The following is a 575,801-nucleotide window of genomic DNA, read 5'->3' on the forward strand; positions in this document are numbered from 1 at the left end:
AATTTGAGGTGGTGCCGCAGCCCAGCCGTACAGCTGGGAGCAGGACCCTCGGCGGTGGGGACACAGCCCCGCACCCCAAAATACCCTCATGGGGGGAGTTTACCCTGGAGGGATGCTGCAAATTCAGCATCCGGGGGTGGCGGCAGGGGGGTGGGGGGTGGTCACCAGCTATCTTTTATTTGAGGTGCATTCCCAAGATTTTAGTTAAGTGTAACATAAAACTGTGAAAGTTTAGCAGGGGAAAAGCTTTCCTCCCACTGACCTGGCCGGCCAATCAGAAGGGAGCCCCGCACCTCCCTCACTTCTGACAACTATTTAGCAACCGAGCTCAGCTAAAGTTTCCAAAAAGTTAGAATAACTTCCTCTCTCCGAGACCTCAATTTTTTGCACAACCCCGGGTCCTTGAAATAAGAGCCCTTCAAGCAACCTGGAAAACGTTTGGTCAGCAAAAAAAAAAAAAAAAGAAAAAAAGAGAAAAAAAAAAAAAGCCCTCCTGTTTTTCCAAAGGATCTGTCTCAGGAATTTAAAGCATATTTAAGACACACACACACTCACATAACATAAGGAGGGGGGGAAAGTCTCTTCCCCTCCCCTTCTTGCCGAAAGCATGGAAGAAAGCTCCAGTTCTCCTGTTTCCCCTGTGGATAGCTTGGGGACCAGTGAAGAGGAGCTGGAAAGGCAGCCAAAGAGATTTGGCAGGAAGAGAAGATACAGTAAGAAGTCCAGCGAAGATGGCAGCCCCAACCCAGGGAAGAGGGGGAAAAAGTCCAGTCCCAGCTCCCAATCTTATGAAGAACTGCAGAGCCAGAGGATCCTGGCCAATGTCAGAGAGAGGCAGAGGACTCAGTCGCTCAATGAAGCTTTTGCCGCCTTGAGGAAAATCATCCCCACTTTGCCCTCTGACAAACTCAGTAAAATCCAGACCCTCAAGCTGGCAGCACGGTATATAGACTTCCTCTACCAGGTGCTACAGAGCGACGAGATGGACAGTAAGATGACAAGCTGCAGTTATGTTGCTCACGAGAGGCTGAGTTACGCCTTCTCCGTATGGAGGATGGAGGGAGCGTGGTCCATGTCGGCCTCCCACTAGCCACCGCCTGGGCCGGGCAAGCCCAGCTGCCGAAGAGGTAGGTACCGATTTCTCTTCTCCCGGATGGTGCTCCGCTTTTCTCCTGTTCCGGCTGCAGGATGGGGCACCCACAGCTCCCTTCAGGAGCCCAGCTTTGCCGCGGGGCTTGGTCCTGCCCTGGGAGAAGTGGCACGGCTTGGTGGGGCGCGGGGATGCTGCTGGGCAAGGGGTTTGGGGAGACCGAACCGGAGGTGAGATGGGCAGCGTCTGGCCCCCTCTCGCTCCCCCACGCCTGGGAAAATTAAAATAAGAAAAAAAAAACAACTTCCAGACAGGCGAAAAAGAGATACGCCCCATTTTTGGAAAAAAAATAATAAATATCGGCATGTTTCCACTCTGTGGGGATGGGGGAGCCAAGAGAGGACCGGCATCGAGGGCTGGCTGATGAGGGACAGGGGGGAAACCATCGCTGCATGAGATTTGCCAGAAAGCGCTGCTTTGGGGAAGGGTTTTGAGAGAGGAAAAGGCGATCAGTACAACAGGCTGACAAGGGGATCTGAAACAGCTGCTGCCCCGCTCCACGGGTGCCTGCGCCCAAAAAACCCGGTGTCCAGCCAGCGGTCCCGGGGTGGCTGCGTCCTCTCCCGGCAGGGGGGACGACCAGAGGTTTCGCAGGACGCAAGCGGGGTTCGGCAATGAGTTTGCCCCAGGTTGCGTTTCTCTTAGAAGAAACCAGCAGCAGATGTCGGCTGCAACCCCGGGCTGTGCCCCTTCCCCCTCACACAATAAAAAGCAAACAAAGATAGAAGAAACTTTGCCAAATTTTCCTATTTGTTTGGTTTCCCTTCCCCAAAGTGCTGGTAGAGCAAAGGCTGGTGTTAGATGTAGTTGTTTCTTATTTACTCTCATCGCTAAACCCTTCCTCACCGTTTTCCATTAGCGGAAAACTACTTCCTCTTAAGTAGCCTTTGTAATATTCAGGGAGGGAGGAATAAACAGTAAGAAAGGAGAAAAGAAATAACACCCTCATCTCAAGCTAATTAAGCAAGAGCAGCTCTGCGTTGTGTCAGCCAGAGTTTGCGTACGGCCAGTCGCTCTCTGGGGCTCGGTACATAAAGCAGAGCCCGCGAACCCATTTCGTCCGGCAAACATTCGAAAGGGAAATTGCCCCCCCCTCCTTAGAACGTTGCGCGTGATGTAAAATGAAATAATTTCATCACAAGGGGAATCGGCTCCTGAAAGATGAAAAGAGGGTTTATCCCAACCCATTGGCCAGGCTTTTTTAAAGAAGCAAATCCATCTTTTTTTTAGCAGCAATAAATGGCTCATTTAAAAAAAAAAAAACACACACCTTGATGCAACTACAGCACTTTCTTTGAAAAGTCAAAAAGTGTTCAACCAGGGCTTACTAGTGGTGTAAAATGCAGCCTTAAAACCATTTTAGAGACCACTTCAAGTAAACGTTTTACTCGTGTCCTGAAACAATTTGCATTTTGGGGCTGCAATTAGGGTTTCCACATGCTCTTCTAGGGAGACCCCCGAAATGTTAGGCTGCTCAAAAATTGGTTTCTCTACCCATTGCACAAGCTGCCTGTTGTTCAGTTTTGTTTAAATAGGTAACGCTGCTGTCGTGGGTTTTATGGCTGTTGCTGGTGTTACTATTTTTTGCATGCTGTGCCCCAATTTCAACTGCAAAAAGCCAAAGTTGAGCTGCTTTTCAAAAAGGATAAACCCTCTGTTTATAAAACTGTGTGCCTTTTTCCATGCTAATCTGGCGAAAAATGCTGCAGCGAATAGATTGAAAAATAAAAAAAAAACACAACCCAAAACCCACACACAAAACCCCAGGCTTCTTGTCAAAACAGATGTAAAATGTCCCAAACACATATTTCTTCAGCAGTTTAGATTGGCTGAATAGTAAAGTGCCGGGACGGAACAATGCATTTATTCTGTTGTTTCCCAAATGATGTCCTGCCATTAGCCAACGATGGTTTTAAAACTGTTATCTAACATACAACCATTCCTCTCTATCACACAGTAATTTAGCAACAAAACCTCCTTTTTTTAACCATATTTTAAAATCACTAGTATTTGAGTTATTATTAGCATTGCTCCAATGGGGTGGATTTTAAATGTAGATGCTCCGATTGTCCCTACCTAAAAGAAATTGCGAGCGACATTTCGGGCTGTGCAAAAAAACCCGTGATGCAGAGCTAAACCTTGATGCGTTTTCGGTTTGCTTTGGAATGAATCGGTATTTGGTGTCTTTGCCATAACCTGATTTTCAGCTCGGCGGTTAGAGGTGGCTTTTTGCTCTGCGTTTGCGTCCCCTGTGGAGGAAGGTCGCCTTTCCCCAGGCCCCTGGGCTTTCCCCACTCTTCTCTCCTTTTTGTGCCTGTGTGTATACGCACACGCGTGCGGTTGAACTGTTGAAAACGTTGTTGACAAATGGCCTGGTGTGGTGCAGCGCGGTGTCAAATTCTATCGTTTATGGCGACAAAAATTACGTCTGCCAGAAAAAAAAAAAAATAATAAAAGTTACGACAAGATCCTCGAGAAACCCTCTAAAATGGGCAAACTTAGCTGGGTGGTGTGTCACGGACTTCTGAATGGGTCTGGCCCAGACAGAGAAGTTTTTACGCAGAACAGGGGAGCAGCCTGTGAAGTCTTGATGGCAAAAGAAACCCTTGAGAAATAGCTACCTGAATTTGGGATGGGCTCCTGTCTTTCCTAGGGAGTAGGGAGCAAACGTTGGGTGAGCACAAAGAGATGATCTCCGTTTGGGCTGGATTGCCGTGGCCATCCTCCCTTTCCCCTGGGTTTTGGGGAGAGATAGGCAAGGAAAGGTTTTCTCCTGGTAGGAGCGGTCGTTCCCCTTTGTCTGCAAAAAAAATCAGAGGAGCTTTTTGATTAGAAAATCAGAGCCTTGGGAACTGGTAAAATGCCACCTGGCCTTTGTGAACGCCAGCAGGTCACTGCTGCTCGCTCCTCTGGCCACGAGAGGTTTTCCTGTTCTGCTCCGTGTAATTACAGACAACTGACTCCTGTAGTTTCAAGGGAAGCAGCCGCAGCTTTGCGCTTCGATTAGCATGATCGGATGTTTCAGCAGGCATGTATGTGAAGCGAAGCCTTCCTTCCTCAAATCTCCCCACCCTCATCACCAGCACCTGTGCCCCATCCCCTTGCAGCCACCTATCTCTTTTTCCTTTGACGCGTTCAAGATGCTCTAAACTGCAAAAAATCCAGGAGAAAGGATAATATGTTTCCTGTTATTCCCTTTAGTAAGAAAAATACTGTCCAACTGAGATGTCAGGAGCATCAGCAAAGGACGATGTAGCCCTAAACATTGTCCTAGTAAGACTAGTCTACCCCCTTCTTCCCATTCACCGCGGCAGGGCTTGGGATGAGCCGTTCGCCTTCCCTGGGCTGGCGCTAACACCTTTCCGATCTCTTTTGTGCTGGGTACATATGCACGTGGTACGCAGCACTCTTATGATTGCCCCTTCAGACTTCCAGGGCTGTTTCCAGTATAAAAAGCCAGCATCCTATTTCATTTTGTCCTTAAAGAAGCAAACAGATGTTATCTCTGCTGGCCCTGGGAACAACCTAATTCTATAGTTTATGAGAGCAGTACGGTTAACTGGGGGTGTTGTGACACTGGAACTAAGCCCTTTTTGTCCCAAAAGCCCTATTTTTTTATACGCATCCTTAGAAAAATGTAAATAAGTTTCCTTGACAGGAAGGATTGTAAAGTTTGGTATTTACATTAATAGGCTTGTAGCAGGGGATTTTCATCTCAGTGCGTTTAAAAGCCCAGCAAAATGCAGTTTGGATCTTCTGTTTACGTTCGTGTCTTGTCTTGGGAAAGAATAAATCTGTTACACAGTGGACACCAAATACGTTGCAGTCAGCCAGAAAACACTCAGGCTCAGAGACCTTTGAGAGAGAGGGTACGAGGAGAACGCTTTGGAGAACGAGACACGCAAAAGACAAATCCGCCATGGGCTAGGTGTATATAAACTAATTACCGATCATAAAGAGTTAGAAGGCACACGCGTGGTGGAGGGAAAACATTGGATCAAAAATGAAGGACCGCTTAGAAGAGCGGCAAAAGCATGTTATTACTTAATCCGTCGGGCCCAGGGCTGTGGTAAAAGCTCTATCGGGAGAGACGTGCTATGAAGGGTCATTAAGGGACTAGTCAAGGCATACATTTCAGCTAAATAGACCTAATTTGTCTCCAAATTAGTCATCCTCACACTGATCGTCTGTACAGAGTAGCTCTAATTTTAAAAGCATACAAAACATCCTCATTAAAACAAAGGGGAAGATTGTAATGCTTCTCCTTTGCAACCTCCCTTCACATTCCTTCCTTCAGTGCTTTTTGGGGCATATTTCATAGAGTTATAGGTAGTGGTGATAAATTAGCCTTGGAGATCACAGCAGCCTCTTACAGAGCCAGGACAGATCCTGTAACCACCGCTGAAATCTCTTTTGGGGACATTTCTTGTCACTCTTTCCCCCTAGCAGTATAATTATTTTTATAGCTATAGCTCTGAGAATCATTTCCATGTGGTTCAGCACGACTTTGAAATCTCCAGGCCTGAAATCTCCAGAATTTATGTCTTGCTGTAGAGCCGTAGGAACAGTTTGATGAGGCCATGAACATGTAAGGGAACGCCACCACAACCCCAAGCACAAAGCGAGCGCGACGTGGAATCAGGGAATTACAGCTGCTGGTCGGGGAAAGCACACGTTTTGGGCAGCTTCCCCCTTCCTTCCTGCTATCCCCCCCCCCCTCCATGGCTTCACAGAAGATTAGGAAGGGGGGGAAAAAAAATCTGATTAAAAGAAAGTGCTGTGCCATGAAAAACAAGCTGGGCCAGATCCTCGGCTGGCTCCGAGCAACCTTGTTGCTCCTTGCTAGCTGATGATCCCATCAGACATCTCAGTGGGTTGCTCTAAGTGACTTGGAGAGTGCTGTACACCATCGCTTATGATTTACTTTTAGGCAAATTTGGAAGTGAGGAAAAACAAGAAGTCCTCCAGCTGGATACTAGCAGCCTCGTGCTAATTAATGATTAGTTCCCAAGAATTAAAACAGTAGAAATATTTTCCAGGGGGAAAAAAAAATAAATAAAATCAAACTCTAGGCACCCCAGCATTTAATTAGATTTGTAGTTGTAGAAGATGACCACTCAGCAACAACAACTAATCATACATAAATAACGAATTAACTCAGCCAACCAATAAATCAAAGCAAGGCAGCCCTTACCCTCATACCCGTTTCTTTAACCGCTTCCGTGCCGGAGCCAGCCGACGGCAGCCGGTCCACCCTGCCCGTACCAGGGCACAGCAACTGTGCCAGAGGGGCCGGCTTTTGCAATGCCCTTGTCCTTCTCCCAGCAAGGGGAGCCAGTTAAGCAGCAAAAAGGCTCTTCTCCAGCAAACACCCCCTCAACTGGGCTCTTTGTTAGGCTCTGCTCAACCTCCCTGGCACTGCTGGAGCTTGTGTTTTCTGTGCACACATACGGATGGGCAAGCAAGGTGGGGATTTGGGCTCTGGTAGCTCTTCGGGATGTGCTTCTCTGTCTGCGTTAAAGCAGGTCTTTCTTTGGGGGGTTGACTAGTGAAAACAGAGGATCTGTCTTTGAAGTTTTTCCATGATCTGTCACCCTTAGAGTCCAAGGCTTTCAGCGTTTAGCAGTAAGGAGGATTTTCCCTTGGGAAGGGAAAAAAATAAGTCAGCCTTTCTCCTCCAAAAATGAGCCATCACATCATGGGAAGGAGCGTCAGGAACCTGGAGACAGGAAGACCTTGCTGGAGGAGGGTGCAAACAGGACAGGGAGGCTTTTGGTACTGCTCCCATGAAAATGTGAAATAAGCAACAACCCCAGTTGCCGGGGTCTCCCCAGGAAGGGGGCAGCCAGGCACCCCCGACCTCTCCCAGGGGCTTCGTTTGTGAGCCTTCATGTAATATGGGATTTATTATTATTTTTTTCGGCTTCGGCATTGCAAAAAGGGATGGGAGTTAGGCAGTGGCGCACAGCTTGCTAAAGTGCTCAGACATCAAAAAGAAAATAACCCTTGTGCCTTGCACTGTACGGCGAGCTAGAAGCGAGATACAGTCCCTCCTCTTCCTCCCGTCTTCTCCTCTCCATCTTTTGGCCACAGCTTGGAAAACAGAAAAGGGGGGGCGGGGGGGAGAAGATACAGATGTCTACTGGTTCAGCTTGATATATATTTACTGGAAGAGTTCCAGTAAGCCTGCACTAGCTTTAATTGAATTCCTAATAAGATAGTTTTGCCTTGTTAACTGCCACCCCCGAGAAGAAGTTTTACCATTTCCTTAAGAGATATTAGACCTGCCAAATGCATGCTTTAAAATGTATGAATCAGGTTTCGGATTGATTTAGCCACCAAAAATCCTCGTGCAGTAGTTTATGTGATTATGCCTTCAATATAAGCTGCTTGGTCCACCTTTAAAATTCATATGTTTGTGCTTAAATGTAAATAAACCTAATTGCTCAGCAGAGAGAGATGTGGGGGGATCGCGGCTGTACTGAGGCTCCTGTTAAAAAAAAAAATATCAGCTGATCCACCCTGAAAAAATCAGTAGGGTGGGATGGAGTAAGGGAGAGGCTTTCATGCAGAAAGCAGCATTTTGCATGACCGGGGCATTCCCCGACACATCCACATCCAGTGTCCCCAACACCAAACTCCTTAATAAAAATAATCTGCCAGAAGGATCTCACACAGCCACAAACATGCACGTTTACAACTGACCCTTATGGCATGTTTCATGTGCACCGCGATGAAATCTTGCTGTGTAATATGGCTCGTTAGAAGAAATTCCTGGCCGGGAGGGGAAGCTCAGAAAATCACGGGGATGTTAAATAAAAAAAACCCAACAAAAATAAGGACAGATTCGGTAGAAAGGCAAACAGGCATACCCTTTCCAGTACAAAATTTTCCATTGGTAACAGGGGGGTTTATCTTTAGTTAAGAAAAAGAAAAGACTTCAATCCCTCTGCAGAAAGCATGCCTGGGGAGCACCACGGCACCCGCAGTACCCCAGGGATGCTGTTGGGAAGATGCTGCAGCGCAAAAAAACACACCCTGAATGCGATCAGGACAGAAAAGCAACAAAACGGTGCTTCATTGTCAAAAGGAAAGTGGTGGAATACAGAGGACCAGCAACAATCAGTGTTTGGTTGCTGGTCCCCTGCATTTCGCCACTTCCCTTTCAACTTCTAAACAGCCCTGTCCCACTGCTCCCCCTGTGTGCCTCTGCCAAGGACCACATACATATATATATATATAAAAGCACTTAAATAAGTGCTGCCCATTTAAGAAAAAGCTGTAAGCTCTTCAGAGGAAAGCCGCCGGGGGAAAGCAGTGCTGCTGGCTGAGTTGCACATGAGGCAGGGCCCAGGAGGAGCCCCAGCATCGGTGGGTGCTCGACGATGCCGCCCACCCCGAGCGCGGGGGCAGAGCGGGGTGTCGTCTTCCCCAGGAGCACGTCGATAGATGCGAGTGATACCCCCTCACACCGGCATTGCTACGGGCACAGCAGGGCTCCCAGAGGAAAAGCATCCAAGTCAGATGGGGGAAAAAACGGCTTTTCGGCGTGTCAAAACTGAGCGCCTGTCTCCTTGTCCGTCTTGCATGCTTCCCACCAGGGTGCCCAGCGCCACCTCCGTGCCACGTACACAGCAAATTGCATCCCACAGGCGTCCCTTACCAATTCTTGTGAGCTTAAGTCTTTCATCCCCCCCAAAAGGCACAGGCAAGCTCGCCCGGCAGGCTGCGGCACGCCAGACATTGGTGGGTGCCACAGCGTGGGGTGGGCGGCTGGGATTGAGCCCGTGCAAGAGCAGCCGCGTGGAACCAGAGGGTTTTTGGCTACGGCAGTGCCTCTGGGGCTACCAGGGAATTGCCACCATGGAAACTTCCCAGTAAGGTACCGGCGCATAAAGCTACATGATAAAAGCAGGCCAGATAAGATACTATTGTCTTTAAAAAAAAATAAAAAAAAAAAATCTATGCATACAACATATTAACGTGTATTTTTACACATTAGATAAGATGGCTATTCCACAACCGTTAAAGAAATTTATTATTTTGCCTGAGGAGCTCAGGAAATTTCTAATATCACCAAGACCTTTTTGCTGCCTCCAATTGCAAGCGCGACACTTCAGGCACGACCCTGCCATCTCCGCGTTCAAAGCTCTCTTCCAGCTCGGTGGGGTCTGATGCGCTGAACCACCAGACATTTTGCAAGAGGTTTTTCATCCGTTGCCACGAGAAGGGCTGTTTAATAGGTTCCCGTTATTATTAGCACTAAATAATCTCCCTTTTGTACCACGCGGGTCTGAAGCGTTGGCTGTTGGAGGGGAGCTGGAACATGACCGAGTGTCTGCTTTCTCACCACCTTCCCCGTAGAGAAGGGGCGAGCTCGCACTTGGGTTTTGCTGCAGGGGGGTGGTTCAGAGCACCAGGTTTCGAACTGTTCAAGCCACAGTTTGTGCCCCAAGAGCAAGGGAGATCAGGACATCCTTTTCCAGCGATCCCTTCAGAAACGTTGAACACACACAACTTAGCGCTCAATATTCCTTGCGGTAACTTAGTGCAGGCAAAGGAGTAGCTCGCCACACTTTTACGTGTTCATGCCAGGGAAATTAGTGGAGGAGAGTGCCATAAAAAGGCCCGATCAGCCCAAAATATAATTACAGGTACGCCTGGGCAATAAATGCCATGAGCCCAGAAGGACGGGGGTACCGGGTAGCATTTTCAGCCGCAAATTGGGAGCTCAAAATACACCAATTTTTTAATAGAGACTGAGTTAATCTAAAAATTTTACTTGTAAGCACTGTTATTTTGTAAATCAGGCCATACTTTCACTCTTGGTGGGTGGCAAAAAGTTAAGATATTTTTTTTTTAAGTGGTTGAGGAGCCAAAGGGAAACGGACGTGGCTTTGAAAATTCCAGTTATTTCTTAGTTGTGAATTATGTCAGAATGAAAGAGAAATACCTGGCTTGAAAAGCGACAGTCTTCAAATACATTTCCCTTTTCTTGATACTGGTTTATTGTTCTCAAATATATCATTATTGGCCCATTTTCTGCTGCAATTAAAAAGGTTTTTTTTATAAGTACCACATAACAGCTGAGCAGGTATGCATACAAGTCCCAAGTACGTTTGGGATCTGCCCACTCATCCCTGCTCCTACAGAAAATAAACCTCCTGTTTTTAGCACATTTGGTGCTATTTTCAAGACACCATAATTTCACCAGCCGTGCAAATCAGTTGTGATGTACTTTTGTTCCCCAGCGTGATTCCTTCTTAGTTTTTTTTTATTTAAATGCTAGTACACGAGTTCTCGCACAGCTCTAGCTACATTTGCATTATTTTAAAATACAAAACCGTCTTTCTAGGTAGGAAATCCATGGGCTCCCCCCCCGAACTACTCATCTACTGCACTGAGCAGTCCGCCCTTCAGCTCTTCCTTATTTCACGTACGTGCTTGAGCCACACACACAGCCAAAATATTTCAAAACGAGGGGCTTTTCGGTTGTTTCTGCCATGCCACACCAGCAGACCCAGCCTGACTAAGAAGTTTGGAGAAGCCCAGGGGAGTGATTCCATGCAAGCTTTCCCGTTGCGTGCAAACCCAGAGCTCACTCGTGCAAGCTGCAGTACCCTATGCCAGTCAACCTTGCTACAAGCCTGTCTTAACATTGCCTCTTCAAGAGGTCCAAACTGCACCCTTCCCATGTAAAGGCTGTTTGCCCATGCTGTTGGCACAGGTGACTTGTCCCTTGGGGCTGGCAGGAGCCAGCACAGACGAGCTATAGGGACCATACAGTCCTTTTCATGGGACATGGCCAGAATAGCCCAAATGTGCTTTGGGAGGCAAGGGCCAATGCTGCCATGGTGGGTGCAAAGGGGGGAGAGGAGGAGAGGAAAGCTTCCCGGACCTCCTGCAGGGAGCCCAGGCCAGGATTCTATGCCTAAAGCTTTGCAGGGGATTTGATTTCTGGGACCATTTGGGGCACTGGTGAGTTTTGAGTTGCTCCTTTGTGCTTTGTGGGTGCAAACATGGCCGGCGAGGCACCTGCAGCTCCTTTGCCGTGGCATGATCAAGGAGGCAACTCAGGAAAGATGTTGGCCCAGTGGTGCAAAACACAGCAGGACTTTCACCCCCACCACGTAAGCTTGCCATTTCCAGCTGGTTCACTTCTTGCAGGCGTGCATGTGAGCTGGCCGTGCCATGGGGATGCCCACACCAGGAAACACAAACTAGCCCCGAGTACAGCTCCAGCCCGAGTCTTCAGCGTTTTGCAGACACTGCTGGGACCCCAGCCTTTAACCCTGGTACTGCCCCCCCACCCCCAGCATCTCACAGCAGGGCAGGAGCCCACGAATTTGGGCTCTCCACCCCCTGGCTGCCAACATCCCACCACCACGCAGGGATGTAGCACCACCAGGTTTTACCCCGGCAGGTCCAGGAGGCATCAGATGAGGCTGAGAGGCAGATGAGGCTGTTCCTCCCATTTTCATTTTCTGAGGAAACCAAGAAATTTTTTTAAAAAAGAAAAACAGCATTTGGCAGTAAGTAGAGGGCGGGGATCCCTGCCAAGGCCTGGACAGCTGTACCTTCTTCACTAGCAAGTTGTGTGATCAGCAAGGGCTGTGCTGAAAGCCAAGAGGAGTTACCATAGCTGCCACATTGCATTTTGCTGATCCTCCCTCTGGGAGACACCTTAAAGAAACAAACCCACCCTAACAGCTACGCCAGCACTCGCACTCTGCCGCGCATCAGAGGAAAACTATGGGTGACCTCTCAGGGTTCGCGTTGATTCCCCGCCTCCCCCCTGCCCCGGCTTTCCCCAAACTCCAGTGTTTCTGATCCAAGATGAGGGGACAGGGAGGAAGACAGTAGTTTATACCAAAAAAAAAAAACCCTGTTTTTCCACTTTCTGTAGCTTCACTTGCGTACAAAAAGGCCGCCTGTCCCTCCCATTCACGGCCCCAGCAGCACTCCTGTGGCTGGACCTTCCCGACAGCTTGAAATAACCCAGGAAATTGTGCAAAAGCCCCGGTGGGCACGCTCCCGCCCGGCTGAAGGCACGCACAGCTCTGCCGCCAGCACCGACCCACCCCAGCCCGTGTCTTTGCATTGCAAATCTTGAAGCTTTTTGCCTGGCAAGGGTCTTAAAAATAGCAGAAGGGAAGGGAGGGAGGGAGGTGTAACGAGCATGGACAAGCTTCGAGGAGGACCGATGGGCTGTGCGTGGCTCACAGCAGATACCCACTGGGACCATTCCTGCCAGTCCAGAGCAATGGCTGAGCGAAACATACGCTCCCCTTCCAGCAGAGCGGGTAACAAAATGAAAGGCTTTCAGATTTCTTTTTAAATAGAAAATCATGCTTGCTTTTCTTGAGGAGGAAAAAAGCAAGAGACCTGTTTCCAGGTGTTATCCCTGCTCTATGTGTCCCCCTACATGACAGCCAGGCTTCAAGATTTATTTTTAAGCTCAGTGAAACAACCTTCTGATCTCCAAAGCCTGCTTTCACGTAGCCTGCTGTGTATATTCTTGTTTTCATTATAAAGCTCATTTTCCTTGAAAACATCTCCAAAGGATACTTTGAAGGAGCTGTGCTTGCTCCAAAGCCATGCTGAGGTACCCAGTCCTGAAACCGTTGGTCAAGCATCTCAATGATGCGCAAACATATTCAGCTGCCCTCCCTATCCTAGCAGCCCCATAATTAGCAGTTCCCCAGGCTCAGAGAGATCCTTTTGATGAAAAAGGTGGAAAGTCACAGGAGCACAGAACAACTTGCTCCTGGGCTCTTGCTGACTCAGCATCTGCTGGCACTAGAGGGCAGGATACACTCTATTAAAGAGTAATGTGGCTTTGAGGTTGTATCCAAGGGGCACATCTCACGTATGTTTAACAGGGAGCATGTGGCATGTCTGGGAGCAGCCAGGAGCCGCCTCACTGCACAAAGCAAGGAGGACTCGAATTTTGCACCAAGCGCATCCCACAGCAGTGATCACCAGGACAACGGTCTCCCCAGTTATTTAATTTAGGGTCAGAACACCAAATGGCATCAGAGGCGCTTCCGCCACATCGCAGTCACAGCCGCCTGCTGCTTTGCCAGCCACGAAATTCAAGGTGAAGCATTTTGCCTGGCAAGGGGGATGCTCCGAGTGGTATTTGCTGATACTGTGCAGCAGTTTCTGACCAAAAGCATTTGTCGGATCTGTGCAGCAGGCACAGCCAAGCTACCCTGCAAGTGCTGGAGCTCAGATTCTTGGAAGTAACATTTTTCATGCGCATCAACCAGCTGACACTCAAGGCAGTTGTCAACATGCCCTTTCTATATAGAAAAACTGCTTGTTTTTTTTTTTTTTTTAAGTCTCATTGCTTTCTCTGGTGTGTTTTTCAACATATGTGATTAAAGCTGTTCTGTCCTCATCTTAATAGGAGATTTTAGATTAGCTCCAAAGAAAACAAGTACAGGTTTACTCCATTACTTGATCGACAGCCACTTCAACAAACAACCAAAATTTTAAAAGATTACTCCACGCGGGTCATGCAGCGCAACCCTTTCATTATTGAAAACCTCATAGAATTGGCAGGCTGCAAGAGCAAGGTAATTTGTGGTCTGAACACAAGAGAAATCTCTCCCAAGCCTCCCAGTCCTCCTTGCAGGGAGGCCCTAATCCTGCAACCACGGCACACCACCCTGCAGCACGGTGGATGCAGACACCCTGTACACGACTGCAGAAAATCCTGTGGGCTTACAGTCCAGCAGCAGCAGGTTGCACCCCGAATAAGCAATATTTTTTTTTTTTTGACCTCACGACTTGTAATATGCCACAGCAACCCAATGGATGAGGTTGTACCAGTGTGACAAAGCCCTACCGGGATGCAGACGGTTCCTACCAGCAGCTCAGCAAATAGGATGCGACAAGCATCACTCCCAGCTGCTGGTACCCACAGGTCTGCCAGAAAGCACCTACCCTTCACCGAGGGATGTAAATATTGAGGAATACGCTAACAAGCTGTGCCATGCTGAGTTGCTGTACCCCCAGGGCTCTGTGCACTGCAGCACTTCGGCATGGAGCTAGACCCAGCTGCGTTGCAGCAGAGACACTCTGCCCAGCAGCCCCTGCTCAAAAGCTGTATTTCAAGCTGACGCCTGAAAATAACACAGGAGAGCTTTCAGGACTATCACAGAATCTGTTGGGTTGGAAGGGGCCTTTAAAGGTCATCTAGTCCAACCCCCCTGCAGTAAGCAGGGACATCTTCAACTAGACCAGGTTGCTCAGAGCCTCATCCAGCCTGGTCTTGAATGTCTCCAGGGATGGGGCCTCCACCACCTCTCTGGGCAACCTGTGCCAGTGTCTCACCACCCTCATTGTAAAGAACTTCTTCGTAATGTCTGATCTAAACCTACCCTGCTCTAGTTTAAAACCATTGCCCCTCGGCCTGTCACTACATGCCCTTGTAAACTATAAATCAAGATACCAGGTTAGGGAGATGAGAGGGACACAAAACCCAAAATATGTCTGTTCCATAAATTTCTTAGAAGACAATCACCAAGAGCTGCTGAATGGAAGAAACGCGGGGTTTTGGTTGCAGCTGGGGAGTGAAGACGTCTCATCTCTGCTTTGCTGCTAGGGAGAAAGGAGAGGTCTGTAACCATACACACTTGGCTGTTAGGAAACAGGGTGTTTTGCAAGACAGCAAGGTAGGAGACTTTGCAGAGATGATGGTTGATGAAGGAGCCCCCATACTTGCTCCTGTCTGCTCTGTCCATCCCCAGCCCGTTTTGCACTGCTGCTTTTGGCACAGCTGTGCCCCAGGTGCCATGGGATGCTGGGGCTGGCTCTGCTCTGGACTCCTAGCTGAAGTCCCTTTTTGGGGCAGTTTATACCAAAGCTTCCAGGCTAACTGTAAGGAGAGCAGCTCTTTCCTTACCACGTGCCGTTTGACGTGATGGGGCCGGAAGGCTTTGCTCTTCTTGCACCAGTAGCCTACCCTGGGGACGCCCATCTACACTGTGCCCCAAATGAAGGGGCCATGCTGAACCTACTCCTGGTTCAGACCCAACTTGCCCATGCAATTTTGGTTGATGGATGGTGCCTCAGTCGCCCCTGTGAAAAGCAAACGCTAATAATACTTTTTTTTTTTTTTTTGAGCGCCTGTTTCCTGCCCACCTTGTAACCTCCCCACAAGGCAGGACCTTCCTACCAACACGTAGGGATGGGATCCCCATGCAGCCAGACTGACTTTTCTCTTCCAGCCAGCTCATCCTCCTTGCTGGTTGTCTGCCCCCCCCGACCCCAGCGCAGAACATTCTCTCGATACCCTGTATTTTTAGGTGCTTTTTGCATCCCAGAGGGATCTGACCACTGCCAAATGGAAACTGGCTCTGCACTGGGGCCAGGCTGAGCAGCCTATCTATGGCAATTTATATGCATTTCACAGCTTCTCATTTCAGTGATCTAAATTGCAGATGTGCGCTTCAGATTTGGAGGGAGACAAAACGGAAGGAAAAAGGTTAAGCAGCTCTGTGAGTCATTCCAATACACGACCTACTGTTGATTTAGAAACCTACCTCAGCAGTAAATACAGAAGAAAGTCCTCCAAACTGTTTAACCTTTTGTATTCTGGCCAGCAAAACAAATAAATGAGAGCAAAACACCCCTCCAGAGTCAGAAAAGCAACAAATCTGGAAAACCCCGCAGTGGGGTTAGTACCAAGAAAAAAAGTGACCCAAAACAAGTGACCTAAAGTCGAGGGAAAAAAAAAGAAACAAACCAAAAAAAGCAGCAGACATGAAAGGCGAAGAGGCACACACACACATTAGCGGAGCAGATAACAAAGAGAGCAGAGAGAGCAGGCTGTGCTGCTCTCCGGGAACTGCTCCAGGCAGCACAACATGGCAAAGGCGAGCAACAACTTTCCGAACAAGCAGAGGGAAGCTGCACAGCCGCAGCTCAATGAAGAGGACAATACAGCCCAAACCCTGCTCCCGCTGAAGCCAACAATAAGAATCTGATTCAACAGGCACCAGCACCCACTATGTGCGGGAGAGTGGTTTGCACCCAGACAGTTGCACAGACACAACATGTTAATTATTTATCCGAATTATTTATCTGCTGCTTTTTTTGGTGGGCTAGAAGCACCATGCTGAAGGCAAAGGACACCTCAGCTGCATAACTCAGGAAGAGAGAGACCTTACAGCAGCCTTCCGGTACCTAAAGGGGGCTCACAGGAACGATGGGGAGGGACTCTTGATCAGGGAGTGTAATGATAGGACGAGGGGTAACGGTTTAAACTGAAAGAGGAGAGATTTAGATTGGAGATTAGGAAGAAATACTTTACTGTGAGGGTGGTGAGGCACCAGAACAGGTTGCCCAGGGAAGCTGTGGCTGCTCCATCCCTGGAGGTGTTCAAGGCCAGGTTGGACGGGGCTTTGAGCAACCTGGTCTGATGGGAGGTGTCCCTGCCCAGGGCAGGGGGGTCTAGGTGATCTTTAAGGTCCTTTCCAACCTAAACCATTCTATGATTCTATAAGAGCTCAGTGCATAATTGCAAACGGGCATCACATACAGGTAGACAGGAGCATTCACGGGAGAATTAGCTTTTCTGTGGGCAGCTAAGCTTTGCTATGCAGGCAGAGCATGCATGCACCAGTGTGGAGGAAGATCTGCAGGGGGCTGGCACTGAAGACACAGAGCAGGCCGTGCATGGAGGTGTCTTTCTCTCAGCTTTGGAAAGCCCTGCAAATTTTTTGAAGGCAGCTGAACCATACAAACCCCCAAGATCTTGTTGAAACATTTTTTTTTTTTGTCTTCAAAGCACAGGGTGTAGCAGCGGAAGGAGAGCTTTCCCTGGGATTTGAGGCACTGAGTGGGAGTTGAGAGAAAGGCCAGCATCTGCTGATCTCAGGGTACCACCAGGAGAATACTGCACAAGGATCTCAAGGAGTTCACTTGGGCCAGAGCCATCCTGAGGTCTCCAGTTAAAGCAGAATTGTTAAAAAGCTGTGCAGAGTGACCGGGGAAGCCAAGGGGGCTTTAGAGTCCCAACAGTTGCAATGATTAAAAGGAAAACTGATGAACAAGCATTTACAGCATAAATCAGGCTTTCCTTAAATATTTAGGCATGCTTCAAATCAGCAATGCTGTGGTTCACAAACCACCAGGGACTTTGCAGAGATGGGGATGCATTTTAAAAAAAAATAAAAAGTGACCATTACGGTCGGCACACAGATGCAAAACTCAGGGCAGAGACAGGACTGCCTGCATAGTGCTGGCGGATAATAATTCAGACCCAAATACCTCTTGGACTAATTTTCTCCCCTGACTTCCTAGATCAGGGATGCAACCCTCCTCACTTCCAGTTGCACAACAGTGAGAACCCGCTGTTGAATGCAAGACTGAACTTCTTTGTTAAAAAAAAATAAAAATAAAATAATCACACTGATACCTGGAGCATTTCTCTCCACCTTGCTGCGAAAGCCCTTTTTGTGCTTCTGCAGCTTGGAACAGCCTGTGCTCCTGGCTCCTTCCCATTCCCAGGCAGTTGTCAGATCCCCCCACATCAGACATGAACTGGGACAGGATTTCAGAAATCATACTTCAAGCTCTTTTTGCTAGTTTTGAGCTCTTCATAGACAATGTGTTCAAGATTTCTCCATCTAAAGTCCAAAGACTAGAAACACACCTGATTAAAAACACTACACTAATTAAACAAGGATGAAGGGTAATGGTTTTAAACTGAAAGAGGGGAGATTTAGATTAGATATTAGGAAGAAATTCCTAACTGTGAGGGTGGTGAGACACTGGAACAGGTTGCCCAGGGAAGCTGTGGCTTCCCCATCCCTGGAGGTGTTCAAGGCCAGGCTGGACGGGGCTTTGAGCAGCCTGGTCTGGTGGGAGGTGTCCCTGCCCAGGGCAGGGGTGTGGAACTAGATGATCTTTTAAGGTCCCTTCCAACCCGAACCATTCTGTGATTCTATGAAATAAGACATTACATGCTCTGTTAAAAAATCATAATTAAAAAAAAAAGTTATATGAAAAATCAATAAAATACCAATAGAGCAGAGCTAAAGCTAGACATCACAACAGCAAGAGGGGCTTCTGGTGCAAAAAGGAAAGCAGAAAACATCGAGATTTTTGCATTGCAGCTGTTGAGCCAGCAGCGATCCCAAATCGTGGACTTTTTCAGATGTGTTTCTGTACCTTTAGCTATTCCTTTCCCCCCTCTTTGCTGTAGATCCAATCACACTAGCATTCGCTTGCTGCAGGTGGGCACAAAACTGCAGGATTCTCCTCCCTGCTGCAGTCCCTCCTGAGAAGTAGGATGGGGTCTTGGGAAGATACACCTTTTTCCAGTGTAATTATAACAGATGACGCCTGGTGGTGGGAAGGAAGCAGAGGGGATTTAAGCATCAGCTTCTTCTGAGGCAGGACAAACCCACACCAGTTACATGGGAGGAGAATTTCGTGCTGCTTTTGAAGCCTTGTGCAAGGAGGAGCCTTAAGAAGTGCAATCAGTGGTATTCTAGAGAGCTGCCAGAAACGCACATGCTCACACACATTTCCCTATCCTTTGCTGGCATTGAGTTGAGCCTGTCAGACAGCGAGGAGCCCAAAACTGGGAGAAGGCCCAGCACAAAGCTGAGGGAATCTGAACCAAGAGCTGGGATCCTCTCCTGTGCTCTTGTCTCAGCAGAGACAAGTGATGGAGCAAAGCACAGAGGGAGCAAAGGGAACTAAGGGAGAGGAAGGAGGAGCAGACCAGGAGAAGGAGCCCAGGAGCTGAAGAAAGGGGCCATGGAGACCAGGGAAGAGGCAATGGGCCGAATGAGCAGCTTGGGCTGGGATTTATCACAAAGGGAGGCTGAGACTGACCGTAGTAACTTGAGGAGCCTGTTCACAGTGGGGAGCTCCACTTTGCTGTGCAGACCACGGAGCACCACATCACATGGCTGTTGCAAGCACAATGACTGGGATGAAGGTCAAGCATTGGAGGTCAAGAAAGAGACAGGCGGGGGGCAGGAGGATTCCCAGGACCCAGCGACATTCTCCCCCCCCCCCCCTTTTTTTTTTTTTTTTTTATAAACACTTACACAAGCGGCTGGTATGAAAAAACAGGGAAAGAGGAAAGATGTAAGGAGGGTTCCCAGAGAGTGGTTGCAGGGTACTGGGAAGGTTTCTCCACTTTCTCTCCCACCTTGGTCCCAACCTTAACCCAGAGTTGAGATGAAGCTCAACCCCACCAGCTCTCACACAGGAGCAGTAGGTCCCCAGCTCTCATCTGTTACCAAGCCTGGACTAGGTCAAAATTCACCCCGATGGTTTTCCAGCTCCCCACCCAGCAGGGGACCAGGCTGTTTTGTTTGATCATGGCTAACATGGTCAAACACCATTAAGCTGAAGCATGATAATACTATTTCACCCTCACTGTGTTCAAGTGCCCACTCCCCACCAGAGCATCACACTGAAGTTGGCCTTCAAACAGCCAAGACTGCCTTCCTCTGATCTGTTATTAGGGAAGTGACAGGGACCAATGAACAGACTGGAGCTGAGAGGTGAAGCCAAAGAGATTTAGGGTCCCCTCCAGAGCTGAGATTTTTTTGAAAGACAATAACTTTCCTTGATCCTTTTGAGAATGCAAGCCTATGCTCGTGTCTGAGAGTCTTTATCATCTAGTTGCTCTTTGAATCTCTTGGGAAAACTTAAATCCATAATATACAAGAGCAACACAAGTAGGGATAAAGCAACATTTTCAGGTTTGAATTCTCCTGGAAGGCCAGGAGAAGACACAAGCTAGTTCAGAGCAGCCCCTACATGTCCCGCCACTACAGTGTCCCAGGCCATCTCCACAGACATTTCTGGTCCCTGGACTAGGCCACAGCTCCCTTTCCTGGAAAGGCAGCCGACAGGCATTCCCTTGGCTCTCTTGTGCCTAGGAGCAATCCTCAGCCAACAAGACAACTTGGCTGGGTCCCATCAGTGGTGATCCCCTGGCCAGGCAGCAAGTCTGCAAAAGCTAAGCATCTCATCCACAGCCCATGCCCATGGGAGGATCTTTGTGGACATAGAAAAGGGAAGCAGATTCCCACAGAACAGATACAAACCACCACTTTCTGCAGTCAGAGCCTAGCTTGTGCAACCAGGAACAGCTCCACTGAAAAGAATCATCTCGTCTCCTTTCATTAGTGGAACATAGATGGAAATAGTTTGGATAGTTTAATACTGGAGAAGTCCAAGAGCCCCACACCCTAGATTTAAGACAATCCCATAACCAGAGATGAAACAGCCAAGTGAGGTGGTGGGAGAAGAATAAGAACATCTCTGAAAGGAAAAGCAATGTTAACAGTTCTCCTTAGTCTCTGGAGCTGCTGTGATATGGCGCACCTCAGCTATCTTTCTTATTCCAGCACTACCTAGTTTGGGGGCAGCATGGAAGCCCTTGGAGATGAATGTAGGTCCTTTCTTCATACACATCAGGATGCTTTCGGAGCATGTCCTGCCCTGGAAGGGAGAGTGCTCTGGTGGAATAACCCATGAGCGTTTGCCAAAGAGGGGCTGAAGGGAGGGAAGGAAAGGAAGAAGAAAGCATTTAATAACTCCCAAATCATTTAAAAAAATTCATTAGCTATTATTTCAGCTGTGTGACCTCCTGAAGGGACTTCCTAGAGGGCCAGATTATGCAGTCAACTGAAAATATAAATAAGTATGGAAAGGGCAGAGATCACTTTGTTTGGCCAAATCATGTGGGATGTCAGGTTAAGTTTCCTGTAGGATGCATCTGTGAACTTCCAGGAGACAAGTGTGGCCCAACAGCTCCCCCAGTCTGAGGACACCTCCCCAGCTGGTGGCCATGGCACAAGCAAATGAGATATTCGTTTGGGGAGTGCTGATTTCCAAAGACTTCCCGCCAGTCCCACAGGGACAGAAGCACATTGCTTTGCTGCGAGGTTTCCAGCTGCGGTTCAAGTGGGCTGCAGCTTCAGACGTGTCGCAGATACGAGCTCCCAGCCAGGCATGCTACTCTGGGTAAGGCCTTCAGCCTTCCTCGCTACAGCACTCCTGTTCAGGTAGGGGAGTTCCTTTCCATTTGCATTTCTTGCTTCTTCCACCTTCAAGGAAAAAGCATGTGCCACAAGAACCAGCCAGTCTTCCTTAGCCCATCTCCTAAAACTTCATTTCATTCACCTATTTATTAACGTTGATTTAACTAACTAGCGTTTTTAGAGAGCCTTAAAGTTGAGGAAACCTATTTACCTTTCAAGTGAGGGTGTAGTAAGAAATACAGCGAGTCACAATTGCCAAGAACTGAGGAAGGTGGAACTGCAGGTGGAAGAGGCAGCTGTCTCCACTAGGGGTGATGTCCAAAACCAGAATCTCTTTGGTTATGCACTCCCTAATAGATGAACACCAACTTTACAACATTGCATACATATCCACGCACACCAATATTTACTGATACGGTCAAGTACTATACTATGCCCCATCCCTGGAGGTGTTCACAGCCAGGCTGGACGGGGCTTTGAGCAACCTGGTCTAGTGGGAGGTGTCCCTGCTCAGGGCAGGGGGGTGGAACTAGATGATCTTTCAGGTCCCTTCCAACCTGAACCATTCTATGACTCCATGACCGTAGGTGCACACGTGCATAGGGCAATGTGCAGCATACATATAGATATGATGAGACACATCTGTGCCTGAGTAAGAGTGGCAACCAGAAATTTCAAAAGGAAACAGAAGCATCTTTAACTGGTAAACACCACAGAGGAGTGAAAAGTGCTTAAGTTAAGTCACTAGAGCCATCCTATGCTCCTCCACACCTACTATTTAAAGCCTGAATACGGTATCGCAGATGATCTGTGTGTTGTGCGTGGAAGCATGCACACACACTTCTCTAGAGATAGACCAATACTTCTCTACACCTTACCTGCATTCAGTTTTATTTCTCAATGAGCCTTTAAAGCTCCCATCTCAATCACTAAACGTAACATTCAACCTACCTCACTTCACAAACATACGTCTGCAGATTTAACCTGGGGAATGAGAAACTTAAGGAAACATTTTGCTGTACTGCAGACGTAAGCTGCGTGTAAAACTCAGTTGTATAGAGCAGAAAAGCTGTTCAGCATCAGATGCCGGCCCAAGCAGCCATATGAGAAGCCCACCAGCAGCAACTTTAGAGCAAGTCCCTGATTCACAGGAGCACAAGTTTAGCTCAGGTCTGCACATCCTGGGACAGCTTGTGAAATTGGGAGAGGAACCGCGCTGCCGAAGTCAAAGTACAAAGTCTTTGTTCTGAACAGATGCAGAGAGCTCCTCTTCCTCCCCCCAACCCCCCCCACCGCCCCCAGAAAGGAGATTGCATCAGTACCGCAGTAATACAGGTTATTAGCTCAGTGGGAACGTAGCAGAGTTCAGACTCAAAGGTTCAAATAAGTCCAGCTTGCAGCTGGCAAATCTAAACAAGACCAGCCAGCTGGCATTGAGCCGAGTCATCCACACTAATTTGGCTGAAAATGTTGACTTAACCCATTCATTTAATCACCGAAATCCAAAAAAACCCCTGACAACTGGAGACAAGAAAACATACATCTGCCTTTTGCAGAATGACAGACTGGAAAAGACCATGTAAACCAATTTTCCAGAGCTTTTTCTAGGCTTCTGTGTGCACGCTGCATACAAGTCAAGTTCTTGGTAGTCATTTGCTAGACTGTTCTGATTCGGCAGAGTGCATTGCACATCCTTAGTGCGTGTGCTAAATCCCACTGAAGTCAGCAGGGCTAACAGGACACATTTAAGCATTAGGCATGCAATTAAATACTTCACTAAATGGAGACAAGATAAGGACACACTGATTTTTTTGCTCCTTTAACAGAGACGTTTCATCTTTGCATGTTTCTTCCTCCAGGAGTTTGAAATTGCTGGAGTGAAATTGTTTGTTCCCCTTTGAAAAATAGCAGCAAGGGAGAAATCAACTTTGTTTTAGGTCTCATGAAGCCATAAACTCCAGAAGCGTGATGAAAAACTGATGTAAGAGCTCTGAAGTGGATAGCTTATTTATGGGAAAGAAACACGTAGCAGCAACATAGAAAGCTAGTAGACAGCAAACAGAGCAACACCACCTTCCGTGTCCACTCCCAGGCCACTGATGCACATAAAATTTTAAAAATTATTAGTTAGTCATTGCAGAGGAAATTAAAACCCTCCAGACATTAATTTATGGGAGTACAGGCTCTTGGAGCAGAGCAGTGGGATGGGCAGCTCTCATCCTGGGGAGCTCACGGCACCGTCCAGGCTGGAAACATGTTGCTAAAGAAGCTGTGAGTAAGATCATTCCCTCTCCTGCTTCCCGTTACTTGCTCGCCCAGCATCACCCACGTAACAGTTTCAGGAAAGCCTGTAAAGCAGCCGGCCAACCTCAAGCTGAGCAATGATGCTAGCCTTGTGAGTCTTGGAAAAATGAGTGATTCACAGTTGCTCAGAGCCCGGACGGGGACTGGCCGTTTACTGCTGTCTCCTCAGGAGACCACGCGCCTGAAGTAGGATGGCAACATCAGAAACCGCAAAAATAAAGATAAAATATTTCACCCATGACCAGGCCCAAAGAAGATTCACAGACGCTGTGCTATTGCCCTCCTCTCCAGAAAGCCCTGCCGTTACCTCAACGAGCAGCCCCTCCAGTAGCCACTGCAGCCCAAGGTGGCTCACACAGAGGTGAAAACCAACACAGACATTCATGCATTTGTTCAACCAGAGCCAGCCAAGAGGCTAGCAGCAAAGCAAACGAGACCGTGCTGAAGCATAGCATATTCAAACAAACAAAAAACAAAACCCTCTGGAGACTCCAAAACCCCTTCTAGCCATGCAAGTAACCTTACCTCCTGCAAAGGTCCCCAGATGGAAAGTCGGGAAAGCAGGAAGTCAGCCTTGAGAAGAAACTGATGAGGAGACAGGAGAGCAGAATAAGGGTGGCAGGGCTGCTTAGAAACACCAAGGTGAGGGAGGAAGGGGCTCATTAAACTAAAGAGCTGCAGCTGGATGAAAGGACTCAGTCTGAAATCTAGGAGGCTGGGTTTAAGCACGGGCAATGCCATCTGCATGGAAGGTGAAAGGTGTAAAGTTTATGAGGAGGATTGCACAGTGCAGTACTTGCAGTAAAGGCTGGGAGAAATGGCATAGGAGAGATGCAGGACCCAGGGTGGCTCTTGCCAGGCTCGTGTCCATGCTACTGTAGCTGTCAGACCATGGAAGACAGAGAGAAAGAGCCTCTGGGCACCAGCAGATAATGAACGCAAAGCAAGCTGTGGTCTACAAGCACGCAGCCCTTATTCAAAGTCACTGTCATCGTTTCCCGTGGCACGGCATTGCCATCAGTACAGGGTTCCCAAAAGAAGAATGTAGCTGTCCTGGTGTGCAGCAGGGGCTCTTGTCCTGAGCTGTGCTTGCCCCAGCCCCGCACGTCGGCCAGTGGCTTTCTCTGGAGCACGGCATGGTTAGCATCACCCGCAGGCACTGCAGTGCCTTACTCGACACCAAGTAATCCTTATCCCGGTGGGATTTTTTGGTGTATAAAAATGTAACTCCCTCTGCACGAGGGCAACACCCCGTAACCCCTTGTATTTTAAAGAGTTGGACTATTCTTTCCATAAAAAAAAGATCAGAGTAGCTTTATTGACTGCAGTGGAGTTAAGCCGGTTTATTCCAAGTGAGAATTTGGCCCCTTGACTTCAATGAAGCTGTGTTGATTAATCCCAGATGGAGACCTGGCCTGGTACAATCCCTTCCAAAAGTCCTGGGAGATTAGTAACACGCAGGCTGAATTACCGCCGTTACTCAGAGCCTGGGCGGTTATCAAAAACCTGCACCTGCCACCACGTGAAACGCTGCCGGGTTGGGGTCAAGCAATTGCAATCACGGACTTCAGGGACCAGGGTGTGGTGAGCGAGGGCACATTCTTCAAATGCTGCCTCATGTGAGGGGGAAAGACGCCAAAGTAGCACCCTTCCCTCTGCAAACATCCGGGGACATCACTCAGGATGCGAGTCCCGGCTCTGCCAAAGCCTGGGCATGGTGACATTGAGCACGCCGGGCAAGGGGGCAGGGGAATCTGCTTCTTCACATCTGGGTCTTTTCGTGATGCTCTGTAAAGATCATCAAGTGTAAAAAATCAAGGATTAAATCCCCCAGGCCTCAAGGAATCTGCCCCAGCATCTGTTTGCCAATTTTGAAACGCAAACAAAACTTCATGCAGTAAAGGAAAAACTTTCTTCCCTACTCCAAATGCAAAAAAAACCCCATCTTTTTTCAGCAATCAACTCCAAGTCTTCCTCAGGGCAGGCAAAGTTTTGCTTCCCAGTGTTACAGGCACAAGTGCCATACCGCTTGCAGGGAACAAATCCACTGAAAATTAAAATCTGCTGCCTTTCACAGCAGTTCCTTTACTCACACACACATTTGCCCATAGAGAGACAGTGAAGCTGCGCCATGTGTTGCAGTGTGGAGAAGCACCAGAATAAACCACTTCAAAGGCGGGTGTTGGTGCTTTGTTGGGTAGTAGAAATGCAGAGTGGACCGTATATAGCTCATCTCCCCAGCGCATTAATTATGCAGAGGCATTATTCCTGACTATAGGATGCCATAGAGTTTCTATAGCATCTATAGATTTTCTGTAGCATCTATAGAGTTCCCCCTCTATTTGCTTGGAGGTTGCATCACGCAGGTCAAGGTGGCAACGGAAGGGCTGGGCGTTGCGTGCAGAGGAGGCACGGCACCACCGTTGGGAAGAAAGAAATGCCTAAGCTTGCAGTTCACTGGCTCCAGCTCTGCCTTCTAAGCGTTTCTGAAGTCCGGCATCTGGAGCATGATGTAATCTGAAGATTGATCAGCAGCAGCACATGTACAGCTGCGCACATCTGGCCTACAGGTGTTTCAGCTGCCATTTGTCAGTGACTGTATCAAACATTACAAAGCACCCCGAGTTCGTAAGGCAATGGTACCTGTCCCACGGATTGTTCACAGAAGCCCACAAAAATGCCATTGATTTTATGCAAACTGTCTCTGCTCTTTAGTGGGTGGCCCCAGGTTTTTTCATTGTTGTTTTGTTTTCTTTTTTTTTTTTTGTTTTAAAGTAAGGAGTTTAAACCGTAGATGCTTTTAAAACAGGGTTATTGTTGTTTTTAATTCCACTGCCATTAATCCGCACAGTCGAGTCAATCATAACGGATGGTTGCTATCATCCGCTTGCGGATTTGCTCTTGGTAGTCAACGTTATTACGGAGTCTTTGTGCTGCGCTGATGAAAACAAAAGCTGAGGCTGTTCCTCCTCGTGCTCAGCAATGTACAGATAGAGCAAGACTTGTTCCCAAAGTACCTGATCTAAACAAGGCAGGGGCAGGTGAAGTGGGGAAATGGGCAGGAAAGGTCTCATCCATGGGGCAGGACCCGCTGGTGCCCAGCCCCGGGGCCAGTGAATGATGCTTGTCGATTCCTGCAGGGATGTTGCCACTCGTGAGGTTTGCAAACTGCAGCTGAATACTTGCTGCACACGGGAAAAATAAGGAGAGCGGGGAAACTGCTGGCTGAGCCGGCCAGACCCAAAGAGTTCCCTTGGAAAAAGAATAAAGCTCCAGAAGTATATATATATTTATTTTTAGAGAAGGTGTTTTTCTTAGAATTTGTATTATTTTGGCAGGAACGCAGCAGGGAGGAGAAAAAGCTTCCCTTTGTCCAATATTCTCTAGTATTCCAAAATGGGGTGGAGGCAGAAGGGTATTTTTACAGCTCATTTTGTATCTCAGTTGTGTTTATCCCTGCAGAGACGGACAGGGACCAGAGACACGTTTCCCACTGAGTGCCAGCATTGTCAGAGCGTGCCGCACACCATGCTGCATACGGCGCCAGCTGCCCTAAGCCACTGTCTTCACATACTCCCAAGAGGAAGAAGAATCATGTTCCTATTGATATTTTCCTCCCAGATAGTCTCAATCAGCCTGCAAAAACTCGTTTGTCTCAAACACCAATGTATTTTAATTTCCAAACAGCTTAGTGCAGATACACCATCAGTCATTATGGTGTAAGTCATTAATCTGGAACAGGTCACGTAACTGTCTCCTGAAATAAATTAAGACTTAGCTTGCAAGCTGGATTTGTGCAGGGTAAGATTTGCACATGTCTTTTGCTGTGAGCATCTCAGTAGAAGCGTACGGCCATCTATAACAACTTTGCCCTCCTTACCTGATTTCTACGTAATGTATTTCCATTGCTTTGGCGCTGCTTTGGGTGTGCGTTTCAGGCAGGGAGAACCAAATGCCTGCCCAGAATTGCTTGTGGTCTGGCAGCTGGAGCCCATATCGGTCCGAGAAGCCCAGAGGCCAGAGGATGGGGGGCTCACGAGGCAGAGGAAGATGTGAAATGACTGCTCTCATCCTTAGAACGGGTATCATCAGTTTCAGGGCCACTCTTCAAGGACAGGTCTGCATTTGTGCTACCTCTCCTCCCTAACCCCATATATTTCACTTGAGCTGCCCAAGAAGACCACCTCATTCTCTGCCTTTTTTCCCACCCTCTCCCTGCTCCTTTATTCCGCACCTCTCTTGTGCAAAGCCAGGCTCGTGTGTGAGTGCCTCTGGGGAGGGAAGATGAGCCCAAGGAAACAGTGATGGGCTTTCTCTGCTGCTCCATTAGCCAGGAGAGCTGGTGATGGCTGGCTCCCTCCTGATCTTCTTTGCCCCCACCCTCTGGCTTTCCCTGACTTGCCCTTTCATGGGTCAGGAGATGCTGGTGGTGTCCCCCAGTGTTTGTTCTTCTGAGTCACCCATGAGGCTGCTGGGCAGAGCCAAGGACAGAGCTTAGATGGTCCTTCCAAACATCGAAGCAGCTCTGGTGTTTTCTGCTCCAGCTGCCCATTAGCAGCTTCCACCCTTCAGCAATTTCTAGCTGCGCTTTCAGTGATGTGCTGCCAAGATTTTAACAAGGGGCTCCCACAAACCTACCTCCTCCTCCTCCTCCTGCTGTGACAGACCCCACTGCCTCAGAGAGGCCCATGCGTGGACCGTGGAGGAGTGCAGGGCTGGGGGAAATGTTCCCTTGTGGGGGCTCCTTCCTATTTAAAGCCTTTTTTTTTTTTTTTTGGTTTAATTTTCTGGCAAGGGAAGGATACAGCACCTTGGAGCAAACATTACTAACTGCCCGGCGGTTGGTGCAGAGAGACAGGACATAACACAGAAACTCTGAGTGTCCCAGCAGCAAAATGCTTCCTTGCAGAGCTCTCACTTCTCCTCCCTACCGTGAGGCCAGCCCCAGGCGACTGCTCTTATCCGGGCTAGGGCAATCAGCCACGAGCTGAAATGCTGAAGAAGTGGCTTTCTCTAGGTGTTTTGGGCCAAGTTTTCCCATGGGAAGTTGAGCCCACGAGTTTCTGGGCGTGATGGGAGGTCACCTTGGCTTTCTGACATTGATGGGCACAGGTGAGCTGTGCGGATGGGTGTTGGGGCAGAGCTGGTTTCCGAGGAGCTCTGAGCTTGTGGGTATCTCACAGGTCCAGGATGGGGCTGCAGTAGCCCTTCAGCTTCTCTCTGTGGTGAGCACCTCCCTCTTCTTCTGAAGTGGAAAGGAACTAAAGCCCTAAGGAAAGCCCAAGAGCTCAGTTTTCAGGAGCTCAGGAAAAATCAATATCAGAGCACGCAGAGGTGTTAAACTTGTTTCGAGGGTCCCAGCCCCCTGTGGTACTGGAGACATCTCTTTGGCTCCAGATGGTTTAACCTTGCAGAGGTACAGCTGGAGCTGGAAGAACAGGAAAGCTCATTTTCCACCTTTAACTACCAACTGGGAGCAAGAAGATCAGCTGTATGATAGATACCAAAATAGTAAAGTTTGTGGCAGTCAAAAGCAGTCAACTAACTGCTGATTGATATGTTAACAGATAAACCCATAGATTATAGATTAATAAAACAGTTTTAAATACAGGCCATTCTGGTAAACACAGCAGTTTCGACTGCACTGGATCCATGCAAGCAAATGACATCATGAACTTCTAAAATGTCGGGTTTCTGTATTTTGTTAGGGTTTTTTTTTAATTAAAAAATAATCTGTCAAAAAGGAAAGAAAAAGTAAAGTGACAAATGCATTGCAGCGTTGTTAAACTGGCTTTGAGCACCTTATAGGTCTCGCAGCTCTTCCAGGACAGCACGCCCTGACATCTACTCCAGAGATATAATGTCTATTTATATGGGTGGCCATGGGCACAAATGAGACTTTCTGCAGTAGAGGTTGGGGCTGGGGGGGGAAGGATTTAAAGCAAGGTTTTTCACTTATTTTTTCAATCAATATTGGCTGCTTGCTGACATTAGATTTATTTTGAAAAAAACTGAAGCAGTCCACTTCTCTCTGCTGTGGGTAGCTATTTATGAAAAGAGTGCTCACGAGTGCCCCAGATTTATTTCAGCTGTGGGTGAGGAACTGGTTTTGGCAGCTGGTGTGAGCAAGCCATTTACCTTTCTCGACAGTGGGCAGGATGGGCTGGAGAGAATGAAACAGGCTTGGAGGGAGGAGAAAAGGCTTAAATCTCCTTTTTCTTATGCCACAACCCCACCAAATGGCTAGTTACACTGCCGATAACAAACTGGGGAGCTGCCGGACGCAGGGAGGATGTTTTCCCTTGGACCAGACATGGGCAGATAAATCCTCCAAGGTCTGAAAATCCTGGGGTAAATTAGATTAGAGACTTTCCTCTAGACGGCGAGGGGTACGTTTGGTGATAGCGGGGGGGGAAAGGCCTGCGGCTCAGGAATGAACAACTGCCAGGGATATGTTTTTAAATGGTTTTCCAGCTGTAAGATGCACATAATTGTGGCTTTCCTTCATCTGGGAGACTTCAAGAGCGGATGGTTGATAAGGGTTCATACCAGCAAAGGCAGAAAAACACAAGGCAGGGTATCTGGTTTCAGTCTGTCCGTACCCGCAGCATTAGATCTGATTTTGGCCCTCTCTCCCCGCCCTGCGTGTACACAATTATCTGAATTCCTTTCTCCGCTGCTTCCTCCCCTCTGAAGCCTTGCAGACCGGCCCTGCCGCCTTTTCTATTGCTTGAGGGATTGGCTGCGCATTCGGGCTTTCTCCTTTCCTGGCCCGTGGAGGGGTCTGTGCCACGGCCACAAGGACCAGCACTCGCCGCAGGGCAGAAACCAGCCACAGGGATGGGAATTTATTCCCCATCCCCATCTTTTTGGCCTTTCATGGTGGGGAACGTCCTAAAAATCAAGGGATTTTGCTTTTTTATGATGCTGGTCCTTTGTGCCTCAGTTTCCCCTTCATGCCTCACCTCTACTGCTTGCTTCTGGTCGTGTTCAGAAAGAGGTGCCCCAGCTCCCTTCATTGCAGCTGGGTATCCCCAGGGACTATTTTACAAGGAAGTACGAGCTGGTTTCCCAGGCAGGTGTGTGGGCAGCAAGGTAGATGCGGTCAAGGACACGACTGAAGTGTTGGTACCCCACTTCACGCTGCCGATGCCGTGTGTTTTTCCCCTGCACAGGCAGCCTGTTGCAGTGTGGTTAAGTGGAAAGGGGGACCCTTTCCGAAATGCCAAACGCTTTCCAAAATACAGCTCTCCATCCCTCTTAGGGGTTGCCACACACTGGCTTTTCCTGCAAGGGAGGGCACGTGCCTACCTGCTTGCAAAGGGCCCGCTGATGATAAGCAGTATGATACATTTCCCAAAAAGTTGCATTTTTGCGCCATCTAAATCACACAAATGTTTTAAATTTCAAATATAAGCTACAGTCCATTTTGGGTTTGGTGGGACAGCTGACAACTCCACAAGATGACTTGAGAATACCCCTTTGGTAGACATCCAGTCAACGTGTAGCTTTATGTGCATTATACGCAGAACAGCATATCCCTTCTTCCTTTGACTTTGCCCCAATAATATTTGAGCACATACTAAACCATGCATAAACATGAACAAAAAATGTGCAGGTAGAGTTTTCCCACCCTTAAACTGCACAGAAACCCATGTTTCCGTAATCACACTGAAAGATTTGGCTAATTCAACTGAAATTCTCCATCTGTTTTAATTCAGGGTTTAGCCTTTTCGATATAAGTTATATGTAGAAATTTCAGCATGGGAATTGCAGAATTGAAAAGCCTTTGAAAATTCTTCTGGTGTCACTCTGACGTCACTTTCTGACATCCAGTTTTGACTGACAGCACAAAAGCTTCTCTGGAAAGTCTGGAGAGAGGTGGGGTTTCCTTCAGCTGTGGAGCAATGGCTCTCATTTTGGGTGAAGCAGGTGGAGGGAGGACAGCATCAGGTGAAGAGGATCCTTTGTAGGAGGGCTCGGGGGGGTTTGTGAGCATGGCAAGAGAGAGGCAAGGCTGCATGTGTAGCCTGTGCTTGGGCATACCTTAACTTCAGCTTGACACCAGGTGCTTCTTCGGGCAGGAGGGAGGCAAGAGGCATCCCACCTCTCAGGGTGAAGGAGAGATGCTGGTTGGCTAAAGTTTGGCCAGCACTCTGCTGGGAATACATTTCACCTAATCTAGGTAGCAGGTTGGCCCCTGTACATCCCAACCTACTGGTTGGGAGACCAGAATCACAGAATCACAAGGGGTTGGAAGGGACCTCTGGAGATCATCTAGTCCAAGCCCCTGCCAAGAGCAGGGTCAACCAGAGCAGGTGGCACAGGAATGCTTCCAGGAGGGTTTGGAATGTGTACAGAGACAGAGACTCCACCGCCTCTCTGGGCAGCCTGTGCCAGGGCTCTGCCACCCTCAGAGTAAAGAAGTTCCTCCTCATGTTTAGATGGAACTTTCTATGCGCAAGTTTGTGCCCGTTACCTCTTGTCCTGTCACTGGGCACCACTGAAAAGAGCCTGGCTCCATCCTCCTGACACCCACCCTTTAAGTTATTTATAAGCGTTGATAAGATCCCCCCTGAGTCTTCTTTTTTCCAGACTGAAAAGACCCAAATCCCTCAGCCTTTCTTCATAAGAGAGGGGTTCCAGTCCCCTAATCATGTTGGAGACCAGCTACAAGCCAGCTCCTGGCAGCCACCAGCTCACCACCAGCCCAGCACATCTCTGCTGCTTCACGGTGGCTGCAAGCCTAATGGTGCCGTGATAAACACCAAGCCAATATATCTCCTCATGCTTCCTGCCTTAAGTCTCCTTCATGTGACTCACAGGATCACTCAGCCCGTGCATAGTTGGAAGGCAATTTGGGGAGGCTCAGAACTAGGTTGAAACAAACTTAATTTCCTCCAGGTCCAGGTGGGATGAGGCTTTGCAAGCCGGGTGTTTTGCATACAGCTTTTCAGCTTTCCACCCACTGTTGTCCCAGCCTCCAACACAAAGTCACGGGGAAGCCTTCGGCATTTTTGTAGCCTGGCTGTTTTCCACTCTCCCCATGGACCGTTTTCCCCCAGTCTCCGGAAAACAAAAACAATGACAAGAAAAAGGAATCACCGTTGGGCATGGAAAATGTTCAGCTCAAGCAGCATAAGTTTCAGAAGTTTTGGAGCAGATAAAAAACCACGGGATGCTGGAAGGCAAAGAGTACAAACCTGACCATGACTATTACGATTGACAGTTGCCATATGCTTTTCTAAAGTAGTTGTTCCCAGGACAGCTGGGAGCAATGGTCCCTGGTTCACCAAACTCAGGAATGAGCAAGGTTAAGGGGTGAATTGGGGGTGTTTGGCAGCGAGCACCTCATGTAGGGATCCTGCCCATGACGATGACAACTGCTGCCAGTTTAGGTGATTTCTGTGTTCCCAGTAAGATCCTCCTAGGTGTCTGAGGTGCAGAGGTGCACTTCAACCTGCCACACAGGTCTTAACAGGTCCCCTTGGCTGGCAAATCTGTGGTGGAGTTGGGTCATGGAGGTGGGGACAGAGGAGCACAGCATGCTGGCAGGAGCCCAGGTTGCCTGCCATGAATTGCATCCAGCCCACCATCCTGGTAGCCAGGCGAGACAGAGCTCTCATGGCCAGAAGTAATCCAAATTCAGATTTTCTGGCCTGGGAGTCAAGATGCTGAGATTCGTCCTCCCCTCCAGCTTGGCATTTCCTAATCTAAAAAAGAACAACCCGATTTCTGGAGCTGCTGCTTGCTTTGGCATTTCAAAAATTCACACCAGCCCATGCTGACCTTTTCTTTCCGAAGGCACGGGGGCCGACACGTGCGCCCCCAAGTCACGTTTTGCATTGTTCGCTGTCATTTTTCCCCATCCCGGTGCCTACAGGGCAGGACGCACGCAGCGCTGGTGCGGCGGGCGTGCGTACTGGGGCTATGACATAATGCAATAACCAAACTAGCTGCATTTATTTATTTTGAAAAAAAAAATATTAAGGGCAGCTGCTACTTAGTGTCGACTGAAACGTTTTATTGATTTTCTAAAGCAGGAACGTCCCCTTTTGTCTTGTAACCCAGCATCGCTTGAACCCGGTGGCTGGAGTATTCCAGAATAACTCACCTACATCACATTTTCCTCCTCTTAATAAATATATAGAGGGTCTCCAGCCCTGAAGGTACACACCTGGGTAACAACCAGAGAGGTCACTGCCTGATATGCTCGCTCTGCCCTGTCTTGCTCAGGCGTTATCTCTAAGTAGATCCAATTCAATAGTTGGATCTCCTTCCCCATTCACCCTGTAACATGCCTGTAACACCTTACCAGCTATTGCGCAGCACCGAGCACAATAAAAACTTAATTAACAGGATGGATGAGGACCAGTGATAGCCCGAGTAGGCTTTTGTTGTATCTTTCCCTATATTAATCCTTTCTGGTTATTCTCATTTCGGAAGGATGACTTTCGAGACAGTGGCGATGGGGATCTCCAGTGGAGTTTGTTTGGTGCTTTCTCCTGGGCTGGTGTAACATTTTCTTCCTTGGTGTGTTGTTTGTTTCCCAGGGGGGGAGATCGCAGAGCTCTTTTGCCGCCCGTGCCCAGCAATGCTGTCTGCTCTGCTCACCTCCCACCTCCTCACCCCAGGCAGCCCCCCCGCTCGCCAGCCTGCCTTGCGGCTCCCCGCTCCAAACCTCCACAGCCTGCAAAAGAAAAAGCAGCCCTTGAAGTTAACATCCCCTTAAAATGAATGTGCTGGGGGATGCTTAAAGAGCAGGCGCAGGCTGGGGAGGGAGACTTCAAAGGAGGCAGCAGGGATGGTGCCAAAGGCAGCAGAGCCGCCAGGACAACGTGGTGGGGAAGCTGGCCGGGACCGCCAGGGCAGCCACACGTGGGGTCGGTGAGGAGCATGCCCACTGGTGTAACTTATAACAAATTTGTTATTGCAATTCGAACTGCTTTCAACAAGGATGCTTGGTCAGAAACTGCACCCGGTCCAGAGGAGCCTGAAGGCAGCATCCTCAGCCCGCGAGCAGCGTGCCCTGCACTGACCCACTCAGCAGGGCTGGGGGCTCGGCTCTGACCCATGCTGGCTTGCACTTCCCCAAGTCAACGGGGAAGGGGGGAGAAAAGAGTCTATAAACTTCTCGGTGATGGCCGCAATCAGTACCAGCTGGCGTGGGGCAAGCACCTCCGTGTGCTCACCACACCGCCGCTCGCACCCGTCACCCCCCCAGTCTCTGCCTGACCCCAGCCCCAAACACAAGGCAAGAAGGTGGGCCAGCACCTTCCTGGTAGGGAATCTGGATGGCCAAAGCCCACACGGAGGGAGAAAGGCTGGCCCTAGGGATAGAACCATTTTTTGGCCTTCCCAGCTTTGAAAGAAAAAGCATCCTTAAAAAAAAAAACCAACAAAACAAAAACAAAACCAACCAACAAACAGTTTTTCTGCATTTCCTATTTCACTTGCACTCTTGGCGATGTTATGGAAATTATTTCAATCCCTTTGTAACCAAAACCAACCTAATCCTATATAAGCGAAGACCCTGGGGACCTGTTACAAAATTTCCTGCAACCAAGGCTACGCTCCTCCTGACACCTGACATCAAGCCAGCAGCTCTCGGATCTCGTGGTTTCCAAGATGGGGAATGCTCCTTACGGGGTGGGGAAATGCTCCTAAAGCAGGGAAAAAAATAGACCAGCAAGCCCTAAATTCAGTGTACAGAGGAAACTGCATTGGACCTGCAATATAGCAGTGCATAACAACTATATTCTGTTTTACAAGCTGCAGAGTAAGAGAAATGCTTGGAAACTACGTTCAGCAGAGAGCTTCACCATATATCATCTCTCAGTCCAGATACTGTAATCATGCATTGCTAAAATATAGTATTACTCCCTTCAGCTATACCTTGGAGAATCACAAGGTGCCTTATGGGCACCAGTTGGTAAAATCCCACATGTGCTGTAGGAGAGGAAGGGATGTACTGCAATTCCCCAACCAGGGAAACTGAGGCACGTGCCTCAGAGCAATTACATAGCAAACCCGCGGGTGAGCCGGGATTAAAACTAAGTTCTGAAGGTCCCACTGTGCTGCCAGTCCCAGGAAGAAACTCTGCTCCCTCCCTGTGAAATCCACTGTGGGCTTTGCTGCTTCTTTTAAGAATAAGTCCAATAGATTCATACCTCATCATTCAGCTGCCATAGGAAGCCCGCAGCCATTCCTGCAGGAGCGCATCAGGGAATCCATGGGTCCAGCAAGTGGGAGCAGAGCAGAGAAGTGTCACGGGAGTAGCCGTCAGCTGAGTGCCTTGGCAGGCTTTGGCGAACACCTTGCTGAGCCCCCCTGGGATTAAAGGATTGTAAACATGAAGCACAAACTTGGGTGGGTGCGTTAAAGAACAAAATCGTTATGGAAAAGCTCTCTGTAATTTAAGAGGAGACGGAGCCAAAGGGCCCCCTTGACTCACTTTATAGCTCCTGAAAGCAAGTGGGACCATGCTTCCCCTTCTGGTGTACAACGAGTTGGGGGATCACAGCCCGCCCTTCTGGGGGCCCAGGCACAAGGCACTGGGTTTACTGGGACACTTCAAGGTGGGCCCTCCAGAAACAAGAGGCAGAAGGAGGCAGCCACCGCGAAGGGTTTGGCTACAGTGGTATGGCAGCACTGGTTAGGGGAGGAGGAAAGACCAGCCCACAGGTTTTTTGGGGTATTATACCTCTTCCTCAGCCAGGAGCTGATCCTCCTTCCCCCTGCAAGACTCAAACTGCAGTCAGCAAGGACCAGGTTTCTGACATGAGGACCACAAGCCAGATTCAGAGTAAAATTTCTCCAATATACATAGTACCCTTTTAAGCAAACGGCAAAGCCACTGAAGTCCCCTCAACTTATTAAGGTCTGCATAGGATGCTACGAGGTTTTTAGAACAGTAGTCCTCTATTTGAGTGACCTGGAGAGGGGGGGGACTGAGGAGAACAGACTGGGTGCAGACATCACGCATCTCATCGCTTCTCTGCCCACAGTGGACGTGTTCCCACACATCCCACTATGCAAAGTGTGTTCCTCACGCAACACGCAGATGCCCACCTCCTTCTGTTACCATTTATGTGTTTTCAAAATTGCTACTTAGATACAGATTTTTTTCAAAAGCAGTCAGCATCCAACATCCCAAAAGTCCAGAGAAGAAACGGAGGGAGTAGGTCACATGGGGGGTGGTTCTCATCTCGTGCGCTTCTTTCCTTTCCTCGTGCTAACAGATTGCGTCTGTGAATGAGCATGTTTTACTCTTTGGTGTGGATCTTATACAGAATATGGGGTAAGAAAAAACAGCAAAATGTTACATGACATGTACTGAAAAACACGTATATGTCCAGATGGGGAGAATAACCCCTTCATGGCCAGGTATAGCAGCTTCCTTTGGGTGACCTCTGGCTCTGGTCATAATATTGCTCCATCAGCTGAGATGATAGGCTGCTTTGAAGTGCTGCGGATAGTCACAGAAAATAGTAGTGGAAATAGTTTACCAGGTCATCGTGTCCTGCCAGGGCTGATAAACCAGACATTAGCCAATGCCATGGCTGAGCAGCAGCCACATCTACCCACCATGACCCTGGTCCTGGTGCCCTGTGTGGGATGGGAAAGGATGGGTTAAGCCCTGGGAGCACGGGAGGGGACCTGGCAGAGCTATGCCAGAGCCCTGGGGCACAGCAGCGCTCATTCACCTTGCCATACCCGGGAAGCCAAAACACCCTGTTAGCACTGAGCTGCTGTGAAACTGAAATCCCCATGTTTCCAGTTGGCCAGAGCCAAAAGATCTGCTGGAAACCAGAAAGGACCAGTGGAAATGAGATCCTGCCCTGCAGCAGCAGCCAGAGCAGGGCATCTCACCCAGGGTTAAAGACCTCGGCTTGCAAGTTGCCAGCTTTGCTCTAAGAGCGGCTCTGTGCTGACCTCTCCAGTCTTGGGTGGGATTTAAAAAAATCAGTGGAAATAGATCAGCTTGATATTGCTTTCTGCCTGGTTTCACCTTGTTTTACACGGCAACGAGCTTCAGAGGAGAGCAGGGCACAACGATACCTCGTGTAGCTGGCAGCGAGCATCCTCTACCCCTTCTTCTGCTTGCTGGAAAAAAGAATTTAAAAAAAAAAGACCCACACATAATCGCTTCACAGTATCTTTCTCCTCCCTGTATTTTATTTTCCTTTTCTGAGTCCTTCCCTGGCTAGCGCTGTCGCAATGACAGCATTAGGAAAGGGCCAGCCTGTCATCTGTCAGACGTGCGCGTACACAAACCACCGCCGCTCGCACACACCAAGCAGTTAAGTTTTCCTAAGTGGTCCTGGGCAGCCTGTCAAGTCCCAAGCTCGTCTGCAGAATGTGGTTGTAATTAGATAATTAATAACTTTGAGAAGGAAAGGAAAGGAAATAAGCTAAATGGAAGCTTTCCTTAGTGGGAGGAAATAATTATATCTGGGTTTTGATATATGAGCTGAGGTGGCTTTCTGAAGGCAGAAACAGCATCTTGCCTGCAAAGCTATCCCTCCCCCAGGTTAGCTGGGGTCTCCCATGGGCACTGCTGGGTCACAGAATTTGTCCCCCCAGCCCACAAATGAGCAGCAGCAGGTTGCAGCACGTCAGAGGCAACCGCTCAGGTTATGGGGCTCGCTGCGTCTTGTCACCTCCCGATAAACGGGGCAGAGGAGAGACGGTAGGCAGGGCTGGGTCCCCAGGAACCACGTGGAAAACAAGGGTTTAGCACAACGTCCCTCGGGGATGGGGATGCTGCTGTCAGCGTATGGACTTTTTGGTGGTTGCATTGCTCCTGCCTATGGTTTTACCATTTCACAGTACAGTGCAGAAAAAGGCTGGCATTACCAGACTCTGAACTCAGGCTGTACATCCAAAAGTCAAAGGAATTGTTAAGTTTAGGTTGACTATTTTGTTCTTAGTTTTGGATATGCTTAGATATTGCACAAATGTGTTACCCCAGGATGGGGATGCCAAAATGTATTCATTTCCAGCAGGGTTTGCCTGATTTTGCAGGAGGAGCCAAGAGTCACTGGGGGTGGGGTTTCTAAAGCCCATCTCAGGCACCCGAGCACCCGATGGATCGCCCGTTTCACTTGCTTAAGGGGCGTCGAGGGCTGCTCCCGGTGCGCTGGATCTCGCCCAGCTGCTGGATTAACTGCATGCCTCCACGCTGCTGGGACCAGGGGCGGGTTTCAAGACGTGATGATGGGCGTTCATGAACCACAGCCTTGATTTGTAGGGAAAAAGAACTTACCAGGCAACATATCTCGGAAAGATGTCCTGTATTGGGTGTATTTATTTTTCTTATTTTTTTTTTTTTCTTCTCTCCAGACTGTCCAGTGTCTGAGACTAAAGTGGAATTGGGATGTATCCAAGTTTGTAGCTTCTGAAACCTTAACAACCTCAAGTAAACTGGTCCAAAAGACCCCTCTTGACCTCCCTGGCTCTGAACTCTTGCGGAGCACTTAGACTGAGCAGAAAACAGCACCGAAGCTAACGGGCTGAAACTTCGTAACATCTCTCCCCAAGCAACTGACCAAAGAGAAAGGAGAAGCAACATTCCTGGTTGTTCGTTCTTGTTGGGTTTTTTGTGCGTCTGTCTGTGTGTTTGGTTTTATTTCTAATTCTTTTTTTTTTTTTTTCTGAAAAATCTTAATTCAGGAGTACATTTAAGAGAAATCTTTGGGTTCGGATTTTACTTCCCCTTAGCTTTATTCTTTTTCGGTTTGTTTTGGTTTTTTGGGGGGGGCTTTTTTTTGTCTAATTTTTTTAAATTCAAAACCTGATTTCTTGTACAGTAATGTCAAAACTGGACCAAGGCTCTCAGAAAAAAAAAAAAAAAAAAAACCCCGCAAAGAAGAAAAAAGCCCACTGTGTCCCCAGCTCCCTGCATGATTCGTTTCAATACAGCCTGGATTACAGACTGCCCTCCACACTCTACCACCTCTTCCTTATTGCTCCATGATTTGTTACCGCTCACTCCCCCACCTCCTCTTTTTTTTATTTTCATTTTCTGTTCCAGTGTATATGTTGCTTATTTGTTTTATTTATTGAGATATTTTTAACGAGCTAAGAGACTGCAATGTCGCTGTGTATACTGCTTCTCTTGCCAATAAAAATAAAGATGTCATGCAGCTACCAGGGGTATGAGATTTACGTTCTTGACTGCACAGCTCCGGGCAGAAGCTGAGCAGCTTCCTTGCACCCCGCAAAGTTTCGACACCCACCGATTTGGCTAAAAGCTGTTTTCCAGGTAGTGATGGCGTGCAGGAGGTATGAGCATTGCTTATGTGGGCTGATGTCTGCCTGGAGTAATTGGTTATTTACGTGCACCCTGGCCAAAGGAGGAGGCACGCACCTCCTCAGCACTGTGGTCTCCAATGCACTGCTCGAGTGACTTCTGCTTTCAGCAGAGCCCGTTATTAAGCAAAATGCAACCTATCTCAGTACGTCTCAGACCCACAGGTCTCCATGCTTGCCTTCAGCTAGAGTAACAAGTTGGTTTCCATCACACTCGCTGGTGGAAATGCTAAGGGCAAGCGTTTCTCAAAGAGAAGAGGGGCGCATGAAAGCACGGCGATGGAAAAGCCGTGCCCGTGACCCAGAGAGGCATACTGTGCCCAGAAGAAATGCATAACCCACAAAAGCCAGTTGCACTACAGAAATGGTCACCCAGAGTGGCCGGTCTGCTGCTCCCTCCTTACCTTCCATCCTGAGAGCAAACGCTCGTGCACTCCGCCAGTGTTCTCTAACCTCCCTCCGCTGCCTCGCAGAGCCCTGTCAGACCCTCAGTCATACACATGCTGAAGCCAGGTTTCAATTTCCAGGTCATAAATAACATGTTTTAAAAGAATTCATTCTGAAAAAAGAAAATTAAAAAAAAAATTCCTTTAAAGGACAATCACTGTGGATCTGGAAACATGGGGCTAAATTATCGCAAATGACCTTTTGTTCTCCTACTCTTTCCCTGCTGGATTAACAACAATTCTGGTCAGCAACATCGAGGTGACAGAGAGAGATTGATTAAAGGGCAGGTCTCTGGCAAAGGCTGTTTGGGAGCCTCAGCATCCATTGTTGGGATTAGCAACTCGACTTTGCAAAGCAAGAGGCAAACCAGATCTTTGTAAGAAAGATCTGCTCAGAAATTGGCAGGGAGTGATGTATTGTGGCGGGAAAGAAAAGATGGTGAAGGATAATCGGCTCTGAGAAAGAAAAAAAAAAAAAAAGCAACGCTGTGGTGTCTAGAGCCATTAAAAAATAAATCATGTCATTCCATCTAAACCAGCTTCAGAGGAAAACATTTTAACATGCCAAATCAAGAACATACATGTGTGTATCAGGCGCATTAATTGCCTGATAGGTTTCAGAACTTGAACATCAAGTGTTTATTTTAAAACAAGCACAGTTGCGTGGAGTAAAATACATCACATCCATTAGAAGCTCTTACTTCCTTAAAAGTAAACGACATCTCAGTCTGGGCTTTGGGTACCAGCAGAGCCAAAAATACCATTTAAGAAGGTGAATTTAACAGATGTCATGCGATGCAGCATGTCATGCAGCAAATGGAATTTATTTATTTTTTTTTTCCCCAGGGTATGCGAGTTTGTGTGTTAGTTTCTGCAATTTTGTGAATCTAATGATGCTCCAGATTGCGCCAAACTGATTTCACCACAAGGAGTGACACTTTTCCAAGCATCAGCACCCAAATTCAACTTCAGCCTCATTAACGGCTTGTAACAGAAGAGCCTGTTGTGCTGCTCCACTCTCCCAGGACATGACTAGGACCAGGAGGAGATGGTCAGACCTACCCAAGCCACAGGTCAGGTGTTCTACCACAGCTGCTGTGTCCCTTCCTTAATGCTACAAAGGGTCAGAGCTGCTGAACACCATGCTCCAATACCATGCATTTAAGGACCTGTCATGGTAGATCAAAGCATCTCTCTCTGCAAAGCGCACTAGCAACTACTAGTAAAAAGAAATGCTCGCAAGCACCAGTTGGTACCTCTTCTGTGAATTCTGGGGGTTAGTCAAGGCTCTTGTGGGTGAATGGCCTTGGAGAGGCAAATTTGGAGCCCAGAGATATGATGCAACATTTTGTTTCAGGCAGAAAAAGTAGTAACTGTAAAAGCTGATCAGGCCAGTGAGAAAACAGCCATGCCACAGGGCTTGGAGGAGTGTTTTCAGTTCCCAAGGGGAGATCTGAGACTATCAAACACTCCAAAAAGTCCTGACAATTTGAGAGCTGTAAACTCTGCAGATAACAGATTCTTAACAGAAAACACATTCGAATTGATGAATAGGGAGACACACGTTTCAATCAGCTGCTGAAAAGGCTTTCCATCTTGCATGAGTTCGTCTTGCATGAGCCAGCAGTGTGGGTCAGTTAGGCGAAGTAAAGGGAAAACCCAGACCTTAAAACTGCAGTTGCTTTGTCACGTGCAGGACATTACATAGATATATTTACTTCTTCATTCATAGGAGGTTTTTTCCAATAGCATTTATCACACCGTTCACCCTAATTCCCAAGGTGATTGGTTGAATTTGTCCTTCCCAATTCCACCCCTGCATGAAACCCAAATGAAACCCAAGGCACTGTGAGAGAGGAAGAGATGTGCCTGAGGGCAGGGACAGACTCTCTTGTGCAAAAGAGAATGAAACCAAAAAAATCCCTTAATGCAGCAGGCTCAGCCGCAGGCGATAGCTTCCAACAACAGGGTTGCTCCTCCGTGGCAGCGCGCACGCGTATGCCGAGCCTGGATAAACGTTGGTCCTGAACCGATTGCTCTCTGCATACATGAAAGGCTACAGAAATCACCCAGCATATGCTGTTTTGTGCAGGGGATCTGGCTAAAAACAAAGCGAAATATTCACTGGGAAAAAGCCAAGCACTGAGGTGGTGATGTAAAACGTACTGATTTTTTTTTTTTACTCAATCCCAGCTCAATTTAGCACCGCCAAACCCTCCCATTTTCAAAAAAGGGAAAAAAAGTTTTCAGCTGCCACTCGCATTTTCAGTTGGAGTCCTTGATACAGACCAAACGAAAAAATTTAAAAAAAAGAAACAACCCAACAAACAAAACCAAACCCAAAGTCCCACCCCTTGGGATCTCTTTTCTCCTTGGCCTCCCCTAAGGCCACCCTGTTTTCACACAATCAGGGAACACTGACAGCAAGGAGGGATCAGGGAAGTGGGGAGTGATGAAAATTTTTCCCAGGGATGCTTGTAAACTTGGAGCCCTCCTTGGCTGGGACCACCCAGACACTGTTTCTGGGATGGTGAATTCAGCCTCACTTGAAGGGTGACAGCAAAGAGAGGTCTATGTCGGTTAGCGTCATCTCAACACTGAGACCTTGTCAAGGGGAGCTTGCATCTCGCCCAAACCCGGGAGAGGAGGAAGCCCATGAGCCTTTGGGGACACCCATACGCAGTCAGCGTTATGATCGGGATAATGATAAATCTTCTGCTTATTGCTGTTATGAAGCATAGTGACAAAGTGGCCTTTATCAGGGTTAAACAGAAAGATAAAAATTGTACCCAGAAATCACAAGTGATGTGGAAGCACTGCTGCCCGTGATTTTTGCTGAAAATAATCTCATATGTCACCTGGCCAGGCTTGAGTTACAAAGCATTGGAGGTGGTCATCCCTCTACGGCACAACTCTCGTTCCAGTACGGAGGAGGCCTCCATCTGTTCTGCCTAACTTTGCTCACAAGTTGGCCAGAAATGCCCTCGAGTATTTTGAATGAGGGTTCTGTTCATTGCTGGATTCAACAAAACACGGATCTCATAAACCACAGATGATTTCTGGATGCTTGGACTTTGGAGACCCCTTTATAAGAGAGATTACAATTACAGATATCAAGAAGCAATGCCCACCACCCCAAGAAAGCTTCACCAGTGTTCTCCTGGGACTCTGTGTTGAGCCTCGCCTGGCTGACCAACACGCACAGTGGTTTGGGAGGAGCAGAGCCTTCCCTTGGGACCATCCTCCATCTTCTTCAGGCAGACAAAACCTCTTCCAGCAGCTGCTTCAGCAGCAGATGGACTGCTGGAAGCTACAAAAGACAAAAGGAGAGGTCAAGCCCAACAGAAGACCTTCTTCCACAACCCATCCCTTCATCACTCAGGCATCCTCTCTTCACAATGCATTAAAAATCATGAGTTTGTGTCTTATCTTTAACCCTTTCTCCCACTTCTAGCACCAAATCAGTAGCCATAAGCCAGTCACCTAAATCCCGAAAAGAAGAAAATGCCATACGTTACCAGCATTTCACCCATGTTTTAATGGAATAATTTAAGCTAATATAGGTTTTTCAGCTGTATCTTGATGCTTTTTGTGGTTTTGATGCCATTCCACTTGCCTTTGTAGTCTCAGAATTTGTTTTGAGCATGGTAAAGTGCACTCAGCCTTTTTATGATTTCCTGTCTTGTTTCAGAGCCCGGCACTGAAAGACTTTAGTTGCCTCCTAAATCTTTTTCCAGAAGTCTCCTGTCACTTTAAATATTGGCCAGCATTTTGTTAGCTTCAAGACTTTGAAATAATATCAAAGTAAACCTCAAAGGGAAATAACGCAGTAAAGACTAAGGTTGGAGCTTAATTCATATTTAAATAAAGATCTCTCACTTCAGCTTGAGTTACTGTGTAAAATGACTGGGAGCAAATGGAGCTTTTAAAGGCCTTATTCCCCCGGGGGTCTATTTTGAAATGATCGGTGAGCCTAACAGGCAGAGGAATGAAATTGCCTTCCCATGAAAAATTCCCTACCATTGGGAAGAAAAAAAATTTGAAGTTCTCCAGAATCGAGACGGACTTTTTCCTCCCACCCCTCCTGAACTGTGACCCCGGATGACGTTGGCAAATGGTGCTCTCTCCCCGCAGCCAGACGGGAATGTTGTCAAAGCCTTTGCAGAAGGAGACAAGGAGCGAAGGATTGAATCGCAAGTCAAAACATAGCTTTAGCTTTTTCTTCTTCTTTCTCTTTTTCTTCTTCTTCTTTTTCTCTTTTTCTTTTTCTTCTTCTTTTTCTTCTTCTTCTTCTTCTTTTCCTTTTCCTTTTTCTTTTTTCTTCTGGGGTGAACCGCACATTTTCTCAAACGCAAATAGGAGATATTCCCCTTTCCTCCCCTCCCAAAATGCTAGTTTTCAGGAAAGAAAGAAGGAACTAGGCACAGGTTTCCAACAAACCTCAGCACCTGACAGGGATTTGTATGAGGCGGTAAAGGCAGATTTGCAAAAGCTGACTGCCCAGCGCAGGTATGTTTGCAAGAGCAGCCAAGCACACAGCTCTCCTGGACTTTATCTGGGGATCTCCTTTGAAATTCGCCTTTAAGCTTCATATCCTGCTGCAGCGTAGAGCAGAAGTGGTGATGGATTTAGCCTTCCACATACCCTCTGCCTTTATTTCTTATTTCCTACTCAAGCCCCAGGAACAGTGGGCGGGAGGGACGTCTTTTGCTAACGCCAGCAACTCCAGATCTGCCAAAACCCCAAACAAAGGCTGTGAGAAAAATATTTCTGCAGGAAGCATTTGCTGAAACATGATTCATTTCTTTAAGATAAGTCATATTTCCTCTGGCCAACACTTACAAAAGGGTTAGCCTCCCTTATCCGTAACTCCAGCCCGGATGATGAATATGGACAGAGCATGTGCTTCCAGCTGAGCCTTTGCAACGCTGGCGTGCTCGTGCTGTGCTCGACGGCATGGCACACCAGCTTAAATCTGCTCTCATGCGAAGGTAGCTTGAGGCTGGGGACTTGCCCAGTTTGCTCTGGGTTTTTCCTTATTGTCAGTGTCGTGCCCCCACCCCGGCACCAAGTCACGCTGCTGAAGGGGACTTTCCCCACCCCCAGCTTCAAGCCACCACTTCAAGCAGCATTGTTTTCAACCCAGGTCTGACATCCCTGCTTTGGTCACTGTGGCTTTTTCACCAGCTACTAGAAACAATGGGCTCCGTGGGTCATTTGCAGTTCATCACGTCTTTGAGTTGTCCGGGTAGTTAGTTGGAAAAAAACATTCCTGCTTCGCACATGGCCACAAGATACATAATGAAATTTCCTAACATCCCTTATTTCAGAAACCTCTTTCAAGAGCGGCCTGCCAGACTGCAGCTTGCTTTCCCAAATTAGTGATCTGGTGGAAACTCAGCAGGAACTGGGCGAGGGACCAGCTGGCACGGTCCCGGGGATGCGCGAGACAGCGGCTTGCAGAGCGCTGTGGGAGGTGGGGACTCACGCCACCATCCCCTGGCCTGCCTGGGACTGGCACCAGGGCTCAGGTCCAGCACCTGCACCGCTGGTTTTTGACCCTGACTCCCCTCCTTCCGACAGCCTTTTGGTTCCTTATGCATGGCATGAGGAGCTGGCTGATCATCTTTCTCCTCCTCGCCCCTCTGGGTGCTCAGCAGAGCCTGAACGGGGCTCTCTATCCAAGCAGCAGGCAGGGGAAGTTCTGGCAGGGTAATGGATCCAAAATACTGGGCAAGGAGCTCCATGGGGACACCCCCTCTCACCACGCTGGTGTGGGTCATGCCAAAACTGGCAGGTGCCATCAGGGGGCCAGCCACACATCTGCCACAACCAGGCATGAGCCTCACACATGGCCAACCTGCATTGGTCTTTAGCATCCATCCAAGATGAGGCCTCTGACCTCCATATTTGTTCTGCTTTTTCTCCATTGCTTTCCCCTGGACACCTCTATCCCACTCCACTGGTCTCCAGTAGACCACATTTCATCAGAGCTTCCTCTACGCAACAGTGACAATCACAACCAGCACCTGTTCAGCCCCATGACAACCACCCTGCCCCGCCAATGCCACCTTCCCTCCGACAGACACGTAGAACCAGGCTGTAGCACCTGGTGGGTACAGATGCTCCTGGGGATCATAAGGTCCTCTGACCTCAGACTGCTCTTTGCAGTTTGGTGTGAGTGATGCGAGCCAAGGAGTTGTGGTGTCCTGGTGGCCTCATGGCATCCCAAGCATGTTGGGATGAGTTGGCTGTAGAGATGTTTGCATGAGTTATTACCTGGCTCACTCTCCCCACAGGCAAGTCTTCCTGCTCAGAAGCAACGGGCCTGCATCATCGCCATGAGCTACATCCAGGCATCATGCTCTGCATCACCACTGTGCATCTCTGGGCATGCTGAAACAGCTGGGGTTGCCCGGTGGTCCATGGCCCACTCGTGCCAGAGGTTGGGCTTGTGCTTCAGTCGCCTGTTGCCACCAGAGCACCCTTGTCTCATCAGGATGCAAGGACAAACTGAGCTTCTAGAGGAACTTGCACCACCTGAAAGCCAGCAGAAAAATAAATATTGATCAAATCTTGAGTCCCAGCCTTCTCACATTATGGCAGTGGGCTGAGGTGGAGTGAGATTTTTCCCTTCTGGAGAAACAACACTACCTTCCACAGCCACAAAAAAGGAACCGGGAGAGTGAAGGAAGAGAGAGGTGCAGAGGAAGAGGAGGAATAGTGTGCAGTAAAGAAAGGAAGGTAAGCAAAGACCTGCCTTCTCTTATGGACCACATGTGAATACCTTAACGTGGAGATAGATGGCTCATTCAGGCTTCAGCTCAGACTTGTTTTCCATATATCGAGTGTTGCTCTCAGGTTATAGTTTCATTCATGCTAAACTCTGCTTCTTTGCACTGGGACTTCAGCATTGCCTTTGAAAGCCCATACTTGTTAATGCTGCATTAAAATAGAATTAAATCAACAATGCCAACGTTTTTGTTGCAAATGCTGCAGTAGCAATGTGTTCCCACTAAAGGAGTGAGAAGATATTTTACGTTATTAAAAATTGCTCTTTTCTGATAGTCTTTTGCAAGAAATTCCACAAAATGGCCATTGGATTTGCAGAGCTCTCACTCCGCGCATCTCCGGCAGCTGCCTGGGATGCGCGGGACAGAAGCCCTCGGTAGATGCGTTCTTGCCCTTACTTCTGGCTCCCGTCCTGTGCAACACGGTGCACGGAGACTCCTCTCTCTACATCCCCCCGCCCATTCCCCACAATGGTTGAAGGGGCATTAGGTGAGAAAGAGCAGGACATACGAAGGCAAAGGCTCTCTGAGAGGAGACTGCAGCACATACATCCCCAGCCCTGTTAGGGGCAGCCATTCGAGACAGGATGGGGGGAATCTGGCCCCAATGCAACCGCGCAGCATGGACCGTGAATGGCTACCTCTGGTACAGCTCTGCTGGGCTGTAATCAGATCTTACCCCACTGAACCTCATGCTGTGACATGTTTATATGACCAGACCCTTTCCCCTTCATTAGTATTGGGGTCAGGAGAAGCCAAAGGTCAGGCTTGAAGCTGATGATTTCATTTCTAAACAAAACCATCCCCTCCCTCTACCTTCCTCCTCAAAGAGCTTTGCTCATAAATTTTCGTTTAGTACCACCAAGCTGACTTTTCCCTCCCCTCACATTCTCTTTAACAAGAGGGATATCTCATTCCCCCCAAACCAGAGGGCAGTTCCTTATTACCCCTAGTCTCAACCTATTTGGAAAGCTTTCGCCAGCATCCTGCCCCATGCTTCAATTTACAAAGTGCCGGTCAGGATTGCTAGAAGAATTAAGGTGGCAGAGATGTGAAACCCCCCGGCTGTCTCTCGCCAGGTCAGCAGCCCTGCTGCCCAGTTTCAATGGCTCTGTCACCGGTGTTGCCACAAGCATCAGCGCCTCGTTTGACATGCTGGGGGATGGGAAGTGCAAACCCAAACCCCACTGTCAGAAACACACGTGCTTGCTTCGCTTTGAAGAGGAAATCAGGAAAAAAAAAAACAGAAAATGCAGCTGGCTTTCAGGTTTGCTTCTTGCACTCATTCATATCCTAAAGTCCAGCTAAAGCTCAGTGTCAAAGAGCAAAACCAAACCACGTGAGCCAAAGTACAAAGCATCTGTGTTTCTCCTTGAGAAACCGCATGTCCCAGGGAGGGACGGTGCTTGCTGCAAAGCCCCTCTCCCCTCTGCGGCCACCGACAGCTCTGAGTCTCCCAAAACGTTCAGCCTTTCTATTGCTTTACAAATCCTGGACTCTCTCATTGCGCTTTTTTGGACACCCCAGCAGTGACGGTTCTTGGCGCTTGCTTGTCTAACAGCACCCTCCTCCTGTGAGAGAAATTTCAGAGCTCAGCTGGCATGGGAAAATAAACTGGCTCCTGCCACGCAAGGGGTAGGTGGTTTAGACAGCCGGTTTCAAAAGAGGTTAAGGGATTTGGGTGCTCAAATCCTGCTGAAATCAAGGAGCTGCTTTTCACAGCTGCTTGTGAAAAGCCAACTGGGAAAACCTGACCCTTCCTGGAGCTGAATACACTTTCTGCCCCAGAGCTGCAGGTTCACAACCCCAAGGGGATCACAGTTAAAAACATGTTTGGTGGTTTCAGCTGGGTCTCAAATCCCATCAACCACACTCTGAAACAGGACAGTTCAAAACCAGCTGGAGATTTCTGAACTGTGGCGTTGGACACCTCTGGAGTCTCACAACAGCTTCAGGCTAGGAGACCACATCTTCCTGGGTCAACCTGGCCAGGGACCAAACTGTCAGGGATGACTGCTCAGCAGTTGCTGCAATCCTCACACAGCCCAGTGGTTTTATTTATGATCTCGTGAGACATAATCAGCATGAACAAGGTGAGACGTAATCAACATGAACCTCCCATCACAACCAACGATGAATTCTCTAACAACAGTCCCTATAAATAAAGCCCCCACCAACCAGGAGGAAATGTGTCCATCTCCCACGCAATGCAAGTGGTGAAGGTCATACCCAGCTCAGCCAGCTCTGCTTTTGCAGCCCACTCGGCCAGGGCTGTTGAGGAAAGTTTCCCCTGCCTGGGTTGTCTTCATCTCCGCAGCCTAGCTCAGAGCGAAGGATAGCGCCTGTGGGCTGGTGCCATCGTGTGGATACAACTGCAATGAGGAGGAGGAGGAGGAGGAGGAGTGGCAGGAGGAAGAACGCTGGGAAAAGGACAACTTTGGCATTGCCCAAGTCAGCGTCTAAGCCTTGTTCCCTCCTAGTGATACCAATGGTCTTAAGCGGGACCATGCTGCTTCCTCCAGCAGGTTGAATAAATATAATAACAGCAAAAGCACAGGTCACCTGCACCTTATCTACCCTACGACATCTCCAGGTGCTGACAGCAGATCTTCAGAGGGAGTTTTCCCAGATGATGCCCTAATGAAAGCAGCAGCAGTTGAGATTAAGATCTCTGCTGTGCTTGAAAGGCTGAGAAGCTGAAACAGAGCTGCGAGTGATACTCACTCTACCTTGTTCAGCCTTTCATGTTTAGAAATGGGGCTGGAACACACTCGTGCATGTATCATCCCTCCAGAATCTCCAGGACTGTCTGGTTTACCAACACAAACATACTCTTGAACCTGAAGGAAAATCAGGCTGTGGATTTTGGCTAGTGGCAGAGGGTGGGTTTTTTGCTCTGGGCTTACATCCTGTCCTGGAAGTCACACAGTCCCCAACCTCCAACTTTCTTGCAAAACTGAAAAGCAATCCCAGCCCAGGATAAAAATAAAGGGTCCACGGGGCCCTGTCACTCTGGGGTCAACTGACGCAGTGGACGTGCAATCAAGCTACTTCATGTAAATTTTCCACCGCCTTTTATAGGCTGGATCTGAAACGGAGCCAAATGACGAGCAGGGGGGATAACGAATCATGAGCCTGGGGTTTCCTTTGTACAGTCAAAATCGCAAGCCAAGTCCTGCTGGCTGGGATGTTCCCATTATCTTGCAGAATAGAGCACCGAACTCCGATGGGCTCCTTCCAAAACCCCATCCGCTGCAATGGAGAGCAACCTGCTCCTGCTCAATGCTTCAGTCCTTCTGGGGTGAGGAGGGAGGACGAGCTTGGTTCCCACAAGAAGGGGAGGAAGCCTGTGAAGATCTGTCCAGGCATCGCTCAGCCTCCCTCTCTTCAGAGGAAGCAGTCGTGTCTCCATACCGACCTCTGCACCTCCCACACACATGCTATGCCTGTCCACCCTTGTCATGCTTTTGGCTTCCCCTGAGTTCACACTGCCAAGGTCTTTGCAGAGCACTTGTAGCATTGGAGCAGAGTGACTTCCCACTCACAGGCGTGCTGTTTCTGCCAGGATGGCTCTGGAGGAGCTCTGGATCTTGGCTCTGGAAGAGCTGGCCACTAGGGACCTCCTTGGACGAGGTGCGAGGGACACGCAGGTGGTTGGCACTCAACCCTGAGTGCCTGGACAACCCACACTTGCACTGTGCTGGTTGTCATGGGTTGGACCACCAACCTATGGGTGCAGGTGGGATCTCATTCGGCGATCCACCAGGGCACATCCATCCTTAGTTAGCTGGCGCCCTGTTCCAGCCGGGTTTTGCAGCATGTGGATGACTGCATCCAGGATTCATTAATGACCCAACCCCACGTTGCTGTTTCAGATTAAATTGTTCCCAACGCTATGCATTGTTATTTGGGAAACGTATGAATTTTTCCCATATGTCTTTGACCTATAAAATGAACATCCCTCAAAACTGAAAGGTTATTGCCAACTACGACGTGTTTTCATTTCTCGTCTTTAAGCACATTTCATGGTCTGCCAAAACTTTTTAGGAGGTTGAAACTGAAGGCCTTGACTCAGGAAAACACTTCAAACACATGCCAAATAGGACTTACGCGCACACTTGCATCTAAGCACATGCTACAGGCCTGTGCTGGACTGAGATGTTTTCCCAAGTTGGTGCCAAAAAACATCTTCCTCTTCATTAACTCCTAGGCTCTCAGATTCTGTCCTCAGCTTTATTGACAATCACCTACAGGTGAAATTTGGCTTGCAGATGTGGAGCTCCTAGATTGCAGAGAGCAGCTAATTATTTGGGAATTGCTTGCTGGGGCTTTTGGAAGCGGTAAAAAGCCAAAGTAGAGGTGGGTGATATGTTTTAAATTGATATTCTTAAAGATACAAAAATTTGCAGAAATTTCAGGGTGGTTGATTTTAACAACAACAAAATCTGGCAAAAAATCAGGAAGGCATATTTCAAATGTTTCTAAATGAAAACTCTGAAAGGACTTTGATTCAAAAGTTCTTTTTTTTTTCTATTTTACAATATAAAAATGGTCAGTGCCCAAGTAAAATACTTCATTTTGGACTGACTCAAATATTTCACTTGACAAGGAATATATCTTCTTTCTTTTTTCTTTTTTTTTATTTTGGTTTGCCAGAAATTTCCAACATCTAATTTTTCAGTTCATCCCAAATTAGTATTTCAACTTTTTGAAATCTTGCTGCTGGGAATTCAGTGCTTGTATACTTATGAATATCCTGAGACCTGAAAGCATAGCTGGGTAAATGAAGAGGGAATGCAAAAGTCCAACTCTAAAATTTGTCTTAGAGAACTTGCCAGTGATCCGTGAGGAATTCAAGCTACAGCAGGCACCGTGGGTATCAAAAGACAAGGGAATCTGTACTCTGTTTCCAGGAAACAAATATTTCATCATTACAAGGAAAAATCCTGGATGGAGACCAGCCGCCCTGAGCTCTCAGCATTCCTACCTGCACTGCTAAACCCCCAAATCAAGCCTTTTCTGCAGCATGCCTTTTATCTCAGCAGCACAACTCTGCGTGAAAGAAAACCTATATTCTGTTTCAACACATTTCTAACATAGTTACGCCGTTAACCCCCAGAGCGCAGTTCTCACAGGAGATGTCTGAGGTGGGGAAAGGATGACTGTACCTTCCTTCTTGCAAGCAGTCCTTGCCTTTTTGAGGTGAGGTCTTCAGTCCAAGACACTGGACGATCATAGCAAGGCTTTGCCTGTCCTTCCCCCCTACAAAGACTGGGAAGAGAAGCATGTTTAGTTAATGACCGTGTGTGACTTGCCCCACTGTGGGATCTTAGAAAAGGCTGCCATGATGTAAGATGAAGGACCACGTGGTCCAAAGCACACCTTAGAAAAGGCTGCCATGATGTAAGGTGAAGGATCACATAGTCTGAAGTACACCTTAGAAAGGACTGCCATGATGTAAGATGAAGGACCATGTAGTCCGAAGCACAGGATGGCAGCTCAGGAGAAGCTGCCTATGGTGGCTACTCTCCCCCCCAGGATAGCCCAGCTGTGGAGATCAGGGAGCATGCACCCATGGGTGCACTCACATTTTCCTCTGCTGGGACCTAGTGCCCTTCTCCAGTCCTAGCCCCCTGGGCTCTGGGTTTGTTTTTATCCACTAACCCACCCCACTGAGCCAAAATTACCATTGCAGAGTCCCCTGGATTTGCAAAATTACCCTTCTGGTGTTTGCTGACTGAGAGGACTGATGATGGCAGGTAGCACAAGAACCATTCTGTGGTGTCTGCAGCTCTGACCCCACAGCCCCAGACAAGCATTGCCCTCAAATGCAAATCATGGAGTAAAGATGATGCTGGACATTGTGTGAATTAAACCTAAAGTTTTTGTCTCCGCAAGGCAGGGGTCAAGCAAATTCATTTGGTGAGCACCACCATGGGATTCCGGCCCCCCACCCAAGACCAGTCCGAGCATACAGCTTCAAAACTGCTCTAAAAGACACCAGCACCGTGACCACTGAGCATCTCACCTCTGAGCTCAGTCTGAGCAGGCTGGAGAGGGGGCTTCTTCACCAATGTGTGTCCCCAGGCAATGCTTTGGGGATGGTCTTCATCATGCACAGAGCTTACATCAGCAACGCAACTGGAGCTCTTCCACCCATATGGCTATTATACAACAAGATGGCCAACAGAGAGGGGAAAAATGCCCAGATCACATTTTTTGATCCTTAAAAAGTTTGGTCACTCCTGAAATCAATTAAAAATGAAGAGGCTTTAACTGGGAGTTGAAAGAAGTAGTAGGGCGCGTCACTTGTTTTTATTCCTATTGTCAAATGGTAAAATTGTTCTCTTATTTAAGATGTCAAAAGCCTGTGAAGCAAACAAACAAAGCCCAAAGCGCCAACTTCCCAACACCCGACCACAGTGAGACATTCATGGACACAAGGAAATGGGCTGCAAAACTTGCACAAAAAAATAAACCTCCCTGAGAAGGGCTCTGCCAAAGTTAAGGGGAAAAGAGGTTACGAGTATTTGTGGGAAACAGTGCTAAAAGGGAAGGATAAAAGAGAACAAAAAAAAAAAAAAAGAAGAGGAAAGAGCAGAGGGAAAGAGGACTGGGGCTAGGGCTGTGCCAGTCAGGAGGGATTTGGCCGGATGATGGTTTTACTGCATTATTTAAATGTGTAAGATATACTTTGATTAATTCTAGTAGACTACACCAAAGTCATACTTGTAACTCCCAGCACGCTAATTACGGAGAAGAGGCGGACAGTGACTCATGTTGGAAACTGCCCAACTTCCAAAGGGGAAAAAAAAAAGGAAAAAAAAAAAAGGAATCTCAGCGCTCAGGCAGCCACAACGGTCCCCGGACCCGCGCTGGGAGAAAGGTCAGGGCAGGCACAGCTGCAGGAAGGAGCACTGGCCGGGCTGTTCCCAAGGAGGGCTGGCAGGGGAGACCCCCACCAGGAGGATGTGGGGCATGGGGACAGGTGGAGGTACCCAGCTGTGGGGTAGCTCTCTGGGGCTGAGTTCGCCCCAGCATCTCCCCGGCTGTGCAGGCAGGGCAGCTGTTTCCCTCAGTGCTAACCCCATCACCTGGAGGCAGGGATGCTGCCAATCCCAGCCGAGATGCCTTCGGGAAGATGTCACTGAGTTCTGCCCTAGGTGGGACATTTCTCCTCCCTGACACCCAAAAATCCTTCTGCCACGTGGTGAAATGTAAGAAGGCAGGAGCTGGGGGATTGCTACGTGCTCCTGCCACTACCACCATCGTGTCACCAAGGCTTTCAAATCCAACCCCAGCCGAAGTGCTGGAGCCATGGTGTTGCAGAGACACAGACGGAGCCCACCAGCTCTGGGTGGCACGAAGGCCAGGTCTGATGGGTCACAGATGGAAAAACAAAGTCACAGATCTCATGTTAAACCTCAGGTGTCCCACTCGGCTTCTGCATGGTGAGGAGCTCCCTTTCCTCCATTTGTGAAATATTTATCAAGAAGGAGATGCGCGCACACACACACACACACACAGATGTTTGCTCAGCAATGATTACCGCCAGGTCCGAAACATCTCTCAGGGCAACCGCGGAGAAACTAAAGGGGGTCCTTGCCTGATATTTATTATCCCATCTCAGCTCCATTCTCATCTACTCATTTTTAACTCTCCGAGAAGCTGACAGCATCAGAAACCGAAGCCAGAGCATCAGATTAACAACATCTTTCTTCTCCAGGCTTTTGGCCACATGTTTGAATTGGTTCAGCCCATGAATAAAACCGAAACCCCATAATCGTACAGGCTTGAGACAGAGGTGGGGGGATGGGGATGACAGATTTAATGCCTTGTAGCCAATTGTAGTTTGATTTCTTTAGCTTCTTTCTTTAGGGAAAACAGATAACTACCTGTTTTTTAAATTATTAATGTATTTTTTAAAGAAAGCAAGAAAGGAAACTGCAGGGTGTGACCCCCATCTCCACCACCCTTGCTCGCGGCTCGAACTGCAGCTTGGCAATGCCAGGGACGTGTCGCATGGATGCGCGCCTCTCTAGACCTGAGCAGGTACCCATCTTGTTGCCTTCAGATGGCATTAATGATGAAACAAGGCACTAACAAACCATCAGTCTGCCACACTGTGCTCCTCTGTGCCCCCCTGACTCCACCACAGACCCAGCCGGCTCCATAACCACTAGAGGGGGATGGAAGGTAACTAGTTGAGGACATGATTTCCTTCTATTGTGTCCTAGTAGGAAACATAGACATCATTAAGTTGGGGAGCTCTGCAGTTCTGGGCAGGGTAGGGACGTCCACCATACTGCAAGTTCACAGCATCTACATGAGCAGGTTTTCCCCATCGTTCATAGCACCAGCATGCTGCTGAAGCAACCTTGGAAATGGAGGAGCCATGTGGGATGTCAAGCTTGTTCTCCAGAGAGGGCTGTTTCGATGCTGGTTGGGTAATGAAGCCCTCAGGTTTCTCCATTAGGGGAGGGAAAATTAACCAAACCACAGGCTGAAGAGCTGCAGAAATAGCTACAAAATGCAAAGACGGGACAGCACAGATGGTGTGAAAGGGAGTTAAAGGTGTCCTAATTCAAAATATATGTGATTGCCCACGCCTCAGCCCTCTTCCAGAAAGTCGCAACATCCTGCAAGCAGGCAATCCTGCAGTGTGAGCCCAGAGAAGCCATCTTGTGGAGATAAGAATCAAGCTGCTCTGCAAGACTCATATTTCCTGGGAGGCCATGGAAGCGGAGCAACCACTGTACAGGACGAAATGCTCCTTTGGGCGATAGGAACGCACCACAGCCCCAGGAAAGGATGAAAGCTTGGGTCTCCTCCACCTGTCCTCCTCCTAAGTGAAGAAGATACAATTTTGCCTGGCAACCTGTGAGATCTTCCAAGGGTGAAATAAATAATTTTCCTGTTGGAAAAATAGAGTTTTAAGAAAAGAAGAGTTTGGTAACATCAATTTGTCAGAGGTTTCCTTTGGGAAACAGTGACACCTGTGTTGATGCTCTCCTGTTGGTGGGGAGCTGCTGCCTGAAGGCAGTCAGCCACAGGGCAAAAACGTCCAGGCTTTAGGAGATGCCGCTTGCTCTGCCTTCCCTTTTCCCACCCTCTCCAGCTTCCCCTCCTTGCTATTGCAGCTGCAGGACAGAGTGCTGATGAGACAGGATTAGGTCCAACCCCAGTTCAACATTTCCCAGTAATTAGTTTGGCTTACCAGAGAAAGGACACCAATGTTTTCTCAGGTCGCTGTTGAGACTCTCGACCACAAGTACGCCAGGGAAAATGGGCGATGCTGGTATGTGGGGTACTGAGCCACATGAAAGCAGCACAGTCCTCTGCTCTGGGCAGGGAGACAGTGTCCTGCTGCTTGTAGTGCTTCTCTAGCACCCGGAACACCTTGTTGCATGAGGGAGCATAGGATCCCATGCCTTTGGCTCTTGACCCAATCCCTACTAACATTCCCACTGCATATTGGGATGGTTTGTCTATGCGTTGCCCATGATAATACTGCCTGCAGTGACACATGTAGGCACACACATGCTGCATCATATGAATCATCACAAAAGATCAAAACAATCTGAAGCTGTTGCGTTTTGCTATTTATCATGTAAAGACCCTTGAGCCACTGCTGCCTGGGCCCTATAACCAATATCATCCTATAAACAGCATCGTCCTGTAAGCAACAACATTCTCTAACCACTGCAATATAGTGTAGCTCAGTTCAACTTCACACCGTGATGTTCCACGAAGATGTTGAGAGGGCTGGAGCACCTCTCCTATGAGGACAGGCTGAGAGAGTTGGGGTTGTTCAGCCTGGAGAAGAGAAGGCTCGGGGGAGACCTTATAGCAGCCTTCCAGTACCTAAAAGGGGCCTACAAGAAAGCTGGGGAGGGGCTGTTTGCAAGGGCATGTAGCGATAGGCCAAGGGGCAATGGTTTATAAACTAGAGCAGGGTAGGTTTAGATTAGACATTAGGAAGAAGTTCTTTACAATGAGGGTGGTGAGACACTGGCACAGGTTGCCCAGAGAGGTGGTGGAGGCCCCATCCCTGGGGACATTCAAGGCCAGGCTTGATGAGGCTCTGCGCAACCTGATCTAGTTAAAGATGTCCCTGCTTACTGCAGGGGGGTTGGACTAGATGACCTTTAAAGGTCCCTTCCAACCCCAACCCAACTCATTCTATGATTCTATGTTCCCTGGGTCGGGCGGGTCTGAATGCCCATTTGTCCAGGGAAAACACTAGGCTTTGGGTAGGAGGGAGAGTAAGACAAGCAGATGCTCTGCAAGCACAACAAAGCACAACATTTTTGGCATGGGAAGAACAGAAAGTGTGATGTGCAAGAAGTACCTCATGGCACATTTCAGGTGGCCTCCTTCAGCTCCTCTGCAGGGATTTGTGCCGCTCCTTTGAACATGGGGTTGTGTCCAAGCCATTTGTCATATAGCTAATGGAAAGAGGTTTCTTCATCACAATCTAAGCCTGACATAACAAATTGTCCTCTGAGGTGCTGGTTTGTTCCCATTGATTCAAGAGGGAACCTGGAGGACAAGTAGAGATAGATAGTGGAGATAGAATACGCAGTCGTAGTGGGGTGAAGCCCATCCTGCCGTTCATGCACATCCATGCTAGCTCCCCACCTGCAAACTGGGGAGGACAGGGCTTATATTCCTATGGGTTTCTCCTCTCTTTTGAACCCTTTGGAGCACAGGTTGCCTCTTCCCACCTCCCAGGCCTGAGCCCCACGCAACGGGCCTGTACTCTCAGCTGGAATGCTCCAGTGAGAATTCTTCAGTGGCAGCAAATAATTAATTCAAACCCAATGTGAAAGCCCATCACGTAAGAGACTATTGCACCTTGTAGGCCACCTTTGGGTCAGCAGCAATGCCCTGGAGCAGCCTTTGGAGGATGGTAGTAAACAAACTGGATGATGGAGCCCATACTGGACTTACCTTGTTCAGCAATTACAGGCTCCGAAAAATCAGTGCTGCAAATGTATCATGGGTAGCTGGTTGAAACACTTTCCAGACAGATGCATAGGTTATAACATACGTTTGTTGAGTTCACCGCGGTCAGTCTTGGCTTCACCAGGGTCCTAGGTCTCTGTGGTCCCTCATCAGAGATGACATAAAGTCCCGTGGTCATCCAAACACTCCTCTCGCTGTAGGATTCAGCAGGCAAGGTCTTGCCCTATGTGTTCACCTAGGCAGAGCTTGGGCACTGGAGTTTCTCCTTTTCCTGTAGGCATCATAAAAATAAATGAATAGAAAAAAGTTCAAACAAACCCTAAATAAAATACCTGTGTTGATGAAAACAAATTTCCATGTGGAGAAAACTGGAATAAAGTGTTGAACTTTTCTTTTTACTCACCAAATAACCTAGTGTGTGCCTGAGCCAGCCCAAGCATTCCTCTTGGAGTGCAAAACACAAGCCCTTGGGAAATGCTGGGGACGGTGGAAACGTACACTATATACAGGCAAGTTAGTGCTAGTCCGGTGACACAAAGAATATTTCTGGTTTTGGTATTGGGAAGCTACATTTTGCTGATCTGAGTCCCCAGCCCACAATGAAGCGATTACTAATGCACTACGACAGTAAGATACAAAACAAGTTTAATAGTTCAATGGCAGAAATGTGGTGGGCAGCAAGAGCTACCCAAGTAATACGGTGTTTCTGTGGCACTGGGAAATGTGGGGGGGTGTTCTCCTAGGAGCATCCCGTTTGCACCACCAACACAGCAGAAGCAAAGACAGGCTACCTGGAGGAAGGGGCAAAGCAGTGAAACTCCTTTTCAGGGTATTTCTTCAAAAAAATAAGATCTTTTGGTTCGGGATGCTGCTTTCCAGAGAGCGCTGTGCTGGCACCTCCCTGTCCCCGCTTCTCTCCTGCAGCACATTCTCCTTGCTAACGCAGGCTCTGAGGAACCCCCTGGGAAAAGCAGCTACAAGGAAAGAGAGATTTCACGCTTGGCTTTTGCACACAAGCCCTGCCGTGCCCGACAAGCCACCCTCCACGGAAGAAAGCTTTTCCCAACAGCCGTGTCAGGACACAGGGAGCTCTGCAGCTGAGCAGTGGGTTACTTGCCTTTACCGCTAGCAAACGGGGCCATATTTTGCTCGTGTGTGTGCATCCCCTTTGGGTGATTGAAACATATGCCTCAAAGTGCAATTCGTCAGGCTCTGAAGAGGTCCGGCTTGGTTATGGTAGCTCAAAGCATTGCCTTTCCAGACTGCAGCATTTATTATCCTCGCCTCCCCCACCCCCCCAAAAAAAAAGAATATAAAATTACTCCGTATATCTTCTCAAGGCGATCGGCTGGGGCTCCAGCCTAATCAGACAGTTTTCCCCCTTTTATCTCTCCCCGATCTGTCCAAGAAGCTCTGGAGTCCGTCAGCCCCGTGATATCATACCTTGGCACAACCCCTGCCTGTTTGCTTTTTGCCAGGATGAATCCTGTAAACACTCGCAAGAAATCGCAGCGGGCCCTGAGGGAGGCACTTTTTTTTTTTCTCCGCCTCCCCTCCAGCGAAAGGGCCCACACTCCACGGCTCGCACGGGATGCCGGCGAGGGAGAGGAGGAAACACAGAGGCTGAAGGGAAAGCAGGAGGAAGGCCGGGGATGGAGGACCGTGCTGTGGTTTCTCCTGGAACGATCGGAGTGGCGAGGATGACCTCGATAACTACAGAAAATAAACAAACCCGGGGAACAGAGGAGCCAGCTGGGTTTTCTGCCAGTCACTTGATGTTTTTTGATCTTTTATTTTGCTCTTTGTGCTGATGCATCTGTTGAAAAGGCTTTTCCGTGATGTGTCAGAAGTATTGCAAAGCACGGGGCAGCCAACACCCAGCTGGGACTGACCCTAACCTGGCAGCCTTGGCCTGGTTACTTAAGCAAATGAGGCTTTGGGGATTAACGAGGCATGTATCTGTCCAGTTGTTTCCTTTCCCCTGCCCTCCAGATAACTTCTGAGCCCATTCCGCCTTTGCAGACTAACCTAAATGAAGGCGGTGGTCTTGGAAAGATTAAATTTCTGAAAGTTTCTTGAAAACGCTGCAGCAGAGGGATGGGCAGCCTCAGGGTGTGGGGAGGGGGCGCTGGCTGCCGCCTGACCACCAGCCCCACTTACCCCAGCTGGAAAAAGCCACCAGATGAGCAACCTGGAGCCCACCAAGGGCTTGCCGGGTGCTCAGAGTAACTGTGTCCAGTTCTGGGCTCCCTGATTCAAGAAGGACAGGGAACTGCTGGAGAGGGGACAGCAAAGGGCCACCAAGATGGTTAGGGGACTGGAACATCTCTCTTATGATGAAAGGCTGAGGGATTTGGGTCTCTTCAGTCTGGAAAAAAGATGACTGAGGGGGGATCTCATCAATGCTTATAAATACTTAAAGGGTGGGTGTCAGGAGGATGGGGCCAGGCTCTTTTCAGTGGTGCCCAGAGACAGGACAAGGGGCAACAGGCACAAACTTGAACATAGGAAGTCCCATCCCAACATGAGGAGGAACTTCTTTCCTTTGAGGGTGGCAGAGCACTGGCACAGGCTGCCCAGAGAGATGGTGGAGTCTCTGTCTCTGGAGACATTCCAAACCCCCCTGGACACGTTCCTGTGCCACCTGCTCTGGGTGACCCTGCTCTAGCAGGGGCTTGGACTAGATGATCTCCAGAGGTCCCTTCCAACCCTTGCCATTCTGTGATTCTGTGGGAGGAGGTAGCCCACAGTCATCTCCTCCCAGTCACACCATGCATCCCACACCATGCATTCCTGTTAATGAATGGCCTGATGCCAGTGCAAATTTTAGTCCGTATGATCGATCCCACCAGGTGCCCATAGCGCTGCCGGGAGTTTCCTCACCTCAAGTCTCCTGCAGCTGGAGAGACCCCAGGGGTACCTACAGGACAGTTGCTTTGAGCTGCCATCCCTCTGAAGCCTTGCACGCAACCATCTTGCAAAGTAGAGCGGGAAAGGGAAAAAAACCCAAACCTCTAAGCACCATAAAGATTTTATTATAAACAAACCTCAAGAGCACTTTGGAAGCCGGGATGATTAACATTCCTTAATGAAGAGGGTGGAGGTGGAGCAGGACCTGGGGGAGGGGAGATGCAACACCCTCCTGTGGGTCCCACCTTCCCACCTAATCCCCCCGTTGCCATCTGGCAGATTTACTGGCCCCGGTAATGTTGCTCCCACTGATATAATGAGGAATTGCAGGCTGTGCTATATTTCCTCATGAATTTCGCTTCCCTGCCAGAAAAGTTCAGGGCTGGGTCAGATTTTTATATATATTTATGTATATTAAAATATATATATAAAAATATACATTTATTTATGTATATTAAAAGATTTTTATATATATATATATATATATATAAAACCAACCATATATATTTTTCTTCTTTCCAGGTGATTTCCACCTTTCCCATCTAAGGACTCATTCATCCCCATCTTTCCTACTCACCAGGGTTTTTTACTGTTTGCCTGGGTTGGGTTAAAGAAAATAATCAAAGGATAAAACCCCACGCCCATCCCCTCCAGGGTGTGGATGGGATGCTCCACGGTGCTGCTTTCCGTGGGTGCCGGGGGGACGGTGGTGGATGCACAGCCCCCCACCTGCAGCACGGGACCACCGAGCCTGGTGGCCACCTGCCCTCACCCCACTTCCAGCTGGGGGACACTAATTTAATCAAGCTCAGCCCCAGCTTAATGGGCTTGAAAAGGAGAGGCGGGTGGTTCGGACTTCAAACGTTCCTGTCCCTCCTCCCCCACCACAGGCATGGACCACCTTCACAGGGTCACGATCAGAAAGGGACGTGCACCGACATCCTAAATCACTGCTCCAAGCTTCCACTGCGCTGATTTACCTCCTGCCTGTGTCCACCGTCCCAGCTCAAGGCAGGATGCTGGGAAACGTAGATGGGAGATTTAGAGGGGTACCCATCATCACGTACCTATTTCTCCTCCAGGGATGGGTCCATGTCAGTGCTGCAGAAGGGACAGCCAACAGCCTCTGTGCCCACAACCGGCAGCAGCAGCAACCTCAGAGAAATGAAACTGGAGGAGTGGTGGAGTCGCCGTCTCTGGAGACATTCCAAACCCGCCTGCTCTGGGTGACCCTGCTCTGGCAGGGGGTTGGACTAGACGATCTCCAGAGGTCACTTTCAGCCCCTGCCATTCTGTGATTCTGTGAACTGCCGCATAAAACGAAAAGTCATTTACTCTGCACCAGGTCAGGACTTGCTCCCCACCACTGCCAGCCCTGCTCAGAATCATGCATGCTCCTGGGAAGAGAGGGGGAGAAATTTGGTTTTCTCTCTCCATTGGGATTGTGGGATGGGAACACAAGGAGAGGGACGTCTCAGAGGACATGCCTTCCCTGGGGAAGACAATAAGCACTAAAACCTGTGGGCACAAACACCTTCGAGCAGCTGCATGTTGCACAACCTGAACTGTGGCATTGGTGCTCCTTCATCTCCAGCTGAGATGCATGGCTTTGAAGTCCCATCTCACCCATCTCGTGGGAGAAAGGCAAACAAAAACAGGTGGAAATCACCTTTTCCCTCAACCCATGTCCAAACCATGTATTACCCCTCCAGCTTTCCCGCACCAACCTCAAGCCTTCCTTCCTTTGCAAATACATTTCCCTGGAAGCTGCAATTGTTTTTGGAGAAGTAACTGCCCAGGTCAGGAGTTCAGAAAATAACCACCTCCCATGGATTAAAATTCACCTGAACAGCGAAGCTGCTTTCTCTGGATGACAACAGGCTGCTAAGCCCAGCAGCAGGTGTCCAGGGATGGTCTCAACTTCAATGTTCACATCCCTCCTGTGCAGAGTATGGCCATAGCCTAGCCATCCTGCTGCAGTAAGAGGTGACCAAGCCCCTTCTTTTAGGACAAAAAGCCCTAAAATGTGTTTCTAGGTGAACTTTGTAATGAATAAAGGCTCCTAGCACTCCCACTTATGAAGGGCTGTCTTCTCATCTTATCAATGCTTATAAATAACTTAAAGGGTGGGTGTCAGGAGGGTGGGGCCAGGCCCTTTTCAGTGGTGCCCAGCAACAGGACAAGAGGTAACGGGCACAAACTTGAACATAGGAAGCTCCACCTAAACATGAGAAGGAACTTCTTTACTCTGAGGGTGGCAGAGCCCTGGCACAGGCTGCCCAGAGAGGTGGTGGAGTCTCCGTCTCTGGAGACATTCCAAACCCGCCTGGACGCGTTCCTGTGCAACCTGCTCGGGGTGACCCTGCTCTGGCAGGGCGTTGGACTAGATGATCTCCAGAGGTCCCTTCCAGCCCCTGCCATTCTGTGATTCATGTTTGAGGTCTGGCAGGAGCCTGGTGGTGCAGGCACTTCCCCGCCTGCCTCAAGGCTTTATGATGCTAATTCTGGGCACAGACTGTAGAGGAACATGCCAGCCTCACTGACTAAGGGTTTCATGGGTCTTTTCCCTAGGTCACCCTATTTTTTAAAAGGGAGTTGCTGTTCTGCAGGGAAGGCAGTCAACATCTGTGAGAAGGTGAAGCCCATGTATGGACAGGCAGGCACCTGAGCCCAGGTGTCTGGGATAGCACCCACCCTGCCCCAGGGTGCAGGGGGGTCCAGGTGGCCCCACACAGCCCCTCCAGCTCTATTTCATGTGACCCAGGGGCTCATGGAAAATTTCAGATACAATACTGATGGGTTTCCTCTCCCCCTGCTCAGAGTTAGCTGTACCTGTCTGCCCAAGGGATGCACACTTGACCCACAGAACTTTCCCATCTGAGAGCCTGTTGTCTGGACACAACTAGGCTTTTGATCCTGGATTTCAGCAGCATTCCACTTTCGACTGTCAAGGAAAAGCGAGGCTGGCATCATTGCCACATGGCAGTGGCTTCAAATGACATTGGTTTCCCATCACCCTTACTGGCTGGTGTCTTCCAGCCCTGCCTGCTAACTCTTTACTATCAGCATTAAATGAGAGGTGATTTTGAGATGCATCGTTATATTGTTTCCTGTGCCAGGGAGATGACTCACTTTCCTTGCTTGTGGCTGGAAGACCTGATGGAGCCAGTCCAGACAGACCCCCTTGCCCAGGATGAACGGCTGCCACCAGCATCCCTGTTCCCCAGCTGAAACAATGTGGTCAAGCCATATCTGTGTCCAGCTCGTTGAGACCCGCCCCCCTCCCCCCCTAGACAGCCTTGTGAGGCTCCTCCTTGTGAGGAGAACCTCCATCCCATCACCAGTTCAACCCTGAAAACCTCCATCCCATCACCAGTTCCACCTTAAATGCATTACCAACGCACTCTGGACTGGAGATTTACAGCATCCCAATGAGAAGCGTCATGACCCCAGTCCTGGGCTTTGGCACCACTGGAGGTGGTGAAGGATGGCTGTCACAGCTCTCACAGCATGGGGGAAAGGCAGGAAAGCTGAGGAACAGGACAGGGACGTGCCCTCTTGGTGGCAGGAGGGGAAATCAGAGACCTGCATTTCTGGCTGATGCCCTGCCATAGCCCGTGCCGTCCTGTATTTTCATGAACACGTTCTCAACCGCGGAAACCTGGATCACACCCTTTAGGAGAGGAAGGGAAGGACTTGCTGTACTCGAGGCTCTCCAGCTCCTTCATGAGAGGGGAGTCAGACTTTTTTAAAGACAGTCCTGTTAAATATGAGGCTCTTGCCCCAAAAGAGCTGCCTCTTTGCCTCTCCAAACACCATCCCCGAACAAGCTGCACACCTCCTCACCGGATGCTGGCTCTAAGCTGCCTTTTTCCCCCCACAATTTCAGAGTTTTACAGTCAGCATTCCTCATTTTTCCATGTCATTAATCTCCGGGAGTCCTGACTCCAAGCAGGCTGGGAGCCAAATCCTGCCAGACAGGTTCCAAATGAAATCCAAGTTGTCTGGAAAAGAAGAAAATTCAACTAAAATTTTGAAAAGCACATGAACTGTATGCTGGCTCTCACCAACCACCCAGCAGGGCAAGCGAGAGGCTGCTCAAGCCAACAGATGGTTTTGGTGGCAGTCAACTTGCCATTTCACTCGACTTTGCCAGCAACCAGCCAAAATACGAAGCGTTCATTTGAGCTAACATTTTTAATTTTGCCCGAGGAAAAAAACCAAACCTCAAACTGGGAGATTATTTTTAAGTTTCTCAAGAAATATTTTTGTGCTTTGAGAGCTGCCATTGAGCATGGACAGACAATTTGTTTTTCACAGCATTTTTGCAGTGATTTTTAATTTCCTCTGGCATTTGTTTGAGCTGCTCTGCCATGAAACTCCAATTCTCTGATGTCCTGAAGCTGAGGATGAGACAGGCTAAACCTCTTTCAGACAGGGCGAGGGGAAAGTACAAACCTGTCCCATGATGGGACAAGGGGGAAGAGCAAAAATTCTCTCATCTGAACATCCCCAGAGATGTCCTACTGCCTTCAACACCAGCCCTCTCCCCACTTTCTGCAGGTTGCCCATGCAATTTGTCTCTACTCCAGAGGATGAGGCTCAACGCTGAAGGACTAATACCGATGTTCACTTCACCTGCAAGGTGCAGGTGACTCACAGTTGGCCAATTTTTTTTTGCAATTACTCTAAATACGAGATTTTAGGCAGGAGATTAGCCTGTCGTTGGGAGGTCATTGGCTCTCAGGGACGTCTTTCCAGCATCTCCACACCGATGGGATGACCCTCAGGGTTTTGACATGGGCTTTGCTCAATTTGTCCCCAGACTGGTTGGCACACCTTTGGCACGGGCTGTGCAAGCTACGTGCTGGCTGCCCTGCCAATGAACTCGGAACACCAGCTACGCCGGACTGCAAGACAAAAATCAAGGCACCGTGAAGCTGCTCTGGCAGGGGGTTGGACTAGATGATCTCCAGAGGTCCCTTCCATCCACGACCATTCTGTGATTCTGTGTGTTTTTCAATCAAGGGGAGGTTGGGAGCTGAGAATTTGCATGTTTGTGTGTTATTTGCCTCCCTCCAGGAACAAACGCCAGCATGGTTCAACTGGAAGAGCTGTGTGGCGCCACACCGGGAATAAATTGCTAAGTGAACCAGCAGCACCACCACGTCAAGCCGGGATCCTCAGGAACAAGGGCTCTGACAGCCCATGGCGCAATCCGTTGCGCCTCAGTGCCAGCTCTCTTGTACAGCGAATCCGAGATGCGCTTTGGAGGAGCCCTAATGAAATCTGCAGATACTTTACTGCTCTGGTTGGATTGCTCTTCCTTCCCCCTCCTCCAACCCTCTTCAAAACTTGGAAGAGCTTGGAAGCAGCCTGTGATACTTAAGTCCTTAAGTCCTGCCTTTCTCGACTCGCAAAGGGAACCAAAAGGAATTGTTTTGAAATAACAGTGCAAATCAAATTACCCGTCTCAGATAAGGGGGAGAGAGGTCAAATATGAAAAGGCTTTAGATGAAAGAAGAATTAGCCTGCAACCCACCAGGAATAACTCAATTCAAGTCTCATTTTCAGCACCCCCAGAATCTGGCGCAACAGAGGTCCCTAATGAAGCCCAACAGATAAACCTGGCCAAGACAATTTGTTATACCGCCAAACACAGAGCCATTTCACCAACCACATGCTAAGCATCAACCGTCCCCTCAAATGGGAAAAGTATATCAACATATTAGAAGCCATCATCAATCAGCCCAGAGGAAACCAAGCAGCCCTGATCAGGTTCCAGCCAGAGCTATGGGAAGCCACTCTGTGGTTTGAGTTTGCAGAAATTCAGCAGCCTTGTGTGCACCGCCTCCTCCTCCTCCTCCTCCTCCCAGGCGGCATCCCTTGGAGGTGGGGCTGGGGACCCAGCTGCCTGCAGACACCCCTACAGAACCGAAAAGGCTGAAAGGCACCCACACGGGCTGAAAAGAGCTGGGGAGAAGGTTTGCAGACCCTCTCCTCTTGGCTGCATCAGCGTTCGCCCGGCGCTCCTCAGACTTGGCAGGGTTATTGATGGCCTTGGGACATGCCTGGGGCTTCCCGCGGAGCTTTTCCACCGTCTGCACTTCAACTTTCCTCCCTTTCAGAGAAAAGTTCTCTCCACCTTTCCCAAAGACATATTTTATCCCCTTTGGTCGCAATCTTCCTTCTCCCGGAGTGCAGCAGAAAAACAATTTGAGACCAGACCCAAGGCAGCCCTATCGAGGCTGGGCTTGGCCTGGGGGCCAGGCGGGGACCCACATCAGCGCTGAGACCCACCTCTTGGATAAATAGGCTCCAGAAATTCCTGTCGCTCACCACCGAATGAACCCAGCTGGCTAAAAGGCGGTTGCCAAGCTTGCACTGGCTCTATTATTCACGGGGATTGGGGAGGATTTCAGGAATTGCTCTGTGCAGTGGGGAAAGAGGGATTTTTTATATTTTTTTTCCCCTCCTTGAAACTAAAACACATAATTGAAGAGTGAAATTCTGAAATCTTTCTCAAGGACTCTGGGTATTTAATTGCCTTTAAAGCACAGGAGTTGCTCCCCATTGCCTTCCTGATTTAAAGGGAAACAGGTCTCTTGTTCCTGCAGGCCCTCTGAAATTGTTGACCATTTGATAATTTTGCCTTAGTAGATCACAAGCACGATGCTGTCCATACCCTCATCCTCCCAAATACAGCAAAAATGTTTGGTGTTTTGTTCATTTTTTAAATGGCATTGAATTTGCAGATTCCAAACCTTTCCCCCTTGGGGTGGCGGAATGAATAGATGAAAAAATTAGATGCAGATGACTCAAAGGGCCCTTAATAAAGCAGGTGAAGGACATCTGTCTGAGGCTGGTGCACACCGATGCCCCATCTGTGCAATAAGACCTGTGTGGGAAGAAATGTTTTCCCCACCGCTGCTGTGCCTGCAACGCAGGAGTGAGGGCTTGGAGTGCCTTTGTTTGACCTCCCACACGCCCCCTCCAGAGAAGCAGCAGCTTGGCCAGGTGGAGAGGGCCTGCAGGAGGGGAGCAACACGTGCCACCACCTTTTCTCAGGATCTGGCCTGTTACGTCTTGTTACTGCTCCTGAAGCAGTAACGTGCTTTAAATGTGGGGAGGGAGGTTCTTTTTTACCTTGTGGACATCCAGAAGACACCTGGCCCGTTGCTGCAGTCCCTCTAGGGATGAATAGGCGGGTGTTCCTTGCACAGAGACTTGTCCCCAGGCTGGAAGATGTGAAGCGCAAGCAGTGCCTTGGCCAGGAGGGCACCTCTGAGCTGCTGCCATCAGCCACGACCAGGCCTCGCCGCCGGCATTGCGGGAAGCCCCGTGTCTCCCTCTGCTCAGCCTCCGTCCCGCTTCATCTCCAGCCCCATCTGTTTCCCTTCCAGAGATAAAATCTGTTTCAAGCTGGAATGACTCCTCCAGGAGCCGGAGCGGTGGGTGGCTGCTGCTGCTCTCCCGTCAGATCAGGCTGGGGATGCACGGGATGCTCAGGGACCGGATTCTGTCGCAGGTGGCCAGGATGGACAGCAGGCTTCTGCCGTTCCTGCTGCCCCGAATAAAACCCCACGGCTCTCCCAGAGAGGTTCATGGCCCCTTTCTGAGCTCAGAAAGCAAAGCGCGAGACAGCAGCGTGCAGCTGTGGAGGCTTCGAGGGTCTCCTGGACAAGCACCCATCGCTTCTGCACAAGCCTCGGTTTTTTTGGGTGCTCTCGGGTTGGGATAGTGCAAAAGGACGGACACAGAGTTCAAGAAACAAATCCAAGCTCTGTGCAATCACCTCCCAGGTGGCTTCCCAGATTTACACATCCTTATAATCACACCGAAATCCCGTAGTCCAGCCTGATAAGCCCCTCAGTAAACACAGAGACGATCCCTTTTTCTCAGAGACTGTAATTAGTTCTAAGATTTGCTTCTTCCCTACCGAAGCCTTTCATTAGCGCAGCCTGAGAGACACTATTTGCACAGTCATGAAATGTTTTCAGTCCTCTGCAGGAGCTGCTTTTGCTAAATTATGCTGTCGTAAAAAAAAAGGCAGACAGTGACTTCCCCACAGCCCGACAGAGTTGGCTTTTTATCTCTTTCACAACTATTAAGGTATATTCTCTGTTACCCTGCGAACAGCGTTGCACAGCCCTGCCGAGGAGCCCTGGTTTTCCTGCACCTCTAGAGATTTGTTCCCCATTGCTGTTCCCCAGGCAGCTCCCGCGGGAGCACCTTTCCATGCAGGGATGGCTCGCCAGCACTTTCCTTGGCTTTTCCTTCCTCCACCTCCTCCTCCTCCTGCTTTGCAACGCTCTTTAGCCAAGCCTTTGCAGCCCTTTCACTCATTAAACTGTCTTTATCTTAACCCATGAGTTTTCTCACTTTTACCCTTCCACTTCTCTCCCAGCCTGCTGCGGGGGGGGAAGTGAGCGGCTGGGTGGGGGCTTAGCTGCCAGCCAAGGTCAACCCACCACAACCGAATTTAACATCTGTAGGTCCCTGAATCTGTACTGCCTGTGGGTTGGAGAGCCCAACCTGCCCTCACTGGGCACATCTAGGATTCGTATCAGGTTGTTCACATCTTCATTCAGACCTGCAGCCATCAGTACATCCCATTGTACCATCTTAGCAGCAGATGCCACCACCCATTGGGGCTCCCTTGGAAAGCGCCCAGTGTTATTGACTATCTCTGTCACTGGACAACTTGACTGAGTCTTGTTTGCGGGCACAGTTGAGTTGGCAAGGCATTTCTTTCCACTTTGAACCTCCCTCTCCTCCTGGCAACAGGCACCTTCATTCCAACACACTCATCGTTACAGCCATAGCCCACGGCAGGCTGTGAGGGCAATTGCTATCTAATTCATACACCAAATGGCTCCATCCCGTTCCTCTGCGTCCACACCACACACCCATTTGCCCAGCACCAGGCTTTCCAGAGTCTCTGAACTGACTTTCAGCCCACTCTCTGCATTCTCCGCCTGGGAGCAAACTCTTACTGGCATTTAAAAGTCTCTGTCTTGGTAGAGTTACCATGGGGTATTCTCCTTCAATGTTTTGTCCTGTGTTCCTCCAGCCCATCTACAGCCCCTTGATTCAGCTTTTAGGATCTCTTGAGTTAAATTCCTTCCATACGTGATTTTTTTCTGAGTTGGATTTGCTGTTGGCAGATCTTGCGTGGGTCACTGCTGTCTGCAGGCAGGACAGAAGAGCATCAGCTTCAAGCACCAGCCACCCCTGCTGGCTGGTTCTGCTGGGGTTTGCTTGTTTGTTTTTTTTGAAAAATCTATCCCTGTTTTCCTCCCACTGTTCACCTTGGGTGGCCTGAAGAACGTCCCCTTGCTAAAATACCACTGTCTGGGGACAAGACTCTTGAAGGTGGCAATTCATGCCCTCCCACTTAGGCGTTACTGTGATTATACCCATGTAGGATGTGAGATTGTTGCTTTCCTTAATGTTGAGAAAATCATGGCAGTCGCAGCCAGAGGAGCAGATTTCTGCCACCTTGGCCAGGCTTTAGCCTTTCCTCCCATGCTCAGGCAGAAAGCTCTTAAATTCCCAGACGTGACGGTGCCGTTGCACCTTTTCATCAGGTATCACAACATTTTGCTCTGGCGGAAACAGCGTGAAACACCCCCCGGCCTCTCCCCGACGGGAACGTGAGCTCTGCTCCCAGCCCCCTCACAACGTCCCTAAGCACCTGGTTGGGTCCCTTTGCTGCGAGGACGCTAACGTCCCCAAGCACCTGGCTTTCAGCACACATGCTGTTTTTTCCCAGCAACGTCATCGCCAAACCTGTGTTTTTCCCTAAAGCTGTTACTACTTAATGGCAAGTGCGTTTCAACTCCCACTTACCGAGTTGCGCTAGTAATTCTTCCTTGCTTAGCAACAGTTGGTTTTGCAGCGGAAAGCCCTAAGCTGAACTTTACCTGGAGAAGAGCAGCCAGGCTTCTTGGAAAAGGATCAGGAGAGAAAATGGCTTTTGGAGCCAGCTCTGAAGTACAGCCCCCGGGGCGGGGGGAGACAACAGCTCACCCACCGGCACCTCTGCCCGCAGCCGGGAGCCCAGGGAGGGAGGCGGCAGCCTTGTGCCCACGGCCATCTGCCCTCCTGCCAGCAGCAAAACCCCTCCTGCCTCCCCTGGAGAAAAGGAAACGAGTCTCTGGGGCAGCTTTGCAGATTACACTGACATTTTCACCTGTGAAATCCAAACAGGGGGAACAAATGAGTTCCCAGCTCCCCCGGGGATTGTCAGAGCAGCCCGTAAGAGATCAACCACGCACCAGCCTTCGGAGAAAGTTTCCACTCAGCACAGACCCAAATCCCGTCGTAAAAGCAGGACGTTTTGCCGGCACAGGCTGAACTCCTGCCCCCTGCGCGCTCAGGCTGTATATTTAATACCAGACCCTGTTCTTTCCCCTGCAGCGCTCCCGTTGCTACAGACGTTCATTTGAGGCACAAAGCCTTGTCTTGTTGCCCAGAGTGAGAAACAGCCTCTTTCTCCTTTAAAAAAATAAAAAATAAATAAACGAAAAATAAATGTGTAACCTTGGAATAGCGCAGGGAAGGGTACAGAGCAGCACCCATCCCGGTGCCTGCCCGGGCATCCATCCCTCCCCCCCCGCCAAGGGCACCCACCGGCAGAGCTGGGAGGGAGCCACCTCAGAGGGGCTGGGGCACGTTCGTTGCAGCACAACGTTATTTTCTTTAGGCTTAACAGATTTCTGGCTATAAAAAATTTCCATGGCTAAAGCGGCAGTTATTGAAATAGAGGATTTCATGCCATGGCCCCGGCACAGGTGCCACGCCGTCGAGTTTCACCCTCCCTGCTGCATTGCGTCAGGTTTCTGTCCCTGCGCTCACGGCGAGCAGCGAGCCCAGGGCGTTCCAGGTGAGATGACGGCAGCTCTGCGTCGCAGATGCCTGACATGTCAACACTCACCCACCAGGTCCCGCTCCCCGGCAACCTACATGCCTGGGGCTGGCCCGGCAGTTTTTAACCAGCGGATTTGGAGAAGGAAAAAGCATTGCTGCAGGTGCAGGCGATCAGACACCGCGGGTCCCGGGGATGCCAAAGGAAGCCCTGTCACAGGCTGCCCTCCAAAACATCCAGCCCAGCGCTTTTAAACAGCCTCCCTCCGTCATCCTAATTTGTAGGGTCTCAAAACCACCACTCAGCAATGAGTATTTATCAGAGCCCAAAGTGCACATTTGGCTTCGCAGAGCGAGACCTGGGGCTTCTTAAAGGATTAGCAGCCCCTGACAAATGCTCTGCACAGAGACTGAAAGTACTTGAAATAACCCCCGCTCCTGTCGAAACGAACCCTCTGCCTCAAGGCTGTAAACGCGGGGCTGGATCGCCCAGCAGTGGGATTTCACACCAGCAGATGAACTCCCCCAGCTTCTGAAAGACCCTTCCCAATCTTCTGCCCAGAGAAGCCCCCGTGCCTTCTCTCGAAGGAGCTGCACCTGCCCTCCCAGCCATGCCAGCACCCATCACAGCCAGCTGCCACTCCCACATGGCCTGTGGTCCCAAAGCAAGCCCCATCCCAGGGCCGTCACCCTGCCTACAAATACAGACTCTGCCCGCTCAGACCATCCCAGGCTACAGCCGGAGCAACAGGTAATGCTCACCGTCCCACAGGGTGGTGCCACCATGGCTGCCATGGGCAGGGATGCGGGGTCACACATGTGAGCAGGACATTGCACGGATTCACTGCTCTGGTCCTCTTGTCTTTAGGCACGATGGCTTAGGCGGGCTTTAGCCATAAGTAACTCCGCCTCTTTCCCCAAGAGAGGCGCGTGCTTCTGGAACGCCTTGTCCCTGTGTGCCCCGGACCCACTGAGGGCTCGCACCCTTGCTCTGGCCATCTCAGCCTCCGCTTCTCGGAGCACCACGGTGGACGATGCTCCCTGCAGGTGCAAAGGACCGCAGCCAGCACACGGGGCAGCAGCGATGCTTCGCTGATGAGGGAACCTCAACACTCCCAAGATCACAAGTTTTTCCTTTGTGCTCTCCTCTACACCCTGCAGAGACCGTGCACATCAACCTGCTGTTCCTACCGTCAGTCCGTACGGCCCAGCAGACTCCCCAGCTCCTCGCTCTGGACGACCTCCATGGAGATAATCCCCAAACATGGCAGGCTCATTCCCACACGAACAAGAAGCGAGCATTCAGGCTTGTAGCAGGAAAGGTGATTTTCTCCTTGACTAATTGCTTTGGTTTTTCCAAGAGCATAACAGACACTGGAGCCATGTCCCTAGTCTATGTTGGACTGCTCTTCCCTGCTTCGTAAACTATTCACGGGCTGGGACACTAAGCTGGAGGATGCTCTCCAGGGCAGATGGCTTCAGGCTCGTTCCCCTTCACACCAGGGTTGCTCTGTAGCAGTTGTCATCTGATGGGTGAGTCCACTCCACTGAGGTGCACAAGCCTGGGCTTAAATGTGAGCCCCAAGGACTCATCTTCTCCATCCAGGAGGGAGACAGTGAAAGCACATGAGAAAACTGAAGTGTAGCTGGTTGCCTTGCAGTCAGAGGACGCTTCCAGTTGACATAGACGGAGAAACTTTATTTCAGATGTTTCAAGTGGGCTTCAGGGACAAGCAGGATGATACAGAGGCTAACTAGAGGGAAACCGTGTCTGAATAAGACTATGAAAGAAAAGGGTGGATCTGCTTCACCCATCTGAACGTGAGAGCAACACTTGAGAACATCTCCTGAGGCATGAACAACGTGGGCATGTGTGGAGGATCTGCCAAGACGAGGCACAGACACGGTCTGTGGGTTGGCAGGAGAGCCTCTCACCCAGCCGGCACAACTGGGCAGGGCAGAACCAGACTACCAGGCACGGGAACGGGACTCACCCTGGAGGTGAAGGACGTCTGCTGGAGGGGGGCACATGCCACGGCCCTGCAGATACAGGTGCCATGTGAAATGGCAACCAGGATCTCTGGGAGTTCCACCTTGCTCCCTACCGAACCAGCCTGGGAGCAGGCGGGCCCATACCCACCTGGCTTCAAAGGGCTCCAGCTACAGTAAAGTAAAGCCCCAACAACTCTATGACGCACAACAGAACCAGGCACAAAATGACACTTTTTCACTCCACTGATGATCCTGGTTTTCACTCACTGGTGGCTTTTGGGGGAAATTCAGCTGCTCTTATGGACTTCTTGCTGGAAATTCCATTTCAGTGAGATTTTTAAATTATTCTGCAGTCCCTACATGCAGGCATTCGTCAGCACGTGCCTCAGAGCAGCAAGAAAACTGGGCAGAAGCTCTAGTAATTTTTCTACCAAGGACATCCCAACATACACATGGGTATCTTTTGACCAAAAAGCCACTTCAGTGCCCAGACCCCCTTCCATGACACCAAGAAAGTGTTTTGTTTAAAGTAGATGAAAGACCACATCACACCAAAGGCACTGGATAAAAAGATCAGTGACAGAAACCAAGGTGGTACTATAATTAACTTTTTCTTTTTATTTACACCACAAGAATAACAAGTTGTCATAATGTGGTACAAAATACTGGACTCCTAATAAAGTTGAAATTGAAGTCGGTACTGTCAGAGAAAGACACCATTGGCCAGTAAAAAAAAAAACAAAAAGAAAAGAAAAGAAGAGGAAAAAAAAAACCAAAACAAAAAACCCCAAACAAAAACAAGAATGAGAAAAATATTCCAACTCCACCAAGTAAAAGAAAGGACCATCAGAAAATTTAGCACAAAGAATGCTACCATCACTTAAAGTAGGGTCCATACAACAAGAGTGAAATTGTGTCTAAATTACAGCGTAAACCGGTAGCTGCTACCAATGGTGACGTCATACTGAGCATGTATAGGTATAAAGTAGAATATAATATAGTTACAACTTTTTGATACTACATATCTGTAATAAGCTCTTGGGTGAATAATGTTTCAACCCCTCCCCCCCCCACTTTTATATATATATTATATATATAAGTTTGTCATCCTCATAAATTGGAAAATAGCGCCTCCACTATGGAGCACAGAAAAGTGTTAATTTATTTTCTTTCAATAGGATACTTTTTCATCAATATCAAAGACAAAGTGAAGATGAGCTGAGAACGAGCTCAACTTCATGACAATGACAAAAACATGTTTTCCTTTCGATGTAAAGTCTCGTTTTAAACCACAGTGTTGCACAGTACACGACTGTTTAAAGTGAAACCTAGCAATAATACATCATGTAAAAGTAATTTTAAAAAAGTTAACGCAGCTGTGCTGAAGAGTTAACTCTTTAAAGTCCTCGTCATTCATCTCCTTAGAATTAATGACTACGTGTGTCGACGAAGGGTTGCATCCAACCTCCCCACCCAGCCAAGAAATCAAAACAAAACACCAACCCAAATTAAAAGGAAAAAAAAAATAATATAAAAATGACACAGGCAGTTTACTTTGTGTGTTCTGCGTAGTTTCCCTAAAAACACTGTTTCCACATAAATACAATAAACTCTATTATTGGTAAGTCACAAGTGCTAGATAAACGTCTTTTTTTTTTTTCTTCTTAAAATGAGAAATGTTTAAGTAGTTCTTTTTTCTTTACTCTTTTTTTTTTTTTTTTAACAATAAACCCCACGATTTCTTCTTCAGTTAAGACGCAAAAAATGTTCCCACTCTCCTTCCTTTGTGTGCAGCTGCGTGGGTGCGTGCATGGGTGCGTGGGGGTGTGTGTGACAACAACGTCCCAACCTTTAGTCTCCACAAATGCCACGAGATGGGGGGGAGGGAAACCAACCCAAAAAAAAATCAACCCCAAACCACAATTATTTTTTGTTTTGTTTTGTTTGTTTTTTTTTTTTTTTTTTTTTCATTTTCAAAGCTGCCAAGTTTGGCGTGCAAAATCTGTATACAATATAAAGACATGCCAACCTTACAGACCATGCAACCTCAAGGTGTAGGAAACTTAAAAAAATATATTCATATATATTTATATATATATTTATATATATCAATGCCCATAAAAGACGTGGGCCCAAAAAAGTTTACAAAAGGAAGAATGGAATGAATACATGACTGCGACTAATTAAAAAAAAAAAAAGGAATGTTTTGTATTGAAAGTAAAAAACCAAAACAAAACCAACAAAAACCCCCAATGATTACTTGCGTACTGCAAACTGGGCGTTGCTTCTCTCGAAAGAGGATTTAAAGATGCTCCTTTCTTTCCATAGCAGGTAGGAAGGATGCCCTGGGCAGCACCGTGCTGGGATGCAGGAGCATCCCGGGCTCCCGCTCCACCAGCGCAGCCGCTCCAAGGCAAAGTCATCTCAAAATGAAGAAGCCAACAGGCTCAAAAGGTGAAAAAAAACCCTGGCGAGCCTCAAAACGAGGTCTCTTTCCCCCCTCTCTCCACGCTCGCACTGGCCCCGAGGAGCATCCCCACCTTGTCCCGGGGACTGGACGCTGCTGCGAAACCCATCCACGTCGCCGGGAGTTTGGAGGAGACGAGCTCCAACGTCTCGGGGAAAAAAAAATAAAATCTTTCCGTCCCTGGCAAAAAGCTCAGCAAAATGATGTAAAACGATGGTGGCATCCCGAGAAGCTCTTCTGATTTTTAAAAAAGAAGGTGGCTGAGCACAGCCAGCCAGCAGCTCTTGGGAACACACGACAACGGAATAAAAAGCTTTGCCATGACCGAGAGGGGAAATACAAAAACCCGCCAGGGAAGAGCTGACAAGAGAAACAATCGCGTAAACGTGGTTACTGCCCACAGCGCGTACACAGCCAAAGGAAAATTTAAAGTCAGTCACCAGATTCGGCAGCCAGATTAATTTTAGATCACAGCAGCAAAGTGGTTGGTGTTCAAAAAAAAACAACCCAAAAACAAACAACAAACCAACAACAAACCACAACATCTCCAGGTATGTTGTGTTTTTACACGGGAAGATTATTTTTAGAATATGCTGAGGATGGTCCTACGCGACCAAAGCTATTCATAAATTTAACACGTACTTGGGTTTGCAGAACTCAAATACAGTAGTGTCTGGTTTTTAAATTGCATTCTAAACTGAGGAATAGAACAAAAGCCTCTTGCATTTGCTCGCCCTCATGATTACACTTCAAATTCCTCCTGCGAGCAAGTCCTGAATGGAATGAAAACGGCCGCTTCAAGAACTGGAAAAAAATAAGTTACCGGAAGCGACCCTGTCAGTCGTCATCATAACAGAATAAAATAATAATAATAATAAAAACAAAGCTACCCTTGGTTGTTCGGACGAGGGGTGTGTGCTATCCTACACTGCTGTAAGAAGGCACGCGTGTCTTCTGGTCTCCTCTGAGCTGCTCCATCACCTCGCGGCAGGGCTTCGCTGCTCCTCGCGCCCACCGGCTGCAGGAGACGACAGCGTGGGGGCAACTGCCTCCTCGGGGGGCAAAAAAATACCTTCAGGAAAAGTTCTCTGACCCTACCAGCGACGGGAAGAAGAAGAGGAGAGAAAGAGAGAGAGAAAGAGAGAGAGAAAGAGAGAGAGAAAGAGAGAGAGAAAGAGAGAGAGAAAGAGAGAGAGAAAGAGAGAGAGAAAGAGAGAGAGAAAGAGAGAGAGAAAGAGAGAGAGAAAGAGGATGTGGGAAGGTGTGTGTGCGTGTCCGTCTGTCCGGCAGAGAGAAAAATGCCAGCTGTCCCACCAGCGTCTGCCGAGCTTTCCCCGCGGCAGGCGGCCACCCGCAATCCTCGCGACGAGCCGCGCGGAGGACAAAGACATCACCCATTGGAATACTACTATGTTGAAGGTAAGAAAACTCCTTAATTTTTCTTTACATAGCTACTATAACAGAACGGAGGAAATATACAGTCGGCGGTATCATTATACAAAAGAGCCCATCGTGTTCCCTCCTCCTCGATAAAACGCACCCCTTCTGAAAAATAAACTCTTGCCACACAGTTCCTCATGCCTGCAGAAAGCTGCTCACTGTACAAAAGACTTAAGAAAAAAAGGAAAAAAAAAAGTAAAAAAAAAAAATAAAAAAAAAATAAGGAAAATAATGTACAAGCAAGAAAAGTGGGAGGAAAAAAGGTTTTAGACGCTATTGCCGTTCGGAAACGAAACCTGCCAAATAGAAAATAAATGTCAGAGTCACACAAACAAGGCTTCTTTAGGGTTTTGTGAAATATCGATATAAAAATTAACAGCAAATTCATAGTCTTTGCTATAAAAAACTCTTTTTTTTTTTTTTTGTTAGAAAAGGATCACAACTAAAAACCTTAAATTAAAATACAAACGTTTAGGGTAGTTGCCCAGTGGCTAACGTGTTGGCTTTCTGAAAAACTTTCCAACCTGTCATCTGAAAGTCCTCGAGTTTCAACCTGGATCCTTTTCCAAAAGCACCTTTTACGTTCCAATTCGCACGTCTGTCCCTAGGGAGCTTCCAATGGCTACTGTTACAGTATGCATTTATTACATATATTTTTTCTATAAATGCATCATAAATATTTTTATCAATAATTCATAGGAATCCGGTTTCTAAGCTTGGAATATATTTGGAATATACATTATACACATATATATATTTATACCTAACAATTTAAGCAATATCTCATGCTAGTTGCTTTTAATAAAAAGCATTCCAGTCTTAAACCTGCATTTGTGTCTAATACATGCTTCAACAACCAAATTGATAAGCTCAATTACTAGATAATGTAGAAGAGAGAAAACATTTGAAAATTTGTTTTTAAAAATGGTTGAATTTCAAAGACCCAACAGTATTTGCCACTTTCTTGGCAACTACCTTAATTTTTTTCTTTTTTTTTTTTTTTTTTTTTTTTTTTTTTGAAACAGCAATGAAAGAAAACAAAACAAATTCAAACTTGTAGACAGTTTTTGGAGACGCTCAGTTCAGCTGATGCCTGCTTCCCACCATCATGCCAGCACAAGCCAAAGTCTTCCTTCCTGATGGCAGTTCTTGGCTTTCCCAACCAGAGGAAAAATATTCATGAACTGCTGTGTTCTTTATGGTTTTTTTTTTTGTTTGTTTGTTTGTTTTGTTTTTGTTTTTACTTAAGGCATTGTTCCTCAAACTTCAGAAAATCCAGCTGCACCAAATCCATCAATTAAAAAAAAAAGGCACAAACTCATCTTCAGATGGCTTTGGAGACAATAAAGCCGACTCCATCTGGGCTACCCTTTCCCCCCTTCTCTTTCCCTTTCCTTTAGATGTAAGACGAGTCCCTCTTTCTCTGCCCCTTCCTGTTAAAAATACACCATCTCCCATTGTTCTGGTTCCGACAAGAATGCCGTTGACTCACAGGCAGGCAAGAGCCATTTAAAAAATCCAAGAAATGAAACTACAAGATGGGTCGAGTGGTTCAAGCGGAGATTGCTGAATTGTGGGTAATCAAATTGTAAGCACCAGTTTTACGTTAAGGTTTGTTTCTTTTATTTTTGTATGTGTTGTTGAATCTTTGATTTTTTTTTTTTTTTTTTTTTTTTTTGGCAACTTTGCCAAAGACTTCACGGGCGTCGTTCCCCTTTCTGCTCCCAGTGAGGACCAGAGGAAGACTGCCCAACGTGTCAAGTCCTTTACTGCTCTTCACCTGCACTTTTCTTTTTCAGCAAATATATACTGTAGACGCATATAGATATGTGGAGATTTTTTCGGTTGCTTTGTTTTACACCTGGTTGTCCTTCCGTATTCTGGAAAAAACCATGACAGGACACAGGAGTAACAAGAGAAAGCTTCTTGGCAGAGCTTCAAGACAAAGACGAACAAACAGTAGAACTCCAGCTCAAAGGTTGAATGCTACAGGGGAGGTTCCTCTTCCATGGGTTCATCATCAGGTCTGAGCAATTTCCCAGCCAGGCAGGTCAGGGAGGGGATGAAGAGAGAAAAGACGGTTAAGCACAACAGAGTTGGACAATTTGTGGTCTAAGTCTTACGCTTTACGTTCCCATCACCTTCCCACCCAGATAGTTGTGCTCAGCTGGCTCACCTGGAAATAAAACTTGCCACCAAGAAGAGTTTCTAGATAATGTGCTTTCATTTGTGCAATGTTAACATTTTTTGCAGCAAAATCCATTTCCTCTTGCAGTCCAAAACCACGTTCAGCTCCGGTTGGAGCCGAAGGGTCAGGCACAGCATGCACCTTACTAAGGTCACACACAGAGTTCATGGTACTGCTGTTCTCCTACAGCCCAGCAGGTGTTTAGAGAACCTCCTGGTTCTCTAAGGGAATGCGCATGGCAATGGCTAAAAGGAGAGGATTAACCTAGAAGGCTGCCCACCCACGGTTCATCCTGCCTGGGCAGACTCCAAGATGTGAAGACAAAAGGGAAGGAAAGCAACTCACCTCTTCTCAGCTGGCTTCACGCCCACTGACAGGGATGCCATGGCTGTTACTGTCTCTGCCTCCTCGTTCTCGCACTTCTGCGCCTCAACCAGGGAGTACCCCACTGTGGAGGCGTAACGCTGGAGTGAATGCCAATACTTGCCTGGGGAGAGAAGAGGCCCTTAGGGCACCTGCACCATAACAGGTCCAGCACCGCGCTCCTGCTTTCCCAGGCCCAACAGCCGGCTGAGACCTGCCTGGGCAAGACTCATTATGCCTCTGCAACGTGCAACCTTGATCCACGTTCCCTCTCACTTCAAGGACCGTCTCAAGGTCCCGGGGTTGTGGAGGAAGCTGCAGGTGGAAGCGGGTTCCTGGGAATGTGTGCCAAGGGAGCCCTGGCTTGCGAGGCAAGGCCAGAGAGATCCCTGCGAGCTATATGCCATGTATTAAAAGATGGCGCTGCTATGCTGCTGTGTCTTGAAAAGCTAGGTTTGAAATCCAAAAGGTACTGAGAGCATTGATAAGGATGCGCCTGCGCATCCCTTTAGGACACGTAGGATGTCAAACCAGGGCTGAGTGAAAGACTAGGTGAATCCGTCTGGCAAGGAAAGGCGCTCCTCTCCTTTGGCTAGGGAAGAACGGTGGGAGGTGGAAACCAGATTTTCAAAAGGACAAACGCACAAGGGGTGGTAGAGGTGAGGATCCAAGCTGCATAGAGGTGTACAACATCCCTCTGCCTTGATGAAAGGGGACACTTAGGTTCTCAAAAAATAATGGCATTTCCTTTTTCACTTCAAAACCCTCTGAAACTTTTAGACCTAAAGAAAAATACCTGAGAGGGAGGGATGCATTCCAGATTTGGACTGGACATCCGCATTCAGTTCCTAACTGCCACGTTCTTGCTACACTTTTGTGGGCAAAACCACCTAAGACAGTCTAAGTTGTATTTATTTATGTCTGCAGTTTGCCATTTTAAACATCCTTTTTCAGTGAAAAGAGCAACAGGGAATGCTTCAGAGGGAGAGAATAAAGGATGTCCTCTTGGCCCGCAAGCAGGACACACCAAATTCACTGGTACGCAAGAAGCCACAGCAAAAAGCCTAAAAGCAAGAACCTGTACAGGGAAGCCAGCAGATGGGGAGGAGGGACCTATTGCTTCCTCTGTGTCGGGGAGCAGAGCTGGAAGTCTTACTTGAAGCCCCTTTTAATTTATTCTGCTCATTACAAGACAAAAAAATAATATTCCCCGCCTGGGTCAAAGTGCCGCAGAGGTGATCCATCAGTGCTGAGCATTCACTCTGCAGAGCAGCTTCCGGAAACGGAATTCAAATTTCTAAAGCCACTAGGCATTTTGCAGGGGGGAAAAAAGCCATAATGCTTTGGAATCTTTTAAGCTCCATTTTTGCCCTATAAAATGGAGACTAGCCCCCTCTGGTTTTAGACCACAAAAGTTTGAAGCAGGAAGATGTCAGGACCTAGCAGGGGGATTTCCCGGTTACTCGGGCTCTTTCACTCCATCCCCTGGGAATGACCCCAGGAAAGCTTCAACCACGATCATTTTATGCCCGCCCCCCCCAGCTATATAAATGTACAGTATTAGCAACTTCACCTGTTTAACTTTCATCCCTATCCACTCTTAATTAACAGATGCCCCAACACCCAACAAGATTTATGTTAATTGGAGATACTTGAATTGCTTTCAAAGAGATAAGGGCAGACTCTAAAATGCAGAACAGCCTGTCCTTTACAGAGATTTGCAAGGTTTTAATACTAATTGCCTCCTCAAGCGCCAAAGCATTTCCCTGAACGGGCCATTCCCCATGCATTGCTCCATACAGTACTGCATGCACAGTACCACCAGCTTGTGGCTACACCAGTCCAGCTGACAGTGCAGCGACCATCTGTAAACCAGCACAACAGAACGGGACGATGGAGAAGCCAAACGGGTGTCCCACAGGGCAACCCAACAGGAAACCAGCCCGGTGAATGGGGCTATACTCACTGTGTATCTCGATCACTTTCTCCATTGAATGCACCGCATTAGCATTTGCTCTCTGCTGGAAAACCTTTTCTGGAAGAGGGTCAAGCTGGAAAGAGAGAGGAACAGCAAAGAAATGTTATCTCAAGTTAAAGAGCACGATTTAGCAAGTGGCTCTGGTGTATCAAGCCTCCACCCCACTCCCTCGATTACTATTATCCACCTGTAGTTAAATACCCAAAATATACAAACTTTCTAAGTGCTGTTGTGATGCCCGGTGCAGCCTCCTCCAGCCCGCTGCTCCTCCGCACACAAAAAGCTGTAGAGCACCAGCGCTGCCTGTCTGCAGCCGCTGATGGAGATTACGAAGAGACACTATTACAGAGACCACAAAAATAAGGGTGCTTTTCCAATGGATCTTTGTAAACTATGGCTCAGAACCTACCTTTTTGCAAAGTTTTCACCATTAAAACAAAACAATGTGCAAATAAAAGGGACATAAAAAGAAGGTAATAGCCACGCTTTTGGCTTTCCTCTAAAGAAATAAAAAGGGGTAGCTTTTTAATTCCCCTAAGTACCTAATCCAGTGCATTTATTAAGTCTCAACTTAAAAAATCTGTTTATAAGAATAAATAGTCTAATTTTGGTGCAGAGAAACAGCAAAACACCACTTTAAAGTCACACTCAGCGTGACTATAACTTCAGTCACCATCGATGCCTCTTACCAGCTGCTGGGCTACTCTTGCCCAGGCAGAGCGGCATTAGATCTACATGCTAAGCTTTTAAAAAATTTGCCTTGAAGTTACTGGTAAGGCTCATAATTACATATTAAAATTTAGGCTCTTTGATGCTGGCTTCTTTCCTTTGCTCTCCATGCAACCAGCTAACAGCAAGAACATGCTCCTGGTATATTTAAGCTGAAAGATGACACAGAAAGCCTGCTGAAAATGTTCAATGTGACATAACAAGCAGGTATCTTCCTGGGCTTGGTTGCTTTTATGAAAATGAAATGAAAATGAGCTGTAAACGAAAATGGCACATAGATGATGTCTGTTTTGCTCTAACATCCATCCCAGTCTCAAAAAAGCAGTGCTGCCTTTGTTACCATTAAAAAAATTTAAATCAAACCACTAATAACAATTCACGTAACAAAGAACATGGGACAAAAAGAGTATTTTCATTTTTCTAGAGAGAGATAAATTAGGAAATGCCACTCTAAAGATGCTTCTCTAAGTCCTTCTCCAATTATTGCTCCAAGACCATCTCCAGTGACACTGGAGCTTAGGGCTGCCTCCCTCTGTGGCACCAGCACGCCGCCCCGGGAAAGCAGATGGATCTGCAGCACAGAACTTCCAATTTATTAAAAAAAAATATAATAAAAAATAACGCAAAATTATAAAAAGGTCTTCCAAGGGAAGGAGATGGGGTTATTTGCTTTCAAAGATAACAGTGTGCAGAATACTGGTTCCCTCTGGCACAGCAGGGGCATCTGCATGGTAGGTAAGGATGTCCCAAGCAGAGCAGCTCTGCTCGGCTCAGGCACATGGCCAACCGCTTGGATGTGACTCGCATGAGCTCGAGGCATCTCACAATCAAGTAAATACTCAAGAAAAAACATTCTGCAGGGCTGATGATCTCCAAGCCCATCTTCTTTCTTCCTTTCTTTCCCTCCTCAGTTCTCCACAAAGAACATGAATTCATCACAGACCTCCAAGGTTGGCTATCCAAGAGATGTTAATTGTGTCTGAAAATAGTGGTCAAGGCCCATCCAGGGATACTCCCTAGCAGAGAAGGAGCCACAGTTTAATAGTTAAAAAAAAAATCTACGGCAAAGTTTAACTGCAAATTCTGTTCAAAGCCACGAGAAGCTCCGGCCAAGAGATCTGCTTTTGTGACCACATGGCAGCCATTCCATAGGTACTTCACGAGCACTAGAAATTGCTCGATTCCAGATTTAATAATTACAGATTGCACTTTTTATAAATTCTCTACTCTGAAATTAATTCTGGCCCAAACTGGCTTCTGTATGACATTAAGCGAAGACAAAAGCAATTCCTCGACAAATCTTTAAGTAAGAACTTTCTAACACCTCTCGGTTGGTATCAATATAAAGCACACAACATCAGGCAGCCCGGCCACACATGCGCTATTTCGCAGATGAATCGCTTCCATTCCACACTCCTCCTGAAATAACACTCACAGACAACAGCCTCAGCCATCGCTTTCCTGGAAAAGGAAAGAAATGTCTCTGGGCATTAGGGAACTAATTTTAAGCAACTGCTTATTATGACCTTGTTTATTTGGGATGTCCAGAGTCTGACACTGGACACACCTCTGCTACTTCGGTGTGAAAAATGACAAAGCGTTTGCAGCAGTGACAGGCAGCACTGCGAGTGCGGCTGAGCTCCAGGACCAGTTCTCCCAGCATGTGCCTCCCCGTCTCTGTCCCCACCACTAGCAGCTCCCACGACACAGGAGCTCCACACCCTGCTCCGGGTGTTGAAGTTGGTTTGAAGACTAAAGGCTGGTGATGCTCATGACGGAGTGAGTTGCTTTGCACGGTCGCTGCCTCCTCTGCCCTCCAGCGCTGCTGGCACGCTGCTGGCAGGGGCTGTTTTGAGTAACGGAAGAAGCACGGTGGCTTTCTGGTCTAAATTATCATCAGATCTTCCCTGCATCATGCCTGCCTTTGATTTTTCAACTGATGTCGTGTTAGTTTTGCACAACTAAATTTTTAACTAAAGCAATGTACGTACATTTTCAAGCCACCTCGCCTGGCACTAACTCATTTCACATTAAAATAATCTGCTGCAAAGCTAAAGCTCTGGTTTAATTTCCTGGACAGTTGGGAACAAGCCGGCTCTTGCCTTTGCATAACACTTTTTCCGAAGCGGGAATTTTAATCTCCGCCGGCGAACGCAGACGCTTTGGGGACTGGCACCGTTCCCCTCATTTCCTACCATTTCCCCGGGTAGGTCCGGCACCACTCCGCAGTGAGCAAACCTCCCCGCAGCCCAGCAACAGCCGCAGCTGCCCGGCCATGTGCACGCAGGCAAAATTGTCTAACACGCTGTATATCAAACTTCATCAAAGGGCCGTGGGACAAAGCAACAGCAGTTCCCTCCAACTTCCTCGCATTAAAAAGATTTTTACAAAAGACCTTGATAAAAGTAGTGTTTCCTGCTTTTTGATGTGCAAGTCGGAGAACATTATCGTGATATCTGCGCAGTCTTAGAGCCCACCTAGGAAAAGTGAGAACAGGTCGATCTTTAAGCATTTTAAAACGCCTTATAGCTGTCCTGATTCAGTGGTTAAAAATAAAAATCAATGTTTCTTTTACCTTTAAGGATCAATATTCACTCTGGTAAATGAAACCACTCAGGCAGTTGACAACATCCAAGCTATCGTGAGTGCTGAGTTCTCCCCAAAGCCTTACAATTCCAAACACATTCGTGGCTTGGATTAAGCGCTTATGTATTGCGTGCAGATCCTCACGCCACATTGTGGTCCCCCGCCTGCATGGTAGGAGCACGTTAAGCAAGAGGAATGACATCCTTCATGTGCCATTTCCTCTGTCTCCCCTTCAAAGTGCATCCCGCCATTTTTGCCGCCTGCACCCAAAAGCGGATGGAGCTAGAGGAATTGTATGTGGTGACAACAGTGCCATCAGCTGTCAGCTTGAGAGAGATGGGTGCTGCAATAAAAATTCCATTGCTTCCATGATGATGGACCAGCTGGCTCCTGAGTTTTTGGCTGTCCCGAGGGCTGAGCACAGGCTGGCATGCTGGGATCAGTTACCCATGCTGAGAGCCTTATCAGAACTGCCTGGCCAAGCACAAGGAGTGGATGCTCTCTGGATGCTTGGGGATGGGATGCTGGATGACTGAAGCAGACGCTTTTGATGAATCCCAGCTGTTTTATCTCTTGGACTGCTTAGTGAGGTTAACCCAGGCACTGTTGTCCATTGCGTGGAGTGTGAATACTGCAAGACAGAGCACTTCTCCAAAAGGCTGGAAGTCAAACATAGCCGACCTGCACTTCCATGCAGAACCAAACTTCCTGCTCCAACTTCCCAGACCCAAGAAAGGCTGATGGTCACTGAACCGCAGCTGTGAGTCTAAGCACTCACAGCTCACCACCATCCCCAGAAGTCAGCTGTCACTGTAGGCAAAGCCAGAGCTGAAATACTCTCTGAAAATACTCTCTGAAATACTCAAAGAGAGGCTTCTCCTCTCTGTGGTGCTGCACCTTCAGATGTTGACTACATGCCCTCTCACAGATCCTGCATCAAGGGGTTCTTTAGCAAAGGGTGGTGATGAGAGACCCTGGTTGTGTTCTCCAAGACTGGCTAAAGCTTTAGAAGGAACTTCCTTCCTTCACCATCTAACAGGCAGATTTCTCTCATTGTGATAGAGACAGCTGCCTTCAGACATCTGCTCGATCAGAGGTCATCTCAGCAGGTTCCTTGTGTCCTTTTAAGATACGCTCATTTCCACAGGGTAATGAGGGCAATCTCTTAATTAAAGAGGCAGCCTACAAAAATTCACACACACTAGCCAAGCCATTAATGCTGCCCAAGGTGTCGCAGCCACCCCCAACTTCAAATCGGTGTGGCTGCTTTCCCCCAGGGCTGAAATTTTTAGCTGTCTGTAGGCTAAGGAGTCACACTGCACTGTTGTTTTAATTCATGCTCTCAACCGTCAATGACTGTTTTGAACAGCTCCAGAGCCCCCTCTACACCAGGACACCCACAGCAGATACCGAGCAGGGATGGTGCCTGGGGCTGCAGGTTGAGCAAGGACCTGCTGCTCTGAGCAAGGTGGAAAATTGATGCAAGGCACTTTTGTTGTCTACTGTGCCCGTCCGAGACTCAACCATTGGGATTGTATGTGGAGAACAGGTGCTCAAAAAAATTGAATCATAGAATCAGTCATGTTGGAAAGGACCTTGAAGATCATCAAGTCCAACTGTTAGCCTAACACTGCGAAGTCCACCGCTAAACCATGTCACTAAGCACCACATATACACCAATGAAAAAAAAAAAAAAAGAAGCAATGAACCAGAAGGGCGGCTTGACCCAAACTAACCAGTTACTCATACTCAAAAGCCCACAAGTTATTCAGAAAAATGCTTCTTGAACAGAAGTAGATGCAACAGTACAGACAAAGCAGATGCATCAGGAGCCCCAGTCTGGGATTTCACTGCCGATAACTGATTTCTGTATTTCCTTGCTGCCATATTTCTGCAGTACATGACTCTGAATTCCCTGAGCCCAAAGACACCACTCCAAACTTTATAATGATCAACAACGTTGGAAGCAACATAGGCATGAGCTGCTTGTTTGGTGCCTGCTCCAGTAGATGCTCCTAGCCAGGCTGCATCAAGGAGGACGGTCACAGGGAATCGGAGTAATTTCTCCTTTAATTCCACTGACACCAAAAGTGTTGGGGGGGAAAAGGCAGAAAAGCAAAAGTATCTAAAGTTTACTCTATAGGAAAATACCCTGACCTCCCCAGAACCCAAAACCTAGATTTCCTTGGTGTATTTCTCCGTCTTGCTCTTATCTTGCAATCACACACGCTGGCCTTTCCGGCCAACTTCTGTGACACAGCTGAGGCTTTTCCAACACACCAATGTGCAGAAGACAGAAAATACATCAAGGGAAATATACACTTGAAAACAATGACAGGCAAGCTGCCCAACAAAACAGGTACAGGCTGTAGTACTGGAGAGGGTGTCTGCAAAGAGATGGGAAGGCTTGGACAACAACTTCAGAAAGAAACTAAACGAATAAGTTATTGTACAAAGAGCATAAAGCAAACAATTTGGATAAAGAATAAACCCAAATTCAATCTTCAGCTATTTCAATCCTTAGAATACAGATTGCCAAACGCTGGTAGTTTTTAAACAAATAAAGCATGCACTCTTTAAATCAACGTGTGCCAAAAGGACCCAATTCAGTGACAAAAATTGGGTGGATTGACTGTTTCGGAGGATGAGAAGCCCAAGTTCAAGGAGGGCGGAGGTTGCAGCCCCTGGTTTTGCCTGTCTCTGTACCTCGTTTCCCAGCAAAGCAGAAACACAGGCTTCCGAGGCATCGCAAATGGCGGTCAGGTCGTGGCCTCCTTCGAGGGCTAGGACGACGCGGCCCCCGGCCAGGCCCATCAGCTGCTTCGTCAGGTACCCGAAGCCTGTAACGAGGGAGAAGAGGAAATGCAGGAGAAGGGCAAAGGTTGCGGCTGGAATCAGGCTCCTGGCGAAGGATCAAAGAATTATAGAAAGGAATTACATCACATTAAAAAACCACAAGGGATCTGAAAGGACTCAACGCGTAATATAAGCCAGCTTGGATTTTAATGCACTCGTTGCAGAATTCCAGCCATGGTTTCCCCGCTGGACCGGCTCAGCCGTGTGCGCTGTGGGACGGGTCCGTATCTCCCCCACGAGCACTTCGCTGGAGTTTATCCCAGGTGAGAGGCACCGCCATCCTCCCTACCACCCCTCAGCGCCCTGAATTAAATATAGCAGCCACTATCTCCTTTGGAAGGAAGGAAAGAGGGTGGAAGGAGGAGGCTTTTTGCCCTGCTTTGGAAGATACAAAGTCAGAGCAGTGCTGGGGGAGGCCCGGGGGAAGGGAGGAGGAGAAGGGGAAATCAGTAAAATTGCTGCCGGTGCTTTCAGTTGCGATAGCAGCATCGCAGTGCCCCAGAGATATTTGACATCTAGTTCTTAACAGACGTTTCTTCCTGTATATAATGTGCTATAAAAATTCCTGGGGCACCCGAGACTTTGATCATATGACACACAATACATTTCTACCCTTTAAATAAAACAGAACCAAGCTGCGAGGATTTAAAAAACGTGTCCTCAAAGCAACCTTCCCCCTCCGAAAAAAAATAAAAATCCAAACAAAAGAAAATCCAGGGCATTTTTACTCTCCTCCCTGCTTTCTGTTTTGCAGTGACCCCCATAAGCGCATTTGCAAATTGACAAATTAACAGCAAGATAGAAAGATTCACGGCTGAGCCCGTAACTGTTTTGTGAGAGTAGCAGAGCATGGGAAATTCAACAAGCAGGTAAACAAGGTCTTCTCATTACAAAGTGTTTCTGGATATCTTAAATAACTTGTCTCTTGTAAATCTATTTCACTTTATTATTATATAAAGTTTATAGGTTCAGCTACCATACAAGGTTCTGAAGTTCACTGTAGAGAATAACTTTCCTGGCTGAAACATGCTCTTAAAAAATAATAATAAAGTCCTTTTGCAAGAAAAACTGTCGTCTTGATTGACTTGAGTGAAAGAGTGCCAGATAAACCCCGCATAACCAAGGGGAGGGGGAGGGATTTCAGCGGATCTCCCGGGCAATGAGAAACATCACGCATCCAAGGCAAAAAGGAGGTTCTTGTGGGCCCGTATAATTTCTTCAAAGGTGGAGACAAAAATATTGAGCTCGAATTTTTAATAAGGTATCCTGGAGGAAGCAATGGGCTTCTACTAGAATTCAGAGCAAGGTACACTGTTTACATCTGGCATTGCCTCTTTCTGCAATTTTGCCTTAAAACAAGCATAACTCTCTAATTCAGCGGCCGTCTCCTGCACAGCTGTCATTGCAAGCGAATTGATAACTTCCTTACATAATTTATTTGCACTTGAAATTGAAATATGAAATACTACTAGAAAATGAAGGCTTCAGTCAGACCAAAATATACACGGTGCAGTGAGAAAACATATGAAAATTCAAAGAAAAATGCTAAAAAGTTTGCCATAGAAATGAAAGATCTGAAGATGGACCCCAAAATGTAAAACCTGCAAGTACTGTACTTTAGTCCCCAGGACAGCAGCAATTTACACCACTTTCATATCCCGGCTCTTCTAAATGCACAACTTACATTTTGCTGAGAGATTATATCCTCCAAGAGGTGTGGGATGGCCTTCCACTGCATCGAAACCAGAAGACACCAGCACAACATCTGGGGCAAATTCATTGGCGATGGGCATTACTACCGTTCTGCAACAAAAATTTAACGATGGCAGGCACGTTACTTCGTCTCTTGAACAAACGCAGGAACACTTAAACCATCTTGAACCAACCTGTTACAAAACCTCGTACTATTATTCCACAGTAGCGAAGCCCATCTCCTGTTTTCTTACAAGGTGAGAGCCCGGCTGGCTGAACACCTTGCACCGCCACACTGTACAGCTTTAACGTCAGTCTCATGTTAGTTTTTTCAGTGAGGTCTACTATTTCCTCCATCAACAGCCTCACGTTTTCACCAGGGAAATAAGTCGGCATACGTTGTGTTTCCCATTTGTGATCGTATCTTGCTTTACATACAGGGCACAAGGGGAGAAGGAGAAAATAACAGGGCATCTGGCATAGGCTGCAAAACCACCTGGGAAACCTGCCCGACAGCAACCTCGGTTTGTGGCACTTGTCTCCGTGTTCTCCTCTGAAATACCTCCTTTAGCCTTTGCAGCATCTGCAAAACTATTTATTTTTTCCCTCCTGCACTTCTCATTTACCACAGCGAAAGGCTTAGGATGTCACAGAGGGCAAAAAGCTCTAATATGCAAATATCCCCCCCAAATACACCTGTCCAAACTCTGGTTCCCCATCCTTTGACATTTTGTTTGCTACGAAATGGACTGAATTGCTTAGCATCCATAAACTACTGCCTGTTAAGGCCAGTATTTAAATGAAACAAGAGGTCCGTGTCTGTGGTTCCTCAGCAAAAGGCCTTTTCCCTCTTTTTTTTTCCCTTCAATCTACTAAATTTCTGTTCAAAGCCTACACGAGGTTGCAAACACCCCGTTTCCCACATCAAGATGCCAGCTAAGCAAAACTGGGAAGCTGAGCAAACAGCAAGTAATTTCTTCTTTGCCTAACAGCCCCAGCACAAACATGGTGGAACTTCTTAATCAACATGACGCAGACACCCCACAACCTTTTCTGACGAAGAAAGCCTGCTGCAGGCACTCTTGGGTGAACGCCTTTTTGTGCCTTCAGCCCATGCTGGGGTACCCACCTGCATGGGCTTGAAAATTGTTGAATTTTTCAGTTGGGCACTGATAACTGCAGGAAGCGGTGGAAAAGCGAGGAGGTGCACGGAAGGTTGTAAATCTCCACCTCAAGACCCTTTATATACAGTAATATTTTCCAAATTATGTTCTTTTTCCATTATAAATGGACTCACGGAATCTTGGATGTATCCCTAGGGCAACCTGACCAATGCTGTCCCTTGCTGGTAATGAAGACGATAGTATTTCCCCATTTCCCCACCTAACAAACAGCTACAGCCAAGGTTAACCTTCTAACCTCCTAAAACATGAATTGAAATTATTCATATAGCAAAGCATGAACCTGTAAATATCTTTGCATACACGAGAACCTCACTTTTATTGAGTACAGTTGTTACGTGACGCTCTAAAAAACAGAGGTCTGTTTAGGGCTGAGATTGCTCAAGTGCTATCAAGACACCCATAAAAATTCACCTCTTGCTACAACGATGTTAAACAGCCACAAGACATCAGCTAGCGTCAGCAACTTGTATTAGCTCCAACACCCATCTGAGCTTATGCCATTTTGCCCTCCGTAGAGTTTATTTTAAATGCAATAAGGTACTTCCAGCGTTGGTCAAACCCATCAGTGGTTTCCATCACCAGTACTGAGCAGCCAGGCTGGCACACCCAGCACATCGCAGGGCTGGTCAAGGCACTCAGACATCGTGTAGTCCCAAACAAAAAAAAAGCCTTCCAGCTTCAATTTTTTGCCAGTTAATTGCCACAGTAACCTAACAGCCTCCTGCAACCTTCCCACCTGCCAGTCTCTGCAAGCAGACACAGAAAACTATGCAAAAAGGATCATATTTTCTTTTAATTCTTACAAAATCCCAAAGAATTTTATTTTTTTCCCCAAATGACGTGATTGCCGTATACATTTTGTCCTCAGGGAGATGATTACGTAAGGAAGACAAAACAGCACCATTTTTGCTGATGACTTTCCAATCAACAAAAATCTAGCGAAACCCCCAGACATTTTAAGTAGAAACCACCTCCTTCATAAAGGACTAAGGCAGCAGTTTCGAAGTAAGTGCACGTGGTAGAGGGTTGGGTTTTTTTTTCCCCCTGAGCTTTGAAGTACTGCTGAGCTCTTCAATTTCTAACCAAGGGAAAACTGCTAAAATAATCAGATTCCACCCCCCCCCACAAAGCTATGATACCATGGGAGCTGCTAGGACCTCAACTGATGTGCGGGACAACCATAAGCTGGTTGCAGGAGCAAGCCCAAACCTGCGCCCCCAAGCTGGGAGCATGGTCTGTCAACACCGAGCGATTCATGCAACCCCGAATCGGTCATGACTTCTTGGCCGTGTGACAGGTCATCTGCTGATGCCCAAGCACCAATGCACCAGCAATGTGCAAGCACCAGCAACGAACAGGGAGAGATGGTGCTGGTGATGCTCGGCTGAAGGTCCCTGCACGGTGACAGCGGTTCAAAGATACCCTCTAGTGGCACAGCCAACGCACAAGCAGCACTGAGAGTTAAACGTGAACCCTGTCCATATAAATTTTAGGAGAGAAAAAGCAGCAGTTGCTGCTTAAAAGTAAATCAATCGGTATTTGACAAGTTAGAAGTCATCATTTTGAGGATGTCCAGAGTTTTCTGTGGTGCAGGACGGGGTGACCTTACAGTCGTAACTGGTTACTACCGCAAGTACCTTCAACTCTGAGCAATTATTAGTGGTGCTCTGTATGCACAGTATATTTTTATTGGGTCCTCAGAATTTTAAGAAACATGAGTCGCAGGTCCCCTGGCTCCCCTGTCCACAAGGAGCCAGGAGGACAGAGAGGTGGGATGGATGCTGCCTGCCCAGGAGCCACGCGTGTTCAGGGGTAACCAGAGGAGAAGCACAAGGTAACAGGGTGTCAGAATAATTAAGCTAATGATGCTTTTGGTACCTTGACTGTCACAAACTCATCCAAACTGAAAAGCGCTCTCAAATCGAGACTTGAACGCTTTCCTTCACCCGTGACTCCTACCCAAACTCTCCTGGGCTGCTCCTTCTTCTGACTTTCTGCCAATTCCAGTGTTACACCAGTACTCCAAAGCTGCAGTCCCTCTCTATTTGTTGCTCACCACATATGTAAGCAGCTACATCTCTGGATATCAAACTTGACCCAGGAGGGTGAAAGCCTTCCCGTCTCTCAGCAGTCCCTCCCTCATTTTTCCCTATTTGTGTTAAAAAAAAATTTAAAAAAAAAAAATAATTTAAGGCGCAAGCAAATGAACTGCTTTCAAACAATGCATTTCTGAGATTTGATCTGTGGGCAGCATTTCAGGCACATCTAACTCAGCTTTTTGGTTTTTAATTTTTCTTGTGCACAGATGAAAACAGCCTCTTCACTCAGATCCAACACAGTGAAGCTAAGTCCCCAAGAGAAAGCAGCAATTAAAACTGCAAACAACCCTATGGCTTTGCCCTGGTGATGATACTAGAAAAAAGGTGGAAATTTAAATTACTATCAAGGTGTGCAGTTTTATCTGGAACTGGGTCTTTTAACTAACGGTTAAGGTGGCTGTAGAGTTATTCACCAAAGAATTAAAGTGTTCTTAACCCTGAATATTCATTCAAGCCATCTAGAATTTTTTAAATTACACGGGTTACCTTTAAATTTTCAAAAATTTAGAGAGTTGTTTTGCCTTCCTAAAATAGATTAAACCCTTTCATTTGACTCTAATTACAGCTAAGCTGAACAGCTATGCATTAGTCAATACTGATGGCTGCAAACAGTAAAAACTACTGATCGTGTTCTGCAATCATTTGGGGGAGAAAAAAAATAAATACAATTTTATGTCTATTTTCCAGAAGAATGAATAATTTTTAGTCTGTTACTAGCCAATTCACCAATTAAACACCTAATAAACGACAGGCAGATTAAACAATCCTACAGAGGATTTTTTTTTTTTAAATGCTCAATTGCAGCGAGCAAATCGGTGAAACTTCGAGGGCTGAGCACTTTCTTCAGAGACTCTTTTTCCCACTGTTGTCTCTCTATCTATATATATATCTATATATCTATATATCTCAAAAATGTTATCCGCTGCTCCTAAGGCTAAGCAGCCTCCTGAAGACTCCGGTCTTTGTTTCTCTAAGCAGCCATCTCCACGGTCATTTACTATGTCAAAAGGGATTAGGAGTTCGGGGACAAAATCAGCATCGGGAGAGCATGAAATCTAAAATACAGAAACAACCGTTCCAGGCAAAACACCATCAACCTCCCCCCCTCCCTCTTACTCCTGAAATGGTTTATGGATCGAAGGAAAAAACAAAATCCCCCCGCAACTGGCTCCTGAACTCATTTAACGCTTTCCGAGAAAGGCAGGAGGAGGGACCTTTCAAATACAGTCCTGGCTTTTGCTTCTGATTTAGGTGTTTTAAATAAAAATAAAACTAACATGGAATCAAGCTGTATACAGAATTAGAATTTTCCTACCTCTGTCCGGGTAGGAAAAAAAATAAAAATAATAGTATGAGACTACACAACTGCTAGAATCATCAGGAAAACTTTCTTACAGAAAATTAAGAGGAAAACTCCTGTGGATAATACACTTTAATTTCAATATGTAATTGCTGTTCTCGTGCAATAAGGAACTGGCCACAGTCTTTGTGTTTTTTGTGCAGGTCTCTTAGCCCGGTTTGCACACTCTGCTTCTCAAAACATCACGAGGATTTATAGAAGCAAACAAGACTTCTGCTTGTATAACAAGTTAGGTAACAACAGACCCCGATAAAAAAAAAACAACCCTGAATTTTACAACCGGTTTGTTTTTTTTTTTTTTTCCCCTCTAACTACAGAACAACAGCGATGAATACCAATAACATTTTGATGAGTTAAGAACTTTTAAAATTCCATGCCCCGCATTTTTCGCGTTAAAAGAGTTTAATACATTTCTGCCTAATCTGTGAAATCTGTATTGCCCACATACTTGGGCGGTGAGTTCAGCCACGGGACCTGGGCCCAGCGAACGGTCAGCTAAATTATAATGTCACGCTGTCTCGGGCAGGCAGAGCTGCCGCTCTGATGGGGTGGAGGAGCGCCAAGCTCGCAGCAAACTCCCCAGATCCCTTCTGCACATATATTAGTGATGGGGGTGACACCACCCTGGCTTCCCAGCCCCCCCCCCCCCCAAAAAAAAATAAATCCAACAATCATGATATCACCCCAACCTCAAGATGGGGCAGCCGGTGATTTCAGCCCTCGGTTATGAAGACAATAAGTGACAAAGTGCACGGCGAGGCTGCTCCCCGCTTCGCATTTTTAACTCTTGTTCGCACTTTTGAAACGGCTGGGCGGTATTAGTAAATATTAAGAGGTCAGGCCATCCCGTCCAACTCAGCGCTGGGCTGCAAGCAGGGGGAAGCCAATATTCATAGAAGAAATTCTCAGTAGAAAAAAAATAAAAAAAAAAAATCATTGATGCAAGTTCCTGTCCTTTCTTCGGCAAGAGTGTAACGACACTCAAACAGGTTTTCAGTGCGGGGATGATAGGTTTCATTGGGATTTATTTATTCACTCATCAGAAGACTAATTTATGAGGACAGCTATCTCAGCTATTATTTCATTAGAGCACACGCTTTTATCAAATCCATACACCAGCTCATCCTCAAAGACAACCAAAAAAACAAAAGAAAAGCATGTTGCGTATTTTTCTTCTGCTCATTTTACATAGAAAGGAGGCTTTCTTCCCTAAAAGCAGACAAGCATGTGAAGAGTTAAGGCTTAAAAAAAAAAAAAAAAAAAAAAAAAAGAAGAAAAAAAAGAAGAAAAAAAGTATATCAGTATCTTTGCCTAGCTCAAAGGATTTCCACTGATTCCTCTACAGACTTCAAAGCCTCACAGTTTGGCATTTGGACTGGTTTGAATTAAAGCTCAGTTCTCCACTGTGAGTTTCCAAGTTCATGGTGAAAATGCCTGCTGCTTCTGGAGTTCATTATGGCCAATTTTCTTATCTTTTCTTCATCTTCGGTTTGATCCCCAGCAAATGCAACGTGGCATTCGATGGGGTGGAATAACAAGGTGCTGCCTTGAAGGCATGCATTGTCTCAAGGGGCTAACTCAAGAAAAGAAGTAAAAAAAAAAAAGGATATATGACCTATTCCCTTCACTTTCTAACTCTCGGGGGACTATAAATTGCAAACTTCAAAGAGTTATTTTACATTAAAATCAATAGAAAGATTCAGGGGGGGAAAAATGTTTTTCAAAGAAGCTGCTTAAGATTTAAAAAGGTCACTTGATAATGTATTATCATGACCAAACTTGGCATAAGATTAAAAAAAAAGCTTCCAATTTAACTTATGGACTGAAGGTGTGCACTTGGGGCAGACTACGGGAGGTGCTACCTAGAAGAAGGACGAGTCACAACATCCCTTGGCTTCTCAAAACCCTGGCAAAACAAGGGCTCTGAGTAGCTCCAAAATACATTCCCCAAACAGCTGCAGTTTCTGGGCAAAAAGACATCGGTGCCTATTAAGGAACGGCTGGCAAAGGTCTTGCTGTGCGGACTGAGCAATTTTCCAGGAGTCTTGAAACTCAATTAATATTTAATAGCAAGTATGTCACTGTTACGAGCGCCAGGTTCTCCTTATAATGAAGAGATCAGTCTTGTTGACTGCTGGGATAAACAGACTTCCACTTTAGAGGAAAGTGCTGCTTTCCTGTAACAAGAATAAAGCATCGAGAAAAATGATAGTGATTTGACTAGATGTTATTTTAAACCGCATACACTCTTTGAAGGCCTTTTAATGGCAGGCCGAAGAGTAAAAGCTCTTTTTGCTCAGTAGAACGGAATACAAAGATGTGCACAGGGAAGAACAGAAAATAATGCTCCCAGATTTAATACTATTCCATGAAAGCGATATTCCATCTGCCTGTCACCAGAAATTTGCAACCCATGTTTTGGCAAGTGTGTGTCTCCCTGAATTTAGGCGGAGTGGTCGCCAGAAGTGCACTAAATCCGGTTTGAGGACAGAAAACCGCTTCAACTTGTAATTGTTAAAAAAAATGCCAGCTGGAGAGGACGGACCAACAGCACGGGGCAGGCAAGGGGTGGAACAGGACGGTCTCTAAGAAACATAAAGCCTATATATCCAGCAGGTCAGAGAATTATATTCATTCTCCTGGACAGAGTATCAGAAAGGAAAGTGTGGTCTCACACCAGCCTCTGTTCATGACTGCATTACTTACAAGCTCTCCTTTACCCAGAGATCCACCTTCATTTCATCTCATTATTCTGTTGCTTCCATAGTAAATTTTAATATCTTTCCTTTCCCCGTTCTCTGCAGCTCTGGGAGGCAAACGCATCGCTTCAGGTTTGCAGCAAGTTCACCAAATGCCAATGATGTACAATTGCCCTATTGGGATATTTTGCCCATTAACTGCTCAGAGCAGCAAGATGACGTTCAACCCACACTCTTGCAGTGCTCTCATAGCGACACGCTGCTCAGAGAGACCACAACCCGAGTGTGCACGACTGTAGATCAACTAACGTGGGTTTTGCTTCACACATCTCTTCTGATGGTGCTGAGATGAGGGCGAAAGTAAGGATCAGATCAAATGATTCCCTGCAGACACCTCCCCGTGATCCCCGGGTATCATATGCTTCTGTGAGCAGGACAGTAAGAACAGCAGGACACGAACAAGTGAGTCAACAAATGTCTTCATCCCCTGCTCCATTTGGAGACTCAAATGATGCCAGTATTTCAGAGCACACTTGAATATGCCTGTACAACCCAGCACATAGTGGTTTGTATCTGGCTTTACTATCGCTGATAGTCAAGGAGGATATCCCAGCAATACATTAATTCAGTTCCACAACTTTGCTTACCTTCATTCACACTCTGACAGCAAGTGATAAGTAACACTTATTTAAGAAATGGTTGTATTTTTATTCATAACACACAATATTGCTGCTTCAGAGGAGAAACCAGAACCCAGTAAGAAAAGCACAAAGCCAACAGCTCAGTTGTTTCAATTTCCTGTTGGTTGGAACAGGCATATAAGATATCTTGGGTGAATAATAACAACATCTAAAGCCTATCAAAACAAGTACATGTCCTTTTGCTAGGTACACTTGGGAGGGAGCTGTGGTGTAAGTCATGGGCAAAGCTCTTGCAGGGGAGGGACTGCCTGGCCAGCTCACCCAGAAGTCAGGTACCATCGCCTGCAACACAGTAATGATGTCTCAAGCCTTGGGACAGCTACACTCCCAAGTTTCAACTCATGTTTGACTTGGTTAAAAAGTTTTTACGGGTTCCCCTCCCCAGCCAGGTGGGTTTCCCCAAAGAAATACTCACCCCAAAGAGGTAAAAAGATTTTTAGCCAAACCCAGAAGAGCTTATTCATATCAGTTGACATTTTAAATTCATACATCAATCAGTGCTGAGCAGTGAGTACATCAATCACCCCATGTCACATGCACACTGCTTATGGCCAGAAATATCGTAGGTGCTTAATTCAGCTTTATTTTTATTATGGTGCTGAAAAAGTAGACTTTTTTACATCAGCTGGATGTAAATCTTGTATTTCTCTAAACTTAGCAAGAGAGAAACTCAAGATGAAGGAGGACTGCACGAGGAAAAAGAACTTCAGTTTAGATGAAAAATTTGTTTTTAAGAGGAAATCTTCAATATTACCTGAAAGCAGTTAAGTATTCTGTGTCTCCCATGGGTGGATCAAGGCCACCAGTAAAGGCCATGTTAACATTGAAACCAACTCCTGCTCCTGTGCCAACCTGAAAAAGGGACATGGTACTCTCAGTTACACATACGGAAACAGTGAACTCTGGCAACACATCTCTGCCGTCTTAATATTCTTCCAGTTGAATATGGATTTTGATTCAATAGCTTGGTGGTAGTCAGGTTAATTTTTCCCTCTAAAGCAACCTAGTCCTCAAAACTAGGGTGAAAATAAAGCTCCTCCTTGCTCTAATCTTTATGGGAGCCGTGGACCAGTGGTATTTGACTGCTGCTCACCCAAAAAACACCTCCTCATCAACTGGATCCTCTTCCCCTTTTGCAGGAGCGTGTTACATGCAATACCTTTCCTTAATTTGTTTCCAGCTTTATTCAGAAGCATATTTTAGTATTCTATTACAGTTGCAACTGGGGGAAAAATCCCACAGTTTTAATCAGAGCAAGCTCCCCCTCTGCTGGGGAAAAATACGACTCACAGAGAAGAGATTTTCGCTGCTTGAGGGACATGTGGGTGGTAAATGTAAGTACATCCCCAACCTCGCATGTGGCGCAAACGTTCCCATCTGCACCGACTGAAAACACCCGAGAAAGGCGAAAACTGAAAAATAAACCAGGGGTTTCTAGAAATTTGTTTGCTAAGAAGCAGAGACATATTTTCCCCATCCATATCAAAACCCGAAAGCCTGTGTTCAGTCCCTTCGTCAAGCAGGGACCTTGCAGCTGCCCGAGTGTGGCGGCTGTGACTACAGGCTGCGGGTCCCTGGGGACAGGAACGGAGCTGGGCAGGATCTGCTGCCACTGGGCGCTGGCAGCTCCACGCAGGGCTCTGAGCTCCTACACACACGGTTTATTTTTTGTGGGTTTTTTATGGAAAAAAACAAATCTGAAAATTAATGTGTTATACAATACAAAGCCAGATAATTCAGGCTAGATAAATCCGCAGGGCTTTTTTTTTTGTGTGCGTTCTTCTTTGTATCAGTGCAAATACTGCTGATAGAAAGACACAGCAATTCATCCATCCACAACGGGTTATTAATCCTTCTATGGCTTTAATTGAATTTATTTTGTTTTCTTTATTTTATTCGGTCTGGAATGACACATCTAAAAGTTACTATAAATGGTAAATATGGACTGGCAGTCCAGTGTTTCCTTACAACACTAGGTATTTTGTAAACTAGATTACTAGATTATTAAAAGGTCAGGAAAAAAAGTAGGTCTGAGACCTTTGCGTACCCCGAGGCAGAAATTAAGCCTGCTGCAAAGGGCTGCTGTTGATTCACTACAACAGTAGTGTGTGAACAGAGCAATGAAGCAGTTTCACGTTACATTTAAGTTTCTTTAGAAACCGAAATGGTAATATTGATGTTTGATGAATGGGAAAATGTAAAATTGACAGGGTAAGAACTCTAGGAGTTTTCAGCTGTAATCTGGAGTGCCTCAGAGTACACAAAACTAAGCATTTAATAGAATTTCCCTTTGATAAATCACTCTGGAAGGACAATACTTCCTGCCAACCTAGAGGGAAAGGAAGGACATGATGGATGTAGGAGCATCCATCCAGGGTTTAGGGAGAAAGGTCTCCCACCTTCATTGTCCCAGCCCTCCTGCTGCAGGCTCTGAGGACACCACCAGGAACTGGTGGATTTGGTCCAGGGGTATCAGTGACCGGTGCTTGAATGCCACCACCTGGGCTGCACGGTGTGAAGGCAGCAGTGGCAGGGAGCAATACCTTGGCAGGGCCAGGAGAAGGAGGGGATGGACGGGCTTCCAAGGCTGTGCCAGGAAACCTGAGCACCAGTGGCACAGCCATGGACAACCCGTTCCTCCTGCATCTAAGAAACAACTTAGGCCTATAAGGGGGAAATCCTGCAAAGTATATGGAGTGCTGTGGCAAGTGGTGAAGGGCATCTCTGGAACAGGTTGTCCCATAAGGGCTGGAGAGCCTAATTGCATTGACTGATTTTCCGCTCGTTAGCCAAGGCGCGTGCTTTCCTGCCAGCTTGTGGGGCAGGACGCAGCTCCCATGGCTGTTAGGACTTGGACGAGAAGGCACCAAACGCACAAACCCAAGCGATGCATTCCCAAAGGGCGCTAACAAACACGAGCGTGGGAACAGTGGCAGGAGCTTCTCTCCAACCCTTCCCTGGCAGAAGCTTCCTGAGACTTTTGGGGGCACCTGTATCACAGCCCCGAGCAGGTTCTATCAGACACGGCCAGATGCTATGCTGATCCATGCTCTTACCTCGTCAGGAGCGCCACTGCCTGGAAAGAAGTTCCCATCATCATAGCGATGTAGTGAAATATAAAGAACATTAGGATCATTGTAGAAAGCTTGCTGAGTACCATTCCCATGGTGAACATCCTTCAGGGACAGAGATTACATTATATGAGGGAGGTTAGTACCTTAGTAAAATTGCAGATTAAAGCCATCAACTTGGGATTTGGAGGGATTTTCTTTGCTATTGTGCTTCATCTTCTGCTCTTCTCTGCTCTAGCTGAGGCAGTTTATTGCAAATGAGAGTAACCTGCTTTGCACAGCTGGCTTCAGGTTACAGCCCTTGTTTAACCCAGGAGATAAATGGGGGTAAACACCATCTCAGGCGTATCTGAGGACAGGATCAATTTCCTTGGAGAGAACTGGATTCATACCCAGTCTTGGGGGATGGAGAGACTACATTAGTTACCCCAAATTTGCATCTTCAGTTGGTCTGTGGGGTGATACAAGTGCCCAGCAATGTTGTGTTGGACCCAACAAGGTTAAACAACAGAAACCCATTACCCAGATCCCCTACTGCATTGCTACTTGGTGCAGAAATGCAGTCCGTAACAGGATAGGTATTCAAAATGTCCTTTCCTGACATTAAAAACAGTTGGTGGGAAGTGAGGAAAAGGATGTCCATCCAGTAACTCAAAGAGAAAAATATATCCATTTTAACCTGTGGGTCTAGCCCATGGCTATATAATCAAAACTCTCAACTGAAACCCAGCAAATCAAATGCCTTCCCAGGCACATAAACACATTTTTAAATCTATTTAAAAAAAATTAAAATGATCTATCAGCCGCATTTTTAAATCTATACATCGCCACAGTAAAATCCCAAACAAGCTCCTTCTCAACTCGGCTGCGCTGTCTGTAGAGTATTTCACTGTCTTGTTCCCATTTAGAGACGGCTTTTGGCTGCCTGCCCACTCGCACGGAGGCTGCGCTGGCCCAGAGGCAGGACACAGACCATCCGGACCAAGGTCAAGCTGTGCCAGCCAGCCTGTCCCTCTCAGGAAGCAGTCCTCACATCTTGAAAAGAAAGCTGGGATGAATCACAACAGTTAAAGTCAAAACCTTCCAGAAAAAAAACAAACCAAAACACACAAAACCCAGCATTCTTTGCAGTTACCCATCCTTGAAACTGTGTTATGGGCTTGTTTCTGAAAGCAACTACTTATTAATTACGCTTTATTCTGAAACCTATGTACCTTTTAAGAAATTTTTCTTTTATTGAAAAAAACCCCAAATGTTAAAAGACAAATTTTGGCTTGCACACCACAGGCAACATTTTTTTCACTGACTTACAAAGGTTGCCCTTGCAAGGGGGGGGAAAAAAAAAAAGAAGCAAACCAGAAAATTTTCCACCTGCTCTCCTGAAAGGTAAGAACCAGCATTTACTCACCCAGTCCACTATAAGGATTTTGCTAACGTTGAGCCTTTGCTGGAGCAGCTTGGCTGCGATTGCCACAGAGTTAAAATAGCAGAAACCCCTGGAAGTGATGAGAGCAGGGAGACAAGAAGAAAAGGAGAGGTGTTAAACTATAGGTTTCCTTGGTCCCGATGCATCTATCATCTAGATATTACACAGTAGGAAGACATTTCTTCTGCTTTCACTCTTCTTTCTCCCCTGGAAAATGCACATGTGTTAAATTAGAGACACAAAATAGCCATGCAGCAGCAGGTGTCTGATCATCTCTCTGGAAACGGGGAACATTTCACACTTGCCCAGACCAGCTGCCATGAGATGCTGCTCAGTGCCAGCTGCCCACGGGACCTCCAGTGCTGCGTGCCAGGGAAGGGGACAGGAGCAGACATGGAGAGGACACGGCAAGGAGGAAAGAAAGGGAAACGATGCAGAGCCGGAGAACTACAGTGTCTCTGCTGCGAGGGCACGGACGGGCTCAGAGAGGCCTCAAAATGCTGGGTTGAGGGGAAGTCAACAGCAAGCACTCGTCTCCCACCAAAGAGTGCTGAAGCACCCAAGACATGGAACTTCATCATGCGTTAAGCCAGATACACAAAAGCCAACATGATTTATGCACGGGACCCTGATTTGAAAACAGTCCGATGGCAAAACCCCTGCTACATTAAACACATGCAAGATGCCTGACTTCAGCTTTCGCTTTGCGAAGCCTTCCCCACTCTGACACTCTCCTAATTTAGTGTTGTGACCCCAGGACACAGTTATGTTTGCTGTTGCTACTACCCTTGCTTTCCTCACACTGGACAAGCCATCAACATTTAATTTAAAACAATTCACAGGACTAAAGCCAATAAAAGCATCAGTGCTTTTTCAAAGCATGACTGTAATGCTGGTTCTTGCTAAAAAATACCCGCCTGAAACCACTAAGCAGGATCTTGCCTTCCTCCAGAGAATTACTGGGAGCTTTGAATACAATGCTGTCTTACATATCAATAAGCAAGAAATTGTGTAATAACAACCTAACAAACTACCTTTCTGGTTTCCAGCTGTTGAAGACACAACAGATGAGCACTGAAGCAGGCTAAAAAAGCACATACACATACTTACATGGGTGTGCTCTCTTCTGCATGGTGACCCGGAGGCCGAACAACAGCAAATCCATTCTACACACAAAAAACAAGAAAAGGAAGAAGTGAGACAGAAAAGAGCGTTTATCGCACAAAGACAGATGCAGAGGTTGCAGCCAGAAGTATTAATTCTGCTTTGGAACTACGTAGATGTTCTCTATGGTTTTCTCACGAGACCATAGCAGTGGACAACGCTCTCCCTCATTTTGAAGGGGGGAAAAAAGTCCACATGAATTTTATGGAAACTGGTTGGTACAGCATTTCCTTCCATTCAGGGGGAAAAAAAATATTCTGCATGAGGTCACTGAAACAGCAAATGGGCTGGCCCAGCTGAAGGCAACAGCAAGATCCTCAGATAACACTGGAACAGTGATTTCACTTGCTGCTCTGGTTTCTTTCTCCCTTTTAATCGGTGCGTAAGAACATTCACCAGGAGCCTGTTGCTCGCTTGCTGATATCCTCAAAGATTTTTATGACTAAAGCCAGATGGTGCCATTAAAATGAAGCTAACTGGACCTCCTGCATAACACAGCCCCGAGCCGAGTCCTGTACAGAGCCTGTATCAAAGCCAAGCGTTATTTTCATACCAACCTTCAGTTCTCCTGTGGCTACTTTGAAAACGAGCTCAATGACACAGCCCACGGCTAGGCGAGCGGCACCGGACGAGTGAACTTCATTCCAAATTGTGTCACTGTCAACCTAATGGAGACACACAGCAACCACGTTTAGGAGTTAACGAGGACAACCAGGAAACAGACCCACATTTTATAAAGAAGTTATTCATATATATTAAATGCATTAAATGCATATTTATGCATTAAATTTAAATGCATTAATTTTAAATGCGTTAAATTGCAGAACTGATCTTGGCAGTTGATCTTGGGCTGGGACCTCACCGATGACTGTAACATCACCACTACCAAGTGTCCATCCCGCCAAACGACCCTCAAGAGATGACCATTTGCAACAGCTCTGCAATGCTGAAGGGCCAGTGCCACAACAGAGAAGCAAATTCAGCATCTTGAGCACTGTAAATTTGCATGTGTCTCCTACCAATACTCCAACCAACACCACCGTATCAGAATTTCTCTTTAATTGTCAGAGGAAACTGATCCCGGAAGAAAAAAGGTTTACAAAAATCATTCAATGACTCCATAAAATAATAAAAACACAATAAAGAAGGATGTTTAAAAGATGCCTGCCCAGGACTGCCATGGTAAGGTGACGCTGACAGCATCTTCCCTGGGGAACCATAAGATCAACCCTCGCTCATCAAAGCTAACAGCAGACATCTACCTGCTTGCTACAGACTCTTATTTCAATGCTAAATCTTTGACAGGACCACCATCCTCTTTACTTTCCCCCTGAAAATGTGCAAATAGGCCAAAGGCAAGGCATTCTGTAGACATCCTCATGTCGTTATTATATGAGATCAAGTCCTAATTTAAACAAAAAGTGAGAAGTGTTGGCTTTTACCACATTCATCCCAACAACCATATGAAGACAAGATTAGCTTGCAGACACACGATGAAATGCCTCTTCATTTTTTTTACTGCCATTCAGTCAGCGACTCTGTGGAGAGCAGAGGGGGAAGGACAACTCCCGGGGGGCTTTTTCCAGGCTGAAGCTCTGGATCTCCTCTGCTGCACCCCCGTCCGTCTTGCACACAGCGATGAAAGCAAAGTTTATTTGCTTCTTGCCAGTCACAGCCTTTGAAAAAGCCAGACTGCGGGGACTGTTTGCAGCCCAGAAAGCCAACCGCATCCTGGGCTGCATCACAGGAAGCATGGCCAGCAGGTCGAGGGAGGTGATTCTGCCCCTCTGCTCTGCTCTGGTGAGACCCCACCTGGAGTACTGCCTCCAGCTCTGGAGTCCTCAGCACAGGAAGGACATGGACCTGTTGGAACGGGTCCAGAGGAGGGCCACGAAGATGATAAGAGGGCTGGAGCACCTCTCCTATGAAGACAGGCTGAGAGAGTTGGGGTTGTTCAGCCTGGAGAAGAGAAGGCTCCGGGGAGATCTTATAGCCCCCTTCCAGTACCTAAAAGGGGCCTATTGGAGAGATGGGGAGGGACTCTTTATGAGGGAATGGAGAGATAGGACGAGGGGTAATGGTTTCAAACTGTAAGAGGGGAGATTTAGATCAGATATTAGGAAGAAATTCTTTACTGTGAGGGTGGTGAGAACCTGACCCAGGTTGCCCAGAGAAGCTGTGGCTGCCCCATCCCTGGAGGTGTTCAAGGCCAGGCTGGATGGGGCTTTGAGAAACCTGGTCTGGTGGGAGGTGTCCCTGCCCAGGGCAGGGGGTTGGAACTGGATGATCTTTAAGGTCCCTTCCAACCCAAACCATTCTGTGATTCTATGACTGTCCCATGTCAGGACAGCCTGGCTGCCTGGGAACATCATAGGATAAATGTAACATTTCTCCATGTGAAGGATCACCAGCTATTTTTCACATTTTACTCTGCGTTGAGTGCATTTATACCAACAATGGCAAAGGAGAAGGAAAGAAAGAGATTACTTGTTTTGTCTGGCAATCAGCCTGCTCACTGAGCTGCGGCGAGATGCAAGTCACCCCACGTGAGATTGATCCACCTCTTTCATGGCTGTGCTAAAGCCAATGGAAATTGTCCCAGGCCTGTTATCACAGACGCCTTCTGGCAGCATCTGCCTTGAGGATACTTTTGAAGTCACAGTAAACCAAGACAGAATTCAGAGAATACCAAAAAGCCATCTCTGTGTGGTAATGCTGCCAATATGTGCACTGTCTCAGACTCTGGGGGAAGCCACCCCATCAGTGGAAAAGCTCTACAGTGACTATGTGTGGTACAAGAGCTCCCCGGGCCCCCATAAATTTGGGGGGTCCCAAATAGGAACAGAAGCGCCATGCATCTGAGCTATGCACAACACCTCCATGAGTCCTGGGTCAGTACTGCACATATGCAGGAGACGGGACTGATCTGACCACATCCCTCCAAAAGCCTTTAGCAAGATGGGAAGAAGACCAAGCTGCTTCTCCTCCCCACCGACTAGCGCGCTAGTGTTCTGCAAGGGTCTATCTTTGGGCCTCTTATCAGCATGCCTGTAAAAGTGTTATGGGATGGTCAACCTGCTTTGCAATCATGATGACACTTGCTACTTTCTCTCGGAGGATCCAGCAGTCTTCATCCTCAGATCCTCTCCCCCAGAGTATCTATTAGTGGGAGACACTCATGGTTTAAACAACAAAGAACATCTACTTGCCTTTTGCTAAGAGCTGACCTCCTCACGCCCTTGGCCTCACTTAGCTCAAGTGAGATACAGCTGCACCATGCAGTCTGGACTGAGCATATCTAACCCATCTTTCTTGGTCTTGAAAGAAAATGCTGCAGGATACCAGCAGCTAAGAGCTTCCCCCTCTGCCCTGTCACAGCCTGCCACACCAGGCCCCTTCCACGATACAGAATTGCAGAGGGCCATCTTCATTCACCATGTAGCATTAGAGGAATGAAAATACAAAACCCCCAAAATTCACATATCCTAAGCATGGCTTTACCTAAGGGACCAACAGACCCTCGGGTCTCCTCAGACGTCTGGTCATGCCAGACTCAAAAGTCCCCAATGCCTGAGCCAAAGACCGCCAAGTTCAGGCCCTTTGATGCCTGCAGAAACTGGGCTTGTGTGGGTAGCATTTCAAGAAGAACAAAGAGGGCAAGACAGGGTGGTTTTAAAGAGTTATTATTTCTGCAGCAAGAAATTAAGTGCTTAGAAAAAAGCATTCCACCTGCGATTTAGAAGCCAGTTTCAAGGACTCTGCCATGACCCCACACTCAGCTCCCCAGCAGGAGGACTGGACGCAGAGATGTCTGCTGCCACTCACAAGCTCTCCACTGCTCCATCCCACGTGCAAACATCTCCAAGATAAGGATTTAACACCCAGCCACCCTCCCCGTAACGGATGTCTGGAGACCACTGGGCCCTACTCCAAGGCAGCACTTCATCATCTGTGTGACTGGAGTGTTTGAACGGTCCCACTGAAGCCATCAGTGCTCTGCAGCAGGGGTGTGGACTCTGCCATGGTGGAAAATGTTATTAATGTGGCCCTGAGCTGGACTGCTCTCTGTCTCTGAAGCTGCTGCTGCTTCATGCACGGGCTGCTGTTGACCTCTCCATCATTCCTGAATTCTGAAGTTCATTACAGGGGAGACGCTATTTGGCTTTCCCTGCCTATGAGCTCTTTGATGTAGCTGCCATCACAGGAGTTGTTGCTGGGACAGCACATCAAGCCTTACCATCTGGAAGGACTTTACGGAGAGAGGAAGCATATTTCTTGCCTTTTGTTGATCCAACAGCGTATATTTCTCTTTTTTCTCCCGAGCTGGAGGATACAACTGCGTCAGAGATACTGAGTCTTCCACATCTGCCACTGTTGGATGAGGAGCAGTTGTCCTGGTCAGCACACTCATCTTCCTGAGAATAATATTAATGTCTTGCTCATTCTAATAAAGCAGCTGCTATTTGTCCTAGGTAAGCCTGTAGGAGAGGGCTCCTTTAGAGGTGGGGAGAGGGAAGTCAGCACCTGGGACCTGCTGCAGGCTCTTAACCTCCGCAGCATGTACCATTATTAGAAAACGATGAGGGAATGCAGAAGAGGACGGGTCAAACAGCTTGACACAGGCTTTCTTCTCTGAGGAATGTCTAAGATGTTTCAGGGTAAAACCCAAAAAAGTTTTTCCTTCCTTATAAACTTGAAGTCTTTATTAATAAACACGATGAGGTTCCTACTCACACCATATACTCTACTATAGACTAATGTGCAGCTATTTCAAAGTGAAAGAGCGTCTTATAAAAGGTGACATTATTCTAATCTTTTCTTTAGCTGAAGAGCTACGCAGATAAGAAATTAGGCACAGGGACAGGTAGAGACAAGTTGTACCGCAGCTCCAGACTCTGCAAAGCGGAGGGTAGCAAAGGAATTCTGCTCTTCCCTCGTCACTGCTCATCATCAGGCTTAGGTGACAGTGGCACACATCGTCTGTGCTGCCAGCGAGTTGTCTTTACCTAACCACGTCTCCTACTGCTCTAAATCACTGATTAAATAACTCTGCTCACATTTTGTTCTTATGAGACTTGCTAATTAGTTTCTTCTCATTTCCATTCCACAGAAGTCCTTTCGTCGTCTCTGCTGTGCGATAATGTAACTTTGCTTGCACAGGTAAAGATTTTTGTACACTCTAAAAATAGAATGACATACTCTGGAAGAGATCAAAAACATTAAAAACACTTTTTAAAGACCTAGATCTTCAGCTATTTTTAGAGTGTGCACAGAAAAAGAAAATCCTACACACAAAACAAAGTTATTAGCTATCATTAGATCAAGTCTCCAAGTGTTTTGAAGAATTTGCATGCAAGTATGCTGGAACTATTTTGCAGATTTTCAAAGCACAACCTCCTTTCTCCAAAATCTTCTTCTAATTATCCTGGATTAGGTAATGCTCTGGTGCATGTAAGTTATACGCTAAGAATAGAGCGTGTGCTGCAGAGAAGCGAAGGTAATGTCCGAAGTAAAAATACTGCACACTGCACTTGCAGATGCTGCTGAAGATGAGCAGAAATAACTTAGTGTTGTTTAAATCAGAGCTCACATCTGTTGATGTAAGTACTTCTGTGCTTTCTTCCCTTTGCTGCTACAACCAGACGTCTGCAGCTGGGAGAAGGTTTGTTAGCGTCAGCTATGGCGATGTGAAGGCTTCTTCATATAATGCAAACCAACGAGGGGAAAAAAAAATAACCAAAAAGAGTTTCCAAGCACCAGGGAATGAAATTACCTTTTTTCTCATTGATTTCAAGACACGGTGACTTCGTTTTTAATTTAAAGAGAGAGGTTGAAAGGTGTTATGTGATGAAGCGATTTGCTCTACACCTTTTCCTGCTCCTTCACTCTTTGTCTGGCTTGCTGGTAAGAACAACTCATGGTTGCCCAAGCTCCGACTTCATACTTCTTGGCACTTAACAGCTCTTTGTGGACTTCTCCCTCATAAATTGCTCTACCTCGCCTTTCAGGCCCATCTATTCTTTTAATCAACATAACATCCCCTACGGAAGAGTATTGCCCTGTTTAACTGTTTGCAGAAAAAGAATTTGGTTTCAAGCTTTCCAGACATAATTTTATCTGACATCATCAGCTCCTGAATTATAAGGAACAGCAATCATTCAGCTTTCACCTGCTCCAGGCCAGCCCCACTTCTGCCCACAGGCATTATTTTGCATCCAATGCTGAATTTAACATGCTATATTACTATTACATTACTATTTAATTTCTCATTATCGTGACACCATCCATATTTCCTTGCAGGCAGCTTTTGCTTTGATGACTCCAAATACATTTAATACCATCAGCAAAGGACACTCGATTATGACCCACATGCTGCACTGTAACATTTCAGTGAATACACAGATTTCTGGCAGATTGTAATTCTATCCACTATTTCCTAATCTTCTAACCACTAGTAAAACCAAAAGAGGATTGGTCCTACCTTATCCTACTCATTTTTGCAAACTTTTTTTCTTCCCTTTTTTCTTTATGGCATTATGTTTACCCTGTGGAAAGCATTTGGCAGACCAGTAGCAAGCTCTCCGGGGAAAATCTTCCAGCTGGAAAGCTGTCTAACCTTGTGGTGAGCTGAACGCAAAGAGCCATGAAGCATCCCCTAGACTGCACTTATCATTAAGTGACAAAGTCAGCGAAAACAAAACCTCTGCTGAAATAAATCTCCTCTTCTTCAAACCAGGGCTACAAACCATCGGTGGTCAAGACGATGTCTTAGAGGTGTTCTGATCACCATGTGTACCTGATGTTCCTTCACCATCAGGAAAATAATCACTGGAGCCCACACAAACTTCTTACAGACCAGGGCTGCCTCTCCACAACCTTCTCAATTTGTACGAAAAGGATAAAACAAAGACTGATTACTGTTCAGCAATGAGTAATGTTCTGCCAACCTGGCAGTGCCGAACAAGGGAGAGTCTAAATAAAACTCCATCACTCAAAAAAGCTCTATGGCCACCTTGCAGTCTGAACACGGGCTGCCAAGCAACAGCAGAAAAACACCTCTTAAGGTCTCTTGCTGGAACAATTTGAAATAATTTCATTACACCATAACAAGCACTCAATCTCCCAGCAGCATTCACACGGCGAAACTTCTCAGATTTACACTACAGCTCCTCTTGCACGAAAATTCCTCAGAACTGATGATTTACCTTAGGCTCTGGCTTTTTTAAAATCTTTTTTTCTGATTTCCTCAGGAAAAAAGAAATAACATTATATGCATCTCAAATATGTCTCGTCACCCTCTTTGACACAGAAAATAACTTGGTTTTTGTCTGCTACTGAAAGGGATGCTCTGTGGCCCCAGCTGAGATCCCACTATAGGGCTTCTTCCAACAATTTCCCATAGCAAATCAAATCAAGAGCAACTTGTCTCACAGAACTGGCACGCTAACAATGACGACAGTTTTACCCTTTATTTCTTCAATAAACATACCGTGCTGTTAAGCCGGCTTTCTTGACAAATCTCCCACTTTGAAAGACAGTAGAAAGTGGAGTTGAAAGGACCATGTGAGATCACCATACGTCATCTCCTACCCCAAAAGAGATGGCCTACGCTTAAACCCATTCACAGCACCTACAAGCGCAAAGCACTTAATATGCTATAACCAATCTGTACTGTGGCCTCATTTTCCCTACAAATATATGGCTGGGGTGTATATACTCATTAGAAATGCATCCCAAAAGCAGTGAAGACTGTTTTCCTATGTCAGCCAGAACTACAGCAGAACTACACAAATAGCTGGCACCGTATTCCAAGGTAACTGGGAAAGGAAAAGCAAGCAAAACGAGAAATTCATTTTTATGAAAAATCTGACTGTCTTGTAGTTGGTTACTAATAAATCACTGGCTTTAAAAAGGTTTTCCTCAAAAACATGAAAATATCTGTTGGGATTGCTAAAACACTGTACAAAAGTTAGCAAATCTTTTATTGAATATTTAAGCGTCTGTGGAGACAACCGACCAGCAAGTTAACTGCAAACGCTATCTTCATTACGAGTGTAGCGATAATACCAGCACTGTGGCATTTCCTGCCTTGATTTAGGATTTAATGCAAGACTTCTGGGACCACGCGAGGCTCAGACACTGTCTCTACTTGTTACCATTCAGTCTTCATTTGCAAATGATAATTTTCGCTTTGAATGGCATGCCTGACTGCAGGGCAGAGTAAATCCAAACCTTTTAAACTCTAGCCAAAAATTTGCCATGAATTAGGAGACTGCAGCATATTTACAATACAAAATAAAATATCTCTACGAGTGCTCAGCAGTGGCGGTATGAATAAACGCCGATTATTCTTTTTTTTTTTTTTTGACGGATAATTTTCAAAGCAGCGATTTTGCAAAGACTCAGGAAGAAAACAATTTTGTTTCATTTCCATAACAGAATCCAGACCTCTAAATTCAACCTCACGAGCTACAATTATGCATAAGAACTACCACTGTGAATTTTCAAGCACAATGCCTTTTATTGTCTCTTCTCATTCTTTTCCCCTCCTGTTCTCCAAGATTTTCTGTCCTGTCACCCTCCGCAGAAACTTTAGAGCAGAAAGTCTGACTTGAAAGGAAAACTTTCAAGTTTTCAGGCTTCAAACGAAAACAACGCAAAGCTTCAAAACAAGGTATTTGAATCGTATTTGGGTTTTTTTTCAGCCTTATGGCAACAAACAACAACCAAAAAAGCCTTTTTATTATATGGAATCTTGACAGACGAAAACTAATGTTCAGCTTTTCCATGACGGATGGAGGGTGTTTTAGTCACCTCCTTCAGAATTCACGTGTGATTGTCCTGGAGCTCAAGAAACGAAAGATGCCAAATACTTAAGACTGCAATTCTCTTGTGCTGTGTAACCTGTGAGACATTTCATTTGAGGACAGTAATGTAGCCCAGACACAAACACAGCAACTTACTATTTACAGGAACTTCTCAAATATTGTCCTTCAATATCACTATTTTATTAATATGTTTTCCACCTGCACTAGGAGACAGGCAGCTCTGAAGTACAAATACTGAAGATGAAACACCTAGGCAGCACAGGCAGCATGAAAAGCACATCTTGCTTTCTACGTAGAAAGCATTTTTGGATTCAAGGGTTGCTTTCAAATGTAGTAACCTCTAAGCCATTAAACATCACTGCCTGGGAAATAAGGTTTCTCCTCCTAAAAGCCAGAGACGAAACATGCCTATGAATGTCACACACACTTCGTCTCTCCAGAATAGTTTAAAAATCTTCACGCTGCTTTTGAAGAAAGGCACGTGAGGCTGTCGCTGCAACCCCGCACCCCAGGCAGACCCTGTTTATGGGTAACATCTGGTTGCAATTACCCACTTGATGGAATGCAAAGCAAGAATTTTTGTTACCAATGGGACTGGGAGAACAAACAGGACATTATTTACACATTAAAGAGCATACTCACCCCAACACCACCGCAAGGAAGCCTGACAAACATCGAAGTTAAAGAACCTGTAGGAAAAAAAAACCCAACATACCCTGTAAGTCAAAAAGCCAAAGTTCACCAGATTTTAGTCCAATTTTATGGCAACGCTGTAATCTTTCCAAACACAGTAACAGACCAGGGTTTTCTTGCAATTTTCAGAAAACACACAGCCAACCCTGTTACATTACAACACATATACACACTATCCACCCACTTGGGCTTGTTCAAAAGCCTTTCCAATATAAAAGCCTTCTATAAATCACTTATTTTTACGCAAGGTTTGTGTGCTGTCCTACGTTTCAAGCAGTAAAGCTGATTAAAAATGACTGAGACGCTACCAACAACTACTTAACATGTTGAGAAGTGCTGGCTATACTGCAACACCCTTGAAGTCCTACGGACATGAGATAGGGGAGCGCTCAGGTAATAGGAGCCAAGACGGACACACCAGTGAAACACCCCAAAGGAATTAAGGGATGTTTCTCTAAGAAGGTGACATGGCTGAGTCCAGCTGAAGCGCCTCTCACCAATGCAACGAGCATGGGCAAGAAACAAGTTGGAAATCACCGTGCTGCTAGAAAGCTACGACCTGGTTGCCATTACTGAAACCTGGTGGAATGAGTCCCATGACTGGAGCACGGCTATTGATGGCTACAGGCTGTTCAGAAGGGAAAGGCATGGACGGATGGGAAGCATTGCTCTCTACATCAAGACAAGGATAGAGTGTGAAGAGCTGTCTCTGAAGAATAGCCATGAGCAGGTTGAAAGCCTATGGATAAGAATTAGAGACCGAGGCAATAAAGGGAACCTTGTGGTTGGTGTCTACCACAGGGTGCCTGATCAACAGGAGCCTATTGATGAAGCCTTCTTACTCCAGCTACAGGAGGCACTGCGCTCGTAGGCTCTCATCCTGCTGGGGGACTTCAACCACCCCGACATGTGCTGGAAAAGCAGCATGGTGAGCTGTAGATAATCCGGGAGACTCCAGGAGTGCATGGAAGATAACTTCTTAAGCCAGGTAATAAGACAGCCCCAGCAGAGGGGATGTGATACTGGACCTGATGGTCACCAACACAAGTGAGCTAATCGGTGACACCAAGATTGGAGGCAGCCTGGACTGCTGTGATCATGCACTGCTGGAGTTCGCAGTCCTGAGGGATATGGTTCATGGGAAGAGTAAAGTCAGGACCCTGAATTTTAGGAAAGCAAAATTTCAGCTCTTCAAGGAGTTGAGTCAATAGGACTCCCTGGGAAACTGCCCTGAGGGACAATGGAGCAGAACAGAGCCGGCAGATCTTTAAGGATGCTCTCCATAGAGCGCAAATGCTCTTGATCCCCAGGTGTAAGAAATCCGGAAAGGAAGGCAAAAGACCGGCATGGCTGTGTTGAGACCTGCTGGTCAAACTAAAGGGCAAGAAAGAGATGCACAGGCAGTGGAAGCAGGGACAGGTATCCTGGGAAGAGTACAGGGACACTGCCCAGTTGTGTAGGGATGGGGTCACGAAGGCCAAGGCATGACTGGAGCTGAACTTGCCAAGGGACACAAAGACTAATAATAAGAGCTTCTACAGGTATGTCAGCCAGAAAAGGCAGGTCAAAGAAAGCGTACTCCCCCGGTGAGCAAGACTGACAAACTAGTTACACTGGACAAGGAGAAGGCTGAGGTACTTTTTTGCCTCAGTCTTCACTGGCAACCTCTCTCTCCCCACACTCTTGAGCAAATGGACCACAAGGGAGGGACTTGGGGAGAAAAGTCCCTCCCACTGTACAAGAAGATCAGGTTTGTCACCACCAGAGGAACCTGAGCGTACAGAAGTCTATGGGACCTAATGAGATGTATCATCGAGTCCCAAGCGAATTGGCTGAGGTAGTTCACAAGCCACTCTCCATGATATGTGAAAAGTCATGGCAATCAGGTGCAGTCCCCGGTGACTGGAAAAAGGGAAACATTGCACACATTTTTAAAAAGGGTAGAAAGGAGGACTCTGTGAACTACTGACCTGTCACCCTCACCTCTGTGCTTGGGAAGATCATGGAACAGATCCTTCTAGAAGCTATGCTAAGGCACATGGAGGACAGCGAGGTTATTCGAGACAGCCACCATGGCTTCACCAAGGGCAAGTCCTGCCTGACTAACGTAGTAGCCTTCTAAGATGGAGTGACTACATCACTGGACAAGGGAAGAGCTATAAGAGCTATGGACGTTGTCTATCTGGACTTCTGTAAGGCCTTTGACACAGTCCCCCACAACATCCTTCTCTCTAAATTGGACAGATATGGATTCAATGGGTAGACTGTTCACTGGATGAGGAATTGGTTGGTTCATTGCATCCAGAGGTTACTGGTCAACGGCTCAATGTCCAGATGGAGATCAGTGACAAGCGGTGTCTCTCAGGGGTCCGTATTGAGACCAGTACTGTTCAATATCTTCATCACTGACACAGACAGAGGGATCAAGTGCACCCTCAACAAGTTTGTGGATGACACCAAGCTGAGTGGTGTGGCTGACACTCCTGAGGGATCCAGAGGGACCTTAACAGGCTTGAGAAGTGGGCCCGTGACAACCTCATGAAGTTCAACAAGGCCAAGGTCCTGAAAGTGGATTGGGGCAACCCGTGGTATCAATACGGGCTGAGGGATGAAGGGATTGAGAGCAGCCCCAAGAAGAAGGACTTGGGCGTGTTGGTGGATGAGAAACTCAACGTGAGTTGGCATGTGCGCTTGCAGCCCAGAAAGCCAAACGCATCCTAGGTTGCGTCAAAAGAAGCGTGGCCAGCAGGTCGAGGGAGGTGATTCTAACCCTCTACTCCACTCTTGTGGGACCCCCTCTGGAGTACTGCATCCAGCTTTGGAGTCCTCAGCACAGGAAAGACACGGACCTGTTGGAGTGGGTCCAGAGGAGATCTACAAAAATGATCCAAGGGATGGAGCACCTCCCCAACAAGGACAGGCTGAGAGAGTTGGGGTTGTTCAGCCTGGAGAAAAGACAGCTCCAGGGAGACCTTATAGCTGCCTTCCAGTACTTGAAGGGGATCTACAGGAAAGATAGGGACAAACTGTTTAGCAGGGCCTCTTGCAATAGGACAAGGGGTAACAGCTTTAAACTAAAAGAGAGAAGATTCAGACTAGATATAAGGATGAAATTTTTTACAATGAAGGTGGTGAAACAGTGGTCCAGGTTGCCCAGAGAGGTGGTAGATGTGCCATCCCTGGAAACATTCAAGGTCAGGCTGGACTGGGCTCTGAGCAACCTGATCTAGTTGAAGATGTCCCTGCTCATTGCAGGGGGGTTGGACTAGATGACCTTTAAAGGTCCCTTCCCACTCAAACTATTCTATGATTCTATGTCTTCGTAAATGAAAATTTTAATCCCTTTCAACTGAAGAAGGATAGTAAATCATAAAAGCACTCTAATTATCAGTCATCTGCACAGTTACTAGAAGACTTTGGAGCGCATGAGCTTCATAAAAGAGGAAGACAAAACCCAGAATACACCAGAATATGCGTTTTGACTGAAAGAGCAAACCCAACATTAAGAATTTGAGAAAAATGGAGAAAACCATCTGCAGGGCTAATTTTGCATCTGTAGGAATTGTAACATCACTTTCTGGGCTTGCATATGAGCCCACTGTCCTCCACTCAAAATTCTGCAAATTTATAAACCTTATACTGGAACAAGAATGCACTGTCTTACATCCATCACCAACCTACATGCACAATTGTACATGTGATTGTGCACCACAGGCAAATAGGTAAAAGCAAATATGTGCATGCAGACACTGTAAGAGACCTAGAGTACACTGCCTGAGATTCATTTGCTTGAGACTTATTTAAAGTTAACAAAAGCTAACAGTGAAATAAACTGGATTGAGGGTTGGTTTTTTTTTTCTCCATCAAACCAGGTTTTTGTTTTGGTTATGTCTATACTGAAAGAATAAATTCCCTTAAATGCTAACTACCAGCTTTGCAGAGCATGAATTAGCCATGACGGCAGACAGACGTTACTGAGGGCCATGCTGGTGTCAAACACACTGCAGACACATACGTTACCTCTGTGACTGAAAGCGGAGTTAATGCATCTGCATTATTAATCTGAGATTCACTCTTTGATTAGATCCACATGAAAGTTCTTAGATCATCCTGCCTTGGACCTCCTGTCACATCTTTCACTGCTAATCCACCCATTATTTTGATATTTATCTTCTTGACAACAATTTATGGTCGCTCTCCACAAATTAAAAGCAGCCTTATTTGCCTAAGGTGAAACTTGTTCAACAGTTTCCAAAGCTTTACACTGTCAAATGATAGAGGGATTTGTATTTTTCATCCTCAGACTTTTAAGGGTTTTAGCAACACTTCCAGGGGTAGAGTTGTGCAACCTGCCTTGAAGGTCACCACCTTCAAACCCTCCTGATAAAAAAACAGCAACACAGATCTTTGTGATGCTCAGGGTCCTCTGGGGAAGGTAACTTAAAGCTCAGTGGTGGCAATTCTGAAAAACCTGAACTATTTACCCCCTTCCCGCTTTCTCCTAAAGAACTGCCAAATGAAGGGACATCCTCCTTATCGTTTGCAGAAGCTTAAAAAGAAATATCTCATGTTTTCATCCCCCCGCTTTAGGAGTTCTTCTTTTTAGGCTGAGGTTTCTCATGCTTTTTCTTCCTCATAGACATATCAAAGGCAATGGGTTTCCACACCCCATCGCAGGCATACACGTGTCAAGACACTCAGGTCTAACAAGCTCACATTTTTGTACCTGAGCCTCACATGGAGCTTTGGCCTCAGACTTCAAACCTGCCATACATTTACCCTCAGACATAGTTAAAAGAACCCCACAAAGTTATTTTGTAAATTTAAAATCCCTTTAAACTCTCAACTGGAGAGGACGGCTGAAGAAGGGGCCGCTTACAGGCTTGTTCATCTCTATACACAAATGCGCATTTTGAGGTTTTTCAGGGAGGTTTTCCCAACCCATCAGCAGGTGTTACCCTTGCTCAGGTCCCATACTGCAGAAGCCATCAAGTTAAGAAACTGGTTTTAGGGCCAGCATCACCCTTCCTGCTCTGCTCCCAAAGGAGAACTTCTCCCTGGGTGCTATGGAGAGATGCCGGTCAGGTTCACACCTCTTATCATTTTGGCTCCCCACGCTGTCCCTCCAGACACCTGGCTGTCAAGCCGTCTATCTATTTTCTCCTGCCTAGTGGGATGACTGACAGCCATGCTGAGTGGTGACGCTCTTTGCTCTTACTCTAAGCTTCGTGCTGAGCATGAGAGTCAGTGCCAGCTGCTGCCCACGCACAGCTCCATGTGCAACGGGAGGGCAACCGGGCAGCAGAAAGAGGCAGTTCGCTGCTGCCTGGGCAAAGATGGTCATGTGAACTGACAGCAAGTCCCTCTGCTGGCAGCTCAAGGCTAAAATGGTGCCAACTGGGCTTAGGAAACAACACCTAAGCTCAGCTAAGAGCTACTGGAAAGTCCTTCCTACAGGACATCCTGGGGACCTGACCTCCTGCCTATGGCTGCAGCTCTTTGACAACCCGGCCTTCTTTGCAAAATTACACCCAAAGAGGCAACATTTTGTACTGGAATACCTTCAGGTATTAGAATTATTTCTCTTCACTATAGGAACAAACTTGATCTCTACAGACATTTTAAAATGAGTGATTGGGGGACACACAGCAAAACTCCAGAAGTACTAACAGGCAGAGCAAGAGTGTCTCCTCCCTCAGGTTTTCTAAACAAACCATCAGGAATAGTTTAGCAAATCCTGGGTATCCCCAAATCTGATACTAACCAAATAAACTGTATCTCCAAATGTTTCGGTGGAACTATTTATACAGATTGTGCCAAGAGTCAAAAGGGGAGCGGAAAAGTATTTCAAGAGCATCTGACATTTGAACGAGCAGAAAACACCCGGTGTTCTCACCAGCCACCCTTGCCATGTATCTTGCATAGGGTACAGGTGACCCACTGCCCGCTCAGCCCCCCCGTGCAGGTGAGGAGGACCACTGGCAGGGGCAGGGTGCCAACCCTGCCTGCTCCAGCCTGGTAAAGCCAGCGGGTCAGATGCTGGAGGGCTGCCCAGATCCCGCTGCAGCAGAGGGTCAGGACACACATCCTCACACACCTTCAGTGCTACGGTTCAAGAATTTGCAGAGAAATCAGACAGTGTGAAGGTGGCGCAACTGCAAATGAAGAGCCTTCTCAGATCTACTGGGGAAGATTTACATGCTGTTCCTTTGGACTGGTGGATACGCCTTCCGCAAGGCGAGAGTTTTACACTACCAGTGACACGACATCATAAATTCTTTAAACTTTCCATACTAATTGTGCTATCATTCAGCCAAAGATGTCTACTTTTCATTTGCTCTGGGTTTTAAAGAGGTCGTAAGTTAGCTATAAATACAGTGCCAATTGCATGTTCAAACAACTGGCTAATAGCTTTCCTCTTTGGGGATCTAATGTACATACTGAACACGTTGCAAAATCTTTCCAGCTCTTTTGCTGCGACTACAACATCATGCAGGCCATCAAGTTAATCCTCTTTTTATATCATCCAAAGTCAAGCTAAACCCAAAATAAACTTTCTCAACTTCAAGGTTTCAGAACTGTCTTTGTGCTGATTCCCACGAGAGAAGTTCCCAAACTGTCCCTCCAGCCTTATCACTTACTGCCGCAAAGAGGTACAAGGTAACGGGAGATGACGATGTCTCCACGGAAGTAAGGTGCTAAAATTGATGTGGTTTGGTTGCCATGGGGGAGGTTGGTTATCTGCACAACCACCCCCTAGACTTCTTGCAGGGAAAACGTCTATATTTTATGGCAGATGCAGTCCTGTTTCGGGAAGATTCAGCCTCCAGTGAAAGGAATAAATAATCTTACTCCACGTTAAACAAATATAAGACTATCTAAGAGGCCTCTGCATCTTTCTTGCAGATTATCCATACAAAACTGACAGCTACTTGTTCACGTCTGTGCAGCTGCTCATTGCTTCAGATCCAAGTCCTTAGTAGGGTGTTCCAGTTCCCACCTAACAATGGATAATAAGGGTGGTCAGACACTGGCACAGGTTGCCCAGAGAGGTGGTGGAGGCCCCATCCCTGAAGACATTCAAGGTCAGGCTTGATGAGGCTCTGAGCAACCTGATCTCGTTGAAGATGTCCCTGCTTATTGCAGGGGGGTTGGACTAGATGACCTTTAAAGGTCCCTTCCAACCCAACACATTCTATGATTCTATGATAAAATAAAACCTCTGAATTACCTTTCCTCCTCAGGGAAACCTCATTTTAGGTTTTGAAGACATCAAAGAAAGGAAGTTTTAGCTACCGAGGGTTTAGGGATCTACCTGAAGAAAGGAGATGTATCTTGTACCACTCTCAAGCAGACACTGAATGGAGATGGGAAGAATCCTCTTGGGAACCGCCCAGAGCTGAGGACAGAGGGAGCCCCATGTCCTGCCTTTCATATTGCTACCACGAAGTGACTGCCAGAGTCAGGGCTGAGGACAGTAGCGGGAGTGCTGGAGGTCAGGAAGGGGACCCCCTGCCCCCCCCCCAAGGAATGATACCTAGGAGTTTCTTGCTGTCCAGTTTCTGTCTGTTCAGAGGGTTTGTGCCGTACAGCAGCGTATGGGCTTCTGAGTGAACTGTCTGTAGCTCTTCTAGAGTTGCTTTTCTTCCACGAATGCACTGAAAGAGGAAAGAAAAGGGGTGATGAAATCACAGATTAACTGCTTAACTCTCATTTAAGAACTTTTTTTCCTTTGCAAATCGTAACGACAGTGAGCAAAAAGCTAAAATGGGTTCTTATGTGGAAAAACTGTAAGACAGATTTTGGTTTAATCCTTTATTCAAAATACTAGCTTGACAAATAAATCTAAAGATGACTTTATATATGTTTGGTTTTTTTTTTTTTAAATACTTACCACAGAGCATTTGCTAAATTAAACAGGTATTGCTCAACTACTGAATATTCAGGATTTCAGTTATAAGTCATTAGAAAGTGATTCTTTGGTGAAAATATGTCCCTCCAAGCTACCCTCTGACATCCCCACCACGATTATTAAGCCAACCTAAAAATTTCCAAACTGAACCATCAAGCAATTAAGGGTCAGTTACAAACTTTCTGCTCTAAAACTCATCTTGGAAATCCCACAAGATTCTATCTGTTGGAAATTGTTTTCTCGTACGATGATGCAGGTTCAGCTGGAAGTACTGTAGCAAATGTGCTCACGCCTGCTTTTGTGGCCAGCTGAAACCCAGAAAGGCAGACGCACACCAAAGCCAAAACCCTGGCTTCGCTGAAGATCATGGCAAAGCTTTTACTGATGTCAGCAGGACCCAACCTCACGTTTGACAAATTGGGGATCTTTTCCCATTTTTTGTCATAGGGGTCCAGCATACCTTGGGGCTTATCTTGTGTTGCCATCACCCGTTTGTGATGGAAAATACGATTGTAAGAACAAAGTGCTACTTGGAGATGCTAAATCTTGGGCACACAAGAATCATGCCATGGCCTCTTCCACGGGAGCAAGCACTCCCCAGCAGGCAGACGGCACCGGGGGGACACCAGGTATACCAGAGAAGGCAACCAATTCCCAGCAGTGGAAAAAAAACCTCACCTTTTTAACTGGCAGCTTGTGACTGCCTCCGAAATGTTGGCAGGGGAAATACGTAGCGAGTCAAGAAAGCGCTGAGGTTGGGGGTAAGTCCAGAGGTGGTCATGAGAGGGGAACGACTTATTTAGAAATAAGGATTGCTTTGCTTCAGAACCATGCGAGTACTGTCCTTCCCTCCAAAGCAAACAAAAAAAACCCCAAAAAAACCAAAAAAGACGCAACAAAAAAAGAGAAGTATCTCATATGGCTTAGAATCACTTCACGATTTTTTGTCATGATTTGGACTAAAATACTTTCAAAGGAGTTGTCATTTTGGGGGGTTGTTCCCTACAGAAGGAACAACAGGAATGTTCCTCTCTGCAATACCAATACTAAAATACAAATAGTTAACAGCAAAATACTGGAAAGTTCTGAAAATCTCTTGTAGAGGTCCCAGGGTCACCCAAGACGCGAGCCTCAGCAGTGAGCATCCTGCTGCACAGCCCACACGGGATCGCATGCACCTCCTGCACAGCCTTCACCCTGGCTTTGCCAAAGCCAGTGGCTTTTTTAAGACTTCCACGTTCCTGAAGAAGCAGAGTTTCTAATGAGATCAAAAAAGAAAAAAAAAAGAAAGATAACTTAAAGGAAAAAAAAAAGTGGTGGTGGTGGGGAAACAAAAACGTATTCCTAAAAACTATAGACTTTAAATGGAAAGCTGGATCTGAAGAGAAGGTCAAACTGTGCCACTCGCTCCTGAGAGCTGCTCCCACTCGGAAAGCACTGTTGTGTGCCGCCTACTTTGCAGGAGAGCGCTAGGGAGAAGACGCTTCAAAGGCCTGGGTACTTCCAGCCAAGCAGCGCCTGCTTGCACAGCACACTGCCATCCCTGGCCGCAGCCTGGCTCAGCTGGAGCACCCTGGGGCGCAGCACGCCAGGGGCATGGGGGCTCCAGGGACCCCACCTCTGAAGCACAGCCCGCCAAACAAACTCGAGGGATTCTTTTGTCTGAAACCTTTAGCATAAGCCTCCATCACGTGTTGCGAAGCGCACAGGAAATCACTTTGTAAAACCATAAGGCAGCAGAAATCAAAGCACGGCAGGAGTGCTCGTGCACTCTGCCTCTCCTGATTTTGGCATTTCTGCTCTCCAGTTCCTCTTTCATTTTCTCTGTGCTCTGGTCCGCCACCTAGCATTTCCTGAGGTTAATGATAAGGCAAAAATACAGCATCTCATTAAAGAGGTAATAATCACAAAAATGCTAGACCCAGAAGGGATGGAAATATCTGGCAAATCCCCCTTGAACTTTTATCCTGTCTTCCCTTTTTATTCATGGTAAGCCTGCCTCAGTCCGCCCTTACAGGCTTTTACAGCTTCCCTCTAACCCATATGCCAACTCTTTTCCTTTGAACAAGACGTACTGACCCATTTTCAGCTGCTACATTTAGGGGACATACAGAAATAGCGTTTTCTACTTCTTGGATTTATGTGAAGACACCAGGAGAGCAGCAGCCCGTTGCAATAACACACCAGCTCCTCCTTGGATGCAAACAGCTTCAGCTCCCCCAGACAGGGAAGGGCTGCTCCTGTTTAAAGTACGTGGCCTTATCAAGACATCCAAGCTCCATGCTCTTCAGGAGGGTATCAGCACCAGCCTCCCCTCCACGTGACATCCATAACCGAATGGAAACTACAAGTGGATGGAGAACTTCCTTCTGTGCTGCAAATACAACACATTCAAGGAAGAAGCCACTACTTACTGAAACAAACGTATATCACAAACATCACAGCAAACATTGCCTGGTGAAAAAGGATTATGCCTGAGATGCTTTTGCACCTTTCTCATCTCCCAGCTCATGTGCCATGAGCTTTGTCCTAGCCTCCAACGCAAAGACACAGAGATCCCCCACAAATAAAGTTGGAGAACGCAATACGTCCCTCACTCCTGTCTACAGACCCATCACGACTTGTATCTCGGTCTACAACAGCTCAGTCTGCCATCCATGCTCCTAATTTGAGCAGTTCTTCACTTTCTAAGACCTCTCAAGTCATGATACTCTTATCTTTGAGGCTTCAAATTGCCTATTGAGCTTGCCCACTCCATATCACACCCTCTCCCTGACTCCCTTGTCTAACCTCCTTCCCGGCTGCTGAACTCTCTGCACAAAACCTGATCTTTATAACACCCCACCACCTCTCCTCTCCCACTGCTTTACACATGTCCTTCATCCACTACACACTTCATCACTTCATCCATTTACCCACTCTTCATCCATTTCCTTGGAGCTAGCTTCTCCTTTGCATTTTGAACAACAAAAAACCCCACCAGTCTCTTAGTTTGCATTTTATTCACCCTTTCACTTCATGATGTCTCAAAAGGACAGGGTATGAACCTTGAGAGACCGCAAGCCAGATCTTGTCCCAGCTGTGGCCCCATAAAAGCCGCAAAAAGTCATGAAAACAGCTATAAAGCTTCTCTCCAGAGATCAGCTTCCCAGGCACCACCACCACCACCACCTCCTGCAGGCCCTCAGTGTTTTGCAATGGGAAACCCTGGGCACGGAGAGGATCTCCAGAGGCTTCATCGCCCGGACCCATCCTGCGCTCCGCCCAGACACCCGCCCAATGGTGTGCCAGGAACGTCGTGGACACGGCTCTGCTCTGACACACGGCCCAGCCCAGGGTCTGGTTTTTCATGTCAGCCCTCCCCAGCTGCAATTAACCTTCAAGCTAACAGTCCTCATGCTTTAAACAACACGGGATTGCTGCCAAGATGTGCTTGGAGACGGAGGATCTCATTCTCCCCCATCCTAGTTGAGCAGCCCGGGGATTTGGTTACCTCCGAAACACACAGCAAAACCTATCGATTTCCTCACGTTCTTGAGGAAGGCTGGGAGGATTACTCTACACCGTGATTGCGGGTTTTCATCTGGGGGGGCAGAGTCTTTTACTGAGATTGCCTCAATTAGTATAATTGTTGCTTTTAAATCCTGAACGTACACCAGAGTAATTGCCATATTTTATAAAGCTAACTTAATTAAACAAGCAATACCCTAAACCACAGCTGTCGTTAAGTTTGGACAAATGCTTTCACTCCAAAGGGTCATCTTTAAACCTGTGCAACTCCGGCAGACTCTCACCTATCACACCACAAATCTGGTGCGCATTTTCCCCTCAGCTGGACATAAAACAGTCTTTGGACAACTTTAGCACATACATATCTGTTTCACTGTTGAAAAATGAGAGGCTGGGGGGAAGCGATGCGGTTTTTGCTGTTCTAAAAATATTCGTGCCCCTTCTGCATCACTTCTATTGCCTTCGAGAGAAATGGTAGGAACTCAGCACTTGGCAGGTTGTCTAGGAGCCTCTTGGCTGCTTGATGAAAACAGGTTTTCACTTAGTTCGTTTCTGAAATTTCAAAGCAAGTATTTGTTTGCATGCATGATAAAAATATCTATCTGAGAGCCTTTTTCTGGCTTAGGGCATGTGTGCAACAGAAACACCAAAAGAACATTTCCAGGAGACAGACACTGAGAATTGTTTGAGCTTGCATGAGAAAGCAGAGCTGGTATTTATTTCCAGTGTGCAGTCATGGGGGGAACAAGAGCTGTTAAACTCCTCCTGGAGGCGGACAGGGATCCAGCGGAGTTTCGTCTGATCCCACACAGTGTGTATGGGATTATTCACTATGCAGGGTGCTGTGGTTTTAATCTGTGTTGAGCAACTACTTGCAACCAACAGAATCAAACTATACCCACACCCGGATGACGGCAAAGGGAGGAAGGGGAAACATGAGGATAAGGCAGCATCAAAGTTCAAACTGCCCTTTTACAAATATGAGTTGTAAGAAATGGATTAAACTACCTAATCACAAACAATTTTCACATCAGGCCCTTGAGCTTACTCATAACGTCTGAGGCAGAGGACAACAGACCTGCAAGCAGGAAGATAAAAGTGAGCGTGCACAGATGCGTCAGTCAGCAAGACCGGCTAAAAACATAGCATAGAATAAAACAGGAGCTCAGCAAAAAATGAAGTGCATAGCCTGGCAAATTTCTGAGTGCTATAATCCAGGTGTTGCTGCTGACTCGCTGCAGACCTACTACTAAAGCTGAAAATATTCACTTCTTTCCGAGTGCCTGTAGGGCTGCTATGCAGATGGAGTAGTTATAATCCATTAAAAAAATAGCAGATACATAACAGGCTGCATCACCATCCTCATATAAACAGCTCAGTTAGAAAGTTTTGTACATCACGCGCACGCTACTGTGGGTGGGGATAGAGGGCACAGCTCATGCTGTCCCGCATGGAGCTTTGGCATAGGCAACAGGGATTTGAAAAAGTAATATAATTATTACAAGTAATCCTAATTATTAGGCCACACTTCAAAATTCCTTTCAAATCAAACATATGATGGAATACATCCCACAGAACAAAGATTTCTACATGTTAAGTCTACAGCGTGCCCTCCCTTGCAGTAAGGACACAAGTCCACCGTCCCAGGCAATGCCAGCAGCTCACGCCCATGCTCCGACCTACCAGCAAATATCACTCATATCAAAAAAGCTGTTCCTTTGCCATGCCTTCACCTTCATGTGAAGGTAGTCTTCACTGAAAGAAAACCCTATACTGGTCCTCCACTCTGCTCATTGACAGGTTCCAACTGAGGAGCTTCAGAGAGACTCCGAAGGGCAGGGAAGTGACCAGATGGCTTTGCAATGCGGAAAAGAATTACATCAGGCAAGGAGAGTGGAAAGTGGACAAGTGGCTCCCGAAAAAATCCATATCAAGAGCAGAAGAGTGAAGTGAGGAGGTAGGAAGAAGACAGAGAAACAGGGAAAGGTTGTGCCCATCAAACCAATGAGAAAAGTTAAGACAAAGAAGGAAAATTTAACGCAGGTCTGGGCACAGCGGACATAAAGGAAAGCTACTCAGAGAGAGAAGCTAGTGCAATTAGAGCAGCTGGTTATCCTGAAATGGCAGGTCAGACCTTGAAGAAAGCCATCAGCCAAGAAAAATCTGGAATTGAGGCAGTAAGCTAACATCACATATTTATTGTTTTCAGAAAAAGGAATAGTCAAGATGAGGCTGAATGTCACCAATAGAAAGGGAACACAGGCAGAAAGCAAGTGAACATCAAGAAGAACTCCAATCGTGAGAGCAACAGAAAATGCTAAATGAAGGAAAATAACCTGGGATCATACAATGAAGAACTTCACACAGCAGTGAACATCTGTAACCCAGATCTAGGAGACAAGGAAATTAGCACTGCAGGATTTAACTCCTACTTCTAAAGAGAGGAGCTAGACAGCAGTGGGGTATTCATGGGCTTTTGTTACTTTGGGGTGGGGGATTTTTGTTTGGGTTTTTTTTGGTCACAAATAATAATCCCAAAATTCAATTAAGTGGGTCTTAAGGTTTGAAGTTCTTCCTTGCTTTCTTCAGGGATAAATAAGGGTCGGACGGGGAACTTTAGGCAATGGCAATGCTGCCACCAAGTGGATGGCTTTTCTGATTGCTCAGAAAATACGTCCAGCCTGATGCTGCCATGACTCCAATACACTGGGTGATTCAGTCCCCTTGGACGCTCAAAGAACTGATGAACACACAGTACCATTTATTGATCATCATTGCTATTAGCTATGAATAAGAATTATTATTCATTACTATTCTTAATCTTTAGGCTTTTTATTTTAGAATCTAAGCTTTTATCTTAGCTTGCCTTGCCTTTAAAACATTCATGTCCAATAAAGTTAATTTAACCTCTTGTGATGGAATAGTGCCTCATTCTTTTTACAGTATCTTCACTATAGGTTGACCATTACTTATCAAAGAGTATTTAAAAAGTTATTAAACCACAGAAATACACACTCGTTGCTCCACAGCTTTTGTTGTTATGATTGGAGTGATAATAAGTAACACGCTTACTTCATGTCTTGCTCTCAGCTTTGGCAGCTTCAAAACCCAGCGCTTGGTAGGGACTTCCAGTTTACAGGGAATAGGACTAAAAATTACAGAAGCAGCTCCACTGCAACATTGGGCAAGGGCATTCTCCAATGTTTCATGAAATTTCTAACAGTCATTGCAATGCAATGAAATCAGATCACTAGAAAAGTACTCCTGACAGATGCACAAGCATCTAGGAAGGCACAGTCATCTAGGAATGGATTAAATTCAGGCCACATATGGCAAAACATTGCCAACAGCTGGAGCTATAAAAATCTCAAGTCCCAATGCAGTATAAAGTTTGCACATCCAGGTAGCAATCAACAGCCTGAACTGCAGGTTTGGTACGTACACTACAGTCCAGACCAGAAATCAGCCCCAAAAATGCTCATAATCCAGCAGTCGAATCAGCCAGACAAATACAAATTCTCCCTTTCTCCCAGGCCCACCACCTCGTCTCCCCCTCCACTGGTGTTTTTATTACCTCACACTTGCCACGGAGACCCGTCTCCTGGAGTCGGGACCAAATGCTCTGGATCCTCCCCGCATGCTCTGGGTGGCTGTTTGTGTTTCCACAGGTACACTGGTGTTTCAACATCAAGGTGTCATATACAAGGCCTGCAGCAGAGGTTACAAAATTGCTCTCGGTTAAAAAAAAATAAATAAATTGCCAGATATATGGAAAAAAGCTCTTTTTGCTTCCCCCCCCCCCCCCCACTATGGCAGTTTATATTCAACAGAACATTTTTAGACAAAGGCAGTGTGTGTTTTACCAGGAGCCACAGAGCTTTAAGAAATGAAAATCCAAGATGCTGCTTTGAGACAGCACCAAACGTGCAAAGATCCTTTCCTCTGGAAAGCCTCAACAGATCCGGAAAAGAAATTAGTCACCAACATGTCTGTAGGCTGAAGCTGTGAGAGTGAGAGAAGGAGGTGACAGTTGAGTATGGATGTGCCGGCGCAGGAATGTGATCTAGGAAGGGACCAAATTGCAGCTTTTCCACTGGGTACTTTTATAATTGCTGCTAAAATGACTCCAGGGCTTGGGATTAAAAACCAGAAGGAGTAAGCTGTTAGCAGGCACCATGTTTCATAAAATAGTTTGTACTGAAGTCTTTGCATGAACATTATTTGACAACATGCTAATTAAGGCTATTAGCACACACTTGGGCATAATTATTCAGCACGATACGTAGGTATTTAGTAGTGTTGTTTCATCTGAACGTGGGAGTCAGGCAGCTAAATCCCCTTGCATTACCACGTATTTATGGCATGACAACAGCGTAGGAGACCTTGATTCATGCTCCAGAGTTGCCCGGGTATGTTTTTGGAAGGAGAGTTATGATTTCATAGCCAATGTTCCACTGGAGGAAAACAGCAGGTCCTCCAAAGCTATGCAGACCTGGGGACAAAAGACCTTTTTTCACTCAAGCAAAAGAGACATAGACAAATGTGTAAATCTACCTTTCCCTTCTGCCAGAAGCTCCAAAAAACATAACAAAAGGGCTTGGTTTTTTATTTTTTTTCCCCCAAGGAGTAAGGTTTCTTGCAAGAAATATCTGTCTGAAAGCACAGCATAAAGTTGCAAATCCAAGGTCTTGACGAGAATCCAAAGCCTTTGAATGAGCAGTGAAGGCAGGAGCTATTCCCAGATCCTGACGTTAAAGGGCCTGCACTCCAACTGAAATCGTTCCTCTGAAATACCAGCCGAGCACACCTATGCTGCAGCGGGCGGCACGAACACAGCTCAAGGAGCTTACTGGAGCTGGCTTTCACGTAGCCAGTTCAAGTACCACTAAACAGCACAATTTGCAACTGCACGGAGTTCAAAGGGGCTCGTAAGAAACCAGACTCTGAGAACATCCGTGGACACGCAGCCTGGAGCTGAGCGCCGTGCTGCTGCCTGTCCCCGAGCTTGGCTCCAGCTGCAATCACACCTTTTGACTGAGTGTAGGCATGTTCTGCCACTGAAAAATTTGGCTTTCCCCTCTGAGACAAACCCTGGCACTGACACTTTCAGGTATTCAGCCTCTGAGAATGTATCTGGCAGTTCCTCGCTTTGCTGTAGGTGAGTGCAAAGAAAAAAAAAACCCACAAAAAAACCCCCAAACCACATTCAGTTCTAGGAAGAGAACAGAGCTCTGGTTAATTGACTGCCTTTGGGTTAGCCAAAGTTCAGTTAAATAAGATCGTGTTGCAAAGCTCTGTAGAGGTCTCCCATGTCTGATTCACAGCCTCAAATTTCATCAGGAGCTGCTGGGCAAAGCCAAGCGCTGTAAATGTCACCTGAGGAGAAGCTGTAGCCCAACGGTAAGGCTGGCTGTCCAGGAGAACTCTCCAGTCCAAGTTCATTGATAGTAGCGCAAGCTCTGCAGTAACCTCGCCTCTGAGGTTAATTTACTTTTGAAGGAAACTCATCTTCAGGGGCCGTCATGCATTTTGACAAATACTTTTGACAAAGTACCTGTTGCTCAAAAGAACCCCATGCAGGTGTCCTCCTCCATATGGGACCACACCAGGTTGGGCTAAATCATTCATATTAAAGGAAAGAAAGTGGTTCTGCCTTCTCTGACTTCCAGGCATACCTATGGGGACTCCAATTAGGCTTTATACATTTAAAGCCAAATGGTGCATGTGTATATATTCGACATATATATTCAGAGTCAACAACTAGCCTTGAATTTAAACAAAAAAAAGAGTGCAAGCAGCAAGTCATTCATTACGTAGCTCACAGGCTCACAGAATGGCAGGGGCTGGAAGGGACCTCTGGAGATCATCCAGTCCAACCCCCTGCCAGAGCAGGGTCACCCAGAGCAGGTGGCACAGGAACGCGTCCAGGTGGGTTTGGAATGTCTCCAGAGACGGAGACTCCACCACCTCTCTGGGTAGCCTGTGCCAGGGCTCTGCCACCCTCAGAGTAAAGAAGTTCCTTCTCATGTTTAGGTGGAACTTCCTATGCTCAGGTTTGTGCCCGTTACCTCTTGTCCTGTTGCCTGGCCCCATCCTCCCGACACCCACCCTTTAAGTATTTATAAGTGTTGATGAGATCCCCCCTCAGCCGTCTCTTTTCCAGACCAAAAAGACCCAAATCCATCAGTCTTTCTTCATAAGAGATGTTCCAGTCCCCTCAGCATCTTGGTGGCCCTTTGCTGTCCCCTCTCCAGCAGTTCCCTGTCCTTCTTGAACCGGGGAGCCCAGAACTGGACACGGCACTCTAGATGCAGCCTCACCAGGGTGGAGCAGAGAGGGAGGATGACCTCCCTCCACCTGCTGGCCACGCTCTTCTTGACCTGTCTGGGTGCAACTCTGGCTCCCTTCACTCCCCAGGCACTCTGCTGTTGGCATCAGGAGGGCCAGGACTGCACCCTCTGAGGGCATTGACCCTAGAGACCAAGGACTAAAAGATGGTGCAATTGAGGTATTCAGGTGATGGCCAAAGAGAAGGGCGATGGGAAAGCAGACTGCATCAAGCACAGGCAAGACAGTGCATCAGAGAATTCACTAACGGAAATGGGAAAAGTAAAATATAAGATGGGAAAGCTAAGAAGAAAAAGCTGCACCGCGTTTGTAAAGTACACTCCAACCTGGAGATAAATCTGAAGCTAGTTCATGCAATACCTTCATGAGCTTGTGGAAAAACCCCAAGCATTTTCAAGCTATCTATTTTAAGCAGCCTTTTCATGCTCACCTCCTGGATTCCCAGACGATGCTTAATGCCATTGCTCTAACAAATCTTTTCATTACTTGGGCGCTGGGCACAACCTGGCAGTGAATTATACTGAACGCACTACAAAGCTGGAAGGGGTCTAAGACCATTTAAATGGTCGATACATGCATCTGTGTTGCAAGTTTCTTTTTCAAAGGGTGTTTTCCCCAAGTCTTTAAGTTTTAAATAGCAATTCCTGAAAAACTATCACGATGCAACTCCAGGTAAAGCAATGCCTAGCCAGATTGAAAGCACCTGGGTAACCCTAGAGCCTGGTAGGGCAGAAGCCAACACAGCTCAAACCAAAGATAAATGCAAATGAAAAAGCAGCTTTTTGCACTGACCTTACATTCTTCCCTTCCTCCTTTGTCTTCCCACAGTGCAGCAGATCCACCAGGTATCTCCCAGTTTTTTTGGAGGAGCTTTGGTGCCAGCTCAGAAGTAGGCAGTGGCATTTATCAGCTCCTCTGACTCAGTGCCAGCTAAGAGAGCTGCACTGACGAGACGAAAGGTGGCTGTGGGTGAGATCCCTGGCCACACAAACCAGCACCTCCTCATCAGCAACACCAAGCACTGGAGAGCTTCATGTGTTTGAAATACACGTGTACGTCTACAATGGATTTTGGTAACTGAGCCTATTCAACGTTGATAGGTGAAGGGCTTAAAGAAAAGGTTTTCAGAAAAGGGAGTGATAGGACCCCTACTCGTCTCTATTTATTAACGAGACTACAGTGGGGTTTACAGAATTTGGTTGATTTATAAAGTCTCGCCTTTCCCATTGATTCAGTGATAACAGTAGTGTCTCAATGAAGTTATTCCGTACTGTAATCACACGTCACTCAACATTTCTCTTTTTAAAAAACTAAACCACCGGAAAGAAGGGAACTCTTCCAAGTTCATTCCTGTGGTTGGGGACACTCAGATGAAGACACACACACAAAGCAAAGCCTGGCAATTTAAGCTTAAAATACGAAACTACATTGGCCATTACAAGTTAAATTAAGTGGTGCTGGAAGCAATAGTCTTTAAGACATGAGAAGAATAATTTTTAAAGGTCAGCACTAAAGCATAACCAACTCGCTTTTCTTGGCAGAACAAACATGCGATTTGAGGTTCAGATAATTATATTGCTCTGCACAGGAGAGAATAAATGCCTTCATCAGAAATGAAAAATACTTTAATGCAGAACCATCAGAATAATTTGTGGAACCATTTTTACAGGAGATCAAAGACTGGATAATTGGAGCTATGCAAATTAATGGCCTAACCTGAGAAGTCTTATTCAAGTGTGTAGAACAGTGCACGCAGAAGCATTCATTAAAGTCAAGGGGGCTACTCGTGCTAGCGAGGACAAGTTCAAGGACTAGCTTTCTTTTATATGCTAGTAGGAAGGAAAATTAAATGTCATGCTTCAGGACATAAAACTGATTGCTTGAAGAAGTCAGGAAGGGCACTGTTTTCACTTTCATGTGGAGTAATGCACATCATGTTTGAGAGGTGTATTATGTTGTTCTTCCCCTATACCTTTGAAGTCTCAGGTACTGGTCACTGAGAGAGACAGGAAAATAAATTATACATAAAACCGAGAATTGCCAGCTCTCTGGTCCTAATTTTGCCCAGAGAAAGCATAAGCATTTTCTATACAGCATCCCAAACATGAAAGCGATGAACAATTACTTTGTCTGTTGGACAGCAACTGATCTCTTAAGAGCCACATTCGTGTTGGAATGATCATGGTTGGCTTCATTAGGGCCATTGAACGAGGTTTGTTTTTTCCAGCCCTCTCACAAAATAATCACAACAATTCAAATCTTAATTCCTCTGAAATCCAAAGTGCATGATCATGTTAGAAACTGTCTCCAGAGCAGTCACTTATCACACAGATGGATTTTTCCTGGTGAAAAAGAAGCCCGATGCACTTCAGCACTGCGTGCTTTGAAAAATACCCAAGACTTTAATTTCCTGCCTTTCAAAGAATAATTCAATCCTAGTGATTAGGCTTCAGTATCCACCTCCCAAAACACAATCTCCAACACACCGTGGACAACTTCAAGAAAACATTAGCAATCTAACTCACACACACATGTTCAACAGCTGAAATGCCTGCCTTTCCTCTCCACGTTTGCATGCCCATAGAGAAGTAGGCTCTTTTTTTCCTGCCACGGTTAAGTAGATAGTGATGGTTAATTAAATTAGTCCTTCCCCTTGCATAAGAAGTAGGCCTTTTATGTACGGTGAAGGACCACCTTTATTGGTGCCAGTAGATGCCCAACAACACTTCCTCCCTTGAAAGCATTTTATCATGTTTTCCCTCCTCCTTTCACCTAGCATAAGTGTAGAGAACTGCCCAAGATAGAAGGCAATGAAAAAATAAAGCCCTTGGAGTCTTAACATGGATAAATGGTGAGAAAAGGATATTTAACAGGTGACACGCTCTAAGCTTTCTTCATATCATTGCACTGGATTGTGCAGTGCTATATAAAAGCAATGTGATATTCCACCTCTTATTTTAAGCCACTTTTTCTTTTTTAAACCCTGCCTCCAAGGAAAATAAATCATAACATTGTGTCTTTTCAAAGCAGCACAGTTCTGAAACGTGCATTCTTACTGTTACCTGTAATTTTAAATGAAATTTAGAGGCACATTTCTGAGTCAAACTTATATCCTCTGGTAGGAAATGTTATTGTATGTTCAAAGTCTCATGTATGATTGACAAGGCAACTTAAATACCGGAGGAGGAGACGGGAAGAAAGAGAAGGAATGAATAATCTCTAAAAGTAGGGCCAGGCTTCCCTGTTTTTAAAGCACAAATGTTGGGGTCTAAGTGTCTTAGATGCTCAAGTTTCATCTGGTTTGACCATGAGCCAGGGGATTTGCATCCTTGGCAAAAGCCAAAATCTAGAATAATCTTGCTATAACCGATCGCATTAGAAATGCAGTTCTGCTGAAATTTAAGGTTTCGATATTAACAACAAATAGAGACTTCAAGGGCTGATTTGCAAAAATGAGATAGTACTTGGGTTTTTACAGAGCTGATCACACATTATTCCCAGCCCGCAGCTAGCAGCTGAAGAACAAAGTCATATTTAGCATATCACTATTACTATACCAGTGTCTGAAAATAAACCTGATTCACAGTGATGATTTTAATGATGTAAAAAGTGTGGGTTAAACAAGAATAAATGGATAAGTAAAAGAGAAACAAAATCATGTGTTGCTCTTATTTGGGCGTTCGGGATTTTTTTTTCCCCTTCCTTTTCCCAGGGCATACATCACATTGCAAAATGTTCATTCACAAAATAGAGCTTGACATTTGGGGAAGAAGGCGGACTTCAAAATTAGCCCGCCTAATCACTCAACACAGGGCTTGGAAAGTTGCTGCATATAAATTAACTTTGATCTGTTACTAAGGCTACTGAAGAGACAGAAAGGATTTTGGTGGAAAAAAGTTCGTTGTCAGGATTCAGGAAGAACAATTATTTTTCATCTTTAACCTTTGTGGGGAGATTAACACCTTTTTTGCACTTGTGGTTTTCACTAGACAGATGCAAAACTGTACTCAATTTTCCTTTGAGAAGAATACCCAAAAGGTAAGAAAATACTCTTCGGCTTGTTTCTGCACTCTGAGAACTTGCAATAATTAACTCACCTCACTTTTCCTAACCTACAGGCACGGACCCCTGGGCAAAGACTGTGTTTCCGAAGGAAGGGTAGGCTGGCACAGAGCTCGGGATGGATAACTTACAGCATGGGATTGTGCAGGGATTGGAGAAGGTGCAGAAAATACAGCCAACAGATACTGCATTTGGCATGCTGTCCTTTTTCAATAACATTGCCTCTCTCCGCCTTGCATCTAAATCAGCTCTGCCACAGCATATGACTCATCCTTTTTTTTCTGGAGATACATCATTAAAGTACTGCGCTGTGCTTCTATTGATTTTTGCAGGTTATTTTCTGTCTGGACTGTAGGGTGTCTGTCCCTCTGGGGAAGGGACAAGCAGGACAACAGGGCATAAAATGACTGAATCTTATCCTTGGAGAAGACAGGATGGTACAGAGATCGCAAACACAGCTGAGGCGCAGACCCCAAACAGATGGCTTTGCAGGGACAGGGCAGAAAAGCACAACATAAGGCAAAATGGTACCCACAGCCCTACCGCTTCAGCCTCTGGTGTCCCAAAACATTACCTGTTGTGAACCTTGGCTTAGTGGGTGGCTCCTGTACAGACATGGGGAAGGTGGCCGAGGCAGGTGAGGACTGTGCACGGGACAGAGGCCGGTGTCCTCCAAAAGACACAGGCATGCCTGCTGCCTCCAGTGACGCCTGGTAGTTTCTCAGCTGGTGAATGCGTTGCTGCTCCAACAGAAGGGCTTGCTGTGAGGAAAAAAAGCAGGTAGTTGCTGAAAGTCTGCATGGTGCCTTCACAAAAGGGGTTTTAAGGTTTGCTGGCTTGGACTCCTTTCCCTGATAAATGAGTGGACACACACATGTGCAGCAAATGAAAATGTGCACATTTCTAGAGCGAAGTCAGGCAAGCGCAGCATCTTCAAACCAGAGTCCCAATGCCAGTGCATGCTGGCAGGGTCATTAGCAGAAGCAGCCCCATCTTCCCCCTGGGACTGGTCACATCTTCCTCCCCCTGTGCTCCTCTCCACCACTGCACTGGGGCATTTAACAGCGAGAGGCCCCAGCGCAGGGAATGAGTCTGGTTCCACCAGACCTCAGGCAGGAGAGGGAGTTTTCAACCGAGCTCGTTCTCTGTGCAGCCACACCATCAGCTGGACAGGCTCTTGGTCAGAAGGGATGGTTGTTCCAGCTTGCCACACTCCAGCCACAGACTAACAACCTTCCCATTTCTTCTATGTAGTCCTTCTCCTCTTTGAGGTAAAATAATAGAAAAGGACATAGTATTTTTAAGACTCCTCAAGCGTGACCATGTGTTCAGGACTAGGACCTGGGGGGGTGGGGCTGCACTTCCAGAGGAACACGGTACCACTGTGGTCCATCATTAGCAGCACATTTCATTCATTTATTTATTTACTAAGGCAAAGAGGCTCAGATGTGACTATGCAAATCAAATAACACTTTGTAAAGCATGGCTGGCAATGGCATTGATCCTTCAATGCAGCGCTGTTATGAAGACAACGCTGCTCAATAAGGAACTGAAAATGTAGTCTCTGAGCAACAGCCAGTGACATCCCTGTGGGATGCACAGGTCAGCTCTGCAGTGCTAGGAAGAAGGCAGCAAGCAGCGAGATGCAAACTACACGGAGCAACGGATTTGCACCTGATTCACAGACGTTGCAACTGCAAACCTGGCACAAGTCAGCTTTCCCTAGACAAGGGCCATGGATTTACTCAGAGCTACACCCTGGCACGGCTACAGCAATCTGCTCCCGGCTGCAGATCCCGCACGGGGGTTACACACGGCTGTGGGTACAGCCAGATGCTGAGCACTAAGCACTGGGAAGATAAGCAGAGCACTGATGCCTTAAGAGAATCACAACCTTCTCACCTTCGTTACTACCACCACAACAGGCAGCTTTTTGGGAGACTGCCATGTAATTGGAAAGATTATTACCTCGTTATTGGATTTATCACTTGCAATCCACAAGCCTCTGGTGTCTACCCTCAAAAGCGAGCACAGATGTAATCTCTGGGACCTCCAGGTCTGAAGAAGGAACCCCTCCAATGAACCTCATCCCATGTTCCAGCCCTTCTCCAGGGCAGTCAATTTGTTTTAAAACACAAAACCAAAATAAATTTTACTATACTAAAAACTCTAAAATACTAAAATCTACTATACTACTCTGCTAGTATTTAGTGTTCAAAAATGTTAAGACACACTTTGTTTTCCCAAAGAAACAAACAGAAAGTGTCTCAGTAGCTGCAAATACATTGACTGTGTTTTGTGGAGGTGATCCAGATTCTCCTCCCTGAGACTTCAGAGTTGACTCAGTGACTCCAGGGAAGGACAGCCCTGCTTTTACCTGCAGGTTTGTTTACGCAGCTAATCCTCAAGACCTGGTTCCCCCAAGCTTCTCCCCTTTAGAGTAGTATAACGTGACTACCAAGAACCAAACCATCTTCTACAAAGAACCACGTCCCACATTTGGTATTTTGCAAGCTCACCTGACGGAAGAGCAGCTCCTGCTCAGCCTGCCTCTGCCCAGACTCCAGCTCCTGCTGCGGCTCTGCTTCTTCCTCATCGCTCTCGATGGGCTCTTGCTTCACTTGTACCATGTTGGCCAGCCCTGGGGCCTCCTTTTGGCTTGCGACTCTGTCGCTGTATGGCTCCTCCAAAAGGGCTTGGTGTTCCCGTAACTCTTCTTCTGTCTCCTCAGGGTGGCTTTCATGCTGGCGAGCTGGTTCGTTGGGTTTTGATATAATCTGTAAACATCCCAGAGGTTAACCGATAAATAAAATGTAACTCAAACACAGGTAAAGTTCACTCTTATCCTCAAAGAACCAGCTTCATGAAAAGAGCAACTGTGAATTATAGCTTTTATGTTATAAGCTAGGTCCAAAACAACCACTCAAGGGAAAGGTCAGGCTAACCTTGGCATTAAGCACTATGAAATCCTGTGTCCCAAGCAATGACGGTCCCTTAATTTTCCACTTGATTTTCCCTGTGAAGAAATAAGAGCTTCTTGCGCCTACACACCTATGGATGCTAACCCATTCACAAACCCACAGAGAAGTGTAACAGCCATCAATACGTTTGGCAATTAAATTCTGAAAAAAAGTAAGAGAGACACAAACTCTCTAAGAGCGTTTCTGCTACCTTGTTTGCACAGCTTCTTCAATCGCCCTCTAAAATTTTATCTGTAAAGCGAGAGGCTGTCATAGAGTCCTCCAAAACTTGCACTCTCATGAAGTTAATTAAGAGGAAACTGAGGACACTTGACTTACAGCATCTGTACAGAAGCAAACTGCAAGGAGAGTGTCATTCTAACCAGACCTTCCTAAGCAGAGGCAGTGAACTTCTCTCAACGTGGCTGCTAAAACAAAGGGAACAATATAATTTTCACTGTAATTCACAGGGGCTCCGACTTTTTGAAAGTTCATTGGTGAGATAAAATTCACAGTTCTCCATCTCAGACTGCTTATGATTTTTATTTGGAACAACAACAAAAAAAATACAGTAATATGTGAACTGTTTTTAAATCCAGCATAGGTAAATAAATCAATTTCCTTTCTTTAAAAGAGCTCAGGCTGTACCCATTTCATGGGCTTATAAAGAAATTGCTGAACTTTGAAAGTTGTCAGGGCAGAGCTTTAATAAGGATTAGGTCATTGGTATGAAAAGCAATATTGATTTTAAATCTAATAAAGCTAAATCAAAACACGTTTATTGAACACATGCAGAAGGAGTGACTACTTGTAAGTAACTTGCTCTTTGAAGAACGGTGGCTCAAATCTAAACTAAGCCTTTTTCCCTAAATGTAGGAAGAGAGGCTCTGCCACATAACATAAGTAAACCTACACAAAGCAGATTTAGGCTGATGAACATAATATAAAGGATTAATTGCCTGCAAGTATCACAGCAAGGACAGCAAGAGGTTGTTCATAGCTACGGCAGAGGATCTCAAATAACTGGGGCTCAAAGCTTTTAAAAATGGAGCGTTGCAAGGACCAGGACACAGGGCTACAGCTTTCCAGCCTTTGTGGATTACTGTGTTTCAGATGCCTCAACTCCTGAGAAGAGCAGGACATGCAGAAGGGCATTACCTTGCCTAGAAGTTTAAAGCTCTGGGGTTCACGCAGCCCCCCCAGTATGGATTGGGGTGCAGCCCATCCCTCTTAGTGACAGGAGCTGATATTTTTGTACCGATCAACAACTGGCTGCTGTTGGCAAGAGGGTTTTGGTTTCTACAACCATGGAACCATCTTTGAGATCCCACAGTTTCTTGGAAGAGATGGGATCCGTCTGACTAAACAGGGAAAAAGTACCTTTGCCAACAGGCTGGCCAAACTGGTAGTCAGAGTTTTAAAGTAGAAACAGGTGAGGGAGCGGTTCCTCAACAACCAGCTGAAGAAGCTGGGGACAAGGTAGGCAGGCCAAGGGCCTGGGGTGGCGTGATCAGAAAGGACATGGCAATCAACAAAAAAGAGCTGAAGCGGCATCCCTTTGAACGCAGCATGTAAAGAAGGAGGTGCCTGCTGAACAGAAGGTCTCCAGCCTGTCCTGGCGAACTGGCACACTTGGGCGCCTCTCTGAAGTGAGAGAATGCAGCATGGGTAACAAACAGGAGGAATGTTAAGTCTGCATGCAGTTACAGGGCTATGACCTCCCTGGGATCATGGATAGGTGGTGAGATAGCTCACATGACTGGGGTGCTGTGATGGAGGGATACAGGCTTTTTAGGAAGGACAGGCTGGGAGGAGGGGAAGTTGCCCTTTATGGGAAGGAGGAGCAGGAATGCATGGAGCTCTGCACCTTGATAGGGATCTGGAGTCAGTCAAGAGCTTAAATGTCAAGGTAAGTGGACAGACAAGATCAGTGCTCTTGTAGTGGTAGACTGGTGTAGACCTCCTGATCAGGTAGAATTAGATGAGGCCTCATCCAAACACCCTGAAGAAGCCTCACTTTCACATGTCCTGGTCTTCATGAGGGACTTCATCTGAGACTTTATCTCTATTCATGGGGGACTGCTATCTGCTGGAAGGACAATACAGCAGGGCTCAAGCAATCTAGGAGATTTGAGTGCATTGATGATGAACTCCTGACACATGTGATCAAAGTGTCAACAAGGAAGAAGCTCTACTGAACTTGACGCTTACAAACAAGGAAGGACTATTCAGGGATGTGGAAGTCACAGAGGCAGATTTGGCTGCAGTGAGCATGAGATGGTGGAGCTGAAGATCTGAAGAGGAGGGAACAGGGCAAAAAGCAGGACCACAGTCCTGGATTTCAGGAGAGCAAATTTTGGCCTCTTCAGGGTTTTGCTTGGAAGAGTCTCATGGGATACAGCCCTGGAGAACAGAGGGGTCCAGGAAAGCCAGATGATACTTAAGGATTCTAGAAGCTCAAGAAAGATCCATCCCAACAAGTAAGAAATGAGCACAGTCTGCAGAAGGCCTGCGTGGATAAGCAGGGAGCTCCCAACTGAAATCAAGATATAAATAGGCAGTGTACAAGAGCGGGAAGCAGGACAGGTGACCCAAGAGGAGCAGAGACTTGCTATCTGGTCTCATATGGATGGTGTTAAGTAAGCCAAAGAAAGCCAACCTGGAGTTGAATCTGGCAAGGGGTGTGAAGGGCATCAAGAAAGAAAAGAGCAAGAGCAGGGAAATCATGGGCCCACTGCTGAATGGGGGAAGGGACCTGGTGACAAATGACATAGAAAAGGCCATGGCACTTAATGCTTTCTTTACTAGTAAGACTGTCTTTCAGAAATTCCAGGCCCCTGAGACCAGATCGGAAGTTTGGAGCGAGGAAGACTTACCCTTGGTGGAGGACCACCAGGTTTAGGGAACCCTTAAAAGAAACCAGACATACATAAGTCCATGGGACCTGATGGGTTGCACTCACAGGTGACGGGACAAGAGGCGACGTGCACAAATTATAACACGTGAAATTCCTTGTGAAGACAAGAAAACACATTTTTTACTGTAAGGGCGGTTAAACACTTGAACACTCTCTGGGCAGGTTGCCCAGAGAGGCTTTGGAGTCTCCATCCTTGGAGATATTCAAAACCCAATTGCATATGGTCCTGGGCAACTTGCTCTAGCTGACCCTGCTCAAGCAGGGACATTGGACTAAATGATCTCATGAGCTTCCTGCCAACCTAAAAGATTCAGTGATCAAAACTTCTCAAGGATTTTTTTGAGGTACCTCCCACCCCCCCAGTTTCATTACTTGTAATACACATTGGATAACTAAGCCATGTTAAGCTAAAGGCAGTTCTTCCATCAATTTTCTTTAAGCTTTCTCAGCCTTGATGAATATAATCTGTTTTAAAGATAATTAAATCATCATAAACCATCTTCTACTACCTTTTTTTTCTGCTTGGATCGAAGGACTCAAGCTTTGAACTTAATACCTTTTGAACTTATGAACTACGCAAGGTAATTGCTGGGAAAATAACTTACAATGTCATTGTCAAATCTAATGGAAATGAGAAGCAGTGTAATTCCCTAGAAGTTCTAAATTATTCCAACTCCATAAAAATGTAAGAATTAAATGAAAAACACATGTGTAAAATGCTACAATGAAGGTTGAAAGATCAAGTGGTCAATGACAAAGACATTCAGTTTGCTCTCCTAATACAAGGCGAATCTCTTGGTATGTCACTTGTTCCAGCTACTGCAACCCTATTCTTAAAGGACAATTTTGCAAAGAAAGCACTTTGTTATAAACGTATTCCATATAATACATGAGTGTGTGTATCCCAGGCTCATTAAAACTCCCTAAAAATCTTCCGGTTTTGCAATTTTATGAACACGTGTTCATGTAATTTAAGAAAGTCTAAGGTAATCAACGTGCAAGGGAACGAATATAAAATTAAGATAGCATTGAAAATGCTTACAAATATATCTGAAATAGTAAACAATTACACAATCCACCATAAATAACTTCTCCTGCCCTTAATTAGCTCTCCAGCATTCTTTGCAATGAGGTTACTCCTCTATTTTCAAACATAGTCACCTCAGGCTATCACATACTGCTACCATAAAACATTATTAAAGGCACCGCCTCTCTGGGCTTGGACAGCTAACTATTTCCGTATGGAAGAAACTACACATCTCCAGTCACAAACATTTTTAAAAGGCTCAATACAGCTGGCGAGATTTCTTATCTACCTCTTTGAAATACAAACAACAGAACGAAAAAAAAAAAAACAATCATTGTGATATCAGGTCCCAGTACAAGGAAAAACAAATAATTCATCACTTTTCTGCTAAATGCTTCATAAGGAAAAAAAGGCTGTATTTCTTTGCTAGCAGAATTTCAGGTCAGCTGGCATCTGGTATGTTTACCAAATACAACCTATCTACTGCTTCATAACACCTCTGTAGTGGTATGTTCTTAGGACATCAAAACTTTTAAGATACTGCTAAATAGGCTAGAAACCTCTGTTCACTCATCACAGAGTAATGAAGACTCCCCAACAGAAACATGCTTGAGAAGTTCCCAGAAGGTTATAACTAATGCACTTTTTCTTTAGGCAACAAGAATCACAGGGACCTGGCTCATTCTAAAAGTTGGCTGAAGAGCTCCTTGGGAAACAGCATCAGAGCTGAAGAACTTTCACAGGACTGTACAGCAAAGCTTCCTACTTGGATAGATCAACTCCGATGAAGCTGTGCACCTCTGAATCTTTCTCCTAAGATGACAAACAGTTACAAAAGAAATTTCTGGTCCTGCACAATTAAAAGGACAAGGCTCCTTCAACATCGAACACGACAGACCACCTCAGTTATCAAAGACTGACAGAGATTGAAGTTGGGCATGACTTTAAGTAAAATTTGAGATAGACCTGTTCTCAAGACCGTTTCCAGGTTAGGAGTCCAACATAGGAACGTGGCATTTCTCCAGTGTTGCTCATCATGGTAATGGTTACTGAAAGCAGAGAACAAGTTTGAATGACCGAGAGGACTGCTTTAAAATATAAGATTTGTAACAGTCTTCTGGCAAAGGGCATCTCTGGTGGAGGGAATACCTTAGTCATTCCCTTCAGAGAATTCAGCGTTGCTGGACAGACCGGTGTGCGTCAAAGTGCACAGGTTGGAGGCTGAAAACATAACCACATGCACCTTCAAACTTCAGGACAGATCATCACATTTCCATACAACTCACCCAGGGTTATCTACAGGTAGTAGAAACTCAGAGATCGTACTTGACAACGTGCCAAAACCCCATTCCACTTTGCCAGATAAGTACAGCTGGTCAAAACTTTGTGCAGATAAGGATGTGCTGGAAGGTGGACAAGACATCACTACTGTGGACCACTGTCCTGGGAAGTGCAGATCACACCCAGTGGGGTGGAGTGACTTCCCTGTTTCGGGAATGGGGAGAGGCAGCAGAAGGCACCAACCGGGACGCAGCCAGCCTCAGCCTCTCCTGTGCTGGTAACGTCCACCATGCAGAGTCCTGCTCCCCCTTCAACAGCACTAGGGGCACACAGGTGTTGGTGGGGTGGCACAGCATGTCCCACTGACCAGAGGAAGAGAGAAGCCAGGAAGCAAGGGAGGACAACAGACTGGTTTGGCCCTGACCGTGCCATGCTGTGCAGAAGCGAGCAGAAACCTCCTTCTCCTCCTGGAGATCAAGGACAAACTCGGGGAAGAAAGAGAACAACTCTGGATAGCTAGAAACACAGCTTTGGTAAAAACGAGAAAAACCAGTGCAAAAAAGAGAGAATATAAAAGCTCAGCTCAAAAGTATCCTACAACAGCCAGCCAAAAAGTGTTGGTCTCAAGTCAAGGATGTGACTAGGAACAGAGAGGTGGGAGGTAGGTGGTGTGGAGCAGGTACACCGGCTGAGATGCTCAAAGGAAACGAAAGCACTAGCAGGAAGGCATAAGTCAAGAGTGTACCTGCAGGGGAGCAGAGCATGTGGACAAGTACTCGGAGAAGAAAACATATTGCTGGGGGCTTGAACTAATCACTTGGAACTGATAACACATGCCCTGCTCTTCTGGCTACTGATATGGCTCTTCCCACGAGAGGTATCCCTTGCAGAACAGGGAGAGACTAATTTTTAATTTTCATAGACTAAAGAGAAACAAGAGATGATAAGGGATGATGAGGAGAGACTGAGTCAGGCACAGGCCATGTAGGGAGCTGGCAGAGCCTTCTGCAGCAAAGAAAAATCTCTTGGTTGTTTTTTTTTCCTGAAGCGATGAGACAGCAGGAAAAAAATGTGTGAGGCAGCCTACCTGCTGGAAGGACCACAAGACTGCTGGCCTTTGCCTCTAGATGAATGGGAATGACCCAACTGTAATAATCAAAGAAGAGGGACCGCCTGAGGGGAAAAGGAGGGGGAGCGAGAAGAACACCTTGGCACCAGCAGAAGCTGTTTTTGTTCCCCCCCTCTCCCAAACCATTGGAGTTATGGGCTTGATTATATCAGGTACACATCTACATACCGCCAGATCTGCAGCAACAGACACCCTGCGGAACAACGGCTTCTGGCAAAACCACTTCACAGCATTCGGGCAGCAACAGCTGTGACAATGCACAAGCACATGAATGCCAAGCGTCTCGCATCCTGCTGAACGGCATTTCATATTCCACCGACTGAGACACTCAGCAGGAATGCTGCAGGAGGTTTTCCGGAGATCTTTTTAAACACTTATAATGTACTCGTTATATCCAAAGTTATGTTCTAGGTGCTTCCAAAACAGGCTTCCCTTAAACAAAGGGTAACAGCCCTACCTGAATGCTGTACAATACAACCCAATACACTGTATTTTTCTAATATTACAAATTAAACATTGAATATGAAATGCTACTCCAGGAGTCATTTGAGGCTAAACAGTTAAAGCGTTCCAAAAAAAGGAAAAAAAATGAGGAAATAGCAAGGTTGAAGTCTAGGTGTTAATAAAAATTTATCCACCCAATACTGCTGCACCAGACAAGTTGAGGCACTGTAGTCTGGCATATATACGTTGCCATATGTATGCTACAGCAGGAAAAAACCCTTCACTTTTCCAGAGTGTGCTAAAAATGGGGTTTACTCAGAAGCACCATAATTTGACCACAGAAGCTCAGTGTTAATCTACTTAACAGCACAATTCAGGGCTAAAAGGGAGATTATCTGTTCTTGTAAGGCTTCGTGAATTATGCATCCAGGGGAATAAAGCCAAAAGACTAATCTTCATTACAGAAAGGTAAAAAGTTGAGCTTTCCAGCAATGAATTTACAGAAATCTCACTTGCGTATTTCTGTTTAGAAAGGCTTCAAAACCTATCATGCTGAAAAGCATGATAAATACTTAACTCAAAATACTTGGAGCCTACTCAGAACAGCGTCCTACTTTACCTGGTTTGTTGTCACAACAAAAGAACACTCCCCCCCAGTGCTGACTTCCAAATGCCACAGAGAACCATGAGCATATCACAGCTCCCCTCTCTCATATGTAAAAGACTAAGACTGCATCTTAAAAGAGACTGAAGTCTGCAGGGAAATTGTAATTGCTGAAGATGTTGGGATTGCTGTATACATTTATGGTATGGTAAAACAAGCCCCCCCACCCAGCCAAAGCTCCTCCAGCCATGGCGAAAATCCATTCCCGAGGTCTGAATACTAAACACGCAAAAAGGTGGAAAACACGAGTGCATGTTGCCCGTGTAATTTCAGGTCAGTGCTCCCATGCACCTACGTTAATGTATAGCTTTTATTTTCAGGACTGTTTAGTATTTACTGTTTTAGGGCACATGCCTCATTCCGATCAAAGGTTGCACACAGCACGATTAGCAGGAAGCGATTCAGTATCTTATCCAGGATCTCATTTAATGTCTCACACCCCAGTTATGAAGAAAGAGTTGTTGATTTCTACCTACGATTTTGCAGTGTAAACACCAGAGCACACAAGTGCTCTGCAAATATTAGCACGTCTGTGTTCACCATGACTCGACGGCAGGCAGGGAGCAGAGCTGCTCCATGCCATCAAATGCACAGCCGGGTCAGAGATTATGAAACCCCATGGGATGGGGTTTTCAATACGGTATGGTTGATTTTAAGATTGTATGTTTTAGGTGTGCGAGCATAACTCTGCAGCTAGCATCTCCCTTTCCCTGTCCTGCAAACAGCATGGAGAAGAGGAGCGCGCCACTGTGAGCTGCCCGCTGGTGGATCCGCTTGGTGGGACACGGCGCTGCGGCAGAGCGCAGAAAGCCAATTCCCTGCCGCGGCTTCAAGCTGCCTCAGCCCTACGGCCCTTCTTTCCCTCTTCCACTCCTTATGCATCCTCTGATTTCGGCAACAAGTGAGGCAGCAAGTCACCGGAGAGCAGCCTTGCTCTTACCCTTCTCTGTACTACCTTCAGAGTCTTTTAAAAGAGATACCACTTGATTAGCAAAAAATTGGATCAAAAAGATGCGAAAACAGAGAAAGTGAGCAAGACTTGCATGGGAAACTTAACTACTCCCATGTCCTAGCTTGAATGCTCAGTCTGGCATCTTCAATAATGTTCTTTTCATTCATGCACATCTCTTTCATCCCCTTTTTTGGGGGGTGTTGTGTGGTTTGTGTGTGAACACCAGACGTGCAGGGCCGGAACCCGCATTTTCCACACAGAGCCTTGGAGTGGGCCAGTGGAGTCACTCTTAGTGCGTCAGCTCCCGAACGGGATGAACCATACGCTCTGCTACACTCAAGCAATCCCCGATTCGCTCCTGAGAGTGGTAGACCAAGGGCTTCAGAGCCCGCGCTGGAAGGGACCACATCCTGGGGAGCACTCCCCACTCCGGTCAGCCCAGGGAGCCCTGTCCCACCCAGCCCACCCCTCGCACCCGCTTTGTCTTCGTTTGTCCAATTCCAAGTTACTGCTCCAAAGCTTCCGGCACCAGAGCTTCACAGCTCAATCCCCTAGATGATTATTCTTTATATTTTTAATCAGGAGCAAAACAACGTCTTTTTCCTTAGTCACCTTCTTGCAAACAGCAAGACTTGTTTAGGCTGCAATCTTCTCAAAAATTTCATCTGATGTAGACAGCTAACAGGGAAAGTTTAAGGCCAAAATCTTGACGTTTGGAAAAACCACAAGCAATTGAAAACATATTATTTACAGGAAATCCAACACAACCTTAACAGTGCTGTCAGTTCTGCTAATAATTAAAAGGCAGCAATCTACTACATTATTTTTAGTTGTGCCCTTACTCTCCTACACACAAGGGTCTTAAAATATCTGTGCGTCTGGGAAAAGTCTTTTTCCATGTCAGCACTTGGATGCTATCCCACGGGATAAATTTGCCACACACATACAGCGCTAGTACTGAAACGATTTGAACTCGTTACTTCCATAAATCAAATCCAGGGAAATCGCCCCTGTGCAATCAGTTTAATTACGCTCCCCCTCCTGCCTGCCTCCGATACGGAAGATCCCAGCTCTAAGAAAGCTGAAATTCAGAGCGCCACAGGAGGAGTCACTGGGCTCCGCTCACACACGCTCTGCAGCTCCTGGGAGGTCCAAGCAAAAGTCTGAATGAGTTCAGCGGGTACGTCACAGCGAAGCCTTTGGACGCTTACAAGCATTGGCAAGAGAAAAGCCTTAAAAACCTCAAACCATCAAGCTGACATTTATTTCTGAACAAAGAAACCCTACCTAGCACTCCGCGTCCGACCATCCTGGTCACGAAGCATGTTTGGAGGGGGGTAAGGGAAATTTCCATGGCGGCAGCGGCTCCCCACCACTCCAGTGCAAGGGGCTGAACGAGGTCCAGGGCTGGCACACGCCGTGCGCGGTGGCAGCTCTCCAGAAGTACATGATTGACGTCAGTAACTTGTGTAATCATCCTGCCTTAGCTCAAGTCTATAAACAAAGTTTTGGGGGGTTGTGTGGTGGTGGTTTTTTTGTTGTTATTTTTTGTTTTTTAATCCAGCTCTCAGTAGCTGTATTTTCTCATAGGACTGGAACAATGAAAATATTTGGAGAAACCTCCACCATAAATTAAACTGCAGCAATCTGAAAGGCCCGCCTGCCATCGAACTTGTCCTCCTGAGCCTGAAAACTACTACTGGGATTTGCTTGTTTCTTAAAGAAAGCCACCACTGGAACCCCTTGAGAAAAGTCTTTAGAAAGCCTCAAAACAGTACAACTCAGAGTCAGAAAAAGATCACAGTGACTATGATCGATTTCCCCCTTCCCCAACAGCCTTTTTATATTGCAAGTCTAGAAACAGACTGTGCCTTCTGAAATCCTGGGAGAAAACCTCAGCTGGGGTAAAACGTCACAGCTCCATCCATAACACTTGTCATCAGACCTCTTGCACGCAAAAGGCGAGTTTTACCTTCCCATCGGCTAAAACATCAGGATAGATTTTGTCTTTTTTAACGCATAGTCAATGCAATCATCTCGAAGCAGCTTTCTTTCAACTTTGTTGTAATATTGGGATGCCCATAGAGATGATTTTGGCTACATAGCAACTACAAAATCTGTGCAGTTGTGAATGGTGCTATGCAATGTTCACCTGATGTTCTCCAAGTGATTTACAGAAAGCGAGATAATAAACATAGTGCTTGCTTACTTCAAAGCAATTTTCAAATCGCATCTAACTGATCTTCAAAACAATCTCCGCGGGATGCACAGCAACACTGTCCTCATTTTCAGGAGATGAAATGGATGGGACACTGAAACGCTTTACACAGGGCCCAAGTTAAGAGATGGACTGGAGATGGGAACAGCTTTTCTCTTTCCAAAGGTAATTCCAGTGAAAAATACCTCAGTAAATCTGAATATCTTCACTTGCAATTATTTTCTGGTGTTGTTATGTCTGAAATCCCTCACTTTTTTCTTTTTTTTTTTCCCCTCAAATCCATATTACTGCTCCTTCTCTCTTTCAAACTGAATATATACGCAGTAGGTATTTTCCCCATATTCCTCGACAGCATTTTATGTTTGCTGCTACAAAACTGACAAAAGCTCCTCATGTGGATGAACGGCAGCAATGGCAACTTTAAAAAGTACTACCGGAAAGCCAGCAGTTTGAATTCTACTGCCTTGCTTCTGTCTGGAACACAGGTACTGATCCTTGCCTTGGTGATGGATATCCACATCCTTGCTGATTTCTCAAAATCATGAAAAAGAGGTTCCAGGATGAAGGCCGGTTAGTTATGGAGGTGGAGACCACATCCATTATTGCCCAAGAAACTCTGAAATAGCGTCGCCTGAAGTTGGCGTCGATGCTGTACGAGGAAGAAAAGACTTTAAAAGCATCATGCCTACCTTGTTGATGTGGAGTTGCTGTTGCTGGAATTGCTGTTTGTGTTTCTCCAAGAACTGCTGGTGCTGCTGCTGGATCACTAACTGCTGGAGGGCCTGGGCATTCTGAGGAAGGGGAGCAGACTGCGTGCGCCCCAGCGGGCGATGCTGACGGAGTTTGTGTATTGAAGGGGAGACCCGTTCTCCACCAACCAGAGACTGTGCATGGAGGGGCAGTCCTGAAAGATACCAGTCTGAAGATAATATGGAGGAAAAAACAGCAGAGGAGAAAAAAAAGGAAGAAGAAAGGAAGGGAGAAAATGGCTGTTGAGTAACGCTAATGCTGACAATGATATATAACGTTAAAACCAGCCACCTCGCCATTTACAGCTGAAGCATCCTTAAAAGAGAACAGATAACAATTAATTACCATTGGATGGAGTAATACTTTGCCTTCTTTTGAATTCTTTGTTTGCTTGTTTACTCAGAGACCCTCGGGAAATGTTTCATTTCTTAAAATCAGCTATACCATACAGAACCTTCCATCGCTTAGTGGGTGACATGAATTAAGATCACAGTCGTAAGTCTGAAGAAGTTAAAGTCTTAAAGCTTGCCTTGGCATGGGCAACAATCCCCATTTCAGCTCTAGGAAAGCACCAACCCAAGCTCCCACCCCGCAGCATCCAGCAATTAGACCTTACAGGGGGCTCACGGGATACGCTGTAGGAAGATGGATGCTGATGAAGCTGCTTCCCACTCTAGACCACGTAGGGAAGCACGTCTGCCCTCAGCTGTGCTATACCCCTCCCCACAGAAATGACTAGGATGAAAAATTCCACATGATAAACCCCTGTCCAGGTTAGCATTGGAAAAAGGCACTCCCTTGAAGCATTTCAGGAATACGGGACCCATGAGGCTTCATTATTTATGTAGAAAGAAGGTAAGTTAGAGGTCAAGATAACAAATAGCCAGAATTGTTTCCATCACTGTCCTGTGTATACATGATAGTAATTTAATGAAAACATAAAGTTATTTTGGGATAACTTGCGTTACTCACATGCCCTTGGTAATTTGGGTGTCTCTGATAACTCCCATGTGAAATACCCAACTGAGCTCCGGTAAGGGCACATCTTCAGGAAGTACCTTGTCTTTTTAGCTGTTCTTGGGGTAAACCAGTTTTTGCTCTGCTCTCCGAAAACGTAATTTCACATACTTCTTAGAAAGCCGGGACATAAAGGCCCACACCCACCACAAAGCCCACCATAAGGGCAGAAAGGCTGAGGATAAGCCTCTCCTTTTGCTTGTTACAACTTGGGATAGAAAGGCATCACCGGTGTGAAATGCTGTCTCCCAAAGGTGGATAAGGCTGCACACACTTTTAGGAAAAAAGTACTCTTTTGCTTTACCTCATTGTATAAAAGAAACTAAAGACTGCACAAGTGGTCAGCAACATTCAGAAATACTGCCAAAAGAGTTGTATCTTCTCTTTCTTCAGTCTTCCGTTGAGAAGAGAGAGAAGATGCCCAGAAGTCTGCAGCCAGCTGAATACAGCGGATAAGAAACACCTTGACACTTCTGGCCCAGGATGTTACCTTCTTTTCCCACTGATTCACAGAACTGCCCGACGTGGAGGAAACAGACTCATTTAAAAGCTTCTCCTCCTGGGGAAAGATTCACCAAGTTTCTCCCACCCTTGACTTTTCTGAAAATAATAATGTAAAAGTGTATCTTATTTTATAAACACGTGTCCCTATAAATGTGTGTGTATACACACACATATGCCTGCGTGTATGAATATATGAGTAATTTGGAAAGATGTGGTCCATTTCCCTTATAGCACAGTTCTTCTTACCAAAAGTTCCAATGAGACAGCAGAGGAAGGGATCCTACACAGTTTGCATAGGACACCTTGGAAGATTGCCTTCCTCCAAGTGAACGATCAAGGTCCCCTGTGAAAACTTTCCAGGGAGACGCCTTGTTCCTACTCCAAACTCACAGGTCAATGTGAAAGATATGGGAGTGATCCGTTGTCGCAAAAGGGACCTAAGGAATTCTGCTCTGATTTCCCCAAATCCCCATGCCTACCGTCCAGCAGAGAAGCAGCACGCTATCCTGCTGGATCATTTTGGAGCTGTCAGGAGCTCTCCAGAGCTGAAGGCTAGCAGCGGAATACTAATAAACTCCACTTAGCTTCCGAGGAAGTTCGAATTACTAAGTGTAGTTTGGCAGCCAGTACAATTAGGCCTTTCGAGACCACGTGTCAGCTTGCTCTCTTTCAGTTGCTGCATCTGGAACGTGTGTTTCTTCTTGTTGCTCTGTTGTATAGCGAATATTTCTCCTAAATGTTGGTTTATAACATGTTGTACTCACTCTGAATACACCGCACGTAGCAGGTGAACTAGAAGAAATACATTTGGAAGCAAACAAAGTACATTGTAAACAGAGAAGCTCTGAGAGAGGTCAAATAGGAAACGGAACAGCACTTCTTCCTACGCGTGCTTTAAAGCAAATGCCAGCGCAAACAGAGAAGAAAGTTTTGGTGACAGGGCAAGAGGGGAAATTTTTCCCCAATGGCTCTTCATCGACAGACCTTGGGCAAAGGGCAACTGGTGAAGAGCCATGTCCTAACTCTGGGTAACCTCGTCATGCCACAGCAACCGTGGCAGAAGGAGGCAACAGAAAATTACATGAAGGTTCAAGGAATTTGCAGACACCACTCTCACGGCTCTGAGAGTGTTGGCTAAACGCCACACTTCTGTGCTTCTGTGCATCAGCTTCCCCACGTGTACATGCTTATAAGTGTATCACAACCCCACGTATATTCCTGGGACGTGAATGTATAACCAGAAACAACCCCAGCCAGAGCTGTGCTGTAATGCTTCAGTGATTGATGTCTCTCAAGAGTTTCCATTAGAAATGGAATGAAAGAAATAAAAATCAACATGTCTATAACTTACGCAGAACATCCTTTGTCCCAACTTTACACACTGTGAAACAGAGATACATCCCGCTGGGGATTATTGCTTTGAATCAACCCTATTTATAGAAATATGCCTTCCCACAGGTACTTAATTCTGAAAATATGACACAGGGAATGATTCAAAGCAATTAGCATACTGCAAATGTAACATACACAAACAAATACAATCTGTTTGAATGCAGATGATTTTGCCATGTTTTTGCCATTTATAATAATGATGAAAAGCAAGTATTTCAATCTGAGATTTTGTAAATGCGTGTCTTTCATATACAGAATAGAAACCATCTGTGATAAACAGGAAGGGTGATCATGGCGCAACATTTTTGTCTCCACTTTAATCTAAAGTGGTTAGAACTCTAACTACGTAGTTTTAAATTGTGACCTACAAATTTAGGCTTTACTTATGGAAGTAAATACCATTTATTTTTATTTCACCAAAATGACATGACAGCTTCCCTGTACCTCTTTATGAGGTAGGCAACCTCTGATTTTGCAAATGCCACCACTATCCAACGTATCAACAAACACATCCTAAAGGTCACGTATCTTATACCTGCAGAATGTACAGAAGATGCAGTATCTCTTTCATACAAGAGAACACTTGACAAAAAAGCCCCACAAATGTCACCTATTCTCTTTCCCCAGCTGGGAATGAGTTTTGCGTATTGTCTATGGAGCACTCACCTGTGACGAGGGGAGTTTGTGCAGTTGGCTGTTCCAGTAAGACCATGTGTTGCAGAAGAGGGTTATGTGCAGTTCCCCCATCTCTTTCCAACGTTGTAGTGCTCAAGTAGGGAGTGAGGTGGGTGCCAGGAAATAAAGAGATCCGCTGCTGTAAGGTTGGGATAGTAAGTCTCTCTGCATCCTGCTGCGCTGATCCTCCCTGCAAACACACGATCGATGGCACATTAAGGCATAAATCAGTGGAAGCAGCATTTCAAAGGTTGCATCCCCCCCACCACTTACACTGGAAGGGCCAGTTGCAGGCAGTCCTAGCGTGATGTTGGGCAAAGAAGGAGATGTGTAGAGTGGAAGCTGTGTTACCGAGCCTTCACGATTCACGAGTCTGTGAGCCAGGCTGGTCTGGAAACAAAATAAAGAACATTGTCCTGGTGAGAGAGCATCCACAGATCAGATCAAGGACACAGGTCACTTGCTGTGAGGACACATCAGAAACGTACAGAGCTGACATCGGAAACATCGAAAAGGGGAGCTAAGCTGTGCTTCATATCCAGCCTAAAATAGGCACAGACGAGATGCGTGCCCTGAATGTCGCTGCCGTGGCCATGCAGGGGGCGAGGAGACCAGGACAACCAACACAGGGATGATCTCGCTGTGCAACTGCCACCAACATCGCTGCCCTACAGAGAGACCTTCTACAGTTTATTTCATCTTTCTTGGAGACTAAATCTCACCTCTGCATCCTCACCAGTACTCTGCTTCTGCTCAGGCTTCATGTGGCGCCACAACAAAAAGCTTTTGCAAATATTTAACAGCTTGCTTGTCCTTCTCCAGTATTTGCCCTTTTAAAGCTAAAACAGATTACCTTAAAAAAAATGGCATTACAACGGCTGTTGTTCTCTTTAGCAAATCACAGACAATTTGTGCTATTTACTAGTGTACTTTAGTTTAAATCAGACTTTAAAAATTTCATCAAAAAGCCTTAAGGCTGCATTTATGTAGCTATTTCCTGATTTTCAGGATGAAATGCAAGATTTACTGCATTATCTTATGGCCATTTAAAGCAGGAACACTTAAGTAAAAATACCCTTAATTTCAAAACAAGTCTGATTTGAAACATGCGCTAGAAAACCGATTATAGAAAACACATTATTTTAAACTGCCCTATTTACCTGTTAGGAAACAAGCGTTCTAATCACCCTGAATTCTCTGCAGGTGATTTTCCAATGGAAATAAAATAGAGTTTAGATTTCAAAAAGACTTTCTATAGAATTTCTACTTGTTATCTCAGGTGCTATTATGAAAAAAGGGATTATGATTAACTTTAATATTATACTATGGAACAATCTATATTGAGGTAACAGAGATCTGAAGAACGGCTTTATACATTTTAGATCTAAATTCATAGTCCCATAAGTAAATGAGACTTTGCAGGTTTTTTCTTGCGTTGTAGATATAGGACAACTCTGGATAATAAAACCCCATTTTTGTCCCTTCAAGACTCTAAGGTGAGACTTAAAAAATTGCAGCAATTTTTTAGGGGGGACGGGGAGGGGGGAAGCACATAAGAACTAACATTGAAAACCCAACATTTTCTATAGAATGATCTTCAACAGCGACCCTGCCTCCTTGGATTTATGGGAATTTAACTGGGCTGGCTGACAGCTTTAACAGGACCTCAGTTCGTGCTGCCCACGCAAGAAAGACAGGAGGAGTAAAGCCTTCCCACACCCGCCTTTGTCACCGTTATCAGACACTGGGCTGCCTTTTCAAATGGACTCTTCAACGGGCCACTAACTCACCAGTCATTCTCTCCCAGTGTCATGCTTTGTCTAAATTCCTCACATTCAGCAAAGTCGCCTAGTTTTCATACGACCGTGTGCAAAATTTCATCTGCAAAGTGAATTTTTTCTTATTTTCCTTTGCCTTCTTTTGCTTTCATTAATGTCATTCAAGCTTATTGAAAATGTATTACAGATCAGTTCTCCCGTAAAAAGAGTAAAGGTGTTTTTAAGATCCCCGTTCACAATTTGCTGCCACAAAGGAGTAAATCCGCAGGGAGCATTTTGCTGTCGACCAGTACCTGTAAGGGCATGTGATGGTGCATACCCACACAACGCTGCTTCCAAGTAATTTTGAGCACTGCTGGCAATTTTGCTTTAATTTAAATTACATAATGTTAGCACGCCACATTGAGAAAAGATAGTTATTGTCAGTGGAGTAATGAAATATTTTACTGGTATCATAAATGAAACAAAACTACATCCATTTTCTTTTTGAACAATCAATACTCCATAGTTGTGCCTCAAACTATCTCCTGGGGATTTGTTTTAAAAACAACAAAGAGAAAAATGCACCAGCTTGACACTATCCGCTTATGATATTTAGCAGCGTTATCATCACTTTAAATACACAGATCCCATCTATGGGTTGTACACAAACATTTTTTGAATTGCACAGAAGAGAACAATTTCAGCATGTACAATTTTCATCTGCAGTCAAGTACTTTTTATAGTCTCGTATCAACTGCATTGGCAATGAATATCATGTACCTTTCAGAGATGGAAAAACCTTTAGATTTAAAAACAGTATTTAAAAATAGACATTGTCTATTCAAAAAGGAGGCAGAGAGCTGTAGTCTTTCCACACTGAAGGCAAGCACTGAAACTTAAATAATGAACTCGTATACCATCTTCCAACATATCTGAAATGGCTCAAGAGGTGATCTAGCAAACTAAGCAGCAAAGAGACATATATCTCATTTAAAATAAAATATGAAGGTTAGCATGAAACACTTAAAGTTGGCAACATTATTTTTTCAGAAAGATTTAAATATTTCTAAATATTTAAAAGTGAGAACATGAGGAAGCCTGGTCAAATAGTATTAAATAAATCTCCAACACTTGGGCTACCAGGTGCTACTATTACTGAAGGAGATTTTAAAGAAACCAAAACCCTACATCACCGAGTTTTGTTTTGTTTTGTCCCCCCCCCCCCCAAATGAACCTATAGAGGCAAACGGATCAGCTAGTATCACACAACATCAAATGCTGGAAGAAAGTGCAGAGTTGTTTTTCCCCAAATACAAATGGAAAGGACTATGACATTTAGCTAAGCCATTTAAGTACGCCTGAAATGCTGGGAGAACAGTTTGTGCAACAGGTTATCAATGTTCGGTTTGCCACCACACAGCGATTTAGTTCTGTGATGGCAACGATCCAATATACTTAACGCAGTCCTGGGCAGTTTTAAAGTTGGAACTGCACGATCATTTGTATGTTATGTTTTTCCTATTTTCCAAAAATTATAAAAAGGTGGAAAAAAACCCAACCAAACCAAGACATTATCATCAGGGAAATGAGAATGAGATTTTCTTCCTCCTTTTTGCATAGGTTGTTTGGAGATGGTGCACCAAATGCTGCTTTTTTAAAAATTCTAGATCAACACACTTGCCTTACATGCAGTGGCACCACTGTGAATTAGGCACTGTGGTACCGTTGCAAAAGGAGCAAAAACAACTCCCAGGGCAAGGTTTTGGTAGTACAGAGATTTTTTCCAAATCGTCTGCAACGCTCATGCCTCAGCCTAACTTACAAAATTGCTGCATTACAAGCAATTGATGAAAAGAGTTTTACTTACAGTCTGCATCCATTTTATTTGGTATTAGTTCAAATTATTTTGTTGAAAAATAAAATGGTTAAGGAGAATACTACAGCTTCATATTCACCTGTGCGAGCTAACTCTGACTTACAGGAAGCTGCCTGCTCTGTCTGTACCACAAGAAATTGTCGAATCCTCTGTTTTTTCCATCAGCAGTAATTGGAGATTTGCAGTTTGCTAACTATAGACAAGATTGACAGCTCCTGAGTCAGCAAACCCAGTAACTCAGCACTAGTCTCCCGGGGGCTAACACAAATGTACCCAAGATGTGCCCTCAGCTCAGCCAGTCTCCAGTTCTGCAAACACGATAAATAACCCCCTATAGAAGATACCTTTTCCCAGGTCTGCTCCAAACTACTAAATGGTCGGTGTCCATCTCAAAAGTCATGTCTTTAGAGCAGCTTCAGCTCCCAGTGTCAAGTGAAGATTCCACTTTACACCGTCTTAATCTTTTCAATAATTGTCTAAATCTTGTAAGGTCTACAGTAGACTAGAGGGGGTATAGATACATGTTGGATAATTTGGCAGAGGAGAGGCTGGAGTAGAAGGCATATTGCCTATATTAAATGCTGTTACACTACATTAGAAAGAAAAATAAAGTGAAGATCTCTACAAAACTAGAAAGCAGTAAGGGCTTACATTTATACCTGAAGAAGTCCTTTTCAGTTCTAAATGACAATTTGGGGAGAACAAGTCCAAGCCTGTCATAGAATTGTCTAGGTTGGAAAGGACCTTTCAGATCATCAAGTCCAACCATCAACCTAACTCTGACAAAACCCGTCACTAAACCATATCTCTAAGCACTATGTCTACCTGTCTTTTAAATACCTCCAGGGACGGTGCCTCAACCACTTCCCTGGGCAGCCTGCTCCAATGTCTGACAACCCTTTTGGTGCAGAAATTTTTCCTAATACCAGTCTAAACCTCCCCTGGAGCAACTTGAGGCCACTTCCTCTTGTCCCATCGCCTGTTCCTTGGGAAAAGAGACCGACCCCCACCTCACTACACCCTCCTTTCATGCAGTTGTAGAGAGCGAGAAGGTCTCCCCTCAGCCTCCTTTTCTCCAGGCTGAACACCCCCAGCTCCCTCAGCCGCTCCTCACAGGACTTGTGCTCCAGACCCCTCACCAGCTCTGTTGCCATTCTCCGGACCCGCTCCAGCACCTCAATGTCTTTTTTTGTGGTGAGGGGCCCAAAACTGGACACAGCACTCAAGGTGGGGCCTCACCAGTGCCCAGCGCAGGGGGATGATCACTGCCCTAGTCCTGCTGGCCACACTGTTCCTGATACAGACCAGGATGCTACTGGCCTTCTTAGCCACCTGGGCACACTGCTGGCTCACGTTCAGCCAGCTGTTGACCAACACCCCCAGGCCCTTTTCCACCAGGCAGCCCTCCAGCCACTCTGCCCCAGGCCTGTAGCGCTGGACGGGGTTGTTGTGACCCAAGTGAAGGGCCCAGCACTTGGCCTTGTTGAACCTCATACCATTGCCCTCGGCCCACCGATCCAGCCCATCCAGATCCCTCTGCAGAGACATCCTACCTTCAGGCAGGTCAACACTCCCACCCAACTTGGTGTCCTCTGCAGTCTTACTGAGGGTGCACTCAATTCCCCTTGTCTAGATATTAATATTAAAGATATTAAAGAGAACTGACCCCAATACCGAGCCCTGGGGAACACCACTTGTGACCAGCTGCCAATTGGATTTAACTCCATTCACCACCACTCTCTGGGCCTGGCCATCCATTTTTTGACCCAGCGAAGAGTACTCCTTCCCAAGCCATGGGCGGCCAGTTTCTCCAGGAGAATGCTGTGGGAAACGGTGTCAAAGTCCAGGTAAACAACATCCACAGCCTGTCCCTCATCCACCAAGCGGGTCACCTTGTCATAGAAGGAGATCAGGTTTGTCAAGCAGGACCTGCCTTTCGTGAACCCGTGCTGACTGGGCATGATCGCCTGGTTGTCCTTCATGTGGCACTGATGGCACTCAGAATGATCTGTTCCATGACATTCCCAAGCACCGAGGTAAGGCTGACAGGCCTGCAGTTCCCCGGATCCTCCTTCCAGCCCTTCTTGTGAATGGGCTTCACATTTGCTAACCTCCAGTCAACTGGGACCTCCCTGGTTAGCCAGGACTGCCGGTAAATGATGGAAAGCAGGTTGGTGAGCACTTCTACCAGTTCCCTCAGTACCCTCGGGTGGACCCCATCTGGCCCCATAGACCTGTGTGTGTCCAGGTGTTGGACCAGGTCCCTCACCATTCCCCCTTGGATTATGGAGGCTTCATTCTGCTCTCGGCCCCCATCTACTAGCTCAGGGGGCTGGGTACTCAGGGAACAACTGGTCCCACCACTAAAGACTGAGGCAAAGAAGGCATTAAGTACCTCAGCCTTTTCCTCATCCTTTGTCACCATGTCACCATTTTTACAGTCCTGATGTTCAGACAGACACTATATTCATGGGGAGAACATGGGGTAAACTGCATTAAAAAAATAATGCACCAGTGACACAACACAACACACCGGTTTTCTACATGTAAGGTTTATGGTGGGAACCAGTTAACATGGCCCACACCCCAATATCTGCCTTTAGAAAAGGGTGGGCTTCAGTCACCCTGAACACAGGAGCTGCTGCACTGAATCAAATCCTTGTTTACCCAGTCCAATACCCTGCCCTTGACATCGGCCGCAGAAGCCTCAAGTGATGGTGAAAGTTTACGGGATTATAAACTAGCACATGGCATCAGGCACCAAGCTTTCAAATCCCTAAGCACGGAGGAAAAGGTTAAAACCATTCCTTTTAATCGAGGTCATATTTAGACTAACCTACTGTACACACCAAATTCACCCTATATACAATATATAAGAACAGATTCCTCAGATTTTACAATACTCACATTTGACCAGGAAACACTCTTGATGTTCTGCCTTGCTAAATCAATTTTATTTTTACTCTCTCCTCACAACAAAACCACTACAAGTTACCACAAGCAGCTTGTGAGCTGGCTCAAACTAGATTTAATAAACAGATAATGCATCCTGTCAGCCCAGATTAAGAGGTAATTCCCAAAGTCTGCTCCAAGTCATGATCTGGGTGGGTTTTTTTGTTTGTTTGGGGTTTTTTTGTTGTTGTTTTTTGGTATGTTTTTTTCAAGCATGGTGCGCACCGGTTTGTATGCCCAAATTCCTAAAACTCTGCAAAAACCAATTAGAAACCCAAGCATTAAAAATCAAGAGGAAGGGCTCTGTACCTCTGCTTGAATACTCGTGACTGATCCTGCAATTCCATTCTCGGTGCTTATGTTATTGGAGCTGTTGTTTGGAGAGCTGGGACCAGATCCAGGAGCACTGTTGCATGCAGAGTCTGAAAACACATCCAAACGCAACTTTTAGCATTACAAACAATCTCCACAATGGTATTTAGACAGATAATAACCGCTTGAGTTTTGTTTTGGAGGAAAGCAACCCTCCTCCCCCCATTTTCCCCCCTAAATCTTCCCAGGGCTCTTAAAATACTGACAAACACTTTCAAATGGTCTGCCCAAGTACCTACTTATCGTATTTATATCTTCTCCTCATGGGGGTTTCTCTTATAGTATATTAATAACTTTAAATAAGATTGCAAGATAATAAAAGAGAAGGAAGGCTTGAAGAGGCCAAACTGGAGGATGTTGGATTGTCCTGATTCATTTGTCTAGAAGTGCTTCTCTCACCCTCTTTAGCCTATAACCCTAACGACACCCTCTCGCCACATATTGCATCAGACTTCATGCTGGAACCAGGGAACCATCTCTGCATTGACATTTTTCCCATGCAGGCTTCTGGTGCCTCTGGATTTACTGGAAATACGCTGCCAACACCAAGCCCTCACGCTGATCGTGCATGAGAGCTGAGCTCTGCTTTTATGAAGAACCACCGAGATTTTCCGGTGGAGGCAGGGGGGCAGGTGTGATGTCCCTGTCACCTGCAAAGTGCCCACACTGTGCCAGGTCCTCAGAGAAACACAACCTGCCTTGGGCTGCCCTTCACACAACACCACGGCTCCCACAGCACCCAGGTCCCAAAAACTGCCTGGGGACTGACTCACAAGGACGATATTTTGCCAGGATGGCAAATTGAATTGTTTTAAGAGATTTAAAAGCTGCCTGAGTGGCGTGGGACTGGATGGTTGAGCACATTTTCCAAAAATCAGGCAAAACTCTATAGGGTCCAAAACAGTAAATCTGTTTCAAATCACTGCCTTTTATTTATTTTACTCAGGGAGCAAAACACTTTCTCACTGGAAAGACCCAAGGCAGAGTTAATCCCCCCAAATAATTCTGTTACCACCCAAACGCTCAGAAAATCCTCTCAGAGTTGTATATTTTATCAACACAGTTCCTGTGAACTCAGTAACCAGAACCACAGAGACGACCAGCCTGAAATCAAAGCCTCCCCGTTAATGATGCAGAAATAACAACAAACAGAAACAGAGCATGAAATTGCAACAGCCAGAAAACTTCCCTCAGAAGGTCTCTCACCTGGTATATGGCACAGCTTCCAGTGTTTCTCCTTTTATTTTGGAAGGTAAATAACATTAAAACTTTTTTTTTTCTCTGAACTTTCCTCTTCCCCAAGCACAGGATTTGCCCAATGCCAGAAGAATCTCCCAGCAGCTGCAATGGTTCAGGCTGCAGCAGTCTCATAATTGCCGCAGGATGCCCCAATAGAAATAAAAGCCAATTGTTACAATTTGGGGGATTTTAAAAATTTATTTCCTTGCTGGCATTATTCGGTACATACTATTTTGCTATTTCAAGCCTTGCAAGTACCTCCAGCAAAGCAGCAAAGAGACTTTTTTAAAAAAAGAAGCCTTGTTGCTTTTTCTTAGCTCTGCATTTGGGGAGGCATCTCGCTATCAAGAAAATTCAGCATTATCATCCAACGGAGCACCTAAAGTCGAACTTCTCCATGGAAAGCAACTTCAGAGAGTCCAGGTGTTTTGAAAAAATATTCTGAATATTCTGGGACCATCTCATTGACTACAACATATTAGATCTCGTGTATACTACCTAGACACAGGAAAAGTATCTGGAACATTTAAACTGTGACTGAAGATGTATTCTTCAGGGATTAAACATAATTTCTATTCCTTGAAGTGGGACTTCTTTTAAAAGTTATTTTCCGTTCAAAAGCCCCCTCTTACTGTAACAACTCTGCTATTTTTCTAGCCAGGCTCCAGGCTGGCTTCTTGAACCAGGTCCATGCTCAGTGAGAGGCAGGAGCTTCTACTACCATTTCTGAAGGCATTACTAGGATCAAACGGTCAGCCATTAGGGCCTGATTTATCCTAAAAGCTATGTGACATAGCAATATGAGTGAAGTAAATTCAATTTTCAGATCTGACATAAATTACGCTTAGCTGTTAAAATCATCTATTCCCCCTGCAAACACAGAGGCTCTAACACAAAGTTGTACGTAAAGCAACTGGGCTCTCTAAAGAGAGCTCACTGAGTTTGTTTGAATGACAATAGTGTGCCTTAAAGTGAGACAAAAGTCCGGAAACGCTGTCACATAGCGGTACTTACACAGAGGCATCCCTAGATGGTGCTAAGAATTAACTTTATGGTAATCTATATAATCTGCTTTACACTGATCTCTCTTTACAAACTTTACTCCCAGAAGAGTATTATTTTTCAACAAGAAACCATCAAGTAAGTAGTCAGAAATATCATATATATATATATATATATATATATATATATATATAAATGCCTTACATGTTTTAAAACTTTGGCATAATTACTTAACAAGGAACTATGGCAGCCTGCCCAAAGCCTAAAACAAACAGGGGCTGTAAAGCATTTACTGCTGGAGGATGACAGCCGTGAATTATGGCCTCCCCACGGATATTAACAGGATCACCTTTGAGAAATTTTATTTCTCAACAACCTGTTGCTGAAGATCATAGAAATGCTTGGGAAAAAAATAGCACTCTGGTGGCATGTCTGCATCTGTCTATGCACTTCTTAAACTACAAAAGCAGCTCATTGAGTTGGGTAATGCCGACTCAATAGATGGGTACCCAACAGACCAACGCTGCTGACACCCACCTGCATCATGCATTGCTGAACTCTGCTAATTTTGGTGAATCCTGGATGAAGTTGAGACACACAAAAGATCCACGCTACACAATTAACTAGATGTAGGAATTCATTTTGGAAAGGCACATTCTCATTTGAGCATGCGGCTGCCGGCGCAGGTTTGTTGCTTACCCGACGTACCTGTGACATCCAGTGGGCGCTTCTTAAGAGCAGTAACCACTGGACCATCTTTTCTGCGCAAGAGGGGGCTGCTCCGCCTTTCAGCAACTTTTTGCTTTAGTCTGGATCGTAACTTCAGATTGGGTTCAGATGCTAAACAGAAAAAGGAAAAGCAAACAGTGTTTTGGTTAATGCTATTTCAGTAGTTTTTTACTTAACGCAAAGGTGTGTTGCAGTTCAGCATTTGCAGAAGCCTAAACAAAATTAGTCATTTGATAGTATATATTTGGAACAAAGACTTCTTAATACAATGAACAGGTCCCAGCCTACATGATACCTGAATTCACTGGTGATAAAAGTCAATATCATTTTAATTAAAAACTACTAATCATCCTGCAATGTCTTCTCTCAAGTGACACAGACTTACAATCTGCTGGGAATTCATTCGGACTAGTGCAGAGAGCATCATTCGCATCCCCTAGTTCCACACCTCTCCCCAACTTGCTTCCAAAACCAGTGGTAAACTTAACTTACAGGATCAAAAAATATCAACACAGGAATCAGTGAGACAAGTGAGATGTTGGTGTTTGGTCAGCATGGAGCACCACCATGGGGCTGAGACTCTATCTGCCATGTGTTGCTGAAATGGGCAGCTTCACACCCTTGGAGTCATCCGACCCCAGGGTGAGCTGGCTTAGGGAGGTACGCCAGGGGAGGGGGAAAGAAAATACAAAAATCAAACCCAACAACCAAAACAGGTGAATGCTTTCCTGCTGGTTCACCTCCCTGACGCAACTCACCTTGGAGTCAGATGAGCCCATGTCAACTGGAGCCAGCGTCAACTCAAGAAAAAGGGCATAAGAGTGTGGCCAAGGCCAAAGCCAACACCAGGGAGGAGAAGGTTTGCTTATTTGGGGAGCAACTTTCTTACATCATCACAGCCACAAAATTAAACCATATCTAAAGCCACATCAAATACTTTGAAAAATTCAGGGCTGCCAAGGGTAGGTGCACAAGTATTTTCCAAGACCACAGCCTGACTTGCTTTGTGTACATCATACCTTTGTGAGACTCTCTTGAACAAAACCCTTCTGCTGTACCCAAATCCTGAGATTTAATTTCTCCTGAAGTTGAAGTAGAGCTTCTGGGAACCCCTAATGCCTCTGGGCTAATGACAGTTGGCAACACTGAACATGTTTGCATGGCACAGCTTATCAAGTTTTTAGAAAGGTAATGAAGCCTTAAGTCAAGATTCCTCCTGCAAGATGATTTTCTCTGTAAACTTTCTGATCTCTCGAGTATACATGAAGTACCTGCTTTGGCGCTTGAGGCTCCTGACAGTTATGAGATTTGTGAACTGGCCCAATCTTTTCCCTTCCTCAACCTCTTTAACGACTCTGCGGCTTAATCCCTTTGAACCGGCAAATCCTGCGCTCTCACCATTAACTACCGATCCACTCGGCTCCCCACGCTCCAGGGCCAATAATCTACATTTCTTTAGAAGAATTAAAATAGGGTTTACAAACTAATTTGAATTAACTAAGTCTGGCTACAGATATATTTCCCTACAGTTGGCTTTGACCACTGGGTCACATAAAAGATCAAGCCTGACAATGTTAATTGCAGGGCTCAAAAGTCAGAAGGCTGATGAATTGAAGATCAAATGCTTGAAGTTAAGCCATCAAAACAGTTCTTTGATGAAACTTTTGGGAGGGGAAAAAAAAAAAAAAAAGAGAGCAGCTTTTCATGACTGTTTTGGACAGAAAAATGCCCACAAGAGATAAAAAAAGCACTAAAAAAAAGTGTCAGACTCCTCAAGATGATGCTTAAAATGCAGTACGAAGTGCATTAGCAAAGGGAGAATCATCTTATAGGGAATTTGCATATAAAATGGCAGGGGACTGAATGCAAATCTGTCATTTGCTTGGAGGGCAACATTAGAAGAGCAGACTAGCTAAAATACAAGCGTACACTCTAACTAGCTACTTCATAAAGTTCTCTTCAAAACAGAAGTTGACTTACTAGTTTAAAAGTACTCTTTGAGCATGTCAACATTCGGTACGTCATCCCACATCCTTTAATTCGTTCCAAATATCGAGTATTAGTAACTGTCTAGATGCTCTGGTCAAAACTTTAAAGGACAAATGGGAACATGTCACAGCGAGATGCTGATACATCCATTTTAGATACATTTGCACTGTCAACCAGCAAAGGAAACACCAGCCTATGCCACAGCTGCTGGAAGGATCTGTCTTCTGACAAAGAAAAATATGACAATAAAAACTGTACTTCAGTGCAAATTTTATTTATATGCAATTTATACCCTGCGTGGTGTTTATGTGATGTCTTCTGTTGGGAACAGAAAAGTAATTGTGCCGCTTTCAAATACAGAGAATGAATTGGTTAGAAAACACCTTAAAAATAGGCAAGGAAACAAAAGATTTAGGGTCACAGATTACTCAGCACTACCAGGTACATCCCATACGTAAAGCCACAATAAAAATATCCTTCTGTGTAACAGGAAGGGAATGAAGATAGAAAGTTACAGCCTTAAAAGAGAAAACACCCCAAGAATAAGTTATAGCATTCTAATTTGTCAGACAAAACTATTTTCAGGCAAAACTATTCCGTATATTTCTCCTTCGCTTCCTCAGCTGGAGGATCAAGTTTTGAAACACCAAACAGTCTATTTAAAGAACTGCATTTGTTTAGTTTGCTCTGATTTTGTTCTGTTTATCCCCCAGATATAATCCCAAATCTAACATGTCATCAAGACTTCAGAGAGCATAATCCTAAATGCATTTAATTGGGTACTATAGAGCCCAAAGTAGGTGAATTAAAATTCAGCACAGGCAGCGCAGAACAGTCTCAAATTCAAAGAATTTACATATAGAGTATTTATAATAAAAGATATAGCTTTCAACAGAGGTATTTCCAAAACGCAAAACAGTAATTCAAGCTGATTCGGATGGTTTTTAAACTACCATGTAATAAAAAATACTTGTAAGCTGAAGAGAGCTGTCCTTCAAATACAGACTAGGAATTTAAGCAACACATAACTGTCAACACCAGACAGTCAACACAGCTTCAACGTTCTCTCAGGAACACCGATTCCAATGAAAATCTCCCGATATTCACCCTGTCAGGCAACACGCCCAATCAGAGCCTTGCTCCCCACCACTAACCAGTGTAAACTTAAGAGAACTGGAGACTAAATTACAAAACTTACTGGTCTTCAACACCTTAAGGTGAAATCTTCTAAACAAACGCCATGAAGTTATCAAAACATCAGTCTGATTCCTGTTTAGCAAACAAATGAAGCCCATGCTCAAGGCTGAGTCAGCTTCCACAAAGCCAGTGGGATTTCTTAAGCAGTGACACACTTAATTTGGCCTATAATAAGGATTTATACAAAGAATATTTTGTTTTCCTCAGAGTAAATTAATAACTAGAACATAAGCCAAAAGCTTCCCTAGTTTTCACAGGCTCAAGCCCAAGTTACCCCTCTTATACGTCATTTATTGCAGCAGGACCCATGTAATCCAATTCTTTAACATTTATGTCATTCTCATTGTTTTTTTCCTAGAATTGCATACCCTAAGCCGCTGAACTAATCTGACATTAAATCTATGTAAGTCAAAAAACACAAAGTCCTGGGCAGAGTTTGCCCTGTTCCCATTACCCATCCACATTTATGAAAAAAAACCAAAACCAAACAATGCACCATGAAAACCCCGATCCCAGTCCTTGCATGTCTTAATTTCGGCAGCTGGGGACCGAGAAGGGCTGTTATTCTTCTATTATTATTTTGAAGCTTCATACTAAGCCTCACCAGCCAGGCAAAGGCCAACCTTTTCTCTCTTCTAATGTCCAGGTCATCCTGTGGGTGAGCAGAGGAGAGGGAGAGAAGACAGCTGTCTGAAACCGGCCTTTTGCACAACCCAAAATTTTAATGAAGGTGAATTAACTTTTGCTTAAAACGGGAGAGGCCACAGGTTCTGCAACCAAGCATTCAGACCCCACTCTGCATCTGCTTTGCCCCCTGCTTGACTTTATCCAAGACCTTCATCACTGCTCCTCCACACGCACAGTGTGATCTCTCGGATCATGACCTATCTAGTCAGAAGGACCTGATAAGGCTGGAAAAACGTCTGACCTATCTAGTCAGGAGGACCTGACAAAGCTGGACATGGCAAAGTTCACCTACAGTCAAACAAAAAGACCAAAAATCGTTTCACCATTATCCCTCTGAAGACCAAGTGAGCCGATATTTCTAATTGTCAATATTTGTAGGCGTTGGCATGGAGGGGCATAAGAATAATATGGTCCCTCACAAACCTATCTAGTGGAGACAGGTGGCATCACATGAAACAATAAGTCTAAGAACTTCGGTACATGATTAGAAAGGGACAGATACAGATATTTGCTGGGTTGTCTTACTTTTCTCCTAACTTTGTGCTGGCACGAGCACTGTGTAATAGCCCCATAGAAGGGCTATTTATGGAAGACTGTGTCCTCAAAATGAAAACTTGTTAAAGGCCAACATTTGGCACTTCTCATGCTAAAGTTTAGTAGTAGCAGCATCTCAGCAGTAGAAAGAAGGCTTTAACACCCATTAAACTGAGCACACAATGTTAACACCTTTTTTACAGTTTCACTATCATTTGCTTGCCTGACCACAAAACCACGTGAGATCACAGCGTAACGGAGCACCACCAAGGTTTCCACTGTGAATAGCCAAAACTGGACTAGAAAAACAAACACGTGGAAATTACACACCTCATCTCTGCCGTTCCCTTTACAAAGCCTAAAAGAGAGCAGCTTTGCACAGTCCAAAGCATTATCTCAGAGGAAAGATAAGAGACATGTGGAAGGGCATAAGGGCTAGAAACGAGAGAACGAGCTCCTCCAATAAAGTGTTTAAAACAGCACTAAGCACTGCAGAAGGTAGGAGAAAAACCTGCAATTTCCGTACAGCATCCAAAAAGCTGCAGTGCCTGTAGCAGAGGGAGCTGCCAGGCACCTGAACACGAGGGCCGGTAACAGCTACAAAAACAGGGAGACCCCTCGCAAGTGACCTACGGTGGCCACAACTTTTGGGGACAATCTCCTTACATTAAAAAGAGCTCCTCCCAAAAAACCCTACAGGCTTTTTAAACTCAAGAACTGCAGTGAATTTTACTGAAATGTAACTTGTTAATATACAGAAGTCCCAGGTGGGTCAAAACAGGCATGGTGGTGTCCCCTCCACCCTTCGTCAGTGTCTCATGAACCAGCCAAGCACTTGGTTTTGAGCTGCAAGCTGTTCTGTACCTAGAAACCTTCCTGTCATGGCAGTGATGACCAAGCCCATGCCCTGCCCTGCATGCTCTGTGCAGTTTGCCTTCTTCCCCCTCCTCCTCGCCCTGTCCCACAAGCATCTCCCCCTCCCTTTGCCTGACGTTGGGCTGCTTCTATGGAATGAAGCGACCTGCCCTACCTCCAGCCTCCTCCTGCCCTGGATACTCTTCCAAGGAACTGTAAGAGAGCAACATAAACCCAATAAATCAATCTCACACTGTCACATGTGGCTGCAAACTGCTGAAGGCCAGGAGAGAAGCCAGTAGGACATGCCCCCAAAGACACACAGCTTCCTGAGAGCTTGGCTATTGTGTTTCAGTTTGGAGAAATCACTTTAAGTCAATGCTCTGGATATTGTTCATGCGGTGGTCGTGGTGAAAGCTGTCCCACAGAGGACAGGCATGCACCCATCACGCTCTCCTAGCTCAGACTTCATTCTCCTTTCTACTAGATGCAGTGGCCCAAAGGCCAAGTGTCTCAGCTCTGGCTAGAACAAACCTGGGCGCATATATATATATGTACATGGGCACACACACATAGAGGTGACACCGTGCACACTGCTGGCAGTCCCCGTGAAGCAGAGATGGAGCTGAGAGGACCAAGAAGGAGAAGGGCAGGTTCACTGAATAACTGAGGGCTAGGTCCTGGCCCTCCTGGAGTCCCTGCTCCCCAAAGGTGACACTAAACCAGAAGACTTTGTTTGGTCTTCAACTGGAAGAGGCTTCTCCTTTGCTGCACCCTTGACAGTACTCCTCAAGAAGTGCTTTGATGGGAAGTGCTGGCTTTCCCCCCACGGAGCCCCAGTTCTCACGCCAAAAGTGCACCTGCTTTGTCAGAGCCCTGCGCAAGGAAAGGGGGTGCCCCCTCCTTCTGCCTCTAGGCAAACCTCAGCACCAGAGAGGAGCACCCACGGACTGTGGTTCACCGCCGCTGGCAGCATTCTACTGCATTTGGCACAGCTACTGCTTGTGCCTAAGAAAAACAGGGGAGTGACAGCATGCATTTAGACCTGGTTGTCAGAAGAAATGGAGGGACAAAAGGAAGCATTTGCTGGTCCTCCAACCGCACTTTGGTTTGTTGCTGCTCTCTGAAATTTCAATGGGCTGGTCTGAAGGGCTATTCTATAGCATCACAGTAATAAAGTAGTTTTTGTCTTTAGTAAGTTATTTTCGGATTAGAGAGACTAACGTCCTCCACTTGGAGCAGGAAAGTGTATTTATAACACTAGGGATTTCTCATGCAGGTCAGTGCCTCTTCTCAGCAGAGCACACCCACGAGACAGTGCCTGGGTCCCTGGGACACAGTGAGTGCCCAGACCTTGGACCATGCCAGCTGGAAGGACAATGTGGGTGGGAAAGCAAAGATGCTCTCAAACATGAGTGATACCCCATGCCGTACAAAGCTCAAAGATTTTCTCTAAATTATACTCCCACACTATACCAGGATTTCAGCCTACTCTATTTTCCTCTAAACAATCTTTGTCATAAAACAAACCACTTAAAACATTCCAATAATCAAGACCAACTCTGCGAGGTAGCATGCCTTTCTTGACAAATCCATCGTTTTAATTATTGACAAATCCTTTCATTTTTCCCTATTCTTTCTTTTAAATGCAAGAAGTTCAGAAGAATTTCACCTGCTTAGCTGCAAATAACAACCAGCCCTGTGCTGCTGCAATAATGCCAGGTAACCAACAACATCACAGCATGCTGGAGGCTTTCCTCCCACAGGTTCCTCTCTTTTGCATGGAAAAAGAATATTAGCAAAGAGGAGATGGCTAGTGACAGCCTGCAGGATCCCCATTGTGAGCCAGCAAGTGCACACGGTGCACCAGGGCTGATTTGTGGTGCCTGGCAGGGAAGGACCACGCTGCCTGTTCCACAGCTGGCCCTGGAAAGGCAGCAAGTGATGGGGACCCTGCAGCCTAGGTACACCTCACCATCATCCATCTAAGTGTAAGTCGGGGCCTAGAAGAAGTCATCATTCCCAATCTGCTCGTGCTCGATTCAGCCAGAAGAATGACATCGACCTTTTCCATTTCTTTTAGGAGGCTGGTGGGCTGGAAGCTGAAGCGGTTGCCAGGACCTTTAGCAGGGGTGATGGATTTGTCAGATTCCTTCTGCAGTAAGTCCAAAATGGTGACAAAATTCAGGGAAATCATTGGCCAGGGCAGCTCCCCAAGTAGCAGATGGGCCAGACTCTGCCTGTTTACACCACATATGGGCAAGTACAAGGAGAGGTCTCCTTTTTGTTGCATTCTTTTACTCCTTGAGGGAAGTCACTGCAGCAAAAGGGTGGACAAGCCATGGTCTAATGATGCCGAGCTAAAAACTTCTCCTTGGACCTTTCCCGCCAGTCCTTAATGGTGTGGGCTGTGAAGGTTGAGGACAGCTTTTTTTTCTTTACCACAAGCCCTGAGACACAGTACTTGACCTATAACCAGTTTTCCTTGTTCTGTCATGACTTGTACAGAAGGCAAAAGACATTGCTGGGATGGGAGGTTTTCAAGTAGGACATTTGCTCTTCCCTGGTCCCCAGAGAAAAGCAGCTGAAAGAGGGGTCTGTGATGCTTTCTACTCACCACTTCTCCCCAAGTACATACCACACACATGCTCATTTACTATCTAGGCAGGAAATTCAGAGACAGATACGTGCCAAAGACGCCTTTGTAAGCTCCCAGCCTGGCATTCAAATTCAGCCTAGTTTTGGAAATAGTGTGAACTCACAAGCTGAGATGCTATCCCCCAGCTCTGCAGTGAAAACACATCTAGGATGACAGGAATCCTTCACCTCCTTAAAGTCTTCATGCCCATCAACGTCCTTCTGATCTTCACCTCCTCAGTGCAGCCAGCTGTGACAATGGAGGTAAAGGAAAAGGCAGGACTCAGAGCCTCAGCGATGCTTCACAAAACACTGACCGCGGCTGCAGCAGCCCTGGGCGAAGTAGCCCCAGGAACTGAGCCAGACACCAAAAACCACCCACCCATTGCTCTTGATGGATGCAGGAGGTCTCTGTTTGCGCAATCAACCACAATGGTTTGGCAAATGCCAGAGGGTTGAGAAGTACAAACAAAAGAAAGACAAAATGAAACAGCAGCACATTCTTGATAACATCAGCTTTGTCAAAAATCCCACCTCTGCTGACAGACCTCTCAGGAGAAAGGTCCAGCAGCCAGCTGGTCTTTAAGACCAGCAGCCAGCCCAGGGCAGGGGAACTACGCAGCAGAGAAGGCACACATCCCTCTGGCATGGGCATGAGGGTCGAAAGAGAGCAGCTGTCTTGGGAAGGGTTTGCTTTATCCACAGTAGGAGCAAAACCACAAGGAGATATGAGTCTGCATCACAACCCACATAGGTCCTACAGACGCAGCCATTTTTACACTTGGAGTACATCTTTTACAAGTACTTCAAAACAAACGCGCTGTTTTTCTCACTTTGGGGTCAGGTTTATACATAGACACAGGGAAATGTTTCCAGTTCGTGCGTCCCAGCAAACTGAACGCATCTTGGCCAGTCGAGTCTAGCAGGTGCCGGGTTTGGCAAAACTTCTTCTGATTTTAACGACAACTAATTGAAATGCTGTGGCTTTCATTAGAAGTCCTGATTAGCTGTCAAGTCCAAACGAACATGAGGAATCCTTACCCAACCTCTATGCAGGAGTAAGTGGGAAACCTAGTGTCTGACGGGACATGGTCCAGCCCCGCACAGGATGTAAAAAAACCAAAACCAACCAAAAAAATCCTAGGTAAGCAAGAGACAAAGCGTGTTAAAAAGTGAAATAATTCTCTTCAGTCTTTTACAAATCTTAATGATGGTGGTTGTGTCAGCTTTCAAATTAAGAGCATGTTTTAGTATGTCCACTGCTCAAATTCCAAAAAGCAGGGAACACCATGAACAACCCGGCTCCTCGGGAGAAAATGAGGACACCATATTCCTTAGAAATGCAAAAGTGGAGAGCTATGTTAAAAATAACTTCAGCAGCTCCAAGAAAGCTGTTGACAAACAACTCTTGGGGTTATCAAAACAGGCTACAAAAGACTGCCCCAACCCAGACTAAAATAACTCTGAAATGATTCTCCAGACATTTTTCTTGGAGGGTCCCAGTACAGCACACAATGAAGCTTCATTAAATTTGGAAGACACCGACCTCGATTTGGGGGCAGAAAAGGTCATTTCTATTTTCCCCTCTCAACAGCTGTCGACAAAATGCATATGCCAAAGGAAAAATATATATAATAAAGGAATCTACACAAAAGGGGAAATAAAAATCCTTGTGTTAATCCAGTTATTTAAGAGCAAAACATGAGCAGCACCAACCAAACCGTTCTTAGTTCATCTAAAAAAAGGAGAGCCCCAAAGCGTTTAGATAGAGGGAACTGAGTGAAATGCATCCCTCAGCCAGGCTAAAACCAGGATTCGAGCAATTAGTAACTGTACCAGCCAGCAGCCTGACAGGGATTTCATGCAGAAACCAAATGGCCAAGAAACAGGAACATAATTCAGTAAAACAAATCGGACAGGGTAGGATTTCAGCGGACAGGATGCATCAGAAGCATGTTGCAAGCACCGACTGTTTCCCATGCTGAACATTTTCAAGCACTCAAGACGTCACTCATGCACACAGCTCCTCCTGCCACCGCCAGGTCACCACATCTCTCTCACAGCATTCCCACTCTCACAGCATTCCCACTCGAGTTTTAGACTCGCAAGTGATCGCTAAGCAAGCACAGAGGGACAACCTGTGACCACATCATGATGCTTTAAATAAGAGTAGAGGAAGGTAGTATTTTCAAAACCCACTGCAATGGGTACGTATTCTTCCTGAACAGTTTCTCAAACGTGCAGGACACGCTGGCAACTCTGAAAATGCCTCCTTGAAGAAACAATCATTCAAACTGCCTTCCCGCAGCCCCTAAGTCACCCTACCCCTAACGATGACGTTGGTTCGATTCCAGGCTGGTAATCAGAACTATATTGTGATGGACTCTGTTATTTGAACTGAAAATATTTAATCAAATTTAATAAAATTTGCCTACACGATATGGCAGCTTTAAATTACAAACACAAAGCCAGAGTTTTGCCTGGTGCCAAAAGTCTGAAAAGCTCACCCGTAATAAAGAACTTTATTTAGGATGGGCTCCAGCCTTCCCTGCCTTTTGTTTACACCAGACTGTTCAGGAGCCTTTCTTCTCCAAGCAACTTAACATTCTTGGCAATGGGATTTCTCCAGGATATTGCTGTGCCAGAGACTGAAGTGCTGTTGCGTTGAAAGGAAAATAAAAGAAAACAACAAAAAAAATTCTCCCCTGAACCTTGCAAGTGAACTTATATGTATCACTGACCAGGCGCCAAAAGATTAATGCTGGTCCCCAAAAAGAACAAGCATCAGCATTCTGGAAAAAAACAAAATCAGCTCAACACCTTCCTGTTTTAATACAACAATGATTTTAATTGCTTCCATTTTTAATAATGTGATTAGATACATTGATCATCCTTAATTCAACCTGCGTGACAGGGCTCTTATTCAGCTAGAGTCTTACTGAGAATTCAGTTTGGGAAGCAGCAAAGGGCTGAGATGTGTCGATGCTTTCCTTCTCCTGCAGAAATCCCCTTCCGTACCACTGGGACCAAGAAGAGTGACTGATCCTCCAGCTCAATCTGAGAAGCAAGGTCCCCTGCAGTGATGAGCAAGGGAGGTTCTGGAGGACGTCAAAGCCCATTTACGCTGTGAGGATGCTAACACAACAAACAGATCACCTGGTTTCACAAAGTACAGGAAAGAGCTAAAAATCTCTTGGAATGATGCAGGCCCTAGGCAATAGGTATGATGCCAAGGGATGTTTCCCTGCATGGAAAAGCTGCCATTTCCCAGAGGCGCCTGAAAGCCTTCAGCAGAGGAGAAGCAAACGGCAGCAATGGCTGTTAGAGCCCAAGCTTGTGTTTCTCCTCCCAGGAAGACATGTAGGCCAAGCACATCTTTGTGCTTCTCTGGCTCTAGAGCTGCAGGAAGTCTCCTTCGAGGGCAGTCCTCCACCAGTGCTCACCTTCCCTACAAAAGTCGCGAAACCCAGACAGCATCACCTCAGCTGTCATGGGCACTGATGATGTAGCAGCATCTACTGCACCTAATGGGGTGATTGGTCTTTCATTTTCTAGAAGCAGAGATTAGAGGATGCCCTACCATTCAGCAAATCCAGTTTTCTAAGCTCTGTTTTTGGAGTCCTCCAGAAAGGGCACAGTCAAAACTACCACCACCAAAGGTACAGGGCGTGCCCAGGAAAAAACCCATATCCTGGAGAGGGTTTGCCCGTTTTTGATTGACTTCTTGTGCAGCTGAAGTGTTTGGCACTTGTCACCCAACCCATCATGCCGGGTGAGGGGGAAGACAGTCTACTGCACAGCAGACGGGAATCCATCCACAGATCCATCCAGCAGGCCAGGTGCTGTAGTCCAGAATGAGAAGTTCCCAAAAAGGTCTTTTAATGTGCAGAACCGGGAGGCAGGAGGCACAAGGCAGCAGTGTGGAGGTGTATTTTTTTCTCATCAGAGGGCAAAAGAAGAAAAAAACCACCCAAGTTTACAAAGTTAACAAGAATTATGTTAAACCGTTCACTGCACCAAAGATCTGCTCTACTTCTAACTATTAGGAGAAGTGCCACAAGAACACCTACATGTGGCAGAAGGAAAAGAAGGGGCTGCCAGCTTTTGGGAACTGATTTAGGGCAGCCGATTTGAGCAAAGACTGTAGTAAATCCACAGGGAGATTTGGTTAACACACTGTCATCATTCCTTATCACAAGGGCAACACGCTTTTTGGCTACTGGTGCTCATCCCTCCCCATTTGAAGATCCACAAAACATACCTGAGAAACAGCTAGGCAGCACCTGCCGCAGGTGTGAAGTTTAATCACACCCCTGCTTTCTTCTTACCTCCGCTCCATCTTTTCAGAAAAGTTTTTTTTCCTATTCTGAAGTGATTCCCAACGCAGAGCACTGCCTGTACCACCCACGCGAGCAACATTGCTCCCCAAATCAGGATGAGCTCGTCGAAGCTCAGCAATTCCCTGAAGGAAGCAGCCAAGGATCACGAGCTGGCCAGGTCAGAAGCTGAGGCTGTGTTGGCTTAGGCTTGTGATACGTAGCTGAGGACCACAGCCAATCAAAACAACCCAGTTTACATAATATATAGTTGAGAAATAACTGACCTGCTTAGCCACCGTGCAGGGAAAAAAACCTAACTGAGAAATAACTGTCTAGGTGTGAACCAAAATCCTTGCAGGAAAGTCCCAATGCTTTGACTGGCAGAAACATTTTGATTTATTTTAAGTATAAACTTGTATATAAAATGCAAATCCCAGAAGAAATGAACTTTTCTTGGTACTTTTCTCACTCAGCAAAACATACTTCGACTTCAGACACCCAGATTTCTGTATTAGCTTTGACTTTGTGAAAACATCTCACAAAAACTTTGACACACAACTCCACTGTCTCCCGCCTGCAGTTTTGCAAGTTTGCATGCCCAGAAGCAACGCCAGCCTCCCTCTAACACTGTGTGTACAGTGACAGGCCAAGGGGGAGAAGGATGGAGCGGGTGCTTGTTAAATAAATCACCCCACGAAATACAGCTTTTTGGTACCGTACCTTTTTTAAAAAAATAGAGAATTAAAAAAAAAAAATAAGAGGACCAAGTGTCACAGCAAAGACAGTAGGCAACACAAGAAAATGAACGTGAACACTACCTGTTTTTCTGAGTGGGAAGTCATCTTTGGAATCATACATCCCCAGTACAGGGTGATTGTAGGTGCCGGATACGCCACTTTGGGGTGGGGAGCTCTGGTCCAGAGAGCTGTGCTGGGTCTTCCTGCACAGAAGGGAAGAGAAAGAGAAGGGAGAACCTTTACAGCAGTGACACACACAGGGAACAAGTGCAGCTTGTCTGTTATCTCAGTGGAGAAGAGCCCAAGGGAAAAGATCTGCGTAGTGGCTTACTCCTTCTAGGCACTCACGTGAAAAAACTGAAGTCTTATATACAAGGAGGTAAGTAAACATATGCCTAACTTTTAGTATAAGAATTAACCTGTTGAGCATGGCTGAATTCATGAAGGTATTTAACCATGAACATAATTTTAAGCTTGTACTTGGGCTGGGTTTTGCTAAGTCATATCCTTGAAGCTAAGTGTAGGTGGTGTTACTCCCCTCAACCATAGCACAAATGAACAATTTCCCTTCGTTGAGTAAAACCCAGACACAGTAGGCAAAGCCTAAGGATGAAACAAAACCAAAGGCTGAGCACAGGAGATGCCGCACGTTTAAGTTGGCTAACAGCAGCCATGCTGCACAGGTGGCCTTTTGCTTCACTGCCTCCCGACCCAAGGGCTGAGCAGAGATAGGGCCAAAGTACTCAACACCTTCCCAGATTAACTTCTCGCAGCTGATAATTTATAGCTTTGTTTGAGCAGGCTGCTGGAAGTAAATTACAGTCTGTTTGCTAAGGATATTAAATAATGAATGAGTTTTCTAAGCCTCCTACCAGTTTGTTGGCTCCATCTTTCCTACTTAATGACTTGTGCCCAGCTTTGCCATTTCTCAGGAGCTCTACCAACCCCGATCAGGACAGATTTTGGGAAGCCTCCAGCCTGTGCATCTTAGCAGAGTAGCTACATCAACAGAATTAATTGATTTTGCACTACAGGTGACAGCCATATGGCTATCAAACAATCTTACATTTTACGTTTAAATAAACAGAATTTAAACCCCATATTACTTCTTCAAAATACTAAAGAATATGGGACAACAGAAAGTGAGCGCTTTGCCAAAAGAAGCGACGAATTGAAATTTTACATTGCTTAATAAACAGGCATGCTTGGAGGTCTTGGTTAAAAACATTCTCCTCAAAAGGTTCTTTAAGGAACCCAAATGAGCCGTTCCCATTTGAAAATCAAACCAATTTATGCAATTCCTTGAGCAGTATGTTCTGAAAGCTCAAAGCAGATGTCGGCTGTTTGGTGAGATACAGAGCATCGATTCCACTACAACTTACACCCTTCAAAAAAATAAGGGGCTAATGAAACAACAGGAAAACACATCGATTTTCTACATGATCTTGTTACAAAAAGCTCTGAAAAGTTTATTTGAACATCTACATCAAATTTTCCTATACCCACAGTTCTTACCAAGCAGTGGGATTGACTGTGGTTTCCTAATCGTCCCCCCTTTATATTCCAAACTTCTCCCTACATACAGGCAGAATAATTTTTCAGGTTCCTACACAGTTGCTTTTTTTCATGAGCATTCGCGTGCACCGGTGCTCTTCTACATTTGCACCAATAAATGCCCACATGCACGCACAGTTTAACCATCACCTGAAATCAAAACAGAAGCAAACTGAGAAATATTTGAATCCCTCCCGAAAACAGAGGTGGCTTTCTCTGCCTGGCTCTGCTCACACCATGGGAAGGCAGCACAGAGAGATGTTTCACAAACAGGACGGCCGGACGCTGCAAGCCAAGAGCCCTGAAACCCACCATCTCACACAATGACATTTTTTGCTCTTGCCTAAACAAGCAATAGATTTTTCTTTTTTTCTTCCTTTTTTTTTTTTTTAAATCATGACTTAATCATGTACATTGAGGCTATTTTCATCACTTTGTTAGGGAACATGCAGGAACTCAAAGGGCCTGTTTAGATGTGCTTTGGGGTTGCTGAATGACAGATATTTAACTCTGCAAACAGGAATACATTATATTGCCCCAGAACTGGGCTCCGATACCCTACGCTGCTTTGAGCAAAACGCACTGGTCTGCGTGCCCGTTCAAGAATTTCAGAGGTCCTGAAAGGGATGAAATTGTATACTAAATTGAGTTTGCAGGCATTCCTCAAAGCACATACCTTCACATAACACATCCCCTGTTCTTTGAGCTCTGAGGTCCTTCGAAAACCCGTGCGCGCAGCAAAGCATGCGTGATGCTTCAAACACATTCAGGCAACATAAACTGAGTATATATTCAAACACATGTATCTGTGCTAGAATGTTTTTTTGTACAGAGACTGCAGACATCTATGTACATTGGAATAATTTAGTGTGTAATTATATCTCTCAACCTCCTTACCATGCAAATACTCACTTAAACTCCCTTCCATGATTGCTACCACCTTGAGTGGCTACTTCCCAAGAGCATTTCTTACAGCTTCCTAGGGAAATAAGGGAAATAATAGCCCTGTTTGCTAAGCCCTCGTGCTCCGTCTGTGTTCCTGCTAAGCCACTCTTACTTATGTTAAGTATCTTGGAGTGCAAAACCTCCCAGGAGCAGGGCTGTCCAGCGGGTTTAAATCCACAGGAGTGACAGTCTGACGATGAAATTTAAGGGAACCTCTTGTGTTGTTGCCTATCATCAACGTAATCTGAAAATTATAGTCCACCAAGCTATTTTAAACAATTACATATAGACTGGAGCTGTATATATATTAAACAGTTTCCAAAGTGGCTTGAACGGCACGGAGCTGAAGACTGAGCAAGACCTCTGTGAAAGCCTCCAAGAAACATTACTGAGCGTTACCAAGTTCTTTTCTTTTGTTTAGTAGATCCTTTGGACTATGACTATATTCTTCAAAACTTCTGACACTGGGCACCTTTTTCACCTCAAGGGTTGATCCGCACATGTACATGCGACAATGCCCTTTAACATCAGTGATTAATTAGAAAAGACCCACTGACTGTAAACACTCATTGTTGCACCAGCAACCGACAGTGCTGAATGAAGTTCAAACGGATATAAGATACTGAAGGCAAAAGCATCCGGGCATTTCAGTGGACAAGCAAAGCCTGGCCCAAAGGGGAGGGACAGCTATTTCACATGTCAGCGGAACACATTTCATATCACAGCCATTGATGTAGAACTGTTGCGGTGCTCAATACCCTTAGGAGATCTGTTTTTTCCAAGTAATGCTTTCAATTCTTTTTTAAAAAAAGGAATTCACAAACCTTAATAAGACCAAAGGAAGTGCTTAAAAGCAGGCGTGTCATTTAAAAGACTATTTCAGCATCTGTTACCACTTAATTGACTTGCCTGCTCACAGTAGGAGCATCAAGTCTATCTTCTGCAAGCCTCGTTTGTGCGTGTTAAAGACAAACACCATCCAGTTGAATCACATTAGAAATACGTGCGTACATAAATATCTCTATAACTGAACTGGTAACCTAGGGGACGCCATATAAATAAACACTAATATGTAATTAATTTAAAGGTTTTCTCGCTTTTAAAAAAAACCACATTTTTTTAAATAGAATGTAAACGAAAAATCCTCAACTTCTGCCGTAACAACTGAAGGGGGCATTTAAAAATCCTCCACTGAAAGGTAAGACGCTGTAGCCAGGCAGCCCTGCTGCCCAGCTGCTCTCCTCAAAGGCCGAGCAGAACCAGCTCGTGCCCGTCTGCAACTTTGACAGACGCTTAGAAAGACTTGTGAGGCCTTGGAGGCTCTTTCTTCTCTCTTCACATCTTCTGTTAGAAACCAAAATACTGATCCTCCCCAAAACAGACGGAGGGAAGAGGAGGGGATGGCAAGCCTGATAAAGCCATGAGAAGAAGGATGGCCCCTTGTGCAATAGTTTGTACGTTGTCTCTACCTGTTGGCATCCCTGGAGCATCACAGAAAAGGGATGTTTTGACTAACGTATGTCACAATAAACCTAAACGATATATTGGTGCTCAGAAAGTTCTCAACATTAGCTTAAAGCGGGAAATGCACTGAAACCTTAAAGATGACTTGTGACCCCTGGCCCTATAACATATAGGGATGTTACAGACCGTTGCTCTTTGATTCATCTCTGAATGCTGGATTCTTGGTGAAAAGGCAGTTAAATGGAAACTGTGGAAAACATAAGGAATTAAAATCACTCCCAAAGTTATTTTTCTCTTTTCTAAATTCACTGGTGATAGCAATTCTCTGCCAGGTTTCTCTAGGGGCAGAGGATCAAAGGTTTTGGAAGAAAGTACTTATTTACTATCCTGAATTCTAATTGACTTCATACCACTTTTGCATTAACAGGCATTTTAACCAACTGGAAAAAAAATGGAAAACATAGTGGCTCGGAGAGATTTCAACTGCCTTTAATAAAATCCCCACATTTCTTGGTAAGTCTCAATTAAGAACATTGGAAAACCCATTATCTAAACTGATAAAAAATGACTCTAAAAAAATCTAAAAAAAAATCTAAAAAATCAGTTATCCAAACTGATCTAAAATCAGTTGTCTTGACTGAAATTCAGTTTCTCCTATTTCTTCTGCTGTCCTTGATACCGACCTAGTGGGCCTTAAATATTATTACTTTTGCATAAACTAACAACCTTTCACTACTTTACCCAGTCCCATAACCATACAATTTTCAAGTCTCAGATTAGATTTTTCAGAGATGGATTAAAACTGCTCAATCTCACCCTACTAGAATAAAGTTTGAATTTTTGTGCCAACTATACTTCAGCATTTATGTACTGGTTCATAGCTGATATATCTTTCAAATTTAATTTCAGCTTAGTTTCTTGAATTCAGAAACATCTGGCTATAACCCCATCATCCCTGTATACATGTTAATTTCTTAAAGACTTAAAATACTGTCAGACACTCAGCTTGAACACAAATTTCAGAAGGTATTCCCAAAATTGTAACAGTGGAAGTCTTCAAATCATCTCAAATTTTTGGATTTTCTTTTATGCGACAAAGAAGTGAAGTTCTGGAACTGAAATTTGTGCCTTGTTAATAATGTCATCATTTATATTTGCTATTTGGTGCATTTGAACTAATCAAAGCTGTCACACTGTTCCCGTGTCATTATAACATCAGCTGTTGCCTTCTCACCCTGCACGACATTTGGGTTTCCGTGAGACCAACAGTTGAAAATTTTCAGTTGAAAAGGTAGATGTTGGGGCAATCGCCCTTAGAAGCGCAGACAGGATGCACTTGATGTTTCCATCAGTTTACAGAGAAGAGCCACATAAACAAAACTTCCAACTTTGAAAGATTAAGACAAGCAGTAAAGGCTTTAAAAATGTAACACTAGCTTAATTATCCTGAGTTGCAATTCACTAAACATAGAATCATAGCATTGTTGAGGTTGGAAGGGACCTTTAAGATCATCGAGTCCAACCTTTAGCCTACCCTGACAAGAGCCGCTTCTAAACCATGTCCTTAAGTGCCCCATCTACCCTTTTTTTAAACACCTCCAGGGATGGTGAATCCACCACCTCCCTGGGCAGCCTATTCCAATGTTTAATAACCCTTTCAGTGAAAAAATGTTTCCTAATATCCAATCTAAACCTCCCCTGACGTAACTTGAACCCGTTTCCCCTCATCCTATCACCTGTCACCAGGGAGAAGAGGTCAGCCCCCATCTCTCTACAACCTCCTTTCAGGTAGTTGTAGAGGGTGATAAGGTCCCCCCTCAGCCTCCTCTTCTCCAGGCTAAACAACCCCAGCTCCCTCAGTCGTTCTTCATAAGGTTTGTCCTCCAGACCCCTCACCAGCTTTGTAGCCCTTCTCTGGACATGCTCCAACACCTCAATGTCCCTCTTGTAGCGAGGGGCCCAAAACTGAACGCAGTACTCGAGGTGGGGCCTCACCAGTGCCGAGTACAGGGGGATGATCACTTCCCTAGTCCGGCTCACCACACTATTCCTGATACAGGCTAGGATGCTGTTGGCCTTCTTGGCCACCTGGGCACACTGCTGGCTCATATTCAGCCAGCTGTCAACCAACACCCCCAGGTCCTTTTCTCCCGGGCTGCTTTCGAGCCACTCTGCCCCAGGCCTGTAGCGCTGCATGGGGTTGTTGTGACCCAAGTGCAGGACCCGGCACTTGGCCTTGTTGAACCTCATACCACTGGTCTCAGCCCATCGGTCCAGCCTGTCCAGATCCCTCTGCAGAGCCAACCTACCCTCAAGCAGATCAACACGCCCGCCCAGCTTAGTGTCATCTGCGAACTTACTGAGGGTGCATTCGATCCCTTCATCCAGATCATTGATAAAGATATTAAAGAGAACCGGCCCCAGCACCGAGCCCTGGGGGACACCACTTGTGACCGGACACCAACTAGATTTAACTCCATTTACCACCACTCTCTGGGCATGGCCATCCAGCCAGTTTTTTACCCAGCGAAGAGTACACCTGTCCAGGCCATGAGCAGCCAGTTTCTCCAGGAGAATACTGTGAGAAACAGTGTCAAAAGCTTTGCAAAAATCCAAGTAGATAACATCCACAGCTTTTCCCTCATCCACTAAGTGGGTCACCTTATCATAGAAGGATATTAGGTTTGATAGGCATGACCTGCCCTTCACAAACCCATGCTGACTGGGCCTGATCACCCTGTTCTCCTGCATGTGCCGTGTAATGGCACTGAGGAGGATCTGTTCCATGACCTTCCCCGGCACTGAGGTCAGACTGACTGGCCTGTAGTTCCTCGGATCCTCCTTCCGGCCCTTCTTGTGGATGGGTGTGACATTTGCTAACCTCCAGTCAGCTGGGACCTCCCCGGTTGTCCAGGACTGCTCATAAATCATACCAAGTGGCCTGGCGAGCACTTCCGCCAGCTCTTTCAATACCCTTGGGTGGATCCCATCCGGCCCCATAGATTTGTGCACCTCCAGGTGCTGAAGCAGGTCCCTCACCGTTTCCCTTTGGATTACGGGGGCTTCATTCTGCTCCCCATCCCTGTCTTCTAGCTCAGGGGTCTGGGTGCTCAGGGAACAACTGGTCCTACTGCTGAAGACTGAGGCAAAGACTTCATTAAGTACCTCAGCCTTTTCCTCATCCTTGGTCACTATGTTGCCGGCCCCATCTACTAGAGGACAGAGATAATCCTTAGTCCTCTTCTTATTGCTAATATATTTGTAGAAACTTTTTTTGTTGTCCTTGACAACAGAAGCCAGGTTTAGTTCTAGCTGGGCTTTGGCCCTCCTGATTTTTTCCCTACATAGCTTAACTACCTCTTTGCAGTCGTCTTGAGTGGCCTGCCCTTCCTTCCAGAGGCCATAGTTCCTCTTTTTTTCCCTAAGTTGCAACACTAGCTCCCTGTTTAGCCAGGCCGGCCTTTTTCCCCGACAGCTTGTCTTCTGGCACATGGGGACAGCCTGCTCCTGCGCCTTTAAGACTTCCTTCTTGAAAATCATCCAGGCTTCCTGGGCTCCTTTGCCCTGGAAGACTGCCTCCCAGGGGACTTTGTCAACCAGGCTCCTGAAAAGCCCAAAGTCCGCCCTCCGGAAGTCCAAGGTAGCAGTTCTGCTGACCCCTCTCCTTGCTTCTCGCAGAATCAAAAACTCTATCATTTCATGGTCACTGTTCCCAAGACAGCCTCCAACCTTCACATCCCCCACAAATTACATAAAGTAATTTCCCCATTTTACTAAAGTTGAAGTTTTATAACACCCGGCAGGACAAAATCCTGGGTGAAAAGCTACAGAACTTAAAAGGGTTGGTCTGGATGGCAGAACTTGTGAGTTTGAATAATTGTGGATTAAAGATGACAGCAAAGATCTCTACTTACAAAAATACTACGACCATCACAGAAGAGATGAAAATTATTCACACTGAAACCCTCTGAAAAATGCATTTTGGTAATGCACAGCAAGGACAAACCCTCGTTCTACCACTGTTCTGGTTCATTCAGTGAATGTATCAGGTCTATTCCCCACATCTCCAGCAATGGTCAAAAAAGGTGGCACCGGCTGAATCGTAAAGATAAGCCCAGTACCACTTACCCGTACCAGAAGCGAGGATCACTGGATATACAGTGGTTGAGATTCCGGTGTGCCAATGCCTTCTTCTTATTTAAGACAAATTCTTGTAATTTCATCTTTACTTCTGTGCTTGCCACTGCACCTGAAATGTCAGAAATAAAAAAGGTTGTTTAATCAATTCACACACTTTAAAGAATTTAAATTTCTCAAAAGATTCAGAATTAAATCTTTGATTTCCAGTCCAAAAGAAGACCTTTTCTTTCAAAGAGAAAAGAACAAAGTGCCTCCAGTAAGGAGCTCTCTTTCCTCCCTCTCCCCCCGCTTTTTTTCTTTAGCTTTGCATATAATCACAACTTATGTTTGAAAACAGAGATTTAATCAGAGATTTATCATTTCACTATAAAAGATTTCTGAAAAGGATTTTTACACTTGAATAAAAAGTACACTTAGAATAAAGCACTTGTACTAGGTATTCCAGCTTTCTTTTAATCAAAGGTATTTAAGAAAAAGGGTCTCGTGTACACTCAAGTTTTTAAATGTCACATCTGCAAGCAGAAGGGGAATGAGACGAATGTCTCATATGTAGATTTTTGTCTTGAAAACTCTTGTAAATAGGGACCTCTTTGTTCAAAACTATCTGTGTTCAGTAAGACCTACATAATATTCCAATTCATTTACAAGTGTGCAATCTATTTCTTCAAATAGAAAATCTAACATTTAAAGAAGAAAGTCAGTAATTTTGCGGCGCAGAGTTAAAATGTCAACTGTGTAATTTCTAATCATTATTTCCTCCACAATAGAGACCAGTGTGTTTTACAGCAATGATGGATTAAAATCATCATTCAGTTGACAGAACAGATTCATGGGCAGAGCTCCTGATGGAGTAATGCATAGCAAGTCTGGTAAGCAGAACACGTGGAAAATGATGGTTCATCTATACCGTGGCGTAAAGCAAGAATTCCAAAGGAAAATATCTGGGCTACAAGCAAATGAAAAGGCCAGGAAAACTGTCTGCTCTGCTGGGAATAAAAACTTGAAATATGACAGGGTGATCTTGTGTTTCCTGGATCCTACTCAACAATGACATTTGACAGACCGGGGAAACAATTTTTTGTACCTCTACAAGATAAGAAAATGGCAATATTTCTAGAAAGCACCTGCCTGAAGATGTAATATTGTTTAACCACTGAAGCCACACTGAAAAGCTTGAAAATTCACTCCTTTGGAGCCCTGTGTTTCTCACTCACTCTATAAATGTAGGTTTGGTGTGGACCCCCCAAAGGAAGTTTAACTGACGACCTGGAGATAAATTCATACAAGTGTAGCAAGCATGGCTAGATCAAAATAGGTGACAAATTCACGCACAAAGGCAATCTCTTTCCAAAAACTGTCACCTTTTACCTATCAGCATCTTTAAAATAATCAAACACGTCTGCATTCTGTCAGTTTTGGATGAATGAGACGTTATTTAGAAGACCTGAAGCTAAACCTTTTTGGTGCTTGAGATTTACAGAAGCTCCCCTGGTGTGTATTTCTCCTTAATTAGAAGCTGAAAGGCCCCATATATGCTTAACAAGATAAAAATGTGCAGGCTCGCCCTTCCCTGGGCGATGCCAGAGCCATGGATCAAGGTGTCATGCAAGACCTTCTGACCATTACTCAGCTTTTGACCTTGGAGTTGAAAGATCAGAAAGAAAAAAAAACAATCCACCTCCCCTTTAAGACACTATACTGGGTTATTTCGGACACAGTCATATTGTGACAGACAGAAGCACTGTGCAATATCCAGGAAAGATGTTAAAGAGGACTCCAAAGGCAGAAAGGGACAACCTGTCCTATACGTGGCAGAGTACAACATGCAGGGGTGTAAGAGGACAAGAGCAGAGGTGAGACATCAAAAGCCCCTATGGATGGAAATGCACAAGCAGGAAGTAAGACCCAATCCCAATGGAAGTGAAAGGCACAGCAGAATAAAAGGAGGACAAGAGAGAAGGAACTGAAGAGCAAGAGCGCAGGCAGCAGCTGTGCCTGGTGGGGAAAGCCAAGCCATGAAGCTCACAAGCTGGCCCATCCCTTTCACAGGGCTTGAATGTCTAAGAGGAGCAGGGAGCAAAGAGCAGATCAACTGATAGAGACTGCAAACAGGAGAGGGTCACAATGAGCAAAGTACTGCAGACAGGATGGCTCTAAAGAGCCAAAAGACTGAGCCAGGTTACCACCGCAGCGGCAAAACCAAGTTACATATTGTCCTAGGATCAAATAGTATCTGAATATGGGATAAGGCAGGGGTTTCTCTTCCCACTGGAAGAGAATAAGGGAGGGCAGAAGCAGGACCAAGCTCCTGCAGGAAGGAGGAGGTCACACAATGCCAGTGCAGAGTAGAACAAATGGAAATTAAGAGGAGAAAACCCTGAATGACAGCGTGGGCTGATCACAGCCAGCCAACTTGTAGCAGAAAGTCCAAGACAAGCCGTCGTCCAAGGCTGCCCAAGCAGCAAGGGACTGAATGGTCCATGGCCAGAAGGAGAAAGACAGACCACGCCTGCCTGGAAACACTGATGTGAAGGACAGTTCTAGGTTCAACCCTGACAGTGGAAAGACATAACAACCAACCATCGCTCCTTATCCTGTGCAAAACCCTCCATTATGTCATATACATTTTCCTTCCTTTCGTGGAAGTCATGATTTTGAGCAAAAGCTTTATGATACCAGCTATCACAAGGTGTTCACGAGGAACAGGTTAAGGCTCCTGAGATGAGGATGTAAGAAGCTGATATTATGTTAATCTAAACCAATTTGTGATCTGCCTTTTAAAAAGTACAAAACAATATATTTTGGCTTACAGTGATGGAGCAAGAAGGGAGAATATACTCTACACCTATTACAGGATAATTTTAGATGTGTTGCACTTAGCAAAATTTTCTGATGTGAGAAAAATAACTTAAGTATTCTTAAGAGCTGAGGTGCTATAATGATTATACACCATAGTACTTAAATAAAAGTCATTTAAAAATAAAACTGTAGCCATGGGAACAGGATCTTCAACTTAACATCCCCAAATTCTGTTTTTTCTTCTACACCTATGTGTTTCATCCAAAAGGTGCTTCGATGGTTTTGCCATTTTACAGAGATTCAGGCATTTTTATTTATTTGAAAATCTCTTTAATGAGACTAGCCAGGTTATCAATATTGCAGAGAGGCCCAGCAAAACATCGATACAATATCAACAGCTGATGAGAAGAGCAGGGTGAAGTGGGAACGTTGCTACCTTTCATATAGTTTGAACTGACTGCCTTTACTTTGGAAAATAGCACAAAACAGCCAAAGGACAATGGAAAGGAATTCTTTACTGTGAGGGTGGTGAGGCACTGGAACAGGTTGCCCAGAGAAGCTGTGGATGCCCCATCCCTGGAGGGGTTCAAGGCCAGGCTGGATGGGGCTTTGAGCAGCCTGATCTGGTGGGAGGTGTCCCTGCCCAGGGCAGTGGGGTGGAACTAGATGATCTTTAAGGTCCCTTCCGACCTGAACCATTCTGTGATTCTATGAAAGCATCGCATGTGGCAGCCAGCCGGGCACCAGACTCCCAAACCTGCATTATCACCACCTTTACTCACTCCTGAATGTTAAACTGCTTCTTTTAAGTAGATTCTGATCCTTTGGTCTTTCTAGTATTTAAAATTATTAAAACCCAAACCAAACACACACAGACATGATGGAGCTCCTATGAATTGCTTTGCGAAGATACTGGGGTAGGTCTGTGCATTCCCTCATTTTGGCTGCAGCTTAAAGTCTGCCGCTGCAAGATGCACATGAAGGGAATGGGGAATTCAACCTTCAGATATGTATTTTTTTTAAGTCTCCTAGACCCCAGTTCTTTCCTATTAGAAAAATACTTCTCAGAGCTTTATCTTCTTCCTGGTCCCCAGAGAGCATCCCATCTCCTGCTACTCTTCAGCCCTCTCCGCTTCTTCCATCACATGCTTCTTTATTCCACTTGAAATGAAGACCTAACAAGTTGATAGTACAACTTGGCAAGGTATTTTTCCTCCCATTCACTTCTAAAAGAAAACCAAACAAGCAACCAAAGTATCTTTGATAAGGGGATTTGTGAGGCCATAATCATTTTACTGAATCGCATGAAGCGCATAATGACACGTGGGAAAGCCAACCACAATCTGTAACCTCATGAAAGAAGTACTTTCTGAACGAAAACACTTTAAAGCTAAGAACTGAGAATGCGTCTACATCTTAAAAGAGTGAAATTGAGAAAAGTAAAAGGAAAAGAAATGCAGCGTGCATCTGGTGTATTTTATAGGCTTAATATTCTGCCTCCATTGGGAATGCTGCCAAAAATACTTCAAAAAACGTTAAATCAAGTAAAGAGACGATACGCTTCCTTTTGAAAAACGCTAAAATGGCATTTAGTAAGACAAAAATGAAGATAAAGCGTAGAAATACATTTCTCTCTCGCCCTCAATACCTCCTAACAGTTCACACAAGCTCCCCATGCAGCTGAGCTCTGTAGAGAGGCCATCACGAACGTTTCTCCAGCTTTATAAAGCTGCTTTATGGCTTCCATTCATCTGCTCTACCTGCCATCACCGAAATGAGTGAGCTTTTGATACTTACTCTCTTTTCCTTTCTCTTTGTTTTTTAGCTGCTGAAGTTTCTGCTCTCGGTGCTGCTTCTCCAGCTCCTGCTCCTGTCGGTGCTGCTCCAACTTCCTCTGGTGCTCCAACAGCTCCTGCTGATGCTTCATGGCCAGCATCTCCTGCTGCTGCTGTGGAGAAGGGACGAGGGGAAAAAGAGCAAATTAACACTGTCAGACTTCCCAGAGCTAAAACCAGAAGCTGCATTCTGGTGACAACAATGTTACTTAATTCATAGAAACAAAAAAAATGCTGTTTTCCTCCTCTAGAGGCTCCTGCACCACAACTCACTTCATGTAGCCCAATTTCTAGCTCAGTAAAGCACTTACGCTGAACCACTGGCACTATATGCTCCCGGCTCCAGGGCACAGTCTGTCGACAGGCACAAGCATCCTGTTCAGAAAGCATCCAACTTGAGAAAGCGACGAAAAAGCTTCTGCCCAGGCAGATCCTTCCCCGACCACTTTCCTGCTGCCAAAGGGTGAGGCTGGGTCCCTGCTTGTGCCACCACTGCCCTGCCGCAGTCCAGTGCCCAGACCCTGCACTGAGACGCTCCAACCGCTACTCCAGGTAGACCTTTCATTTTCTCTCCATCATCTGTTTTAAGTAAAACCCCATTAGGACACATGAATTATGAACACTCACATGTTCACCATGTGCAAATCATGAGCTGAAGGAATATCGTTGAGCTCACCACATCAGGCACTCGCAGCAAAATACGCCATCATCAATGTGGGCTTTGCAAGAACAGTTCATTTCCCTTGCGCGTATGCTTTTTTGAATAAGCCTTTAATTATATATGACTTTGGTTTCTCCAAAAGTCCTTCTCTCTCTCTCTGTATATAGAAGAGTTCCCATGGACCAGGACAACTGTATCTTTTTAACTTCATCAAACACTGCTCACTTCCAACGTGCCATGCAAAGCTCACACCTCAAGCTAAATGCAAAAGCACTAGCTGCCTTATGGGCACGATCACCACCCGTTTCTGAGCCTACTTAAAAAAGAATTGATTCATTATAAAAAAATATCCAGCAATCTCTCAAGGAAAAATTTAGCCTTGCCCTCTCGACTCACACTTGTTCACAGTAAGACATGAGAGACAAGCTGCTTAATTAAGGTCAAGCTTTGCAAAGCTTTCATCAAATGGGATGTTCAAGACTTGAAGCACCAAAGGCTCCTGCCCCCATCCGCTCTGCAAGTCCCCTCTTGGATCTCCAAATCCCAGCACCTGGAAGATGTGCGTGGACACACCAACCTCCTGAGAAATTTGGGGTGGATGTGCCCAGCCCAGAGCATCCTTTTTGGGTCCAGGGGGGATTCCACCAGGGATTGGAGGCAACGGTTCAACCCACCAGGCCCTGGGGCAGTACCTGTCAGTGCTCAGAGAACATCCCACATCTTGAGAGCCAGCCAGGAGCAAGCCAGGCTGTGGAAAAGCAGACGACATACGACAAGTCTCAGCAGCTCGCAGCTTGGCTAGGTGTGAAAGGATCTCCATGGGGCTTGCAAAAGGTGCTTCCCCTGGCACAGGGTTTCTCCTTTGAGGTCCACTGAAAATTACTTTTTCTTTAAAAAAAAAAAAAGCTAAAACTGAGATTTACCACCTCCCAATTTCATTTGCATCCTCTCTGGCAAGATACATGCTAAAGCCTACTATTTGGGCTGCTCTGATTGCCTTTGCAAACCCCCCCGAATGCAGGCTCCCCACCACCCCAATCACCGTATGCCAGCACCGCACTCTTTACGTTGGCAGCTTATAAACTAGCAGATTGATTTTAAGCTGGCAACCTCAACCTTCCAAACCCTTACCGCTCTGGCGATAGCTGATACTTCTCCAAGGCTGGACTTAATGGGTGCCTGTGCTCAGATACCACCCACTGCTCCAGGTTCACGAAATCCTTGATGTGGAAAGGGATGCACCCAAGCTATGGCTACAAAGACAGGGAACCTGCTCCCTCCGATGACATGTCTCACTCCATCCTTCTCCAAACCCTGACAGCATGTGTGTAAGCAAACCTCCCACCCCACGTACACTGATTTTTTCCTTCTCCTTTTACACATTTTTCTATTTATACTTTTGACAGCGTAATTTCTTATTTTAATTTGTGGTGGTGTACATTTGTACTCTCCAATGTTTCAGCCGTGGATACACTATATACAATACACATAAAATTATACAATTCTATATAAAGATGTAAGAGGTACTTTACAATCTGCCTGGCTATCTGCTGGAAACTCTTGACGGAGGAGTCCCTGCTGCTGCCGATTCCAAGCAGGCAGACTGTTGTAAAACACCGAACCCTGGTTAGCAGAACTTGCGGTGATTGCACCTATGTTTTCCTTCCTAATTCTATTGAATTTTATGTAAACAACAACATACTCAGACTCTAAAAACCTGCAAAAGTAAAAAAACAAAACAAAAAAAACCCACTAGAGAAAACTAGTTATTTTTGTTTTATAATTAAGCAGCAGCTTCCACTAACACATCTCCATTTGGGGAAAGAGTATCTTTTCAGACTTCCAACAAGTCCACCACATGGTGGGCTTTTATAACCTAGCCATAGAAAGTATGCAAATGAACAATATTTAATGCACAATATGTTAAAACAGGTTTTGTTATTTTTATGAAATCAGGAGCCTTTTCTCTCCATCTGCAGTCTCCTAGGCTTCGCATGCTATGCTTCCCGCAATGGTTTACATACATTAGGATGCTTTAGAAGGAACTGTGCTTTCATTGACATCTGTAGTGAAATGTAAATGAAAAGACCAATTTGTATCTGGATGGCTTTGTAGAAGTTTCATTAGAGACGTATTGTTGCCACTGATTTTGACCCCAGTTTCCACAAAGCCTGGTCTTCATACAGTTTTCATATCTTTTCAAAATTGAAAAAAAGGAAAATAAAATAAAAAAATAAATGAAGCAACCTTTACAATCGTATCCATGAAAAGTGAAAAGAAATCACAGAATCACAGAATGGCAGGGGCTGGAAGGGACCTCTGGAGATCATCCAGTCCAACCCCCTGCCAGAGCAGGGTCACCCAGAGCAGGTGGCACAGGAACGTGTCCAGGCGGGTTTGGAACGTCTCCAGAGACGGAGACGCCACCACTTCTCTCGCATCCAGGTTTCACAACCGCTCCAAGGGCCTCGGATATGGATTTGGGGTCTGACCCAAGGTGAGACTTGGCACTGCTCGTCCTGGTTGCTACAATACCCTTCTTGTTATAATAGAGCCAGAGAGAATCTAACTATCACATTAAATCAGTTTTCTGCACAAGAAGACCTTTTGTAGCTTTAAAACTCACTTGATGCTAGACTGTGCCCCAATTTTATATTTCCGAGGGTTTAAAATTTAATTTTCTTATTTAAAAATGGGGGTTTTTTGCTGATGCTCTGTGAAAAAAAGACCCAGAAGCAGCAAGAGAACCCACCACCAACAGGCGAAGCAGGAAACCTGATAACATACAAATAGCTGTCCCGTGCACAAAATAAACTGAAACTTCACAAAAATGCAAGCTTCTGCTTCAGTTAAAGCAATCGAGGCAAATTTTAACAGGTAGAAAGCATGCAGAGCCATGGGCGGCCAAGTGCAGCATGGTCCTACCCCCCTCCCGCACCAAGCACTAAACTTCTTCAAAGGTTAATACCCACACGTTGTGGGCTTGGTCTTACACTTAACCTTCCTTTGACTATCTTGGTGGGGAAAAAAAAGCCTACTGATGTCTAAAGGTAAAATGTTTCAGAGCAGGATTTGAGTGGGACACAATCTCCCACGCTCGGGTCTTTTGGGAAGTGCCCAAGTTGGGAATTCATAAGCATCTCTTGAACTGCAATTCACAGCCCGCCGAGAGATGCCTCAGTGGCTCTGATAAGGATTATTAATTACTGAGCGAGATCGCGCTCACGTACCACATAATACATTACATCTCTCGTGCTGGCAAATGAATCAACGCCGACCCTGCACCACCCGTGTGTTAACTGCGTGTTGCTGGAGCAGCGTGGTTTTTTTCCCCCAACTGTAATGAAATTTAAATATTTGAAAAATACGAAGTGATGCACCACGGGAAATCCCTTGCATTCGGACTAATTCAGCCATCAATTTGAGGAGCCTGCCGTGTGACAAACGTGCACACTGCATCAGGGAGCGCAGCTAGGATCATCTGAATTAGGTGCTCTCGCCAAAATAAATATTTGTAAATATTTATAACTATAGGGATTCCTGCATATGTTTAATATCACTGCTTCCACTATTTATGAAAACTGCACAAATGCTCAACTGTACCCGTAGTTAGTGTTGCTGGTGCTCCTTTAGCATATATTAATATTAATAAATATAATAAGGAGACTGTAGAGCATTTCCAGGTAATTATCCACAGTCAGCTAGCCGCACGGGCTCGGCGCTGCAGTGGATTTTGCCCCCATGTTCCTCAATTGTCTTCAGTTCTCAAGCACATCCGCCTAGAACAGGGACTGACTCGTTATCAGTAAGCACACCACCAACTTCCACTGCGTAAAGAAAACTCTTGTGAAGCAAAGCGGACCTAAACCCGTTTCCTTTAGTCATTACAACAGAAGTGAAAAGGGAGCACTCCGAAATCTTCCGACAGCCTCAGCCCAGAAGCCAGCCCATGCCCCCTGGGAAGCACGTGGTGCTGACAGCACAGATCCCATCGACCAGAGGGAATGAGGACATATTTCACAGAGACATGTGGCATTACAACTCGCATAGCCACTCCTTGATTTGCCAGATGAGTAGCAAGAATGCAGATCCTTCCTGCATCCCAGTACCTCGCAGACACTGCCTTATTCTTCCCCCAAAAGCCAGGCGCTGCTCCCTGCCCACGCTCCTCGGCTCTCCTTTCCCATACAACTGTGGTTTTAAAGGTGCTTCTGTCATTTACTTCACACGCCATGGTAAAACTGATTAAAATCTGCAAAGCAGGAGAGGTTTTGAAGCTTAGACTATGGCTCCTAGGTTTTTATAATATATATTTTGAATAGCTTAATGCAATTAGTGGAAGACAGCATAAAACTACCTGTGCCCAGACAGCTCACCCTTACTCATGAAGATAATCACACATGCAGGACTGGGTGAACAACAGTCAGCGTCCATTGCCTATAAATGTTTCCTGTGATCCAAAGCAACTTAGCGTTGTGTCCAACTCCTAACTTGCATCTCAGTCTGTGCCTGAGATCACCTACTGAAGGTGCTCCAGCATGGTGGGACGTCACCCAAAGCACTTTCTGCTGCTCTTTGTATCTGTAGTGATTCCGACTTGCACCCGGCACACGGCAGCTAGCGTCAGAAGAAACACTGATGAAAAGGTAGCCTGATCCTTCACCTATGGGTCAGCGTTCCCCCTTGCACGTGGTTTCCATCTCAGACCAAGGTCACGCTGCTGTGGTCCAGCCTGTCACAAGAAGACCGTAGCCTGAGGACTTCTTCCAGACAAGCTCTGAGACCTTGTATGGCTACTTCATCTGCCACCCCTGAACAAGAGGTTGGCCTCTGATGGAGGCGACAACTTCAAAGGAGTTGTAAGGATGTGTAAGTAAAATACTAGCTTCAAAACTGACAATTTAATGCCAGACAAGACCAAAAAGACACCCCAAGCAGATCTTTTCAGCACCCCTGAACTTGTCCTGAGCTAAGGCACGACTCACTACACGCCTTCAGAAGCTTCACGTAATTATCCTCTCCCCCAGCAGGCAGCAAGGCTGGGTTTTGGGTGCAAATAGAGTTTTTAAGGCTTTGGCCAGCTTTGGCAAAGTTTTACAGTTTTGGAGGGGTTAAATCAGCTATTTAAAAGGATGCGGAGCTGAGATTCTGTAAAAATAAAGGAAAATCGTAGGTGATGACCACGAAAGAATTCACGAAGACACATACACATCAAATCGCCCCCCGAAAAATCATTAGCCTATGGCTGGAAGCAAAGCACAGATGTTGACAGATTTCTGGGAGAACTGTTGCATTGGGTTATTTTAGAGCGATCTCAATGCTGGCCATTGCTTTGGCTGGACTCTCCGCTTCATGTTCTCCCCATCCTGTTTACTGAAGTCTCAGGCTGGGGCTCCAGTTTCAGGATTCGCTCTCTTGGCTCCGTCACAGTGTGTTTTCATTCCGGGCAGTACGGCAGATATCTCCTGGAGCCCCGGAGGCTAGTCAGAAGTAATCGGTTGGACTGGGAGACGGGGGCGGAGAAAACGTTGTGGTTTTCAACAGAAGCCAAGACACAAAAATCCAAAAGCCCAGCTCAGAAGAATGAATGTCTGTCATCTCGTTTCTTGGACACATCAGCAGCTGAAGGTATACTGGACGTGCCCCCTTCCAGCTCTCGGGCAGGCTGACAGCAGGCAGCCCGGTGCCAGAAGTCCCTGCGGCCAGCATCTCTCCGCTACGCAGGGAAACAATCCTTCCCAGCTGACAGCTTCCTGGGCAAGAGGCTGATCTTTGTTAGACATACCCTACTGAGAACGTCTGGTGTTCAAGTTTATGAGGCTCAAATGTCTCCAGGAAAGGGAACGATGGTTCTGTTCCCTGATCGCCAGCTCTAGGTGAAGAGATCCCACATTATTAGTTTGGCAGCTTATATATGGATATATAATTTTGTATCCCCATTTCCTTTCCATGCTGTTACTCCTCACCTCTCCTAAAAGGCTGAAAGCTTGCACAACAGCTTCAACCCTCTAAGCCCAGAATATCTGCAAAGGTATAGCGCTAGGAATGTGTCTGTATGTGCCTTTTGCTCCCTGACTGCCACTCCAGTCTCGTTTTTACCCTTTCTCCAGAAGCAGAGTATCTGAGAGCGTTTCCAGAAAGCAGGGAGTTCAATTCGTAGTATCCAGCGTGTTCATTCTCCCATTTTCCCCTCTAAAGGTGAGGAAAACACGTTGCATTTGCCTCTGCTGTGCTTTACATGGCTATTATTGAAGGGGAGGAGAAATCCGTACACCTTGCACCAGGAACAGATAACATCCACCTGACCATGGATGGCAATAAGGAATCTCTGTAAATCAAAGAACCCTATAAATTGTCCTGAAAGGAAGGAGCCCCAGATGTTTAATGCCAAATGAAATTTTATCATGCTGTAAGCGATCAGACCTCAGTCCCTGGAGGAGCAGTTATATCCTCAGGGAAGTGTTTCAGGGTGCAGGGAGCAGAGGAGCTGGAGTGGGAATGCTATGCTAAAACCAGCCTCAGAAACGGAGATGTAGGACAAAGAGATCCTGTAATGGGAGCAGCTAGAGAAGCCACCACTGGGGTTTGGTCATTTCAAAGAAAGAAATATGAATAAAGAAAAAAGAGGAGAGTGGCTGTAGCCACTGATCCACCATTCACCGTCACCTGTGTGAAGGAAGAGCGACCAAACCAGAAAGCTGGCAGGGATGAGAGACCTCACCAGAGTGTTCCTGCCCGGAGACCCCACTAGAGTGTTTCTCAAAAAAAACAAGGGGAAAAAAAAAAGGGGCGGGGGGTGCGGGGGGTGGGGAGGAAAAAGCAGGGAGGACAGAGCACCACTGCTGGCAGCGTGGCTGCTGACACACGGCACCAGCTGCCATTTGCAGGTGATTTCGGGTTCAGCTCCATTTGAGAGAAGGTGGACACAGCGGTGAAGCGGACTCCACTGTGCCGCTCTTCCTCTGACATGAGGCAGTGACAGCCCCAGCACCTGCGGTGCCTGCAGGAAGGTTGCATGCTAAAAATCAATGTTCAACATCATCCGATGCTCCTGCAAGCACAGCAGAAGCATCGTTTTTAAAGGTAACATGCCAGCAGCGTAAATACAATATTTATCATTTTTACACACCACCACTAGTTAAATAGGAAACTAAAACATGGAGATTAATACAACAACATTGTTTGTATTGCGTGTACATGACTGAAGTTATTCACAACATGATTTATTAAATGCAACTTCATTATCCCATACAATAGCTGAATTTTGTTAAGAGACCATACGCAGCAACAGGACTTAAAAAGTTTATGAATGTTAGTTTTATCAATGCTGGCATACATTAACAGGTCCATATTCCTGGTATAACAGTAGGACTCACTTGGGCATTTCTTTACGCATGCCCTGATTCTCTATGTGTTCTCTTTGACTACTTCCGATTTATTTTAATTACTTCAAAAATATGATAAAATTGATGTTGAAAAGTCAGAGGTACAAACTGCGAAATATTCCTTCTCATGCTGCTTATTTTGAAATTCTAAATTTGAATAGAGGCCATAAGGCTTCTAAGTGTTAAAGAAAAATAAATCATTGCGCCCCACACACATTTCAGTGGGAGACGAACTCATGCCATAAAGGATGAAAGAACGGAAATCTGACCACTTCAAAAGCTGTTTGGACTCCACAGAAAAAGTGAGCGTGTGCTACCAAAAAAAAAGATCCTGTATCTGTTTGTCACCCAGTGAACTCTGCCATTTCTGCTATTTATGTCAGGCATTCAGCCTTCAGAAATCCCAAAAGTCAGTCCAATTTAAGTCCAACCTCAGCAGATTAAGTAAGAAAGTGCACTGGGTGAATGTCTCTTCTTTGGCTTCACCAAAGGAACGCGGAGCAGCCGAGCTCAGGGGGCAACCGGCTTTTCATCTCCCACCGCTGAGGGCTCAGAAAATCCCCACATTCTGCTGGAAAGCTGTAAACCCCAAAGTGAAGAAACTTGAGTAATGGTGCAAGGAGGACAAGGCTGGCCGTTACCAGCAGACTCCATGGACACTGGTACAAGGATTCACAGGATGAAAGCCACTGCGTCCACGGACTTCAGTGAGATCTGTGATGTCACTTTTGACTGAGGTTTTTGCATCTCAAACACTCATTTACGCTTCTCAAACCTTGGAAAATCTGGAGTTTCTCATTCTGCTCCTTCCAGCCAACAAACTGTGGCTCATCTCAGAAGAAGCCAAAAGGAAACATGCTTCTTTTACCAGTTTTAGAGTAGGTCTGTAAGGACCAGTGCAGACCCAGCTTCATTCCAGAAACCACCAATGCTAAGTAGGCAGATGACCAAATTGACCCAGTCTACTGCATGACGACTTCTTCACAGAATCACAGAACGGCAGGGGTTGGAAGGGACCTCTGGAGATCATCTAGTCCAACCCCCTGCCAGAGCAGCGTCATCCAGAGCAGGTTGCACAGGAACGTGTTCAGGCGGGTTTGGAATGTCTCCAGAGACGGAGACTCCACCACCTCTCTGGGCAGCCTGTGCCAGGGCTCTGCCACCCTCAAAGGAAAGAAGTTCCTCCTCATGTTGAGATGGAGCTCAACCGAGAGATGGGGCTTAAAGGTGTCCAAGCCGCTCTATGCATTTATTGACATTACCTACCCCTCTGTGTGGAGATTTGGTCTCATTGTTCTTGGAAAAGATCTTGACTTTGAGCATGAGGGAAGTCACCCCCCTGGCCTTCAAAGAGAGTAAAAATGCTCTGATCTTGCAAAAGCTTTCCCCAGGGTTACTTCCATCAGAAGTTAAGTTCTGCGGGATCCGGGTCTAAGTCTTGGAGTCAGCTCTGTGTACCAGAAAAACGAGGCAAGGTCACTAAGAAAGAACAGGAAGCCATCTAGAAATAGCAAGAGAGAATGGTACAGCGCATTCAAGTAGTAATGAGGCACAAAATGTTCAGTCTGGTTTTTTACCACCGACTGTACGCAGCTGCAGTTTTCTGAGATGAATAATCCTCCCATGTCACAACACACACAGAAGCAGACACCGGTATCTCCGGGCTTTTTAAGTTTCTCTTGAAAACGATGCAGGCTGTGAGGAACAGGCGCTCTGCAGAAGACAGATACGAAACTGAGCAGGGGGAGTTCCTCTGTGCAGGAGCAGACACGCTCAGCAATGGGAGTTGGGCCTGGAGTGGGGGGTAAAATGGAAGTTTGTCCCTTCCAGAGACCACCGCGAGGAGCAGGACACAGGGGAAGGGGGTGCTTTGCAGGAACAAAGGTGCCACCTTCAGCATCCCCAGCCCCGGGGCACAGGGAAGGTGCCACACAGCAGAGCCACAAGAGAGAAGCAGATGACACCAACCCCGTCAGCAGATTTGAAACAAGCCCATTTTTCCCTGTTCTGTAGGAATCAACAAAGAAAGGTCACCAAAAAAAGGCTCGAGGCACTCTCAGGGCTACACCAAAAGCAGCCACGCTAAAAGATGATGTCATTTGTGCCCAATGAGCTATTCTGCAAGCAAACCTGCCATTCCAAGGGCATCAACATGGCACCCATTAAGTCTAGAGAACTTTGGGAAAAAATTACATTTTCTTTACAGCATTGCAAAATCTGTCTGGAAGATTCCCTGAAGCCTTTTACTCTCCAAAACAAAAATAAGGAATGGTCAGAGAGTTTCACCCCATGTCCCCGAACAAGGGGCTGACATCTCAGGTGTTACCACCTCTCAATCAATGCTCAGAAGCTACACTGATGAAAAAAAAGTCATCTGAAACCAGCAAAAAACTAACCACACCATCTCCTCGGGCTTTATCTGAGCGTTGCTATCTACATATATAAAGCCAATGTCTGAAAACATTCCACGTATTTTTATTTATTGGCATAAAGCCATGAGGCAGCACAGCATTCTGTTAAACATAGGAAAGCACTGTGTTAATAAAAAGAAAACAGTTTGAGAATGGCTCCTCAGCAAAGCCGTCACAAAGCCCCCTTTGCTGGTGCTGCTTTATGCAAACCTGTGGCTTCTCCGGCCATCCTGTACGGACCAGCACTCCCTCTGCCACTGATGCACACAAATACTCTTTTCTCAGGTGACGGGAAAACCAGGAATAGCATTGCACAACAGAACTAACATCTTTGCATGCCTCCAGGTTAAGATTTCAGGTCCGCGAGGAGCTGTGAGGCTCAGCTGCTGGCCTGCATTGCCATCCCATCACCGTCAGGACTCTCCTGGTGTCTGCCGTCATGTGCTAACACCGACATGCGTCAGCATCCTGAATAACTTTCCGGCTTGAGCTATAAAACAGCCAGAGCTGGGAAGATCCCTGCTCCGAGCTCGGGCAGCGCAGGGACGAAGAGATTAACGGCGTTACCCACCACCTCCTTCGCTCCCGCGCTGAGATCTCACCGCCCGCAGTGCCTCTCGCCCTGCCAAAGCGCGAATCCTGCCCCTCTTCAATCATTCCCCCTCCAGCCCTTGACCAGAAGGCAAATGGAAAAGCTTTTGGTAACTTCCAGCTGATCTTGGCTGGGAATGAGTGACTCACAAAGGAAAAAATTCACTGCCGATTCCTTCGCAATCAAAGGTCAAGCAAAGCTCACACTGGGACCCGCACAGAGGCTTTCCACCGCCTCACCAGCAACAGCCCGGGCGCCAGCCTCCTTATTCCATCCTTGTTTTTGTTTAAGGCAGGCAGATTTGAAGGCTATAAATATTGTTACACATCTGGCGAGGCACGCCTGAGTGGAAAATCCGTCTAGCTGAAGGTAAGCGGCGAGAGGAGAGAGGAGCCACCGCCGCTGCCCCCAGCCCGCCCGCAGCAGCCTCCGTCACCCACCCGCTCCCAGCTCCTCTCCCGCCCCACTCCCGGGTGTCAAGCCTCGGCAAACTGCAAAGCTGCACTGTAGTTGTGAAAGACAGTTTTCCCTATTTCCATATGGTGTGAAGTCTTTGTAAGGCCCGACTTATTTTCCCTAAACATGTCAGGGTTTTCTCATTATTCCCCGGCATTGCAATGATCCCAGCTCCCTCCGTGCGCCGAGCTCCAACTATGTCCATTATACTTTCCTTCCACAAATATTATTTCACTCGTAGCCCGGCTCTCCAAATTACATGATCTCCTGGAATTTGCCACCTTTATGTGGAGAGCCATTTCTTCCAAAATACAATGTCTATAAAAGCAAAGGACTTCTTGGGAGGGAATAAGGGAAGGGATCACATGTGCAGGCAGAAGGACTGGGACCATCCCGTCGTCTTCTCCTCTTGCACTAGGTCAGATGATTAAAACTGGGCTGCTGGAATAAAACCAAGTTCTGGAAAAGGCCAAAACTTCAGATTTCAATAGGAAAGAGTTATCTACTCGAATAGAAAAACAAGAAAGACATGCCAGCATTTTTCAAGCCAAATTTCATTTACTTAAGAAGAACTTAAGATGTTTCTTATAGTAGTGCTTTGTTTGAGGAGTGGGAGGGAGAGATACTCCCCCCCTCTCTTAATTCACATCGAGTCAGAACAGTTCCTCTGTTCACACCAACAACACAGTAATAAAAGAAAGAAAACAAACAGGTTTAACATTTAAAATGAGTAAGCTCCTTAAAATCTTCATAGTGCTGCTTGCTGTAACTTAGCAATGCTGGCTGTGCGTGTGTCTGCCCAAAATACTGAAAAGCTGCTTAAAGAAATGCATCAAAACTATTTTTTTTTTTTTACTTTTAGCAGCAGACGCCCAGCCACCAAATGTCTTTTGACGAAACCATTCAACATTGGTAAGTGGAAGAGTGCAGAAGTACTTCAACCTGAACATCTTGACAAAAGAGGGATCTACCGCAATGTTGGCTCTGCACATGTAACCCTACGCAGACATTGCTCTGCTATATCCAAAATATGCTTGCAATCCAGGAATTATAAGCAAAAGGATTTAGAAACAGGCCTAAGACTGGGGAAAGCACAGGAATTACTACTCAAGTACACAAACAGACGAACATATGAATGCTTAAGTGATTAAAATGGTGGATACTAGGCTGTAACGAAAAAAGCCAAATTAATTGCCTCTATCAAGCAGTAGATACGTAAAACAGAGTAAATTTAGAGCTTTGATGTTTGTATTTTTAATTTTTGGTTTGTTTCATTAGATTTTTGAGGTTGTTCTGATGCTGAAAATTCTAGCCAAGGTGCAGTAGCCCCAAATTTTTTGAAAGGAAGTAAGTTTGCAAGACGCATAATCCCCTTGCACTAGCTGCTGCAAGTTTGCTTTCTGAATCAAAAAAAGCCCAACGCCAGGGAAGGCATGGAGGATGTCTAAGAACCAAACCCGGTGCTGCAGTAAGGCATGCTGCAAGCTCACGCTACTCATTATACATGACCTTAATCAACACAAACCTGGGTGGGTTTTAGGTTCCCAAGCCTTTTCTTACCTGCAGTGAGACTTCTCCACCTGAGAAAGACACTCGGAGAACAAAAGTTTGTGAAAGCGATGGACTCGTGAAACCTTCACTAAAATACCGTACACTGAAAAATCTCACAATTACATCTCTCATTCTAAAAGATTTCTGCATATTGAACAGTTCACTTTGGAGACAGGAGACTGATGAAATTCTTATCTCGCCCGTAACGCCATAAGCCAATCATCCAATGAAGCTAACTTATTCTGAGCTCCCAAAGAGGATGGCAAGAATTTGCCGTTTCCTTCATGTATTTAGCTTAAAGATTCCAAGTTTGAGTAAACAGAAAAGACAACAGACCACGTCCCCACTCCTCCCCATGCCAGAGACATGCCTGACAGTGGCACGTCTGCTTAGACCTTGCACGCAAGAGGCAAGTTTGCGGCTGTGCCCGCTGTGCCCGTGGCATTAAAAGATGAGGAGAGACGCAGCAAGAAGCATTTCCTTGATCCAATGTATGTGCAAGAGCAAAGCCCTGCCTCGCGCGCTTGGAGCTGCACGGTGCGCGCATGGGACATGTACTATGCACCCTGAGCAGCTGATTTTTAGAAAATGCCCAAATTCTTCCAAAAAGAGCTCTGCATCTTCATCTAGGACTATCCCTACAACAAATTTCACAGTTCAAACCCTAGTGCTTAACTTACACAGAATAAGTTTTTTTAATTTGCCCTAATATCCCCCCTGCTTTTTTCCTAAGCTATAAAAGGAGCTGAACAGCTCGAAGTTCAAAGTACAAATACAAGGTTGTAAATTTTAGTTCTCTCTGGTCAAAATAATGGCTTCCCTGCAGTCCCTACAGCCACTGCACTTCACACAGTTGCCGGTTTCTGAAAGCTGGTTTAATCTACGAGTCATCATAATGCGGGCTGACTTGTGAACACAAATGCAAGAAGGATGTTTTCACAAAGAAAATGCGTCATAATTACATGTTGCTATACGGTTTTGGGTTTTATTTTATTTATTTATATATCATGGGGTTTATTTCAATAATGTGGTGTTTTATTTTTAAAGCGATTCCAGTCACGATGACACACCACTGTTGTTGATCACCTCGCAGGACACCTTTTTTCATAAAGGATTCTATCATTCCTATTTTAAGTTTTTCATCTAGCCAAGTTTATACATTAGAGGAAGAACTTCATTACCTAGCGGTCTAGATACACTGTGCTAATTGGCTTCTTAAAAAAAATTAGATCTTGACTTCCTTCTAACGCAGACTTTTACCAGAATCAGTCATAGCTTTAGCATAAAGGAGAGCTAACACGTTCCTATCATCAGTGCTTTGAGCTTGTCCATTAAATCTGAATGACCCTTTCTTATTTTTAATAAACGCATATCTAAAGGCACATGCAATTACAAGGAAATAATGGAAATATTTGTCACAGAAGTTTCCCATCCCTTCCTCCTGGATGTACTATCTCAACCGCAGATGCTGTAATGGTTCTTGTGCGATTTGTGCATGAACACGTACATATAGAACCATGTGTATGGACACACATACACACATTGATACACTTATACATACATAAGAGTACATACATAAACATATTTACACGCATGCACCTCCCCACACCTTTGCCCTGAAGGGAGCAGAGGAGCCACTAAGGACACAGGCATTTGCTGTTAATCAGTCTTCAAACAGCAACTGTTCTTACAAACCCACGCTCGTATCTGTGTTTGGAAAGTCTGTAAATAATACACTGTTAACTTTTAATCCTATCTTCCCCACTCTGACATGTATTTTGTATTAAAACGAAAGTTATATAAGGTTGAATTGAGGTTGCTTTTTAATATTACATTAATGCTATTTACCATGTGCAGTGCTAATTCCCCTTTGAAAAGAGAGCACATTAGCAATTCTGAAAGCTTACGTTACCATAGCAATAGTCTATCACTGTGAAATATTTATATAATGTCTAATGTTTTCACCATGCAACAGCCATGTTCTAAACTGTACTTCCTACTTGCCCCGTGCGTTGCACGTCCCCTGCGTCCTGTGCAGCGGAGCAGCGCAAAGCGCTCTCCTGCTGCCGAGCTCCCACCGCGCACCTCTGAGAAACCTCACGCCATGTGAATCTATCCACACCTGCACAACCTGCGTCTCCTACTCCTGCAGAGACACTACGGTCCAAAGGTTTGGTTCGCACCTTGTGCTGCCAGCATTTGTCCAGCGAGCAGTTTATACACCATTCCACTCCCAAGTATGGGATATTAGTAACAGGTAGCCTAAAAGCCTTCCTCTTGGGTTAAATTCTACTGAAATTAGGCTATGCAGATTTTCCAAATCCAGATGTAGGTCTCGCAAGCCATCTGCTGGCAGCGTGGCACAGGATTTCTGAATATCTGGATTTCTGAATGTCTGGAGACATTCAAGGCCAGGCTTGATGAGGCTCTGAGCAACCTGATCTAGTTAAAGATGTCCCTGCTTACTGCAGGGGGGTTGGACTACATGGCCTTTACAGGTCCCTTCCAACCCAACACATTCTACGATTCTAATATACCCAGACAGGTGGGTAAGGTTTAACATGACACCAGCTTACCTGCCTTCCTCTCCTCAACATTATCCCCCTTTTAAATCTTGGTGCTCGCATCCCTTCACAAAAGATCATTCTTTAGGCAGGGTTATCAAAACCAGACCATTATCTCCACTCCCCAGAATAAATTAGTATGTGCATCCCCTGGTCAGGGGATGCTTTCACATGCCACCCAACGTAGGGCCGCCCATGGCTTACTTTGATGTGCTCATGCAGCTGGGCCTCGTGCTGCCGGGAGAGCTGCTCGTGCTGCCGCTGGAACTCGGCGATGAGGATCTGCCTCTGGATCTGCTGTTTCTGCTTCAGGGCCAGGAGCTCCTGCTGGAGCTGCTGCTCGCGCAGCGTCGGCTCCGTCACGGGCATGGAAAACTGGTGGTCCAAGCGCAGATCCATTGGGACTGAAGTCGGTGCAACTTGCAAGGGCAGTGCTGTGGTCACATCAACTACAATATGAAAACACAACAGTAGAGATGAACGTATTCCTCATTCGCACAGAGATCTAGTTTTTATGTAGTGTCCTGCAAAGGCCTTGAGGAACCAATCAAGAAGAGCACCATTAAACATGCACCATTTTTTAAATAGTAAAAAAGCACTACAGGAATTCAGAGTTCAAGCCGTTTTCTTCCAGCCAGCACCTCCTACAAATATGCGCATTTTCTAACAGCGAAAGACTTCAACGTATTGCATGTGACCCTGTTTGATAACATTCCATATCTGCCTATTCATAACCTACACCTCCGTTCCACTCTTCTAGCATCACTTGAAAGGAGAAGGATACAGATTAATGTCAGACTTCACAGAAAGGATCAATCTTGACTTACAACGGATCAACTGATGGGCTCCTATGGCAAGGAACACAAGGTTCCCACTTTAAGAAAAATTTATGCCAAAAACCACTATGTGCTGTACCTTTTATAACGACTTTTGGAAAAGAGCTTAGCCAAAAGCAAATGAGTGATGAAGCATCTAGGAAAAATTGTTAAGTGCTTCGATGACAGAGTAGACTTACTCACTGTAACCACCAGAAAGGTGCAAACGCGTCCTGCAGGCAGCCATAGGAAGCGGGTGCCCAAATAGTGACTGCACAAAGTCTTGCCTCTGTCATTCAAACTCTGAGTGGGACAAACCTGAAGCACAACCAAGACTAAAGTAGAGAACAGTAATGTGCACCAGGAGGACCCATAACCCAGCTTCATTGTAAGAGATGCACGCTAACGGAAGAAAAAAGGGAAAGTTATCACCTTGATTATCTGTCCAGTAAAGATCAGTTATTTGCTTCCCCAAAAAGCATCACCCTGAAGACAAAGGGCTTGTAAAAAAGGGTAGCAACAGACACCCACAAAAAATACCTTTGCAATAACTGAGCTCAGGTTGTTTCTGCTAAAAAAAAAGGCTATCCCATGAATGACTAAAAATTCCTAAATTCCACCTAAATGACAGTTCTGGGTTTCATATGTACTCCATACATTTGCCACATTTAATGCTCCGCTCTACAGTGCAATCACTCAGTAACTCTTCTGATGCCTTTCAGTGAATGTCATCTGCAAAAGAGAAGAGGCTAACCCTTAAAAAACATTGAGCTTCACCAAAATTGGAAAATAAAGTTGGGTTTTTTTTGTTTTGTTGTTTAATATTGAAGATGGGTTTGTGCAAGGTTGCAAGGGAGCATCAGCAGCATCCCTGGAGCTGGGTCAGTCACACCTCTGCTAGGACACACTATGCAGTCTCCGGGGGTAGAGATGCCACCCTCCTAACGCAGCCATCAGCACAAGCCACCACGAGGCCAGCCCTAGCAGGACAGACGTCCTTCCAAAGCAAGAGAAAAGGCAGTTGTACTATGTGAAAGCTAATTTCTCTCTGCCTACAAACGAACTAGCTGGTGAAGTAAACTCCAATTCAAAAGGAAAAAGCACGTAAATCATTTAGGAACTGCGAGAGCATTGAGGAAAAGCCAGTTTTTACCACCTGCATGTCACCTGCAGGAACACTACTTGAAGAAGAACTTCCATTTTATACAAAATTAAACTCCCACTTCACTTCAAACCTGATCACTGAACCCTAGGTCTGATTTCAGCCACCTCCTGAGGGATGTGAGACGGCAGTACAAAACAGGTTGGCTGCATTCTTCCAAACAGCGTGTCCTCAGGGGTCACTCGAAATCAGCTGTAAATTCTTAGAAAGAAATGAGGACCCTGGTCACGCAAGTGGCTGCACCATCACCCTTCTGTGCCATCCCCCAGCACGAGAGACAGCGCCAGGCAGCAAACGCCCACACACAACGTTACAAACTCTATCAGGACATTAGTGTCAGCAATCCCAGAGAAAGAGTTTTAACAGGTTTTCCCCAAATGCCATCCATATTTTTTTTTTGCCAGTAACTGATGCATAAGAAGTTGATGTTAGTAAAATCTGGGGCTAAATGAAGCACAGAGGCACGGAAAAAGAAAGTTTAAAAAAAAAAATAATAGCGCAGCAATTCAGAAAAATCTGGGGTGTTCCCAAAAATGTGTTGCCAAGGGCAAGGCCACCACGCAGGGCCAGGGATCACAGGAAAGGTGACTCCATCCCAGATCACAGCTGCTTGGGAAAGGGCGATGTTGAGCAAAGCCATGGGGTGTTAAAAAGCATGGCCGGGCCAATGCTCCTGGAGCTGAAGGGGGAAAACAAACAAAAAATACCACATAACAAGAGATGAATGTAGAAATTTTGCTCTGTCTATACCAGACCAATTTCAGGGAGAACATCATCACTTCTTCAAAAGCACAGAAATAGAGTTTAGGAGAGAACGCTCCGAGGAGACCTTATAGCAGCCTTCCAGTACCTAAAGGGGGCCTACAGGAGAGAGGGGGAGGGACTCCTTATCAGGGAGTGGAGTGATAGGATGAGGGTTAATGGCTTCAAACTGAAAGAGGGGAGATTTAGATTAGATATTAGGAAGAAATTCCTAACTGTGAGGGTGGTGAGGCACTGGAACAGGTTGCCCAGAGAAGCTGTGGCTGCCCCATCCCTGGAGGGGTTCAAGGCCAGGCTGGATGGGGCTTTGAGCAACCTGCTCTGGTGGGAGGTGTCCCTGCCCAGGGCAGGGGGCTGGAACTAGATGATCTTTAAGGTCCCTTCCAACCCGAACCATTCTGTGATTCTGTGAAATATAGCTTAGTGTAGGAAATGGAAAGCACAGTAAAAAAAAATACTATTTGATTTGATTTAAATATACAAATTTATTATTTGAAAATAAAGATGCAAAAAAAGAGGGGGTGGCTTATACAGACAAAATTATAACCGAGTTGAACTCCTTAAAGTTTCTGGAGAAGAGAGGCCATGGTTTCCCGTACCCTGGTAGCAGGTTGCTCCTCCAGAAACCCCGGGTGCCCGGGCACCCTCCGAGGCTGGGGAAGCCACAGCCACCGCAGACACTCTGCCACCCTGTCCCTCCTGCCCAGCCCCTCCCCGGGCAGGTCGGCTGCAGGGGCCACGTCCTGCTCTGCCACGAATGACCCGCCCAGCAGGCAGCGGGGCTGCGGGAGCCCAGCACAAGGCGCTCCCGCCTCCCCATGCTCAGCCTGTGCCCAGGAGGAGGAGACTCTTTCTTTTTGCATGGAAACATTTTCTGTAAAAGGTCACATTACTGGAAGTGTTGCTATTTTTCAACCCACGAGCTCTTCCCTCCACTTCCCTATTGTTTTCCTTCCTGTGGCCTTTTCGCCGTTCCCCTCTCTCCCCCGCAGGACCGGAGCTGGGATTCCTCGCCGTGGGTCACTGACCCACAGACAGGGATGAGAGGGAGGCGGCCACGCTCTCACCTATAGATAACCACTCAGACCCACCTAAACAGTGTGTTCCTAAGCCTTCCTCGGCCAATTTTGTTGTTCGATGCTCTCCTACACGGTCAGTACCATCATCCCCTTCCCATCCCTGCACACGGAGCATCCCTACGGCAAACGCTGCAGTCGCTCGCACAGGAAAAAAAAAACAACCCTTCATCCCTTTTCCCCGCAGGCAAGCCGGAACTGACGGCTCAAAACCAGCCCCATGGAGAGGCTATCTCGTTTCACGGACTATCGCTTCAGAAAGTTCTCATCTCAGATGCCACGCTTTAAATTAGATCCAGGTTTGCGAGGATTTTAGTATCTCTGAGTGACAAAAGAATGGTTTGGATTCCTCAGGCGCTGCTGAAGCTCAGGCAACCCCATCACGGCCCTATATCTATAGGGCATCCACCCCAGCAGCACAGGGTATGGGGCAATCTGAAACCACTGTGCGTCCCAAGGACTGTGGGAAACCCGATACATCTTGGAAAAGTACAAGAGTGAAGTTTCCATGCCAGCAAAAATCCCATTACTATGTTGGATCCCTACAGAAACTGGGGAGAGAGAGAAAAGAAGAGAGTCCCAGTGCAGACTAGGTGTTTGCAGGTCTTTGGTCAAAACCAAAAAGAAGCTCCCAAAAGCAATCCACCTTCAAGAATATGATGCACCGTGGCTATGAAAAAATCCAAGGCAACCATCTGCATACGGATATTATATCCTGAGCATTACTAATGTAATTACTGTACATTACGAAAGATGCACAGTGATTATTCCTGGAATAGCAGCAATTTTATCTTGTGGCAAATCCAGGGGAACTCCGGGGGCTGCCACACTATTTCACCAGGGGCAGCAGCTTTCCAGCAGGAATCAGATCCACCTTTAAAAGAAGCTGAAACAGAATTGTACAACTCGGCTCTGTCTTATCCCACCAAATCAAACGTATAGCAATCAGTCCAACATCAGGACCTAGACACATCTGACCATCAGCAATGCAGGGGATCCACGTGGAAACGATGTCCAGGCAAGCACTGGATACAGACACAAGCACGGCCTTGCTGAAGCTCTCCTATCACTCCCCGCCTCCTCCCAAATTTATAGACAAATACCCCAGAGCTCCAAAACTCCCCAAAGATAATCTTGAGTATGATTTAATGCAACTTTATAGCCCCCAAGGTTCCAGGAGAGCTCAAAACGGTTAATCCTAGAGATCAAACCCAATGAGTCAGTAAACCAAATAGCGCAGCGGGCTCCGTGAATCATAAGGCTTTTAAATGCATTGACTATTTTTATGTCCAGCTGAAGATTTCGGAGCACCTGGCAATAACATCTCCCATCTTTTATACATGTGGATTAAAGGTCAGCATTACTAATACAGAGGTACCAGTCACTGGCTCCCGCTTACCCACTCCCCACGGAAATCTGTTTATCTTCAATACAGCGCACCGAATTTGCCAACGCTATTTAGGCTAAATGCAATTTTCCTTGAAACCTGCGTGCTTTTTCCTACACGCCCCTTTGCGATCCAAACGCTGCACTTCCTACAAGCGGAAAATAAAAGCTTTCAACTTCTTAAAATGACGGCCAGAAGGAATACACTACTACCTGTGATCACTACTACCTGCAATTGCCTCTCGTGATAAATAACTCCTGCTTTACTCCTGAGTAAGAGCCTTGACTTGCACCGTGCTAGGTAACGGCCCCGAGAAAACTTGACAAACCTCCCATTTCCCACCCAAAAGGACTCATTCCCCCACCCCCCGCGACGCCCGACACGCGGGCAACGGGGCACCAGCTGCAGAGATCCTGACCACAATTCCCATTCAGAGTCTCGGCGGAGGCTGCGTCATCCCCGACTTTTACTATTTCGGTCTCAAAATACCCCTGTTCGAAATGCCATGAGCTCCCCACAGAAGCAGCGAGCGCTTCTGACCTACGGAGCCCTCACGAAAACAATAAAACCTTCTCTGCTTAATGAACACATCATCAAAACAAAAAAAGCCTGTATTCTTATGAATATTTTGTGGTAGACTAGAAAATTGCTTTTATAGGTTCTGCCTTGAGAACATATTAATACAATCAGATTCATGACGTTAGCAAAAGCACAAAGACTATATTCAGTGTTTTAATGAGAAATGCCAAACCCATGAATTAGAAGACAAGATCGCAATTATTAATAAACTCCTGTTCTGCCTGCCTTTTCCTTCCCTGTAGGAACAGAAGGAAAAAACAGGAGAAAATTTAATTTTTATTTTATTTTATTTTTTTTCCAACCTAGGCATGTAGGGATTTTTTCATACTCAAATTACCATTATTTTTATACCAAGTTAGAAACACTCTGCTGTTTGCTCCCCGCCCCCCCAAATAAATAAAACATGGCTCTGCATCAAATACTGTCAGTGTGTTGTACGTTAATTAAGACCTAAAGCATTCCAGTCCCCATCGATTGCCGGCACAGAGCGGCCTCGTGGCTGAGATTGTAAATTTGACATCTCGCAGCTTGCCCGTAACACCGCTGAGCGGAAGTCATCTCAAATACATTGAAGTTGTTAAACACGCTCACTGTAAATAAACCCATAATCTTAAACCTGAAAGCAAAGGCGCAATTTCTACCAAAAAAAAATGTTTGACGTTAAAATCCTTTCGCATAAAGGCTGCGGATAAACACATTATCGGATCAGTCATACGTCGAGTTTCTTCCATGCTCCAAAATGGAAAATAACTTCTCCAGAAGTACTGAGCATTTTGGATGGGATTAGGGGAAGGTGATACTACTTAAATATGTGCGTACATACTTAAATAAAACTAACAGTAGTAACTGTATTTTCTTACCCTTCTCTGATACAGCTTTTTTATGTAAGCACTTAAAGGACTACAATACAGGATTCAGTCCTGAAAACACACTAATATGTATGTGAAAACAAAATTTCAGTACAAGACAGACACAGGATATTTGAAACAACGATTTAAATACCAATCTCGTTTCAGCATAACTTTTACTTAAGGCGAACTTTAAAAATATTTCTCAAACTAGTGTTTTTTTAAAAAAATCAAAAGCTGTTGCCAGAAACTTTTTTTCCTTCTTTTTTTTTTTTTCAGTCTAAGCAGCACAGAAAACTGCCTCTCTGGCATTTTAAATACGACGTCACCTTCAAAAGGAGAGTGCTGGAAACGTTTCCCCCAAGACCTCCCTCCCTCCCTCCCTCCAGCACGAAGCGAGTCCCACTGAATTTGCACAGCTCCTTCCCAGCCGCCTGCGCCTCTTCCCTCGGCAATTCCCTTCAGCTCGAAGGAAGAAATCACATCAGCCTCCCCAAATCTGCTGCAAAACGCAGGGGATGAGCATCTGATCAAGGCTGACACCCCCCCCCCCCCCCCCAGCCAGCCCCAATAACATATCGAGTACGGACATACCACCACATGTCTGTGACAGCACAAGCTTAGGAGACAGAGCGCATAAAACCCCAATAAAAGAGGATTTCGGCTCCTAGAGTAACTCCATGGTCCCTGGTGCCTTTCCAAATCACGGCCCCTGGGGAGGGGACGCTCCTCTGGACGGCGGCGGCGGAACCTCCCCAGCCAGCGCTTTCCAGAAACCATTGACTCAGCTTCTCCCCCCGCCTCCCCATCTCCATCCTCTCTGGGCTTGGGCTTTATTTCTAATGAGTTCGCTTTCTAATTACTGGCGTGCAAGCCTTGCCCTCCAGACAGATTCTGCCAATACCGGCAACGTCAGCCTTTGAGTGCACACAAAAACTAAATACAAAAAAAATAAATACAAAAGCACGAGCCCCGTGCTCAGCATCCCCGGGCGCTTGGGTGCTGCCATCGGAGACAGCCCCATCCTGCCCCAGTGGCACCGCACCAGTCGTGAGACACCCTGCAAGTGTTTGCACAGACCTCCCCCCTAATAAGCATTATTTTCAGCTGCTTTCATCCCTGGGCAGAAGCAAAAAAAAATAAATCATGTGTTCATTCCACTGACTTTATTTCTTAGGGACTGCCCTTCACTGTCTGGCAACAGCTTTTGAGTTTTAAAAAATTCCCTGTATTTTGCAAAGCCTTCAAAGACCAGGTCGTTGCCGGCAGAAAAGACTTTGGCATCTCAGAAGCACAGCACGGGCTTCAAAGCCGCCAAATGCCATTTCTAAAACCCACAACCTTCATTTTCCTTAAAATCAGCCTGGAAAGGAGGCAAGGAGCAACCACTCGCTTCGAGCGCAGCCCAGGGAGTGTTTGCGGTGGTTTATTCTGGAAGGAAGAACTCGTGTTATTTGAGTGTTGCTGGGTTATTATGAATTAAGTCCCCCGTGTCCCATCCCCTGGACAGGACGTGCCGGCGTCCCCTCTGCAGCCAGGCCGGCGGCTGAGGCACACCTTGCCAGCAGGGCTTCCACTTCCCAAAATGTCAAAACTCACCGAAACGCTAAGAGACGGTGAGATCAGAGCTATTAATAGAAACAAGCTACTGCAGTATCTGACTGCAGCGCCAGGATAAAAGAAGCGTATTTTGGGCGTAAAGCGGAATGAAGCGGACGCCGACACGGCACAGCGCCCTCAGAGTGCCTGAGATTTAGTCTGTTTTAACCAGCAGCACGCTAGATGCCGCAAATATATGCAGAAATTAATAGGTGAGGGGAACACCCCCCCACATTACCATCTATATTCAGCTTATGCTCTTGAAAAGATTTCACCAGGCTGTACTGAAGGAGCCCCAAACCTTGCCCCAAACCCCACACAGGGGGTGGGAGCAGGGGTGCCGGTGTGGCAGCACCCAGGACACCAACATCCTCTGCAGCACATCACGAGCATCATACGGGGGCAGGATGAAGGCACAGCCCTGCTGGGTTCCTCCATGACTTTGTATCGCACCAGGGCAAAATAAAGGACTTTGTGCAGAGCTGGGAAGGTGGGGTGCTGTGGGACAGCAAGAAGGAGCACTTCATTATCTCCACTTTACTTCTTACCTTTACTCTCCAAAAGGCAAGGACCAGGATCCCAGGTGGGTTTATTTTGGGCTAGAATTACACGTCTAGCTTAAGCATCACTGCACAGCTAGTCTGAAGGACAAGGAGGCGGAGAAGAGACCAGAAGGTGGTCCTCACCTACAGGGACAGGCCAGTCCTCTGTTCACAAGAGGGCTGTAAGGAAAAAGAAGCAGCAGCGGCACTGGCGACAGAGCCATCCCTGAAAAGCTGGCGGTCAGTAGACCGCAGTCACCGGTATTTTTGCACCGCCTGCTACGGAGCTGCGTGGGTGAAGACAAAGGCAGCCCGGATCCCTTCTTGGCGCACAAGCTATGAGTAAACAGCAGCTGAGGTTTCCTACAAGCAGCACACATGCTGCAGTTCAGCAAGGGCTGGAGTCGTTCCCCGCTATGAGAATATTTCACGCGGCATGAATGGGAACCAAAATTAATCATCCCATCACCCACTGAAACACATCATGAGGCACCGCACCGTAGGCAACAGATGGAGCTTTAAATGTCACTCACTCATTCATTGCGAAGAAACTTTTTGCTGATTACTACTGAGACCTGAAGACATAATAAGGGCGCAGTGATTCTGGATTTCTATAACCAGCTTTTTCGTTCCTAATACCTCCCCTGAAAAGATCTCTTCAGCATTTGTTAGGAAGTTATGAGAGATCTACATGCATATTTTATTCATGTTGATAAGAAAACCAGAACTTGAAGTGCAGCCCATTCATCCTACTTTTTCCATCTTAGATTTAAGACATTAAAAAAATGTCTCTTTACTTGAAGAAAAAGCAAAACAGCCCACAAAATTCCATCAATAATAGACAGAAAATAACATTTTGTAGTGTTTACCTGCTTGCAACCTCAGAGCGGTATATCAGAGTTTGCAAAAATATAAACTTTCACGCTAAATATCTGCACCTCACAGGCCACGTGTTTCTGGTGGTCATAGAATCATAGAACGTGTTGGGCTGGAAGGGACCTTTAAAGGCCATGTAGTCCAACCCCCCTGCAGTAAACAGGGACATCTTCAACTAGATCAGGTTGCTCAGAGCCTCATTAAGCCTGGCCTTGAATAGTCCTGTCTAAAGTACCGCAAAAGCCTTCAACGCGCTTGAGCGGGGGCTGCAGCACCACCTCGATCTCCTCAGCACCTTCAGCATCACCTCCTGCTGCAGCAGGAAAGCCAAACGCTTCACAAATAAAACAGGGCATGCAGAGCACATAAAATATAATAAATAAGTCCTTAACAAGAATGCAAAGAGTTCACGTCACAGTGCCTCTGAGAAAGCCAGCAATAAAACCTTGATTGCACAGATGTCTCCAACAGATGAGCTTGTGCAGGATGGAGGAGCTCCAAAGGAGACACTCAAGTTTCACCATCTCCTTTTCAATCATTATCCTACTCTGTCTTCTTGTTGCTTTAATCAACGACTTCTTTAACAAATGAGCATCTCAGATGATGCCAGCGCTTTTACTGAAGTTCAAGATAATGGAATCCAAATACATTGGACTATTTCTTACTTTAGACTTCATACAGCATGGTTTCCTTGCATGCTGGGGGGTAGACAAACCAAAATCCACCTGAGTTTCCACAGGAAAAAGCATCCAAATAAATAGTAATAAACACCAGAAAACAAAACAAAAAATATTTATCCCTTCTTAAACGAGATTCCTGGGAATATAATTTCCCTTGCCTCCTTGTTTCAAGCATTATCCGGTAATTGAACCTCTTTGATCCATCTCTCTCGCTGTTGGTACAAGAAACTCCTCACCTTACCAGATACCCAAGACAAAAAGGCAGGTTGAAGTGAGATCTGATAGACTTCTGAAGAGACAAACCCACACGGATTTCTCATATGCTTCTCTCTAATCTCACTACGAACACCCTTCAAGGGAAAGTCATACTTCAGAAAAGAGAATTACACATGGAGGAGACGAAGCAGGAGCCTGCAAGTCTCCTCCTGAGATTATACATGAAAAACTCCCCGTGAGGGAAAAAGAATAAAATAAAATAAAATGAAAATCAACCCAGCTAAATATGCATGGGTGAGTGTGAGGGATACACATCAAAGGTAGGGTTACACAAACACCTGAACCTTCTTTTGGGGTTCTTTCTGGAGCCTGGCAAAGCGGTGACCTCTATATTGGCAAGAATAAAAGCCAGCAGAAGAACCAGCGATGGAGAAGGAGTGCCAAGAGTTAACCAGCGAACTTTCAGGAGGACATCTGACATCACATCTCCTCCTCACTGGGAGGCATCAAGGAAGAATTGTTTTCCCATGTGGTGCCACTCAAGAGAGACGGAGGGGATGCTGGGGCAGAGTGGGCAAGATGATGTGATGAGAACTGAAGCGAAGGTTCGCTTGCAAGTAGGGATGGTGCCAGCTGGTAACCAGCCAGGCCATTCAAAAAGGAGTTGTGTGATAACAGCAGTTACGGCTACAAGGAGATGCTGTCAGCTTCCAAAAGACATTGAGATGAGACGGGAGATCAAAGTCACCTCTCCGCGGCTGAGAAGGAAGGCTGGGCCTCCGCCAAAACCACGGGGAGAACCCTGGTCTCCCGCGCCTGCTGCATCCCACCAGCTTGCGAGGCAAAGGGAAGGGAATCGCTGCCGTTGAAAGAAGAAAAAGCAGCAGCACAAACGTTGCCGAAGACAGGTCCGGGCAGCATGGCAGGGCAGAGGCAAGGCAGCAGGCTCTGGAACCAGCAGCTAGTAACTCCAGGAGAACGGGAGCTTTAACCAACTGCTCCAGATCTAACATACCAATTTATCGAGAAATTAAGCCATGGTATGTTAATTCCAGGTGACACAGAAGAGAAGGTGAAACAAAATTACCTGTCTCATGATATATGCTAGTGTTTTATTAAAAAGACATATTCTGGTCTTTTTAAACAGCAAATAAATGAATGGTTATTAATAACAGGCTAATCAATTCATTTCTTCCACCAGTCAAGGGACTCCCAGCTGTACAAAAAGCCCCCAAAAGTGCAATGTCATCTCCTCCATCATGGGGGGAAAAAAAAAAAAAAAAGAAAAGGTAAAAGCAGCAAAACCAGCAGCTAAATATCAAACTGTAACAGGAAAGCGTTCAGTAGCTCTCAAAAAAAGTCTCATGGATTGCTCAAAGGCTGCAGTGTTTTCAACAGTTCATTAGAAACCCAGACCCTGGTCCAAGAAGGCAAGCATACATTCAAACGGGCAAGTAGCCCACAGCTTTCTGTAGCCCACTCTCTCGAAGCTTTAGCTTTCAAAAAACCCATATACTCAGGTACCTCAGTTGCATGAGGACCCAGGATGTTACTCGTTATCCACTCAAAAGGATTAAGATGCATAGGAAAAATAAAATTATGCTATGTTTAGAGAATGTTAAACACTAGTAGTTTTCTAGAGAAATTCAGATAACCTCAAAACAGTCAGATTCCATGAAAGCACAGAGAAATTACACTAAAGCACTCTCTCATTTCTGCAAAACGCACAGGTGTTGCCTTTCAGCTACTTAATGCAAACACTATGAAACACACACCTGAGTTCAGATGGCTTTTTTGTAAAAAAAAAAAAAAAATTTCCTTTTCATTTTTTAATGATGCATCAAAGTCAACACATTTAAATACAGCACGCTGATAAAGGACTAATTACAAAATCCTTTTCCTGAGGAAGCCCATTGGTGTGAGCTTGGTCTCACAGGAAGAATCAGCCTTTCCACTGCTAGTTCCCAAACGGCAAAGGCCAATGGCAGATGTTCGCCGCGTGCCCCATCCCGGTAGTATTCCAGGCATGATAAGGTTTCCCGACGGCAGTGAAGACTCTCACCCAAAGCAAGCTTTTTCTTGGCATTTATGCACAAACCACTGACATCAGCGTGGCCTTTTCAACACGGAACAAGAACTCGGCGCTTGGTCTGCTGCAAATATCCCCAGCCTGCGAAGGGCAGAACATCGTTTTCTTTTATCAGCATTGCCAGGCGCTGCCTCCTGTACACGTGGGGAGCCAGAGTGACATCAGGATGAGTTTTAACACATGAGCTTTAGCATAACAGATGCACAACAAGGCAATCACTAAGATCCAGATTTAATTATAACAGCTTTACACGTTTTCACAAGGAATATTTTGTTTAAATCCACTTTAAACTTGCCTTCTTGAAGCATTGTAACAAGAAGCATCTCTATGAATGAACTCACTCTTTTAAAAGGACAACTTAACTTTGTTGATAGAATTAAAGTTTGTTTTTTTTTTTTTAATGTTAAAGAATGTAAGCTGGTGGGTAGCCTGCTGTGTGTGTTAAGCAGCTCCACAAACCACCTGTGGAGCCATGTTTCGGAAAGCAGCACGAGGACTGCCGTCACTGCGAGCCCATCCGATGCACGCAAGTCCTTACACAACCACTCGTGACACTGAGAACAACATTCGAATTTAGCAAAACACCGCTTGTATTAACGGTAGGTCAAGCACTTAAAATAGCCATCTCCCACTTTTGCCAGCATCAACCAAAGGTGGAGCATAACATGGCCATTCCCCCCCTCCCCAAAGACCGTCCTTCAGCCAGAGTAAGGAGCACCACTACTGAACGCTACTGTGTGAAAACAAGGAAAAAATAAATGTATATAAGGCTCACAAGAATATTTTGCCTAAAAACTGAGCACTTTGTCCCCTCCCTGCATCCTTATTATATTGGATGACCTCCAATCAAAAAGCAATGACCACGACACTCCTGTGCCCGCCCCCCAGGGCTCTGAGAAGGATGGAAGAGAAGGACAGTCAGTGTTCCCCAGTCTAACGTGCACTGCCAAGAGAAAGAACACACCCTTTTCCAAAGAAGGGTGGATGAACGAGGACAAACACCCACATGAGTTCCCACTTCCCCTCCTATTTCCTCCACCCTACTTTCGTCACCTTCTCTGTCGCATCCATCACAAAGTCTTGGTAGCGTGCACGCGGAAGTAGAAAGACTGGCATCAGCTGGGTACAGAAGTTAAAGACCCACTTTTATTTTGACCCCACTTATTGGAAATTTCCTAACTGAGCAGCATCCAAGCCGAAGACAAATCATTCCCAGCCATGTAAAATTTGGGTTACGTTACATCTACACTACATCTACTATAACCAAAGCAAGAGATGAGCAAGTCTTCCCTCACTGCTCTGATGAATTCTGGGTTTTGTTGCTTAAAAACGCAAGTGTAAAACTCCATTTAATTGTAGTTCATGCAAAAATGGCCGTTTTCTTAAAAGAAACATGGTCTTGATACAATTAACTACAAATGCCATCATAGCTAAACTTGGATTCTGTCAAAACACTTCCACAGAGAGATGTTTTTCTTCCATGGAACGTAAGAAAGGTCAGGAGGTTTTCCCCGCTGTGTTCACCTAGGAAAGTTGTTTCTTTAAAACAAAGCCTTAATGCTAAAGCGTCTCCTTTACTACCTGTCGCTATTTGGAGAATAAAACGCACCGCTCCTCGGAGATCTGTATTTCAGCACAATCTGCTGCACAGCGCCCAGCCTGACCACAGTGTGCCTGTGCCAGGTAAAACCTAAATCACGGCCTGCAGCTAAAGAACTTCAAGAATGGTAAAACCAAAGAGAATAAAGAGCGACTACAGTCTCAGTCTCACTACTCACTAGCTCTCAGTGAACCACTTCACTACTGCGAAATTTTAAGAGTGGTATCTAATGCAAGTCAGGCTGATCAAAGCACAGGGCAGACATCAATGAGTTTGGGAACCTGCAGCTGACCTTGACCAGAAGATGCAGATCGGAGACTCTTGCGTGGGCATCTGCCGTTGTGGGCAGGCATTGCTCGCAGGTCCCATGCTGCATTCACATTTCAGCTCCACATCAGAAGACCAGCAACCAGATGGCTATTTTCTGCTGGGCGGCTACTTCAGACTGTGAAATCTGGACCTAACTATAGGGTTTCCAGACTGTGGCAAATTAAATGACGCCTACCTACTTATGTAGTAGGCTACAACTCTGCTCCAGTTACGTTCAGGCCACAAACTTCTCTGCCTAGGGGTTGACTGTAGCCTGATTCTTCCACAAAAAGAAACAGAACATTGTGAGAAGCCCAAAAGCGAGAGACTTAAAATACATATAAGGACGGAGATCCTATATGTATTGTTACCTAAAATAAAATAAAAAATAACAATGACCGACTTTTGAGAGCACTTCAAGAAGATAAAAGGCTTTGGAATCAACCTAAAGAAGATTCAGTGATCCATATGACCAAGGCTTACAAGGACACTTGGTTACAAAGGCAAAACATGGACAAAAGACATTCAGAAAACTGTAACAAAGAGATAAAAACGACATCCATGCAAGCAACTGAGGAACAACTACAGGAGGTAAGTTGAAGAGGAAGGCTTTAAAAAGCAAGTTTAAGAAGGTTATAGTTGATTTAGCAGTAACTAGAGACAAGTAGAGACGGAAATGATTTGCCTATTGCTTCCCTGAAATAGTACACACCCTTGTTATTTTAAAGAAATAAGGCTAGAAATCAATGCCAGTGGGACATTCATTTCTGCATTAGGGTTGCTTCCAGGAGCCCCATACTGGGCTCCCACATTTGTGCTGGACACCAACATGTATGGGTGGAGCCAGCAACAGCCCCAAAACACTTCTCGGCTGAAGACAAGAGGCTTCAAGGAGGAGGATGAGGCTGACCATGAGGCAGAACTTGCACTGATCACCCCCTTCTGTTGTAAAGGTCTGAAGAAGGATTAGTGTGAAACTCCCCATCCATTTGCCATCACCTGAAAAACGAGAACCCAGGGTGTCAGAAGAGCAAAGGTTGAAGGTACCAGCCTGATGCAGGAAGCAAAGGGCACATAAGCAAGACCGAGAGAGGAAAACCAGTGCAACACACTGACTTTGTGAATATGGCAAGTCCTTCCCAGCCCTGTGGATCCGTGGTATGACCAGCAGTAAGCACAAGTCGGGTGAACCCCAAATCAGCAGCACGAATTTTACCAGCTGCCAGCCATTTTCTGGATGACTTCTCCCACTACTTTAAACAAAACCACCAGCAGTTAGAGTTCTGCCTTGCCAGAGTGTGATGTTGGCATGACAGCACCCAAATGCCCACCTTTGGATTTTAGAAACGGAGAAGGTAGCAGTTTTCTGCATGAGTTCTCAGACTTAGCATCTTTATTGGTAAAGATTGTGAACAGCAATACATCTGGACAACTAACGGAAGGCCATCTCTCTTCAGATTAGGGAATGCACAAAAAACCGCAGGGATGATGTGGCTCCCTTAAGGTCTATCTTCAGACCTTAAGCATCTCTTCTTACAGCTCTCTACAGTAACTGAAACATGACAAAAATGGGACACTCGGTTCTTGCATTCACTTCAAATATTCCTATACAAAAAAGTGTTTCAAAGAAGGTATCCAAAGCTAAACAGATAATCACTACCAAAATCTTCTTTTGATAAAATACTTATTTGATACCAACACACAATTAATCCTTCCTCCATCAAGCAAATCACATTTTACATGAATAATATTTTATTTTTAGGCCACTTTAATGAAGGACTGTGCATTCCACAGCTTCATCCCTCAAGTGTACGAAACCCATTCTTAACTGATGTTTCTCAAGAAATGTTAGAAAGCCATTTGCATACAACCACTTTTTGTCATTTTTCTTTTGTGCAACACAAAGTTGCAAAAAGATTGCTGCTGCTGAAGAGGCAAACAGCACCTCTGCAAGTTGCCTGAGAGCTTCCTTAACTCCAGGGTCATTGTACCTATTGCCTCTGTAGGGCCATTCCGTTTTAAAGCTACCCTACGCCATAGTTTTTGTTTCTAAAACATATCAAGTTATGAGAAACATTAAGTCAGATACTAAGTCTCTTATTTAGAGTACATATTTTATAAAATTGCTTCTTCTTAATGCGTAGTTAACTTAATGTGTTAAGTCATTCAAAGAAATTCTGAACTTAATGGGGGTTATTTTGTTTTTGGTTTGGTTTTTTCTTACAGAGCACAGAATTTATCCATTAAAGTGTATAACCAAAAGATTACAGAAACAAGTCCTACTTGCAAGGAAAGCCAGACCATTTGAAAGATTCATAAAACACAACAGCATGTGTGAAAACAAACTGCTTAGCTCTCTTTAGAGCGTCATCCTCTGAAAAACCAATTCTTGCTCATAAATCCTAAAAAAAAAGAGAGAGGGCATAAAGGGAATTTTATTTCTAAATAGCACTGATAAAAGCTTATGGTTCCAGTAACTGGTTTCTAAGACGTGTGCTGAAGAACTGGAACAACCACAGAGAAAGGACCACAGTGGCTGGAAGACAGCAGGGAATACACCACCGTGAGGGATGTCAGCTGGATGAGTCCACCAAAACTGCAAAGCCACTGGGTTACAACACGTAAGCACAAGCTAAGAGGAAATATCAGGTGCTCGTGGGCTCCAAGGCTGCAGTAAAAGGCCTGTCATTGGTGACAAGCAAGTTTAATGGAGGCCGAGATCATTGCCAAGATGATTAAGGGCCACAATAACTACCAAGAGAAGTGGTCGATCTTCCCCCTCTCAGTTCACAACTCTGTCTTGCCAGATGACTGACCTAAATGTTTCTGGGTGACATTTAACTAAAAACATAGTGGAAAGCCAGGTGAGGTGATCTAATGGCATTTTGTGAGAGAATGCTTGTGAGTGTGTGTGTAGTCGCCAGATGAATCCCAGACCACGCATCTCCTGATGTGTCAGACGCCCATGCCTGGAGGCCACACAAAACTCCCACGCCCCACAGGATGTGAAGCCTACAAAAGCCCTTCTGCTCTCCCAGGTGACCAGCTGAAGGAGCCAACCCAAAGAATAGCACTTAGCATTTCCAAAATGCCATTGTTACAATTTTTTTTATATACAGGAAGGTCTAGAAAGAGAACAATTTCTGTGTTTGCCTGTGTCAGACCACCCATCTTAACTACGAAGACAACAAGCGGAACTTACAGTACGTTAAATCCTGCATCAATGTTTCCATACTAAAATAAAGCTGTCTTCAATCACTACAGCTTAATCCTCCCGTGATTTAGCCTGCTTTAATTTGCATGTTTCCACTTCACAGCCGATTTGCCTCAAGTTTGCTTTGCTCGCAGTAGCAGGCTTTACCTGCAGAGCTCTGCTTTGGTGAGCACCAGCTCCTCTCTGCTGGTCCCCAGCCCTGCAAAGAACCTGGGATGTTTATTAGAGACATCAGCACTCAGGCACGAGGCGTTTGGGGGTCCAAGAGTGATAGACTTGAAAACAGAGGAGGGATGAACCTGCAGGAGCTGTCGTTCCCTCATGCCTTTAATGGCTGGGTGGGTTGAAGAGATCCTGCCTCACATACCCTGTTGGAACAGGGACAACTGGCCAGGGCTTTGAGCAGGATGATGAAATGATCCGAGCGGAGCATAAACCCTCCCTGCCAGCACGAAGAGCCAGGTTACTGGGACAACCGGAGCAATGGATGCAGTTCTTCAAGAGGAAGCTTCAAAGCTAACTTGCATCCAAACACGTAAGGATGCACACAAGAAGGGACTATTAAAACAACAAAAAAAAAATAATTGGCAGATCCCAGGAGTAGCACATTATTTAGAAAGCAAGTTGTTGGGTCCCATTTTCAGAGAAAAAGAACACAAACACTACAAACTAGTGCCGTTTTCCGCAAGATGCTGAGACCTTCTGACCGACAGAGGCGGTTTCAGGCGATCTGCTCCAATAACTTTGTTTACAGAAAGAATTAGATAAACCCTATCAAACAAAATTACAGGGAGGAAGAAACATTAGTCTGAAATACCTTACAGTCAGTTTGAACACCAGGGTGTACTTAGAAGACGTAAAATTCATTCTTGGCCTTACCCAAACTTTGACTTCCTTGTACAATCATCACTTTGTCAGAAATGCCATCTCGGTATTTTTAGGTGACGGTACATTTGTTTGTACTGTAAATTTCTGGTGAACAAACTTGTTATATTTTGTAGGTCACTCGGTTTTACCATCTGCCTTGATTTATGCTTAAGAAAAGTGTTGTTTCTGAAATCTCTGTTGTCGTACACAATTATGAAGATGTCGTAACCAGCAGCAGTTTGATTTTGTATCATCCCAACGTAAATAGCCACGGTTAATGGAAAAAAGTCCATTGAAAGCTTGCACCAGAGCTGTACAAAGGCATTCAGTGGTGTCCGTCCTTCATTCCCCTCAGCCCAACGCTGGGTTAGGGTATGATTACAAATTCCCCTGGAAAGGCTGGTGTAGGACTGCCTGAAGGGCAGCGACAGTGTTGGGGACACTCGATGCTCAATAGGGAACATCCAAGGGAGACGCCTGTCCGCCACCACCATCTCCTGCAGCAGGTAGCAACCTGCCTGCCATCACTCCCATACTCATCCCTGGAGAGCCTCACGAGTGGCAGATTATCCCCAAGGTAAAATAAAATCACAAATTGAACATTTCCTCCCAGAAAACACTTCCAAGGTTTGCGCACCCTCAACCTTTCACAGGAAACATCCAGCATCATTTTATTTTTTTTTCACTAATAGCACCCAAAACTTCAATAAAGACAGCTTTTAAAAGCTTGGCATCATGGTGTGCTGGAAATATTAGTCCTAGGCTATAGATAAAAATGGAGGCCAGCGCTGCTCACCCTAAACTCCACAGTTACGCATACTGACACAGGCAGCAACAGAGACGAGCAGCGACGGACACCATCCTCTGCTTCCAGAGAGGGCACAGAGGTCGATTTGGACAAAGGCTACATCAATAGCTTAGCAATGCTCTACAGTGACTTTTTTTATATACATATTTTAAATATAAAAATATTGAAATTTTAAAAGATTCCCACTATGCACATCTATTCCCTGTATTCGCTTCCAGTTATATTAGCCTGCTTTCCCCAGATCTTTAAGACGACAACTGAAGATAACTTTACACTTGTATAAGTGAGTTGTCCATAAGGCATTTGCACATATTTACTGCCTTAAGTCAGTTTGCAATCAGAACACACGTATCAGAGCAGAATGCCTAGGCAGTAACATGCCATTGCACGAGACGAAACTAAACCCGCGGGGGGAGAGACCCTTCACACCAAGATTTTTCCTCTCATTGGGAGCCCATCTCAGATGCCTGAAGAAGCTTTTCAAGCCACACTGATGGTGACAAAAATAAAGCAATATGACAACTACGTGGTCCTTGAGAAGGAAAATACAAAATTATTCAGTAAAGTCTTGAAATTTTATAGTCGATTTGTCCTTGTTTTGACCATGATCTCACAAGCGATGCCAGCAGCAAACCCATCTGAGACATGTAAGATTAAGTATCTGCTGCTTGTGAAAATTAATGTCTTAAAATTAGAACAGGCATTAAGATTTGGTTTGCAATATCGTAAGAACCAAAAAGTTCAGTTCAATTTAAAATACTTTGCTCCTCCAAGACTGTTTTCCCAAGGAAGTCCAAATCTGTTTACGGCTAAAGGAAGAAAGCATAGCAGCAAAAGGCAGGAGTGCCACGCTTGGGCACAGCATTAATGCAGCACCTAGCTGCTTGGCTTTGCTTTAACAATAACCCAGGCTATCTCAGTTGTGGGAAAGGCAAACAGCTTCCTGACCGCAGCTCTTCCAGGCGCTCGTGACCTGAGGAAGACGGGTGACATGACACTCGTGACGTTACAGCTGTCCTTTGCTCAACAGTGGCAGGTAATGAGGCAGAAACCCACAACTATAACCATATTATATGTGGTTTTGAATCCATTAACTTGGCGGTACCTTTAAGAAGGGTTTAATCTCCATCATCATCTCTGTTGCGGTTAGAAATGTCCCCAATACTCACAGACAACTATATTCTCCAAGAGATGCACAGATTAGACTGCTGGATGTAAAGTAGTATTTAGATATAAAATAGCAGATAATCTTACAATTCAAAGGTGTAAAATAATACCATGCATTATATAATGGTTACTTAGAAGTTTAAATTTTCGTCTTATGCAAGAACTTCTTTTCTGGGATAAAGAGTAAAGCCTATTTTTAATTGCACAACATCTTAGTATCTAACGTGCTCTAGAACTGTCTGAAAAAACTGATTAAAGCTGCTTTAAAAGGACGCCATTTTTTCTTTAATATTATGGTGATCTTTACATTGCATGTAAGTCTTATTCATCTGTCACCTCACACGCCTCACTCAAAAGTGATTTTTCTCTTGTGCAACAGAACTACAGTATAGCTCCTGCACCCTGTCCTGACCAGCATCAGTAATTGCGTTAGCACATTTACATGTAGCCAAATCTTTACACTGAAGCCCTAACTGATGACAATCAGAGGGCTGGAGCCCCTCTGCTGTGAGGACAGGCTGAGAGAGCTGGGGGTGTTCAGCCTGGAGAAGAGAAGGCTCCAGGGAGACCTTATAGCCATTTCCAGTCCCTAAAGGGGCTACAGGAAAGCTGGGGAGGGACTCTGGATCAGGGAGGAGAGCCATAGGACAAGAGGTAACAGTTTTAGACTGAAAGAGGGGAGATTTAGATTAGATATTAGGAACAAATTCTTTACCCTGAGGGTGGTGAGACCCTGGAACAGGTTGCCCAGGGAAGCTGTGGCTGCCCCATCCCTGGAGGGGTTCAAGGTCAGGCTGGACGGGGCTTTGAGCAATATGGTCTGATGGGAGGTGTCCCTGCCCAGGGCAGGGGGCTTGGAACTAGATGATCTTTAAGGTCCCTTCCAACCCAAACCATTCTATGATTGTGTGATTCTTCAAAAAAAGGGAGGAAAAAAAAAAGCAGCAAGGAAAAGTATACATTGATAAGCCTGGGAGAAACAGCACAGAAGAGCTATTGCTTGGCAGAAGTGTATGAGTATTTACAAGCTTCAGGAATTTGGCGCGGTTCAGTGATGTACAAGTTGCCAAGTAACTGCATTTTCTGCTTCTCTCTTGGCGTGGCACTGCAGCGAGCCTTTTCCAACCCAGCAAACAGCATCAAAACATCAAAGCTCCCCCTCTGTGCAAAAGAACACTATTTGTGGTGAAATTGGGTTCTTGCAAAGAGAAAACAGTTTATCTGACAAATGTTTTTTTTCCTTGAATATGAGTAAACCGCATTTTTGACCCTGAAAATGTACAACTGGCATCTGCAAGTGAATGCTTGGGGAAGGGGGGGAAATGGTGGCTTTAATGACATTCCCCTCAAATCCCCCCCTTCAGATTAGGGCAGAGGACCAGCTTTACCTGCCTGTGCCTAGCTGAAATGGCTTTCAAGGCTGTTGTCAGCAACTCAAGGGCACCGACAGAGAACAAAATCAAGTACGACACACAGAGACAACCCAACACTTGCACAGCAGATATTCAGTGCCCAGATGGCTGCAAAGAACTTAAGAGGCTTCAATAAAGAGGGTTGTCTTAAATACATTATTTTGAAAATTGGTGCAGAAAGTTTTGCAGGAAGGTGAACTGAATTCCAGGATGCTTTTGCAGAAGCTACCAAATGTCATACTTGCGTTGAGCACACACATGCAAAGCAGAGACCAACTGAAAGACAGTTCATAGGGTAGACACAAGTGCTTAGAGATATGGTTTAGTGATGGTTTTTGTCAGAGTTAGGTTGATGGTTGGACTAGATGATCTGAAAGGTCCCTTCCAACCTAGGCGATTCTATGAAACCCTCTTCAAGCAAGCACTTGGTAAAAGTCAGGTGGGATCAATGCTCCAAGATGACTCTTGGCACATGGAGTTTCAAGGCTTTGATCAACACTTTGAATGGAAAGCAAGCAATACAGCTGAGACAGCTCCTCTCCTGGCGCACAACAGGAGTGGAGGTGGTGGCAATGTCAGCTTTGCAGCCAACTCTGGCACATGAGCCAAAGGGAAACTGGGCTCCCAGTTCGGGCTCCCTTCGCTGCTCCCTTGTCTCCTTGAGAGCATCAAGGCTGCAGAGGCAGGAGGTGGCAGATCTTGAGGAAGCCCACGATATCCCAACTGCTCATCAGTCCAGGCAAACGTTTCACGGCTTCGCTGCTGAGTTGCCACCTGTGGGAGCAGCCCTTGCCAGGAAGCAGGTCAGGCAGACACCCCTGTACTGCTCTGCCCCTTCCCAAGCAGCTCTAAGCGCTGCTGCTAGAAAAAGAAGTGCAAAGGTGGTACAAGAAGAGGATACAGCACAAGGAGTCAAAAAGAAAGAGACAGAAAGAGGATTTCACCAGGCATCCAACCCTGGCAAATTCTATGCGCTATAGAAGGTGCTAATCACTATGCCGTAATTAAAGGCTGGGATGAGTCGTGGGTCTCCCAAGCCAACATTTACCAAGATGCTTTGGGAAGGCAGAACAGCATCCACAGACCTCCAATACATGGTCTGGCAGCAGAATTCTCTTTCTAAAATCTAACTTGAATTCTGTTGCTCAAAATAGAAACCTTATTTTTCTGGAAAAAAACTCTCTCTCTCTCTCTCTCTATATATATATATACACTGGGGTTTTTTCTGTATCATTACGGTGAACATATCTGTCCTATGCAAAAGGGTAATTTGTGGGCTGTTTTCTTTCAGTTTAGTATTTGAGTCTATTGTTCTTATTTTGATAGTAAATACCACCTTATTTTCTTCTTTGTACTGAATGGTGGGTCCCCACTACCTAGCTTCAGGATGGAATAGTTACAAGCAGAGCGTATTAATCCATGTGTTCCCAAATCAAGATAAACTGGCAATTTTTGTGGTGGTTCCCTATTACACTGAACGAGGTGAAACGACCCCGTGGGCTTGCTCTCTGCCTCAGAGTGAGAGAAACCCAATTACAGATACCATACATATTTGGCTTCACATCAAACTAGATGAAGTTTCTTGGCTGATTATTCAGGATACTTGATACTTGTGTCAACATAGCCAATGTCTTTCCTGCTATTTTATTTCCACCTCTTATCAGCGTCTGGACACGGCCGTATCATGTATCAAGGCTAATGTAAAGCAATAGTCTAAACAAAAGTTAAACTTTTTCCTATGCTGTCATTCTAGAAAGGAAATTCTAGATAATTTCATTCTCTGCAATTTTAAAGATTACTTTTTTTTTTCCACTACTAATTTTTCATTTTAAATACATCCTCCCCTCCCTTAAAAAAACCAAACACGTCATTGGAAAGAAAATGATCAAAACTGGCAAATCCTTATGCTTCTCCCACAGCGCAGCTGTGAGTCGCTACAACTGAGTGTGTCCCGTGCCACATCGAAAACACCCACCCAGTGGTGGGTGGGTATCATGCTCTCCAGCATGATACTACCTGGTTGAGGAGGTATGAAGCAGGTCATTCAAGCACAAAACAGGAAAACAAGTTATTTTGGGGGTTTCCCCCCCTTATTCACTCTAATCGCGTTGTCTAGCTTGTAACATCCGTAAAAAAACAAAACAGCTCAACAATACATTCACACAGGACTGTCACACAGCTTCCCAAAAGTCTGATGTCCAACCAGACCGAATACCACCATCTTCCATTTGTAGTTTTTTAATTACTTTGTGACAATATGGTTGAGATAAAAACATATATAAGCAAGAGACCACTGTCCCTGGACTGGAAAAGGAAAAAGTTCCCTTTGCCCACCCACAGCACACACCAACACCATTGTGCTGCGGCCTGGACCAGGCTATGATGATGGCTTATGAGCTGGCATGCGGTCACCACGGTCCTCAAGGTCCCAAAATGGATTATTTTCAGACCTTGGGGGGTAACGGTTTCAAACTGAAATAAGGGAGATTTAGATTAGATATTAGGAACAAATTCTTTACCCTGAGGGTGGTGAGACCCTGGAACAGGTTGCCCAGGGAAGCTGTGGATGCCCCATCCCTGGAGGGGTTCAAGGCCAGGCTGGATGAGGCTTTGAGCAGCCTGGTCTAGTGGGAGGTGTCCCTGCCCATGGCAGGGGGTTGGAACTGGATGATCTTTAAGGTCCCTTCCAGCCCAAACCATTCTGTGATTCTATGATTTATTTATTGTTAGCACCATTAGATAAGATAGACCTACGTCAACAGCCAAGTAACATTTAGCTGTTCCAAGTGCGCTGTTCAGCCCAAGAAATTCTGGGGGCATCACCTCTGAGGGTCAACGACTTGGTTGTTGAACACCAGTGAACACCTGGAGCTTCAGCCACCTGAAATAGCTTATGAGGAGCACGTAGTGGTGGATCAGAGCAGCCACAAACCACACTTTTCTCTTTAATCAAAGTACCTTCTGGGTTTTTCCCAAAACATTTGAGATAAACTTCTGTGTGTTTAACAGGATTTACAGGGCACTAATAATACATAAGGTTTTTACTACTACCGTCAAAGTAACAGAAACAATGGTGTGCTGGCAGCACACGAGAAACGTACCCCGGCCCCAGATATCTCGCGTTTACCTTGGAAAGAAACCAGTGCTCCTGTACCAGAAGACCTGTGTTTTGTTCATGTGACAAGATACTTGCTTCAGTATTGGTTAAAGATGCTATTAACTTTCTGCAAATTTCCCTTCACTTTAAGTAAACAAGTTCTCTGTCAAACAACTCAGAACTGGAAGGAGGTTTTGATTGCCACCGAAACACTCATCTGTTAAAATACGTTGCATATTAGCATTGTCAATTAGTTGTTTAATAGGATGTTCTCACACAATTTGGATTGGTAAATGCAAAACTTATAAGCAGCAATATTCCCTGAGGGGTGTTCACAGCAAAGATTAAAACAAGACCACTGCATTTCCATTTCAGAGGGACCCGACGTAGCTCCCTCCCATGGGCTCTTGTCTGACAAACTCAGTAGCCAACCCGGAGGAGGAAAATGGCGAGCAGAACAGCAGCAGCTGGGTCACAAGAAGGAGAGTTAGGAGAGGTGGCCACTGACAGCCAGGTTACCTCCAGCCATGCCCAAAATGAAACTTCTTCCCAAATTCCAGCAGATTTACTAAGATCTCACCATCCTCCACTATGGAGATGAGTACCAGTCACAGGGACCTGATTTTCTCGCACCGAGTGCCCTGGAGTACAGACAGCACATTAGAAGAAATATGGAAGGGATAATTTGGGAACTGAAATCTTTTTGCAGCAATTTTTTCCCCCACCCAAAGAACCATTAGTAACACTGCCAGCAGTCACAGCCCACACTTTATGCCACACCAAAAAAAGTTCAAGCAGCAAAAGTGAAAACTTCCCATTCAACCTAAATACACGGTTGCTGTTACTGAGTCCATAACGAGTACATCCTTATGTAATTAAAAATCTACAAGGCAACACAGGTACACCCCACCAGATGTCCCAGCAAGCCACAGTGACCAAGAGGTCACCAGGCTTTAAGGTACACAAGCTATGGGGGAAGTCCTCTGCTGCTCTCCACGGCACTCTTCAGGAGAAAATACACAAGTAGTGAGAGCGTGGGTCATTCTTAATTTAAATGTAATTACATTTAAGAACCAAAAGAGAAACAAAGCATTCTAGCCCAGATCCTTAGGAACCACTCTCTAGATCAGGTGGAAATTGCTCACCATCGTTACCCCATCACAACAGAGCAGCTTCAAGCTGAAGTACTTTTTTCCCCCCCACTTATGGGTCAAAAGTGCAAGATGCACTTAGTAAGCATCCAATAATTTTTCTTATACAATGCTGACTGCTCCAAAGGACTGCACGTAAAGGCCCTGTCATGAAGGGTTAGTTATGTTAATTCACACACTATTAAAGTTTAGACTTATCGCACCCAGCCCATTTTTTTTTTCTGTAATATCACCTGGAACCAGTTTTGGGGCTCTGCCACTCCAGTAGGTGAAAAGTCATCTTTACCATGTATTGTCCACTTCATACAAGACCAATGATTCTTCGATTTCTCTTGGTTTGTGTTTGGACCGAGATACATCAGACCCAGCCCTGTCCCCATCCTCTTCCCCTCCTTCTGGCTTCTTCACAGCATTATCTTATAATCCTGCAGTTCCTATGGGTTTTTAACTCCTGAGCATGAAAACACAGCCAACGATGGAGGGCAGGGAGCTAAATTTTGTTTAGCACTGCTTCAAGACGTGATAAATCCCTGTAACAGGGATTTACACATAAGGTGAAAGAAATTTTATTCTTTTCTATCTATATAAATGCAGGTTTGGGGGTATTCTTCACTTGTGGTTTGCCAGCACATGTTTGCCACCAGGAAAAACTAGCTGCTTTTTACACTATAGACTACCAAAGGTAGGAAAGGCAGAAGAGGAGCCATTCTCTCTGGATCGTCTTAGCTGGCTTTAAAATCTGAAACATCATTTGTGAGGTTAAATGCCCTCATATACACACTTCCAGCGGAGTGGAAACCTGACCACCAGGATGCGTTTGAGTTTCGGGGACAGATCTGGGTGTTTCTGCCCCCCTGCTCGGGAATGCCCCGTGACTGCCACTACGCAGCGTGGCCAGTCCTGTTCAGCATCTATAATGACACCTTTCACTCAAAAGTACAGTAATGAAGTCTGTACAAATAAATATTTTAAGCAAGTTCGTGTGATTGAGAGCAGGATTCCTGAAGTAGCTTTTTTATTGTTGTGTATTGAGAGGTAGGAAGTGCTTCCAGTTTGGGCCATGGTTCAGTGCAGGCACACAAGCACAGACAACCCCATTGAGAAGGGGATATTTCACTGATGCTTTTAGATGTCTGCCACTTGTTCAATCATGCTCTTTGCTGAATATTTGGAGGTATCAAATCAACATGCTCCTGGACGCCAGGACCGAGGCACGCCACGTTTGAGAGGGCAACGTGTTTGAGTGTTACAGCATATTACATGAAAGGAATTACTGTCACTCGCCGAGCTGGGTTTTATCAGCAGAACTTTACTGCTCGGTTAAGCAAAATCCCTCGTCATCTAACCTGGACTGAGACAGATGGGGCAGGTCTAATACCATCTTAAGAAATTTCCAATTTAAATGACAAGCACGCCAGCCTCCCTGGCTTACTGTTGGAAGAGGAAAATTTAGTTTTGCTTGCTCTTCCCTCTCAGTGCTCCACAAACACCTTCACAAACCTATGGGTGATCCTAAGACCTCAAATCACTACCTTTCACTAACAGAAGACCTCACTGCTCATCAGAGAACGATTTCAGAAATGGAGGAATAAAGCCCCACCGGCTGTATCTTTGGCTTTGGAGTCCCAGCACTCTCTGGGCAAATGCCTTTGAACCGTCTGCCACTTCGAGGTTAGCAGAAGCAATAATTTGTTCACTGTGATACCAACCTGGCAAGACAAAGTCGTGTTACGTGATGACAATGTACTGTCTCCTCATAAACGCAGATCTCTGCTCAGAGCAAGACTAAAGCACCATCCTGCTTCCACGCTCCCCCCCATCCTGCAAGCCCTACAGTATCAGCATGACATTTGAAAGGGTCCTGCTCTACCCTCAGCCTCTTCTCTACCAGTAAAAGACATCTTGCAAATTAAAAGAGGGCCATAACGATACCTCTGCTAACAATTTTGCATCTAAATTTCTGAGGGTTTCTATTACAATTCAGTCATTCTTTTCCATATGCCTAAGGATTGCGAGAAAAACATCACTTCAAAAATTATGTGCTTTAAAAAACTATGACAAGAGCACACAAAATGGAATAAAATCCAGTGCCTTCACTTTCAGGTGTCGTGGCTTAGCAAGGTCAAAAACGGAAGAACAACATCATTTGTGACCATGAGGATTAAGGAATGTTTTCTTTGCAACTGCACACCAAAATAAAAAAGCAGCTCTGTACTACAAATATTTATCACCAATACGGAGAGCAAAGGATGATCAAGCAGATAGGACTTGAGGTACTTGGCTTTCATGCGTTCCCTTGAAAAGCCTCAACTGCCCTGAAGAGCACCAAGCATGAGTGACATCCAGTCCTCTAATAGATGATGCCCAAGACTAAGCTCTGGGGACCGAAGAGATGCTGCCCACAGAACAGGAGTCTTGCTGCTGTGGGCCCCCAAGACCACCATGAACAGGTACATCCACACTTATGGCAGGAGAACATCAGGGCTGTGGACTCACACAGTGGGGAACCAGCACAGCGTGCAGTGGGACAGACAGAGCATGAGCAGCTCCAGGTGGGAGTTATGCTGGGAGACGTCATGGTCGGGGGGTCAGCATAAGTCATTTATGTTCATTTACCTTCACAACCAAATATCTGCACAGTCATTAGTTCCCTGCTCTGTTCAGTTGACTTCTCCTGCAGCTACCATCTCAGGATCGTGGTGACACACTTGCCATGAAGCCACAACCCAGCTCCCCCAGTCACATGAAAGCACTGTCACTGAACAAGGTGCTTGTCTAGTTACCCTAATACAGTCAAAACAGCCAATTTAAATTAAACCTCCAGTGTAAGATTTCAATGAGAGCTTCTGGCAACATTTAAGACAGGATCTGGCTTACCAAGAACGATACTGATGAGGTGCAATTATTTTTCAAGTGCAAAATGAACTGAAAAACACCCACCTAGCAACTTTTTTGAGTCTGTCCATCCCTCCCCGGTCCTCCCTCCAAAACATATGAACAAACCAAAGCCGCTAATTTCATTCATGACAGATTTTCCTTTCCCTGACTGAAGGAATTCAGTCTGCCCAGCAAAACTTAATGGAAATCATTCAATCAGAACATGGACATGCCTCCTTCACATAATCAAGTAGCTGGGCTTACTTTGACTAGTTTTACATTATATACTTCCTTTTCTCATACATTATACAGGCACCAAATGTTAAGAAAAGCACTGCACGAAATAACTTGGTCTGATATTTTTCTAATAAAACAATTTCCCAAAATATTTAAAGCACCAAAATAATAATATTTAAGAGCTTAAGACAGTTTTGGAATAGCAAAAAATAAAGCATAAAGGTAGTCCCCCAAATTATTTTTTTTTAATACACTGTTGTAACAGCTTAATCAATTTTTAGACAAAATTGGAAAAAAAAATGTATTCATTTATTTCATCTGAGAAACAACACGCATACCGGTGGCAGATCACTCTCCTTAGTGAAAATAAAAGCCTTCCATACTTCACTTAACCAATGCACATGATAACCCTGACAACTCTGGATCTTCAAGTCCTTCATTAATATCCTTACAGTGTGACTGTCTAGGAGAAGGACTAAAAGCAGGTCAAGGAAGGCAAGTTTTGACCTAAATTTCACCCATGGTTTGGTCTTTGGTGCAACCTGGAGAACCACTACAATAGCCCGTGAAGAGTTCCTCACTCCAATGGAAAAGGTCAGTCATTGAATTTCATTAGAAACTTTTAAACAAATTCACCTTACACAATTCACTAGCAAGAACTATAACAGCTTAAAAATCACCTAGCAAAGTATTATTAAAATGTGCAGTACGTTTATTCTGTATATTACAATTACAGTTCCAAGTCAATGACTCCAGCGCCTTTTATTATATCATAAAAAACTTAAGACCAGTTTATGAAATCTCTAATCAAATATGAATGAATCATCCAATATGACACAATTTCTTGAATGAAAAACAGATGGAAAAGTAGTAACGATTGTGTGGTTTAAATCACAAGACATTAGTTAAGCCAAAGGAGCAGATATTTAATCATAAGCACTTGTTTCAAGTTAAAGGAGACACCAGCTTAAGGCAGACCTCAAATCAAGCCATTCGAGGGGCAAATGCCAAGCCAGCACCAAGCAGAAACGTAAACGAGATGGCTTTGGTGTGAATGAACTTACTAGTGCACCTGAGGCACAGAAAGTGCTGATTTCCCATTTGCTTGGTGGCAAGAGGAATTAGGCGAGGATGGAGGAGGACATCCCTGTATAGTCCTCTTTGAGGAGGTCCATGGTTTAGGAAAGCACAGGAAGACAAAAGGAAACCATGCCAGTAACGCTGAAGTGCTCATGTTGCAATCCAGCTCTCAAAAGACACAATTCATTGAAGGCAACATCCCGTCTTTCAAGGCCTACACACTTAAGAAGCCAAAACAAAGTTAAACCATTACGCATTGGCAACACTCTCACACTAACTTGGTGCGTCAGTGTTACTAGGGCTTTTCAGCTTGAAGTAGCTAGGTTACAGTTTCTATTTGTATACGGGGTGAAAGATATCTCAGCCTAAATCATTTTGGGGTTTAGAGCAAGTTTTTTGGGGGCAAGAAGCAGGGGGGAAAAAGGTGACAAAAAGGGAGAGGAATGGTCTATTTAGTCATGCAACGGCAATTCTCGAGGTCATCATCTGGAGGCTACGACAATGTTTCAGGCATCATTGCACAAGCTGTTCACCTGATATTCCCTCCACAGCCCAAAGACAAAGCAGAGCCAAATATAGCCCTGAAAATCAATATACGCTGAGAAAGAGCCTCTGGGACCTTGAGAAACGCATCTCGTGTCAGAAGAGGAATTCCTAAAATCCTAGGAACGCAGGTGGCTGCTGAGCACAGACCTACGGCATCTATTTCCCCTTTAGCGATAAAGTACCCCGAGTAAATTTTGGCATAAAGCACTCTGGGGAGCTCCGTAGTACCGAGCACACCAATAAAAAGGGAACGCGGACCAAAGCAAACCTGCTGTTAACAAAACAGTCCTCAGCAGCTCCTCCAGGTAACGCTCCCATCCATCTAGCAGGCGTCAGGAGAAGCTAATGGAGAAGAGGACCCGAGTACAGCGTGTGTCAGACCACTCCAGCTATCGGACAAGTGTCATCTTGAAAGGGTGAGGGAATTAAGAAGAAAATAAAATAAAAACAAATCAACAAAGATTTCATCTCGATTCCCTCTGTAGGGTTACAGATCCAGGTAAAACACCCGGAGTTGGAAACACAAACAGCAAACAAGACCCGGCACAGTCACCCAAAGATCGCAGCTGAGACACGCAGTATTTTTTCACCGAGAAATGCCTCAATCCGTGATCAACTTTCCATGAAATATTTATCGCTTTCATTCATCGCACAGTACTGTTATTTTTAGAAGAGCCAGAGGCAATGGGAACAGATTACTGATTAACAATTCAAGGGAGCCTTTAAACGTCTGCTCATATTGTGCTACCTCCTTCTTCCCTAGGTTTAATGTAAATACCGTTGTGCATTCAAAGGTATCATCGACTTTTATATAAAAGCAAAAGCACAAAACAAGCTTTCCTTTGGTAGGGAATCGGGGAGAAGAATTATTTTGAAAACAACGCTTTGTGAACAGTCGGGACTAAGCAAATTCAGTGAAATCTCTAGTTGATCAGTGTGAATTAATAAACTAAACAAGGTGAGGGAAGAATAAAGAAAAATATCAAGTTGGGTCTTGCAGTAAAGCAAACTTTCCTGCCAGTTACCTTTCATCTTAGAACGCAGCTCTGTATTCAAGCGCTTAAGATTTAAGTGCTGCTTTCAGCTTTTAAAAGAGGAGTAAGTTGTTAATAATTCATTCCACCTCCTCCGTTTAATAACCGTTTCCTTGTGGGTAAGAAAGGAGGTGACAGGTACCTATTTTTTTCTGAGACGAAACACAACAAAACAGAGTTTAGGAGCTGTGGGCTCCTGCTCTTCCCACCCCACATGATCAGGACATCCACGGATCATGTTCCAGGCAGACATCAAAGTGGTCCCTGCTCCAGCAAACCCAGCTCGGCAAGAGAAGTCGTTTCACAGAATCACAGAATGGCAGGGGTTGGAAGGGACCTCTGGAGATCATCTAGTCCAACCCCCTGCCAGAGCAGGGTCACTCAGAGCAGGTGATGCAGGAACGTGTTCAGGCGGGTTTGGAACGTCTCCAGAGACAGAGACTCCACCACCTCTCTGGGCAGCCTGTGCCAGGGCTCTGCCACCCTCAAAGGAAAGAAGTTCCTCCTCATGTTGAGATGGAACTTCCTATGTTCAGGTTTGTGCCTGTTACCCCTTGTCCTGTCTCTGGGCACCACTGAAAAGAGCCTGGCCCCATCCTCCTGACACCCATCCTTTAAGTATTTATAAGCATTGATAAGATCCCCCCTGAGTCTTCTTTTTTCCAGACTGAAAAGACCCAAGTCCCTCAGCCTTTCATCATAAGAGAGGTGTTCAGTCCCCTAATCATCTTGGTAGCCCTTTGCTGTCCCCTCTCCAGCAGTTCCCTGTCCTTCTTGAACCAGGGAGCCCAGAACTGGACACAGGTTTAACACCTTGTAGCACAAGGATGATGGAGTTCAAGCAAGAGATGATGCCTCACCAGGCTGGCCAAAGAGCTCATCCCTCTTGCAAACATCCCTACACATCCACACACCGCCGCAATGGGCATGTGACGATGGAGAGTTGGAGAGTCCTTAAATTGTCCTACTATTATGACTGAAAAAACACGAGTTTGGGTGCAGTATTAGTCCAGCAAAGAGATGCTGAAGCTTGAACTTCCCTGGTACTCTGCAGGGAGCTGCCCAGATTCTCTAGATGTGGCAGTTCCCTCCCCTGTCCTGCACAAAGAACCCCCAATTTGCTGACCACGTTCTTCTGGGCATGCTCCAAAGGGCTTTTTATAAAAGCACAACAATACAGCAGAATCACCTGTGGAAATGTGGGAGCTGGCTGAAGCCTCACACAGGGCTTTCCTTGCTGAGCAACAGGTCACAAAGGGGAACTTTAGTAGTAGCTCCAGCTAGTAAAACACTTCTTTTATTGCCATTTTATTGTCACAGGCTACATTTTGTACATCTATCTTAGGGCTGGAAATAATACCTGTTGCAGTAAATATAAGGTTAACTTGATTTTAACTATCAAGGCTCTAAGCTACACTGACCTGCGGTTTCTCTGCTATCCTATGCCAGAGCACCTAAACGGTGGCAACATTAATAAACTAAGCTTGCCAAAATCGCTGCAGCTTTTAAATAAGCTAACAACAGGACAGTAAGCAAACAACAATTTAATCTGCTTAGTGTATGGTTGTGACATTAAAATGACTTCTTGAGAACTCACTTTTAATGATAATATGTTTTTTTGGGTGGGTTCCCCTCCACGCCCAGCCCCCGGACTCCACAGAGAATAGATCAGGATATTTCTAACATTAAAGGCCTAGCCTTTCCATATGTGAGCTACACTTCTGGGGCATGATAAAAGCATCTGCCATCCCTGTACTAACCCACCCTGGTGTGAACAAGCTCTTGTCTGTGGAGGCACGAGCCTGTTGGGAGCCCCAAATCCTGGCTGACCAGCCAGCAATTTGAACCTGCTTCAAAGCCCTGCTGCACCACACTGATTCCGTACCTTTCTGAAGGAGCTTTTGAAGCAGACACACTATAGAAAGCAAGCAAGTATCTGAAAATCTGGTGCAGTGAGAGGGCATTCCCCTTCCTTTGAAGGGATAAATTAACAAAGGCGAGGTATTCGGCTCTGTTAGACCAACTGGACTACCACTCCTTCCTCTGAGAGACAGGGATTAATCTCTGATTTCAAAAGCCTGTAAAATCATGTAACAATATTAGTCCAGAGGTTCTTGCAAACCATTTATTCATACATTCATCAGCTTTTTTTTTTTTTCCCAAATGAATGTGGAAGTGAGACTGGGTAATTAGATCAAGGAAGAAAAAAAAGCAAGGAACCGAAATCTTATGCGTAATCCTCTGGCTGTCCCTGCTCTTGCCAGTGTCAGGTCCAGAAGAGCCCCAGCACCATGCTGGAAGAGTCAGCGTTGCCAGTGGCATGGATGGAGAGCACGGACACAGCCACGTGTGGAAGAGCCTAATGCGGAAGATGCAGTCCGCTCGTCACCACCATTAGGGCATCATCTTGTTAGTCCAACCCCTGTTGCTCTTATAGGAGCTGCTCAGCAAGAGCCACCTGAATGCTTTGTGTAACCCGCTAATTCCTAACATTTTGCAGAAGACTACCATCAACGCTCAAAACCTCCTCAGAAAACCACCACTGCTCACTTCTCTAGCGTGCACTACGGCCTCACAGACCATCTGTGGTTTGCAGATCACCGCTGGAGACCAACCTCAAGAAGGGATGCAGCCGTTCTCCATCTGATCCACAACAGCAACTAGAGAGAGGTCTTCACCTAAGGGGCAACAAGGCCAGCGCGTTTTCCTTAACCTCTCCATGAAAAAATGTGTCCCAACGCAAACTATCTGTCAGCTGCACTCAACCACTGCAATAAGTGATATGATTATTACTTTTACCACAACTTGGGAATACATCCCTGAAAAGCCAATGGAAATGCTCTGAGAAGGGGAATTTCTTTCCTAATTCAGTAATTGTACTGTCCCCAGAGCTTCACGTTAAGCCATGACCAGGATATTGGGGAAACACGGCTGGTCAGCTGAGACACTTCATCTCAATTTGCAGTTTTATTACTTAGTAAAGCTTTTAAGTTTAAAAAGGACTAGTTTCCATCTTATTTAATTCTAATTTTACTTATATATCACAGATAGCAAGCTGTTTTCACATTTCTAATACTAAAGAAATTGCTAAAGATTGTTTTGTACCAAAATGAGTAATTCTAAACTTTATAGTAACAAGAAAAACTGAGAAGACTAATGGGAGGTTGTTATGTGAACTGCCATAAACCCAGCCTTATAAAGAAAGAAAACCCTTTCTACAAAGTATGTTTAATGAAGATTTACTTGATAAATCTCAAGGATGGTATCAACAGTACACAAGTGATGTTTTTTAAGAGGATTATCTACAAAATATCTGGGTATTTACACAAGCGAGGTCTTTAAGACTGACCCCCCAGCTTTGCACTATGGAAAAGGCAAAGCATCTCGCAGTTTAAAACCGCAGGAAGAAAACGTAAGAGGACAAGAGAGTTCTGTCCCTTCCTGCTTACACATGAACCAGTCCCCCTATGCAGACTGCAACTAAGTTCACTGCTAAAAAGAAGAAAAATACTGCAAAACACAAAAAAAATACTTAAAACCAGTACACTAACTTGCAGGACAATTCCTTCGCCCTTCTGCAAGCAATCTGCTGCCACCCATCAAAACCAGGCAGTGGCCGCCACTGTGCTCGGGTATCTGGGAAGCATTGTCTCCTGTTAAGCATGGCTTCTTAATCATGATATTTTCCATACAATATTAACTAAAAATAATCTGTGTAGTCCTTGCTCTGAAGATCTCTGAATTCAGCAAGTAAAAGTTAAGGAAAAAGCAACATTGCACAACAAACTCAACAATTTATGCCATTTCCTTCCCCAGGCCAAAGATGCAGTAATATTCTAAAGCCAGAAAAAGTAGAAAAAAAGTATTATCAAATAGATTATTATATTCCTGTACAAGATGTGGGTTGTGGGGAAGAGAGAGAAATTATTTTCCTAAAAAACACACTTTGCTAATGACCAAACTCCATTCTACTCAACTCCATTTACTCGTAAAACGTTTTCATAAAAATTCTCTAAACATTTCTATTTTGTACTTGAGATGTTTCACAGCGTGTTTAGGACCTGGGTACTGAACATCCCTTTCTCACCTTTTTACGTCAGAGAAGAACGAGGATCGAACTTCTCCTTCACTTGGTTCATGACGGAGAGAAAGCATTTTGGTTTCCTACAGGTACACCGCAATGATTTTATCTTAACTTAAATGTAGTTCTGAGTATAAAGGCTCATCATCTGCTGAAGTTTATTCATCATGAGGGCTACAAATCAGTCGCTTTACCATAACCAGGACAGGATAAGGTCTTAAACAGAACATCCCAGGACAGGATTAAGCCTTTTTTTTTTCCTTAAGCTGGTTTTCAACACCATCATTTCAGCCGTGCCTGAGACTTGGAACAACACCCCGCAAATCCACACATAACTTGTTTTTCCAGAGCAATACTTGGTATTACTTCTCCCTTCTTCTTACAGAAGGCTCTGTGGCAAACTCCTAACAATGATAAAAACCAGACAGGACAATGGTTTTTTCAAGTGGGTAAGTTCCTCAACTTGACCACAACTTTCAAGAGTAATTTAAAAAACCCATCAGGATACACAGGTATAGGCAGGCACCACACTTGAAAGCCAGCTGATGAGCCACTTCCACGATCATCGATGATACTTGCTTGCATTTACAAACATGCCGAAACATTTATTTTTTTTTTGCCAAACACTGTGCTTCCAAGTTTTAATCACCGTTCTGCAAATCAAAATATAAGATAGACATTTCCAGCCCATGTACGCATGCACTGCAGGGCTGAAAAGATTTCTCCAAAATTTAGCAGAAACTGAGTAAGCGCAGGGTCTTGAGTGAAAAGTACCCGGATGCCCACTGCCCAGAGCCAACACTGCCTCTTGCATAAGGTCCCATTTCCATTCCCAGTCGGTCCTACCCTTCGCCCACTACACGCACAACCAGCCTGAGCTTTCCAGCACGAGACAGGAATTCCCACGGCTCAAAGGCTGGCAGAAGTCATTTGCCAAAGAGACATCGCTGCCTACCTCACATCCAGCACACACGACACAAACACAGCTCCTCAGTGGCAGATAGCTGTTTATTTTTTCCATAGACATACAGCTGAGCTATTAAAAACACTCAAAACGGAGTCCAAAAAGTAAGAATTCCATAAATCCTGTATGAGTCTGTAACACCTCAAAAAAGGCTCCTTTCATCTGGGGAAAATTAGAGCACACTGAACTCTACCGTCAGGTTACCCAAGTTGTTAACCAGCACCAGCCTTTGTCCTGAAATATCTCAAAGGAACCATTAAATGTAACAAGCAACAACAAAATCAGTTTCCAAAAAAGAAAGAAAGAAAAGTAAAAGACAAACCCATCACATCAACAATACTGGCCCTTGATCTACTGACAGAAAAGAAGATTCTTGTGCAGAGCCACAAAATTCAATCTACTCCATGAATATGAAAAAGGGAGTAAAATCTTTCAGCTGAGCTGTGTTACCACGGTACTCTTAAAATAAGAATCTCTCTTATAACCTCCCTTACCTGATAGGCAAGTTTTGGAGCACATGGAGGAAAGAGACATTTCTCAGAATCCGAAGCCAAACACTCATACAAGGATCTCTTCCTTTTTCCCCCCAACATAATAGCTCTACCTCTTTAAAAGTTTCCTCCCCCAGATACGCATTTAAGTCCACAAAAATCTAGGTTAGGTCACAGCCCATTCCCCCCATTCCCTCCCCTCCCCCCCAATCTACTGAAGTTGTTTTGAATAAGCTTCATTTACATTTTTCCAACTTGCATTACCAGAAGCGCTTAGATCTTCTTCGAGATCTCTTCCTTAATATAAAAGGACCTAAAGGCATTTTGGAAGGCAGCAGAGAAGGGAAAGTTGGGTTTTTGGAAAACTCAAGCTCCTACCTGGAAAGTTGATAATGTTTCATATACCAAAATCATACCTACTATAAATATCTATATCTGTTCACACCTGGAAATAAAACACTTTTGGAAGAGAGCAGGGGGAAAGACAAAAGACAGATTGCTTTCCATAGCATTTCATGTATTGTGACCAAAACTTTGGTTTCCACCACTTGAAGTACTGCAATTGTGAGCCACAAGGTCTCTCTCAGCTCCACAAGGAGCAGCCAGCCCCAGATGAACGCTCTGGCTGCTGTGTTGCTTCATACCAGAAGGACAAGCCCCAGGAGACGCTGTAGCAGGATCATTAGAGGAGAGAAGAAAAGCAAATAGCCCAGAGTGACACGCTTTGATCAGCCTATGTTTGGTTCCTCATTTCAAACCAAGTAGACTTCTCCTTAAAGGGAGCAGCAACTCAAAAACCTACTTTGCTTTGCAGTGCTCCTTTTAGGCTGTGCAGAGACTCACAAGGTGCTGCTTTGTCCTGCTGTCCTCTCCTTTCTAAGGAAAACCCAGCAGCTCCAGCCAGGTTGGGCTCTCCTTCCATCCCTGCCAAGGGTGAGGGCTGAGCTCTTTAGGACTCCCCAAGGCTGCTGCGCTCCATCCTCCCTCCATTCCCAAATCCCACTCGCCCAGCCTGGGAAAGTAGCTGTGTGCCAGTTCTAACACACTTTGTTCCAGCATTTTGCATTTGCATTCCGCTCTCCCACTTGCAAGATAGAGCTGCAGAATATTTAACTGCATTCCCAGAATAGGAACAACATTTAATAAAAGTTTCTTCTTACCAGAGCTAGGCATGTGGTTCACTCTAGGTGGATTCAACAGCTCTACTGGCTGGTCTCTGCCAGAAAGCCCATCTGGGGGGGGAAAAAAATAAAAATAAAATAATCACATCAACTCCGGTTAGCTGAGCTATTTTTAGATATTCCAAGCAGGAAAAAAAAAAAAAAAAAAAAAAAACCAACAAATCACTAACCAATTAACAATGTAAAACAGAAACACAAGTAGCACAAATCAATACAAACAAGAACATAACAGGACAGCTGCGTAACAACTGCATACACTAAAGCATTAAACAAAAGATACTGTTTCCCGAATTGCACTCAGGTTTTCCTCGTCTTTAAATTCCCAACTGGTACAGACCCCAAATCCAAGGAAAACGGCACGTCAGCTTATAAACCTTACCACACAATAAGTAAATTGCAATTCATTCCTTGCTCGGAGAACTGAGTGAGTTAAGAGAGAAATGCAGCCCTGCGAAGTGAAGTTGAAGAATGGCTGTAATATACCAGGGAGATGTTAAGGAAAACTGACAAATCACTGCAGGAGATTAAAATGCATAGACATGCATAACAAGCCCCATTTTGCATAAGTTTGGATTTCAGAAAGGCATTAAAAACATACTTTGTAAATGATATGCAGAAATCCATCTTGCTGAAGCAGTTCTCTATTTAAAATATTTCAAAGATTGTATCTTGTATTCAGGTAGAGTTAAAACAGAAGAACACGATACCCGCTGCTGGAAACTGCCAGACCAGATTTTCTAGTCACCCATTCCCTTCTCATCTGCCCCCCCTAGTAAAAGTTGAAGCAAAAAATGCTAAATTATGTTTTCAGGACTTAGATGATGAATACTTGAATACAGAAAACTTATCTCAAACCCATTTGTTCCACTGTAAATATCTCCACCTTTGCTGGTTCTGTCTCACTTGTCCTCTAACGCCTTTCTGCACTTTCTGCTACAGCACAGATACCATCAAGCCAAACCCTGTCTGGAGACATCAAAGAAGCCACCCCATCTCTCAGTCAAAGCTATGGAGAGTATCATAAAAATGTTAAAATGTGAAAACATTAAAAAAATCCCATACAAAATAAAACTAAAATAAAAAATAAAATTAATAAAAAGAATAAATAAAAAATAATAAATAAAAATAAAATCAATAAAATAAATTAAAATAATTTTATTTTTATTTAAATAAAATAAAAATTACTAATAATTTGTTTATAATAAAATAAATTCAAATAAAATTAAATTTAAAAATGAAATAAAAATAATGAAATATAAATAATAAAAGTAAAATAAAAATAAAATAAAAAATAAAAATAAAATAAATAAAATAAAAATAGAAAATAAATAATATTAAAAATAAAAAATAAAATTAAAATAAAATTAAAATTAAATAAATAAAAATAAAATAATGAAATAAAAAATAAAATAAATTAAAAAAAAAAAATCACACTTGGGTTTCTTCTCCTATTTTTTCTGTTCCAAGTTTCTGGAGGGAAAGCGCAGTTGGATCCTCTCCATCACGTGGGTGGGTTTGCCTCCAATGACCATACCCAAGGATCGGTGCAGCCTCAGGCGCTACTGTCAATAAATTAAACTATAACCATGCTGAGTTCTCCTCCTCAGACAAGTTAATATAGATTATTCACATCATAATTTTTTTGGCTTTTGTCTCGTTACTTCTAGAGCCAAAAGAGTGGCTGGGCTTGCTGTACTGGAGCAGCCAACCTGTGGTGTCGGTGGGGTGACACTTGGCCAGCTGAGCTTCGCCTGCACAAGCAGCAGCGAACAGCAATAAATGAGGCGGCAACTGGATAGAAATGTAGAGCGAAACATCACTCATTTAAATAAATTCTGCCTCAGCCTCCCCAGATTCACAAGCCAGTGGTCACTGCAGATCAAAGAGTGTAAATGGACAGCAAAAAAAAATATGATCCTCCTTGATCACTAAAATGTCGGGTTTTACAGCCTTTTTTTTTTTTTTTTTTTCCTATAAGATGGGCACTTGCTATCTCAGCCCTGGCTTGTAATTTTTTTAATTCATTGGTGAACTGCAGCCCTACTTGCTGCTGAAGCCCCCGCTATGTTTCTGTGCTGAACACGCCAGCATCGCCCAGGGACCACGAGTGGCTCCCAAAACTCATCTCTTCAGCCTGTCAGCAGCTTAAAAGAAAGAAATACCACTCTGCTGGGCTCTCCTGGCGACGGAGCAGCAGCCGCCCCAGCGGCAGCCGGCACAGCTCGAGTACCTGCTCCAGAGCTCGGCCCGAGAGAGCTGCTGGGAAAAGGGAGCGGGGAGAGGAGGGAGAGCCCAGAACAGCCCGCGGAGCCCCCGTGTCTTCCCGTGGAGCTGGGTATTTTCAAGCTTCTCCGCTGAGCTATTTCAGATGGAGACATGTCTTCAGAAGATAAGGACCCATCTCCAGAACAGAGCCCTATACCAGCAGCTCAGGTGCGCTGCGAGACAAATCCATGGCAATTTTGACAAAAACACCCATCTGCAGTGAGGCCGTTGGAGCCGAGGTGCCCTTTCTCATGCTAAACTCAGCAGTTTTGAACAAGGGACAAATTAAACCCATACCCCCAGCAGTACAAAGCTGCCAGCAGAGATCAACTGACAAGAGCCCACCTATTCCTAGCCCACCTGTTCCTAGTCCACCAGCTATTCGGGCAGGCTCACCTGGCTGGCCAGACAGCACAGACAGGCGCCTGCACAAAGCAGGCAATCTGCTTCCATGCCCACCAAAACATGAAAGACTTTTTCTTTTGTTGCCCATGGACTTCCCCCCCACTGTTGTGAATTTTCAGCCACACCAGTGCATCACAGATCACTGACAAAAGTGTTGGTTAATAGGGATTTTTTTAAAGACGTTTTGGTTTTTTTTAAAGAAAGTATCTGCATTTTCAATTAATTTAAAAAAAAAAAAAAAACAAACCAAAAGCCAACGACCAAACAACAAACCAACAGTCTTCAACCTTCATTTCAAAATGAGTAACAGAAATATCTTTTAAAGCACTGATGCCTTAAACACTGGAAGTGAAAACAAACTATGCAAGACTGAGGTTCTGTATTTACTATATTGAGTGATTAAAAAAATAAATCTCTATTTGGAAAAAAAAAAAAAAACAAAACGAAAAACGGAAGGGGGGACATTTGGCACTTTATCAGGAGATATTTGTATAAGGCACCTCTTCTCCTAAGCTACTAGTCATACATGGATAAAATAGGTTATAATAAGATGTAAACAAGCTGCCACATGGCTTGCCTCCCCCCGAGGGGTAAGCGATCTCACATCCCGAGCATGCTAAATGCCTGCACCCAGCAACCATAACCCAGCGAACATGCCATCCACACAAGTTGGTTACTAAATTTTTTGGTATAACCCTTTGGGTTGGTATGTTCAGACTGCAATCGTTTCACCCTACCTGCTCCTGGTAACCCACCACCTTCTTTCCCAGCCCTCCATCCCCTTCTCTCTCGTGCAACTCGCAGTTGGGTACCACAAGGAGCATCCTCTCTGGCTGCAGGAGCCTGCGCGGCCAGCGGGGACAGTTCAGCCCGATCGGGTGGCCTAGGACGTGCCTTGGGCCACTGCATTCGCTCCCTCCGCAAACGCCCCTCCGTCTCCCGACGGGGAGGGTGGAAGCCCAAGCATGCAGGTTGCTGCGCGGAGGATGCAGTTGTCCCCACAGCGCTAGGGCACCCCCGCAATGGGAACAGGCATCCCCAGCATCTATCTTGACAGTTCATAAGACGCTGAGAAGCAAAGCAATACCAGAGACATTTCCATTTACTTGCTTTCAAGAATCTAGAGGAGTTTGGGGGTTGAGTTTTTTTGTGGGTTTTTTGTTTTTTTGGTTTTTTTTTTTAATTGAAGTAGCTGCAAACACACACTCTATTGCTCCCCATACACACACCTTCTGTTACTACAAAATATGAGCAGCAGTGAAATAGCCAGGACCTGAGAGATATTTCAAGCTCATTTTATACAGCTGCTATGCCTCACTCCAGAAACTGCATGTATTTAAGAGAAGCCTATGCTCTGTAACCAGACTTTCCAAGCTGCAACCCAAATGTTGTCCTTCTCCCAGCAGCATCCCAACAACCACAGGCAAAAGCCAATAACTCTCACTCCAGCCACCTCCATAAACACAGGCAGAGTCTCTCTGGTTTCAGACACCGCTTGCTGTCAGGATACTGCAGGAGATTCCCCAAAATTCACAGTCCTACATCAGGTCGGCTACTTTGGGTGCGAAATACTCTTTTGCTCTGGATTGCGGTGGTTGCACAGTATCTGCGTTACTCAAAGTTGTGATGGTTCATACCATCAATGAGCTTCACTCGACAAAAAAACTTGAGCATCTTGGACTCAAAACTTTGCTGCACATCGGCATTTCAGCCCAAAAACAAAGCAAAAAAGAAAAAAACTGTCCAGAAGACAAACTTGGCCTCTCAAAGCAGTTAAGCTTTTCCTCTTGTCTCCTCAGCTTTGTACAACAAGCTAAAGATGCTACAAAATGCAAAGAAATCCTTTAATTTTAAGAGAGTAGCTGATCAGTTTGTTAGGAAAATTAAAATACCATTGCATTCAATGAAGTATCACATCTACTGCCAACAAAATACGGACCAAAAAGCCCAACAAACCAAAGCAAACAAAAACCTTACACCTTCCAAAAGGAGAAGAGTCCCTTACACTGGTCTGAAGGAAGGCTTTAAAATCATAACTGCGCTACATGAAATTTTGATCAAGTACTAAAATCCGTATACCAAATCTACCAGGATTCTTCGTTTGCTGCCCACAAGAGCACTTGCTTTGATTGCTTCCTTCTCTCTCAAACAGATGAGCTAAATCGATGTCAAACTTTTAAACAATTATCTGGGAAAGAACCCATGAGAACTGACCACTGAAATATGGAGGGGTTTGGAGTCCTCAGCTGTGATGATGTACTCTGTACAACTTTAAAAGAGGAAAAATATCCCTGTGTTTCCCATATTCAACTATGTTGCTTCACAGATCCTGTTGCACCATCACACTGAAGACAAGCTGGTCACCTGAGGGGATCTAAGTCTCACGAAAAGCGTGTTTTCTGCTACTGCTGCTTTGGGTTTTCTTACCACCGTTACTGGAGCCTCTCTCAAATCAATTGCTGTAGAATTGCTCTTTGCGCGACAAGGAAAAAGCACGATGGTTTATGCCAATGTTTCAAAAGCGCTAAGAGTGGTCTGGGTCTGCAAATGCCAAAATGAATACAATCAGTTTGCATTACAAAAAAGTTTTACCTCCTACCTTTACAAAGCATTCATCTCCAATCCCCTCCACGCCTCACCATGTATCTACAGAGAAAGCTTTGGCAACTATAAAATTAAAAAAAAAAAAAAAAAAACAACCTGCAGAGGATGCTAAAGTTATCTGTGCCACATGTAGGTCTACAGTTTTACCCCTTTTATTGCCCAGAAAGGATCACAGGGGTGTCCAAAAAGCGGACAAGGATGGGAAGCAGCTTGTCTTACCACGGTGGAAAGTGCAGAGAGGTCAAACCATGCAATCACAATCTGACTCTTTCACAAGCCACAAACCCTGGTTTGAGACAAACCAGATTAACTACAAAGTATTTGAGGTCTCTACTAGCCAAGTTCTTCCTAAGCTACTAAAAATAACTCTCAGCAAAATGTCCTCTTGAATTAGTTCTGCGTGAATCAATCTAACCATTTCACCAAAAATGTCAGAAAGCAGCAAGGGTGAGTTTTCCCAGCTGTATTAGGGAGGCTGAACTGGGCAGATTAATCCCAGGGCTGACCAGAAACATTGCCTGCAGTCCAAAATGCTCCCAAAGGAAAGACAAACTGCACCATCCATCCAGCCTGGGAGAAGGCAGACACCAGCCTGTCTGATTTATGGCTCCAGTTAGAGAACATTAAGTGTAGCTTAATTTCCAGATGGGTATTTTACTCATTAATTGATAAGACAAAGCCATTATTCATTGATGGGAATTTGAACACTTTGTTTTTGTCCTAGTCTGTTCCAAAAAGTTGTTTATGTTACTTTAAAAATACAGCCAGGATGGGTTTGGAAGTAGCTGGGTCTGCAGGATTTAAACACATTGAAAGTAGGAAAACCAAGACAAGATGGCTACAGTATGCTCCAGAATAAGACAGAAACACGCACAGCTAAAAACCCTCAGAAAAGATGAAGCCACAAAATGAACAACATAATTCAAGACAAAATCAAAGGAGACAAGGATGAGAAAGTACAGCTTTATTACTTAAAAATTAAAAAAAAAGACAAACAATGAACAAAACCAGGAAGTTGACGTATACAGCGAGCTCTTGCAGAAAACTGTAAGCAACCTTACAATAATTAATTCTAATGATTTTGAAAACTGCAGGGCAGAACTGGGAACGAAGAGGATATTTAAATAGTTTTCCATGTATTCAGATCTTTCAACCTGATGCAAATCACCCTGGCCTACTTGAACTCCTTGAGTTCAGTGATGAACAATCAACAATTATCTTTAAAAGACACTCAGAGTAGAGGACCAGAAGTCCTACAGAGCCATAGAAGATACGCAGGGGAGAAAGGCAGGAGAAAGAGGTACAGAAAATAGGCATTATTGACTAGGATTTGATTTCCCAAAAGAAAGGACAATTTCCAAAGGCAGACCAAAAATCAGGTAACAGGAAAAGCAAGACAGATGGATCAAGGAGAAGTTGAAGGCAGGCAACAGATTTATTTCTTTGCCAGTATATCTGACAAAGTGGGGGAAAATTTTTGATTTTACCCAAGTTTTATAAAAAAACATTGAGAAGCCACACAGGCCGTATCAGTTAAAAAAAAAAAAAATAAAAATCAGATCTTCATGAATCACCCTAAACCAAGTACACACCTGGTTTAAAAAGCCCACTCAGTCATCATCTGCTTCTGGATGCATTATAAGCAGCATGTTGCAGTAGTTCACCATTTACTGGTAAGAGCGGTAAAGATGCATTTAAAACTCAGGTGTGCCCTCATAGCACAGAGATCCCCCTTTAGGGCACAAGATGGAAAACGGATGGATGCAAGGTTCAATGACAAATGAGTAAAACTGCACCACCTTAAGTGATGATGACTTTGATAATAGTAATAATGGTCAAATGTACAATTACAAGATGAGAAATACTTGGCAAAGCAAGGATACAACAAATAAAAGCCAAAGCACTTCACAAAATTGAGCATCCCCCATTTGGCAGCAATGCAGAAGACACAAGTCCATTCCAGGCTGCATTAGCAGGCACATAACCGAGGCCAGGGGGGGTCATTACTCAGGGATGTGACAGCCTCCCTGGCCAAAGTGATGCCCTTGCATTTAAATTCAACAACAGAAGATGAATTGCAGGCAAACACGGAGAAACCTCTAAGATTATTTTTTTTTTTTTGAGAAATGAGATAGAGGGTCTGCAGAACTCAATAGTTTTTCCAACATCAGTCTGATCTCTGTTGAGAGAAAACAACAAAGTGGCCCTGAGACTTTTTCAGGATGAGCAATTATCTGCTAACACAGGGAGTTTGAGACCTCTCAACCAAATACATTTCTGTTCTTCTTTTGTCATATACTTTCCAGATAACATGGTACTACATAGCAATAATCAGAGATTTCGGAGAAGGCAACGAATCATGGCTCCTATAGGTGACAAAGTCCTAAAACCCTAAGACCCTGCCATTGAACTGCCAGTCCATGTCCTCCACACAAGGCAGCTCCTGCCACTTGCCATTCACAGCTTCAGGTTCCTTTCCAAGCTGGTTTTGGGGTGGGCTCGGCACACAAATTCAAAACCTCTGACGGACTCTACCGTTCTCAGTCATACAGTAGGAACTATAGCCTTGCCTTTACATATTTCCAGTTCCTAGATAAGAAAAAGGAGCGCAGAGGAAAACTGTTGAGCAATAAGACACCCCAGTGAGACACCTGCAACAGTCCAAGTGACTGGTGATGAATTTGACTGTATCAAACCACTCGCAAGGCAGTTACCAGATTATTTTAGCTATTTTTTCCCCAGAAGGATACAGCTCAAAAGCTTGCCGCGTGCCCCTTCCAAGCCCAAATAGAAAGAAGCTCTAATTCCTCAGTACCCAATCGATAAAAAGCCTCAGGCAAAACAAGGCTGCCGACAGTAAGCCCAGGATAAGCAGCCGTCAGTTGGTGTCTATGAGACTAATTCAACCACATCCTTCCAAGAGTGTGCATCCACATTTAAAAATCAAGTTTTTCCTAAGGACAGAACGAAAGGGAATGTTTCTGGATCAATGACTCCTGAATTTGTCATTGGCATCAAGCAAACAATTACCTTGTTCCCCTCACTGCTTTCTAGTAAAACAATTACGAACTTGTCTCACAAAGAAAAGAGAGCACCAATCCCCTGCTCTCCAATCACACCACCTTCCCAGCTGCTTCCAGGTACAACCAAAAGACACTTAAATGCAAGAATACTGCATTCCACTGAAAAGCTCTAAGACAGGATAAGCTTCCCAGTCACCTTCGCTCAAGAGATGAGCTGGTGCATGTTGATCAGGGCTATGTTCAAAGCCCATGCGCGGAGGGGTGTAGGCAGGATCAAGCTCTTGGAGCAAGCTCCTGGCTGCCCTGCTTCCCGTATTTTTCCACATCCCATATTGTTAGTTGCATCGTGGAGCAGCCTGAGCACACAGACTGATTTTTCTGGGGGGAGGAAATACACCTCAAACTCAACCCAAGATGTCCTCCAGTTCACCTAACACACTCCAGCCACTAATGGGGACTCGTGTCTGAGGGACTGGACTCATTTCAGTCCTAAAGCAGAGTCCTAGAACAACCCCACACTGCCTGTCTGCCTCATCAGCATCGTCTGCCAGCTCCACAGAGCTGATCCTCTGCATGGTACTTGCTATCACAGCCACGAGCTGTTCTTCTCCATACCTTTCCCTTGCCCCAGACCTTCTCTGTGATTGAGGCTGCTTTAGTGGTTCAAAAACCAGTGTCAGCCCCATCCCTTGTCACCAGCGCCACTGACAGAGAGGGACATGATGAGAAAGGCCAGAGCCCCTCGCTCTTACTGTCTCCCTTACACGTGTGAGCCCAGGGCAATTCCATAGACCTCTTCCAGGCCCAAGAACATCTAGTTCTTTCCCCCGCCATCAGTTTACACGTACCACAGACACATTATAAAAAGTGTTTTGCATTTTACACACGAGCTGTGGGGGGGGTGTTTTGCTGAACAATGTGTTTATCTGCATTACTTCTTGGAAGGATTTGGGGTGGGCGAGTGGGTGGTTCTGGCCGACTGTATTGCTGTATTCCTAAAACCAGACCACACGTAACCTTGTAGCCTTGGGATACAAAACGGCTAAAATAGGGTCACCGAGGAATAAAAGTCTCTGTCCCTGACCGTTAAGCACAGTCCACTAAAACATCCTGACTGGCATACTAACAGCTATGGCGTGTAACAGCAAGTTAAAATATTAGTAATGAGAACCGTAATTATCATGGATACATTATTTATTTGTCTACTCATTCGAAATTTACAGAGGAAAAAAAAAGCAGTCTTCAACATTTACAAGAAAGCAATTAAGGCAGCAAATGGATTATTTCTCTTTAAACCTACGAGAAAATGCTCAGTGCATATTTCCTCTCTAATTTGTCTGCACTCAAGAATCTATTTTTGGAAGTCTCCCTAGACTGTATTGTAGCACCACATGTACTGTAATGGCATTTTAATTAGCCCAGAGAGCTGGAAGATGCACTATGCATCCGAAAGAGAAGGAGTCTAACAAAATGAGAGCATCCTTCTCTTCCCTTCTTTCAGATTTACAGCAGCTATCAAGTCAAAATACCAATTACGGTTTCAATTGGAATCGACTGCAACTGCTATAAAAACCCAGTGCATCGCAACAGCCTATAGAATTCAACAAAAACAAACGTAGCATTTAAGCACTATTTACTCATACTTTAAAGGTGGGTGGTAAAAATAAAACGCTGCAGACCTCCACAGGCAGAATGGGAGACTGAAGCAGAGGAGACAATGAAAAAATATATATATATATTAGAGTTGGGTTTTAAATATGCTAATGTTTGGCCTGCAAGTAAAATGAAGAAACTATCCATATAGATGAAAGCTAATCCAAACCTGTTTATATGGGTAGGTTTTATTATTATTATTATTACCACTACATTCAATGCCCAAGTTAAACACCTTCCATTGCCAGTGAGTGACATAACACGTGAACATCATGAGCACGGTCTTGTACATACTTAGTGTGCTATAATTCTGACTTCTTACTTTTGATGCAGTAGAAACTAGGTCAGGCTGATGTCCACCTCAGTTACAGAGGTGGCTAACATATCCGGAATCAGAAACCTCCCTCATACCCTTGACAAGGCTGACGACTCCGGAGACATTCGTAGGTCCAGATGTCAGGCGGAGGTCGCACAGTGCTCCACTGCAGCAAGCAGCATCGCTCAGCACCTCGCAAGCGATGGGTTTTAAGCTTTCTTTTGCATTATAATCCACACGAGTATTTCACAAAAGTCAGAAGATACTCAGGTGCAATGTCTACAAGAGCTTCGTACCGCTTTCCTACCCAGAACCTAGCAAAGATAAATCCAACAGATCCCACTTCGGTTTAACATCAAGGTAAAAGTAACACTCAGCAACAGTTATATAAAAAAAAAAGCAACCTTTAATATATTACCAGGAAGTTATCCTAGAAGCCAAATACCTAAGATGCATTAAAACAGGAAATGCTGTGGCCCTCAAGGTGTTTGCGGATTAATATCCAAACGACAATACACTACTTTTCAAGTGCCAAACTGTAAAGGCATTGTGTTCTACTTCCTTTGCCATCATTTTCTTTAATTCTTTGCAGTGGGAGGATAACGCAACTCCTACTAAACATGACAATCTTCAGTCTCTTTTGCGTTCTCTGACGACTTCATCTGCACAAAATTTGAAAGATGTGTCATTCTGGAAATCCGCTGTAATAAAATAATCCTTTACATGTAATTGCAAGTAATCTAAGGTCTGTGGTAACCTATCCATTCAATCAAAGAGATAAAAGCTCACTGAAAATGATCTGGCATAATTATAGCAAAAAGGAACAGCCAGGCATTTCAGTAGCCTTGCTTACCCCTGTGGGCAAGGAAAGCCAGAACCCCCTACCAGCCAGACTTTCCACTGTCCCCTGGACAGATGCAGCATTAAAGTGAATTAAAAATGAAATACAAAGGAAAGAACTATCACATTAAAGAAACAGCATATACAGTACACATTTGATGTGTATTTTTCTTTTTAAGCCAAAAGAATCCATGTTTAATGTTGTTTTTCGTTCTGTTTTTTTCTGTTTCAAAATCAGCTCATTTGATACACAGAAAATAACCACAAAGTCCAATTAGGCACAAGCTCAGGCAGGCGCTTGCAGCAGAAGCAAAACAAGTATCCTACGTCCCGATCGTGTGTTGCACCTTAGTAATATGAGAGATTACTCAGTCTCACTCAGGCAAGACAAAAACCAAGACAGACACCCGCTCCCATTCAACACCAACCGCCGCATGTCCTACCACAGAGGTGCGCTGGACACCGGTACCCCCGCCGGCCCCCAACGCGTGCTGATGTTACGGCGGTGAGCTGGTTCAGCCTCCGTCCCACAGCTTCAACCCTTCTCCCGCACGCTGTCGCCAGTCAATCCAAACGCCCGACCGTTTTACTTCTCCAGTCACAGGCAGAAACGCCCGCTATCTTGTTTCATCCCCACAGTCCCCGTTAAGCATGCCGTACCAGGACAGTACTGCGTCAGAGACACTGCTCTATTTTAGGCTAAGCTTACCCCATCATTTCCCGCAGTCCCTCTTCTGCAGCCAATATCAGAAGGACCGGGAACTGCTGGAGAGGGGACAGCAAAGGGCTACCAAGACGGTTAGGGGACTGAAACACCTCTCTTATGAGGAAAGGCTGAGGGATTTGGGTCTCTTCAGTCTGGAAAAAAGACGACTGAGGGGGGATCTCATCAATGCTTATAAATACTTAAAGGGTGGGTGTCAGGAGGACGGGGCCAGGCTCTTTTCAGTGGTGCCCAGTGACAGGACAAGAGGTAACAGGCACAAACTTGCGCATAGAAAGTTCCATCTAAACATGAGGAGGAAGTTCTTTCCTGTGAGGGTGGCAGAGCCCTGGCACAGGCTGCCCAGAGAGGTGATGGAGTCTCCGTCTCTGGAGACATTCCAAACCCCCCTGGACGCGTTCCTGTGCAACCTGCTCTGGGTGACCCTGCTCTGGCAGGGGGTTGGACTAGATGATCTCCAGAGGTCCCTTCCAACCCCTACCATTCTGTGATTCTGTATTTGGTGGTGGGCATCCAAGGCCTTTTCCCATCTAGCGCTGCCTTGAGTTCCAGCAGGACAGCTCACGGTTTGCACCACATGGACAACAAAACACGTCATTGTGTCCCTGTCCCACCAGAGGGCTGGGGGACTCAGGACCTTGGGTCTGCAGGACCCTGCTATGTCATGATGTTAAACCCACCTCAGATGAGATGCTGCACACAGAACCAACCTGGTACCTTTGCAGAGCACTTCCCTGTTGTCCCAGCTCTATCCGATATAAAGTCAATGAATATCAACATCAGGCAGCAGGAAAATTGCCCCAGTCTACAGCTTTAGACAGTCTGTATATAATATCTTCATGTCAATTAATGTACAGATTTCTAAAATTTGTACTTCAGATATTTTTAAATCACAGAGAGAAAAAAAAAATAAGGCTACCATTTCAAAGCATCTAAAAGTAGATTCCACTTTCACAGACTTGGTGGAACAGCAGTTTCCCCGCTTACAATGAAGGAGTCGAGACTACGCTGTTTATTACTATAAATATATCCATAGATATTTTCCCTGGCACAAAGCACTTCAGTTTTAAAGGCAGAAGATTCATCAATTCTTACAGATAGCTTCATCCTTACTGCTTTTATTCTGTCAGCGAGCACACGCTCCTGGCAAGAGTGGAGGAGGGTACAATCTGCCACCATCTGCAGGGTGCTATCATCCATCTGAGAAGGTGACTGTCCTCCTCAAGAAATTAGCACAGTCCAAGCATTAAACTTAACTCTGGAATATTATGTTCAACCAACAGACTCTTTCAAGAGCCCTTCTGCAAAATGTCCCTGCTAACTGGATGGTGGTGTGATTTTTTGCTTGTGGTTTTTTTTGTTGTTTTGGGGTTTTTTGTTTTTTGTTGTGTTGTGCTTGTTTTTTTTTTCAGTTTTAATGTAGCCTTGTTGATGAAAGTGAGTAAAACTTTCCATCCTTCTCAGTACGCGAATGGGGTAAAGCCAGCATTCCGCAATCAAGATAAATATTTCTACCGGAGATCAGTATCATCAAGGCGAGGTGTTTAATCTGCCGAGGCAGATCCTGTGAACTTCAGCACTAAAAAAAAAAAAAAAAAAAAAAAAAAAGGCGACTCCACACTCCACAGGACTCCCCTGGCATTCGGCAGGAGAGGTGCTGCTGGCACCCAGCCATTCCACAATCACGGGCTATTCAGAGCACATGAATTCACGTTTAATAGCTACAAATGCACAGATATAACGCCACTTTAATCAAAGCTAATATTTCAGCAGGTTTTAAAAACTGATTTGTGATTAAAAAAAAAAATGAAGCGAGGAAAGAAGAAAAAACCAACCTTGAAATTATCTGCAATTGTCAGCAGAAGGAGACCTACAAAGCACATTTTAAAGACAGGAGAGAAGGTTGAATAATCTGCTTAATTTTCCCTTTTCTCCAGTTGAATAAACTGTCAGGAAGAAATCCAGCTGAAAGATAGCCTGGCTCTTCTACAGCTTCGAACGAGATTCCAGCTCCTGCCCACATGCTCGCAGGACACTATGTTCAAGCTAATGAGATGCCAACCAGGAAAAAGGCTTGCCTCGTTAACAAGGGAACAAACTGTATGTTATGTGAATCCAACGGCATGGATTTCCTTCCTTACCCCAGCCCTGCATTTTGCCAGCACACGCGCTAAATAAGACTCGTCCACGAAACTATTTCCAAGGCAGGCTGTGTCCAAAGGCTCTGATCCTTTCCACAGCAGAAGAGGGAAGTGATGATAATTACTCAGCAGCCCATTACACTAACACTTTCAGAAAGCGGGCTAACCTGGGGAAAATTCCTAGATGAAGCAGAGGGCAGGGAGAAAAAAGGCAAAGGAAACTGATGCTCAGACCCCTCCCTGGACACTGCTGTCAATGGGAACCATCTACGGTTTCACTACTAACCAGATGCCTTCTCGCCTTACAAGTTGCAGCTTCTTGAGCGGATGGCAGAATTGGAAAGAGCAGAGGAAAAAAGGGAGAATTTTTCATTGAGGAAAATAAATATGGAGACATGGAAACAGGGCAATCAGCAAACAGAGCAGGACTTGGGTTTGATGGAGCTGCTGGGTCCCAGGTGGCTGTCAGAGTGCAAGGCTTCGAGTTTCAACCTTTCAGAGTGCTCCATCAAGCCTCTCTTCTACAAAACAAGAGCTAAAATACTGGGGGAAAACGCCACACAAGTGAAAATAAAAAATCCTTCAGAGTTCTGAGAAAGCTTCCAAGCAAAGGCAAAAAACAAACAGCACAGTCAGAGAAGCCGGACTGGGCATGTCTGCTTTACACACAGCTTGTCAGAGATCTGCAACTCCAGAAGCTTGAGCGAGCCCCTGAGACGGCTCTTCTCACCTCCCTGCTGTCACACCAACCTTATTCCATGTGCAGGAAGACAACACGCTCGGAAACAACAGCAGCTCCATGGGTGCTGGTACTTCATATCTTTATCCCTCATGTACCAACCACAGCTCCCCTCTGCCCCAGGGCTTGAGTTATATAGGACAGTGTCATTTGTTTAAACCCAGTTCCCTCCATTTTCATATCCATCCAGCAGACTGGCAGAGATTTAATTAACCCATCCTGAGTGAGACCAGCCTGCTCCCAACCTACCCAGTGCCAGGGCTAGCTCAACTGGGTCTGAAATGCCTTGCTTCCTTCTACCTGTTACCTGTTTTATCCATTAGGTCAAATATTTCAAGCTAAGAACTTGTATTTAAATATATATTCAAACTACAGCAGGCAGGGACTCGTTTCAGCTCGTACCACTGTGCTGGGGTAAGAGCCAGCGGTCAGATGGACTCAACCAGCCACCCGCTTCTTTCCTGGGTACCCGCACAGCCTCTGCAGCTCTACCTTCGGAAGAAACCCATCCTTGCATGTGGTATCTTCTCCACATCCAAGCCTGTTACCGTAACAGCATAAAATCTGTTGCTCATCAGTGAAAAAATCCTTTTGGTCAAACATTTTAAGGATCAGAGACAAGACCACCATGCTTATTGGCAGCCTAAACTACGAATCACCCTAAGCCCACCGAAGACAGCAACCACGTGTTTAAAATGCCATCCTCTCTCTCAAAAAGGGAAAAAGACAAGTTTTGTTTCCTTGCTCTGCTCGTATTTCAAGTAGGTGCACATAAAAATTTAAGAGATCGGTGTACAAAGTTTGGACAGTTATTGCTGTGCAGTCATATGACAAACCATCAAGACAATGGTAGTCGCCACCAGAAATACTCCAGCGCGGAAGAGCTGCAATACAATCAGCACGGGAAGGTAGTGTCCACGTGAAAGGCAAAAGCACTGATCTCCAGGGTTTTACTGACTTCATGGTGCTGCTGCTGTGCAGGACCTCAAAAATTATCAACATCCAGAGGTCAAAACCCTTTTCCAACGCACTAATTCAGGGCGCTCAGGACAAACCAGCCAGAGACAGTGCCCAAAAAAAAAAAAAAGAAAAATCAAAATCGTCACTTAAATTCTGAATCAAATAAACTGTCATTAAAACAACACATGCAATTCAAAACGGCGGTGTCCAGTGTGACCGTACTCCAAACTTCAAAGCTGGCTCTTCACTCTCAAAACAGACAAACCCCCCCAAAAGTGCCAAAGAAGAAAGCTTATTTTTAACTAAAGGTAAGACTGCGGAGTCATTCACCAGAAGAGTCTCTCTTGCTTTACAATACTCAAATGAAGTATTTCTGTGGAAATTACTGTCTCTCTGTTAGAGCCGTGAAGATGACGCATACCTTGTACAGAGAGCACTAGATGGAGGCCACGAAAGCCAGTTAGACAGGTAAGGGTGTATCTGTCCACACTCACGAGAGGAGGATGGCAAAGGACTTCTTACGCTATCATGAGAACATCAACAGCCGAAACTGGCCTTTTGCTTCTTGTCAGAAGGGCAGAAACCCCCAAGGCATTAACATACTCTTCGAACTGCTCGTGATTGAGTTTTCGTAGCAGTCCATCAATGGAGTTCATAAAGGAGCTCTTCCCAACTGGCTCTCCACAGCTCACACCAGAGCTGCAGCAGATCTCTCCAGGATCATGGTGGTATGGTTTTGATTTTAGGCAGATTTCAACACACTTCTGTTCCAATACAGTATTTAATGTTTACTGTTGTTGCATTAATCACCAGCACATGCATCTGGCAGTCATTTCCAGCCACTAACTCAGAGCAAGGTCCTCCAGCAGGTAAGAAACACAAGAGTCATCACTCAGGTGCTCTCTGAAAACCTTACTTGCCAACAGGAAAAGAGCAATCTGTACCACCTCACAATCACTGAAGGCCAAGAAAGCTCCTGAGGACCTGACCATCTTGTTGAAGATGGTTCATGCCGCAAGCCAAGGTTGCTTCCCCAGCTTGATAACTACCTCAAAAGGGAGGCTTTCTCCAACAAGGCTCTCCAGCTTGCTTCCAGATTTTCTTCTCATAACAGGATGCACTATTTTAACTGCTGGCTGCATAGCTGGACATCGGAGAAGCTGCTAGGAATTACTCAAAGAAAGAAATCTTGACGGGAAGAAAAGAAGAGCTACACTGATAGCCAGCTGAAAAGGCACAAGACTTCAGAAGCATAAAGAGATGTTTTTTAGGATGCCACAGGCTGCGTGCAGCCATGTGTTCCTCTACATTATACTACAGGCACCTCTGATTTTCATCCACAAGGTTACACGGGCTTAACCCTGCATGCTTCCAGCTCTGCCGTACTGCCAAACTCAGGTCTTCTGCTGCAGCAATTCCTTCTGCTCTCCACGTTCCTCGCAAGGGAAGTCTCAGATTTGCAGATCTCTGCTCAGATCAGGCGTTTCAGTACACTGGGATGCCAGATTTCACTGGGATAAACTGTGTGTATTTAACGGCACAAGATCCTTATCCTCCGTCTCCAAGCTGTTGCATTCCTCACAAACCTGAGACTCCCCTGGATTATCTTTTCTTGTCTAGGAGAAACCTAGGCTGTTTCCCACTTTGTCAGTAGTCCCTATTGTCAATCAAAGTAAAAGTATTATTCTCACGAAAGTGAAACTGCTCACAGAAACCAGCTTCAGCCTTCACCCGGAGGAGAGAGGCTGTGACTCACCCAGAGGACACTTCCAACACCTAAACTCGGTGCCTGCTGTGACTCACCCTGATGATGGAAAGCAACAGAAAGCTCTGGCAGAGGAAAACCTCACCAATGCTGCGAGAAAGGTTCAATTGACAACTTCTTCCTCACACGCAAAAATTTTTTTTTTCCCCTGTTCTATTGCAAATAGGGGGTCAACACAAACTGAAATGCTCATGTAATACATAATGTTTTTTTCTTATCACTTTACCAAAACTGATTATTTTTCCATGGCTATTAAGGTAGTAATATTAGATAACATTAGTAATATAGATTTTTTTTTTTTTGAGTAAAAGCATTTAAAATTGAGTTAAACACAGTAACATGAAAATAGAACATTTTGAAGCAGAAACTTCTAACCCATTGTCTGTTGAGGAGCAACTCCCGTTTCCCAAGCCAAGGAGAAACAAGTGAACAAGTGCATTTCACCATGAGCTCAACCCAAAACACTGGGCTTTGCATGCATACATACATACAAAATAACATCTGGTGCTTAGTACTGGGGCAGGGGGGGGAACAAAAAAAAATAAAATATTGTCTACCATCCTCCCTCCCTTTTACTTTAAGGTTAATGTTGCTCAGTGGCTGCTTGCAGCCAAAATGCTCACCTGCTGTGCCTCGCTGCCTCAATAAAATTACACAAAAGTGTCCACTCCTTACGTGAACCAGGGCAGACTCATCTCCAACAGCGTGCAAGATACTTAGACTCACTTAACTGATGGTGCTGAGCAGCTTCAAACAACAAAAAGGCATACTAACAGCAAAACGTACCAGCAAAATAAATTCACTTTCTGTGCCAAAGTTTCCTTGACCAATAGGACAAAAGAAACAAAAAGCACATTAATGAGTATTACTTGCCCATTCCTTTTGAGCAACATTCCTTTTACCTGCAACATGAAGTCACACAGGAGACTAAAAAGCACCAAAGCACCCCACAGATTGCACTTGCCCAAATATGCGGAGTGCGCAAGGTCTGTCCGGAGACGGCATTAATGCATAATAGGAAATCTCCGGAGTTTTAACATCCAGATGAGGTCTGAAATCTGTGAGGATTTCTCTGACAGCAGAATCAGCTGACTGCATGACGAAATACTTTTTGGGTGTTGCAAAAGAAAAAAAAAATAATGTTCCAAAGAAATAATCTGTAGAGGTCTCCAAATATTACAGCTGGAGGAAGGTTTACTGTACACTTTAACGTGTGATTCTTCTCCCAACCAATGGCACTACTGGCCTTGCTCCAGCGCAGTTGCCCAGTTTTACCTTCATGAGCAGGGAAACGATGCAGCTGAACTGCAAGTAACATCCTGTGAGCCACTTAAACATCATGCAACCAAAAACTGTTGGACCAACACTGAAGTCCCCATTCCCAGCTCACGGAAGCCTAGGATACCACAGCTGCAGCGTCCCAACAGCTCGTGTGCCACCAGATGCCTTTGGTTGCCCTAAGGGTCTTCACAACCCTCTTCTCCTTCCCTCCGAAAATAAAAACAACAATCCAATTCCAAAAATTAAATTAATACATTAGTATCAAAAACGAATTAACCCAACGAGGAGAAGGGATTGTCAAGAACACGTTTTTGATTTGAAAGGTCACTCCCAAGTCCAAGCAAAACTAAACACTGATTTATGACCACAGAAAACATCAGGCTTTGAGTTGCACAGGGGTTGGCAGGAGCTGCTGCAGGTCCTGCTGGACACAGCCATGCGCTGTCAGCTTCCACTCTGAACCCTCCGAGAGGCAAACGCCGCCGTAACTCCGTAACTGCAAGCGGAAAGGCAAGCCACACGATCCCCGCTATACAGCATTTGACAAACACATACCCAGCCACAAGCAGGAAATTAAAAACCGCAGCTAAATAAAACAAAGACTGAGAGTTGCAAGCAATGCAATAAGCCAACTTGTAAAAACAGCAATGCCAAGAAGTGTCATCGTTCTTAGTAATCAAAAAATATCTGAAGTAAAAAAAAAAAAAGTCAAGGCTTTTTTTTTTTTTAAGTCATTTCTGCTTTGTTATATTGTTTTTGTTTGATTACTGCAAGTAGAAAAGTGTAAATTAAGGTACTTGTTTTTACTGCTTAAGATACTCCTTAAGGCACCATTTACTCAGAAGTAATCAGAAAGAAAAAAGAAAATAAAAATATTTCAGGTTTTCGTTTGTTGTTTATTTTGTTGTTGGGTGTTCGGTTTGCCTTTTTTTTTTTTTAACCTGAAGTTATTTCTCTCCCATTTCTCATCGTAAAGCCTCCTACAGCTTTCTGTCTGCCGCAACCAAAAGCCAAGTAGCACCTCCCAGAAAGCCATTAGAAGTCCATTAGAGCTTCTCCTGGCCAAGGGGTTCCTCCGTCCCATGGAAAAGGAAAGACATTGAAAAAAGTTATCATCAAAAATGAGGGAGTGGCAAAAATCAAAAATCTCATACTACTATGAAACAAATTTCTGAAGAGCCAGGTAGACATAGCCATGAAATAATCTATTCCCAAGGCTGCGGGAGTCCCACACCTTTGCTGCCACCTGGATGCTGCACTTCATGGAAGGGGCCACCCCACCGCCCTGAGCTGCTTGGAAGCTGCACCAAAACCCTACGGACACTAAAACGGTCCGAGAGCGATTTTACACGTACATTTAGGAAAGCCATAAAACAGATTCAAGACTTCTCAGGGCAGGCGGGAAGCATGTAGTAAGATGGCAGCTTGAAATCAGCAAGTTATTAATTGGGAGCTGCTAGAAAAAGCATCCAGAAAGACCACGCTGGTGCACCCAAGTGTCCACGCCAAGTCTGAGCACTCGCTCCTCTCCCATGCTGCTGGCGAGATTTTTTCAGCAGAAAACATAGATAGGAGTCTCTGGGTTATGCTTCTGGCTCTGGTAAATAGCCATGAAGATGAAAAGGCTCTGAAGTAGGGCAGATTGGACAAAAAAAAAAAAAAAACACCACACACACACACACACAAAAAAACCAACCCAGTCTTTCTCAAGTCAGTGATTTGCTCCCTCACAAGCAATGCTGCTTTCACAAGTAGGACTCTCTGGAGAGGAGACATATGCTGCCTGCAGTTATGAGCTAACATCTTTAAAGAATATTTTTGTTTAATGCATAACGGGCCTTGAACTCACTCTCTCTTTAAATAAAAGTAATGCTTTTTCCTTCATAATGTGTTTCCAAATCCATATTATGTATGCTGAAGATCATAAAATAGAAGGCTTATTACATAGAAGACAAAGTTATCACAGCAATTAACACATTTATATAAATGCATGCATATGTTTGATTATATGCACATATAGACACAATTATTGTCCTAATACAGTAATATATTCCATCAGTTTACTTGAACAGCAAGTAAAGAGCATTTTCAGTAAATGCACCATATACCAAAAAACAGAGAGAAAAGTTAAAAATGGTATAAAGAGATCATGAATTTATTTGGAGATGTTTCAGCTGGAAATACCCTTTGCTAAGCTTTATCCTCCCCTCTTTTAGGGTGGGAAAGAGTGACTGTGAACTGGCAGTTTCCTTAGATGGTGGGTTCCTGGTTTCCCACCACAAAACTGCCTTCCCTGCATACTGGTGACCCACAGGAACTGCCTCTCCCTGCACTGAAACAGGGACCTTAACTTTGTGCGTGGCAGAAGAAAAGCCCAAAGTGGGCACCAAGCACAGATGAACAGCCCCACAACAGCCCACATATGAAATGAAGCTGCAGCAGGGGCACAGGGCGTTGCTCTCCCATCACGTTCCGGGAACACATCCATCCCTCTGCCCAGCACAGGAACCACCACACACAGCCCACTGCTCTGTCCTGGGTCCAGAGAGACACCAGCCACCTGCCAGTAGCTACAGCACGCAGTGCTGCACAGCATTTCCCAGCACCCTTCACCCTTCATTTCTTAGTTTAGGTCATTCCCTGAAATGATTTAAATAATTTAAATAACATAACTATGAGATTTTCTCCTGTTGCCAAGTCACTTCAAGACATGAAGGTGGGATCTCAGGATGATGAAGCTTCAGGGGCCAAGCAGCACTGGTGCCAGCAGGGTAAGAGGAGTCTGCTGGCTTTTCCCATGCCCCGAGGCATTTGACACCAGCAAAATGTTCATATTCTCAGTTCCTCGTTTCCTAGAACTAGTTCACATTATTATCCTGAATATATTATGCTACCTGTATGTTATTTAAAAAAAACCAAACAACCCTGTGATTTGATACTTTGCTAAATGACAAACGCCTCCATCAGCTTTGGCTGCATCTTTCAGTGTTTCACACTTACAGCTATTTTTGTTTCCATTTCCTCCAGCCAGAGATGGAGAGACCAGCCCTGTTAATCTCCCAGACATGTCTGTGCTGCCTTTTGCTGGTGCAAGAGCATCCAGAGGCAGCGCTGCAGTGACAGCCCTGTCAAACCCACAGTGCACATCGATGCCCTCCCTGAAAAATCAATTCTGGCCCACATTTCAATACGCCAAATGCCCCAGCTAGCAGGAATCTTTCATCCTTTGCACACCATGTGCAAAGGAGCAGCTGAAAACACTTGACATTTCCCTATTCTGTTACTCTAAAGGAGATTTCCCCCTGCGCTGTGTATTTTTTTTTCACTTCTTGAATTGGAAATGCATCAAGCCAAAGCCGATCCCACCATTATTGAAGTGCTGCACAAGAAGGACTTCAGCCAAACTGAAACGCTTGGACAGGCTTTCAGCACAAAACCAGCAAGCTCACACATGAACAGACCCACAGAACGGCAGCACATCTCAGCTGCAAGCTCTCCATCAACCCCCACTCAATGCAACTTTGGCCAACGTGAAAACCTCTTTATTTGCTGCTTCCCCAGGCACTGCTCTGCCACTGGGATCCTGCAGACAAAGCGAGCGGACGCAAAGAACCATTCCAGTTTAATCCAACTCCTCCCCTTTTTTCTAGCCATAAATCTTGTGTTTTGAACCTTCTCCCCTATGTGTTAAGAAGTCATAGAATCATAGAATGGTTTGGGTTGGAAGGGTCCTTAAAGATCATCTAGTTCCAACCCCCCTGCCACAGGCAGGGACACCTCCCACTAGATCAGGTTGCTCAGAGCCCCATCCAGCCTGGCCTTAAAAACTTCCAGGGATGGGGCCTCCACCACCTCTCTGGGCAACCTGTTCCAGTGTCTCACCACCCTCATGGTGAAGAACTTCTTCCTAACGTCCAGTCTGAATCGACCCATCTCTAGTTTTAATCCATTCCCTCTAGTCCTACCATTGCCTGACGTCGTAAGTAATGCAAGAGAAATCCTCACCACTTTACCTCAAACTCCCCCTCAATACCCAAGGCATGTACTGTGACGGTTTTCTCTGAACATATTGTTCTTAATCCACAGTTTAGAATTCATTTGTGCCCCTGCATCCTTGTTATCCTGTACTCCTGTCTCTGGCATACATGAGGCTTGACCTTTTCAGATTTACATTTACAGCGTTCAGAATCTTTGAGAGCTCTGTTACAGAGAAAAATGAACCAAGAGGAATTTCTGGAATGGTGACTGGACTACTGATGTTTCCTAGGGCAAAACACACACTGCTTATATTCCAGCTTCCTAATGCTCTGGTAAACAAGAGAAAATTGAATGACAAAAGCAACCTAACTAGCTGGAATCTTCCGAAAGATGGAAAACAGACTCTCATGGCTGCCCACATGAAGTGAAGATGTTTGTTCAGTTAATATTCAAGGGTAGCACAAACAATGTTCCAAATGAAGAATGCAGCAGAAAAAAAGAAAAAAATAATGCAGATCAGCAACTGTATTTCCAAATGAAGAAAAGCCAGGCACTTACTTCTAAAAGCATCCCACCATGTATCCAGCCTCATGCTTCTCCTTTTACCTCATGCTGCAGATGCCGAAATTAATTTATATAGATCCCTTCTACCCAGCTGCCTCAGTACCAGAGGGAGTTAGTGTGCTCCTTGGCTGTGGGAACCCCCAGCCTGGAGCAGACCCTTCTCTCCACCACCAGCCCCAAGAGAAAGGCACACATGCTTTTCACAAAGCGCCAACCATTTGCAATTGATGCTCACACCCAAAACCACTGGATTTAGCAGCGCTCCCACCCTGTGTGACCATATCTGTCCGGCTGCACAGGAGTGCAGAACGGGGCTCTTGGATAAGGATGATCAGCTCCTGGATAATGGGGATCCTTCTTAGGCACACAATATCTTTGGGTTGGACTATTCAAATCATCACCAAAATCAGGCCTCCTCAGTCCTAAATGCTATTCAGTGCTATAAAGCACCCACATCCAAAAGCGCTACCAAGAACACCGAAGAGAAAACACCATCGGCACCAATATTAAGTTAGAGCACGAAGGAGTTTTCAGGGGGGAAAAAACCCTCTTGGTCAGTCATCTCACTAATTGCAAGTTAATGCTTTTTATGCATTTCATTTTTTAACATGTTGATCATTGAAAATAAAAAGCAAAAAGAGGAAGAGACAGGCTAAGTTCAAGGAATGGCAGCATCTTCTCCACAGATTCCCTATCCTAGACCTTCCACCTCACTTTGTAGCTTGCTACCACCCTGCAAATCATTGGCCTCCTACAAAATGCTCCGTCTCAAAATAATTCTCCCTCCAAACAAATTCCTCTGCAAGGTATAACGAATGGGTGAGATTTAAAATATTTTATATTTAATTACCTACTGATATTTCCAGCACTGTACACTGCACAGGCCAGAAAGACACAAACGTGCATGTACAACACTGTTACAGATCAGAAGCACTTGCTTCTGTTTTTAGCAATTTTTTTCCTGAACTACCATGACCATGCACAGTCTGTCCATCTTGTCCTCCATCAATAAACGCAATTGATCAGTGTCCGCCATGAAAATCCAGCAAAAGGTAAAGAGAGCAATAAGAAATTGATAGCTGACTGCAGAGAAGGCAGCTCACAGGACAGGGGCAACTACTCTGAGAAGGGAGATGGGCGGCACAGGACTTTAGCAAAGGTGCAAAGCAGCAGGAAAACAGAAGACAGCTGGAAAAAAACCACCTTGACAGTCCAGCTTGGGGCTAAACGCCAGCTCTCTTTTAGCATTTCTTTGAAAGCTCCACCTGTGAAAGGGAGAGTTTAAAATATCCATAAGCTTTTGAGCAAAGTAGCTAGAGAAGTGAGAGCCACCAGCAGAGCTTTGCAACACCCAGAGGGGTGATGACCCAGGGACCAGTTCATACTAAAGTCCGTTCCAAAACCAAGCATTAAAAGCAGTTTGGGTGTTTTTCTAGCAGCTCGAGACATGCTGTGCACACAGTTCTCAACCTGAATGCAACGTCCTGAAAAAACACCCAAGGAAGCAGGAGAAACACTTGTAAGTATTTTAAGGATGGTTGATTTTTTTTCCACCCCGAGAAATTAAAAATTGTAGTACACCAAGAGGAGAACAAATTATCAACAGGCTGCAAAGTTATTTCACTCATTCTTTAATTCTAATTACCACCACGAAGCCCATGTTAGCCCATCTCTGGCTAACTGGAGCTCCAAAGACATGTTGTGGGAAGAAGCTGGTGTGTGTAGCTACTCATGAACCCCTAACCAAAAGGCTCCAAGCAGGCTGTCCCACAGCAGCAGGCCACGTGTCACCGCCAGGCAGGTGACACCTCAGCCCTGCGGGGTAGCACAGCTAAGTGACCTGCGCTCAGTCTCACAGACAGGGCCAAGAAAAACACAAGATGTTCTCCACAAGCACAGGAAAGCCATTCTGGTACGTCTAGAGAAGAAAAAACTACTTGGTCTGCATCACCTTAGAGTTAAACCCATAGAACAAGTATTTGGAAGAGTTAAATATTACCCAAAAAAAAATACCATCTCACCTTGCCTCTGGTTGAAGACTTATCTCATGTTGCAATGCGTATGGCCTGGAATGGAGTTGTTGACTCTTAGATGCGGGCCTTGAGATCACACAGAAAACAGCTTAATACCTTTACCTTCTGCATATCTTGGCAGCTTTGTAAGTTTTTCTGCAGACAATCTGCACAGCTTGTGTTGTAATGTAAATTTTAAATCATAATTCATGTTTGTTCATAACATCCTGGGAAAACACCCGTTCCCAAGGGACTAAGGACAAAACCATTAGTTTTGGAGTATCAGGAACGCCACATGTGTAGCCACTTTTTGCTAAATACCTTGAAAAACAGTCAGCAAATAGCAAGTAAACAGTTCCGTGTCTCATTTGATATTTAAGAATTAAATAGGTGACTGAATAGTTCCAGCCACTTGAATGACTCACCCAGATGCTTTGAGTGATCTCTAAAAGACAAGGGGGTTTTGGGGTGGTTTTTTGGGGTTTAATTTCAGTGCTACCTGTTGGAAACACAAGGAACCACAAAGCAGAGAAAGTTTAAATTACAGAGACTCAGATTTCACCCAAAGGAGTGAACGACAACACAAATCTTTGACCTGAAGCCCGTATCAAGCCCTGAGACACACATGCTGTCAGACACCAAATCAGGACCTGCAGTGACGTTTGGAAGAAGACAGATGTCTGAATACATTCCCAATTGCCAGCGAGTTGAGAAGGAATAGCTTTTGCATCTCAGTCACAGGCAGAAGCAAAACCAACAGAAGAGCCAGTATAACGCAGTAGAGACCACGAGCAAGCATTGCTAGCAGACGACATGGCGGTTGCTCTCCTCTGACGGGGCCCACCAGTTCGGTCTCTCCTTGGTTTGCTTCATTTTCACTGAGACAAGTCATAACCATTCACGGGTAAGAGCAACTGGTTTGAGCAACCAAGTCTGGTGGGAGGTGTCCCTGCCTGTGGCAGGGGCTCAGAACTAGATGATCTTTAAGGTGCCTTCCAACCTAAACCATTCTATGACTCTAACATCACAGGGCTAACTCCTGCCCCAGTGCCATCCATTTGGAGTCTGTGTCTGCAGCTGCATCCTGGAGCCACGGGCAGCTTTAGCAAGGTGGAGGGCTGAACTGCTGCAACTGAAATTCTTTAGCAGACACTCAAGATCAAAGACAGAAAAAACCTGCGGTTTCCTTTTCCGTAACTGTTGTAACTGTTGACAGCGGCTGTGACCACACGGGCACCTCCATGCCCAAGGGTGCTGCGAGCAACAGCCCTGCATTTCACCTGAGGTAAGCAGGTGAAGCTTACCTAAGGTAAGCAGGCAAAGCAATAGAATGCCATGAGGAAGGCACATGATGGGGGTCTTCAGGACAAGACTCCCCCCTGAAAGCTCACAAGCCTCACTCCAGGCTCACTTCTCCCTCTACAGGGCACATTGACACACAAATATACAGCATACGGGGTAAATATTGCAAGTCAGTTTGGATTTTGGTCTGCCAGAGGAGAAGCAGAAAGAGAGGGTTCTTCAGGTGTAGCTTTGGCAGCTCTCAGAGGTGGGGAGCTCAGCTGGACCTTGTCGCGGGGAAGGGCACTCAATCTGCTCCGGCTACACCAGCAGCACCTTATGGCAGGTTCCTTAAACACACATCAAATGATTAATAAAGCCACATAAAAGCAAAGCTATTTGTAATCCTGTGGACACCATTAGAAATGCAAGCCATCCATTGCAACATAGTGGCTTTTATTATGCATGTAAAATTATTATCTGTCCTCAAATCTGTCCATTGCATTAATCTGGTGCTGGTATTATACAGCCAAGCTTTTACATATGTACCGCATGTATGTATGTAATTTATGTGTATGTATTTTACATACGTACCACCAGGCAGCACCCAGCAGCAGCTCCTCCGCGCAGGATAACGCACACTTGCTACACGAGACTGTGCCATGGCGTAAATATACACATGCATATGCATGAAACGGTGCTGCTACGATATATACACGCATGTGTGTAACGCAAGACGCAACTACTTAAGGCTAATCCAAAGAAAACCAGAATATACACAACTGACAAATTCACAGCCATGCATTCACGTTTGCCATGGAGAGAAAGACCTGCTTTGAAAAATAAAACAACAAAAATAAGGAAAACACAGCAGGCTGATTTTTAAACACCTGGGCTTTTAGAGCAATGAGCGGTATGGGGGAGAACAAGTTTCTTTGTTTCTGCCACCAAGTGTTTCATCAGATGATGACTGCCACAAGAACGAAGGGGAGGGAAGCACGTGGATATGGGTAGGGACTGAATGAAAAGATGCTAACCCTCAGGTTTGACGGTACTTAAGCCTAAGAGGAAAAACTCAAACACCTAGTAAGATTCGGGGCAAGATTTTACTGTCATTAACTAATATCAAAGTAATTCCTTTCAAGTCAGAATGAGAGCAGCCCCACCGCAAACCCTTTCTACTGCAGGGCCAAAGCCACCAAGATAAGCTGAGCTGTAACCTCCTCCATTCCATAGGCCAGCCACCTCCAGCGAAGGGTACCACACACCAACACTTAAGGCACACATGGAGCTCTGAGCAGAAAGCTCATGGATTGCCCAACTGGCTCTACCACTAACATCTCCTGGCTTCAGCAGGTCCCATTTCCTTCTCCATCTTGTTCCTGCATCTCATTCCTGCAATGCTTTACCTGAAAAGCTACCGTATATGCAACTGTTCCTGCAGACATACAGTGAACCAGACCAGCAAGCGGATTAAATAAACAAAATACACACTGATATGAAATAAGACCCATATTTTGAGGTACTACTAACTGATAAATCAACTGAGGGTAAGTTTAGATTTCCAAAGGACCAAGCTCCTACAGGCTTCATTCAAAAATAAAACACTTTCAACTGAAGTCAAAATCCCAGCTAAAAGTTCACATCATACACACATACATACAATTTCTACCTGGTTTTGTCTGCATAATCCACGACTGCACTCTGAAAGCACTTCAGCAGCTACGCTGCTGAAGCATAAAAAGGTTTTTAAAACATACATAGTTATCTACTAAAACCAAACTTCACTCACTAAAATAGAACAAAACAGGAGGTACTGGCTTATGGATTCTGTGGCTAGCTTAATATTGACAGGTTTGAGCCCAGAAGTATTACTTATAAAGAGTTTATTAAAAAAAATAAAAAGACAACATGAAGATTTTTTTTCATTGTGAAGATCTTCAAAAAGTTGACGAGCAACTTGAGGACTTGGAAAGCTGGTGAAGAAGAGTAAAAATATCCTGAAAAACTTCAAACTGCAGTTTTAGGTTACAGAATGACAGCATCCTGGAGTATTTAACAATTTCCACTTAAGTCAAGCTAATAGAAAGATTTAACTTTAATTTCCACTGAATGACTACCAAAAGCTTTCCTTTAGTTTAGGATGGAAAAAGTATTTCCCATCCTACTTTTTCAGCCTGCTCGGGATACAGTTAGGAAAGGAGATGAAGCACAAAGAAGGTGCCAAACTTAAGCATGGTTTGACTGATTGTAGCTTTCCCCTTGTATTTGGGTCTTCTCGGGGAGGCTGATTTCTTCCTCGGCAAAGCTTTCTGCCTCTCCCATCTGCTGGGCCACAAGCTATCACAAAAGCAAGGCAAACCTAGAACACGTCCCGCTTTGACTGCGTGCTTTGGACAAACAGGACAATATCTTTTATGAAATACCTTTTCTCTTCCCCTGCCCTAGATTTTCCTTGAGCAGACACACTTGTGCCAGGCAGCTCTCCTCCAGGAAGACCTCTAGCAGCACTGTTCAAGACCCTGCTCCAACAGCCATCTCTGATCTGTTTTGGAGGCAGAAGTGTTATTGCTGCAGCCTGCAGTGGCAACGGAGCAGAATCGAAGCCTGGGCAAACTCATCAGTGCAATTAGTCCCACTCATGTCACCAAGGCCCCCATTTTGCATGCGGTGTGGAGAACCTGCAGCACAGCTCCCTCCTCCAGCTGAGCGGGTACCACCAGCCACACGTCTCCTCCTGGAACGGCTGAGTTCATGGTGCAAAGGAGATGCTGAAACACACTTGGGAGGAGATGGATGCTGCACAACTGCACCTAACCGTTTGCCAAATCAGAAATACACTTAATTAAAAAGCAGCTGCTGGATTAAGAGCTGCATTCTTAAACATTTCAAAGCTTGCACGGGTAAAAGAGATTTGGAGAGAGACCACCAAACTGCTCACATGCAGCTTTTCAAAAAACACAGCCCAGTACTACACTGGTTTTGTTTTGCAAGTCCTCCCTTTTCTAAGTCCAACAACAGTCTCGGTTTCTTCAAAGCCTTTTGTAACACACTGCCCTTTAAGTGCAGCCATTTGCTAATTTCAAAATGCAATTGTTCACAAATCAAAGTTCAAAAAGGGGCTTAAAAACAACCCAGTCACTGCAGCTGGTGACCATTGATCTTTACAACTTCAGTAACTTCTTAGCAGGGAAATGCCATTCTAACAGCAGCATCAGCCTAGGCATATCAGCAGCTACTCTCTGATTTTGGGCTACATTCTTGGGGTTCTATTCTATTTCCCCCACTTTCAAGAAAAAAACAGGTTTTTTTATTATTATTTTTAATTGTATCTATTTTACATCCACCTTTCCTATATGAAAGGTGTTTGAGCAGCAGAAACACTGCAGAAAAGACAAGTGCCTAGACAGGAGCACCATGGTAAGCACCAACATTGTCCACATCATAGCTCTGCCATCACTAGACCAGGAGGACCAACAGACAAAACAGTACAACCAGACTCTTCAAACCAAGCCAATTCTGTTTTATTAATAGCATACAAAGAAAAACAGGTGTCAGTCATAAAATCCATAAGCAATAGCCACCTAGCTGCCACCACACTTAACATGGACAAGAGTCCATCCAGTTGACCAGTAAAACAATACCGAAGAGCATGGGGAGGACCATACTGCAAATACATGATGTAACGGACTGATAAAACAGCTACCTCCTTGCTGCTCTGCCTCCGAGGGTTAAAACCAGCCAGCAATGACATCCCCAAGTCTGGAGAAAGCAGCAAGCGGGCTTGTTGGTGTTCGTTTCCACAGGGAAACACTAAGGTTGTCCAAAAACCAGACAGCTAAAACCAGCCAAAACTGACAATCAGAGAGTCCAGAGAAGGAAAATATGGGTAGAGAACCGCCCCTCCCCTGCATGCTCTCTAGTGTTTTATCAACATTTATTGATTTACTTTAAAAGTTGGGTAGAACACAAGTAATTAATAGACTACCATATGCCCATGTGCTGCATCTGCTACAGCAATTTATTCTTATAGTTATTTTATTACCTTCTTTGGGAACTGAATGAGATAAGGATCAGCATCCTGACACATGGAAACTAGCTCGTTTCCATGACTGTCAGTAGGAAAGCAGGAATTAATCCTCTAATTCGCAGCCTGAAAAATAGCGAGAGCAAGTCCAACGAAGAAAAAAAGAATCGTTTCTGTGTTTGTAAGGGGGGGGGGGGGGGGGAAGTGTTTGGAAGAGCAGTGGCCTTATTATGCTGGCAAGCCTACAACCCATGAGATCAATGTTTTGATGAGCACAAAGACTGGTGCCAGAGGGGGACGGGAAGGAGGAGAAGAGACTTCAATGAGCTGAAAGCACAGAGAAAGGAAGAGGCAGGGAAGTGGTTTGAGACTGAACTAGGTCAAGGGTGGGTTTAGGACAAGGGAGAGAAGAACATACTCGCAGAGGAACATCAGAGCTAGAGAGGACCTCAGATATGGATCCTGAAGGCTGGGAGGGGAGCTGAAAGGAAGGAAAATGGTCACTCTCGCCTACAAGTGAAAGGAGGTGGGATAAAAGCATTTACAGTGGACCTTGCGTACAAAAAGATAGCGTGAACCCTACAGTGTACCTACCTGCTAGGCAAACCTTCACCAAGAGGGCTTCAAAAGGGAATAAATAAAACCTTCACCACATTTCCAGTACCAGCTCTGTAACTAATTTAAAGATCTCTCGCTAGGTACCAGCGATTTGAAGTGAAGGGCAGATAAGACTGTTGTGGGTTTGGGAATTGAAGCTGTTTTTGTAACGCCTCTCCAAAAGACTTTTTGCTCATCAGCAGCACGAAGTCGTGTCCCACTGCAAGGCTGAGTTTGCCAAAAGGCATTTATTTCTGGGCTTGCAATCCTCTTCGAGGTGGGAGCTCCATTTCGGCACTGACAGTGCCTGGCTCCCGATCCTGCTGCAGTCACAGTTTCTAGGTCAAAAACCACAGACTTACTGTGTAAAAGTACAAATAATTCTGCAAGACAGGACCCCCATGTTTAGAGACATGGAAAGATGATTCTGTAATGAATTTAATTTGATTGAAGTTCTTATTAGAAAAAAATAATTAAGTGTAAAGCCAAACCTGTGTCCCTTTACATAAAAACACCCATCACAGCAACCTTGGAAATAAACCCCACGCTTACACAATGAAACCTACATATGTATTACTGTGAGGGTGGTGAGACCCTGGCCCAGGTTGCCCAGAGAAGCTGTGGCTGCCCCATCCCTGGAGGGGTTCAAGGCCAGGTTGGACGGGGCTTTGAGCAACCTGGTCTGGTGGAAGGTGTCCCTGCCCAGGGAGGGGGGTATATATAGGTGTCTCCAATACAAGCCCAGACCTCTAGATTCAAAGAGTTAAGCGATAACCCAGCATAGCAGAAGGAGGGGTCTGGGGGACCAGAAGGAAAAGAACATCAACTTCTCCTCTCCTACTTAAACCACAGGCTCTCTTCCCAGAGTTTGAGCCCGGACTATTGAACCCAGTTTCAAGAGGATCTGCTCGAAGCAGTCACTCACACACTTGCCTTGGTCTTCTGTTCCAAACTGTGAACAAAGCCTCTCTTAAATGTGGTTTGATTGACGCAAATCAAGAGCTGAGCGGGTGATTCATAGTTGTCAGACCGTAACACTTGCATAAAAACAGCATGTGGACAAACTCGCTGATGCACTCAAACACTCAGCACTATCATGAAAAGCATTAGAGTCAAACACAGACCACTCATGATAAGGTGGCTTTTTTATTCCCCTTCCTCCCCCCTAAAAGACATTTTGGATTTTCCTAGGTAACAGAGTTGTAATAAATCATCAGACATAAGTGTGTAATTAGCATCTTGCTGCACTTCCCCTACAACTTGGCTGGAAAGATTAGCGTGTCAAATAGAGTTAAAGCATAATCCCTGTGGAGTTAGGGGATAACCCACAACCAGACCCCACTGATTTCCTGCAGTTTTGACAGCAGGGCTGCCACACTGTCAGACACCTATTTTGACCTTTCTATTCCCAATCTAAGTGTACTCCCTCTCCCTCTATAGTAAAGACATTTTCCCTTCTCTTTTACTTTCCCATGAGCTTCACAGAGGCAGGTCCATGACTGGGGACAGAAACATTTTGCCCCGTTTCATAAGGATACCTTCAGGAAAGAGCCAAAAGCAGCATCTGACCTGATCCCAGGCTACAGCTCTTCCACTTGCTGACCCTGAACTGGTCCCGCTTTCCTTGCATTTCACATGGGCTTTGCATAGGGCATTCACAGATGTAGATAAAGCTGGGATCTTTCTATACTCTCCATGCATCTCAGTCCAACTTACCTAGAAGAGACACCATGAACAGCACACATGACTTGATTCCATGTCATCATCCTCAGAGCAGTCCAGCTGGAAAGTCCGCAGTCTAGAGCCATGCCATGAGAAAGCTGCAGCCGTCTCTTGAAGGAGCTGACATGCTTTCACAGGAAGATGGCTGAGTCAGAAGCACACTTTCTCCTTCAGTAAGGCCACACCTGACCCAAAAGTAGAGATGGGTATCCTACCACCGCACCAACAGGGCTTACAAAAGCACTCAGGGGAGTCAGAACTCCTGACTAAACTCTGGATTTGCAAATTTAGGGGAAACAGCATAGATCACAAGGATCTCAATTCTCCTCCTAGCTGGAAGAGGGTGGGAAGTGAGTGAATGAGCTACTGGGCCACCGGAGGGTCCCTGCCACCAGCAGCAGGCCGGTGCTGTGCTGCTGTAGCTCTCCCCACCACACAAAGACAGCATACAAACTTCTGCCATAATTAACTCATGAAAATGACACCGTTACGTTCCTGCAAACAATTAGGACGCAAGAGGGAATATACAATGTTCCTGCCAACAGCACAAAATAAACTGAAGAGGTAAGAAGATTCAAACAAGCACAACTTGGGAAGTAACTCTTAAATCCAAGATGCACCTTGATGACACTTAGGTTCCCAGGGTACCTGAAACAACACGCATCTCTTCTCCAGTACTAAGCCTAAATGAGACACCAATTTTCCCTTTTAGGAGCTGGAAAAGTGAGTCAAGATCTGCCCAGTCACCTGCACCAAACCTGCGCTCCTCGAAGTTCATGGCAATCCATCCCGAAGCCTCTGTATCCTGAGCTGGCTTTGCTGGAACAGAGCTACGTCCTACACCCGAGCTCCCAAAAGAGTCTTTCTGATCCATGCATCACCCACAGCCCTCCAAGCTCCCGGTGTTTAGAAGACTCTTCTCTCACCACCTTAATTTCCTCAGCCTCTCGCCTCTTCTTCCAGCTGGAGTCTGGTCCCATGACCTAGGGAAAGCAGCTCCCCCAGCTCTGTTCAGGATCGAGTAAAGAAAAGGCTAAGCAATGGAAGCGCCCACCATCGCAAGTCCACAAGGCTCATCTCCTCCCACCGTTTTCTTGAAGTTATCTGGAAAAAAACACTAAACTAAGCTGGTAGCAGCATCTAGGATCCTGGGAAAACAACAGAATAAATCAGCGAGTACCTTAGACACAGCGTACATCCACATCAACACTTCAGTTTGGACCAGTGCACTTCCAAAGGGCATCTCCTAGGACACACCACTTAAACCATGTTCTCAGAGACGTTTTAGCACACAAACTAGATTTCTCTGCAGAAAAGTTAACCAAGAACCAGTAGAAGAGGTACTCCATGAGCACACCTAATGGACCTTCTCGAACCGGGGGTATTCATCCCACACTACTAGATTAGAGCAGGTACGAAGTGAGACACGTACGTGCACACCTTTCATCACCAGCCTGTTGCCAGCACGGAGACAGCCCATGTCACCAGGTCTGCTCCTGCACTGAGCTGCCCACCCAGAGACCCTCCACAGCCTGGACCAGTCCTGTCTTCACCACTTATTGCCATATTTAAACAGTGCTGCTCCACTACAGAGAATAGACTTTAACTGAACGGTAAGACCTAAAACTGCTTTCAGTGTAACATACCCCCTCCACCTGGCTGAAAAGGAACAAGTCTAAAAGGTTGGAGGCACCCAAGTTTGACATCTCTGCATTACTGCAGTTGGGACCAGCCTAAGGAGCAATCATTCCACCAACACAAGAACATCAGATCTAATTCACCAGGATGAAAACAGATGGGGGGCGGGGGGGTGGGAAGCAGAAAACAAGGAAAGAAGATTTCTGAGAAACACATTATCATTAACATGATGAAGCACTGCAGCATGTTGCTGAGAAGGAAATGAAAAAGCTAATTTGACTCAATATTTTTCAGTGTAAACACATCCAGTCCCATGTTGTTTTTAAGTGCTATGTCAAATACACAAGCCAGTAGAGTTGAATATACTCTAGAGCTCCTGCTATTATAAGTCACTAAAATAACTGATGCCTAAAAACCTTCTGGCAGCTCATACTTGAGAGTAGGTAAAAACGCAAGACTGCAGACAACGGGGTGCTAGCAAAGGGACAGCACTAGAACAAGTTATTTCATCTGAGCTTCAAAGACCTAAGAACTGCTACTTTTTTTTTTTTTTATAGACAGCTTCCAGGAAACTCCCCTTTCTTTGTCTATAGCAAATTATTTGGTTGGAAGAGTTTTTAAGTAGCATTGAGTTTTCAATTGGTATGAGCAAACTAGTAAGTGCCCATGCAGTTATGGCAGAATTTTTTCCCCAGTTCCAGTGCTGCCTAAGAATCTGGCAGGATGTGGCTTCAGCTGTGCTCTCCAAACAACAGATCGCTTCTTAATGCCTTGGCCAAACCAAGAGAGGAAGGGATTTTTCGGGCAGGACCCTACAAGCAGCTGTCCGCAAGTGTCAACAGCTGGAAGTCAAAGCGCATTGTCTTAAAAATAGAGAAGGCAGAAGATCAACGTGTGAAGATCAGGACAAGGTGATAGACAACAGCAAATAAATACTTTCAAATATAGTCCCCATAGTAAATTTCTATAGCTCTTAGGGTTTGGGTTTTAGGAAAACATCAGCATGACTAACGTATTTAGGAAGTCCAGAAATGAAATCTTGCGTTGTTTTTGGCTTAATGCAGAAAATCAGCTTTAATGACAACCTACAGTTAGCTCTGTAGTAATTTTCTTTCTGCTTCATTGACATATATGACAAGACTTTATTAGCAGGGTTAAAATTAAAAACAAAACATTTTCCCAGCTACAAAGAATGCTTAAGCTTTCATTGACACCTCGTGAAGAAACAAAAAGAAAAAAATATATTTCAAAGCAATTCCATCACCTTTTTGTATTTTGTCTTTTCCTAGTATTTTACATCAGAAGTTTTGTACTTTGTACATGTATGACCACACATATTTCATCATCAGGATTAATCACTGTGAAAAATTACTGTCACAAAGGGCAGTATATATTGTTATATACATATACATACATATATACACACACATACACAATATATACAAATAAAATTATGACTTCTAACTCAGGAAACCACCAAATACACACTCAAAAAGAACACCATTGGGCAATATGGATTACGACTTTGGTCAGCATTTTTAGAATTTCACACAATCCAATTACTGGCATTGGAGGAAACATCTGAGTAGACTCGAGATTCTTTTTTAGCATGGGAAGTGATTTTAATTTCAGGCACTTTGCCCATATTTTTCATCTAAACACCACACAACTTAAGCTTATGTATGGGAAGTGGGGGAAACCCCAGATACCATCACTGCCATGATCTAAGTTTGAAAACTTTCAAGTCCTGCCCACTCCCCCCGGTCTTAAACAAGAGTTTGTGCAGTATCACCCCAATGATTTTGTCCTTTATTCCCTCCCAATCAAGATCATTATTGCACATTTTGTTTGTTCTTATGTCAAATACCTCATTTAGCGGCTTTTCAGGGGATCTAGTGCTACTTTGAGGTACCCTGGACTCCGAGAAGCCATGGGCAATTCAGGATCCCCCGCATCGCACAGCTCAGGAACTTCCTACAGGACCCACCTGAACCATAAGCAGGACTCAGACACCTCAGAAGGACTACGGTTGGGACCCCACTGAACAGCCCCCCACATAAAGCCTCCTGCCCCACTGATTTTTCCACTGCCCGAGATGGGCACAAAGCATGGTTTAGGGAATGTTGCCTGCAGAAATATCTTAAAAAACAAAATGAGTTTAAGGGATGCCTGGCAGGCTAAAACCTGATAGCTGCAGCTGTCCCCTTCCAAAATTGTGGAAGGATTATTGGGTATCAAACAGCAAAGTAGTTTAGAGTGGCCTAAAACCATTTCACTTTTTTTTTTTTTTAATGGCTGCTATTTAACAGAGAAAAGACATGGTGCAATCTGAGATGATTTCTCCTGAATTTGTTTTTTTTGAAGGCTTACATCACGGGAGTTTAACAATGTTGAAGAATATAATTCAAAAATAGTTCTCTCAAGCAAATCCTCTTTGGGCCATGCTTCCCAATTCCCCCAGCACAGTCTCCCAGACAAGACCAGCATCCTGGTCCGCTTACCACAAGAGTTTCTTTGCACAATAAAAAATAAGGCTCTAGAAGCACCATCCACAACCAAAGCCCACAACACAGTTTACTACCTGTAATTAGGTTATGGCAACAAGACCAGTTTACAACTGGGGAAAAAAAAGCTGTCTTGTTTATTTAGAGAGGGTGTCATTTCTGGCAGTGATTTTCTTCTTTTTAAATCCTGTGCAGTAACAGCATATCTTCCTCTCTCCCAAGTACCTGTCTTTTTGCTAAAGGTCTTGAATTTTTTTTTTTCTTTTAAAAAAGACAGCAAATTACAGCATCTAGTAAGTAATGTGGTTGGAGGTTTTATTGACACTTGTTTGGCACGACCAGGACAGCTCTTAGAGCTTTACCACTTGTGAATAACGGACACATTAAAAAACTAAAGTCAATAAAACTTGTATGCTACATAAATATGAGAAGCATATTCAGAGCGCAGATCTTTTTCAGGGTGTTCCCCACCACCACCTTAATTAGCGTTAAGAGTTGGCAAGAACTGTCTAAGCACCAAGGGCAGCACTAGGTATTTTATTGCCACGTTAGATATCTCAGGACAGCAAAGAAGATGAAAGAGCCACCGGTACAAGGAAGTGTGCTCACACCTCTGGAAGAGTTGCACACGGATAACTTCTAACCCGAAGCAGAAGTACGGGTTGGTTTTGGTTTTTTTTTTTTTTTTTTTTTTTAGAAATTTAAAGCAGAAGTGGTGTTTGAAAACCTTCAGAGATTTGGGAAAAAAATAACAACACAAAACCCATAACAGATTTTGCTTGAGCCCTTCTCTCTGACATTAGAGAACCTCTGCTTTAGAAACAGAAACGAGGAGGAACAGAGAAAGGAGTAAGAAATAACAATTAGGGAAAGGAAATTTGGTTTTGCTAAATCGACAGCATTCTGTTGGGGAGGGAAGTTATCCAAGCAAGTGATCCTGCAGCACAGCAAAACCCTCCCAGGACTTCCCAATCCAACTTCAACAGGAATGCTCAAATAAGAGCTTCCCAAACCCCAGTTACGGTAAAGAAAAACATCCCAATTTACTGCAAGTCAGCAAAAGCAAGAGTCCTTGACATGGTCATCAGTGTCTTCATCTGGCTGCAAAAAGCTTACCGTGGAAGTAACCTCTGGCTCACGGTCAATCCAGAAAAAAGAAAGCTTTACTGTCTGTGTAATGAGTTACTAGGCTATGAGGGGGAAAATAGGATGAAGCAATTAAGAAATCAGGGATCACCATAAATGCTGTGGCTCAAGGCTGCAATACCTTGACTCCTCTGTACTTTGCGTAGCTGAAACTCTTAGTACCGGTTTGTTTATTTTTTGCATGCTTGTCAACAATTCTGATTAAAAACATCTCAACCACTTAAATTATGCAAGAATTGTGACCGCCATGCAGAAACGTATCTCCAGAGCTGACCTCCAGCATGTTCCTGACACATGCCGTTTTAATCACAACTTAAAGAATCACCAACTCTGAATATTGAACGTAAAACTGGAGAGAATTTTCTAGATGTACTAGGAATAAGAGTTGCTACAAGAGTCCCAGAAGAGCTCTGGGTGGTAAATCATTTATGTTGCTTGAATATCAATTTGGCAATTAGGGTAAGAAATAAGAAGGAAGTGTTATCATATGCATGAAGCCCTGTACAGCAGAGTTCCAGGTAAGGATGGGGCACTTTTCAAACCCCCAAACAAACAGGAGTAGAGAGACTCTCGTGGCACCTGCGTTGATGATTGTGGGAACTACACTCACATAGAAGAGCCGTTTCCCAGGTCCCTGCTGGCACCAGGAGAACACGAAGGGGCTCAGGCTGGCACTTCTCAGAAGACACTGCTGCTCGGGGTTGCAGCTCTTCATAGCGAGTGCGGTTCAAGGTGCGTCCTGCTGCAGACAAGCCAACAGCGTGTTTCTGCAGTAATTGATCTACAGGGCACGGATTATATAAACAGTTGTTTCTCGCTCATTTCCACTCCATCGGCATCTCCCCTGATAAAAATGCACTTGTCAATACAGCAGCTGCTATCAACCGGCAGAACCATTAGCAGCTGCAATGTCTTTAACTGGAAACCCTAGGTGAGTTTTGGAAAGATGTTCGGAAAATACAGCTGCAAAGCCTCGGCGTGCAGCTGTGTGCAGACACAGACGAGAGCGGCAATTTTTTTCCGTGCCATTCTTCCATGGTTTGAAAAAACATAATGCCAATTTTCTCAGTTTCACTCGCTATAAATCCTTATTTAAGCATATCTGCACTAGTCTTTTTGACTATTTTGATAGTAAACTTGGTATCCAGATCCTATTTTCGGAAAAGACAGTCCAATTTCTTTTAAAGCTATTACTTTCACTTTAACAGGTTATTGTTTTCTGCAAATTTATCCTTACCTTTCTGCATCTCTGCATAGAAGACACAGCTATATTGTGCCCTGGAAGCAAACGCAGCGTGTCCAAAGCTGACCAGCTCTCTCTCCTCAGTGCTGTAGGACTGTAACATCGCGCTCCACGGCACTGCAAAACAGCCTGCCTTAAACCGTCGTGTGCAGGACCAACCCTTGAGCGTCAAGAGAAGCATTTCACTTCTTAAGACTATGGAAAATCCATGCCGGCAGCAAGAAGACGAACCACGGCGCGTGAGACAGCCTTCTTTGGGGACTGCTGCTGCTCAGGCTCTGAGCATCAGAAATAGCTGGCGATCGGGCAGAGATCAATGGGTGAGGTGGTCAAAGGTAAATGATAAACACAACTCGCTACAGCGACAGCGCACATATACTGCCGAAATACATATGCACAGACCAGAGCTAAATCTGCCTTTGCAATTAACGCCAGTCCCCAAACAAAATGAAATGCAGACAACTCCCCTTTCATCCCCAACCGCTTGTGGAAGAGGAAAAAAAAAAAGTCTTCATGCACCTATTTATCACAGCAAGCTTGACAGAGAGCTCGCAGCTGCCTTTACCACCACTGCCATCCTCACACCAGGAGCAGGAGGAAGGGCTGGAGGCACATCTCCTCCTGCAGGGACAGCCCAGCAGAGCGCCTGCCTCTGCTGCCGTTGCCCTACACACTCTCCAAGGATTGTATGAGAGCAAAGGAGGGCTGTGAAGTTGCTATAAACAGGTAGAGAAAAATAAACAATCGAGTTGCTCACCATACATTCAAGTGCTTTATCTGGCATCAACCAGGGCACATTTCATGTCTTTTCGGTTGACCAGAGTTTCAGAGCTTCATTGGAGCAGGACCCAAAAGCTTCAGTTTAACTCTACGGTATGAGGTGTGTCCCCTGCACGAAGATTCCTTAACACTTTTCAATTTTAAAATTTAATGACAACTGGGAGAAGAGAACCAAGGCTGGAACCTGGTTAGCGCACATTCAGAGCTTGGGGCCCTGAAACTCACTTTCATCCACGGGTACAAGACAGTGGAAGGGGGGGCGGGGGGAACCACCACCAAACCTTTGTGTTCCCATCAGTGATCTACCCAGTTTAATTTTGCTAGCTGTGCATTGCAAAATCAATGCTTACCTAAAGAGCTAGCCTCCTGTTGAGCAATATGGTCTATAACTCTGTTGCAACTGAAGCTGAGAGCAGGATGCTGCGCTCAGGAATACCCCCCCCCCTCCTCCCAAGCTCCCTCTGCTTCAGCTGGGATAACTCAGCTCTGCTTTTTCAGGACTGGAGAAGTGCAGAACACACCTGCTGCCAAGCCAGCTGCAACACACACAAACCACTGCACACCACCGTTCAGCTCTGCTTCTAACACCTCGTTTCTCTACCTTTATGGACTAGCTTTGCTGTCCTTAGCCACAACTATTCATAATGCGATAAGCACGCACATCACACCTCTCCCTGGCACCAAAGCCATGTGCCTCCGCAGAGCGCCTCAGGGGAAAGAGGTGGAAAGCCCACGGACATCACTGCTCAAGGAATGGCACTGCAGAGACAGCCGGCTGAACCTCCTTCCTTTGCTTTCTTGAAACTGGAATTCCATCCCAGAGAGTTAAATCGAGTCCTGCCTCTATCCTGTGAGACCACCTCTGATTGAGAAGTTTATTTCATAGAGCTTTTCAGAGATTCAAACAGTAGCAAACAACCAAATGCAAAGGTTAATATTGAGTGTTGCTAGAGAAAACTCACCTTTTCAAGTTGAGGAAGCAGCGTACTACATTAGCTTAGCTGAGAAAAAAAAATATTTTTGGAGGGTCTCTGGCAATTAGTTCAAATGTAAACACCTTCAAACAGGAGCTTATTCCAAGATGGGACGAGGAAAGCGGAGATGAATTGCAAGGCTGTGCCCCATAGAGAAGATGATGGGTCAGAGCCTAACGCCCAAACCAACCATCAGTAGTGACAGAGTGACACCAAAGTGCCTCTGAACAGATAAGTGAAGAACGCTATTTTACAGGGACTGTGTGATCGCTTAAACATTCATAAATCCCCCATAAAAGCTGGAGGCTATTTATCATCAATTTTAAACACAATAACTAAACTAAGCGCACTGCATTAGTCAGGAACATCTATTCGCTCCCCTGACATCTTCTGGGGTCCGCAAGGTTCTCATCTGAGCATTTGCTTTAAAACCTAGAGGATCACAACTGGCCAGGCAGCACTAAAACAGCAGATACAGAAATGTCTAAATATCCATTGTGTCACCCTCTGAGCCCGAAAGCCGCCTTCACAAAGAGTCATAAACTACTCGGCCGCCAAGATAACGCAGACTCTGCAGACCCCACGGACATTTTGCTGCAGCCTCAGGTGAGAAGTCATTCACTTCTCCCCAGCCCCTGTCTGAACACAGAGTGCCCAGGAGGCTTTTTTTCCCCTTTACATTTAAAAGAAGCGAGCTGAAGTCAGTCCCGGCTGGTTGCATGCCAATTATCTATATGTAAAGGAGCCATTCTGTTTAACTGGTGGTGTCCCTGCACATGCTGCTGTGGACTGCTGTCTCCCTCTCTGGGCAAACGGGGTACAGAGACAAAATGCTTGTTTCTGCACAAGAGAGGCATATATGTATTTGTATATATCTGCATAGAGGCATATATGTATTTCTATATATCTGCATATATGCATGTTCAATGCATACTTTGTATATATATGCATATTTAACAGCAGTAGTAATTCCCATCTGTCATGAAAACCCCATTAGACACTGATACTGGTTCCATTCAGACAGACCCTTGTATTTGCTTGCACAGATACCAAGAAATTGCTGTATTCCACATCCTTTTCCAGATACCTGCCCCGACGAGTTGCTGCAGGGAGCTCCCAACTGCTCATGCCCCTGAGCTCGGCAGCAGAGGCGGCAGCACCGCATTCGCCTGCGCTGTGCTCTACATTTGGAAGGCGATCTTTGCATCCATCGCAGCAAGGTGGTGTTTCCCACACACACACACTCCTCCCGTAAATGATGAAAGGTTCATTTATTCAGGCACCAACTACAGTGAGCTCTAGCTTACCTGGGAAAGCTTCCCATTCACCACAGGCGAGGAGAGTTTTCAAGACATGAATGTCTGTTTTATGAACATCTGCACTCCATGAATGCTCAGAGTAAGAAATTTATAAATGTGAGGATTGTACATATGGGCAATACATTATATCTCTAAGGAAAAAAAACATGAGATGCAAAACAGTACAAAAGCCTAAACCAGCACTGGTCCAAGATCATACTGCCTCATCTTCCAAAATTCACGGCAGAATATCCCTAGCTATTCCCTCCTTATCACGCCTCTCCAATATACTCTCTCAGCATACATCACAGTCCAAAAATCATCCTATTCCAGGTGGATATTCCTATTCCATGGATATCTAAAGCACAGACTACATCCCCACCTTGTGCAAGCCCACCCGATGCCATGCTGAGGAACAAAGATCCTCAAGTGAAAAAGAGGTGGTGTGGGAAGCCCCGTATCCTTAACAGCCATCCAGAACATGAGACCCCAAACCCTTCCTCAGCAAGATAAAAAGTTACCACTGCGCTAATCCGCCTAATGCCCCCAAAATGGCGTACTATCTTACAGCCTTCACCCAAATACTTATCAAGCAGGATACTGGAAAAGCTGGATTTTGGGAGGGAAGGCGGTAAGATGGTGAAAGTGAGCCCCCTCCCCAGCATGGATGCCACAAGACAGCAGTTCCTCTGAGCTCCCTCGGCGTTTTAGGGAAAGATTACAAAGCTTTAGAAACCAGCAGCTGCCTCAGGGTGAGATGCAAAATGATCAGCTTGACTCTGTGCCATGCTTCAGCTGACAGAGAAAACATCATTTTCAGCAGTGGCAGCAAGTCTGCAGGTGAGTGCAGGTTAAAGAATTGCTATTTGGAAAAAAAATTCCCAAACATGTAAGGGTTAGCAGCAGAGATAACAGCATTTTACCCAGCAGGTTTCATCCAGTATGAAATCTGGGGGAAATATTCCACAAGCACGTTATCCACTGTCTGAAACTAGCATTGAAATTTAGTCCTCTACCAGCAGGCTCTGTTTATTCCTTTCCCTCCTGTCAAAAGATAAGGCCCAGGTAAAAAGTCCTATGCAAAAGTCAGTGCAATTAATCCGCTAAATGATGATTCAGCAGCCATCACGTAGGAGTGAAAACAGTTAATTTCACAGCTTCAGGAGACAGCAACAAATGTCACACCTTCCTGATGCAAGCAGACATCAGCTACCCCCTCCCTTGTAGGTCTGAAAAGGCTTATGGATTTAAACCCACATTTCCTTTGAAGATAAACTATTGCAGCACTGTAATATAATAGTATAATAAACTGACAAAGTCTGCAAGATAATTTGTAGTGCCTTTAATCAAGACAGTTTCGAGTGGTTTCCCTTTATTTTTGTCTCAGTGTCATGGACAAATTAGAAGTTACAAAGATGTCAAGTGCATCCCCATAACAACAAGCATCTTTGAGACTCACCACCACTAATATCTATGTTTCCACAGTGCAACTCACAAACACGTACACAAAAGGCACATATGCAAGTTCAAATAATGCCATTACCTTTCAATTATGCATACATGAAAGCTTCTCCCGCCCATGGCATCTCTTAGCTGCCGCCCATGGACAGGGGCTTGCTTTCTCCTGAGGCTGTCCAGAACAGGGCAAAAGACCGAAACACAGAGCTGGAGACCCGACTGCTGGAAAAATTAATGTTCTCCTTAAAGTCTGAGTAGGCAGAACCTGACAGTCCTTACATACCATGCGCCAGAGACACCGGCTTTAAAAAAATTGTCCCACTTGGATCAGCAGTTTGAGTTATTATCTCCCTCCAACAGCAACCCACCATACACTCCCTCCCTCGACTTTTTTTTTTTTCTTAGTCCAGCTACAAATGTCCCTTAAAGATCAAGCAGGTAACAAACATACGTTATTATAGGAGATCATTCAACACCACTTTAAAGAAGTAAAATTCTATGAATTTCCTTGAATTTTTAATAAATACTTTTAACTTTTTTTATGCAAGTTTCAGTCTCCTTTTGTTTTGCAAAAGTTCAGATCTTATATGATAGAAAGAGGTATGGGGATAGGACAAATAAGAATGACAGAAAACCAGCTGGCTATCTCAGATCAAATGCATCCCCTCAAATTGCACCCTCTTCCCTGTTTTCACTGGAGGTTGTACGTTCACGTGTGCAAAACACAGGACGGTCTTGTCTGGTTTGGGAGGGGAAAAATTCACTCTGGACGACAGTAGCATTTTGCCAGTTCACCCTACACAAACTAATAGCAGGTGGTACTTTGAATCCTTCACCCTACCAGAAAGGCAATGCCAAAAAAAAACCAGCAAATATTAAGACACTACTGAATTCGCACTTCCAGTCAGAAAGAGCAAGATTTGAGGATGCTGTGATAAGAGAGAGGGGTTTTCTCTCCGCTTTCACCAACACTCATGCTCCCTGGCCAGACGACCTGCCACGGCTGGGCAACTCCAAGCCCTGGGAAGTTCTGCAACACAAGGTGGTGCTGGGACTCTCTTTTCCAGACAGGGACCCTTGCCAGACTTACTCCCTTGGGGATAAGGATTACACCAGCCAGACACGGGGAAAGCGGTGTTGGTGTTTTACAGCATGGGCAGATACAGACCTGATGGACAGAGCTGATGTGGGGGCTGCACTGTCGCTTCACGAACTGCACGACTATGGGCCTAATTGTTGCTTTGAGGAGAGGGAAGAGAGGCTCTGAGAAGCTCCGGCAGCTGAACATCCAAGTAATATTTGACAAATCAACAGCTTTATGTTCAGCCTCCTTATAAAAAGAGATTTTTTCACTTGGCAATAATTAAAGCTTTAAAAAAAAAAGGGTGAATTATAGCAACTATGCTAAATAAAAACGTGAAGTGACAAATGGCAGAGAAATACAGGTGCTACACTCAAAATGTTGCTGATCTGAAACTGCTAACTGCTTTTCATTTGTATTTTACATTTGCAAGACATGTTTTCTCTAACTCCTGTTTGTAGAATATCCATTACTTGTCTATTAATGAAGCCATTCAGTAAAGACGCGTATAGGCTCATACCTTATGTTACATACCAAGTCAAATTCAGCATTGCTCTACCAGCGTGCTTCTCTACCAAGCCTGCTTCCTACTGCCTGTGCATTCACGACAACATAAATACCTAAAACTCTATCCTCCAACATGGATTTTTTTAATCCCTGCTGCCATCCCAATATAAAAATCAAGCAGCAGGAGAGAAAGCCGGACTAAGAATACTAAGGGCAAGGACACAACTTGAGCAGAGATGTTCCATGTTTCCCTCACAGTGGACAGAAATATCCCCATTTGTGTAAATACAGCGTTAGTCAACAGGGCGACAAATCCGTACAGAGATAAATGTCGCACGCTGACGTCAGTGCCAGAGCAACCTAATCAAAGTACAGACTTCAACTATTTTTAAACCCTAGTTAAAAGTATTTTTCTTTAAAAAAAAAAAAAAACAACAAAACCAGTTATCATTAAAACTCATCTCTTAAAAAAAAAATCCCTTTGAAATATTCTGTATAGCAGTAAAACAGAGCTGAAGTATTTCTCTCTCTCTGGTACTGCGGACACAAAAGCGAAGCTGTACCCAACCCCGAAACTGGCTGTTCCATCCAATGCGTCACTGCACTAGAAAGCAGAAGATAAGGATTTGGGAAACCATATACACATCAGATTGGCACCAGCATTTGTATTGGAAATTTACCCAGACAGGTTAAAAATAACCCCGCGAATGTTTGCAGCCATGCTGAAGGTCGCTTTCAGCAGAGCTGCTGTTTTTATAGTAAGAGCTCCTGGCGACATGTGACTCGCTATTGCTAGTATTTTTGTCCCCAGAAAACACGCCGCACAATCAGGTTCCCTGGGATGAGAATTAAGGTCACAGAAGCTGGTGACAACCATTGTGACAGTGCCACAGCAGAGGAGTCAAGCCCAACACCTATTGACTGACTTGTTTTCCTTCTTACAACTAATCCTCCCCTGACTTACATTGAAAAAAGTCATTTCTCTCTACCAGCACTCTCTGGCCAACATTCCCGGTACGCATTTCTCTGGTTTTAAGCCCCATTACCAGAGGTCCCAGTTTCAATAACATGAGAGTCAGCACGGCGCGAGAAGTGTTTACATGGACCAAGCCGCAGAGCTTCTCAATCTCCTGGCCTTGCAGAGCACCAGCGTGGGGAGAACATCATTACCTTCAGAAAGGTGCCTTTGTAAGCAACCTGGCCAAACGTCCACGGTACCTAACCCGGGGAGATGTTCTCTGTGGTGACCCTGGGTACTCAGGCTGGGCTCCACCGTCTCCATTTAGAAAGGAAGCGATTCTGACTGGGAATGCCTGACACTGCCATCAGCTCTGGCTTCAGTGCCATCTCAAGGACTTCACAGGTGCAAGAGGCACTGCTACTTCCCTGCAGTTGTAAAGATTTCTATAAACTGTTCGGGGGGGGGCGGGGGTGGAGGGGGGAAGTATCTTCAATAGCTGTATCTCCAATTTAGGGGAATGGACTCAATCATGAAACTTCATCCTTACTGGAGACAACAGCAGGAGACAACTGGCCAAAGAACAGGAGAGAAAAGGCAGGCCATACGAAGTTACAATACAATCCACACTGTAAATTAGTATTTCAAGGTTGAATCTAAATATTCAGATCAGAATCAAGTTACAAGAGGAGACAATGAAATAACTTTTTCAGAGGATTTTTTTTTCTTTTTTTTTCTGAAGAGCATACAAGGAACACGCATACCATTTTTTTGCATTTCCATCCAGCCTCCTTTCCTTAATGTTTGCCCCCTTCCATAGAAGCCATACTCAGTACAGACTCAACACAGGATAAAAAACATAAGTATTTCCACAGGATACTTGGAACCAAAGTGAAACTACACTAAGTCCTGAAGTCCCCTCTGTCCTCTCCAGCAGTTCAGATACAGCATTCGTTATCCAGGCTCATCATTCAGTCATTACTTTGCGTTAGTAAAGCCGAACAGTAACCACATATAATGAACCCAAGTCCTCTTTCCAGGCTGTCCTTGAAAGGAGCGGTGGTACGGATTGGATGCCATTTGTAATGGCTGGCAGCAAGTGTTCACATTGATCTCCGATCCTCCTTCTTTGCTGGGTTTTCAAGGAAGAAACTTGCTTTTTAAAAGGAGCAAGAATCTTTAATTCATTGCCAGCACTTCCTTCGGCTCAAACATAAAACTGATTTAAGAGTTACTTGAAGTTATCTGTACTTAATAGATAAACGAAGATACCAGCTTCATGAAAGATTTCTGACTTATTCTTCCTCACAGAGACGCAGAAAGTAAAGGCCTGTTTAGCATCTAAGGTACGCTACACAGCAGCCACTCAGTAAAAAGCCGTCGGTGCAGAACAGGAAGATTTTTATTCAGCAGAACATGAAAGTCTCATCTATAACAAACCCGCAGCTGTCAGTGAAACAGCACACCGAGGGGAGCCCTAAGCCAGCGGTGCCAAAGCTGGACTGCGGTATGCAGCCGGGGTGCCCGACACAGCTCCCAGCACCCTCCCGCTCCCACCGAGAAATGGCATCGCCAGCCCCTGTGGCCGCCTCCACCAAGATACTGCTGGTGCCTGAGCTGAACCACACAGGGCAACACAGAAGGTAGAAAATAAATCTTTGGCAACAAAAAACCAAGGAGGTTAAAAAACAAGAGGGAAGGAAAGAGGAAAATTAAAGGCAGCTATCACTCAGTGAGATCATAGACGTGCCTCGACTTGTGAAGATGCATATGAAGATGAAAATAGATGTTTATTGATTTCTCTTTCAACCAAGGGGTTGCCTTATTTAATGGAAGACAGCAGAGATAAACCTCTTGGATAAAATACCAGTGGAAGAATCCATTTCCCCAATGGAAAGGATCAATGATTTATCCATTTTCCCTTTTATCCTCCTAGTCACACAGCAAACTTGAGAAAACGAACTAACTGCAGCTCCCGTCTGCTCTCCTCCCAGGTATTTCTTCAGCTAAAGAATCCACAGCAGAGTCTACACCAAACCTGTTTTGATAGGATTTTCTCTACATAACTTAATCAAGCACGATAAGCAAAACAGCTTCACTTGGAACACTACGTTTAGTGCAAAGTCTGCAGCTTGACCGTATAACCCATAGAGCCGGACATGCAAAGGTGGTCTCCCGGGACTAAGCAGTTTCGTCCAGCTCATTTTAAATTGGCAACACGCTAGCTCCCAGATCTGGAGTAGCACACAGACCTTAATTACGTGAAAGAACACAAGTACAGAATAACAAAGTCTTTAAGCAAGAACCATGCTGAGAGCTCTGAAGTCCCCTGCAGTACTTTCCCACCCCCACCAAATAAAACTCTGTATTCGGGGGGGGGGGGGGAAGGAATACAAAGTACATTTACTGTAATACTCACAGATGAAAAATTGTAATTGCTCTGCCTTGACATCTGGTTTCTATTTTGCTTCCATTATATCAGATTACATAACAAACAGATGATGCACCAGAGCTACGGAGTTCTTCTGCAAGTCTTGTGCGGATTTGTTGTTTACATTCTTGTTCATAAAAATTTAAGCTATGCCACACACATGGGCGTGTTTGAGGCAGACAAAGGCGAAGACAAACGAGCAGTTTTCAAAGGAAAAAGCAAGACTGATCTGGGGAGTTCTTTAAATCTGTATAGAAAATATTCCATTTCACAGTCCAGTTCAGAAATTGAATCTGCACATAACAGCACTTGCAGCTGTGCGAAGTTTACAGGAACAAGCCACAGGGAACACACAAGTTTACAACCGGGTGAAACAGTTAGGTAAGCAAGTGCCAAATTTAATGATGCAAACACAAATTCCACTCTGCCTTGTCACGGTACGGTTATCTAATGAAATGCAACTCTACATTGCTCGTGTCCCCACTCCATCTTCTAATTTGGGTCTGTTAAATGATTTTTATTTATTTTTTACAGCCAATGGTACTTTTAAGTGACTTCTGCTGTCATGGTGACTCAGTCTTAAGAGCATATGGCAAATGTGTCATTTTCAAAATCAGACACTTATTTTGCTGACCTTGTCCCTAGACACACGTTATAAACTTTCTTCTGAGTCAACAGCACATCCTTCCTCTGCAGCAATTCAGGAAGTCGTGCAGTTATTATAAAGCTGATTCAGCTGAATACAGGTGTATCTTCACACGCTGGTGAGGTTTCAGTCTCGTCTTCACTACGCAAAAGCAGCAGCATACCTTATCAGCACAGATTACCGATTTATTTCCAGAACATGCCTCCACGTGCTTCCTCCCTCAACGCTGCAAGATGCAACGGAACAGCTGCATCTGAGTATGCTGCATTTCAGAAACAGGATATAATAATGCAGTCGTGGAGTGATGGTAACATACAATGCCATCTCTGAAGCTTCTAAATGATGTGCTCAAACCTGCAATTTTATCCCCCAACCCCACAGTTATCAGTTCGAATGAAACCCCCCTGCCCAAAACACAACACAGGAACGAACAACCCAAGAGCTGCAAAATTACACAGCTTGTGATGGTCCTCTGCTTCAGGATGCTCCAGTTCCATCTGGAACAACTCTGAATCATTTACAAATCCCATATTCACAGAAAATCACATCCACAAAATATTTTCCATGGTTAGAACATGCAGCAAGTGACCCCAAACTGCAAGTTACCCCTAGGCTTCCCACTGCAAATTTAAGTTGTCAGCATGGCCTTCTTCACCTGCACTTTTGCATACGTCCATGTCCTGCAAAGCACAGGTAGAGCATTCAGGCCAGCAAAAACATCCAGGTTCTCAGGCACCATAATGGCAAGAACTATATACTCATCTAATGTAATATGTTACATTACTGATCACCTTGGGTTCTCTGTTTTCTTTCTTAGCAGTCCTAAACATCTCCTACTGCTCGCTGTCAGGCAGGACACTGGACTAGATATGCCTTCAGTCTGCTCAAGTACAACACTCTCCATAATGGAATTATAGCTTCCATAAAGACCAATTCCAATAGGCACTTTCCTGTTTTGGCCCACGGCAACCTCATCACCACAAGTTGTTTTTAAAAGAAGCAACCAGGGGACCCGCTTTGCACAAGAAGAATAAAAGAGGCAGAGTAACTCTCACAACAATTCAAGGGTGTAAATTTTGACCCTTAAGGGGATCCACAGGTCTCACATGGAGAAAAGGAGGCCTAACCCACAGCACGGGTGGCATAAATCCAGACTCTTATCATGAAGCATTTAACTGTGTATCATGCACAAGCACTTACAAGAACTAATTATCATTTTTCTTTGCATAAGCCCACTCACAGGAAATTCTGCAGGATGCGTATCCCTTTGATACCTAAAATTTCAGTGAATCACGTTGCAAGCAACTCCTCGTCCATACACCCTACTAAAAGGGGCTCATGCAAATGCAGCAAACTGACTCCCTTCACGTGCTTATCTACTGCCAGGCTTGCAGGCATCTAACTTTTAATCATTAGAACAGACAAAAACTTTCTAAAAAGAAAAGATTTTCTCTACCCTGTCTCTACCAAAATATCTTAGTATCTACAGGCCCTAAGAGCCTACAGGTAGCCCGGATATCTGAACCGAACCAACAAGAGCAGGTACAAGATGGCCATGCTTTGTTTGGGAAACGCCTGCCAAAACTCCCTGCAGATGGGACCTCTCCAAGTAGGAGGTTAGTAACATTTCTGTTGGAGCCAAATATCAAAATAATGAAAGCACTGATGGATATCACCTTAATGCTTTCCGATTTCCATAGGCCAGTTATTGGCTTTTCTCCCCACCTTCTTACATAAATCTCCACACATTTACATTATGTGGTATATAGACGACCTCGGAAATGTTGAAGGCATTAGTCATGGGCAGACCAGTGGAAAAATACTCCAAAATACCATAGTTTTCAAGACGCTTATCCCTCAGGTACTACAAGCATCTGCTGCCAGCTCTGGCAAACACAAAAGCAAAAAGAATACTTCACCAGTGAAAGAGAATCACTTCTGGCCATGTCTTAACAAGTTTATCATTAAGCACCAAGCGAGCAATTAATAGTATTAATCTCAGAACATACAGACAGTACTAGGTGTATTCAACTTCTCACCATGAGGTGCTTTTTCCCTCTGAATGTTTCCACACTGGACTAGGTTCTTAGCAAGCCCAGGAAGAAGTACTCAAAGCAGCAGCTTGGGGAAGACAGAAAGGAAAAGGAAAAAAAAAAAAACCACAGAAGAAAATAAAGCAATGCCACCTCCCGTTACAAAACAGCAAACACTGAGATATTTAAGGTCTCCTAAGGAGGTTCCATGAAAACAGCAAGGAGCAAAGGCAGGGCTGCTGTAGCCAACAGCCCCAGTGCTGTTCAGAGGAGACCACAAGGGATGGCAGCTCCTTACCCCAGCACGTAGCCTATCCCCATCCCGAGCTACCCCAGCTTTGCTCTTGTTCTTTAAGCACCAAAATTAATGTATTTATTCTTCCGTTTCAACTTCAAAAGTTCTTTACATGGCCATCTATTAAAACATATCAGGGTCACATCACACACCTAAAACAATTTAACTGCAAGAGCTTTCTTACAAATCTCAGAAATCCTAGTGGTTGGGTGTATTACTCAAAGGTAGCCTGGTTTTTTTGGTAGTTTGGCAAGACAAAATTTGTAATTGGGGTAAAAACCTGTTATTGGACTAGGAAAAAAATTAACAACGAGTTCCCAATACCTTGTGTCAGCAAGCAAAGCTGCATTTACGCTATTTCGACTGCAAAACCCGCAATGGATCCAGCTTTCTGTGAAACATTCATGCTAAAGACAGAAACACCCAACACACTCCCAGGGGAAGCTGTCACATTGGAAAGAGGGCAACCACCCGCTAGCCAAAAGGAGAAACACCTTCACATTTCGGTGTGGATAAATTAACATCTAATTTGACTCACTTCAGTTATCCTCCAGCTGAACTGAACTCCTGCTTGCAGTAGCTTAACTCGCTCCTAGTAAGACATGGTGCCTACCTCATCTCCTAGCCCACGCTGATGAGATGTTTATAGCTGGTCAAGAAGTTCAAAGCACTGGACTGTTCTTTGAATACCTCCCTCCTGCTGATGGGGATGGGGCAGGACAGGGAGCAAAAGGGTCCTCTCAAAAAAAAAATCAGCACACGACTCCAGTCATAACAAGTCCTTGAGCACGCCAAGAGCAGAACAGTAAACTCCATGGGGAGGATGAGGGATGCAGAGAGAGTCTTTATTTTATGCTTCCTGGCATTTTTATTTAGAGCAGCAAGCGATGCTGTGAGAAAATGGGCTACACGGCTCTGACTCTCTCGGAGGCCTGGACGAAAACACTGCTTCTTCAGCACCAAAATTTTAAGTGTTATTCATTCCTGCTTGTCATCTGTAAGCAAATTACTCCTCCATTCATTACACACTGGCAGAATGCAAAGGCGTAGTGCAGAAGCCTTCACTTTTACTATTATAAATGATGTTATTTTTTGCCTTTAAGCCTCCGGTATCACAAATCACATACCCTTCACATGCATCACCCCCAGCTCCCTCCACTCAGCTATTGTGTCTTCCCAAGCTGTAGGTGTTTTCCTCCCGTAGCTTCACCGCCTGAGAGCAATCAGGAGCGAGTTGTGACATCTGGCTGCTCTGCTACGGCACGGCAGCATTGCAAAGAGTTGCGTGTGTAAGGCTGTGTACAACTGCTTATTTATAGGACAGTCCAATTAATAAAGAGCTGCACAGGGCCAGCACACCACGGCTGATGACACAGCTGTCACAAAGACCGCCCAATTTACGCTCAACCCCCTGAGCTTTCAACATTAACTTCACCTTTCAACACAGAACAAACTGCCATGGCCGTTCAGCATCAGACAATGCCAGGCATCCAAAACCTCGGCACACGTTGTGTTTTCTGCCCTCTCATCTGTTTCCACCAGCAATAAGTTTTCACTTCTGCTCAAATGTCAGACAAAACATCTTTAAGCTGCCAGCACGCTCCTCTGCTGGCGCAGCCAAGGGCGTTCTGCAAAGGTCAGTGGTTTGAAGAATCTGCGCAACGTTTTAGAAAGCCCTGTGAGCATGTGATGCTTGGGATGAGAGACTGATCCGTAATTAGATTTGTTATCCTAGAAAGAGGTCCACAGCAGCATTTTAACAAGTCCAATACCAGGGGTCAGGGGAAACCCACACACTTGAGTTTATTTCCTTGGTATCTAAAAAAGGGCTGGAGCTGAAACTACAGTCTGGAGACCAGCATGGGTGCATGCAGCCCCGTGTTCACTAGCAGGGGCAGGGCCGCCTGCCTCAGTTGTGTCGAAGAGCACCACAGCTCAAATAGCTCTGGCTGCATCTAACACATGAATCAGGTTATGTGGAAGCTCCGAGTCACAAGTTTTCTAATTAAAGGAATCAGCGAGCAATCAGTGGAAGTGTCCAGCAGGCTCCATTAGTTTCAGTTTGGGAGGAGAAGGGAGGAGAAACACCCTGGTTTGAGTTTTCCTCCCCACATCATCACTCTGCACAAAGGCATCCTCTGCACAGTTTAGTCAGCAAAGTTACCAACTTGGAAGTGGCAGAGGGGTAAATAAAGGGGATCCAAGCTGATAAATCATTTAAAATTTGCCAATACAAAGAATATATTAACAAACCAGGATGTTAGTAACAACTTGTGAATGTGACAAAAACAGTCAGGCTCATACACATGACGAAAATGTAGCCTTGCGGGAAAACAGATGAAAAAAAAAAAATAAGTTAAGAGTGAATACCGAGCATTCCGCCTCCTTCAAAATAAAAGCCTGTTACAATCTCGCTGACAACAGCTTCTAAACACTACTTACTACTTCTTAGTGCAAAATAATTCCAATTTAAGATATTGGGGAGGGGGAAGCCACTACAGTTCAAAAGAAATAGTCCCACACTTGTTTCTTGCAAGAAAAGAAAAGGAGTTTCTAAGCACAATCAAAGTTATCTTTCAACACAACCACGTCTCATACTTTTGCTTGCTAAAGCCACAAGTGCATGTGTGTCTAAACCAAGTACATGCGTAATTATTTCAGTATAAAAACCAAGCTCCTTCTGCAGAGCTCTGTAGGCTTCAGGAGCTGAAAAAGCAAAACGCAGCAGGGCAAGCACCCTCCTTTAGGCCAGCCCTGCTCCCCCCTCACCTTCCCCAGGAGGGAGGGCTCAGCACACAGCAGAGTCAGGCTCCCACAGCTAAAAAAAAAAAAAAAAAAAATAAAAATCCGACTCTCCTGACTGGCGGTTTCTGAACAACCATTCTCCAGCCAGCCTCTCATGAAGAAAGCAGCCTCAACAGTAAAATACAAACCAAAATAAGCAGGAAAGAAGGAATTCTAGTGCCCATATGAAGCTATTTTAAACTTCCTTCCAGAAGGAAGGAAACCGATATGGTTTTAGGCTACAAGGCCCCCTTGCTCCTGCTAAAAGTCCCAGCCAGCGCATGGGCTGCTGTGGTCTGCCCTCCTTACAGCTCGGCATTGATGAAGGGCTGCTGAGGGTCTGACAGATATTGTAACCTTAACAGGACAACAGCAAGGCAAATAAGGACTGGCTTTCAATGAAAGCATCTACTCAGCAGCAGTGTCACCTACCCTTACCCTGAGACCAAGGCACAGAGAGCAAATGCATTACCAACTCATTGGCCAGGCAAAGGCTGCACTGCCTGTGTCCAGTTTTAACTCGCTTCTCCAGCCTAAGTCTTACCAAGGCTGGCGTTTCTCTAGATGGTGTCTAGGTGGCCAACCCCAAAAATTTACAAAAATGTTACTAGATTCATCCTGCCACACTATGCATGCTGTGATGGGGCACTACCAGCATGCTGGATGCTCCAGGAACAAGCACCAGTGAAGTTGATACTGCAGCAGCCATTAGACGGGGCAGCAACTTCTCAGAGGCCCCTCTTGGGACTTCAGGCACAAAGAAAGTCAGACATGAATGTGTAATGGCCAGTGCTGGGCACCTTCCACTGCTCAAACAGCAGCCCAGAAAGCTCCCAGAACCAGCCCTCACCTCCATGGAGGTAAACAACCATGCCATGTCCCAGCCTGATTAACGTATTTAATCTCCATCTCTTCAGCGATCAATTCCCAGGGAAAGGCAAAGCACACCTTGATTTAACACACAGCTTTACTCAGCAATTAGAAACACAACCCATCTTTAGCACAACATCATTTATCATCTATACCACAGCAGGCTGATACCCCATTTATTTAAAGGTATGTCAGACACCTGAAACAGGGAGAGAGAGAGAGTGTGTCTGTGTGTGTTGACAAGCAAGCTACAACACCCCGATCCAACATCAGGCCACAGAAAAGCAGAGCCCGAGCCTAACACACCCCTAAGGAATAAACTTTCTCCACCAACAGTAGGAGGCTGGACAGACAAGTGACAACACAGCAGTGTCACACATGCTAGCGAACAGGATCTGATCTGCACCTTCTGCGGAGCTGGTATCTGAACCAAAAGATGGCCCCATAGCCAACTTCAACAAAAAGTCCTTCACAAATTCACGGTTTAGTAACCAAGGCAGATTTAGGATAGACATATACACACACGTATATACGCACACATAATTGCACGTAACCCCACACCCCTGAATCAACTCAAAACAGCCTTGTTGCTGTCTAACAGCATCATATACTCCTAAGCAGTCACTTTCTGCCAAGATCCTCCAATTCAGACTAGGCACAGATTCCCACTATAGGTACAGCACAAAAGCATAAATGCCACCATCTGACTTTACAATTAAAATAACAAAGAGTCCATGCGGTCTGCACACCGACATGGGTATGGGCAAGCAGCTGCCGAAAAGCCACACTGATACAACCACCGCTGCCTTTTCCTGCAACTTTCAACATCTTGTGGCTTCTCTGGCACCACCAGGCACATCTCAGATGTAGCAATAAACAAACTACAAGGGGAAATATTTTTAAAGAAATATTTTAATTCTCAAGCCTCAAGCTCTAATGGGAAAAGGGGAGGGGGGAATTATTCACTGCACATATTATCCATTAAACTTGACCAAGACATGTAAATCTCTTTATGAATATTAGTTTACAACTAAAGATAAGAGGAGACATTAATGCTGCAGCTCCAACACTTGGCACATGATTGATCCTGTACTAAAAAACACAGAGCTTGTCAAATCTCTGCTTGGGGCTGAGAACAAATCAGGCTTTCCTTTCTGGAAAGTCAACTTTAAATGGGCAGTTTTCTCATCAAATAGACAGGTATTATATCTCCAAAAGTATTTAAAGACACAAATCACACAAAGGCCTGCCCTTTCAGGCTTCCTCCCGCCTGCAGTAGGCTGACATGGGCATTAGGATCGACAGATTGATTGTTTTTCAAAGGACAGAAAGAATACTTGCAGAAGTTTATTGAGAAACAGTTTGTTTGATTGCAGCTACAGCAGGTTCCTCAAAATTGGCAAAAATAACTTCAAAAGTTTTCATCCAGGAGTGGGATGTCTAAGAATTTTTCCCCTACCCCTCCACCAGCAGTTTTTGTTTGTATTTAGATACAGTTTAAGAGAATACATTAAAAAAAAAATGCATCTCAACTTTAGAAATATTCTTAACATTTCTCTGCCATTTGGTCCATCAACTACCCAATTTACAGGCAGGGGAGATGCAGGGCATTGGTGCTAGTGATGCACATGGGAGGAGGAAGATGCTTCCAGAAAGACCGAGCAGGCTGTTTCATCAAGGCATTCTCCAAGGAGAAACCATTGGAGTTTTGGGGACCAGCAGGTTGCATCCCAACCTCCGGTTCACACTAACAAGCAGCTGCACACATATCATTTCGGCCTCTTCAGCAGCTCCCTCAAGCTTCTCCACAAGAATCAAAACGCAGCAAGAAGACTGAGTCTGAAGTGTTAGACTGCAGCTACTCCGTCATGGGAGGGGGGAAAGGTCTTTAAGTCCATCATGTTTCTTTAGTGTCCCTTATCAGTAGGACAACATTTCGTGGTATTCAGTCACTTCAAACACCTCACATCTTTGCTTTGCTCTTTTCCTGCTTTATGGGGAGTTGGGAGGAATGCTGTCGATAAGCTACTGACATTTTTTGCGATGACTTGAGCGCGTTACTCCAGCAGAGAGGCAGCTCCATCAGCCACTGCCATACACTGACACCGACCTGCAGGCGTCTGCAGCACCCCAACAATCTGAGCGGCACAACTTGTCTTATCCTGCCACTGCCGTGGCTTGTCACAAGGCACGCAGCAATGCGTGGGCCACACTCAGTACACCCTGATTACTGCTAATAGTAAACTTGTTGCAGAGAAGGATACCAAACAAACAAACAAAACACACACAAAACCCCTCCGAAACCACCTTGCACAGCTTTTTGCAATAGGAGAGCAACTTGAAGATGAGTATTTGCTTTACTGTTCAGATGTACTTTTTATTATTTTTGAGACCAGCTTTGCAACTGGATCTCTGAACTGAGACAGGCGTACAGATCGCAGTGACTGGTGCACTTGAAATGTGCTGTCATCCTGGCAATTAAATCCAAGTTTTCTTCCTCCTACCTAATAAATACAGACACTACATTTCCCAAAAATTAAGCTCTACCTTGTCTTTAAAATCTGCTAAGTCATTCGCCAGGTTTCTTACCTTCCATCTCTTCAAGCATTCAGCACCCGGTTTGCACAACAACTGTCCTTCAAGCAAATGGCTTTGTAGAAAGCTTCTTTCATCCAATTGCTAGACCATCTAAAGATCAAATGACTGTTGCCTAATTACTTTGGGCAATTATCTCCAAAACATCCCCTTCTTTTGTGCAATGCTATCCATATTCTCCCTGACAAAAGCAAACACTAGTTCTGCTTTGCAGAATTACCATAAGAAAAAAAAAAAATCAGCCCGAGCAACCAGCTCAAAGATGAGCCTTCCCAAGTGACCAAAGGTGAAGGAGTGAAAAGAGGTCTCGGACTGACTCAGAAGCATCCCTAAAGATAGAGAGTATGAAGCAGGCCACCAACCATTGCAGATGCTCTTCTGAGCTTGGCTTTCAGCCTTTCAGTCCCTAAAGGGGACCTACAGGAGAGACGGGGAGGGACTCTTTATGAGGGAATGGAGCAATAGGACAAGGGGTAATGGTTTCAAACTAAAAAAGGGGAGATTTAGATTGGAGATTAGGAAGAAATTCTTTACTGTGAGGGTGGTGAGGCACTGGAACAGGTTGCCCAGAGAAGCTGTGGATGCCCCATCCCTGGAGGGGTTCAAGGCCAGGCTGGATGGGGCTTTGAGCAACCTGGTGTGGTGGGAGGTGTCCCTGCCCAGGGCAGGGGTTTGGAACTGGATGATCTTCAAGGTCCCTTCCAACCCGAACCATTCTGTGATTCTATGATCTCTGAAGTGATAACCCACAGGTAGTCTGGGAACAGAGGACTGCAACAGCCGAGCTGCGAAACAACTGACAAAGACCAGGCCAGCAAGAGGTAAGCAGATGTGAGGAGCAGCCAGGGTCACCGAAGAAAACCAGCAAAGCCTCAAGTACCAGGGTCACACAGGCTGCGATCTTCATTTCATAACTAGCGCAAACATAACGCAAGCAAGGGAGGTATGATGAGAAAGGCATTTGTTCATAGCTCTAAAAACGCACACATTTGTTCTAGTAAATAACACAAATGTGCCTAAAAACGTTATCCTCTAAGGTAGTTGTAAAACAGCATTTTTTTTAATATAAAATACAATTAAAGAATTTAAGAAGCTAACAGGGGAAAGAGAGGCCCAACTTGTAACCTGAAATGCAGCAGCTCTGATATCCCACCAAGCATCCCGTCTTGGACCTGACCACTTTGCAGCTGCAAAATTAGCAACCTCTGGCCTACTTTCAGGCATGTTAGAGTCCAACTGTATTTACGCTGACTGAGACAGGCAAAGGTTGTGACGATTTATTGACGCAAGAGCTATTTCATGCTCCATGCCAGAAATTAATCAGTGGAGGAGGAGGAATTCTCTTCAAGCACCCTGTTAGAAAGCGCTTTGGTGAAGTGCTAAAAACAACAAGCTGAGGTCTTGCGTGACAAACGTGATAAAAAAAAAATTAAAAGGAGAGCTTTTACACAGCAGCTCTTTTAGACAGACTTCGGAAGTCACAAGGAGCTACTGCCTGAACAGAACTAACGCGCTTACCTTTCCCCGTGCAAAAGAAAACAGAAGAGAAAACTAATTCAGAGAGTTCCCAAACCTTTCTCAACATAAACTGATGCTGTATTTCTTCATATCACTCTGTCTCAAACGCATCTGGGGGAGGCAGAGGTGACAATTAAGGTGTCCTGACCCGTCAAGCTCGTCGTTGGCTCTACCTGCTGCAATTCTGGATACAAAGGAGTAAACCAGAGGCAGAAGTCCTATCACCTATTTGAAAAAGCTACTCCAGAAAGCTACATTTTAAAGAAAAAAAAAAAAAAAAACACAAACCAAGAATCTTTAAGGCAGACTGAATGAACAGCATCACCCCTACCTGCCAAGAAGCCATCACGATAAAACTGTCAAAGAGTTACGAGCCTGCAAAACAGGCCTTCCACCTGCTGGAAAGAAAAAAAAAAATAATCTAATGCCAATCAGATACTTGCTGCTAGTGGGGAACAGATGCCAAAGCCCTGCTTCTGAGTTTGTTAAGCTGCAAGGATTGCATGCCTTCTCCTGGCAAAGGTTGTGTGAGACCGGTGGTACCTTATTTAGAACAAACCAAGTACTTGGAAGTTTCAGAGATTTTTCTAAAGAGACAAACGTCAAAGATTCAATACTTGGATGGAATATCAGAGTTCGGTGTATGGGCTCTGGTATTTTTATCCTTCTGGGTTATTTTTTGACCACAGAAGAGAAAGAGTGTTAGCTTGGTCTAGTTCAGGCTTTTATGTCTTCCTACAAGAGCAGCTCAAACATTTTATGGAACAGGAGCACACTAGTGTGAAAAAAGTTTTAAACTAAGACATTTCTTTTTATAGCTAGCAAAAAACAAAGGTCAACAGTTAAAGGAGAGGGGGAAGTCTGTTTAACTAGAAAGTGTAAGTTTTTAATGCTGAAATAGAATAGCAAAAAAATCCTTCTCAATGGATTCTCTTAAAATCACCAGAAAAAACAGACCACACTTCTCTGCCTGAAGAATTGTTGATTGATCAAAAATACTGAAACCAACTTTACAGAAGCAGTAAGAAAAAAACCTGCCCTCTGATCTCTCAACAAATAAACCAACCAAAGGGGGCATTACCTATCTCCCAGCTGCACCCAGCTTGACTGGCTGTACATCTCAAGTGACCGCACGTACAAATAACTGCATTGATCTTGGTCTATTGATTAGAAGGTGAAACCTGACAGCAGAGTCATTACACAGGAGTTCATGGACAGCAACATCTATTAAAAAAAAAGTCAAAATACACAATACAATGCGTACACTGCCAAGACAGGCATCAAACCCCACACCCCCTCAACCCCAACGCCCACACTCCTTGCTATTACATCAAGTCTGATGGGGTTACACAACTACAGCAGTAGCTTTTTAGAACAAAATGGTTACCTGAAGCCAAAGCTAGCAGTTCAAAGCTCACAAACTAGACCTCACTCCTATTGCAATTTTCCCTGTAAAGCTATTTATGTTGTTTGGCAGCGTAACACCTACAAACAAAGTAAGTACATAGATTCTTGAATAGTGACAGGGTCAGGATTGATTTAAAAAAAAAAAATTTCTTTGAATTCATCTGTCATTTCTCCAACATCCTGATCCCAGCCCTACCACAGAGCACAGCTGTAGCATGGTGACAGCTTCCAGCAGTTCCCTCCACTGCAAGCAGCTTTACCTTGCCCATCAGTAGGAGTCTCTCCTGGAGGAGAAGGTGTCACTGGCAAAATCCTATTTGCTCATGTTCAAGTCAACAAGTACCAATACACAAAGGAAGATGATTTATTTTTTTTTCAGCACTGGGATTATTCATCCCTTGGTACAACCAAAACAGTGCAAAACAAAAGTGATGGAACGGTTTTGTACAACTGATCTCCATCAGTATCCCAGCACCCAGGTCCAGTGCTTACAGTGAAGACCTCAGATGCCACCAACTCCACTCCTCAACACTCAGTGGAAGGAAGCAGACCCTCAAAAACATCGATTTCAGACGTGTGAGCTCTGAAACAGAGGGAGTCAATGCAACACTCCTCATGCAGCAAGGTCCAACTATGCAACTCCCTGCAAATGCCAAAGCTTAAGCAGCTTCCAAAAGCAACAGGATCGATAATGTAAAATTTACCACACCCAGCCCCCAAAAATCCCAAGTCATACGTGATTAGAGGTTGAGAGGATATATTAATGGCTGTTGCTACAATCTTACCTGTTCTCACCCTCTTTCCCAGGCATCCACAGCTAGATGTGGTCAGGCTCCCAGACCTGGTCTCCCCAGGGCTGACCTTGCACAGCCATCCTTGCAGAATGCACTCAAGACTTCACAACTCATGCCTTCAAAATAAATCTGATGTTGCTTCATCAAAGTTGGGCAGACCAGATACAAACACTGGGAAGATTAAGTCTAGTCTGTGGATTCCCTGGCAAAGCCTGCGCTGCTGGTGTTCAAAGGAGGATTAAAAATGCTTCACTGAACCCCCCACACAGGCACGGGCTTCTGGTAACACTCAGAAGAATTGGTGCCACCAGTGGTACCTTCAAGCTGAGCTTCTCCAGAGATACTGGCGGACAGGGAAAGGCCTTCACAATCAGGAAGACACATTGTTAGGAAAGTTAAATGACAATCAAAGAGAAGCAGTTTAGCAGTACCTTTGTAAACAGACTTAGCTGAAGAACTTGTGAATACAAGTGCATTAACCAGCAAACATTCCCAATTACGGTCCTGATATGGACCCTCCCCTTGGGCTGACAGCAGCGTGGTGGGGAAATCAGTGAAGCGGTAACCCATGAAGCCAGGTGAAGGCAGAGCATGGCTGTGCTATAAGGTCCGTAAGCTGCAACAGCAGCTTTCCAGGGTATTGCCGGATCTGTTGTAGTCCCAAAGGGCTTTTACATACTACTTATCTGTTTTTTAAGCCTTAAAAAAAATTAAGCTTGAATCACGCTTGAAATTCAAGACAAATCCCTAAATCGTTACAGTCAGCACACACTTCTTTGTTTGAAAGAAGATATTAAGTAATCTTGATCTAGTTCAGTTTCAAGGAAATCGCAAGAAGACAGGAGGATCTCAAAAAAGCCCATGAGTATTTTTCTGTATGTAATTCAGCTAATACTAGCTTTTGAAAAGCTAAAAGTTTACTTCAGCACATCAGTCTCTCAAGCATCATTTAGCCAAACCCTGACAGTAGTTCCTGCAGGGAACACCAAGAGCCCTGCCGCATTTCAAAGCGGACAAGGGCACTGCAGCTAAAGCATCTGATTTCCTCAGTAACTGATGAAACAACAGTATTTTGATTTCAGTTATAGAAACAAAGGGTTTAAAAGATTTGCTGATACACTAATTTTAGTTTTCTTAAAAGGAAGAATGATTTGTATGCCCCGTTTCTCATTAGTTATCACATGAAAGATGCTAAAGAAGATTCAACTTGCCTATTTTCTTCTTGCAAGGAAGTCACTGGAGCCGTGGCCCCTGCCCCAGCCAGCCTCTAACTCTCAGAAACCCCAATGGACAAGGGAAAGAACAGCAAGTACCACAGCTCAAGAAATTAAAAAAAAAAAAAATTAAAGAGAAGGGATAGGGATAGGAATAGAAAAGAGGACAGCAACACACTGCACAACTTGCCATTGAGTCTCCATTCGGCCAGACAATCACAACGGCTCAAAAACCAAAGTGGATGCTGCAGTTTTACTCTGAAGCACACAGCAGAGGGTTAAACTCTGCTAATCCTACCTCAGTAACTGGGCAACACTACCAGTTAATTAGCTAAATCAATTATTTGAGATCTAATCCCACTGAGCATCTTTGAAGTTCCTAAGAGCAAAATCACAAAAACTAGAAAACAGCCATATAAAGTTACCCTAAAATCCATGCAGCGTTGTATTTCATAGGTGTCACCTATGAATAAGATCACTCTCATTTATTTGTAATAATGCTTTTCTGCCGTCACAGTTTGGCTAAGAAGTATTCCGTGCTTCACCCAGACTTTTGACCACTCCACTTGGTACCTCAAACCTTGCAGGTGTCAGTGCACTTCAAAGGCCTTTCTCGCTTAGCAGCCTAAACAGAAGAGAACAAAGGGTGAGGGGAAATTCATGGTACATTGCAACCTATGGAGGGAAAGGGACTTGCCAAGCCTTTACTGAAGGATGATAAAATTAACACATCCGCAATTTTTGCTTCTCCAGTAAGGCACCTGGTACTCCACGTTCAGCCACTCCTGGCTACTTGCTGACTGTAAAGACAGTTTCTACAGATGTTAAGGGATAAAAAAAGAATATATACTAAAAACTACACTGAAAGAAGAAACCTCATTGCAGTTGTTTCTCCACTCTTCTCCCCAACTCAACAATATGAAAACTTCTTTTAAAAAAATTCCAAAAGCTTTTGACCAAAAACTCAAAAATAAGGCAACGCTTTTTCTTTTGCAGTGAGGATAAGCAGTACCTGTAAAAGTACAGGTAGCCAAATAGCTAAATTCCTAGACTTACAGGATAAAAAATGTCATGTATGGCTGACATCCATCTGAGAATAAATAGAATTTTGGACTCTGCTCCTGAATCACTTTCAGAATCAATGGGATGACTAAAGTGTTCCTTCAACATCAGCTCTGTCCTAATTGATCTGACCACATGAAAGGCACACAAACAAGCCTCATCAGTGTGAGAGCGTGGCACGGAGGCAACAAGTTGAGTAATTTAAAATATATGCTGAGAATATACTCCTTGTTATAGTCCAGGTACAAGTTTTATTTGGGGAAGTATACATGAGATAAGGTACAGGTCAAACTGAGGTTGACCAAAAGTGAATAACAAAAATGCAGTAACCATACAGAAAAAAGTTTCTCTCCTTTCCAAGTGAGACACAAGGTCCCAAGGACTATCTCAAACATTATCATCTGACTTTAAAAGTACTACCTTCTTTTACTTCCTTTTCCTACCCTGTACATCATTCAAAATAATTCAGAGTCCTCTGCCTCTCATCATAAGTACCTGCTTCTCATCTTTGCACTGCAGGATACATCATAGGCTAAAAAACTTACTTTCGAAAAAGGCTTTTAAAGAATTCCGAAGTGCAAAAACTGCATTTAAAGAAAAAGTAGAAATGAGAGGAATGTACTTAGCAGGGACACTGACCTAGAAGGAACTTCAACTTGAACCCCAAGTTGAAGCACAAAACAATTCTTCTCTTTTGAGGGTACAATAAAAATCTTGTACAGAAAGTCTTAACTGTTTGATGCTCCAGAAAGCGAAAACTTCACAGGTTTCATGGTAGCAGCTTTAAACTTTCAAGGTCCTCAAAATGATACTGTTCTTAGAGAAAATCCAGGACAGGCTCAGCTTACACACATATAAGAATCAGAATGCAGGTGGAGTAGGTATTCTGTCATAGGTTGGAGAAAGAAAAGTAAATGGAGACATGCCCAGTTCCCATCTGCAAGGGTTTTCAGTTCTTCTACCCAAAGCTTCTCACTACCAGATCTTGTCGCCAAGTTTACTTCTCAGCCAACCTCAAAGTCGCCCCAAACCTGGGGGACCAGACTGCTCAGGGCAATGGCTTCAAGTAGCTCTTGCTACTAAGTTCCTAGTCCACAAGCTCAACGCTGACCCTATTGCTGTGAAGGACAGGTGGCAGCATCCCTTCAAAGGAGATCCTGTCACCTCGCTGGGCCTGCCAAACAGTTGGAACTTTCCCCAAAAGTTTAGTTTCCCATGAAGCGCACACACTTAACAGTGTGGGAAGAGGACAGGTCTGGAGAAATCTTTGTATTTCCATCCAGACAAGAGACAGCATCAGAGATAGCGAGGTTCTCGCTATTACTCACTCCTAGTATTGTTTTACTTGTAAACAGGAGCCTGAATGCCCAGCCTAGAATAATCCAGCTATAATGATGAGGAGCACCAGACAGGTAGGGGGAAGCAGGGATACACCACGTCCAGATGCTCTTACAGATGACAACCACCAAGTATCAGTTGTGCCCCAGCCCTGCTAAAGGAGGACTGGAATTTACTCCTGTAGTGCTTATGTTTATTGAAAGAATGCTTTTGCCCCCAGATAATTTACAGAAACAAACTCATTACTGCCAGAAAGTAGGTCAGCGTCATTTAAAGCCAGTTTGAAATGCATCTCCACAGAAACATCTTAATCTTTAAAAAGAGAACACATAAAATATTTATTGGATGGTGCAAAATGTTTGAGAGAGTAACAGGGAGAGCTCTTATGTATACTGCATGAAATGGCTTTCCGTGCCTCATTGAGCCACAGAGTATGAAAGGAGAGTGGCTTCTTGCACTCAGCAGATAAAACACCATACGAAAGTACTTATCAGTCTAGCAAATCACAGCACATGACTTGCTAACTCATTTTCCTAGTGTTGTGCGATCATGAAGCTTTCTGCTTTCTCTGGTGTCTCCTCTCGGTCTTAATGATCCTGCTGCAGATTTTTCCATATCAGATAGGCAGCTCATTCTTAAAACTTCAATATTCCTAATTATCAAACATTCAGCAGTTCAAAATGTAAATAAAATTTGCATCTCCGCAAGAGTAGCTCTGAAGAAAGAATATAGCATTTGCATTCAGACTGGCTAATTCCTGTAAGATAACATTTCATAAACAAAATGCTTCATTGAACATGGAGATTTTCAGCTTTTACAAAGGAAAGTGAACTTTAAACAAATACAAATCAGTTGAGTGATTAACTTTAAGTGTTTTGTTTTTTTTAAACTAATCTTTATGTATAACTAGTATCAGCAGAACAATCTTTACTGATTAAAGAACCAAATGATAGTGAAACTCAAGCCACTGAAAATTAAGGGGGGAGGTAGAAGGTGACCGCAAGAAATCATTTAAGGTCAGTAAGAGGGGAAAAGAAAAAAAAAGAAAAACAAGAAAACAAAAAACCCCAAACATACTCACAACTCAGCCAGCCTGGGTAAGATGAGCAGCATCAGCACCACGGGTTATGTAAGGTAAGTTTAAATTGTGGGCAACGTAACAGGTTAAGAAATGAAACTAAACACCCTTTCCCCTGCCCCCCCAAGCTTTGTCATAATCCCAAATGTTATCTTAATGAGCCTAATTTTCTTAATTGTACTTTGCAGCAACTTGATCTTTTATAGCACAATTTCAGCATTTTTTTCAGCTTTGTTCCAGCGCTGGAAGAAGCGGTGACTCCTCTGCCAAAAGTCAAGGGGCACATGATGCCTCTGAGTTTTGTCTTGATTAGGTCTATGTGGTTCCTGCTCCCATCCCTGCAGAGGAAAGCATGTCCTCCTGCCACCCCACCCTCCAATTCCAGCCCCTTTCCCCTCCCACTTCATCCTGCCCAGCAGTTCCACTCAAAGCAATTCCCATTCCTGCCCAGGAATCCACAAAACCTACTGACACCTGCAGGGAGCTGGTCATTCCTCCAGAGCAATTGGTGCAATGGGCGCACAGTTCTTGTGGTAGAAGGGACACCAGCAGCCCACCTGATTCTCCTGTTCGTCAAGCAAGGAGGAGGAGATTTTGTGGAAAGTTCAGTTCATAAGCTGGTCTTAACCCAAGGCTCAAGTAGGAGACTGGGGAGCGCGCTTTTGGCCCAGAAAACAAAGCTCAAGATCTTTACCATACGTCTAGGGCTCAAGACAGATTGATTTACCCATTGGAAGCTCTTCAGGATTAACTTTTCCCACCTGGGCATTCTTACTTCTCATCCTCTGAGAAAATTCACTCCAAAATACAACAAAAAAAAGTGGCAGTGATGGGGAAGAATCCTGGGGGAGGTAGCAGAAGTCATACTTTTCTTAGACAACTTAATTTTCTCCATGACTTTTTGCCCTGTTCAATGCGAAGCCTTCAGTACCCAACATTTCTCACAAGAGAGCTTTGCAGAGTGAAAGGAAAAATAAAAGAAAAAAATAAACCCAAACAAACAAAACTTTCATTCATCTACGCTGCAACAGTTTTATGACCCTGTTCCTAAAACATCCTATTAGTGATAGGTTTGGAGAAGATTAGAGAAGAAAACTTGTATCCACTGAAGCAAGGTTTAATAGGCTCTTGAGTTAAGCCAGAGCCTTCCCTTAAACAATGCACGTCATTAGCAATAATTACCTGTAGCTGTATAATCAAAATAGCTATCGTAACTGACATGAGAAGTCCAGATGTCATCTTTGGCAAGGTTTGGAAAATATTTCTACCGATTATTATAAAACTAACTCTAAGAGAGAAATAAGCAGTAATAATACCACAGTGAAAGCCAGGGGTAAAAAGCACCATGATACACTGCAGAATTTCAAACCAATGCTCGGAAATACAACTAAATTAAGAACCCAAAGCTGAGAAACGGCATAGGGACAATTTCTCGACAGCATTTCATGAGAACTAAGACTTTGTGGAAGTTAACACCGTTGGTAAATAATTATATACAAAGCCCACCTGCAGAACACCATTCAGTAAAAAAAAAAAAATAAAATACCACCACAAGATCATTTCTTCTGCTTTTTCAATTTTCTGAAAGTTTTTCAGCCTTTAAATGATCTCCAGTGCAATAGTTCATGATGGGCCTTGAGTTTCTATCACACTTCCTTCAAGGATTACTATCAATACATTTGAGCTATATTTCTAAATAATGCAACTGCAACATTTTCTTTATGTTTGAAAGGGCTAACTACCAGAGCAGACAAAACTTTCCCCTACTAGTAGTCTTATTTTCTACCAAACACTCATACAGTAGGCACAACTTCTGTTCTTACTGAGCCATCCCGTACCTCACTCTAAGACCTTATGTGACAAGAGCCAAGAAGGTTGCCTTCTTTCATTAGCCCTTCTTACAGGGCTCCCTGCTACACCATCAGCACAGAACTTGAGCAAAAGTAGTAGAACCAATAAGAAGAGGCAAGACAAAAAAGACAAAAAAAAAAAAAAGAGTTAGTAGATGAATTAAAGGAAAAGACGACAAATCAGCAGCAAGCTTCCAATACCCCTGTGTCAACAAAACAGCCCAATTAAGACGGACATCCCCCTTTCCCAAATACCTGGAGAGCTGCTCATTAAGTAAAGCAATATCAAGTTAGGTCTGTTTGTTGGTTTCTGAATATAGGTATATATTTAACCAATCCCACCACAATGAAAAAAAAAAAGCAGATGGCCATTGGCTCCGCCTCACTCATATTTGAGGCAGGAAAGCATTCAAATAACAACTATTCATTTACTTGAAGAACAGATCCCTTGAAAAACATCACATTGCAAGAAACGTGCCACAGGTGAACACCTACATGCGCTCTACTCTGCGAATATACTTAGTTTCACAACTCTCCATAGTACCAGATGCAAGTTTCAAAAATCTAAGAGACTGCTACATTTTGGAAGCAGAAGCCAGATTTTTTCTTTTTGATAATTTTAGAGGCTTATAAACTCATTTCAGTTCCTACGTAAGGGTCAGATTTTCAACACTGCTGCTTGTAAACTCCAGCATCCCTATTTACTGCAGCATTCCCTGCTCCTGGCCTCAGAAACGCAAATGGGCTGCTAGAAGTAGTTACGAAGCAAATATAAAACTCTTCCCCCACAAATATACAGTTCCTTAAATCTTAGGAGCTGTTCATTGGCTTTTAACTGCAGTCTTATTTGACTGTTAACCCAAAACTGATTAAACTGAAGTCACAAAAGTAATCTCTCGAAGGCATAGTTAACTAAGTACTTTCACGTGCCTTGCCATTGTTGGATTACTTGCTTCCCAGCAGTCATTTTCTCTACTATAAACTGAAACAGTCAAAGCAGGTGTATCAGAGCACAATTAAAATTCCTATTCCAAAGCACAAGCTCACAAAGCTCTGCCTACCAGGAAGTTACCCGAAACTCACTGAATACAAATGCGCAAGACAACTTTATGCTAGAAAGCCTGTAACCATGTATCTACAGATCCTCTTGACAAACAGAAACATGCAATTTTGTAGCGATGAATCGTACCTCTTGAATTACAAGACACATTAGGGATAATCCCCCAGATAATATTGAGATGGATCAATTGACTCTTGTTCCAGCAAAACTATTCGTTCTTACTAAAAAGTACTTTAAAAGTCAAAGAGGTTTTTTGAATATCCATAAAGACACACCACCAGAACCATGACCACTCCTTAGAGGTACACTACTTCATCAGCAGGTACAATACTTATCAGCATAGATTTAACAAATTAAACATCTGGTTAACATCTCAGAAAATACCCTACAACTTTCAGGGATATGTAATGGAACAATTAGAAACCTAGAATGGCAATATTTCCTTGTAACAACAAGAAAATCTTCCATCTTCATGCAAAGTCTCAGTTTTAAACAATGCGAGTACAGACAGGAGGACTGGATTATCGTTTCAACATAATAAAAAAGTCTGTTCATGCAACAAACACGTGGCGTTTTGCTGTTGTCACTAGATTTAAAGTGGTTTTGCCCTTACCTGGATGGCTTTGGGAGCTCATTGCTAGTAACGTCTAGTCCTTTGGAGAAGGGATTCAAGATGGATCAGTTTCCACACAAGTAACAGCAGCTCTAAAGAGCTCCAATGCTTCACCAATACATAGAAATTGGAAGTGGGGATTAAATCATGGCCACCTTATAAAATCCAGGGCACAGTGACATGCTGAGTTGTATAGGAAGTAATCCAATAGGGTGGCAGAATATCTTCTAATGGCTTTCAAAATGGGAACCTGTAATTAAAGAAAAAGATGGCTACATTAGAGAATTAGTATTTACAACCATTTAAATGACACATTATAGCATATTTATCCCCAGAAGATTAAACTAGGATACCGTTTAGGCATTAAGGTTGCAGAGAGAGTAATTTTCAGAGTTATAGATGTAATTTTAATTAATAACCATAAAAGCGCAGACTAATATTTAACATCATTAAGAAAAAAACAATAAAAAACCCCACTTTTCAACTACACATTCAAGTCTTAAAAACCCAAACTTGCATGCTAATTCTGATCCTCCAAAAGCGCCATATGAAGCCACTTCAGTCCAACAGCTTCCATATTTTAAAAGCCATATGTATGAGTGGTAACTGTACTTCACGCATCTGTTCCCCAAAGAAGTCTAAAGAAAAATTCCTCAGTGCCAAGAAGTGGTCTTGGAGCAGGAAGGGAAAAAACCCACACAATCAGTTCCACTCCCACTCTGCCCAAGCCTCCAACAGATTATTAAGAAGCAACTTCATACTGTCCCAGGGGGAAAAAAGAAAAAAACATCCACCGTTACGAATTATTTTTAAGCTGTACATTAGAGGGAGGAAGAAGAGAGAAAAAAACCCCACTGAGTTAGGAACCTAGTGTGCCCCTGCCCCCTCCAAAATAAAAATAATAGCAGTAGATACCCTAGCTTATAGAAACCCTCACCTCAGAGGCCCCCACAGATGGTGTCTCCAACGCAGCGAGGAATATTTACACCAAAAGAACCTGCTGCAAGGTGTCCTGAAGTTCAGTTTTGGGGGCTTGGGGGGTTTCTACCAAGTGGCATCCAGTATTTCTTAAATAGCCATGTTTTACAGGCAGGGTATCTCAGGGAGATTGCTCTGTTTTAACACACACACAGAGACCTGCCGCTGATACGTGCTACCAGCTGACACTGCTGAAACAGATTAAACCCTTTATGCCAAGTATTTCACAACCATAGGTTATTTCCCTTCTTTGCACCAAAAAAAAAAGAAAAGTCATCAGCATTCAGGCTCCCAACAGATAACCTCTCCCGGATGCTGAAGATGACGTGTTAACCCAGAGCTGGTACCCGGAGGAGATCCTCACTGCCCCAGCAAGGCATTTTTGCCCTCACTGCTTGGCTAGCAAGAACAGTTTATCCCCAGCACTCCCTACCCCACTGCAGACATGAAGTCAGCCTTGCTGGCAGAAGCCAACTAGTTAACCCATCCAAATTAATCCAGCTGACTCCACTCAAAGCCAGAGCAGGGAGCACTCACCCCAAACTGCTCCACCAGCAGATCTGAGGGTGTGGTGACCTCCAGCAAAGAGATGGCAATATTCCTTGGGCGGGGGATGATTATGATAGTTAACTACTACTGCCGCTTGCACAATGAGCATCTGTCCACAATTTATCTGTGCCATTACATTTCAAGTAGTCCCGTCTATTCTTGGAAGAGCTCTTATCATGCTCAGATATTCATGTTCCTTTCCAGTAAGGCAGCAAAAACAGGTCTAAGACTTAAATACCACCACTGTCACGTGGGACGGGCCCAGCTTTATAATGGTACTTCAATGGTTTGCAGAATAATGCCCGAGCAGACACTGCTGAACAAAGAGGCCTTCCTTGCTGCATTTCATTAAAAAACCTCTTTAACTGGCTGTTTCTCTCTACCCCAAGTGTCTTGGCATTACTAGTCTCCAAGTTCCTCTGCCCATCCTGCATTTTTAGAGACCTGGAACGCTCTTTCATGTTATGTGTCAAATTCAAGAGAAAATTACTTAAGTGTCTTTTCTAATCCCCGCAGATCTCTGCCATCCCAAAGACAGCAGAGACTTCCAGTTCCATTAATTTCAAGATCTTCCAGTTCCATTAATTTGCACATCCTGTTGAAGAGAGTCGGGTCAGCTTAGACCAGGCATTAGCGAAATATTAACATCATGTATTTCCAATAAAAACAGCAGGTAATGTTACAGCAGAAGCAATCTCAGCTGTAGACAGGAACAGTTTGGAATGCAGCTAACAGATTTCTGTGGACTCTTTTTCACAGTGCAAGAATGAAGTACGGAGCATGAACAGTGAGAAGATGTGTACGCATTTCCCAAAGAAACTGAACTGAAACAGTAGCAGCAAATCCATTTAACAGCACCACCAGCTTCCCTATTCCCACTTCTTCCCCCAAAGGTCTATCTAAATTCAGTCAGACATGAGAAAGACCCAAAATATTAAGTTTCTGCATGTTTTAGTAATACTAGTGCCTGGTCAGAGCAGAGACGACAAAATAACGATGATCAGATGGACAAGCTACAGATTTAGTTCACCTAAACTTTTTTTTTTTTTAAATGCTTCCTACATTTCTTCTAGAAAAGACTGAGGAAAGTGTAAGCAAAACAGATGTTTCCAGGATACAAACAGCATTAATTTCACAACTTATCTCACCACTAAACTCTTAATTTTCAGCTACCACTTGCGCTGATCTCAATGCAGTCCAATGAGGCATTTCCACAGTGGTCAAGGCTCTTATCTGCAACAATTCTTATGTAAATTTGCCATTTTGCCACCATGGCACAAAAACACTTCTCAAATTAGGAGAAGCAAAATGCTGTCTACCCCTATGCCTAGGACATTGGGAGGTGTGTAGGCTTTTCCAAGCAAATTCTCTCATTTAATAAATAAATAAATAAATAAATAAATAAACAAAAAAAAAAACCAAACAATGAGAGCTTGTTTTACTTCTACTCCACTGCTTTCCAGGACGAGGGCGATCACCTCTGGCCTGCACATCTCAGCCATAAGAAGAGTGAGTCCACCCCACACATAGTCCGGAGGCATGCTCCTCACAAGCATTTCATGCATGGGCAGGGACTGGGTCATGGCTAGGATGACCTGCCTAGGCAACCTGCCCACCGCTAACCCAGACGCACGCTGTAGATGATGGGGATGAGCACGTGTTTGTTTACAGCAGCACGATCCTCTCCTGAGTAACTTCATAACCAACTATTATGGCCAGACAGGTCGCTCAGCTTCCTTTTCTGGGGGGAGCAGGATCACGGGCACCGCAGGCTTTGCTGCACTCCTGCTGGGGTCAGACTCACTGGGCTCCAGTGTGCAGAAAAAGAGATGGATGACCGCTGCCATGCAAGACTTTCGCTGAGCCTGCCTGCCTTCTCCGAGCGAGCCCCAGGATTGCCTGCTTGGCTAGGTGAATTTTCTTGGCAGACAACAGCCAGTGGCATAGTGACCGTGCCAGCTTTGGCATTTCACATGGAGTCCTTCCCTAGGCACAGAGCAATGGGCGCCCGAGGAGCATACGCACACAAGACAGTGGATGGCACTGAATGTTTCAGACTACAGGACAGAAAGACTGAGCAGAATTCTAGACTAAAACAAGCAGGTGTGAAAAACGCACACTCTTACTTAATCAGGTGTAGCAAACAGAACTGGATGATCAAGCTTTCCACCTCACAGAATTGTTCAGAGTCTGATCGCTGCAGGATTTCTAGAAAAACTCTGGAAGAGGAGCACAAAGGAGCAAATTAATGCCTATTTATTTCAGGCTGCTTCTACGAGTATGCCTGAGAGCACATGCTCCCTAAAGCTATGCCGGCTGGAGCATCTGCAGCTGTATCCTCGTCACGTCCCTGGTTCAGAAGGTAGCCACAGCCTGAGTGTCCTATCACCTCCTTGTCACCAGCTGATAATGAGCCTCCACATCTGCAGTCACCATACACTAAGAGACAGACTGAGGGGCTGCAGCCTCAGGAAGGGCACCTTGTTTCTCAATTTTTTCGGTGCCTCAACCAACCATCATCCCCAGGTGTGGGATCCCCCCACACCTTCCCTAGATTAAAGGCACCATTGGTCATTTTAGCTCTTCTCTTATTCACCTCCTACCAACAAGTACATTACACAACACGCTCAGTCCTCAGCAGTACGGCAGGCAGATCTTTCAGCATTTATGTCAAGGAAGGGATGCGCCTGCTTAAAACATTTTCATGAGACTTAACTGCTTCTTCCAGAAGCTGCAAAGAAAAAGGTGGCAAATTCATCAACAGGCTGGGTTATCACACATGGTGACAAACCACCTATACACGGGAATAATGCGTATAGGGAGAAAGCATCTGGCTCTAAACACAGAACTGTTTAACAGCTCTCTAAAACAGAAGGTTCCTCACCTTCTTCCTCTCCAACTGCACGACCAGGCTTGTCCCTCCCCAAAACCACACACACAATACAGCTCCACAACTCAGTTCTACACTATTCCTTCCACACACTTTCCAAGACCACTTTTTCCCTACTGGGGATGTAGCCAACCATTAAGAGACAGAATTGCATGTGAACTACGAAATGTAAGGAATCCAACAGTTTTCCAAGTCTGTTTCCATACATTTTGCAGCTACTGAAAGCTTCCCCCCCAATAATAAGTAACAGGAATCTTACAGTTCCTACCACATGAATGTTTTGACAGTATGAACGTTCACCTTCCTCTTCTGAGCCCATTCCAGGTGTGCCTCTCTACTAGTCACAAGCAGAGCTATGCAGTAACCAGTAATTAAAATTATGATAGAGCTTTATTTACAAAGCTCCATTTTTCAGAGCTGAAATTGCTACAGTACTTCAGCCAAGATAAAAATCTTGGCCTAAGGGTGAAGTTTCAAGATTGTTTTAAGTCGTCAGTCTGGTTGCTTCAGGATAGCCAGCTATCGATGACCTCACTTCATCTGCAGGCCTTCTCAGACACATACCATCAACACCCCCAGATGGCAACACTACAGCCAGCTGACAAGATCACTTGAAAACCTCAGTTAAACAAACCTAACTGCCTGCTGACAATGCATCAAATGGTGTAAGTCATACATCTACAATACCCATTGCTGTGCTTTGAAGCTTATTTCTAGGTCCAGAGAAAGCTGCTCTGCCTTTCAGACCCCTGAACATTAACAGCTTTGTAGAAGACGCTGCCTTCTAGCAGGGCAAGGAAGCCAGCTCTGTGAAGACAACAGCAGAAGGGATGCTAGGAGAACGCCTTCCGCATCCTGGCACTTCTTTAGCAGTGCTCTAGCATCGGCCTCCAAAAGCCATGGAAACACCCACCTTACAAAAAGCATTATGACCAATCCTTCTGCCTGACCCTGCAGATTACACCAATAACAAGGTTTTATTTATTTTTTTTCCAAAATCTACCAAGGTGTTAGCTTCCTTGCTGCATTAACAGGCAAACAGTATTAAGTTTAATCATCTATGCTCCATGGAAGAAGATGACAACATCAGCATCATCTTGATGCTTGCTTGGATTCCTACTCCTAACATGCAGCCTGCGAACAAGCCAATGCTGCAGCACGTACGTGCTCTGCACAGACGCACAGACCTAATGAGAGGCAGTGCCTCTGTTGGAGCTTATTGATTAGATCTCTCCTTTGACAACAGATCCCGAACTTTACCTAGAGGAAAAAAAGCAAAACACAACACCTGCCTTTGCTTTTCAGGAGTTTTTTTTAAAATACCGCCAATATAGGATCTATATAGGAAAAGAAGACGGGACAAAGAAGAGGCATATAGCTATTTGAAAGCAATAATAATTTACTATGACCACAAAATGATTTACTGCATCTTTATTTAGAGCAGCAGCAGTGTGAAACAGTCTCCCGGGCTGATTCTTCTCTCTAGGGACTATGTCACCAGAGTCACCACTTTGCAAGATGACAAAAAACAGCGGCGGTAGTCCTGAGGACCCACACAACCCTCCGACAACATCACTTCAAATACTACTTCTCAAGCAAAACACAGCTTTACTGAATCTGTCCCAGGAGACCAAGTTTCACAAGAACTGCCCACTTCCAGAAGTGCTGGTTTTCCTACAGTTTCAACAATACTTAAAACAGAGGTCTCCCAGAAAACATACTTGCAAGCCTCAAACATCATCAGACATCCTCTCAAATAGCTTTAAGTTTCCGAAGACAATGTTTCTGTCTCTAAATACATACTGCAGGAATAACAGGCTGCACTATAAAATACACCATCAGCTTAACGTTCAGCTGTGGACAAAAGAGCAACTAGAATACCATCACAGTAATAGAAAATAAAAACAGAACAACAAATTTGCTGTCGTATTAGCTCAGTTCCTCCAAAATCATGAATACTTTGTGCGTATCTGGACGCTCCCCCTCCATTTCCAAGTACACAATGTGAGAGTTTCAAAAGAAGAGAAGAAGAAAAAAAAAATTATCAGAGGTGTGGTATAAATTCCTCATAGAGGTTAAGCAGATTATAAGTCTTCAGGCCAGAACAGAGACGACTTAAGGATATTACAGTGATGCAGAATCATGATGAATACAGTACAGTAAGTCACCAATCACTCTGTTTTCCATCTCCTTTCAGAGCAAGAAGGTTTTCCCATCCTTTTTCTGGGAGACAAGCTGGGTAGACAGAGAAGGGAGGGAACGTATCAGAAAAAAATACTTTGGATGGAAAGTTGAAGCAAAATGCATTACATGCTCCTTCTTAGATGCACTAAGAAACTCTGACTTGGGGTGCTGGAGAAAGCAAAAGTTTTCCTGAATTCCAAAAGCAAATGGACAAACTTCCTCGAAAAGAGGACAAACATCAAGTGCTTCTGCACAAGGCCAGGAAACCCATGAGACAAGTCACCAGCTCACAAGAGAGTGTTTCAGAGAACTGTCACCATGTGCACGTCCTGTTGTGAAATGCCTCCTGAAGTACACCTTCCTGGATGCTGCTGGAGAACATGGCAATCAAGTACCTTTAAAGACAAAAGCCCACCTACACGGTCACAAAATCAACTCAGCTCTGCTTTGTCCTATGCTGACGTGACAGTCCCACCTTGCAAAATACAAAGTTTACTCCTTGTAAGGTTCTGTATTGCACCCAAATCGCATAACAAGCTCTTAATTAGTTTCCACATAAGTGGTGAGCACACCTGTATTCATTAAGGCAAAGAAAACACTCAAATGAACTGGCAGGTGGAAGTATCTACACAGCACCCAGGGATCCACAAGGAAGAAGAATGGAGAGCAAAATCAGTTTGAGTACCTGAAGCCTTCATTACAGTTAGAACTGTGTAACTAATAATTAAACAGAAAACCCAACCTAATACAGCTGTTAGAAATAGCTTCTCACCAATAGTTTACTAGGTACATCGGTGTCACAGTCACACATCCAGACTGACCACTCCAGCTGTTATTATTAGGGCATCCCATCTTTGCTGAACTTCTTGTTTCCATACTCTTACCTTGCAGCAGCAAAACCAGAGGTACCTACCTTTATGATCAAAAGCTCAGCACAACAATTCAAATGTACTAAACATCTAAGAAATTACCCCGTACTTCAAGGAATTAAAACATAGTACATTTGTTTAGCAAATGCTGACATTTCAATGCCAGCCATTACGAGTGCTACTCTCACATGACAGCCTAGCGTAGAACAAATATTGTGTTTCCGCCTCTCCCTTAAACTTCCATTTTCAAATATACACTGTGCAGATTTATTGCTTATGTGCTCACATTAAACATTTTAACTTTGTGTGACAGGTTTTGTACGGTATAATGCTCAGAAAGAGACTCAATCTTTAACCACATTTGTCCTAAGTGTTAAATTATAGTATATGTACATTAAGACTCCAAGAATAACCGATACCTACTCTGTATTTACACAGTTCCTTCAGTGAAGGCTATAATACATTGCTAGACAGTCCCTGGTAGTTGCTTTTGGCGCAATCCTGCTATTATTTCAGGCAGTGGCTTGTTAAGCAAGCCTTTGCAATATAAGCAGTGCTATACCTGCACTAAAGGCACCGTCAGGCATTAAAAGAAAACAACATGAACAGCAGCCACAAATGGCAAGACACTATTAACTAATTGTGAGCTACTTTATTAACAGAGAACTAATCCACAGCTATTCAAGGGTAGCAAACCTATATTGAAATAATTAATCCAATTACGTGTAGCAGAAATTATCAATAAAAATAATCAAGAAAAATTGCTTTCTACAGTTTCATACCCGTTTGCTTCTTATTGTCAAGAAACACTCCACTACTAATGTCCACGGCACGCAGATTCCTTAAATCAGGCTGCCTTTTCCAGGCTCTTTTCAGTTGTGTTTCAAATTAAAGCAAGCTGCTCAAACCCATCTCTGGTGGCAGCCCTTGCACTTTGGTTGTGTGAATCCCAATGCCGAGACACTGCCCAAACTGGAAACACAGGGAACACTGATATTTCAGTAGAAGCGAAGACCTCTTCACCCATTTCAATGTTAAATTAACACATACCTGCCACTATTAGAGCTTGCCCCTCGCAGAAGTCTGCAAATTTCCCTCACTAAGCTTTAAACCAAGGGCTACTTAGAAAAATATGCTTTTTGCATGTCCTGCACAAAATCCCTCACGGTACCATCTACAGACACTTTTGCAAATCACCACCTTGATCAACAGTTACAGCTGCTTTGAAAGCTGAGGCTGCCTCCATGTCCTAAAAAGAAAAACCTTAGATCTTCTGATGGACACCGTGAAACCCCAAAAGTTTGTGTGTCCCTTCTTCATTGGTAGGAGTACACGAGAGTACTAAGATTATTTCTGCTTCCACAGATTCCACACCAACAGCAATACTACCGTCTAGCCAAAGAGGGGATCTGCTCCTATCTCCTCTATTTTTAGACCTCAACAAGTATTGGTGTCGAAGCAGCATTGCAGGTATCTCAAATACACATAAAAGTGAAAAAAACAAGGCTTTGGGAACCACCAAGCAGATGACGAGTGAACCTAAATCCTTTGATGCATAATCCAAGACTCTGAACAAAAGGTGATCTTTAGGAACCTGAGCAAATCTGGAAATACCACATCATGTTCACCCTGTGGGAGCTCCAATTTAAAGCGGTCAACAGCTTGGAAAATTTTTTTTAGAGTAAAGCAGGAACACAGCTCACAGAAGAGCTGCAGATTCAGAAATGCAACTGACTGTGTGTAAAACCTGGGAATATGTAGATTCGCAGGATTACAGAGCCCTCCTCAACTAGCAAGACTCTGGCAGAGGGTCTGAAAGAGCAGGATGCTTCTGAGCTCGATCCAGTTTCTCAGCAAGAGCAGCAAGAACAAGCAGTCTCACAGATGGATCCGCGTGGGAGGGAGAAAGGATAAAAGTCTGCCTCGGGAGCCTGTTCCAGCTGCTACTGAAGCCTTGCAGGAGTCGGTACAAGTTGGGCAGAGTTACCTATAAAAATCTACCGTCTCGGCTTTTTTGAAGCCCTCTTCTTCCCCATTCCATATTTTTCCTCCATCCTAGTATTTCTGCATTTGAAAGAGTTCAAATCACATAGCTGAAGGTAAATGAATACACTGTGCATTTATGGACGACGTCCATCTCATTTCTTCATTCCTTCCTTGTAGATCACCCTGGCTACAATAATTCAGAAGCACAAAAATCAGAATGCCTTTTAATACTTGACTGAAGTGATAAAAAAGTGGTATATTCATTTTAATCAAAATGGTATATTTGGTAATGGTAAATCGTATATTCTTTTTAACCAAAATCCCCCTAACAACAATCCTGGACAGCGTTCAGCACCAGGAAGGGTTTGTGTGACCAAGCAGACAGCAAGCTCATCTCACTGACTCAAGCATTCCCATGCAAACTCCAGAACAGCTGAAGCTTCCCATCAATGCAAGTGATCTAAACACAACATTTTGACAACATATTAAGATCCCCTTCTAATTCGTGCAAATTAAAGTTTCAGCAACCTGTAATGTATCCCAAACATTTTAAAACTACCACTGTATCACTATACCAAACTCCCCTTTGAGCAGTGCCGAGATCTCTCTACCCCATTGACACCCATCTTCAGTGTTCTGTACCAAAGATACTCGCCACATCCTCTCCCTCCAGGCTCCTAGCACAGCAGACACCAAGGGGGAAAAAAAACCTGAATCGCAATAGAAGACTCATGGATCCAGCCACCATTTTTCTGTAGACTTGCTCAATAATGCAGCTTTCAAACTGAATCTTATTCTTTTCACCTGCATGCTCACTCACACACTCACTCACACACACATCTTCCCTTCTCTTTCAAAACAGCTTGATATAGCCATAAAAAGGATACTGACACCTTTATGTAATTAGTTTTGGGAAACAACTGAAAACCTTCAGCTTGCCAACCACATTTTCACTCCAGCTCAGCTTTTTCAACTGCTAAAATGAACAACCCACGATTCTTTACCTGGGGTCATTTTTCAAATGCTCATACATAGGTAGGGAAAGGCAGAAAGAAAAAACATGTACCTTTTCTATTCATGTACTTCAGCTGTTACAGCCCACATCTGAACTTCTTGTTCCTTCTGACAAAGAATCAAAATTACTGGTCACTAGCTGTGCCTAACCCATCTGCTCTACCAGCATAAAATAGCTGAGTACATGTGTCATCAATCACTGTTAATTACTTCATTAACTTGAAAAAAAGAATATTGACTTTTTTTTAAAGAACAAACATTGTTTAAGGTTAGTCTAGCTCTTTTTTTTTTTTTAATTGAATGCTATCTGATTACCATGTGAAAATAATTTAGTTTGAATGCTAAAGCAACTCTTGTCACATAACTCGTGGAATTCTTTTGTCTAGTAAAACATTTCCCCAAGTTTCTTTTGGAACTGACTACATAGCAATGCTAGTTTTAACCAGCATTAAGTTTAACCAGCAACTTAATTACGGGTGTTCTCAAATACTCCGTGCTCCCTGCACAATGTTAACTGCACTGCCATTCGCACCTACTACCACTATGCTTTTTAAGTCCTGACCTTTGTCATGCTCTTGGAAAGAATCATGCCTCAAGGTCTCCACAAACAAGTTGCATCATTTTCAAGTGGACATTTAGCCCTCTGCTGTTCACTGCAAAACAGTGACACAAAGAGAGATATCACAACGGTTTGTGCATTTTAATCTGCAACACAGACACCAAAATTTTTGGCATGGGAAAAAGGAAAAAAAAAAAAAAAAAAACAAGTGTTATCATGCTAACAGCACAGACTAAAGTCAGTTAAGATTCATACACCACGACGCAAACTTCCCCCTGGACTCTCCCACTGATGCAGAGGCTGGACTGGCTCGGCCCCCAAAGACCTCAGCCCCGCTCCACCACCTCCCTTCCAGGCAGAAGGGTCCCCCCCGCACCCCTGCCTGCTCACCAAGCCTTGTCCACACGCTGTCTGGGAACAACAGCTTAGCTCCGTTCTTTATTACATTTCTTCATGCCCCAGTTAAGTGGCTTAAACAGTCATTGTCATCCTTCAAAAAGCTATTTTGTTTGAGAACAATCCAATGCCATTTTCTAAATCTAGAATGACATGCGCTCCCTACAACAAACACCTATAATGCAGCTGTATCACGCCACTGGCAGGAACCGACTGCCAGCTACCACCATTCACACACATCCCCTTTCGCTCCTCAACGCCATCTCCCAGGAGTCTGCCCTACAGAAAAAGGGCTGTTCTTGCCAAAATAACACTGCGGAAAGCGTGCAGACCTCACGTAAGCACCCTCCGCTCTGGCTGCTGCACAGCTCAGACAACAGCACACCCTCACCCACAAAAGCTAAACCACTTGGATCCAAAGTTTACGTTTTTATGTGTTTTATTGCTTCTTTCTTACACTGAATGCTAATACTATTACCAAAACACTGCATTCCTCACAGCCATGCAGTAATTGAGTGCCCAGTCCTAATGGACTTGTGGTGTCACTCTTCAGTTTCCTCTTTTAATGTGCCTCTGTTTTCCTACAGTCAATAAAAATGCGTTACAGTGTATAACTGTAGTGCATTAAATTTTTCCATATTTTCTTACTCAAAGGATCTTAACCAGGACATCACTTAAACCCAAATTTTACATATGAGCATAAAGGATGCTGCATTGAACAGAAAAAAAAGAATACAACTTTCCCTTTAAAGTGCAATATAACTTTTGTTTTGTTGTGAAAACCTTTTCTCCTCTCATCATCAGCACATGAAAAGCAATGCTGACATACACCTGGGAAAGCATGACAGAGCTGGGAGTCAAACACTGAAACTCAGATAACTGATGGTATACTAAAAGCTAAGTCAACAGTTATTTCTGCCATGTAAAAAACTTAAGAAAATTAACTCAATCACCATAAAAATGTAAATTCCTATGTTGCAAGTAGGGTTAAATTTTTAACGGCCAACATCACCCTTTAATAAAAACTAGAACCTTCAGTCAAGTACTTCAAGCTTGCAGCTGACAAGCAAGAAAAGCAAAGAAGCAAAAAATGACATTACTCATACTTCAGGGGGCTTGGTTTTTATTTATTTGTGCTACAACACCACCAAAGCAAAAAAGGACAAAACCTTTTAAATTGTTACTTGCAGGTTACCTTTAGAGAGAGGCAGAGGCCACCAAACTTTTGAGAGTTCACTTACCAGGTGTTGCTTCCAACACCAGGGCTGTTATTTAACTCAGGGTGCAGGAAGAGCTCCATTTACCTTATGATTTAGACCACATTTTATATAGCCCATTTTGTTTGTTTGCACAACAGGAACACAGCAAGACCAATTGGAATCGCTTCTTGAAATACAAAAACTGGATTCTGAAGCCACAAAAACTGGGACATATTTCAAGGACTGAGACCGTATCTGCCATGGGGATTTTTTTAGGTAGATTTTAAAACACTGTCAGCTAGCAGTTGAAAAGACAGACTTCAACTCAGTGTCCTCGAGGATGCCTTAAGAGCCCTAGCTTAGATATGCAAGGATTCAAACTCCGTTAAGTTTCTATGATCTAGATTAAAATTTATACTGCTGTTTATGCCTTTGTATACTAAATGGAATATACACAATATTCTTCCCTGTAAGACACTCCTCTTTCAGGACAGATAGTAAGCAAAGTAGTTTAAATCTGGTTTTGTCCCTCTTCAGCCTTCTCTCTCAGGTATTAAAACACTATAGCCCAAACTTCAGGGTCTTTCATTCTGACTCCTGGGGTTTGGGTTTTTGCTCCTTTGCATGCTCCTAAATATCCTCTTTAAACCCGGCTACCACACCAGGAGGAACTGCTTGGCTTTCAAGATCAGCTGTCATTAGCCACCAAAGCTCTGCTGTGCAGAATCTCTTTGCCCTTTATCGCCTGCTACATCCAATACTCTAAAATAAATGAACAGGAAAGAATACAAGATATTTTCAAAATCTTTGGGTTTGTTGTCTTTAAATGTTAATCTCAATGAATCTTGTGTTACCACTAACATAACGATTAATAAGTCACGTTATGCCAGAGGAAAAAAAAAAATGGCCTGACAGCCAACGCTAGCAACCCCTGCTAGCTAACACTGTGGTCTCTTTCTGTAGGAAGTCACTGAAAATGCAAAGCCAGCTACAGCGCACTGCAAAAGACAAGTAACTCCTTTGGGTTTTAGTCGTTTCGGAAAATTTACGTTTCGGCACCAGTTTTAAATTCTAGCAAGAGTATGCAGCTGCTGCAAAGCAAATGTGACTCCTCCTTACCTGAAAACACTCTGCATGCAAAGCACAGTCCAAGGCTGGGGCAGGGGGAAGGAGACTGCAAGAATTTTTTTTCCTGAAATGGAATGGGGAGATAAGATCAAGCGAAAAGGAGCAGAGGCTGCTGACATATCTAGATGCACAGAAGCCAGAAAATATGCAGATGGACAGCCATTTCTACCAGGAATGCAAGGAGACAGTAACATTCAAAATCAACTTCAATTCTGCTAAAATATATTGCATTAAAGCAAGAGAGACAAGTCCAGCACAGAACTATACGGAACACTTCCCTTTGACCAAGACAGCTTTACTTCTCATTCGAGGAAATACTGAACAAAGGTTCCTATTCAAAAAAATGGCTCGACTTTGAATATCACTGTATTTATGAATAACTTTGGACATTTACTTTTTCATATTTTAATTTGGAAGTACTATTAAAAAAGACTCTACATAAAGCTGTAAACCAACACCCTGACAAAGCTGCATCAATTACCAGTTACAAACCCTTCCACAAACCAGGAAAGAGCTTGTTGCCCAGAAGCCACAAACAGCAAATTTCACACCAGACTTCAGAGAGAGGAGAAAATAAAGGCTGTATTGACCATGCATCCCTGAAGACAGATATTACAGAGCAAGAACTGAAGTTTACATGACTTGATAGCAGATGATAATCTCAGACGTTAAGAGCTGTTTCAAAAAGGCAATACTTGGACATCCATCTGTTGTCCTTGAAGTTTTGAGAGGGAGACATACCAAGCAGAAATGTATATATTTATATGAAAATACAAAATATATATATCATCTATTTATATATATTTATATGAAATATATATATGTGAAATAAATATATACCTATGAAAACACCAGAGCCAAAGAAAGCATTTCTTTTTATTTTCACTTCATTTTATCTGCCAGCTACCTCTGAATCAGAGAGACAAGCTCAAAGGCCAGTGTTGGATACAGCCTGAGACACGCATTCTGCACATTTATAAGAAAGAGCGAAAGCAGCTCTTCCCTACTACGGCAGGGACTGAACTCAGCTTCAGTAACTTATTTCATTCAACGAGCACGTTTCCTAAAAGAGGGAAAAAAAAGCACTCCAACCAGGACACCTGCTTGACAGCTCTTGGCTTCTCTTCTGAGACGCAGTACACAGGGAAGTCGGCTACCTAACAAGCACAGAGAATATCAGCAATTGCTAGTATCAAAAAAATAAGTATGTACAAAAGCTAGGAAGATGTAAAAAAAAAAAATCAGACCTTTCCAGGCTGAATAAGCCTCCTACATATGGCACAATACAACAGAAACTATTTACCCAGAAATGTAAGCCACTGTAGAGAGATTAAAGCAACCTACAACGCTCCAAAAGCGGGACTTGTAGCCAGCAGTGAGGATTCAGATACTACCCACTTGCAGGAAACCATCTCTAGATCTCTCCATACCTGTGGCAAACGTAACAGATCACAATTTAACAAGAGATCACTCAGCAAAACTCACAGCGCTGAAGCTCCTGAAGAAAGGTTATGACAAAGCATTTTTGCTGGCAGGGAGGCTAAACGGAGACACAGAAAGGTTTTGTGAGGGCCTGCTCTTGGAGGGAAGAGCCACGCGAATAGGAGGGGAAGAGACAAGCCATTGCAAAATGCCAGACCGTGGAACACCGGTGCTGAATACGTGCCCTTTCCGTCACAGCCACTCCAAGCACAGTCCAGAACGCACCTGGTGACATGGCTTGCAGCCCTTCTCATTTCATAGTCCTCCTGCAGCTGCAGGAAAACATTAGTACCTTTCCCTATGTTTGCTTGAATTTCACACCCACGCTTGTTAGTTGGCTACAGCATATGCTCAGAATTCAGTTATCCGTAACTCAGAGGCTGTGATAATTTAGATTTTCATTGCCAGTGTTAAGAACAAGCCTCAGAGCTATACAGTGAGGCCCTGGAATTTAAATATATGATAACACTGTAAATAAAAGGAAAAAAATTCCTTAAGGAAAACCTTTTCGCATGCCAGATCAGTTCCCAATAGTAACTGCTGTGCTTTGACAAGAGATAAATATTTACAGTCTAAAACAGAGAACACCTTGTGTTGCAATACTAGGAATGCAAGCTTCATCAGTCCCCAGTATACTTAAGAGGTTATTTTGATTATTTTTTGAAAAACAACACAATCTGAGTACTTAGAAACACACACATTAGTCTGCTCATTTACACCACCAAAACAAAAAACTGAAGGTAGTCATACAGAGAAATTGTCAAACATACTGAATCCAGAACAGATTTTCACAAAAGGAGACCTCATCCCCCAGGGAATGTAGACAGTTTACAGCAAAAGTCTAAATTATTGCCAAGAATATGCTGCCTTTTTTATTTATTTAAATATAGCCTAACTTGCTCCTCTTTAAAGTTGCTCTAGTGAATGCAGAGACTGAAGATTTTTCTTAATGGGGCAAAAAGGCAGCAAGGAGGATCAGATGCCCGTATCAAACTCCTCGGACTGGGGGGTACCACACTGGGAATACCCTCAGAAGAGGGAAGAGAAAGCTCAGGCTCTAGCTCATCAGGCTATCTCTCAGCTTCCAGTGTGCCTCCCAACCTCATGGCTTGATCAGCTCCTTCCAGCAAAGGAAAGAATGTGGGGAATGTCATTCATAGTGGCACTTTGGAAGATCTAGGAATTGAAAGTATACAATAACGGGATATCCTTCTCACGAGGAGGGGTGATAAGCCCCATGTAAAGATGCTCTCATTTCTAGCATTAGACACTTGTGTCTCAAGTTGCTTGGGTTTTCTGCCATTTTAGGTGAGGTAAATACCTAATTAAACATGAGTGCAATTATTATTTTTTTTGTACTGTCTGTGCAGTGCTAACTCCAATTTCTAACAGGACCTGCACGAGGACAGACTAGTTTAGCTGTTACGCTACAGGATTTCATATCTGGAGTGCAATATTCGTCACCCAACTGCTATTTCAGCTTTTATGGCACATACCCTTTGAAGTGTGGCAGTCTGGCCGCTGGTAGGCTTGCGAAGAGGTCGATGTCTATCTCAAGAGTCTCAGTTTTCTTACTTCCTTCTCTGCTTACAATGGAATTATTACTTTGTGCAAAACTTTCCTACTTTGACCTCACTCACGCCACGGTCAACGTCACTCTGTGATACCATCTCTGCATCAGCCAAGGGCTCTGCCTTACGTTCTGTGCACAAGTTCTTCATTTGCTCCCGGCTTCCAGCATCCCTGTACATCAGTTTATTTTTAGACCAGCATTTTTATAGCAAAGACCAGAAGCAGCACACTTTCAGTGCCAAACTCAATCCTGCTGAGATTTCTAACACTGTCAATAATTGACCTAAGGACACTTTAGTCTGATGGTCATAGAAAATTAGTACTAGCTACATGTCTGCCATCCAGAACCACCATCAACCCCTGAGAACTCACTGCAGCATTCTCTCCCCCAGGAGAATGCTGCTTCTCTCTCCCCAGGTTAGCTGTCAGTTCACAAAGATCAGCTCATTATTGCCCAAAAGGGACTCCGACCATTCACCTCTCCATCAAAAGAATGGATCGTGCTTTGTTTTTTCACGTGTGTGCAAGCTTTTGGCACTGAGAAGGATTGGATCCACCCCTCCAAGCAGAACAACAGCTATCTTTACACTTGCAGTGCAATGAACCAGACACAAGAATCAGATTCATCAGGTACTACCACCACCACCACCTATTTCTGTTTACAAAGCATAACCTAGTACAGAAAACATCAGCAAAAGGTACCCACATACAGCCACAGAGGTGAACAAGACCATGTAATCTGTGTAAATCCATCCAAAACCAGCATGGATTCCTCACAAATTTGCACAGAAAAAGTCTTTTCTCTTTTCAGCAATTCACAGTATGTGCTCATGAACTAGATTTCAACTTACAAGGCCATTTTCTTCAAGGTACGCTGTAGACAACAACAGAGTTACACTTTGCCCTGAAAGCACATCCATCCATCCACATAAGCCTTTCCGTCTACTGATCCAGAAGTATCTAGCTCTTCTGCATCATGCTAGGTTTGATAACGTATAATCTAAAAACTCAGATTACCATTCTCTGTCACAAGTTTGTAGTTTTTGCTGAGCTTCACGCAAGAAGTTTTTTTTCCCCCTAATGCTAAGATTTCATTCACAATTATGATTAAGTCCATCACGAAATGCTCCATTGAAGGCACAGAGATGAGGCAGCAGCCTGCCTTCAGTGCAGTGCACAGCACTGACTTCTGTACAGGGATGGAGAAAAGTCCAATAGAAAAATAAGTGAGTACAGCCACAACGAAGCATTCAATACCTACCACGTGCAATCAGAATAAATGCCCTGCTGTTCGCTCCTAGTCCTCTCCCTTCTCCTCTGATCACGCTTCCAGGCTAAAAATCCTGTGAGAGGCAGTCTTCACTAAGATGAAGTGAAGACTTCACTTCAGCCTCCACCAGGATCTGACAGCAGGTAAGAGCTGGGGGAAAATAAGTAAATAAAATTTCTTCCCAATTCATCACCATTAGATTCAAACAGAAAATCAGTCTTGGGCAGGAGAAATGCACAAAAGAATCCATAAGGAAAATAATCTATTTTAGGAGGCTCATTTACATCAAGTAGGTGAGGAACAAACTGAAATGCAAATGCAGATCACAGTGGCCAATTTCTGTTCCAGTCCGCTGGAAGGACCAGTTGCTCAGCAGGATAGTAACACTAGATTCAAACATACTGACTGTGTGCAGCCTCTTCATCTTGCTCTCCCTTCATCTTCATCACAAAATGAAGACAAGACACAAAGTTTTGAGCATACTCACTACCAAACGTATCTGGGCCTTGCTTTATCGCACTGCTGCCGAGTAAGTGCAGCAGCAACAGAACAAACTTGGACAACTTTAGTTAATTTCTGGCAGTAATCACCACCTACCACGGAGGTGAGCTTTACAGAAATCCAGGGGTTGATTTGTTGACCAAGAGCACAAAACAGCAGCAACAGAACAGGCTTTCTGCTTTGCGCATGGAGCAAGAAAGGGCTGTGCTTAGCCCCAATAGCATTGCAGGGAGCCATTTCTTTCACTGGCCCTGAAGATGCTACTGCAGTACAAGCCACGCTCAAACCACATCGCCTCCCTGGGAAGGCAGCAGGAAACTGCACCTTACTGCTTTCTTGCCCTCTCCAGTTTTATAAAAGGTGCTATCAATCATCCTCTCCAACAAGACCTCCACAAGAAACGTGACCTGATATCTTCTGAGATATTCCAGAAAGAAAGTCCTCCCTTCTTCCCCAAATGGTCTAAAGAAACAAGCCAGGCCTCCCAGCAGGGTGTACATCCTGCTGTGCTGCAAGAGGCCAACCTCTGCTGTCTTGTTCACACCCTGACTCGGAGAAGTCCCCTCCTGACTCAGACAAAGCACTAAGTACAGCAATTTGGAGGTTTTTTGTGGTTTTCTTATTATTATTTTATTTTATTTCTTTTTAAAGTCCACGCTGGCTGGAGACGCAACGCTTTTTTCATTTGAAGAAATGAGTTCCACCACAGGCTGCCCAGAGAGGTAGTAGAGTCTCCGTCTCTGGAGACATTCAAAACCCCCCTGGACACGTTCCTGTGCAACCTGCTCTGGGTGACCCTGCTCTGGCAGGGGGTTGGACTAGATGATCTCCAGAGGTCCCTTCCAACCCTATGACTCTATGATTCTATGCAGTGCTCTAAAATATAATCCAGCCTGCAGGAAAGCTCAATTTTACTTATGAATTCTCCTTTCAAGACCCCTCTTGCCTGACAGTCTGCACCACAGGTCTTCCCTTTCCCCTGGTCCTTGGGTATTAACTGCAAGCAAGTAAGGATGTAGATATTATTTGAGCCGCTGCATTCAAAGTCAAGGCAAACAACCCCTCTTCCATCTTATCCCTCTTCCTTCCAAATTAGCCAAAAGTACCTGCCCCAATGCCACCGTGTTGACAGAGTGGAGACTTTTCCCTTCTCACTGCCCTGAGCTACCAAGCTCTCAAGGTTAAAACTCACAGACCGTTCCATTTTGCAGAATCCTCATCATTTTAAAGGTGTTAATAATGCACCTTTTCTTCACTTAACCCTTGTGTGCGCATTATTTGAGCGAAAAAGAAAATCTCACTGCTCTACATTTTCTGTGAGCCTGCAGCAAGATGGCAAACCATATTTTTTTATTATTATTATTTTTTGCTTACTGCAAGAACTACCTGTATTCAGAATTTTAACAGAATCCGGAACAAATACAAACAAAAACTAGATAAGCGTAGCTCCCGTGGGGAAAAATGTAACTTTCCTAATACTTTGAACAACACTCCCTTTCTGAATACTTGTTGGGAAACAGAATTAATTCATTGTTTCAGGTTTACATTTTGCATCATTTTCTTGGGGCGATGCACACAAGACGGAAGGTTTTGTCAACACAACACCAGAACTTATTTGAACCCTGTTCCACTGAGCAAATGCAACATAAGGCATTTTAGCATATTAGGAAAACGCAACAGAGTAGAAGTATGTTAACCAACTAGAGAGAACATTGTGAAAGCTACAGGTTGAAGTAAAATGAAAACTCAAACGGGAAGACAACTTGGAAAACGCTAAGGGAAAGGGGAACAGCATAATGCGCTCATCTACCTTTAACCCTCCAAAGAACAAATTTGAATAATTGTTTATTCGACATGAAATACTCAAAGACATTAGTGCGGACACAGCTGTGATGCTACTGCCCCTTCCTACCAATGTCCTCCCGCGCAATTGCAGAGAGGACAAAGCCGCATCACTTCAGACAAGTACAGCACCCTGAAAAATCTTGCACCCTAGTACTAGTGACAGGCCAGTTATGAATAACCACTATTTCTCAAATTTAAGTCAATGCCCATTATATCAGCAAACTAATGTTATCACGTGCGTTTGACAAATGAAACTTGGTTTTAAATAGAACGAGTCACAGTATACTAATGTTCACAGAATTTAACAGTAATTAAGTCTTACCGACAGACACCTCATTAAAGCACCAGTTCTTCAGCAAAATTAATAAAGTGAATTATTTCCTATGTGTGAAATATCAAAATTCTTCACTACTCATGAAAGATAAATGGAGATGAGTTCAACTGGATGTCAGCGTTCACCAGAATGAAACAGTGATACACTTAAAAAATCATTTAAAACAATACATGGCTACACTGAGAGCACCCAATCCGAGATGTTAATTTCCTATATGTTATTTTATCCTACGACTGAAAAAAAAAAAAAACCAACAAGCCTTACAATACAATTTTCAGCCAACAGCTTACTGGCTTGTCATAAAACGTACAGATCTATGCATGTCCAGGAAAGGTCTACAGGAGATCAAACCTGAAAGAAAACAAAGCAAACGCAGACCTGACAGCCAGATTGTACCCGAGGCAGCGTCTTTAATTCAAGGCCAGGCTTGATGAGGCTCTGAGCAACCTGATCTAGTTAAAGATGTCCCTGCTTACTGCAGGGGGGTTGGACTAGATGACCTTTAACGGTCCCTTCCAACCCAACACATTCTATGAGTCTATGATTCGATCTGCCGTTCCAGCAAATCACATCTGCAATATGGAGAGCTGAAAAACTTGCCAAATGTTTTCCTAGACATCATCATCTCATGGGCAACACGCTGCCAGGGCAAAACTTTGTCATATCCTACGCATATGCCCAAACTAGTGTAATGATGCCCCAAAGAAAGGGGCTCTTCCTTCCTCAGACAAGCCACATTACCTGCACACATCGCCTTCGGCCTCCAGCTCCTTCCAACACCTCTCTGGCTCCTTTCTGGTCCTCAACCAAACCAAATGGCTGTCTCTGAGGATTCTTAGGGTAAAATAAAAAAAATTTAACAAAACCTAATCTTGACAAAACTAAAAAGAGGTTTCTTATTAGCCTAAAATCCAATTTTCAAATTGCAACTTTGTATTTTTTAAATACTACTGATGAGGAACAGAGGTGCAATCATTTGACGAGGGCAGAAGGCTAACTGTGCCCATGACCACAAGTCAACACACGGTCCTCTGCACTAGTAGATGGCAGTTGGAAACAGATTTTCATCAAACTTTTCTGAGGTAATATCCAGTAGGAAGCATAAGGGGAGGGAAAAATGAAGTTGATCAAGATTTGTCTAGTAATGAATGGCATGAAAAAAAGGCCTGGATTTTTATAGAGGAAGGCCAAGCTGTAATTCCTTGCAAAAGGAAAACCACAGAAGCTTTCCAAGCGATTTTACAATCTTTTCCTAATTGTTCACCTTTTCAAGATCATTATGTAACCTCTGTGTGCCTTTCTGCTTCTTCGTCCCCTTATTTTACCCATTTCCTTCTCCTTCCAGCAACTTCTAAGCTTTGAAAGGCAGCTCCTTCAAGATAGCTAGAAATACAGTGCATATTTGTCTCTTCTCCTCTCAGTTTAAACAGCCCAAGTCTTTCCGGTGAAGAAGCACTGCCCAAAATCTGCTTGCTATTCAAGCAAGTCCTGGCAATGACAAGCATCTCTTCATGAATCATCTGTTATATATTGCCTTATCAACATGGTCCACTACAGCATAAAGTAAACCTGGCCCACTCCAGTTTTCTGCATAACACAGTCAAGTGGCATTAATTACTAGAGCGGTCTGAGGAGTTCCTTCATCCAAGGAGTCGAATATAGACACAATATATATTAAGAGACAATCTAAATCAAATCACAATGCTAAAACGCATTTCCCCCACCAGCACACACAGCTTTTATTTTGATTTTTTTTTAGAAGACTACTTACCCCGTTTACTAGGTAACAATATTGACACATTTCTAATTATTAAAGCATACAGCTTTAGTCTTTCTGCTGTTTCTCAACTAAACAATTTGAGGCAAAACCACATATTTTCAGGTGTGCCCACATACATACACTACACAGACCGCTGAGATCAGCGAGCAAGCTGAGGAGAACCAGGTTCCTTTCATTACTTTGGAGCATTGGTATGCTTGGACCTGGGGGACCTGAAGGAAAAGGTAAGTGGTAAACAAAAGCCATCCATTAGGGAAGTGGACTCAAAACTGAAAAACAATTTTGAATTCAATGACAAGACGCACACTGTCAGGTTCTATGTCCAGTAAAAAAAGGCTTTTACAAAAGCGCAAACTCAAAGGATTCCAGCAGGAGTCTGACAAAATTTAAACCCAATGGCTGGCCTTGGAGACTAGGTAGCAGGACTGAAAAAAGATTACAGAAAAGCAATGGGATAACTGGAAACAAGCTAAAGGTAAACTGGAAGAGCGATGAAATAGAACACGACACCACCAAAGAAGTCAGCAAGAAGAATCAAGAATACTTGGCAAATATTTAATGAATGTCATTACCACTGTTCAAGTAACATGTTCAATTAATATTTCTTTATGGTTTGTGACAAGTTTTGCCATTTGGAACAGGCTAGCAACACATACTATTCAGCTAAATAAACTATTCTGGTAATATTACCATGTGTACTCAACCACAGACGCAAGACAAGTAAAAATATGGTCCCAAAGGTGTGGAGTTTTGTATTATATGTATATATATATAGATAAATGCACACACATACAATGACAAGGAGTATCCTTTCCAGTAAATACAAATACACACAATGCCAAGGAGTGTAACACAATCCGTTCTTTAACTGGAAGAGGACACCAAAGAAATGTTTTAACCCCAAGGTTAAGTTGGCACAGCTGGGCAGTGAGCATCCAGGTTTTCAAACCCTGAAGAGAGCATCACGTCACTTAACCCAGATGGACGCGTGCTATCCTTGAGAAAACACGAGGACAACTAGTTACTGTGACCTGACAAAGGTACAAAGACATGGCATACAAGCATTAGAGGAATGCTTCAAACAATCCAAAAGTTCCAAAAATGAACAGTAATCTTTCAGTGGAGCATACCCGATATTCAGCTGATCAAGAACATAAACACCCCACATTAAATTTTCAGTTTGCCCTCCTTAAGGTAAGGCTGCACAGCAAGTTTTAAGAGACACTCAACATACTAACTCCTTTTAGCATAATTTATTTGATAAGCACATTCGTGAGCAATTCATTTTAAAAGCTCTTGCCTATTCTCAGCTATGGAAGATGAAAAAAATTTGTCCTAGAATATTTGATCCTATCATATGCTATGTATTTGATGGCAGGTTTTTCTCTCAACACATTGTTTGAAATGCATTTGGGCACATTCATATATAGAAAGTCTGTAGCTCCCTCAGATTTGAAACCTAAAAATGATCCTAGAGGGCAAGTTTCAGGCATTGCACCAAGTTGCTGAATCACAAATGCACCTTAAGATGGCTTTAAAAAGTCTATTCGCCAGAAAGCACAAAGCCGTTTCAAAGAGAGATTAAGAGGGCAATCTAATCTAAAACCATGGACTCCTGCTCAATTTTAACCTTTATTTTTAACAGATCCTACTCCTCGCACTTGCGGTTCAACGTGGGATTTAAGGTTGAAGACTGAGATGAACTCAACCTTTTCAGCAGTCTATGAACAGGCACCTCCTGTGCTTCCACCTCTGCCCGTGGCAGAAGGCAAAGAGAAAAACAAGCACTCACCATGGGGAGCAGAAAGTCACACTTGCTCAAGCTGCTGCTTTTGAGGAGCGCAGAAGCCACAAGGCAGGCAAGCTATCTGCTCACTGTGAAAGCAGAAAGACCCAACAGGTTGGACAGAGCTTCCTTCCAGAACCATCCATAATCTGACACAGGTCCATGGGACCTCCAGACTTTTTCCAATACAGATACTCCAAGGCTTCAGGAGGGAGCCCGGAGTTCAAGCCCTTGAATATCTGGGCAAAACGCATTTCTTTGAGACAGCCCACTGTAATCTGCATCCACCTAAATATCTCCTATCAGCTCTTGTTACTAGGTAACTTCTTTAGAAGTTCATCAATCCGCAGGTGTCTGTAAATGCACAAATCCTAGTTTAAAAGGAAAACCAAACAAACTCATTTTAAGTGCATTGTTGTTTTTGCCTTTTCTGCACTAATGGGACACTGCCTGTGAAACTTGAGCACAGCAAAGCAAAAAGTTGCATCTTGACCAATACAAATATTAACATAAGAAAGAAATTTCTTTTTCTGTGTTAGTCTTTTTGCTACTAAGTTACCAACAAAAGGCAAACTAACTTCCACTAAGGAGTTCAGCTGTAACCTGCATCAGGACCTTGGTGTCCTGAACCTGCTATTTCCTAACCTGGGCTTCTCCAGAACTTCTTCACTGCTTTCTCTTGGTGCTGACCACGAAGTTCGGTAGCTCACATCTTCTTCTACTTCAGGACAATCTGTTGGAGATCACACTACACAAGAACAGACTGCTCAACACACATTTCCTCCCAAAAGAATACGAGCTTTCGTGCCATACATATGCTTTTGTTTCATGCCTCCATCCCATTAAGTAAATGACAAATTCCTCTGGTATTCCGAGGTAATTTTCAAAATGCATTTCATGCATTTTCTGATCTCTCCACTTTCTAAAGCCAAGTCCTGAAACAAAACCAAAGAAATTACAGGATGGCAAAGTTAAATTTTAAATATTTAAAGATTTTTGGATTTCTTTTTCCCCTTAAGTTCAGACAACCAAGGGCAGGGCTTAATATCAGAAATCTGTCGGATGCGCATGTTAAACATACCATCCAAATATGAAGAAAAGTATATAATCCTGGAAAGCCATGTCTTACACATTTCGCTTTATACAGAAAATCTGCAGTTGCTAAAACTTACTCTTTCTAACTGGGTGGCATTTTACATTTCCAAATGTAATTGAGTGAACATGTTGCCATGGTTACAGTACGATTCTGCAATAACTTTGTTGCCTTGTAATTGCTGTATATTTGTATACAAGCAGCTGAGCTTTCTTAATTCAATGCCCTCTTAACTCTTTCAGAGAGGCTGCGGAGCAACAATGGCAGCTTTTGGGCTGAAAACTCCATACAGCGGTGGTGGAAACATCTGAAGCGATTAAAACTCAGTGCCACGACAGACCATACTACCAAAAAAAAAATAAATAGAAGAAACCTTGCCAAGAATCAGATTATTATATAAACTTCAGAGCTCCTTAGCTTTTAAAAAATGTTGCTCTTTAAAAAAAAGTCCAATTCAGATAATTAACTCCAGGTAGCTTTTGGCAACAACAGAAAGCACTTTGATGGCAGCAAATACAGCACTAGTCCCATTTATTGACAGTACATAATACCAGTAAATCAAAATGCATTGGCAAGGAGATTATTCACTCAACAGTGAAATTCACCGTAGCATGGAGGGCCAAAATAATACTTGCTCCATCTCTTCAGTCTCAAATTAGCATTATGAAGACAACAGAATACAGCTGTTGGAAACAAGCACGAAATTAAGTGGCCTGGATATCCCTGTTGAGAAGAAATGGAGAACACCAGAGAGCGCCTATACCCCCCTTCCACCACCCCGAGCTGCACGCCCCATCCCAGATTTACAAGCGATTTTCACATCCTGAATCCACCCACACCTTTCCAACACAGATCCCACTTCTTAGGAATTTTTAGACCTGTAATCCAGCATGGAATATCAGGCAAGCCTGTAACATGAAATATGCTCTTATGGCCAGAAAACCAAGTGTTTGGGGTGACAAGCCTAATTTATGCCAATCTATTGACAAGCAAACAATGACCAAAAAAACCCAAGCCTTCCGCTAATCATGAAACGCGTGCACAAAACAATTACGCAAGTGTTTTGAATAAAGGGCAGGTTTACTTCCCTTCAAACGGTCCGCGGCACCCAGCTTATAATGTAAAATAATTGTTATGTAAATACATTTGCTTGCTTAAGATGTCACACTGCGTTAGCAACTGCCACAAACACCCGAAAGATAACATTTAAGGAGCCGAGGGATTGCACAGCGTCTTCCCTGATAAATTCCTGCAGCAAAACCCACACACAACCGCTCAGCAACACCTCCCTTCGCGCTCCTCCGAACGCAGGATCATTTTGGAGGGTGTTTTTTTGTTGTTGTTGTTGTTGTTAATTTATCATCGCACAAACCAACGCGGTGCATTTCGGAGCGGCACACGCACTTTATGCACCACCACCACGAACGACCCCCTCCAAAAATACGTATTTTGGAGGGAGAAGCCGCAGCCAGCGGCTGGGGACGGAGCCCTGCCTCGGCTCCGACCTGTCATTTTCCCCCCGCAGCCCAACGTTTCCTCAGGACTTCCGAAAAGCGGGGCGATGCTGAGGAGAATACCCCTTGTTTCACCCTCCTAGTTAGGAAAAAAAGCCCTTTTTAATGATTTTTTGAAGGTGGTCGGTGCCGCGGGCGCCGGGGCGACCTCCTTGGCCCAGCCCGGCAGCCGCTGCCCTGTCAGGGAGCCCCGGGCCCGGCGTGAGGCGCGTTCCCGCGGGGAGCCCGGGGCGGGGGGGGTGTGCGGCGGGCGGAGCCGGCCTCGACAGAAACTTTCCTCAAGTCCCGCGTTATTCCCGTGGCGGGGAAAGAACCGACTCCGGGCCGCGGCCCGCTCAGCGCCGCAGGGCCCCGCCGCGGGCGTCGCCCCCGCCGCAGGGCCGCCGCGCCCGCCCCGCCGCCCCGGCCCGCGCCCCGCCGCCCCCGGGCCCGGGCCCACGCCCTCGCCGCCGCCCGCGCCCGCCGCCCGGCCGCCGCCCGCGACACTCACCGCTGCCCGCATCGCTCCCCGCCGAGCCCCGCGCAGCACCGAGGCGGCGGCGCTGCTCGCCGGGGTTGGGCGGGGGGGGGGGGGAGTGGGGGTGGAGCCGCGGCCGCCCGGGAGGGGCGGGGCAGGGCGGGTCCGGCGCCGGAGGGGGCGAGGCTTGCGGCAGCGCCGGCCCCACCCGCCTCATTCACAAAATCGCGAGCGGCGGGCCGGCCCTGCGCGCTGACTGGGCGGGAGCGCTGCCCGTCACGCCCCCCCTCCGCTGCGCTACGCCCAGGCCGAGTGATGGCGCGCGGCGGCCCCGCCCGTGCCGAGCGCGCCGCCCAATCAGCGCGCGGCAGGAACCGCCGAGCGGCTCAAATCCACCCGCCACTGCCGCACCGGCCAACCCCATTGGCGCCGGGAGCTGCCCATCACCTCCCCCCTCCGCCACCCTCCGCGCTTCACGGTTGCAGCACGGCGGAGTAAAAACAGCCGCGCGCCAATGCCTTTAAGAGCCCAGCGGCCGGCAGAGGCCCCCGCCGCGATTGAAAGCTGGCAGGCGGAAAAGCCCGCGGCCTTAAAGGGGCCGCGCCGCGGGCAGGCGGCGGGGGCGGCCCGGCGCGGGGAGGCGGCGGGGCGCCCCGTTACTGACCTGGGTGGCGGCGGGCGAGGCGCGGAGGGCTGTGCGTCGAGGGGCCCGGCGCGGACACCGCGGCGCGCGCGCCACCAACGGACTCAGCCCGTGACGGGATCCGCCATCTTGGAATTTTTAGATGGAGAGTCACGTGGTGCAACCATTTTTCCCTCCGGCCAATCAGGAAGCTCGGTTTATTTATAGCCACGGCTCCCTCTTTTCTCCCCCCCTCCGCCCCCCCCTCCCATCCCGACGCGGGTAAGGGAACCAATCAGGCCCCGCCCCGGCCGCCGCGGCCCCGCCCCGTGGCGCGCGGCCCATCGCCTAGGCGACGGCGCGGACCGGGGGGCTCAGGCCGGTGTCCGCCATGTCGTCGCTGGGCCCGCAGCCCCGCGGGGAGCGGCCGAGAAGCCCAGTCCGCGCCGGAGAGCCGGACTCAGAGGCGGGATGGGAGTCCGGAGCGAGGGTTGGGTCTCCGAGGCGGGCCGCTCGCCGGCAGGCTGGGCCCCCTCCTCCGCCACGGAGGCCCCGGCAGGCCGGTACCCTCAGTTGGCAGCTTGGGCGCAACGTCCGCATCTGGCCGGCGCGCTGGCTCGGCACCATCCCTCCCACCCCATGACTTGGTCCTCCCCCTGGCACCTCCCAGCCCATGGCAAACCGCGTGTAAGGACCAGCATGAAGGGATGAGGCCTCCATGCTGTGCTGGGCAGCTCTTTCTAGAAAGTCATGCAAGTGCAACAATGCCTCTTTTTTCCCCCAACTCTCCTTGAGACAGTGCTGCCTGTAGGTTCCTCCACAGTTTCATCTGTATCCACAAAGAGGTGGAAATGTGACGGAAGGATAAACTCAAATCTAGATTGATCTGGCTGTGAGAAACGTGAGATGGAAGACAGAACTAGTAGAGAAACAACTGTATCTGATGCATTCCTTTGAAGTTAATTCCTTCACTTGTAACAAGAAAAGTTGTGCATTCTTTTGTCGTCTTTACTTAGGTAGTTTGACATATCTGAAACTGCGTTTTTTGATTCTCAGGATAATAATGGAGGTGGATTAACTAGAAATACCATAGAAAATGCAAGCCATAGTAGATACAGTATTTTAATAGAATATGAAACTTTTTTTTTCCGTTTTCTGCATCCAAGATCCCACTCCTGAAGTGTGTTTTTCTTTTATCCATCAAGTATTGTCTATAAAAAATGGCTGCCAAGTACACAGCTTTTAGTAGCAAACAGCTGAATCAAGATACAAGGAAATGAAAAGGGGAGAGCATAGTTTGAAATCTTTGCAAATCTTTGCCTGAATTACAAAGAGGGAAAAAGAAATAATTGTTCAGCATACTTACCTCTACCCATGTTTTCCTAGCAACCATTCAATGTTTAATTGATTTTTCTCTGTTCTAAAGAATTACCCTATTGAACTGTCAGGTCCTTTCAACTTGCAGTTTCTTGATTGGCCGGGCCTGTGGCTGGCATGACTCTCATTTCACTTGAGTTTTGTTGTTTTGCCTTTGACTAGCACAATACCCGAAATTAAGAAGTCATGCTGCAAACATTGCGTATCATGGAAAGCAAAATATTTCAGCATCTGTATTAGCTGATGAAAGCTCAGCTGGGGGATACCCTTGAGCGATGTTCTGATGGGTACATCCTGCCTGAGATGCATCAGATAACCGTCTCAGGCTTCATTGAAGGGATCCATCAATGGCCAAGGAAACCCTAAATCTGAGACGTCAAATCTTATTACTCCCTTTTTTCATGATGGCTGTTAGCCTTTTTTTGAAGGTAAGCCGCCACCATGGTGGTCCTGAAAAGATGACGACTCCTTTTCTCTTCAGTTCCATTCTGTCTGAGGTGAAGGCCATCTGCACAGCGTTCAAACCTCTCCTCTCCCATCCAAGTACAGCGTGCAGAGGGTTCTTGTGCTTCATATAGGTGGAGCCCTTGGCTTGCACTGAGTTAACGGTGCCCAGCCCTGTGGGCATAGTGGTCTGCTTTCACACCTCTTCCTAGAGTGCAGTCACTCATAGCCCATTAAATACATGGGGACTTCCCACTCAGCTTTCAAGGAGTTTCTAAACATCCTTGACTAAGACAATATGAAACATAACATTCCTATTCGTAGGCAGCCATCCCAGCACACTTCTGGTGGTTTTGATTAATTGGCTCTTGCTAAATTGTTTTTAAACTTCCAGATTTTCCTTAAAGAAAAATGAACTCCTGTAGTTCAGCCATCTGGATTGACATAAATTCTGGGACCTGACAGGCATTGCTAACTTTGTCCCTCCCTCAAAATTTACATATACGTGGTAGTATATAAACACTGCTACATGTTTTTTTTAAATGTTTAGCAAATACATTTCCATATGAAAGGGCCACCCATCTAAAAATCCGTACCATATTGATCTGACCGCTACAGTTGCTTTTTTTCTCATGCTGTGAACAACATGCTTGGGTCTTGGCAGCGGTCAGAATTACTCCGACAGTTCCATCAGCAATAGCATCCCATTAACTTAAGCTTTCCAGTCTTACATTATTTTTAAGAGATTAATTTATTACTGTCAACTTACAACAAATACTACATTTTGATTATTCTAAGCTTGAGTATACAGGAAGCATGGCCTGCCTTGGAGAAGACCTGAAGTTTTGGAATATTTTCCCTGTAATATGCACCTAAGAACACCACTGGCGTGAAGAGCACGGCTTCTACATAAAGCTGAAGCCCTTTTTGTTTCATGTTTAACTTATATTGGCTTGTGGGCTTGTTTGTTTGTTGTTCTTTGATTGGTGAGGTTTTAGGTTTCCTTGTATGGTTGTTCTGCTATCTTTATTGAGGGCCAGTTTGTATGCTCGCATGTATGTATGTGCGTATAAATAGTCTAAATTATTTTTAAGTGTCAAGAGACGTATGCATGTAAGCGCTTTAGTTCTAGAAGTTTACTAATGCTGAGTGTGTAGCTGACAAGGTAATATTTGCAAAGGCTACGAGGTCCTCAGTGGATCTAATGATGGGTGGTCAGCGTAGGACCCGCCTGTGGGCAGGCAGGTGGCTGTCTGCCCTCTCTTGTGGCTCCCCATTTCTGGTACAGCTGGGAGATGGTTTGGTCACCAACGTGGGTTACAAACATTTTCCCTAAGTGGTCGTCGCAGCTTCTAAATGTAATGGAACCCAGAGGTACCCTACCTGCGTTCCCCACCCACGCCCCCTGTCCCCATACCCTCAACACCAAGGGTTGGATGTTGTACTGCAGACCCATTCTCTTGGCTACAAACCACAGAGGCTACTTGCCTGGCCACATCAGTTGCCTCCAGTGCTTACTGCATTGCTGAAGTAGTTTAAAAAGAGGAAACAAGAGGAGAAAATTGTGCCCTAAAAGTTGCATGGAGTGCAAGTTTTACCTTCAAAATTTGATTGATGCAGTACTAGTGGTTGTGGGCGTGAATATGTGTATCTATTAATATCCAGTCTAGGCTAACCTGCACATAATAACAGAAAATTAAACCTTGTCATTGTTCATGTAAATTAGAGCTCAGAGATTAGCAAGAAAAAGTATTCTTCCTATATGTTAAATCCGACTGTATATCATAGCGTAGTCTGTTTTTACTGTAATTGCAGCTGAAAAGTTTACTCAGAAGCCATTTGAAGTAAAAAATAAAAATAAAAAAAAATTGGCAGAGGTAATTCATGAAGACTTAAATAAAATGCAATTACAGAACTTCCCGCCTACCTCCACCTCATCTTTAGCTGAACTCTACTTCTTGTTTGTCAGGAATGGTTCCATTTTTTATGTTCTTAAGCAGGAAACAGCCATCACAACACTCCAGCTAATTTCCCTCTCTAGTCACATGGATCTGGTGAAAGCAAAATAGGGTGCCTCAGCTTTCCACTCTAATCCTGCCTCTCTTACCACCTCCATAGCCAGCAAAGAAAGTATCAAGTTAGGAAGAAAGCCAGCAGGAACTCCCTCTAGAACCTAGCCACTGAAGACTTTCTCCAGGGGCCAGTGGCACTTGCTTATTTAGAACAGGTCAACCCTAGACACAAGTTTCTACCTGGTGATTGCTTTCTCTTCTTCCTCCTGATCAGCTAGTTGCCATCGTTGCTCTCCTTTGATATTTCTCTCCCGCCAGTCACCCTTCTTTGCTTAATCTCCCACTCCCATCTGTTCTGCATCCTTCCTACATCATACTTATTTACTCCTTTCTACCATCAAAAAAAGCCTCAGCAAACTAACCACACTTAAGACACAGCTTTAATGGAACAGAGAATGTTAAATTTACATCACCCCACTCCTGTGTTTTCTTCTGACATACCTTTTTTGAGTTTTTTTTTTGTTCCTGGTGAATTTTGCTTTGAGCAACGCAGGACTAACTTCTCTTCTAATGCTGGGGAAAACTGCACCGTTGGAAGACTCTAGTATCTGAATTTGTGAAAATATTCACTTCATAGCCAGCTACACTCTGTGGGATTCAAGGACTCGTTTTCAAGCCCTGCCAGGTGTGGGGATGAGGAGGAGCGAGACCTGGGCACTTGACCCATGCTGGCCAACAGGGTTATTTCCTACCATGAATGTCACATTCAATATAAATCAGAAAGTTTGCTGCATAATTTGCTCTCTCCCCTGATGGCGATGATCCTGAGAACTCCTTGCCCTGGTGCCGCAGCCCTGAGCCCTTCCCTTCCTCCCGAAGCCTCAGCGCTCAGTGTCCCACATTTGCTGTCCCCTGCTGGGACTGCGCGGCTTCCTGCTGATAGAATTGGCTGACTATAATCCTTGTAGATTTGATATTAGTGTCGGGATCAATACTGGTTCATCAGTATTATCGTTAGATATTTAGTCTTATCCTGTTAAATCTATTTATATTTCAGCCCTCATGTTTCCTTGTTTTCCCCAGTTCCCCTTCCCGGCTGGGGAGGGGGTCAATAAATTGTGGATTTCTCAAACCATAACGGGCTGAGACTCCTTCTTGTACCTTTGCATAATACTGTTGCAGAGAGAGACTTCTCTTTTTTGCTATGCTGCAAAACGTATCTTCTGTGCAGAGCGGTCCTGTCTGGCTTAATGTGAGCTGTAAAGGAGAACAAGGTGGTTCTCCTCCACTTAAGGGAGTGCCTGTTGAGGCTGAAGAAGCCTGTATTTGGCTGCAAAAGCTATTTTTCCAGCTTGTCTGCAGACCCAACACTTCATCAAGTCTTCATCACCCAAGGACTGAAAAGCTTAAATTCTGAAGCATTAAGAGCCAGTCTCTAAGAAACAAGTTATTGCTCTTACCCTGGACAAACTCAAGTCCCTGTCCCACACTTGAAAGAAAAAAAAAAAAAAAAAAAAGACAAGCGAAGTTCAAAGTAAAGGTCATAATGTAAAATTTGCTCTCCTCTTCATATATTTACGCTTTTTAAAAACCCTTCCATCGTATGTATTGTCTCTCAAATTAAACTCTGTATTTCAGTAATATCAAGTACAGAACAGACAGCGCTGCAACGTGTCACTGAGTGCAAGAATTAGTGACAGTGGATGAGACAGCCACACAACCAGCAGCGCTTTCTTCCCATGATGGACGTTTGGTGGAGGCTCGGTGCAGCACAGCTGGATATTCACACCCACGTGTTTGCCACAGAGATGTCGGATAGCTTAGCTCCGGTATATTCCACCCCTGAACTACATCTGGAAATAGGCATCCTGCGCAGCTTGGATATCAGGGGCAACCACTTTCTTCTTTGAGCTGCAGTAAGGAAAAGCCACGTTGCTGCTGCTTGAAAAGTCAGTGTAAGGTGAAAAAGTAGAAACCTGACTGAAAAAGTTTACACATGAAGACTACTAATGAAGGTACATGGCATAGTCATGGCATTTTGCCGTAAGTACAATACACTTTTTAAATAAGTTTCATGGCTAAAACTTGTTTTAAACAATATTTGCTGGATTTTATAAACTCCGTATTTATTTAGCAGTAACAGCTATGCTCTCAATTGTATTATATAAAGAAATGTTCTGCAGCCATTACAAACCACCGTCCAAAGTTCTTAGAGCGTCATCATCCCTCTTGATTAAACTGAAGAGTTAAGAGCATGAAGGAAATATCTTCTCTCCCTCAACTGTCTTTTCAGTTCAGTCAATTTTAGTGGCACACTAAGGCTTAAGTTTAGGCATAAACAAGAAATAAGTCTAAAATTAATATGGGAAATCTGTGACATTGAGGCTATAATAATTGTTGGATACACTTGGTTTACTGGCGATTGGTTTATGATTCTTAATATAAAAAAAAAAAAAGGAAAATAATTGTTTTCATCCATGGCACTTCTGGGAGAAAAATATGTGTCTCTGCAGCAGGAACCTTAGAGGAAAATATTGATTCATTTTTCTAGTCTGTCTCTTTCAATCAGAAAAAAAAAAAAGGCATCCTGCATGATACAGGGTGAAAAACAATTAAAATCTAAATAAATGTAAGGAAATAAATGGCAAAAGAGCAACAAGTTACTTTTTCAATAAAAAATATATGCAGTCTGGCCCCTGGGTGTTGGTTTTAAGTGAAGATATTGACTTCCAGCTGAATGACGAGTAGAATATTTTTCTACTGAAATATTGATAGTAGATTACACTAAACCACAAACTATCTCCATAAAGCCCATAATTTCTAATCCTAATGGTGTTTTCTTTCCCTTAGATGACTACTACATTCATGATATGATGGCTTTATTCTATCTGGGGGAAAAACTTTTTACCATACAGCTAAATTAAGTTGTCAAAAGACTTCAAACTTCGGAAGCTTTTACAGCTCAATTCAAAGCTATTATTCAAGACTGAATGAGAAGGCTGTGGACTGTAAAAGCTGGCAAAAAAATAAATTTCACAAGCATTCACAAGTTGAATGGAATACTTAATTTTTGTTCAGGTTATGTGTGTTTCATTGAGCTGTCTCAGAATAGCTGTATTTTGCCCGTAACTCCCTTGCTCTGCAATGAAAGGCAGAATGCTGCTTTCTGGCGCTCCTGAAGCTGTGACCCAGTGCACGCTCTTTCACACACGCTTGGTTATATTTAGTTTGTGCCAACCTAAATAAGTGTCAGCCAGCTCTCCAAAAATGTGGGGAGCACAAAAGAGAACGGCTAGCCGCTAAATTGAGGCAGAGCAAGAACACAATTAAACTTATTTTTATCCTTTTCTTTTAAAATAAGATCATAGACTATCTTACAGTCGGTTACAGCTTTCTCATGCAAATAAAAACGCCTGGCTTCAGAAGCAGCAACTGCCTTTAAGGAGAAGCAACTTTCAGATTATACAGACAAGTAGCAGCTGGCAGAGCTTGTGCTTGGAGCCTTTCCTTTCGCAGATCAAATCTACTTTGGGACAAAGCTTGAATAAAATGCCAAGCCAACAATTACAGCCCCAGGAAGGGAACTCAGGGCTCTTAGACCCAGGACTCTATGGGAGAGTGTGCAAATAGATTCCCAGGCAAAGCATGCGGCAGAATGGGATCCATAACGGCCAGCATGGTGAGTGGCCTGAATTCAGCATGTTCTCAATGCAGCTGCCTGTAGCTGGTCCATGGGGAACACTGAGCACAGGAGCAAGTCTTAAATACAACTTGTCACTAAGGCCTGCAGGGAGGTTCTTCCATTCACTTGGGACCCACAACTCACTCTCTCATTCAAAAACTGAATTAGAGCCACTTTACTTTTTTTAGAGATGCCTAGCAGCATTTTCAAGTGTTATAGGATCATAGAATAGTTAAGGTTGGAAGGGACCTTAAAGACCATCTAGTTCCAACCCGCTACACACCTCCCACTAGACCAGGTTGCTCAAAGCCCCATCCAGCCTGGCCTTGAACACCTCCAGGGATGGGGCATCCACAGCTTCTCTGGGCAACCTGTTCCAGTGCCTCACCACCCTCACAGTAAAGAATTTCTTCCTAATATCTAATCTAAATCTCCCCTCTTTCAGTTTAAACCGTTACCCCTTGTCCTATCGCTCCACTCCCTGATAAAGAGTCCCTCCCCATCTCTCCTGTAGGCCCCTTTTAGGTACTGGAAGGCTGCTATAAGGTCTCCCCAGAGCCTTCTCTTCTCCAGGCTGAACAACCCCAACTCTCTCAGCCTGTCCTCATAGGAGAGGTGCTCCAGCCCTCTGATCATCTTCCTGGCCTCCTCTGTACTCACTCCAACAGGTCCACATCCTTCCTATGTTGGGGGCTCCAGAGCTGGATGCAGTACTCCAGGTGAGGTCTCACCAGAGCAGAGTAAAGGGGGAGAATCACCTCCGTTGACCTGCTGGCCACACTTCCTTTCATACAGCCCAGAATGCAGTTGGCTTTCAGGGCTGCAAGCGTGAATTGACAGCTCATGTTGAGCTTCTCATCCACCGACACCCCCCAAGTCCTTCTCCTCAGGGCTGCTCTCAATTCATTCTCTGTCTAACCTGTATCTGTGCTTGGGATTGCCCCGACCCAGGTGCAGGACCTTGCAGTGGCCTTGTTGAGCTTCATGAGGTTGTCATGGGCCCACCTCTCAATCTTGTCCAGGTCCCTCTGGATAGCGTTCATCCCCACCAGTGCGTCAACCGCTCCACACAGCTTGATGTCATTGTCAAACTTGCTGTGGGTGCACTCAATCCTACTGTCCATATCACTGACAAAGGTGTTAAACAGCACTGGTCCCAGTACCGACCCCTGAGGAATGCCACTCATCACCGGTTTCCAGTTAGACATTGAGCCAATGACCGCAACTCTTTGAATGCAGACATCTAGCCAATTCCTTATCCAGTGAGTGGTCCATCCATCAAATCCATGTCTCTCCAAGTTAGAGACAAGGATGTCATGTGGGACAGTGTCAAATCCTTTCCACAAGTCCAGGTAGATGGTGTCAGTTGCCCTTCCCTTATCCACTAACACTGTGACCCCACTGAAGAAAGCCACTAAATTTGTCAGGCACAATTTCCTCTTAGTGAAGCCATGTTGATTGTCACTAATCACCGCCTTTTTTTCATGTGCTTTAGCAGCATTTCCAGGAGAATCTGCTCCATGATCTTGCTGGGCACAGAGGTGTTCAGAGCACGCTCCCGCAAAATGGGGGATCCAAGTTCACTTCCCTCTTCTGCCTGGAAGCTTCCACCTCCCTAAAGGACTGTGGTCATGATGGCATAGGGTAGCATCCCTCCTGCTGCGAAGGCAGGCCACTGAGGAATCCAGAACAGAAGCTTCAAATGCGTGCAATCAGAAAACAGAGTAGAACATTAGAATGAAATATAGTAAGGAGCATTAAAATAAAATATAGCAAGGTCCGTTATTGCTGAATATACCTGAATGCATTCACATAAACAATCCAGAAAATTTCTGAAAGTTAAAGTCTGGAGCTCACACTGGGAGGCTGTCTGTGGATATATAGGTTTTGTGCTGAAACATGTCACCTGCAGATCATTCCTGCAGCACTGGTTTAGCTCTTTACATAGATACACAGGGGCATCTAAAGAGGGAAATAAGGTTTTTTTTTTCCTTAATGCTTGTTCCTTACCCGTTGTATCTTAAAACTTGTGTTAGTTACGAGCACTGTTTCTGACTTAAAAAGCATCACAGCAGATCAAGACATGCCAACAGAAGTACAAGCGTCCAGAATAGCAACAGTGAAATGGGCTTGGGGAAAATGGTATCAAAATCATGAAAGGAATGTCTCGAAAGTCTGAAGAGTTATACTCAGACTCTGTTTGGCACTATTAAATAATTGGGTGGGACTTTTGAATCTAGCACTCGCATTTGCAGATATGTTGTTTAATAGAAAGCTAAGATGTAAGTATTCAGCTGTTAATGTTAAAAATAATATTTAGAATGCATTATGATGAGAGGTCAGAAGAGTCAAAACCTCTGCAGCCCTGGAAATATCTGTGTATGTGTCTATCAAACACAGGCACAAAGGAGAGTTACTTCTCTCTTCCACAACCACTAGGTGAGATCAGGGCTGTAAAAGAACAGGAGGACCCTCTAGCTTTCTTCCACAAAAAAAAAAAGGAGGAAAAAAGGCAGACTTCACATTCTGAAAAACAGCAGATAGCAGAAACCCCGTGGTGTCATGGACTAGATTCAAGGAAAGGACTGAATGGGACAGAGTGGAAACTAAAACTGAAGAGTTGTTTCAAAAAGCTGCAAGGCAATGGAGACCAACCCAGAAATGGAATGTAAGTAATTGAGATACAGATCAATAATACTACACTGCATAATAAGTGCCATATATTTTCCTTTTTGGAAAAGGGAGAGTTTGCAATAGGTGCCTCTAGAGATGATGTTGCAACGGGACATGTCTGTATTCTTCTAGTAGAATCGGTTGAGGTTGTTCACACTGCGATACTCTGGCATCTGCGGAGACAAGACGCACAGATCTTAATTCATCCTTGTCAGGAGATTCCTACCATGTTAGCAGGTGGCCCATTGGATAGTAAAGACTTGGTTACAAACACTGATGGGACCTTTTCAAACATCACGCATTAGCAGGCTAGCATGGATAACCTTTGGAAAGCTACTGGACTGGCTAAGAAATGTGAGTATGATAAATAGGGCCTCTGTCTTGTACTGGAACGAGGGGCAGGACACATTCTGGCTCATACATAGAGAGTAAGATGCAAGATGCTGTGATCCCACGGTAGGAAGCATAGCAGACCAAAATTGGTCTGTGCTTCTGTATAAGCAAGGAGAAGAGAGAAAGTGTTAGATTTTGTTTTATTTTTTTCCTGCTCATCTGGTCAAGTGAACAAAGGACACGCAGTAATTTGCCTGACTGCAAACCCAACACTTGTGAACTAACTCGTATTTTGGATAAGGCAAGTAGGCATGGAAGAACTAGAGTACGGCAGTGAAGGACTGGCTGAAGAGTGGGAGAGGCACATTGCTTAGCTTCATACTTTATTCTGAACCCCGCAAACCCTAACCGCTCATCTCCAGCACCAAGGTACAAGAGTACTTTTCCTCACCTTGCTTTGGTAAATCCAGACAACTGTTTCAGGGGAGACTATTTGTTAAATTATCCACAATGCTACAGATGCTAGACTGTTTATTTTGGTCATATATTTCAAAGAACAGTTTCTCCAGCAAACAGGGTAACAGCTGTGGCTGATAAAACTCCTGAGCATAATCATTATCCTCTTTTTCTGATAGAGACTGTCACAGATTTACTGTTGAGTTTTGGCCTAGATGCTGGTGCTGTACAGTCAGCCAAAAATAAAATGTAAATGGATAGCTTTAACATGAAAAAAAAAAGCAAAAGAAGAATCTTCAAGGTTGCAAGGCTAAAGGAACTGCAATTATCAACCCAGAGGAAGGAGCTGTATCCTACATACGTACATGAATGTACTTCAGATGTTCCTGTATCATTGCAGGCCCGTTTCTCCCGTGCATGGCCATATAGATCTTGCCACAAGACTGAGATTTTGGAAGGGGGACTCCTGTGCCATTGTGAAAGAAGTTCTCTGAAGATCTCTTACGTATTTCAAAGCTGAATTACCAGGATCATCCATCAGTTTTGGGTGCCTCGGTTACTGGCAGCTCTGTTCACTAAGGGCCTGGCTGTCTACAAAACTGCCTTCGAAGTCACAGTCTAAAATATCTAGCCTGAGGCTTCTCCTGATACAGAAATCATACGGTCAGACATGGAAACCAGTTTAAAAGCATGGGCATCCTTAGCCTATAGTGCAACTATACAGCACAAAAGGTACAGCCACACACCTTCATCAGAATATGTACTGGCAGCTCTTCTACCAGATGTGTTTTTGCAAGGCGGCTAACTTGCCCATCAACATTCATTTTTCAGGCAGGCGAGTGTGGCGCTCATGGGAGATGCAGAGCTGACAGGCTTTGGGTTTGGATTTCCTTTCGTACGAGCAGCACCCCCTCACAGGGCAGAGCAGGCTCCCTCCGACTCTCTCGCCAGCCCTTCTCAACAGCAGCCTTGAAGGCTTAATCCTAAAATTGTAGGGCTGTTCAGTGCCCTTCTCTGTTGATTCAATCGCTGGTCTGTCTGCTCCGGCTTTCAGCGGGGATGCCAAGCGAAGTGGTGGTTTCTGTGATGCACACACCTGACCGCCAGGAACTGGAACAAGACCACCAACTTATTTCATGTCAGTTACTGAATAACCGCTGGAGGTTTCCAGCTTTCTGTTGCTACCAGCCCGGACAGGATTCAAACCAACAACCTCAAGGAAAAATGATCCTTAACTCCTGATTCATCCCATCTTCTGTACGTTTTAATGATGAGCAGGACAGCCCCCTGTTACGGAATAGCAGCCCTACAGTTGATTTTAAAGAAGCATTTTCGCTTTCCTGGACTTGAGCCTGAAATCGCGCTTGGAGTAACTCACATTCGTGTCAGCAGAACACCACCAGCCAAATATACATAATTTTTATATAGATATATATTTTTTCCCCTTTTATTAAACTGTTATTCTCTTAAATCAAATGCAAGCATTATCATCACTCCAAACTGAGAAAGATCACAGGTGAATGTTACCAGTGAAGTTTAAAGTCAGCTTGAAATAGCTTTACTTTTAGCAGAAAGCATCTTTTTTTCCTGGATGTTTCCTCACCAAGCCAAATATTAGAGTTGAAATAGGGGAGGTTTCTAGACTATATACTGCAAAAGACGTTTTCTGTCTGCTTCCCTTCTGCCTTCGGAAGAGACAGAGCATCCTCATTTCTCTAGGGTTGTTTTAACTCTGCACATTTTGGGGGGATGATTACGCCAAAACCGTACCCATTTACCACAGCTGCTCCCTTGTTCCCAGGACCACTACAAGTTTTGCTGGCAAAAACAATTCTGTCCTGTCACTGCTGAGCAGGTTTAGTAACACAGCTCTGCAGGTAGTGGCGTTTCTAATATCATGCATGCACAGAAAATCCCAAAACCAGAAGAGCAGCACTTACACCCAGCCCAGATGCCTCAAAGTCCTCATCTCCCCGCAGCCCTTACCAAAAAAAAGCCTTATTAATTTATTTCCAGCCTGCACGACAGTGTTAAAGAGAGTGGGGTACAGAAATGCTGCCGAATGACAAAAGACAAAGTCAAAAAAAAAAAAAAAGAGTGGAAGTACAAATCTACTGCTCATTAACTGGCTTCAGATGATACCAGCTTGCTGGGGTTTTTTCTGCAGCTCTGGCAGGGAATATTTTATTTGCTTAGTAAAGTTTTCACATGTGATATCTTGTTGCTGTTTTGTTTTGTTTCTTAAATCCCTTACCTATGTATTTATTATAGACAGATATTATACCCTCGCAGTAAAGAAACACTGCAAAGTCCTAGTTAACTGCTCAGAGCTGACTGAATAATACCATAAATACAAGGGTACTGAAATGACAACAATAAAGGGATCTGTACTTTGAACAATAAATATGAACTGGAGCTGTGCTTTGGATTTTATGCATGCTCTAGCTAATAGATATTCAGCTTGTGTGGGCCACTGACATTTAAATAAATACATGTGCAGTCCAAGGGGGTTGGCTGCAGAGCCTCTTGTCAATTGAATCCAGCCCTGAGAACACTAACACAGCGGTTCAGGATTGCAGAAATTCCATGCTGGGCTAGCCCTTGGTGGGATCTCTCCTGAAACCATAAGACATCCTCCATGGGGGGCGGGGGGAAACAACGCGACAATGGGGATGAGGAGGGGGTGGAAAACCCCAAAAACATGCAGCTTCAAAGAAACACTGAAAATATTTAGAAGGAAAATGCCTGCTAGCCTGCTCTTTGCAGACTCAAGGAGAACTCAGCTCCTCTGAAAGTGAGCTAGCTTGTCAACCTTAACAGTATTCCTACACTGCATTTTGGGCAGGAGGGGATCACCTTTTAAACAGAACCATTATTTTTTTTGCAAAGCAAGGCCACAGAGTGCACTCATGTAAATCCATCACTGATATGAAAGGAACAGACACCTGGGTTAGAGGACCCAGAAGGATCCTGAGGCAACAACTTTCTGCAGCAGACGATCTCCTGAGGCCACCTCTGCATGCAAGGACAGGTTTGACTCTGGTGGAATTAGTTTGATTGATTTTCTGGAAAGGAGAAGGACTAAGGCTGTAAGTCTTTCTTTACCCATTCTAGCAAACCAGTCGGTAGCCCTAGAAATCAACAATTATTTGGCAGCATCAGACACACTGAGCAGCTGTAAGGCATGATGTTAATCCTCAGCACCTCATTCCAAAATGAGAGAAAGTCTATGAAGTGTCCCAAGCACTTGCTTTGCATCATCCGCATAAACCAGAGGTGATACCATAGGTTTTCACGGGACACCAAATATTCTCCCTCACTGTTGTAGAAAGTATAGTTTCACATCCAGTTGTTACCTTCTCTCATCACTACCACATACTGGTGCAGATGAGGGATAACCCAGGAAGAAGACAACATCAACTCCAGGACTGCAGTACTCTGAAAAAAACATAAGTGGCCAGTTAAAAAAATAAAAATAAAATAATAATTAAAAAAACCAACAAGCAACAACCAAAAAAAAGTATCCAAAGGGGAATTCATTGAGCTACTTATCACTGAGTTTAACACTGAGCAAAGCAGTAAAGGCTACGTAATAGCATTATAGATAATTAGAAAACTGGGATGAAAAAACATGCTTTTGGTAGCTGGAATCATGCCTCCCGAGGAATTCTTTGTGGGCATCAATGCATATGTAAATAGGAGCAATTTAGTTGATATCGTGTACTCTGGTTTCTCAAAAGCTCCCTCACCAGGGGCTCCTAGGAAATTAATCTCTCCTGGGATTAGAAGAAAGGTTCTCAAGTTAATTCAAAACTACTAGAAAATAGGAATGGACAGGTAGGAATAAATGGTTATTTTTCACAGTGCAGGGAATCCCAGTGGAATCCCACAGCAGTTTGGGCTGTGACATGGGTTGTTCTCAGAACCTACAGGATCTGGAAAAGTGATACAGGAGCAATTTTCTGAGGATAAAGAAAAAAAATTGCTTAAAGCAGCAGAAACGAGAGATGTGTACAAAGAGCTGCAGAAGGACTGAAGGACATGGCAATAAAACAGAACACCAGGTGCTCATAAATAAGCAGCAGCACAAAACTAAACTGACCTCATATAGTCCCCCCTCCGTTAGTTATTACCGCTCAGGAAAGAGATAATCCAAGTCCACAAAAACATCAGTTCATTCCCAGACAGTAAGCAGAGAAATAAGAAGACTGTAAGGAGAAAAGAAGGTGCCAGAGAGACCTTATGGAAGCCTTCAAGCCCCTAAGGGGCTACAGGAGAGATGGGGAGGGACTCTCTTTCAGTGAGTGGAAAGATAGGACGAGGGGTAACGGTTTTAAACTGAAAGAGGGGAGATTTAGATTAGATATTAGGAAGAAATTCTTTACTGTGAGGGTGGTGAGGCACCGGAACAGGTTGCCCAGAGAAGCTGTGGATGCCCCATCCCTGGAGGTGTTCAAGGCCAGGCTGGATGGGGCTTTGAGCAACCTGCTCTGGTGGGAAGTGTCCCTGCCCAGGGCAGGGGGTGGAACTAGGTGATGCCTTCCAACCCAAACCACTTTATGATTCTATGAACCACCAGGAAATAGCTTGAGAAATCCCTTCCCTTAAGTTACAGTTTATGTCTGGCCAGTTACTTCTCTGCCTGAAAAAGACGTGACTTCTGGATCTGTCACATTTTCAAATCAGGAGGTACATGGTGGTAGCGAACATTTTGTCACAGCTTCTAACAGTGCAAGAGCAGCGTTTGATGCACATCCTTAAGATGATGCAGATTAAAAACCCAAACAAAGCACCTTTTCATGCAAATCGTGGATTTCACTGCCACAGACAGTTGTGGAAGCTGGAAAAGTGAGCGTGCTCCAAAGGCAGTGAGCCAAAATAACAGAAGGTAAGCTGAACAAAGAGTTCTAGGAAACATAAAAATAGAGCGAAACCTCTAGCTCAGTAAGCTGTTAAGCTGCAGCTTGCTGGGAGAGTTTGCTGGAGCCAGCGTAACGCCGGGTTTTATGCTCCTTCCATTAAGCGTCCACCACCAGCTGATGTCACAGATAGTGGCAAAGCTATCTGAGCCTTTGGTCTGCCTTCGTACAGCTGCTCTTGCGTTTCACAGATTAACTTTGGATCCAGGCATAATGGGTACAGAAGGGAAACATCGGAGAAAAAGTCTGGGAGAGAATGTCTAGCATGCGTTCCTAATGGAGCCAGTGCTTTCAAAACAGTTCATCTAAATATAGTTTCGAAAAAAACCCACTGAAGTCAACAGGATTTAGGCATGAATGTAACTTCTAAAGCATGCTCCTGGGGTAGGGAAGAAGGAGCATTTGAAGCAAGGAGGATTTTTCCCACAACCACCTTCTTGATGGGGGACAACGGGAGACAGGACCTTGTGTGTGAAGCATTTGGAGAAGAGGTTCGACAGATAAACAATAATCAAATCATTGGAATCAATTACTTCTCATTAGCAAAGTCATTTCTAAAGGAAATGAAAGATGATATAATTAGACTACCCACCAAGCTTGTCACCAGTCATCCTAAACTGCCTTAGCACCTGTTCTTGAATTTTGCATTTGAAAAGGAAGAACATACAGATGAATAAGGATATAGCCATGGACACTCAGCATGATTTCTGTAAGGGGCGGTTTTGCCTCACCAAACCATGGTGGTTCGTGAAGGAATCAGCAGGCATATGGATAAGGGAGACAGTTGCTCTGACCTTCTTAGGTTTCCCAAAATGTTTCCAGTATTTGCCTTCAGCAAGCACTCTGAGATGCCATGGGATAAGAGGAAAGGTCCTCGCGCAGATTAGAAACAATAAAAAGAAAGTAAGTACAGGAAAGCAGAAGGTACAAAGCTGATGTTAGGCAAGGTTGGCGATCCAGAATTGACTGGGATATTTCAGCACAGGCTCACCTCGGCTTTCCCAGGAGCAGAGCGGCACGGCCACTGTCTCACTGCTGCCCACCACCGCAGCGGTGGAGCCCGTTCCCTCACAGCAGCCGCAGAGCCTCCCGGGGGTTTCACTGAAGCCCTGGTGCATCTTCCTTGCCAAGGAACGACATCTCCGCTTGGGCTTTCAGCTCACTTCCTTTTTCTCTAGCAGTTTGATGTGTGGTGGCTAGCAATACTTCAGTAGCTGCTCTGTCACACAGCAGAGGTTCCCCGAATCGCCACAAGCCTTTTTTGAACAATCTTACCGCACAGGCAGCAGGTTTTATAAGAAAGATCTTCAGACAGTAAAAGTGCTTTTGAAGCAGGACAGAAACTAAGTTCACAGTCTTATATATATATTTTATTTTTTTTCCTTGCCAGATAGCCAGTGCCATGGGTGAGGCTACTTTCCAGCACATTTCACAAGCAGACAATTCACAAGCATCACTTTTTGTTGTTAAAAAAACAAAACAACTTTCATTTGCCAGACATTTCCCAGAACATCCATTTCATGGAGAAATACTTCTGACTGCATCACTGTCTGAAATCGGCATGCGTGCATGCTGAAAGACTTTGCGGATTGCCACCAAGCCTGTCTGATCCAGGGGGAGCTGGAGGCAATGCTGAGGCTGATGGAGGCACCTGCCTGGTCTAATTGCTTCATTTAGAACATCTGGGATGCTGGTTTGGGTGCAGGTGGGTGCTTAACCTTGCCTTGGAAAGCTAGAGGTGCTGCTGTGAGCACAACGCAGAAAGGAAAAGTAGTATGTCTTAGGGTTCAGGGCTGCCTGGAAAAGCAGACTCAAGCTCTCCAAAACTAGTGCAAGGAAGAGGATGCTGCATTTATTTACAGAAAAAAGTACCTAACTACACCGAACACAGTACTGACGTCACTATTGTCCTCCTCCTTGTGAAAACAAACCTGGAATAAGATACAGCTGTATAGAAATACATTCAGTGCTCACTGAGGTCAATGGAAAGATTCCTGTTGATGTCAACAGATATTGGCACAACCCTCAAGTAAATCTATAAAATACATTTAGATCTAATCACAAAATTATCCATGGGGTAGTTGAAGGTACTTGAAGTACCTAACGTAATTCCCAACATGAATGTCTCTGTTTCTGGAGACATTACAAACCCCCCTGGACGCGTTCCTGTGCAACCTGCTCCGGGTGACCCTGCTCTGGCAGGGGCTTGGACTAGATGATCTCCAGAGGTCCCTTCCAACCCCTGCCATTCTGTGATTCTGTGATAGCCAGCACATGAGCAGCAGTGTTCCCAAGTGACCTGATCCTGCCACAGAGCTGTGCTCCCAGTTACCCCCCAGGAGCCCCTCAGGTTGTGGGTTACTCTGTGCGATAAGCATCACCTTGCCGAAGAGGCCAGGAGCCTTGTTAGGGGGGGTTGCGGGTAGAGGATCCAGCCCCAAGTCCTGCTGTGGTGCCCACCAGGAGGCACAGTAACAGCTACTAAAACTAAGCATGGTCTTAGGGAAGATGCATAGACACCTGCCTAAAAGCAACTGAATTGAGATCGCCAACTCATTTTGCACAGACTACAAAATATTTGCTTTGATTTCCATTCCTCAGCAAGTGAGGTTCAGATGTCCTATTAATTGGGTGCAACCTAAGAAGCGTGACAGACAGAAGTGATGCAGAGCAATCTGGAAAGCATGGAAAGCTGGGCTCCACAGAACAATGCGTATTTTTCACTACAACCAAATGCAAGTTGCTGCATGTGGGAACAAAAGCACGCGTTGCATTTTGAGGACAAGGGACTACATCATCAGGGACTGAGACCAAAGAGTCCCTGGCAAATAACAAGCTGCACGGGAACCTGCAGGAAGAGAGGGAGAGCAAGTTTCACTACTTGGATACATACACAGCAGAAAATCAGCAACACGCTTTGGCAAGACCACGGCTGGAACAGTAAAGAAAGCACATCTGGAAAGCAGCTAGTCAGGAAAGAGGCACAGATCTCAGCTGCAGCCTGGAAAACCTGCCCCGAAGTCCAATGCTGAAACAGCTCATCTCCTCTTGGGCTGGAGAGAGGTCTGCCCAGTCCATAACAACCTATATTGGAAGAGCAGGAGGAAAGATTTCTAGCAAAAGAGGTCTCCCGAGTTTGGAAGAAACAGAGTCAGGAACCCACTGGCTGAACACAGTAGGAGTCAATCTCTGAACTAGATGTAAAACATTCATGTACCAACAACATGAGTAATTGAAACAACCCTGCCATGCAGCAGAGAGCTCCACAGCCACCACCAGACAAGTCTACAAGTCCAAAAGAGCTATTTTAGCTAAAAAGCTGGGTCCAAAGGGAACCCGAGGGAACCTATTGTTTAAAAACCTGTGTCCTTTTTGAGCATCACATCAACACCTGCTTTCTGGAGCAAGACCAGGTTTTCTACCATTAGATTTTCAAATGCTGAACAATATAAGGTTCCCAGAGTGGCTGTATTATTTTGTTTCAATGTGTTACTAGACAATATAATTTCTTCATTGGTCTGTAGTTACAAGGTAGTTGAATTTATTTCACAGAATCATACAATGGTTAGAGTCGGAAGCGCCCTTAAAGATCATCTAGTTCCAACCCCCCTGACATGGGCAGGGAGACCTCCCACTTCCAACCTAAACCATTCTATGATTCTATGAATTCTATGATATTATGACAATATCTGCTCTATATTTTGGTGATCTACTGCTACGCCTTAGGTTTTGTGTTTAAACAGCTGACTGGTGTTATGGAGCATTATGTAGATTTGTTTACACTCAGCTGAGTTATTGCTAACAAGAAGTCTCTGTCAAGCATCATAGGACTATATTTCTTTGTGATGGAGAGTTGGTACCAGTACAGTACAACCAGAACTAACTCAGTGTTTTTCTCTGATGGACTCATTGATGTTATCAGAGCACCCTGTGATCCCTGCCTGCAGCACAAGATGCTGCTATGCAAAACACAGGATCCAAGATACGACCAAAAAAAAAAAAAAAAGACAATCCAACCTTTAGAGAACTGCCCCTTTCCATTTTCAACAAGATAGCAAATCAAATTTAATTCAAAACAAAATTACCTCAAACAGTGGCTGCAGTACGCTTGTGGCCATTAAGGAAAACATGCTGGATAGGAGAAGGGCTTCATAATTTTGGGACAGGGAAGAGTCTTGTTTGGGATTGAAGGAAAAAGCAAGGAGCTGCAAGATTTGGATGAAATGCACAGTTTGGTGACAAATAACTGAAAACTGGTCCTGACAGCACCCCCTGGAGCAGAGACCTGCTCCGGCTCATACCAACGTATGGATTGGCGGGGCCTTTCTGGGGCCATTCTTCTAGCCCAGTCCCACCACAAACTCTTTGTCCTGCAGCAAGCGTGCTGATCCCACCTGTGTGACCCTCTCCCCTCCCACCCCCGAGTTCTGGTTCTGTCTCTGGAAAATAATCCAGCAGAGCTGCAGCAATTGCATTTGTTACAGGAGCCAGGTCTTGCCTTGTGAGGCAAAGAAACCTCTTTAGAAGCCGCAAGGTGCAGAGCAGCATCTTCACTTTCCTCCCTGTTAATTTATTTCCAGCTTTTTTCAAGATGGATTCTCTCATGAACAGTTATTCCTTGGCAGCACTGTGATTTCAGAAGGAAACCAGTCTCCTACACTGGTCCGAACCAGCACGACTGAAGAACAGCCTTTCCCTTGCAAATTAATTATAGGAGAAAGCTGTTGTCTGCTTAACTCCTTCCTCAGGCAACCTACAGCAGAAGCTTGGCCGCAGGAGTCCCCCGTGCAGTCAGTCTCACTTTGGAAGTAGATAACAATAAGAGAGAGATAAATCAGGGGATGCACAGGGGAACGTTGTCCTCACCGCTCAGCTGAGCTGTTAAGCCCGTAGCTACCAGCCCTGACTATTTCTTTCCAGAGCCTCCAGCCAGAAACACTTGTGATCTTAGAACACCGGTGCCTATGCCAGTTAACTCTTACATGGCCCTTGCTTCTTACTAATTGTATGTGCCACCACTTACACAAACACTCCAGACTCAGTCCCTTGAGGTCCTTTTGCACCATCAATTTTCAGGCACCAGCAGTTTTAATATTGCCTGTTTCTAGATTGCCCAAGCAGCAGTAAATCCTGATCCACAGATTCTTAAAACTACTAGCATTTTGATCCTTTTATTACCAGATACCTGCTGAGAGCTGCCTGTGTTGATATTTTACTGACAAGCAGAACACTTCATACCCTGTTATTATCTGAAACCACTTGGAAAAATAACACATCCAGAAGGCTGCCATGAAGACATCCTGAAGATGGAAGCTGCCATCAACGATGCTGACATTTCAGGATGTAATCTACTACGCCATTCACAGTTAGACCATCTATGCTAGCTTAAAACAAGCTCAATTAACCATATCACTGGTAGATGGGGTACCATCCAACAGGTAACGATGCTTTTTATAAACAGACAGTACAAACAGTATCTTTATGACCACCCAGATCACATAATGCTTTTGTCTTTAATGTGCTCACAATTTCTTACTGTCACTTCTCAGCTTGTTACATGAGCTGTAATCATAACTTTCTTGCAGTACCCCCAGTAAAATTGTCAGATCTGAGTGCAATTTCCAATAAGCCTGATTTAAATTCTCTTCATCTGACCATCTGGGGTAGCCTTTCCCAATTCCAGTAGTGCCCTTAATTAATCCTGCTATTCCACAGTGAGGAAAGCAGGCTGCTTCACAGGTAGCAAGCAGTTTTGCACTGGTTCACAAGATGAGCCCTGAGAAAGACAAAGGTAAGCTTAAGCTAAAACATGTGTTGAAAAAGTAATGTCAGTTCCCCCCCCCCCCAAGGTTTATAGTGCCTCCAAAATACTCAAACTGAATTTTTCTCCCTTTGTTCTCTCCCATGTAGCAAATGTGAATCCCTTCCTTCCCCACCTAGCCCCTTGCCGGGAGCAGGGATGAAATAAACAGCTGGGCTACTCTTGCCAAGAGCAATTTTGCCTCCCAGCAGTGCCAAAAACACCGCTGGCTGCATCCTGGCATCAGCCACTTCAGCCCAGCCTCAGGAACAGGATTTGCTCAGCCAGCAATAGAAAGAACTTGGCTTTTTGTATGTCCGACCAAAATAATGGCTATTTAAAAATACCCTTGGCAAGGGAATGGCAGAGCGCACCTTAAAATATACATCAAGCTACTTAAAATCTGCAGGGACCCAACGAGACATCAGGGGAGAGCAGTTTAGCATTACAGACAGCAAAGAGGGTCACTGTTAGAGCTACGTGGAAAGAAAAGTACTTCCTTTGCAAAGGGGAGTCGGAAATAGAGTTTAGTTTCAAGGGTTTGGGGTTTTTTTGGTTGGTTTGAGGTTTGGATTTTCTTTTTTTAGCCTCCTCTGTGGAAGGGGAGGCAGCCAAGCGCCAGGACTGCGCTGCCTGTCAGCTTGAGGAGGAAAAGCAGCGGAGGGCTTTGGAAACAGATGTTGGGGCGGTCCTGTCTTCTCCCCAGCAGGCAGCCAGAAGAAGAAAAGCAGTGAGAAATCAAGTAGGCATCCAATAGAAACCTGTTTGCTTTCCCTTACAGCTTCCTTGAAGTCAAAATGATCCCACAGAACATTTCTATGTCAACACAAGAGGGTTCCCCCCTCCCTCCACCAGAATTACCAGTTGCCTGGATTGTTTCTCACAGTTGTTCTAAGTTGCAAGGAGCAGGTAGCACAGCAGAGGTTGTCTGGGAGGTGTCAGGAGGTAACCCAGTTACACAGTGATCTTCAAGGTGGTCTTCTCTTCAAGAACAAGACAGTTCCAGCTCCTGCGAAAACACACTGCATTCAGAAGAGCGGGTTATGCAGTTTGGGGCAAGAGAAACTGGTAGCAAGAAGGCACTTGTGTGAAAGAGCATGCTTTCCGCTCAGGCTTAGCCTGCAAGAAGCTTCTAAGAACTGTGTCTCTACTGGGGTGGAAATTTCCAGGATCTTGGAGCAATGAGCAGAACATTTCAGGAGTACCCAGAGGTGGTGCCAGGAAGGCAGCCCAAAATCCCCCGGTTGCAATGCCAGCAGCATCTGGAGCTTCACCTACTCTGCTGCATTTCACAAGCCTGGAACGGCCTCCTTGCTGTCACCCTAGGGAGCCTGACAACAAGGACAAGCACTTATTAACACAGGTCATCTCAAAGAGTAGCCAGGTCCACAAAAACCGGCTTCCTGCCATCTTCACCTTCTCCAGAAAGTTTCTGCTCCTCTTTTCCATGTTTGTGGAGCTTTTGGGCTAAGAAAGCCAAACAAAAGAGCCGACAGAGAGAGCCCGACTCCCCAGCACCAAGGATTTCTACAAAAGGTCCTACTGCAGAAGGGGCTGAGTACAAAATGCATACAGAACTGTCTATGAGCAGCAGAGGTATGGAAAATAACTATTTGCTAGGCCTGCCAAAGGGAACAGAGTGGGAAGGGATGTTATTGCCAGGATTACACCCCAAGCAGCCACCTGTAGTAAGAAAAGGTAGAGTAGTAGCCAGCACAGAGCCAAGCTGCAGGGGTACTGGGCCAAGAGTTAGGAATGTGGGTAACAAGGTATAAAGCAGAAACACCTGCAGTTAATTTTGAATCTGTAACAACTCCTTTGGAGATGTTGGCTTTAGGGTAGTATTCCCGCAAATGGAGAAAGCCGTGGACATCTAGAGGTCTAACTCTAGGGGAATGCCTCCCCGTAGCCAGGGCAGAAGAACAAGAGCAACCCCTCACACAGAAGAGTCAAGGCACAGAGTGACCGATGTAGAAGGAGAGAGACAACGCAGATGAAGGCAGCATCATGGTTTCAGTGCTAAGATGCCTGGAGAAAGTTGTCTGCAGCATAGCTTGGGCAGATCTGAAGATGTTCATGGACTGCAGAAGAAAACCAGCACAAGGTACACTGCCAGCATCTTTGACTGAGGCTGATGCTAGAAGCAGAGGAGCCCAGAAAACACTTGCAGTTTGACGTAGGACAAAGAAAAGAAATAAATTACATGAGCAATAAAGAATAACAGATGATGGCACATGGACCCACAAGCTTCCCTTACAGCAACCACACACAAACAATTTGGAAAACAGTTCAAAGACCGCAAGAAATGAGGAACTACAAGATTTAACAGATACACGAGCTAAGATAATCATTTCCTGTGCTCCAAACTAACCAGTTCACCTCTGCTGAGGAGCTGACCAGAGAGTCTTCAGGCAGATGCAGCCTACATCTACATGGGTCAGCCGTGCTGTATCAGAGCAGCGGGTTAGTAGAGTGAAACGGTTGCTCTACATCCATACTATATATGTTTTTAGAGTTTAACTTTGGATAGCTCTAGTCCGATCCTGTGATCTGGTTGCCTCTTAACAGCGGTCATGCATTACACACTCAATCTGAAAGAAAATGTTTCTCTAAATGCACCCATAGTTAATGTGGTCTTCTGCAGGCGGGTGCCAAGCGAGCTCTGCCCCCATGCCGAGCCCATAGCAGTGCAGCTAGCACAGCTGTGTGGGCATCTGCTGTACTGGTTGCTGGGATGGTGCCAGCATCAGGAAGATGGGAAGGGGCTTGGGGAACATGGATCTGTATTTGGGTCAGAAGCCATTTGCTCAAGTGAGTTTCCAGTTTCCAAGGAAAGTGACATTAAGCAGAAAAAAAGAGCTTCTTGAGGGAAATAGCACATATGTAGCTGTCGCATAGCACACAGATTTTTCCAACTTTGAGCCTTTTGAACTGCAGCATTTTCCCACACTACCCCCCCAATCTGTTTCCTCAGCAGATCGCTCTCCGCTGGTACCTTAGCCCAATCATCTGCCCATGCTCTGCCTCCTTAGAACTGAATCACTACGAACACAAGAGGACAAACAAGCTTGTTATTGATGTGTTTTGGCATTGCTCCATTTATTATTGATGTGGTGTGTAAATGATGGCCTGCTGTCTATTTCCTCTGTTGTAAAGTGTTAATATCAATTATTAAAAATAGTCTGAGGCACAAAATATGGGGCATGAAAACACTTGCCCGTGAGTGATGGGCTCTCAGCTATGATAGAGGTACATCCAAGCTGCATCCTTGGGCTGGCACTGACTGCTTGAACAAGCGATGGCAACCTCTGCAATGCCATTTCTTTCCCCTGGCTAAGGGCAGAGCAGTGGCAGCGCTGGAGGGGACCTCTCTGGAAGCAAGAAGCCGCCAGGATCCATGTTATAGGTAGAGCTTTCCAAGGTGGGCTAAAGATGCAATGCAACATGGGCAGCAAAAAAGACTGATGTCCTTCAAAAGGAGGTGCTGTCCCACTGAAATGGGGGTGGCACGGCCTGGAACCAGAAGCAAAAAGGTCTCATGTCCTCTCACCACTCTGTAGACCCCTAATTCTGTAGGACATCTGTAGACCCCTAATTCTGTAGGACATCTGTAGACCCCTAATTCTGTAGGACATCAGCTCCCAGCACCACACCACCACAGGGAACAGCCTACCGTCACACAGGGCTCATTGTGCGTGCAGGAAGGTGAGAGCGGGGCAGAAGAAGAAAAAAAAAATGCAAGTGGTTAATTATTCCGAGTTTCAGCTACTTCCCTCTCAGGAAAGACAACTCCCTGGGACTGGAGCACACACTCCAAGGAGGAGTAGGACCTGATCCTCTCAGTGCTGTAAGGAAGCCCTCAGGAGCTCAGCCTCTGCCTCCAGCTCAGTCGTTTCAAGTCATCTATTCAGCATGGCGAATCCCAGGTACTCAACAGCTAGTTTGCTGTTTTGTTTTAGGGCCTGTTTTCACGTAGGCAGGAGATGCACAAATCTCTCAGTTTAGCCTTTGCTACCTCCTGTCCTCCAGGGCAACATGCTATCACTTCCACCCCCACCAGCACAGGCCTGCCCCCATTTCACGTGCAGCACCACGTATTTCCATTCCTCAAGGGCCCCTGGGACTGACCCCCCATCAGGGGAAGAAGTAGTCCCCTTGTCTGGGATACACTGTTGGAGAACCACGACACAGACCATTACAACAAAAAGACGGGTTCTTGAACTCAATATCTTAAACTTACATCACTGGGAGCCACACAGCAGTGTGCCAGCAGCCGTACACCGCAGAGATGGAGGACCCTGTCCCATCATTTACAAGTCCAGAGTCAGCAAGAAGCACAAGGTGGAGGAGAGACACAGACCACATGGACCAGTCCATCATGCCTTGAAAAGAGCCTGAGATGAGGGATACCAAAACCAGGCTTGCAGCAGCCCCATGAGCTCCAATGGCAGTGCAACCCCAGCCTCATGAGACAAAGAGGACCTATCATGTGATGGAGATGTTTTGGCAAGCCTCCCTTGGCTATACAGAAAACAGTTCTTAAAACTGCACACCCAGAGCAGAGTTTTCCCCTCCCTCTCTCCTCCACCCCCTTCTTTCTGAGGATGGCGGGCGAGGAGCAAACGCTGAGTTTATTCATCCCCTCTCCATTGATTGCGGCGTGCGTCACCGACTGCACGAGTGTGGGAGGTGCAAGCGTGCCTCACAGTCAAATCACCAGCCTTTCAGGGTAATAACACCTCAGGGGGATGCGGGCTCTCTTCCCCTTTTCAAAATAAAAACAGGAGAGGAAATAAATGTTCCAACAATATAAACCAAAAAAGAAGGAAAAAAACCAAACACCAAAACCTCCACAGCAGGGGGTGAAGGAAAAAACACCACCTGGAAAATAAAAACATCTTGTTTTGTATGAGGCAGAAGAGGAAAGATGTCAAGGATGGACGGCCTATGGTGAGGACCCTGGACCAGGGATGCTGAGCATCAGCACAGGAGAAGGTGGCTGGGTTGCACCAGCCGCAGGGAAGGTCAGTGTCACCACTCTCTAGCCAGGGTTACACCAGCCACCAAATCCCAGAAAGCTGGGCAAAATGGCACTTAAAGTAAACATGCCACTTGGCCAGCACTGACCATCTCCACGAGCACCTGTGCATTTTAGGAGCTCTTTTTACAATGAAGGTTTGAAGGTTCAAGATGTACCACCGGAGAGAGGTTGAACCCAGCCAGACAGTTTCACTCCTGGCGCCCTCCATGGGCCCAGCCTCTACAAACCAAACTCCCCAGCTCCACCAGCGGGTCCTGCCACCAGCTCCAAAGGCAGACTTCCCACGACATGCCTGCAGGCTGTTGCACGCTTGCTCTCTGATATTTTTATCCCCTGGAGAGCTGACACAATAGCCCGGGCACGCTGATCAGGCAGACACATATCTAGGCTTTTGTTAGAGAGGAGGCATTTTGTTTGCTCCGTGGTTGAAAGCAGTCCCAGCAGATCCACAATAGTCCACGGCCGTGATGTCTGTACTAGCTACCAGGGAGGCCCCACTGTTCAGACCAGGGGGCTTGCAAAACCCAAGACCTTCCTACATAAAAAAAATGAAACAGTGAGATCAGCCATTCACCTTGTGATGAAGACCCCAAAAACGCAAGGGCTTTGCACTCACAGAAGGAGGAACACAGAGGGTGGATGACAGCAGACATCTCCAAAAGGGGAGAGGAATCTGGCTTCCAGATACACAAGAAGATTCCTTTATAGTGGGATACAAGGGACCATTTCTAAACAAGGAGGTATGAAGAGATTTTCACATCTCAGTGGCATTAAGAGGAGCAGCACAGCCTAGGCAGACCCATGTCCCTGGCTGGGGAGCCAGGAAAGCAGGCAGAAGCCTCTTCATCCCATGTTATGACAGGATGAGAGAGTTGGGGTTGTTCAGCCTGGAGAAGGGAAGGCTCCGGGGAGACGTTATAGCAGCCATCCAGCGCCTAAAGGGGGCCTACAGGAAAGCTGGGGAGGGGCTGTTTGCAAGGGCATGTAGCAATAGGACAAGGGGTAATGGCTTTAAACTAGAGCAGGGTAGGTTTAGATTAGACATTAAGGAGAATCTCTTTACAATGAGGGTGGTGAGACACTGGCACAGGTTTCCCAGGGAAGCTGTGGCTGCCCCATCCCTGGAGACATTCAAGGCCAGGCTTGATGAGGCTCTGAGCAACCTGGTCTAGTTGAAGATGTCCCTGCTTACTGCAGGGGGGTTGGACTAGATGACCTTTAAAAGTCCCTTCCAACCCAACACATTCTATCATTCTATGATCTGTCCCATGTTATAATGAACTATCCCATAGCCCAGAGTTTGGTGATATCCAGCTATAGGAAACCCCGATGCTTTGAGAAGATACAGCATTCAGTAGGGTCACGCATACCTCATGAAGGCCGTAAAATACCTTCATAGAAAGAGGCTGCCAGCTCTGCCAGCGATGACCTGCACAAACTTTGCCATTACCCCTCGTTTTCCACCAGCGCCAGCTCCGCAGCCTGGGCTTGCGGGCCATCATTCCTGCAGCACACTGTCGGTCGGGTGCCAAGGGCCATCAAAGCCACCCCAAAGCAGAGCTATATCCTGGCCCGGGGAGCAGGCAGAGCTCGAGGTCGGCTCGGGACTCGCGGAATGCTGCCGACCTGCAGGCAGCCACGTGCTGCCAGGCGCCAATTCCTCTGCCACGAGCTGCCCGTGCTGAGGAGCCCACGCTCCGGCAGGCAGATGATGTTTTTCTGAATGCGTCCCCATTTATAATGAGACATTACTCACAAGCCGGAGAATAAAATAGAATAATAGCATCTATCAGCGTTAGTCATGTTTTAAATGCATACCTTTCAGAGCAGCATGGGATTTGATAGGATAATCTTCCAATAGACATGTGGGAAGCTTTCATTGAGGGACACAGCCCTGTTGGCAAATTACAGCTTACTGCGCTTTGTGCTGCTACGCTGAATGGGAGCTGAAACAGGTAGGGGGAGGGGGTCCACAGCCCCTTGGAAACAGATTTGGAGCAAAACAACAGGTTTTGGGAGTTTTGCAAACTCACAGAATGGTCGGGGTTGGAAGGGACCTCTGGAGATCGTCTAGTCCAACCCCCCTGCCAGAGCAGGGTCACCCAGAGCAGGTTGCACAGGAACGCGTCCAGGCGGGTTTGGAATGTCTCCAGAGATGGAGACTCCACCACCTCTCTGGGCAGCCACAATTCTTTTGGCTTTTGGTGTAAGGTCATACACAAAGGCTTTTTCTTCCCCTTCCCATACTGTTTGACTCCAACACCCTCAGTGGACGTATTCCCCTGCCCAAACAAACCCTGTGCTGCTGAAAAAGAACATGCGCCATTTCAGAAGAGTATAAATAATAAATTTTCTGCACGTGTGGAATCAGGCCTCAAACTTCTGCAAGCGAGGAATGTCACAGCCTCCTGCAAGTGTCACATTTGGGACACCTTACCAGAAGGTGCTAGGAATTTTGCAAGGAAGCCGATTAAGCTGGGAGCATGGAGCTTTGTCTCAAAATGATTCACTTGTGCATCTGTTTTGATGATCCCCTGAGCAAAAGCAGAAACCCACTTGCTGGGGAAGCCCAGCTCTAGAGCATCCTCTGAGGTCTGCCCTTCTGGGGAGCCAGCCCGGAGAGACAAACTGGCTCAGCACCAGGACCACTGTGTTTTGTTTGAGAAAATTCATTGCAAGATTTCAGCTCTGTGAACAACTCATATCTTTTTTTTTTTTCCCCTTTCCCCATCCCCCCACCCCCACCCCACCCATGTTTGAGGCGCAGTTCAATCTGCCAAGCAGTCTTTTCTGTAAGCTTAAGGAGATGATGGAGAGGAATTTTGGTTCCCAGTCAGATGCTCTTAACCAATTTCAGCAGTGGCAAGACACAAGAGAATAGCAATTTTGCACAGCAGTGCGGCGATGTTCCTCGTAGCCTCCTGCCAACTTGAGAAAGGCTTCTGTGATATATTAACAAAACAGAAGAGAGGAGGTAGGAGAAGGGCCCCATGCCTCGTGTCCTGCCTCAGGGAAGACCCCCTGTATGCTGACTCACATGGGATAAGGGTGTTTTGGTCTTGGTGGCTGCCAGTCCCAGGTCAACGTGGATGCCCATGGCCAGTGGAAGCAGTCAGCCAGCTCCACACCCTTCCAGTGGAGGATGCAAAGGCTTCCATCTCTGTTAGAAAACACAGATAGCCTCCAGGTGAGTAAAAACCCACTAGGTGCCCTTGCCCAGAGGCTTCTCATAACAAAAAAAGGGGTAGAGAACAGTAAAAAGGAAAGGGAAAGAGGTGTGTTAGGATGCTGAAGTTCACCTCACCTCACACAGTGGGGACTGATGTCCTCGGTCATGGGTAAGCCATAAGCAGGCCTGCACACCTCTGTAGCAGGGAGATGAGGTTTGGGGGGCTCTCAACACCCAAGTGAGGGATTAAAACAACCCCCTCTTCACAGGGTGGACCCACAAGCCCACAGTGTGACTCGGGTCTCTTCTACACCTCCGATGGTGCCTTGCACCACTCCAAAGAGGCAAAAACCTCGATTTTCCCTTGGCAGTGCTGTGTCTGCTACCATACCGGCATAAAAATTTGGAATAGCAAAAACACGATACTCCCTCTCTTATCTTTTGCATCCAGAGAGAGAATGAATTAGGAAAAGGAACAGCTAATTGTCAAGACAGAGATTTCAACAAGAGGGACGGTGTCCCCTGCACTCCTCTTTCCCATCTCTCCAGGGAACACCGACCCGAGTGGCACATCAGGGCTGCAGACCCTGGTCCCTGCTGCAAAGAGGAGGTGGGAGAGCAATGACTTCCCCTTTCAACTAAATCAGGGTTTTTTAAAAAAAAAAAAAAGAGTATCCTGCACGTTTTCAAGCATGAGACTCCCATACAAATGGTCCCCGCAATGTTTAAACCATTTGGGCTCCTTCCTTATGCTGTTTCTAAGTTTGAAGAATGCCTGCTGGGTATGATTAATATTCCTCCTCCCACACTTACCCATTACTCCTGACAGCAAAAATTAAAACAGGAGCTTCTCTTCATTCAACCCCAACCCACAGGAACGTGGTTACATGGGGAAAGTTGCTAATAAAAAAAAAAGGAAGGTTTGTAGATCTGCTGCATTCACAGCCGGGAGAGGTGTAGCTCTCATTCAGCATCCCTGATGGATGAAAGATCCCTCACCTCCTCCTGATGGGATGCTTGGCACAAGTGCTGCTCAGCTGGGTTCGGGGAGAAAGCTGCAGCAGACGGCACCTTAATTCAGGTCCCTCTCGCAGCAGGGATGCCCGTGGGATCACTGCAGCCTTGCTTGCACCAGGCGGCGTTGCTATGGGCACTGCTGCCTAGGAGCAGCCAACAAGACAGGGAATAGAGAGGAGCCATCCCAGACACTTCAAAAATTCAGCTTCATATTATGGTGCACGTGTTTCTCCCCTCATTTTCCCTCCTTTCACATGTTTCAAGTTACCTTTCACCATTGAATAAAGTTTTATTCTTAATCAAAGCGCTGTCAGCAGATGTGTTCAAACTCCTGCATTCAAACAGATGTTTAGCAACAGGTGGGGGGAGAGGGCACAGCAGCTCAACGTAAATCATTGCTCCAAGCAATCCTGTATCAGCCCAGCCCTCTGTACGTCCCAGTAGGTGACATCTGATGGGGAGACAATGCAGAGCCCTTCAGGGAGAAGTCTCTCGTGATCCATAGCAGGGTGTTTTCCCCACCAGTAAGTCAGTCTTTATGACCCTTTTGACACCTGCTGCTGGTAGGAACAAAACCACCACGATTTACTACTGGATCAGGGGCCACACTGACAACTTGTTGACACCTGCAAAGGAGGAGTGTGCCCAAAGAGCTCCCATCATGCTGGGAGATGCTTCAGCCCTGCCACATTTGTGCAGCAGCACAGTGATAGCCTGTCTCTGAGCAGGGGTGGAGATGCTGGACTGCAGCCTCACTGAGGCAAGAGTCTTTTTTGTAATCCTGCCCCGGTTTCCAGAGGGACACTTATTCTCCAGGTGGGCTGGTCTTGACACAGTGCTACCATGAGAGCCTATTCCAACATAAGGGTGTGGGGAGGGTGGAACAAGAGCATGCTCTTTTCCACTTAAAGGGAGACTCAAGGTCCCACCCACATGAAGGGCAGCAGAGCAGGGCATTCCCAACCTCCAAGAGGCTTCTTCAGTATAAATCCCAGAAGACAGGGTAGCCATCAGAGTCCAGTCCAGTCCACCCCACAGGAATACAGCAGGGTCCTGAGAACTTCATACGTTCCACCTCAAACACATGCAAAAACCTTCAAAGACTTTTCAAGGTTGTACAACAACCTAAACTAGAGTGTTAAAGGTACCAAACACCTCCAGAGCTCAGCATGGACCTGTAAAGCAGGTCACCATGCTCTGCTGGTATCAAAAGTCAAACCCAAGGAAGTCTGAGGGATTAGCCAGAGCAACCTTGATCTGTTGCAAAGACCCATGTCTTGCAGAAGGATCTTTCTCAGACTCTGCAGGGGTTGTGTCAACCCTCCTGACTTGGCATTACATCCCAATACAGTGAAGTACCAGGTTCACTGTTGCATTAACTATTGCAAATGGACAAGCAGTTTGATCCAAGGGCAGGATCCTAGGCTTATTTTTGTGCCTTTTCTGTTTGCCTTGAGGGTTGCATGAAGCCAGGGGAGAGCAAGACAAGCCTCAGACCTTCTTTCCCTTGAAACAAGCACCTTCTGTCTGAAAAAACAATTGAAGCCACCTAGGCCCACTGGCCTCCCACAGGCATTTTGAGATACCATCCATTCCACACTCAGCAGGGTCATACCCTGACTTTTGGCCCACCAAGGACTCTTTCACATCTTTACATTGGAAGAAGCTTGGGTGGAAAGATAAATACACATTGCTCCCTCCGAGAAATGCATCATACCGAGCTGAGGGCTTATTCCCACAGGGCTCAGCACCCTGACGTCTGATCCCAAATAACTCCACCACGTTTTCATCTCCTGAGAGCAGGGAACCCCAAGCCACAGCCATCAGCTCCCCACAAAAGTGGCACTCTATCAACTTTGCTCTGCTAATTTTTGGCTGGCAATAGTGGTTTGCCTTTTCTTTATCCTCCTTGCAAAGAGGGATGGGGAAGTCAGTATTTCCCCTGTACTTCACCATCTGGCTTGACTATGGCAGATCACTAAATACCAGAGGGCAGGTTTAGCTTGATTCTAGAAAGCTTCAAGGGATATTGTACTGGAGACACACAATGCTAATGAGCCAGAGATCTCCTTAAGAGGAAAAAAAAAAAACAGCAAAAAGCATTTTTAATTGCAGCCCTTTCCCTTCAATTAGCTTCCCCCTCCATTTAAAATGCAGGAAAGTAATCAGGAATTCAAGGCAAACCTAAGAAAGCTGCCGTTCTGCAGCAGCCTGAGTTTCAGAGGCAGGCCAGCAGGACCCATCTGCGGTACCACTGGTACTGCACGGCAGTCGCCTACCAGCTGCTGCTGCACTCCTTTGGGCGTTTCATTTACCCCCAAGTACTGCCATTCTGACACTAGTTGGCCCATCTGTGATCCCTTAACACCTAAGGGGTAGGTGCCAGACCTCAGCTAAGACAACACAGTAGGCTTGGGGGCCTTCCCCCTCCCTCCACACCCCAAGTAAAGCTGGATAAGCACTTTGAAGACCCTCGAAAGCCTCCATGGTCCGTACCACAAGGCATAGCCTCCCTACGGAGAAAGAACAGGGCAAGCACGGCAAGGCTGCAACTGTGCTGGGAAGGAGGAGAGACCTTGGCTCCATTGCTGGGAAGGAGGAGAGACCCTGGCTCCATCGCCACCCCAGTTTGATCACCACAACAATCGGATGCCCTGAAACTCCACAGGTCGGCCACAAGTAAAGTGAATTGCTGCCTTACACAAAGCACCTTCGCAGGGTGGGTGCAGAGGGGGAAGAGACAGTGAAGAACAACTACATTCCTCTTTAATGAGGATAAAGAGCAAAATGGAGTCAAATAAGTCTGGTTCTGGTGACATTTGTCTAAGTACATGAAGATTGGTTTAAGCTAAAGCAAGACAAGTTGTTTGAACTCCGTGGGCAGGATTTTTTTCCCCCAAATTAGTTTTTCATGAAGTATTTCAATTCCCCCCCCCCCCCACTCTGTTACTGGTAGGTTCAAAGGACATGTGGGACAGATTCAACTCAACAGTTTGTAAACAGCTGACGTGGGAGGGAGAGGGCACTTAAGTTATTGGAATTGTTTTCATTCAAAAAATTTTGTAAATTAATTCCTCCCCCAACTGCCTGCTATAAACACCACATAGCCATGTTCCTCCTCTTCAAACGGATCATGCAGACAGATGTGCCTTCTGTTCTTTCACAAACATCAAGGCTGCCTCACTCACTGTGTAAATGTCAAGGTGCTAATGAGTTGTAACAGGAGTCAGGCGAGGACAAGTCACAGCACAGGGAACACAACAGCCACGGCACAGCAGCACAGAGAAGGAGTTGCTGCTGGTTTTTAAATAGCCTCTGCAGAGCCTCTAAGGAATGGGATGGGCAGCTCTGCAGGGATCAGCTGGTCCCTGAGCTGCCAGTAGGAATGGGAGCGGGTATCTGGGGCTGATGGCATGTGGGGGCTAAGCAGGAGGTCTGCTCCCATGCAGGCAAGGGAGACCATCCCTCAGGCTCACATGCTGCGGTGCACATCCGTAAGCAGGGAGAAAGGGGAGCACGGACAAGGGACTCAGCCATGCAGCCTTGCCAGTGAGTTTATAATCTCTATTTCTGCAATAAACACTGGTCCCTTCTTCTCCAGGGTGGCACCAGCAAGTCAGATGCTTCCTTTTCAGTCCTCGGCAGCTTCAACTCAGGGAAGTCAGAGTGGTGTTACACCCATCACATCTCCATCAATACTTTACCATTTCCATTCCCCCCTTTACCACACAGTAATATTTTAAGCCTCAGGACAGAGATGTCACTTAAGTCCTCTTTGTTTAGACAGTGCCTGTTGACCATTTAATTGCATAGAAACTACCACGTCGCACCAAGGTAATTACATGGTAAATACTGCTTCGTTGCAAGTGAATACTCCTCTCTTCCTACCTGCGATGCAGGCCATGTGGCAACTCCTCCTGGCTCTACCACATGTGACTGCAGTCATTTATCGCAGCCCATAATTATCAAGCCGTTACAGGGTGTCTACCTGCTGTGCCACAGATTATCATTTAGGAAACAAGTGAAAGCAGAGGTGGCACCAGAAAGGTGCCCAATTACAGAGCAACAACGCTGCACAACAGCACCCATCACCGGTTTCTCCCCATTGCAGCTGTAGAGGAAGGGTAGGAGTAGGCTGACAGATAGAGGAGGTTGGTAGTGGGTAGAAAAACCGTGCTGCATTTCACAAGTGCTCCGGGTGTCAACTGGGAGACTCCAGGCATTTCATCTCAGCAGCAACCAACTCAGTTTCCACCAATAACAAGGGAAGTGTAACCAGCCTTCCTCCCCTGGCCTCAGCTCAACACTCAAGCCCAACCAAGACAGGGTCATACCTGCTGGTACGGCCACGCAGGGGGCAGAAGGGACCCTTTTGGTGCGGTCACCCACTCCGCAGCCTCAGCATCCTTGCTGGCCAGCTCAGCTCAGGCACAGCCTTCCACTTGCCGTATCTTTGCTACTAGCAAGCCAAGCCAAGCCAGCCAAGCAGCTCCACGGTGGCTGCCACCCTGCAGTGCCACCAAGGCTGTACCAGGGGATGCAACTGCAGCCCCACAGGGAGACTCTGATCCTTGTTACTTGGGCTAGTTCTTCACCTGATGAAGAATAATCCACCACAACCAGAACAGGGGTCTCTTTTCACCAGGCATCAGACAAAAGCTTCAGAGATCTTCTTTCCCAGACTGGTAGGAATGAGAAGTAATTAAATGTTATTTCCCATTATTTATTGCTTCCCCTGTCTCTGTGAGCAGCTGTCTCCTGGCTCTCGCTCATATTTGGAGCTTGCTGGAAGCATCCCTGGGTTGCCCTTTCTGCTTTTTGGCAAGCTGACTTTCCCAAGGACTCCCTTCTGCACTTCCCTGCAGGAAACGAAGAAAGCCCTGCCTCCTCCACTGGCTCATAATCCTTTACTCAAACATACAGATTATTTAAACATAAGCGGGGATTTCATACTGGGTTTTGGAATGCAAGTGACTCAAGAGTATTAAATTTCACCATTTTATCTTTAGCATGCTAAGTCCTAACACCCTGCTGCACAGAAACAGAGCGCCAATGCTGAGCACTGAAAGAGCGATTGCTCTTCCAGCCCTGAGACGGAGCTCCACACCTTCCATTGAGTGGGAAAATGCAGTCATCACAAGCCAACGAACACTGCCCACCTCCTGGAAGCAGAGCAGGGAGCATCCAGAGGATCCTTCCACTGCTGCAGCTACAGAGTTAATGTTATGAGTTCAGCTTCTGGAGGAAGGCAAGGATTGCCTTGTTCCAGATCACAACGAGCAACCCAGTGCCTTAACCATCAGTGACCACTAAAGGCAGCTGAAGGGCTACCTGGGAGTAGAGACCAGCAGTTACCAGAAGATGGTGAAGTGGCAGAAGCAGCAGGGTGGGCTTCTGCCCACTCTGCAACTTTATTCTCTGCTCCCTCCCCATCCCATGTCATGCCCACACCTGCCTGCCTTGACCAGGGGCAGCAAGGGGATCACATGCACAGCTTCTCCCACCCTCCCCACCAGCTTGTTTCTGGGATCCCTCTATCCCAGGACATCACCCAACCACCAATTCCAGATCTCTCTCCTCCTGGTACACTTTGTGCCAAGTCCCTGCTTGCGCTGCGCTGTAGGGTCACCTCTTTGATGCCAGAGAGCCACCTCTGGCTTCTGAGGTTGTGCCATGCTGCCCAAAGGCTGAGCTTGCATTTTCACCTCTCCTTTGCCTGCAGCCTTTTCCTAGAAGTCTCAAGGAAGCCAAGTTTCAGGCACATCTGTCCACAGGCAACAGCACAACGATCTAGAGCCTGGCTCCCCAGTAAATGAGTTAATGTGAATGCAAAAAAATAAAAGGAAGAGTACTGGGATATTTCCAATTTTAAGAGGTATGACAGCACATAGATACCAGGGATGCTGCTGCGTGGGACCCTGTGGCTCTGCAAGGAGGACACAGGGAATCACACAGACCTGCTGCAACAGCAGGGAAGTAGAGGAGATGCTGCTGCCAGAGGCACACACTTAACCACCAGCAAGACCAAGTCCTCCCAGTGACCCACACCAGCATGAGCTTGCTGGCTTCCCACACTTCCCAGTGCTGGACAACCAAGCCAGGGCCACCTGCATCAGGAGGGTGGGACAGGGCACAGGGACAGTTTAACAGCACTCCTAGAGCAGAAAGACCCAACAAGATGGGCTTGTTATCAACAGCTGCAGCCTGTCTGCACAGATGCAGAGGACTCCACTTATCTTTTCAATTTACTGCCCATTTGGTACTGCTGCAAGGGAGGCTTTGGCAATGCCTGGAGCTCTGGATGGAGATGTGGGACACCAGCAGGTCTCCCTAGCAGCCATAAGGGGAACAGGGGTGCTGTAGTGCACAGACAAGGCTCTTGGAGTTGAAAGGATCAGGCTGTCCACCAGCAGAACTGGCTGACACATGCCTGCTCCGAGCACATGCGAGAGGAGCATTTCTCTCCAGAGCCAGGCTACAGCAGTGGCTTGTCAACGTGCAGTGAGAGCACAGCCATGCTCCAGCACTGATGTTCCTCCTGCCACTCCATCTCCAACAGCGCAACCCCAGCGTAGCGAGCCAGAACAACAGCCAGGACAGCAAGGGAGAAAGCTTTTACTTATACATTTAACCCTAGAGCAAGTATCCATGTACCAAGCAAGCACATACTTATGCACTCTCTGAAGCTTTGGGCAGCAAATGCTCCCCAAGGAGCACACAATTCACCCACCACCACGCCCAGCCCTCTCACTTTTCCAGCAAGCCCCCACATCAGCGTGTCTCCACCTTCTTCCCCAACTGACCCCTTCTTTCACAGAGGCCTATCTCCCCTTCTATCAGCCTAAAAACACCAACAGGACTCCTTACCTTTTGCACCAATCTTGGTCGTGTAGCTCCAGCAGCATTAACAGCCCCTGCCGAGACCACAGCTCTTCTACCACCTTTGTTGGTCTTACAGCCCTATCACTGCAAAAACTCCCCAAACCTTGTTGTAGCCCTACCCTTCCTTTTAAGCCTGTTGTCATCAGTTTTTAATTTGGCACTTGATTACAGCCTGGGTAGCTAATAAGGCGGCTCATTAACCCCTTCCAGGCAGTAACAGGGTGGGATGTGTTCACCCTTCTGGTTGGGGTGAGAGGGTGTTCTTTGCCCTCTTTCAAATCCAGCTCTGCCAACACCAGAAGTCTCATCACGGAGGGACAGAAGCGTGCTCTGGCAGCTCCCAGGCCACCATGCATGATGGGTCAAGCACAAGCATGCTGAGATGGGGTTGCAGGACATCATGGAGCACTCTACTCCCCAAAACAGGGGGATGCCACACAGTGCTCTGCAGGCTGGTGTCCCCACGTACAGACGTTGCTCTGTGTGCTGGGGATGGGCGCTGTGCAGCTCCAGGCCCGTGATGGCATGGGGGGCCATGCGTGGCTCCCCAAAACACACCATGCCCCTGCGTGCCCCTGTCTCCGTCTGTGGGGAGGATGGCACAGCCCTGTAAGCGCATGTGCGTGCCTGGGAGACAAAATAATGAAGCTGTGTGGGAGGGAGGCTGGCTCTGACTCACCCACTGTTCCGAAATACCCTTTCCTCTGGAGGAATCAGCTTTTTCCTTTGCTCCTTGCTTGAAAGAGGGCTTTGAAGGGGTCTCCCCCCCACCCCAAACCTGCAGCATCTTCCTGGTGGTGTTGCAGGTGGTAAGAGCCCGCATGCCCCCGTGGTGTAGCACAATTTTATAGCGAAAAGAAAGGAGAAGCATCAGGGCATCCTAGCTGGGAGTGCTCTTGTAATGTTGGGGGTTTTCTCCCCAAAACACCACCTCTCCCCAAGTGCATCTAGTGACTTGGCTGATGTCACTGCAATGCAGCCGGACAGGGTTTAGGTGCATCCCTGGGCATTTCTCCTTCTCCTTGCAAGACCACCCATGGATGTAATTCTCTCTGTGAAATAAGAGCAATGAAAAATTAACGTGACATTATGAAAATGTAAGATCTCACATCCTTGCCAGCGACCTCACCCCAGCCAAAGGAAACACCGGACTCAATACAGTCATGTGTGCCCTCAAATGTAGCTGTGCTGGTCAGTTATAATCACACATAGGTCAGTACATGGGTCCTGATGCAGCATATGCAGAGGTGGCTTTGGTATGTGCCTTCTGCAAGGACTCATGGTGTGATAAGGAAGTATGTGATCCTTGAGAGGAAGCTTTTGCAACAGCAAAGCTCAAAATTTCTGAAATTATGTGAAATAAGCTCCATGCTTTGGACGGTGAATGAGAGCAGCATTTAACTGGGGGGTGGAGGAGAGTCTCCACCACGATGAGACTTTCCCATTGGGACAGAGCATCTTGCGCAGGAAAATGTGTCATCATTAAGCTCATCCGAGAGCTGCTCTGCTCAAGCACCGTCCTCTTCATGCCCGGTGAACCTCCTGCATTTTCTTTATAGAAAGGTCTTCACATCATGGGGCGTGACAACACTTAGTAAAAGGTCTCTTTCGTATGTCGTATGCCGTCAATACTTCTTTTTTATATTTCTTCCCTCCTTTGCTTCTACCCAATTAGCCTGTCACAGATAAGCTGTTTTTCTTCTTCTAAAAGAGAGATAGTATTTATTGCTGACTCCGTGCTTGCCACCTGTATTTTCTCTGTTGGTGTCCTGTCCCCCCCGGACTCCCCCCGCCCCGGCTTCAATGGCTGCGTATCGCGATTGCGTAGCTTGTTTACTGATCTCTGACTCTGCGAGTTGACACTGCGCTCAAAGAAACCACCCTCCTTCCATTACCACACGCTAACTTCACCGCTCTCACTCTTGGCACTACAGTACAACAGCAATGCTGTAATATGGTCATTTTCACACAACTTCAAACCGAGCATCTTTATTAGCAGGTGCTAAATTGCCGCTCCAGCTGCTGAATGGTAACAATTAACTCAATTAACATCTAAACAGATGTAATTTTTGAGGAAACGAACAACATTAATAACCACCAAAAGGGGAAAAAGGCTGCAATTACAAATGTGGAAAAAATCATGCACAGCTACAGACAGGCGTGTGCTGTTCCCAATGTCCCCTGGAGAGCTGTTAGAGCACAGCCCTTTCTCTGAGCACTGGCAGTACGTGCAGCTCACAATATGCATCGTACTCGCTGCTATGGCTGAGGCTGTATCTGCAATGGGTGCGGCACAGTTTGTCCCTGCAAAAAAACAGGTTGGAGAGGTACGGGCTTCCTTTGTCATTCAGAGGCCCCCGCGCGCGCGCGCGCGCGTTGCAAATACAGAGGGACGAGCCCCTTCCAGCCACAGCAGAACTTTGCCAAAACAGCTCACCAGGCCACACTGCAAATGGTGTGCTTGAAAAAAAATATAGATAGCTTACAAATAATATTTTCTTGCATCTCCCTGCTTCCTGGCCATCGGTAGGATATGATGAGGAGGTACTGAACATGCAGATGTGTTGCGCGATGCATTGAACCACAGCAATCTGTTACTGAACAGGCACATTCCGCAGTATATAACCCAAACATCCCCATGGGCTCCAGCCTTTCACCGCCTGCTCCATCTGACAGCCCTGGAGACAACCTTCCGAGCACTAAAGCCACACAGGTTTGGCCTGTGTGTGTGGAATGGCCACCTAGGAATGGCCACCTAAACTCATCAGTGCACCAGCTTCATCTTTGTGGAGTCACAGCCTCTCCTACAGAAAAGGCAATCATTAAACAAAACAGACAAAAGCCACCAAGACAAAAAAAAACAGGCTTCTACATTGCTCCAGCTCCAGCTTGGTGACCTTTGTTTACCAGGAGTGACCTCCTGCCTGAGCTCCATGTAGCATACAGAGACATCTAATGGCAGAAGAACAACACTGCGAATGGTGCAACTTAAAAGCATATTACTGCACTGGTGGAGACTGGTGAAAAATGTAAATTCCCAGCCTGAGCTGTGGCTGTGGCCTTGCCTGTGCCCTTCCAGCTTGCGGATCTTGTGAATGTTTGCGGGATGAGACTTTGCTGCCCTGAACGTTCATGGAAAGGAAGCTTTATTGCTTCCAAGCTGCCTTTACTTTTATATCCACAGCTACTCCCTGCAAACTCTAAACTTCAAACTGCCATCCTGGTGTATTTCAGTTATCACAAAGCAGCTTTAATTGAGAAAAGCTTTTCTTGTGTCCAGCAAGAGCTCAGGAAGCTCGGCAGACAGTGCAGTGCCAGGGCCCTGTCAGCTTGCCTGCATTGTCCCCAGAGCTGGATGGCATCTCCCTACCAGTGCCATGGGCCTGTGATTAGCACCTGGTCTCCTGGGGACAAGGCAGGAGATCACAAAAATCACAGAATCACAGAATGGCAAGGGGTTGGAAGGGACCTTTGGAGATCATCCAGTCCAACCCCCTGCCAGAGCAGGGTCAGCCAGAGCAGATTGCCCAGGAACACATCCAGGTGGGTTTGGAATGTCTCCAGAGACAGAGACTCCACCACCTCCCTGGACAGCCTGTGCCAGGGCTCTGCCACCCTCAAAGGAAAGAAGTTCCTCCTCATGTTGAGATGGAATTTTCTGTGTTCCAGCTTGTGCCCGTTGCCCCTTGTCCTGTCACTGGGCACCTCTGAAAAGAGTTTGGCCCCGTCCTCCTGACACCTGCCCTTTAGACATTGACAAGCATTGATGAGATCCCCCCTCAGTCTTCTCTTCTCCAGGCTAAACAGCCCCAGGTCTCTCAGCCTTTCCTCATCAGAGAGATGCTCCAGTCCCTTGATCATCTTTGTAGCCCTTCGCTGGACCCTCTCCAGTAGTTCCCAGTACTTCTTGAACTGGGGAGCCCAGAACTGGACACAGCACTCCAGATGTGGCCTCACCAGGGCAGAGCAGAGGGGGAGGATGACCTCCCTCTGTGCCCAGGAGCGGGGCAGCAAGTCAACAGGGACACCAGCCAGAGCTGGGGGATAAAACGTCCCCAGGTGCCCAGGTGACCCAAGGACCAGGACATCCAGCAGCTGGAGATGTCCAGGGAAGGAAACACTGGCTGCCGAGCAGGAGAAGCAGCCAGGGATGCTCCCAGCTGTGGGGTGCACGGCAGCTGTGGGCTCCCCCCGGCAGCTCAGCTTGGAGGAGGCAAGCACTGCACCCGAGGACTCCCGCAGCACCTCCGGAGGCACTGATGAAAGGGAGCGTGCCCAGCCCTGGCGGACCCCGTGGAGCTCAGGGAATGCGTGCTTGAGCCAGCCCCAGCAGGCAGATACCATAAGTGCAGATCTCTGTTAGGTTTAATGTTCAGATTAAATTTTAAAGAGCATTTAATTGGCAATCACTCTGCTATTTCCATTTATTCGCCATGCATCTCAAAGGTAGGTGGCTTTTGCATGGGCACAGGAGGAGCACAGCTGGCTTCACTGGTCATCTCCAGCCACAAGGAGCAAAGAAAGTGGATGGTTCTCCCCTTGGACTCGAATCCCTCCTCTCAGAGGCTGGAGAAGTTCTGGGTTGATTTGAGACAGATTTAGCTTGATTTTGTGTTTTTTAAAGATCAATTGTTTATGTACATTTACTTTTCACGAGGGAAGTCAAACCCCAAATTTGTGTTTTGCTCAAGATCCATTCCACTCGGGATCCATTCCTATTTCCATGTTCATTTTCGTTGCATTTAGGAGGAAAATAAAATGTGCTGGGACAAGCAAGGACATTGCCTTTTTGTTTCAGCCAACTCTTAACATTTTTGTAATTACCATTTAGGGTTTCTAAAGAAAGCAAAACCCGAGTTCCCTTGAAAGGAAAGACTGTGGCGTTTTGCTCTGCTAGCAATAGTGCAGTTTGCCAAGGGTTTTCTCAAAACAGGATTTCGTCCCGTTAATACCTCCCCAAGAAAAGGCTCCGCTTTGACTTCCCCCCAAGGGGAAGTGACCTCACTGAAAAAGTTTGGGGCTAATTATACACAAATGAGCTCGATGGGGTTTCGCCCTCTCCCGAGTTTATCTCTCTTTCTCTCAGCGTAAGTACAATCCCTGGAGCGACGCGCTCGGTCGCGTGGCCTGCGTCACAGCCGGTTGTTGACAACGCTTACCCACTGCTCACTGCCGTCCTCTCTTTTAATTTTTAATTTGCTGCAATTATGAGGCCTGCTGGAAACAAAGCAAACTTGGGGATAAAAATGCTCACTGCACGGGGTTTGGCGAGGCAATGGCTTAACCCAGGATTTGTTCTGGAAAAGGCAGCTAAAAGAGATTCAAGACCTCTCTCAATGCAAATGGGAAGATCGGTCTCCATTTAATCTTTATTTAGTCTTCCATTCAGCTTAAGTGTTATGGATTGGACCGGCTATTTGCAAAATACACACACAGGCTGCGCTCCTGCAACAGCATCCTGGCATCAGGAGATACTCTTTTGCTTGTCAGACAACATGCATCAAAACCATCTCTTGGTGCCTGTTCTCCAGGTATTTTCTCTTTTGTCCCCAGAGGCAGTGGGCCAGTGATTTGGGTAATGATACCCGTGCAATTATTTATCACCAAGCAATAATTTGGTAGGGGTTTATCCGTCCACAGGCAGATCATCATTTCCTTCTGGATGAGAAGATGGAGGCTTACAACACCTTAACGCTACTCCAGGATCACCATTTGATGGGCTGCTGACAGGACAGCTTATGTTCCCCTGCAAACCAGGGCTGCTGCTAAGGCTTCCCAGGGCCGGCATCAGCCTTCCCCCAGCCACTGAGCCTGGTGAACCCCAGCATTGCCCAATTCCCCACCCATTGGTATATTTACTAATGAGCTGCAAAACCATTGCAAGATAAGAAATGCTGCTTGGTGGGGGCCGAAAACCAGCTGTTCTCCTATCCCCTGGAGACATGTTTTAACAAGACAGAAAGGCACTTGGGCTTTGGTTTTCCATGAGGACAGAAACAGAAGCGGTGCTTGGCGGGGTGTCCCCAGTGGTCCCACAGGTGGTAGTTGCAGCAGAAACCCTAGCATGGGCTTTGTCCCACCATGGTGCATGAGTTCACCACTGTGGTATCCCAGGCTTGGTCAGCCCACTGGAAAAAAAAAAGAAAGAAATAAAAATAAGGAGGGCGGTCCTTTTGGCTGGATAATCCATTGCAAACCGCTGGCCTGGTATGGATGCCCCCCAAAACCTCCGTGCCAAGTCTCAGCAGCTTGTGCTGGTCTTACATCTCGAACGCCACAATGCTACATGGCCTGAGCCCGTGCCCAGATGTCACGGGTGGGTTTTCCACCCATCCAGACGTGGGCTGGGCCTGGCCCCAGCAGCAGAGAGGGCACAGTGGGGTGTGAGCACTGAAGGCGGCTCTGTTTTAGCCACCCATGCCTGCAGAGTGACTGAGCCAGCCGTGCCCCATCCCCTCCCTCCTGCGGGCACTGGGGTGCTCCCAAGCTGGCCCCCCATGAGCAGGGGTCCATGGTCTTCTGCAACAGGAGTCTGATGGGGTCACCCCGCTGCCTGCAGTTCTTGCTGCTCACCTGCCCAGAAACACCCAGGTTCCTGCCTGTTCCCCCAGAAAACCTGCTCATGGACAAACTGATGAGTCCTTAAGAGCTGCTGTGGTCCAGACCTGTCTCCTCTTGAGCCTCAGCTGGGGTTGCCCAAGGATGCTGGAGCAGGGGCCGATCCTGCTCCTCCAGCTGGATGGTCCAGGTGCCTCGGTGTCCCATGGCACATCTCTGCACCTCCTTGCACGCCTCATGCTCCGGAGGGCCTTGTGGGGACAGTGGGAAGCAAGGATGCACGAAGCCATCTGCAACAATTATACTCATGCTTTTGGGGCCATTGGTCCCATGAAAGAGCCTTTCAAATAGGGCAGAGTCTGGGCAACCTCCTCTGCTTTTGTAGGCTTGAAGTGCGTGCCTCTTCTGTAATGAGGTTTATTCATGTCAGCGTTTCACAGAATCATAGAATGGTTCGGGTCGGAAGGGACCTTAAAGATCACCTAGTTCTACGCCCCTGCCATGGGCAGGGACACCTTCCCACCAGAGCAGGTTGCTCAAAGCCCCATCCAGCCTGGCCTTGAACACCTCCAGGGATGGGGCATCCACAGCTTCTCTGGGCAAGCTGTTCCGGTGTCTCACCACCCTCACAGTAAAGAATTTCTTCCTAATAGCCAATCTAAATCTACCCTTTCTCAGTTTAAACCATTACCCCTCATCCTATTGCTCCACTCCCTGATACAGAGTCCCTCCCCATCTCTCCTGTAGCCCCCCTTTAGGCACTTTAGGTTTCTCGTTATTATGTGCAGTACATGGGTAAAATAACCCTGTCCCTTAGTGGGGAGTCTCCAGCACAGTGGTCTACACAAATACAATAACAAAATTCGGTTGCTTTTTCAAGCAATAATGGAAGTGATTCAGGATATGAGCCAATTCCCATCTCTTTTAGCATCCACTTGGTCTCTACTCCAAAGCTTTTTGGAAATTCTTAACTGGTAGCTTTGAAGCATTTGGAAAAAAATTGGTTTCCCTTCTTCATTGATGTACTGTCTCTTTTTTCTGCCAAAACCCACACTTTTTTTGCCAAAATAAAAACCCACTAGTGTATGAAAGCAGAGCTCATCCTCCAGGGAGGGGAGAGCTAGCAAGTAAGAGCTGACAGAAATAGAAAAGCTTCCAGGAAATAATATCTTCAGTGCTGTTTTATCTGCTTCATCATACTGCAGTCAGAAGAAATTTTACCAGGGTCCATATGAGCCCAATTAAAGCTTTCTAATTTTCACAGACCTCTCCAGAAAATATGTCGCGAATGAAGGTCACGAAGACCTCGTGGAGACTGCATTGCTCTTCACGGTTTCTGCAGCCCTCCTCTCGTGACTGTGACGAGACTTGGCTGTGATTCGCTATGCCACACAGTGTGGCTCATGCTAGGTCCCACAGAGCACAGAGGTGACCGTCGGACAACCATATCCCTGCAAGAGATTTGTCAGTTATTTGTAGTTCGTTAGGGAGGGACAATAGACATTTCTGGTGAGGTTTGCAGGAAAGGCATGGTGGAATTGACACCATTTGGCTGGAATTTGTGGCTAAGAAAACAAGCACACTAGGGACGTTCAGCTCTCCAAGGCCCACCAAGAGTCACTCAGTGTGCGGACCTACAGGAGGTGTTTTCACCAAGGGGGCAGAAGGGACCCCAAAAGACAACCCCTTCCGTGGAAGAAGGAACAGGGCCACCTCCCTGGTGACTTGAGGTCTCCAAGGAACTGCGGTCCTGGTTTCCCACAGGTTTTGCTGAAATGCCTCCCATTCCACCAAACCCGCAAAACAACCTCTGGTCTACTGGGAGACGGGTTGAAACTAGATGATCTTTAAGGTCCCAACCATTCTATGATTCTATTCTATGATTCTATGAACACCGACCCACCATACTTTTACCCAGGAGCTTGCTGAGGCTCCAGAGGTGACTTTGTGAGAGCGGGAGCGGAGCTGCTGAGCGCTGCCCTCCTGCTGGCACACAGCAGGGTGACACCACCACAGGGCAACGCAGCACGGGGACATCCTCCTCAGTCAGCCATGTTGTGGAGTCCCCCGACGCCAGACCAGCATCTCCCAAGCTCAGGAAATCTCAAGGTCCCAGCCTCGGTTTTCAATTAATCTTTCCCACAGGGGAAATCCACAGGTTTCAAGTTTCTCCCTGAGCAGGGACTGAGCAAAAGCTGACACGTCTTGACTTCAGATGACACTGGATTGATTTTGCAAGGCACCGAGCGAGTGTCCACCCAGTGGCTGGTGCTCAGCGGGGCTGCGATCAGCCCCCGGGGGGGATGCACCCCCCCAGACCGGCAGGCATGGCGAGCTCACCCACTGGGAGATGCTCTTTGGGGAGATGGGGGGCAGGTCGAGCTGGGAGAGTCCCGCTAGGACACACGTGTTACTTTATGGTCCAAAGGGAACATTTCTCATTATCTCTCCTCGCAATTTAATTAATCTGCGTTCAGTAATGAACCTTGAAATTTCAATTAAAAACATCATTACTAATCAGGACAGGATTCAAAACAGTCAAGGGGCTCTTGATAGCTTTACAGTGGCAGGAAGTTTGGGCTCAGGCACTGATCTTTTTATTTGTGTGCACCGATCTTTTTATTTTGGACACAAATCCATGGTGTTTTACACTCCCGCGTGTCTCTCTCCCCCCCCATCCTGGCAAACCCAGGCACAGGAGATACAGCTTGAATTTCCATCAGGCTTCTGCGTTCTACAGAAAAAAAACAAAACAAAACAAAACAAAAAAAAAACCCCAAGCCTCCAAAATAAACCCAAAAAGGGGAAATCACCAAAACAATATCAGCACCGCCACCCGCCGGTGCTACTCCCAGGACAGCCCCTGCCAGCAGCTCACCTGCACAGGGTCCAGCAATTAAAATCTTGTGAAGAGGGATCTGCGCATCCTCTGCCCGTCAAGCAGGCTACCTCGGCACCGCAAATCGGAGAAGCTGCAGAATGCAAGTTCTGTCCTGGTAATGTCAGTCTAACCTGGCCCAAACACAGCAGCCCTCCCTGTGCCCAAAAAAGAGCCTCCTCCAGCAGGGCTGGATGGGACGGATTGTGTCCTGCTGCTCCAAACACCACGAGGCCATAGAAAATTACTGTACTTCCAACGCCAGCGCTTAAACGTCACTTCCATTGCTGTAAATCCCAAGCCACGGAGCTAATGTAGCCCTTCCCTTGGCTACAGTCCACCAAGTGAAAACTGGTTTGTGGTCAGACATCCAAGGAAGACTTATCTGGAAAAAATAGGAAAGGTAAGTAAGGTAGGAAGGGGCAAAAGAGAAACCAATCCTGTCTGTGTACCCCAATTTGCCCGTATCCTTTAAAGAATAAAAGAAAGAATAATAAGTGCATTCGTTGGAAGAGAATAAAATTGAGTTTTTCATTTTTTCAGAGGAAAGGTGTACCTCCAGAAGGGTTTTTAGGTGGATCAGGAAACCTTAGTGGGCGGGGGACACAGGAATCCCAGATGGCCTGGCAGTGCAACCTTCAAAGGGAAAAACAGACAGAGGAAGGCAAAGTCATACTTTTTTTTTATCTGATCCCACAACGTTTGGACTGTAGTTTTCAAGCCTGGGCATCCAGAAATGTTATTTTTTCATTACTGAACAATGCAACATGCCTTCGTTATTTAAATAAACTGCAAGTGGTGTTTTTAGAGCGGTCAGCGCAGACATTTCCACGTTGCTGTGGAGCTACACCAGGCAGGTCTCCAGAGCATCGTGTGTGCATTATTTCCCAGATACACGATTGCGTGCTGATTGTAGCCTTTTGTAAAATGCCCAGCGGATTGAATTATCCAACCCAGGAGGCATCTGTGTAATGATGCTTATTTTGTTTCCAGTGCTACAGCAGACCGAAGCCCTTTTTGACCACTAAACTCCCATATGGGCCCATGGGATTAGATAGGAATGGAGCTGAGAGCTCCCACAGACACACTGGAGATGCTCTGGCTGCCCAGAGGATGCTTCAGGTCCCCAGTCTCATCTGTGGAGCAGAGCTGCCCCACTGCAGGACAAATGGCAGCTCCAGGTGACATTTGCACCTCCGCCCAAAGACAAAATCCCTCCTTCCTGAGTCCTGGTGACAAAAATACTGGGGTGAGGAGCATTGCTTTTCTATGTGTCCTTGGGGAAACTTGTCCTCAGAGCCAGAGACCACCCTGGATTTAGGTAGAGTGTCAGTTGTAGGCAGATTTTATTCAGCGTTTGGCATCCCAAGGAGGCGGTGGACGCCACCTGCAGCATCGCAGCTCTGCCCGGTCAGCAGGCAGATGGGCTGATCACAGAAACCTTGCAGCAGGCAGAGCCCACTGGGCTCCCGGTGATATTTGCAGCCAGGTTTTGAGCCAGGACAAGTTTAGGAAGGGCTACGACCACAGCACTTCTGTGACGGTCCCCATCAAGCAGTGAGGCACCGCACAGACGGAGCAGGAGTCCCTGGTTGGGCACTAGAGACTGAAGCAGACGATGCCTGGGCAGACACGCTGGCACTGCCTCCAGCCTCCGAGGTCTGGAAAAGGATGGGGAACAATGTGGACTGAGATTCACACACCGCTCGTGCTCCCACATGGGCATCTGAGCATCTTTTCTCCCTTTCCAGTTTCTGCGTCCTACATTTCTGCTCTGAACTGGCCGCTGAAGAACAACAGACACAAATTATTCCCTGAGGCGCCCTCACAAATGGTATTCAACCACGGACACGGTGAGAAGACTGAAGTTTGGGTACAGCTCTGGAAAGTCCAGATTAAAGCCCCATCATGCCTGATGCCTCTCCAGGGAGAATGCAACCAAAAAAGGACAAATGGCAATTCTGGAAAAAAAAATCCTCTCATTTCATGTGCTGTTTCCAAAGCCTGGCTAGTCCACAGCTTGGATAATTAGATTTCAGACACAGAGGCAAAATTCAGAGAATAAATTATTAATCACAGATTGTTTGCCCAGTATCAAGCAAGAAAGAAGTGAGCATTCAAAAAGCCAGCCGCTCGACAACGTTTCCCCTGCATTACGAGCAGACGAGGTACAAGCACCAGCACCTACAGCTCCAGGATATTCTCCCCATCGTCCACCCTGCAGCCTTGCTCCCCAGGTCGGAATCGGGATGGTGAGATGTCTCCTTCACGTACAGCCTGTTGCACACGCCAGGATGGCCGACAAGGTTGTGCCATGGCTATGCAGGAAGATCTGAGCTCTCTTGCCCAGCAGCGGGTGCTCCCCAAGAATCTCCCCCCCAAAAAACCCTACCTGTACACACTGAGCATGACCCAGGCGGGCCTTGGTCCATGCAAAGGGGGGTCTAATCCCACTTTGTGTCTCCTGGCCCCTGCATCTGGTTTGCACCTTTAGTTACCGTCGTGCTTGTCCACGGAACAACCATCCTGTCTCTGAGCCCGGCTGGGCTCATGGCTCAGAGGTGTTCCCTGGCAAGGAGCGCTGGGGTAATTGTGTGTGGGGCCCACACCCAGGATTACGGCTTTGAAAAAGGAGGAAACATGGGAGCTTGGCTCAAAGGAACACAATAATTACCTGAGGGGGAAAAAAAAAAAAGCCTTTTCTTTCCCGGTAGAAAGCATCTGATAAAAGCCTGAGACCGGTGGTATTTATATTAGCAGATTTTACATCCTCCTTGTGTGTACTTGGACTGCGAGATATAAATCAAAGCAGGGGCTCATTCCAAGAACAGTTTATTTTTATCTGAGAAGTATGTGCTGGCGAACCAGATATTGGTATGTTGATTCTGTTGGTTCAGTGTGATTTATAATAGTTTCTATTGTTTTATAGTGTGTTTCACTCTGGAGTACTTAATTTATCCAAGTGACGGGTTCAGGTTTTTTGTTTTGTTTCATTTGACGTATATTTTCTTATGGGTGGTTTTAGGTGTTAGTGGTTGGCTGCAGCGCTGTAGCACTTTAATGCAAAGGAAGAACGTAAAACCATGAAAACAAATTCTAAATGGGTTTGCAATCAAACGTATCCCTCTCTAAATTGATCTGTGTGAGGCGGAGAGCAAAGCAGCACAGAGTACTTCTCAATATACCGTTGCCCTTTAACCATGGCAAATCCTTACCGGAGTTTGGGAACCAGCCTGCATCACTGGGAGCAATGCTGAGGGGAGGTCCAGGGTGGTAACTGCTGCAGGGGAGGCAAAGCAGGCACTGGCAGGGTTTGTAGCCTTTGGCTGGCTGGTACTGTGCACAGGATGCCATTAAAATTGTCAGTCTAAAATCCTTGTTCACCAAAATGAAAACCACATAGGGTGAAGGGATGTAGCAGAAAAGAGGTGGTGGGAAGTACCGTTTACCTCCAGCAAATCCTGCCTTGCTGCTGCCCCGAGCCGGTTAGTGAGCTTTCCTACAAAGCAGCTTGCACTTTGGACCACGTACTCGTTTAATTTAGCTGCACAACATGGTGTGTCATCCAGGATCCCTCTGGTGCACATCGTACCTGCTGCCGGTCTCCCATTACAGACACCGGGATGGAGCCTGCAACCTGCCTGGACCTGGGGAGATCCCACCCTTGCCAGCTCCCATGTTACAACACATACAACCTCATACTATGCCAGAGGAGGGGAGTCAGGGGGACAATCTCTATTCCTCCATCCTTGTCTCTTTTTCTTAGCAAACACACTAAACACCATCATCAGGAAAGGAACAGCCCCGAAAGCCACGCAGAAGAAGATTGGGTTCACGGCTCTGCACCCAGATTTTCTCAGCATCCCCTTGGCTCTCCCAAGGGAGCAGTGAAATCCCTGCAGATTATAACTAGAGTCCTTGGAAACCTTTGCAGGGGTAGGATTTCATCAATTCTGTAAGCATGGCTTTGCTGGCAGGGAGGACTCACACTCCGGCCACGGCAAGGAGAGCGTTCCCTGTGCTGGGCCGTTCATCAGTACAATGCCTCGGGCTGGTAATTAAAGCAGAGAGAGAGAAAAAAAATTAAAAAAAAAAAAAAAGAAAGGAAAAATCACCTTCTTCAGGATTTATGGGGGTATAAACTCAGGAGCTGAGATGTTCCTATCACCACCTATGAGGCCCAAGGGACAGCTTTGACTTAATGCAGAGTCGGATGTTTCTCTCGGTTATGAATTCAGAAGGTGATCTAGGGAGTTTGAAGCTGACATACGAGTGCTTAAAGAGCAGCACGCAGGAGCCTCAGAGCCGCCAACTTCAGTCTCAGTATCTTATTTCTACTGCAGTACCCAAAGCCTGTCCGGACTCGGGGGGTGGGCAGTGAATGTCCCCCAACCCAGGCCAGAGAGGGGTTTGAGGAAGGGGCAGGTGGGCAGCAAGGTCTGAAGCCCACCTCCCCAGAAGCACACGGACACCCCTTGCAGCAGCAACTGGGATGGAGAGATGCCTGCCCCACCAGAAAGGCGTCTGCTGCCTTGGGGAGGTGGCACTGAGAGGGGTTTTGGCCTCTGCCCTGGGATGTTTGCTGCTGTTACCTCCTCCCTGCTCCCCCTCAAATCCTTTTGTTCCAGTGGCCCCCGGTGAAGGCATCCAGCAGGGAAGCCAGAATGATCATGGCCCTGCTCTAACACGCAATTTGTTACCCACAGAGAGCAAGGAAAAGCAATGCTTAGGGCTCTCCTGCTCCGAGCACCCCAGTGTCGCAGCCAGGAGGAATCCACACCAAGAAGAGAGAGGCATCCCAGACCCTGATATATCCTAACAAAAAAGAAAGGTGAAATAAACGTGTCCAGGCAAAAAAAAAAAAGAAAACAAACCCCTAAAAGCCCACCAAAACCCAATGCAGTTCCAAGGAGAGTCCCTGGAAGGAAGTTTTTAAAAAACAAAAATGAAAGCATCCAGCCTGAAGACTTCATACCCACTTCGGAGCAGGACAGAGTGATCTGGAGTAGAAGTTTCTGTAAGCTGCTGCAGCCTTCCCGTAAGAGGCGGGGAGAGCAAGGAAAGCCTCACCATTTCAGGCTTCTAACCCTCCGCGGGAAACCTGTCCGCCCCTCAGAGCGATCCCCAACTTCATTGATGAAACAGCCGCGTACATTCCAGTTAAGGTGATCTCCTGTCTTAATAATTCATGGCCTGCTTTCAGGAGTGCTTGAAGCTCAGAGGAGAACTGAAAGCTGCTATATACATTTCAATCAGCAGCGCTGATCAGTGCCTACCTTTATAAAAAATAAAAATCAGTGAAAGCATTTTTATTAAGCTACAGAGTCAAGTAATAGCTCCTTCCAAGGTACAGAAGCCACATCTGGCTTATTTACACTTTTTTCTCCTCTTAAGTCATGTAGTAAAAGCATTATCCTGAAAATAAGAGAAAGATCTTAAGATAAAAGGAGTGCTACCTGACAAATATGCTTCTAACAGCCTGGCAAACTGGAGTGTCTCAAAGAGAGATCGCTCTCAAGGAGTTGTCCTTCAAGGGAAACATCTCCATAGATGGTTTGCCTGCCTGCTTCTGTATTGCCCCTCATTACTGCCATCATTATATTCTTTAATTGTCCTAATTGCATTGGTGCCGGTGGATATTATTCCCACGTGGCCTTGGATCTGCTGAGACTTTGCAGAGTAACCCGGCAGGGTGTTTGCACCGGGCAGCACCGCTCGCCACAAACACCCAACTCTCCGGCCCCAGGACAGACTGCTCCCTGGGTGCCGCTTGCTCCTCCTGAGGACAGGAGACGCGTATGCCCTAGTGTCTGTGGCCATGGGCAGACTTTCTCGTGATGCTTAGTGCCTGAAGACCTGTATGGGCATGGGTTGCCCTTAAAGCTCTAGTTCCTACCTCCAAGCACAAAGCCCTGCTTTACTGAGCCAACTGGAAGCAGTGTGGTTAATAAGACAAAACCTGAAAGCACCTCCAGTGGCAACCTACCCCCTGTTTCCTGGCAGAAAACACGTCTGTCTTAAAGTGGCTGAGGTTGAGATGCTCGTCTAATTACAGCCCAGGCAGCATGCTCTTCAAACAAAGTGGAGCCTAAAAAATATAACAGGGTGGCTGTAAAATAGCTCATGGAGGTCCAGGGAGCTACTCTAATCTACACCAGCTTGAGGTCTGACCCTTTACTATTCAAAGACTCATCCTTTGCTGTAAAAAGAGTCTCCTTAGCAAGTCTCAAGCAGCCAAAGCACACATGCAAGCCAGCACACAAACAGCCAGAATGCAACCTGCCATCTTGCAGCAGATCCTCATTTGGTTGTATCCATGACCACCCATTTGAAGCCTATCTAGGAGCAGCAAGGACATTGTCAATCTAAATTAGTGCTGTGCTCCACCTGCATGAGTGCATCTGCTCCCAAAGTCACTCTCAGCAGCACCACCTCTTTCAGAGATGTGGCCAAGGAAGCCATGCCCAAGATTAGCTCACCTGCACCAACTCAGAAGTTATATCAAAAGTCAGATCCCTCTCAAAAACTCATGTGTTTAATACGTATCTGCTTCAAAACATGGCAATTCCCCATTGACATAAACCCTGCAAAGCCCATTTTGGATTTCGGCATCACTTTCATCCTGTGATACTGCTTGGCACTAGATTGCACAGGCTAAAGAGGTATGAAAAAGCATTTAGCTGATTAGTGTGTGATTTACCTTCCCAAATTGTCATCAGCTGTCCCTTCTTTGCCCTTTATCCACCTTGGGTGGATGCCTGCCTTCCTTGTTAAGGATATACCTCTATAGACAAGAAGTTGTTGGGTTTTCTCCTCTTAACGGAGACACTCCTCTTTTCATTTTCTCACAACACCCACTCCTTTTCTTTTTACACACCTTCTCCATTTTCCATGGAGTTCTGGCTTTCAGCAAGGTTTTGTAATCCTTTATGAGCCTTGGCTGATTTAACCCAATTCTCCGAGATGACTGAGGGATGGAGATGAGCACCTGAGTGAGAGAAGAAACAGTCCTATAAAAGAGCTTCTAGATGTTTCAGAAGCTGGTCTGAATACCCCTAAGATACAGATGTGGTCTGACATACCACTGGGGCTCCGTGATCCATCTCCCAGGAATGAGAAAGATCCCAGGTGACTATATACTCTTTAATAGGACTTAGGTTATGAAATGCATGCAGCCTACAACTGTTGCAGCCATCGGAGTGGCACAGGCAGGACCTGTAGGGTCAGCCTTTGAAGTTGATGGGAACTCCTCTGGTAGACTTGCAGGAGGTTTTCCCCATTGAGATCAATCTCCAGGAGTCACTGCCTGAAGACAAATACCATGGCCCTACAAATCTCCAAAGCTCCCAATCTCCGAGACCTTGACTATTGCCTTCTAGCCCATGATTTCCACGTCAATGTGGGATTTGCCTCATGGCACCTGGATAATAGTGGCTTATTACACAAAAAGACTCAACAAACCTTACGGTGTGGATCTGACTCCCTGTCACATTGACAGCCATTTTACTTTCATTTCCTGCAGTCAATTACTCCCACTTTCGGCCTTTGTGCACTGCCAGGTATTTCAGACATTATGAAAGACATTCTTAAAATATTCTGAATGACTACTCCAGGCTGTTGCAAGCAAACACTTAACACAATGCATGAAAAAAAAATAAAATAATCCCTCTTTTCACTGAAGAAGTCAGGGGGCTGCATCTGCGATGAGGCAGTATCTTATTTTGCAAAGCTCTACGAGTGGAGCAGCAGTTCAGGTATCGAGTGGGCTCAGTACGACAGATTGATGCTGCTGAAACAATATTTACTGACACTGCGGAGTTCAAGGCTAGACTAAATTGGTCAAGTGATGCTCCTTTTTATTTTCACCTGGAGGAAAGGCAGAAAAGGAGCCAGGAAAGGAACAAATAGCTCAGTGGCATCCAGGGCCAGAGCGGGAAGGTGCAGAATCCTGTAGCGATAGCTCTAATAAAATCCTGATTTTTATTTTTCCAAGTTTTCAATTATTAAATGCACACAAAATTATTTTGACTTCCTCTCTCCACATGCAAAATGACATGCAAAACCCATGTGGGGCATGTAAGGAACAAATGTAGACGCACAAATGCATTTTTTAGCACAAGATGCAGCTTTCAGCTGGATGGTTCAGTACCTACATTTCAACCAAGCTGCTAGGAGCCAGCAGAGATGGAGTGACCATCACTCTAAAACCAAATTAACCAAGACTGCAGTGAGCATCCCAGCTCCACTCGGCATTCCTTCCATTGAACTCTGCTGCTTTATCACCTGAACCTGCTGCAGGCACCGACGTCCCAAAGCTGGGGCTGAGATGCCGGAGGATGGAAAGCCGGAGGCTGGGCGGGGAGGGTGAGGCACACGGCTTCTTCCCAGTGAGAAACTTCAGAAGGCCAGCAGAAAATGAGGTCTTCTCTTTTGAAAGAAGGTGGAAAATTTTGTAGACCTTTCAAACCGGATAGAAAAAGTCTACTTTGAAATGTCTCTTACTGTCACTTCACAGAAAATACAGAAGTGTCAGCTTTGCGGATGTGTGTGCAGATAACCTTTCATGCCATCAAAAATTTCTGACTTCCACTCTGAGACACTATAAATAGCTGTAAGCACAATTAGCAGGTTTCAGGGCAATCTACAGAAAATCATAATCCACGTAAAATCAATAGGATCAGCTTTCCCAGCTGTAACAGCAAAGGTCAGAGGGAGATCAAAGAGGCAGATGATATGACCCCTGGGACAAACAGCAGCAGCAGCTCTGCAGCCTGGCGATGCTCCAGGATCCCCTCTGCTTCCCGGGACGGCACTGATGGCTGTGGATGCAGAGCAGCGTCTCCCCGGCAGCGTGCACCACCCCGCTGCGTGGCGACACATGTTTCTTGGGTTAAAAATGCATGGCATCAACTGCGGCTGAGGTTCCCCCCAGCTGCGTATTTAATATTTCATCTGTGCTGACTGACTGGAGTGAACGTATGACCCACCTCTCCAACTGGCTGTTGCCCCAAAGCTGGAATGACACAATCTGACAAGGATTTTTCTCCTTTCCCACCTCTGCAGCGTCCCACCAGCAGCGGCAGTAGCAGCATCCAGGACGTGGTGCCCGCTGACAGTCGCCACAGCCCCTGTGTGTCCAGCGTGTCACCCATCTCAGAAATCATTGCTGGCTAATGTGAGAAGTGCATTTGAAAGACAAGCGAGTGTCCTCCTGGCTAGGACTTGCTTTTCCATATGGAAAAACGACTGTTACAAGCCCTTGTTTGCTTCACCCTTAAGGCAGTTTGGGGACTAAAAGTACCAATGGACCGAGTATTTAAGAGAGAGCAAAGCTTGATCATCAGCTGACTAAGTAAGTGCTGACAAAAAAAAGTTCTCCAAGGAACACACATTTTACCTTCCCTTCTTTTCTGTTGCTTGATTTGACTAGAAACTACAGTATTGCAGCCCTCATGGACAATACCATGGAGGTGGTCGATGGCTTTGCAAGAGCAGTTCTGTGCTCTGCCAATGCCCAGTAAATTATCCCTGGCAGGTAGGCATATGATCTGCTGGATCTCATGGCTCGACACAAGGAGTTCCCTTCTGTAGTTTTTCCAGGGATGAGCTATGTAGATTTGGCTCAAGAGAGCCCCAGGACTTCATGTGCTTTAAATTCCCTTTGCAGTACTTTCTCTCTTGCGTCATTACATAAACTGCATGGTTCAGGCAACGCACAACCTGAGTTTCACACTGTTGAAGATCACAAAGTATGATCTAATACCAATGGGTCCTCGTGGGTGGCAGACACACCTGCTCACAGCATGTTAACCAAAGCAAGCCTGGACTTGCAGCTGGACCAGGTGTTGGGGTAACACCAGAAGACATATGGTTAGCCCTTGGGGTGAGCCAACTTATTCCCACAGGCCACGTTATTTCTGCTGGCTTGCTCAGATGTACAGCCTGTGGCTTCCTCACTCTGCCATGACAGACACTGGTGGTTCAGGGCATGCATGGGGATCATGAGCGTGGGGGAGACCAGTGGAGATCCTCTTCTGCCCCTTGAACCTCCATTTGGTTAGGACAGGGGGATGGAGCCTCAAATTTTGGGCAGGAACAAAAGGGAAGCACTTAGGCAGCTCATCCGTGGTCTCTCCAGCTTGCTAGTTAGCGTCGGGGTTTATGCTGTCGTGCTCCAGATCGGAACTTCTTCCCAATGCGCTCGGCATGGGGTGTGGAGGTGGAGGAAGCGGGGGTGAGAACGCCTCTGGGATCCAGACGAAAAGGGATGGAGTTCTGCGCACACTCTCTTTGGAGTCCATCAGAGACATCATTTTGTGTGAGAAAGAAAAAAGGAAAGTGTGTTTTAAAAGAGATGAGTATTTTAGAAAAGCCTTTTGCCCCCACTCTGGGATGGTTGTGATGGGCCTGCCCCCTGCATCAAACAATTTAAACGGCTCATTGCAGTTGGGGATGTGCAGAAACTCACCCTGCCAGTGCTTCCTTCCAGGCAGAATTCCCCTTTACAAACGTCATGGAGGAAATTGTTTCTCCGAGAGCTTTATTGCTGATTTGACATGAAAAGCCTGGTGTATGCTTTTTCGGGAGGGGGCACTTGTCATTGGAGATGACTGTGGATCAGCTTGCAGAGGTGAAATCCCAAAAGCAGGAAAGAAAAGGCTCCACCTAGCAAACACATCAGGACTGGATAATTTGCAAAGCGGGTGATGATTCTTCAAGTTTCTTTTTACAGTCTTGCAAGCAGCAGATGAATAAGCTGTAAGACCAGAGGTTTTTACAGACCCAGAGGCCAAAACACTTTGCATCCTTGTCACCTCCAAGTATTCTGAAGGCAGATGATGTTTTTGCAAAGCTATTCTTGACCAACAATCTGCTTATGTCCTGTTGATAATTGGGTGTTTTATTTTGCTTGGAATGCTCTATTTTTATGCTCCAATCACACCATATTCACCCTCCTTTTTCTAAACCTTTAATCTTCCCACCCTTTCAAACAGGCCACTTTCCATCCAAGTATCTCCATCCCTTTCCAGCAAAAATATATAGACCTAACGACTAATGAGCAATTAATGCATTAGGATGCGACAGTTGACTCTTCTTTACATCGTAATTGCTCACAACAAAAGGCACATTACCCATGTCCATTGTAAAGGCATGTTATTATCTCTTTTTCTGCTGCTTGATGGGTTTTTTTGGGTGAAACAATACAAGTTCAGCCTCATTTCTGACCTTGACATGCATGTCTCAATCGAGCTTTGCATGAGAGAAGCGACCCGCAATCAGAGAGAGCAGATGCTTATTCCCTGAACAGAAGGAACTATCAGGAGAGACTTGAGCCTTTGATACTTGGAATAAATTTTCAAGCAGAAAATCGGATACAGAAATGCTCATGGAGAGCATGGCTTTCCATGACAGCAGCCTTTCTTTTTCAGACAACGGCAAGGACCTTGCAGTTTGCTTTCATTGTTTTATGCATTTTTCTGATGTTACCATTGAACACACCAACACTGAGTGCTCTAATGGTTTCTGCCTTCCTTTAGGAGCTGATGGGAGACTCTGGTTGAATGCAGGCCGTTAGGAGGTGCACAGCTTTGTGATGGAAGGTTGGGAAGTGGAAAATTAGATTCCCTTACTTGTTTTTTGGGTCTGACTTGTCATGGGAGTCAACGGCAAACTTCCAAATGCTCTTGTGTTTCATGCGTTTCATGATGTGGTCTTTACTGGGAAAAGCAACATGGCAGAGAACTAAGGTAATAACAAGAGAGACCAGAGGCAGGTGCTCCGTATCCTGGAGCAGACATACTCAAGTGACCTTTCAGTGTTCCCCTACTTTGGCTGCTCAGTGTTTAAGTACCTTGGTGGAGAGATGGTGTCCTCCCTTGGGATAACAACCTCTCCAAACCACTGGGACAGAGGGAAGATGCCATTTTAAAAAACACTGAAGTGATTTTTGATCCAAAGTCTGGCTTCCAAAAGCCTTTTTAAAAAAACGAAATTTGGGGGCAGTTGACAGAACAGTATGGGCCAGTTCCTCCGGAGGTGAGACTCGTTGTAGTCCCATCGATACCATTAGGAATATCTGGGTGAGGTGGAAGAGGTATAATCGTCCCTGCTCACCAGTGTGTCCTCCCACAGATCCTGCAGCAGATCCTGCATGGGCAGGGTGGGCCTGCGCAAAGAAGGACCTCCTCTTCATCTTCACATCATAGGGGAAGTTCACAGCTCTTGGTGCCAGTGTCTCGTGTCTCTGCAGATGTCAGCAGCCACCCGTGTGCCTGTTGGTGTTGATTCATGTGTTTAGGGTTACCCACGCAGTCGTGTGGACTCATCTTAGAGAAATGAAACAGGAGGCAAATTTTTGGGAAGCAGCTCCATGCTTCAGCTTCTACCGCAGAGCCGTGCCACGAGGAAGCCTCTCCAGACACTAACAGATGTTTCACTGATGGAAAGCCATTGAGAGGAAGCAGAGAATCATACAGTCCTCCCTACGGATTTCATTTGCAGGGGAAAATACCAGGAGCGAATGTTCTCCCTCATTAGGCTCCAGCACAAATTCCCCCCAGGTAGCTGCCATAGTCTCAGATGACATGCTATTCCTCACCCGTTCAGTGCCCCCTCCTCCTGTGGCATTTCTTTAAACGTACCCCAAGCCAGGTCGCAGCTGTAGGAGCCAGATATACGTTTGCGAGAGACCAGGGATAACCATAGCTGCTGCAGCTAAATCTGGCCCTGGGGCTCTGCCTTCGTCTGGAGGTTTGAAGTAAAAGTTTATTTCCTTTCCAGCCTGAGGCAGAAACACGTTAACATGAAGAACATCTCTGATGGCCCCTTTCCAGCCTGGTTTTGAGAGTGGAGTAACCTACAGGTGAGCAACTCGGTGTCCCCTTGCTGAGGGGTGACAGAGTATTTCAGGTCATGATAATGGCAACTTATACGTCAGAAAAAGAAGGAGAATCGTGCTGTACATGTCTGGTCCTGTGCTCCTGGATGCCAGACTGGAAATGTCCATGACAACACAAGAGAAACACAACAGCAAATACTTACGTGCTCTGTTGCATACTGCACGGAATACAAAAATGTGAAGAGAAAATGTGAAACTGTGGTAGCACTTTTTACTCTGGAAAAATACCCAGGGAGTGTGTTGCAGTGGCAGACACACATGGCTATGCAATGCGTTGGGACAGCTTCACCAGCAGCTCAAGGGGCAACATCTCTGGTTATAAAATTCAGCAGGTGTTTTCCCATGCAGGGCAAGTGGGAAACATTTTCGAATTAACACTGAAGAAAACATCCAGTCGGGCAGCAAGGAAAGGCTCACATGGGAAGACTGTCCAGATACATGGGGGAACTCTTTTGCCATCCACTGGAGCTGGAGCAAGCAGAAGTGTTTGGGAACTCATTCACTGGCACCTGCAGAAATGTGGGACCTGCTACAAACTTTGCTGGAACACGGCTGGACTGACTGTTGCAGTCCAGTGGTCTCCCGACTCCAGTCCTAAGCACGACCTGCTGCGTCCCTGCCTGAACTCAGAGCCCAACAGGGCTTTCAGTCCTTCTTTCCCCCAAACAAGGAGAGACCAAGGGGCTTCTGACCCTGGACCTCTGTCCACTGGTATGTTTGGATACAGCACAGTATCCAGAGACCCATGAAATATAGCTTATTGCTGCAAGGTCATTGTCAGTCCGGCACAGGGAAGTCTGCTTTTCCACTCTATATAGACTGGGAGTCTGCAAATCTACAGACTATGGGGACAACTGCTGTGGGGTACAAATTCGTTGTAAGGATTCAATGTGGGGAGAGGCTTTGCCAGCCTGTATTCCTCCCATTCATCAGCTCAGAAACAGGACCTCTTAAAGCAAAACTTGAAAATGCAATTGCTTCTACAGAAAAAAAAAGGCGTGCACATACACACAAAAAAATTGAAACAAAAACCAACCAAAAAAAACCCAGAACCATTTATTACCATGAGCCATCATTTCAAAATGTGGGTGTTCAGCACCTGGCAGCCTATTTTCTAAGGATATACAGCAGCACAAGGCAGGATTGGCTCTGGAGCCACTTGAAGAGAAGTGTCAGGACCAGGCTGCTCTGAAAAAGGGAGAAGAGAAAGGAGAAAATGACGAGGAAGAATGGCAGGGCGTCTAACACTTTGCATCTAATGCCTCCACATGGCTGCAAGTGCCGTGGCAATTTGGCCCTGATAACACGAATGAAGAGATGTTGCTAACATATTGCTTCCTTGTCAAATGTCTCACTGGTTTTGCAGCCAAGTCTCCTGCCAGCGAGGCCGCAGCAGCGCCTCTCCGTTACTTTCATATGCAAAGAGGTTGTTAACTCAATTGCCAATAAAATTCTAGTGGGTGGAGAGGAGGACATCTGCCTGTCTAGTCCTGTGCTTGCCAACATGGTTCTTTTATTCCTCCAGAAGCTGCGAGCTCCTACTCGAGCTGGTATTTTGACAAGCATTTCTGTTTTCTTGACACAATGGGCAAAGTGGGCACAGATCTTGCATGCCACTCGTAATATGTTTTCTGTGCCGTGATTTGCATCCTTTCTGGAGGACGCCTGGCGCAGCGCTGCACAAAGCAGAACGAGCAGCTTGGACAGTGGGTTTAGTCTGACATGTAAATGTACCGCTTAATTATGTGCCATTGCGTTAGGAGAATGTGAAGAGGATGCTTTGCAGGCTGCGATGGCGACGAGGCTCTGATGAATTTGGGTTGGGGGTGACGGAAGAGGCTTTGGAGGAGGGAGAAAAAAGGACGGGGATAATACTGAAGCAGGAAGTCAGGAACTGCACAAAATGGCAACAACCGTTAGTGTTAATTGTTAATTGTGTTAATTACACAACTTTACTCTTGGCTGCTGCAGACCCGAGGGGCCCAACCAGCTGAAGCTGCAGCCCCTTGAGGATGCTTCCCCAGAGCAAAGCGGGGTTATGGGGCATCTGTGCTTTTGGCACAGCCGCAAAGTTGCCCTCAAGTCCCGACAGTAAAATTGCAGTTGAAAATGAAAGCTACCAAATTATTACAGGTGGCAGCTTGGTCACTAGGAGTGGGGTAGGTGGACTTGATCCCTTGGGACTTGTGACCAGACAACATGATCTCTTTCCATCCCTAAATTTTGGGCAATCTCTGCTTTCACAGCTGCAGATGAGCCACCACCTTTGCGACCACGTGATGTGGTTCTATCTACAACAGGAGGCCAAGCAGACAGAGGGATTACTGCGGGAAAGGTTTAGGCACATCAGACTGTATCACACAGGGCACGATCAGCCCTCCTCCATCCTCATCTTCCCCGGGCACACCTGCGTGCCAACCCTGCTGCCAAGCCTCATAAATTTCCCTCTCTGAGCACCGCTCGGCAGAGGGGTGTCGAAAGACGGTCCAACCGCACGCTCCTATGGCTGCCCAAGGGCATGGCAGCCAGCACCGCTGCTCTGCCTTTGCCCCAAAACCAGATCCCCTTCCTCTTTTTGGGGTAACCACAGAGCTAAAGGACAGCTAATTTCAGGCCTTATAAACCAGATTCACTTTAGCACAAAAAAAAAAAAAATGGAGAACTTTCTTATCTCTCTGGGGAATGTCTTGAGACTCAAGCTGTTTTATTATCTGGGTTACTTTGACATCTGAGAAGAGAAGATTGCAATCTGAAATCTGGAATGGAAAGGGGGTTAGTCACTGTCATTTCCTATGTTCATAAATAAATGACCAAGAAGAGATACATGTCACTCTGTTTTCATTTATTGGACTGAAGGTTCATCTTTAGAACGAAAGATCAGGAATTTATTGTCTTATTAAATATCTGGAGGCTTTTAATAAGGTGCTGTACTACTTTGACCATCTTACCATTCTGTAATTTGATTATCCGGTCTTTCCAGTTCTTAATTGATAATTAATTTGAATAATGTGCAAAGAATTGAATGATGGAAGAGAAAAAGAGAAACAGATGGTTGGTCTATGCAGCTAGAAAACATTTAATGGGGGGGAAAAAAGTATCACATTTGGAGCGTAACAATATACTTTGTTCATCTCTAGGAAGGGACAACGGCATATGTTGCGGCTCACGTCTTCAAACTGCTGCCCTGCTAAAAGAAAGGAAGGAAAAGCTATTGAGACTGCAGCATAAAAAGGTGGATGGGAAAACATGCAAGGACTTAGAGAGCCAGCAGACATGAAGTCTGGCATCGCCTTCACTGGAAAAGAGGGGTCCGTGATGTGTAATTTTTTGGAGGTCATGTTGGTGTGGACAATCTTAAATTAAAGTTCTCCTTTAACGTTCAAAACAGACAAAGAGATATAAAGCCGCAACATCAGGGGACTTTGATTTAATTTAAATGGGGTTGTTTGAAAAAGCTTTTTATGTTCTGAGATTAATTCCTTGCCTCTGAATATGTCACGGAGAAGATACAGCTTCAGGAAACTGAGAATAGGGCAAAAGGCACCGAAATGCCATAGCTTTTCTTGCCCCAAAGCCTCACTGGCCCTCCCAGCCTCTTACTGCCATCTTCAAAATTTCCACCCACCAACAGACCTTTGGGTAGAAAGTGGGTACGAGAGGTTCTGCAAGAGACACCAAAGCCTGCTAAGGCACATGCTCAGGAGTTGGTTCCCACTGCGAGCCACGGGCAGCTGCACCAGGCTGCTCCCTGTGAGCATCACGCTGATTTTCTTCCTTCCACCGAGTGACATTTCAGGCTTCTGATCAAGTATTTTTCAAGCCATGGCTACAGAGCTCTTCCTTCTGGTGTTTCTGGCCATCACATGGCTAAGCCTCCTACAGCTATGAGTTTTATGACAGCATCTTTTCCTGGAATCTACACCCACATTTTTCAGAAGGGATGTTACTTAGATGTATTCATTTCTCTTTCAAGGACAGTCTATACTTAGGGAGACAGGAGAGAGTTATGACTGAAGGTAATTCTGGCTCTGACTCTGGGAGGGTAATGGGAAAAAATAAGCAATGTATTTGCACCCATACACCCACAGATGTCAAAGGCTGTAAGTGGAGCAGCCCAAAGCACTTACATCACTTGAAAGACGAATCCATGTAGCCTACAAACATGTTTGTTTTGTTCCTGGGACAATGCCACACTGGTTCCGGATCTGAAAGCAACAAAGGGCTCTGCAGACACTGCTCTTTCTTTCCTTCATCCAAGCTAAAACTATCGTGTTTTACATGTGGAGGATATCTAGGAGAACTTATCCCCACACTTTTATGTTCAAACCAGTGTCCAACGCTATACCCTCAAAACCCTCTTTAGACCCCAGCATCCAAACAATGTGGTTTTGAGAGGTGCCAGAAATCCTCTGGTGAATCTGCTGAGGGACCTGTTGTAGGCTGGTGTTCTCAACTGATGGATCTAGCTGTACACAGGATGACATGACGGTAGGTGAAGTCTCTAAAGACTACCCCCTTGGTTACTAAATCTACTCCTTTTACCAGGGCTCTGGCACCGCCTCACATGGTGACTGGGAGCCATAGGCGGTATTTCAGGTCTGCACGGCTAAAGCAAAAACTCCCAGATCTGTATTTACGAGCTGCGATTTCAAAAGTGGTGAGCCGAGATGAGCAGGATGGCAAGCAGAAGTGAGAAGCCTGGGGGTGCTTGGTAGCAATGCTCAGAGAAGGAGAAAGTGGCAGAAGAGGCAGTGGTGCACACCAGACCTGACCCAGGAGAAGCTCACCTCCACCACTCTCTCCCTGAAGAATCCTGGGGGCCTTGTGCCAACATCAACAAAAGTATTGCTCTGTATTTACAGCAAAAACCCTGCGGTGAGATGGGGTCCATCTTCTCCACTTTCTCCTTGACCTAAATCACATCCAACTGACCCACTACCTCCAGCACCTTGGTAGGTACCCATTTTACGTGTGTCCTCTCTTTTGCATAGACATCTCAGAGGCTTAAAAATTACCTTCCACCTCCGCTTGTCTTTCCACCTCGGTGCGAGTCGGGCATTCAGTCTAACTCAGTGCAGCCACTGGGACATTTTCAAGGACACCAATTGTTCCCAGATGGCCAAATACTTACAGGTTTGGACACGAGGACCAGTGCCGAAATGAACACAAGCACATATTGATCTTGAACTGAAGATGCTGTTCACTGTTTCCCACCTAACAAACCACTTCACCTTTGACAAGACATTTGTAAAGCTGTGGATATCCATAATAACAGGGATCACAACTCTCGCTCTCCTCACCATGTGTTTTTGAACACTGTATCTGGTAAGATGATGAATAGTTATAACGACAACAGCAGCTGTGACATAACTACTCCTTGCACAGTATTCTTCCAGTGTTCCTAAGGAGATACAGGGCCGAAGGTCGAACAACAAACACAGTGAGTTTTTATGGGGCCTACAAAAATCACTCCTTCCATTTCTTCCAGTTTTCCAACCCCTACAATGGAGTAAGGAACCAAAAAGCATGATTAAAGAGACTACCAGCATCCATCAGATGGAAATGGATTGCAGCAGCTTTAAAAAGGGTTAAATTTGCAGACTGAACTACTTGGCAGAATCTCTGAAATCATTATTCTTTTATTCATAGCAGTAATAAATAATAATAAACCTAAACATCCCAATGGTCCCCACACCTCCTGCATCTCCCTAACTGCAGATTTCAAATATGAATAATAATTACAGCTTATCAAATCAGCCCATGATTAGAGACAACAGAAAGACATTTCATATTGTTAACTTCCTTGCACAAGAGGAAAAAAAAATCAGGTCATAGGGGTATTAAAAATTTATATCATAGCATTTGACTTGACTCATCTCTTAAAAAGAAAAAAAGCCTAGCATGTATTATGTATTTAGGCAATTCCTTTTAAACCCTTTCTCGAATGAGCACAAGATAGGCCAATAACTTGATAGATGGATGGCTCTGTCTCGCGAGTGTGCATATTTTATATACACATACACGTGCATACACGTAATGTGCACTCACACCTATATATAAAATCATATACATAGAGAGAAAGGTATAAATCTATTTGTATCTCTTAGCTGAAGACAGATGCAGAGCTAATGTTAAAAAAAACTCTACACAGACAGCATCTTATTTAAATCTGGCAGCTTTAGAAGAGTAACTTTTTTGTCGATGTTTTGTAGAGCCTCAGCAACCTCCACAAAGCTTGGTTCATTAGCTGCCTTGTTCCTGTTTATGTTTGCTCGTTGCTTTGTGTTTTTTTTTTCTTTTTCCCTTTGGTCATTTTTCTAGCTTCCTTGGTCAAAAATACCTTGACAGGGGAAAAAGAAAGTCCTTGATTCCCACACAGCGGTTGAAGCACAGGCGACTGGAATTAATCAAGTCAAACGAGAGGCCAAATTTTCAACTCATTGCTCAGGAGACTAGGGGAGGAAACCAGATAGTGTTTGGGTGGCTTTCAGGACCCACATCATGCCCTGTTCCCCAGTCCTGCTGGGGCTGCAAATTTGCTCCGGGAGCTCTTATAGCACAGGCAAAGCAGCCCGCTCCACACCGGGTAATTGTGTGTACACAGCATGGATGTAAATATGCACCGGTCCCCTGATAGGCAGGCCCAGGTTTTCCGCAGATGAGGGCCGCCCAGAAAACAGGGGAAGGGTTTTTATACCTGCTCTGCACAAAACCCAGGGACCACGGTCACTGGTCTCAGGAAGTGGCTCTGTTCCAGGCACAGGATGGGCAGGGGAGCCCTGCGGAGCCGCGTCCCATCCCCTGTGCTGCCAAAGATACGCTCAACCACCTGCTCAATTCAAGGGCAAGATGAGCAATTTCAGTCCACTCTTGCCCAAGGCTGCCTTCGTCTTGGTGCCCGCTGCTCTCAATGGAAGAAAATGCCTCCAAAACTCTCTGGATGCCTCCTGGCTGCTTAGACCCTCGCTTAGAATTTTCTTCAACCCGTTATAACCATTATAAGAAAAACCAACTAGCATCCCCATGCTACTCAGAAAAATCCTTCCATGTGTTTCCATGTAAAAATCAATTTTTTTAAGAAACGTGGTTCTGTGTCCAAGGGTGTAAGCACCACATATTTCCAAAATTATGCTGGAAATCTTAGAAAGGCAAAGACTACAGAGTGCTGCAGTGAACATCTCTGTGTAAAAGCCCCGGCGTCAGCCTGCTGTTTTCAGGGCAGGTCAGCACATTTACATAGATGCGTTAATAGGGCAGCCGCCAAAATCTCCTCTAAGATGTTTTGAAAGCTTACAACCCCCCAAATATATTTTTTTTTTCAACATCTGCAGTCAATGAAAGGAGAGATGCAAATCTGCTGTCATTTGCATGCAAATTTTTTTACATCAAATCAGTGACAGAATGCACAATAAACACAGTTTAAATTGAAATATTCCACGTTCACTTCCTCCTAGCCTTGCCTGCAGCTGGGATCCAATTTTCATGCACGGCTCCGCACAGGTGACCATCCTCCAGCGGCTCTGAATCCAGGAAGAGTGTGTGGAAGACGGAATCACAAAAGCAAAGTAATTGCAACCAGCTCATGACTCAAAAACCAGCTGTCATGAGAGAGAGTAAAGATGAAGGTTCTTCAGAAATAAATGCTGTTAAAAGAGTCTGTATCTGTCTCAAACCCTAAAGCATCCTTTATGATAACCACTAACATTTTGATCACAGGAAAATATGATAATCGTTTGCCCTGGAGTCCACACAATCAGGAATAATAGCAAATATCTCTGTAAGGCTTGTTTGCTAGCGGGTTTAAACAGCTTATTTGATGTACAATGACAGTGCAAGGGAGGGCAGCGCTCAGAATATCAGTGCATAGATGGGTAAAGAATGTGCAGCAAGGCTGAAGGGTTTGTTGGGTCATGTGGGAAGTGCAGCGGAGCTGGGAACTGAGCTGTGTTCCCCCAGGCCTTACGGGTACGCTTTTGTGTCCTGTCGCCATCCCAGTTCCCAGCCCCTTCCCCAACCCCATCCCCATCTCCAACCCCATCCCCAGCCCCATCTCCATCCCCATCCCCATCCCCAAACCCATCCCCATCCCCAAACCCATTCCCATCCTCATGTCTATGGCCATCCCCAAACTCACCTCCATCCCCAACCCCTTTGCCATCCCCATCACCACCCCCATCACCACCACCACCATCCAGGCCGCTTTCTGTTTCTTTTCTGTACGAGACACAGCAGCCCATCCAGGCTCTCCATCTCCAGCTTCGTGCCAAGTAACACTGATTTTAGGATCCACACGCAAGTGCTTCAGAGCCTGCCTGCAGGGGTGAGCTCAGCCACAGCTGCACATCGATCTCCTCATGCCATGACTAACCTCACCACCACACCAGGCATGTCCCGGTTTCCCTTTCAGAGTCTGTTGGTTTCTGAGACACACTCAAAGCTACTTTCTGTAGCTAGTGCTTCGCTTTTCCTACCGGTAGAAAGTGTTTCCTGATGTCTGACCAAAGTCCTTCCTGCTGTAATTTAAACCTGCTCATTCTTGTCATAGTTAGCCAGCTGAATAGTTTTGATGCCGATTCCAGCAGCTCCCAGGGAGCTCCATGCTCCCCTCATCCCCACAGCCCTGCACCTCTGTTGAGTTCAGCCCATGGCTTTCCCAGAGAACGCGCGTTTGTTAGGAGGGAAAACCAAGCAGAACACTGGTAAATCCATCTTTTTTTTTTTTCTTTTTTTTATAGCCCGAGGCCGGTCTGCTAGCCTTTAGATTGCGGGATGCTCTGCGCGTTGCTGGGGGAGCGGGGCAGGTTTGCCTGGACTGGTCACGGCTAGACACTGGTGGTGTGGGAGCATTTAAAAGTTGCCTGGGTCTGTCTCCGTCCTGTACCAGCCGCAGCCGCTCGCCTGCAGCGCAGGCATGCCTCACCGTGACTCACAAGCTATTAAAAGCCACATTTCCCCCCATATTGCTCTACCTAAAGATATAGATAGGCTCCCGGCGAGAACTGTAGAGGCACTTAGGCTGGTTAGTTAGATCTCGCTGGAAGTTAAGCACCAAATTCACCTGCCTGGTAGAAATGAAATGCCTTTTGAAACAGAGCCTCAGGCACTTCTGAACTCCTTGAGCGAGCGGTAAACCCCAGGTCACCCAAGACACAGGTCAACGCAACAGAGCTGCGTGCGCCTTCCCGTCCTCGTTTCTGCACATGGCCTGGGGAAGCAGGGAGGGCACACAGAGGAGAAATCCCAGTGAAATTCTGCACTAGTTTGCATTTGCTATTCGAAGGCCATTGAAAATACAGGATTGCTGAGCTGCTGCTTTTCTCCTTCAGGGTTTGGGGTTTTTTTCCGCCCCCAAATTAAAAGACCTATTTGAGACCACCTTATCTGGGAGGTGACGGGATAATTGGAAATGCCTTGGCGTAGCTGACACAGCCAAAGATGCACAGAGGAGCAGCATGAACATCTGTCTCAGAGACACGCACAAACTTAATAAATGTTAGGGACAAATCTAATAACCACTTTGCCATCTCAACAGCTCTTTAGCTGGTATAAGTGACACTAACATTTTCCCAGTGCTTTTAGCTGTCTTTTAGCCCTGTGAGAGCACAAGATCTGCAGCAGCGCTCCGCAAGTGCCCATAAAACACCCACGGTCGGATGTTTCCTGAATCATCAGCACATCTGCCCTAAGTCTCCTTGGCAAACTTTGGCAGCTGCCTCTGGAAAAGCCCAGATGTTGCCGGCTGCAGGTCAGCCAGCAAATATTTCCTCCCTGGCTTATGTGCCCATAGGCAGGGAGAATGCTATTTGTGGCAATCATCTCCCACCTTTTGTTACAAATAAAGTTTGAAAGCAGTTCAGGGCTTCCTGGGAAATGATAGGAAGAGTGATGGCACCAAGTATTTGCAGAGAAGCAGGCACTGTCCTTCTGGTGCTTCACTCCTTTTTCTGTTCCCTCTCACGTTTGGTGGTCTAGGGAGCCTTCAAGGCTCATATCCAGCAATGGGGTGCAATGACCCCGCAGCGGATGAATCCCCCCTCACTTCAACAGTAGAGCACAAGGAGAGGTGCAGCTATCAAAAAACCCAGCAGAAAAATGCATTACTCGAAGCAGATCTGATGGCAGCAGCTGTTGGGAAGCTGGAGAGACATGGTGGCCCTCTGACAGATGCAGATTCATAGAATAGAATCATAGAATTGCCTGGGCTGGAAGGGACCTTTCAGATCATCCAGTCCAACCATCAGCCCAACTCTGACAAAACCCATCACTAAACCCTATCTCTAAGTACTATGTCTACCCGGCTTTTAAATACCTCCAGGGATGGTGCCTCAACCACTTCCCTGGGCAGTCTGTTCCAATGCTTAATTATCCCTTCAGCGTAAAAATTTTTCCTAATATCCAGTCTAAACCTCCCCCAGCATAACTTGAGGCCATTTCCTCTTGTCCTGTCATTTGTTACTTGAGAGAAGAGACCGACCCCCACCTCTCTACACCCTCCTTTCAGGTATTTCTAGCAAACTTGCCCTGCGCAGGCTAAGAAGGGCACCTGTGAACTTGCAGTAATGTCCAACCTGCTCCTTTCTGCAGGAAAGCTGCGTGGTCTCCAGGGTGGTCCCGGGTGACAGCTGAGACCGAAGAGCAAAACCTCCTCTTGCGCGGATGGGAGACCTCGTCCCACCTGGGAAGGGCTGCAGCCTCATGCTCGGGCACGTCCCACCCCTCTCTGCTTGTCACCTCCCCGTCAGAAAGATCACATCAGGTGCATCAGGCTAAACCCTTGCTCCAGAAAACGCGTGCCTGCGTGGGCAGCTATTCTGGACTAGGCATAATAAAAGAAATGCCAGTTAAATTTCCTCACGCACAAGCAGGTTTACCTGCCCTTCCACCTCCCATATAGCTTGCGTTTTATGGTAAAGCTTTTAAAAACGAGTTGCATAACCTTATGCCCAGGCCATCAGCTTACTTGGGGATGACGTGACTGATTATCTGTACAAAGGCTGTGGAAAATTCCTCGATGGGGCTCTGGAGTGGCCGGCCAAAATGTCGGGCAGCCTTTCCCACCGCTGAAGTCCCAAGCACACTCCGCAATGTATTTGTAGTCAGCAGCAGTGATATTTTGGCCAGGAAGGACCTCCGGAGGTCCCTAATCTGACCTGTGCTCAATGCGGGCAGCATGATGCTGAGCCGAGCTCGTTGCAGGTGTGCTTTGCCCCAAGGGAGCAGCATGCAAGAGGCGACATGTGCTGCTGGTCCTGAGACGAGGCCAGAAACCATTCATTCTCCTAAAAAATGGGTTTGTGGAGGCCTTCAGCTATGGCATGAGGGCTGATGGGGGGGCAGGCAGCTCCGGAAGGTGCCCGCTAGGGATAAAAGAAAGAAATGATGGGATGCTTCGGCAGGGGGACGAGTAACGGGGCGCATGCAGGGAGGTCCTGCCTGATCCCTGCCTGCGTCCCCCATGGACGGTAGGGAAGAGGTGAAGCCCAGCGTAGAGAAATCCAAGCATCCAGAGGTGTTTGCTGGTGAAAGCACCTCTGCAGCGAGCCGGCAGCAAGGTTGGCCCCAGTGAGGACCAGCCACCCGGGCAGGAAAACACATCCGTGAGCCAGGCACCACGCCAAGCGTGAAAAGGGGTTTAACACGTGAAGACAGGCGGCCTCCCTTCCCCCCTGCAGCTTCAGCAGAGAAAAAAATTAATCTGCCCTTTTCCAGGAAAGTGCTTTGCAACCTGATTGCTCTTGTATCTGTTTATTAAACAAAGGTTTCGGGAGGAAATTCCTTGCTGTGGTGACAGACCATGTTTCCAAGGTTATCTCAGAGCACAAAGCAAGATGACAGTCATTTTTCATCCCCGTAATTAGAGAAAGCATGTTAGCAGATTAACATTAAGCAACATTTACATATGGTAATACAGTTACAGGATAGTGCTCCTAGCCAAATTAAAGACCGCCTCGCTCACCCTTGCTCACCGCCTTGCAGCAGGCGGGACTGTGGTCACAGCAGCGTTCCCAGGGGATTTAAATACCAGATCCAAAGTCAGTCCAAACCCAGCCATTAGATGTCCACTGGCTGCAACGAGCTTTCTGCCATCGGGTTTCTGGAGTTTTCTTTCCCTGATGCTCCTTGCATTTCAGGGCCCCTTCCCAGAGACAGTTTTGAGAACAGCATTTCTCCACCGTTCGGGTTTCCTCAGTTTTGCTCACCACTGAAAGCAGCGCAGTGCGGATCCCAGACCGGGATGCCCAGCGGGGCTCAGGCGTGGGGCAGATGCGGAGCATTTCCAGGTTTCCCTGACCACCTTTGATGACACACTCCATCTTCAACAAGCCCCCCAAAAAACCCTAGCCCAGCCACTCCCAGCTCCTCTGTAGCCATTTTCAAGGTTCCCAGACTTAACTGTCGGAGGCTGCAGACACGTTTATTATCTTTTTGCTGTGCCATCTGGCATTTGTGTATCAGAAGAAGATTACGTATATGTCAAACAGGGGGAAAAATATATTTTCCTGCAACAGTTGTAGAAGCAAGGAGGGGGGGACGGGGGAAATAAAAAAATTAAATCCTGTGGACCATATGGAGGCCTTTTCCTTAAGCAATCCATCTTGAGCAATTAGGAAGTGTCACAGCCAATATGCAGATCCTGGGCTCACTGCAAGTGCTGGGACAGGAGCTGGGTGTCTGGGTCATGCTACCTGAGATGCTAACGCTGCGACTGCCTGAAATAGCCTGGGAACATGAAACACCCCCCCGCCCCTCTCCCAAAACAGGGAAAGAAAAGAAAAAAAAAAAGAGAGGGAACAAAGCAAGACAGCTTGCAGGATGCTAAGTGAATCAGAGCAATGGCCTTTCTTTGCCTTTCGGGGTTTTATCATCGCACGTCTTGCGAAAGCAATAGGTGTGAACCCGCCATGGAGCCTTGCCAGGTTTTCAGTGCTTGCTCAGTGCCTCCCGATGCCGGGGATAGTGGAAAATTACTGGCTTCCCCTCCCAGCGCCACCACACAAGCAAGCTTTGGCAGGGTGAAGGAATCAACCGCTAACATGACCTGGGAAGCACCGAACAGAGACAGCATTGCCACCCACATCCTGTAGAGAAGGAGCTGGTGAGCGCAGTAAGCACATGGTGCCGCCTTCTCAGCAGGGTGGACATAAAATCATAGAATGGTTCGGATAGGAAGGGACCTTAAAGATCACCTAGTTCCAACCCCCTGCCCTGGGCAGGGACACCTCCCACTAGACCAGGCTGCTCAAAGCCCCATCCAGCCTGGCCTTGAACACCTCCAGGGATGGGGCAGCCACAACCGCCCTGGGCAACCTGTTCCAGTGCCTCACCACCCTCACAGTAAAGAATTTCTTGTAATATCCAGTCTAAATCTCCCCTCTTTCAGTTTGAAACCATTACCTATCATTACACTCCCTGATAAAGAGTCCCTCCCCATCTCTCCTGCTATCTCCCTGCTTGGCAAGGTGGCTGCATGGTTGCAACCTCACCCTGTGGTGGCCGAGAGCATCCTCTGCAACCCACCGGCTGCACCCTCTGGCTGGTGACTGCAACCAATGGCAGATCACAGGGAGGAGAAGCACAGCATTGGCCAATGGAAAAGTCTTGGTGGAAACGTAGAAACGGCAACCTGGGACGTGCGGGTCCTCTTTTCCCACCCTGTGGCTTGCAGTCACTCTTGTGCGTATGGGAGATGCTGCAGCAGCCACCCCCCATCAGGAAGAGGGGCAGCGGCCACCAGCCCGGTGGCTGCTCTGGGAAAGCGGCTCCTACCGTGCCCTGGCAAAGAAAACGGGCTCATGCCAATGCCACATAGGCAGCCCGGCCCCATCCTGCTGGGTGTCTGGGACAGAGAGGGAAAACAAAAGAAATGCCACAAAGTCAAACAGCATCACTGCCAGGGGCAAAGCCATCTTCCCCCACTCCTCTCGGGAGAGTCATGCTCGTCACCTCCTCTTTCTTTCCCCTTTGACCATTTTTGCTGCTCTTACGCAAATCATCAGTGAGCAAGAGGACCAGAAGTCCTCGGTGAATTAGTTTAGCCCAGTATTTGTTTTTCTTCCAGCCCCAAAAAACTTCCCCTGGGTTTTACCAGTGACAACCTGAGATGTTCCCCGCCTCTTACCCCCAGCCGCTGCTGATTCATGCTGGCCTGGGCATATGTTTGCTGATGTGGCGCAGGGGAATGAGACAGACCCCGGCTGCTCCCTGCCCTTCCTCCCATGAAAGTTTATGCTGTGGAGTTATTTCTACCGGGAAATCCAGCTGTGGTCAGCCCCTTTCTGGCAGCTGCCCAGCCCCGAGGACGAGGAGCACCGACAACCCGCTGCTCCATCACCACCACCACCATGCGCCATGCTGACCTCCCTGCCCCCCAGCATCCCCCTGCCTCCAGCATCCCTCCCTGCCCCTCAGCATCCCCCACATCAGCAGCAATTTCAAAATGTCCCATGTCGCGGGGCTGTGCCAGTGACGAGGCAGCAGTGCCCCGCGGCTGACACCGACACCCCTCTCCCTCCTAGGTCCCCGATTTCCAGTGCAAACACCCGCAGTGGCATTTCTGCACTGGGCCAGGTGCCACGCGTAACAGCCAGTGGGCCTGAGTCACACATTTCATTAAGGCTTGAATGCATCACCCCAGATTTTGGGGAGGGAATTGGGAGGGATGGAAAGAGGCCAAGGGGCAAAGAGGCAGCTGAACATCACCAGGATAATTTAAAGGACTGGGAGTTTCAAACTGAGGAAGAAGCACAGTGGAAAAATGTGGGAAAAGCTTTATCTAACGAATTTGGCCCTGACATTCCCCACCTTCTCCAGCACGGGCCATGGGTGGGACGCGGCAGCAGTGAAAGACGTCCAGGAGACAAAGGTGCTTCAAACACAGCCAAGATGGCAACCGTGAGCACCCTGGTGATGCTCCAGACCCCAGCCTTCCCTGCTTTGACCCAAAATCTTGGTGAAAGCAACAGTACCTACCCACACTGAAGGGTATCCCCATGCCAGCCTACCATTGCCCCTGTGCTTAAAATGACACAGAAGTCAGTCAGATGGGGTAAAAATTCCATCGGTGCCTTTTCATTGTAAAAATCTTTCTTAAAACGAAGAATAAGCATTAAAATCTGGCCCTCCAGTAACAGAAAGCAATTCTTTACTCCTCTAGCTTAAATGACTCGTGCAATTGTCTTCCATGAGAGGTCTGCTCCAGTTAATGCTTCTGAGCCGCCACCCCCACACAGCTGGGACTCCAGCGGTTCAGTTACACGCAATGCAGGAAAATGCTTCCACACAACTTACCTGCACTGCTGGTACCTCAGTCCGCTGGTTTTGTCCCGCTACCGAGCGAGGGACAGCTGTGGTCCACCCTGCACCCAGGGTAAGAAGGGCCTGGCCGTGCATTGCACCCCTGGGTGCACCGTGTTAAAACTGCTCCCTGCAGGTCGGCAGCAGAGGAAAGGGAGCTGCCAGGTTTGCCTCACAATGTTGATAATGAGCCTCTCAAAAATAACTTGTCCCAGGAGAAATATTTCTGAGGTTGCTTGTGCTTGCTCAGGCTCCCCTGTCCTCGCCAAGGATGGGCCTGGAGACTGCTCCAGGCTCCAAACCCCTTCTCATCAGGGTCATAATGAACCTCTTACATAGAGATCATAACTCTTACTCCTTAGGACAAGGCACTTATCCCTGCCTTGGCCTCCTGGCAGGAGCTGATGTGCCCCCCAGCTCTGTGGAGTATCGCCAAACCCATTCATTCCTTTCTTTGGCTAGCATCATGAATATTTCCGTTTCGCATCTCCGGTTTGCTCTGGCAGCCCGAGACCTGCCCAGCAGAGTCCCCGGCCCTTCTGCAGCCAGTTCCTCCTTTTCTCACCTTGCCCCTTTGCTAGAAAAGCTTTCTCCTCTGTAAAATCCCACCTGGCTTCTCCTTTCCCCTGCTCAAGCTCATCAGGAGCTCCTCCATCTCCACAGGTTTGGGCAAGAGGTCTACCCCCAAAGCATCCTTGCTCTGGGCTGGGGGAAGCCCCCATCCTGCACACTCAGCTCAATGCAGGCTGCAGAAAAATCAGGAAAATCGGCATTGCCTACTCCCTAGTAAGACAGGTCCAGTTGCCATCCCTCTAACAACAGAGCTTTTGCCGAGTGGACACAGTGGCACCACGCTCCCGCCCCTTCACCGCCAGATGCTTCAGGCAGCATAAAATAAAAGCTAGTCACCAACATAACAATTACCTACATAAATACCTATATAGCCACACTGGAATTCATAACCCGCGTGCTGTCAGATATTAAAGCCCAGGCTTGTGAGTCCCTGCCCTGCGGTGCTGCCAATCCACAGGAAAATAAGGGGATGAGAAAAATAAAGAGGTATGGCTGGAGGCTGGGTGTCAGCTCGGGAACATCTGAGTGGAAACGAGAGCTGGTAGCCTGCAAGGATCCCAGTTTTTTATGTACTATCCATTTCTTTAGATTTTATTCCTATTCTGGGAAAACCGGGGAAAAGTGTATCTGGGGTCAAATGAAATATTTTATTTTGCTAAAACTGGAAAGAGTTCATCCTCAGCATTAGGATAATTTCCATTTCAAAAGTAGGCTGTGATTTTGAAATGAAAATTCAGACCCTTCCATCCCCAACGGCTAAAATGGGGCGTTTTGACAAATGTTTCTCTTTTTTACCTCTAGAGCCCTTTTGCCTGAAATCAATATATTCCTGCAGCGAGCATTACATTTGACAAGCAGCAACTTTTCACCAGCTAAACATCCCCTTAAGTCTCCGTCGGTCAGGGGCCAAGCCACAGACAAGCTGCAGGAGTAGGGACTCCTTCTTGAGGTCCCTTTGCGTGTGGATGCAGGTTACTCCATCCTTACTGCTTATTCCTCGAAGATGTCATCTGGCAATCCGCACACGTGCCTCTCATTAGCACTTAATACATAGTAAGAGGAGATTATACCTATTTCTCCCATCCAAAATAATCTTCTAATGTTTGAAAATAAATTGCGGTAATATGTACCAGCAGGTGTTACCTCTTCAATGTTGTCTTGTTTGTAGCCAGTCACAAGACAACATTCTCATAACATCAGAGGTAAGCAGATGGCACTTATTAATTTACATTGCAAATATACTCTAATATCTACATTGAAAAGCCAGCGCTGTGGGAGGCAGCTTTACCTGCCTCACAGAGTACATCACGGCCCAAACTCCTCACCTGAGATCAGAAACGGTGCTGGAAGGGCACTGTTCCACCGGCTTCACTCATGCTGAAAAAAAAACCTGATTATCCTCGATCCAAAACAGGGCTCTTTTTTAATTATTATTTTTTTTCTAATTGTTTCTTTTGGTGCAAACTGGGTTGCAGCAAAGCTGGTGAGCTGGGTGCGTACAGCAGGATACCATGGCACACAGCTGGGGGCTTCGAGCACTCCCCTCGGAGCATTATTCTGGAACAGCACTCAGAAAGTGAGGAAAATGGGAAAAGTAAACCAGGATGCTGAGCTCTTCTTCTGCAGGAAGAGATGCTATGCATTAAATGCACACTTCCCATCCACCCGGGTGACTTCCAGGCACAGCAAAGCTGGCATGCTCGGCATCCCCAAGACTGAGGTTAGAGATTTCATCCTTGGCAGCACTATTCAGTCTCTGAGAGACGTATATATAGAATCACAGAATGGTTTGAGTTAGAAGGGACCTTAAAGATCATCTAGTTCCAGCCCCCTGCCCTGGGCAGGGACACCTCCCACCAGAGCAGGTTGCTCAAAGCCCCATCCAGCCTGGCCTTGAACCCCTCCAGGGATGGGGCAGCCACAGCTTCTCTGGGCAACCTGTTCCAGTGCCTCACCAACCTCATAGTGAAAAATTTCTTCCTAATATCTAATCTAAATCTACCCTCTTTCAGTTTAAAACATACATATCTACCAGTATAGATCTCCACACACACGCATGCATGCAGACGCACACCGATACAGCTACCTCAGGCTCCCTCAAGCTTCTCACGGTGATGGAGTGCAGCGTGGTCCTGTCTCCTCCTGTCTCCCTCCTCTGATTTCCCTTGTAGGACCCATGCCTCAGGGGCAACATGTGCCATTTTTTGTAGCGGCAGTAAAGGAGTTACAGCAGAGGAGCAAAGGCATTTTGCACCCCCTTGGAGGCCTATTTCCACAGGTGTCGACCAGTGCCCCAGGCACCAAAATGGAGAAAATTACACCCAAAGTTGTTAGAGGCGGCAAGACTCCAGGCAGCATGAACACAGCATATGTCCAAAAGTAAACAGATTGCATGAAACTTTTCTAACATGCTGAGCGGCCATCACTGCCGAAATCGCTGTTCCTGAGATGTGGAGCTGACTGCAGGGAGAGGAATGTGCGGTGGGAAGGAGCTGCTGGTGCTGCTTGTTCCCCTTTCTGTGGAGCGGTGTCTGCATTTGCAGCTCCACTGGTGGCTCTGCTGAAGCACGAGCTGACCCACCACGATGCAAGCAGAGATGCACGGGCATGCAGAGACCGCAGTGGTTGCAAAGCATGCAAGGTATTTTCTTGGTCAGGCCACCCCGCAAATCCTGCTCCGGTAATGATTGGTGCTGGAGGGAGAATTATCAACACAGATGGACTTAGACTAAAATAGCTCCGTCCCATCTCTCCTTCCCACCCCACCCCCCTTCTATCTTCTCCAAACTGACACAGTTGGAAATTGTTGACTAGCTTTCTGGAAGAGGCACAAAAAAATTGGCAGCAAAGGGAACACAACATCGCAGAGGAAATCAGAGAGGTGTAACTTTTGGTTAAAGGTGTATCAGATGTCCTGAGCTGGGGAAGCAGCAGCTCAGCTTTCTTGCTATGGGCACCATGGCTGCAAAATTCAGCCCAGCTGTGAAGGTTGTGGCAAGGGAGAAGGACAGCACAAGGACTGTGTGTCCAACACACAATCTACAAGAGCATCAAGCCTGCCCACAATCTCTCTATATATATTGCCTAATTCAGGGGCTCACCCCAAAATCCAGCTCCCACCCATCCTGTTTGGAGACCTTGCCACTCAGGTCCATACCTGACTTCAGCCTGGAGAGACAGGGGACCTGATCCTCCACTAGACATCCCATGGTGCAGATTGGCTTGCTGTCTTCTTGGCAGGGCCTCATGGCAGGATCATGCCAGACTGCAGAAACCCACCACTGGAGGTGGAAACCCCACACACCTCCGCTCCACCCTGCTCCTGGACCCCCTTGACAGCTCACGGGGCAGTTGCAGGCTCAGGGCATCCACAAAATGGTGGGAAGGGCTCTGCCCTGCCTCATGGGGCTCTATCAGCGCTACATAGTGGAGATGCTCTGGGGCATGCAGAAGTCACACTAAGGGACGGGAAAGGATACTGGGAGAAGGGGACCCTGGGGAGCTGTGAGTTGAACCCAGTGGGGAACGGCACAAGACAATAGATGCCTCTGTTCCAAAAATAGCTGGTGATGTGGATGCCTTCCAAGGAGGAACCTAAATCAGGAGAGTGCACGAGGCAGGCAGCAGCATGTTGGATGCCAAAAGAGCTGGACGGGCACATTTCAGAAAGCCAAACAAGTGCGTCGACAAATAGGTAACGTGGCAGCCAGAGGCCTGAATGAGCAGGTGGTGAAACTGCACGTCTTGCTGAAAGACACGGTAGGCTTGGAAACTGGTCGTGCAAGGCTGGCAGGGCAGCCTGCAAGCTGCCAGGGAGACTGCCTGGCACCCCGCTCCTTTGGAGAGCCTCAAATGCTCTCCCTCCCAACAGGGTGGGACAGACCAGCCAAGCACTGCAAGCCTGGTCCCACCATGACCACCTCGGTGTGCTCCATTCCTCTCCCACCATTCTTTGATGGGTTCCTTCAGCGCTTCCAGAAAGGAGGAATGTGCAATGGTCCTGCTCCCATGTTGAGCCTCTTATCTATTTCCCAGGCACTGAACCAGGAGCAGTGCCAGATGGCAGGGTGGCCTCATACCTGGCAGGGTGTGGAGAGCTTATGGAGCTGCTGCTTATCTTCCATGGGCTCAAGGCTCGAAGTCCTGTGTTTTGAAACTGCATCCTTCCCTTGATGCTGCAGAGCAGTGTCAGGAGTGGGGCTGCAATGTGCCCTCATGTTTAGAGGGAACATTGCTTGTGTCCAACAACACCTGGTTCAGTGGGACACTGAGGGATAGACGGAGCAAAAGGGCGAGATGCCATCACTGTGTCTGACTCGCTCCAGACACATGGACCTGATATTCCCAAACACAAGCAACAAGAACATTCCAGCTGCCTTACACTGCCACCGTGCTTTGCGAGGCTGCCTCTCCCTCTCCCCTTACTGGCTCCCATTCTCTCCATCTCCACCACCTGGTGCTCACTGGGTGTCTGGTCACAACCTCCAGCTCATGTCTGTGACCCTGGGGGCTTCCCAAGAGTCACCCAGCTGAGCGCTGGCAATGTCCAGCCAAAGTCAGGTTGGTCAGGACAGTGAAAGGATTGCTTCTAGCCCATGTCCCCAGTGTCACCTGCATTCAGCAATTGCTGTGAGCTCCAAGAAAAAAAAAAACAAAACAAAACAAACAAACAAAAAAAGAACCCCAGGAGACTGTGTTAAAAAGTACAGAACTAAGACTTTAAAGATTCAGAAGTAAGACTTGGGTTCATGTGCATTTTGAAAGAGCCTTCTGCTCTTTCAGCCTGCATGGGTCCCCGCTGCAGGGTCTGCCCTGCAAGCAGAGGAGCAGAAGTGCTCTTGCTCACTCCTTTCTTTCCGACAAAACTGATGGAGGTGGCCCAGCAAATATAGCAGAGTTTTGGGCGAACATGCAATTTTCCGCAGCACGAAATGCATGGTGCAGTCTGCCACGCTACAGTTCAAGCAGAGCAATCTCTAGTGTACCTGCTACTCGGTTGCTGTCGCAGAGATTGTGCGGATCAAGTTTCTTTCCCTGAGTTCACAGGACAGATGCAGCCGCATGAGCAGCTTCCCATGGATGCAGATGCTCTTGCTCTTTACTGAAGTTATTCTCCAACCAATATTGTTAAAGCCTGTTCAAAACCTAGGTGTAAAATTAAAGCTCCTGGGCATCCTGGCATGACATTGTTCCATTTTAAACACACGACATGGTTTAAAATCCACATGCCATGACATCTGAGTGAGGCAAGCTCAAGATCTGGCATGGCACCTGCCCGCTGTCCTCTGCCCAGCCCCCTCTCTGCTGCTGCCACCCTGGTGCCCATGGCGAGGGCAGGATCTGCAGGAGCCGAGCAATGGGAGAACATCATCCACACCTGCAGAGTCTGCACTCAGGAGGGGAAATCGACTCCAGCTGCCAGCTCTGGGTGATAAGACAATCTCCGTTCATCTCTTATTGCCACTTGCTCCACCCCTTCATTCTTTTATTGTTCCGGTTGCACCCAAAAGCCCTGCACTCCCCAGCATTTTGTACCTTGGTCTGTGTTCTCCCCTGGTCGCACTGCGTCACATTGACGTCAGGGAGGCAGCAAGGGGCACGCTAATGGGGCTTCTTTCATAACCTGCCTGCCCTGGGGGCACTCGTTAAATTATGGGGCTGCGTGATACACAGGTAACGGCACTGGAGGCTGATTGCAAGCAGTCCCGAGGGAACCCACACTGGTTTTTCCACACAGCCTCCCTGCCAGACCAGGAACAGAGCAAACACGCTGGGAAAGGAGGCTGGGAAAGGGCAGGTACCTGTCTTGGCTGGCGGGCCTCAGGGTGTGTGCACAAGGCAGTTTGCAGCAGCGATTCCTTTGTGCGTTGCTGAGCTGGCAGCACCCATACAGGGGGAATCGGTTCTAGAAAGTGGAAAAAAAAATAGTTTAAAACTCAAGTTTTTGCAGACTTTGGAGCTTGGTGTGTCGATTTCTGCAGGGCTGGAGTTTTTTCTGGTGTCGTGATCGAGGTCACGGGAGAGGACAGCCTTCGCGGACAGCTTTCGCAGCTCTGGTCAACAGACCACATTGTGGTCTGGGTTTCATTCAGGTGGACTCCGTTAGAAATTCCCCATGAGAGGTTAAGGGCTGCCAGGAAGGGGCATGCAGAAAGCTGGAGGATGGGGACAGAGCTCTCCATTCAGGGGTGTGGGGCAGGTCCCCGCTCCCAGGTTCAGCAGTGTTGCACCAGGGTCTGCACAGGACCCTCTGCGCCAACTCCGGGACAGAAGATCCAGGGGTCTGGCCACAAGCTTCGGCAGTAGTTCTTATTTATCCATTCCAGTCTGCTGGTTCAGAGCTCGGCTGTGGGTATTCTCATCAAGCATCAACCCCATCAGGGGCACATCAGAGTTATCCTGCGCTCTCAGGTTGGACACAGCCACATGGCAGTGAAGGGGACAACAATTCTGTTTCCCTTCCCTCAAGCATCTTCTGAAAAAAAAAAAAAAAAAGAAAAAAAAAATCAATAAAAAAATCTTTAAGAGTTCCTCAGCCCTGCCTCCTTCTCCTTCATGCCTGCTCCTCACTGGAAAAAAAGAAGGATTACCTCAGCTGCTGGGTTTCTCTTGCTCAAGGAGGGTTGTTTGCAGTAACTCCTGGCATGGCTATATGTTAAATCCTGGCCCAGCCTGGGTTTCAAAGAGCTTAGGATTTGGGAAGAGGGCATAAATTTGGGCCTCACGTTGGGCCACAGCCCTAATTTGCAGACTTTGATCCCTCCTTCCCGTGTAATGAAAATCCACTTCTTGTCTTTGGGGAGTCTATTGTAGATAGAAGAGACCGGCGTGGTTTGCATATGGAAAAGAATGACTATGAGTTGCTTTTTAAAACATTTTTTATTGATGTGCTCCCGGTCTCCTGTTTGCTGGTGGGTAATTAAGTCAATTAACAAGCATCTGTTTATTTATTTCCCTCATTTATAGATGTAAGCAGTTTGGGTAGCAGTTTGTAACAAGGGCCTGCTGTAGCTTGCCTGCCGATACATGAATATTCAGGCAATCACTTGCCTCTATCTACAGGGACCTGCCTCCTCCGCCCCAGGGAAGCCGGGTGCAAGCTTCAGGGTGGGCAGTTGGGTGGGCTTAGGGTGGGCTGGCACAGGTCATGGGCCTGCCCCAGGAGCATTTGTGAGCATGGCATGCAGAGGATGGAGCACCACCGCTGCTGGCTCCCTGCCACGTTAGGTCCCATCCTGCAGAAAACACCTGCGTCTGGTATTTCTCCTTGGTGTAGGCACCTGTAGCATACGTTCCCTCCTGACCTGCATTCTGGCAAAGTCTCTTGGACACTCTTGCAGCCCTGTTGGGCTTTTGTGTCCCTCCTGCAGACTGAGGCTTCAGCATCCTTCAAAAAAACAGGCTTTGGGTACCACCTCCATGAGGAAGCCTGCCGAGGCTGGAAACCAGCACCCACTTCCCCTCTGCCCAAAAAAGAATGGCCTGATTTAACACATCGCCCCAGCCATAGCACCACTCTCCTCCACAAACCCATGCACTTTGTCCTTCCTGGATAGCTGGGAGAGGAAGCACCCCCAGGGAAGCAGCAGCTGCCTGGAAATTCATCATCCCTGGGTTCACATGGAGCATCTGGTCGCATCCCCACCAAGCCCACCGTCTCTCCTGGGCAGCTGGGTGGCCCTGACCTTCTGGTGGAGGCTTCTCCCTGAGCACTTTGGGGACACCAGAGCACCCCAGACACTGCTCTCCCCATCTCCCTTGCCAAACGAGCTCCCTATGCCTAGAGCCAAAGGCTACGAACCTGACAAGCGGCATTCCCACGTGGAAGAAATAACTTCTAGTGATGTCTTCAAAGAGTTATTTAATCACAGGGAGCACAATTAAGGAGGCCTAGGAGCAAGAGAAAAGGGATTAGCAGTATCTGGGAAGAGCATTCATCACGGCAAGCAGTTTGCAGGGGCACATCTGCTGCTGACTCCTCTCTTCCAGATGCACCGGTTTTATTGCCGTGTCAGCAGGATGAATGTTTACTCCCTTTTAAAGCCATCAGGCAACTCAGATGCCGAAACCATGTAATGCTAAACATGCTTGTTTTCTAGAAGAGGGGGGAAATGATGCTTAGAGACAAGGGAACTGCCAGAGCGGATTAGACTGGCCTTGCATCTTCTGCTCCTGACATGAGACGCCATCAGCAGCTCCAGAAGAGGCTGCAAGAAAGCCTGTGGCTGACAGTTGCAGGGCTACCTGCCCCTCTGCACACGTGCTTGGGAGGAGGGAGGGCAGGAGTCCTCAAGACCCTTTCCAGATTCCTTGGGTTTGGTAATTTAATTAGTTTAAATGAACAATGACAGCTCAAGTTAGCACTATCTCATTGCAGCATCCACTGGATGGCTAGACTTTCACTCTCCTCCTCCCTCCCCCCCAGCCCCGTCCCCAGCTCTTCAAACAAGGTGACAGAGTTTCAGCATCTTACAGTAAAAAATCATCAGGGCTAACAGTGGTGGACCAGGTGTGCCATCAGGGACAGAGTTGTTGCACACCAAGAAGATGCAGGCGACAGCGGGTGAGAGAGGGCACGCGTGGGCGTGTCATTTCCAGGGTGCAGGGGAGCATCAGGGCACTGCAGGGCCCATGCTGGAGATGCACATCTTGCTCTTTGGCCAAAGATCTCCAGACTGGAGCTGGCCGGCCCCTGCTTGCAGCTGGGACGACACCTGCCATGTGGTGCCGGTGAATTACTGCTGCTCTTTGAAGGGTGGGCTGTTTTCTGCACCACCTATGGGAAGAAAAAGTGAGGAAGGGATATGAATGGAGATGGAAGGGAAGTGAGTGGAGTTGGAAGGGATCTGAATGGAGTTAGAAGGGGAAAAACCTCAAGCAGAAGCAGTGGCATGACTGACTACAGATGGCCTGGAGCAGGCAGAGAACCTCCACCGTGGTCCATGGCAGTACCCAGGCAGCAGGGCTTGACTTGGGGGATTTGGGGTGTCTGGGAGCTAGCACAAGCACATGGAGAGCCCCCTCCCCATGAGCAACATGGACAGAGGGTCCCCAGAGAGGCAGGACGCTCACTACCACTCATTCCAGAACTCACAGAAATTTGCCATCAAGTTTTGAGACAACTCAAAAAAGTCAAACCAATCCATTCCCTATTTCAATGCAAAACATGGTGAGAAACATCCTGGGGGAGCGTCAGGACCGCTTATCTGTGCATGCAGGCTGGTGGGGAGAGGGGCTCAGACCCCTTTTGCTGCTGAGCCATCCTCTGGGACGAACGAGCCACACCGCTGGCCAAGACTTTGCAGCATCCATCTGCAAAGCCCCCCAGCTCAAGAAGCAGCATCTCTCCTTGCTCAGCTGCTCACAGTCTCTGCTCCTGCCACCACCCATGAGGAAGCTGCAGCCACCCATCATCACCCCGAGCTATTGCTGTTCCAGGAGGGTGTCCTAGGCAAGGAGAGGAGCAGCCATTCACACCCTCCCTGCTCCAACAAGAGACCCAGAAAAAGCCTCCAATCTTGTTTACGGCAGAAGCGGGAGGTATCATAATAACAATTAGATGAAAGTTCGCAGTAATGGTTAGTGCCATAATGTCTGCAGCCCAAAGCTGCTTAATAGACCCGATTTCCATGTGACAATTGAGTGAAGGCACCAAAGAAATTCACATCAAGTGGCTCTGGTGAATAAATAAAGGATATCTTCAGGGCAGTGCCCTCACTGCGCAGCGGTTTTTGGGGGGCTGCCTGGCAGATGCGGTTCCGTTGGGGCAGTCCCTGCCAGCTCCCATTTTATGGCTGGCCACGCTCTGCCAGAGTGGCTGGTCTGCTGGATGGTGGGAGCAGATGGTCTCTTTAAAATACAGCCAACGCTGCCAAGGCCTGCTGCTTTTATTAGCTGCCTCGGTACGCACAGGCTGCAAAGTGGCACCCATCCATCTCATCTACCACCCAGCCCCACTGGTGTCCCCCTTCCTCATGGATGCTGATGAGATCACAGCTGATAGAAGAGGGCCTGCTGTTGATTTTTGCTTCATATTTTGGCGGGGGAGGAGGATAACAAGTTCTAGTTTCTGTCTTAAATTAGCAGGGCGAGATCAGAATCTGCAGCAATATGGCACAACCTGGGCCTACCAGCTAATGTGAGCACATCAAAGGCTCTTGGGGAGTCTTGCCTCACCTTGCTGTTCTCATCGTCCTTTATTCCAGCACGGGGGTACGGGGAGGTGGGTCTGGGCTTTATGTGTGCCCCACAACCATGCAGCACAGAGGTCCCACCAACCGTGCTGGATAGAGGTCCCCCTGACCACACCACACAGAGGTCCCAGCTGCCATGCTGGATGGAGATCCCACCAGACAGCTGGAGCTGGGGCACAGCATGACCTCCAGCCAGTGTCGGCCTCCCCAGGGCGTCCAGAACACAAGGGGTTGACAGCAAAGCCAGCCCTTGGCACATGGAGCACTGCATTCAGCTTCTGCCCCTCACCAGGGTTGTCACTGTGGACTCACTGTCAAACACCACCAATTGCTGGCTGACACCAAGTTTGGGGCATGGGAATATTTTTTGGTAGCAAAGCTGGATTAAGACATTCTGGTCCCCTGTATAGCATCCCACATTGGGTGGGATCTGGTTTTAAAACTCTTCCTTGCTGGATTTTGGTATCTGGCCTATTCCAGTGTTTCATTCTGTATGTTCATTTTGGGGGTCTATGGTGAGGGGGAACAAGGAGTTACCAACACAACTACATACGAAGGGGACCTCCAGGACATGGGGGAGGTGGAAAGTTTCTTCCACCTGCTTTGCCCCCAAAGAAACCAAGCTCATAGTTGCATCTTCTGAGCCCTCATACAATTCTTTTTAAGTCTCTGGAAGACACACATGAAGACAATGCATTATTTTCCTGGCCAAATGAAATGATATGCTTTCCCCAGTGGAAATTATTTCTATTCTGTGCCTTTTCCTTAATCCCACACAATTTGAGAGATGGCTGATTTACAGATTTTGGAGGCTCTCTTTTTCCCCTCTGCTGCCAGAAACGAAACGGATCATGCATTAGTTTCAATCCCTAGATGAGGGATGAGGTTTCTTGGCTGCAGACCATCTGAGTGCAGGGCTTGCTGCATGCTGGAAGTCAGTGTGTTTGCTGAGCACTCCCCAACTCCCCCATGGACAGGGCATGTAGGGACGATGGTGGGAGAAACTTTTAAACAGCCACCCCCGTGCACACGCAGGAAGGCTGCAGCAGAGAAGCATCCCTGGCTTCAAAGGACAGCAGAAATGACTGTTTTGTGAAGTGGTGTTTGAACATGGGATGCACTAGGGATTGCCCACCTGAAAAAACACAGCATACCTGTGAGATCTGACTTTTGATAGTCAAGGTGAACTTCCTGAAGGCAGCTTGGCATCAGCCAGCAGAGGAACCACACTCAGCATCTGTCCTGGCCAAGGTCCATCCTGCTGTTTAAGCAGAGATGGGCTTCTCACACGGCTCCTGGCTTTTGTAGAGGCTTTCTGCCACCTGTGGGTCATGCTGAGGGTGCTAAGGACAAGTGTCCCTTAGCAGGTCAGCACTGCAGGCCAGTAACCATCTGGTAGGACATACCACCTCCAAAAAGTGAAGTAAGATTGCTCTACAGGGACTGACAGCCAGAGTCTGCTGCAAGGACTCTGGCAAGATGACATGGGAAGCACTGCAAGGCACCCTCTGCATGGCAGGGAGAAGGAGCATCCTTGGCAGGACCCCTCTGTCTGACCCTCCTGTGATCAGTGGGGTCAACAGCACCAGATGCTGAAACCTGTAAAGGGGAGGCTTTTGTGTCAGGGAAGCTGGGAAGCTTCCCAGACCTTAGGAGAGAAGAGACGAAGGTCTTTTTCCTTGCTGCGTGCACCCAACCGAGAACATTTAACAACTGTTTCCAGCCATCAGAGCTGAGCAATGCACTCGTGTGGCTTTTGCATCAGAGGAAAATGAGTGGCATTAGAGGGCTCACAAGGGATTAAAAGAATTATTCCCCCCCACCCCAGCTTTTTCTTTACACATGACAAGGTAGGAGGAAGGCACAGAGGAGGCATATGATGACCACAGAAAGGGGCACTTCATCCAAATTCCAGGGAGAAGAAAGGAAAACATGAAATGGGATGAGTCGAGTAATTGGCACACAGGAGGATGAAGATGAAGCAGAGCAAGAGGTTACTTTGCAGAGGTGGGTGGTTTCAGAGTGTCCTTATAATGCAACCTAAGTTGGGTCCCCCTCCGTAGCTGTTCTCACTAACATTAATAATTACCTCTAATGCTTTCGTCTTCCAAGCCCTTTACAGGCACTTGCGTACTGCAGATAGGCCCAACAAAGATGCAAAGAGCACTAGAGGTAGCATCTAGTGAGAATGAGCCCTCTAGAAAAGAGGGGGAGAGGGTGAGACACACTCTGTTATCACATCTATGCCAAAACCATGTTGTGGTTTAACCCCAGCTGGCAACTAAGCACCACGCAGCTGGTCACTCCTGCCATGGTGGGATGGGGAAGAGAAGTGTTCAGCCATCCCCAAGGAAACCAGGGCTCCACCACACATAAGGGTTACTTGGGAAGACAAATGCCATCACTCCAAACGTCCTCCCCTCCCTTCTTATTCCCTCAGCCTTATATGCTGAGCATGACATCATATGGCATGGGACATCCCTTTGGTCAGCTGTCCCAGCCTTGTCCCCTCCCAACTTCTCGTGCACGCCCAGCCCACTCACTGGTGGGGTGGGGTGAGGAGCAGAAAAGGCCTTGACTCAGTGTAAGCTCAGCAATAACTAAAACATCCCTGCATTATCAACACCGTTTCCAGTACAAATCCAAAACATAGCCCCATACTAGCTACTATGAAGAAAACTACGCCAGCCAAAATCAGCACATCCCCCTCCTTAAAGAGGCAGACATGCATTGCGGCTTTCATTTGGGAAAAACAACAAAAACCAAACCAACAAAAAAAACAACAAAACAGCAGGTTTTGGTTTGGACGTGGAAAGCTTTTTTTGCAGGGAAGGGAAATGGTGTTATTCACGTAAGACACTGTTTAGCTAACCTTCTAAACAAGCTATCCTGGCGTACCATCTACCCTTTACTGATTTTTTTTGGGGGGGGGGGGTGGGGGGGGGGGGGGTGGGGGGGTGTGTCAAATACACCCTAGTTTTATAGCCCCTCGACACTGCTTCTTCCAGCGTGTCCCATGACAGATAGCTCAGGAGCTGAAAAATCCCCCCATGGCCATTTCTCTGGGACATCTTGTCCCAGCCAGAGTGTGAAACTCTCCAGGACTTCCATGTATTTGTGGCCCCTGCCCTGCAGTGGTGTAACAGCCCCACACAGGAGGATTTCACTGACAAAGGGACTGCTCTGGGCTCCCGTTCAACAGGGAGATGAAATAATCCTAACGGCATCATCTCATTTGGCCCTTCTTTTGCTCCAGCTGTTCCTGCTTCTCCTCCAGAGATGCAGCTGCCTTTAAGAATTGCTGAATTGGAGGAGAAGAGGTTTTGGCATCTGTCTCCCCAGTGTCCCCTGCACTTTCTGAGGTGGCCGGGCTCTTTTCCTGAGGAGACCTGTACCACAAGCGAGACAAACGTTGGCTGTCTTGTGTGGTCATGTCTGGATTTCAGGGAAGGCTTTCCTGTTTGGACAAACGCAAGGCTCCGGGCGAAATTCAAGAAGGTAAAAAATCCACACACTGCACATCCAAGAATATATCAAAGTGAATGAAGCTCCAGAAGCTATTTCCACGCAGTCCTAGACACAGCCATAGGCTTACCGGAGGATCCTCACCTTCATCTCATCTGTTTTGGCCTCCTATTTCTTGCAGGAGCAGCAGAGACCGGACGGCTGCCAGGGGTGTAGCCCAGCCTGCATGGGAAGGGCTGAGGCATGGGGAGATCACAGAAACAGGGCAAAACACAGTTTTCCCAAATTTCTTCCTAGAAGTGACTGAACTAAGGGTCTGGCGAGGCTAAAACTATACATAAATAAATAAATAAATCTAAATATTCTAGAGGCACCAGCACAACTGAGTACTCCGTGGATGCTTGGGTTTTAAGCTAGGTTAAAAGCAAACAGGGTTACAAACCTACACCAAACTCAGCCTGCTGCTTCCTAACCTCCTGCCACAACTTTGTTTCAGACGCGAGTGCTACTCAAACAGCTCACGTTCCTGTGGGGAGGGTGGAATCCTTGGCTGCTTTATAGTTTGTGGGCAAATCTGATCATAACTCACTCCTCGTCCTGCTCTTCGGGGAGGTCTTCTCCACGGGCCTTCTCACAAATTGGGAAGGGGAATGAAGCCAGTGACAAACAGAGGTCCTAAAGCAGCCAGGAGGTTCCTGGTCTCGCTCCCAGGCTGAGGCTTACTTCTTTGAATCTCTTCCTTTGAAAGATTCTTGCCTTTACTAAGGACTAACTGGAATTCCTGTGGTTCAAAGTGAGGAGTTTAACCTGAGCTCACCTGAGGCTGTTACAGGCCGCAGACACAATACACGCCAGAAACAAGTGAAGATGCTCTTGCTCACCAGCAGTAAGTCAGGAGGTAAGCCTGTCAGGTAGCCTGCAAGGCTCTTCCTAAGCCCATCGTCTTGCTGTAGAGAAGATGCTCTCCTCTGCATCCTCTGCTGAGGCCATGTTTTTGGCAACAGGCTTAGCATTTGCTGGGCCTGGGATTTTCAAACAACTCATCACTCAGCAGCCACCTTAGACCTTGAAGTGGAGACTAAGCCATTTTCTCCTTTCTGTGCTCTAATCCTGCAGACTTGCTCTCTGGTTTCTCAGTGCCCAGAAACTCTCACTCATGCAGAAGCTATGGACTCCCCCTTAAATCAACACTACCATTGACACTCCTTTGTCAGAGAATTTCCCCAAATAGAACAAAACTATGCTACTGCTGGAGAGGCTGCTGAGGTTGGCCTCACGAATACACTGAGTACTGATATAGTGCTGTGCTCAGAAAGGGGAGAGCAGAACTGTGTGCTTCCAGGGAAAAACAAACAAAAATTCCTCTGATATTCATAAGTTCCCCAGGAAAAAACCTGATGCGGAAAACACCCAATGCACATGCTTCCAGTACAGCTCTGTCCTTACAGTGGCTCTTGTTCAGGAAGAGATATGGGTAACGGGCACAGACTTGAACATAGGAAGTCCCATCTCAACATGAGGAGGAACTTCTTTCCTTTGAGGGTAGCAGAGCCCTGGCACAGGCTGCCCAGAGAGGTGGTGGAGTCTCCGTCTCTGGAGACATTCCAAACCCGCCTGGATGCGTTCCTGTGCCACCTGCTCTGGGTGACCCTGCTCTGGCAGGGCGTTGGACTAGATGATCTCCAGAGGTCTCTTCCAACCCCTTGTGATTCTGTGATACACCTTATTCTGTAGAAGAGAGCCAAGGCAGTGGGATAGTGACAATAAGACTCACGGAGCTGGTACACAATGGCCATCCAGCCCAGTGGGGTCTCAGCAACCAGCAGGGAAAGCTATGCATGAATATTAGCCTCCCTGCATGCTCAAAAGGTCCTTCCCAATTAGGTACCAGCCTGATGACAGGGGACTTAGGGCCATGTTTCTAGAGGTTTTGAGATGCCTCCAGATGTCTCCGCTTACCTCTGTGCTTGTGGGAAGGCGACTCCCAGCATTCCTTCCTTCTCGCCCAGCACAAGCAGGTGCTCATGCATCTTTGGTACACTGGGTGCTCAAAACTCCCCTTTTCAACCACAGGGATGAGCTTTATGGCTGGCTGCAGCCTCCATTGCTGGCTACAGTGCAGTGCTTCGGGACTGGATGGAGCTGCAGCTGCCATGGGACGAAGGTGTGAAGGCATCTCCACTGGGAGACAGGCAGAAGCTGCAGGAGAAGCATTGCACAAAGCTGTAGGAAAGAGCAGATGAGAAAAACAGCCCTCAAGAAGGGGTTTCCAGATTGCTGTTGAGCCAGACACTCGCCCCTCTCCCCTGTCAGGGACTCACAGACATGTTCCTGGCAGCTGCACCCTCCCACCAGAGCTTCAGGCATGTTGTCCACATAGGCCACAAACCCCACAGTCCAAGGATAAGAAACCAAGGAGAGATGCAATAAATACCTTCTTTCTCTCTCAAAAGGCTGTTGAGAAACCAAACATTTGTGCAGCTTTGATAAGAGGCTGCAAACAAGTCTCTAGGCCCAAGAAAGGAGTGGTGCGCTCTTATTTGAGAGGCACAGCTGAGAGACCTACCTATCTCCTGAACAGGTGAAAAGCATTCCATCCTTCGCAGCAGCCCCCATCACTCCTGGGGAAACTTCACTGCCTTCAAGAGCATCCTCACTGGGGAAAACACAGCTTCACCGATATTTGATACCATGGGCAGTGGTCTGCAGCTGAAGTGTGCCACCGTCATGGTCCTTCCTCACAGAAATTGCTGCAAATGGCTGAAGGATGGACCAGTCAACACACAGGGTGGAAGGAAAAAACACCCAGGACTGCTGCCTGCCCCATGCTGCCTGCAGGGGGGAAGCAACACAATGGAGAGATTACAATAAACCCATAAATCAATGGAAGGAAAGCAGGGAGCATAAACACTGAGACGATCCCTGAATACACAGGGAAGTGGACATATAAGCAGAGTCAGAAGTTTTAATAAATGTATATTACTGGAGAAACTCTGCCTCTAGCACCAGTAGAAGGTTTTTCTGCAGAGCGGAGCCAGTCAGATGACTGGTGCTCTATGGGCAGGACCAGCTGGGCATGTGCACCCACTGTGGAGAAAGGATGGAGCCTGTGACCTGCACCCCATCATCCCAGCCCTGCCTGGCAGGGGGTACATCTGAGGCAGGACACCGGCTGTTGGCAGGGACTGCCTGACCCTTCCTGGGCAACTCCTGCTAGGACACAGCACGATATCAAACCCTGCAGGAAGTGTCATGCCAGGGAAGTGGCTCCAGGGACAAAACATCCTGCATCGCTTGCTGGCAGCCTTGCCCAGGCTGCTCACACTGTTGTATGGCACTGGCGTTACTTCTCCCCTGTACCACACGTGCCCACTCTTTCCACAACCCTGGGCTTGTCCTCCACCCTGGCAGCAGCTCTTCTACCTCAGAGCACCGGTGCTTCACATGAGGAATGAGAGGCATCATCCACACTAGACCAGGGACGAGTCACAATCCAAGGGCACACCCTACACGGAGCCTGTAACGATGCAATGGGGAAATGGGTCCTGGGGCACTGACCTTGGGGAAAGCATGGTGACCAGCCACAAAGCAGCTTTGTCCTCAGCTGGTCTTTGGCCTGGCTGTCAGTAAGGTCAGTCCAAAGGGCACCCTGACGGACATGAATTTTGCTTGAAGTCCTTTAGGTCCAACCACTTGGGACTGGGCTTCACCAAAGCTGCCTGGTCTTACTGGGAGCTTCTTGACACCACCTTTAAAGATGTGCACATTCAGGGATGGAACTAAGCAGAGCCAGAGCAGGGAGAGAGGACATCAAAGGCATGAGTTCCTGCCAGCCATGGCTGCTAAGGCAGACAGGCTGCAAGGCGAGAATCACAGCTGGAGGAGCCTGAAGACACAGAGGCTCCATTTTGGGTCCATGTGCAATCACCTCTGTTCGTAACTGTGCCCACTCCACAGTTCTCCCTTCAGCTCGTGCTGGATTAAAACTAAAGCAGCATCTAAAATGGTTGCCGCAGAACTCCTGCCCAGCTGCAAGAAACGTTTTCTGGGCCAGAAATGTCTATCAACATATTCCCTGAAGGATGCAAGTAAGTCTTCAAATTTGATGTGGCAGCTTTTTCTTCCTTCGTTACAGGCAGCACTTCCTCAGGGGTGACCCCTATATTTATGACCTCAGCTAGAGGAAGATACTCTAGCACACGTGGAGACAAACTCCAGCTCCCCAGAGGGACCAGGATGGACTCTAGCTGGCAGTTGGTGGCATAGCCGGCATCTGGCTCTGTCCTACTGCCTCCTAAATCCCTGACTCTTCAAAATCCCCCACCCCTCAAAATCCCCTTGCACAGCTGGTTAAAGAGCTGGACCACAAGCGGGTTGAAGCGCCTGGAGGGTGCAGGGAGCAGGCAGCAGGACGAACCCAAGCCCCCAGCGCCCACAGAGGCAGCTCTGCAGTGTGTGAGAGGAGATCCCTTCCCCTGCAGCGTTCTGCTAGCATAAGCAACGTTTATGCTATTAAATTCAGAAAAGCAATAACATCCCCAGCAATAGATGCTGCTCATGATAGCTCAGGGAACAGATAAGAATCCCAAAGACATGTTATTCTTGTTCAAAGTCTTGGTCACAGTGACCTCCACAGATATTTTAAAATCAAGCTGTTTTAACTCTGGTTCTTTATTTGTTTGTTATTGCATCGGCTTTTTAAAGAAACTTTCAAAGACCCTAAGCCTCGCTGTGTATCTGCTGTTCACTGGGTTTCCTTTTTCATTTAACAAGGCAAGACCAGTTAATTAAAAAAAGATCTCCATCTCCCAGCTGACATATTGCCCTTGGCCCAAGTGGTAGAGCTCCCTACCCTGTGCGCAGAGCTATTGCTGCAGCCGCCTGGTCGCAACGCAAACTGAAATGGAAATGCAAAGCAGAGGCTGTGCTGACAGAGACTCGCAAGTGCCCCTTGGAACTCACCAAATTTGGACGCTTCCACCGAAAGCGGAAGGCAAAGCGCCAACCACAAAACGAACCCGGCAGAATGAGAACTCCCTCTTCTTCTCCCTCCGCCCAGGAGAAGGAAAACAGCCCTATGTGTTTGCACCATACAGGGGTCCAGTAAAGAAGTGACAAAGCCAAAGCGAAATATAATCATAGAATCATTCAGGTTGGAAAAGACCCTTGGGATCATCGAGTCCAACCATCAACCCCACTCTACAATTTCTCCCCTACACCATATCCCCTAACACCACATCTAAACGAGTCTTAAACACATTCAGGGTTGGTGACTCCACCACCTCCCTGGGCAGCCTATTCCAGTGGCTGACCACTCTTTCAGTGAAGAATTTTTTCCTAATGTCCAGCCTAAACCTACCCTGCTGCAGCTTGAAGCCATTCCCTCTTGTTCTATTGCTAGTTACCTGTGAGAAGAGACCAGCACCAACCTCTCTGCAATGTCCTTTCAAGTAGTTGTAAAGAGACTGAAATCCTTCACTGCTGCTTCCCTCTGGAGCTAACAGACAAACAAATAATAAAAAAAAAAAGAAACAGAATCAGTTTATTTCCCATCGAACACCGAAGCTTGGGCACGTTATTGCTTTGGGGCGCAGTACGGTTCTGTAGCGCTCTCATGCTGCATCCCTGGGCCAGTCCCAGAGATGGGACCTGCACCCGTGCACTGGCACTTCTTCCAGAGAGGTCTCCATCACCCAACAGGAGATGCGGATCCAGACCCTAACCCTGAGACACAACCCTCTTCTTCAAGCTCCTTAAGTGTGGGTAGGAGGTAAAACTTGCTTTTCCCAAAACAGGCTCCTTTCTTCCCACAGGGATTTTCTGATGGCAAGACCTATTTGGCACCCCCGTGTCTCCTCCCAGATGGAACGAGTCCTGGAGACCACAGCTAGGACCAGGGTGTTTCCTAGAAGGGGCAGAGACCAGAACGAGGAGAAGGCAGGCAGACTGGGCAGCCAGCAAGCGAGCATCCCAGCTGGTGAGAGGGCGGGAATGGTGGTCTCACGGATAACACAGCCCCCAGTGCAAAGCTCCACATCCCTGTCCCCACACCGTTTCTAAAGCAGAAAGGCTGCTTCTTGAAGCAGCAGATACACATGGCTTCGTTCAAAACCCCTCTGTAATTACAGATCCATGATTTCTTCTGGGCTTCCACTTATTTAATCATCCTTTCTCATCTGCATTTAATACCCTGAGCTCTGTCAGAGGGCAAAAACACAGTCTTTACATCCAGAAGGACAAGAGTTCCCTGCAACAGCTGCTATATTTAACAAAAAATACACTGGGTTGTCATGGCAACCCTGGTTTCTAAAAATAGAAATGCCATATACAGCACAGTTGAGAGCACAGGCAGCGCTAACGGAAGCTGCTTTAATAGAGCACTGGGAAATGGAAGTAAACTTTTATTCTTCACAGGAATTGGTATCGAGCAAATCGCGCAAAATCACACAATCCTTTACTAATTAAACCCTTGATCCAGTGCAAAGGATCCCTGTTTCCCTTGACTTAAATATTGCTCCATGATCTCTAGTGCCTCAGCTCAAAAGTGTGCTTTGCTGGGAGGGGGGCGGGGGGTGAAAAAAAATGGACCGGCCAAGCAGCGATGAAGCTGGCAAACCGGGGCTGGATGCGGTTGCTTTTCTCCTGGCACTGACATGCCGAACCCCAGGGTGGCCAAGCCACCGTGGCTCTGGTGTCAGGGCAGGTTCCAGTTGCCTGGGAAGCTGGTCAGGTTATCGGGTCAGCAGATCTGTTGGGGTAAGGCTGAGTTTTGGTAACCTTGGTACTCACAGCTGGTGCTCAGAGGAGCATCTGGACCTGGATTGCTTGCTTTAAATGACCTACAGAGCAGGTATTTGAGCCATGCCCGAGATACACAGCTTTCCAAATGGCCTTTTCTCCTCATCACCGACAAAACCAGATCTCTGGGCATTCTATCAGGATCCCCCCAGGGGGGCCTTCTCCTTCCTCACTGAAATACAGACCCCCACAGTACAGCATTGTTAGGAAAACATGCGATGAGCACCCTACAGCATGAGCCAGCTGAGCATCTTCTGAAATCTGATTAGCAAGGCTGAGCAGTCACAGCCTGCTTAGGAACAGCAGTTGCTTCCCATTGCAGGCTAAGGCTCTGGTCATCTCACTAATTCTCCTTGACGTTTCTTGCTCCAAGTGGAAGGCATGCACTGCCAGATTGTAAACCCCCAGTGTTGTTTCCAAGCCCTGCTTCCCCGGATGGGAGGATCAGCTACACGCTTGCTGCAGAGTCCCCTGTTTTAGCTCTCCCCGTGCAACACTGGCTTCTAGGAATCCTTGAGCGTCGCGGTTGAGTGCTGCTTGCTTTCTGGATGATGGACAGCCCTGCTTGACTTCTGCACCATTTTTTAAAGAAACGCATTGGATAGCGAGGAAGGGCTCTTGAAAAGGAAAATACTTCACATTGTTGTAGCGGTGTGTGTGAGTGCTCATTTTTTTTCCCCCTTAAGAAAAAACAGATTGCCAGTTCCCGATGGGAACTTAGGTCGATCCAGTGCAATATTTTCCCTATTTCATGGCTGATATCAGCAGCCTTGGAGGAAACCAAGAAATCCTGCATGTGTGCAAACCTGTAGTGGTTTGCAGCAGTGCCTGCACTTCCCCAATACTGTCTGCTCTGCCTCAGTTTTCTGCCACGCTTGAGTTTCATAGGTTCTTCCCATTGTAACGTAATATTTGTAGTATTCTCAGTATATTTCAAAGCAGGATTTTGAAATGGCCCAATTTAGGCATCTATGTAGAAAAAGAGGGTTAGGGAACCTTGTGATCTCCATGGAGAAATTGGCTGTCCAGGGACTGAAGGACTCATACGTGCTGAAACCAATAAATAATTTTACTGCAGGTTGAAATAACATTGAAGATTATGTCACTTAATTACCTTAAAACCTGGGTTACTCTGTAGCCCAAACCTTGAGCTGCTAGCTGCAGACATTCCAGGCAGCTCATGGTGCCTAGCAAGCATGCATCCACCAATCTCATACTTTTACAAGTGCAGATGTGGCTGTTGTTTCTGCAAGTGTAGCTTGTCATGCAGGGTTTAAGTGACTGGACCATGTCACATGCACAGATGAAGCCTACAGGTGAACCCCAGGGACACCTGGCCCTTGCTAAGACCCAGGAGAAGAATTCTGATGGACCTCAGACTTTCTGAGTGTACCCTTCAGCCCGTGTGGTTAAAGATCATTGCTTTCCCTGAGAAAATGCAGCCTGATTAAACACTCATCAGGACACATCAGTTGCCTTGTTGGACAGCTTGCCACTGCCACGCCAAGCCCACAGTCTTTCTCTGTGGGCTTACACACCAATTCATCGTGCAAAATTAAATCCCTTCTCTCTACACGTTGGAGCACCAGACTTTGCCAAACACGTGAATCCACCTTCCAAGCTCGGCATGCAGGGAGACCAAGAGGGTGAATACCAGCAAGCAGCAGTGGCTCTCCTGATCCATTGCATCTCCCACCCATGGTGGGATGTGCCATGGTGGGCGCATCAACGTTGCCTTCCCTTTGGATGGTGGTGAGGGAACACCTCTCCCCTCCATCAGCTGTGTCTCTGCCTCTGCATTTGCTAAATACGCTGGCATGACCCAATCAATGCAACAACCCATTCTGGTACCCCAAACTGGATAAGATGAAAACGTTTATGTGGGTCATTAAACTGATAATTGCCCAGAGCGTGTTACTGTGCAAGAAATATCACTCTTCCCAGATCTACTCACCAAGTTGGGGTTGCAGGCATATCCAGCTCGCAGACGCTGGCCCTGGCACAGAGCTGTGGCTGCTGAGAACCTGGCTGGAGGGTGCCGTGGCAGGGAAGAGTGTGAGAGCATCAGCATGGGCTCGGTGGGGAGCCTCACTCAAGGACTTCAGGTTTTGTTTGCTTCATCCTGCTTCATCCTGACCCAGTTCCTGGCCAATCCCAACTCTCCGTGAGCTCACTGCAGACGGTATATAAATAATGGATGTTTCTTGGGCTCTCTCCACCACCTGTGCTGTCCCGTTACAATTTCTGCTCAGCATCTTTCTGCAGCCTCCCCAGGTCTCTGGAAGCAGGAGCACACTTGCCCTCCAATATTTTATCTCAGGTCAGGCCCACATTTACCCCTGCCCTGCATCCTTCCCCCCTGCAGTGCCCACTATTCAGAGGGATGGTGTTTCTCTTAGCTTACAGCCACTGAAGGCCACATGTCGATGGCTTTAGCAGCAGCACAGCAGCACCTCCCTGTTACTGACAAGGGCAGTAAATTTGTGGCACTGAGTGGCGCATGAGTGAATTCGGACCTTTGTGATGTGTGAAAGGGCGGGCTTCAATGGTGAATATTCTCCAAAACTGGCAAAATGGAAAAGGGCATGGATGAGATTTAAACTAAATGCCCGCGTGACAGCAGGCGGTCCAACTCCTCGAGCTGGGCACGGCGGCTAAGCACTGAGCTGGACCAAGTAGATAAAAGTGGAGGATGCTTGCTGCTGGGGGCCAGTGCTTTTAGAGCAGGGCAGGGAGTTAAGTGCACGGATCCTGCTATTGCTAATGGTGTTTGTGTTTAGAGCTCCCCAGGCGTTGCTTTAGAAACTGCCATGCCCAGGCCGTTAACCCAGTCTCACCTGCTGTTTAGCTTTTGGTACTCAGATGCGAAATCGCATTGTGTTTGGATGTGCAGGGCACGTCGTGAAGTGCTTGCAGCAAGAGCCGCGATTTGCCTCCTGTGCTCCTGCCTTTCGGCTGCTCGAAACGAAAAGGAGGTTGAGTGACAACATCTCATGAAGAGTGGACAAGCAGGCAATGGCCCAACCTGCTCTGCTTGCCCAAATCTCACTGACGTTATGGGAAAGGGACACCAGTGGCGATGCTGAGAGACCTGATGGGTTGAAATGAGAGTCCCTGAAGAGACTTCAATTTGACTCCCAACCCTTCATCCCTGCTTGAGTGACCCTCTCTGGAAGCCCACCCAAACAACTGGTCGCAGGTAAGTCCCACACATGGCACCCCATGGGGCAGCAGCAGCAGAAGTATCATGGACAAAGCTTAGTTTCCTAAGGTCCTTCAGTGCCCCACCTCATCAGTGCCCAGTGCACAGATGAGCCATGCCTTCATGCTAGAAGCAGAGGGAATTTCTTATGCTGGCTTCTGTTAAAGAGAAAAGCCCTGGTTCCCCTGCTGCTGGGCACTGCAGTGTCACCTTCTGGGGCCTTTCCCTCCTGGTATCTTTCTCAAAAGAGATGAACTAAAGATAGTAAAAGATTTCATGAGGGCATTCTTCCCTCCCCAGGAGGATTTCCGTCACTCAGTGAGGCCTGACCACACATATATGTAATGGCAACCTTCTGGATGCTGCATGTACAGACTCACCCAAACAACGCTCACAGTCAGACCGTTGCTTTCTCAAGGAAACACGGCTTCTGATGGCACTGTCCCAGCCTCAACCTGCTGACATCAACCACAGGTATGCAATAACAATCCTGTACAAGCCCACAAGGCTTCACCTACACAGACCGATAAAGCATTTGGCCAACACATGGACTGTGTGGCAGTTGTGCTTTGAGAGTCAAATGCAAGAGAGATCATGAAAAGTGCTCAAGATATACAGGGTTAAGGCATGACAAACACAATAAGCTGCTTAATTTTGATGTGGATCTGACCAGATTTACTTTATGTACTTAGCTAGGATCCCTGGAAGAAACTCTGTTGGCAGCACACTCCCAGCCCCAAAAAAACAAGGAGATGCATTCCAGCAGGGCCAGGGCACCAGCATGTCCAGGAAATGCCTCCAGCCAGGATGTAGACACAGCTCACCCCCAGAAACCTGCATCCCAGGATGTCCAGCCATCACAAATCCTCACCTTTCTCCAAGCTGGCTCGGGTTTGTGCCCTGTCCTTGCAGACGTCGTCCCTGATCTTACGGCATATGTCCCTCTATTCCCATGGACTGGATGTGGTGGGCACAGCCCTCTCCCTTCTCAGTCCCGTGGCAATGTACTAAGACGACAGCTCAGCCTGGGTCCGGGATTTCTCACAGAGCAATGAGTTGTGGCTACCCACCAGCACCAGCTTACCTGCATGGTATCATCTGAGTCACCATGGCTCCCTTATCCTGCTGATGGCCACCAGGAAGCAGCTGAGCTCTGCCTGGCTTCCCCTCAGCACGGCTCGCTGTGTCCCCTCCAGTATTCCTCCACGCACCAGCAGCAGAAGAGGCAGGAAGCAAATTTTCACTGCCCTCCTGGGGACCTGTGCAGAGTGGGTGTTGAAGGAGGAGAGCAATTGTAAATCAGAGCCATCTCTCATTGCTTTGGCCGCCCCCACTCTCTTCCTCTTGTCTCTTAGTCTCTGGCTTGCCAAAACAGCTCTACAAAGCCTCTGTAGGAAACCCAGGGATGGTCACAGGCAGCACAGCCTGTGTGCTTGTATTAAATCCAACCTGCTCTGTACTTGCCTGTGTGATGAACATGCCCGCTTCTGGCAGGCAAAAACTGAGAAAAAAATCACAGCAGGACTTGTGTTTCATTGAGAGTCTACAGGGAACCCATGTTACAAGCCAAAGGATGCTCAGGTACATCCAGCCTGCTGGAAACGATCTGACCCCTCCAATGACAGGTGTATCTGCAGACATCCCGAGGACTCTCTCTTAAGGGACAGTCCCCTCAGAGGCAGCACCTTCTGGCAAAAATTTGGCTAGGTTTCTTATTTCCAGGAGTTACAGCTCAAGAAAGAACAAACATGATTCATTATCAAGCCTTCTCATTGGCAGGCATGCCCTCTAAGATAAGAGCAGATGTTTGCTTCTCCTTGTCCCAGCCTGCATTGTGTGCAGTTGTACTTCTAAGACGTTTTTTCTTCAGGAGACATTAACACTTCCTGGGTCAGAAGCAAGCCAGAGACACCATGAGCCAAAACACCCTGTGTTGGGGGCTTCCTAAGCATCTCAGTGCACTGCTCCAGCGTGTAAGTAATGTGAGAGAATTTCATGTGCTACAGGAAATCCTCTCCAGAGCACCAAGCAAACACGGATCACAGCTCAGCCCATAAAGGGGGCACATGTTATGCCAGAGATAGACGGCAACCACATGCTGTTTCAGCCACCAAGGACAAAAAAACACCCATCAGCCCTAAAATTCAGGTTTTGGAGTCTGGCAGGCTGCAAGGTAGGACCTGGGAAGTTGTAGCATGGTATCCCCATATCCCTCTGCGACTGGAGTCCTTTGCCAGGCTCTTTCCCACATAAACGTGCAGGCACACAGCTGCCATGTGGCTCCACTGCTGTCCCAAAAGCACAGACGGGTGCATCGTGGTGGACAGCATCCTGCACGGGAACCCCGAGAGGGATCCAGTGGGACGGGAAGCACAAGCTATGAATCCAACCAAGTACTGCAGTGGCCTTGTAGGGGACAAAACCTGCGCTTCAGCCAAACAGGGATTTTGACAAAATGCCTTCTCAAGAGCGGGGCATTTTGCATGTGCAGATTTTCCACTGAGGAATTCCTTGGTTTAGCCACATTTTTGTAAGACAGAAACAAAAAAGGAAGCTTTTCCAGTCCATTCAGGTTGAAGACCACATGACCAGACCTGGTCAACAGAGTAGAGCCAAACAAGCACAGACTGGGATGCTGTATTTCAGTGTGACCTCTTCCTCCAGCCTTTTCTTGAACAAAACCTGATATAACAACCCTGAATTTTGCCTTGGGTTTCATTTGTTTGCTTCAAGTTCAGCTGTGTCTGTCTCACAGAGTCAGGAATTAAGCAGCATAGCTATTCCAAAGTAAATTGCTCTACAATTGCTTTTCCATAACAAGATGGTTGCTTTCTTAGGGCAAACCACTTTTATTCTTGAGGAAAGTGTCAGCAGGAGGAATAGCCAGAGAAAATCTGGCTATGCTGCTATTCTGGAGCTGTTATCATCAGGCGGAAAAGCCAGTGAGTTTCCCCTCTGCAGTGTTTGTGACCAGGCCAAGCTGGCAAACGGGAATGACTAGCTCTTTAACTTTCCTCGGTTGAGGATGTCAGAGTCAGGGTTCCCTATAAATACCCACAGCTTGGGCTGGGAGTGTGGGGAGAATACTCTGTCTCCAAACCGACAGGGCAGAGAAAACATGGAGCTGCTCCAGCGAAGGAGAAACATCTATAATTAATGTAGTGGGAAAATTACACGTTTATATAGCCCCCCCCAAACACAATAGCAGACATCCATTTCCTGCAGGGCTGTGGATGCTTGCCAGCCCGCAAATAAATCACAAAAACACAAAGCCAACAAGGAGGAAAAGAAAGGGGAATTATCACATAGGATGCAGCAGCCTTTTGTACCAGGAAAATAATCAGCGTCTCCACCAGACATCTATTGTTTACCAATAATATTCTCCAGCACTCCTGCCATTTGAGTCTCAACTGGGAAGTGATGTTCAAACTGAATGATGGAGATCTCCTTGGATTTTGCAAGCTCCAAATGCACAATATAGTGGTAACTTGGGAGATGTACTGACCTGCCCCAGAAGCATTTGTGGGCCAAAACCAAAAAAAACACAGCAAACCTGATATTAAATAGACTTTGGCATGAGTAAAACATGCAATAAAACCAAAGTTCCACCCTTTGCTCCAGGAAGACAGTGCCTGGTGTGCCGGCACGGAGGCACTCAATGGTCTGGCAGCACCTCCAGAGGGACCATGTCCAGTGATGCTAGAGATTAAAAATAAGGGAACAAACAGTTTTAGTGAGGACTTGCAGTCCTACTCCCACACATTTTCCCTCCCCTCATCATTCCCCGTAGAGGTTTAATGGCAAGAGCTCCCACTTCACAGCACATTCGAGTCAATGAGAGCCTCTCCATTGACTTTCAACTGCCTTTGGCTCAAGCACTGGGATCATGACACCAGTTTTATGACTTCCCCTGTGGCTTATGAAGTTGGGCTTTATCAGCAACAGGAGACTGGAGGAGAAGGTCCATTAGTGAGTTTCAGAAGGGTAGTTCCTGTTTTCTTCTTAGTCCAGAGCTGTGTTAAATGAATTACGGGCGTGCGCCATACTTTCCAGAATGTATTTTGGCTACAGCAACGCTGGCAAATACGTGAGCACTCCCCAGTGGTTTTTGTCCCTGCCTTTGCTCTATGTGCTGTAGGGTGAAAGCTGCTGGCCAGATTCCTAGTGGAAACCATGCCGGGGCACCTTGGGACTCTGGTTAGCAGGCGTCTCATCACACAGGACTCTGTGCCTAGCCCTGGTACCTGATCTCAGGGGTGTTTCACAACATGGTGCAGGTCATGGGTTGACTGGCTTCTTCCCAGCTCAGTTGCAGCAGCTGGACCTGCTTTTGTGCAAGATTGATGAGAAGATACCAAAAATGTTTTACTGAAGCAAGCTTTAGGTTGAAGTTCTTTAGATGGCACCCAAACCCATCCTCTGCTGCTCAAGTAGAAGCTTCTCCACCACCTCTTTACAAGCTAGAGGAAAACTCAAGTGTGATCTCTTGGGCTGAGGCTGCTTTATCTCACTGGGCACCCTTATTTTACTGCCTTGCCACCAGACCTCCATCAGGACCAGAGGTCCCATGACCCAGAACAGCTAAGATGAAATTCCTCCCCCAGTCCAGGCTTGCCGACCTGAATTCCTTGCACTTCCTGCTGTTATCCTGTCATTCCTGGGAGGCAGGGGGGAAACACAGCTGGCACTTCGCAATGTCAGGGGATCGAGCGAAATACTTCACCACACCTCAGGCACTTAAGCTTTTTCTTTCTTTCCTTGGACTGCTAAAAGAAAAAAGGGGAAATTGTATATATTGACACACACACAAAAGTAAAACATTTGTTTAGGAGAAAATCGTGTTTTTCTCGCTGATTATTGGCTGCCATTCAGGAGGTAGAGAGAACAGCAGCCATTAATGTCTGCCTGTTCCTCAGTGATTTGTGCTTTTGTGTTTTGAACAACATACGTAATTCTGATAAAGGTATTAGTGTATTTCTTGGACTGAATAATAAATTATTAAATGCAAAGCCCTCTATTTATGCACTTTAACGCTGAGAACTTAAATGCAAAACACTGAAGACATTCAAACTCTCAAGGTCCCCACAGCAGCTCTCTCCGCACTGCACAAATGAAGTACTCAGGTTGATTTGGTTGTATTTATGGGGTACACATTTCAGGGACAAGGGCAGGACCTAAGGCAGGAATGGACGTTTCCTGGGTGTTTGTACAGCATTTTGCCCAATGCTGTCTCAAGCCCATCCTGCAGCAGCAAGCAGTATCTGACAGCAGTGGCTCCCGCAGTAATATACTCTGAAATGGGTATATAGCAAGCTCCCTCTTGAGCTCATTATGACTAAGTGGCACACAGGAACCGATAAGAACATTCAGGATAAACACATCTGGAAGTAACTTGCTAGCTACAAAGAAATGCTTATTAACACACTTTTTAGCGTAAAAATGGAGAAAAACTAAAATACAGCAACCACAGTTTAGAGTTTTCATTTGAGGAGGAGGGGAAGCCATCGTCACAGCAGCTTCAGCTTTTTTCAAACAGCAGACTAATATTATTTTTTTAATTTGTGTTTCCGTTTTCTTTTAACCAATACTACTTCTGGCTTTGGCTTGTTGAAAACCATCATTTCTGAACTGGAATGAAGTGCTGAGATTTCCACAGCACCAAGCCCTGCCTTGCTCTCCCCATCTGGCTCTGCCCCACAAACAAGTGGGTTTCAGAGGGGCTTGGCAGGGCACAGCCCTCTCCAGGGTACATCGGCCCTCGGGACCACCTACGTTCTTTCTGAGAAGGTCCTGACTGCTGCCCAAATCAACTCATCCAGCAAATGTGCTGGACGACAGCTAGAGGTGGGTGAGCCAATGCTGTGTATTCTGGAGTGCCATCTGCCGGCACCGTCCCTCCTGCCTGACAGCACCATCCCTCCTGCCTGCGGGCAGCCCTTGGCATCCACTCTCGGCGGATGGGGGGGCAAAGGGGCCAGTGTGACCCCAACCCACAGCTCTGCACCCCTCCTGGATGCAACCGTCTCCTGTGGACATGAGGAACAGCTACCTTGTGTTGCCCGTCCTTCAGTCAGAGCTCCTTCTTTCTCCAAAACGTAAGCCAGGCTCACTCCAGTGCATGGCTGTTTTTAACAACAGAGCAGGTTTCTTAGTTTTAAGATCTGCCAATGCCGGGACAGAAACAGCCATTTCCCTTCATACCAAGTGCCCTTTAGTTGTAAAACAACTGCTTTCAACCTCATTTACAAACAATAATACCAGTTGCACTGTGTTTTCCTTTGCTTTCCTGGTTTATCCACTTGGGAGTCAGATTATGGCCTCATAAAAGAGTATAAGGCTACTATTAACCTTTAATTGTTACAGTAAAAAATAAGTATGGGGTCCGTATGGAAAGTAACTACTCTGCACCGAGTACTTTATAAACCTGAATAACTCTGCTATACCATGCAAGTATCTTTGCTTTTGGCACTACACAAAGCCACGATCAAATCAGCAGAAAGCAAGACAGACAAGGAGATGCATTCAAATCAGAGATGCTTCACACTGCCATCCAGAAAAGAAAAACAGCCCCACCTGTTATTTCTCCTTTCAGCTAAGCCATGTTGCTGCCCCCCTGAGGTGCTTTGCCCTCCGTCACATGGCATCCCAGCCACCACGAACGAAAACAGCTGAGTTAAAGATGTGAAGAGGAGACTTGGAACCTATAGCAGCTCAAAATGCAAAGCACAAGCACAGGGTACACTTCTACTTACGCTTCACTCACCTGTGGGACATTCAAAAGGCCCCTGGGTACCACCTAGCCATCTGCAAGCGGAGGTTGCGCATCCCCTGCAGGCTCCTTATAGCAACGTACCGGTTCCAGCCGAGCATCTCAAAAAAGAAGCTTTTCACTCAGGGTATCTGCTACCTTATAAAACCTCACTCGCATCTGCTTAGCCTGACCAAAACCACGTTTCTAGCTAGAGGTTCAACCCAGCTAGGAGAACAAGTAGGATGCATCATTTCACACCTCTCTGCAGGCTCCCCAGGGCTGGCAGTGGAAATTTCAATTGACGTGTGATATGATTTTCTCTTGCCTACTGCTCCAAAGCTCCCAGAAATCCCCAGCACTAACCGTGCCCTTGCCTGTGATGGTGCACAGAAATAAAAATTGCTGGGTTTCTTCTGCCCCTTCAATTAGGTTGTCCTCAGTCCAGTCCCTATGAGCTCCAGGGACTTCTCTTCAAGGAAAAACTGCTCTTTGCTTTTCATCAAGATATTAAAGATGGTGGTGGGCAGCAGGATGCAAAGGACAAGAAGAGAGCCGGCTACTTTTTCCACATGTTTTGGGAGGGAGTAAACTGATGTGAATGTAAGGGTTTGGACTGTATTAAGTCCCTTGCAGATATATATCAAATTGATTTCACTTGAAAGAAAAGCACTCAGGAAAAATTTTAAAAGTCACAATATTGTGCTGGTTTTTAGATAAGAAGTCTCTGGTTATTTTATTCTGTTCTTCTAGCAGTTTCCATACCATTGCATTTAGCTGCCCACTTTGAATTTTCAACCAGTTTCAAAGACAACCCAGTCTCAGGATGGATTTGCAAGGCTGGCACCAGGCTTGCCTTCTCCTTTGAGCACATCATTAAGAAGCGAGTGACCTTGTGTCCTGCTGTGCTGCTGGGGAGGCCATTTACAGATGATAGCCGTGTTAGGAAACCACATTTCATGATGGGCGGAAGAAGGGTTGGCAGAAGCCACTTAGAAATCAGGGGACCGCAGAGCTCATTTGAAAAAAAAAAAGCACTCGCACATCTGGGTTTGAGGCAGGTGACAATAATGAGCAGTGATAAATGAACATCAGTCCATGTTCACAGAAAATGTCTCATCTTGGCCATGTGCCAGGTGCACTGCCAACAGGGATGCATTAGTCCCTGTTGTCAGAACTGCTCTATTTCACCAAAAAAAAAAAAAAAAAATATTCCCTTGGCCAAATGAAAAGAGTAGGTGATGCCTGGGTAGGAAATGGAGACAAATGTCCCAGCCTGGACCACTGAAAGTGCCTCCAGCTTTCTAGATGTGAGAAGGTAATTTTCCATCTCTTGCGATTCCTCTACACCATTAAGTGATTGCCTGTGCTCAGCTGGGACTTGGTTCCTATCAGGCACTCAGAGACCTAACATTTAGCAGCAAAAGCAATTATAATGCAGCAGTACTCTCTAGGAGACCTGAACTCTGCAGTCACAACAGTCCTGACCCAGAGGGTAGAGGCAAGCCTATTTTTTCAGGCTTGATTCACAGCAAATGGCACCTAAACTCACAGCGATCTTGCTGGCATGACCAGCCTTACCCACAGAGCAGGGGGTGGCCGATCTGCAGTCGTGCACAGCAAAATCAGGATACCAAAGCAGAGGCCCTCTCTGATAAAACTGCTGGACAGTAATAACATTTCTGGAGGGAGAAGGCTGGTGTTAGGCATGTGGGACATTATAGAGATGAGCGCGCTTATCATATACTTGGAGACATAAGCATAAATACTCTGTTCAACTGATGCTTGCAGAAGTAAAATCAAATGAACCCTGGTGGCAAGATTCAAAGACATTTACAAATTACACAGATGTAAATATGTAAAGACTCCACAATATCCTACAGGGCAAGGGCTTGACTTCAGCAATTGCTGCTTGATCTGGAACAGCCTGGCATCTACCAGGGCTTATGTTTTCACTTGCTAGAAGAAGCTTCCTGAAGAAGCCTGTGCGTTAGTGGCTCTACTTCATCTCCTAAGCTTTATTTTCCTTTCAGCCCCTTCCACCTCATCGCTTTCCCACCATTACTTGTCCATCATTATTACTAAGAAATAGCTGTATGACTGTATACATCTGGCTGTAGCTCCAGCTGACAGGAGGACATTAAGACTTTAAAAAGACTTATAGCCCATTTGCTTGTATACTTCTGAAGACTGAAATTTCCCTTCACTTGAGACTTCTCTAATTATCCTGAATAAAACAAAAAATAAATATTTCTCCCCTTTAGTACCTTGCTCACGTATTTTGCAGGCCTCCTGGTTGTTGGCTATCGTTAATGATAATGACTCAACAAGAAGGCTTTAGTCTGTTACAAGAGCAGACTTTGGCCACTGGAATTTTCAGCCTGTGTCTGACACATGGCTTTTGGGGGCAGAAGATTTCATTTGTTGTGTCTGAGACCATTGCCCTAAATACTTCCTACTCCTCTCAGTTTTCCCAGACATTATATGATCCCGGAGGGCATTTCACATTCCCTCCAACTTAATTGCAGTAGAGTCCGAAACTTGCATTGCTTCTTCCAGCGCCTAATACAGTCTCATAAGAACAACAGCTTTTTGTGTGCAGTTACTTTCTATATCTGAAGGATACTCCTGAACTTTAGCCTGACTTTTGCTGTTGGCTCCCCTCCTAGGACTTTGATCCAAGAAACCCTCTCAACATGTTCCACTTGCTCAGCTGGGGAATTCAGCACTGCGGTATCTTGCATTGCAGATTATTTTTAGGGATGATCAAATCAAGACAGATAAAATAAGAAACAAGGCTGAATCTTTGCTAGAGCTGACTGTAAAACGCTGTGACTTACCAGCACTCGGTGTCACGGCCAGAGTGGAAGTCCTGATCCACAAAAGAGGAAAACATATTCCTGACGGACCTGATTCAGAGTGGGGCCTCGAACTCGGCAGCCTGCAGACCATGTTATCAAACGAATCTCTTTCTCCCTGGTATCTTGCTGCCTGGGTATCAGCTAACTCCTGCTTATGAGCTAGAGAAGTCCCATGCAGAGGCAGCATGTGGCCTCTCAAGGGGAGGTACAACAGCAAGCAGTGGTGCCCTGCAGCATAACAGCTCTGAATTTGAAGCTGACGAGCAGCAGCCAGGTGATATGCATGCTGATGCGCAAAGCCTTGAGTTGGTATGATAGACTAGGCAGCCCCGCATTCCAGTCCAAAAAGCACGTGAGGGAAAGCATGCTTAATTGGGATCATATTCTTGGTTGGTGGTGTTGGGTTGAGCTACAGTTACTCACTGATGTACTCCTTTCCCATTGCGAGAGACAACACTACCTACTGGAACAACAAGCGTTTACATGGGCCTCCTTTCATTACCTTGCTGTCCATAAGCTCTCCTGGACAACAAGAGCACACCTTCATGTAGAAGCAGCTGAACAGGCTAAGGGTTTATTAACAGACCTTGATGGCTCAGTTGTGCTGCCTACCGGCACCCAGTTAGCAGCACAGTTTTAGGACAAAAAGGAGAGATCACCACAGGTAAACAGAGTCACCTGCATGCGGAAATACCCAAATTAAATTCAAATTTCCTTTCAAAGTCAAGGAAACATCATCCTTAGCTGTGAAGGACATCCTAAACGATGGTGGCCAGCAAGACTGGTGATGTGCTCCTGAATTCCACTTAAGCCCTTTAATAAATTATCATCAGATCTTTAATAAACTCAGCTGGGCTGCCTAACCACAGTACTCCTCCTCTAGCACTTTACTGGAAAGAAAAGAATAGCAGAAAACAGTGAGACATACCTCTCTGTGTCATATGCCAAGACTTAAGAAAACTGTTTTGAGGGAAATTCCAGAGCACAGTGCAGTAGAAATGTAGACGAAAACTGATTTTTTTCACTGATGTGAGAAAACAGGCTTTGCTCTTATCTGGTCAGTATTGCCTGGGGAAAGAAAAGAAAAAAAAACATCACTGAGGGACAAAGAAGCTAGTCTAAACTAGTCCTTTAAAGGTATTCATTTTTAAGAAGGGAATTTTTCCTTTTTTTTTTTCAGGTTGACTATTGCCAACAGTATTTTAGCTTATGCTGTGCCTGCTGACCTACCACATTTAGCCTACTTACACTAATTAAACTTTAATTAAGTTTATTAGATGTTCATCTAACATCAAAAGTAAGTCAAAGGCTTTGGAAAGTGTTGGCTAAGGTCTTAGCATGACTGGGCAGTTTTGGCTTACATAATTTTATTTATATATTTATATAAAAGGTCTTTTAAAAGTGTAGGTCATTTCTAACCTACTACTCATCATAATCTTTCCTAAAGCCAGAGCAAGCACCTGGTCTATGGTTTCATTTAGAACCAGCGTTACAAGGAGTGGCATTTCTTGGTTTGCTGTTACTCTTGGTGTAACGGAGCCCTCAAGAGACTGACTTGTGTTTTAGGATGCTCCCATGAATCCAGGACCATCAGGTACTTCAGGTTTCTCCTCCTAGGCTACCGTTCATGTCTTGTTGGATTTCTACTTCTTTAAAAAAACAGGGAAAGAACTCTTCTTCAATTCCACCCCGACAATGCAGAGTGAATTCTCTGCTTTGTGCATGGACAGTTGTTTTCCAGTCAGCCTTACACTTTGCTCAAATAACTCAAGCCAAGTTTCATGACATGTCAATCATTTTACCATTTCCTCTCCTCTCTGACTCCAAAATAAATTCCCTCATGTCCCAAGAAACACGCTGCCACAACAAGTTTCTGAACTGCAGGAGGCAGTATCAGAAGTTTCACATAACACCTGGAAAAAGTGCATCATGTCCACCCCTCACAAGCCACTGATGAATTAACCACTGGTCTGAAAGATCCCATTAAAAGAGATCCTGGTGAAAGTAAACTGTGTGTACATGCCTCAAGGATCAGCAGTCTGTTGGTTGGCATCCATAATTGTCCTCTTATATGGTTCTTCAGCAAAAATTGGTCAGCCTTTTATCCTGGGAAAACCACTGATTTTAGAGCTATTGCTGTAAAACTGCTTGGGCAAAACTCCCATGGGAGCTAGTCCTGTAGCACAGCACATCGAGGGAACACAAAACGAGCCCAGCACTGTCCGTCTTCAAGTCCCAGTTTCCCACAGCATCCTCGGAGCAGGGCACAGGGCACAGGCACAGCATTTGTCCCCAGAAGGTTTCCAGCCCAAGGTCCTTCTGCAAGTTCTCTGCCTTGCAAGTCTTGCCAGCTGAGACACCCAGTGCCACCGCTGCTGTGTGTGTATGCTCACAAACTGAGAGTGCAATTCAGTTTGTGCTGGCCCTGGGTCTACTCATTCCTCCAGGTTACAGGCATGCCACCAGGCAGCCAGTCCCCCTGGGGCTGGCATCATCCTGTCCCCAGCTGTCTCGAAAGACCCTCATCATTAGACTCCCTGCCTCTATCCAAAACCTTTACCTGCAGACACAGCCAGAACAACAGCACAGCCCGTGAGATCACCCAGCAGCAATTAACACAACCCACAGTTTATTTTGCTATCAGCCATATCCGCACCTGCTCTTTGTTCTTTAAATTCGGTGCCTGCTCCCTGGTTCATTGTTAAGGCTGAACCGATTATTCAACGGGGCTGTTTGGGTTGGTGCCTCCCTGCTCCGGCATGGTGCGGCACAGAGAAGTCTCATGGTCAGTGTGGGCATCCTACAAGGAATGCCAGGGGTTCCCAGGCAGCCACAGAGCTGAATAACAAACCGAAATGCTCCAAAAGCAGACAAAGGGCAGGATCAGGCAAAACTCCATCCCATCATCCTGCCATCAATTAGTGAATCACTTGTCCTGTTATCCAAGTGCACTGACCTTTGCCAGGAGATAAGGAAAAACTTCCCCACCACAAAAAAAATCACGCCTCAAATAGGGACAAAAATTAGCAACATTTTCAGATCGGAGGAAATAGCTTTTAAAACAAGACACATTTTCATTTTGGCTAAAGCTTTCCAGACATGCTGTGATAAGCACAGCATAAGAAATTACGCAGATAATTTTCTGTATAAAAATGCAGGGGAAAAAAATGCTTGTTTTTTTTAAAAAACAAGCACCAACTTAAAAAAGGAGGTTTTGGAAAATAATATTTTGGCAACAAACCTTTCAGCTCAGTGCTTGGCAGCTGTCAAATATTTTGCTTTGAAAAATAAAAATTTGTTCAGAGCTTTGGCTTTCACTTTTTTTTCCTTTTTAAATGAGCGAAAGTGCACGGTGGTACTGTGAGCGAGGAGGGTTCGACAGAAATAAATGCCAGAAGTGAATTTTCAGGAACTTCTAGGTAGGAAGGTCCATAAATCTGAGGCTAAGTCCAAATTCCCAGGACCACTCGCAGCTGGTTGGGCTCATTCCCCCCTCAATGACAGGTACCTCCCAGCTAGCATCAAAGGGCATTCAAATGGATGCGAGAGACCCACAAAAGCAACCTCTCATTGATTTCCTCTTCCCTGAAAAGCCACTCGCCTGGCAGCAGTTCCTTCACCTCCTCCATCGCCTTCCTCATGCCCCAGTGCTAGTCCCAGCGCACGCTTCTCCTGGAACACTCCACAGCTCCCTGGAATGCCGTTGCCTTTGCAGCAGAGATGAATGAGTCAGGGCCTCTTTTGGCTGCTTGCAGCTGGATGATTTGACACAGAGAGAGAGAGAGAGATTCCAACTTTAAAGTAAAAATACTACTTTGTAAACAAATCTGAGATGAGATTTGTCACAAAGCAGGAACAGGGAAGTAATTGTTCCAAACAATAATCACCTGTTTATTTTATTTTTCAGTCTATCAAAAGAAAAATGCTTGTGGTGAATATTCTGTGCACAAACGAGACATTCTGTACGTCAGCTAAGACGAGCAACGGAAACTCTCTGTGCAGGAGTGAAATAGAAGCATATGCCTCCTGCGGCAGAAGTAAAGGTCTGGAAAACCGGATGCCCCTTGCACACATCTTGGAGTCAATCCGCCTGGTATTCTTTGGCCTGCAATGTACAGAACAGGATAACAATCTTTTGGGGCCTTTAAAAGCAAATCCAAAAAAGCTATGATCTGTCCTGAGCATTAGATAAATTCACTCCCAGAATCAAGAAGGGCTCTCCAAACGGCCTGCTGCTAAACCTCGGATGTCATCACACGGAAACATCCAACTCAGAAGCATCAGCTCACCACAAGCATCCCAGCAGGGTAGGACCCAAGACACGGAGGTCTGGTTTTAGCCCTGGCTGAGCCCCAGGCAGAAGGAACAAGCAAGCAGTGCAAACCAGAGGTGAACCAAGTTCATGCAGCAAGTGAGGCAGATCTACCCCCGTGTGCTTTCTTCCCAGGGGATCCACCGGGGTGTGGGGAGGTGGAGGGATGTGTGTCCTGTGCTGCAGGTCCTCATGCAGCAGCAGGAGAAATCTCCATCTCTACCTGCGCTGCTTCCTGAGGTAAGCGCTCCCCCTCGCTTGTTCTGTTCAAACTGACATTGATTCGCAGCCTTTCGTGGAATACACGCTATAAATACATATGCCAGTTTCCAAAATAGCCTCACAGGGTTACGTTGTAAACAGCGATGCTCCCTGATGTTTCCTCCATCTCTTTTAGTAGCTTTGCAGAACCTGCAGCAAGCCCCGTTTTCTGCGTTCCTCTCTCCCAGTGACCCCTCACTCTCCGCGCACAGAGGGCGGAAGGGCTCCAAACCCATTCGCTCGGTGGCGCGGGAAAAAGCAGAGAGGTAACTAGAGAAACAGAACATTTGGCAAATGTGTATTAAATTTCTCACAACAAAACCATTAGTTCATGCGGACCATCGCTATGGCAACCAAACAGCACAAAAACAAGACATTAACACCTAAATTTATTAGTGTGCAAGTGCTTAGCTATTATCGTTCCAGGGGTATATTCCCTTCCTCAGCGCCCCCCCCCCCCCCCATCTCATTTTGGTTCATAATGAAGACAACTTGATTCTAGTTCAAATGCCAATGTAAACATAGGCACAGAATTTACAGACAGCAGAGCTGAAGCTTTCGTATTTTTAATCACAGTTTAAAAAACAAAAAAACAAAACACACACAAAAAAGGCTGCGTGTAGGGAGTTACCCAATTTCCATTTTATTTTGCAAAACTGCTAAAGATTTGCAAGTCATGGGGACAGGGGAAGAGATTCTATACATCCTACCCTATGAAGATCTTCATTAGATAGAGGAATTGGGTGTATATACTGCGTCTCCCAAAATAATTTCAAAGCACCTTGCCTTTATACTATATGGATATTCCAAGAAGCTCCCTGAGGAAAATGTAACGCTATGTCCACTGTGCCACAAGGCTTCGGGGTCATGTCACAGGCACTGGGGTAAGCGTGTTGCTATTTGGGTATGTTCACTCCATAAAGAAGCAAAGGGGGGATTAAGATTCTGGGAAGCAGGGACTCTGCGCAGCATCATGGTTTTTGGAAGCTGAGCTAATGAATTCAGATTTTTTTTGAGATCTTGGTATGCCTCAGGGTCCCGAGTGAATTCCACTGACCTCAAGAGGAAAGATCATGCTGGGACAGCTTGGAGAAGACAACAAGGTGTTATCTTTGCAAGTCAAAGTAAAGCAGGAAAACAAAGGATGTGTCTCAGCCCAAGGCACATTTGAAGTCGTGCTGGCCATTCATGGTGCTAACAACACGTCTTTTCGCATTTAATTGTTTGCTGAACTTCTCTTTTTCATTTTTGCTTCAGGATTTAGAATAATTTTCATTAGGGATAAGGATCTGGATTTCTTGGGATGGATAGCCTTAAAGAGTCACCAGTCGCTGCCAGAGACACGAAATGGGGCTGGACAGACTGGCAGCCTGATCCTGTCCAGCAATCTCCATGCTGTCCTGATATGCAACAGGCCTCATTGCTGGGACAGAACTGCTCTCCCAACAACAGCAGCGCAGATAAGTAAGATAAGGAAAAGCCTTCAGTGGCACGTGGCAGTGAGCCTTGCCTCAGGATCAAACAAACTTTAAAAATAAATGGTTACCATTTCTGGAATCAGAGCAAAGTAAGTATGTGGTTAGCGGTAAAACTTAAACACAAATGGATCTCGTAGGTTGGTAAGCAGATGGAAGACATGAAGAAACAATTGGCCCAAACTCCAATATAACACCTCAAGGTGTGTGGGGGGGTGGGTGTTAGATTACCCCATCCCTAAGGAACCGCTTGGCTCCATATACCGGACTCAACAGGCCTAAAAGTCCTTTTCTAGACCGTTTGGCATTTCCCCCCCTTTCCATCATGCACTGCTGTTTCCAAGGGAAAGGCACCTTGTCTTGTGGCAAATTCAGACGTAATCACTGCAGGGTTAATTCAGAGGTAATTATTAAGCATTCTGTGTCTTTGCACAATGACGGCAAAGAAAATCCAGGCTAAACACTAACGAAAAATCTTTAGTGGGAAGGGCAACAACGTACTGGGAGATGATGCCTTAGAAGAGCATGGAGGCTCCACAAAGATCTGTCAGGAATTACTTACGTAAAATTGGTCCTGCCCAGGGGCAAAAGGAGGGAATAGGTGCCTGTCCAAGACTCCAAGGACAGCCACTGCATCCATGGTGTTGAGTGCAGTGCAGTCACCTCTCATTCAGTGCCACAACCGCTGGTGAGAAGTCTCATGAAGACTAAGATTTACCACTGTCGCAGGCATGATTGGCCACAGTATGGAGTGGATATAAAATGCCAGATCTGCCTGATCAAAGACAGAGCAGATGGGCTATGGATTTTCACAAGGTTTTCAGCTCTTTAAGGGTAGATGCCAGCATGAAAAGGGACTGACTTCCCTTCAGAGGACCATGCACGGGCCATATAAGCCAACACTGCTCCTCAGCACTGACAGCAAATGGATTATAGGGAACAGGTGAAAAAAAAGCATCGAACCAACCTGCTCCTCCAGCATCCCTCAGGTGGAGTCAGTAGAGCATTTCTGAACTTACCCCAGTGAAACCAAGAGCTAGATTTAGTCCATCACTGTTCAGAACATCTAATGGCAAATTGCTTGTCATCTAATTTCAGACACGCGATCAGAAAATGTTTAACATAAGGGTTGCAATATATTAACCACACTCCCATTAGCAGTGGAACAATCCATTACTAATATCCCACTATCCTCAGGCAGCACCTCCTCCTGAAAGCACGCTGCCAAGATTTAAGGTGACCAGGGCCCCAATTTCCAGGCCCTTCAGGCAGGTTACAAGAAAGCAAATTACAAGGTTGAAAGCCTGACAATTTGCTTCTGAAATAAGGTCACTGAGGATCTTGTAAGTCCCTAACTAGCTGGCTTGCTATCAGCTGAAAGACATTTCAAGATCATTAGCATTGGTGCCAAAAATATCTGGGCTTGTCCCTGCAGCAAAACAGCAGCAGAAAAAGGAGGCTGAGGATAAAATGTCCGTGTCTGAATAGGCAGAGTGATGGGTGGGGCTGAGCTGTTGAGATCTTGCTTACTGAGGTACCTCCACTGCCAGGAAGAGTAGAATAGCACCAGCTAGGAGGGGATGGGCCTCAACCGCAGACCATGGGTGAATGCACCCTTGGGAAAACACCACTTTGCAAATCCCTGTAGTCCTCCAAGAACAGTTCAGAAAGGTCCAGCAAAAGAGCTGCAAAGTGGTTCTCCTGCTGAGACAGGAAAACAAGGCTAGTCATACCCCATACCACTCTGTGGAGGTCCAGAGCTCATACTCTTTGTCACCATGACACTCCACCAGCTGAAGACTTCTGACAATAGGTGTTAGCACACAGCAGCAAAGAGAGCTTGAAATAAACCTCCAGTATGTCCAGTCCCCTACAAAAGATGCAATTCCACCAAAGCAAAATGCTTGGCAACATCACACCCACTTCACCAATTTTTTTCTTCTACAGGAAATTCTTTTCCCATCTCTAGTCTGAAAAGTTTCAGTCTTTTCAGAAGAAGAGACTTCCGTTCTTCTCCAGTGAATCGACTGCTGCATAGCGAAATCCAGCAATTATAACAAAATTCATACCCCCAAGCTTCGGTGTAAACCTGGCTCAAGAAAAGCTTCAGATTGACCTGCAATAAGGTATCTCAGAACCTTCTTTCATGGCTTTCACAATTTGTTTTTTGGATTTATTTTCTAAATTAAGCATCCTGAAACCTCTGTGACGAGTCTTGGTGCTTTTTCCCCTGGAGTCCTCTTGGCCTGGCATATCCCTGGGGCGAGGCAGGCACGCTGCTGCTCCTCCACGTGAGCACAGACCAGCTCTGACTGCTCTTTTCAAACACAGCAACATTTCTGATTTGTAAAATTCATGTCATCATGCCACTGTCCTGAGGGGGGGAAGACACATTGGAATATATGCAGATCCTGGGTACTAGCTTCTGGTTATTAATACCCTCACTCCACATATGCATGCACATAGATGCAGATTGTGTAATAGCTTTGAAAAATCATCCAGGCCCTCCGGAGACAGTGCCATCTTGAATCCATTAGCTCTGTTATGAATAAATGAATGAACAAAAGCCAATATTTTTTTTTTGTGACTATGTGGCAAAGGCAGAGGAGAGAGACACGTAACAGCACAGAGGTGGAGCACAACTCCGCAGATGACACTGGCATCCCGAGTGTGCCCTGTGACACTGATTAGTCTTGGTGGAGCTATGCACGACCAAGAGGTGCCCAAGTCCAGACCTGGAGGCTGCCATTGACCAAGCATGTTTATTTCAGTCCTGCTTGCATGCATGTGTGTTCCCAGCGGGAGGGGATGTAAATGGGCCCAGCCATCCCTGCCCAGCCCTCCATCCTCAGGCATGTGCCAAAACTGTTCTGCTCACACTAGCACGAGGTCACACTTCTTGGCAGAGAGCTCAGCTCCTTCTCCCCTCTCCCTTCTCCCATGCTCCTGGTAAAATATGAAAACAGCCTGCCACCTGCCATTTGCCTGGCCTGTTTCGTTCTGTCTGCCAAAAATTAGCAACATGCCCCAAAATATAATTGGAAACACTGCACTGCACTGCAGGGGTCCCATTTCTGTTGCATAGAAGAGGCTTGGAAAAAAGCCAATTTAATTTCTAGATTCCCCGGGCTGCATATAGCTGCTAAGTGGGGAGGTAAAAAAAGTCACTTTTATCAGGCCAATTCCTATTAGTAGATTCAGATCTTTTAACAAGCCATGCCGTAGGAATCAGCGAGCTGTCATTGCAAGCAGATTTAGGGCACTGTTTTTTGGAATTAGAGTTGCGTGGGAGGTCAGAAGTTAGAGGCCAGCATTCCCAAACTTCAGAGCCGAGAACCCGGGTGCGCACAGTGGAGCTGGGGGTGGCAGAGGATTTGTGAAGGCTGACATTAACCCTGGGAAGCAAACTGCCCCACTCCCCCTCCTCTCCAGCAGATCTTGCGCAAGTCCCTGAAGGATCCTTCCAGGAGGCATCTGGAGATGAGTCCAGGGCTCTGTCAGGGTTTTGTTGCTATTTGTAGCAGCCATGGCTTCAACTCCCATTCTAATCTCCCTATTGAAATAGCTTTGAGAAGCACTGTGTGGCCGACGGAGGGCTCCCACATCTCCTGTGCTCAGCGCAGCTCTGCCAACGGTGCACATCAACCACCAAGGCTCACAGGTCCACAGACTGAGGGCCAGCCCTGCAAAGCTACCAGTTATCTCCCTGTTGCAGAAGAGGGGCGGAACAGGACATCAAGAAAATATAGGGCACCTCATTCATGCCACGCTTTGGCAGAGAGCTTGGCCAGCAGATTTCTGAAGCTGAAAAGCAACATTTTCCCCCGAAGAGCTATTTACGTTGTCAAGGTTGACCTGCCAGGCTTACGAAAGTGCCGTGCCAGATTGTTTTATTATGTTCCTCCCTCAAAACACTCAGGGTCTGCTCCATTGTTACAGGGTGTCTGCATCCACCGAGCAACGGAGCTGTGCTAAAAAACAGGTCTCCTTGAGGAGACTGGCACACACAGACACAGGGAACTCTGCCAATCCTCTGGTAGAGAATACACAACTGGGCAGTCAGCATGTCACCCACCCCCAGGAGTTACCATAGGCCATCCCAGTGTCTGCCCAGCACTGGTAAGCAATCAGTATTCCATTTTTTGCAGGACTAATTGAGATAACTCTCATAAACGAATTGCCAGGCCACCTTCAGCCTCGCAGGGCACTATCAACCACTTCACAAACTACATGCTATAAAATTAATACTCATTGACATCCCTCCCAAGCAGCAATAATACCTCCTACTTGACAAATGCCTCCAGTAAAACCAAGCAAAAAACCTCCTTGCCAGCCACCCTTCAAAGAGCTGGAGCCCTACCTACTTCGCTTTACACCTTGAATTCTGCTTTCTCCTTGGCCTTACATCAAAGCTGTACAGAACACTCAGGGGGTTATGGTCCAAAGAGGAACAAGGAACAATCTTGACATCTTCTCTTAGGGAGAAGAGTGCATAAACCTGAATCACAGCACTACTACGTAACTCCCCAAACTCCTCTCTGGCCAGGTTCCTCAGTGAAGGCACGTACGGATGCCCAGATCAGACATCCTGGGGGCACTCAAGTGTAACCAAGAGCACACGAGACACTGGGAAAACTGAACGTTTCTGGAATTAGGCTGGGAGACTACATTTAGAGCTAGGACTTAGATACCTAAATCCCCTTATGGATCTGATGTATGGAACTGTGGGCTGCCTTAATTTCAGTCTCAGAAGGGACGGGCAAGAGGGAGCTCAGGGGAAATCCCAGATTCCTTCTCATCAGGCTGTTTGCTTAACACTTTAATAGATCAAAAACTGAAAAACATGGTTGGGTCTAACTACTTTGAAATTCTTCAATATTTTTTTTATAGCAAGCACACTATAAAATAATAGGAAGATAACCCCATGTTTCCAAAAAAAAACCCCCAACAAAAGTCATCACAAAATCCACAGCTACTCTACATTTGCAATAAGCTGTTTAAAACAAAATAAACCAATACATCTACTCCAAGATATACGCATTAGGCACTGGCAGCTTGCTTCCCTTGTACCTCTATCCCCAAGTACTTAAGCTGAAAGGAGGGGAAAACCTTGAAGTAATATATATGTGAAAAAGCCCTGAGAACAATAGCTGCTCTGCAGTTGACTCCAAAGCTGTTATTAAACTTGAGGTTTCCATGCTAGCAAAGCGCAGCTTGAGCAGCGCACTCTGTATTCACCACCAACAGCACCAGGCTCTGATAATGCAAACGAGTCGGATTTCCACCTACAAATTCCTGGAAGTTCATAGCCTAAAGAGCAACATGCCAATATCTCAGTATGAGCAGGCCCAGCTGGATAGCATTATGGAAACCTCCCCTGCTAGAGCAAAATCTCAGCGGACTAATACTCAGATCAGAATGGGCAGGTTCTTACTGGGAGCCAAACATCACTGTTGTGGTTTAAATTGAACTTTTCTTAGTGGTCATCAGAACGAGGCGGATTCAATATCAAGAAGCTAGAGTACGTATATCATACAAACCCTAAACTCTAGATAAGGAAAAAGGTTGGGTCAAAAAAGCATGCATCCAGAAGTTGGCCAATGGTCTCTTTAGTCCATTAGAATCACTCCCCTGAACCCATTCCACGCTGTAGCTGCAGCATGCATACCATCTGAACATACCGTCCAAAGCTGTCCTGCTGAACCTCCCACCCAGAGAAGGGGAAGACAGACACCTCATTCTGCATGGTCTTGAAGAAAGAGACAGGTGGTTCCGCATTTCACCAGCGCCACAGGAAGGAAAAGACTCCTTCAATGAGCTATGAGAAGATGCAGCATGGTGGGAAAGATAAACAGAGACCAGTGACTGCACCATGGTTCAAGGCAGAGCTTGAAAACAACTGAGACCTGTTTGCAGGCATTAAAAGGCTCCAGGGAAGAAGGAACGGAAGACTAAGAAGGAGCCCATTTAAAAGCAGCAGCTCATCACTGTCAATATATCTGTGCAGTTTGTTGTTTGTTTTCAATAAACCAAACCACCTATCATTTCAACCAGGCCTGTCATGACTATTCATTATTCAAGAAGTTTTGCCTAAGGGGCTGCAAACCCATGCCACTGAACTGTTGTCCCCAGAAGCGCACCAGAGCATCACTGGGAGGGCAGGAAGGGACGTGGCTTCTGCATGTGTTCATCGTGCACAGCGAGCACGAAGCTTGCTGGCTTCTCCAGAGCAAACAACTTCCGTTCCAGAAGGAGAGGCTAATAAACAATCTCTGACAAATGTGTTGTGTTTCTGGGACAACTGGGAAGCACACACCAGGGACACAGAAGGGCTTGTAGTCATGCTGCTGGGCTATACAGAGCTCTGGCACACTCCCTGCCTGACAGAAGAGCCCTGGCTGCAGCAGCATTCATGTTTCATTGCTTTTCTTTTTTTCTTTTCTTGGGATGTGCTGTCTGTCAGTGGTTGGGGATGGGAACGGGAAAACCAGTCGATAAGCTATGGAGCAAACCACACAGAAGGCTGAGGAACTTTCTCAAATCAAGCCTTCAAGAGACAGAGCTAGGAAGAACAAGTAGCCCAGTTCACTGTCCAACAGAACCTAGCACTGGGCAAAAACCAGAAATGGAGAAAGATCTGAGGGGGGACTAAACTACTGTGTTTAAAAAGCAGATTTTTTAGCATCAAGGACTTGGACAGAAAAGCAGGTGAAGGTTTCAGAGACTGCAGGTAGCTAGAGTCCCACTTCCATCCCCAGCATGTTGCACCTCTGTGCCCGTATCAGTCTCCTTTCTGCTGTGGACACGTAAAGAAGTTTAGCTGGCATTCCCAAGAGACCTTAACTGGGTTAAGCACCAAATACCTCTCAACTGCCATTGGGTCTGAGTCCCTGTTTCCTACAGACCTTTTAGAAATGCCCAGCCTTGTATTAATGATCACAAAACAAGCAGTAGGATCTTTCCATCACAGTGATACCTGCACTCAAAGATTTCCCTGAATGCATTGCATATACCAGCATCAATATTTACGCTAGATTGCTCTAAGTCACCTCTTCTCAAACGTGATGTTCCCAGCCCTTTGAAGGACTAAAGCCCAACAGCCAGCCAAGGTAGGACATGGACTGCACATGACCTGGACAACCTCTGTGGTGCCAGCAGAGCCGTTTGCTTCCCACTGCTCTCAATGGCATCAGCTTGGGACCTCCCTGGGCCAGTTTTTGAGTTTGCACAAAGTCATTTTTATAACATGGAGAAACTTGGGAATGGAATTCTTGTTCCACTAAAGAACCAAGGGGTTTTTTTCCTTGACAAGAAAGCTTCATAGTCTGGCTACTGCACGTACAGGTGCGAACTAGTGCCAAGCCCTGTTGGGCTTCCAGGTCACGTTCTCAGAAAGTTCCAGCAGAGACTTTAGGCCGGATTAGTTTGCGAAGTGTCTATCTGTGTCAGTCTGCTATAGGAGAGCACAGGAGATTTCCCAGAAAGTTTCAGATGTAAGGAAGCATCCAGGTACATCACTGACCACTGAAAAAGGGATGTTAATGCAGGTACACAGGAAACTTTCAACTGATTTGTTCGGTACTTTCTCAGTTGGGCTCAGAAGGGTGTCTGTACTGGTAAAGTCTTTGCTGTCAAGCCGAGAAATGCACGCTTGGTATCTGCAAATAATCTTTTGTTTGTAATAGGCAAGTGGAAGTATTTTAAATTTATAATAAGAATAAAACTATCCATCAGCATTCCTGCACAATGACAAAGGGGAGGTCTCCCCTCCTCCCACCCTGTGGGTTCTCTCAGAGTGAGAGATGCAGCCAGCTGTTTGGGAACAGGCTGTTGACAATACTGCGGAGTAAGATACATAGTATTATGAGTCAATTAAAAACTTATTAAGAGAGAGTGAGCAGGAGGTAGTGATCTTCTGAATCCAGCTGTTTCACCGTTCTTGTGGGACAAGTAAACTGAAACTTTCAGATCTTCCATGGGGAGACCAGAAACAAACAATCCAAACGCAAGGACTCAGTGCTTAAGAAAAACGCTTCCTTTTGCTAGCTGTGCTCCAGCACCCCACTCACATCACATACTTGCACATGATACGCTTTATTGTTAAACACACCCAGGAAAATAAGACCAGCACAGAAAAGCTAACTGCAATCTGTGTTCATTGTAAAGAGGCCACGAGAGACCTGAACTGTTTGAAGCCAAGGTATGGATGATAAAAATCAGCTGCCAGGACTGGGCTGTAATTCACCTAAGAGCTCTGATAGAGCCCAAACATGAAAATCATTAAGTGGTGCTCAGGTTGGATCAAAAAAATCTGAAGCGGGAAAGGCAACATCTGAAGAGAGGTTCAGGAGAAATCCTGGCTGCTACAAGTACTTTATGCCAAGAAAGATGGAACCACAAGAGAGCAGAATGGAAGACGCAGGCAGAAGTGCAACATATTGCATTATATTTTCAAAATAACTTTTGACAAGCTCCCTCAAAGGCTTTTAAATTCACTAAATTAAGTTCCTCACAAAAGGGAGGAGACAGTAGAAAACAAAGTGTGAAAAAAATAAGTGTTTTTTGTAACAGTGATCAACCAAGTACTACCAGGATGCTGTTCTTCAACATGCACAGGAAAAGTCCGGGGAAAATATGAACAGAAAGGGGACAAAGAGCTAAAATGTATAGGACAGTCACAACCAAAAACAACTATGAAGGGATACAAAAACTGGTCATTATTCCATACTGTCCAAGGCCTAAGGGACCTGCAGCAGCAGGATCAGTCAATGGGTTTAACACTGCAAAAAGAAACATCTTTTTCTCTCAGCACAGTTAAACAGCAGAACTCATTGCCACAGGACTGTGTGTGAGTCTACAGACTATAAGAGACCTCGAAAAGAATTACTCTCACTTGAAGACAATAGATATAACAACGCCTATTAAACACTGGGATCTGATGGAAACCTCTAGGCCTGGACATCCCCAAAAATCCTGATGCTGGAAGCTCAGAGAGGCAGCAGTCTTAAGTATGTCTCTGCTCCTAGTGCATTGGGCTTCAGATACTAGCTTGAGTGGCTTTGATATGGCCACACAGGATAGTTATGTTTCAAACAGACTGATTACCTCTGCAGCAACCAAGTCCATCTCTTCAGTTTTTCCCCCTTTTGAAGCCATTTCTGAACGTGCATTTATTACCAAGGGAGACTGGGAGAGGTTCAAGACAAGCAAAAGCAAAATTCACCAAGGCCACCATTGCTAGGGTATATTTATTAACCACGTGGAAAGTAAATGTCAGTCTCCCTGTGAAGACCATAACGAACTGGGATTGAGTTTAGTCTGAGCTAAAAAGCCCAAAGGCTCTTCCTTGCTAGACTGTGGAAAGAGTAGCTGGATGCTATACCACTTCTGTCCAGACTGCATTGGGGAGGGGAAGAGCTGTGGGTGGCAGGGGCGGCAGGACAGGATAAGGTACTATTGATTTACATGGGTTTTGATTCAAAGTCCAGACAAGCATGCATTGGGTTTGCATGCAATCCTCTTGTTACCACTGCTGTCGGTTCACACCAACTGCTCTCACTACTCCATTGCTCCAGCTGAGCTCTAAAATCAGGAGAAGACTCTGTACATCCTCCCCCACAATAGTGCAGCACCTAGTGCAGCAAAGTCCTGAGCAGGAGGACCTTCAGCTTGCAATTATTCATATCTATTCAGGAAATGCCAGAGCAGATCAATACTTCTACTGCTGGAGAAGATGTAGAGAGGCTCAGAGCTGACTTTAGGCACCTCAGAGAGCAGTCCCCATTCGCCTAACCAGTCAGGCAGGAGCTCCAAGGGCCTGTGCCCTGCCACCCTAACCCCAGCTCAAAGGCAAAAATCCTGGGAGCTCTCCTTGCAGCAGGAGAAAGCAGAGCAATCTTTCATCTAGCATCTCAAGAAAGCTTGTTTCGCAGAAAGCTCTGCCAGGCTTTCTGCAGTATATCCTACAGCCAGGGCCTGTCCCCTTGCTTTCCCCACCAAGGAACATTTTGTTCGAAGACAGCTAATGACCCATTTACATTTGCCTATAAAATGATATTGGGTTATTTCTCCCCTCCTCTTCCACCACTTGGCTGCCTCCAGTTTGCAAAGCTTGTCAGGGCTAATTACATTGGCTTTTTCATTGAGGGAGTTTTTCCTCTTGCATGTGTTTTCTGTTCTGAGCATAGCACAGTTTCAACAGGTTTTTGATGCTGTTGTTCTTGACAAGAGCTGCTGTTATGAAACGCATCCTCATTGCCCTGCCAAGGCCCCAGTCAACTGAGAACCAGCTCTATTTGACGCAGGAGCAAATTGAGACCATTTGGTACTCGGGGCACTGGACATCTTATTCAATCTGCAAGGGAGCTGGGAAAAAGGCAGAGTTTCTCCTCCCACCCCTTCCCTTTCAATACACTCATTTGTTCCTGCAGAAACAGTCTGTTTCTTTTCCAGTCTTCCCTTTTCTCTAATTTTATCCATATGCAGTCCAAGATGGACATGGAAAATTACCTGCCCATTACTCTCAGCAGATGCCTGCCATCGGTTAGGTCAATAAATTGGTCTTGGGGACTCAAGCTGTCCCTTGCGCCATTTTGCCAGGGGCAAAGCTACTCAGATGGCAGCGAAACGAGAGCAGTCCAGGGCCAAGTCTCAGAGCCAACACAGGGCAGAGACCCGCAGCTGGTCATGGAGCCAAACGCTGCAGGAGAGCACCCTCTCTTCCAGCACACTGGGGGATTTGAGGTCTACGGGAGGAGACTGCAGATCCCCTACCAAGCGAGACCTTCTCCTCCACGGACAGAGAGTGCCTCAGTCTTGAGGGGGCCCATGTCAAGATCACAGCTGTTGTGTGCGGTCTGGGCAGTAGTTTCCCTTCCCCACTCTGCTCCCCAACGTAGCAGCTCATTTATCAGGGAAACACGCCAGAAAGCCAAGGTGGTGGGAGAGCTGGACCGCAGCTGTGCTCCCCGCAGCCCTCCGCTCAGACAGGACTTACTGTGCACCATCCCAGGTCCAGCGTGGCTGGATCAAGGCTACGTGGGACCATCCACTCTTACATCCAGTGCACGCCCGCAGACACGCCCAGAGATTTTTCACTCAGGTCAATGTTTCCATCCTGGAAAAGCTAAAGGGATGCCTTGGGTGGAGAACAGTGCCAGCTCAAGAGCAGCGGGAGGGAGATGACCACAGAAGCCACACCACAAGCTACAGAAAGGTGACTGGTCAAGCAACGTACCTTCCTTCCTACGCTGGCACAAGAAATGGGAGCAAAGCCTCTGCTCCAGGGCCTGCCCGGGGGAAGCATTTCAGGGCATTGGCTGCCCCAGAAGAGATGCTGTTCCCTGTCAGACTCCCCCACAGTCAGCTTAGACCACAAAGACTTTTTCAAGGCTTCAGTCTTGTGGAGCTCTAGGCTGCTCCTTGAGGTTTGAACACCATGGACTGACCGTGGGGAGCCTGTGCTGGGAGTCCAGGCACCATTCTAATTAATGGGGATAACCTGTTTTACCACACACCCAGTCCCACCAATACCAAGAAAGGAAAACCAAAATACTAAGGCGGGAGGTTGAACTGCTTAACCCAAGACTTTGGCTTAGCCAGAGCATCAAGCTGAAGAGTCCATGTTGAGGCCCATGCAAGCTGCAGGGAGCAAACATGAGAGCACGTCCCAGCAGCATCGCCATCACCCCGCTCCGGGAAGCCCCTCCACGGGCAGGGCCCTTATAGCAGAGAGGGGTAATTATATTTTAAAACTTCCAGTTCTAGTAAAACCCATTCACACACATTCAGAATACTTGAACATAACTTAAAATTCTTCCCAAGCCCTTCTATTATATTCATCAACTACAAAATTGTTTGATAATTGCAATAAGTGCATGTGCGGGGGTTGGTTTGGTTTTTTTACAGCCTCACAATTAATTTTTTTTAATCGCAGCGGTGGCAGCCACAGCAAGGGCTTGCTGGGCTGTGGCTCCTCATTGCTGCAGGAATGGTGGCAGTGGCAGCGCCTTCATGCCACCGGAGGTGGCAGCCATCTTGAGCAAGGAAAAGCTGCTGGCCCTCAGGTGGCTACAGGCATGTCCCTGACCCACTGCCCCTGCACGGCCCGCCATCACCAGGCCCAGCATCCGTCCATGGTAGTGACCACAAGGACCCAGACATACAACTATCTCCCTGTGTCCTCTGAGGACAACCGTGAAGCAGGATCACCAGAAAGGGACGCCTCGCCGCCATCTTCTCCCTCCCTCCCCAAAGGCAGCAGGCCTTGGACTGTGGGAGCCGAGGGCAGAGCCCCAGCCCTCATATTGATTTCCCCTGGGCAGTTTTCAGGCCAGCATCCCTGAGGAGAGGTGGCTGGGATGAGATTACCTGTCATGGCCTTGTGGGGGTGAGGCAGCTCCACCGCGGCCCTGCACCTGCCTCCTACCCTTGGACAGGCCGACACACCGAGCCCACGGCATCAGCCCACGTAGCGCCTCCTCCTGCCTCTTTGCTAAATGATTTTTTTAAAAAACTCTCTGTATTTTTTCCCTGCAATGGATATGGGGGACTTCACCATAAAGTGGCGATTCTGCGGGGTGGAGGGGATAATCGCAGCCCCCCCTCCTGCTGCCTTGCCTTGCTGGGAGGAGATGTGTGCGTAAAAGCCGGGTTGTAAATCATTTTCACATGTGTTAATGTGAGTGTTTATGCCAGGAAGGCTGGGGAAATAAGGAAGTACGTGTGTATTGTCCCCACCCTTTTTTAACTTAAAGAAAAACCCTCCCCTCTTTCCCCAAACATACAGAAGCAGAAGGGCACAGGCTCACCCCTGTGTCTCAGGCAGACCGACCTAAAGACCTAAACCCCAGATTAGATCCTCTCTGCAAAAATACCCTATGGCTGGGACAGGATATCCTCCTTGTTATATTTTAAGTGAGACCTTCCTCCCAAAAAGCATGACAAACTCCTTCTCCAAACTCTAATCGTAATCTGGCCTCTGTGATCCACTTCAAAACCACCTCTGAGCTTCACAGCACTGCAGAAATTATGTCCTGAGGGAAAGAACATCTCTGAGCTCTGGGTCCATCCTCTACCGAGCCATATACACACAACTGCAGAAAAGATGTACAATCCATTGCTCTTCTCCTCACAGCAGCTCAGATCTAAAACATTTCTTGTATATCAGCAAAGGCTGTCCCACCAAAGAGAAAACAAACGTGAAATTCCTCTAGAATGGAACCTATGAATGTCCTTACTGATCTGTGCGCTCCCCATCCAGAAAGAGAAAACCGACTATGCCATTGCATGCAAGACATTTTCTGGAGCGGTGTCTGAATTTACTTCATCTATCCAAAACCCATTTAAAATCTTCAGCAGCAAAATCAGAGGAACTGGACAGAGGCATTTTGGTGTGAGAAACAAAAACAAGAAACCCAAGTCAGCTTATTTGAAGACCGATAGTAAAAGCTGATATGTTTTGAGAGTTTGATAGGGAACATGAAAAGCAGAGATGAAATTGCAGAAGGGAAAATTTAAGAGGTAAACTGGTGACAGGTGTATTGATAAATTATAACCATCGGAGACGGAAGCACACCACCCTTCTTCTGACTTGCGCTAGGCAGGGGACGCGGGTGACGGTTAAACATGCACCAACCAACCCTGTCTCTGGCTTAAGCTCAAGGGAGGATTTTGGTCCTTGGGTGCTGGTGTTGTGCAAGGTGTAAAGCAGTCATCACAAGCCTCACCCCTTAGGTTTGCTGCTGCGGATGAATATTGCCTCTTCCTTGCACTTGAAGTGCCCCAAAGGGACAGGCACAGTGTGCACCAAGTGAGTCAGAGCTGCCTGCGTTCCTGCAAGCTTCTGAGCTCCAGGCGGCCTTCCTTTTCAGGCAGGGTCTGAACCATCCATGCTGCTACGGATGGCAGCAGCTGAAACCTAGACTAACTTCTTAAAGGACATCAACTGGTACAGCTGCCCCACTGTCCTGCAGACGGGAACCCAGCCCAGCTCATTTCAGTGGAAATCTCATTAAAGATGAGGTAGAGTTACGTGACAAAGAAATCAAGCTTATCAAGGTCCAGCTAGGGATAGTCAGAGGAAATACAGCAGCCAGAGCACATGCCAATATTGTTAATGCCTTTTTTGTCTGTCTCTTAGACATGGTTTATTTTGGCAGCTGCAGCGTGTGTTAAAAAAAACATGTCCTTGTTGTATAGATTGCATAGACAATTGGAGAGAGACAAAGCTCCTAGAACAAGGCAGCACAGGGATGCTCTGACAGCAGAGCCAAATCCTCACCTGGCAGAAGGCCACTCAGCTCCAGTGAATCCAGTGGCACTGCACTGGAGAGAACGTGTCCCCAGTTCATTGTTTGGCTTTTCATTGTTTTTTCTGACATCTCCTTTGGGCTTCTTGTGCTTAATCTACAAAATAGTGGCTTTTTAGATGTTGCAGTACTATGTTGTTATCAAACTCAGCCACGTTCCATAGTCGTTCAGCAAGTCGTGATGGGCTCTTCAGGAGCCCAGCTTTCCTTTTAGTGTCAGTATGGTTTTCTCAGCTCTGATACCCCCAAAAACTCAGAAGGTATTAGGCAGTTCAAACAGTTCCAAGGGCAAGCTTGGAAGTGAGAGGACTGTTTGCCAACGACCACATGAGCAAAATTTTTCCCCTTTCCCAGCACTTCCTCCACAAAAAACATTGCTTCAGAGGGCTAAAACCCTGAACCAAGCAGACCTGTCTTCTGGTTCATGGCCACTGGATGTCAGTGACTTACTGATTAATCAAAAATAATGACAGATTTGAGTAGCCAGCCAAATCTCAACCATGCACACATCTCTTCCATGCAAGAGAAATACTGCTCTGGATGCATGGTATCCTTCCTACTGCCCCCACACAGCCAATTGGAGTCCATGAGCCATTAGTGATGGTGTCCTAGAAATATTATCCTTAGTAGGTCTGTCCCTGCTGGAGAGGACAAAGTGGTGGCTATCATACAGATGGGAAGCATGTGCTATGGGTGCCACCTTGTCCCTCATCAGTCTGTTAGAAAGCTTGATTCCTAGCTACCTTCATCTAGGAGTTAACTAGCTTATTTCCTGACAGGCTAACCAAAGGGACAACTGTCATGGCAGCACAGATAGATGGGCACCTTTGTGAGCCCGTAGGAAGGTGGTTACAGGAGCCCTCCCTCCATGTGAGCTGGGGATATCACAGCATACATGATTTTGGGGGAGAAGTGCCATTGCCGTGCTGTGGTTCATCAGTCCTGCTGCAGGTGGGAATCTCCACTCACAAAACTCTTCCCTGGCAGGGCCAAACACATCCCTCTCTTTGACTACAAAAGGAAACACCAAGTGTGGCCAAAAGCAACTCCTTAAAGGATGCAAATAAAGCTTTAAAGAGAGCAAACTGTTGAGAAAACAAAAAGAAGCAGCTAGGTCAGCAGTAAATTGGGCACCCTTGGCACTCAAGCCACACACAGCTAGGACCATCTGGTGGCAGTGGGCAGGCTAATACATCCAAAAGCAGCTTGCTCTGGCCAGTGGCATGTGACAAAAGCTCTTGTGTCCCTGTAAGAAAGGGCACTGACTGATGAAGGTAACCAGTACTGAAGATATCCTTCACAAGCAGCTGTCACAGTTCTCACTGAAAAATCATCTCTCTCCCACCTTAACATAACCAGGGACCTAGACCATTACTCAGCCAACTGCAGACCCACCTTGTGTCTTCAGATTTGCTGCTGCCTGGTCCTTCCAGTTCTCCTTACATCCTCTGAGCAGCCTAACACAGCCACTGCCTTGTGTGTCCAAAGTCAGCTTTGGCCTCATGGCAGGTAACCGCAGAGGGCTAGATACACCTTGATGGTACAGACCAGCACAAAGATAACTTTGGTGACATGCACCTCTTTGCATTTTAGCTTTAGCGTGGCTCTTTCAGCTCTGCAATTGCAGGGATCCCACCTATAGCAATTCCTATGAGGAGCTGGGGAACAGGGATTCCCTTCACTGTATTTTCAGCATGAACATCTCGGGCTTCAGCGTGTACCTTGGTCTTTCTTACTTCAGCTGTGGAAATAGCAAAACCCATCATGTTGCTATTGGTCACTCCATCTTCTCTCCCCATACTCTTCCTCCTGCCGCCCCCACTTCATTCCACATTTTTCACATTTCTGGGGATTGTTTTTCAGCTCCCAATGCTTTCTGGAGTTTTCCCAATAGAAATAAATGCAGCCTGACCATTGCTGGTGGGGCGAGGGGCAGGAGGTTACACTGTCGATAAATTTAGCCTCTCACTGACAGATTTATCTTCCTTAATCAGAACCAAGTGTAGTTAGCGAAGTTTGTTTTTGTAGACTGAACTTCCCCAAAGTCGGTGTGCACACACCTCCCCCTCCCTCCCCAATTACATAAATGCTTTTGGTTAAGAGCTAATTTCCTGGAGTGTGTGCCAGTGCTCTCCCCAGGCAAACAAAACAAAGACGACATGTAAAAAACTTTTGCATTGAGAGGAAGCTTGTCCTAATAAAAGTCCAGAAATGAGAAGATGTCAGGGGGTCTTTTCCCTATTTCTCCTTCATTTGCACACTTAAGGTAAAGGAGAGATGGGGAGCACCTTTCCAGCCTAAAAAACACAGGTTGTCCTGGTAGACCTCAAAAAGCCTTGTATAACAGCATGGAGAGGTCAGTGTGCTGAGGGATGTTGCCTTAACTGGCTCTAGATGAACTTGTCTGGACTTCACCAGACCTTGCCTCTCAAGCATAACCTAGAAAGTCCCTTTTAGCAAGCACAACCTCAGGATCTCACAACAGCTGGCCCGCGTTGCCTAATGCAGGTACTGAGCCTTTGCAGATGCTGTGATTTGTCTTTCCTCCTTTTGCAAAACACCATTTCACTCAGTCAAAGGCAACTAAAACTTTAGTCAGAAAGTAAACCATGCCTTTCCTTGGGCAGGCAAGCCTGGCAGATTCACCAGGAGAACCACACAACTTCTCCATTTAAATCAAGATTCTCTGCTCTTGTCCTTTCCTCATCCTACATTCACATGTTGGCACCATCAAAGTATCCCATCCTGCCACAGCTTGCATCAGCAGGGAAGCTGATCTAGTCAGGCCTTGGCTCCACAGTCTTCTCCTGGGAACAATTTGGAAGCTGGGTGGTAGGAGAGATTTCATGGACATCTTCCTTCATGGGGCTCCTCCTCTACATCTGTCCACAATCTTGCTTTAACATTTCCCTTTCGTTTTTCTTCCCATCATGCTATTAATTAAGAACATTTCTAACATGTGCCAGCCTGGAAAGGAATGTGTTGTAATGACCATTTTTCTTCTGTTTCAGTTTAAAGGATTGCTTTTAAAGCAATCCTAAAATGCAACCAAGCCCACAAAGAACAGATTTGAAGAAAAAAAACTTGAATTCAGACTCCAATAAGGTTCAATAAACTTCCATTAGGTCTCAGACAGGTGGACCACGTGAAGGGCAACAATGACTTCAGGATCTCTTCGCTTATGTCTCATGCACGAGAAGCCTGTCTAGTGTAACTGAGTAATGTTTCTTCCCTGCTTTCTACAGGCTGTGCTGGTTGCCAGTTAGATGAAAAAGTAAGAAACAGGGAGGGAAGTCCAGGGTATCTCTGGTTCCATTACGATATCCCCATAACCATCAAACGCTCCTATTGAATGTGTCAGCACAGGCCAGCTCAAGATGACCCGTAAACAAGATGATATACTGCAGGCTGCAGCACCCAAAAGGACCAGATCTAATCGTGGTCCCTTCTGGCTTTCACACTTACTAATTTGTCTGGGATCAATCCAGACAGAGGCCATAATTAGAGAAGTAGTTTGCCCAGACTTAGCCCATGGAAGCCATCAGAAAAGGTTACTTTGCTGTTGTGCACTGTTAACGTGTACCCCTTGTTTTGCTTTCCTTTCTTTTTGGACACAGGAAATGAAGAGGATCTGGGAGGATAAGATAAGGTATGTAATAAATTGACTTCTTATAAGTCTCTTGGTTCTGCCACTGCTGCCTGTTTCTGCTGTAACAGGGCACAGATGAGCTTCAATAGCTCGGTTTCTGCCATTCATCAGCTCCAACGTCTGTGGCAAATTCCAGGCTGGTTCCTTGTTCCTTATGCTTACCTGGTGCAGTGGCGGATAACTGCAGACTGAGAGACCCAGTGCCTCCCATTGCATCTCATCTGCAACACAGCTCGACATGGCCAGCTGCACCACTGCGACACAGCCCTCAGCCTCCCACTGTCACCACACAGGTGTCACCACACCAAGCCAAAATCTGCTTCCCCAGGACCAACACCAGGACAAACGCCTGATCCTGTCCCGCCAGACTGCAGAGTTAAATACAAACACAACTGGATGTCAAGTCAGGTCTTGGAAAGAGCAAGAGTCAAGTGGATGGATGGGTCTTGGCCAATCTTTTAGCCCTGTCCCTGCCCTCGGCAGAGCAAGGAGGCAGCAGAGAAAGGTCCGTTTCATAGGATAGCCAGAAAAGAGAGACTGTCGCGCTTCCCAGGAGTCAGTTTTGCCCACATACAAAGCCAGGAGGATCCTCTGCACTCACCTGCACTCAGGTACCCCTCCTTCCCACCTCTGGTTAACCAAAGCACTGCCCTTGCACACATTTGCCATTGAAGGAATCGCCACGGGTGTTTGGCACTCCCCGTTGCTGGCTGGAAATGATTTCCTGAGCCCACATAACACCACACCAAAACTCTACCCAAGGGGTGTTCTGCCCTAAAGCCAGCCAGCTGGCACCTCGCGGCCTGGTCCTGTGTGAATCAGCATGTCAAGAGAGTCTTAAAAACAGCTCACCATAACACCTGGCCTTTGCTCTACACTCCAGTGTTTTGCAGGAAGGAGAAGGGGATCTTGGGTACTTGGGGGGTTGTTTTGTTGCAAGGTCTCACTTATTTTTTACAGTTTCTTTGGGGGGTGCTGGCCCGAGGGGCTGCTGCTGCTCTCAGCACGTGGTAAAGGTCTGCTCAGGAGCTACCGGGTAGAGTAAACAGGAGAATGATTCTTCTCCACAGTCAGCCAAAGCCAGTGCCATATGTGAGGCTCCTTCCACAGTTACACAGCTTGGGACAAGGCACAGCTGTTACACTTCTGGTGTGGAATCTATTCCAACTGTGTTTAATTAACCAAATCCACCTCCTTTCCCAGCAACCCCCTTTTTCTATTGCATTTCTCCATCCCAGTGCCTGGGAGCTGCACCTAACCACCTAAGGTGGCAGTCCCCAGGTTGAAGCACTGCTTCCCCTGTGAGTCTTTGCTTTCTGTTTGTAACACATCGTTATCTTACACTGCGTGGCATGATGAGGCCAACGCTGCTCTCCCAGCTTCAATGCAACTGATTAATTCCCACGAAACAGTCTTGCAGTGGGACCCAAGTACCTATGAAGAAGTTGGAAACATCTGCATCATAGCTGGGGCAAGAGGAGCCCCTCCGCAGCTCGCGCTGGAAGAGCCTGTGATTGAGGACACCCGGGGTATCCCCACAACCCACTGCCCAGCCCATCTGGGCCGAGGAGGATCGCTGTGTAGTAAAAATACCTGGGAAACAACACATGGGAAAGCAAAATGCAAACCAGCAGCCCTGGCACAACTAGCCTGGGCGGATCTAGGGTGGGAACTTGGATTTTTTTTTTAGTAGCCTGGATTATTTTTTAATGCCTCACTGGTGTCGGTACGCGGAGATGAGCCTCGTGCAGCAGACACAGTCCCGGCTGTCACCTCCTATAGCCCAGGCAAGGGCTCCCACAGCCCAGCCTCTGGTGCCCAAGCCTCCTGAGGCAGCAGTGCCATGTACAAATCTATGTGGGGTGATGTTGCCATTATCATGCCATTAGCATTTTCTTTTCCCATTAGTGCAATTAAGGATAAATCCTTATGTTTCCTTTTGCATACAAAAAAGTTAGGCCAGTCCAGAGGCATTGCTCAAGCACAAGACAGGGCAGAAAGGAAGGTTGCAGCCGCTAAGAGAAATTGCAAAAGAGGAAAGAAGCAACACAGAGGGGAGAGGTACACTTACATATTTTATGACTTAGCAAGGGCTGAGATGGAGTCCCTACCCTGTGACATCTTTAATCCAGACTAGGCATCTTCCTTTGCGAAACTCCCAAGAAACCACCCCAGTTTTTTAGCTTAATAGCAGTTTTTTCTACCCTGCCCTATTTAGGTGAGCAATAACTCTGTCTGTATTCAGGACAGAGCAGCATTTGCTGGATTTCAAAGCTCAGCCTGCAGCTGCCTGGAGCTACAGCAGGACTTGAGCAAACTGCACCCAAGGTTGGGCCTGTGAGCTGCCTTTCGCAGTGGCGGGGATGCTCTCGGGCGCACCAGAGACCGGGAGCGCTGCATGGGGGGTGCCCAAGACAGCTCTCACTGGAGATTCTCTCTTTGCCCCTTAGACAGAAGTGATTACCTGGTGGTGCAGCCTTCAGGTCCTGGCTCCCGCTGGGCAGACAGGCGCTCTGCAGCAGTGGAGCTGCTTGCACAGCCCAGCTCTGTGCTGTGAACATCAGCCCAGAAGTCAGCTCCCCACTTGCAACAATGGTCACTCGCTTCAGCTGATGTTTCCCACTTGCAGTCCATCTTCCAGGGGCTATACTGGACCAAAACACTTCTCCTCCATCCAGACACAGGCCCCAGTTTCCATAGGGTGAGCTGGGAGGGTAAATTTCACTTTAATTTTTTGCTTAATGCCAAAATTCCCCTCATTTCCTATAGAAAGCAGGCACACGTGGGACTATTTTTACCCTGGTTTATTTTTACTTAGTCTTTCCTACATTGCCTCTCACATGGCTGTAAAGAGAGCACCCCCACCCCAACGGCGTGCAATCGACTGACAGCAGCGTCTGAAAGGGCGCTTTCTCCCTCTACAGCATTGCAGGGTTGGGGGCAAATGCACGGCTATTAATTACAGCACAGCATTGTTAACTCAATTGCTCGTTGCAGTCTTGCTCCTCAGCACAGGGGCTGCAGCTCTGGGCCAGTGAGGTTGTTCCTGGCCAACACCGCTGCCTGCACTAGCCCCATTGCTAGAGATACCTCCAGCCAAACACACTCCAATCCCAACAGCACTGCCCCGAGGGACGCAATTCATGCTGATCCTCTCCTAGACCACAGAGTGGTTTGGCCCCAGGAAGGCAATGGAGGGCTGCAGCAAGCCGAAGGCCCCCAGAGCTACGTTCAGAGCCGAAGCCCAGCCATAGTAGGGCAAGAACCAGCACGCTGCACGGCCCTTCTGGGATGGGGTCTCTGTCTTCAAGGAAAGCCTGGTGGGCAGGTAGCTGGAAAAGGGGTCAGGAACTGCTTTGGCTGGGGATGCAAATGGCTCTGGCCAGGGCAAACGGTGTGGGTGCTTACCCAGTGGATGCTGCAGGCCGATGGATTTTTTTTTGGTTTGGATGAGCAACGTACAAAGGTCTGGGTTTTGTTCCTTAAGGGAATTAAAGCATTGGTGTATTTTCACAAAGGGGAAGCGCTGCTTCCCACCAGCATGACTAACCTCGCTAATTGTGGCCTTTGTGGTCAAGCAGCAGCTGGGTAGAAAGGTGGCCACGCTGCAAGGCTGCTCTGGGAGCGGTGCTGGGGCTGCGGCTTTGGCTCCGGGCGAGCACGTCGGCAGATGCAAAGCAAGGCGAGAGGAGACAGAGGAGGCCAGACCAAGTGACCGTCGTTTCCCAGAGCTGCCTCTCACCCTGCCATCACCTCCCAGAGCACCTTCCCAAGGCTCCTGCTGGCTTCCCCAGGGGAAATCACAGCCTCTCCCTCCCACCAGCCCTCTGCAACCCAGATAACAGCGTGCCACGCTGCCCACCGTGCCACACAGCCCGCAGTGCCAGCCTGCAGCATTTGCTGGCAGGTTCCCTGTTACCATGGCAATTCTGTCAAGGTTCAGATAACATTTTCCTCCATCCCAGTTTCTGCTGCTGCTTTATTTTTCCCCCCCTCTCAGTGCTTTGCTGGCCATGCCAGCACAGCCCACCTTGCAAGGCAGCTGGGAAAGGGTTAGAACGCTGCTCTGCCGTCAGGGCTGCAGTCACATTGCATGAAGTCCTTGCTCAGGAATAACAGCATCAGATCTTCTGTCACAACAGAGGTAAAGCCAAAATCAGCAAGCAGATACTAATAAATCTTCCGCTGTCTCTTCTCATTAGACTTAATCCCAGGGAAGAACCCAAAAGGCCTGAAACATTTTTGTTAAGTGAAAGATTTTTCAATTTTTTTTTTATTATTTTTTTTTAAAAAGAAAAGCTCACCGTGTGGAGGGGACAGCCATGGGTACAGCTCCTTGTCAGCGCTGTCTCGCTGCTGGCATTGCTCCCATGCTCAGGCCCCCTTGCAGCTCCTCTGTCTGCCCATCCTCTCTGCTCAGTCCCCCATCTGCAACCCTCCTCTCCGGAGGGGCAGCAGGGCAGGTGACACCTGCCTGTGTCACACCTGCATGGACAGCCCACCCCAGTGCCCAGCACAAGCCACCTGGGCAAGCAGGAAGCCCCACAGGAACATCTCCCTGCGGCCACGATCCCTTTTCACCCAGGTGCTATTTCCTGGTGGCCTCCATCCAGCTTCTCCATAGCAACATCTAGACATTAAATATAGATACATCCCCAAACCGCCTTTGCAAAAATGCCACCTCTCCCTGCCACAAACAGGCATTTTCAGGGAATACCACATTTCTCCCTTACCCATCTTCAAACGAAGAAGCTGAGAAAGCAACTAATTAAGAGTTGGTCTAGCATCATCTGCATCCCAAGCTGTTAGCTAGCTGATGAGCCACTAAATTATTTTTTTCTCCGTGCTGAACTAGGGCTTCAGATGCTGAGGGACAATGCCTGCTCCCCAGGACAGCCGGACAGTGCCAGAGACTCCGCTACCAGAGGTTGCTCATACTGAGGAAGGAAAGTACTGAGGAGTACCCACCTCACCGCCTTTGGAGCATGTACAAGGTGCATGGGAACAGCTGCCGCAGCAAGCCTCAGCACAGAGGATGCTGCTCAAATGCCTTCCTAGGGATCATTAATGCTTGTAGAGAGGGAAAGAGGAAAGACAAGGAGAGGAGGACAGCTAGGACCATCGAGGAGGGCCAAGGAGAGCCCGGCACCCAGGTCTCATTGCCAGGTAGCAGAGAAAGTGAGGGCAGAAAATTCAGAGCCACAGAGGCAGGTTGCAGGCACCGCGCTGAGCGGGATGCTAACAGAGCATGGCACTGTGCAGAAGAGGGGGTGCTGCTCTGTGCCTCCCAGAGCCGCAGCCCCTACTGTGTCCTGGGACTCTCACGCACAAATACTGGGGCTCTTGACTTACCTTTTCTGCTCCGGCCTGGGCATTTCTGAGTCAACATGGTATGTGCCCATGCTCTGCTTGCCCGCTTCGTGACTCCCCATGGCATCCTCAGCAATGCATCTCCAGCGAGTTCAGTAGCAGGGTACAGCTCCTTATTCCTGCCAGTTGTGTGAAAAGCAGACGGGGGGGTGAGAGGAGTCAGGCTGACTCCCTGGCTGAGGAAAGAGCTGACTCTTTATTGGACACTACTAGCAGATTGTGAGACATTACAGGAAAAGCTACAGCGACACCCATGAGGCACCTGGTGAGACATCCTAAGCTTTCTTGACTCCAGCCTGGGGAGGCTCTTCATACAGTGACAACAGGGTCACCTTTAGCTGGGGTTTCCAGTCTCTTTCCTACAAAGACATTGCTACCTGATCCTTGGGCACCTCGGTCCTTTAAGCCTGGGATGTGATAGGACAGGGGTGAGGGACCTTTCTGCAGTAAGCAGAGGAGGCTGGAGCAGGCTGAAGGCACTGCATATACAAACAGGCTCGGTGGGCACCTGGGCACCGCAAGTGATGCTACAACTGCGGCAAACCCTCTTTCAGAAAGACCAGGCCTGCTCGCTGGCAGCACAAGGTGGAAAACCTCCAAAACGGTAATGCGTTCCCCTCCTGCAACCCACCTTGTGGCTGAGCCCAGCCTGTGCTCCCAGCCCTGGGGACTCAGGAGGCCAGGGACTTCTCAGATCAGAGCCCACGCTTTGGTTTCTCACAACCCTTGCAGGATTTTCCTGCCATACATCAGTCAACCCCCTTCTTTTTCTTTTTCTTTTTTTTTTTTTTTTTTTTTTTTTGAAGCTGTGTAGTTGTTTGGCACCCACGACATCCTACAACAAGCAAGTCTGCTGCTTAATGGCACTTTTTCTGTTACCAAAGAAAGGGAATCACCTTTTCTGCATGCAATGGCCGGCTGCAACCAAGTATTCAGTTGCAGGAAGCGTGGCTCAAGTCCTCTGGCAAGTCTCTGATCCAGGCCATGCTACTACTGAGTACAAATAAAGTTGAGGAGGTAGAGCAGCACTGTATGCAACTACAACCGAGAGAGCCCTGAATTAAATGGAGAACTCAGGCAATCGGAACGATCCCTTATCCAAACACTGAACCCCACAGAGATGAGGAGATCAGCACTTGGGTTGCTGTCCTGCCTCCAAGCAGGCCCTGCGCTGCTGGCAGTCGGGGTTTTTCTCCTTGCCATCCTTGATTTACAAGAGTGGTACTTTGGCAATCACCCTGAGGATACTGATTAGCTGACGTTGGGACATCGTTCCAGGAAAGGCAATCCATTTATCAAAGTGCTTGCAGCTCCCAGTTCAAGACAGGTGAAATACTAATAAATATCGAGCAAAGCAAGTGAATCAGACTCCAAAGTAGCTTAATAAATAAAAGGCTATTAAAAAAATAAAAATCTGCAGATGCTTGTGCCAGCCTTTCTTCTCCAGCAGCAGTTCTGGGTGCTGGTACTTTACATTCCTATTTCACAGGGACGACTCACTGGGAGATACTCCTCGTCGTTACATCGCAAAATCCAAACTGCAGAAATGTCCTGCTGAGATGAAATTGCAGATCGTTGTTTTACTGGGCAAAAACCAGCACAGAGTCACATCCAGGTCTGAACCAGAGCTAAACACGTGCAGCCCCATCCTCTCAAGCTGACATCCTGAAGGCTAAAGGTCCAACGCACACACCGCAGGCTGCATAGACTTGGGCCAATTGAAAAGTAAGTGCTGTCTGGCAAAGAAATGAGCTGCTAATTTATTGAAATGCTCTGCAAAATAATTGCATTTGGAACCCTTCAGCTGTCCTGGGTTTGTGCCTTCGTGCAGGAGTGCAACTTCAAGAGATGGGACATAAAAGGGAGCGGAAAACCAAAGAGATCTTTGAAGCTGGCGCAACAGAGCACACAATCAAACGGAGTAAAACTCCCAGCTCCCACCCCACGCAGAAAAAGCCTCACAGCTCCCATGGACAAGCAATTAAGAAACAAATCAGTCCTGTTTGTTTTCACCAAGGTGAGAAACACCTCCAAAACTGGGGGCGATTTCTGTTCCTTCAGACAACTCGCTCACAGCAATTAGCACGTGGGGACGGGACACAGGGAGGGAAGAGTGTGACCACTCCATCCCCTCTCCTCCTGGTACGTGGGGTGGATCGCACACCACAGCGCGGCCCTGCCCCATGCCTTTCTTTTGTTTCAGGGCTGACTGGTTCTCACCGAGATACTCCCTGGTGGGTGCCTGCTCTCCTCCATCCAGCATGGGAATAGGGGGCTGGTCTGGGGAGGGCTGTGGAGGTGCTGAGGTCAACTACAACAGAGATCTGGTCTCTGAAGTACATTGGTCAGACTTCAAGTCACAGCTGAGTTGGTGGCACTAGAAGGGCCTGGATGGGGAAGGAGGTCCCCATCACAGTGTCCTGGCTTGTCACCCAGCCTCCCTGCTGCCAACCTGTTCCTCACAGCTGGGCTGGAGCGTTTCTCCTCCTGCTGCCCATGTGTCTGTTAAAGTTCAAGGGATGAAAAATTTATCAGCCGTATGTTACTCCTCCAGTTAGGCCCTTTGGTCCTGTTTTAGCAGAAGGCAGGTTTCCCTTTTGGCTCAGGTAAGTCAGTAATGGCTCTGGAAGGGATTTCCTCCTGGAAACCCTCTACTGAACAGCTGCTGCTTCCCCAGCGCATCCCAAGCTGTACAGGCATCCTCCAGACAGCAGCACAGAGGGATGCAGAGCCCAGGGATGCTCAGCCTCTTGGGTAATTGCCACAGCTCTTGCTAAGCACCCAGGGATGGTGTCAAGGGACATGGTGTACTTCAAGCTGTAGGAAATGAGCACGTGCAAGATCTGCACTTGAACAAGATGGGGCATCTCAGCTGGAGCAGCTGTCTCCACAGCAGGGAACCGCTGAGGGGATGCTATGGTCTACAGGGATGTACCAAACCATGAAGTGACCAAAGAATAGGGACAGGGCACGTGTGAAGCAAGCTGTGTGCCCCAGCAGCAGCCACAGCGCAGGGCTCTGCTGGGGTGCTGCTCAGGGCCGGGTGTTGCGGTACACCCAGGGAGCAGGGCTGGACCTTAGGGTTGGGAGTGTAAGCAGAAAGCGCTGATTTCCAACTGGATGAACAGATACAGCACAATGAAAAGCAAAGTGGAGAAAGCAGCCTGGACCGCAGAGGAGGAAAGGACTGTGGAGGGAATGGGTGTAAGTCCAGCCCCGCCAACCCCAGTCCTTGCTCTGCCACTGGTTCCCAGGCGCTTTCACAGCACTCACACAGGCACAGAGGAAGGATGGGGTCACTGCTTTGTGAGTCCAGCAACACAAAGAAAGGTTCAGAACTCTTCTCGCTAGAGCTGGCTGGTTTCCCTCCCCCCACCAAGCGGGTCTTCTCTGTGCCTCTGTCTCCATCTTCCTCTTGGGCCATCTCCTGGATCAAGGTTGTTGCACAAAGCCAGAGTAATTGCCCTGCCTTGGAGGGCTCTTCTGAAAATCAGTGCATTCAAGAAAATGTGCCTTTGAGGTCCTCTGGTGCCCAGCGGTTGGGGCCATCCCAGTCCCAGGGACAGAGCTTGTATTCACACTCTGTGAACAACAGGGCATTCAGCAGAAATGAAGAGACAGTAAATTCAGAAGTGATGAAAAAAAAAAGCGTCTTTTCACACAATTTGCCTTGGAGAACTCAATGTCATATGATGTGGCCAAGGGCAGGGACTTGTGGGATCAAACAACTGCTGAGCTGACCCTGGATATTTCTGTTATTCATACCAAAAAAATAAACTACATACAAATGGGGAAAGCCCACTGAGTGAACCACACACAAGCACCAAAAGTCACTCTGGCTGTTCTGCCTACAAAGCACCACACCGGAGAAGACTTCCCAAGGAAAGACCACCTTTTCTGGGAACAGGTTGTGGGAAAAACCTGGATGGGGGCTAGAGGACTTCTTGCAGCTTTCCCTGAGGTTCCTGGTACCAGCTGAAGCCACCCTGGCTGAGCCAGAAGAATCCCTTGCTAGTGACAGTGGCAACCCGCACTCCCACCACAAGGATGGGTACCAGGAATTGCTCCTTCCAGACACTCCTGGAAGGTTTTACTTGTACTCAGCTTGAGCCCCCCCGATCCCCATACCTTTGCTGGGAAGATCTTGGCTCCTCATCTCTGCACCTGCCCTGCAAGGAGCCGCAGGCAGCATTCAATCCAGGTGCTGGGCTCAGCGTAAGGGCACCTGCAGCTCCAGCCCATGTCCCAGCCTCTCCGGATGGCACCACCAGGTGCTGCTCCAGGTCATGGCCTAGTTTGGTCTTTCCCTTTACTGCAGTTGATGCATTAAATGGCTCTACAGCAGTAGTGTCATTGATCATCAAAAACAGCACTGGAGGAGGTGTAAAACCATGTGAAGATGTACAGAGTCAGTCAGGATAAAACTTGGGCTTGGAAAAACCAACCCTACTTCCCAGTCCCATTTCATATCAAGGGTTTGATCTTTTGCTTGAGGTGCAATGATTTACAAGATCCTAAGACATGCCTAGATTTTTTAATAACAGTACAGTTAGCGAGAGGGACAGAGGCTTGCACCAGGAACCTGTCATAAAAGACACTGTCTCCCTTTTAAACTGCAGAGGGAGAGTGCAGGGAAAGGTCTGGAGCAGAGGTTTGGCCCTGGAAGAGCTGGTGCAGTAAAACATTACCTGCAAAGGAATAATATGCCAGTAAAAGCCCCCAAATACTTTCAACTATTGCAGCTTCCGTATTAATACTTACAGTGCGTTAACACTTTCCTCAGGTGCCAGTGCCGCAGCCTCTGGGTACTCCGGGACAGGATGGGGGATGCTGCTGGAGCCTTCGCCCCGCCATGAGCGCTGCCAGGCAGCCCCGGGCCACGGGGCAGGCGAAGGTTTTCCGAGCTGTATTCCCTTGGCGCCCCCACACTGCAGAGGGCCCGGATAAGCAAGTGCGAGGGGAGGTCATGTAAACCAGCTCTGAATCACTGCAGGTTTGTGGGGTTGGTTTTTCTCTCTCTCTTTTTTTTTTTTTTTAAAGCTGGTCAGATAAATGTTTTGAAAAGACATATTAAAGCCATGGCTGCTTTCTCCAGGGAACTATCAGGATGATTTTATTTGGCCAGAGCACGGTAACAGGGTCAGGCTGTCAGCTTCTATTAAGACTTGGATGTGCGTCACTGAATAGAAAGCGCTTGGCTATATTGCTTCTCATTAGATTGCTTTATGATAAATCTAATCATTAACTCACTACACTTGGCCTATCTGAAGGTTCTAAGGCCGGCTCTGCAGCCACCCCAGCGGGCTGCAAACCGAATGCCTTCCCCTGGGAAGGGCGGCTTCACCACAGCAGCACCCGCGTCACAACAAGGGATGTCTCGGCAAAGCTGCCACCAGCTCCCAGCATTGACGTAACCAGCGAGGCATTGCCCCCCCTGTTCCTCACCCCAGCAGGATGCATCCCCCCCACACTTTCACCCAGGCAGATGTTTTTTGGTAACTAAGGGGTACTCATGTGCTTGACAGCTCAGCCATGTGTTGCTGCCTCACATTTCCATGCAGCCCCTCATTCACAGGGCACAAGCTTTCCTTTGGCTCCTGCACTGCTCCGAGGGCATCGCCTAAATGAAAGCCTCCCCCCTTCTTTTAAGTCAGGCTCAGCAGATTGCTCTTGCCCAGGCTTAAAACTAACAGCCGGCTTTTGGAGAAGCACAAGGTATTAGACAGCCCTGGTTATTCAGCACTTCCAAGCACAGCCCGGTTATCTCATGTCCCCAACAGCAAGGAGGCTGCGGTGCACCCCCAGCTCCTCTGGGGCTGGAGGAGCAGCACAGCACGACACAGCCCTGGAAACACAATGGCAGAGTTGTTGGCCTGAATTCCCCCAGCTTGTGGATTTGACTTCTCCCCTCCAGCTCCACAGATCAAGCTCCTTGTGAGCCCTCCTACACCGCATCCAGGCACGGAAACCCCACTGCAGCTGGTATCCACAAGTATAAACAGGGCTGCTGGGGACCCACACTGGGACTGACCCATCCCAGCACCCCGGGCACGGGAAGCACTTGCTGCTGCATGAGAAAAAGGAGGAGAGACCAGGGTGCCTCAACCAGATGTGGGCTGCCAGCTTTCTCCCTGGGAATTTGGGCAGGTCTGCCTCTCATGCTTTAACACATCCAGATGGGGGACTGGCATTCCCCATCTTCATTTAAAGTAACAGAGCAGCTCTTAAAACTCCTCTGACCACCCCCTTGCTGGCCCTAGGGATGGGCAGAGAGCTCCAGACCAGCCACAATTCCTCCCTCCTCCTCTCCTCAGGGCACCGGAGAGGACAGCCAGCCTTTCCCCAAGGACACAGGAGCATGCCGCAAACCTCCGATCAGAGATGAGGGTAACTCAGCTACCCCCAGGAATGGCAAGGGACCAAGCCCTGAGGCCACCAGAAGGACTGCGCCAACGCCATGTATCAAACTTGTGGGACCCACGCTGCAGCTCCCCAGCCCTCAGCTCCCAGAGCAGGCTCAGGAGAACAACACAGCCCCAGATAAAACTCTCCGTGCCTTTTGATTGCTCCCCTTTTTTTTTTTTCCTTTGGCTAAGGCAGGGGCCCTCCCTGCCTCTGCAGCTCCTCTAGATGCTGAGCTTAATCCGCTCAGGCCAGTTCCAAGCGCATCTGCCTTGCATCCTATGGGCAACAAGGACTTAGCATGAGCACTTTCTATTTTCATTTGTTTTTATGATCGCATGAATTTTTCAAAGACAATTAAGCCGCCCCTGGTTGAGGCATCCCAGACAAGCTGCTGGAGTCCTCCTGCTCTTCCAGAGCAGCTTCTCCAGGACGGGGAGGGTTCTTCCATGCAGACCCTCTGCCTGGAAACACGGCAGCGGCTAGGCTGCAAGCCATCTGTGTGTCACAGGAGTCTGCGCCACATTCCCCGGCCTGGGCTGCACAGGACACCAGGCTGTACCATTGCCATGGTTCCTGCTGGTGGGAGATAAAAAGATGCAAATGCAAGCTAAACGCAAACAAGTGCTAAAAGTGTATTCTGCAAGGTATTTAGGGAGCTGCAGCAGGGGGGGTCCTGCTGGGACATGCAGAGCTGTGTTTTGAGCCATTGTTATCGCCATCTCCAAAGGGCATCAGTGGCTCCCACACTCCCGGTCTCTGCTGAATCCCAGCACCAGCCAGCCACCTGCTAACATGCACGACTGCAAGGTAAAGCAGCTTAACTGAATTTTCTCTCCCAACAAGTCAGGTGAAGTTTCATGGCCCTGGATTAACTTGTGCACAGTAACTGGGGAAGACCTGGGGATAGCAGCACAATGCCTGCGAGGTGATCACAGGGGCCCAGAGGTAACACACAGCATGGGGCACGCACCCCTCCGGCTGCAGCAGACCACGGAGCAAGTCCTTCCCACCCACAAAAAACATCCCAGGGGTGCATCAGGGTATATCTGAGCAGAGGAGACACCCAGGGTGGAACCAAAGGCTCTCCTGGGATGCGGTAGTTTCCCATGCCTCGGGCTCTCGCTTTTAGGGGTTAATTACGGTCCCAGCTAACAACCTCTTGTCTTTGTTTACACTGGGGGCTGGGCACCCACAGCTGGCACCCCCACCCTCAGTGGGAAGCAGGCTGGTTTGGGCCCCACTATCTCCTCAAAAACCACACACAGAGCTGCAGCCACAGACAGGAGGAGCAGCCTCCCTGCTCCAGCTGGGCTGCTCCCCTCCCCAACAACAAAAGGGCTGGTAACACAGTTCAAAGTTCTCCCTGGTACAAAAAATGGTCTTTGAGGGTAATTTGTTTCAGCTCAAAAGCAGCTGAAGTTAATTACACAGCAATGAAATATCACACTTTAATATTACTTAACTCCCCTTGGCTGGGCTACCCTGAAATACTACTCTGTTTGAGATCCAGACCAAAGTGCTTTCTGATCTCCAGCTAACATCCTAGTTAAACATGGGAGAGGCAGGTAATGGGACGCATGACCCACCAGAGCCTGGGAGAAGAGGTGACCAGAGCATGGGGCAGCACGTGGGGGCACCTGCCAGGCACAGCCTTTGAGCTGGGTGGTGGCCAGGGTGTTCAGTGCACCACCAACCCGTGACAGGTCTCCCAGATCCTCATGCTTTCCCTGGGGGGACCCCTGCAGCCTCCAGCCCATGCTTTGATCTCAACTCCTGTTTGAGATTCAGGCATCTCGTTGACACCAGTGCACAGGCAATTACAGGTGATGCTCTGCATGGTCCATGAGTAATGCTGCTGTCTGGCCCAGCAGTTATCCTGGGAAGTCCCCTGGCCACAGTCCGGCATGCCTGTCAGCACTTGGCCAGACAAGCTCTTACTCACACGTTTTTTGAGCAAGAACTTGAGCATCCTGGCCAAGGGCATTGCAGGTGTCTCCCTCCATCCTCTCTGCAGGCCCAGGAAAGTCTGCTGAGAAGGATGGACCTGTCTGAAGCTCGAGCTGGGGCAGGGTCTGTAAGGCAGGAAAGTGCCTGAGGGCTGGCAACCAGATGAACAAAGGCTGCCCCACTCACTGGTCACCCCAAAGATGCTACGTGCCCCTCTTGACCTGATGCCACTTGGGCACTTTCTCCTGTTGTCTTGCTTGAGGATGACGTGGAATAAGGCAACAAGGAACACCAGGCTTGTGGACACAGAGGCCAAAGCACTTGCAAAGAGAACCTGTGCAGCCCACACAAGGGCCAGGGGCTGACCCAAGGATCACCACAGCCACCGCATAATACAGGGCACCACCAAAGCCAGGAGGGTGGGAAATCCCAGTGTTGTTCTTAGCGTCAGTAACCAAAGCCAAGTTAAAAGTGCAGAGTTAAAGCGCCCTTCCAAAACGCTCAGAGCCTTGATGGCCCCAGCTCACCCCACAGCAGTCTGCAGCTCCCCCTAAGCAGGCTGAAGGCCCATGCTCACTGCCATCATCCTCCAGTACTCCACCAAGGAACAGGCTGCATTGCCATCTAATGGGATGTGCTGGGAAAGCCCTGTGCATCCTATGAGAAACCAGCAAGACAGGTATACTGGAGGCTCTGCAAGAGGCAGAGATGCTCACCCAGCTCCCCTGCACTGGCAGAGATCTTCTGGTTGGGATGTCCCCAGCACTGCAATATAAAACAGTGCAGGGGAAACAAGTCAAAGAGAAGGACGGGGAGGATGCGAGCAGGTTTGTGTACTCAGCTGTGCCATGAAACAGCAGCGTGAGGCAACCGCTTGTGACCCAGCGGTATCACAACCCAGGTCTGAGCACACAGGGAAAAAGTTTACTGGGTATCAAAGTCATTTTCCCTTCACTGCCTCCACAGCTTGTAAGAGTTCCTGCCAGTGGAGCGTGCTTAATATTAAGCTCTGAGGGGGCAGATATGTTGTCCAGTTAAACATGCCTCCTTGCCAAAATGCTGCAAGCAGACAGACACCGAGGGGAAAACCAGACCTGCAGGCACTCCGGCGACAGATGTTAAGTCCCTGGGGTGGCAATAAGCGTGGCTAAGAAAGAAAAAGGGTCAGTTGTGCCAGAAAAGCATGAGACCAGTCGGGCAAAGGCCAATGCTCTATGTCTGCTGCAATCCCAGATTTGCTGCATGGCTCCTGGCAAGTCACTTTGTCCATCTCTGTCTCCCCATGCCCAAGAAAACCAGTCCTGCAGGAGGCTGGGAAGCAGCCCTCCCGCTGAGCTCCTCGCTGGGAGATGCGGCAAGCTAGCCATGTCTCAAAGCAAAGAGCCACCAAAACATTTCCTGGGAAGAGCCCAAGCCACTCGCCTTCAAACGCCTTTCTGCATGAATGCCTTGTGAGAGCACCTGTGGGTGCAGAGCCTGCCACCACCGCCTGCCCCCTTTGCCTCCCACTACAGACACTGCACTGGGAACAGCAGGGCTGTGCTTCACCCGATGTCACCGACCCAAAGGGACACAGGTTACACGGGAGCAGCCCCAGGACTTACCAACCTGGCCTTACTTTGCATGGGGAAGACTCAGGGCTATCTGTGAAACCGGCAGCAGTGTCTGAAGCTGCTGATGGAATTTGGGAGCTAGTCTTCTCAGAGATGTGTAGTGGCACACAAGTAAGCAGAGAGCTGTCAGACACACCGGTGCACGTCAGGAAGCCATCCCCACAAAACTGAACACAGTCTTCCACCCCACTGCTCTCCATCACCACCCAGAAAGCAACACAGCACCAGTCTGACCCAAAGACCCTTCATGGGGAACTGCTGGAAGCTGCAAGGATCCTGACTCTGAATTAATATATTGGAAAAAGTCACCTGAAAGCGATGCTTGACCTGAATGCCCCGCCAGAAGGGTCTGCTCATTTCCCTAGTCCTGCCCAGGGACTGGTGGTTGGTCTCTATCACCAACTTACAACCTAGCACAACCCAGACCATCATCAGGAAGCAGCAATTAGAGGCATCAGCTTTGATGCCTCACCCAAGTTTGGTCCCTCACATCCCTTCTTCTCTGTCAAGCTGAAGCAGTTTCTCTTTCTCACTTGTGCCCAGAGCAAGCACCCTAGGGAGAAGTCAGCAGGGATTTGAGAGACCTCTTGGAGACCATGGTGGGTTTGGTTTCTCATTCTCCTCGAAGGGGCAGCCCCTGCCCACACCAGCTTGACTTCCAGGACCATTTCAGCTGGCAGGACAAACCTGGCTCATCCATCTCGTCTCCCAGAGAGCACCGCATTAACAGAGGGAGCACGCAGAGTGAATCCAGGGTGGAGCGAAGATTAAAGCTGTGCCGTGGTTTTGGCCATGGTCCTACCACACACAACATCAGCCAGAAGTCCAAAACCCAGCTAACACCGCATTAACCCTGCACCTCACTTCTACCCTGCCATGGGTAAGTTGGGCCTCAGTCAATCCCCCAAAAGATGCCATAACCGCTGATAACCTGTCAAGATCTCTCTCCCTCCCAGTTCCCAGCAACCACCCCAGCAGCAGGCAGCTCTTTCAGAACAGAAGATCAAACCATGTCTAGGTACCAAAGTCAATTCTCAAAGGCAAACAGACCAGTGGAATAGCTGCTGCTTTGAGAGTTGCAACCAGGACTTTATTCTGGGAGTAGGAAACAGCTTATACAGCAGCCAGGGCTTCTGGGAAGGGAAAGCCAGGACACACAGACTCCACACTCCTGTCTTGGCCACTGAGGACAACGGGAGCCTGAGTTCTACCCACATCCAACAAAGATAAAAGTGGCAAAGGATTATATCAAATTCCTTCCTCCGTCTTCCTTCAGAGGCTCGTGTCTCTCCTGTAAGCAGGCAGAGACCAGAACCCAAAAGCAGCAAATGGGGTCTCTGTCACAATGGCAAATCCCACCCTGCTCAGCAGTGGCTCCCACCAGTTTCTAAACACATCTCTTACAAGATGATGAAAGTCAACGTTGTCTCCCAAAACACCCAGAGACAACAGCAGGCGCCAGCAAATGGGTCATGCCATGGGTGGACAGGTCATGCCTACTTTATCTTAGCACTCTTTTGATCCATTTTTTGCTTGCATCAACTCCCTTTACACAACAGAAATCTGCGAACTTTATATGTAAGAATTTCATTCCCCCAAAAGGAAATTAGTTTCCATACAAAGTCATAATTGGTTTGGACCATCCTTCTTGTAAGCAAGAATAAGAACCAGAAGAGAGCAAACTTGTACATCAGTAGCTCAATAAATCACGCTTACATCCTGTTTTGTGAAATGCAGAGTGGCACCATAATGCAGCACAACCCTGTCCCCCTGAAGAGCTGGTTCCCCACTTTCTGCCAGAGCCCCATGAAAGCTGAAAAGAAGACACCTGCAGCAGTGAGATAAGGAACCCAGAGAAACCAAAACCCTTGCTCTGCCGCAACTTTTAGCCCACAGCTGGAAGAAACACACTCCCATTTGGCATGCCTGTAACCCCACACCCAGCCAGATCCACCAGCGATCCTTCCTTGGTCTCACACTCACGTTCCTCCACCTCCCTCACACCTTCTGTGTGGAGACACAGCTGAGGGTTGGGATCACTCTCCTGTAGGTGCAGGAGCCCACACACCAACCGGCAGATGCAGCACCGCTGTCTGGGATTGTGTCTCCAGGCCATGCTCCATGAACTGCTGATCCACAAGCAGGTGGAGGAATGAGGTGTGGTGTCTGCCTCTCCTGGAGGGAACCGCAGCGGCTGCCACAGATTTCAATGCCTGGCTACCTTTGAAGACACTCAGTACCCACTAAGCTAATTGAGACAAAAGTTTTCTCAGGTATGTAAAATTTAGGTATCACTTGTGCCTGTAGGTTTTGTTTGGGAGGGTGGAGAACACTGGCAGGAATCAAATAGTCAGGAGTGGTCCCATCAGATAGAAGCAGCTAGGCTGGGCTCCAGCACCTGCAGAGGAATTACACAGCACCAGCAGACAACGTGCTTGTTTTGATCTTGCTGTGAAGATGTATTTGGCAAACAAAAAACTTAAAAGCTGGGAACCAGAGCAGAACCTGCGAGTTTCATGCCATCCTGCCGCCTGTGATGCTCACGCAATGATGGTATCAGAGCAGCAGCTATGTAAAGAATGCTGCCCTCTTATCGGGGTTAAAAGGGTCAGAGCAAATTAAGCACTTCTCACAGAGTGACTATGAGGGGAAGTAGTTTCCCTATGTCAGGAAAGCTCTCTGGCATGAGCTCCTTTCTCTAGTACGATAGGTATCTTCAACCCATGACACCAAAACTGGAGGAAAGCAGTCACCTGGGTGGCCAAGTCCTTGCTCATCACTGCAGCAAGATCGAGATATGGCATCTTCTCACAAGTACAGAAGACAGACAAGCTGGGACCACAGAACTGCACCTTTCTGGCAGGGAAACCTAGACCCTGCCTCCCTTCAGCCCTGAGGAACGCATCAGAGAACACAGTTTTGAATGCCCATCCTACCTTTCAACAAGCATTTTACAAAACACTCATTTCGCATACAAGCTAAGCAGGGTCACGGGAGGCAAGACACTCAGATGGGCTGTTTTGACCAGATGGGAACTCCCAGGGCCATGCACCTCCAAGAAACTTGCCCAAGACCACATGCAAGTCAATGGAAGGCCAGGAACATACAGAAGAGTCAATCCTTTTCACCAACCCTTGGACCTCCCCCTTTCCTCCAAGGCCTCCTTGAATGCAGATGGCTTCTGAGGATCTCCATAAATGCTCAGCTTCCACTAAACCCAAGCAGGAATATTTCTGGAGAGCAGCATGTTCAGGTTATGGTGTGCCATCCCACCTCCCCTCTGCTCTGGTTGCTTCCATTTACTTTTGCACAAATGATTCGTTTTGCCCAGTCTTTTGTAAACAGCATTTGAAGCCAGCTGGAATTTGTTGTGCACCTAAATTACACTTGCTCAGCAAGCTCCTCTACACAAGGCATTCGTTTTGCTCATGGTGAGGGCACAACAGTGCACATCCTCTCTTTCACTGCAGCAGCATACTCTCTTCTTCCACCGAACTGAAGCAGCACGGTTAATATCCAAACCTCACTGCTATTAAAACATGAAAGCTACACTTTGAAGGAGGAAGGGGAAGAAGAAACTCACTGGCTCTCTTAATTGTAGCCCTGGGCCAAAAGTCACTGCTGAAGAGCACAAGGTGGGCAGGTGAGGAGTCAATACCTCGAGCTGAAGCGCAAAGCATGAGGAGGCTGACACACATGCAGGTATCTTCAGTACACAGGGTGACCTTGTCACACCCTGGACCATTTCAGCTATCCCCCAGCTGACAAGGAAGCTATTAGTGGACATATTGGGAATGCACAAACATGCACCAGTCAACCACAGCAAAGGCCAGAGCGGGACGGTTAAGAGACCAAATCTGAAATGCAGTAAGCCAAGTTTTTAGAGTGGGACAGGTGTTGGCATGAAATCACAGGCTCCTGAGGCCGAGAGGCAATCTTCACAACCTCACCTGAGGCTACAGCATGTCAAGCCTCCATTTTGGTTGGCAGGACCCATTCCCACCCACCTCCTTTTTCCTTCCACCCTTCCTGTGCAACCAAAAAGTGAACCCAAGGGAGAGTTAATCACTGGACTACTGGACTAACCAACTGCAGACATCGGGAAAGCCAGTGGTTCTGCCCATTAAAAAAGTGGCCAATGGCTATAAGTGAAACACCACCATTCCCAGGAAATCTGCCTTTGTAAAGGAGGCAGAATCGAGCACGGGACGTGGCAGGCAAGAGGCCAGCTTTGCCATGCATTCACATAGACAGTAGGAACTCGGCAGAAGAGGACAGACTGCAGATGATATCACATGCACACCTACACAGAAGCATGGAGAGGACTCGAGCCATTTTATCTTTTCCAATCTAATAAAGAACTGGAGATGAATTCATCCAACTGGCACAGCACAGTCTTCAAAATCCAAAAACTTTACAGCTGGTTTGCTAAGAGATGTTTTTTGAGGCACTGGGAGTGAGAAGGAGGGAAGAGAAAAAAAACACAGTAACGCTCCTTCCTACAGCACGGGGAGAGAAAGTTATTTCACAAATTTAGTTTATAAGCAGTTTTACTTTAAAGCAGAGTTAAAACCAGGATAAAGAAGTGGGCTCAACGTGCATCTTGTCATACCACACTGCTTGCCATACAAGCCAACTCTGCTTTTCCTGACTGGAATTAAACTCCTTTACATCCAAAGCTCAGCTCTCAGTGTGCTGCTGGAGCAGGCAGGGAAGGATCTCCGAAATGCTCTGCGCCCCACTACAGCAAAGTTGAACGCAACAGCTTCACCAGTGCTACACACAGCACAAAATGCCTTTCTAGGAGGTCCACCACTAGGTTGGATGCACATTGCCAAGCCAAGTCCAGCACCTGTAGAACACAGCAGTACTGAGATGGAGGACACCTGTAAAAACAGATCCGCACTACTCCAAAGGCAACCTAAAGCCACAACAGATGTTCTTTTCATCTCCATGCACATTACTGACTGCTTCAAGACAGCACTCCAGACAGGTAAAGAAAAGCTAACGCTAATTGCTCAGGATCCCACTGCAGACAAGATGATCACAGCTCAGGGGCAGGTCCCCAGGCACGAGAGCACTAAGATACACCTTCCTGGGGGAGCCATGGGATTAGGAAACACACTGCTGAGCTGGAACATGCATCAGTCCAGTGCCCCAAACACCAGCCTCTGCAAGATGAAAACACACACAGATCTTGTAAAGTTAAAAAAAAAAAAAAAAACCAACCACACAGCCTTGCAGGACTGACTACACAAGTTCTGCTGCATTTTCACAGAAGTCCAAGGCACAGTGCTGGCCTTACACCCCAGCACTTGCTTGTCACTGTGAAGCCACCAGCTGCATCAGCACAGTGTGGCACAGTGGCACCAAAGCAGAGTCAGTCCTTTTGTGACCACAGATGAAACTCTAAAGCCATAAAACACGGAAACAAAGAGCTAAGAGATCAGTGAGAACTACATTTCTAGCCCACTGCTCATTTACTTCAGTATCTAACCAGGCCCCCAAGGCTCTTGTTAAGGGAGTCTTTTCATACAAGTTTTGATATGGGAAGGGGCATGGGCAAGACTTGGCTGCTTAATTCAAAGGCATCGCCCTGAATGCCTGGCAGCACTCTAACTCGGTGATTGAAGTAGTTAGCCCCTTGCTGGAAACACAGAACTACTGCGGACTCAGTCTGGACAGCATTGCTTGAACCAATGCCAAGGTGCCTCATTTCTGTGACTAACTAATACCAAATGAATAATTTCTTTAAAAGGAACTCCAACTTGGACTTTCAGGGACTTGCAAAAATAATAATTATGTTTGTCTTTTATATCCAACATCTATAGTGGCCATTGGAAGGAAGAAGCTATGAGTACAATTGCTGGCAATTATTTTGATTTTTTTTTATACTTTTAAGCACAGACATTTTGTTATTTAAATTGAGATCGACACTTATTTCCTTCTCTCAATGAACTTTTTTATGCTTGCCTGCTTTGATGGTCACGTGCAGTAAGAGGTTTTCAGAATACGATGCAAGCACAGGTTTTTAGCATGTGCACTCTAACGAAACTAATAAAACACCATGCATGACAAAGCAAGAAGTTAACTTTGTGAGAGCCAGAAAGATACAGGTTTTAATTTCTTTTGATTCAGCAGAACAACTCCGTATACTATGCCACAGTCTTGATGAAGAGAAAGTTCAGCGTTGATCTTCAGTCTGCCCCTGTAACACCAGATCACTTCACTATCACACACTGACCTTCACACATCCAAAGACAAAGCACCCTGAATTCCTCAGGGAAGAACAAACCAAAAAGTGATTTCCCTTCTAGGAGTCTATTCTCTTATGTTGTAGCTGGAAGATTATTTAACCTGCAACTCCTTGGCACTACACAATTGACAGGGAGCAGGCACGCTGAACTCAGGATCTTCTTCACTCAAGTTCCATGGTCCATCGCAGTTTGGGCTCCAAGGGGACGCAGATCTCATTTCAGCCAGATCCACTTGTCACCAACATCAGCATTGTAGCCTTGCCTAAAATTGCGACCAGGAAGCTAGAGAAAGCAGAAAGTTCAGTCAGAAATATTTCTCTTTTCACTCTTCATAAAGAATCAGAAAAGTTTTCATGAAGTACCTCATGGTATTCTCTGCAGAAGTGCAACACAAAATACTCTTATACAACATAATTATTAGCACTTGTAGAAAAATCAGTCCCTCCGAAAAATGTGAGCTGTGCAGCTGGGGGCGTGGACAAAAACCACTATATCATAGCGTATATAAAAACTAGGCCAACATGTCAACACAACAGCATATTCCACCTGGATTCATCCAATTCTTCTCCCCTACACACCCTGGTTCCCAGTTTTCATAGGAGGTGACCCCTCTAATCATAGCACATAGAAGAATTACTGAATCAGTCAGTAGAATCTCATACCAAAATAGGAACACAGTATTAAATACATGAAATATTTCATGCATGAAATACCGAGTTAATTACTACACTAAATTAAACCATTCAAATGAAATTGTGTATTTAGCCTTCAAGAGTTGAACTTAACTTTATTAAAGCAAAAGCAGCATCTGCCTGTCTTCATAAGCAAAGCCAGAAACCATTCCTCCTGGAAAATCTGAAGTTTCTCAAGCCCCATACCCAAATTTCACTGGTACCCTGGGACCTAAGCGACAGCCTTCACTCTCTGCCTCTGAACCTGGCTGACCTTTCAGTCTGCAATTCTCCTGCACAGGCCTTTTAACACTGCTGGGAGCAGCCTCCCCACAGGCACCTCGGACAAGCAAGTTCACCTGACTGACCTTTCTGCACCCACAGTTCCCAAACCAGGACTTGGGGAACCATGATGCTGCCACACAAAGTCACCGCTCCATACAGTTCGTTGCACATTGCAGTACGCAAGATAGCAGAGGGCTGGGGTCTACAGCAGGGAAGCCTTTCCTTCTGACAGCATCTCAAGAGCTTGGGCTGGTTGTACAGGTCACAAGAGGATCACGCAAGGAGCTGTTTAAGCCTAGCAAACCAAGAAACACATTGCAGATGGAAAGGCTGGATGGACTGGAGCACTGGGAGGGGAACATCAGATGTACTAGGAAAGCTGGCAGGTCTGCACCCTTACCAGGAAAGCAAGTTGTCACTGAGATGAGAGAAAATAGAGGTGAATAGCAGTAGCCTAAATACTCTTGGCATTTAGGAGTTCAAGGAGTTGCACCTAGACCTAGAGACAAGGATCTGTTACTTCCAAGCCTGTGACAAGACGTGGGAGACTGAAGCACACAACCCCCTTCCTGGTAGTCCATTTAACTGGCCAAACGGGCATCCTACAACCAAAGCCTTCCACAGGGTTCAGGAGGAAGAGGACACTCACAGCTGTGCTGATTGTGCATGGGGATGGAAAGCCAAGCCTGGCCCTCTCAGCACACTGCCACATTGCGGGAGCACTCGGACGACATTACAGACATGAGAATCTAGTGGCCAGGCCATTCTACCTTCAGCATTAAAGATTTGGGAAATGAGACTGTTTAAGTAGCAGCCATTTCAAGGGATCACAGATGCAGCACACAGGACTACAAGAGAAAGACTGCCAGTATGGTTAAAATAGCAAAGTCCCCTTACGCAGCGTATGTGCTCTCTCTGCAGGCAAGGAAAGTGCTCCTCCAGGTGAAGCAGACTGCATCAGATCTGTAAAAGCACGCTTCTGTGATAGAAGTTTCACAAGTGTGGCGACAATGCTGTCACCAAAATAGTCTCCTACCAACTTGCCTCGCAAAAGCAACACAAATTTTTAGTGCAGTTTCAGCCTGAATTAACACAAAACAGGCTCTGTACCCGCTAGATAACTAAGCCACATGAACAAAAGCTGCCAGCGACAGATCAGTGCATAAAGTAGCTGCTTTCGCAATTACTCTGAACTGAATGATCCTACAGAGCAAACAGATGTAGATACATCTCAACCTCTGAATCTCAGGTGTTAGAGCAATCCCCTTCAGAAAGTACCGACCATAACCTGAAGCACCAGATGGTCACTCCAAAAGCAGAGTCTATCTCCAGAACCCTTTCTTCCTATCTCCAGGAATGAAAGAGAAACAGAACACAGCATTCGAGATACAATAATGGAATCAAGAAGTAAACCACCAGGAAAAGCATGTGAGTTTTGTGAGAAAGCCTGAAGCCAGCAGAGTTGCTATAATAAAACCCTTCCTTTAAAAATAAGCTATCCACTGGCACCCTTCACAAATAATTAAGCACAGATCATCCACTCATCTCCACACAAACGCTGGTTTCACACAGTACCCCTGACTTGTCCTGATGATTTTTCCTTTCAAAAAACTGTAAGAGTATCCTGTTTGAGAGCTGCCCCTGCAGAGAGAAACAAGACCCAGTCTTGATGAAATCTACACTCAGGCCACAAAAACCAGCTAATTAATCCAGGATGAAGCCTGGTGTTTTGAGGAAGGGGGGGTTCTTTTTATTTTTTTTATTATTATTTGAAGGTCAGAAAATAAGACACTTCTTTCCCTAAAACATGAAGCTAACGGAAGACTTTTACCTTCTTCATGAGACATTCCCCACCCCACCTTGTCACAAGCCATTACAAGCAACTCTTGATCAGTTTTTCTAAAGTTTTTCATTCAAAGTTGCCTTTAATGTCTTGTCTAAATATCAGAAGAAACCATGCAGTCCTGTTAAGAGTTACTCCCGCTGCGCAAAGAGATGCAAGATGAAAATAAACGATTACTATCTCTGCCCCGCAAATTTGCAGCGGTGAGCGAAGAAGGACATCAGACCTGCTGTGACCAGCCTGTACCTATTAATTCTAGCACAAAACCAGCTCTCCCTGGTCCTCTCCAGGCAGCACCTAATTGGCCCTTTGATACTTCAAGAGATCCCCAGATAACTTGATTATTAAAGCAACAGGAGCTCTCTGGGAAAACACAGTTTACGGCTTCATTTCTGGCTAAATCTGCCCTCTTTAAAAGATACAATATCAATCCCAACAGAATTCAATTCATTGTCCAAAACAAATTCCCCATGTGCCTTTGGTTAAAGACATGCAATACATCAAAGTGAATTTTATAATAAGTATTCATCCATACTCCAGCGTTCTCAGGGGGCCTTGGCAAAAGCAGTCAAGTATTGGGATATGTTACAGCCAGGCTTTCAAAATAGCCCAAAAAATGTGAAGAAGGCAGCACAGTAAACAAATCCCATATCACAGTATTACATAGGAAGCAGAATGATGTGAATTTTATGTTCTGTGCACTATCTGCAGCAGGTACAGGTAACACAGACGACTTCCTGAGAACAGCCTCTTTAAAACTCACTTTTTACAGTCGCGTCCATAGCAAAAAAAATGTACAAAACCAGGAACAAAGTAGGTCTGTCCCAGAGGGAAGGAAGCTGGTGATCTTTTAGCAGTTATTGTGCGTTTGGAAAAATACTGTAACAGGAGTTAATCCTGTTCTTGTGGCCTTCTGCCTCCCCTCCAGCTCCTCGCATGCCCACCTCCTGCCAGAACAAGCCTTTGTTCAACGTCACGAGGAGCCTGGATTAAAACGGCCAAATAAAAAGTGCTGCAGCGACATTTCACAGCATGGCTGAATGGACTGAACAGCACGATGCCAACAAGAAGAGATCCCACAGTACCCAGCCTCTCATCACTTTCCTGCACAACCCAATCCAGCTCCACGGCTTTGCTGGATCATTCCACAAGCTCCATCAACACACTCGCCCAGCAAGAAGCTGTTCATCCTTCTGGCTGAGATAGTTTTCGGTGACTCTGGAGACTCAGTCAGAGCCAGAGCACTGCAAAGAAGAGTGGTGGGAGCACCAGGGAACATCTGGGGATGCAGGGCAGATAGTGAGATGTGCTCCTTTTGGAGATAACAAACAGTTAAGCTGGTGCTCCAAACTGTGCCCAGCTGATGTTCCCAGCCTGTGGTGCCCACAGCTGCTGAGCCAGCACAAGGGCAGGGACACAAACAAGTGGCCAGCCCTGAGAAGAGGCAGACTGTCCAGCCTAGAAAAGAGATGATGGAAGGGAGACAGGGCAAGTGACATAGAGCTTGTGTGTATGTCACTATGTAACTTGCCAGTAGCTGTGAGAACACAGAGGGACTGAATATTCACTGTCTCTTCCAGTACAAGAAGGTGCCATCAAACAAGAGCCAATGGCTTGAAGGACTCATTGCTAACGGATACTGCTGACGAAAAAAATTCAGTGTGTCTCAATGGGAAACCAAGCAAGTACTTGGAAAAGGCTTGCATTTTGCACGTGATTTGTGCATTACAAGTAAGTTTCCCAGTGAGAACTGTAATAAAAAAATCAGCAAGGCCACATCATTTGCAAGTGGCTGACACATTCACAGGAACATTCCACACGCGTTACCTTCAAATCACACTTGAGTATGACTGAAGAAAAGGTGCGATTTAATGGCCGCGTTAAAAATAATAGTAGTGCATCCTATTACACATGATTAATTATTAACGCCACATTTCAACAGGCAAGTAAAAGGAGTAGCATACAGAATCAAATAAATCCCTTTAAACCTTCTTAGGTCCTTAACTGACATCAGCCCAAAGAGACCTGTGGAGCCACCAACAGATTTGTCCAGCACCAAGTGGCAGAGAAAGCAGTTGGCTGTCACACCAAAGCTGAGCCTCTTTCCCAGGACAAGTAAGAAAAGTCATGTCGTTATCAGCAATTATCTAGGCACAGACTTTGCAACACAAGAATTAAGTCTCTGCCCTCAAGAGCTTACGACTGAAGCAGCATTGACCAAGGAAAAGGGAAAAAGAGATCCCACCAGACAAGCTCAACAGCTCACGTGCGTCCCAGCAGCAGGAGGCGAACGCAAGCTCCTGCAAGGTTACTGCCAAGGAACAGCTTTTTCCACTCCACGGAAATGGCTAAAACAGAATCAAGTCTTAAGTCTGCTGCGTTTACACTGTGCAGAACTTCAAGTTGGCAGCAAGGATTATTTCAAGAACTATGTGATAAAATCCACCACACAGAGCATGAAACTAATGAAATGAGCTGTACCCAAAGGCAGAGCCAGCTCAAAAGAATGAACTGCTCAACTTTAAAAGAACATCAGTAAGATGAAAACAAGATCATCTCATCAGTTAAATTAAGAACTCCACCACAGAAGTGTCTGTCAAAACTATAAACATGATGAAAAGCCCTATAAAGTGATATAGGCTGCAGAGTAGCAACCATCAGCTTCAGCCAGCTGTTTGCTATGCACTGCGGCTGCATTTCAGAGCTCCCCACAATAATTTCGAACCAAACATGTACAGGTAGAGCTCTGGAGAGTTTTAACAATCTGAGAAGGTCTCCATCCATCAGTTTAGAGTGTCTTGTTTTCAGGAGCAGAAAGAGTTGCCATTTTTTCCCCTTCTATTTCTGTGCTGCTTTCCACTAATGGCAGGGCTTCACAGCTAAAACAGATCTATAAATAGCATGTTTTGAGCAATGCTGATCAAAGAGCACTTAAAAACAGAGTCATTACTCCGCAAGCATGGGCTCATTCATCAATATCCAAACCTTTTCATTTAGTGGCTGTTTATAACAAGCATAACAATAGCACCTTCCATCACTGCTATTAAAGAAGATTCCTGCTTTTTCCAGTAGAAATCCTGACTTCCAGAAGTTTATTGTCAATGTTTGCTGTCGGCACAAAGCTAAAAATCAGAGATAATCTAGGAATATGTAGCTTCATATACTGGCTGTATTCGGGAAGGGCTTGGTTCCTATGTTCTAGATGAACAGATGAAGGTGGGGAGGGAGGTGTAATACCCCCCAAACACACACAAAGTCGTCTATGGTTTGGTTTCCAAAGGATTGGCATAGATAGATGTTTGTTTACAGCTCGACTCCTGCCATTCTTTACTCAAACAAAATTCTTAATGCTGTTAACATTCATTATAGCCCAACTAACCAGAGTACTCAAAGCTTTAGTGAACTGAGGTTAAACCAATTCCAATTTGCTTAAGTTGTTCAATGAATGTTGTCCTACTCTTCATTCATTCAAGAGACGGACAAGACAGTATAAATCTTTTGGAAAGAGCAGCATCCATAAGAAAGATACAGCGTATTTCTTCAAAGCTCAAGTATTTTTTATTTCAAACAACATAACTGAGCTTAAGCAGGAATCCGATTTTGTAAAAATTAACGTGCCTTGCAACTTAGACTCCAGGCACCATAAAGAATCTAATGCATATTTCTAGCCTTGCTTTTGCAGGACAGCGAAGAATAAATAAGCAACAGAGTACGGCTAAATATTTTGCTGCAGCTCTTTTCCACAGCACCTACTTGCCCTAGTGACTGTTTGTCATAGCAGCAGAATAAAACCTACTTTAGTTTTTCCTCCGCAAAGAACATGTTAGAAATGCCAGTTATCCACTACAGAGTGCAAACCTACCACAGGAAAGTCAAGTAACTATATCCAAGGATAAAGCATTATAGTAACTGTAGACTTGCTTTTCTAACTGGACGGGTAAAATGCAAAATGCCTCTTATAACAGCTTTCCTTATGGTAGTAGCAGCAGGTCTTAGCAATGCCAGCTCTACATTAAAATGCCCAAGGGCACTTATCAGCAGAAAAATGCTATCAAGAAACAAGGAAAACCACATACTAATGCCATCCCAACCAAAATTGTACCACTACACCTGCACAGTTGAACACCTCAAACTGACGCTATTTCACAGTTTAAGATTCATGGGGATGTTACCCCCAAAAAGCAGAAGCAAAGCAGGGGAGAGCCATAAACGGATCCAAGTATCCTTCTTACAGATTTGCCAAAACCTTTTCCTGATCTACAGCGTGATTTTTCAATATAGGATACCACGATGAAACTGTCCTCTGAGGGATGGATTTTTTTTTATTTAAAGTTTCCTAGGAGATGCAGAAGAGTGGAGTGGGAGCAGCTCACTTGCAACTTTCCTCCACTTCTCTTAATCACTGACAAAAGATCTTTCTTCTGAACTATTTTCCTTGGGGCTTTATTGATTTATTTAATAGAGGTCTACCCTGGGAATCACATTCCTACATGGGTATGGGATTGAGAGGAGTTTGGGAGAGGGAGGATGTGCTCCTACAAAAAAAAAATATCTTTTTCTTTTATAAGGCTTGGTGGCAGACTCAAGTTTGAAATGGATTACTTTAATAACAGCGGGATTTTACTGTCTTTTTGATTTACGTAGGTACCCAGTGCCTGGGAAAGCATGGTTTGTCATCTAAAACAAAACAGGCCCAAGTACCAAAACCAAGATTTGAGATAGTCTCAGGTCCCTCTCCGCCCCATATCTGGAATAGATATCCATGCCAGTTGCCCGTGATATTTTTCAAGGGAAGTGGGGTAGAGAAGATACACATTTCTAAAGCAGAAAAGGGGCTGAACAAACTTCTCACGCCCTCTCCGTACATTGGCAAGAGCGGAGGAGGGGGGGAGACAGGAAGATAAGCAGATCACATACCTATTCCCACCTCTTTCCAGGTACTCTTCAGGAACAACATCATGCCTAGGTTTTAGTTATTTCTTAGGTTCTTCTTGTCTTACCGATATTTAGCTAGGTGACATCTTGTTACTTTAGAAAGGGCTAAAAAAATATTTTTGCAGACATAAAGCAGAAAAAAACCCTTAAATTGAGCCTTTTCTAATTTATTGCGTGTCTGTTTTCATTCCTTCCTGGACTCAAGAGCAGACAGGGCTGCGCATTATAGCTGTCAAACACATCCATTAAAATAAGAATTAGGAAGGGAGACCTTGATTCTAAAGAAGAAAAATGAAAACTTCATCAAGCCAAGAAAAAATGGCAGGAGAAAGAAAACAGAAGATTGTTACCATAGCAGCTGTCTTTGAGACAATCACAAACATGGAGAACAAAGATATCCTAACCTCCCTACTTCTGCAAAGGCGAGAGCACTAGGGAAGACAATTCATGGCTTAGATAAGGCTTATTGCCACAGTTGTACTTATATGCATGCATGGGTAATGTCCTCCCTGCATGCAAGTATAATTGGTCAAAGAAGTTTTTTTTAGTAGCCTGTAGCTTTTCTTGTAAACCAAGATCTGCAGCCAGAGGCCAAGATGCTGAGGACCCTGCCATGTGCTATCACCACATTAAACATCAACGGATCAAGTTTTGACACAAACACTCCCTGGTTTTGATCCAGACTCGGGCCTCCTGAGAGCCCAAATGTTTCTTTTGTAGTTTGGGGTATTTTAAATGGGGGATTTGTGTGTAAGCCAGGAGGGCTCCGCGCTCTCAGAGGAGATGGGAAAGCAGAAGGACTTCCTAAGCCCTCTGTTTGCCAGCAGTCATCTTCAGCCCCTCGCAACCGCAGCTGCCAGGAAGTGTCAGGGCTGCACTTCACACGCAACTTGGGCCACACCAAACCTGGAGAAAGCACTCCCTTGATCTTCTCCCTTTTCACCTAGTTATGATCTTCACATTATAAACACATGCTCTTGCAATAATACTCTTATTTTTGGGTTGTGAGGCCGAGAGTTGACTAATGCTGCAGGCTCACCTTCCCACCACTCAAAATCTTGCTGCGTTACAGCTATTTCCCTGCAACTACCTAAATAACTGGAGGCATGGCAGACATTGCACACTTGAGGATTCCCCCTCTTAAGGTTGCATCCTTATGAAAGGGAGGGTAATAAAAAGCCTGGGGGAAAAGCGTGGGATTCTCCTCCTCTCCAAGCTGTTGCCTTTTCTCCACTTGCTGCTACGCAAGACTGCAGGGGACCGACAGCCACACACTGCCATGTCCCGGGGCAGGAGGATGAGGAGCAGGATATAAAGATGCAGCTCAGCAAGGCAGCTGAGCTGGTGCAGCTGCTGTAGAAAGGCAGCCATCCCCAGCTACTACCTTTTCTTGCCTCATGACCCTGTATTCCAAAAGCAGTCTTCCACCAACTGAGAAGGGTAGGGAAAGAGAAGAGCGAGAGCCTTCTCTTACCTTTCAGTGGCATATGTATTTGCTTTCTTGATGAGTTAAATGTTAGACAGAAAAGTCTGAGCCACTCATTTTGTCTCTGCTTAATACGGAGCTGACTGACAAGGATGGACAAAGCAGAATTAATACTACTGCCAATAAGCCTCTGCTTTCCTCACATGGTGAATATGGCATACATGCCGCAGAAAAAATACGCCACACAATTAGCTGGTTTGAAGGAGGACAACAAGAACCATCAAGGAAAGGAGCCAAGGGATGGAGGCTGAAGTGTGCCAGGATCAGCAAATAGCCGAAGGGGGATAAATAGCCATGGTGGGGAAAAGCAATAAGAGGGTAAAGGAAGGAGGGGAAGAATGTGGCACACCATTGCAATGCTAGAGCAAAAGTACACTGCAGATTGAAAGATGAACTAAACAAAGTTGATGTAAAACTGAACTTAGAAAGCCTTACACACAGGCACGTGCACTCACTGGAGCTGCAAGTCATATTGGGATAGGAAGCGTCTTTGAAGGTAGTTCAAGAGTGTGGAATAAATTATTCCAAAAAAATTCATCACACATTGTCTGCTTCAAGGGTAAGGTACACATCCCTGACTTTCTAACTGTGTAAATTAGACTAACAAGAGATACAACACTTCAATATGGGATTGCCTTAGTACAAAAGGAACTTCTAGGTGCCTAGGCCTGTCTTGTCTGAAGCAGAATCTGTATGCCCAAGCATTTGTTCGTTTTCTTTAATATACATACCGGCACATATACTTTAAAAAATCCCAGCACACTCTAAAGAGGATAGGATACCCCTCCCACTGTGCAATCTTACACACCAAAGAAGGGATGGGGAAAACACCCGAACAAATCCTACAGCACGAGATGCAAGCCACGCTTTTTAGGATCCTACTGAAAATAGGCCTCATCTCCTTCAGGGTTTCTTCGACGTGTGTTTAAAGATGTTGGGGCAAGGCACCGGACAAAGAGAGGAGCCGGGTTACATGAACCAGGGTCAGGGTGAGGGGGCTTGCACAAACACTTTCTGCTAGAGCTGATGACATGAGAAAAACAACTAGGTTTTAAACATTTTGCTTTCACCTAGCGAAGGAATTCTCCACTCTGATGCGTGGAGTGAACACCAGCAAGCACTGGACTCCAGGCTCTGGTACGCTTTGTGACAGGCAAGCCCATTAATTTGTTCCTATTTTTAAGCACAAGGTTTGTATAAACGAAATACCAATCATTTCCGTATGATCTGCAGTGAAGGGAAAGGTGGCAAAGACTGTTTTAAGTTTCTCCAGCTTTGTTTTCAGAGGTAAAGAGGTAGGTGATGACTTGAATACGAATCTTAGACAGCTGCACTTCTATGTGTACAGAAAAGAGCATGCACGTGAAATAAGCCTTTTTTCACCACCCCTAGGAGATTCAGCAGGACTTGCCAACAGCAGTCGGGAGTGTGAAGTACATAAGTACATTATTTAAGTACACTGATTCCATTAAACAGAACCATTTGTTTTCGCCTTCTCTGCAAACACATCTGCCTAAGTGCTCCAGCTTTGCAGGGCACACATGGAGTTTGGAGCATTATCTGTGGGGATTGCGCACAGTTGGAAGAAAGCAGAGAGATACAGCAGTTGTTAAGAGAGTAGTCAAGTCTTTACTAGTCTGACAGTTCCTAAAATAATGTTGCTTCGCTTAAGAACGAACATGCTTATCTCTGATCTACAGAACCTGATTAAAAGGTTACTTTTCCCTTGCCAGAACAGCATCTTTAGAAGTTTATGAATGCCTGAACAGAACGGCTGAACCCTGCCAGAGGACTTTATGGTAAGAGAGGGAGGCAGAAAGCCACCTCCTCATATGCAAAAAGAATGCTTACAGAAAACATTCAGAGGATATACATAAAAAAAGCTAGTTTCTAGTATTCAGAGCTGTATGTGGCTACCTCATTATTTTGCAGAAAGGCTCACATAAAGGCTTGGACTCTGAAGAGTGTTTCCTCCTCCTTCTTGGTTGCTTCTGACTAATGAGTATTTTGAACAATAAACAGCTTCTGCCCGGGATTTGCGAATCCCTGAAAACCACTATTATTAGGCAGCATGAATTGTGCGCATGCAACTCTGAAAAGCCCAGCAGTTAGCTGCCTATTGGTATGATCGAGGATTTATGACTAGTTATAGGATTGCTAAGAAAAAAAAAAATCCCCTACGCAAATCATTGTATTTATGTGGTAAACATCATTACACCAACCTTAAAAGCATGTATTTCCCACAAGGAGAAGTTAAAGTTCTGTAATTATACCATCATTAAGTCTTTACAAGTCATGTGAGCCCAAAATCTTTGCGTCTTCAAATGCAGAAGTGGTAGCACAGCTGTAACCATCCCTGCATAAACACGGGCAAGGTTTACAATTCCCTCTCCTTAGACCCAGGAACCTTGTAGCCAAGATTTGTAAGGCTAGAAGTTCATCCGCTTTTTCTGCCTGTGCCGGTTGGTCTCATGCCGCGTTACCTCCGAATATAAGCCTTGCCTTACAAAGAAATTCACACCTTAATTTGATAAACAAAGTTGGATGGAAAAAACTCAAGACCTTCAAAGTTTCAACACAAAGAACTGGATTCTTAGAACATAAAACAGCAGGTGGGGCTGGCTTTGTGCTTCTCTTTCCAGTAGCTTACAGGAAGTAGGAAAATTCAGCATCTTTTGCATTGTGCACCATTGCTATAAAGCCCTGAAGGATTACTAGTGTTTAAGCATTCAGAAGAGAGAAAAAGAGTAGGTAGTATTGCCCGAATTTAACAGAATGCTTCATGAAGTGTACAACTCCTCCTTATTCCAAAGGATATTATCACTTTCCACAGTACTTTCCTGAATCAGGGCCTAAGAACATGCCTGCAGAAGGGAGATTATATTTTGGCAATGTTTTTTTTTTTTTTTTTTGCACTGACAGTGCTCAGCTTCTGCTGTCAACTAACTGGCATCAAGCAGAGCAATCCAAGGACCCAGCTTCCTTCCCAGGTATTCATATTCCTACTCCTAAGCATCCTTTTGCTACATCTGCAAGGCAAGTCACAATTTTTCCTGGAAGCCAGCTATTTGATGAGCCAGGGGATTCTCAGTTTCTTGCCAGCACAAAGAGGAATGTGCTGTTCTACAGTTCAAGAAAAAAAGGCTTTCAGAAGTATTACCCCCGGTTCTTAGCACGCAGCACCAAGGTCACATCTAGCTGTGTGTCAGGCAGCCTCAATAATTCCCAGCTCCACTGCAAAGTGACATTTCAGCTGAAAAACCCTATCATCTTCGGAAAGAAAGGCACCGTCAGTACAGATGGATGTTGCATGCTGGTGACAAGTCATGCAGCAGATCCTTCTGAAATATGTGCTGCACATACACAGATGTCTCGGAGTAAAGGACTCCAAAAATCCTTAGCCTTAGCTTGAAGTTTTGGACTTAAAAATGTGATACCAAAAAGCACAGAATCCTCATAGCAATTTCTGAGATGGACCAGTGAGTTTCCAAACCCATTAGACAACCTCAAGAAGTAGCAAGATGCTTTCTGCTGCTCTCACCTTTAGCTTTAGCCCCTTTTACAAGCTGGAAAGGCTACATCTCAAATGAGACAGCACAGTGGGAACCCAGGAGCCTCTCCACAACATAGTTAGCTGAGGAGGAACAAATTATGGTGAATAATCACAGGGACTTCTGAACTGACTATTCAAAAGGAAAACACTGGTAATTCAGAATTTCCAAACAAGTCCACAAATCTGTATCTTACATTTTAATTTCAGTAAGAGACTGTATACTGACAGGACAAGCAAAATAAAGTGTTCCGACTATGAAAATCATGGTTTTCAACAATTTATGTAGATCTTCCATTATCTTCAGTGATTGCTTTAAAAAAAAAAAAAACACACACACACAGCAGCAGAGTTTTCAACCCAACTTGAAAATATAACATCACCTGTAACTTCAGTTTGTCCAATCAGTATTAATGGCCATCAATTCCACAATTTCTCTCGTGAGAATCTGTAATACCTGGGCCTTAGGAAAGCAGCACATGGTGTGAGAGGACCCCATGCCAGTTAAATAACAATAAGCAACAGGGCAAAGTGCTAAGTCAATTGGAAGCCGTTGCCTCCAGAACCAGAAAGGCAAGCAGCTAATTAAAACACTGTGTGGGAGCCTGCGTGAGGTGTAAGAGAGCACTGGGCCACAACAGGCTTTGGATGTGTGCCCGCATACAGAAACACACTAATTAAAGCAACAACAGTTTGGAGAAGCAATGTAACATTCGTACCTCCTCAGCCTACTCCAGAAAAAAACACCCCCTCCCTCAGCGTTTTATAAGCAGTCTTCTTTAGAGAAGTCACCATGGGTTTCCAATTTCCTTGTTTGGCTCAAAGGATTATTTTAGATTTCAGAGGTCAGAGACTAATCGGGGCAGGAGAAACAAAAACAAATGAAAACCACTTATCCTTTAGTCCCCATCTAAAGATCAAAAAAAGAAAATCAGCTTACGAAACAAACCATTTGCTTCACTATTCCTCTTGTGAGGAAGATGGACTTCAAAACAGGTGGGGATGTGGGTAAAATCCAGAACCTACTCAGAAACGTGTACCCCTGTGCACGAGATTGATGCCCAGACTGCACACAGGCACGTACAAACACGCTTGTCCTTTGGCAGGGACAGTTGCCTGGCTATCATACAACTGCTCCCCTTCCAGTATTACTTACCGATCGATACTCGTAATAGATTTTATCATATTCACTGCCTCCAATTGTGATTTCCGGAATGAAGCGAGGGATGGCTACAGGATCCAGTACTCCATCTTTGTCCTGAACACTGAGGGGAAAGAAAAGGAAAAGAAAGAAGGAGCAGTTAGTCCACATCCCGCCCCAAAAACAGCAACATCAATTCTGGGTCTGACCAAATAGTAAAGGAATACTTTGCTGTTAAATAATACTTCCACAGGTTTTGGCAATTTTCTAGTTACAATGAATTATCTATTCATCCTTTTCCTCACACAGCTACCTTATTCCCCACCACCACTCCCGCCTCCAGTTTGTTCCTGCTCCAACTTCTCCCTATTTCTCCATTCCCTCATTCTCTCTCCCAGGGTTTTCCTGCCTGGAGATGGTCCGTCGTTCCTGTGAGCCTTCTCCATAAGGCACCTCCAGCTTTTTGCCTTCCTATATAAACAAGGTATATATAACAAGTGGTTTTATTGAATCCTATCCTGCTATGTCAACTTCATTGAAATACCTCCTGTTCAATCAGTTTTCACAAATGAACCCTCACGAGGATTAAAGTAAGGTGGTGCTCTTCCCCAAGACAGTGCCCCTAGCATCCTGCCTGGGGGGAACCAAGGGACATCTGCTGCGGCAGCTGAAAGAACAGATAATCAGGATCCACCAAAAATCCACATTGCATGGTGCCAGCGCTTTCAAATACCCCAAATTTAAAACATCTGAGAAACTGCTAGAAAGCCACCTTCTGCATGCTGTTATTATACGCAGACCAACAGTGCCACCTATATGTATTTGGGGAAAAACACATACGTTTGTAATGGACAGTGACCAAATTCTGAACTCGCCACCATTCAACACTTGAAACTCTGCAAATTGTGTTTCTTTCAGTGAATTGCATTTCTTTACAAATATTTAAATACACATAAAGTATATACCCTGAGCAAAGCAAAGTTAATCACCTTTAAGCTATTTTTTTTCCCCTAAATCACAAATTTTGGGACCTTACCTCAGAGCATTGAACTGTTTCAACAAGTAAACTACTCTGCTAATGTATCCTAATAAGCACACTGTAAATTATCCTACAGACAAATTAGTAAGGAAATACAATAATCTAGTAAAAGTTGAGATGGGACAACTAGTCTGCAGTTAATGAATTCCTCCACAAATCTCAGCCAAATGGCAATTGTAGAAGACAATTCCCAGGCACAATTCATTTCAGTTAGTGGCCAAGATGGAAAACCTGCTGCTCTTAAGACTGCTTTACTCTCACAACCACTGCCTCCAAAGAAACCACCGCACAGCAAAAACAAAAATGCAAACATAACGCAACCAAAGACGGCTCCTCCAGCTTCAGCTCTGCACCTTAAGAAATAACTTTGACTACTAAAAGCACCATCCAGAGACACCTGCCACAACATCTTTAACCACAAAACCACATTCGCTTGTCAGAACTAATTCACTGCTTGGCAGGAAGCATTTAGAGGCACCTTTGATGTTTCCTTAGCTTTCTCTCTCCCCCAGCACAGAATTATCACTATTTATTATTTTATGGCACCATATTTTCTTGAAGCAGCTCTCATCACGCAGTAGCATAACTTCCCAGAGCATGCTTTACCTACCCATAAGATTGTGACATTTCGAACTTAACTGAGAGCGTGTAAGTGAATGCATGGTCCTAATACTAATTTTAGCTCACTATTATTGCAACCATCCATAATCCTATTAGCCAGAGCTCTTCCTATTGCTACACAGGAATCACACCAGTAAGTGCATTGCAGCAATGGGTAGCTCATCCCTTCTCTAGAAGCACCTATTACACACCTACTTCATGCACTATGTCCAGCGCAACATGCACAAGCAGGTATTAAGGAATTAGGACGGCCACATTCCTGCCTCTCTCCAGAGGAGGAAGTCCTCTTCTCCCTACAGGCAGCTTACAACAAGGATACACAAGTTTTATGGAGAACCTGCAGAAACCTGAAGACACACAAGTATTACAAGCTGTCCTGAAGTTAGTGCAGCTCTTCTATCAGCTGGATATACTTTCTAGAACTTCTGTTCCCAGGACCTTAGCTTTTTTCCCCACCTCTGTATAAAACAAAGTCCCAGACTTCAGTACCTAAAGGGGGCCCACAGGAAGGATAGGGAGGGACTCTCTATCAGGGAGTGTAGTGATAGGACGAGGGCTAACAGTTTTAAACTCAAAGAGGGGAGATTTAGATTGGAGATTAGGAAGAAATTCTTTACTGTGAGGGTGGTGGGGCACTGGAACAGGTTGCCCAGAGAAGCTGTGGCTGCCCCATCCCTGGAGGTGTTCAAGGCCAGGCTGGACGGGGCTTTGAGCAACCTGATCTAGTGGGAGGTGTCCCTGCCCATGGCAGGGGGTGGAACTAGATGATCTTTAAGGTCCCTTCCAACCCAAACCATTCTGTGATTCTAAGATTGCCTAACACAATGAACATTAGAAAGTCTTATGAACACATTTGCTGACGGTGCAGGGTAGGGTAAATAGGGTAAATAAGTAGACTGGTTGAAAAAAAAAATAAACTAGTCAATGAAACAAAACCCCGTTTGCGTAGCCTGAGCCATGATTTCTCAACAACTGATGCTGGCATAGTCACAAAAATTGAAGTGACAATCCACACCATTAGAAAACCACATTTCCTACCTAAAAGCATTCACTGGTCTAAGAGGTTCAGAGCCGGCAACACAAAGGCATATCAAGTTAAATTCTGCATGAAAGTAAATTAAGAAATAGCAGGTGGAAGCCACTGGAGAACAGAAGATTTTCTCGCACACCTTGAAACCAGCTTCTCACCAATCCAGGTTTGAATCTGAGCAGGTGGGTGGCATTCGTTCTTCTGCTATTCGTGCCCTTACTCCCTTGGACAAGGCTCCTCAGTCCCTGCTGCAGCCACCTTCCCTGCCTCCTGTGAGCAGGTACAACACGCACAAGTGAGCCAGCGAGCGTGTGATATGCTCACGATTTTGCCCATGCTTGTGACAGCAGGGGAAAGGAGAAATGCTCCCGACTCACACCACGGGCGCATTGAACTGGGTGGGAAAGATGGTTCCTGCATCCAGCTCTCGCCATACTGACCTCCTCTGCTCCTGCACTCACTCATTCAGCCGAAACACAGGACAGACATAGGCTGCGTCCCCCATGTGTCTTTCTTTGCATCTTACTTCTTCCCTACTCATTTTCTCCAGAACTTAGCAATTTCAGGGCAATGACATACACACCTCCTTCTGCCAAGGGGACTCAGGCTGCACCGTTTGGTCAGGCAGAACAAGCACGCCATGCCCAAGGTGAACAACAGCCACTCCCCTGGAGAACAACACACACTCACAATAAATGCTAAGAAAGAAAAAAAGAATTTTCCAAAAAAAGCGAGTCTACAAGAGAAGGCGAGAAGGTGCAACGACACCTCTTCAAATCTCCAAAAAGCCACTGCAAAGAGGAAATTACAAAGAACTATTTCAATTGAAGCAACAGAGAAGTAAGGTGCTGAAGGAAGCAGTTAATAGCGCCAGAAGTTTCACAATTGATGGTTTATATAAGGTTTTGGAGTCTCTGTGACAAAAAGTTTCAAAGACATGTCCAGTACACCTCTTGCAAGCACTTCTAGTCCTGCTATTTGAAACCAGACAAGACAGATATTCAAACATGGACACTGCTTCCCTTTGCTAAGCATGCAACATTTCATTAAACCAGAGCAAAACGATTAGAAGGGCAGTAGGCGCCAGACTCTGGGATTAGCAATAGCTCCAAGCAGCAAACAAATGTTGAGAAAACTTCGAAATTACTAGTTACTGCACATACAAGGTCTGTCAGTAACCACCTCAAAATATATGTCTGATGTCCAGCCAAATACAATACTAGAGGGTTTACGACACAGCATTTGTGGCACACTAAATTATTAAAGAACAAAACTGAACAAATGAGCATGGCAAACTATTTCATAGCTAGATTGTTTCCAAAGAGAAAGAGATCCCCTTTTCATCACAGTAAAACAAATGCCGATACCTATCTTTTTTAAAATTGCATTAGTGGTGGCTGAAAAAAGCCAAAGATTTGTCCACACAAAATATGTTTTGCTCTAGCAAATTCTGAAGGAGCTGTGAGGATGTAACAGATTTAACCGCGGACTTGTCTGATGAAACAAGTCAAATGCAGCAAACTCCCCCCACCAGCTGGTAAAGTAACATAGGCAACGTTACACAAACTACAGCTCTTCTTCCAAAACATTATTTATTCTGCAATGTGTGTAGACATTCACACAATCTCACTGGGAAGCGCACAGATAAAAATATGCTTGAGACAGTGTAGTGGCAACATAGGAACTCCTTGAGACATTTCAGAAAGCCAGCAAAATGGTTTCTGTTGGACACAGTGCTTGGAGAGGAAGGGAAGAAGTGGAGAGCATCCTCTGGGAGATCCCTCCAGCTTGCATACACTCAAATATAGATGTTTTTAACCTTTTACCAAGACATGCCTCAGTCCCACAACCACACTACTCTGTTAGGGCAAGGAGAGAATATTTGAGGGCAAGGCAGGGAGATAAAAGTATCATTATGCAACTGATTTTACAGAGGTGCAGCTCACTGGTTTGATTAGCTTATTTACGTCACCAAAGTAGTCAGAGGCCCTGCTAGCATTTCCGTGCATTACACCCTATATACATGCAATAAAAAAAGTTATCCTCACTCCTGCCCATCAACCGCCTTCTCCCAGACATGCCGGTACAAGCTGAGGGTGGCAGAGGTAAGAGTGCCAGCAGGAAAGCCAGCCCTGGAGTGGGATGATGGCCCGGTCAGAGCGTGCTGCTCTCTGCCAGCACCAGATCTGGGACAGCCCAGTCAGAATGAGTGGGCTGTGCAAAACGCTGGGAGGTCAGCGAAGGAAGCAATTGCAGATGGAAATACAGACAAATACCTACTGCAGCCTTCCAGAAACACCCGCGAGAGGGCAGCCTGTGCCAGCATACAGAAAAGGCAGCCCACAAGGAACATGCTAAAAGAACTCTTCCCAAAAGGAAGAATTAATGTACGCATGGGACACCTGAAAATCTGCAGAAGGCTGGGTATCACAAGTTCTTTTCTACTTAGGCACTGGAGAAAGTGAGGAAAGCATCAGCTTTAACATTCATGCACTAGCAGCCGAGTTTGGCATTTAATGCTCTGGGAGGCAATTCCAACCCTGAAGACATACAGCAGACTCCCTGCAGTGTTCATTGGGTCCTTACGCATTCATCCTCTGACACTCTGACATGTTTTCATGAGTGAAGTTCATGCAAGCTGAGACAGGAGACTCATGTCTGTCCTGCACTTATGGAGTTAACACGAGAAAAGATTATGTCCAAACCTACGCATTTTTATAAAGCATGATAAAGGTGCCCTTCCCAGGCTGCCCAACATATTGCCCACAATTTCCTCATTCATCTGAGCAAGGCATGAGTGCAAAATCGGCACAGGATCTGTCGTTCCACATTTGATCAATGCCTGAATCCCCCAACACCAAATGAAGACTCAAAGCAAACACTGAGCACATTCATCATCTGTCCGAATACAAATGCTATCTTGATAATGCTATTCTGAAGGCAAGGGGAAACAGAAAAACTCAAACCATAACATTTAAATTAGCAGTTTGTTCCATTGCAAGACCTTGAAACATGCTGCCAACAGAAGAAATTATTTTACATTATCTACAATGACAAGAACCTTGTACAGGAGACCCTCTCACCCTCCCCCAGGCTTCAATGAAAAATTGAATCCTTCACAATGCAATTTATTCCCTTCTTCAGCTGCAAAGTACAATTTTCATACAATACCTTAATAGACTGCTCTGTAAGCGTATGCTTTCCTTTAACTCCCTCCTACACTCTGCAATTAATAACCCATTCTTAATATCTGTACTACTGTGAAGCTCTGGGAAAACAAGAAACCTAATTGTATTTTCTCTTTTAAGGAAATCTGATTGATAGTTTTGCAGGGTCTAAGTCACTAGATGCTATCCTTTAATACATGAAGAAATCTCTTCTTAGATACTTAAAGGGCACCCAAATCATGACTTTTTTCTTAAACCCCATGCAACACCGCTCTTCTGTGATCTGTCTTCATCCCTTGATAGAAGGGCCATAGAAAAGAAACACTAGCTCTAATTTTAGGAGGCATCTGAAGTAACAGCACAGAAGACTAAGAGGCAAAGAATACCAGAAGCCTGCAAAAAAAAAAAAAGAAAACACAAAACCACAACCTCAAACCAGTTTAACTTACAACTCAAATGCCTGTCACAACAAAGACAAAAATACAAAGGCAGATATTCAATTTTAAAAAATACCAGTTCCTATTGTCCTGTGAGAAAAACTGAAATTAATGACAAGAATATAACTCTTAATTTTTATTTTTTTTTAAAAATGCAGTAACTGAACTGCACTTACTACCTGCACATTCAGTCTAAAGATGATGTTCCAGCAAAACGGGAAGCTTGTCTCACTTCAGTGCAAGGTTATCCCTGTTAATAGTTTCACAACTACAGATATATTCTTCCTACAGGGTTATCCAGAGAATACTTTGTTCATCAACATGACTTCAGAGTGGCACTTCTCATGCTTCATCTGCAACATGTATAAAAGCTTAGGTCTGATTTCACTTTACATACACATCAATGGTTTGGGTTCTTATCTTTTGGAGTTTGGAGGGTTACCTCTTTTCAGCATTGACCTGGGAACACATGCAGCCCCACCAGTAGCACTCCACAGCTGAACTGGAGGATAGATAATCAGGGAGTACTTGCAAAGAATTATTATAATCAAATCTGATTCTGTTCCAGCAAGGCACTTGCCACTATCTGAGTTTGATCTCTTCATATCCAATTAAGACAGACAAGGATCTTTAACAACAACAAAACCAGCCTTAGATTATTATCATTTACAATCCCCCTTGTTGTTATAGAGAATGACAGAACTGCAATACTTCATCCTGTGAACTAGGATTAAAGCTTCTATGTAGGATTATTTACTGGGAGTCTGGGAAAAGGAGGAAAAAAGGACTTTTTGAGCAGTCACCCAAGTTTGCCTGTTTCCTTTTCCACCCTGTTCAGCCAGCATCTTGACTGCTGTGAAGATATTTGAAAGCAGACAGCATAGGAAACTAGTCTAGTTTTAGACGAAAACGCTCTAAACAGAGCCAATCTAAACAGTGCCACATATAAAGCTTGCTACAAGGCCACTCTGTCAACAAGCTTTGCTGAAGGATATCATGCTGCCAGTGCAGCAGAGAAACCACCAGGCCAACTGCATAAATCCTCTGTTTTAAAATGAAATGGGTTTTGTGATCACCCAGGAACAGAAGTACTCACAAAAATACATTCCCAAAGTCAGACCCACAGGTCACAGCACTTAGGAAGTGCCTGGAGAGTTCTTTCCCTTCATTAACGGAATCTATACATCTGGAGTCTCTTGTCTAATCAGTTATTAGCAGCAGCAAAACACCACACTGTATTAGTGCCAAGCACTAATATTACCAAAGTCTGCTATCACACTGCTGACTTCTGACCAAAAAAACCATAACAACCACCAACCAAGTCAGAGTACAAATATAAACATACCTTAAAAAAGTCAAGGCTTTAACCATCTCAGATCTGATGCTAAGTGACATTCAGTTAGTGGAAGACATGATACTTACTAAAGTCTCAAATGATGGAAAGAAACATCATCCTGCTCCAGCCATGGCCCCTTGTCAAACTTCAGGTACTCAATATCTTCAATTACCTGGAATCAGAAGACAAAAAAAAAAAAAAATCACACTAAGTGGTGGTTTGACCAGAACATCCAAAAAAATCAATGAACACGCCCCCCAAATCAATGAAATCACAATTATTTTTAAACAAGGCACCCAGAAAAAAGGCTTCACTGCTAAATCTGTACTAACAATGCAAATGTTTAGAGCTAACATATTATCATCACATTTCTGGAGGTCGTGGCCCTGCCATAAGCACTGGGGAAACATGTGGGAGCCAGCTCTGACGTTCCTCATGTGTTCAGCCTTGGTAAACAGAGGACGGCAGGGAGTAAGTCAGATGAGAGGTGCCTCAAATTCTTCCCTGATCCAAGGCGCTCTTCCTCCACCTGCTGTTGGGGCTGAAAGGAAGAAAGAAGGTACAACCCCACCTCTAAAGCAGAATAAAGAAGAAATGGAAATAAGTCTAAATTTTACCCTGTTTTGTTGCAAACAAAAACCATCGTGCTACATAGGAAGCCTTTATTTATTTTTTTTTTTTTCAAAATGGTTTAGTGGCAGACTGACACAGGTTGAGGAGCAATTGTGGCAATTGCCTCTTGGTCTTGCTGTGTGTGGGTCACATCAGAGAAACCAAGGCAAGTTTGAGGCTGGAAAATTCAAACACCCTTGAAGTAGCCATACTGACAGAAGTCCAAAGGCTCCCAGTTTGATTGATCATCAAGACCTACCCATGCATGCATGCACCCCACGCAGAAAGGAATGGTAAAACTCACAGCTCCATCCAGAATCATTTAAACAAGTACCACCAGCTCAGCAAATCACTCCTCCAGCATCCCCAAGCTTATCAATCCCATGTTTGAGCTTCATTTACAGGCTGGCTCCGTCAGAAAACAGATTTTTGCTGGTCCACTGGGTAATTGCTTAACAAGCCTGAGGGTATCACACATGACTGACTAGTTCTGAAGGAAACCCAAACTAGTGTCGGGAAGATGCACTTAAGGTGCATGATGAGGTGGAGATAGTACCTTGAAGCAATCTGGAAAGGAGTGGACTGTTACAGCTCCAAACACCACTTTTCAGAGGCCTTTTCCAGAAGGAAAGGATAAAGCTCTGAGGTCAGAACCAAAATCCTGATGATGCACTGTCAATCCATTGACAACAAGTAAACAGATGCCAGTAATAAAGCAACTGATAGAATAATAAATGAGAAACACTTCTATTCTTTACATTAAATCCACTATAATTATTCCCTGAAGTCATAGCAAACACTAAATCCTATCTATTACCACTTAAAAGGCAATAAAAAAGTGCTATTACAAAGTAGTTTTGACTATAAAGGTCCACTCTATTACCAGTATCATGTTCTTTTGGTAAGAAATAATGGCTTAGATATGACTGCATGATCATTTTCCTTGAGGCATTCATATTTCTTAAAGACTAATTTTGCTGATAAAGACTTAAAAATATAGGGTTGACATGACATCACCAAAGCGTATTTAAAACTCCAAGCAAGTTTTGATGTTCTTTATCCTTTTTTGATCTCTTACAAAGAGGCAAGGTTGGCCAACCAGATACTGTAGCTGAGTGTATAGGAAACCTACTTTTCATATAAAGAAAACAGTCAAGAAATCCACCTGTTGATGGAATGATATTTCAGTCTTCAGAAAACACTACAGAAAACTGCACTACAGATATTTAGAAGAGTTTTCAAAATTGTATTTAGAAACTGCTTCTTCCTGCCAAACTGCTGTAACAACTCCCTAAGATAAGCATTCAAAGATGTAAAGAAGAAGAAAGGTGTATGGAAACTTATTTCAAATACTCATTATTTATTTCAATTATTTGATTGAAAGGCTGAACCTCCGCCATACTTCCCATTAGCTATACAAAAACAATTACTTCTCTACTCCACAGGAAAACTTTGGAAACTCCCCATCGTCGATGATGACAGGACTAATAATAGAGTTCAACAGGGCACAAAAATATGTTGCAGGGAAAAAGAAATCTGTATCCAAATTAGTTTTGCACACTCTTATTACCATATCAGAAGATGTCTCTCTCAGCAGCTCGTTAACAATGGTATCAGCCTCCCGACCAGGCTAGAAGAGCTACTTCTTAATTTATAAGGAATACCCTGGCACTCCCTGGGGATTAGCAGCAAATGAATGATTTAAACCTGATCGCAGCGTAACTTGTAATAATGTCCAGAAGAGATCAGGTCTTAATATACTGCAGAGCATAGTAGGATTTAGAAAAAACGGTTTTCAGTAATGAGGTCCCTTTCCGTAATCTTTGCAACTAAGCCAATATGAACAGCTTACGATTTCTAGGCTTGTTTCACAGCGATCTGGTGAGTGCTGCTGCTGGAAGAGCTGGGGGGCAGTGGGCAGCAGAAGGTGATGCTGTTCTTGTTGGTATCGTTTCTGGGGACAAAGACAGCAAACCCCGATGGGTAGCTCTGTCGGCTGACTTCTCCCCAAACTCCTTCCTCGCAGGTTGTTTCTTCAAGCAAGAGATGGAAACAAGGAGCAATACAGCCTACAACCCTACAGAGTTCAGCCCACATCCAGCACCTACAACTGCAAAATCCATGCAGGCTAGCTCCGGAGCCTTTCACTTCTGCACCGACAAAGGACGCGGCACAAAGCCGGTCTGTCAGCAGCCTCCCATCCTCACCACCACCTCCAGTTTATGCAAGCTGGTGACACTGAATAAAACCAATACATAATACAAAACACTGTTCACAAGCACAGAGGAACTGAAACAATTTTGGTTAAGTTCTTAAGTTATTTCCTTTCTACCCCCACCCCTTTTTTAATATAGAATCATAGAATGGTTCAGGTTAGAAGGGACCTTAAAGATCACCTAGTTTTAACACCCCCTGCCGTGGGTTCTAACACCACCCACTAAGACCAGGGTGCTTTAAAAAAAAAAAATTTTTTTAACAAACATCAGCTAGCTTGCTATTCCCAGTATTATCCTCATGTAAAAGCAGTCTGAAACACCCTAACGAAGCTCATTTCGGCACTTACAACGTCCTTTAGCCACTACAACCAATGTAAATTACAATATTAAATCCCAACTGATCTTTTTAAAACACACTTCAGAAACAAGTCATTTCTAAGTTGTGTGTGTCTGCTATGAGGAAATCAAAAGCTATTTAACTATAAGGTCATAAAAAACATTAAGCTCCCAAATCATATAGCAAATAATCTGTAGATTGAAGCCAGGTAACAGTTAAACATTGCTCTCTATCAACAGGACACACCTCTAAACAAACACCCAACAAACCAAAACCAAATCCCTCCTGCCAACCCTTATTTACAAATTTCAACTATTTCATTGCAAACAAACTGACTCTGAACAGAAGGGGAAAAAAAACAACTTTATTCTTTGATGTGGAAAGAGTACCAATCTCTATAACATCTAACAGTGAAAATTATACTATCTTGTACTTTGACTTCAAAATAATAATCCTTCCTCTAGTCCAGATTTGTCCAACCGAGAACTACATCGGTGCATACTGATGACCTTATGTGCAGTGATGACAAGATTGCTGAGCATGGTAGACTCTCTACTTGAGCGATAAGAGGTTTAGACTGACTTTAAGCCTTGATTTACAGGATTAAAATAAAATCTCCAGCAATGGGTTTTACTACAAAAAAAATCTAGGGAGGAAGTGACCACTTCAGTACATGCTCAGAGAGGGATAGGGAGAAAACAAGCAAATAATCCCTCCATCCCAGCTTTCTCTTATTTCTTCTGCCAAACATCTGTGGTTACTTTCTTGAAACACCAGGGTTCTCAGATCTTGTTAACCTTGATGATACCCTGAAAAACTGACTATAATTGCTCAATATTCTCATCCACGCCCTGACCTTGGTATTTTTGTTCATTTCAGCATCTTCCCATTTCACTATTTTTGTCCCTAAAAAAAAAAAAATATATATAATCTACCTGGGATGCTATCCTTCTTGCCACAGAGAAGGCTTCTCACTGCAACGCGCAATCTTCACTGTGATTGCAAGTGTGTGAACTTCGACGAGGAGTGCCTTCCAGCTGCTCTATGCTTTATCTACCACAGAAGCAAGGGCACCCCTATCCTGCTAGCACTTCAGTAATACTTTATTTTTATGCATATGACAACAAGGAGGCTGCGTTCTTGATTTTTCACAGGGGTACTCACAAGACTGAAACCTCAGAGATTCAAGAGCTATTTGGAAACAGCAATTTCAGGACTAAGACAAGTTTGGAAGGTTTAACCCCCTTCAGTCATTTTTTTTCCCTTCCTGAAAATGATACATGTCACAATTGTCAGCTGGTGAAGGTTGCAGGTAGCTATCTGCATAAATACAGTTCATCTGAGAACAAAGGGAATGGCCTTCGGTTTTTTTGAAGCTTCCAAAACCACCTCAAAGATTTTAGAAATTATGCAGTACTCCAAATGGAAGCAGTTTCCTCCTTGAAGTGTGATTTCACAGTGAACTTTATTTGCTGTCACACTGAAGCCACCAGCCCTTCTTGTGGGTAAAAACTCAAACTGCCTCACACGTCTACTGGTTAATAATGATAACCTCTATTATCAAGTCCGTGAGCAGACAGAAATCCAGCCACGACAGGGGAGGACCCAAAATGGAGCGTACAACCATATTCTCATACAGGGAACTAAAAGGCCTAGAAATTCACAGCAATGCACTCGATGGGGATTAAATCTTTGGGACCAGGAAAGTCCTTATCAGTATTTTCTGCTTCACAAAGCTTTCACGTGGGAACATGAGGATACTAGGTGCAGGCTATTGTAACGTACAGAGACAACTAAAATCCACACCATTCCTCTGAACAAAGTCAGGCTTAGGAGAGGAGATCTTACTGCAGACTTCAACTGGAACAGATTCATCACTAACTCCAACAGCAGGAACAAAGCTCAAGGATACGGGAGATCTTCCAGCCCCTTGCTCCCAGGGCTGCTCTCGGCAACCGCTAGTTTGGAAAAAAACCTTCCCCCAGTTTTATTGCTAACCATGACGTTACGTGGTGTGGAACATCCCTTTGGTCAGTCCAGGTCAGGTGTCCTGGACACGTTCCCTCCCAAACCTCTTGCGCATCCCCAGCCTAATCTCAGGGGGCAGAGTGAGAAACAAGAGACGGCCTCAATGCTGTGCAAGCACCGCTCAGCAACCACTAAAATACCAGTGCATTATCAGCACTGTTTGGTTAGATCTAAAACACAGCACCATATGGGGTCTTGCAAAGAAAATTAACTTGATCCCAGTCAAACCCAGTCCATCAGCAAGCAAGCACACCAGTAATAGGCTGCCTCCTGCAACACAAAGAAACATTCAAATTTTTATTTTTTTTTTAAAAAAGAACTCCACAAAGGCAGTAAGCAGTCAGAAACCTTCCTTGCTATGAATGCCAAGGCTGGGCTTAAGGATCATTAGTTAAGCATTGACTTGGAGGCTTAGCAAGGAAAAGCTCTAAGACACATCCCATGGCAAGATGGAAGTACTGCCCAAAAACTACATGCAGTACGGTGGTCTGCTACCTGCTGAATGCCATACCTGGGGCATGGTGCTGGTATAGCAAACCAGATGCTGTTTTCCTTTTGCATCTGATTTGGGAAAGCCTGTTACACTTCCCCAAACTGGTAAGTTTGCCATCTCAAAGTAATTACCCTGCCACTTCTCTCTTCCCACCTCATTTAGGAATTAATCACATACTGCTGTGTGAAGGTCTGGAACTACTTCCTGAAGCAAAATGCAATATAACCAGCTTCATATTTCTTTTCCCCTCTAACAGAGGAAAGAACATTAACTGGTCTCTAGAAGGATTATCAAAGCTTTCAAACAAGAAACACAGAGGATGAAAATACTAAAGTCAGCAAGACATATCTGAAAACATGTTCTTAGTTCAGCTCAGATCATTATTGCTACTGCAGAATTCAATCCCAGTGAGGGATTCACCATGTAACTGTCATCCCTAGAACTGAAATAGGCGCACTACAAACCTGTCCAGAATTACAAAAACCTCATTGCTCTTTCCAACAGGAGACAGCAGCTACAGAGAAAAGTTAACAATGTGGAAGAAAAAGGCTTCTGTTATCCCACTAGTAACACTCCATAAGCAAGAATGTTTGCTGAATTAAGGCAAATATATTACACCTACTCCAAAAAAATATCACAGTTGAGTAGGAAGAAGCAGTTAATCCCATCAGATAAGAGATGGCTTATTTCTAGCAATGAGAATGCAATTTATCTGGGTTGGTTAAGGGCTAACACATCTGACAAAACCATTTGGAGAAAAAAAAAATTGCAGTTTAGATACCACATGCTAACTCATGCAGATGAATAACCCAGGGTTACAAAGCTTACAACAGCTCTGCTCTCATCAAATAATGACTAGCTTTTAGAAAACAGGTATTTTATCACATAGGAACCTGTGCACCAGCCTGGATCATAGGAAGCTGCACAATGGCAAAAGCCAGACCTTACACTGGTAGGCAAAGTCTCAGCTGAGTGCTGGGGGTGACTCACCTCTTAGTTAACATCATTAGTTCCCAAACTGACCTATGCAGAACCTTGCCCATCCCACCAGCCACTTCAAACAGAGACGCTGAATTAACAGCCAAACACTGCACAGTCCAGCAAGGACTCAGGATATATTGCTTCCACCGCTCGCCCAGGATTTGCTTGGAAAAACAAACTAAATATGGAAACACCTGGCATAAATTACACTGGACAAGAGACACTAAAAAAAGTTATTAGTGATAATCATGTGGCCTAAAGGGGGGCTTTGCTTGCTCAGCCAGGCAGGTATCTTGGCAAAAGGGATGAGGTGGCTGAGATTTCCACTCTCCTGACAAAGTGACATTCACTCATCAAAATACTCTAGTACAGACCCAGCCCAGATCTTTGCCATAGCAACAGATACTAAATGCATTAAGTAGTTAACTAAGGACATGTTCTCTTTACATTTTCGTCTTGGAAGTTTAAAAAAAAGTCAATATATGCAGCAAACTCTTACCTTCTCCACATCCTCTGCCTCAGTTGCTGTGTACTGCAGAACTTCACTGGTCTCACTGCAAAGAAGAAAAAAATTGAACTCCCCAGATAAAACTGCTCTACTCATCCTCTCCCCCCTGCTCCAAAATAAAGCACAAGTGAAGTTAAATGGCACAAACACAGAATGAGAATCATTACAATTTTTTAGAATGCTTACAGAGTTCTTGCAATAGAATTCCTATCAGACCTGCAAGTTGCTCCTTTCCTAGTGGAAAATTGTTTTTAAAAGGGGCAAATGCCCTGTGATATCTATATAGTTTCAGTTCAAAAAAAAAGTCCCACCTATGAAATTTGTTTCCATTTCACTAACGGGAATATTTGCCTCAATTACAGTTTCCCAATCTATTTGAAGCCTAGTGAAGTTTTTAATCAGTCTAACCCAGAACTTCAGCAGACCTTCCTTTCTACAAATATATTAATACCTGCGGGTAGTTTTTAAGAGAAGAATACATTCATTCATCATTTACTAAGACTGAGCTAGCTGAGCCAATACAACACAGGCAGCGGGGTCTGTAAGTATAAAAACATTTCAAACAGGTAATACCTCGCTGGTTACAAGATTCCCTTATTCATACAGCAGCCTTCGTAGAAAAGTTACCTGCAGAGCGGAGCCATGATAGGAGTTCCTATATGAACGTGTTTCACTACTACATACGCACAGTCACCCTCATTACCAGTTGTTGCCAAATCTGTCCCAGCTGCCCTGGAAGACCTTTCACTTAGCTAACAAAACCTTAGGAGAAAATAGAATGGATGCTCACTATGTATGGTATATCAAACACCATGCAACAAAGCTGAAAAGCATGGAGAAGAATTTGCAGAGTTTTTGCTTAGCACAACCACTTTCAAGTTTAATCGGGATTAAGGCTGGCCATCTAAGTTGCTTTAAGTATTCACATTATCAAAATAACTTATAACCGCAGCAGTCCAGACTAGTTCCTGATCTGCATTAACACTGGTCAGTCAAAACAGCTCTGGTAAAAAAGTTCATTTGTAAAATGCCTTTTTTCCTACAAATCCTCAAGCTCTTGCAGTCACTCAACTGGTGCTCCTAGTAGCAGAACTACTTAAAGAGTTTGTTCTCAACTTGAGAGCAAAGCAGAAAGCCTAACGCGATTCCGTCACAGAAAGAAAGTAAACAGCCTCCTTTCAAAGGAGCTACTGTGAGAGCTTAACACATCTACTCACATCTTCAACACGGCACACCTCCTCACAGCTCCAACATCAACTGTCAGTAAACAAAGGGAGAGGTCAGACTTCACCAGAGTCTTATGCTAGCAACTGCATTAACAATGTAGATAAATCACTTGATATTCTACAGATTATTAGGGCTCTTATTAAGAGAAAAGAGCTGTTCAGTGGAAGCAGCACCGGATATGAAAGAATAACCAAGAAGACTTTCCACAAAAAGAAAAATCAAGCAAAAAACAAAAGCTGTCTGTTCAAAATTATGAGATAATACCTGCCACAGCACCAGGCCCGCAAATCAATATCAAAAGAAACATTAAAAGTCATTCATAACTACGTCAGACTAGAAAGGAAACACCAATTTTAAGATAGCCAAACATTCACTATAAAACACCACCTCAGGCAGCATCAAGTTGCTCCAACTGAATGGAACAAGGTAACAGGAATTTTGCTAAGTAACAACACAGAGTATTTTCCTGCTCCATTTCAAGAAAAGGGAACAAGCAAACATAAGCTTGAACATGGAAAGTACGTAGGATTTTGTTCAACAGCCTATAATAACTCTTTTTAGCCTGTTTGAACCAGATTTTGCTCATCCTCAAGAGTTAGGGAATCAAACACTTCCTAGTCTGCCTGGAGACTAACAGCCAGGCTTGAGTATAGCTCACGGCATCACTCTGCGAGCCAGCAAACAAACAGTTAAAGACGGTTGAAGCTTCTGTACATTTATCCAACATGCAAGCCATCAGTGAGGTCCAGAGAGGTGCAAAGCTGAACTTTCACATATTCACAGCCTCCCCCACATCACGGGGACAGAGACATCCTTCTTCAGAGCCAAGCACGAAGATTGATCTGACAAGCCACCGCAAGCCCATCCGCTGATGAGGACACCGACCAGAGGGTGCTTGCTTAACAAGCCTACTGACCATGCACAGACAAGGGGGAAAGAGTTGAAATCACAGCAGGACCAGGTCTAGGATTTAGCCTCACTAAACACCACGGTGTATTTCTGAAGCTCGATTTGATCCAAAGAAGCAGCAGTATTTTTCTCCTCACCAGTAAATTCAAAACAGTTTTGCCCCCAGGGGGATGACAGTCCCAAGGCTTCCCACCCTCAGCCCCCATTTCCTTCAGAGAGTCATGTGCTAGCCGCTAACCTGTGAGGGACACACTGGGAGGCAGCTGACCACACATCACACCAACAACTTCTGCGCTGTATGAAAGACAAGCCTAATGTGAAGTTATCCAGTTCAATTGCTGACAGTGCCCAGATTTACCCTGGGAGATGGAGCAAGGAAACAAGGGGAAACAAGCAGGCTACAATATACCTGAAGATCTACTTTGACTTAAATGAAACTCAATCAGCTTCATGCACACACCAAACCTCGCACAATTACAGATTGTTTTGATGTAAAGTAGGCCTGGCTCTGTGACCTTTGAGAGCTTCCCCTTACAGAAAGCTATTTGTTTATGAGGGACCAGGATTGCTTACATTCACATACTTTTAGATTTTTAGGACAATTTCATTTTTGATAGAGCTCTTTTATAAAAGGTGGGATAGCTGGCAAACTATAGTAGTCTCATCTCAAGTTTACAGTGCACACATTCTTGCATCCCAGCTAGAGAAAGACAAAGGATCCCAGAGAAGAACACCTTCAGTCTCCAGAGCAGGCAACAGTGCGTTCTTTATTTACCAGCACCAACAAGCCCATCAAATCCTTTTAAACATGGAAGGCTATCAGATATATGCCTCATGAGGTGGAGAAACAGAACTAGAAAAAGGGAACAGTCCCTTACCTGAAAGCCTTTCTCCTCTCCCTCCATACCACCACCAAGAAACTAGCCAAAGCTATGATAAATGAAAGGAGTTTTTAGGAGAGAAAAATTCTAAACTCTCCAAAAAGGCCTGAGAAAAGCTTATATTGCATCACACTCTCCTCAGGTGACACAAACACCAAGCTATAGCTGTGGCATTTTGGACATGAGTCCAAGAAAGCACTCCAACCACTGTTGCAAGCTAACAGAAAGAGAAGCAAAGGTGTCAACACCAACCACATACAGAACACTGTCAGAATGGGAGACAGAACTCGTTTTTTGCAGAGAAAAACTGTATTCCTGGATTTGCTCCTGAAGTGCTCTTTTAAATATGAAAAACTTTATGCTTCCCTGTATCTGACTCCACGACAGCAAAGTTGCAATGCCCCAAGAGGGCAGGATGAAAAAAAACACACTGCAGATCAGGGCTCATTAGCTTTGCAACGTATTAGGTAGGTCAATGAATGAAATCCAATGAATTTACAACTGCACAACACTCCACCCACTCTGAATCTGTTAAGGAGTCAAAAAAACATTACTTTGTAAAGTTCACACCTAAAAAGACTTCATTTTTAATCTTCCAATATTCTAACACTGGCATCAGGCTTCTCAAACGCCAGAGGTAACTACACATAAGTACAGTTGTTATGCCATGGACACAATGCCCCATCATTAGGGCATAACATTGTACCACATAGCACAAGGAGGATTTCTCACATGACATGATTTTATTTGCTTATATTAGCAGAGATTTTAGGTTTTGCACACATTTTTACTCAAAGACTTAAGAGACAAAACATTTTGGTTTGCTAACCTGATCTCTGGCAAGAAGGTTTTCTTGTAAGCATCCTCAATGTTCTGGAGATACACAGGAGACACCTTTTTCTCATATGGCTAAAACCAAACAGAAAACAATGTTGTGAAATTAGTTTTCTTTCTTTTCCCCACCGGCACAGATTCCAGACTAATCAGAAGGTGCTGATATACCATCTGCCAAGAGCTCACTCTTGTATTAGCAGTCAAACATCCAAGTGAACCACATAAATATTAATGAAAGTTTCAAGAATTGAGATATTTAGGATGTTCAGAATTTCTTAGATGGCATTAAATATCTAGAGTACTCTAAGGAACAAGTCAGTTTACATTAATCACTGCTTTGCCCTGTACTGTTATGTCCACGGTTTTAATGATTAGCCATGAGTAAGATTCTTCTGATATGTCAGGGAATCTAGAAAGGGAAAGGGAGGTTAAACAGAAGAATATGAAAGTGAAAAAGCTTTCTTCCAATTTATTTCAGTTTGTTACAGGAACACCTAATTTCCCCTGAGTTTGCATAAACTAAGAGAACCATTCATCAACAGCCTCAAAAAGATTAGCATTCCAAGGACTGATCAGTCCTAGCTACTTGCACATTCAAGGAAGTTATATATAATCATCCAGAAAACAGAAGATTGTCCAAGTCCGCCTTTTCAACGAGAGGGCCAACGTGCAAACATTTCCATAGTTTCAGACAAGTGCATGGTCAACCAGCCACTCCAAAATCTTTCTTTGAAATTTCATGGATATCATACCTGCTGTTAAACAGTTTATCTTCTACACAGTGTCCTTTAATGACACATTTGCAAAGTGTCAGGAATTTCTCTAATCTACCATGTGTTCCTTCAGTTCAATCCTAAAATTAAATTACATTTCCTGCTGGAAACGTTCATCCAAGATGCCCATTATGTTGGAAGGATCTGCATGTCTGCTTGCTGGGCCTACTGGAGGGTTTTTCTTTTTCCAGTGCCCTGCAACAACAGCGCACTGAATACTAATGAAACACTCCACCCACCACGAAGGCAGAATTCCCAAAAGTACAATCTCCAAACAAGCAGTAGTGCTCAGCAGTGCCGCTGCCCCAAGGAAGCTACAGCTGCACCAGCAATTTCTGCCAGAACGTCTCAAAAATGACACCACCTCTTTGCTCACAAGGGCAAAGAACTCGCAGGTTCTCAAGTTACATTAAGAAGCGTCTGTCACTGAAGTTGCTAAACCAAAAAAGCCATGATTTTCCTATACAGAAGTATCTATTTCATTAAGGCACAGACACACATTCAGTCATGGCCTAAACTGCCGGAGGGCAGAAGAGGAGAGTCGTTCAACCACAGACTAAGCAACTCAGGCCAGGCAGATCACGAAGCAGCAAGGGCAGCCTTCCATTTACAACTCAAGTCCCTTCTCTTCGGTAATCACCAGACTCCCTCTTAAAAGGGCAGGAAACTGTAAAACAAAACGCTACTAGCTCACCTTAGCACACTAACATATATGCTTTGAGAAGAGCAGGCATCACCAAGCATTTCAGAGATTTGAGAATTTTTTAGTAATAATAAATGAAATTTTTCTTTGCATCTATCAGGCTTTCCATAGTTAAATACTTAACTACAATTATTTCCCTTAGCCTTTGAAGAGGGTAAACATCATTTAATCCTTGTAACACGTCTGAGAACAGTTACAAGCACATGTCCAAATATCACAGAAGGGGGAAGAAAAAATCCAAACCAAAAACCTTAGATTAGTCAATATACAGAAGTAGCCTATAGCTTTTCTGGTACAAGAATATTTCAATAACCCAGTAATCCACTACACTAATATAATGAGAGGTAATTTGAAGACAATACTGCATAATTAAGTTAAGTTTCTTTTCTTTTTAACAGTACCTTGACTTAGAAAAAGACATCTTGGAGAGAAACTATGCCACTCTCGAAGGGTTTTGAGAGCAAAAGCGAGAATGTTCCAAAACTGTCAGAGATCAACAATAGGTAAGAATCACCTACCATGAGCTCGGACCAGATTGCAGTTGCACTAGTGATAAGATGCAACTGTATTTCTTATCAACTTTATATTAGATTAGCCAGGCTTTTATATATCATGGAATATCTACATAAAATTGGTTTTAAGTTTAAAATTGATGGTTTTGCCGTGTTAACACAAAAGCATCAAGCAGCAATTTTCTTAATTTCAGAAAGTTACTGAACTTGCTGATCACAAGCAACCCACACATTAACATCAACACAGATCCGAAACAGCAGTCAACTGGGGAAGCAGGAGAAGGGGACGGCCAGTTGGGGTTTTTGGCACTTGCGCAGCACAGAATCTTAAAGAATGCCACAAGAAGCATATTGCACAGACACGACTCCTGAAACAACAGCTACAAAGGCTCTTTTTTAAGGACAGATGATTTTTACAGAGCTTCTCATTACAGAAACGACAGCATTTTGATGCAATCAAAAAAAGTTGATTTTTGCTTTTTTTAGAGCAAGCGTACCAGAATACCCATAGAGTCATCAGCAACACACAGTTCTTACACCTAAGAGGACAAGAAGCTTTTCAGAAGCAGAATTCTGCAGGAAACCCCACAGGACTCACACGTAAGGGCACAACTGAAGCAGATATTAACAGGCAGTAACAGTGGCAAGAGATAAAGTTACCTTGCCTTTCTCCTGAATCCTCTTCTGCACCTCTGGGACGGGTACATCTATATAAATGACCAAGTGAGGTTGCAGGAATTCACAAATGCTGACTTCTTTGATCTCCTTATAGTGATCGAGACCTGTATAAAAAACCAAAACCAAGCACACCAGAAAGCTAAAGGCAGCCCAGCTGAACACATACACATGTTGCAAATGAGGACAAGTACAATAAGAACAGCATTAAAGTCAAATTTATCAGGTAATGAATCTGCAATCATTTCTTCAAGTGTTTTTTCCTGCATTTGGTAAACATATTCTATTTGCAAATCAATCACATTCCCCTCATTTGTATTTGTAGTCTCCTCTTCCTGGCTGATGCAGCAACTTTAGGTAAGGTTTTTCCTCAAATAGGATTCAGGAAGTTTTTAGAATTAACAATCTTCCAGAAACAGAAAGTAAAACACAATTAAACTAAAAAGGTACATGCACTGAGATATATGAATCAGATCAAAGTGGGGATTTATTTCTGACTTAAGTTTAGAGAAACCATTGTTTAGAGACAGCCTCTCAAAATATCAGGGAGGTACTGCAGCACTTGGGTCACTTGAGGTGACAACTAGCTGGGGCTGCCTTCTGACACAGTTTCACACGCAAAATAAACAGCCCTGTCCTACCACAAAGCTGACAGCATAGCAAGGGAAAAAAGTTCCATGCTTCAAGAAGATTCTGCAAGAAGTACTCTATTTCCCACCACGGGGGGAAGCCGAAGGACCAGGAAGGCATTTGCCTTGTCCTCCGATGCATACGCAAAATCCCGCTGAGGTAAAGCAAATATTTCAAGAGGTCACCAACCCAGCGGTTTCTCTCTTCACCTGTATTGGAGGACTACTCTGCATTACTGTTACTCAATAGCTCCGTGCTCTACATGAGCAACAGCAGACCTTCTCTCCAAGAACACAACCACCAGACTCCACTTTGGAGGACAGGACTGGAGGACCTCACCTTCCCATACAGAAAAAAGCGTATCTGAGAGGAGTTGGTCATGTCTGCGCAACTGGATTCTTCTACCACATCAATAGTCTAAAGCATTTTTGGGGGAGTAGTTGGTGATTAGGAAGCCACAGAGGTTCAGGGGAAGCATCTATTCAAATTTAAGTTGCACCAGCTCCATCAAACATAGCTCAAGTGCAAGCTTTCCTCAATACGGCTCATCAGCTTAGCTAGAAACATAGTGCCAGGCTTTCAAATTCAAACAGTTCATGAAAAAATTTAAAGCCCACTGTGCTTGGCACCACAATAAGCAGCAGTACCTCTCAAAAAACAAAATGTTTGCTTTTTAAGGATTTCAGTACAATCCATTGCTTGTTGTTGGAATTTTATATTAAATATAAATGGTGGGTTGCTGGGCTCTGTTTGCCTCACCAACTCAAAAACAGTAAGACAGTTCATCACAACCAGCTCTCAAACTCATTCAGCAAGAAGTTGCAACTTACAGCAGGTGTTAAAAAGAGAAACATACACCTCCTAAATTTAAGCCAAATCAAACAAAATGGCAGAAACACAAGGCAGTCAGGGAAACAATTGTCTTCACCTCAGGAGTAGCCAAAATACCAGATTTGCCAAGAACAGGCAGAAACAAGAATTTCCATAGCAGCTTACTAATGTGTCAGCTGATGACTGGGCTTTACAGTTGTTTTCTACAGACTTTTAAACTTTTGTTCAGCTGTAAATGCGCATGTTTCGGCTGTGGCTGGTCTCCTACGGATGTCACGTAACCGCTGCATTCCTAGCCAAGGGATGGAGGCTCCATGCGTCTGCCCACAAGGCACCGGCACAGTAACACTGCGCTGCTCAGGAGCTCAGCGCCCACAACCCCAAACCACAGAATCAGAAGAGGCCCTTTGCCTCTTGTCCTCTCACTAGGTGCCAATGAGAAAAGACTGGTTCCATCCAATACTACTCCCCATTAAGTATTTATACACATAAATACCATCAAGTATTTATATGCATCCCCCTGAGTCTTCTTTTCTCCAGGCCAAAAAAATCCCAGCGCTCTCAGCCTCTCCTCATACACAGGATGCTCTAGCTTCTTAGTGACCTTCATGGCCCTTTGCCAGGCTCGCTTCAGTAAGTCCCTGTCTTTCTTCAACCGGTAGCCCAGAACTGGGCACAACACTCCAGATTTAGTATCACCTCCCTTGACCTGCTAACAACACTCCTCTTCATGCAAGACCTGGGATGTTCATGGCATTCTTTGCCACAAGGGCACGTTGCTGTCCCACATTCAACTTGGTCCTCCCCTGCAAAACTTTCTAGCCAGTTGGCTTGCAGCATATACCAGTCCCTGCAGGTGTTCCTTCTGAGGTGCAGGACTTCGCATTCCCTTCTGTCAAGCTTCATGAGGTTACCATCCAGCCATTTCTCCAGGGGTCCAAAGACATATGGTGCGCCCAACCATTACCTGCCCACTTTTGCATCACCTGCAAATCTGCTGAGGTTGCAGATTTGTCCTATCATCCATGTTTCAAATCACAGAATCATAGAATGGTTAGAGTTGGAAAGAACCTTAAAGATCATCCAGTTCCAACCCCCTGCCCTGGGCAGGGACACCTCCCACCAGACCAGGTTGCTCAAAGCTCCATCCAGCCTGGCCTTGAACCCCTCCAGGGATGGGGCAGCCACAGCTTCTCTGGGCAACCTGTTCCAGTGCCTCACCACCCTCACAGTAAAGAATTTCTTCCTAATATCTAATCTAAATCTCTCCTCTTTCAGTTTAAAACCGTTACCCCTCGTCTACACTCCCTGATAAAGAGTCCCTCTCCACTTTTTCTGTAGGCCCCCTTTAAGTACCCAAAGACTGCTACACTTCTGACAGATTATGGCAAAATAACTTCCTTTTGCATGCAAGTAACTTACATCGTTTCTGAATGTAGCCTTGTTTAAACATCGCATCCAGAAACACAAAGTCGCTGTAAGGAGAGCGCTCCATCACCACACCTTGTCCTGCAATTGAAAGTAGGCTCCAGTCAGCAAGGCTTAAAGAGACTGTTGGCAGCAACATTTAAAATGAAAGACAATACTGCTCTTACAGTCAATTTTCTGAATGCTTTCCTAGAATTTTTAAATAAAACAAAAGAGCAAGGTTTTGGCTTGGACAAACGTACTGGATACGCATACTGAACATGCCTGTCTCACCCATATATTCTCCTACTGTGCCTATCACTACAGTGGTTAAGTATTAGTATATTTAAGGAGTACATTTAAACATGCGTAAAACTTTCTGGCATTCACATCTCTTAAGTATTTTCTAAAAAAGATGAAAGTACAAGCAACAGGTAAATCAGTGTTGGTATAGGAAATCTTTTTTCACCAGAAGACACTCAAATAATAATAACACCGCCACAAAACAGTATTTAATGAAATCAAAAAGATTGAACTAAAAACACCATCAGGAACTAAGTCTATGGAGATTTTTTAAGAGGCTGTACAACTCACAGCTATCTTGGTAAGTTTAAAGTGTCTTTTTGAAAGTAATCATCAAAGATTGCCAAATTAAAAGTAATGAAATTGATACCTGGTATGTATTTCCTTTGCTAGAAATTATTTAAGATACTGTTTTAACAGAAAACGTGCAAGGTACTTTTCTAAATGAGCTGTTAACCTGCACTCATTAAGAGGGAAAAAAATAAAAGAGCTTAACAATTTAAGAACCTTTCATTTTAAAACACAGATACCAGCAAGCATTTAAAAACAGCCTACTCGCAACTCGTATTCAGAAGTTAAATTTATAAGTGAAGTTTACTGTGAAATCTAACCTGTGGTCAGCAGATGCTCCAACGCATCAGCATACTGCAAAACACGGTTACCGAACAGCCAAGCTTGCAGTCGGTAAGAGTGTCCATCGGGGCATTTCGGATCATTGTAAAACCTCTCTAGGTTACAGAAACCATTAAATTTCTCATGCAGCAGGGTTCCATCTCCCGTGATTCTGTCTAGGTAGTGGATGTCTGCTTCTGGGAAATATTTCATTCCTGACAAAAAAGAAAACCAACACAGAGTACCAAAGAAAATAATGTCTTGTTCATTTACAGTAAACATCTATTAATCTAATTAAAATATATAGCTATACTTTAAATAGCTCTTGACAACAGCACAGAGTCCTTTGGTCAATCACGTCACAAAGGGCAGACAAACCCTAATTTGAAATACTGCCACCTTTCACCACCCCAGCGAGAGCTGAGCTATCATTCCAAACAGAATCATTTTGCCACCAATCCTCTGATCACCGTGATGCTCTGCACACACCCATGCGGAAAATCTTAACTCTGAAGGTGCTCAGTGACTCCACCAGAGCTAGGAGCTCAGTAAGCAAACTGACTTCATTAGAACTGAAATTTCATCCTACAGATCTGACGAGCATCCTATCCTCATCTCAGACCTCACCAACATTTTATTCTCCCCTTATCTATAAGCCTTCCATGTAACAGCAGTATTGCCTAACTAATAATTTGCCAGTCAAGAATTGCTGGTTTGGTGAACTATCTTTCTTTACACAAGACCCACAATTACACCATTAAATTCTATTAACTATCAGAGAAATAGATAAAATAAAGATGTACCTAGTTTTTCTGCTATTTGTTTTGCAAGCTTCCCCTTCCCAGAAGATAAATTTCCCTCCACCGTAAAGATTTTGCTGTATTCAGTAAACTTTTTTGTAGCTCTGTCTCCCAACATATAAGCAAGCCAGCCATACTGCAAGTTCTGCTCAGGGCTGATATGAATTCTTGCCTGAAAGAAAACACAACAAAATTAGCCTATTTCAGTTCTTAGCCGAACTAGGCATCCTTAAAGTACAGCTTTTTCAGATCTTCTGCACATGCCAGACGATACGCACTTGCACATCTAATACAAGGAATTTTCATACAGTAAAGTTAGCACTGCCATTTCAGCTCAGCAACTGAAGCAGTATTTGGGCTGAGAAACTGTTTATGAAATGCAAGGCTGAGAAGCCAGAAACCATGAAACCAATTTTCAGTGTGGCTAAAGCCTGAAGCAGGGCTGCTCTGCCCAAACTCTTTGCTCTAAATCTACAACGACTGAAACTTCCCTGACTTACTGAAGGCCACAGACATACGACATGCCCTGCGTTCCCAAGAGAGATTCCACAGCAGGCTTTTACTTGTGTTTTTTGTTTGTTCAGTGGATGTTAACATTAAACTCTCTCCCTGTCTCTCAGGACAGTAACAGCCTCCTTTCTGGACAAAGGCAAAAAGAAATACTCACCTGGCCTGTGAAGCTGAAGGCAGTACCTTATTGAACCCTGCTCAGCAAAGCCGCACAGAGCCCTTGGTAAAACCTAAATAATCCTTATTTTGAGCAATATAGTGAGATTTAAAGTTTTTTTGAGCAAAATGTGAGATTTTATTTAATATTCTTCTGCTTGCACTGCCAAAGATCACATTCACAAGCTGAAGGTCACTGGGTCACCTCGCTCTGGCCTCAGCTGTTTACTTGAGCCCCTACCTTAAAGCTCGCCTCCTCTCCAAAGCCCCTGCCTTCATCCATTGGGAATGTCCCTTTCTCGGGAGGAGCCCAGCCCAGCCTCCCCCCGCCGCTGGGCCCTCCCCAAGGCTCCCCGGAGACAAGGCCCCCCCGGGCACAGACGGCGAGCAGAGGCCGGCTCAGGGGCCCCTAACGCGCGGAGAGAGGGCGCTACCGGCACAGCCCCCGCCAGCTCCGCGGGGAGGCCGCAGGGGCCCGGGCACCCCAAGGTGAGCCCGACCGGCCGCGCCGAGGGGCGGCCGCCGCCGCCGAGAGAACCACAGCTGAGGCGCGGGGAACCTCCCCCTTCCCCGGCCCCGCTCACCGCCGGCAGGACGGCGCTCCCCAAGCGGCCCCGAGCGGCGGCGGCCGCGGTCGGGCCGAACTTGCTCAGCCACAAGGACATGGCGGAGCCCAGGAGACGCCGCCGGCCCCACCGCGACGGAAGCGGCCGGGCGCTGAGTGATGACGTCACGGAAGAAGCCTGCGGGGGGGCTATGAGGGAATGAGTGGTCACGCCCCCGTCGCTCAGGCCACGCCCCCGTCGCCCAGGCCACGCCCCCTGACGGGGGGGGGACGGACACACACAGGTAGCGCGCGCAGGGAGGTGGCAGGGGCCGCTGTCGCGCTGTGTCCCCAAACCGTGGCGTCCCTGCCCGAGAAAGGCACTTCCGAGGGCGTTAATGGTTTGGGAGAACCCGCAGCAACTTACTGCCCTTCAGACAGGTGTTCCCTCACCCGGTGACCCCTCCCCAGCCGGGAAGGGGAATCGCGGAAAAACAAGGAAACATGAGGGCTGAAATATAAATAGATTTAACAGGATAAGACTAAATATCTAACGATAATACTGACGAACCAGTATTGATCCCGACACTAATATAAAATATACAAGGATTATACTCAGCCCGCTCCATCAGCAGGAAGCCGCACAGTCCCAGCAGGGGACAGCAAATGTGGGACACTGAGCGCTGAGGCTTCGGGAGGAAGGGAAGGGCTCAGGGCTGCGGCACCAGGGCAAGGAGTGCTCAGGATCATCGCCATCAGGGGAGAGAGCGAACTATGCAGCAAACTGTCTGATTTATATTGAATGTGACATTCGTGGTAGGAAATAACCCTGTTGGCCAGCATGGGTCAAGTGCCCAGGTCTCGCTCCTCCTCATCCCCACACCTGGCAGGGCTTGAAAACGAGTCCTTGAATCCCACAGAGTGTAGCTGGCTATGAAGTGAATATTTTCACAAATTCAGATACCAGAGTCTTCCAACCGTGCAGTTTTCCCCAGCATTAGAAGAGAAGTTAGTCCTGTGTTGCTCAAACTGGGACATTGGGAAATACTGTTCCCCAGGCAAGTCCCAAGGCGCTGGGAGGAGAACTGGTGGTGGGACAATGACACTGCTGCACAGATGTCCTCGGTGACCCCTCGGCTGAAAGGGATGGGAGGTCTCGTGCCAAAGCTTCTCACTGGTTCCGTGAGTCAGGAAGAGTGGGAAGTTCAGGGCTTGGGCTTTAGGAAAGCAAGCCGCGGCTCACTGCAAATTAACTGCTTCCTGGTTCTTCGGCTGCAATAGGATGCGAGCGGACACATCGGATGTGAAGGATGCAGCTCGTGTGCTGCCCCTGCCTCCTCATTGCTGGCCGGGGACATCAAAGGCAACCCCAATTCCTGTCCCCTCTCTTACCGGGGCAGGCAGGACTACCGCTCCCCATTCCAGACTGGTGGGTGCCTGACTGTTAGAAGGAAGGCCCCTGTGTCTGGCTCTCCACACCATGCCAGATATACAAAGCCAAAGAGGTGGAAATCAATATCTACCTCCTTCTCCAGCTCTATGGGAGCCGGTGATCTGGGACAGTTTGCAGTTCCCAATCTAAACCACTTCCCACCCTGTGCTTGGGGCCTTCGATTTGGGTTGAGTTTGCCAGCTATTGCTAGCTGGGGACAGTGTAACACCTTCCACGCTGGCACCTTTGAGTGATCCCATTCTTGTATGGATTCTCGCTGTTCTCAAAGAAAAGGATGGTGAAGGTCCACCATTTGTCATCCCTTGTGTGATGCCAGCTGCTCCCAGCCTGGGGTGGGGAACCACCACGGAGAGAGGACCCCATTGCTCTGTGCAGAGAGAAGGATGCCCTGGTGCTTCTCACCGTTGTTCTCTGCTTGTGGCAGAGCTCCCTCAGCCTCCTTCAGTAGCGAAGGTGGTAAGCTACCTTGGTGGCCTCCAGAAATGAAAGGTGGACCAGGAACGGAGACCGCAATGAGGTGGCAAAGAGAGTATATGCGTGATAACCCAGCAACGTGTGCTTCTGCAGTCAAGACGTGCCCAGCCTGTTTGCACAAACCCCGCAGCCCACTCAGGCTCAGGGCTCAGATGACAGCAGCTGAGGACACGTGCACGTGCTGGAGCTGCCAAGAGCTCGGGCCAACCCTGCCACTCCTGCCTGCGGCTGGGATGGGGGATGCTGGAGGAGAGGGCATGCCTTAACCAGGCACATAGGGCAGGAGAAGGCACGTCCAGGAAACCACTCTCATGCCCACACAGCAGGCAGACGTGGCAGTGGCAAACCTTGCTGCTGCTCTTGGAGGTTTTGCTGGTCCTTGCCACAAGATGGGGCTGGGTAATGCTCAAGGAAAGTTGTTTTCTGCCTGCCTGCCACCATGGCTTGTCCCACGGAGCCGTATTATGAGCTCCACCAAGTCCCCATCTTGCCCAAGGCTCGCTGGAGAGTCTCAGAATGGCTGATGACATCTCAAGGTATCACATTCAAAGCATCTCTGTAGACGCTGCTCCTGCCTCCGTACCGCTGCAACGCATGCTTGCTGGAAACCATGTGGGCAGTTTTGCTTCCTCTCCTTTTTTGTTTTTGAGCTCCATGTTTGCCAACAGGACCGCCGGAGAAACCGGTCTGCTTCAGGAAGCATTGAGAGCTTTGTGTCTGGAAAGATCCATCCGCCCAGCCAGCCTGACCTCCAGTGTTGGTGAAGGAGTGGAAAACAGCAGAGAAACCTCTGAATGAATCAGAGACTGTGGCTTTCTAATGCTCAGCTCTTGACTGAGCTTTGAGATCTTGGAAATGCCTTGTTGAAATAAATGGGGAGGAAGAAGAAGGATCAAGGAGACATGAGGGGACACCTGTGCCCCATACCAGGTGTCTCCTTTGTACTTAGGACCACACGCCCTGGGCTGGGGTTTCTTTGGTTTGCTGGAAAAGAAACTCCTGCAGAAAAGCGAGCAAGTGGAGGCTTAGTCCTGGCTTGTGCTGCCTTGCAGAGCATGTCCACTGCCATTCCAGGACAGCTTGGAGAGCTGGGTGGGCAGAAAACCATTGCTGTCACCTGCAGGGTTAGTCCCTGCAATGCTCTGCTGACGTGGCAGGGCTTGGCGCTGCTCCCTAACCTGTGACCAGTCTCCAATAATCAGATTTCTTCGTCTATTTATTTCCTGGTTTCAACTGTCAGATAAGACACCAGTCTGTTTTCTCCTTGGGCACTTGTATCACCTGTGGGTGAGCAGAGCAGCTCCTCATTAGTGCTGCCGGGGAGATGGCCGTGCTTCAACCCTGTCCTGAACCTCATCTGGCGGAGGCTGTGGGGCATGTGCCACGGTCCTCCTTGGCTCACAGCTCATCATTTCGTTGCCTCCACCATGAGCCCTGGCCCTCAGATGCTGCAGGGCCTTGCCCCTGTGGGGCCCCTGGATCTTGCTCCCCTTCACTCACCCAAGCCCTGCCTGCCTGTGACCCTGTGCTCCATAACTACCTCCAGCCCTGGGGCTCCTCAGCATTGACTCCCACCCCCTCCCCATCCAGCCTCTGGGGCATCTTTGTGACTCCTCATCTCTGTCCCAGGTCCAAGCCCCCATGCCATGTCCCTGCCCTGGCTCTGTGTCACCCTGACCCCATGGTGACCCCCGGCACCCACAGCACTTCTTAAGGGACACCTCTCTCCATGAGGGATATTGGTGGACCATCTACCAGGGCTCTGCAAACACCAGCAGGTCTTAGTGGCCCTGGCCAACCTCACTTTCTGCTTGTGGCTCTGTAGGCTCCATTTATTGTCAGCCCCAAGCACCAAGGTTAGGTCCTGGGCTGTACCTTTACCTATCTCTGTCCCTTTCTAACCTCCCTGTGCATAGGTGGACCTTGGACCTACGCTGCAGGTAGCCTTTTGCCCAGTCATGTCTCCCAGATGGACCTTGGATCTACACTGCAGCCTTGTCTCTTCTTTGGCCTCCATCTCCTGCTGCTCCTAGGCTCCCCCAGGCTGAACCATACTCCTTAGATCATCTTGCCCGGGGCCGTTACCGGAGGCTGCCCATGCTGACACCATCTCCTCCCCCAGGCGCTCCTTTCGGGAGGGCACCCGTGGCTCATCCTGCCCCCAGCTCTCGTTGCTCTTTGGCAGGGAGCTGGGATGGAAGTGAATGCTGAGCACTGAGTCTTGAGCACAGCAAATGCTCAGTGACACACCGGGCCTGTTTCAATATTAGAGACGAGTTATTTTTGTCCTTTTCAGCTTGAGCATCTCCATGCCTTCTGAACTGGTCAAGAGAAGTCCTTTCTGCCATGTCTTGCAGAGAAGGTTAAAAATCAGTGCCTTGCTGAAGGCCAGTAACAGATTTTTGACCTCCAGCTGTCTGCTGGAGATGATGAGTATCGTCAAAGACAAGGCAGGGCTACCAATTTTTGCTGAGTGGAGGTTTGTCCCTCTGCTACCCTGATTACGTTTAGGCACTTTTATCGCCCTTCACACATCACTTATTCCCAGCCACGTGTTTACAGGAGAGAAGAATACAGGCAAACTGGAATAAACCCGCAGACGCTCGTGCCTCGTGCCTTTCCTGCGCCACGTGGGAGGCTGGACTGAAAACCCGCAGAGGTCCCTTCCCACCAAGACCTCTGTGAGCCCATGTATGATGCAACCCAAGGCAGGTGAGCAGGGAGAAAACAGGTATAGCTGTTGCCTCTCGTCCAGTACAGCTCCAGGCACCTGATTTTGGGGCCTGGAGCTCAGGTAGGACATTTACAGCCCCCTCCCTGCAGCATTCAGCAGACACCCCTAGAGGGTACCTCATTTTTAGGCTTGAAACACGTGTAGTGCCCCACGCCTGATTCTGCCTTGCAGGAGATGCCTTACGAAGCCAGTTTCCTTAAAACTGCTCTAGGTCTTGCTCCATCTCTGACACAAAGTCCACCCCCAGTGGGTGGAAAGAGGTAAATCAGGTGTTTTTTCCCCAGAGGAAAGCCAGCAGTAGGTGTAGGACAGCAATGGAGAGCTGCCTTGCAAAGACTCTGGGGTTTGTAGGAGCTGGGGAGGAGAGGTCCAGGACAGCACTGGGGGCAAAGAGGGGCTGGAGGGCTTTGGCCGAACAAGAGACCGTGTGCGCGCTTCGCAAACCCGGGGTGTCCACGGGCTCTGGAAACTGCCTTCCTACGGCCCTGCCTGCCACTGAGACCCCCGAGAGCTGGGGATCCCACGGTGCTGGGACACCTTCCTCACACAGCTTCCCTTCTCCACTTGATAGAGCCACTGGAGTGCAATTTCCAGGGCTGAGCTGGATCTTTGCCTGCCTTATTAAAAAGCTAAATACTGGGTCTCTAGGTATGGTCTAGCAGGGTCATAAACACATGTATTAACAGACTCCCCATCAAACTGACATCAGCTCTGCTGATCTGGGACATTTTGGATACCATTAGCTGCTTCTGCTTTGCCCCTTGGCAAGAACCGATCAAGTTTCATTTCAAGAACTTATCCCTGGAATTTGCAAATTTGAAAAAAACCCCAACACATACGTGTCTGGGTCTGGCTTTCTATCCTTAACAGGTCTTGTCTGCAACATGCTGGCGTGTCGGGCAAGTCTCTCCAGGGAGAGGGGAGGAAATACTCGGCAGCGGAGGCTGTAGGGCTGTCAGGATGCTGAAGGGGTGACCAGGGAAGGGGATGGGCTGACTCTGGAGGACCATCACTCCATGCTCCTCTGTACCTGCGTGGGAACAACAGAGCTGTTCCCAGGAGGTCAAGCTCTGCCGGATTGGTGCTGGAAACAGCTGTTTGACGTCGATGTCCTAAATGGGGTATGAACGGTGAGGTGTCTGTGTTTGGTGACGGTTAGTCACCCAGAGGGGGATGGCAGGAAGGGGTCAAAAGGGTCCTACAGGACAGAGCAATTAAACAGCAGGTCATGTTCAGTGTAGGTAATTGTAAATGTGATGCAGGTGGGAATATGCAGTCCCACGCAGACACATAAAACATGGGGCTCTGAGCTGAGCCTTACCCCTCAGGAGTGACGTCTTATCCCTGAAAATGTCAACTCAGCAAGGATCAAAAAGATGGAAGAGAAGGGCAAACAAGGACAATCAAAGATCCAAATGACCACACTAGTGGTGGAAGCCAGGCTTCAAAACCAGATCGGAGGAGGTGGGGCTTTGTGCAGTGATGGTTGGGCTGTGCAACTCATAGCTAAACAGTGCTAAACATTTACAGGGATTCAAGGGAAGCCTCGAAGAGCATAACTATGTAGGAACCATGTCTGGCTGAGGAATCCTCCTGGTCTGAAAGTAGTTGGAGGCCAGGAAGGTCCTCAGGTGAAATATTAAATTTGCTTTCCTCGTCTTTAGTCTTCCTGGGGCTCTCGCCTCTCACTGTACCGCCACTCTGTGCCGTGGCACGTAGCTGCCTATACCACCAACACAGCCATCAAAAAACCCATGGTTTACCATGGTTTCCTCCCACTGGGACATAAACAGGCTTGACTTTTAAGACAAACAATTTGTGGTAAAAAACAAAACATGGTTAGCTGTGATGTCTCTGTGCCCGTTTTAACAGTCTGTCCATTGTGCTCGTGGTTGCCTGCCTCTGCCGCCCCTGTTTTCACAGACAGAGCTAAAGGTGGCTCTTGAGTGTAAGAGCAAAAACAAGGAAATGCAAGAGGCTGGCTGTTCCTGGATGGGGACAAGCATGGAGATCAGACTCTGGGAGGTGGGGAGGCTTATCTTGCAAAGCCCCATAGTCATGGCACACAGGGCTACCTACGCAGGAAAAAAGGGGAGCTTTGTTCCGTGCAGCGGGACAATGAAGGAGTTTGCTACGTCTTCCTGCTCAGTTTTTCGTTTTTCATGGTGACTGCATGGCAAAACATCTCAATGTTGAAACAGAGTAGTTCAGGTGCCTCCAGTTCCGCCTGGCCTCTCTGGCTGCAGGTGTCAGGTAGGACTACATCTCCGGGGCTACATGGGCCTGGGTGCTCTGGGAGGTGCTGGGGCTGGCAGGTGTGCTGCAGAAGGGACATGATGTATGGAGACCACCAACATGAGCCAGCGGGTGAACGTTATCCTGCAGGCAGTGCAGCAGGAGGGGAGCATGGAAACTGCACTGGAAATGGTCATCTTTGGCAGAAAAAAGAGGTGGCCTGTAGACATGGTGGATCCCAGGACTTGGTGCCCCGTAGACATGGTGGATCCCAGGACTTGGTGCCCCCCTGCACATGGTGGCTAACGAGCACCGTGGCCCGTAAGCATAGTGAGCTGTGAGCACAGTGACATTTGGGGCACAGTGGCCTCCCCGGGCACAGCGTCCCTTTGGGCACGGTGGCCCAGGGGCACAGCAGCTCTCTGGGCAGGGTGGCCCGTGGGCACGGTGTTTCCTAGGATTTGGTGGCTCCCTGGGGGCGGTGACCCTCTGGGCACGGTGGTCCCTGCCCACGGGGACGGTGACCCTCCGGGCACGGTGCCGGCTGTCCCCTGCGCACACGCTGACCCTGGGACCGGGGGCTCGGCTCCACCATTCCCCGGCCGGTGCGTCGCCGGGGGCCGGTCCGAGGTGCCCGGGGGGGGCGGGGAAGGGGCCGGGGGCCGCCCCGCCGCCCTCCTCCTGAAACCCCGCCCCCGGGCGCGCCCGCCTGCTGCCCCAGCGCCCGCCGCCCGCTCCGCGCCCGCCCGGTGCTCGGCGCTGCCGGCGGGATGTACGCCGGGAGGAAGAGGAAGAAGCCGGTGCCGAAGAGGTGGGTGCAGCGGGGGAAGGGGGTGGGTGTCGGGCGTGCTCCGGGGAGGGTGTTTCCTCCGGTAACAGCCGGGGGCGGCAGCTTTGCAGCCGGTGGGGAGGTGGAGGAAGCTGAGGCAGGTGTGTGGGTCGGGGCGGGGGGGACAGAAAACCAGTCTGTGAGAGCCAAACTGGTTATGGGAAGCCGCATTAAGCTGCTCTGATGAGGGCATTGAAGAAGCAAAAGAGGTAGGGAGACGTATGCTCGGGCGGCTCTGTTTTAATTAGGGTTAATTGGAGCTAATGCTTCGTAGGCTCTGGCATGCTGGAGGAAAAATAAAAATCCCACTTATGATTGTCCTGCATCCCCAGTGTTCCTGTGAGGAAGCTGGTTGGGGAGTTTGAGATGCTCAGCTGTCCTCTTGTTTGAGTTGCGGGCTGGCCTATGCTTCAGTCCCTGCACAAATCAAATGTACAGCAATTGTTATTTACCGAAAGATCCCCTATTCCTCAATAATTAATTAACATGATGCTCAATAGCTGTTTCATAATGCTTCCACAATGTGTCGCTGGAGTTTCCTGACTTTGGGACCCCCATGCCTCCCCCCATACCTGCTCTGAAGTCACATCAGCCTGTTGACCTCAGGTTACCAGGTGTATAGGAAATAAAGGTATATATATATTTTTGGGAGTCACTCAGGGGAGACAGATGAGCTGAGACTAAACCTGGGATGGAGGAGGGAACTTCAATGTTATAAACGTATGGTGAGATGCTAAGCTGAGCCCAAGCCTGGGATGAAGAAGGGAGCACCAACGTTGTGGATCTATAGTGAGAAGGTGAGCCAGAGCCTGTCTTGGGTGTTCATTAGGGAGTCTTAAAGAAGTGCGAAGATGCCAAGCATAGTTGCCCTGCCTCAAACCTTTCTCCTGCTCACCCTTGAGTGGTAATTCCAGCCCCATGGTGGGGGTGGTGTGGCCAGACTGAAGGTTTCAGCTGGATTTGTGTGGCTCAGGGTGTGGGAGAAGGTGGGTTTTTTGTAGCAGAGGAGACTTTGATCCCTGGTACTGCAGGGAATCAGGAGAGATTATTTTCTTCTTTGACTGGGCAGGTCTTGCAGCAGGGTCCAGTTGGGAGCTGTGGGATGCGCAGCCAGATAGGTGGGGAGAGCAGGATAGGGTTAGGAGTTCTCTAGTCCCTCTGCAGTTTGCTCAGGGCTTTTTACTTATTAAAAAAAATAAAAATAATAAAAATTAGGAGACAGTATGTCAGCCCAGGCAGCCTCAGCTGTTGTTAATAGGTAATAACCCTTAGTATTTGCCAGCTTGCAAAAGTGGTGAACTTCCTGCTGGGATCCTTGTTCAAAGGGCAGCTGGGGAAAAACGCCACTGCAGCAGCAGCACAGCCTTTGCCCCGCTCGGAGCAGAGCTCTCCCTGCTGCTCTGCTCTGTCTCGTCCACACCAGGATCAGCAGCTTTTCTCAGTGGCTTCTTTGTGAACTTTGTGGCACGGCTGCGCTGAGCCTTGCACTGTATCTGTTTCTTAAGACTGCTACGCTTAGGGCTCCTGCAATCAGCATGGGGGCTCAGGCCTCTGTAAATTGCCTTTTCCTTGCCTGTCGCGTGGGTCTTGAGCTGCTTTGTTGAACGCCAGGGTTTATGTTCAGGTGGCAGCTCTCCCTGGGACAGCCTCTCTTGGTGCCCGGGGCTGGCAGAGATGCCAGAGCTTTTGCCCTGCAGCATGGAGGGAAACAGCCCTCAGGGCAGGGAATTTAAACAGCTTTTAAACATCTAGACCAAGCCTCACTGTTTCTGAGGGTGGGGTGGCGGGGAAGTGTTACCTGCAGTTCTGGCCTCTGCAGATTCTCTGTGGCCGATGATGTGGTTGTGCTGAAGCCAATGCCTTTCCTTTGGTAAGTGTGTGTGTGATGGGGGCTGGCAGTTTTCCTGGCTCCTCTCCTGGGAGATTCATAACTGCCTGGTAGAGAGTGAACAGATTTGTCGGTGGTGAGCACCGGGAAGCTATTTCCCTGTGGTATCCCTACAGCTGGAGCCTCTGGCCCTGGGAGCTCCTGGGCACAGGGTGCGGCATTTGCCCATGGAAATGGGCTGCCAAAAGAGCTGCCTGGCATCACCAGAGCCAATTTACTCTTCCTCGTCCCTCCTCTCAAGGGTGGCCATGAAGCACCCTGTGTGCTGCAGCTGGGGACATACAGGGACAGAGATGCTGGAGTGTGCTCCTTTAGCCTTCTGGTGCTTCGCTGCTGGCTGTGTCACTCCACGTGTCCCAGCCAGAGCATCGTCAGTGCTTGGCCAGACTATCCAAGAGATCCTTTTACACCTCTGTGTTTTACCTGCTCCCATATAGAGCAGCGCTTCTTGCTCATCTCCAGTCTCTTTTTCTCCTCTTTCTGGCTGTTTGTGGGCTAGATTTGTGTAGTGAGTGGGCAGAAGACTTTTTCTTAAAAGGGTATCTGAGGAAACTCAGGATAATTTTCTTCACCTATCTTTTTTTTTTTTAATCAGACACAGAGTAATTTTTTTCCTTCCTGATGAGTGACTGTGATTTCAAAAGTGTTTAAGCCGCTGGCTAATGGAGTACATAAAAGCATCAGTGCCAGTGTGCCTTGCCCCGCCTGTATGGATAAGTTTGGTGATGAGTTGTACCCGACCTCTCTGAGAAGCAGGGTACATCCCTCCTCATGTTTATGTTACAAAACAGCATGATTGAACTTCTTGATTGAACTTCATGATTCTATGAACTTCTACAGAGAAATGCTCCAATTTTCCATCTGTGCTGGGAAGCCCCTTTGGTAGCTCTCTGCAATGACAAGTCAACAAGTGTCTCGCTGCATTTCGTTTAATGCTCATTTCCTCCCTTGTCACACACGTGAGCAGTCCTGCCAGATGAGATTTGAGAGTGGTAATAGAGGGGAGAGCTTAAATTGCTGCTAAGCACTGGCAGATCCTGTTACCCGAAGGGGCTTTATGAAGCAAGGATGCCTGCAGAGAGGGAGTTTATGGTTAGACAAATTACATCAAAACAGTATGGGTCACATGTTGGGGGATGCAATCTAAAATACAGAGTGGGGGCCTGGAGGGGTTTTTTTCAAGGCAGAATTCAAACTGGCATTAGAAATCAAAGGAGACAAGGTGACATCCAAGACTTGAAGTCATTAACTAACCTCTTACTGCTGTGGCTGTGACTTCAGTTGCAGCTTGTGTGGTAACTGCAGCTGATGGAGACAGGTCCCCATGTGAGCTTAAGACAGACCAGAGCTGCTCTTGTGGCCCCTACTCCTCCTGCAGACTGAGAGTTGGTCTCAGAGCCCAAGTTTGGTGTCAGATATTGTTTTTTGTTGGAAATGCCTGTCGGAAAGGATCAGAAATCAGAAGAAAACAAATTTTTAAAATCTACTGTTTTCTAAGTGCTGTTTCCTAAACCAACCTATGTAGTGTCTCTTTGTCCAAGTGCTGTCATTGGCTTTCATGTGTGTTTTCTTTTTGTAATATTACTAAGCAAAGCAATGGATTCAGGCTCTGAGCAGTCAGAGGAAACTCAGAAGCTAACTGAAATAAATTCAAATAAACAAATGGTTTTGGACCTTCCCACTTTCCATTCTTGCTGTTAGTTAGTGTGCTCATTGCCAAGGTCCTGAGCAAGTAGAACAGCTATCTGAATCCTCTGAGCAACTCAAGGTAGTGCTTGCCATGGGTGAGGACCTCACATGGAGCATGGCCAGGAAGAGACCTGCTGCGTAGGAAGGGTATGGGATGAGGAAGAAGAGGGGAAGGGTATGCAAAGCAGAGTGTGGGTGGAAAAGTAACCAGACCTCCAAGAGATGTTCTGATGGCTTGTAGGTCTCTGCCCTCGCTGTCCCTTTCCCTGCCAGCGTTTGGTGGTGGAAGCAAGGATGAGAGCAAGGCTGTAGTATCCAGCTGAGCTCTCTCAGCCAGGCTGCACATTAAGGGGCCCCACACTTCAGCTGGAGAACATCAGGCCTGAGTCTGCGTAAGGAGGCCAGCTGGGATAACCATGTCTCCTCCATGTGGGCTTGCTGGAGCTTGCTCTTGCTGCCGCATGGGCTTACCTTGGCCACCTGATGTTTTACTGCTGTTGTGGCTGCACTAAAGTCAACACTGGGTTTGGAAAGAGCCTGATGGACAGGACAGTTTGATTAAACTCTCTTTTGCCTCTTCCAGCCCCAAACCGCCACCCCCTGAGGGTGTGAAGTCCAACCCCTCCAAGCGGCATAGAGACAGACTCAACCAGGAGCTGAACAAGCTGACTGGCTTGCTACCTTTCCCTGAAGATGTACGCATCAGGCTTGATAAACTCTCTGTTCTCCGACTGGCTGTTGGATACATGAAGCTGAAGAGCTACTTGGCGGGTGAGTGTTGGTGTTGGTATTGTGAGGGGTGAAAAAGTTCCTGGGGTCAATCCCCACTGCACAGCTCGCTTCCCACCCCCGGAGCCACGTTTGCCTTGGGATAGAGAGTTCTGTGTCCTGAAGACAGGATGGTGATGAGTTGTGGTATTAGACCCTTGTTAAAGCCTCAGATCTTTAGCTGAGGTACTGGAAAACTGGGCAAGAAAGAGCCATATCTCCAGAAATGTGGCGGAGTTGGCAATAGCTGCTGAGAGATGCTGTTTTCAAGGGATATCTACTCCTCAGGCCTCTTCCTGCAATGACACCAATTTTTAATCCATGTCCTCTCTGGAAGGGGGATGCTGCACACCCAAATCTAATACTCCTCAGTCAGTTATGGGTGGTTGGTGTCTCAGAAAAGCAACACCCTTAGGAAAGTGAAACCACCTGGCTGGGTTTTGGAAACTTGGGTCACAGAGGCGGACAGCAGGCAGGCAAGTGATTCAGGAGAGGTTGTGGGAGTGTTGGGAGTAGAGGAGCCTGGCCCCGTTTCTTTTGTGGGGGTTCTCTGGCAGAGAAACAGCACCTTGGGTTGAGGGGGAGCAGCTTGGGTGCCTGCCTAGCAGCTGAGACCTCCTGCAAAGTTTCACCATCTACTTCTCATTAGCAACCGTACTACCCCTCCTTTATGTCCCAAAACCCTCTGGTGTCCCGTTCCCACCAGTCTGTGGTGAAGGGGCCAATAGATAAAACAGTGTGTCTTGCTGAACAGCAACATTTCCCTCATGTAACTGAACTGCAGTTTATAATTAAATTAAATCAAAAATCCCTGCAATCTGTGGGCTGCTGTCTCTACTGGGCAGGTGGGGTAGGAAATGTTGCACGGGGCTGCTCTGCTTGTTGAGGTTGGCAAGCGAAACAAGGCTGTTCCCAAGGCCCTTGTTTGGTTTGGCATCTTGTTAGCTTATTTTTCTCCCCTTTCTTCCTTGGGGGAGGGGGAAGGGGGTGTGTTTATGGAGGGGTGTCTCATACATTGGTGGTTTACTGCTGTGCTTGCCACCCTGGCCCTGCTGGGCTCAGCTGTGGTGGGTCTATTATACTTCTCTAATGAGCGTTCCCAGGAGACTGAGGGTGATGCCTCATACCCAGAGACCCCGGTTTGTATTTGTGGGATGGAGGGTTGAGCTGATGCGCCTGGAAAGCCAATCTCCTTGCGTTTGCCCCTCCACAGCCCTGCCACTGTGGAGACCCCGGTACAGGGCAGTAACCATAGCAGGAGAGCAACTGTGGCTGGACGTTGCTGCTATTTCGCTTCTGCTCTTGGCAACAGGGTCTTTCTAATGTATTTCTCCCTGATGTGCATGTAGCTCCCTTCCTCCTGCTCACAGGTCACAGCAGCGATTGCCCTCTGGCTTTCCAGCAGTCAGTATATCTGAGATAGTTACTGCTGGTGAAAATACTCGTGCTGGGGGTTCCAGAGTTTTTCTGCAGACCTTGACTTTGGGCAGTAAGGATCCCTTGTACACACCACACATCATCCATGAGCCTTTATGAGCATTAAAAATACTGCAAAGAAGAGGCCAGCTGAGCTACACTGGGTGCACAGACCTGCTGGCTGCCCTCAGAAATTTTGTACTGATGTGCTCGCACCATACCCTGCTGAGGAACCTCTCCCCAAGCCCAGGAGTTGTGGACAGTTCAGCTCTTACTCCTGAAGCTATAGTTCACACATGGTGCTGCAATGGTGGGATCTCTCCAGCAGAGCTGGTTTCTTGGGTGGGAAACAGAGCAGCTCCCTCCTGTTCCTCTGACTCCCATCCACGGGGCAGTGCTGGAGCATCACATCACTGTGCTACCTCTGCAAAGGATTTGAGGGTGGCTGGCAGGCCACCAAGTGTGGCTGTGACTGTGAGAGTCCCTCGTCCTTGCCCAGGAGATGCCAACTGCTTGACCCCAGGTGCTGGCCTGACCTCTCTTGTGGTGTTAGCTGTTCCCCAAGCACCTCTGGCACATCTTTCTAAGTGCTGCTGAAGGGTTTGCTGAGCCTGTGCTTGTACTAGCTGACTGTGGCTGGGTCAGAAGGGCTGTGACCCAGGAGGTCCTTCCTGGGAGCAGGACCCCAAAGGACATGATGGGGGTGCGAAGGGGCGCCTTGTTGTGGAGGGGAAATGTCTTGTGCTGGCTGCCTTTGCACAGGAGAGGGGGTGATTGCTGCATGCATAGCATTGGATGCACTTTGTATGCTGTTGGGCTCCTAAAGGCAAGGTTGGACTAAGAGCAAGGCTTGCTGAGTGCCTCTTCCTCCATTGTCTGCTTTTTGGGCAGCAAACCTGGGAAACAGGATTCTCTCCCTGCCTATCCGTGAGATGCAGGGTGGGTAGCTGGGTAAGCAGCATAATGCCATGACAGCAAGATGCGATGATCTGAGGATGCAACAGGTCCTTCCATCCAAGCCGGTGCTAGCATAGCATTAACCCACATCGCTTTCTCCACTGACGTTCAAGAAAAGGCAGTGATCAGCCCCTGCTTGCCGGTGGGGTTGGACTCTGCAGCGCCCAGCATGTATGTGGGTTGATGCAGCAGTTAAGAGGGAAAATATGGGTGCAGAGCCTGGCTGGGGGGTTAGTCACCATGCCTGTGAGTCACTGTGCTCCCCTGCCTGCCGGCAGCACATGAACTGCTGGCTACAGTGCAAATAAAGCCTGAAAGGCTGCCAAGGATTGCTTTCATAACCCACTTCTAAAAGCAGTTGCTGAAATGCCACGGAGCAGTGCTGGAGGGCTGGGGTGACTCCGGCAGCTGGGGGAGGCACGGACTGGTGTGTGTGCCTGGCATGGCATGGAGCAGGGTCAGGACATCCAGACAAGCCTGCGTTTCATCTCCAGTGCCTTGGGCTTGATGGAATGGATGATAGAGAAGGTAGAGCATGTGCAGAACAGCAAGCCATAAGCATCTTTCTATACTTAAAGGCTCCTATCACATCTTCCCCCCCTCCAGACAAAATAAACTTGGCTCCCTTAGCTTTTGCCCCATGCCAGGTTTGTAACCTGTCCCTCGGGGGCTCTCCTGGGGCCCTCTCCAGCTGGGGATGCCAGTCCCCAGGAGGTGACCCCTGTGCCAAGCTCTCCAGCTGGGACTCCTGCCTCTGAGCAGGAGCAGTTCCTGCTGGATGCGCTCACCATGTGCTTCCCAGCACGAGAGCTGCTTCAGAAAAGCAATCATCATTGCATGGATTCATGTTCAGTGGCAGCCTCGTCCACTTCTTGGAGACCTGTTCTACCAGGCCAATTACTCCCATTTAGCCGCTGCGCCTTTGATTTCCAGCCCCCCCTTGCTGTGCCTGTGTCTGCCCTGAAGTTCATCTTGTTTGACTTCAGATCATCCCACCGATTCATCAAAGTTTACCTCAGTTCAAGCCCTGCCTGATGAAGACCCCTGTCGTCTGCAAGTCATGGCAGCCTGTTCATGGTATATCATGTCAGGCATTGCAGGGGGAGATGATGAAAGCCCTTGTGCTGTGCTTTCTGGTTCAGTTTTGCTGGCACAGAATCACACAGAATGGCAGGGGTTGGAAGGGACCTCTGGAGATCATCTGGTCCAACCCCCTGCCAGAGCAGGGTCACCCAGAGCAGGTGATGCAGGAACGCGTCCAGGCGGGTTTGGAATGTCTCCGGAGAGGGACACACCACCTCCCTGGGCAGCCTGTGCCAGGGCTCTGCCACCCTCAGAGTAAAGAAGTTCCTTCTTATGTTTAGGTGGAACTTCCTATGTTCAGGTTTGTGCCTGTTATCTCTTGTCCTGTCACTGGGCACCACTGAAAAGAGCCTGGCCCCATCCTCCTGACACCCACCCTTTCAGTATTTATAAGTGTTGATAAGATCCCCCCCTCAGCTGTCTTTTTTCCAGACTGAAAAGACCCAAATCCCTCAGCCTTTCTTCATAAGAGAGATGTTCCAGTCCCCTAATCATCTTGGTAGCCCTTTGCTGTCCCCTCTCCAGCAGTTCCCTGTCTTGAACCCAAGTTCCCCTCTTGAACTGGGGAGCCTAGAACTGGACCCAGAACTCCAGATACGGCCTCACCAGGGCTGAGCAGAGGGGGAGGATGACCTTCCTCGTCTGCTTTCTGCTTCATGCAGGCTCCTCTCCTGCAGCATGAGTGTGTGGCATTGCCTGGCAAGCGTCCCTGTCCTCTGCTGCCTCAACATCTCTCTGTCGGCAGCCCAAGCCCATTGCCTCATCTCCAGGCAGCTTTAATCGGTGCCATATTGATAGAGTTCCTCTTTTCAAGCATTTCCATTGAGTTCTGGGCACTTGCCCTTTCTCCTAGGCAAAGCATTAATAGAGTCTGTGTGGTTATAACCAGTCCAGCAGGGAGGAGGATGCTGGTGGGTGACCCTGGGCATATGTTGGCCTGGCCCGTGTCACAGGTTAAAAGTAAACGTCCCATGTACTGCTAGAGATGGTTCTTGCAAGAAATGTGTCGTGTGCCAAAAAGCACATACAAGGCTCTGCCTCATCTTGGCTTTGTGTCTTTGGAGCAGATATTCAAGTCTTCGGGGCAGGAGGTAGACTGATTGTTGCAAAACACAGGAGGAATTAACTGCTGCCCACCATTTGGTGTCCTTCTGCTAGCTCTCCCTCCCTGCTTTGCCTCCCATACAGCCTGATGCCTGGTGGTGCTTCTGGGAGTCGAGACAAACCAAACTGGGTTTGGCTTTTTGTTGCTGGTGGTGGATTTCTTGGCTATTATTATTATTATTGTTATTGTTATTTCAAATGGCTGGGGAGAGACTGGTAGGAGGTGAGATGGACAATGCTTCTTCTGAACAATCCTCTGGTCCTCCCTGATGCGTCTGCATCACTGGTATTTCCTCCTGCTGCCCCTGATACAACTTTTGCTGGTTTGGAAACTATCTCAGGAAGACCAGTAGAGGTGACAGGTCTTCAGCTGGTTTCTTGGGGGTTGTGGAAGGGTCCACATACCTTCCTCTCCAGATAGAGAGGACTACACTGTCCTGAAGACCATTCAACACCTGCTCGAGGCATTGGGGAAACTTCACTGTCATGTGAGCTGGCCAGGCTTTGCGCTGGTGTCCAGAAGTTTGGTTTGGCCATACTAGGTTTGCAGGTAGGGTGAGCTTGTCCAACTGCAGCCCTTGGTTGGAGCTGCCATGTTATCCCATTCTGATCTGCTGCCTGGCCACCTGGAGCAAGAAAACCAGCACATGGCCTTCCCTGGACAGCTTCAGAGACCTGTGTAGGTCCAGCATGGAGGTTTTGCTGATAATATCCCAGGAATTTCAGGTTTTCCTGGAGCCCTCACCTCTGACACCAGCAGACAGGGCTGCAGTAACCATCAGGCTCACAAAAATGCATGCGACGTTTGTGATGCTGGCCCAGGTCAATATAAATCTGCCACACAGATGCCACAAAGAAGCAGCAACTGGTGGAGAAGGATCTGGTTCAGAAATGTTTTGTAAGACCTCCTCTAAGCAGGACAGAAATGGTATCAACTTCTGTGGATGGACTGAAAGCTCAGCAAGGATGGTCAGTGTTTTCTGACAAGCTGTACAGCTTTTCTGATCACGTGCTATTTTGGGGGTTGACTACTCTTCGTGGAAAAAATGACCAATTCCTGGTGTTTCCATCGGTTTGCCCCTCAGACCGAGCATGGCTCTCATTTTGCGGGGTTGTTGCAGGGCAGTGACTCACTGGATCATATTTAAATCTGCTTTACTTTTAATGAGAAACCAGAAAAACTTGCAGTTTTCTGGAAATGACAAGCTTCAGGCATTGGGAGGAAAGCTCTTGAAGCTCCATGCCTGCATGGGCTCGTTTGGGGCATACACGCATCTGCTGTAACTTGTCTGTCCCCTGGTGCAAGTGCTGTGGGTGATAAACGGCTCTCTTCTGCCCGGTATCATAGTATTCCCTGTGCAAATTAAAAAAATAAATGGAAATTTGGCATGCAAGTTTGGCATTGGGTGTTCAGGGAAATCATGTGGATTGGCTGTGCTTGTCAGCTCCTGAACCGCTCCTTCCCCTGGGGTCGGGTGGAACTGGATTTTGAGATCAGTTGCTAAAATCTCATCATTTTTTAGCCAAACTGTTCTACAGTAGGAAAGCCAGCAGGATTTGTTGCACCACTCTCCTAGGAGTAGCATGGCGGTATCAGAAACCACTGCTGATGAAGCTGAAGGCAGCACTGTCTCAGGCTTGGCGTATGGAAGGTGTGTATCTCAAGCCATGGTGGCCCTCGGGTGATGCATGCAGTGTGCCAGCAGGACAGTGGTGACTATGTCCCCTGGGTCTGACTCTTCCCCATAGTCAGGAGGAGGAATAGACCCAGAAGTCCAGATTTCCCTTTTGCTTTGCAGCATGAACTTGTCACCAGCTTGTGGCTGATGCACCACTGGGGGAACAGCTTGCCCTGTGTGGTTGGCCATACCTCAGATAGGGACCTGCAGTAGTTGAGCAGCCATGTGTTCACTCTTCTCCTGAACTAGATGAAGCACCTCTATGTTCCCTGGGTCAGAGCTGGTTTTGAGCATCAGGAAAGTTTAAATCTTGCCTAAGACTTATATGGATAAAACATGGCAAAGTGGAGTTTCAGGGCTTGGTCTCTTCCAAGCTTTGATCATCAGATCCAGCCTTTGAGTACTGGTAGATGGCAATGACGACTCTGGTGCTGTCAAAACCTGCTTTAAAGGCACTTAAAGGTTTTGTCACTTATAAAACAATGGCTGAACCCCACTGCCAGACCAGCACTGAGCTTTGGTCTGCGAACCGATTTGCAGAGGTTGCTAGAGGGACTTATGTCTGATGGTCTCACAGGTAAATCTGGAGTGACTTTGCTGATCCCTGTCTCTTTGAGACTGAGTGCCTAAGGAGAAAAGCTTGCCTCTGTGTTCACAGTGCTGCTGGCAGCCATGATGCTCTAGGCTCTGTATGGTGTGAGATCTCATGAAAGCTTGGATGGATTTGTTTAGTGCTGAGTGGCTTGGAAAACCTCCAGCTAGCTGGAGATCTGTGCTGGGGTTCATTTCCTAGGGTTTGTGTAACAAAAGAAGCAGATGCTGGGGGTTACGGATGTGGCTCTGTCAAGGATGAGCGGAGCAAGAAAATGGGGCTTAAAATGCTCTGCAAGGTGGACAGCACGTGCTTAGGGCACATGCTGCCATGCCCACTTCCTAGATGAAGGTCACCCAGGTGGTGAGGTTTGCAATAGAGACAACCAGTGGAAAAGCCCCTCATGTACAAGAGGGTTTTGGAGGTTGGCAAAGCTTGAGATGACTACCAGCTCATAACAAATGGCAAATAGTGGGGTACCTCCCTGTAACTCACTGGCCCACACGCAGCCCAGTGTCAGCCTGAGGCAGGAGATGCCATTTTCCAAGTGTGGTTTTTTTTTTTTTGAGAATGTGTGGTCCACACATGTGTCCTTGTTCTGTTTCATCTCCTGCCAAACCTCCACCTCACCAGGAGAGTGTTCTGCAGGGGCTGTGACCCAGCTGGCACATGGCAAGCCAGTCTTCTTTGCAGGCATTGCTTGGTACTTTGCGAGCACAGCTGGAGACCTAGAGGTATGCCTACAAGGTTATTGGGTATTTTCGCTTGGTGGAGAGAAGTGGTTATGGCTGCAGGTAGGAGCTGCCCAGGTGGGACCAGCTTCAGGGGCTGTTCTTCATGCTGGTGCTCTAGAGGTGGCAGGTCACAGGCTGTGAGGAGTCATCAGTGTTGCAGCTGACATTTATATATGTGGACGTGTTTTTGTACTGCGCCCATATTGCAACCATATGGTTGCAATGTATTTAGCATGAACCTGGGGAAGGTCTTGTATGATGCAGCCTTTCCACTGGGCACCTAGGGCTCTCCAGACAGCCATGGTGGCATCTTCTGCTTGGCCTGTGCTGAGCAAGAGCTCATCAAGAGCACAGGTCCAAGTGGTCCTGGCAGCCACCTTTCAGCCATGATGACAGCCTCTTAGCTCCACAGCAGGGCCTAAACCTGTTTGCATGCAAGCGTTTGAGCTTTGGTAGGTCCCAGTGCAGAGATGGATCCCACAAGGATGTCCTCAGTGGCACGGTCCTGCCGCCACCAGCAACTGGAGTCCTGATGGGTCTGCATTCACCTGCCCATGGAGGAGTGTAGGATGAATCCTCCTAGGTCTGTGCTTCCCACCAGCAGTCTCAGACATTTGCTGTCCCTGCACTAGTGCAGTTAGGAAGGTTAGATCCAAGATCTCCATCTGCCATCTGTGCCAGGGACTGCTCATGGTCCTGAGAGACCTGCTCTGGCTGACCCTGCTCGAGCAGGGAGCTGGACTGGGAGATCTCACCAGTTCCCTTCCCACCTCTGCTGCTGTGCGACTCTGCAGTGCTCTGCTGCGGGGCAGCTGACAGCAGGTTTCCCTGGCTAATCTCGCTGCAGTCAGCATTAGATTAGCTTTTTTTTTTTATCCATCATCTTGTTGTTTGCTGTTACTGTGGGCCAGAGCTGCAGGTGTCTGGACCTGAAGTAACTGATGCAGTGGAGGGAGTCAAGCTTAAATCCCTCCTCAGGCAAGATCCTGCAGGACTGTGCGGGAGCATTTGCAGCAGCGGCAGGTTGGAGGGGTTGGCATGGGCTTCAGGGCTGCCAGCACTCCCCAGGGCATTTCTGTGCTCCTTGGAAAAATGCTGGGTGACTTTTTCTAATAGGTTTATAATCTGTGGTTTTGGCATTTGCCTGTTTTACTTGGATGGTATATGAGCCTGCTCTGCCTGGCACGGTGCCTTTCTTAAACGGCTGAGGCAAAGGTTGGTGCTAATTTGATGGAGTTTGGGATTGGGTCCAAGAGGAAAACGATGTGCATGGCTTGGTGTTGCTGGAAGAGCTGGGAGTTCCTAGTTCCCGGATGCCAGGCATCTCTGGAGTCTGTTCAAAGAGAAATGCTTGCCATGGGTGAGTTCTGTCATCTCCCACTAGTGTAACTCTGTCCATGAGAGCAGAACTGACTCCAGGTTTTTTTTTTTACCAGTAACATTTTTTTTTCAGTGACAAAACTATGCCAGAGGCAAGGGACGTGTTAGCCTCCATGGCTACTTTGCTGTGTTTTCCTTTGTGAATGTGATGAACAAAGAGTGAAGAGATTAGATTGCTTTGCAACCCTTTCTTGTGCTTGAGGTCTTTCCTCCACGTTGCAGGGCCTAAAAACCTCCCTGCAGAGGCAAGAAAGCTAACCCTCAGGGATGCTCTTGGGGGTGAACAGGACACATCCTGATTCATTAATGCTGAAAACGTTACTGATCCTGGCTGACGTCTGCCCTGGCTTCCTTTTGAATGAAAGCTTTCCAGTCTGTGGGGATCACACCAGCAGCGGAAAGCCTTCTCCAGTGCTCTGGCTGGTGTAGGGGTTCAGGACAGAGATGGATTTTTCCCTCCTGTCTTAGAGCCTATTGGTGTGTAAAGTTTACCCCAGCACTTTGAAAATACAAACGGCCACCAAATTGCTTCAGCAAATGACTGGAATTTGTCCAGAAACCACTTTTGTCGTGGTCTTTTTAATCGTGCATTAATTCCTGTTAATTCTCAAAGATGCATAGCAAGAGTCTGAAAAAACTAGTCACAAACAGCAAATGTGTATCATCCTTGTATCTAAAGTTATTTCTTTTACTGTGGATGTATTGCAGCTTGTATACACATTGGACCTATTTCTTTTAATCCTACTAACTTCGTGGTCTCAGCTGCTTCATGTGGAAGTGAGTCTCAATGTGTAAGGGTCCATTACAATGAATATCTTAAACAGGGGGTGAATTAGCTTTTAATATGGCTTGTCACCTGCTTTTTCCTGCCTTATAGGAGACAGGGCTCTTCTGTTCTTCCTGCCATCAGTTATTTTCAGTGCATCTTCGCCATCAGCCCCTTGGAGACATGATTTCAGCAGGCTGAGGGACCCAGGGCTCTCAGTGGGTTTCAGGGGATGGCATCTCTCTATCAGGTAGCCTGCTCTCCTGGGATAGAGAACCCTGGCTGTGAGTCCTCCCGGCTCCTGGTAGTGCCGGCTCCAGCTTGACCTTGCCGCAAGCTCCACTCCAGAGTTGCAGCACATCCTGGAGATGTTCTCTGCATCACCTTCACCCAGCTGGGTCAGGGAGCCAGTGGGAGGGGAGCAAGGCTCCAAGCCACCATCCCAAGTCATTGGGAGACAGAGCCAGCGTTGCCTGTCATGGGGTGATCATTCTGCAAGTTGTTTCTGGTGAATGTGTGTTTATGTGCTGGTGAAATTCCCCGGAGACTAATAACTTGTCTCAAGTAAATGGAGGATGTTTCAGGGGAGATTCCTCCCTCCCATGAGATTACCTGTGTTGCAGATGGGGTGGGTTTTTTGCTGCCCTTTGATTAAAAGGATATTTATTTTTTTCCTTTCCAAGTCAAGAAGTGACTGGGAATAGCCTCTGTACCCCTGGTGGGTATATGGACTGGAGTCCTCTATCTGGATGTGCTCAGGCGTCTCTTGGGATTGCTCCCAGTCCCTGGGGTTCTTGGCAATTTGAGTGAGGATGAGTTCAGAGACCTGTTTGGAGGGGGAGAGCCACAGGCACTCTTTGTTTCTCACTTGTTGTTTGAGGAGGACACACAGTCATGACATGTTTGAACATGAAGAGGGTCACCACCTGAAAAATGGGCACAGGAAGTCTCCAGATCATCTAGACCACTGAGGAATGGCAGTAGCCTCTGAGAGCAACCTCAGCCCAGTCTGTCTGCTGGATGCTCACTCACTCCAGTGCTGGCCATCCCCAGCAGGGTGGCTGTCTCTTGAAGCAGAGAAGCCATCTGCAAGAACAAGACTTAGCTGCAGGTGTTGAAGTGATGATGAAAGTAAAGGGAACTCATGTCACACATTGCTGGATTATTTTGGTGAGAGAGCACCGTGTGTCTTGCCTCACACGCTTGCCTCAGCATCTCCTTGGCCTCTGGCTATGGATGGTAAGGACTGGGCTGGATGTGAACACCAGCTGCTCTACACCATCAATATTTAGAAGCACCAGTTACAATCCCATGCTCGGCAGTTAGGACCTTGCAACCCTAGTGCAGTGATGCTTGGTGGCAAAGCATCTTTTTGGGTTTCCTGGCCTCTGTCTGTGCTCCAGGCCTTCTCACCAAGCCAGGTCATCATAGTGCGTCCTATGGGAGATAGGTTCTGCGGGATTTTCTGGTAAGCTGTGCAGAAACGGACCGCTCTGTGTTTGAGAGTAGGGAAAGCAGCATCTCTGATGGGAGATTAAAAGCCTCTTGCTAGGTGGAGAGTTGAAAGGAATAATTTTTCTGGAAAGCACAAAGTGAGCAAATAGGTGTTTCATGTCTTTGCAGTTCTCCCTGCAGATGCTGCTGGTGGACGCTGGGAGAGAGCTGGAGACCATGTGCTCTTGGGTTATGCATCCTCTCAAAATGCTCTCTGCCCTTTTGGAGCTTTATTTTGGAAGAACTCTGTTTCTCTTTGAATTCCCCTGCCAGCTTGCCTCATTTCAATGCTTTAGAGAGGAGCCAGCCCTTCAAAAGAATTCAAGTTTGAGAAGAGAATTGATGTTTCATTTTGAAACTATTCTGCTCCATCATGTGCAAATTGAAGCCATACCCATGGCCCAGATGGGCTTTGGTTGTTTTTCCTTGGGGATCACTTGGCAATCGTGCGAGGAGACTTTTTGCATGGTGACTGCCTCAAACCTGCCTTTTGAAACTCCTGGGGACATGCATTTCCTTGACTGGTGAGCAAACTGAGCACAGGGATGGCTCTTCTGGCCTTGAACCTCAACCTTTCCTAGAGGTGTTGTGTCCCCTGGCCCAGCTGATCCACCTCTTGCTGATTTGGGAAATACCTATGCAGAGGATGGTCCCCTGCAGAAATGGGAATGTGAGCTTATGTGGGGGGCAGGGAGCAATGCGGATTTGTGGCATGGGCTAAGCTGACCCCCAGGGGAGCTGTCACGGAGGAGAAGACATGTCCCATGGGAGTTGCTCACAAGCTGGGCTTTCCTCCAGCAAGTCAGGGTGCAGGATGGAAAGGGCGGAAGATGCAACTGCTGCCTGAGCATCTCCCAGAAGCACTCAAGGTTTGGGGGAGGCTGAAGTAGCCCAGTTCTACCAGCAATAGAGATGGAGGCTAATTGTGCTTAATAGGCTCAGAGCATCCTCTCCACTTTTATTTAAACCTGTGTGGCTTCTCTGTGTCACCTTATGCAAGACCTTCAGCTCTCTATCGCTAACCATGTGCCTGGTTACTGAAAGCCTGCGTGGGTGGGTGCTTGTTGTCACGCAGGCTCCATGTGTAAATAGATGTGAGCAATGTTTTGTCCTCAGACTGGTTTTTAATACAAATATGCAGGTCTGTCAGTGAAAATGCTTTTGCATATTGATGGCTTGATGAAAAACAAAATGTCTCATATCAGCAGTTTCCTGGTGAAACTTTTTTTAGGTTTGGAATTATTTTGGCTTTGAACTCAGTGCTACCGGGGGGGGGCAGGGGGGAAACAGACCTTTAAAACCTTTCAACGGTGAGGTGAGAGTTTCTACAACGGAGAAAATGAAATGTGTGGTCAGACCTGGGGTGGTTTGGGATTTTTCCTTACTTCCTATCTTTCCCTCAAATTAGGAAGAGTTTTTCCCTTTGGATCCAGTTGGCAAAAAACCTGCCTTGAAAATTGCCCTTTCGTTGGAAGCTGTTTGGACTGAGTTTTTCCAAGGATAATTCCCCAGGAGATGAAGTACTGCACTGGGGATGTCCTCAGGACCTGCTGTCCTCGTTCCTGTTCCTGAACAACCGGCTTTCTGTGTCCCATGATTCTCGAGATCCTGTGACCAGGGCAGGAGGTTTCGTGTTGGCTGCACCCACGGGTGTTGTCTTGAAGGCATCTAGTGAGGAAGTGTGAGGCAGCGTGTTAGTCAGCCCGGGGAGGTCATTGCAGTGAGTGCTGGGAGCCCGGAGCTGCTCATTGGGAGTGCTGTGGCCACCAACTCTCCGATCTGCTTCCGAGCAGCCAAAGGCAGAAGAGAGAAAAATTATGGGTGCTTTGGTGGTTTGGGAAGGTTTGCGACTGTCTTTCGTCAGCCCTGAAGGACAGGAAAGCAGATACTGTGGCACTGGGGCGGCTTGAAGCCAACTCCAGCTCTACCAGGCCCTAACCTGAAGACTTCTCACTGTGTTGGGTGGTCCAGAAATGATCACCTCCCCTCTATCCTTTGCATCACTGCCTCAGACCTTGATAGAAGTGAGGTTTCCTAGAAATGGGACCAAGCAGGGGGTATTATCTCTCGGAGGAAGTGTTGAGAAGTTGGAGGTGGCTCTGTAAAGGGTCTCTGCTCCAGCTCCCACTAGTACCATCTTCCTCTGAGCTGGGTCCACGTGCATTGGGTAGCACAGTGCGGCCGTGCACAAGCAGCACTGGGGTGGGGAGGAGGAGGGAGAGGCTCCTGGCTTGCCCCTTCCATGCTGATTTCTTCCCCTCTCAGTCACAGCTGCAGCTACAGATGTTGGCGACTGCATGCTGGATCAGCCCAGAGCGCTGTGTGGGAGTGGACAGACGGACCTGCAGGTTGACAAGCTGTTTCCCGAGGGGGAATTGCTGCTCCAGGTATCGTGCCATACCTCAATCGTTCGGGGTCTTCCCTTGGCTCCCACCATCCCCCAGGCAGCTTGTCCCTGTCTGCTGATCCACATAGAAGATATGGGGCATGTGGTCCCATCTGTGGAGCAAGAGGAGGCCCTGCCTTGCCAGGAGCTGCTTTGCAGACACTGCACTTTGGGACAGGGACCGGTGACGCTGCCTGGCTGGGATGGGTCCCTGTCCTCACTGTTCCTCCCCTGTTTACCGCCCCTTTGGTTACACCACAGCGGCTCTGTAGGGGCTGTACCATGATCTGCCACCGTTGAACAGAGCAGGGCTCAGGGGGGTGGTTGTGTCCTCGCAAAGGCGTCAGGTGATGTCTGTGCCCGTAGCTTGCAGGTCTTAGCTGTCACTGAGCCCAAAGCTGGCATTTTTCCTCGAGACCCGCTGCAGCTCATGGACCCAATGTGCACAAGCTCATCCATCCTAACCAAGAGGTGCAGGGGCATTGTACAGCGATGTAGAGAACGATCCCCAATTAGTCTCTGAGGTGGTGGATTCCTTGTGTTGTAGCAAATGCTAAGAGGAGAATGGTGATAGCTGCAGGATAAAACACCCGCCAGGAACTGTTTGCCCTACCTGGGGCATTGAGTGAGCTCCCTAGGAACGTGCCTGGGATGCAAAAAGTCCGGGTTCCATTTGTAGGCTGTTGCGGGGGAGGAAAGAAGGGAAGATGGGTCTTGGAAGACAGTGGTGGACCAAATCAGTGGGTGGTGGGAGATTTGCTTTGTAGGAAGACCAGTGTGTACCTAATGATACAGCTCTCAATGAACTTCAGAGAAGAAGGAGCTGGTGAATCAGCTGGCCGGAATGCTGTTTGTTTGGCTGCAATTTAAAAATGTAAGCTGGGAGGAAATGGGATAGAAAGGGCCGATGGAAAGGCTGGTTGCTGAGTAAACATCTGGGCACATCAACTTAAAACGTGCTGCTCCTTGGGGTGGCAGGGCAAGTCTGTGTGAGACCTTCTACCTTTCCATGGCTGTGTTCCTGACATTGCGTGTGTCTCTGCTTTCTGGGCCTTGAATCCTCTTCTCCCTTCTTCCAGGTCTCCAAACACTAGCAGACGGATGCTTGGCTCTCCTTAAAGTCTGACTCTGGTGCTTTCAACCCTGCTCCTGCACAGCCTTACATGCAATGCCAGCTGTTATGGACAGGCAGGCGGGTGCGAGCAGAGCCCTGGCAAGAGCCCCCTCCTGCAGTGGATTTTTCTGAGGCTGTGACTTCTGGCAATGAAGCCTGGACCACATGGAGTCTCCCATGTGGCCTTCGCTCCCAGGAGCAGTCTCAGCTGGCTGCAAGTGTGATAGTCACGCAGGAACAGCTGGAATAATGTGATAGCCAGGAGGGGAGCCAGCGGTTGCCCCAGTTCCATGATGGAGCTGCTCCCAAGTGCTCTCTGGGGGTTTGAGCTGGACCATATGATGGCAATTTGTTGAGCCACCAGAGCATTGGCAACCATGGGTGATTGAAGGCATCTGGAGATCTTAGGAGGTGTTAATGTGACAGAAATCCCCCAGCTGAGCTGCCTGATGTTCCCCCCCCCCCCCCCCCAAAGAGCATTTTAGTCAGATACTGTAATTTGCAGAAAACTCTGACTCAGGGTCCCTTGGGGGCCTGTAGCCCACAAAGGAAAGGGACCGGTTCTGCTGCAAGCTGGATCTGTACAGTATCAGGCAACACGCTCATTCCAGAGGCCTTTCAAATAACCCAAGTTACTAAAAAAAGGCAGTCCACGCAAGCCTCAGTGTTGCTGTAAATGGGGAAGTGCATGAGCTCTGTCAGCCAGCTGCTCCTGCCCCCTCTTTCCATGGGGGAAGAGGGTGAGTGGAGCTAAAGGAGCAGCCAGACCCTTCTCTCCAGCCTGGTGTCACGCAAACGGCACGTCTCCGTGTTTCCCTGCAGGGGCAGCTCAGCGTGGCCCAGCTGGGCAGCAAGGGCAGAGTCTGTATTTGTGGCAGGTCCCATCCTGATGCTTATGAGACCCGCTGAGACTTCTGCCCACATCTTGGTTAAACCCCAACTTCCACTTAGGGTTTTCTTTTCCTAATTTCTCTCCTTTCATTCACTAATAAATTAAAACTATTACAGACAAGAGCAGGAGGCAGGAATTACTATCTAGTGCTGTGCTTTTCTGGATCTTCATCTTGCCTCTTTTTCTGGGTATTCATTTGGTGCATGAGCTCCCCTCCCGCCACCCTACCTACGGTCTGTTTTTTTGAATAGTTTCTCTAATTTGGCATGGGTTTGGCCTTTTCAAGCAAGGAGCTAACAGTTTGGTATGGATTTAGCTGCAAACCATACGTATCTAATTGCAGAGTGCAAGGCAAGAAGTTGGAAGATTGTATGAGCACAAAGATGATGTTATAGAGATCTGGTGGTTTTCTTCTTTTTCTTTTTTATCTTGTCAACTAGAACATCAGCAAGAGAAGAGTAATTTTCCCAGTATGGTGTCTTATAGTGGCAATTCAATGCCAGGATGTATTTGAGGGGGAATGGAGTTTGTTCCTGACAAATGTCTCAAGAGCAACGGGGACTCTTGAAATGTTTGTCAGGAACAAGAACAAAATCAGATGGGAAGAGGTTGTGGTCCTGGGTAATGGGAGACGGATGAGAAGAGGATGCTGTCACCTCCTCGAAGATGTGTCGAAGAGTCCTGCACGCTTATAAGGACCAAGGGCTGTCACGTCGGGTATCACATCAGGTGTCACAGATGTGATGTCAGGGCCTTCACAAATCTGGGATCTGACTTTCCAGGTTTTTCCACCTCTTTTGCTTTTAAGGTGGGTGTTGTTTTTAGCTCCACTCCCATCTTTGAATGATAGCGGTGGCTGAGTTTGGTCTTACTTCATGGTGAGTTGTTCACATACCTTTGGAGCTGAGAGCAGGGATCTGAGGGACAGACATATCCCAGTAGTCCTCAGGTGCTAAGGATTAAAAAGCAAGTTTGGGGGGATGATTGGAGAAATTCTGGTGAGAAGACATACAGAAATGCAGAAATAAGCTTGTATAACCCCCTAACTGTAGAACTCAGGGTGAAGAACAGGGCCCAAAGTGTATTTGGAGGTCATCCTTAAAAGGAAAGAGTGGATAAATATGTCAGGTCAGTAACTGACCGCAGTTTGGTTACCATCTCTGAAGGCGTCATTATACTTGAACCAAAGCTATGCTCCTCCTGGAGTCACCAGGCTCCTGCGTGGCTCAAGGCGCTTCTTCCCTCTGCGCTGCCTCTTGCTGCTTGTTGTTGAAGTTGTAGGCAGGTTTGTTAGAGGAAATCAGGTCTGCCAGAAGAAAAGCCCTAGAAGAGCATAGCACGTCCTCCCAAAACCTCTCCTTTGTTGGTTCCTTCTGATGCAGGAGGTGCCCTGCTGTGAGAGGACTTCTACAGTGGTTCTAGAAAACATTGTCATTTGATCATTGTTCATGGTAACAGTGAGGGACCCCTCCCCAACTAACCAAGGTTAAAAGCCTCATGTGGTCACAAGGTGCTTTCCTTTTTTGTGGGATCTTTGTTGACAAAGAAGGTCCCTTCCCATCCCTGAATGCTGAAGAAACACCTGGAGAAGTTTGTCTTTCAGTAGCTGGATTTGAGCTAGGCAGAGTAACTCTGGGTTCAACTTGTGCTTTCAGGCACTCAACGGATTTATCATCACCGTGACTGGAGATGGCTACATCTTCTACATCTCCCCTACTGTGCAGGACTACCTGGGCTTTCATCAGGTGGGTATCACTTGTTTCTGGCTGTAAGCAGGTGGTTGCAGTCCAGGCCCAGGAAGGAGGTGCTCGTGGCCATACCAGGGCTTTCTTTTCTCTGCTCTCATCTCCCTTGGGTCGTTGTTGATGTATGTTTTCAAATGAGTCATGTCCTTTGCGGGCTGTAAAAGCCAACAAGCATGCTTGTGGCTCTAGTAAGGAGAGACGAAAGCTGAGCAATGGCAGGCTCTGTATCCTCTTGTCTGTGTGTGTAAGAGGGATGTGAGATTTTTCTCGTATCGTGCTGCTGGGCACATAGGCTCTCACTTACAGAGGGCTGAGCTTATCTTGCTGGCGAGCAGTGTCAGTGCCCTGAAGTACTGTGGGTTACATGGGATGCCAAGGAAGAGCAGATCTCTCCCTACATACACCCTGTTACCTCCAGTTCCTCTGATGTCCAGCTCCTTTGGCTGAAGGACTGAGTCAACAGGAGGGTTGTGAGGCTGCTAAACCCATTTCTTTGTATGGGTTCCTGGTGTGCCTGCGGAAACTAATGTGTTTTCTTCTTTGTCTTCTCTTTGCACCCTTTCCCAGCATGCTGTAGAAGGATCCTCATGGGCCGATGCCCCAAGTCAAAACAGTTGTCAGAGGCAGGGAGTGGTCTTCTCAAAGTACCCATATGTCTGGTTAAGCAGGAGGTTCTGCTCTGGTGTGTTTACAAGGGCAGGGACATGGCAGCTGGTGGCCTGAGCTGCCCATGGGCCTGGCAGGTTCAAGCTGACCACCACAGCATGCAGGACCAGGGTGGGAAAGGTTGGTCTAAGACGTGGCCATAGAAGAAGAGGACTCTGTTGTGAGACAGGTGATGTGAGGACATCTGCTGTGTGGCCAACCTCACAGACCAGCATCAGCATGTCTGGTTTTCCTGGTGGCTCACTGAAGGAAGATGGTTTGCACTGGGATACAGATTCCCATGGACTTGTATTTAAGAAAAACCTACAAGCCCCTTTTTTTTTAAAACAGCAAATCCCCCTGCATAAGTCTGGGGGGAAAAAAAAATAGTTTGGTTTGCTCAAAATGTTTTGATCAACGTGAAATTCTTTTTTACATTGATCCTGTGGAAGAAACAAAACTGCTTATTTGCTGAGGACTAGGGGTGGCCACACAAGAGAGAGATCTTGCGTGCTGTTGCAGACCAGCAATTTGTACCCCACAAACGAATTCCCCTCTGACAGCCCACAGCTTTTCTGGTGTTTCGTCTGAATTTGGTCAAAAGGAGATACTGAAGTTAAGACGTGTCAGGCAAATGATGCAGTGTTCACCCCACAAATGGGGACCAAGGCTTCCCAAAGAGCAGGGTCTCCCATAGCACGGGAGGGTGCTGGAGTTTCAGGATTTCCCATGAATTGCGGTTAAGGATCAGGAGCCAGAGCCAGTGTGGAACTTCCTTGGAAGGGCCATTTCACACCAGGAGAATCTCAGCCTTGCGGGTGTAGGGAACAGGGGGGAAAGCTGCTTAGCTATCACCAGATGACACTGGGGAAACAGGTGGTGTTGACAGTCCTGAGCAGCCAGGGTTACTTGGACACTGCCATTTCTATTGCTTCTGGAAACCTCTGAGCTGCTCCCTAGGCAGACCCACTCTCTGCTCCCTTTCCCTCCTTACTGAGCCGCCCTTCCTAAAAGCAGCCAGTTCCTGGTCCTTGCTCTCCACGTGTCACACAAAGCCAGATGGTTTTTTCCTGTTGTTTACACTCAATCGCTGTGCTTTTCGTATCCACAAATGACAGCCTTCTGCCATGTCTTCCTCCAGATGCCTCTGCCAGGCTGGGCAGGGGGTGACGCTCTTCTCCCCTTGTGTCATTCCAGTCGGATCTCATCTACCAGAGCGTGTACGAGCTGATCCACATGGATGACAGAGACGCCTTCCGCCGCCAGCTGCATGGAGCAGCTGCCAGCACCCAGCATGCTGCCCATGGTGAGTGCCAGGGTAGTCCCCGGTGGTGATCCCTGGGGAGCAGCCAGTCACCTCTGCATGGCCACCCAGTGCTGGGCAACCCTCCTGGTGGTATACATAACCACCATGCACAGCCCTGTGCTGAGGAGCATCCCATAGCCTCCCCCCTGGGACTCACAACCATCCCAGGGGATGGCATGGCTACCTGTCACCAGAAGCAGCCAACAGCAGTGACATGCTGTCTTTCTCTGTGCTGGAGGGATAGGGACACTTCCCCCAAACCTTCTTACTTTTCAGTGTTTGAAATCCTATTTATTTCAGTGGGGGCGGCTTGTTGTCTTGCTCTTGTCCGGGAGGCAAGGGGACCAGAAACTATCATGAACTGATAATTACCCATGGCAAGGTCTTACCCATCTTGTGAAGACCACAGGTTGACTTGAGCAGCAAAGTCTCCAGCAGGAGCAGGTCTGCAAGGCCATGAGCTCGAGGTGTGCAGCTTGGAAAGCTTCATTTTCCCTTTGGTTTCCCAGCCCTTCCTGCTGGCCAGCCACAGCTGGCTGGATGCAGCATCACATCCAGCCCCCAGCACCTCTGCCCCAAGAAACCCTCCTGCATGGAGAGGAGCTTCACCTGCCGCTTCCGCTGCTTGCTGGATAACTCCTCAGGATTTCTGGTAATGCACCCTTGCACCAGGACACCCCTTTGCTCCCAGTGTGTTCCCTTGGGGCCACTTGTGTCCCGTAGGGGTGGGAGCACAGCTGGTTCCCATCACCCTATTTGCTTCACACGCACATTTTCTAATCCCCTCTAAGGCCTTGAATTTCCGCGGGCGCTTGAAATTCCTTTATGGGCAGCAGAAGAAGGCATCAGACAGGTCCCTGCTGGCTCTCTTTGCCATCGCAACTCCCCTCCAGCCGCTCTCCATCCTGGAGCTTCGGACCAAGACGCTGATCTTCCAGACAAAGCACAAGCTAGATTTCACTCCCATGGCCTGTGATTCGCGGTAGGGCATCTCCTGCCTTCCCTGTGGCAAAATCCATGGCTGCAGGTGCTGGACAGAAAGCCAGAGCCCATGGGAGCAGGGCACTTCTGACCCAACTCCTGTGGCATGTTGTCTGATGCTTTTGTCCATCCACTGCTGAGCATTTCTGCAGCCCTCCAGTAACATGGGGAGCAGATTGAACTGGGCACCGGCACTTCTTGGCTCCCATGTTTTAGCCCAGAAACCCTGCATGGGGTTTTGTGGAAAAGGGAATGCAGCTTGACCCAGGATGGAGAGTTGTGCCACCCAAAGTGGGAGACTGGCTAACCGCCTGGGCGCTGGGCAGGGGATCACGTCTGGCTGGTAGGCTGCAACTGGGTATCCATCCCTGGTGTCACTGGGTTTCTGCACTGTTTCCAGGGGGAAGGTTGTCTTGGGGTACACAGAAACAGAGCTGTGCCGGAGGGGGTCCGGGTACCAGTTTGTGCACGCGGCTGACATGATGTACTGTGCGGAGAACCATGTGAAAAGTGAGTTCGGGGGGGGAGGGGCAATCAGGGTGTGTGCGTTCGTGGGGGCCCTTGCAGCTCACCAGTACAGCTCTGGCCATGCCAGTACTGTTGCTGTTTGGGCCAAATGTCCAGGTCTGGAGCAGCTGTGATAAAGGCTCTTCCCTCCTGGGTGATACCCGCTTGGGGAGCGGGCAGGGGGACAGCATGGCATGTGGCATTGTGTGCTGGCTGCGTTCTGCCTCTTCTGCCCCTGTAGCGTGAGCACAAGGGGATGCGCCACATCATCGCATCTTGCCCGTGCTATTTATCTGCTCCCGGTAGAGTGACCATGTCGATGCCATCTCTCTTCTCTCCCTGCCCCAGTGATGAAGACGGGGGAGAGCGGGCTAACGGTTTTCCGGCTGCTGACCAAGAAGGGCGGCTGGGTGTGGGTGCAGGCCAACGCGCGGCTGGTGTACAAAGGGGGCAAGCCCGACTGCATCATTGCCCAGCAGCGAGCCCTGTCGTGAGTATCGCTGGGTCTCCGGTTGCATTTGCCTGCTCTTGGCACACGTGGCCCTGGGGTTGCTTGGGGCATGCAGGGGAAAGGGTGGTTGGGTTGCATGGCTGGCACTTGGCAGCACCTGCCCTCCTGTAGCAGGGGGGATGAGCAAAACAGCTCTGAGAAGGTGGTTGCAGACACACTTAATGCTGCCTGGGGTGAGCTCTGGACATGCTGCCCTTCCCTGAGCCATGCAGACCTCCCCATGGGCTCCCCAGAGCCCCGGTCCTCCGCCAGCAGCATCACAGCCAGCCCAATCCAGCACCTCTTTCCTCAGAAAAGCCAGGGCAGGGCTGTGAGCTCCTGTCTCACTATTGGGAGGGTGGTTTTGTCTGGCCCAGAGAAGGTGCTCATGCTGTTTCCATCTCTTTTTCCCTCCACCCTGAAGGAATGAAGAAGGGGAGGAACATCTGCGGAAGAGAAACCTGCAGCTGCCTTTTAGCTTTGCCACAGGGGAAGCAGTCTTATACGGGAATGACCTTCCTGAGTTCCTGGATTCCTTCCAGGCTAAGGAGGAGTTGCAGACACAAGCAAACTCCCACTCCAACCAGTGCTCAGTAGACCCCAACTCTCTTCTTGGGGCCATGATGAAGCAGGATGCATCCATATACATCTCCCACGCTGATAACACGCCTCAGTTCTCCTTGCCAGATCTCATCACTGAGCCTGATGGACTGAGCCATCGTGAGGAAGTTGGTGATGCCAAGGAGGACAGCAACTCCCTTCTGGTTGTTATCAAAACCCTCTTTGAGAAGAGTGAGGTGGATGGAAACATCTGCCAGAACCTCCAGAGCCTCAACATGGACAATGCAGAGCTGCAGCAGTGGGAGGAGGCTCTGCTCAGCCTGGGTGCAGAGCAAGAGCCATCAGCTCAGGAGGTTGGTGAGAGGCCAGGCACTGAGATGACCTCCTATGCGGAGCAGATGCTCCTCAGGGAGGATGCTGGGAAGAGCATGGACTTCCCACGCTGCAGTGCATCACCCCGTAATGAGGAAAACAGTGCTGTGGCTCACTTCCAACACTGCTGGGCAACTAATTCGGTGTTTCAAGCCCCTCCACAGCCCCAGGCACCTGGTGCACAAGGCCAAGATGCTGCGGTCTCTCGAGTCTCTGTTACATCTGAGGTCAACTCTGCTCCACCAAAACAGCAGGTCCCGGCTAACTCAGCTGGGCTGGTCGGGGGAACTGTTCTGGATTTCCCAGGCTTGAGCAGCAAGCACTCTGCAGCACTTCAGCTGTCAAACCTGGGACAAGTGCTTCAAACAGAAGTTACCACCTCTGCTCCTGTAGATAACACTATTCTGGATGATCAGAGCCAGCCCGAGTGTGAGCTGGTGAACTCAAGCTGCCCACCTCCATTGCACTCCAACGCGCTAGTGACTCGGTGGCACAATGTCCCAGTCCAGGCAAACCCAGCCAATGCTTTGGGTCACAGTGCTTCTCCTGGATGTTGCCTGTCAGAGACTTGGATGGCCACAGCTCCAAAACAGCTGGAAGCAACAGGAACGCACCTGGAGTCACAAACTCTGCTGAGTGGCAGCCCTGAGTGTCCCCTGGGGCCTGGGCTATGGCTGCTGCCATCCCAACCTGCCCCTTGTCCTGCACAGAGCTTCCATGAGTCCTTGTTCTCTGGGGCTGGGGACTTCCACGGTGAGGAGGTTGCTCTCCCTGCGCGAGCCTCAGCACCTTTAGGAGTCAGCCAGCTGCCAGGGGATGGTGGCTGCCCCAAACAGTCCCCAATACTCCCCCCAGAGCCCAGCTTTTCTTGGGAAGGGGAGCAGGACAAGTGGTTCATGCAGCACCAGCCATGGCTCCTGCGATCTGGGGCAGCTCCTCTGAGATTCGGTGGGGCAGGTCTGGCACAACACAGCGGGCTCTTGTTGGGGTCCGGCACAAGTCCCAGCGCCCACCAGATGGACCATGTGTTGCTGCCTGAGTCCCAGCACAGAAATAACCTCTTTGGACATGAGAGTGCCTTTCTGAGGGATGCCTCTAAAACATCCCTTCCCCAGCAGCTGGGTGCTTCACCTTGCCCTGATGAGAGTCACCCTGGAGCTTCATGTTCCTCACAGGGCTCGGGTTCAAGATGCTCATCAGCTCTCCCTGCGAAGGTGGCTGCAGGAGTGCCCCCCTCCTCTGAGCAGGGCCCTGGCTTCCCATCGGCATCCTTTGTAGGCAGACAGCCGCACTGTGCCTGTGAGGTCCAGCTCAAGGTGAGGTGCGAGGGCTGCAGGACCTGAGGGCTATACCGGCTGCCACAGATGGAGCAAGGGAGGATGCTGAGAAGGTGCCAGCACAGCATCGGTTGGGGGCAGCCTGTTTTGAAGCCTCACTGTGAACTAGGAGCCACACCTTGAAAAGCCACCAGCAATTACAAGCTCTGCTGGCTGTGCACACCTGTGAGTGGTGCCCCATGCTTCCTGCTCACTCAGGATTTTGTCTTCCAGTGCCTGAGATGAGGTGCCCTAGCAGAGCTTCAGGCGGCCTAGGATGAAGTGTTTTTTGTTTTCCCATGAGAAGTCTGACAAACCTCCCTGCTGGCAGGGCTGCATCTCCCTGAAAGACCCCCTGCTCACCAGTCCATGCGTTCCTGGCACCCTCTTGCAGACACACCTGCTGGGCTTACAGGCACCACAGCACTGAATTGCAGTTTCTTGATGCTGCATGGTCTCCTCATCACCTGTGTGTGGACCACCCTTGTCATGTTGCTGTTTGGTCCCCTGTATCATCTTAGCCTGCCTGAGCCCCTTTGCTCTGCTCCTTGCTCCCTCTCTCCTGTGCTCTCCATCTCCTTTCCTCCTCCCAAGCCCCAGTTCCTTTGAAAAAGGTGGTGTTACCAAGCACTTTGAGAAGCTCAGCAGCATTTGAAGGGTCTCCATGGGAGGTGGAGTTGGTGAGAGCAGAGGCAGCTTGGGATTTTGGGCTCCTCAGCAGCTTTTCCAGGGAGTTTGGGAGAGGCGGGTACCAGGCTGTAACCTTCCCTTACAGCAGTGTGGGGAAGGTCCAGCCAAGCTCCCCTTGGCTTTGTCATGGGCTTGTCCTTGCCTTGCTGTCCTGTGCTCGGCAGTGCCATCGGATGGAGGAACAATGGGGTTTACTCCTGCAGTTGCTCAGTACAGCGTGGTTTTGCCCAAGCAGTGAGAAATAAAGGGAAGCGATGCAGGGACTGCTGTCTGCCTTCAGATCAACTTTGTGCTCTTTAAACTCCTGGAGACCAGCAAAACCACTTTGAATTCACTTTCTTTTGTATTTCTTATCCTACGGTGTGAATTTTTTTTTTCCCCGCTACGGTGCAAATTCTCCCAGATCCATCAGGGAAAACTGATAGAAAAAGCAATGTGGGGGGAGAAAGGGTTTGATTCAAGACCAGATGTGGCAAGCCAGCTTGGTCAGAGTGGTTGGGGACCTCCACATCATCCCCCCCTTGCACCTGTCTCCCTGAGCATCACATCTGCCTCTCACACCAGTGTTAAGCCAAGTAAGTAAAATTGGGTAATTAGTGCAGGGCTAGCGCAGCAGCAAGCCTGCAATGTGTCCTGGTGTGGAGTGGCCTCATCTCCTTGGGTCTCTTTGTGTCCTGCTTTGCCTTGCTGTACCCGGGCTCCTGGGGCTGCTGACAGGGCAGGATGGGGCTCAGGAAGGCTTGAGCTCCTGGCTGCAGTCTGGGAGCAGAGCGATGCTGGAAACAGGCTGGACCCCTCTGAAGTGGCCTGGAGGAGCATCTAGGATGGGGCGAAGAGCTCACTGGCTGTGATGGGGAGCCTTACAAATCAGCGGACCCAAAAAAGCAGCAGGATGGATTCTGCTCACCAGCCTTTGCTGTCCTGGCACCTGTAAGATGATGTAAAGCAGTGCATGGCCCGAGCCAGGGGGTCCTGAGGGCTCGCAGCTCTACCTTGGGGAGGGGGTACCCCACCAGGCTCTGCTGGTTGGGGCCGAGACAGACCCCTGGTGCTGTGTTACTTGTGTCTTTTCTCTTTATACCTTGTGTATGTGCATGTAGCGTCTATTTTCCTGGTAGTGTCTCATTTTACGCTTTGTGATTTCTTTGTATTGCTGTTGGCAGATGGATGATGCTGAGGAGAGAAAGATGTCCTGAAACTCACCCCCTGCCTTTGGTTATGTATTAAAAGGCGATTTGCTTTGTATAGTGGTGATGGTTTGTTTTGACCTGACATGGTGTCTCCATTTCCCTCTTGACTGAGCAAGTATTTGAAAAAGCCTGTTTTCAGCTTAGCCCCAGGTGTGATTTCTCTGGGCTTTGGCTGAAGGAGTCAGACAGTCCCAGCTCCCCCCTCCTTCTCCTGTGCCCAGGGAGACACAGGGCTGGGACCACAGATGGTGAAGGGCTGTGCTTTGCCTTGTGCAGGGCGATGTTGGGGAGGAATGTAGCCATATGGACACCCTCTGATGTTACAGGCAATGAAAACACAGGTTGCTGCCCTGTGTGTTTGTGCTCTGACCTTGCCTGGTGCCTGGCCCTGTCCCCGTATGTGACTTGGTGGAGCGTTTTATGAAGGACAGGGCTGGGGGGATGATGGCTGGTGCATGTACACACCCTTTGCCTCCAGGTGAGCATGCAGCTGTGTGTGCCTAACCCAGGGTGGGTGGGTGGGTGACACTTTTTCTCACTGTCCCCAACCACTATGGACATGCACAGCAGCAGAGGTGTGACATTGTCCCCATATTTCACCCCCAACCACCCTCTGCAGTGGTGGGGCTCACAGGCACAGTTGCGTTTGATGCTGACGTACACACGCAGCTTCCTGGGTGTCACTGCCATGCGTGGCCTCACACACACACCCCCTCACAGTGGCACACACATTGACATGCACATGGTCACGCTCACAGTCATCCTGGTGTGACAACATGACTGTGGTGACACAAGTGCTCACACCCCTCAGCCATTTGGGTGGTGGGGCTCACTGCCCCATTTCCTCCCCTCACCCCCCATCTATCTCTCATCACCCCCCCTCACCTCCCAATCCCCCTACATCCCTGCTCACCCCACCCCCTGTCATTGCCCCCACAACCCCACCTCCCTCCCATCCACCTATCATTGTCCCCATAACCCCCATCTCCCTTTCACTCCCATCCAGCTGTCATTGCCTCCACTTCCCCCCATCAGCCCCCTCCATCCCCACTCCTCCCCATCCACACACCATCACCCCCGTTCATAGAATCACAGAATGGTTTGGGTTGGAAGGGACCTTAAAGATCACCTAGTTCTACGCCCCTGCCGTGGGCAGGGACACCTCCCATCAGACCAGGCTGCTCAAAGCCCCATCCAGCTGCGTCTTGAACCCCTCCAGGGATGGGGCATCCACAGCTTCTCTGGGCAACCTGTTCCAGTGCCTCACCACCCTCACAGTAAAGAATTTCTTCCTAATATCCAATCTAAATCTCC

At 46.3% G+C, this 575,801-nt stretch overlaps 4 protein-coding genes, 1 long non-coding RNA gene and 1 pseudogene across 25 annotated transcripts; 2 read left to right on the top strand and 4 right to left on the bottom strand.

Annotated features, from left to right (window-relative positions):
• The first annotated feature begins 454 nt into the window (after window positions 1–454).
• Window positions 455–39,577, top strand: TWIST2 (twist family bHLH transcription factor 2). The gene is made up of 2 exons (XM_063341588.1): window positions 455–1,127; window positions 38,824–39,577. The coding sequence occupies exon 1, from the start codon at window positions 608–610 to the stop codon at window positions 1,088–1,090; it is 483 nt and encodes a 160-aa protein (XP_063197658.1). The 5' UTR covers window positions 455–607; the 3' UTR covers window positions 1,091–1,127; window positions 38,824–39,577.
• Window positions 39,578–74,195: 34,618 nt separating this feature from the next.
• LOC134518351 (uncharacterized) lies at window positions 74,196–75,671 on the bottom strand (annotated as a pseudogene).
• A 3,651-nt stretch (window positions 75,672–79,322) lies between these two features.
• Window positions 79,323–341,284, bottom strand: HDAC4 (histone deacetylase 4). 15 transcript variants are annotated; one of them, XM_063342474.1, is made up of 27 exons: window positions 341,166–341,284; window positions 313,116–313,365; window positions 243,023–243,094; window positions 204,501–204,745; window positions 188,639–188,789; window positions 184,031–184,151; window positions 176,021–176,142; window positions 162,955–163,095; window positions 159,952–160,064; window positions 153,328–153,444; window positions 153,046–153,244; window positions 149,406–149,635; window positions 137,644–137,901; window positions 135,699–135,885; window positions 128,289–128,422; window positions 120,830–120,950; window positions 113,242–113,288; window positions 104,329–104,436; window positions 103,718–103,773; window positions 102,590–102,677; window positions 101,167–101,286; window positions 98,865–98,962; window positions 90,060–90,178; window positions 88,226–88,359; window positions 82,193–82,277; window positions 80,209–80,350; window positions 79,323–79,701 (listed from the first exon to the last, which is right to left on the bottom strand). In XM_063342474.1, the coding sequence occupies exons 2-27, from the start codon at window positions 313,135–313,137 to the stop codon at window positions 79,662–79,664; spliced, it is 3,270 nt and encodes a 1,089-aa protein (XP_063198544.1). In that variant the 5' UTR covers window positions 313,138–313,365; window positions 341,166–341,284; the 3' UTR covers window positions 79,323–79,661. The 15 variants fall into 15 exon arrangements, with proteins under 15 accessions (XP_063198544.1, XP_063198545.1, XP_063198543.1 ...); XM_063342475.1 differs by lacking the exon at window positions 341,166–341,284 and adding an exon at window positions 340,535–340,597; XM_063342473.1 differs by lacking the exons at window positions 313,116–313,365; window positions 341,166–341,284 and adding exons at window positions 282,466–282,588; window positions 283,229–283,348.
• A 74,399-nt stretch (window positions 341,285–415,683) lies between these two features.
• Window positions 415,684–442,643, bottom strand: LOC134518764 (uncharacterized). 6 transcript variants are annotated; one of them, XR_010072051.1, is made up of 9 exons: window positions 441,872–442,643; window positions 441,168–441,245; window positions 439,540–439,758; window positions 436,193–436,284; window positions 433,354–433,619; window positions 432,747–433,010; window positions 424,931–425,019; window positions 422,931–423,604; window positions 415,684–422,274 (listed from the first exon to the last, which is right to left on the bottom strand). It is a non-coding gene; the product is annotated as an uncharacterized LOC134518764 (long non-coding RNA). The 6 variants fall into 6 exon arrangements; XR_010072052.1 differs by having other exon boundaries at window positions 415,684–423,604; window positions 441,168–441,242; XR_010072050.1 differs by having other exon boundaries at window positions 415,684–423,604; window positions 436,217–436,284.
• A 53,162-nt stretch (window positions 442,644–495,805) lies between these two features.
• NDUFA10 (NADH:ubiquinone oxidoreductase subunit A10) lies at window positions 495,806–537,214 on the bottom strand. The gene is made up of 10 exons (XM_063341874.1): window positions 537,058–537,214; window positions 535,811–535,979; window positions 535,007–535,222; window positions 534,108–534,194; window positions 531,210–531,331; window positions 528,557–528,636; window positions 524,702–524,756; window positions 517,622–517,707; window positions 509,921–510,029; window positions 495,806–496,276 (listed from the first exon to the last, which is right to left on the bottom strand). The coding sequence occupies exons 1-10, from the start codon at window positions 537,136–537,138 to the stop codon at window positions 496,208–496,210; spliced, it is 1,074 nt and encodes a 357-aa protein (XP_063197944.1). The 5' UTR covers window positions 537,139–537,214; the 3' UTR covers window positions 495,806–496,207.
• Window positions 537,215–544,635: 7,421 nt separating this feature from the next.
• LOC134518784 (aryl hydrocarbon receptor-like) lies at window positions 544,636–574,470 on the top strand. 2 transcript variants are annotated; one of them, XM_063341988.1, is made up of 10 exons: window positions 544,636–544,724; window positions 548,903–549,090; window positions 562,558–562,679; window positions 566,340–566,429; window positions 568,272–568,380; window positions 568,890–569,032; window positions 569,172–569,362; window positions 569,762–569,871; window positions 570,217–570,358; window positions 570,783–574,470. In XM_063341988.1, exons 1-10 carry the CDS (start codon window positions 544,684–544,686, stop codon window positions 572,632–572,634), a joined length of 2,988 nt encoding a protein of 995 aa, XP_063198058.1. In that variant the 5' UTR covers window positions 544,636–544,683; the 3' UTR covers window positions 572,635–574,470. The 2 variants fall into 2 exon arrangements, with proteins under 2 accessions (XP_063198058.1, XP_063198059.1); XM_063341989.1 differs by lacking the exons at window positions 544,636–544,724; window positions 548,903–549,090; window positions 562,558–562,679 and having other exon boundaries at window positions 566,402–566,429; window positions 568,216–568,380.
• The last annotated feature ends 1,331 nt before the right edge of the window (window positions 574,471–575,801 follow it).

Source organism: Chroicocephalus ridibundus, chromosome 7 (assembly GCF_963924245.1).
Source record: "Chroicocephalus ridibundus chromosome 7, bChrRid1.1, whole genome shotgun sequence".
Taxonomy (NCBI): domain Eukaryota; kingdom Metazoa; phylum Chordata; class Aves; order Charadriiformes; family Laridae; genus Chroicocephalus; species Chroicocephalus ridibundus.

Coding starts and splice junctions, on each gene's coding strand:
- TWIST2 (XM_063341588.1), top strand. CDS start 608: ATGGAAGAAAGCTCCAGTTCTCCTGTTTCCCCTGTGGATAGCTTGGGG.
- HDAC4 (XM_063342473.1), bottom strand. Junction 204,746..243,022: donor GAACCACATGCCTAGCTCTG/GTAAGAAGAAAC, acceptor TTCATATTGTAG/TTGATGTGACCACAGCACTG. Junction 135,886..137,643: donor AGGAGCTGCTCTTCCGTCAG/GTGAGCTTGCAA, acceptor TTTTCCTCACAG/CAAGCCCTTCTGTTGGAGCA.
- NDUFA10 (XM_063341874.1), bottom strand. CDS start 537,138: ATGTCCTTGTGGCTGAGCAAGTTCGGCCCGACCGCGGCCGCCGCCGCT. Junction 528,637..531,209: donor GGATTCAGGAGAAAGGCAAG/GTAACTTTATCT, acceptor GTTTGGTTTTAG/CCATATGAGAAAAAGGTGTC. Junction 510,030..517,621: donor TTCCATCATTTGAGACTTTA/GTAAGTATCATG, acceptor CTTTCCCCTCAG/TGTTCAGGACAAAGATGGAG.
- LOC134518784 (XM_063341988.1), top strand. CDS start 544,684: ATGTACGCCGGGAGGAAGAGGAAGAAGCCGGTGCCGAAGAG. Junction 549,091..562,557: donor GCTGAAGAGCTACTTGGCGG/GTGAGTGTTGGT, acceptor TTCCCCTCTCAG/TCACAGCTGCAGCTACAGAT. Junction 569,872..570,216: donor TGCGGAGAACCATGTGAAAA/GTGAGTTCGGGG, acceptor TCCCTGCCCCAG/TGATGAAGACGGGGGAGAGC.